Source organism: Lepidochelys kempii, chromosome 16 (genome assembly GCF_965140265.1).
Source record: "Lepidochelys kempii isolate rLepKem1 chromosome 16, rLepKem1.hap2, whole genome shotgun sequence".
In the NCBI taxonomy this organism is placed as follows: domain Eukaryota; kingdom Metazoa; phylum Chordata; order Testudines; family Cheloniidae; genus Lepidochelys; species Lepidochelys kempii.
The window spans coordinates 25,537,303-26,114,018 of record NC_133271.1 but is presented as its reverse complement, the minus strand read 5'-3'; the positions used below and the strand labels follow the sequence as shown (position 1 = coordinate 26,114,018).

The 576,716-nt window shown below is 42.3% G+C and overlaps 9 protein-coding genes and 1 non-coding gene across 54 annotated transcripts in view; 7 read left to right on the top strand and 3 right to left on the bottom strand.

Annotated features, from left to right (window-relative positions):
- DENND1A (DENN domain containing 1A) overlaps window positions 1-109,259 on the top strand; it is a 381,020-nt gene extending 271,761 nt beyond the window's left edge. For 2 of the 5 annotated variants that reach the window (XM_073313954.1, XM_073313956.1), the window contains 10 exons: window positions 42,938-43,039; window positions 43,606-43,693; window positions 44,289-44,329; window positions 46,183-46,254; window positions 47,418-47,474; window positions 53,714-53,845; window positions 80,990-81,078; window positions 99,631-99,759; window positions 103,999-104,254; window positions 105,416-109,259. In XM_073313954.1, the coding sequence (XP_073170055.1) occupies window positions 42,938-43,039; window positions 43,606-43,693; window positions 44,289-44,329; window positions 46,183-46,254; window positions 47,418-47,474; window positions 53,714-53,845; window positions 80,990-81,078; window positions 99,631-99,759; window positions 103,999-104,254; window positions 105,416-106,735 (2,286 nt within the window). In that variant the 3' untranslated portion in view covers window positions 106,736-109,259. Of the gene's footprint in view, window positions 1-42,937; window positions 43,040-43,605; window positions 43,694-44,288; window positions 44,330-46,182; window positions 46,255-47,417; window positions 47,475-53,713; window positions 53,846-75,942; window positions 76,003-80,989; window positions 81,079-99,630; window positions 99,760-103,998; window positions 104,255-105,415 lie in introns of all 5 variants that reach the window. The other 3 variants (XM_073313959.1, XM_073313955.1, XM_073313958.1) reach the window with 3 other exon arrangements.
- Window positions 109,260-114,689: 5,430 nt separating this feature from the next.
- CRB2 (crumbs cell polarity complex component 2) lies at window positions 114,690-258,342 on the bottom strand. Of its 12 annotated transcripts, none has more exons than XM_073314520.1 (14): window positions 171,868-172,071; window positions 152,045-152,746; window positions 149,676-149,871; window positions 148,807-148,946; window positions 148,158-148,340; window positions 147,023-147,136; window positions 132,348-133,301; window positions 130,910-131,472; window positions 128,844-129,009; window positions 127,238-128,105; window positions 124,936-125,052; window positions 123,672-123,798; window positions 117,993-118,218; window positions 114,690-115,852 (listed from the first exon to the last, which is right to left on the bottom strand). In XM_073314520.1, exons 1-13 carry the CDS (start codon window positions 171,947-171,949, stop codon window positions 118,000-118,002), a joined length of 4,431 nt encoding a protein of 1,476 aa, XP_073170621.1. In that variant the 5' UTR covers window positions 171,950-172,071; the 3' UTR covers window positions 114,690-115,852; window positions 117,993-117,999. The 12 variants fall into 12 exon arrangements, 11 of the variants coding, with proteins under 11 accessions (XP_073170621.1, XP_073170620.1, XP_073170622.1 ...); XM_073314517.1 differs by lacking the exon at window positions 114,690-115,852 and adding an exon at window positions 119,377-119,636 and having other exon boundaries at window positions 118,133-118,218; XM_073314518.1 differs by lacking the exon at window positions 114,690-115,852 and adding an exon at window positions 119,377-119,636 and having other exon boundaries at window positions 118,157-118,215.
- A 993-nt stretch (window positions 258,343-259,335) lies between these two features.
- Window positions 259,336-359,720, top strand: STRBP (spermatid perinuclear RNA binding protein). 7 transcript variants are annotated; one of them, XR_012155263.1, is made up of 19 exons: window positions 259,337-259,447; window positions 304,535-304,716; window positions 307,951-308,168; window positions 313,429-313,594; window positions 315,700-315,844; window positions 321,519-321,613; window positions 322,022-322,117; window positions 322,674-322,785; window positions 323,413-323,510; window positions 323,985-324,096; window positions 326,806-326,898; window positions 327,658-327,857; window positions 330,936-331,094; window positions 335,125-335,259; window positions 336,322-336,462; window positions 339,685-339,808; window positions 342,334-342,378; window positions 347,920-348,961; window positions 353,064-359,720. XR_012155263.1 is itself a non-coding variant. In XM_073314528.1 (18 exons), exons 2-18 carry the CDS (start codon window positions 304,714-304,716, stop codon window positions 348,012-348,014), a joined length of 2,037 nt encoding a protein of 678 aa, XP_073170629.1. In that variant the 5' UTR covers window positions 259,337-259,447; window positions 304,535-304,713; the 3' UTR covers window positions 348,015-359,720. The 7 variants fall into 7 exon arrangements, 6 of the variants coding, with proteins under 6 accessions (XP_073170633.1, XP_073170629.1, XP_073170632.1 ...); XM_073314528.1 differs by having other exon boundaries at window positions 347,920-359,720; XM_073314530.1 differs by lacking the exons at window positions 347,920-348,961; window positions 353,064-359,720 and adding an exon at window positions 345,280-345,722 and having other exon boundaries at window positions 259,338-259,447.
- A 17,530-nt stretch (window positions 359,721-377,250) lies between these two features.
- On the bottom strand, window positions 377,251-507,806 carry RABGAP1 (RAB GTPase activating protein 1). 9 transcript variants are annotated; one of them, XM_073314400.1, is made up of 26 exons: window positions 507,559-507,806; window positions 497,058-497,257; window positions 488,443-488,677; window positions 485,922-486,126; window positions 484,817-484,991; window positions 480,342-480,499; window positions 472,347-472,457; window positions 471,190-471,256; window positions 466,490-466,592; window positions 465,057-465,226; window positions 462,190-462,364; window positions 460,281-460,374; window positions 455,870-456,020; window positions 411,312-411,425; window positions 406,997-407,071; window positions 404,288-404,413; window positions 403,817-403,960; window positions 397,763-397,804; window positions 397,326-397,454; window positions 391,843-391,935; window positions 390,556-390,666; window positions 385,824-385,928; window positions 385,211-385,294; window positions 384,223-384,294; window positions 381,027-381,224; window positions 377,251-378,943 (listed from the first exon to the last, which is right to left on the bottom strand). In XM_073314400.1, exons 2-26 carry the CDS (start codon window positions 497,205-497,207, stop codon window positions 378,821-378,823), a joined length of 3,210 nt encoding a protein of 1,069 aa, XP_073170501.1. In that variant the 5' UTR covers window positions 497,208-497,257; window positions 507,559-507,806; the 3' UTR covers window positions 377,251-378,820. The 9 variants fall into 9 exon arrangements, with proteins under 9 accessions (XP_073170501.1, XP_073170500.1, XP_073170502.1 ...); XM_073314399.1 differs by having other exon boundaries at window positions 507,582-507,806; XM_073314401.1 differs by lacking the exon at window positions 507,559-507,806 and adding an exon at window positions 507,112-507,478.
- Window positions 434,259-436,372, bottom strand: GPR21 (G protein-coupled receptor 21). Its single transcript, XM_073314412.1, has 2 exons — window positions 436,224-436,372; window positions 434,259-435,740 (listed from the first exon to the last, which is right to left on the bottom strand). Exon 2 carries the CDS (start codon window positions 435,379-435,381, stop codon window positions 434,332-434,334), a length of 1,050 nt encoding a protein of 349 aa, XP_073170513.1. The 5' UTR covers window positions 435,382-435,740; window positions 436,224-436,372; the 3' UTR covers window positions 434,259-434,331.
- On the top strand, window positions 507,481-513,506 carry ZBTB26 (zinc finger and BTB domain containing 26). 3 transcript variants are annotated; one of them, XM_073314410.1, is made up of 3 exons: window positions 507,481-507,906; window positions 508,713-508,798; window positions 510,381-513,506. In XM_073314410.1, the coding sequence occupies exon 3, from the start codon at window positions 510,391-510,393 to the stop codon at window positions 511,708-511,710; it is 1,320 nt and encodes a 439-aa protein (XP_073170511.1). In that variant the 5' UTR covers window positions 507,481-507,906; window positions 508,713-508,798; window positions 510,381-510,390; the 3' UTR covers window positions 511,711-513,506. The 3 variants fall into 3 exon arrangements, with proteins under 3 accessions (XP_073170511.1, XP_073170510.1, XP_073170512.1); XM_073314409.1 differs by having other exon boundaries at window positions 507,481-507,978; XM_073314411.1 differs by lacking the exon at window positions 507,481-507,906 and adding an exon at window positions 508,167-508,462.
- Window positions 513,507-518,251: 4,745 nt separating this feature from the next.
- Window positions 518,252-521,310, top strand: ZBTB6 (zinc finger and BTB domain containing 6). 2 transcript variants are annotated; one of them, XM_073314079.1, is made up of 2 exons: window positions 518,252-518,269; window positions 518,852-521,310. In XM_073314079.1, the coding sequence occupies exon 2, from the start codon at window positions 518,861-518,863 to the stop codon at window positions 520,142-520,144; it is 1,284 nt and encodes a 427-aa protein (XP_073170180.1). In that variant the 5' UTR covers window positions 518,252-518,269; window positions 518,852-518,860; the 3' UTR covers window positions 520,145-521,310. The 2 variants fall into 2 exon arrangements, with proteins under 2 accessions (XP_073170180.1, XP_073170179.1); XM_073314078.1 differs by lacking the exon at window positions 518,252-518,269 and adding an exon at window positions 518,372-518,723.
- Window positions 521,311-524,576: 3,266 nt separating this feature from the next.
- Window positions 524,577-564,667, top strand: RC3H2 (ring finger and CCCH-type domains 2). Of its 11 annotated transcripts, XM_073314082.1 has the most exons (24): window positions 524,577-524,755; window positions 527,046-527,240; window positions 531,010-531,034; window positions 531,171-531,280; window positions 532,002-532,298; window positions 533,993-534,110; window positions 534,920-535,153; window positions 536,133-536,308; window positions 539,146-539,346; window positions 539,785-539,917; window positions 540,166-540,284; window positions 545,321-545,433; window positions 546,036-546,344; window positions 547,485-547,699; window positions 549,133-549,560; window positions 550,878-551,048; window positions 552,325-552,480; window positions 554,042-554,255; window positions 554,402-554,486; window positions 556,119-556,200; window positions 556,636-556,770; window positions 557,421-557,528; window positions 558,524-558,672; window positions 559,297-564,667. In XM_073314082.1, the coding sequence occupies exons 5-24, from the start codon at window positions 532,068-532,070 to the stop codon at window positions 559,490-559,492; spliced, it is 3,573 nt and encodes a 1,190-aa protein (XP_073170183.1). In that variant the 5' UTR covers window positions 524,577-524,755; window positions 527,046-527,240; window positions 531,010-531,034; window positions 531,171-531,280; window positions 532,002-532,067; the 3' UTR covers window positions 559,493-564,667. The 11 variants fall into 11 exon arrangements, with proteins under 11 accessions (XP_073170183.1, XP_073170185.1, XP_073170193.1 ...); XM_073314084.1 differs by lacking the exon at window positions 527,046-527,240; XM_073314092.1 differs by having other exon boundaries at window positions 531,010-531,280; window positions 558,524-558,653; window positions 560,341-564,667.
- On the top strand, window positions 539,573-539,680 carry LOC140899459 (small nucleolar RNA SNORD90). Its single transcript, XR_012155344.1, has one exon. It is a non-coding gene; the product is annotated as a small nucleolar RNA SNORD90 (small nucleolar RNA).
- Window positions 564,668-565,659: 992 nt separating the features above from the next.
- On the top strand, window positions 565,660-575,131 carry PDCL (phosducin like). 3 transcript variants are annotated; one of them, XM_073314099.1, is made up of 5 exons: window positions 565,660-565,754; window positions 566,796-566,859; window positions 571,942-572,113; window positions 572,674-572,855; window positions 574,354-575,131. In XM_073314099.1, the coding sequence occupies exons 1-5, from the start codon at window positions 565,693-565,695 to the stop codon at window positions 574,903-574,905; spliced, it is 1,032 nt and encodes a 343-aa protein (XP_073170200.1). In that variant the 5' UTR covers window positions 565,660-565,692; the 3' UTR covers window positions 574,906-575,131. The 3 variants fall into 3 exon arrangements, with proteins under 3 accessions (XP_073170200.1, XP_073170199.1, XP_073170201.1); XM_073314098.1 differs by having other exon boundaries at window positions 565,729-565,817; XM_073314100.1 differs by lacking the exon at window positions 565,660-565,754 and adding an exon at window positions 566,618-566,713.
- Window positions 575,132-576,716: the final 1,585 nt, after the last annotated feature.

Here is a 576,716-nt window from a genome sequence, read left to right as displayed (position 1 = left end):
ACAGAGAGTTTGTCCATTTATGGAAAGAGTAGTGAAAAGAGGTTATCGCTGTTTGTACTACATGTGTGCAAAACCCTTCATTAAAGAGAGCAATGCTACTGTGGGGAAAAATGTGAATAAAGAGATCATCTAAACAAAAGCACTTTATTTTGCTAACAATCTGCATGCTCTTGTTTGGAGTTACTGTTTGGACATTTAATAGGAACTTTCTCCCACTCAGTACTTTTTTCCTGCTCAGTTTCTATAGTGTACTCCCAGTCCTCTGATTGTTTAAACAATCTGTTGCTATTTAATGATTGCAGTGCTCCAAATTCAGTATCATGACTTCACTGCCAACTAGGAGAAGGCAAAGATGGATTATGGAGAGGGGAAACCCTATGTGATATACAAGGTAGTTAAGAATTGGATTCCTGAGTACTCTAGAAACTTCTGCAATTTCCACTAGTGTGAAGATCATTTAATGACATGTAGTTTTTTAAGGCTCTATTTGCACACACTCATTTTTAAGCTGCCTGTGGTTCTTTTTAAGTTTATAACATGTAATGAAAATATTCAAGGAAAAAATTAACTGAGACTTGAAATCACTGCAAGGAAGAGCTTCTCTGAATGTTGGGGAAACTATTTTTTCTGATTAGAATCATAGAATCATAGAATATCAGGGTTGGAAGGGACCCCAGAAGGTCATCTAGTCCAACCCCCTGCTCGAAGCAGGACCAATTCCCAGTTAAATCATCCCAGCCAGGGCTTTGTCAAGCCTGACCTTAAAAACCTCTAAGGAAGGAGATTCTACCACCTCCCTAGGTAACGCATTCCAGTGTTTCACCACCCTCTTAGTGAAAAAGTTTTTCCTAATATCCAACCTAAACCTCCCCCACTGCAACTTGAGACCATTACTCGTTCTGTCATCTGCTACCATTGAGAACAGTCTAGAGCCATCCTCTTTGGAACCCCCTTCCAGGTAGTTGAAAGCAGCTATCAAATCCCCCCTCATTCTTCTCTTCTGCAGGCTAAACAATCCCAGCTCCCTCAGCCTCTCCTCATAAGTCATGTGTTGCAGACCCCTAATCATTTTTGTTGCCCTTCGCTGGACTCTCTCCAATTTATCCACATCCTTCTTGTAGTGTGGGGCCCAAAACTGGACACAGTACTCCGGATGAGGCCTCACCAATGTCGAATAGAGGGGAACGATCACGTCCCTCGATCTGCTCGCTATGCCCCTACTTATACATCCCAAAATGCCATTGGCCTTCTTGGCAACAAGGGCACACTGTTGACTCATATCCAGCTTCTTGTCCACTGTCACCCCTAGGTCCTTTTCCGCAGAACTGCTGCCTAGCCATTCGATCCCTAGTCTGTAGCTGTGCATTGGGTTCTTCCGTCCTAAGTGCAGGACTCTGCACTTATCCTTATTGAACCTCATCAGATTTCTTTTGGCCCAATCCTCCACTTTGTCTAGGTCCTTCTGTATCCTATCCCTCCCCTCCAGCGTATCTACCACTCCTCCCAGTTTAGTATCATCCGCAAATTTGCTGAGAGTGCAATCCACACCATCCTCCAGATCATTTATGAAGATATTGAACAAAACCGGCCCCAGGACCGACCCTTGGGGCACTCCACTTGATACCGGCTGCCAACTAGACATGGAGCCATTGATCACTACCCGTTGAGCCTGACAATCTAGCCAGCTTTCTACCCACCTTATAGTGCATTCATCCAGCCCATACTTCCTTAACTTGCTGACAAGAATACTGTGGGAGACCATGTCAAAAGCTTTGCTAAAGTCAAGAAACAATACATCCACTGCTTTCCCTTCATCCACAGAACCAGTAATCTCATCATAGAAGGCGATTAGATTAGTCAGGCATGACCTTCCCTTGGTGAATCCATGCTGGCTGTTCCTGATCACTTTCCTCTCATGCAACTGCTTCAGGATTGATTCTTTGAGGACCTGCTCCATGATTTTTCCAGGGACTGAGGTGAGGCTGACTGGCCTGTAGTTCCCAGGATCCTCCTTCTTCCCTTTTTTAAAGATTGGCACTACATTAGCCTTTTTCCAGTCATCCGGGACTTCCCCGGTTCGCCACGAGTTTTCAAAGATAATGGCCAATGGCTCTGCAATCAGAGCCGCCAATTCCTTCAGCACTCTCGGATGCAACTCGTCCGGCCCCATGGACTTGTGCACGTCCAGCTTTTCTAAATAGTCCCTAACCACCTCTATCTCCACAGAGGGCTGGCCATCTCTTCCCCATTTTGTGATGCCCAGCGCAGCAGTCTGGGAGCTGACCTTGTTAGTGAAAACAGAGGCAAAAAAAGCATTGAGTACATTAGCTTTTTCCATTAGTTCTTCTTATTTTCATTTCAGTAACTGATATTGTGTATTCTTCTTTTGAGACATGTACCCAAGCAGTCACACTATCCTGCCTTTGCTTTTGCTATTTTTAAATTTATAAACATAGCTGTTTTTTCTCACAAGCGCTTGCTCTACTACAGTTCTAAACTATGTTTAATAAGAGTGAAATCGATGTCCATATGAATTAATGATATCCAGGAAAGTTATCTTTTAGAATTTCTTCTTTTATGTAACAGTTAATTATCTTTTGAATGCAATAACTTTGCTGTTTCTCAAATGTTAGGTGAAAGAATATTGTTTTTTGCAACCCTATAAGTAGTAATGGAAAAGAACAATGTCACTGGATTGAAAACTGGCTAAAACACTGTAAATGGGACAATAATGAATAGCAGTACGCTGAGATGACCAATATGACTTTGGTCTGCATACACAAAGGCATCATATCACAGATTGTAATCCCTCTCTGTATAAAGTCATGTAACTGGGCCTAGTTCATTTCTGGGCACCTCATTACCAGACAAATACTAAATTGGAGGAAGTTCAAAAAAGAGCAAGAAGAACTAAATTAATTTAAAAGAAAAGATTAACAGAGCAAAATATTACTTTTGGTTAAACAATGACTAATGCGGGGACATAACACTCTGCAAATATTCTAATCATGCACTTCCCACGGAGGAAAATATTTAGTTTGGTAGGAGGGATGGGATGGAAATTGAAAGGAAAAATGTGTGGAAATTTGCTGTGAGATGTGCTAGGAGGTAGAATCCCATCCAAGGGGAAGGATGGAAGTTGCATGATTAACAAGTAGACTGGACAAAGCACTAGTTAATCCATCTTGTCCAGAACAGTCCTGCACTGGGAGATGGACTGGAAGGTCTAATAGGGCTTTTCCATCTCTAACATTGTCTAATAAAATTAGAGAAGCATAGCATGTAAGTGAGGGTCACATTCTGCACCGAAGGAAAGGAGTTGTGTACTCCGCATCTCGGAGGAGCACTACTAGACTAGAACAAGATACTGTGATTTGAATGTTATTTCTGGGATGATGGTATTCACAGGACTAGCCTGAGACTACTGATGTGAGGAGCACTTTACCTGTTACCTACTGACACTTCAGTGTTCTGTGTTGTTTTGGTTTGACGTAACCCATGAGAATGCTAAAGTGAAGTGTCCTATATTCTACTGTATCAGTCATTTTGCAGCTTCAGTCATAGTGGAGTGCTCAGCCATCAGAAACTGGGTGGAGTCAGTCTGTCTGTCTTCTATGTAAGTGTAGAAGAAATAAAAGTTACTTTATTCAAAAGTCTCTAAATCTACCCATTACCAGAGAAAAGCTGTACAATGGCGAGTAGCACTGTAATATTTCAGCTTTACTGTGGAAGGATTTATATATTCAACTAAGACAGTATTCTGCTGTGACTTCCTCACCTGCGTATCTCTTTATGTGCCTTTATTTATACTTGTGTTTTTGTCGTTCCTCTGTTTCTTGTTTTGAGATTTTACTTTGTTTGTGCATTTTGACGTACTTGTAGCCTGCCTTTTCTCCCTGTTATTTTACTTGTAATTGAGGGTGTATAACCTCAGTAAGCAGTGAAGCAGTGTCCAAAGGCTGCCAGGCAGGAAAAGTTGGAGGCATTTGCAGAACTAATAATGCACAGGGGACTTGGAATAGAACAATAAAGCAGCATGTAAACAAACACAAGCATAAAATAACATGACCAGCTGAATTCTGTTTTTGTGTAAGGCATGTCAGTGATTGTATATTTATAAAAGCATCTGTGAATAAGTTAGTTATGTTTTGTATTTCACAAAGAGAGCAAGAGGAATTCTCTGAACTTTTTTGGGAAAAAACATGCACACTCAGAAACTGAGTTGCTATATGGGGGAACTAGTGGGTATCAAGTGTGACTAATTTAAAACAAATGCTAGGAGCGGTCCTTCTACTTAGGCTAGTAAACTGGACCTCAATGTAAGGTAAATTGGTTGAAACAATAATTAAAACTAGAATTATAATACAGCAAGGTGGGAAAAAGTATGAGGAGGGCAAACGCGTACAGCTTCTGCGAAAGTAAAGTGTCCCCTTGCTATCTATTCGAAAAAGAGCCCAAAAAGCAAACACAGTGTTAGGGTTTGTACAGAATGGGATCAAAAGTAATGATGGAAAGCATGATATTACATAAACGGTGCAGCTGCGTCTGGAGTACTGCATTTAGTTCTGGCCATCTTATTTGAAAAAAGCTGTAGCAGAAATAAAGGAGGTTCAGAGAGAGGCAGGAAAAATGGTTAGAGGCACAGAAATTCCATATGAGAAGAGACTGAAGAGGGTCTTGTTAGTTCAGAGACATACGTCACAGAGGTGCATAAAAGAATGAATGGTGTAAAGATGGTAGATTGGGCATGTCTATTTCTCTGTGCTTCCAATATAAAAACAAGGGGGCATACAATCGAACTGAAGAGCACCAAATTTAAAATTGACTAAAGGAATTATTTTTAACATGCATCATATAAATAACTTGTCAAATTCAGTGAATAAGTGAATCCAAGAGGCTAGTAGGATTAAAGAGAGGATGAGACATTTACATGGATAATGAGATCACCCACTGTTTCCATGATAGGGCCTGGACTGGAGAGCTGCTGCAATGGAGTCACAGCTCACCTCAGAATCATATTGTGATGTTTTGATGTTGGACCATGACTCAGCATCATCACTTGTTGATACAGCAACAGTGATGTTCACACAATCATCCCCTCCACATAACCCTAAGGAAGAGAGGCCTGTCTGCTGGGGGTTTTCATATTGTGCTCATTCCTATGGTTTTAAAGTCTCCTGGAGATGGAGGGAATTTGGAGAAACCCCCAAACCATCTTTCTTCCAGTCTGGCTTGGCTTTTACATGGGGGGAGTGGATTCCCAGCACTGTTTTTTCTGCCTTTTCTTTTAAATTTCAATATAGACGTACTGATGAAATGTAAATTGTGGGTCATCATTGGAAAGTTGAATAGACAAAATTTGGCTTAATGTTATAGAGTTTCTAGGCTTACAACTTTCTGTTTTTCAGGGCATGGTAATGTAAAGTCGGCAGAGAGCTGTTAGCTGTATTTTTTAAAAAGAATTACTTTAGTCTAGTAAAACATCAGCTGAAAAGGTTCCCTCTTTTCTTATCTTCTTCTAATTTAATTCATTGTTTTCTGTTCCTTTCATTCCATGACGAGTAGCTTTTGGCAATGACAGAAATTCTATTGTGACTGAAATATGCATTTTGTAAGTCATAACTGCACTTGGTATTTAAATAAACTGTGTATGTACAGTGTGTGAGATTTATGCAGAACGCAGCTGGAGGTATTCTGCTCAGAATTCCTATGGCTTAAAATGTCTCTTTCAAGTTTGAAAATGTATTATGAAGTAGACACCATTATGATAATTGGAAGTTCGGCTTCTCTGTCTTGCTTATATTATTATTTTTTGAATACAATTAACACATCACACACACTTCACCTGGTCTCTCCTCGTTTACCTCTGATACTTCCTTGATATTTATTTAGATGCATGTGGTGTCTCCACTTTGAACTCAATTGTTGGTATATTGAATAGATTTTTGAATAAACATTTTTCTCCATTAAAGGTATACAATTAGCTTACATTATTAGAAAAAATGTACATATTGATGTCGATTTAAGTCTTTTACTTATTTGTTAGAAGATCACGGCATAAATTGTATAACGATTGTGGAGAAAACTGTGATTACTTCCAAATCAAAATACCTGCTGTGAAGTTTCAGAAGTAGCTCATTTTATTACAGTTCTCAGGAGGGAACAGTTCACTGAAGATCTGCAATAAACTGTATGAAAAAACCGTATGGATGTCAACTCTAAATTTTAAAGGCATGAATAATACATTTAATTTGAAATGGTTGTATTTTCTGTAAGGTAGCATGAACATGAAGCACAAAACTCTGACTTGTTTGAATTAAACTTTATTGTCAGGTACAGCCACAGTGATATTGTCATTTCTGAAAATGAAAAAGCAGAGTTTATTTGTTTTTAAAACTAAAAAGCTTCATTTTACTGAACTGGACATAGAGGCTAAGTATGACCATTATTAAGCTTTTTCTTTGGTTTCATTACCTTCTGTTTGCAGAGGTATACAATGGGAGGATGGCAATTAGTAACAGGTCAGTAATATCCTCCACAAAGTAACCTGGAACATAGGAGCTAATTTAGATGTAATAGTTTTGAAAGACAGATTCTGTCATTCCATGGTCGATCAAGTAAAGTGCTACCAGACAAGGTAGCATTAAAGAATCATGGTCCAGCTGCAGTTCCTGGACTAGAAACTTCACTATGGAAATTGGTGCTGGATTTTTGTTGTACAAGATTTTATATTTGAGCATTAACAATACTAAGGCTCTGTGATTCTAAAGATAGAAGAGAAGAATACTTTTACCTCATTGGTTCATTAATTTTGTTCCTTTAATTTTAGCTGCAATTTAGACAGGGTTGGATTATGTGGTTATATTAACTCCTTTTTCTAGTTTTCCTTTCAGTAAATGTTTTCCTTTCAGATGCATAATGCAATGTTTCAGTAAAAGTTTTCCTTTCAGATGCATAATTTCTGTATGTTCATTTCTCAAAGGAGAAAAAGTCTATTATGACTACTGAATAAGAATTAATTTTCTTCTAAAAAAAATACCTCCAGGCTCCTCAAAACACAAGTTTCTTATGTTAAGGTGCAAAATTGTTAAGGAAACAAAATGTGGATTAAAATACTGTCTTGAGTGAGCTTTATAGAAAGGTTTGTTTTGTTTTGTTCTGTTCTGTTCAAGAAGCTTGTCACTGAGTTGTGATACACTTCAGTCTCCCTTATGTCATACAGTGCTGGTTATTTTGGGCATGGAAATCATCATAGGCTGAGGAGTTTCTGATCCAGAGTTCACCACAAAAGAAATGTGCTTGTGACACTGGGAAGCAGAAAGTTGGGAAGGATTCAGATGCTATAGTGACCATCATCTCCATTGTCCCGCTGTTTATCTTCACTAGGTTGCCTGGTTGGGGGTGAGCAGGGACCATGTAGTATGGTTTATGCTGAAAATGATATCTACATGACAGTAATGCAAAAGAAAAAAACGCTTTTTCACTTCAGGCTATATGTCTGCTCACTTTGCAGTATCTTTCAGACTTGTATTTCTAATTTCCAGAACTCTCATTTAAAACACTTCACATGCAAAACTCTTTGGAAAATGGGTTTTTAAATGAAATAATTGTGTAATAGGATATTTCAAGTTTTGGTTCAGCTATAATGCTTAGGGCTGATAAACAAAGCTTCTGAAGCCAAATGGCCCTTTAGCTAACCCCAATTAAAATACAGATTTTATTGCACTCTGTCCTGACAGAGGGGAACATATTGTTGCCTTTAAGGGAGTTTGGTTTAGTTAATGAAAGAATTTATATAACTTTTTTTCCCCAAGTACAGTTCCTAATTAAATAAGATTCAATTTATGGTTTCTAGTGGGACATTTTAACTCTTTGAAGGCTGCTTTGTGTCTAAATAGTCAGACTTGCTTTAATAACAGTGTCCACTAATTTTGGTACTTCTGTTTTGTTTTAAGAGATTCATATATTGAGAGAATGAATGTAGTACACCTTGTATATAAAATCATAATGTCAGTGGCAGATCCATGCAGCTCAGTCAAGGAGTATAAAAACTGAATATCTGTTAAAACCCAGAGAGTAACATGAATGGACATTAATGCTAAATGGGATGCCTGAAGAATTTGTAAATTAAAAAATATACAGTATACAGCAGCATGGTGAGTTTAGTTATGAGAGCAGGTGACTAGGTATTAGCTTCTTGGATTGTGTTCCTGGCTAGTTGATTGAACATGGGGCTAGGTAGTGTAATGGATCTCCTGAATCCCTTTTCCTGGGCTTTACAGACACTGTGAGCAGGTCACTTGTCCAGTCTCTGATTGTTTCCCTATTTGGCAAATGAGTCCTATAAAGGCTCAAAGTTGCATTGAGGCTGTATCCTTCATAAAAAGTTTTGACACCCCTGAAAGACAAGTGGTACCTGAGTGTAAAGTATTACGTATTTTACTTCCATATAAACAGTATGGCCATAAGCTGATGTTTATCTGTGCTTGTAGGTTACTTTGATTTGTGTCTCAGTTTGCCTGGGCCTGTTGGTATTGGTATAGAAAAGGTAGTTAGCACAAATGTTTCTGGGGTTGGAGGAAAGGATTCTCAAAGTTAGAGTCTGATTTCAAGTAAATGCTGAATTCCCTCTATACCTTAAGTAGGATGATGACATAAAAAATTTTTCCTTTTTTTCTGTCCTTCCACACACTTACCTCCTCTCTTGAATTCAACTTGCTGTCCTTAATCCAGGCTACACTGGAGAGTTATGGAGACTCTGGGGTTGGCATATTCTAATTTCTCTAGCTGCATACCCACAGGAACGTGAAAAAACTGTAGAAGCACCATCCACATTATTCATGGGCTGCAGAGGAAGGTTACTAGTTTTACTACCAGGTGGTCCAGCCTCCTAATACTTATACTATCCTGGCGGAGTGTGATGGTTTTTTGTACATCAGGTTTCAATAATTGTGGATTGTCACAGCCCTGATAAATTTCCCCCTGCTGGATAGTAACCACCACTTTGGTCCCATGTGTGAGATCTCTTGGTCTGGGTGGGCTCCAGCACTATCTTTCCTTGACCTCTCTGGCATGCTTCCTGGCACAGTCTTCTGTTCCCCCTTCATGGTACTGAGACCTTATGGCCCAGGTGCTCTAGGCCCCCAGGACCAGTGCTGCCCTCCACCAAGACTCGCTAGTAGTTTAAGGACTCCCTTTCCCAGGTTACAGCTTTGTGGGCACTCGGGTTCACCATCTGTCTCTCCATGGACATGTGATGACTGAAGCACAAAACACAAAGGCTTTGTCGTGGTTTCTAAAACAATTCTTTTTTACTTTAGTCAGCGCAAGAAATACACAGATCTAGACAAAATAATAAAAGGCCTGTATGCACCTTCCTGCTTCCATTTCCTCGCCACTTTTTAATGTTCTTTGGGATTTGACCAGAGTCCTCTGGGATGTCCAGGATCTCCCTGCTGCACCTGGCTTCTCCTGCAAATGATAGTCTTTGTCTCTCTCTCCTCCTGCAGCCAGCTTCCTTCTGCTCTCTTTCCCCTCTAGCCATGACCTTGGCTGGCCCTAAAATCACAAAAGGGGCCCTCTGCTACAAAAGTATGTCCCTTTATGCTTCTCTCCTGCCCAAGCTTCCTCTCTCTCTCTCTCTCTCTCTGACCAACCCAGTCTCACATCCACACCTCAACTTTTTGTTCCCTCTCCTGGGGAGATTCCACTGGATCAAGCTCTCTCCTCTTGCAGACAGATCCGTGGTCAGGCTAGATTCCTTAGGCATCAGCTATCCCATTGTCCTAAGGTGCTCCTGTTGAAATGGAAACCAGTTAACTTAACAACTCTTCATTGTCCCTGGTCTGATGGAGACATAATCCCAGCCCTGATAACCTGTGGATGACTCCACATCTCCTGAGGAATTCAATGATACAGCAAATCCATAAATCAAACGGACTTCATGTTCTGTTAAACAGATTCCCCAAATCATCAAATCAGTGATTTCAGAGGTTGGCATGCCTAGATTATGAAGTCCATGAGGCATCCAATTGGAAGTTGGGGCATCTCAGTTCCACACCAAATACTTGTTTCCCAGAGTTACTGGGGCATTAATTTTTATGTTCACAGGATATTTAACAGTGTTTGCAGGGAACGAAGTTACGTGTATCCATAGCTGGATGATGTGCATTTCTAGGATGAGACCATAAAAAACAGAACTGCACTTATTCCCAGTTGGCCCTTTGGAGTCTTTAAAATCATACATAGGTTTCCCAAAGGCTGGCCTCGTCTATTAGCAACTGAAGTACAAAAGGGGCCTGGTAGATAGTAAGTGGGCAAAGTCTCTCTCTTTCTTGATAAAAATCCAAGACAACACGTTCCTTTGTGAAAATATGAATTGTTAAATCAGAGTCTGGCTTGATAGCCTTAGTAGTATTTGATTACCTCTGGCTTGTTGCAGAGGATGGTCAAAAAGTCCTATGGTCATCTCAATCCATAAGAGACGGTTTTATTAAATAACTATTCAAACAGAGTGCCTAATTTTATTCATCTGGATGCTTTACATTAATGGTCTTTATGGTTGTCTTGTCCAAGTATTTCTGTTTACTGTTTTACTCTTCCATTTTATGAAACCATTGCTGCAGTTTTTTGTGCTTATTGTGTTCATCCAGAGAGCAGCTTAACATTGAAAAAGAGTTACTACAATCCCTTAAGTAATCTGAGAACCATACAAACTCCTTGCTTCTTTGATTTACTGTTGAACTTTGTTCAAATGATCACCTGGAATAGATGAGGTAACTTGCCCCTGAGGCACGTGTGAGTTGCTAGATGGCTTAACTTTGAGAGAAAAATTGTAGCTAATCAACCTTATGTTTGCTCCTCCTCTTTTATGAGTTGCTTCCCAAGTCCAGGTATGTGGATCCTTCAAAGAACTTGACATATAAGCTTTTTCTTCATTACTGTCTATCTAGATAGCTATTGACTGATAAAAAACCTTAAAAAATAACATAGAAATAAATATGGCACCTTTTATTCTGTCATCTTTATAATCTGTAAAGAACTGTATGTATGTACATTAATTATTCTTACTGTTCAGTGGAAATCAAAGATACATTAGATCACTACTTGCTGTGAAGCTATCATTTCAGTGGTAGAAATCTATATCACCAGAACATATTTTCTTAAACAGAGAAGCTTAATGATGAAAACGGAAGCAATTTGTACAGATTACAGAAGTGATTAGTTTGTCTTCCTTCAGGATCCATCTGTGCTTGTATAGGTAAAGTCCAGCTTGTGTAGATCTACTAATGATCTACTGCACATACTCCAAGGAGAATGTTATAGAAAGTAAATAGCAGTTTGTGTTCTAAAGATGCCTCTCTTGGGTATACAACAGATATTTTATAATATAATCAATGCCCCATTGTTACTGTAAAGTATTAGAATTTTGTCATTTAACTTATACTTTTTTATGGAAAGAAAGCTAACATTAAACATCAGCTCTGCTTCTTGAAATAAACTCATCTGAAGTAAATTTTACTTTCAGCTGGATAATTAGGGTACCGCTATTTTGGTGATATCACTCATTCTATCCCAGAACAATAACTGTAATTAAAAATATATGCCCAGCGTTATTTAGAAATCAGTAAATTTAAAAACTGCTTGATATGGTAACTGAAAATATATTCTGATACCACAGTTCTTTGGATAAAAGTAAATGGCATTTTCTATTAATGTAAATGGTTTACCATCACATAAGCATTTAAACTTTCAATAAAAATGTATCTGTGATATAAATTGTTATATATTCTGCCTTAAATTACTGACTGCAAGTTAGAGATGACCCACATTGGCAAGAAGAATTTTTTATTCAAAATCAAAAGAAAAGCATAGATTTAGCATCTGATGGAATGACTTAGTGGTTATAAGCATCAGGTTTGGAATATGTTAGACCCCTTATTAAATCCAGCAGACTTGACTCAGCCTTGCTTCCTTACATGTTAGAGAAATTGAATTCCCAGCACTTTACCAAGCGTAGGTCTTTGGGATGCAATATTAAGCACAGAAATCTTATCTGCTGTGAATGGGCATTAAAGGTCCTGTGGTACTTACCATAAGAAGAGAAGTTTGCCCCAGTGTCCTTGGCCAAATTGTAATCTTCAGATACTGTGTTGTGATGCAGCATGTGCTATTTGGCTGTCACCTTTCATCCCGGTCCCTGTTGAGTAGAATTAATATATATAAGTTTTGGGTGATATTTGGCGTTCCTTTGGACTGACTGGTGGCATGCAAGATGTAATAGAAAGTTCTTTGATTTGAGTAACAGGGCTGGGGTCTGAAACTAGTTGAAATTAAGTAAATTGGCTAGATTGTTAGGCTCAACGGGTAGTGATCAATGGATCCATGTCTAGTTGGCAGCCAGTATCTAACGGAGTGCCCCAAGGGTTCGGTCCTGGGGCTGGTTTTGTTCAATATCTTCATTAATGATCTGGAGGATGGTGTGGATTGCACCCTCAGCAAGTTTGCGGATGATACTAAACTGGGAGGAGTGGTAGATACGCTGGAGGGTAGGGATAGGATACAGAGGGACCTAGACAAATTAGAGGGTTGGGCCAAAAAAATTCTGATGAGGTTCAACAAGGACAAGTGCAGAGTCCTACACTTAGGACGGAAGAATCCAATGCACCGCTACAGACTAGGGACCGAATGGCTAGGCAGCAGTTCTGCAGAGAAGGACCTAGGGGTGACAGTGGACAAGAAGCTGGATATGAGTCAACAGTGTGCCCTTGTTGCCAAGAAGGCCAATGGCATTTTGGGATGTATAAGTAGGGGCATTGCCAGCAGATCGAGGGACGTGATCGTTCCCCTCTATTCGACATTGGTGAGGCCTCATCTGGAGTACTGTGTCCAGTTTTGGGCTCCACACTACAAGAAGGATGTGGAGAAATTGGAAAGAGTCCAGCGAAGGGCAACAAAAATGATTAGGGGTTTGGAACACATGTCTTATGAGGAGAGGCTGAGGGAACTGGGATTGTTTAGTCTACGGAAGAGAAGAATGAGGGGGGATTTGATAGCTGCTTTTAACTACCTGAGAGGTGGATCCAAAGAGGATGGATCTAGACTATTCTCAGTGGTAGCAGATGACAGGACAAGGAGTAATGGTCTCAGGTTGCAGTGGGGGAGATTTAGGTTGGATATTAGGAAAAACTTTTTCACTAGGAGGGTGGTGAAACACTGGAATGCGTTACCTAGGGAGGTGGTGGAATCCCCTTCCTTAGAAGTTTTTAAGGTCAGGCTTGACAAAGCCCTGGCTGGGATGATTTAGTTGGGATTGGTCCTGCTCTGGGCAGGGGGTTGGACTAGATGACCTCCAGAGGTCCCTTCCAACTCTGATATTCTATGATTCTAAGTAGAAAATGTTAATTACTATTTGATAAATAATATAATTATAGAAAGTGTATTGTAGAAGTCCTATAATTTCTTACCAAAGTACAATATTAAAAATATTTAGAGATGTTTTCTAGACATTTATATTAGCTGTATGCTTGGATTTCATTTTCTTCAGTGATTTTACATAGTTTGTAGTAACTAATTATGAGAAACTCTTCTAGAAATCCTAAAATATTGTAGGTTGTTGCCAAACAAGTTGTGAACAAAAGTAGTTAAGTATCATATCTAGCCAGAGTTCTGCATGTCATAACTATGCCTTCAAGCTAAATATCCCATCCATAGTATTGTCATAACTTATTGTGCTCAAGCCTAATTAAATTTTATCACAAACCTGAAATAACCATTGACATGAAAATTCTTCAAAGTCTACTATATCCACAGGATATTTCTGCTTCATGTTTTCCTTGCTTCTTGCTTTTAGTCTAGTGCAACTTCTGTTTTGTGGCAAATTCTTTGGTAATTAATGGAAAATATGAATCTTAAAATTAAGTAAGAATTTAGAGGCTTCACAGAACCAGTTATTAATGGTAAATGCCAGTTTTTGAGTGCAAGAGATTAAGGCATGATTTTGTTGCCCTGGGGAGAAGGGAGGGGGAGAGATAGAGACTGAATCCTAAAAATGTCCCTCTAGGAAGATTTAAATGCTAACATATTTTGATGTTGAACATTTTCCTGATTTGCTTAAAAAAAATCGAATTTTTTAATGCATCCATTGGTGTAGGAATGACATTTCACAGGTGTCTAATTTTTATAAGTGAAAATCCTTTTCGCAAAACTGCAGTAATAGCCTAACATTTTCATATTACGTTTTCATCTCCAACAATTGATTTTGATTGCAAATGTTAAGCCCGGCATTTACTTTGACATCCTAGAATCTGAACAGTCATTTTATGTGTTAAAAAAATAAAAATAACACAGGAACTTCAATCCTTTCTATATATGAAGTCCTGTAATATTAATTGGTTGTCAGATCCTGAAGAAATAATGGATTAATGCGCTTGATCGTAATGCTCTGTTCAGAAGCTGAAGTTTGATGCTGATGTCCCCAGCCTCTCTATTTAATGCAATTACAGTTATGCATTCAGGACATTTGAGTGGATTGCATTTCATTAATTTGATTTGAGCAGATAATACTAAGCTGCTGTTGGGCCCTCACTGACAGCTAATTACTAGAATGAAGCACATACATGGCTATAGAACAATGGGGAGGTTGTCAGTAACGTTAAAACAATAGAGGAATAATGCTAAACACTGGGATCACTACTAGCCACAGTTTTTAGTGGGTATATAGAACACATTAGAGTTCATGCAGTGGTGGTGATTATGCCTGGGGCATATGAAAAGTAAAATTGTTGCTTCTGATTAGAAGAGCAAATAGTTTTAGCTTACCCCTTTCTCTACCTGAATTCAGACTCTGAGTACTTTGTTTTATCCCTATTGATCAATCTACCTATTCCTCACTGCAGACTCCCATTTTGCATCTCTCCTGCACACAACAGGTGTTCTCTCACTTTTCGGATGGTAGTTTACATAGAGTAGGAATCATGAATTATCAAACGTAAAGTTTTATTATAATAATTGTGTATAGAAAATATATGATGAATGCATCACAGTAAGCTTCCTGCTGTTTTTCTTGATTCATTTTATGTTGTGTCTTTGTCCCACCTTTGGGTTTTAATAGCTAGAAGGGTGACCCTTGGGAGTGGTATAACAGATCATAAAAGAAGAAAGAGACTCTAACACTGAGCAGGCAATACTCTCCAAGCCCATCACCACTGCAGACTGTTTCTGGGACCATGAAGTCGCTAGATTTTAGGCCTTTTTCCAGTAGTCCTGACTAATCAAGGCTGATATGCTATTTAAGAAGCTGCTCTTCACCTTACCTGCTTGTGGAAATTTAACAGAATAATACTAATATGAAATGTTCCTAACTTTTGTGCATGTAACTCTGTATATGACTTTGGAGCATAGAAAGCTAAAATCACAGTAGAGTCTCCCAGGGGACAACTTCTCCTGAGTTTTTTGCGAAATCTTTTAAATTCATATCGAAGTCCTAAGCGGTGAAATATATCTGTAATGCCATTGTAGCTCACTGTTGCATTTTGGTCCCATCTAGTTTTTAGCATTTGTACTTGAAATCAGGGCTTTGGAGCTGTGCTCCGGCTCCACTCCAGCTCCAGGCAAAAACCTGCAGCTCCACTGCTCCGCCCCAAAGCCCTGCTTAAAATGATAATTTCCAGATTTTATTTTTGTCTAATTCCTATAACAGATGATGAACCTATTCAATTTACACAATGTAGCTAATTGTATCTGTAAAATATTTAACAGCTTATTTAAGCATTAGCTGTTTGCTTTTGAGGCTCTGAAAATCTGGTGTCACTTGATAGGTTGATACACTTAAAAAGTGGCTTCAGGTAACTGAATTTCTTCTTCGAGTGCTTGTTCATGTTGATTCCAATCTGATGTGTGTGCATACACATGCACAGTAGTGGAAGATTTTTCCCTAGCAGCAACCATAGGGTTGACCTGGGCACCCCTTGGAGTCGCACCTTCATGGCACCCAATATAGAGCCCTGCCAACCCGCCATCCCCTCAGTTCCTTCTTACCGCCAGTGACAGCAGCTGGAACTTCCCTTGCTCTTGCTCTAGCAAGTGACCTAGCAGTTCAATTCCTGTTGTACTCGCCTTGTTTATTCAGATAGTGTAGTTTAGTATAGTTAGTTAGTTTGTTGCTTCCGGGGCATACCGCGATCCCTGGGCTTCAAGACCTGTAAGGACTGCGCGAAGCACATGCCAAAAAGTGACCCCCACACCACCTGTTTACGGTGTCTGGGTGAGGGTCACCAAAAAGACCACTGTAAAATCTGTTGGGAATTCCAACCAAGGACCCTGAAAGAGAGAGAGCAGCAGCTTAAAATCCTCCTCATGGAGGCAGCTCTTCTACCTCAGTCGGACCCTGATGCTGGGGATCCCACCACTAGCATGTCTTCTTCGGTGTGGAGCATGCCGGCGCCCTCTTCAAGAGAGAAGGTGCCGAAGAAGGACGTGACCAAGGACTCTAGGCACCGTCTTGGAGCGTCTTGGGGACACTTCAGCCTTCGGCACTGGTCCCAATTGCCTGTGCAGAAGAAGAGGAGGATCAAAAGGGGCCAATACCCTTTGCCTAGATCCAGAGACCAGCCATCAGTGGCACTACAGATGGGCCATGGCTCTGAGACTCAGGGAGCGGCCACGTCAACTCCTGCCCAAGCGAGGCAGTCGAGTCCAGGCCCGTTGCGGTCGCTGAACCCTTCGGAGAACCTGCCTGACTCCTGAAGCATTTGAGGCAGCATAGGACCTGCTCAGACTCATGGCGCTGTTCTTGCCCCCAAGGATGGAGAAGGCGTCAGCACCGCAGGCTCCATCCCGTGCTATGCAGTCAAAGGGAAAGCTGGCTATGATGTTGCACCACTCCCCGTTGCCTCAGCAACCACAGACACCAGTGTCCCCATCCAGGGAGCGTAATTGGTCCCCAGGCTCCTGACGCTCCACCTTGAGAGGTGCAGCGCCGCCCTGGTCCTCGTATTCTGAGACCTCCAAGTTGGAGTCGGACTCTTTCCGCTCCGACTACAGCAGTAGCAGAAGATCAAGGCACCACAGGAGGTCCTGGCCAATGCAGGTCCTGGCCTCAATGGTAGAACCCAGCTCAGTGGCCATTGACTTTCCGCCAAGCTCAGAGTCGGGGCCAAGGATGTTGCGAGGGGACTGCTTCAGTCGCACCTGCAACCTTTGTCCCACCACGTCCAGCAGCTGAGCAGTTACCTCCGGCGTCGATGCTGGCAACCGCTGCACCATTGCCGACATCAGCACCAACTGCGGCGCCGCCTTTGATAACCTCCTCGGCACCAGAGGTGTCAGCTGCTCAGGTTACGACGCCAGCCACGCCTTTGGCACCGACTGCGGCGCCGGCTCTGGTGCCGATGCCATCACTGAGACTGCCTGCGCCAATGTCGACTGTCACACCGTCAGACAGCACCGCTAGCACCGGTCTGGGGGCTGACGTCAGCCCCGGTACATGTGCCTTTCACGGCGCCAAGACTAGACCATCCCACCACTGACCTCAGCAGCTCACGAGATCACTCCAGTGGGGATGGAAGGGAGCAACCACCTCCCTTGGTGGCTGCCTCCTCATCTTCCCCAGGTGAGGCGCTTGCAGGCACTGCCACTGCCCCAGCTGTGGAAGACTCTAGGGTGTTGCAGCAGTTGCTGCGCCGAGTCGCACAGGGTCTGGGCATTAAGGTGGAGGAAGCTGTAGATGATGCAGACCCTACGGTGGACATCCTGGCCCCTTCGGGTCCTTCCCATATTGCCTTACTGCTAATTAAAACTATCACGGACATGACCAAGACCCTGTGGCAGACCCCGGCATCTCTGCCACCTACCACCAAGAGCAATGGACGGCAGTACTTTCTGCCCTCCAAGGGCTGCGAACATCTATATGCTCACCCACAACCTGACTCTGTGGTGGTGGACGCTGCTAACCAGTGAGAGAGGCAGGATTTCCAGGGCCCCTCCCGCAAGAATAGGGACGCAAAACAAACTGGACCTATTTGGAGGAAGGTATATGCCACGGGGGACTGCAGCTCCTCATTTCCAACCAACAGGCCTTTGTCAGCAGGTACGCCTATGATACCTGCTCGGCGATGGCTAAGTTTACAGAGTTACTTCCCTCCAACTCCTGGGCTGAATTCTCAGCTGTGGTCGAGGAGGGGAGATTGATTTCCAGGGCATCCCTGCAAGCAGCACTTGATTTGGCAGACAATGCCATGAGAGTCGTACCCATGGGTGTAGCTATGAGAGGGGACTCGCAGCTCCAGGTCTCAAGTCTCCCCTTTGAGGTCCAACAGACCATACAGGACCTGCCTTTCGAGGGTGAGACTGTTTTCAGAAAAGACAGACAAAAGGCTAAACAACCTGAAGGACTCCAGAGCCACCCTCAGGACCCTAGGCCTCTACACGCCCTCCACTCAGCGGAGACGCTTCCAGCCGCAGCCCACTCAGAGGTTCGGTCAGCAGAACTGCCAAGATGGCTCCAGAAGGCAGAACAGAAGCGGCAGGAGACCTTCTGGCCAGAGCTCAGGACAACCGAAGCCATCTTCGGGACCTAAACCTGCCTTTTGAAGGCACAGTCAAGGATGGTGTACCACACCAAAGACTGGATCCACCCCACCTTACCTTCTTGTCCCGATTATCCCCTTTCTACTGTGCATGGTCCCTTACTATCTCAGACCGACAGGTGCTCCACACAGTAGAGAGGGGGGATACTCCATCCAATTCTGTGCCCTCCCGCCCTTCCAACCCCCCCTTCCCCATCCCTCTTCAGGGACCCTTCTCACGAGCAACTCCTTCTCCAGGAGGTGCAGTCGCTCCTATCTTTAGGGGCAGTGGAGGAGGTTCCTCAGGAGCAGTGGGGCAAGGGCTTTTGTTCCTGGTATTTCCTAATAACGAAAGCCAAAGGTGGCCTCAGGCCCATCCTGGACCTGCGGGAACTCAACAAGTTTATAGAGAAACTCAAGTTCTGCATGGTCTCTCTGGCCTCCATCATTCCCTCATTGGATCGAGCAGACTGGTATGCCGCCCTCAACTTGAAGGACGCGTACTTTCATATCACGATCATTCAGCCCCACAGGAAGTACCTCAAGTTCATGGTGAATAATACCCACTACCAATTCACAGTCCTCCCATTCAGCCTGTCAGCAGCACCTCGGGTTATCATCAAGTGCATGGCAGTCGTTGCTGCATTCCTGCACAGGCACCAGGTTCAGGTGTTTCCTTACCTCGACGACTGGCTGATCAAGGGCCAATCCAAGACCCAAGTGGAGGCTCAGGTCAAGTTTATCAGAGCCACCTTCATCAACCTGGGTCTCCTTTTAAACTAAGCAAAGTCCACTCTATCCCCCGTGCAGAGGATAGAGTTTATAGGGGCAGTATTGGACTCATTCGAGGCCTCACAGTTTCCCACCACCACAGCAAGAAACTGCCTGAAGCTTCTGGGTCACATGGTGGCTTGTACCTATGTGGTGCAGCATGCCAGGCTCAGACTTCGATCTCTCCAGTCGTGGCTGGTGTCCGTGTACTGCCTGAACAGAGACAGCCTGGACAGGATAGTGACCGGTCCTCAACTCCCTCCTGTGTTGGCTCGACCCTCAGAAGGTATGCTCAGGGGTCCCTTTTGCCAGTCCGCAGCTGTCCCTGTCTCTAGTGCCAGATGCATCAGACGTGGGCTGGGGAGCACATCTAGGAGGCCGCAGGACTCAAGGTCTCTGGTTTCAGGCAGATCTGGCTCTCCACATCAACGTCAGAGAGCTGAGAGGGGTACACCTGGCGTGCCAGGCCTACCAGGCTTACTTAATGAGACAATGTGTGTCAGTCGTAATGGACAACACCACCACAATGTTCTATATCAACAAACAGGGGTGCATGCTCCTCTCCCCTGTGCCAGGAAGCCCTCGTGTTTTGAGACTTCGGTGTAGAATATTCAATGCACCTGCAAGTGTCGTGCCTCCCCAGGGTACAGAATGAGCTGGCAGTCCACCTCAGCAGGTCGTTTCACGGCCACGAGTGATCCCTTCGCCCAGACATCACGATTTCAATCTTCCAGGGATGAGGCTTTCCCCAGATAGACCTATTCGCCACATGACAACAGGAAGAGCCAGCAGTTCTGCTCCTTCCAGAACCACAGCCCAGACTCCAGAGCAGACCCGTTCCTCCTCCACTGGGGAGTTTGTCTCCTATACGCCTTTCCGCCCATACTGCTCATTCACAAGGTACTCCTCGAGATCCGGAGGGAACGAGCTCAGGTTATATTGATTGCTCCAGCATGGCCCTGACAGCACTGGTACACATCTCTCCTAGACATGTCCTTGGAAGTCCCAGGCACCCTACCGCTCTTTCCAAACCTTGTGACGCAAGATCATGGTCGTCTTCAATATCCAAGCCTTGATTTGCTTCACCTCATGGTGTGGAAGCTCCGTGGTTGAACCCGATGGAGCTTTCCTGTTCAGACCAGGTTAGGCAAGTCGTCCTTGGCAGTAGAAAACCCTCTGCGAGAGCCACCTACCTTGCCAAGTGGAAGAGATTTTTCAATCTGGTCGATGCAGTGCCATTCGTCCCTGACGCTGGCCCCAGTGCCGCTCATTCTGGGCTACCTCCTCCATATGAAGTAGCAGGGGCTTTCATTGTCATTGATAAGGGCGCATTTAACTGCCATCTCAGCCTTCCACCAAGGTGAGGAGGGCTGCTCTTTGTTTGCTAACCCTATGATCAGCCAGTCCTTAAAAGGGCCCGACAGGCTATATCCTCATGTCCAACAGCCTGTCCCTGTGTGGGACGTCAACCTGGTCCTTTCTAGGCTAATGGGACCCCCCTTTGAACTGTTAGCGACATGCTTCCTGCTCTACCTCTCTTACAAGGTGGCGTTCCTGGTGGTGTTAACCTCAGCTAGGAGGGTGTCTGAACTCAGGTCCCTAACATCAGACCCTCCCTATACTGTGTTCTATAAGGACAAGGTGCAGCTCAGACCTCATCCTGCTTTCCTCCTGAAGCTTGTGTCGCAGTTTCACATCAACCATTTTTTCTGGTATTCTACCCTAAGCCACATTCCAGCAGCAGGAAGCAGAGACTACACTCTCTGGATGTCTGCAAGGTGCTAGCCTTTTACATTGAGAGAACGAAGCCGTCCAGAAAATCGGTCCAGTATTTCTTAGTAGTGGCAGACAGAATGAAAGGTCTGCCTGTGTTGTCACAATGCATTTTGTCATGAATTACATCCTGCATCTGGGAATGGTACAACCTGGCGGGAGTTCCCGCACCCCTGATCACTGCGCACTCCACCAGGGCACAGGCTTCATTAACAGCCTTCCTGGTGCAGGTCCCCACTCAGGAAATCTGTAGAGCAGTGATGTGATCCTCTGTCCACACTTTCGTCATGCACTATGCAATTACTCAGCAGGCCAGAGACGATGCGGCCTTTGGACGACCAGTGCTCCAATCAGTGGACGACTCCGATCCCACCACCTAAACTTGGGCTTGTGAGTCACCTGATTGGAATCGACATGAACAAGCACTTGAAGAAGAAAAAATGGTTACTCACCTTCTCGTAACAGTTGTTCTTTGAGATATGTTGTTCATGTCAATTCCAATACCTACCCTCCTACCCCTCTGTTGGAGTAGCTGGCAAGAAGGAACTGAGTGGGGTGGCGGGGCTCTATATTGGGCGCCATGAAGGCGTGACTCCAGGGGCACCCAGAACGACCCGACAGAAGCTGCTAGGGAAAAATCTTCAGACTACTGTGCATGTGCACACGCACACAGCTGATTGGAATGGACATGAACAAGACATCTCAAAGAACAACAGTTAACGGAAGGTGAGTAACCGTTTTTTCCAGTGCAAGTTTCCAGAATTGATCTGTTAAATCAGCCCCTTCTAAGGCTTTGCACCCAAATTTGCTGTTGATTTCAGCAGAAACTTTGAATGCTCAACAATTTCCGGTGTCTTTCACTATAGTGGGGAATGGGACTGGGTCCTCTGATTATCTTGCTACATGTATTGTGTGTGCATCCAAAAGAACTTCATGCCTGGCTACAAAATACGTAATCATTCAAGGCCAGTTTTTCACTTCTTAGACATTTGTTATGGGATGGGATGCTGATTTCTAGGGGAGAAGAGGACAGGAGAAAGACAAAGCTTCCTGCCTGGTGAGGTTTGTATTTGTATACACATGCTGTTTCCTTGCACATAAAGAGAATAAGTGCCAGCTCTGACAAGCTGTGTGCTCTGGGCAATTCAGACCAGAATGCAAATAAAGAAAAGGAAAAGGGGGTTCATATTAAACATGTTTCAGCCTTTTATGGCCACAGAGTTAGTTTCTAGCCTCTCTCTTTTTGGACAGCTTTTTTCCTTTTAATTCTTCACAGTTCTAATCATGGAGCCTGGCACTGAAGGGAAGTTGTAGAGGTGGTACAATCTTATTTCTAATGTTGAGCAAAACAGAAGTTTAAAATAAAATAAACCAATAGCACCAGCTAAAGTACACGACCTCACTTCATCCTTTTTATGGTGTTGGTTGTTGACTGGACTGGTCTTTTGCTTTTCAATCACAATAAGTATTATTTACAGATCAGCCACATTATTATTGTATCTTAGTTTCTGGGTCAGCATGAAAACTCACAACTTTTTGTAACAATGAAATCACATGCCTTGGAATGATGCACTTAAAACAGATTTTGCTTTAATATCCACAGTCATGAGTAGTGCAAGGACCCGCAGTGACATTAGCTCAAGAATGTTTAATGAATGTAAGGGGTACGAGAGAATGTGCATATATAATGTTAGGGAACACAGTATGGGCCAAAACTTAATGGGCATTTGTATGGTGCTTAGCAGTCTAGAATCTCAGTTTGAGGTGCAGTGTGAGTTATTTTAAGATCTTTCTTAAGGAACAAAAATCTTTCTGCTGGCAGGTTCTTCATGGTTATCAGTATTTCTGAAATTTTCCCTCTGTGTATTACCCTCTGTCTGAGGGATGTCTGGCAATCTGTGTGCCCGTGGCCCATGTAAAGAGGATGGCAGATATGGGGGCTATTGGTAGCACTTGGGAGGCTAGACCAAATGCCCACTCTGTGGACTCTGAAAAGAAAAGTGGACTAAAACTGTGAATGACTGACCATACTCTGTCCTTAGCGTCAGGAAATGGGTAAAAGCGGATATTAGTTAGGTTTAGTATAAGTAGCTGTATACTGAGTTTTGAGGGATCTGATGGTGTTAGTTGGGACTCGGTGATTGGGAGACCTGGAATGCCCCCTATTCCAGAATACCGAGCGAGTTGTTGGTTTGCTCTTAGAGCATGCACCTTCCATTTTCTCAAGACCACGTGGTTCCTGGGTTAGTGGTTCTGTTGTGTGGTGTGTGGTTGCTGGTGAGTATTTGCTTCAGGTTGGGGGGCTGTCTGTAAGCAAGGACTGGCCTGTCTCCCAAGATCTGTGAGAGTGTTGGGTTGTCCTTCAGGATAGGTTGTAGATCCTTGATGATGCGTTGGAGAGTTTTAGTTGGGGGCTGAAGGTGATGGCTAGTGGCGTTCTGTTATTTTCTTTGTTGGGTCTGTCCTGTAGTAGGTGACTTCTGTGTACTCTTCTGACCCTGTCAATCCGTTTCTTCACTTCCGCAGGTGGGTATTGTAGTTGTAAGAATGCTTGATAGAGATCTTATAGGTGTTTGTCTCTGTCTGAGGGGTTCGAGCAAATGCGGTTGTATCGTAGAGCTTAGCTATAGACAATGGATTGTGGTGTGGATGAAAGCTGGAGGCATGTAGGTAGGAATAGCAGTCAATAGGTTTCTGATATAGGGTGGTGTTTGTGACCATCGCTTATTAGCACCATAGTGTCCAGGAAGTGGATCTCTTGTGTGGACTGGTCCAGGCTGAGGTTGATGGTGGGATGGAAATTGTTGAAATCATGGTGGAATTCCTCAAGGGCTTGTTTTCCATGGGTCCAGATGATGAACCCCCCCACCCTGAAGCAAATACTCACCAGCAACTACACACCACACAACAGAACCACTAACCCAGGAACCTATCCTTGCAACAAAGCCCATTGCCAACTGTGTCCACATATCTATTCAGGGGACACAATCATAGTGCCTAATCACATCAGCCACACTATCAGAGGCTCGTTCACCTGCACATCTACCAATGTGGTATGTGCCAGCAATGCCCCTCTGCCATGTACATTGGTCAAACTGGACAGTCTCTACATAAAAGAATAAATGGACACAAATCAGATGTCAAGAATTATAACATTCAAAAACCAGTTGGAGAACACTTCAATCTCTTTGGTCACTCGATTACAGACCTAAAAGTTGCAATTCTTCAACAAAAAAACTTCAAAAACAGACTCCAATGAGAGACTGCTGAATTAGGATTAATTTGCAAACTGGATACATTTAATTTAGGCTTGAATAGAGACTGGGAGTGGATGGGTCATTACGCAAAGTAAAACTATTTCCCCAAGTTTATTCCTCCCCCCCACTGTTCCTCAGACATTCTTGTCAACTGCTGGAAATGGCCCACCTTGATTAGCACTACAAAAGGTCTAGTCCCCCCCCGCCCCCACTCTCCTGCTGGTAATAGCTCACCTTACCTGATCACTTTGTTACAGTGTGTATGGTAACACCCATTATTTCATGTTCTCTATGTATATAAATCTCCCCACTGTACTTTCCACGGAATGCATCCGATGAAGTGAGCTGTAGCTCACGAAAGCTCATGCTCAGATAAATTGGTTAGTCTCTAAGGTGCCACAAGTACTCCTTTTCTTTTTGCGAATACAGACTAACACGGCTGCTACTCTGAAACAGGTCAGAAAGTAACTGATGATTGAACTGCCCAGTCTATTATGTGTGACCTATTCACTTCTGAAAGAGAGTATAGGAATTTCCCTCACCACTGATTTTTTTTCTGGCCAAGTTGCATATGAATTTTATGCATTAGCTGGTGTTTACTGAGAGCTTTTAGTATGTTTTCCTCCTTTTGTGTAGCAAAAGAAGAGATGAAGACAGGCCTCACACAATAGTTCATAATGCATACAAACAATGAGGCTGAATTAAGGTTGTACAGGCAATTTCCTAACTTTTGAATGCTTCACTTTGTATCCTTAACGTTGTTTGATGTCATTGTTTTTGTGTGTGTAATTTTGTATATACGGTGTAGGAGCTGATATACCAGTAGGATAAGTAACAAAACATCTGATTACAGCACCAGCATGGAAATGGTTTAAAAAAAAAATTATTAAACCATCTACAAGCTATTCCATGTGCTAGTAAAATAATGGCAATACTAGAATATTCCACATTTGTCAAACAAGAACCTAAGAATCTGTCTTTTAAAGGCTCTGTTTTGATAGCAGAAAGGATAAAAAAAAATAGTCCAGAAGCCTGCCAACAAAGAGACTGCTCTGTCTGATTGACTGAACAGTTCTTGGTCAGATTCTCAGATCATTTGCTATCCTTGCAACTTGTTTTACAAAATGAGCTCCAGAATGAGGTTTGTCATCATGTATTCTCTGTCCATGGACATGATGTCCTTTTTCTTATTCCGAATTAGATGAATACAATGAAATCTGTATTTTACATATTTATTAACCTGATTCTCCTCTCTGTGGTATTGTAAACATCTTCACTGCTTTTTTTTTTTTTTTTTTTTTTTTATATAACTGAGAGAAGACAAAAAGGTTGAGGTATCATTATGATCACTGAACATTTACACTTTTTTTTTTAAGCATGTTTCTGAAGAAACTATTGTTTAGTTAGTTTATTTGCTAAGTGGAAAACTACCCCTGAGTGGATTGAATTCTCTCTTTTGTATTATGCCCTTCACTTTCCCAAACATAACTCTAATGATACAGTATTTAAATGTCAAGTTTCAGAGGAACAGCCGTGTTAGTCTGTATTCGCAAAAAGAAAAGGAGTACTTGTGGCACCTTAGAGACTAACCAATTTATTTGAGCATGAGCTTTCGTGAGCTACAGCTCACTTCATCAGATGTTTACCGTGGAAACTGCAGCAGACTTTATATACACACAGAAATCATGAAACAATACAGCCCCGCAACCTGAAGCAAATACTCACCAACAACCACATACCACACAACAGAACCACTAACCCAGGAACTTATCCTTGCAACAAAGCCCGTTGCCAATTGTGCCCACATATCTATTCAGGGGACACCATCACAGGGCCTAATAACATCAGCCACACTATCAGAGGCTCGTTCACCTGCACATCCACCAATGTGATCTATGCCATCATGTGCCAGCAATGCCCCTCTGCCATGTACATTGGTCAAACTGGACAGTCTCTACGTAAAAGAATAAATGGACACAAATCAGATGTCAAGAATTATAACATTCATAAACCAGTCGGAGAACACTTCAATCTCTCTGGTCACGCAATCACAGACATGAAGGTCGCTATCTTAAAACAAAAAAACTTCAAATCCAGACTCCAGCGAGAAACTGCTGAATTGGAATTCATTTGCAAATTGGATACTATTAATTTAGGCTTAAATAGAGACTGGGAGTGGCTAAGTCATTATGCAAGGTAGCCTGTTTCCTCTTGTTTTTTCCTACCCCCCCCCCCAGATGTTCTGGTTTAACTTGGATTTAAACCTGGAGAATGGTCAGTTTAGATGAGCTATTACCAGCAGGAGAGTGAGTTTGTGTGTGTATGGGGGTGGGGGGGATGTGAGAAAACCTTGATCTATGCAGGAAATAGCCCGACTTGATTATGTAAAGAGTTGTCACTTTGGATGGGCTAGCACCAGCAGGAGAGTGAATTTGTGTGGGGGGGTGGAGGGTGAGAAAACCTGGATTTGTGCTGGAAATGGCCCACCTGTTGATCACTTTAGATAAGCTATTACCAGCAGGACAGTGGGGTGGGAGGAGGTATTGTTTCATGATTTCTGTGTGTATATAAAGTCTGCTGCAGTTTCCACGGTAAACATCTGATGAAGTGAGCTGTAGCTCACGAAAGCTCATGCTCAAATAAATTGGTTAGTCTCTAAGGTGCCACAAGTACTCCTTTTCTTTTTATTTAAATGTCAAGTAATTAGTTGTCCCTTATGTTAACTTTAGGCTTTAGGTGCCCAGTTCAAAGGGATTTGGGTGTTTAACTCCTTTAGGTTCATTTGAAAATCCTTTGGTTAAGTTTAAACCAGCCATTTCAAGTGTTTTGTTTTTCCTAAAGAAACATGTTGATATTTTTGGCATTGTGATAACTGTCCAAATAAAGCTGCCAGTTCTCCATTGTACATAATCAAAAGTACAGGCTTCATTATGTACTCATAGGTGTCTGACTTTTTTGAATGACACCATTCACGTAAAAATGAGCAGACAAATTGTGGAATTTTCTACTGGAAAGCTTATAATCTATGCAGTCTGACTTGAGAAATTATATTCCAGGTTTTATTTTTGTGTGATTTCTAAAGGTACACAGCATGTCCAAGGCTGTTGCCACTTACATCTGAACTTGTATATTCATCTAAGATCACTCCTGTAAGCACTATGTGTATTTGTGACTTTTGTGAACAGTGTCTTCAGCTGCAAAGTGCCAGAAAAATCTTAACTCTTTTATAAAGAATAAACAGCTTTGTTCAATATATGAGAGAAAAGGGCCTCTGCTTTCAGTACAACTTTTCCAGTGACCATGGGTGCTTTCAGTTACAATTCCCTTTTTTTTTCACTTTTTTGTATTTAAATAGGAGAACTATATTTTGGGCTCTTGTTGTACATTATTTTTGCATTCTCCTCCAGCACCTAGTGATCCATCTTAAAAAACTAGTTTTTCCTCTACGTAGCTTGTAGATGGCAACACTTCCTTTGGTGTCTAAATGGTTCAACTTCTAGGTCTACTAAAGGATCCAGGTCTCCTTAGGTATTCTTTGTTCAGAATTAGATGTGTGATATATTGATAATGCTGAGTCCTGTTTCTGGCATACAGAGGGTTAAGGGAATTTTCAGCCTCACCAAAAAGTATGTGGTTAAGGTACTCAGGTGTTGGAAATGTTCTCAGCAACATCAGTCACCTAGGATCATGATCATCTGCTGTTCTGGGGTAGAGATTACTGTGCTTAATGATTAGCTACTATAAGCAGCAGCTGATGCCAGACTCTACCCCCTTTACACCTAATTAGCCTCATTAATGAGCTCTTCTGCTCTCTGCAGAGAGGGCTTCCTCTTTGGAATAGGAGGCAAAAATACTTTGCCCAGGTAGATGTGCTGAGTTAATTATTGCCCACACCTGCAAAGCCATGTGACTCTAACAGTGATGTTGCTTAGCTGAAATTGTGCTTGTTTACAGTGACCACGCTAGAGGATATTAACTCTTTAAATGCCTGAGAGCTCTTTTTAAAGTCTTTTTGAACATATTGCATAAAGCATAAAACTAGACACCCAAGGATCTTATGCTTAAAAACCCACATATGTATGTCTGACCTATATGTAGTGTGTAATCATAAAAAAAAAAAATTCTTAATTGAGCCCCTGATGCTACAGTGTATTCGATGTCTTGTTACATGAGCTCTGAATTCCTGGATACGTGTCTATAAATGAGCAACTTTTAGATTTGGAGCAGCATGCTTTTGAAGCACTAAAATCTGCTCTGTACAAACCATAGAAATCAGGGAAACAAAATGTCTTCAGTCAATTATTGAATCTGCCAATGAATAGAGTCAGCTAATTAAGAAATGTTTTCATGTAATTTTGAACACCAACAAATGTAATAAGTATCCATTTAAATTCTAGATACACAGACTACTCGAAGCTGGATATTTGACTGTGTTGCCCTAACAGCTCTATCCTCTTTAGAGTGAAACAAGCTATTCATTCATTAAATGGAATTTTAACAAAAATTAAATCACTGGAGGAAATTTCCTTTGCTGTCAGATAAAACATGCAGCAGCAAACTTGTGCAGATTCACGCTGCAGACTCAGCAAAGGCTGCAGTTTCTATACAAATGCTGCAAAGCCCCATAGGATTCCAATGCTTTTAAAGTAAATTATAGCAATTCCTGCCTAGAAAAGATATTTAAAAAATTAAAAATCTGCAGTCTGATGAAATAGACAGTTAGGACTCAAACTCTAGATTAAATCAATGGGATTTTGTTTCCCTTGACTTCAGTGGGTTTTGGATTAGATCTCTGTTCCTTTAAACTTAAAAAAACAAAAGTGTGGTCAATCTTTCTTCAGCGAGTATAGATGTGTAACCCTTTCTTTGGATGGCTGTCCCAAGACACTTTTTCATGTGCCCATATAGGATGATGTTTTATATGTAATTCAATAGGATACTCTAGCTGCATTGCTGAGTCCATCAGTCTAATCATTCAAAACACTTCTCACCATTCACGCTTTGTCCATTATTAAACATTTCTCATGGTACTCAGCTCTCCTGATTCTTCTTCTAGAAGTGTCCATCTTGCTGGAAAGCAACGATTGTAACACCAGCTGTGCAGGAAAGCACTTGCATGTTCTTATGTGGTCCAGTGGACTGGGAGGAAGGAAACCTGGTCTTTACTCCCAGCTCTGACACAGTTCATCTGTGTCTCCTCCAACCTCTCTGTAACTGCTTGTGCATTATTTCACCTGAGTTTATTTGGTGTGCAATTTATTGTTCCAGCGCTGAGAGTAAATTTAGTAAATCACAAAACATTGGGAAAAGACACAGTCCCTGCTGTCAGGACTACAATCTAAACAGAAGATAGAATCCAAAAAAGCTAAACTAAAAGTATGTTAAGCATGCAGAGCACTCAGAAGTTAGGAAATGAAAGAATTAAGTGTTGCCTATGCAACCTTAATTCAGCCCCTTTGTGTGTATACATTAGACAGTCTTTAATTACATGACCACATATGTCTGCTTCCACGGGATGCCTGCTTCATTCATTGAATGGCTAGTTATTCAATATTTCTTTTTATCCTCATTTAGTGTGTGACCCCAGGCCTTATTTAATGCACACCATCCAAACCCTGCACTGAATATAGAAATACTAATTTTTTCATGGATGTTTCTGTAGTGCTCTCACCATATCATCTACATGCTTCATAAACATTAATGGCTTCATCTTCTTACCACACCTGTGAGATTAGGTGGTATTTATAATCTTCATTTTATAGATATGGAACTGAGGCAGATGCAGAGAGATTAAATTTAAAAGTGTCCACTAATTTTGGGTACCCAATTTGAGATGCTTAGGAACTGATTTCCTTAGCGTTTTATAGCACTTTACATGTTCAAAGTACAGCTCCAGTCAATTTCAGTTCCAGCTGTGAGCATTCAGCTCTTCTGCAGATCTGGCCTCAGGGGTCTCAAGCTGGGCACCAGAAAATGAAGAACACAGAATTAGTGACCTGTTGTGAAAATTTTATGTTAAGAGTCTTGCCAAGCATCCCACAGGAACTCTGTGGCAAAGGCAGGTATTGAATCCACTGCTGCCAAGTGTCATTCAACTAGGTCCTTAACTATGAGACCGTCCTTTCTTTTCCTGCAATTCCCTACCTCAGTCACTCAGTTCTCTCAATTCCTGTGCCAGGCAGCCAGGAGAAGCAAGTGCAGGGCAAGTCCTGCTTAGCCCCAGCAGCCCTGGTTTAGACCATACTCCGTGCAGACAAAAATCTTCAGAGAATTTAACTGTTGAACTCCTAGCAAGTCTCTAATGAGCATGTGCAAACTGAAATACTATTATTTTTATTTTTATCTGAAGTATTATAGTTTGGACAAACTTGAGCACATTTTTGTGGCAAAAGGCTCCATCCCTGACATACGGGTGATCCCCTGCCAAATATCAAGCCTGCTTTGAGCTGCTCAGTGAAATGGTTGTAATATCTTTTTTAATATGAGCAAAACTTATTTTTCTCTAATCTTGTTCTTAGGAAAGGCTGAACCAGTTTAGCTGAAATATTTTTTTAAAAAAATCTGTCTAATGCAGATATTGGACATGGAAAATTTCAGCTCAAACAGTTTGGCAAAGTTATAAGCAACTGAAAATGGGGTCTTACAATGGCTACAGATGTTAACAGTTTCACCTATATATATAAAAATTTTCTCTCATGATTCAAAATAACTGTCTGTTTATAGCACCTATAGTACACGATCTTGTCATATCTGCTACTTCCTTCATTGGCTCTGTTTGTCTTTGGATTGGTGTGGGTATTTCTTCACATAACACAGTATGAAGCTGATGGCACAAAATAAGTTTTGTTGTCTGTTAGCTTTTTTTAGAGACACTCAGTTCACTTAACCACGTACAATCATCACTTACATTATCTGTTGCTGGATATATCCCATCTGTTAACACTCTTCTTTTCCTATAGTTGAGGATATTGCAGGAGGAGATACTCTATCATGTGTTGCAAAGCAGACTAGAATGAAAAATGGGATGAAAACCTCAAGAGAATTAGATTTGAAAAAATCTTCGATTAAAAATGCAAAATACAAGTTATTTCTCACATTTTTAGCTATTAACTGTTAGTATTTGTAGCCAGTGTAATATACAAAATGTACTTTTGCACATGGCCTTGCAGAGAATATAGTGACGGATGTCAAACTCATTTTAACAAGGTCTTTCTGCTCTTTAAAAAGGTGTGTATTTAAAGAAATCTTGCCCTAGTGCAGAGGGGATTTGGTTTTGATATGTTAGTGATAATTGAACTGGCATCAGGTCTCACCAACTGTACATAATCCTTCACTGTATGTGAGTCACAGAAATTCGCAGGCATTTGTTCATGAATATACTTTGAATTGAGTACAAGAATAAAGCATCAAAATGAGTGAAGTAGCAGGTATCTGAGACATACTTCATGAATTGTTAGTGCTTTTACTGATGTATGTGGAAGTGTTTAAGTTTAGGCAGTTTTCTGATTGCACTCATGGCAGCTATAGCCCTGATTCGTACATGAAAAGAACTTGTGGTTCCAGGGCAGATAAGAACAACTTTACAAGATGAAAATGATCATTGAGGGCGTGCAGGTCTGGAGGGGAGCAGAGTTGGCATTTTTTGGCCCTGCAAATAGCTGCCCATCTGCTCTCTGTCAGAATATGTTAGGAGTGCATCTGGATTCATGCCCCAGAGTTTCAGCTCTAAGCTGGTCATGTGGTTGTCTCCACGACAACTCAAGGAGCTGTGTAAACTGCTGCGCTCTGAGCCAGATGCTTCTCTGCACATGTGGTCTAATTAGATGGCATTTTTCCTCTTGCAAAAAAGCGCAGAAATGTTGCACAGTTTTCATGTTGGAAATGTGTGAGGATGGTATAATGGGAGTGGGAAGGAGTCACATGGCCAGATTTTAAATAATTACACTTCTGCAAAGCTCCACTTCAGTGTTACAGAGAGCTCTGAAATAATGCAGAACAAATCCCCTTCATTTACTTCATCATGGGTTAAGCACAAAAGGACATCCTAAGAGTGACGTGGGGAAAGGGAAATATACTTTTGCCTTCATACTGAATATAGTTTTCTCTGTATAGGACCATTTCAGGAAAGAATTTAGTGACAGTAAGAGGCATCTTCTTTTTCAGTGAATGTTAATACTGTTAGCATGGAGTTAGGAAGCCTCTCAAACTCTCTGGAGGCTGGAGATAAGGAAGTAGTGGAGAGATTGTAGGAGATGAGATACTCTGCTGAGGAGGAAGAGTCACTTTACAGGGAAGCCTGAGAAAAAGAAGAAAAGCAGGCCGGATATAAAAGGTCTATAGCTTTTGGATATGACAAAAGCAAATGAAGCCTATTTGTAAGGCAAGACCGAGAGATTCTACTTGGTTCAAATAAAGCAGGAGCTCTGTCAAAAGTGAATGGAAAGTAGAGATGTCAGGATGAGCTCCTTTTTTTTCCTGGCTATGGGAATAGGTTCCCTATAGTTTATAGCCATTCTGACAATGAATTCCGTTCTGACTAGGAGTGACACTTACGTTCTTGCTTCAGGTATCTGACTCTCTGTAGGGAAATAATGAGTGTACGAACATTAGAAAAGGAATAAGACATTTCTCCTTACTTTTTAAATGTAATGAATGCTATTTGGTATCCTTTTTCTACTTCTAAGGAAAAGTGTCTAGGGGTCATTCTGGACTTGATCTCACGATTCTCCTGTGTATTAACCAGAGATATGTATTATACATTTCTTCTATTCTGATAAGGATAATAAATGGGCAGTTGCCTTAGATCCAACATAGGTGAAATGTTTGAGCAGCTCTACACATCCCCACGAAGGAATGCTGTAATGTAACTATTAACAGCCTAGTGACCCAAGCTGTTGGGTCACAGAATCCCACGTGTATAAATAACTATAGTAAATATATTTTATTTCATTGACTGATTGGATTTCCCCAGAGATTGTTACGTAACTAGAATAGAAGAAATGTGATTAACCTTCCCAGAGGACCTAATACATTCAGCCTCTAAACAGGCTTCTCCTCTAAACCATCCTTTTTCCTCGGAATAACAGTCCTGCTGCATTGTCAATTAGCCTTTAGAATTTTCAAATTCCTCCTTTGTGTGTCCTGCTGAGGCTTCCCCACCCAATTAACAGGACAAGTAACATGAGGACAAATCAGGCTGCACTACAGGCTTTATAATAGACATTTATATTACCGTGGATATAGTGAGAGGGTTCATCGCTATTACATCCGTTTATTTTCACATATTAATAAATCCATCAGTGACTAGGTGTCCCTAGCTAGTGAAATTTAAAACTTGTTCTTCATTCCATTAGATTTATGTTATTTGTGGGGAGGATTATATTATTGGGTTAGGACAGAAGAGGATTGTTATGTGTTACTTTTACAGCTAAAGTTTCTCTCCTCTATTCCCAAGTTCTGCTTCAAGCTAGCCATAGTTTTTGTTGTCCTCTTTCCCCCCCACCCTACCCTCCACTGGTGGGATGTTATGATGCTTCCAACCTTCAAAACAGACATTGTACTCCAGCACAAAGCTAGGTGTGATTCTTGTGTTGCGATCATCTTACGTAGAAGTTACATACTTAATTGAGGAATCTTATTCTGACTGAAATACATACAATATGCTGAAGAGCAGTTTATTTGTGCAATTAGAAATGTCCACATTGGGAATTTTTCTTGATGCCTTATTTCTTTTGGATATTTTATCTCCAAAACTCAAGTACTCTTACATCTCTGACTGTCCTCTCTCTCACCCCCACAACACATGCATTTTTTTTATCCTCTGCTTTTTCATCTGTATCAACTCACTACTCATCTCTGAACCCTCAGGCATTTTGATATTGGAGGGTGACACTGTCAATATTGTTCTGAGGTCCCCAGCAGGACACAATGTCTGATGATGGGTTCTTGGTTGAATTAACAGGATGAAAGGTTGTAACCCCCATCCTTCATTTGCTTCTCTTGTTCTCACATTGGGTAAGATGTGAGGATGATTCTGAACTTTTAACGTTTTTGTGGTAGATTTTTTCTATCAATAGGTTACATCTGAGTCCCAGAAAACCTGGATTTGGGCTGGAAATGGCCCAACTTAATTATCATTCACATTGTAAGGAGAGTGATCACTTTAGATAAGCTATTGCCAGCAGGAGAGTGGGGTGGGGGGAGGTATTTTTTATGCTTTGTGTGTATAAAAGATCTTCTACACTTTCCACAGTATGCATCCGATGAAGTGAGCTGTAGCTCATGAAAGCTTACGCTCAAATAAATTGGTTAGTCTCTAAGGTGTCACAAGTCCTCCTTTTCTTTTTGCGAATACAGACTAACACGGCTGTTACTCTGAAACCAGTCCCTTCTTGAGTCACTCCATGGGATGGGAAGGAGTTTTACTTTCTTCAGTACAGTTCTTCCTCATGATTATACAGAGTATAATCTGACTGAATGAGTTTAGGCTTGATATAGTTATCTAAGAAATTAAAGGAAAGCAAAATATCTCCAGTCTTGATCTCTGGGAACATAGGCTGTCTCTAAATCCTGTCCACCTACTTTTCATTTGTGAAGTGGATCACCTTATATCTTCTATTAACAGAACATTCTGTTTAATATATTGAAATTTTCTTTGTTCGAATATCAACGTTTTCTTTGTGTGTGTGTGTAGCTTATCTGTATTTTCAATCCCACGCTCTTCGTAATATTTTGTCATGGTAGAAAATAGCTCATATGAGTAACAACACTGTAATTTTCTCCTTCATTGTAGTGTCACTAGTACTCCCACAATGGCTATAATAGAAAAGGACTTTTGCATTATAGAGGCTTTGAATCGGTAGCTGCTTTGCATGCAGCACTCATTGACTTCAATGAGAGTATTGCATATGGAGTGATTACAGAATCGGCCCCAAAATTACCTTGCCAGCTGAAATTTCTAATGATGAGACTGCACGCATGCCGCAGGGATTTTGTATAATAGTATCAACGTAGACCAGTAAAGGAGACAGTGTGGCAGTAACGTATATGCTGGGCATAGAGCACATTCCTAGCACAGGTAGTTAAATTGAGGCTTGCTTTCTGATCACGCTAAAGACTCTCTGCTCGTAGCTCCATACTATTACATCTTTTATGAGTCTTTAAACACACTAATGCATTAACATACCTCTAAGTAGGAAGAGGAAGAAATAGTCTTGTTGTTAAGGCACCATACAAGGACTCTGGGAATTGGGGCTCTATTCCATACTCTGCCAGAGACTTCTGTGAATTTGTGCAAGTTACTTGTTATCTTCGTCCCTTTGTTCTTAATCTGTAAAATATTGTAGCTCTGGAGGGGAGATTTTTGCCTGTTGGGTCTAATTAGGTATCTGGACTGGTTAATGTTGATCAGGTTTTGAGTTTCTTTTTTGGCTCGCAAGGTTCTTTGTTTTGCGTAATAGAAGTCTTTCAAAACAAACTATTGTGCAATCATTTCTTCCTCGTAATAGCATTTATATGCAAAATGTCTAATCAAATCTAATTAGATACAGTTAGATAAGTAGAAGCAATATCATTCTTGCTATGCCTTGTTGTGCCCTTAAGTATTGCAGACACCCAATTGTGTAGAATTAAAAATTCTGTTGTGATTTTAATATGCCTAAATAAGGTGTATGACTTTTTAAGATATTTAGGTTATTTTTAGAATTGATCACAATTCACAATCCACTGAATTGTTGATGGAGTAAAAGAAATATAATTGGTAACACTATTTTAATAACCATGATAGAAAAGATTGTCTTGCAAATCATATCGCTGATCGATGTATTTTTTCACTTGATATGAATTCTTAAATCCCTAATTTTGCTTTGCTCTTGTTGACTTAAGCTGTCAGTGACTATAGTGGTAAAAATGCTTCAGATAGCTGTAGTAGGTGTATATATTGAACATATTCTTTGTGAATAGATGATAAATCTTGAATCTTTTAGGGGTTTTTATCTTTCTGGTTTTGCTGCTGTAGGTATGGTTTTACTTGCATCAAAATGGACAGATCTGCTCCTTATCCAATTAAGACTTGTAAAGTGAATTCTCTCTGGCATTTTTGGAAGTGCCTATGAGTAAAATTTTCAAAAGCACCTGAGTCCCACTAAGTCTCATTGGTTTCAAACATCTACATAAAATCACTTGGAGAAGGCTTTCAATGAGACTTAGAGTGCTAATTGGCAGTCATTTTTTTAAAATGGGATTTTTGTTCACAAATCACTCAACAATCAGTCAACAATCCCCTCACCCCATCTTCATTCAGTGAAAAAAACCCTCATTTTGTGGGGTGAACCCACTAGGGTAGCCAGAATTCACTTCTGTGACTGTTTAGTCCAATCCAGATTAGGACTTGGGGAAACACATTGTGTGAGTCCATGTGGGCATTACAGAGCCGGATAGAGCCTGTCTGTATCTAGTAACATCAACAAAACATCCCTAGGTCCTGTGTCTTTTCTACTGAGGCTACAAACTTGCTTCTTCCCTGGACCCTCAGTAATTTCATATTACCAGGCAGGGACATATTGACTATGGTGATGGCTGGTGATCTCATGTCCTGTGATCGTTACTCGCACAATTCCTGTCCTTTTGTGAGATTATTACTGAAGTGGAATATTATTTTTGTGTGTTTTGAGCTGGCCAAACTCTGTGTCACTTGCAAAGACAATCTAATCTGCCAATAGCCAGTAGTAGTGAGTGTTTAGGCGAGTTGTCCAAGTTTTTTTGACATTGTAAACTCATAAAAAGAATGGTGCCCAAACACTTTGCCAGTTCTTAGATACCCAAGAAAACCCTAAAATTGACCAATAATAGAGATTGTGTATACATAAGAATGCAAGGTAGGGTACAGCCTGCATAGTAAATATGAAGTATATTTGCAAAAGCCTATTCCTTGCATTCAAATAATGTAAGTAGCTTCTGTTAGCAATCCAAATTTGTCACAATTGGTGGCATCCTAATAGACCTAATGCACTGGTCTTGCTCTTTTGAGTATTGGTTCTTAATTTATTGTTCATTATGACAAATGTAGTTAAATATGTGAGCGAGAGATTTCTTTGTTCCTGAGCAGTATCTTGAATTGCAAATAAAATATGGTATCATTTGCTTATTAGGATGTATTTGATCCATGCCCTCCTGATTCCATTACAACCAAGAAAGATAGAGATGAGCTTTCTTGTGCTGAATGTATGCACTGGTTATGGCAAGGTTATTTGTCATTGCAAAGAGAAACTGAAACGAGCCAATTGCCCTTTATATATCTATAACCAACTTAAAATTGTCTGTATGGAATCCTGCTGACTGAGTGATCATCTGTCTCCAGCTATGATAAGATAATCTTTACTTAACATTTCACTCACAGTTCTTGTAAGGTCTGCAGAGGAGTTGCCTTTCTTGGGGTTGCTGTTGCATATTAGTAGGATGATACTCGTGTCTTGGTTTCATTCTAATGCTGGCTGGAATTTGGGATGCTAGTTCCCAGAATATCACTGTAGGTTTCGCTTTGTCATTGACAACATAGACAGTATTCTAAAGGCCACCGTTATGTGTAACATCAAGGTAATAAAACAAAACTATCTTAATCTCTTACATGTGCAGTATAGTTTCATTGTTCTTGCTGTATATTTGGGTTTTTGTTATCTTCACAACGTATTCAAATTGTGCAGTGACTAACCAACAACCTACAAGCTGTCACCTCGTTCCACCCACTTTTTCATTTAATGACTGAGGTACAGAACAGCTCTAATGGCTTGTGTGTTTATTAGAGAGGCTACATTGTTTAAAGACACGTACACACCAGAATGAAATTCAGAAGCACGCACCACATAGTGTCCGTGATAATGCAGGAGATGCTAGTCATATTTTCCATGGCATAGTTTTTTGGATTCTCTGAACAGGTCTCCAGTATTTTTACTCTAGGTACCAGATTGTAAGGCTGCATTTCTCCTTGCAAGACCCTCAGTGTTGAAATAATAATTCAAACTGGAGTTTAATGAGACGTGCTTTCTCCAGCAGTTACAGCAACAGCTATGTTTTCCTGCACCACTGACGTGCATCTAAGTGTCACCTCTTCTCTGCATGAGAAAGGACTTCTAGGCCTGTGAACTGCTGTGATTTCACCAAGTGGATAGGTCTTTCTGTCTTTTTGTCTGTATACATAGCCCTTCACAGGTGGCTTTGTTTCCTCATGTCTCCTAACCCTTCTTTAACTGCTTTGTCTGTGCCATGCACCATCCTGCCCTCTCTTCAGCCTCCATAGTCCTTTGCCTCCCTTCTTTTTAGATGATTTTTGTAGTGTTTAATGTGGTAGCTGTTGCCAGCACTATCCAACTGGTCTCCCTACTGCTCTGCTGAGTCAACCATTTCAGATACAATGCTTGTATTGCTGGCAAAGGTCTCCAGTGCTGCTGCTCCTATAGCCACTTGCAGAACATTTTCCTCTTCGGGAAGCAGTGATCTCCTTACAAGACGAGGGTGTCATAGCTATGCGATGCATGCTTTTCTCTTTCTCCTTGCCCTGTGGCTTCCAAAATAAACAGCAGCATTTGGAAGAAACTGACAGTGTTTGCAGCACTCCAGAACAGTGTGAGGTAAATCCCTTTTGAGTGGTACTTGTACTATCCTGGGCTCTTCATTTAGAGCTGCCTATCTTAAGCAGGAATTAAACATTATTTTAAAATGTAATTGACTTGCCAATTTAAAAATAACGAGGTTGACAACAAATTGCATGGCCAGAGTGAGCAGTACGCTGGATTGTTCAGCTTATAAATGGTCATGAGGTAGCTACGCTGTCTTAATGATCTTCATGATTCTGTGAGGAGATTTCCAATGGCACAAAGGACACTGATATTCAGTGAGAGATGGGCACATAGCTCCCAGTTTTACCTTTGAAAATGCCCCCCCTTGTATATGTGGTTATGAGCAAATCTCTTTAGAATTTGTGCATAATTTCTGTCACTAAAAGAAAGTTCTCCTGTGTCAAAACTTTACACATGTTTGCAATAGGATTACAATAGGCATACATTTCTTGCATCCACAATGCCAGATCCTGGCCTCTTTAGAGGGTTTGAAGTGGAAAAAGAGAATAACAGACATTTACATTTTAGATTGATAAAAACCTAAATTCTTACTGCTGGAAACTGCAAGTTAAATAGATGAAAGAGTTGTTAACTGATGTTGTTATAATGATGGTCTTATGCTTGAGCAAATCCATTACTTTCACAAAACACCTGCATCTCCGAGAATTTTCCCTTTGCACGATGTCACCTGTCAGTGACAGCAGAGCTGATTATCTGTATAATTTACAATTGACTACATCTGTTAAGAAGACAGTCCTGTAATCCATCTTTTCTTTTTGTAATGAAGCTGAGGATGGGGTTAAGTAGTATGAGTTTTCACTCTCCTTCAGGTCATGGAGGATAACTGGTACTAATGGATTCTAAGCCAGAAAACTCACGTCTTCACATGAATAATTAAAGTCGGTTTGTTGGGTTGGTTTTTTTTTTTATTGTCCAGCAAAAGTGGAGCCTGAATTGGCTCTACAGAAGCCAAAAGGTCTATCAACCAGACCACCTAACTAAATCATTACTAGTTCGGGGAAGAAAGTGTGCTAACATTGTACCAGGCTTCTCTCTGCTTCCATGTTTATGTGTAGGGATAGGAGATCATTTCAATTGAATGGGGCGGAGTTGGTGTCATAGCGCCAAATGTTGTATAAAATGGAGCAAAATGAACTTCTATTTGATAGCGCTTTGCTCCTTCCAAAGAGTTCTTACCCTGTGTGATCTTTGTGGGAGCTTCAGAAGTTTTATAGGCTATGAAAGAGTAAGTTGGTTGTTCTCCTTTCAGATGTTTTGAAATGAAGGTTTAAATGAAAGCCAAATCTTCTTCAGGTTTTTCTCTGATCACAGAGTAAATGTATATAGACACACATGCTACTCTCTTTAGAGAACTCCATGTCCTGTTCACACTGGGACCCTGGCCATGTCAGTTACAAACATAGTGAGACAGAGCCTTTGTCAAGCATTTGAAATTGGGTTCTCAGGGCAAATCCCTGTTTATACTGGTCAAGGAGACTGTTAGAATCCTATTTGTGACACCATTTGTTACTGACATTGTAGCTACCCAGTCTCTGATCCCAGTAATAAATAGAGCCTTACACAAATAGCTTCACTAATATGAAGGGGGGCATGGCATTCCTGTGTGTCCAGAAGAGAATAGTTCCTTGTAGTTCATTTGGCGCGGTATAGCATTTGTAGTGTCTAAGTTTTCTAGATCACCTCTCTCTAGTTGTAGTGATCTGTGGCATTGTGACTCTCTTCTTTACAAAGTGGGGTAGTGACTATTTTACTTATATGCAAAGTTGTTACAAGGGGACATCATATTGGGCAAAAATACCAATTCCTTGTCAAATGTGATTAATAGGTTTTCCCATTTTCCAAACTCCTGTGTGCCTCAGCTCTCCTTTTGACAAGTGAACTCGCCCACCAGTCCCGTTCAGTCCCTTCAGTCCCCTCACACCTATTGCAGAGCTTGTGCCTGAGCTCTGAAAACAAACATAAACGTTGGCCATATTTAAGGTTGCAATGAGCTTTTTCACCAGACAGGCCAAAGGGATCAAAGCAATCTAGATACTCCCAGTGAAATGGCATGTGCCTTTTTACCTACCCAATTTTAGCAGTAATCATGAGTCCTGTTTCAAGCATTGGTTAGAAATAGAGTACTTGTGGCACCTTAGAGACTAACAAATTTATTTGAGCATAAGCTTTTGAGAGCTACAGCTCACTTCATCGGATGCATGCAGTGGAAAATACAGTGGGGAGATTTTATATACACAGAGAAAGTGAAACAATGGGTGTTACTATAAAAGGAAGATAATGTCTGTCTGTATCTGTATGAGTTTTTTCATGAAGTTGATGGATTTCCACTCCATACTGCTAAATTCAGTGCCTTGCATAATGACAGGTTTCAGAGTATCAGCCGTGTTAGTCTGTATCCGCAAAAAAGAAAAAGAGCCACAAGTACTCCTTTTCTTTTTGCGGACACAGACTAACATGGCTGCTCCTCTGAAACCTGTGGTTAGAAATAGTTACAGAGGGACATTGTTACCAGTAGACTCTTCCTGTCCAGATCTAATTGCTTAGCATAAGCACAGGGTGACAGTCAATCACTCAAGTACATAGAGCCCTGTATTATCTAGGTACAAAGACCCTTGAAATGCTGCCTTTTGCACATGAAAAGCCAGTGTAGATCATGGAGGTAAGACCATTCCTGTCCTGAGGAGCAAGTATACAGACATGTTCTGCAAACACTTATGTTTCTTTCTAGATCCTTTTTTAAAGAAACCCATTAAGGAGTATGTTACATCAGCCTAGCCTGGGAGACAGCAAAGGCGTGGAGTACGTACATCTTTGTAGTTCACACTTTCTCTCCCTACATACTGCAGTGATTGGGGTCCCCTAAATACCTATGAAAGTGATTCAGCTGAAGATTATACTGCTGAGATAAGATGAGACATTAATCATTGTCCAGAACTTTTGTCCAGTGTCACTTAAGAAACTCATTCCCATCTCCTCCAGTAATGCTGCACTGGCTGCTACTTTGCTTACTGTGGTAAGATTGAGACATGGCACATCCACCAATAGTTCAGATTCTTAAACTGAAGGATTTGGGGGGAACTGAAACCAAAACGAGCTCTTAAAGAGGGAGTTCTGTCTTTCAGGCACTCTGCTGCCTAGTGTGTAGACTCTAAACTCTTTCCAGATGAAAAGCCCTGATTATATTTTTATATGAGCATGAAAAGAATTCAGCATTAATTTTACATCAACATAATTTTATCATTCTTTGTTACTGCCATTTTTGAAACTTAATACATGAATTTACTCGCTATGCTGAGAATTTATAGATTTAAATGTGGAGGAAATTTGTGCCCTTATGGCAGATGCACAGCAGACTTCAGCATTAACATAACTCATTAAAATAAGATAAAAGTAGAGCTTCAAAACAATCTCTGTCTTTTGCCAACAAGCCTGTGAAAAAGGGAAATTTCATTCAATTCAGGATATGAAAGTCTTCTCTTTCTGAACTGTGGAGAGAACACAAAGCAGAAATTACAGACTTGTTTGTGCAGGTTAACTCTCTGGGTCGATTCAAAGCGTGTTTTGAGGTATTTGAGGATTTGAATACACAAAACTAGAGAACTTTTTCTATGTCAGTTTCTTGAGGTATTAAATCAGAAAGTACCTTTTGGGGGAATGAAACCTCCCCCCCCCATTCAGTCATAGCAAAATGTGCAGAGAGCAAATGGGTTTTATCTTGACTGCACACAGTTTTTGTACATTATCTCTAAGTAACATGATTAAAGGCAGCTCTGTCCTTTCTCACTCTCTCTCATGTGTGAACTGAGAAGAACAGTAGTTTATCCAACTTCATATCAGACTTGTCTTTAATTTTTTTTTGAAGGAAAATAGAATAAAATGCAAACTCAGTTATTCAAGCAAAGCTGTTTCAGTGTTTCCAATGCTCTGAACTTTACAGGAGGAGCCAATCACTTTTTGTGAAGAAACGTTTGTCTCTCATCGTTCTACTGCCATGAGGCAGTTTCTTCAGAATGCTATTCAGCTCCAGCTCTTTAAGCAGGTATTGTTTTAATTGCTTCAGCATTGTTGTAGCTTATTTCACAAAAGAACTGTTTTTCTTATCAACATTATTCCTATGTTCTTTGATCTACACTAACCATGTACTCAGAAAAATTAGTTCCTTAATTTAGTAATTAAGATATATGTCACTCCTTCAACAGTAACTTAATTTTTATTTTCTGGCATGGATTAAACCCAATTTATAAGAATTTCTGTATTTTAATAACTATAATTTATGTTCCCCTCCAATTGAAGTCCATAGCAAAATTCTCATTGGCTTCAGTTTGAGCTGATGTGTCTGTAAGCTTCAGTGTATAAACTAGGGTATTACTGTGCCATTTCAAGAAGGCCAAAAACCACATCATTGACTGCTCTGAAATAAAGAATTGTCATACTGGTTGGCAAAGTGATATTCCTTTCTCCAGTCTACCTATTTAAAGGCTGTCCCCCACAAAGACTTTGGAACTTTGTCCTTCTGGAGAAAGTACAGAATAATCTTTTGAAGTGCAGTAGAATTGAATGCTTTATCTGTTCACACATTTTTATTATACTTCCCCTGTTTTAAAGTTTATTGATGGGCGCCTTGATCGTCTCAACTCTGGAGAGGGCTTCAGTGATGTTTTTGAAGAAGAGATAAATATGGGAGAATATGCTGGTAAGAAATATCTGTTCATTCCACTGATTTTGGATAGTATCCAATACCTTATACTTTGTGATTTAATAGGTCAGAGAAATCACTTGCCTGAGTAATTGTACCAGCTTCAGTCTATGGGTTGAAGTGTGTTGATTGATGCTGTCCTTTTTTCTCTGGAGATCTCAATCCCAACTTGGATAAATAAATATATCCTTCATTGTCTATTTGGCGTTACAAACCCCTGCCTTGTTCTGAGCAGTACTGTCTGGTTAGCTATCTAACACAAAACTAGAACAGGTCTTGCATGTCAGAACTGAGAAACTTTGGAATTAACCATTGACACCTTCTCTTTCTTTTTATGACCATTAAAAAAAACATTAACTTTCTCAAATCTATATGAGAAAATCCAGGAAAAATAATAATTCCATTTACCCACCTTTCTTTCGCCCACTGGCTACCTTGTTAATTTTTGGTTATTCTGTTCCCAGAAGGGGAAAAGGGTAGACATCTTCTTCTAAATATCTATACTTTACTACCACTAGACACAGTTGAACGCCAGCTTTTCTCATTTGTATCCCATTTCTTATCAATAAAGAATTTTCCTCTATATCACCAGGGAGTGACAGACTGTACCACCAGTGGCTCTCTACAGTAAGGGTAAGAATACAGTATTCTAATCATTGTCGTTCTTATTGGACAATTCAGTTATTGCACCATTATTCAATTTCACTGGCATGAGCAAGATCAGCTTCTATCCCACAATATTTAGTTTAGACCAGATAAAACTAACCTAGCTAAAAGATAATGTGCTGTTAATATGGAGCGAAGAACAGAAGGGAAAACATAGTAAGGAAGAAAAATTGGGAAACTGAGTTTATATTTCTCATATTTTTCAATCCTGGTTTTAGCATCTTGGAGGCCATATGAAAGGCATGTAGATATATGCTGTTACCTATTCTGAACAGAGTTCATTCTTTTTCTTTTTAATATTATTGTGGAAACCTAAGCTACAGTGAAAAGCTGTTCACAAAGCTGAACAATGTGAAGTACTGAATAGGGGATAGCATTGTTTGTTGTAGCCTAGTATAGGCTGCAAATGAGTTTATCTGCGTCTGCTTAGACTAATGCTCTATTTAATTGATATAAATTAAATATACTGTATAAATATTTATAAATAACTTGTCACTTTATGTGAATAATAAATGATGATTTTAGATTAATAATTGGGATCTAACTTTAAAGAGTCCCTCCCACCATAAGTGATACATTAAAATTATCCATAGTTAAGGCTGTGTATGACTGTAAAATAATTATTTAGGGAGAGCTCACCTTTTTAAATATATGATCCCATTTTTCTCTAGCCCTGATTATGAGTAGAATTCTCTAATGCACAAACAGCTAGGCTGAAAATGATCTTGATCTTTGTGCATTAAATACATTTAAAATACCAATAATGCTTAAAAAAATTTTTCACACTTGTTTACAAATATGTAGGATGCAAAATGGTGAAAGGAGACGAGAGTATTGGTGTGAATGAATATAAAATCCAAGTGGTTATGTTCAGTAGTTTACAATTTTTTTTTTTGTTAAAGTAAGATAAATGCTGTGTAATAACATCATAAATATAAGAATACATTGAAGCAAAATTTGGCTTACTTCTGAAAAAATAATTCTATGTTAGGATAAACTATCATGGAATTATATGGGATTTTATTCCATGGATTTTACCCATCTGCTCTGCACACAAGATTTAGTTATCAAATAACGTACTATGCAGCAAGAGTCAATGGTGTTCAGAAGATAAACAAAACACTAACTAGCCTAATAGATTATTCTGTCTGACATATCACAGCCTTATATGTCTTTTAGTGTGTCCTCTACACACAGTTCAGCTTTTCTGGAATTATGCTTAGATTGTAGTTGGATTTCATGTTGTCTCAATTCTTCCCTTATCCCAGTTTTTAGATATTAAGAAAGGCAGCATATCTGAGATATACAGAATCTGTAAGAAAGAAAACAAGGGCATGAAAAGGAAAGTGCACTGCAGAGAGTAGGGTTTTTTCAGTGAACGTACAGTCTTTCCTGTTGAGCTGGTAGGGTATTTTAGTATTAAACATGTTTATTACTTGAATGCAATAAGCAGGATACCCTTGGGGGTGATAAGAATTGTTATGGACACTGTTTAGTGAGAGCACCTCTGAAGAAGCCTCGATACGGTAAAGGGAGTGATTTTTATTATGAGAAACTGAAACCTTTATATTGCAAAGTTCTGTCCTAAAACATGATTTTAAATGGATCAGATTTGCCCTGGAAAAAGTAGTATCTAATCCTCGGTGAGAGAGTGGAACTATGTAACCATAAATAAAAATAAATTTCCATTTAGGCATATTGCTCTGATATCTAACACAATTGATACTTTCTGTTATTTCCTGTTTTAAAATAATAGCTCTGGACTGGCATTTGCTTTAACAGCCTCAATGAAAATGATTCCATTGTTACTGTAATTACAGAAAGGAAGTGGAGCCATTATAAATACAGTAAAGACCAAGGCTAACCCAGCCATGAAGACTGTCTATAAGTTTGTAAGTACTGAGTATTGTCTTATGACCCAGACAACTGAATCTAACTATGATGCTGTGTTAAATGAATCTGTAGATTAAAGTTTTTTCTCTATACTAACGAAATTATTTGAACAAGATAAATGCGTATTAACAATAAAGTGCTAGAGACTAGGCCATTAAGCATGTATCCGGAAATGTTTTTAATTTCTGTTCTTCTATTAAAATATTTTCTGTTTAACTGAAATACCAGTTTGAAACATTTTATACTAATTACACTGTAAAAGAAAATGAGTTTGACAGGTGATTTATCTTCAAAGTGCAGAAGTTGCTTTCCTATTTAGTAAATAGCACTATTTCCTGGAACGGTCCCTATATCCTGTACTAAACCCCTCTCCTATCTCATCATTACACTGTTGGAAATCCATTGTTACCCCTGGGCCTCTGTGAGTAGCTACATGGAAATGAGGGAATCCTCTCATTTGGCCAATTGTTCCAGTTTTTGTAAATGTCTGTTATTTTTCCCCAGAGATTTTTCATACCTGCTTATTTTGAGCCAAGCTTCTTGGGTTGTTTTCTAAATGAAAATCGTTCAGTGCTTGGTTAACATACAGCTAATAACTGTTATTGTAACATGGTTTATAACTGATCATTTCACTGCAGAGGGCTAAAATATATGGAAGCATGTCAGGATCTCTTCAATACTGAATTCTATGAAATATGACAAAAAGCAGTGAGATGTCTATTCAAACTATCCCTTATTTCCTGCCTCCAGCCTGACAAAGGTCCTGAGATTTAGGACCTGCCCTAGTAAAATGTAACTGGTATTCAGAACACTGCAGTGAGGAATCTTACAGCTGTGCTATTGCTGGTAATTGTCACCATGCAGCAGAGATAAATAATTAGAGAGAGGAAAAATCATGGAGGAGGAACTGGGGGGTGGTGGGAGGAACAAAAATCCCTGCTATCAAAACAGAGAAAACAAAATCTTTGCAGTATCATTAAAGGTTTTTTAACCTTTCAGGTTTGTATTTGTTTTTATAGCCAGTATGTTTTCAACTTGATGATCCAATTTTTCCTTCCCATTTTCAATAATCAGAGAAGGTGAGTCTTGGTGGACTTAAATCGAGCACAGTCGCTGCTGGAAATAGAAAGAGATTTTTAACTTACATTAATTTTTCATGCAGGCAAAAGATCATGCAAAAATGGGAATAAAAGAGGTGAAAAACCGCTTGAAGCAAAAGGTACTTGAAGTTCTTATTCAAAATGTATAAGCGCTTATGTATGAAATACTTAGCCACAAAAAGCATTATGTGATCAATAGAAAGCTGTTTGATACAGTGTTGTTAGCACACTTCAAAATGCATTACCAGCTGTCCTGGATTTTTCACACTGTTATAAATATTCACAGACAAAAAACTATCTTCAAATACATTAAGGCTCTGACTTAAACCCACGAAAGCCAGAAAATTGAGTGTTCCATTTATCGTGGTCCCTCGCCTGCCCGTTGTGCCAAGACATTGTGAGAGGGGGCTTTGCATAAACTGGCTGATAACGCCTACAGTAATGACAGTAAACTTTGCTCCAAATGGCAAATTGCCGTTATATTCCTCTGGTAACTTCTCAGGGGAAATAACCCAAGGTTTCTCATTGGACACATGGTTATCACATGTCATCAGTGTGAAGTTTAGGCACAGTGTTGTAGAACGAGGGTTGAAGTAATTTTTAAATCTGAATTTCTTGCAGTTTTAAGTTTGTCAGCACTTTGGCCTTATGATGATGACATTTTATTGTCTCTGAATTTCATTCTTTTTTGTGTTTAAACAGTAAAATTCAGGGAATGCTAAATTGTGTCTGATCAGTGTGGTATCCAATATTAATTGCTACTTTTGATGCTGTTGGGGTAGTCATATGGATACATATTATATGGATGATTCTGCCTTTAGGTTTCTTCTAGTTATTCTATTTAGTCTATAGTTCAGAGCCATTACAGTCTATTGGGAATACAAGGTAGCCAATTTAGTAACTGCAAAGATCTCACTCAGAATGTTTTTCTGATTTACTGCACCTTACACAACTGCTGAATTTTAAAATCAATATTTCAGTAATTTAATTTGTTATTCTCAAAATACCCAAAGCAATCTTAAGGCTGTGTCTAATGGATATATCTATTTTAAATATTAATGGAAAAGTTCCTTCTCTGCCTAAACTTGTCAACTTATAAGAACTGATGGGTTTTTACCACCAAGTAGTAAGAATCAACTCATGAAATAAGGCCTGTGTAATGCAAGGACCAGTGGACCATTAGCTACAGTGTTGGGCACATTGGTGGAGATTTGGTTCAGTTGATTTAAAATAACCTCATATTTACTTGTTACCTCATTTCAGGTAACTGATCGTATAATTTGATCACAGAAAGAAAACAGAAGGCAATTTTTCTGCATGCAGCGTTTTCCTATGCAATAGTTAACTCCATGTGTTTTAGTTTCTGAACATAATCTAATAACTAGTGAAATTTGTTTCCCCATCCCCAACACATGCATCTGTAAAGAAAACAGCACTAAGTAAAATTACTGAATTTTACTGTACCATTTTTATTGCTAGTATTATATTGTGCTCTGTGACATTTATATACAAAAGGATGAGACACTTTCCAATTAATGAGATATCTGTTATTCATTCATTTATTTAGCTTTATTCTTGCTCCCTCCCTAGTACTCCAGATACGTTCATTCATTTTAAAAAAACACAAACACCATTTAAAATTGAGTAGATCTAAAATCTTCCCCCAAAACGCTCGCACTCAACTTTCCTCCATTCAACCTGTTAGATCCCATTTGGAATAAAAATGCGTTTTTCTTGCTATTTAGCATTTCTGCAAATAAGATTGCATTGTTAATCTTATACTTTAAAAGAATCATTATAAAATATTCATGTAAATACTCAAGACTAAGAATCTCTACCTCTCTCCCTTTCAGGTCACTCTGATCTTTTTTGCTTTTACCCACCCCTTATTGTTTTCAAGCACAACAATAGGCGATAATGTTAGAATGAGGTGTTAGTGTGTTTTAGGTAACACAAATGGTGAAACCTACTTCACTAACCATCATACTTTTTTTTAATGGAAAGGTGTCTGCACTGCTCAATTGTTAGCATATCCATTAGTGCACCCTTATCAATTTTCACTTGCTTTTACCAATTTCTGGAGAGTTTCATCTTTTTCATGTGCTTGCTAATGACAGAGTTATTTTGTAACTGAAATTCTGGCATCATTAAATACATACGTAATTTTGCTGATCTTGAGTGTTACTCTACCATTTTCTGCAGTAATTTAAAACTATTCTTAATTTAACCTCACTGCCTACTGCAACTTAAAATATAATATTCTAGTATTAGTGTGAAAAGCGTGCAGGCTACTGGTAAGGAAAAGTCAAATCTAAACATCCCTTTTTCAGTTTTCACTGCCAAATAGGAGCGGTTTCTATACAATGATAGAATTTAAAAATGCAGTAGAGCTGGAGGTCTGCTTCCTACAACTCTGCATAGCAATGATGACCTCTTAAATATAATCAAGAGCCCATTTTGCCCTTGGTCTGCTCCAGTTTTGGGTTTGAATTGCAAATGGAAAATGTGGGATTGACCTATTGAGAGGTCATTGTGGTGTGTGTAAGGTCCTTCTTTAATATGATCGTGGAGATTGAATGGGGCTCTATTCCCATCCCTTGTTCATTTGTGGTACAGTATTTCAAAGCAACAGAAATAGTTTTCAGAGGATCCTTATGACTGATAGCAAATAATTGTTAACAGATACTGTATGGTAGCTTTATTTTATACCTGCTACAGTTTTGTTTTTTGTTGTTTTTTTTTAAAGTAAAGGCAAATTTTTTCATTTCCTAAATGCAGCAAGGTGGTCAAGTCACTCTGTTACTTGGCCTCCTTTGAAGCCTAACTGTATAGAATTAGGAAGAAGGAGGAATGTGAGTGGTACCATCCTCAACTTTCAGTAAGAAGAATGACAGGTTTCAGAGTAGCAGCCATGTTAGTCTGTATTCGCAAAAAGAAAAGGAGTACTTGTGGCACCTTAGAGACTAACAAATTTATTTGAGCATAAGCTTTTGTGAGCTACAGCTCACTTCATCATGCATCCGATGAAGTGAGCTGTAGCTCACGAAAGCTTATGCTCAGATAAATTCGTTAGTCTCTAAGGTGCCACTAGTAAGAAGAATGTAACTTACTTAAAGCATCTCACTGTAGGTAAGACTAGACAATCTATAGCTTTAAATAAATGATCAGGCATTTCACAATAATAATTAATTCAACATTATTTTATTTACTAGATCTGTGTATGCCCTCTAGTTAAAGGTCTGTTATCCAGGCTATTGCAAATGCCACTTTTAGGGTTATATAAAATAACTTAAAGAATCCCTCTGGACTATGCTTTTACTGTTTGCTGTATGATTTATAATACATAGATTTTCTAGTCTATTAAATAAATAAGTAGTTAGAAAAATATGAAGGCATTCTGCTGATTAAATAGCAATTATTCAGTAGAGTGGCTACATTTTACACATCTGTAAATGTTCCATAGCCATACATATAATCTTTAAAAAAATTACTGTATTGATCTACACTCTGTCACCTGACAATGGGGTAGCAAATTCATACCTCAGTTTAGCAAAGACTTTTCCTCCAGGCACAGGTGTTAGGGTGTATCTGTATATGAAACATTACATACAGATACATATTGAATGAATGTTGTCAGTCTTTTCTGCAGAAATCAATAGAATATTTTTTATTTTGTATTTTTTCTAATTTCTTTCTGAGAGGGCATGTGTGGTAGGGTTCAATATTTTTACTTTGGATGGTTTCTTGTTTTAAACACTCTACGTAGCGTAAGTTTAAGTCCTGCCTGGAGTTTTGGCATGTTTCATGGACAGCAATAGGATTGCAAAGTGAAGTATGGGAAGAAGAGGCTGAGGAGGTTTTAACTTTCCTTAAGAAACTTGTTTGTTAGCAATTATCTCCTTTGACGGTGTTCCAGATTTGAAGTCTTACATGATTTGAAAATTCTTGTGTCAATGCTGGTACTGAAGACAAGAGATTGCTTTAAAGGCAGCTCAGCTTGCCCTGGGTACCGTATCTAAGACTACAAGAACAAGGAGTCCGGTGTTATGCCCAAATAAATTTGTTAGTCTTTAAGGTGCACCGGACATCTTGTTGTTTTTGTGGTTACAGACTAACACGGCTACCCCCTGATACTTAGTACCCGAGACTGATTTGATTGCTTCTGACTTGTGAGAGTGTTTAACATCCCAACCTGTAGTATACCTTTCTGTGCTTTCTCTTCATCTAAGGGAGGGTTGTATCTCCTACTACCAAATCAGTTGCACCCATGTTTAAAGGCTGTTTGTGAATTGAGGCTGCTGCACATAGACTGACATGACAGGAGTTTAACCTAGTTCATTGGATGGTTTCTGAGTACACTAATGCCAGACACCTTAATATTCAGTCATTTGTACCGTGAGCTCAGAGTCTAGTTCCGTTCATGAAGAATCGGGTTTCTGTGACTGTTTGGCACAGATGTGCTTTCAGTCATGAAGGCAGAAACAATTTTCAGCCAAGTACGTTCTATTCCTGATGACTGAGGCAGTGTTGTTGACTTGTCTGCCTGTTTGGGTACCTTTACAGATACTGAGGTCTTAAGTCACTTGTTCACTGATAATTGGTCTGTGAATCAAAACATGATGAATTCCTCTCTAATGAAATCTGTAACAGATCCCTTGCGCATGTCCTCAAACAGAAATATGTTAAAATTAAAGGCAAAATGGTGGCTAGTGTATTCTCTAGCACTGGAGAGAATGCTTAATGAACACTTGCTTCTCCCCTACATGCAGTGCCATCAGCTGAGAAGTGTAGCAGACCCATAAGGGGGAAAAAACTTCAGAGATTTGTAATAGTCTCACAGCTTTTATTGTGATTCACTCATCAGTCAGGAGTCTTCCTTGAAGCTGCTTTTCCTTTGCTTTGTTTTCGGTTTGCATTTTACCTTCATGTGCATCTTATGTTTCAAAATAATATATACTATCATTGTGTTATGGGTCCCCCTTGCTGGCTCTGGTGAGTTGAAGTTCTGTATCCTTTGTAGAAAGCTATCTTTCTCACAATAGTGTTTGTTGCAGGCCCTTGTTACTAATATGCTGGACTTTGTTACATTTTACCCAGAGAAGGTGGAATTGTACACCTATAAAAAGTTTCCTTCTATGGTTTCACTTTAACAAGTTATTAATTTCCCCACCACTCTTATGTCCATCTTGGTGAACCATTGCTCCACCAGCTGGATCTAAAAAGGCCTGTCAGTTTCTATGTGGAGCAGACAAAGCCCCTTAGAAAGTCCATCCAGTTTTTTGTTTTACTTGACCCAAACACATTAGGTCAGTCTGTGTCCAAAAGAACCATTTCTAATTGGCTTTCAGCTTACATGTCTCATTATTATACTTTAGCGATACTGAAACTTGAGGGGGCATGTCAAAGGTCACTCCATCAAAGCAATGTATGTGTCAGCAGCCAACCTCAGGTCAGTCTTGCAAAGCTACAGTGTGTGCAGGTTTCCCTCTATATTTACCAAGCTTTATTTCCTTGACATTGTTGCAAAGAGATTTAAGGTTTGGGCTCACTATGTTGCAGGCTATTTCTCAACTGATTGTACCAACTCTTTCCATCTTCTTGATTCTCTGTAAGATGTCCACATGCCTTTGTCTTTTCCAAGTCCATTCTTTATGTTTATATTCCTATGTTATATACACCACACACACATTCACCAAACCTTGTAACCTAGGTTGCTTGTTCATTTTGCTTAAGATCAGGACTTAGGTCAAAAAGAAACTGATCTTAGGCTGCAAGTTGTGACATGTATACTCTTCAAGGCATCATTGACACTGGCCACACGTGGGCCTGCTTAACTAGCTAAGCTGTGAATTTGCTCCCTTAATACCACTACACCTGAGCTTGTATTTCCATAGATAAGTGTTCTGTTATACAGAATTCTATGTAAGTACATAAAATTATATTAAAGGTACAACTTAAATGTACAAAATGCAAGGAAGCTCAGTTTCTAAGGTTGCATTCAGACCTTTCCTCATGGTGTTGTCTTTATTCTCACAATGCAACAGTTAGAGCTATGTTAGCCCTACCTTCCAAATTGCTGGCTTTTGTCTGTATAAGTCAGACACATTTTATTTAATATAGTTGGTATTTAATGTTTGTGTTTGCAGCTTTAGTATTTTATGGGATTTCTGCACATAGACTGTGATTAACAAAATACAATGAAATGTTCTATGCTAATTGTTTTATTTTCTCTGCTTTTGATTTTTGATCCTAACATCAAAATGCTTAGTCAGCTTTATCCTCTAGTACCTCCTTTTTGCCTCTTACCCTTAATCAGGAATGTTCCTGGCCATGTAATTCTCCTTTTCCTACCATACAGGACATTGCTGAGAATGGATGCTCTGCAACACCAGAAGAGTCCCTACCAAGGACAGCTCCTTCTCCGTTGAGTGAAAAGAAGGACCCTAAACTTAGAGAAGATAGACGACCAATCACAGTACACTTTGGGCAGGTAGGTGATGTTAGATTTGTTTAAATTGTATTTGTTATAGATAGGCAAAAATATTTAATTGAAAGATTGTTCGTTTAAAGATCACTTTAGCCTTTTCATTAATTTTTACAGATCAGGTACATCATTCTGGGTTTATTTTCCATTTCACCTCCACGTTTGGGCGGCTCTTATCATGTTTAGTGGTTTCAGTAGTTTCTTTTGTGTATAAGATATTTTTTTGAGGCAAATTATATTTTAGATCTATTTGCAAGAGTATGTACCATTTATTTACAGCAATGTAATAATAAACTATTCTGTCTGTTCCATTAGTGTGCATCATGCTACATCCCTTTAGTACAACAGGGTACATTATCTAAGGTGTCTTCAGTTATCTAAGCAGATCACTAGTGTTCGCACAGAACATCTAATTATTATTATCACTTCAGCAGACTTCAAAATTTAAAAGCAATGAATTCCAGTGGAAAAAATCAATTAATAATTCTTTAATAGTGCTCTGTATTTCAATATCGACAGTTGAGCTCCAAATATGAGCTATCCTCATTATGTTTCTGACGATGTGTCTACAAAAATAGCTGGTTTTATACAAACTAATCATGTAGAAAATGTTATATCAAATCATTAAAATCGGAATGGAAAAACACACAGTGTTCACAATCCGCTTTCCAGCATAGCTTACATTAACAGATTTTATTTGTAAAAGATATTTTTGCCACTGTATTCAATGTCCTCTGTTATTCCTGATCTTTTTACCTTTTTTTCTCTCTGAGGCTCATTAGAGCACAGAAATGACTATCTGGTTTCTTAAAGGACAAATTTGGAATTAATATGGTTAAAAAACAGTGCATTATCAGAAAATGGAAGTTCTAAAATGACAGCCAAGCCATATTTTAGGTAAATGATAGTAATAGTAGTAAAGCATATGCCTAGCAAGTTAATATAACTAGATTTCTTACCATTTAGATATTAAATTGTGTCTACATATGTATAAGAAGCAGTAATTCATTACAGCATCTTATTTTCAGTTTTCCTTTTGATCTTCCTTTTCTTTATCATTTTAGAGTTTGATGGCATGCTTTTAGAACTTTGGCTGTTGTGCTAAATGCAGGTTGTTGGAAGTTTTCTCAGACAGATTGCGCCCCAATTAAATTTTTGAAGTGGTGGTTTATTTTTCATTTATTTTCTGCTCTTATATAGTTGAGGGGGTTTGGGGCTACTGGAGAAATGCAGCCACCTTAATCCACCAGGAAAACATTGCTTTTCTTTAAAAACCTTCTGAAATCCAGGCAAACCCTACATTTTTGTTTGGGAATCCTGAACCCTCCCCGCCCCTGCCAACCCTTTTACATTTGCATGAGCGGTGGATCATCCCAACACTTTGGTAGATTACTAACGTAGATAATCAAGTGGAAAGTGCTTACCCAAAATCATGTGGCAGGCAGGGGTATGATCACTTTCAGATTTTTTAAAGATCACTTTCTCTCTGTCAAAAGAAACACACATCAGCTTTAGTGAACCACTGGCAAAGGTGAAAGGCTCACTTGCTAAATGCTTATTACTGTCGTTACATTACAAATGTCAGTTTCCAAAAAATTGTGTAACTTGATAGTTCTAGAGCTATCTTGCTTACAGTCTTTGTCCTTCCACAGATCCTCCTTGTGATCATAGTGCCACACAATATAGACAATTAAACAATACTTCCAGTGCACACAATACTTCAAGTGGGTTGAAAGGAGTACAGTTTTAGGAAATAAAAATTAAGGCTTTGAAAAAAATCAACTTCTACTATTTAAATGGTACATGAGCTCTAACTAGCGATTAAAGGGGGAAGATTTTAGTGTCGCTTTTAACTCCTTGTAAAATAAGTGAGGGGGGAAAAATTGATTAAAAAGGCATGAAAACTGCTGAAATAAGCGTTGTTTGTGCATTCACAGGCCTTATACACTGGGGAGGATGAAAGAGGGTTTTTTCTTATTGTCACTTGCTTTCCATGTCTGCTAGTATTATGCTAGTGTATGTGGTAAAGGCAGAATTTTTTAAAATGCATGCATGCGGATTAGGGTCAAGCCCTGTGTATCAGTGATGCAGTTGGCTCACCCATACCACTGCAGCGCCAGAGCCTACCAACAGCAGCGATATGCCTTAATTGAGACATGCTGTCAAAGTGACAAACACATTTGCATACAGTCTATTTATTTTCGTTGGAAAGGTCTGCAGTCTGCTGTTGGTTGAACATTCTTAATCAGCTTGCTGTAAGTGAGCCGGCAGCTAGCTGTCCTATGTTGGTGCTTCTCTTCATTACATGACAGATTAGTTAAAGGGGGATGGGCTAGGAAGCCAGCAGCAACCTTTAATTTTAACTCATTATATCTCATCCTATTTTAAGTTAGTTTCTAGCATTTCTCTGATAGTTTTGTGTCCATACTAGCAGTTTTTAAATTGCAAAAACTATAAGTAAAACATCTTAAGCAGGCTAAATATTAAATGCTCAACTGTTCAGTACTGTTGAGAATTTATCCAGTATTATTATCTAGCATCTTAACTATTAGATTTTGCAGCATAGAGATTTTTAAGATATCTCATCTTGCTTTGCAATTACTTATCAGGCATCCCCTTCCGGGGGTGTTTAATTTGGGTAGATAATTCGGTAAAATTGTTGACTTCTGTTCCTATAACTGCCCAGAGATTGAGAGAAGCTGTCCTTGGTGCCCATATGAATGACAAAATTATGTAATGGGTCATTACAGGATGGGACAATCACAGCCCCTTTCCTCACCTTTTATCTTCCATAGCTTTTCTTCTCTGCTTAGGACTGTGGCTGTGAGCCTAGCCCTAGAGTCACTCAGGTAGAAGACACTACCATCATGCACTAGGAACCCAGACAAGCTGTCCAACAAATAATAGTGGCAATGGCTGCAAAATCACCGAGTGTTTAGCCAGTGGAGAGAAGGGGGAATAATTTTTAAAAACCATTTGAGGGATCCAGGACGCTGGATTGTCACCTCATTTCTTTAGATTACTAAGGCTGCCTGTCTGATGCACTACTGCAAAATACTTCCGCTACCAACTGCTTGCTGACCTTAATGTTCACAGGGATCACTTTCTTTCCCTTGCTTTAAAGCTTTAGACTAGACTGCATCACACATTTATGTCCACCATTGCCACCCTGCCACATTGCTCGCCATGGCTATAAATGATGTGGGCCTCAAAATGCCTATACTGCACCTAACATAGACTTTGGAACAGGGCTGATGAGAGCAGCTGTAGCAAATGGCATACAGGGCAGGTTTGCTGACCTAGAAGTCATAGCTTTTCTTTCCATTCTCTCTCCAGGTAGATGGTACAGGTTTGTCCTTTGCCCTTGTGAAGAATAAATACAATACTAAAAGGCAAAGAGTCATATAAACTCTTGGCTTGTTCCTTGTGATTTACATTGTCAGTTTAAATTTGAAGTCTGTAATAGGTGTTGTTCCATTTGTCACCGTAGCCTGTTCTCCACATGTCTCTTATATACACATGGCTGTATTGGATGTTTGGCAAGACATAGAACTGGAAGCAGTTGGACCCATTATGATACAGGTTGTGATTATTGGTTAGAATGTCTGGGAAGAACTTTAACAAAATCTCAGTTTTCTTCTCCCACATTTGAAGCACTCATGCCTGCAAAAATACTGTTTCTCTCTGGGTAGATCATAGATCTAATCTTTTTATGCTCAAAACAGAGAATAAGGGTGAATATCTGACTCTGAACATTCCTATAGCATTTTTCAGATTCTGAATTTTTGTTAGTGATGCTTGAGTTGTGTGATTTTGCTGGAAGTTTCAGCTTCCATCACTAGTCTGTTGTTGATGCGGGAGCTGTGGTGATGAGAGCACCATATAGAGCCTAATGTTAAACAGCCCCAGGGCTCTGCCACTTCACAATTTTCATAATTGATTGATCAGCAGATAAATTACAGTCTGGATTTCAACTCTGGTAGATTTCAGAAGTGATGTTATGTGAGGAGCTTTTAATTCCTCCCCACCCTACACGCACACCAATTTATAAAATGTTATGCTACCGGGAAAAATTGAGTTACAGCAATAACTCCAGTCACACTAGGAAAAGAGCTTGCTCTTATTCTTGGTACAGGACTGAACTTGGGGAGGGGGGAGATCTGCTGTGCTAAAATCTTGAACTTTATTCTTTTTCTGTTTGCACAGAAGTAGCCATTTCTACATCCCATGCAAATTTTTGGATAGGTGCCATATTTATAGATCAATATTACTGCCAAAAAACTGGGGAGAGGGAATTATCTTTTCATGCTGTGGATGAAGAAGCAGAAAACCTGGTAAATGCAGTCTGACTTCCATGATCTTACATGTGTATGGATCTTGATATGAACTAAGGAATAGATTTCATTCACACTCGATGGCCCCTATATTCAGACTTTGCTTTCCTTTCATTTATGCAATATGAACATAAGTGCAAGAAAAACAAAGTTTGACTATACAGGGACCACATTCACAGCAGTTAGTAGCATGCTGTGAAAGGAAAATCTCTCCTCCCACTTTACAAACTAACTTTATAGAACAACCTGATCCAATAGCAATCCTCCTTCAAAATGTGGATTGGGAAAGTGAGCCCCAGAATTATAGGGACAACCGCTTCCTCACCCTCTCCAACCACCTCTCCTCAAGTTCCTGAAATGAGATCCATGAATAGTGATAATTCTTCTTCCTTAAACCATATCCATAATGCAGTTATGAACCACTTGGCCTCAGGAATGGGGCCTGGGGAAGAGATTAGATCAAAGAAATTGTTATGTGGGTTACTGTGTTTCTCTCATAACAAAGTTGTTCAAATAGTTCATCTTCCTCTTTCCTTCTCAGTTTGTTTTAAGTTTCTCTGTTGATGGGACATTGATTTGCAAGGATAATGTGATAGTATCAATCTGCCTGTTTTTGCACATACATCATCCCTGGCACACAGTTACCTGAGTGTTTCCTGAGTTCCTCACAACACCGCTGTGGGAGGTTAAAAAATTATTATCCTCGTTTTATAAGTGGGGAACAGTGGCAGAGAAGGGTGAAGTGACTTGCTCCTAGGCCACATGGAAATCTGAGTCCCACAGTGGTGCTTTCACCTCAAGACCATCCTCCTTCATTGATATGTCATTTGGATTCTTAGAACATGTTAACCTTTAATAGCCCAATCTCAAAAGTTGAGTTTATCACATCATGGCCACAAAACATTTAGAAAAACAAACTTAAGTTCACTAAGTGACAAAGATGCCACAGCATGAGATCCAGTAAATTTAAAAATGGATCTCATGAAAACTGACAGCTGGGAGAAAAGTGAGATTCAGGACATGCTCACAAGCATCGAGATGAAAAAATCTGGTGATTCTGATTATGGATTTAGTGTTTCCTGAATGTGTTCGGCTGCCACCTGTTTAGTGACTATTAGTCTATTTTCAGAAAAAAGGGAACAAGGAAAACTAACGGCCAATGACCGAGGAACTCAACTTATATCCAGCATCATAAATATTTCTCACATACTTATTCAGTCAACACTGGATTTGTTTTTATTCAGTCAGCTTGGTTGAAGAAAGGGCTGGAATGGTCATGCCCTGGCTCACCCACAAAACTTCCTTAGCCTCCCAAAGTCCCCCTCTGCCACTCCTCTTCCTACCCCTGCAGGTCCTGGGGGGCTTAGTATACGCTGCTGTCATACCACCAGGAGGTGGCTGCTCCTTTGTTGAGTGCAGCTTCTTCAAACCCTGTTTATTATGTGCACGTCTAATAGGTACCTCACCATAGTATTTAGGTACCATTCATGTAATTAAGAAATGTGCCATAACATCCAATGGGGATGATGTTTTCCATCCTCCTGCTGCCAATTGGATTGATGTCACTTGTTTGTTTCCTAGCCATGCTGTAGTTGTTTTTGGGAAGCTTCCACAACAGTTGAGTCTTGCCTTGTGCCCTGAAGGTTTCAAGACTCATGCTTATCCTAATCTCTCCAGTGGTAGTTCACTCTGCTGTCTAGATCCTTACACTGAAATCCTTCAGATCCTATCTTCTGCAGATTTGACCCAAACAGTCACAACGTCCCTGCTCACTGTGAATGTTTGGGTAGGACACCCACACCCCATCTGAAGTAACTAAGGCTTTGAGCATATAAAAGATTAGAACTAGGACCTTGCAGCATCTCAGGAAATGGAAGTGGAGCTAGTGCAGAGTAGCAGTGCAATGTGTTCTCACTGAACTGTTATCACATAATAAAAGAGCCGCTACATACTTGACCAGCTGAAAACCTCAGCATGACCTTCACGATCAGTCTCAGGCAGAGTGTGAATCTCATGGGCGGATGGGTTATTCCAATTTAATAAGATTCATTTAAAATGGTTTGGAAGAAACACCTAACATCTCTCTGAGTTATGATGAGCTTTTATTGAGCAACAAACTTTCATAATTATTTCAAATGTATTTAACTTTGCACTATGTAGAGTTATCACCAAGGCAGAAGAGGCTATGGAGCCATCTTAGAGGTACTTTTCTCTGCGGCTAAGTACTGCTGAGCCACCATGCTATGGGTGTGCCTGCTATTGCTGTGATAGATGTTCTGAGGGATAATTCCTTCTGGTGTCTCCAGCAGCACAGCCAGGAGGATGGATGCTGTATGCTTTAAATATTTTTAATTTGTTCTGAATACTTAGAAGTCTTTGGTTGCTTAATGAGTGTGTATATAAATTGCAATGCTGGATGTGTGATGAGGGCAGGAGGTTGTTAGGTAAATCTTACTGGGTGGGCTTGAAACTATTGGCACATGAAGTTGAGCACATGCCTCCTTCTCTCTCATCAGCCTAGGTAAGTCAAGGTATGCCATGATCTCTCCTAGTCCAACAGATCCATTTGTTTAATAGGTAATTGTCATGATTCAGTATCTCCTCTGCAACTGTGTTGGTTTATATAGACCCATCAACTGCATGGCACTGGAAAGTAGGTGAAGTGTGCCAAATCTAATAGCCCAAGTTGACGGGCCAACACAGTCAAATAAAAGACCCACCAGCAGCAGATTTTAGTCCTTTCCTGAAGGATGGAGTTATTGTCCAAATTTAACTGTCACACTCAGACCTGATAAGCCAGGCTTCTTCTTGATCACGCTTCTGCCCCAGCCCACACAGCACGTCTCCAGCCAGATCTTCCACCTAACTGCTTTGGAGTTCCCCCCGGTCCTTTCCCAGGGTCTCCTGCAGGAGTCTCCCTACTGTTCCACCTGTCACTGAGCTGATTGTCTGCTTCTTATATGAGGGCAGCTGACCTGCAGGACGAGCACTTGACCCCTGGTTTCAAACCCAGCATCTGGGAGGTAGCTTAACTAGGCACAAGCGGGACTGATTCCAGCTCCTTTAAAGGGCCAGCCCACCCTGTGACAAAGTTCCTAACCTGCAGAGCTTACACCATTAACAATACCGCAGGGTACAGTACAGTGCAAAACAAACCCAGGCTGATGTGGCTGATCAGACTAAACCATTGGCTGTTGGGGAAATGTTCAGCCCCTTCTCCCTTCGTGCATCATTCCACAAGAAGTGAATTATACTGGCAGTTCTAATTACTTCTCTAATTGTTTGTAGTCAGTGTGAATGTGTTCATGGTTGTATGGAATATTGTTGTTATCTGGGAATAGAATTATTCTTATTTCATTTATGTTTTCAAAAAGTGGAATTCAATAAAATGGAAAGGGAGAAAAATGCAAAGAACTTTTGTCAAGTGCCCATTTATTTAAGAGATTTGATTATATTCCACTTCTGATGCAAATTAGGAAGAATTAACATTCTGGGAAACCAATTTTAACTGAATTTCAGGAATAGTGGATTAAATTGAAAGGGTATTCACATTACTAAAGCAAACTATCTGTGAATCTAAATGGGCTTCCCACTTAACCAGAATGCTCTTCCAAGTTGGATTCTTATTGGCAATTAAACTTTTGCGGGGTGCAGGTTTGGACATTTCCAACTCATTTGCTGTTCTGATCATTTGGTGTAAGGGAGCTATGCAAGCATGTTCATTCCTCCTTTATGGCCTGCCTCTAGAGGTGCAGAACGAGCGATGCTACTGTGGCAGGGTGGCAGGTTGTTTCTTTGAGAAGATTAAACAGCATAAGGAGATCAGGGAGAAGAAAAAAAGAACAAGCCAGCAACATTCCAGAAATGCAGAACTGGATCAGGAAGGCCGGGGCAAGCAGAAGGAGGGATTATCTCCAGTATAAAAGAGATCAAGTGAGGAGGGAACGAAGGCTGCTTTGCCGGACCATGTAACTCCCCTCACACCCAGGTGCATTGGAACAATAGCAGATTTCCCCTTTGTCTCAGCAGGAATTATATTGTAGTGAAGTAGAAATCAAAGGGGGAAACAAGTTCACTTTCTAATATTCATGCAATTGTATGCTGTGGTTTCAGAGCCAGACTCCTCCTCTCCCCCCAACTCCGCTCCCAACTCGCTAACGGGTTAGGCATCTTCATTAAGGAAACAAGCCTCTGTCCCTCTCCTCCTCACTAATGGACAAGGTGGCCTCCCTCTTCCTTTACGTGAGCAGAGGTTGGGTCCTCTTCTCCCTCTGCCTAGTGCTCATGGGTTTAATACAAATATAGTCCTGGCCCTTTAAAATTCTTCCTGTTCTGTAGGAAAGGACAATCTCCCTCTCTACCCCATCCTTTTCAACAGGAATTCAGTGTTCTTCAGTGGAAGTCCCCCCGCAGGAGAGGAGAATTTTAAAGGGGCAGGACTGTACTTGGCCCAGAAACAGTTGTCCATCTGGTGTGTATTGCAGAATAACTGTCCTTTGCTGTTTTACAGTGACACTGTTCTTAGACAGAGACTGAAAATAATGTCAATGCACCAGGGAAATAACGCATTTGGGTGAAACCCAGCTTTACGGCGTGAGAGATTTGCAGCAGTGACAATCCATAGGATAGGAATTATCTAACTAAAGGCTCATGCTCTTCTCATGCATGTAAATATTTGACAAGTGAGACCTGGCTCTCTCTTTAGGAAGATGTACACCTACACCAGCTGCAGTGCATACCTCAGTTGCCAATGTTTTCTAATGAGTCCAAGACAGCTATGTCCTTGGCTAGTAGAACAGTTCCATGTGTGTAGCTCACATTATTACATAGGCGCTCAGGCTTAGACTAATGTGACACAGACAATAGGACCCCAATCCTGCATTCAGATCAGCAGAGGCAAAGGTGTCTGTTCACACAGATGCGTATTCTGAATCAGGTCCTATATGTTTTGCCAGCTTTGGCATTCCAAATGCTTTAAATGAGGCTGGTCTACAGTGCTGTGCAGAATAAAAGTAATTCCCTGGGTACATGTAAGTCAAATGTGATAACCCTTGGATCGGGATGTATGGAGGAACACTGTAGTTTAGCAGCCCTCCTAGGGTTTTGTGACAAACTATAGCAACTGTAACATTTTTGTACAGTCTCCTTGTTAGACCTGTTACTCTGAGGGACATCACTGCTGGCATATGGAAACATAACTGTGCTTTATAAATAATACGTACATATATAAAATAAATACATCAGTGCATGCAAGGCAAACCAAATCACCTAGATTGACAACCTGAGAAAAGCTCAGAGGGTCTTGTGGATGACTCGCTTAGGCTGTCAATGGACATTAGCATCCAGAAGTTTCTTACATATAACTGATCAAGTGGATATGTGCAGTTAGGCCAGAACTGTCTAAATTGACCTCTGGGCCCCTGGATTGAACAGAAAGATTAAAAGGGAAGTACGTGAAATATAACACGCAGTTCTTCTAACTGCTAAGCTCACTGTGATTGCTTGTGTGGCCAGCTGTATTTGGATTTGCCTTTTCAGAGCCAGGGCTGGTTAGTACAGAGTAGAACAGTTACAAAGCGCCATGCTGTACATTTAGAAGGAATGTAATTTTTTTTGTGGTGGTGGAGGGGATATTGCCCTAATAGTACAGACTTCCTCAGCAAATGCTGGAGCCAAACCAGGCAGATAGGCAGTGCTGTTTTTAGAATTCCTTAAATGAGAGGCTTGCTTATTTCAAGCATCCCGCCTGCTAGATAGAAACGGCTTTTAAAAAAATAATGAAGTATGTATCCATCTACTGACATTCATTTAAATCAGCTGGGCAGCACGGATTTCCTAGATTTGAATTCTGATATTAGGCCCGATAGCCCTGTGAAAAGCTGACCAAGTGACCAGCTTTAAAAAAAAAAACACACCCACAAAAACAGTCTGGCTTTTTTCTTTATTTTTAATAGTACATAGATGGATTTTCCAGTATTTTAAATGAAAAATATATGTAGTTAGCTCTGCATTGACAGTGTCCTTGAGGATTTGACAGTGAGATTTTCCAGCAGTTGCTCTTCGTTAGAATCCTGGTGGTGTTTAATAAGGCAGTCGAACTGCTGGCACCTTCGGTTCCTGTTTGTTCTCCGAGGGCTCAGGGGCTGCTGCAGTAAGCACATCGACCAGGGCTGATCATTACAAGGGCGTACGCCACCATGAATAAAAATGTCACACGTTTTCCCATCTTACAGCGGTACAAAATGTCAGTCCTGTCAAACAGACATCGCAGGTAGCTGTGAGCAGTCAGTACAAATTGGGGAGCCGAACATTCCCCCAGCTTTCTGATATTCTTCATTTGAAGCAGAAGAAAAACAGTTGTTAACCTATTAGCTGTGATTTTAAACTCTGCTGAGACAGTGGATGGATAGACTTTCACACATGGGAATAAATATATTCCCGGGTCCAGGAATTTTTAAAACATTCTCTCCATGCATTTGGATTGGAGAGCAGAAAGAGAGAGGAAAAACACTCTCTGTAGAAACTTGTCTTATTTTGGAAGAGGAGCATTGGAATTTATGAAAAATTTTCATCGATTTCATACTTCAAACGCCCACCCACCCTTCAAACAGCTCCTTGCTGTTTTAGCTAGTGACCCAGAATAGTAGTAGTTTGGTAAATTAAGACGGTTCTCTCTCCCAGCCCATCTTCTCCTGTTACTTGCTCCTGTATTGACTTTATAATACATTCCCTGCCTGTTAATGCAAGTGAAAGTGATGTTCGGTTTGAAGATAGAAGAAGGATGTTAAGTTTGTGACAGATCAGTGGCAATAGACTTGCCCTGATTCTAGGGATATTCCCCTGTGCCCACACAGTTATCAATGCAGGTTTGGAACCTGTGATACCATAAATGTAGGATTCAGATTTCACTGCAGGATCCAGAAGAAGATGGACTGGGTGTGAGTGCCGTGGGGCATAGAGCCCTTATTAAAACACCAACAACTGCAGCAAACTGCTGTCAAAATAGATTTCGTTGAGTGAAGTGTTTGCTTTGTGAGAAAGTCCCTCTGTAAGTGGTGGATTCTCCTTTGTTTTGATCTATTTCTCTATGACTGATGCACACATATAAGCTTGTGCATTGTTGCAAATGTAATATCTGAAAGGTATTAATGGCTAAAGCATGTTGCATAAGGAAGGCTCAGAGAAAGGGACTTGTGCCGAAGCTCTTCAGAAACAAAACAGCCAGAAACTGGATGGCAATACCAAGGATGAACTTTCTGGCTTGAAGGTTTAGCTGCCTGGAATGTGATGCTTCTAGCCTTTGTGTGTGAACAAAAATAAACTTGACTGGGGGTATAACTTGAGCATGTTGTAGGGTGTTCTGGGGTAATGAAGGCCCTAGGTTCTCAGTATGTTTATGTTCTGTAGGTGCCTGTCATCCATGCACTATGTATAGCATTACAGAACTGCATTCTCCTGCAGTGTCTTAGAATATCTGTCATTTGACTATGGAATCTGAAGAGGAGTTTAATTTTTGTTAGTGTTGTTACTGCAGCTAGACACACTACATTTAAAAAAAATGAAACTACAGTAACCAAGTGGCCAGAGTCCCAATTCACTTTTGCATCCTCTTCTGTGGTTTCTTTTGCTGCCTTTTTTTTACACAGCACGGGAACTTTCCCATCACTGGAGCTAGTTGCATGGGAAGTAATCAGACATCTTGACGAGCCTTCAAACCACAAATGCCACTACAAATTAACCACTACCACTACAAAATACTCCTCCTGTCAACATTGTATAAGAATACGTGCTACTTTGGGGGCATGCACTGAAAATGTCTGCTCAGCACAGCTCACCTATGAAAAAATATGCATGTGTAATTCTGTGAAACATAATAAAATGCTCTCTTCTCTAGATAATTAAAACAGTATTTCATACATTTCCTGTTGAACTCTGTAATGAAAGTGGTTTGTCGTCTATTTAAAATAGAATTGCACTTTTAAACACAAAATTGGTTTTAAATCATAATGCTCCATGGAAATAGTCTAAGCCAGCAGTTCTGACCTAGGTGGTCTGTGGACCCCCCCTTTCAAGGAGTCCGTGGGGCCCTGTGGCTGAAACCCTGATCCCTGGCACCCTCTGCGGGGCTGAATCCCGGAGCCCCAAGCACTGGTACTCCCTGTGGGGCAGAAGCCCTGAGCCTATGGGCAGGGTTGGGGACATGGAGGGCATTCCCTGCCCCACCCCCGCAAACTGCACGACAAGAGCACAGCAGTCCTGACCTCCCCTGACCCTCATCTCCTCTCCCTGCCCCCTGGCCAGCTCGGAGGTGGGAATCCGGAGCCAGGCAGTGCGGGGCAGCTACTGCTCTGGCTGGTGCCATGGAGCAGGCATCTGCAGCGTTCCCTCCTCTCCTGCTGGTGCGTCAAGTTGAAGCTGCTCCTCAGCTCCCAGGCCCCTTTGCTCCTACAGAGGCAGTCAGTAAGAGCCCCCCGGGTGGGGAGACCCAGCTCTGTGGCTGGCAGACCCCTCTGGGAACCGGGACCACACGGGAGTCCTCCTAGCACACCGCCCCTAGTACCCTCTCCCTACACCCTGAGCTACCCCCTGCCCGCACACAGCCCCTAGTACCTCTCTCCCTGCACATAGCCCCAGCTACCCCCATCCCTGCACCCTGAGCTACTCCCTGCCCGCACACAGCCCCTAGTACCTCTCTCCCTGCACATAGCCCCAGCTACCCCCATCCCTGCACCCTGAGCTACCCCCTGCCTACACAAAGCCCCTGGTCACCCCCCTCCCTGCACCCCAAAATACCCCTGTGCCTGCAGACAGCCCCAGCTCCCTCCTCCCTGCACCCTAAGCTGTTTTAAAACTTTTTGAGCTAAGCCCTCCACCTCTGAGTTATAATTTTTGGTTACGTGTTCTCCTCTCTTCTCTCCCCCCCCCCCCCCCCAGCAGGCTGGTTGGCCTGCTTAGGAGAGTCAGGAGGTGGCACTTCCTTCCTGGACCCTGCCATGCGGAGATGGCTCGTGTGTGTCCATCCCTCCCCCCCCCAATAGAAGTCAAACTACGCCTATGCCCAAGACCCCTGCCCCGAGGCCTCCCCACCCCTGCTGGGCCCTGGAGTTTTTATAGCATGTCGAAGGGGGCCTCAGAGAGAAAAAGGTTGAGGATCCCTGGTCTAAGCAATGATCTCTGGATTTTCTATCCCGGATTCAGGTTCCATCTCTCAGTCTAAAAGGCGGTATGCTTAATACTAAATAATAAATAAAACATGAAAATGTAATGTTATATAAAAGAAACATCCAGCTATTCTGGGATGATTTGCAGAGCATGGATTTATGGGTGTAGCTTGTGTGCTTTACCACTGATTCCCCTGAGAAAAGGCTTGTGGCCCTGTCATCCTAGAGAAGCCACAAAGAAAGGATCCTTTGGCTTCCACTGTGGTGGATCGTACTGGTTGAGAGAAAGCTGATAATAAAAACAAAGCTTCAAAAAACCCAGTTCTGTTGGGGGTGGGGGGTGGGAATCGCTCCTACGTATCTCAGTAAGTGGGCTCCCGACAGTCTCATGATGGCTGGGGCCATTCTGGACATTATTGGGGTCCCTGGTTTGATAATGTGGAATGTTCCAAAGAGCTTTATTGATCACTGTCACTTTGGAGGTACATCTGGAGGTACCCATGTTGGTGTCATGCCAAGCACGCTTACAAGCCCACGAAGTGGTGGTGCTTTCTCTGTGTTGCCTAAGGAGCGAGAGGGTCGTATAAATGGTTCACTTCCCTCTCCAGTTGTTAACCAAGGGAATTTTCTCAGTCCCTCTCATTAAGCTAATGAGAGAGTTTAATTGTGACTCTTTCTCTTCCTCATCATAGGTTCATGGCACATCTTTAGGACAAGCCAGGTGGAGGGGGAGGTGTCACCTTTCTCTGTATCTCTTTAGTTGTTTGTGCTACCCTTCCAGTCCTCTAATGTGACTGAAGGAAGGAGACCTCTGTTTAAAGCACAGAGATTTCTGTTCCTGACGTACGAATAAAAAATATATGTAGTCATGTCATCCCAATTTGTGAGCTCTGCATATGAAAGGGTGTATAAAATAGTGTATGCGCTACTGATTATAAAGCAGTTGCCTCATAGATTCCACCTGCTTTCCTTACTGCATCGTTTTTGGTTCAGTACATTTTTCAGCATGATTATTGTCTCAATTTTTATTGCGTATCCAGTTCACGTTCCAAAATCAACATATTAGATCCCTTCCAAAGAGAGAAAGTGTTGATACACTCAGAACAGTCTATCTCTTGCCCCAGTGTCTGTCTTTAAAACATAGTAACATTTTCCAAAACCATCCTGTGTTTTTGAGATGGCCATGATTTTCATGTATAAGAAACTCTGCTGTGGAATCCATTAAACATACCTCCCCTCTTGCCTCTAGAATTAGAACTTCTGCGATTGTGAGCAAACACTTCTTTACTGCATGTGCCAATGAGCAGACTTTTTCTTGTTTACAGTTTCGCCCTGCCTTTGTCCATAGCTTTTTCTCGCTGCACTTGTTGCTGCAAATGAAATAACACCTCTAATCTACTGATAAAGGCTCTGTTTTCAATACCATTTTTGAAGAATAACTGCTTTATTGCAACAGAGCTACCCAGTTATAGTTTGAGATAATAATCTGCTCGCCAGCTGTTAATTCACACATTGAAAATTATTTTTTGTTTAAAAAGTTTTCCCTAGTGTGAAAAAATAAAGTTATATTCCATGGATGTAGTATAAATTATTTTATTATCTATTTGGTTATATCATTTTCAAATATGTGCCCTTTGCATTGTAAAAATTTCTAAGAATTCTTGCCAGGCAGCTTATGGTTTAAAATGACTTGTCTAATAATTAGTAAATCAACGCCCACTAAGCATCTAAGAATTAGTTTTCTGTAAAGTTGCTTAGTATCTTGTCACTTCAGAAATGTTTGGAACAACACAATTAAGAAAATATCCAGAATAAGAAAGTATGTTGGTAAATAGAGATGAGTAAGAATATCCTAATTTAGACTTTTCCCTTCAGAGAAAAGGCTCTACAGTACATGCATTCAAGAACATGCTACAGCTCACGAAAGCTTATGCTCAAATAAATTGGTTAGTCTCTAAGGTGCCACAAGTCCTCCTTTTCTTTTTGCGAATACAGACTAACACAGCTGCTACTCTGAAACATGCCTAGTACGGTAATTTAGCTGCTTTTAGTAATGCAGCCATGCGCTGTGTTGTACCCATTCATCCATGCAGCACAGGTAATTAAGTTGATATTCCAACACCAGTTCCCCTGCTGACCTTTTAGAAACAATGTGTTTTGCTGCATCAATAAATTAACTTCAATCAGATGCTATTCTAGTAAATATGATCTTCATATACTATGAATATACTTACTTATCCCATCCTGGTGACAGATATTAACATCAACATTAAAAATGAGGCTCTGGCAAAGGGCAAATAACTGTTATCTTCTGGTAGACCTGTATGTCAATTACTTTCTGTTGCCCTTACCCTGTTCTTTTTGTGTTGTGCTTTACAATGTTGATTTAGCCATAGTAGTTACTTGTCAGTGTGAGTTTCTCGGAAGCCATGCTGCCATAGATATGTGGTCTTGCTTTTTCATCTCAACAATGACCAGAGGAAAGGTTCAGAGATTAAAAGCCTTCTTACACAAAGCTTATTTGAGCTCAGATATTTGTGTGTGTGTGTGTGTGTGTGAGAGAGTGAGAGAGAGAGAGAGAGACCTAGCATTCCACAATGATCTGGTTTTTCAGCAGCACTTAAATGAAGGAGATGAATTCCGGATCAGGCTGTTGGGGCCAGGCTTTGAATTGCCATTGCTTGGGTTACAGTTCTGTAAGTTATGACATATTTGTTATAAACTGATTCCTCCTGAGGAACCTCAAGGAAACCAAAATCTTCTAAAGCTGAAGTGACATTTTCTTAAAGTGGCTTAACTTTTTAATTTTAAGAACTATTAGGTGTGTAGAATAGGCTGCCATGGGAAGTGATGAAAGCCACTAGAGCCATTTTAAACTTGACTGGATAAATCACTAGAAGTAGTATTCTAAGGAGCAGTTCTGCACTTGCAAAAGTATGGACTGTTGATGATCTAATGGGCCTGTCTGTCTCTAATAATTATATGTACAAAGAAGTAAGCTTCATCAGTAAGCTCTGGAAAAGCACTCCTCATAAGAGCTGAATGGTTCTGATTGTAAGCCTATATTTAAAATGAAACTTCATAAATAAGACCTGTTTAGAAAACAAATAGGCACTTTCCAACGTGGGGCTTTGAGTGGAACAATCATTCGTTGGTGGATCAAAAGTAAATGGTGCCTGAATTCAATCCAATCAAGGCACCCCCTTCTCCTACAAAAGTGCTCACAGAACTCCCAGCTCTCTGCTATCACCTCTACCCCAGTTCTTGTGGTACGCTCTACCACTGCTTGTGGATGTCTTTACCACCCTGCCCCTCAATCAAGACTTTAGAGTTCAGAGACCCCCTTTCCAGCCCAAGGTATGGATTCACATATCCTGTCTTAATCCATTCTTGCAGGTATTGTGCGAACTTTGTTACTACCTACACTGCAGTGGGTGCTGGCCTCTTTTGTGGCTGCATTATTCCTGGAATAACTGCCCCTGGAAATAGAACTTCCACATCTGTGTTGTTTTGCCTGTTCAGGAAACTCTGTGTTTTGGGGTATGCATTGGTATATCCTAAGGGGTATTTGTGTCCCACCTTCTTTAGAAGGATACTTTACTGTTCTGTGTTCCCTTCCTCCCCCCTCCCATCCCCCAAATTTGTTCCAGCATAACATGTACTTTATATACTGACTTGCATATAAACGGGCCTCTAATTTCAGTGAGAAGTCAGTGCCCCATGTATAAGCCAAATGTGAGCTTTCAGAGTTTGCGTCTTAAATGTCATGCATGCTTGTGAAGCTACTTTTCTCATTTGGTGTAGACTTGGTGTTTTGTTCTTTCCCTTCCCCTGCCACACCTCTCTTCCTCCCCCTGTGGCCTTTGAATTTCAGCCTGAATCTCTTGGCTTATACAGCAATATATATGGTAATTTTCATGTTCACTTGCATGGATTTTGTGCTTATCTCATGGATCAAAAATGATACTTGCACACAATGTGCATTGGCTTGTCTCAAATCAAGCCTTGTTCTAGCCTTAGGCAATTTGGAGCATTCTAATGGAATGCTTTCTGTAGTCTAGGGAAAGAACAAAGCTTCCTCCCCTCCCCCAAGGCCCTGCATCACAGCACCCATCCTTGACCAAAGAGTAGCTGGTTGAGATTTTCTCTGGAGTCCATCTGTGCTGCTCATAGAAACATAAGAATTATCATACTGCATCAGACCAGGGTCCATCTCAGCCAGTATCCTGCCATCAATACAGGCTAGTACCTGCTGATTCAGACAAAGTGCAAGAAAGCTTGCAGTAGGCAGAGGGGAATAACCTGTCCCCAGGTTAAGTTTCCTCTTAAGCCCCAGTAGTTAGAGGTTGGCTCATCTGCAAGCAACTGTACGTATAGCCAGGCCAGACACCCCATGTCCTGTTAGTACCACTAAGTGCTATGCTGTCTGTAGTCCAGCTTCACTCTACCTGCCAATGAGCCCCAACCCTGATTGGAGCTACCAACTCCAGAGGTGGGAGGGACAGAAAAATCCCTGTAACCTGTTCAGGGTTTCCTTTCATTGCTGAAACTAGTAACAGTGGTGTCACCTGGAATGAGGATGATATGTGTCCACTGGGGAGCTGGGCTGTGGCCACCAAATGCAAATGAACAGCCATCTAATGGCAACACAGTGATGAATCCATCCTGGGTTGGCTTCCAGCAGTGACTTAAGGTCCTGATCTAGCAAAACATTTGCACATGTGCATAACATTAATAGGAAAAGGGAAAGGGAGCTAAAGAATGTAATGAGTGAAACAAAAAGATGCAGAAAAGCATCAGGGTGAATGAATGCTGGTGTTGAGGGGAAAGTACATTAAAGGACGAAAGAAATGCTGGAAAGAGAATGCAGACGATAGTGGACATAACGTTAGATTTGAGCTTTCAGCATAATATGGTGTTAAAAAAGCCAATGTAAATTGCCCAGACAGAGAGCAAGGGCGAGAAAGAGGCAGACTGTGGGGAACCTCTGTATGTAAGTGTTGCAGCTCTTGTGATTTTATCATGAATCTTGCAATATTTGTGTTTTTCTTAAAACCCCAGCTCCTGTAGTCAAATTATTTAGGTCAGAATCTCATTTTTGTTTTTTAAAAAGTAAGATTCTACCCCTCAGAGACTCTGAGAAGAGCTTGAAAACATTACCCAAGTTCACCCTAGTGACTCAGGCCAGATGACAAATAAAGAACCCCCAACATTTACTTTTTTTTTAATCTCATAATTTGTAAGCTATTTGCATGATTTTTTGAGATCTAACTAGTGACTGTTGAACAGGCTTGGCAATGCTGAAATAATACTAAGTGATGTATGACAGACAGAAGAATTAAATTATTTTTGCAAATAGGCAAGAAGAAAAAAATGAAATCATTTACTATCCACCAACTTCTCCAGTTCCTGCTGAAAGGGAATATCCCTGATGCTGTCATTCCTCTGTGTACTTCCTTTCAGAGCCTTCTCTGGGCTTCTCTGATTTGTATGTGGAGATTATACAGTGTGCGTTAATAACTCCATGAAGGAAAAAAGGCATGCAAGTAATGGTGCATCCTCCAGCGCGATTGGAGGGATAGCCTTTATAAAAGGAATTAAACCTGCTTTATTGCTATTGCCTTTCTCTGTTAGCAAGTGACGGGTATATATATACGGGTAATATAATGAATCCTGTCCCCTTCTCTCCGACAAAATCACCAAGTGAGTAATAAAGGTGGGCAAGTAATGTTCAGTTGTATGTGCCTTTGCAATGGCTGTGATCAGTGTATTGATCATCTCGGTAGGAGGTAATCCTGAGATGCTGTGTGGTCGGTCCCTCTCGGAAGGGGTTGCCTGTTTTCAGAAGATTTAACAATATAACTGTTGGTTCTGGCTCCTCAGCTGATGCTATTGATGCCATAGTCTTGCCGTGTTTTCTCCAAAACTTGCCTGGATTTTGCTGTTGCAAGGCCATTCAGATCCTAAACCAAAGACAGTTTCCACAATAGACTATAGTAAAGAAAAGCGGCTGGTGAAATGAACTAATTCTGAAGAAGTGGTAGCATCAACTTCTATTGAAAATGTTGCCTAATATCATTTTACTGACTGACTTTTTCTTTCGTTAGATAAGAAATATTAAGCCATTTTTTTTTAATTAAAACCGCCCTGGTAAATAGAATTACTGACCTTCCTAACACCCTTCAGTCTGTGGCATCAGGAAAACACTAAGATTTCCTAAATCACTATTCCATCGTGCCAGTTCTGTCAGGTACTATTATTTAAGTTTTCTACACAAATAAAAAACAAAACATATATGCAGGAGGCAAACAGAAATGTAAGCATAGAAGACAATGCAAGTAATATAAAAAGAATACTGTAGCGATCATATAGGGCTGCTCCTCTTCGGTGAGCCAGAGGTTCACTAACTAAGGTAATAAATGCTGTGCATACGAATAGGAAAATAAATTGCGGAAGGTATGAGACTGCTACAACCTAATAAAAAATAAATATCCCAAGCTCTGTGAAGGAAGTTAAATATATTAAAGGCAGAAATTCCAAGCCAGAGCAGATGGGGAGGGAAGATGGACTGGAGCCCAGGCTAGTCCCAGGGAGGAGTGGAGTAGAAGAGAGGAATGATAAATTTTGGTTAGGGAAAGAAAGCTACATGAACCTGGAGCCATCACCTCACTGTGAGAATCCCTTTGTTCCTATGATGACTTTTATTGGAAGCATTTGCATGGATGGACTCTGACATCAACTCCCCTGCCCAGACTTCTCTCTTATCATTGTAGGGAATTGACCCATGACAGTGCATGCTGCCTGGCACCCCAGAACCACTAACAGAGCCCGAGCCCGTGGCTTCTGTTGATTGGGAAGGGGTGGGGCAGCAAACAATGAAGTAAAAATCAGCAAATGGAAAATGTGTTTTTTAAATACATTGGATAGGAGCAAGAGAACAGAAGAGTGTGAATGACAGAAAAGGGCTGGATTGCAGAGCTGTGTCAGAGCAGTGTGTGTGGGTGGGAGTATGGGGGGAGGAGATGTCCATCTGCAGTCCAGAGCAAAGGGCACTCCAGCAGAAAGTTGAGAACTGCTGCTGAGATAGAGTGATGGAAACTTCATCTTCATTGAAATATACTAACCTGGCTGAGTAGACTGTATTTTTGAATCTGACTCCCCCTGCCTGTATGTATCCTTTCTCCATACAGTTGACAGAAGTCTTGTCTGCAGAATGTGTGGTACTTTTCAGGTAGTGATACAATTGTTGCTATTCTCCCCAGCAGACATGTATAGAAATTCTTGTATTCACTTCATTGCAGGCTTCTGTTCATTTCTCTCCAAGCACATATGCATTTAAGCAATCACTAGAAGGACATTCCACTCTAGTTTTTATCAAGTCCTCAGCACTAAAATGCACTTGGAATTTTTGGGGTCTTTTAATTCAGTTTCAACTTACCTGGTTCACTTGAGTCTTAGTTCTGCAGAACAGTAGGGTGCATACAAAATCTTGCTTGTATGAAGGTGGTTATTATGCTGTGTAATCAGAAGCAACGGAATAGGAGTATTTCCAGCAGAGTTACAGCAGCAAGGACTTGGCCAACACAAAATTTAAAATTATGGGGACCAAAATAGGCACCTTTAATTAATACATTGACCTTTCACTTCTGGAGACGTATGTCTTCATTCAAAAGTGCTGATGACTCTGGACGGATTCCATCCTAGTCCTTATTTGTCCACCTCACACAGGCTTGCCCTTCAGTAGTTTTTGCTCCAAGTTAGGCCCAGGACCTGGTGCAGTAGGTTGGGGTTGCAGGTGCAATGACCGAAGTAAATATAGAACGCTTGCACAGCTCCTGTCCACTCTATTCCTGGCTTTAGGTATTGCACCTAGCCCCCGATCATGTCTTCAATTTCAGGCACATGAAGAGTCCAGTTGATTTGAACAGGTGGTCTACTGAGCCTAAGTGCATTACTGGTTCGGGGCCTCAGTCGCATTGGGTACATCTACACAGCAATTCAACACCCCCAGCTGGCCTGGGTCAACTGACTCAGGCTCATGGGATTTGGGTTGCGGGGCTATATAGGCACTTGGGCTGGAGCCTGAACTCTGGGACCCTGTGAAGGCCTGGGCCCGCTATGGCTATGCCACCAGTCTCTTATTCTAGGGACATACCCTGAATCACGTGAGCGCTAAAATCACTCGTGGAATCTTAGGGAAGAAAAGCTAATTATAGTATCATTCTCCAACTTTCTATCCTGAAACGTCATCTAGAGCGCTTGAAATGATGAGTTATTGTGCACCTTGGTTATCCTCAAGTCATAATACATTTTGGACAGTCTAATCTAGAGAGCTTTGTGTGCTGAGCTTCATCTGGTATAATTTACACCTCGGAGGCAGACATGCACCCTAACAATACAGAGCTCTTCTACTATTTCTTTCTGCGTACTGGTCAGGACAGTATTCCTGTGTTTGAAAGGTATTTGCACCAGTTGGGGTTAGTATGGAGTGGGGTTAAAGCACATGCTGTTGTCCATTTGGACTGCTATTGATACAAAATCAAAGGTATTTTCATGTGCGGTGATTATATTTTAATGTACTGATTACTAAGTTTCCACTTTGATACAGCAGCAAAGAGTACGTCCACCTCGGCCGCCTCCTCCAAAGATACAGCGTTCATCTAGGCCCGTGAGTAGCTGGTAGTTTTGCCTCACTGCTGCAGCTTAACACTGCCTGAATCGCGCTCTCAGTAGCATTGCTAAATCTTGGTAGTTTGGACTGTTGAATCGTGCAAAAAGCAACATTGGAATTATGCTCCTAAACTGCCTCCTTCTTTGCTGTGGCACAACCTTGGGACCTGCATTTTATTCTGCTTTTCTTCGGCAAGTTCTGCAGCTGTAGGTCAATTCAGCAGGTAGCTGATGCTGCCCTTGTGTGACATTTGTTTTTACTCTTGTAGTGATTATTTAAACCAAAAATCCTTCTAGGCTGACATACGTTTTTAGCCAGTGAGCTTTTGAAGACTTGCACTAAACTCATAAATATGAAAGGAAGCAAAAATCTGACACTAAGTTATTTATTTTCCCCAGGTCTTGCTGTAAATGCATTGGGATTGATTGTTAAATTTTTCCTCCCAGAGTCGTTGAGTTGGATAGGTCTAAAGAATAGGAAATCTGTTTCTGGGCAGTACCACATTGTGCCCTGTACAGAAATGTGCATAATGCTCATTTAAAATGCTAGCTGGAGATCCATTTGATTGTATATAGTATAAAAAATTTCAGGCACCAACATCTTGGTAAGACCAAATGCCTCTTTTACAGAAAAGCTACACAGAAATCAGTGCAGCACCTGTGTTAGGCAAGGAAATGTTGTCTAAGCAGTTTTCTATTTTAAACACTGATTTGTAGCCATACTGTTGCATATTAACTATTCCAGATGCCTTTAAAAATGGAGACTGTGCTAGATCTGAGGCAGTAACTGTTATTTACCAAAGGAAATAAGTTGGTGTCAGTTCAAACTGACAGTTGTTTTTGCAACAAACTCAGAGGGTATTTAATTCTATTTAAGATTTCTGCCCAGTGAGCATAATTTCATCAGAAGGCAAATGCTTTCTCTACTTGCTTCCATATATATATATATATATATATATATATATATATATAAAACAACTCAGCAAGTTTTCAAATCTAGTCTTGCTAAAACTTGCTAAAGATGTTTAGTCACTGTGATGTGCAGGCAAGCAGGTTAACCAGTGCACTTGGGTGTGGGTTCACTTTTAACCTTCAGTGCATGTTCCTAAGTTTATATTTAGATGGCATGGTTTTTTCCTTTGTAACTGTGGGTGTGGTGCTTAAGAGTCATTGTTATGGATTTCTGCATTGTACACGTCCCTTCTACATGTATAAAAGGCAGTGCTAACTATGCTTATGCATCTGCTTGAATGTAATTGATATTGGAGACCCTCCAGGATATGGTACACAGAGAAAAAATTTTCCCCTTATTCTTTCTAAAACCAGAGGCTCCGTGTAGCACTTCACATTCCTCTTGTTCTGCTCTAGGCTGGTGGTGTGCCATCAGGCCACGCAGGGACTTCTGTGGACAAAATGTTTCTGAACAGTATTGCTTCAGTTTGAATAGTGTATTGCATCAAAGCAGATCTTGCCAAGTCTGTTTAATCTCTCAGATGTAGTACATTAGTAGTCTTCAGTATGATGTGTTTGTGTCAACTGTCTTTGCTCCCAAAGTGATTAATAAAAGGTTAGAAAGTAGTAATAAAAGCTCCTGTTGCATTCAGCAGCCTGTGCTAACAAATGCAACTGGAATGCTGCCTTCATCAGAAGGAAAATCAAGACAAATGTGTATGATTAAAATAGTTCTTAAAGTATACATTTCTAGACCTTTTGTTCCAGTAACTATGCATAGCTACAGCAAGTATGACTTATACATTGTATTTGCATGTACTCAGAAGAATACAGAGCTTCCATAATGTGGCTTTAAGTGATAAGTGCCTGGGGGGGAATATCATAATTGATATCTTTATCTTTAAAGTTTACTAAATCCATAGATTATGTGTTTATAAATACTGTTGTTTTGTTTTTAATAGATAAAACACACGTTTTTAGCGTAAAGAATAACATTTTGCACAGAGTGCTTTTCCCTCTCTGTATCTTAGAGCATGCTGCAAAGGTGGGTATCAGGAAGTGACTTGTCCAAGGTGGGGACTCCAGATACCCTGACTTCTGTGCCCAGGCCCAACCACCACACAACACTGCCTCCCCTTGCTTGCTGCCAGGAAATACTGAATGCTTTATCCCAATGGTTTTATTCCAACTTGTGGTCCGCAGACCCCTGGGAGTCTACAGACTTATGTCTAAGGGGTCCACAAAAGGTGGTTGTTACCATAGAACAGTTGGTTTCAACCTGTGGTTCAAGGACCCATGGGGGTTCACAGACTAACTAAGATTTCCAAAGGGATCTGCACCTCTATTCTAAATTTTTTTAGGGGTCTGAAAATGAAAAAAGGTTGAAAACCACTGCTTTATATGTAGATGCTAGTTGATGGCATTTTCAGGGTAAGAATGTTTGTAGCATGCATCACTGATGCAGTTTGAAATAAAAACACAGTAAGGAAACAAAAAGAAATAAGCTTTTTATATTTCACTTTTGGGAAATGAATGTGACACCCTTACAAAGGAACCATTGTTTATAGTGAGCAGGACCTGTGGGCTGGAATGAAACTTCTTTCAATTAAAGAAAAGCACTTAAAGTGTTGAGTAATAATGTGTAAGGTGAAGTAGGGACTATTATATGCAAGTTTAACTCTTCTACATTAGGTATTTACCCTTTCTTTCTCATATACACCCTCATACCATCAGATTTTCTAGGTTTTTGTGCATTCAGTACACATTTAACCCAGCCTGCTTGGATATATACGGCTTCAAATCCAGCAAGGAATTGGCTTGTTTCCTGACTTTCCCCTGCAGTCCCCCTAGAACAGTGCTCTAAATCCTTCTTAGCATTTTTCCCCAGATGCTGCTGGGCTGGTAACACTAGAGGAGCCATCCAAAGTTGTCCCCCCCACCCCCCCTTGAGTACCACCCAAAAGGTGAAAGTGTTCACAGCACAATGACAAGCCAGCTTTATGCATCATCTTCCAGCTCAGGCTTAATTAAACAGCTTTCTTTCTTCCTTTCTCTCGTTCCCTCTCTCTTTCTCTCTCCCTGTATCCCTCTTGCTTGCCTCTCTCTCTCTGTTTTATCATCCCTAATGAAGCAGTCTTCTCCATCGATCCTGCTGATTGCCAGCCCATTCTTTTTGTTTGTTGGCACTGAGCCATTCAGCTGCACTCTGACAGCTCAGCTTGTCTAATTAGCTCTGTTGTTCTTTTCTCCATGTTTCACCACCTTGCAAGTTCAGTGGAAGTTGCCACAAACTTAATCCTTCCATTCCTGCCATAAATTCACATTCTTAAGTTGTCTTTATTGTAGAAAGGAACAGTCTTGTGTGAGGACTGATCTTCAAGACCTTAACATCTGACCTTCCTATAAGCCCTTCCTCCACCCGGCATGAATAGCGGCAATCCGTCTCTGAACTTCTCCATGATTTCTGCTGCATGCTATTTCCTTTGAAACAAAAATTGAAAAGATAATAATTCTGCTATTATCTTATGCATGCTCATGTGTGGCAAACCCAACACACAGGATTCAGTGCTTTTTCCTGGTGTGGAAATTAAAACTTTATGTTCCTATAACCATACTAAGGGTGGGGGTAAGGGGGAGGAGAGACCATCATCTCTCACTGCAAACAAATTAATCCGTCATCCAAAGAGCATTTAGGTTGTAGACCTTTAATAGCCTTCTATATACTGCAGCTATTAAGAAAACGCAAATTTAGGGATGGCAGAAGTTTAGTTGTGTTCCTTACTTTATTTGGGGGCTTTGGAGATTCTTGCTGAAAATGATGTTAGGTTAAGTCAACAACTTAGAGGTTTGTTATGAAAACAATTCTTACATATGAAAAACTCCCATTGGAGAAGGTGTCTATACCATGTGGCCCTGACCCTGCAAACACTTATGTGTGCACTTAGCTTTACACATGCAAGTAGTCACATTGACTTCAATAATACTGCTTATGCGAGAAAAATTAGGCGTGTGTGTAAATGTTTGCATGATCGGGGCCTGTGTTTGTTCCATTCCCTAATCTGAAGCTTGTGTATTTCCTGTTCTGTGTGGGCAAAAAAAGCAATGTTTCTCAGCATCAGAAGATGATGAAGTGGTAACTTCAGATAAGACTAATAGAAACTGTATATCAAATATGTCATCTAACTGCAGAAAAACTTTAGATGTTATTGAAGGGCTACTGAATAAAATTCACATGTAACTCTTCAGTGTTCATGGAAACACACCTAATAATACGTTCTATTAAACTGATGAAAGGGACCAAACTCTTTATGGCATCATGGAAATTGGTAATGCTTTTCATGCTTTCACTTTTATTTTCACTTCTTCATTTCTTCAGTGCTATCTTCCCTACACAGAAGCGATTACTATAGAAAGTCAATCAGTTTATTACAAACAGGCAAAGAAACCGAGTGTGGTTTTGGAGTTGAACTCTGGTCTCTAGTACAATGTGCAACAAAATACAAGGCTTTCCCATTTTCATTTTAGCAATTAAGTCTTTACATGGAGCACACAATCTGGGGGCTCAGTCAGAAGATCTAGTATTTGTTCATCTACTGCGTGCAGAAGTGAAATAAACTTTTAGTACATGACTAATACACTTCAGTCAGTGTATTGACCTGACTCTTCCAATTACTCATATCTTCAATATGATTCCAAACTGACAAAAGCATTAACATGACATTGCTGCTTTAAAAAAGTAAAATAAGTTGAACCATTTTAACCTTTAGCCCAGATGTCTAAACTTAGATATAAATTCGCACATTACTTTAGAGTCCTTTAATGATATGGGTCACTATAGTTCAGTTTAATACAGATTTAGTTATAATTTTAGTGTGGCACAGAAATATATAAATTTGCAAGAGGGATTCTGAATGGAAGCAATGTCTAAGCTGACAATGGATCAATTTTTGCAGATTTTATGTGGATTGTGTCTTTTGTTTTGATGCTTGTTAGAGTATTTGATTAAATGTCTCCATTGTATGTATATATAATAGGTTCGTCCTCCAAGACCTCATGTTGTTAAGAGACCCAAGAGCAACATTGCCGTGGAAGGGCGAAGGACTTCAGTTGCTAGTCCAGAACAGTAAGTATTTTGTTGCTGCATTTCTCGACATCTGCCTGAGCATGTAAAGGGCCTGGGGTTTGTTTATAATTAACACTGGTCAAAGAAAGGAAACATAGTTTCACAAAAAAATTTATTTCAAGGTAATTTTAAATATGAAACAGAACAGTTTTTCATTGTTTAAAAATTTTGGGCAAAATTTTAGATGAGAGAAAGGAGTTTAAAAAAAACAATTTTTTGACATTTCCACGTGTTTTTAAAACCAGAATTTTTAAAAAAATCTTTTTATGATCATTTTTAGTTTGGAAAAAGACATTTTTTCATTTAAAAAATTTTTCAGTGGAAAATTTTGACCAGCTCTATCTATAACCCACCATCATCGACTAGCTTTGCCTAGGAACCAGGGAATGTTTTATGATCACACATTTAATGGTGGTTCTATGTGATTGTTGAAGTCCTTCTGCCAGTTGAAGCTCGACAGAGAGCCTTATATAGTGAAGGCTTTATAATGCACAATGTCTCTTGTTTAGTAGGTAAAATTTCATAGTCTCTATAAAGTTGATTGAAAATTTCTCTAAATCACTTTTTAAAATAAGTTTCATTCCTGTGACTGAAGAATATCACATATAAACAACACACAGGCATTGCTTTCCAGCATCTTTTGTTGTTCAAAACAATAATGCATCATCTGTTATCCTGAACAGAGAAGGTTTTGCAGATTCCTCAATGAAAGCTACCAAACAAAAGGACTTCATAGAAGACAGGGATTTGTTGAGTCGTTGATTCACTCTGAATACAATCTTTCCAACCTGTAGCTAAACAATAGGCCACCAAGTATAAACCTAAAGAGAGAATGGATATCCCTCCTTTCTAATGCAGCCTAAAGAACACTTTCAGTACCTGACAGATATATTTCATTAGCATACATATCCAACTTTATTTATTTATTATTCAGCAAATTATTAAGAATTTAACTGTTTACATCATCTACAATTACAAAAGAAGTGATTATATGGCACCTCTGTTTGCTTACCAAAATCTACTAATAGTTTGCTGCACTTCTGAGTGTCTGAATAAGCAGGTTGCCTTATTTCAGCTCAGAATTTGGGAAGCCAAGGACTGGGCATAATGCCAGGGGCCACTGATCTTAGACAGAAAAGGACGTCTTGGAAAATATTGCTAGTGTCATGACAGAGTATATGGCACTCACCTGGGGAACACTCAGGCAGCAAGATAAGAACAGTAGGCACTAGACTGAGAATGTAAATTGTCTGAACCAAACTTACAAAAACAATGAATTTATATTTTTTGCCCTTAGAACGATTTTAATTGTGCTCTTGAAAAGTGGACTTACTTTCAGTTTCTAAAATATCTTCTATCTTAGCATTCCTCTCCGATCATAGTATTAATAATCACTTATGTCATATCCAGTCTATATTATTTGTTTGTTCTCTAATCTGAGGTAATTGGGTATCCTGGCAGTGAAATACCTTCAGTATTTCAGGTTGAGGATAACTATTAAATCTGAAACTATTCAAAAACTTGGAACAAGAAAACACTTAGCTTCTGTAAACGTATTTATTTTCAATTCTGAAGAGAGAGTGAGTGTCATCTCAAATTAGATATTTGTTTCACTTTTCCCAAACACAGCAGAATGGGGAGGTATTTAGCAGTTTGCGTTCAGATGGAAATAACTGGTCACTTCTAAACTGAGCCATATTCATCCTATACATTTTATAGTGGAATATGATTGCCCTCTTGTGGAATAGATTGCAAGCCAGTCCTGCACAAGGGTTTGAATGGTATATGGTGCTTCATGGGAAGGCTCTCCTTGCAAAAAGTTTATAGTGTTCATTTTTATTTAAGGAAATATATTTTGTGAATCATTTCATTAACATGCTGATCCTTGAATTGTTGTATGACTAACAGACTACAGGGATAGGATAAAGGAATTAGTGTAACCACCATGCATATTTTGTAGGAAGGATTACACATTTTTGGATTAAGCTGCCTGACATCATTCAGTGTGACTTGCTTCTAAACTTTATTTACATTTCATGTTGCAAAAGAATCAAAACAATATGAAATCAAGAAATTTAGTTGAAAAAGCTCACCAGTATTTTACACTTATACACAGCAATTAAATACATATTACCATTTTTATTCTAAATTTTAATTTTTTGCAGTTAGTTTGCTAGAGATTCCTAAAAATTCAACCACTGAAACTGAACAAATCACTAAATTGCTGTATTGTGGAAATGGCTGTGAATGCAAACAATATTGATGACTCTTTGCAGCCTTAAACTGACCTGTTCTTTAGGCATGTGGACTAACAAAGAATTACATTTTGGCATTTCACTGTAAGAGGGTTTTTTTTACATTTTAAATGACCAGCAGGAGCTTAGGGCTGGGAAGGGAGTAGCTTCTAGTGCCAGTGACATTTGATGTGTGGTGCCAGTATTTTTCTGAATCTCTTTCTGATCTGTCCCATCTTCAGTGTTTCTCCGAATCCAAATGTCATGTCACAATAGCAGTTAGATGTATTTTCATTCTCTCCTGTCATCAACTTTAGCTGGCAGGACAAACTTCTGCAAACATAGGGAGCCTCTGGCCAGCCAGTTAATACTACAATATTATAATAGACCAGACACCTTGTAAACGTTATTCTAACAAAAAAATGTTGGCATTGGAGAGATGAATGGGAAAAGAAAGAGGAGGCAGATGCAGCTCTCAAGGTGCTATGACAGAAGATGGAAATCTTCACTGGAGAACATGGTATGTGCGGCTCCTGAGTATCACCCCGGGCAAGATAACAAATCAGTGAGGATTAGCTGCGTGGTGGTGTCAGAAATATAGAGTATCTTTTGTTTAATAAGAAAGCTAATGTAAATGGCTTGAGACTTTGAAGTGTGGTTGGGCAGGTGCCTTTGAACAGGAGGAGACTCGTTAATCCTGACCTCCCTCCTCACTATTTACCCCAGAACAGCATTTTAAATAATTGAAAAACATTTAAAAGAATAGCTGACCCTAATTAAAGAGAGGACCTTAAGACCGTTTTCTACAAGCCATTATCTTTTGTATTTCCTAGGAGGGGAGAGTGCTCCTGTCTCTCTCTTAAAGGAAACCACAAAGATAGGATTTGTTTTTAAAAGCTACACTGATTTTCTCTCTTGTTTTTGGCCCATTTCTCTGTATTGTATTCTGCTATATCATTCTAATACACAAAGAAGAGTTCCTTGCTGGGCAGATTTCTCTTGAGGCCAGATGTAGGCAGAGTTGAATAGAATACTCTTTTACTCTTCACCTGTAATTTACCTCTGCCTTTCCAACTGATACAGATTTGACTTCTGTTTATCTCTTCAATGACCAGTCAGCTTATCCCTCTTTTGTAAGGGTGAACTCTTGTTTTACCTGGTGGTGAAACCTAAAAGTTTGCAAACACCAACAGGAAATTATTTCCCCGCCTCTACAGAGGCAGATTCCATTTGGTGCTCTGGTCAGTGCCTCCATCAGCTTCATGAATGGGCTGAGGAGGAAATGAATAGCCTGTTAATGAAACTTACAGATGATACCAAATTGGCAGAAGTTGCAAACACCATTCAGGTCAGAGGAACAAAAACAGTGGGACCCAGACAGGTTAGAAATGTGAATGGAATGTAAGAAAATGAGATTCAGCTTTAAAACATGTGAGGCTTTTGTCCAGATATCATGAAAAACGCAGAGTCAGTGGGTGTGAGTAACCTGTAAGGCAATAATGCCAACGGAGACTCAGAGGACAGCTAATTAGATGTGAGTTTGCATAGCAATATGGCAGCAAAACAAGGCCAGTTCAGCTTTGAACTGTATGTGCAATAGCATCATACACTGGGGCAGCGGGCAGGAGCTCAGTGTGTGATGGTGATGTAGCAGCAGCATGCCTGAGTTGGAACTGGGCCCTTTCTCTTACTGTACAAATACCAATTGCCACCTTGCTTGTGGAAGTGCCTGTACAGCTCGTGGGGCCACTTGTGTTCCACCTGTAAGCACCAGGGATGGTTTATCTTTACTGCTGCCTGAGGACAGGAGAGTGAAGAACCCTCTTCCAGGAGAACAAATGAATAGTCCTATTTTGTCAGACAGTTGCTCCTTAAGCAGTGATTGTTGAGTTTCAGCAAGAGAAGCCCCACCCTCACTCTCCCCAGAGTTGAGACACTGGGGACAAGTCGTCCCAGCAGCATCAGGGGCAGCACGTTGACAGCCTCTGGAACCCTGAGGAAGCCGTTAGTTCCAGATTCCGTGAGCTGTTTTGTGTGATCAGGAGACTGGCTGTTAGGTGGAGGAGGCAGGAGAGAGGGGTCAAAGAGCAGAGGGCTAAGCAATGGGAAAGGCCCAACTGCCCCATTATAGCTCAGGAACGTCACATGTGCTGTGTAATTGGATAGGCCTTCTCCCGCCAGGACTCGCTCCTGTCCTTAGCAGGAAGGACAGAAGAAACCCTGGGGTCCTAATACCCTTGCAGCTTGATGTCTGCCAGGCATCCAGGGGGAGGGGCTTACGTAGGGGAACAGCCTGTCATCGGAGGGCCTTGTAGGGATAAGTCAGGTGTGTTTCTAAAAGAACGAGGAATGCTAAGTCAGAGGGATGACTGAGAGTCGGTGGGTGGGTGGGAGCAGGCAAATAAATACGTTGCTATCTGAAAACAATAGAAAGTGGACGCGTTCTCCCAGGGGGAGAAATATCGTGGGAGGCCAGGCGCTGGAGTTTGTTATGGGCGATGGGGAACTTTTTTTTAAAATAATGGTTGGAGAAAAATCTTTAAATGTTTCAGCCAGAGCTATCACAGTGTAACGCTGTGAAACCACCTGGTGCTGTTCCCCATCCCCTGCCACCCTGTTCTTTGCTACACTCACTTGTTGTGTTTCATCTTTAAATGAAGGTCTCAGCTTTTCAGGTGGGATCATGCAGTCCGGTAGGTGCACAGAGAGCTTCACACAGTGGGGTCCTAGCCCAGATGGGGATCTTTAGGTGCTACAGTGTCACCAACAATAACTAAGAATCATTCCAAGCCTCCTCAGAGTGAAAGTGTTTCTAAAATTTAAAATAACTTCTTTCTTAATGCCGAGCAATAAGCCATTCACGATAGCAAAGTGACCCTTCCACAGCAGCATCTTCCACACAGGGTGCTGCATGCATCCCCCCCTCGGTCTATAGTCTGCATCATGCTGCAACCTATAAAGTGAGAGTAGGAAGGTGTGAGAGACACATGAGGAGCAACACAGATAGAAAGAGAGAATATCTTGGTTTATGGGAAGAAGGATATTTGTGCAAAAGGATTTACATTTCCTCCTGATCACACTCATAGCAGTTGAATGTTGCCACTCCTTTTGCCAGGAGCACAATGCAGCCAGCGATCACATGTGCTCTTGGCCCAGCTTGTGGTGAGAGTGTTTCTGATTTTATGTTTTCCCTCCTTCTGTTTCATAGCCTTTCACCAGTTCTGCTTCCTGGAGAGCTTCCCCATCTGACGAACCCTTCCTCCCTCCCTGGCAGGCCTGCTGCATGTAATGCTGACTTTGCATGCAAGCAGAATTGTGATCAGCAGGTTTCTAACATGTGTGGAAATGGAGATTTTGCAGTAGGACCTGCAGTAATAATACTCTGTGTTTCCATGGGGCTTTTCCGTGGGAAGGGCAGAGTGTGTTTTGGACATAATAATGAAACAAAACAAACCTGAATCAGAAAAACCCACACTTTCAAAGCCCCCGATGTGTGTGTTTCCTTTCCCACCCCCATGATGTGTGCTCATAATTCCTATTGGCATTATTGGGAGTGACGTGGGTCTCTGACAAATAGACCCATTTTCTTCGTTTCACAATGTAATGCACATAGTACACTTCAAAACCCTCCCTTTCTCTAATGCAGACCTGATCCTGAAAGCCATGGGTCCCTTGCCTGGGGAAGCTCTGGGGGATCAGGTATTTGGTCCATTTGCTTCCTTCCTGCAGGGCAGAGCCTGGTTTATTCTGTTTCTCATCTGTTTGGGTACATGCATTGTACTGAACAATCTCATCAGACTGACACTAAAACAAGCATCCTCCAAACATGCCCAGAGATCTGTACACATACAGCTGCTGTTAACATGGTTGGTTTGTTAACAGCCAGAAATCCTGTAACACTTACATCGGGATATAAAACTCCCCCTAAAGAGTGACTCTTATCAATCAATCAATCTGCCTGGCCATTTATTTGACCTAATTCTAGTCCCTTGTTCACTGGAAAATGTACACAAGTGGGAATGGAAATCTTTCTCCCCGTAACTCCCTAAGCACCAGTAGCCTTCTCTGATGAACTAGAACAGAGCTACACTTCTCAACCTGTGCCTGCCTCTCATCCCACTTTCTCCATATATGAAATGCAGCTATACAGCGCTAGTTACATTTCTCTTACTCTATTGGGGGAGCGATACCACTTTGCCAAGGGACCTGCAGTCAGGATTAGGAAATGGACCAGGAGACCAGCTGGCTTCCTGCATTTTTTTTCTTCTACCAATTAAAATTTTATTGTAATTGTTTTACTTTTGTAATGGCTGCCAATGCCACTTGGCAGCGGATATATTTCTATCACTACCCACGGGGGAAAGTTGGTACTGTGCATTCCCTTCTGCATTGCTACTAAAAAGAAAGAAAAAGGAAAGCCCAAATCAGCATAAGAATAAATGTCTGTATAAAAGTGGGATGGCACACCTGCTGCGCGCTGCATCCCGGAAGCAGCACAACAAACCTGCAGAATCAAACACACCCACCCACTGCGAAATACACACACAGAATGATGGCCTAGAGCTGCTGCTAATTGTAGATCAAAACAGATTTCTGTGAAACCTAGTCCATATGGTTGTGGTTTTTTTCCTTAAACAGGACTTGACCAGAATAGCATTGAATTGCACTAGTGCTACGGCGAATGGTTTACTGAACAGTGAATCTCCTCAGATGCTCATATGTGGAAGGTCTTTCTAAGGAGGAGCTTGCGCTCAGTGGGAGGTTTTGTACGTTCAGCACCACTAGCCTAGTGGTTCTGAATTACTCCCATTGGGCTAAGGGGCATTTTCCAACATCTCTAAAATACCAGTCCAGTCCATGGGTCTTGCATCCTCCTCCTAGCTGGAGGAGACCAAAAAACACAAAAATGTGGCCTCAGCTCTGATAAAGGAGTATAGCAAATATGAATCTCACTCGGCACGATCTCCTCTGAAGTCGTAGCACGGCATCCAGTCTCTGAAAAGTCGGTTGCCACCCAGGCACCCTTTTCCAGCCATTACATTATCAAGGCCACGTATTTAACATGGAGACATGTACTACCGCTAGTGATGTGTGTTTGCGCTTTGCCTGCAAGAGCAAAGCTTGTTATTTCCCTAGGGCATGTTTTTGTTTTCCAGCGGATCATTAGCTAAAATAAAAAGCATTGAAGGGTTCTAACTGGAAGGTAGTGGTGGCTCCTCCCAAAGGCTCTTGGGTTGTTTCCAACATGGCAGGCCATTGTTATCCCACATATATTATTATTAGAGTTTGTGGGGAAATTATTTTTTCACCCATGAAAAAGTTAGTGAAAATGATTTTTTTTCAATAAATTGATTTTTTTATTGAGATTTTCCAGATTTTTATTAAAAATCCCCAAACTGAAAAATTTCTGGTTTTCAGCCACTGAAAACCTAAAGCTTTTTTATTTTCAACAAAAAATTCTCCAAAATTTTCATCAAAAAAGAATCTTTGGACAGAAACGATCTTTTTTTTCTTTGAAAAAAAATCTGGTTAGTTCAAAAAGCCAATTATCAAAAATTGTGTTGATGGTAAATATTTAACCAGCTGTTATGGACTCTTTAGCACTGTCATGCTTGACTTGGTGGTAATCCAAAAGGAAAGCTCTGTCGCTGGAATAAAAAGCAGAAGCTGGCCCATCTGAGTTTCCCTTGACCCCAGTAAAGAAACATAAAACACTTGATCCTTATACAGCATTTTTCATCTTCAGAGTGCTTTGCAAACATTCCTCACAATCCCCCACCAGATAGGAGCAGTGCAGTACAAGTAGGGAGATTCATGCAGAGAGGTTGCTGAGCTAATTTTCAGAAGGGCTGAGCACCTCGAACTTGCACTGATTGCTCAGCGCTCGGACAATGAGGCCATAAGTGACTTGTCCAAGGGCTATGCAGTGAATCAGCAGGGAGGCAGAGCCAGGATCAGATACTACTAGCTCATGGTATACAAGAACCCAGGAAGTTTTGGGTTACCATCCTGTGCGGAGACAAGTAATCCATGATGCACTCTAAATGCTAACCTAGATTTTCATAGAAATAATTGAGGGATGCAGCTGTTAAAATTCATGTTTGTTTTAAAACCTGATTCTATCCTGGTTATCTCTATCTCTGACCCTACAGCATGGAGAACTGATGCTAATAGTTATGGCTTTGTATAGGCCATTTTTATTGTGTGTTAGACCTGTTTTGCATCCAACTAACCTACCCAGATTGCCTGTTAAGCACACAATGGGCTTCCAGGGAGAGCTCTAGGTTCTGGTTTCTTCATGTTAAATATTGACTAGCTGGATTCCAGGGCACTCAGAGTGGGTAGAAATTAAAATGGAAAAGCAGAGGGTTAAGCTCACAATTAACAGCAAGTCGAAAGGCTCTTGAGCAGACTAAACCAACATCACCGCACCAGCAGCCATTCATTATGACTTTCCAGAAATTATGCAGTACTCACTATAGATACTCTAATGACTTTCCCATGTACGGTATGAATGAAAATTGGCTGCTGTGTGATAGTGGGCTCATTACATTGAAATTAGCTTGAAATTAGCAGGATGGCTCAGCTAAATGGAGGTAGCTTATCAAGCACATTTCACTTGCTGTGGCCAGCTTCTTAGAGCCTCTGCCACCTAAAAATTACTGTGTACGGTACAGAGGTATCGCACAGCATCATTGTAAGCAAGAACATCTATTGGGGAGGTTGTTAAGCCAGCCTGTTTCCTAACTGAGCAAATGCAGCTGGCTCAAAAATGAATAAATAAAATCACTGCAGAATATTGCAGAAAGATCTGCTACATATTGTCCTCTTGATCTTCATGGGGAAAGGCTGTCATGGAGGAAGCTAGACACAAAGAAGGTGATGCCTTGAAAACCGAAGCCAATCATGGGACTAAGCAAATCAGGAGCAAGGGTGACTGGAGCACAGTCATCCTTTTGCATGACTTGCTATAGTTGTTAGGGTTTTAGATTTGGGGGATGTGTGTTCCCTGTCTGTACTGATGCAGAGACTCGCTTTTGTGGAGATGGTGCCGTTCTGCCAAGGTTAATCATGGGTTAACTATGCTGTCATTATGCCAGGTCATTCTAATGCTGCCCTTAATGCTAGTGTGCTTGAGAAATACTTTCAAATGTTCCGTCAAGCGTGCTGTCTAAGGAAAAACCATTCCTGACTCTTACGTGACACATTGTAACATTCGTTGCTCCCCTGTAGCACAGATGTTTATAAGTAGGAAAAGGAGTGCAGGACAAAGCTGTTTGCTTCACACAAGTGAGTATTGATTCATCAATGAAACTGTGTGAATTCTAGGTTGGTTGCCCAACACGATGAATCTGCAAAGGTATTTGAAAAAAAGTGGGAAGGAGCTCATGATCAAAAGAGCAAGGTTTTTTGTTTTTTTTTGGTTTGGTTGGTTTTTTTAAAGCAAATTGGAGGAAGAGAAAATGGCACATTGAGCCCTGATGCACATTTAGACTAAGATTTCCAAAGACACCTGAGAGATTTTTTTCAGAGGAACAGCCGTGTTAGTCTGTATTCGCAAAAAGAAAAGGAGGACTTGTGGCACCTTAGAGACTAACCAATTTATTTGAGCATGAGCTTTCGTGAGCTACAGCTCACTTCATCAGATGTTTACCGTGGAAACTGCAGCAGACTTTATATACACACAGAAATCATGAAACAATACCTCCTCCCACCCCACTGTCCTGCTGGTAATAGCTTATCTAAAGTGATCAACAGGTGGGCCATTTCCAGCACAAATCCAGGTTTTCTCACCCTCCACCCCCCCACACAAATTCACTCTCCTGCTGGTGCTAGCCCATCCAAAGTGACAACTCTTTACATAATCAAGTCGGGCTATTTCCTGCATAGATCAAGGTTTTCTCACATCCCCCCCACCCCCATACACACACAAACTCACTCTCCTGCTGGTAATAGCTCATCTAAACTGACCATTCTCCAGGTTTAAATCCAAGTTAAACCAGAACATCTGGGGGGGGGGGGGGTAGGAAAAAACAAGAGGAAACAGGCTACCTTGCACAATGACTTAGCCACTCCCAGTCTCTATTTAAGCCTAAATTAATAGTATCCAATTTGCAAATGAATTCCAACTCAGCAGTCTCTCGCTGGAGTCTGGACCCGAAGTTCCTTTGTTTTAAGATAGCGACCTTCATGTCTGCGATTGCGCGACCAGAGAGACTGAAGTGCTCTCCGACCGGTCCACGAATGTTATAATTCTTGACATCTGATCTGCGTCCATCCATTCTTTCACGTAGAGACTGTCCAGCCTGACCAATGTACATGGCAGAGGGGCATTGCTGGCACATGATGGCATAGATCACATTGGTGGATGTGCAGGTGAACGAGCCTCCGATAGCGCGGCCGATGTCACCAGGCCCTGTGATGGTGTCCCCCGAACAGATACGTGGGCACAATTGGCAACGGGCTTTGTTGCAAGGATAAGTTCCTGGGCCAGTGGCTCCGTTGTGTGGTATGTGGTTGTTGGTGAGTATTCGCTTCAGGTTGCGGGGCTGTCCGTAGGCAAGGACTGGCCCGCCCCCCAAGACCTGTGAGAGCGTTGGGTCATCCTTTAGGATAGGTTGTAGATCCTTAATAATGCGTTGGAGGGGCTTTAGTTGGGGGCTGAAGGTGACGGCCAGTGGCGTTCTGTTATTTTCTCTGTTAGGCCTGTCCTGTAGTAGGTAACCTCTGGGAACTCTTCTGGCTCTACCAATCTGCCTCTTTACTTCTGCAGGTGGGTATTGTAGTTGTAAGAAAGCTTGACAGAGATCTTGTAGGTGTTTGTCTCTGTCTGAGGGGTTGGAGCAAATGCGGTTGTATCGCAGAGCTTGGCTGTAGACGATGGATCGTGTGGTGTGGTCAGGGTGAAAGCTGGAGGCATGCAGGTAGGAATAGCGGTCAGTAGGTTTACGGTATAGGGTGGTGTTTATGTGGCCATTGTTTATTAGCACTGTAGTGTCCAGGAAGTGGATCTCTTGTGTGGACTGGACCAGGCTGAGGTTGGTGGTGGGATGGAAATTGTTGAAATCATGGTGGAATTCCTCAAGGGCTTCTTTTCCATGGGTCCAGATGATGAAGATGTCATCAATATAGCGCAAGTAGAGTAGGGGCTTTAGGGGACGAGAGCTGAGGAAGCGTTGTTCTAAATCAGCCATAAAAATGTTGGCATACTGTGGGGCACAGTATGCCAACATTTTTATGGCTGATTTAGAACAACGCTTCCTCAGCTCTCGTCCCCTAAAGCCCCTACTCTACTTGCGCTATATTGATGACATCTTCATCATCTGGACCCATGGAAAAGAAGCCCTTGAGGAATTCCACCATGATTTCAACAATTTCCATCCCACCACCAACCTCAGCCTGGTCCAGTCCACACAAGAGATCCACTTCCTGGACACTACAGTGCTAATAAACAATGGCCACATAAACACCACCCTATACCGTAAACCTACTGACCGCTATTCCTACCTGCATGCCTCCAGCTTTCACCCTGACCACACCACACGATCCATCGTCTACAGCCAAGCTCTGCGATACAACCGCATTTGCTCCAACCCCTCAGACAGAGACAAACACCTACAAGATCTCTGTCAAGCTTTCTTACAACTACAATACCCACCTGCAGAAGTAAAGAGGCAGATTGGTAGAGCCAGAAGAGTTCCCAGAGGTTACCTACTACAGGACAGGCCTAACAGAGAAAATAACAGAACGCCACTGGCCGTCACCTTCAGCCCCCAACTAAAGCCCCTCCAACGCATTATTAAGGATCTACAACCTATCCTAAAGGATGACCCAACGCTCTCACAGGTCTTGGGGGGCGGGCCAGTCCTTGCCTACGGACAGCCCCGCAACCTGAAGCGAATACTCACCAACAACCACATACCACACAACGGAGCCACTGGCCCAGGAACTTATCCTTGCAACAAAGCCCGTTGCCAATTGTGCCCACGTATCTGTTCGGGGGACACCATCACAGGGCCTGGTGACATCGGCCGCGCTATCGGAGGCTCGTTCACCTGCACATCCACCAATGTGATCTATGCCATCATGTGCCAGCAATGCCCCTCTGCCATGTACATTGGTCAGGCTGGACAGTCTCTACGTGAAAGAATGGATGGACGCAGATCAGATGTCAAGAATTATAACATTCGTGGACCGGTCGGAGAGCACTTCAGTCTCTCTGGTCGCGCAATCGCAGACATGAAGGTCGCTATCTTAAAACAAAGGAACTTCGGGTCCAGACTCCAGCGAGAGACTGCTGAGTTGGAATTCATTTGCAAATTGGATACTATTAATTTAGGCTTAAATAGAGACTGGGAGTGGCTAAGTCATTGTGCAAGGTAGCCTGTTTCCTCTTGTTTTTTCCTACCCCCCCCCCCCAGATGTTCTGGTTTAACTTGGATTTAAACCTGGAGAATGGTCAGTTTAGATGAGCTATTACCAGCAGGAGAGTGAGTTTGTGTGTGTATGGGGGTGGGGGGGATGTGAGAAAACCTTGATCTATGCAGGAAATAGCCCGACTTGATTATGTAAAGAGTTGTCACTTTGGATGGGCTAGCACCAGCAGGAGAGTGAATTTGTGTGGGGGGGTGGAGGGTGAGAAAACCTGGATTTGTGCTGGAAATGGCCCACCTGTTGATCACTTTAGATAAGCTATTACCAGCAGGACAGTGGGGTGGGAGGAGGTATTGTTTCATGATTTCTGTGTGTATATAAAGTCTGCTGCAGTTTCCACGGTAAACATCTGATGAAGTGAGCTGTAGCTCACGAAAGCTCATGCTCAAATAAATTGGTTAGTCTCTAAGGTGCCACAAGTCCTCCTTTTCTTTTTGAGAGATTTTTGACACTCAGCTCATCAGAATTAATGGGAATCGGGCACTCGGATCCAAAATCTTAGTCCTTTTTTGTTCACATCCTCTAGAGCGTCAAATTCCATGCACAGCAAGCCTCAGTATTTTGTGGAATATGTGTAATCTTAAGAATAAAACTTGATGGTATTCTATATTTTATATTTTCCTGTCCAAATTCTGAGTTGACTCCTATAAAGCAAAGATGGTTTGGAGACCATGGTACTTATATTATGACGTGAAGTCATCTGTGAGAAGAGATGGCTTTCTCTGGGACTCCAACATGGCTGTGTCAAGTTCCAGCCAAAACTCAGCATCTTTAAACTTAAAACTAAAACATCCTTAAAACTTGCCTACTGGCATTTTTCCTCTGTCTTATAGAGAATTATGGAAGTCACTGGTATGTTCATTGTATGTTTTTGTTCCATGATGCCAGTCTTGTTTAGAAGGCCAGAGAGGAATGGTGGCACTGAGAAGGTAGGCCATATGGGTTTGATAGCAGTATGGGAGGATGTAGATGCAACCAAGGGCCCTTCTCATCCAAAACTCCAACATGAAAGCATAGTCTTCCAAAGATCCCCTTACATCCTGTTGGTTAGTGAGGCAACATGGTCTAGGATTCAGATTGGGTCCAATTCCTGGATCTGCCACCAGCTTCCTCTGTGACACTGGGCAAGTAACTGAAATTCTGGGATTCAGTTCCTCCATCTAACATACAACCTGCCTTTGTAAAGAGATCTGATCTCTGCAGTGGAAGTGCGCTCTGTGCAGGCTAGTATTGTTTGAGATAAGCAAATAATGTTAAACTAATAATTTATTAGACTCTTTCCTGTTAATTGTTAGAGCAGATGCTGACTTTCTTCAGCTTATCCCGATTAGAAATTACTTGGTGACTTCTAATATTTCCTGTTCTGTAGATTGAGTGTGAGCAGTTCACTAAAAATTTACAGAATTCAATTTGTCAGCTCTCATTGGATGTCCAGGTCACATGGTATTGTTTCCATTACCTGATTGGATGAGTGTAACTCTTAGAATCAGATTTCTAGGGTGAATTCTAATGTTTGTCAATTAAAAATGTGCCTATTCACTTAACATTCAATGCTCCTGGGAACATTCCCACCAATAAACTCATGCCAAGATGGCAGAAGCTAATACAAAAGAAAAAAACAAGCAAATCCTGGAATTTTGTTGGTAGTACGTACCCGGGCCTAATGATTTTTCATACTCTACAGGAAAGTATTACAGGTGCGGGATTTGTGCTTTGTTCTTAATGAGAGACAAAATAGGGATTTCCCTAGTCTCTGGTCTCCACTTCATATTGGTAACAAGCACTCCACAAATCCAAACCCCTTATTCTCTTCATATTTACTACACCTAAAAGGGACCAAAACCCTTAGTTCCCTCGAGCAGTTGCACAGCTGTTCCAGGAATCAAGAAATATGTGAAATTTGGGATGCCCGGTGCATGGGAAAAACAATACAAGTGGGTCCACCCTGCTGCACCTGTACAACATGATCTGCATAATCAGAGGGGAAAGAAACAAAGCACCTACTTTAATATATATAAATTAAAGTTCCCTGTAAATTAAATAACCTTTTAAATTATTATAGAATTCCCTTCATTAATTCCCAAACCCCAGTGCTCAGTGATTTTCTATATTTTTATCTTAAGTACATTTAGGTGTCAATTAAATTTGAAATATCTACATTTGTCAGCATTTCATTTTTGGCCGGTGTGATGTGCTGCTGATTTGTCCATGCATCCTGACACATGAAAAAAGCTCCCAAGATGCAGATCTTCCTCATTAAAAAATAAATCCATACTATCATAATGGTACGCAGAGCCATGGAGCGCATCCCTGGCTTTATTGCACTGTGTTTCTGACATGATATTTTAAAAGGAACAGCCACAGCTGTCAGTACTGTCATATGCGAGTGCTAACTGAAGACATGTTAAACTAAACATTAGAAAGAGATCAGCAAGTCATCTGCATGGTAACTCAGCTAAGAGATTAGGTAGGCAGGAGCTGGTGCAGTCATGTGGAGATGATGAGGGTTGTCGCTGTGACGGACAGGATCCTTTTTTCCCTCTAAGACTACAGCATTGCCTGCCTTGTAGCTGGGCTTGCTGTGACCTGCCTTTTCAGAGACAGCTCTTTGTGTATGAAATCCTAGCAAGTAGTGGGTGGTAGACTGCAGGATCGTCGCTGAATTGGTTTAATGAGGGAATAGGCACTCTTTTTTTGATTCTACTGCCTCAAGCTAATAAAAAATTTAAACGTGGACATTTTAGATTGTTTGTCCCTTGTCTTTGACAAAAATCTTTTATGAAACTACAGCAGCAGCTGAATTTAAATAAGTTTTTATTATGAAATCCCACTTTGTCATGTAAGGTGCCTTAAAGCAAAAAAAAAAAAAAAAAAAAGTGCCTATTAACTGGCATTATAGCTTCCATCTTATTTATATTGATCTCCACTGAAATGCAATTTATTAGCTGATCCACCAGTCTGTCTTTTGAACTACCTCTTTCAAATTAGATATTCCTTCATGGTGAATTAATTCCACATTTTAAAAAAAAAATACTTGAATTTAAACAGACCCTAGCCAAACAAAGGAGGTCGTTAGTAACACTTTGGAAAGGAACTGAACTGACTTATCTGAAATTCACAACCTCCAGACTCTAACTGCACATAACCAAAAGGTTGAATTCCTCAGCAAAAATCTGTGGAAATTCCAAGTTTCTTCTGATTTCTGTGAAACTCTAGTAGGTTTGCTGGGCTACTGTCAAGTGGTAATTCCCATGTATGAGAGAGAAAAGGAGTGTTTATACATAAGTCAAGAAAGGATGAAGCATTTTTTAAAATGTTTTTGACTATAAAAGTCTTTGTTAGCCCCTTTTCTAACCTTCATTGAAATGTTCTTGCATATGTAAAACTAGTGCCGGGAGGAGTTTTTCAAACGTTTTGTAGCAAATGTAGCTTGCTTCAGCGCCAGCACTTTGCTTTCCCTGGAATGTCCATTACAGCATGAGGAGAGAGGAACAGCTCATGTGACCACTCCAATTGGAGTAACACAGACTACAGTATAATCTGATCAGCTGTGCACACCCCAGCCCCAGTTACTCTGGCCTAATTGTGAGTAAATGTTTATCACAAAAATCACAGTGGGCATCTCACACCCTCTTGAGTTGTTGTTGCCCACAGCTCCCAACTCTCTTCCTCTTTTCGACATGCTCTTTCAGCCCATCTTTCACAATAGTGGTCAGAACAACAGAACTAAGAAAACACTGAAGACTGATCTCGAACACAAGAGCCACCAGGCTTTAATATGCCTGTGCCATAAGGCCAACAAGTCTTCCCCCCCCCCCCGTCCTTATTTGGGTCCTCTTCCGATTTCAACATATTAGCCCACAACATAAACTGCTCTAATTTAATGTGCAAATGTGGTTCCATCATCTACAAGATAAGAACCTGCTCCTCACTGTACATACTGTGCCCAACTCTGCATCCACTGAAGTAGTAGGAGTTTTGCTGTTGATTTCAGTGGTAGCAGGATCAGGTCCTTGTCTTTTGATTTTCTCTATGGCTTTGTGCTTCTGATAGTGTATCGCTGTTCATGGAGATAGCTGGGATCTTACTCAGCTGTGTACAGCAGATGAAATGAATGTAGTTGGGCAGAGACCTCATGGGGATGGCTGAAAATGACGCATGCTTTCATAACCCTCTATGATTTATTTTCCCTTCCCTCCCCTTCCCCGCCTTTCATTGTTTAAGTCGTCTGGGAATGAAAAGCGGGCCCAAAAACACTGCTGTACGATAAGGCTCATGAGATTAAAATGCAGAGCTCTACGGTTAATAGTTTAAAATTGAATCTTTTTTTTTAAGTTTCTATTTGGGACTTATTAGTTCTTTAAAATGCTCTAAAAATATTTCCAAGAGTTCTTACATGCTAATGTTTAATAAGTGGCTTAGCCTTCCAGAGAGGAATGACAGATTTATGCTGTACTACATACATGCACTCTCTCCTGGTTGCTGCTAATTTTTCATTGCTCTTTTCTCCTTTGTATCCAGTATATTTCCAACATGGGCGCACTCTGCCATCTCCTCCACTTTTCAACTCAGGATCACTCGGAATGTTTAAAGCAGTAGTATCCACTTCATTTGCCCTGGAGCACATTCAGTAAATCATTTCTGCTTAACAGTGAAAAGAATAATCTAGCTTCTTTAAGATTAAACAAAACCAAATAAAAAAAGCAACTGGCAGCAACAATTATTAATGGAAAAGTATCCACAAAATCAGCGTCCCTGAAATACCTGTTCTATGTCCCATTCTCAGTTATATGCTTTCTCTTTCCCCCCATGTCTTCTCCTTACTATACAGATAGCCAGCTGTACATATGCACACCGAATTATGGTGTTTTCTTCATTATGGAACTTTGTCATTGACTTTAGTGGGCAAAAGATCAGACCTGGAGTTCTGATCTGTGTATTGTTTATTATATAGTTTGTGTGTTTATATGCCTATCGTCAATCTACTTATCTACAAACACACAGAGACATAGATATAATGTATGTTTACATGTAGGCACAGCTCATAGGATCAGCTGGACAAGACACATATTTTTATAACAAATAAATGTTTAAACAACGTCTCACAGATAAAAAGACTCACTGTAAAATCTTACTTGCAAAAACTTTAAACCACCATCTCCAGCAGAAAGACTGTGTATGTATTACAGTATATAACTAATGGGGGAGAGGGTAATATTTCATGTAGACACGTACTATACAGTATGTGTATAGTACATACACCCCTTTTCTAAAGCAGCACCTGGTAGCAACAATACCTCAAATCGGAGCAATTTTAAGACCAATATTAAGACATTAGCAGGCAGCATTTCTGGAGAGAGCAAGGTGTAGGTAAGTAGTGCAGCACTTCCTGGTACAATTAGTTGTGTGGCTTTGGGACAAGGAGGTTTGTCAAACATTTTGTGGATATTTGTCCCTCTTTACCCACTTGAGCAGTTCTCTTCTGCTTATCCTGCTTGATATCTCAACCTGTGTGTCATTAGATTGTACAATGAAGCTGAGAACAACTCAAAGGAATAATTTGGAAGGAGGTCAGATTGTTGGATGGAAATTGTGGTGGGAAGGCTGGTTTCCATCCTGGCTCCACTTACAGTGGTGATGGGTCTGCAGGTCCCAGCACCTTTTCCCAAGAGGCAGCAGTACTGGATGGTCTAGAAAAACAGTATGTTCAGCCTGCAAAGTTAAGCTGCACACTTACCCCATTGAGTCATATTGCATTCAGGCACTGGAGCAGTCAGTTGAGTTCAAAAATTACTTAGAACCTGAATTGCTTGGTTTTCTCTCCTCTCTGCAACTTTGAATGTGACAACTTGATAACTTCCTTTTCTCTTCCTGTTTCCTTCAGCCTTGTAAAGCCCATGCGACACTATACAGTCTTCCTCTCTGAGGACTCTTCTGGTGATGAATTTCAGCAGGAAGAGGATCCTGTCTCTGCCTTCTCTGAAAACTTTTTCTTCTCTGCTCCTTTTGAATGGTCTAGTCTTTATTCTTTCATTGTATTAATTCAGGCTTTGAACGGCGATATCTGCACCAGTCAAGGCTGCCTGCTTCTATGCTTGGATTTTTAAGAGTTTTTAAATCTTTTTATAGCACTTGATGACTGTATTAATATTTCTCCTGCTTGACTGTTCTGATTCTCTGAGGCATGCAAGAGCATGTGTTCTGCATGAAGCACTGTGCTATTTGTTGCCCACAATGTGGGTGCACAACTTATCGTGTTATTGGTGACTTGGGCTGTGTGGGAGGTGACCCTCCATTTAGCTTTTCTTTCCAGTGTATTGCTTTCCCCTCCTGTTTTCCTGCTCAGACCCTTTGCTCTTCTGCCATTCTTCTGCATCCAGGGCTACTTGTATGTTGTGAGTTGTCTTGTGAGCTTCTTATGCTTCAGTGCAGTCGTCAACCTTCTCTAGTTCCACCCTCTTATTTCCAGCCTCTCTGTTTCATCCCATACCAGGTCCTCAGTGGCTCCTGGAGGAGTAACCCTCAGGTTCCTCCCAAAGCCAGAGGATTTCCAAGGCGTCTCAGTGTGCAGTGTGACCCAAAATTACACAGGAAATAAAACAAGTAGTTAGTTGATCTTGCTTATTGTCTGTGCCCTTAATTGAACTCCCATTTTATTAACTTAATGTAAAGTACTTCATGGCAAGAACTTTTGACTTTACTCTTTATAAATTCCATTTTCAAATACAGTCCCAGAAATCATTCTTCATGATGGTAACAGTTACAATGCTTTGAGTTTCATAAATCAGTGTGCAGTTTTATTTAATCTTAGAGTGAGTGAGTGTATGTGTGTGAGAGAGAGATACCATATGTGTACTTATTTATCGGTAAATAGTAACTGCTAAGTTCATTCCTAAACCTCTCTAACACTTTTGAGCCCAATTTTCAAACAAAGACTCCTGCAGAGGATGTCTAAATCCTGAACTTAGAGGCCCATATCAACATTTTGGATTATAAATGCTTGTTTGAGGCACCTGTATATTGATTAGGTCATCAGCCATAGGATTTTGAAATCCTTCAAAAGCACCCACGTTTGAAAATTGGCATGTCTGTCAGTTTCCATGAAGTTGGTCCATAGAACAGAATGAAACAGACCTATATAAAGTATTCCCACATCTTCAGAATTGGAATAATCAGGCAGAAAAAAGCTCACATGGGGTGAAGTGCAGACTGACTTGTAATACACACCTCTAGTTGTCATTGGCACTCTGAACATACCTCTCAGGAGGGCAGCGAGCGGTAAGGCCGTGATCCAAGAGATTGATCCTAATGGGCCAGTCAGACCAAACCTGAGGTCCCCCCTCCCACCCACCCCCCCAAAAAAAGTTAATTCCTACAAAATACTGTTCATTCTTGCGACTCCATGCAATTCCTGGTTGTGCCCAAAGCCTGAGGATGAGGTGTTGAAATTTTGGGAGGAAGCCTGTTCTTGGACTATTTATGTCTGCTCCAAGAGCAGGAAGTGCCTGAAATATAGACAGCGCCTGGTCTCAAGTAGTTTCCACCACTGAGAATGACATGCAGTCAGATCTGAGTGCTTCTCCAAACCAAGCCTGCCTGTGACTAACTGCAGCTGTGTACGACTAGCCTGTGGGAAGGGGCTAACATGGTGGTGTCCAGGAGTCAGTGTGCTCTCAAAGGTCATCTGATTTGTGACCTGTAGCCCTAGCTGTTGCTACATGTGTGGAAATATTCAAAACTCGGAATAACAAGAATATGATTGAGAATTTTACCCTGCTCCCAGATGGCCAACTAGCACCGCAATGAGTTGGGAGGAACGTAATGGCAGCCAGAGCAGCTGACTCTTTGAGGATTGGAGGTTGGGTTCAGAGACCTCTAGTAGTGGGTAAGATTACCCCATAATGACAGAGAAGGCACGGGACATTTAAGACCCACCATGGGTTGGCCATCGGAGGACAGAAAGGAAGATCCTGCACTTGTGTGCTTACGTAGGGGGAAGACCCCAGAAATATTTAATTCACCCTGTTGTATTTTTCCAATAAGAGCTGATGTAAAGGAGTTGTGAGCAAGTTGTGTGTGAGATTAAAGATGGAAATTCTGATCACATCTGAAAGATCATGCGTTCACATGCCTTCACTAAGGTCCTGATCCAAAGCCTACAGAAGTCAGTGGATCTCTCTCTTTTGACTTCAGTGGATTTTGGATCCGGACCTGAGTCATCGTAACTGACACTATGCTGCATTTCCACCCTCATAAATCCCACCTGGTTGCCCCAACTCCTCTTCATGCAAACCTGAACTTGCATTTCACAAGATGTGGAATTAATTCATTCTATATCGCCCCTCATGAAATAGTTTTATGCTGTAGGAGAAGTCACTAGCTAGAGATATGCACTACTGGGTGCCTCTGTCTTGTGCATCATTTCATGGCTGTACCGATTGTTGAATGCCAGTGTTTGTGTAATGATGAATGAAGCAAGGTACACTTTGCTCATAAATTTGCATTATATATTTTTATATTTTTTATATTTTATATATATATGGAAAGAAAGAGAAGGATTCTTCCACATTACATTCCCCACACTCTCAAATATTTTCTCTTAATCCAAAGCCTTGTTTAAATGCCACTGAGAGACTGGCTGCTAATCAAATGCCATTCACCACAGAAATCATGTCAGGTCTCATTATTAATTGGATGCACATTATGCTGCTGTTCTCCCATACGCAGAACTGATATGCAAATCTAATGGTGTTCAAGGAATGTTTTTCTGAAGTACATGTGAGCAGTGTATTCTAGTAACCCAGGGGTTGGCTGTAAATGTAAAATAGATTTCCCCATCATGGACTGCAGTGTCTCTTGATAAGATGACACCAGTATAATCATTGAAACTATGCACAGTACTCCCAATTACTGCAAGAAAACCCCATGACTTACATTCAGTGCTGAGTTAGCTGGAATTTAGAGAATGTAACTGTGTGCAAAACACAGGCGTATTTGCAACTTCACTTTCTTGTTGGGAATATCCAACTTCCTGCATAAAACAACTGGGTCTCGTTACAATATTCTACTTGTGGGCGGGCTCAGAGGCAGCCAGAGTGGAGAGCTAGTGTCAGATTATTCATGCTCAAATACAGCTCTGCTCAGTGAGTTTTCAACTGCATCATCGCTGCTTTCTGTTCAACCCTTCCTTTTCAGTACCCATCTTCCTCCATTTAAAATCCTCCAGTCTTAAGTCTTTTTTTTCTTTCCACCTCTGCTCACTGTATAGCCACACTCCCTCTGTTAAAGGGATACTGTCAAATGTAATTTGCCCCCCAAAAATATAGTTTTCATAAACTTATAAGTAAAGAAATTGGACTGTGATATTTCTAAACTCCAGTGGAAAAAGATTTTTAAAAACCAACCAAATGTTCCCCTGCAAACATTGCAGCATTGTGCTAGAGTTTTGAGAACCATTACGTGATGCTGACTTGTCTATTTCATTTGTCCTGGCTGAGTGAAATGTAAAAAGTAAACAGCACAAATTGTGAAAAGTGTACTTTTACTTTAAAAATTCATTAGCTATTTGTAAGATAGGGAAATTAAAATAATTTTTAATGGGGCAGTAAGTGTCCTTTTAAAACTGAACTTCTCTATATCCCCTTCATTCCTGTGTTCTACTTCATGGTTTATAAAGATGCTAAATTATCATGACCACCTTTTCTTGACGTGTTGGAAGGATTGTCAAGAAAAGAGAAGGCAATGGAGTAACCATTCTTTTCTTGCTGCTGCTCACAGAAATGTGTTTATTGAATGTTTTATTGAAAGATCAGTTAACACAATTCAGATTTAAACTGTTTTCATCATCACAACGGAAATGCAAAAAGTCAACCAGCATCATCTGTAGTGAAAGTAAATGCATGCGGATGTTTTAAAGTATTGATAATCTAAGTAGTAATGATACCTAGAAGAAAATCTTACTTTTGAAAACATTCCACCTTAAACCCTCATGTCTCCTAAATTAGGCCCATGTGTATGTTAGTTTCAAAGTGCAACAAAAGGGAAATAAGTCTAAAATGTTCAGAATTCAACCCAATGCAATGGGCTCAAGCCAGCCCCTACAGGAGGTACCGTAAGGGTCACATGACAGGTGTATCCATGCTGAGATCACTCTTGGGGATTCACTTCCTAGTTTGAAATGTTGCACGCTTCAAAAAGGATTTGAAATAAAATAATTCTAGATGTGAGGTGATAAAGCATTTTTGTCTCTTAGGCCTCAGCCATACCGGGCCCTGAAAGAGTGTGATAGTGCCGATGGGGAAGAGGTTCTCAGTCCAGAAAAAGCAGAGGAGGCTCTGCCCCCAAACCCTCCTACGCCAGACAAGGTCACAGAAGTTAACCTCCTGGAGGACATTTTCACTAATTTAGAGGTGGAAAAACAGCCTCAACCTCTCAGCCAAGCCAAAAGCTTGGAAGACCTAAGGACCCCCAAAGAGGAGGGTGTGCTGCAATGTACTTTTGATTATCAGGTATGGGCATGATTTTATACAAGGTAAATGATAAAGAATGGAAGGGCTTCTGCAGAATTAAAGTACCCTCCATCAGCCAGCCTTCTGTAAGAAAGAATTCTGTATTTCAGTGTAAATGCATCCATTTCCCCCATCCTCTCCCAGTGTGTTCAGAAGATTTATTTCTGAATGAGAGATTATGTCTGTGGTCTTTTGTTGCAACATAAAAGCAAGGAGGAACCGAGACCTTCATTTTCAAAGCAGAAATCCCGATCCATTTACAAGGGTTTTTTTCCCAGAATCTGCCTTGTCCCCCAGCTGTAGTACATTGATATCCTTGAGGTTGGTGCTCAGCAATGCAAATACTAAGCAGTTTAGGAAGCGAAAGGATGGTACAGTAGTTAGGGCACTAGCATAAGACTTGGAAAACCCTAGTTCAAATCTCTGCTCCACCACAGCCTGGTCACTTTGCCTTTCTGTGCCCCAGGTCCCCATCTGTACATTGGGGATAATAGTCCCACAAGAATTTGTGACCATAAATACAGTAAAGCTTTTGAGGCAATCTGATATTACAGCAATGGGGGCCAGATGAGTACCTGGGATGGACAGGAGATTTCGCGGTCCCTTCATTTCTGAGTTGACTGCATTTTGGCCCACATGAGTCAAAAGGGGGAATCAATTTGTAAAGTCTCATCATTGTTTATGCAGCATGTTTCCTGAATAGCCTTCTTAGCAAGTGCAAAACTAAAACAAAGACCCTTTGACATCTTGTGCAACACCAAGCAAAGGCATGTAGCATCACTCCTATAATGATACTTAATGGCTTATATCCAGGTATTGCAGAGCATTTGCTGTATGTTAATTAAAGCTTTTGAGCCTGGTCTCCTCCACTTCCCCCGTAAGTAGATTTCACTGTGTGCCGATTACATTTGGGAAATGGAAGGTGCAGGGATATGCCCAATGTCACACAACCTATCCGTGGCAGAGCTGGAACTAAAACCCAGAGGCCTGACTTCCCGTCTCCTGTCCTCACACCTAAACCACAATCTTTTCTCTGTCCCTCACCTGCAAATGCTTGCAGCATGTGTGCATCTTTCTCTCCAGCCCCCGTGTTGCCCCCTATTGCTGTGCTGTTCACGTCTGTGCTGAGCAGATGTTAATCTGTCTTGTACTTTCTGGCAGAGGATGGATCTTGGTGAATCTGAGACAAGCAGGATTGTGCCATCAATGAAACTCTCTCATCCCTACAACAAGCTGTGGAGTATGGGTCATGATGACATGGCTATTCCTACCAAATATTCCCAAAGCTCACCAGAGAGGCCCCTGACTTCTTTTGGTACCATCCCATCAATCCCACGGAGACCCCGGAGCAGAGACAGCATCTTGGTGCCTGCAGAAAAGGAGGAAGGGAACACGACTGTTCAAGGGAACATCACCATCCCTAGACCACAGGGCAGAAAAACTCCTGAGCAAGGGATAGTCCCACCACCACCTGCACCCAGACCAACCAAACCCCAGATTCCAGCTGGGACAGCAGATGCAGTGAACACTTACACTATGGGACATAGCGACTTGGTTTCAGAGCTCATGCAGGGGCCCCTTGGAGCTGGGACTGTGTCCCTTGGCCCAGAATTCAGACAGTCAGTAACTTATTCCCCTCACCCCTCTCAGCTTCTATCCAGTTCTAGCAGAACGACTGCGATGCTTCAGCCAGTCAAGGTTAATACGGAAAATGCCGGTAGTGAAAGTGACTATCTTCTTAGTCTGCTGGATCCATTAAAAACAACCAGCTGGCAAAACATGGGACCCCAGCAAGACTCTCGCAGTATGCAGAGCTCAGCCTCTCCAAGCTCTGCTGCTGGCTTTGCTTCAGTGGTGGGCGACTTTGCATCTCCTCCGCCGGCACCATTCACCCAGCCGCTGGGATACCCTCCTTCAGCACCGCCATTTCTGCAGCCATCCCTCAATCCATTTACACAGACAGTGCCAGCAGCCCTGACGATATCGCTGGTCAGACCCCCAGGGGGACCCTTTACCCCTCCTTTAGGTCACACTTATAGCTCCAGCTTCATGATACCTAATTCTGGCTTTTACCAACCACAGCGACCTAAACCAAACATTTCAGCGTTGTCCATGCCCCATCTGTTTGGCCAGGCTGCGACAACACCACAGGCTAGTTCCTTACTGCAGCAAAGCCGGAACCCTTCCCCAGCCAGCTCTCTGCAGCCAGCACGTTTAAGTGGTCCTTCTAAAATCAGAACATTACCAGCGAGCCATTCTGGCTCCAAGATAGATGTCAAGCCAGGGTTGGCGCTAAGTTGTAACGACCCCCCTCTGATTCCCCCGAGGCCCACGAAGGGCTTAGAGTCAGTGTTACTTCCCTCAAAGCCTGAGGAGACAAAAGATCCATTTGAAGATTTGTTAAAAAAGACAAAACAGGAGGTTTCAGCCACCCCAGGTAAAGTAGAACAGCTCAGAAAGCAATGGGAAACCTTTGAATAATGCCCCACCCTATCTTCTTTCTTTTGGGAGGTGGATTTTTTATTTTAATATTATTATTATTTGAGCCAGCACCAAAACATGTTTCTTTATATGGAAAGTTACAGACACAGGAAACACACCTGCTTTTCTAGAATTCACATACCAGTGCTACTGGCTGGAGTCCATTTTGCTGATGAACCCCCACATTGTCCCATTACTCGCTATGGTTTCTCACTGGTATCCTAGCTGACTTCTTGCCTGCAGTCAGTGAAAACTCCAGTGACTCTTGCACCGGCCAGAGCATTCAGGTTATTAGGTTATTCTTTTCTTTTTCACAAACAGCTTTTTCAAGAAACTACTGAACCAGAAACTGCTCATTCCCTCCCTTGTATTCTCACAGTCCCAGGCACAGCCTGGAACATGACGCAGCATGTAGTTTTTGCTTCCTACCTGTGTGAACAGTGTTCAGATCAATTTCTTCAATTACACATATTGCTTATAATGTTTTGCTTACATATGTAGTGTGCAGCAAACTAACCAAGACTTGTGGTTTGTATTGAGTTAATCCACTGGGCTTAAATTGAGTTTGTTTAATAGCCTGTCTAGCAATATATACACTTGACTAATTACACAATTTTATCAGCTTTTGTTGTAGGGTTTGGGGTTTTTTTTTTTTACACTCACCCCACTACCACCACCCACAGAGCAGGGACTTCTTCAGTACAAAATTCATTACAATTCCCAGTTACAGCAAAACTCCAGCACAGAGCAAAGCCTCCTGCAGCTCAGGGCTCGATCCTCTGTCTCCAGTGGGAAACTGGAAGCACCAGCAATTCCGTTTTTAGACAAAGACATCGGAAGATGTCTTTTGATGGAGTTCTTAAACTATCTCCCAGTTAATCCGTAATTGTATGTTAATATTATGTATAAATGTTCTAGATGGCAGTATTTGAACTGGACGTAATAGTATCTTATTTTATTACAAAAAAGAGAACAAAAATCAGGGCATAAATATTCCCAGCTCTTGAGTTCTCCAAGTCATACAGTAGTACATTGACTAGGAGGCCTGGTTTCAGATTGGTAAAGCCACCGTACGTGTCTGTACGCAGAAATCACAAACTATAAATATTGCTGAGTAAGTGATATAACATTAGAAAATAGGTGACAGCTGCCTATCATTGCTGTATTTTTGGAAGCACTAAGTGCCACCTTGACGCAGCTGAGCTCTTATCACCGTGTTCAGGGCTCAGCCTCCCTCATTCATCCTGTCTGAAAAGTCATGAACTTTGTTCCTACTTTTGCTGAGAACACAAATGGGGGGTGGGATCATGTGATGTACTATAAAGCAATGAACATGTTAAAGGATTTATTGATTTGCATTTTGCAAGACATTTCTCTCTGGCCACCATGACCTCAAACATTTCAATGCTTAAGGTTGGCATTTCTTATAAAAACTGCTACCTTTACAGTGATCATTTTTGTTTGTGTTACTTAAGTGTTGTTGGGTTTTGGTTTTTTACTTGGACACAGGTTGCTTTAAAAAAACCTACTCAAAAGTGAGTTTGTCACCATTAAGTCTTTGCTTAAGTAAAAGAAGCAGTTGTGGACATATGGGAAATTCCTGAGAGGCTCTATCCAGATTCTCTCAGTATACGTGTTTTGTTCCTATAGCCTCCTTGGAGGCTCTCTTATTCTAGTGTGTTAAAATGGCTGTCTGCATTGCAATACAAGAGAAATCTACTCTAATAACCGAATGCCAACAGTCTGGGGGAGACCCTAATGTTGCATTTGTTATCGTTCTGTAAAATACTGTTGCTTTTACAAGCCATTCAATCAGTTTTGTATTATTTCTTTTTTCTTTCTTTCTTTCTTTTTTCCTGGAAGACGGGTGGTTTTGATATTGCCTAGTTCTGAATAGTAAAATATTTAAAGTCTGCAAGATTAGCTGCATTTTGTTCTAGACTATACAGAATGTGAATGACTGGGTTACCATTTTGGTCTGGAATCTCTGAACCCCTTTAGCTGCTGTATGCTGAGTCATAAAACTTTCTCAGTTCTCATAGGTGTACACTATAAAGTGGTGCATATGAATTGCATTTACATATACTTCTAGTTTCTCCTTTTTAATGCTATGCACTGACTGTGTACTGAGTATTCCTTTTAAACTAAGTGGGAAAATGCTACGGTATTTCTGTATCATTGCAAGGTATTTTCCAGCCTTATTTAATGTTTTATTCTGTTCACCAATTTCTATAACGTATTCCAGAATGCAGTCTTCTACACTGTTCTTTTGAAATGCACAAACACTCCTTGATTTTAAGAGGCCAATCCTGAGACACTGAAACGTATTAAAACACTTTATCATGTTATTCACTCTTCACTTTATTTTACAGAAGGAAAAAACAGGTGGGCCCACCTGAGAAAAATCCTTAATAGTAGTGAACACTTTGCTAATGTTTGTCCTTTTCCTCACTTCTTGGGTTGAATTTGCAAATAAGGGAATCCTTTTTGCAGGTTTAGCATAATAAAAGAATCAAACCATCAAGGGTGGTATTAATTGTTTGTCTCATTTAAACTGTTGAATATCTGACATGGTTTTCATTTAATAGTGGCAGATTTAAGCAAACTGTGTGGTTGGAAGAGATGTCTCAGCTACTTAATGTAGGACTCAGATGTAATGTTGCTTTTTTGGTTTTAAAGTACCTACTTTGAGGTCTGTATTAGGGAATCCGGTATGCTGGGCATTGCATTCACCTAACAGCTAACGTATTTTTAGCAATTTCCCAATGGCATTATACTCATCTTAAGATTTTTTCCACCTTAGTTGGCGATGTGCACGTTTGATCTTTTTTTGTATTGCATTCCTTATTTACATTTGCTCTTATCCATTAGAATGTTCTTTTCCCTCTCATTTTAAATGTCGCTAAGTGAATGGGCCAGAGTTCAGCAATGCTCCTACAGGTAATCAAAACTGCTGTTCTGACTTGTCCCACTGATCAAGTTAGAAGCATTTTAGGGTCTAGGACTGGATAATTTAGGTTAAAAAAAATTATTTAATTTCTGTGTGTGTCTGTCCTTGAGAAGCCTATATAAAGTGTGCGTTTATTACTTTGAATTAATCTTCACAGAAATGTCAGACATTTTATGGGACATAACCATTAGAGTTGGTTGGTAGTTCTTCAGCTAATATTTTTCATAAGTAAAATGTCCATTTATCAAAACCAAAACTTTTCATGGAAACCTCATTTTTGACTGAACTTTGTCGGGAAGATTTCTCAGGTCTGAGAGTGAGTGTGAGACACCCACTGGGCACTCACCTGGGATGTGGGAGACCCAAGTCCAATTCCCTGCTCTCTCTGATTCAGCACCAACTGGGCCTTTGGCTATTCTGTTCTGGCATGGTGGGCTGCGTGTGTCTCTTTTTTTTTCTTTCATGAAAAAAATGTAGAAGTTCTCATTCCGTATCAGAATGGAAACAAATGTTGAAACGTTGAACAGTTTTGCAAAACAGAATTCTTGTTTTCTAGATGGTGGGAATTGCCCTTTACACTCTCCAAACTATTGTATTCAGCATGCACCAGCTCTTCTGCTGTCTTGTATATATTGTTTTAAATGTATTTCCACCCAGCCATGCCCTTTTGAAAGCTTAGCTGTTCAGTTATCCTTAGCAGCGGCTCCTTTTGGGTCACATGACCTCTTATTACTTTTCAGCATCAGGGAGGTAGCCGTGTTAGTCTGTATCCACAAAAACAATGAGGAGCTCGGTGGCACCTTAAAGACTAACCGATTTATTTGGGCCTAAGCTTTCCTGGGTAAAAAACCCACTTCTTCAGATGCATGGAGTGAAAATTACAGAATTTTCACTCCATGCATCTGAAGAAGTGGGTTTTTTTTACCCAGGAAAGCTTAGGCCCAAATAAATCTGTTACACTGAAAAATAATATCAGAACTTGTAGTAGTAGGCAGATGAGAATTTTGGCCTCCTTGTGCTAATGTTATACAGATGTTACCGATGTTAATTACCTCCCAGAACTGTAGTTGCCCTGCACACACCCAGCATTTTCCTGGCATGAAATGGGATTTCCAAGCTTGGTCTAGAATTTAAGGGTAAAAATTCAAACCAGAGAAGAAGTATCTGCCCAATTTGTTTTCCAAATAGAAGGGGGTAAAAATCCATTAGCACAAGTGAGTGCAGCTTTTCTTTCAAGGGAAATGCACACCCCTTTAAACAGATGAAACTATCAGTCAGGTCTGGTGACAGCTTGACTGAAGTGAAGTGTATGCAGTACTGTTGTTCCTTCAGCTAAGCAAGTGCTATTGGGATATATGCAGTGTAGTCCCACTTCAGGAAAACATCACTCTTCATGAAAGCACTCAAGCACGTGGTGCCTAAATGCATTCCTGAATTGGGGCCTAGGCACATTCAACTCCATAAAAAAGCTGAGACACAAAGTAGGTGAGGTAGTATCTTTTACTGGACCAGCTTCTGTCAGTGAGAGCAGCTTTCAAGCTCCACAGAGATCTTCGGGTCTTATCTTCAGTTTCTCTCACCAACAAAAGATGGTCCAACAGAAGGTATTACCCCTCCCACCTTGTCTCGCTCATATCCTGGGACCAACATGGCTATGACAGCTCTGAATAAAAATTTTAAACAGACTAAAGTTCTGATGCCCTGTAGACTCCTCACATCAGCACCTATAACCAAAGTGGTTTCTCCTGTGCCAGGGGAATAGATTGACTAGAGTGGAGAATAAAAATAAATCTACTTGGAGTCATTTATAGTCTCCACAGTCTGTTCTGGGGTCCCTATGACTTCTACACCATAAGCTTTGATTGCGATCACCCCCACTTTGTCAGCTGAAGCTTCTTACATTGCTTACACTATATTATCCAGGGCAAGTTTCGCGTGTGATCTGTGTCCTTTGTGCCTGTTCTTCCTGTGCAATGAACAATTTATTTTACAACCGTACCTTTTCAGGTTATGCCCAGTGTGTTTTCCCTTCATCCTAGAAGTCACTATACGCCATGAAAGCAGAAATGCAGTTCAATCTGTGGGTAAGGGTACTGCCATCAACTAGGACTGAATCTGTTACAGTAGGTGTGATCAGAAAGTGTTCACCTTTTGAAGAACAGGTAAAGTTTGTTTACTGAGCTGTATACAGTTATTAATTCCAACTAATAGAGGAAATATTTAAGTGCAGTGATCAGAGGGTGTGATTTTTACTTGTTAATCATTAGCATAACTCCTGAAATAGAAGAAAAGCAAAATGAATGGAATAGCTAGCTATTTTGTAGACCACTGATCAAACTTTAAGTCTCAGGCACTTTGTCCAAAGGCATTTTGAATCAATGAGGCATGGCAACCTGATCCTGTTCTGTGGTGAATGCCTTCAACTCCAGTGGAAGTCCTTTAAAGTTGAGGATGTTCAGCCCTTAGCAGATTGGGCCCTCATTCAGCGTTTGACTAATGAGCTGTTTATTCCTTCATATCAGACTTTACTACATTAAAAGATTGTGAAGCGCGTTGAGATCTGTTGATGAAAACCATTATATAAGAACTAAGTATTATTTCGTTCTGAGAATAAGAGCAGGATGTGCAATATAGGCCACGTCTCAGCGTGGGCTGTCAGTGTGGTTACTATTGGGGAGAAGGGTGGAGTTAATCCCCAATAGATGTTGTGGCATGTGAGACGTTAAGTAGTAGGATGACACTTCTATCATAGTTGTGATTTTAAGATAATGGGGAAAACAATCATGTTGTTAATGCCTCTCCACTCACATCATTCTGCAATAAGACAAAAGCTTTATGAGCTGTGAATGTAGGTATAAGAGTCTGTTCAGTCTGGAATAGAAAATGTGGCCCCACAATCTCTCACAGGGGTAGAAGCTGCAACACCACCTCTGAATGTGGAAACTGTTGTATGAATCTGTGTGTCTGTTGGACAGTGAACATATCTGGATATTTTTCAAGAGAACGTTAGTGTCTTGCAAATCCCTGTGTAAATAGCTAGATATGAAAATATGCTCAGTATACACAGCACTCCTGCCAAAGCTCGACTCTCTTGGGTGTATGATGTGCTTTGATGTAGCTGGTATCTTACAGGGCACAGGAGTACCAGGGATGTGGATGTTTTACTGCCATTAAGCAGAGGTCAAGTGAATGTTGTTTCTGTATTTTGGTATGATGGATGTAATGTTATAAAAAAGCTCCAGTCAGATTGCATGTTTGAACAATTAATTGATTACATTGAGTTCAGCCCTTGTAAACCAGCTTTGGAGATTTTTCTCTTACCGTGTAAGTTTTCTTTTCCACCTTAGAGTATCTTCTATTCCATACAGCAGCACAGAATTAGAGAATAGGCCTAGGTTTCTTGGAATATGCCATCTGTTCCATTGAGTGTGGCATGTGAATTTACTCCAATAATTTAAAGAAGTTTTCCAGCATTTTGCACCTATATGATTGGCAGCTAAATAAGTGCATTCCCCAAGTGTGATTTCTTTGGATCATATAAGTTAGATCTTTCCAATCTTCTGAAAGTCAAATCCATACCCGGCCTTGTCTCACTTCTGTTTTAGAAAGGTATCAGGCACTCTGACTAAAAGACTGTGTTCCATGAAATTCTTAATTTTAATGCACCAAATACTTTGATATCTAGGTGACTGTGTTCCTTCACTCCAGCCTGTTGGGCATATCCACCAAGCATGTCACTGTGGCCTAATCTGCCCAAACCCCTCCACTACTAACTGATGTGTTTTCCTTATTTATTTGGTGGAAGATCTCAGATTCATCTGTGCTGGCACTGCTCTATAGGTTAGCAGTTTTTCTTTTGTTACGTATTTACATTGTTTAGCACTCCCTGTACTAAGCACAGTCATTCTTAAATCCACATCCAACTATTGTACTTATGAATTCTAATCTCTGCTACTGCTGCTTCTGTACTCTGCGGCTTTACACTCTCCCAGGAAAGTGAGGTTTAGCAGGGTTGGAGCTGAGCTCCTTCCGTACTGCAGGTTCAATATTCTCATCTGGGGAAAAGCTTCACAGCTCATCCTGCAGCTATGGCAGGAGTATCACCCCACACTCACAGTGGCCAATGGAGATCACAAGCTTGGACGGGATTATGCTGTCTGGGGCACAGCTAAACTTCTGCTCAGGTGGCACTGCTGACAGCCATATAGGTGGAAACATGAGCTTCTGCTTAGGTGGCACAATTGACAGTGTCACTCCCAGTCACAAGCCTGGTCTCTAGTTTAATTGATGTCCCCAGACAACATGAGTCCAGCTGTCAGAAGGCAACCTTCCATGGAGACTAACCTCCCTCAGAGAAAGGGATAGCAGTACAAGGGGATACAGCCACTGTGTTGAGTTAACTGTGTGCCAGAAAGTATTTATAATGTTTTTATATAGATTTCACAGAGGCACAGTAAAGGTGGAGATCAGCTCTCTCTGAAAATCAGGCCATTGGTCTTTGAAGTGAAGGCTCCTGGGTCTAACCACTCAGCCTCCCTAAAACCACACATTCTAGTGGTGGCAGGGCAGAACCATCCTTTCATGCATACTCCCCTATAGCTGCCATCCTCTGTACTCCGCCCCCAAAGCCACCCACCTCTGCCACATAGTGTCCCTCATTTCTACTCCATGAGAGACTGTCACTAAAATCTGTCCTGATTAAGACCTCAAAGGCTGGTAGGAGATTTCACCTTTTCTCCTGATTTCATGGCTGGCTGTGTCCTCTTCTAGAGGGATTAAAATTAATTAATGGTGAGCAAGTCCCTCAGCCAGCAGTGATTCGGTTTGCCCTCATTTCATCCACTGAAAGCTTGTATTACGATACATCTAAGCTTGTAAGTAAGTTACCATATAGTCTATGAGCCAAGTTTGTGCTGATGGTCTATTATTTGCATGATTGTAATGCCTACAAGCCCCAGTTGTGTTCATTATCAGCTAAAGATACTATCAGAGACAAGGCTCAGATGCATTTTTTAACCAGCTTTTATTGTAAATAAATTTATCTGAGAGACAGTCTAATCTTTACACATCTATGCAATTTACATTTACAAAAAAAATCAACTGTCTTTGAGGAACATCATCTGTAGCAAATTGGTTTGTGAAAAAATATATTCAAAAATTAAATATCAAAAGAAAATTAAATTCACAGTGGAAAAAATGCTCCATAAATTAAATAGCAGAAATGTTAAAAATACTTTGTCATGGTCTTGTATCCTTTCACTAGTTGTGGTTTTGGAATACTTGAAGTCAGGCTAGTACACCTGCTTTGATAACCTTGTAAAGAAATTGGGATTACCTAAGAGGAGAAGAGGGATGTAGATGCACCTCTTGCTTTCAGTTTACCTTCAGGCTGGTTTTTAGGTCTCCTGTCTTACCCTACTATTTGTTTCATAGATTCTTATCACCTTTAGGGATAGTTCAGTAGCTTTGTAATAGTCATTTTGTGTAACACGAATCCATTTCTTATCTCAGAATAGCAGTGGTTTTAGGGCTTGTTGCTGCATTTGTTTTTTGAATTTATACAACGTATGTTTTTAAACTACAAAGTGCAACTGAAGAAGAAAGGTACAAGTTTCCAACTGCACCTGCATGCAGATGTGCAGCAACCTCTTCCTATTCTAGTCTGGGTTTCTGGGGATTCAAGAATCGTAAATATACCTGCTGTGGATTTATGATGTGCCTTCATGGGATAACTCAAACTCATTTCACCTGGGACCTAAATGAAGGTTTTATCTAAAGCCTCCTGAGGTAAGGCTAGGGCACAGTCCCACCTCACTCCCTGGAATGCTTTGGCCATAGTTCATCAAGGTTATACTTCCAGGGAGAGAGGCCCACTATCATTGTCTTCTGGTGAGAAGGGTCTCCTGGACATGGCAAGCTAATCCAGCCTTGAGGCAGGAACAGTGGGAGGTGGATTCATCCCCTTTCCCAAAGAGTCCCAGCAACCAGCTCAGCTGTGTAGTGCCTGTCTTGTAGGACCTGTTTCCCCCACAATTGCTCAAATGCTGCTGGCCACAAACGCTGTTTCAGAATCTGCAGTTCATCCAGTCTCCCTGCAGCAGCTGGGTTGATAGCACAGACAGTGTCCTATTGCTAGAGGATCTGGAAGCAGCAGTGTTGAGTTAAACCTCAGTAGAAAACAATTGGAGAACTAACAGGTAGAACAGATCACTGGGTTTAAAGGTAAATTACATCAGCATTAATACTAAATAATAAATCTGTGGCAGTCTACATGTACTGAAATGTAGATCAGTGGTTCTCAAACTTTTGTACTAGTGACCCCTTTCAAATAGCAAGCCTCTGAGTGCAATCCCCCCCCCTTATAAATTAAAAACACTTTTTATATATTTAACACTATTATAAATGCTGGATGTGCAAAGCGGGGTTTGGGGTGGAGGCTGACAGCTCACGAGCCCCTTAGGGGTACCAACTCCCAGTTTGAGAACCCCTGATTTAGATCATCTCTTCCGCAAAGATATTAACAACTCCCTACCCTTGAATGGTCACCCCTTGCTTCTCCTCTGTCAATCTTAGAGGAATGGCAACTTTGTATCATAATCCTATGTGCAAAAATTCAGATAAATGTCACATTACAAGTGAAAGTTGTTTTCAAAATAAATGGTCTTCATTCAAACATGTATTTGCACAAAAGGGACTTGCCCTGAAGAGGACTGGCTGAATCTCTAGTTTTAGACCTGTTCCCTGTATTAGAATTTCAGAACTATTTACAGCAACTGTAAATAGAATAATACTTTCAAATACCAGAATGGTATAGAGGATTTCCTTCCAAAGGCAATCTGCTGTGATGTGTGTGTGTGTGTGTGGATTCACACCTCTGCTTATTAAGGAGTACTCTGTAGATACGAGCAGACACTGTTTTGTAAAATATTTCTCACTGGTCTTTGTAATAATTATGATGATAAGCTAATGATTTTAGACCTCAGTTGGCATGTGCTGTAGCAGGTGTTTGCATAGTGTCTGACACACTGTGGTGGTCAGGGAATACTGCATGCGGCAGCTATAAAAAGGTGGAATGGAGACACACAGGAAATAGTATGTCCTTCTCAGGGAAATTAGGATGAGAAAAATCAGTGTAATATTTTACAAAACAGTAGAACACTTAATTATATATTTAATGCGTAGTTCAACACATTTCTTACAAGGGGTGAAATTCACCCCTGTGTAAAGGGCCAGCCGCAAACCCCATTGTGCTATGTTAAGTGCTGGCCCTCTGCACACCAGTGAATTTCACCCGAGTACACAACTCCCTGAAATCTTAGTGGGGCTGCTCTCTGCACTTCTACAAACTAAATCCAATCCATATTTCTTACTCAGGACTTCAGGAGTTTTACTCCAGCTGATTGTGTGTAGGTGGCAGATGCTACACCTATGAAACAATTTTAAAAACCCAGTATCCGGGCCACTAAGACCCTCCTCACTGTAAATTCTGATCAAATAAGTGATCCGTTTTTCTCTAACTAAACATTCTGTTTGAAAAAGTTAATACTGTAACTGGTGATTCATTCTCAACAAGGCACTTAAAATATTCCAGCAGTTTAGTCGTAAAACAATCAGGTGTCTAACAAACACACACATTTTAATTTTCCTTCAATGTAAGTGGCGATTCTAATCTAGTCCCTGGAAGGATGGAGCTATGGAAAGTGTCTTCCACAAGTGGTCAATCGCCCTGTCCTTGCAGGGTAGGGAGAGGGGATTCCTTCCCCCTGAACTGGTGGATTTCTTGGAGTTGCACTCTGCATTAAGTGAAGAAATTAAATGCTTACTCTGTTAACTAGGCCTCCCTGAACTGTCTTCTTTCTGCTGTTTGCCAACTACTAATGGGCAACATAATGTTTGTGCTGATTTCATGGCAGTGAGAAGTACTGCTGACTTGAACCAAAGGGAGAGGAAGGATGAGGGATATTGTACAGGTGGGCTCTGCCCCCTCTCTTTTCCTAATCAGCGTAGGCTGTGTAACGTTTTTGTATACAAACAGCTCAAGCAGTAACTGCCCTTAAAAGCTTTCCTTTGTTCCCCCACCCTTTCTGGCTGAGCTGTTTTCACCAGGGTTATGCTGCAATAACAAAGCCCAAAACAAGGTTCATTAGTGCCAGTCAACAGTGAATGGGCAGCTGCCCCCATCCTGTAGAGAAACCAAGTGGTGAATGGCATTGCCCCACAAAGAGCATCTCCGACTTTAACATATACAGACAGAACTGTGGCATTCTAGCAACCGTAATGGCTGAAAACTGCAGCCCCTGATCATACCTAGTGCTCATATCAGCCTCTCTGTTGGCGGCAGCTTGATCACGTTCCACAGCTCGACTCGTGCCCCGTCTTTCTCCTGGCGGCTGGGACTGTATGTTCCCTGAGTCGCTCTCCTTTTCTTCATGGCAATCGCAGAGGCTGCAACAAGTGCAAGGAGCAGGATAGCCCCTGCAGCCCCGACTGCTCCCACAAACGAGGAGTTGCTAAGATGCGCCCATGCTGGCTGCTGTGGTGGAACACGGCGTTACTGACTTTACTCACAGAGTGCTTGAGTAGAAAAAGTTGTATATTTCATGAACAATCAAAGCCACCACCAGCCCAGTCTAGCCCCTCCCTCCACCACCACTTCCTTTTATTGCAGTTTTACTAATTTTTACTGCGTTTTAGCATGAGAATTTCCAGGCCATTTCATCAATTCTTAGTGGAGATGAAAACTGTTTGGTGCAGTGGTTGCGGCTCAAAGCCTCTAGTTCATAGAGGTGAAAACCATGTACTTAGGGGGAAGCAATGCAGTTGGTATTTGCCTATTTGTCTGTTAGGTGATACTGTCCCCATCCCTCGGTCTCAGAGAACAAAGAACAAACATTTGGCAATAGGCACTGAACTAGCACAAGCATTGTAGGTATCTCAGTCCACCCCCTCTGAAACAAGGTTATTATTACACACTTCCGGGGCGGTACCCATGGGAATGTCTAACGTTCTATCCCAAACAGAGGTTACTTTATAAAATGTGTTGATTGTACAATGACTTCAGTAGTTCCTGACAGTTCCTTCAAATGTTGTGTCTATCAGGAGGCAAGAGTTCACAGCTGCTGTTGCTGTTAAAGACTACATTGTGAAAACAGTTTTGGAAACACTCGTACCCCTCAGCCCAATAGGGCTGCAAGTCCGTTTGAATTTTTGGAGAGTTAAACTAACACACAAAACGATCATATCCTCTATACATTTTGACTCAGTATTTAACATTAAAGTAGATAGTTTGCTTTGCAACTCAAGGAAAAGCTTCCCCACCTGCAGCAGTTTTCGTGTCTAATTAATTTTTCCTTTTGCAGCAGTCTTTAACAGTGTGACTGCTGTACAAGTGGTGGAATGGGGCATGGGACATCTCTTAGCAGGTGCAAACACCTACATCATCTCAGAGAGCTCCTGTCTCAATAGGAGTCTAGTGGAGGCATGAAAGGAAGCAGGTCAAGGGTTTTATTTTGAGCCAGAGACCAGCAGTGTGTAGTTGACTTGATTAACATGTAATGTGCTGGAACTGCCCCTGTTTAAACAATCTGCTGTGTATGTGTAAGTCCAGGTCACCACCAATGCCTTGAAGGAACTGAGCTAGAGGAGGGTCTGTTGCCACAAGTGCTGGAAAAATCTCAAGGTCAAAACAGACCTTGCAGGTGCATCTCCTTGCCAAGGTGCTGCCTATATTAAACGCTCTTCCGGTGGCACCTTTAGGACACTGTCCATCTCCAAGCGAGCTCCTGCCACCTCTTGCTGGCTTGGGCTGTAGGTTCCCTCCGATTGGCGCCTCTTCCGTGCAGTGAGAATCATGAATATGAGACCAATAATAAGTAGCAGCAAACAGCCACAGGCTACAGGGGCAGCTACTTCAATTAATGGGAATGGGAAGAAAGCACCTGGAGTCCCTTTCTGCAAAAGAAATTAATGGAGAAACAATGAGACCCCAGCAGTTACAAGGACTCGCATGTAGCTTACTTGTGCTCCAGGAGTCAAGGGAGGGATCAAGGAGCCCAGACTGGGCTAAAGCATAAACTGAGACTAGCCAACAAAGGACGAAAACTGCAACCCAAATGAAAGTAAGAAGCACAGAGCTTGGGAGGGCCGCTGCGGAGAGAAAAGTCTGGGTTAGCTTCAAGCTTAAATCTCTCCATCAAGCCAGATTTAAATTGAAATAAAAATTCACATAGCGTAATGTTTGTCTAAACAAAAAACAGCCAGCATTGACCTCTGTATTTTTTACCTTAACCACTCACATTAGGGCCAACCCTCAAGCCTGTGTGCATTAAAGAACTTTGGTCCTGCATTTCCGGTCTTCAGGAAGGGTGACACTTAATCTATGTAATACAGAGAATGTTATCAAGCATGCATCACCAATGGGATCGTTAACAGCATTATGATAATTCAGGCAGGGTCACAAGGACAGAATTATCCCAAGGAAGCGAAGAGCAGGAACTCATTAATGCTGGGAAGCTAACTGCCCTGTACCCCAGCAACAAAACTGTTAAAAAAAAAAAAAAAACACACCAGCAGATGCAGTCTGCTCAGCCCTTCAGAAGTCAGTGTTAGGAAGGGTGGAATGGTCCAAATAAGGGCACATGCTCTGTATTCTTCACTAACATGGTCTTTTATCTTATTTGTGGATTTTCACAGCAGGACCCATCCATTGAGATGCAGAGGCCTATGCAATCAGAGGCTGCACTAGGAATCTTGTACTGTAAGAAAACTCATTAACATACTTGTCAGACTAAAATATAACAAGTTGGTGGGTGTTACTAGCAAGGTATCAAAAATTGGAAAAAGTTTTCAAAAACTGACAAGAAAATCTAGGGTAATGCAATCCCCCAGTAAATCTAGAACTCTCCCTACCATAGCGAGGGATGGTTTGTTTAATGTCGTCTCTGCTAAGGGGTTGAAGAAATTATTTGGCTATCAAACCTTCATCTGCAGCAAGATTAAATGCACAGGCCCTTGTTTCAGAGCATACTTGCAGAACTGTGTTTGGGACATCAGATTAACATAAACTTTACTAAAAACAGATGTTTGCAGGCTTAGCAGTTAATACATCTGACAGCCAGAGAAAAGGCTGTGTGGTACCAAAGCAGCACAGAACGAGCATAGCTATCTGACTAACTAGAGGACCTGAGGAGGCTTATAAGGAACAAGACATTTTAAAATAGTTCAGTAGTGAGTTCTGGGCTCTAAATCCCTACAACTGGATACCCTGAAGCTTGTGTGTTACTAACGTGCAATTGTCCAGCCAATTACATAGGAATTTTATTTATTAAAAACAGTACAGGCTCCAGCTTTAAGAAATACCAGCTCAGAACAAACCTAGTCAGGCACTAAAACTGGGGCAGCTGGATTCATGTTTTAACCCTGGCGGGGGGGACTAGCAAAAGGTATGAATTCAGCAGCACCCACTTCATGCTCTGGTCTCATCAGCTTTCACAAGCTAAGCAGGGTTGGGCTAGGTCAGTAAGTGGATGAAAGATTTAAAAGGCAAGATGAGGTTCCTGGAAGAAGTTAATGCATTAATATGTTCATTCCTTTGGCTCCTTTAGGATTAGAGGTGCCCTGAGAGAGACTAATGTGCAAACACGGTGTAGGATCTTGAAAGTTGCCTCATTAAAGAAAGTTTGTATTTAAAGGGAGAATTAGCCTAAAAATGTTACCTAGTAATTGTTACAAGTAGCATCTGTAATTCCATAATGCATTGGCAGTACTTGGATACAGTCCGTGTCTGTGTTTTGTGTGGCTCTGTCACACAGCAACATGGGACAATAAAACATTTGTAAAACCACAATTTGCGGCAGGAGGGTTTGGGGGCACGTATGGGACCTGGATGTACTTTTGAATCTGTTTTTAATTTACTAAATTTCCAGTTGATGTTTTCCCTTTAAATAAACAACTTCCTACAGCATTCTCCTATGTAATTTGAAGTTATGCCTAACTTAGTACAGCATGCAGATTAGTCACACATTGGCCCTACATACATGCGCCTCCAGCTGAAGAATGCAGACCTGGTGCTGGAGCCTACTCATTTAAAGGTCTCCTGGCCGGTCTGTAGTAATGTTACTGATGGTTTCTGTTGTGTGCGCTTTAGCTTGAGAACAGACCTCATACCATTTGGAGGAAATGCACAGCATACTTCCGTCCCCTTATCCAGACCCCACCACTACCACCCCCAAAAAAATACTAGGAGTTCATAGACACTGAACACAGGGTAGAAGAGGAAAATCATTACAGGGAAATGAGAGCAAAAAGTAATACAGGAAATCCACAAGAAGTGTCCTGTGACAGAAGTGGAGGTCTTGGGGTATCTGCTGCGGGTTTATGAATGCAAATTGGAAAGGTAAAAGTGGCTTCATCATGGCATTATATTTTCCCTAAATAACGAACAGCAACAGCAGTGAACTCTGCCCTGGCGCACATGCAGTATTCACTAGACAGCTTTCCATGCATTGTGGGTTAGTACATTCCCAAGTTACCAGACAAACTACCTACCCATGCAAATGGCTTCAGAACACAAAAAAGCATGAGTCTGCCTTCCTAGCAGCTTGTTAAAGGAAGATTCTAGCCCTGCTCTCCCATCCGTTGCTTGCTTAGGTAGAAACCCCAAGGCTTAATGAGGATAGTGTGATGGACAATCTCTAATGGTTTAGGAAGAGGATTGGCTCCAGTAGGTAGCATGGTATTTTTTTTAATCACATGTACCTTTGATTTTATCTAATGCCTTCTTCCAGACTCCAGGCACATACAGCTCAACCTAGCAACTGAGCTTAGGAGGGGAAGTGGCTGCTTTTTATCCCATTCACATATGTTAAAATGCCAACTGAAATTCCAGTCTCCAGAAAACAGTTTAGTGCGAGGGAGCACGAGATGGTGGTAGGAATACCATGTAGGAAGTTGCCCTGTATTCTATTTTAGCACAGAATTTTCCAGGAGGGTGGCAACTTAAGTACCCTTACTACTGAAATGGATAACATTTCATTATTGTCAATCATTGCACCACTGATAATCGTACCAGAGACATTCAGCTGATAACAATGCCTTGTCCTTTGGACTGGATGCACCTGTCACACCCTATAATCCAACTGATTAAGATGCTTTTTCCATGGGGCATGGGGATAACTTTTGAATAAGCAGCCAGCTACTACTGAATGGCTTTGCTAAAATCCCTTTTCAATCGCTAGGGTCCAGCTAGAATATACCAAATCAAAGAATGGAGTTCGTTTTTCCTTTGAATCCAACATGTTTGGCTTTCCTGGAATTTAGTTGGTTTCAATGGAGATGGCAGTAATTTTCCATTTCAAGTCTTTTCCTACTTATCACCTACTCTGGAGCAAACTGAATTGGATTTTGGAATAGGACAAAGAATCCAATATGTTAAAGAATCCAATATGTTAAAGTGGCAACAGACTTGAGGATTTACACAAATCAGCTTGGCTACTGTCTAGCTCCATTTTACTTTAGATGTAATTTGGTTTCCTTGTTCCCTCCCCACATTGGGCCCAATGGCAGTGTTTCTGGTTGTCGCCCAGAGATTGGTGCAACCTGAGGAGAAGCTAACAGACAACAGCCACAGTGTCCAGATAAGCCAGTACACACTCAGAAAAGTATCTGCTACATTTATTTAAAATACTGGAAATCTAGAACCCTCCTCCCCCCCAAGTGTAATATTCATGCTACAGTGTTGCCAAACAGTGCACTTTCCTCTCCAGCCTGCTCTCTGTGTTGGTTGAAATTCCCTTAGCCAGATTCATGTAGGAATATGAAATGTGTCAAGGAATGAAGGATATTCCACTGATACCCCAAAATCAGCAGGCTCAGCCTGCCTCGTATTGGCCAAACTGCCTCTCCTGCTCACTCCTCACAACCTAAGCAGCTAGCATAGAAGGAGAGAGCAGACCTGACGCTAACAAGAGGGGGAAAGGACCTGCTTACATCAACATCACAGCGCTCTCCGGTGTAGCTGGCACTGCATACACACTCGTACTTGTTCACAGAGTCCTGGCATGTCCCTCCATTCTGGCATGGGTTTGGATCACACTCATTGATGTTAATTTGACATCTGGAGGGGGAAAGGTATTAGAATTAACTAAAATAATGTGCTCCAGGACACACTTTGATCCTACAGAATTGTCCTTTGGTGTCAAAGCCTCTATTGCAGTGGTTCTCAATCTTTCCAGACTACTGGTACCCCTTTCAGGAGTCTGATTCGTCTTGTGTACCCCAAGTTTCACCTCACTTAAAAACTACTAGCTCACAAACTCAGAAATAAAAATACGAAAAAGTGTCACAGACACTCTGTTACTGACAAATGGCTTATTTTCTCATTTTTACCTTATAATTATAAAAATAAATCACTTTCCCCTGGTTGAGAAACACTGATATAGTACATAGAGCAGTATAAACAAGTCATTGTCTGTATGAAATTTTAGTTTGTACTGACTTCACTAGTGCCTTTCATGTAGCCTGTTGTAAAACTAGGCAAATATCTAGATGAGTTGATGTATCCCGTGGAAGACCTCTGCGTATCCCCTGGGGTATACGTACCCCTAGTTGAGAACCACTGGCCTTTAGGACCTTGCAGTAATTACTTCCAAAAGGCACAATAGTTTGAAAAATTCACCCATTCACACTCATTTCCTTCCACTATCTCCGGCTGAGAAAAAGCCAGCGGAGCAATTTGGGTTAGGTACTGAACTCCAGCGAGGCGAGTGGCCATCAAGGTCAGCGTTTGAAAGAGCAGAGGATGGACAAATGTAAACAAATGTTTGCAGTTTCTGTTGCGAAATGGTGATCTTTGGGTTTGAGGCAATTCCCTGTAGTTGGGTGGCCCATGCTGGGTTTCCCTCTCTAACACAGCAGTCAGTATCACTATTCACCTGAATTTACATCACCATTGTTATCACTACATGTGCTGGCTCTAACTATGGCATGCAAAACACAGACATTTCAAAAATGAAGGAAGAGCACACATTCTGGGAGGATGCTCAATACCATTGCCATGCCTCAGGACTGCCTCTTCCACAGCATGGCTGGGTGAAAATTTAGGCGTAATCATTTCAATAGTGTGGGGGGACAAATAACTGCGATGAAAAGTATTTGCCAGCCTGCTCCAACAGTCTCCACTGTGGGAAATGTGATACTTTGGCACTAGTATCATCTGCAATTGCAGGCAGCATCAGGGAACGGCACTTCTTACTTCCTTCCGGTGAAGCCCGGCTTGCAGGTGCAGTTGGCTCCCCATGTCCCACTGGTACATTTGCCTCCATTCAGACAGGTGAAGTTTTTGCCGCACTGTTGAGGTGGGAACGGCCATCTGGCAAAACCACAACCACACACATTAAAACTGTCCTATTCATAGGAGCAGGAATGTCAGCTATTACTGAGGGAAAGGAGGAATAGCACACTGGAGTAGTAGGCAAGAGATATTCCTGACCAGCAGTTTGGAACAACCACAGATAAGACAAGCCTCTGAGAGCCCATCCATGGTTTTACACTCAGCCCAGAGAATGCCGGAATAGGATTTTTGCAGTGCTATGCAAATTCTCCTAGGTTATGTCAGCATTAGGATTTTCCCCCTAAAACTTCCCAATCTTGCTAACGCTGATGCAGCTGTACTCGTCATGGCAATGTTAGGAGCGCAAGTGGATACAGGGCACCACTACCACATTGACCAACCCCTCCTCTTCACAGAAGGACTGGAAGACAGAGTGGTTAAAATGCTGGCAAACTGTCTTCACTTGCATGCCCACTGTACTACTCCCAGTGATGCTGCAATAGTAATGGAGTGACATTTTTAGGAGTCCTAGTGTAGATGTGATCAATAAAGTTCAATTGTGTATTTGTTTATCAAGTCTCAGTGCTCTAGTATCCTGTCTACATAACACATTGTTTCCTAGTTCTTTTGTTCATTAGAAACATTCTTTCACTTCTAAAAAATGCTGGAGTCTATCTAAACTAACAACAACATTTGCTATCTGCTCCAAAAGTGCAGCTCTCAACCCTGCTGCCACTCATGCTACAGGCTCAGATGGCAGGCTCACATTATGAATCAAAGGCCCTGGGAGTTCCTCAAATGCCTGAGATGCTTGAGTCATCAATTAAAAAGCAAAATACAGAAAAACAATGCTCCACCACACTCTCCTCAGGGACAATTCCATTACAGTCACCAAAAGCCATGCATAAGTAAGTCCCATGTTCTTTCTAATGGATTGATCTGAAGTTCATTGTCATTACTGGAGAGGCTTATGTGTTTCAAGGAATGGGATCCTGTTCAATACAGGGGGATAGATACACACACACACACACACCCTATCTACTGGGTGCTATATTGAGTCACAAATTGAATAAGAGTCAGCAATGTGAGGAGCTTGCAAAAAAGGCTAACATCGTTTGGGCTGTATTAACAGGAGTGTTGTAAGAGGAGACAATTGTCCAGCTCTATTCGGCTACGGTGAGATCTGGAGTACTGCATCCAGTTCTGAGCACCACACTTTAGGAAAGATGCAGACACATTGAAGAGTCCAGAGGAAAGGTTAAAAAAAACTGGACACATTTAGTCTTGAGAAAAGAATACCGAGGGTGGACTCAATAACAGTCATCAAATGTGTTAAGAGCTGTTATAACCAGGACAGTGACCAACTGTTGTCCACGACCACTGAAAGCAGGACAAGTGGTGATGGGCTTAATCTGCAGCAAAGGAGATTTAGGTTAGATATGAGGGAAAACTTTCTATCTATAAGGGTAGTTAAGCTCTGGTATAGGCCTCTAAGAGAGGTTGTGGAATTCCCTTCATGGGAGATTGTTAAGAACAGGTTGAACAAATACCCAGCAGGGATCATCGAGATTTACTTGGTCCTGCCTCGCACAGGTGGCTGAACTTGGTGACCTCTCAAGGTCCATTCCACTCCTACATTTCTATGATTCTAGAACCTGTCCATGGTGCATCATTGAATACTTCCTGTCCTGAGCCTCGGAATTGTGGAACTGGAGGGCTGAGAAGGTGAGTTATTTTTTGAGGAAGGAAGGAAACCTCTCTCTAGCAGGCTGTTCTTGTTTGTTTACTTTAAAGGCAACTGTCTGAATCTGCTCAGAAGTTTGGAATGCTTGAATAAGTCCTGCAGGAGATGGATTTGTGGATAGAATGTAGGTGAGGTGGCAAGACATGCACAATAAATGCACTTTACCATGTGGTTCTGCAATTTATCGTGTAGATGTCACTATTGAAGAATGGCCCTTCTTGTTCCAAGGTGCTGAGCAGCCTTCAACAGAATTGGAGGTTGCCCAGCACCTTCCAAATGGCAATAAGCACCTTACGGGATCAGGGCCACAGTACACAAAATATGCCAAGCCTTCTAGACACCTGCTGGTCACAGACTGACAGTACGTCTCACTCATCATTGACCTTTCAGCACCAGAATATTTTTTCAACATCTTGATAAGGTAAAATCCAAGACACCTGGATGCTACTTTATCCCCAGTAAACCAAGAAGGGTACCTACTCGCAGCGAGGTCCTGAGTACTGAGCTGGGCACTCGCAGGAGTAGCTGTAAACCCCATCGACACAGGTCCCTCCATTTAAGCACTGGTGTCGTATGCAATCGTCCACATTGATGTTACACTTCTTCCCAATGTATCCCCGGAAACAGTCACACTGAAAATCTGCCACTGAGTCCACGCAGTCCCCATGGATGCACGGGCTGGACTTGCAGTCATCTATGTTAGACTCGCACAGAGGCCCCTCCCATCCGGCAATGCAGGCACACCGGAAGGAGTTAAACAAATCCTCACAAGTGCCCGCATTGAGGCAAGGGCTTGAAGCACACACATCAGCCCCAATGCAGCCCAGCTGGACGTGCCCCCTGTTAGACTGCCGAAACTGCTCTGTCTGAGGGTAGGAGAGCGCGCCAGTGAATGGCAGATATACTCCCCCTATGTTCACATGGCCAAGGCAGCCTGTGAAGTTCTCAGCTAGTACAACCAGCACATTGTTCTTTAAGAAGTCCAGGTTCCCAGCATTCCCCTGGAGAGTCATGTTCACAGAAGCATCCAAATGAACTAGCCACCGTGAAGACAGTGCAGACGGCTCTTCCATAGACAGAGTGACCCTGTGCCAGGAGCCATCCGCAACGGGTGTCTGACTCAGGAAACTGACCCCCTCAATGCTGTTCCCACTTCTAATATCCACAAGCAGAGTGGAGTTCTGAATGGCAATTTGCAGGGAGTCCACCTCTTCAGTAGCCCAAAGCAAAATGGCATCTTCGTCCCTGGTTTTGAAGTCTAGGTGGAGGCTGTTGAGAGCTCTGGTGACTGAAGCATTGGTGGTGAATTCAATGGCAGCATTGCCATGAAATGTTGCATTAGCCAGACCTGAAATTAGAAGACCTGAAATTAGAAGATAGACAGCCATAGGGATTTGAGGGACATTAAGTGTCACATTTGATAAGAGCCACGTGGCAAACTCCTGGAAGACTCTGTTCCATTAGTATCCTGGGAAGCTCTGTGAAGAGGTGGGGTTTGCATCTCATCCTATATTTTAAAGCCTTAGCAGCTGGTGACATTAAAGCTCTTAGCTATGATTGGCTTCCTGTCTAGGAAATCTCTCATGAGGCCAAGATGATCTAACTGGCCTTCTCCGTCTTGCTGCTGTGGTTATCTCCTAGCTGACTCAGAAGCTGCTGTCATACACAAGGGTAAGAGTCCTGCTCTACGAAATAACCTGAGGTTCTGGAATTGGCAGAACATTAAGTGAAAAGGGCTGATCCTTACACTGATTGCACCTTAGCATCGTTGTAATCAGTGCCAGAAATGGACAATTGTCTCTCTTCCCTAAGAGGGTGAAAGTTAAAGTAGCAAAAAGAAAATGCTTAAGCGCTCTTTCTTCACTATTACATTCTAGGTGACAAATCCGTCTGGAGCACAGACCTGAGACAGCACACAGCATGCTGCATTCTTAGTTTGCTGAGCTGAGCTCCTCTCTCTGCATTCCTTTAGTTTTCCAAGTGCCTATGGCAGTTATGGCAACTGTGATAACTGGAAATACTGACTAATTGAAGACAGCCAGCTATAAAGCCTTTTCCTGCACATAATGAGGAGGGCAGCACTTACATACATATCCTGCTGGAACATCCACGCAGGAAGTGGCTGTGGGACAAGGGTCACTTGCACACCAGACTCTCTCCTCACAGGTTTTCCCAGTGAAATTTGCTGGACAGCTGCAACTGAAGTCATTCCAGGTGATAGTGCATGTGCCACCATTGCGACATGGTCCAGACTGAAAAACAGGAGAGCACATATTTAGGAAGAGGATGGTTCATCTTTGGATAAAAGAAATGGAGTTCGGTGGAGGGAAATGTGACGTTCAAGACTTGCATTAATGGTGTTTGAATTGGGGAGGGGAGATATTGCAGTAATGCTGATAAGAACAATGAGCTGGAGACAACAGAAATATCCTCTGAAACCAACACCTAGCTGGGATCTTTCCTCTCCCCCCAGACCCTGCTGCAGCTGTGATAACTCAAAAATGAGTTTCCTCAGTTTATAAGAGAGCTGCTGGCCCCCGTGGGGACCTCCTAACTTTAGAATTCACTCCTTCCCTTGATGCAAAACAGTCTGTATTTGCTGACCTTCAGGTGATGCTGCAAATTTCATCTACTTGAGCAGGTGTTTGGAGTATGTTGTGCTTTGGGGGGACATTGGGTCTCTGTGGGATCTGATACAAGGAGATTATGTTTAGTTATTGGCGGGCAGGGGAAAATCAGCTCTAATCTACTGTTCTTGTTTTGTTATGGGCTACGCTGTTGATTACCTACCAGAGCCTACCACCTTTGAATTAACATCTTTTTTTAATTTGGTCTTTGTGTGTTCAAATCAAAGCAAACAGCTGTGTAGCTCTCTATAGCCTAACTCCTACAAAAACTCACAGTTCTTGGTTTTAATAAGTCACCCTGTGAAATAAATGCACTAAGGCGCAGAGATGAGAAAAGCGTCATGGAGTAGGACCTGGATGAACTCATGGTTACAGATCACAAACAAACAGAGGCAAGACATGTTCCATACTACACCTCTCATAGGAAATTAGGGCCTTCTCTTCTGACACAGCCTCTCCTTTGCTGCCCAGTCCTTTGATAGCATGAAGATTGCAAGGAAACACTGGCTATTGGTGGATCAAGAAACCTCATGGTGCTAGGTAATTGCTGATTAATTACATGCAGTTGAGAATAGTCATCACGAGCTAAAGGCCAATTCTAAGTCATTTAAAGCAAATAGAGAAGGTGCCAATCCCTGCAGGTTCCATTAAAACTCCTTTAATTGAAGCATTGATGTTCACTGGCACCTGAACACAGCACATCATCATAATAACCCTTAGCACCTATATAGCGCATTCCCTTTCCAAAGTGCTGTGTGAAGAGTGGCTAATTATAACCAACTAAAATCACTTCGCTGGAGTTCACAGGTGCAGGTGAAAACAAAACTGTGAGGCGCAGAAGGAAGTGTGAGAAACATAGGAGGCAAGTTGCAAAAGTCCCTGAAAACAACACAAGCAGCTGTTTCCAGGGTGACACTCCCACCAGCAGAAGCAGAGCAGCAAGAGGTGGCAACAGCTTCCTGCAACAGGTGCAGTGAATGCAGGCAGAGTTGGGAGAGGCAGCAGCGGGAGCACAGCCTAGCACCCTTCACATACAGCAGGAAGGAGAGAGAGTCCCCCATCAGACACATCCTGACCCCCCCAATGGTACTGAGAGACTCAATTATTGTTAAAGAGATGGAGCACTGTGGGCCAGAGGTGAGAGCGTATTTGGAGGGTGGAGGGTTGAGAAGGTTAAAGGATAGGGTGTGTGTTGGTAGAGTTGTGTTGTTTGGGGTGCATAGATCGGGCATGGGGATAAAGAAGAGGTGGACTGCTCAGTGTGTTTGCAGGATGGAGGTGGTTTTGGACTGTTGTATGCATTGGGTGTGGATGTCAGCTCTGGAGGGAGTGGTGGGTAGAAGTATGTGAAGGAGATGGATTGGATGTGGAATGTTTGCGGGCTTTGCGCTTCTCCTTCAACAGTTAAACACTCGCGTTTTTCCTGAAATCACACCAGTGAAACAGCCAAACTGCTGTATAGCCACAGAGGCTTGCTTGTAATAAACAACCATGCACATATGCAGAAAGCAGTGAGAGTCCCTACCTTGCAGGTGTCATCAGAGATGCAGCCCGGTGCGAGGTTAGTGGTTTGTACCACGTACACCTTTTGTGGCAGACTGTAGTTCTCAGCCTGAGCAGGAAAGAACTCCATTCGGTGGTTGTTGAGCTGGACATCTTGAAGACACCCTTTAAAATATCCTCCCCATGTGCTCAAATGGTCTTGGTGAGGAAGTCCACCAACAGACATCTGAAAACCAGCTACAAGAGGCATCACTGCCAGCTGCCCTAGCTCCACATCTCTGTCTGAATGGCTGACATGAACTCTTCCTCCTTGGAAGGTGAGAGTTACCATATATCTTCTCCCATCAGCCAGGTTTTCTGAGAAAGTCACAGCATTTGCATATGGTGTTGCTATCCGGAGCTGGCCATTCTTCAGGTACACAGTGAGGCAGGGGTCAGTCCCATTGCTGATTTGCAGCACTAGGCCACTTGGCTTCAGAGTACGGATAAAAAAGGAAACATTGAAGTTTGCACCAAGATTATCAGCAATTGTGAAGGAAGCAAAGCTGGAGGAATTCTCCAAGCCAAACGTTCCTGCTGGGTACTCTGGAAGGGAAAGGAAAGACACATCAGTTCTGTAAGGCAGGGCAATGCAGGTGGCTTGGGGATGTTTTGAGCTCCAACCCTTGCATGACTTCTCTTTCAAACTTGCTTTCCACTGTGTATCACAGGACTGGACCCCGTTCCTAGAGACTCTGGGAAAGGCAAGTGCCAAAAGCTTATGGTATGAAATATTCACAGAAAGCAGGTGAGTGTCTCTCCTGCCTCGGGACAGTAACTCATACATACATGGCACACCAAGGAAGAGAGCATGTATCATGGCCCCTGACACACAGCACATTAATTTGGGAAATTTTAATCTACAAAGCTGCTTTTAAAGTTCCCAGCCCCCACAACTTTACAGGAGTTTTTGTACTTGCTACATTTAGAGAATGGGAGTGAAACCAGAAACTGACAACAGTATTAATCCAAGCCCTGCAAGACTGTGAAAATGCATCAGGAATAATCTCAGCTCAGATTTCCAACAAAACAGTTACCTTTAGCACTGAGCATTTTATCTACAAATACATGTTCCTTTTCACCCGGAACTTGAGATGGGCAAGTAACAGTTTTTCCTAGTGAAAAGGCTTCACTGCCCTTCTGCAATGTGCTATGATCTGGTGCAAAGAGGTGGTCAGGGCATCTGGCTCTGGCTGCAATGATATTTACACCACGTAACTGACAATCATTCTAGCAGGGGCCAGCTCTGTTTAGTCACAACATAAAGAGGATTTGATAGAAAGTCTATTTACAGAGGGTTCAATTTCAGTTCCGACCCTGGTCGAGCAGAAATTGCTGTTGCTTCCAAGGCCAGTGTCACTTGAGGTCTCTAGATCGCTCATCACCAGAGGAGTTGGCAGCTGCCATCATTTGACACTTACCATGTGAACAAGTCTGGCCTTCATAAGGCCTAGAGCAGTCACACCTAAAGGTTGCCCAGAGGTCTACACACAGGCCTCTCTGAGAACAGGGCTGGGAGTGGCACCATTCTGTCCTGTTGCAGCCCAGCTCCACTGAGGAGGATTCATGGTGGGGGATATCCCAGGGAAGAATAGCCTGATAATCAATCTGCAGGTCCTCCAGGCAGCCGATGAAACTCTCCCGGCTCCACGTATTGTTAGCTGTCGAGTCTCCATCAACTCCCCCGATGTAAGTTTTTAGGAAGGCAGGTGAAAGAGAAGCGGTACCATCTGTAGTAGGAAAGTCCTGCAGGCAGACTCCTGCGTCGCAAGCTTTATGCCAGAGCTTTAATTGTAGAGAGTCTTGCAGAAGAACCTCAGCTTTGTGCCACTGGCCGTCATCAACCCTCAGCCCCTTCAAGAGCAAAGAGGATTCAGTATCGTCTCTCCTCAACCCCACATGCAGCATGCCATCAGAGAGCTCCAGGAACAGATACTCTGCTTCATTGCCTCGGTAGAAGAGGATGGCATCAGGCAAGGTGGTTCGGAACCGGAGAGACACTGTGGCCAGGTAGTCCCCTGCCACATCTGTCCTGCTCCGATTATTATTCATGGGCATATCAATGAAGATATACCCTCGGGAACTAAAGGAAAATGTGGTTGGTGTTGAGCATTTGGCATCGTAGAAACCAGGCTGGCACTGGCAAAGGTGTCCATGGGTATCAGCTTGGTATGTTGGGATGCACAAGGCCTCGTTTTGGCAAGCATGCGTCTGGCACCCAGTAAGCTCAACAGAGCAGTTCTTCCCTCCCCATATGATGCCATCCTGACTAGCGGCACAGTAGCAGAAGAAGTCAGCAATGGCATCCTTACAGGTAGCTCCATTCTCGCATGGGCCATCCTTGCACTCATCGATATTGACAGTACATTCCACACCTGAGAAACAGAGTAAGAAACAGGATCTTATTGTAGGTGATTAATAAGATTAATAAGACTGGGACTTTTCAGCTTGGAAAAGAGATGACTAAGTGGGGGGGGACATGATAGAGGTCTGTAACATCATGATTGGTGTGGAGACAATAAATAAGGAAGTGTTATTTAGTCCTCATAACACAGGAACTAGGGGTCACCAAATGAAATTAATAGGCACAAGGTTTAAAACAAACAAAAGGAAGTATTTCTTCATACAATGCAAAATCAACCTGTGGAACTCTTTGCCAGAGGATGTTGTGAAGGCCAAGACTATAATGGGGTTCAAAAAAGATCTAGAGAAGTTCATGGAGGATAGGTCTATCAATGGCTATTAGCCAGGATGGGCAGGGATGGTAACCCTAACCTCTGTTTGCCAGAAGCTGGGAATGGGTGACAGGGGATGGATCACTTGACAGTTACCTGTTCTGGTCATTCCCCATGAAGCACCTCGCATTGGCCACTGTCGGAAGACAGATGGACCTTTGGTCTGACCCAGTATGACTGTTCTTATGTGATTAGGGTTTGCTGTCCCAAAGCAGCAAATTGGTCACAACATCAGCCCTCACTGAAGTCAGCACCTTGGGTCATTGCCATACAGTGAAACCACTCTCAGGCCACCAAGGAGCAGCTGGATTTTGGGGCTACAGTGATCACCAAGTATGTGATTTTACACAAATGGAAGAGTAGGTTTATGCACAGAATAGAACAGTGATATATGGACCCGTCTGAATTAGCAACCAAAGAAAGACAAGCCTATTGCCGTAGAGATCAGTTAATGAAATCGAAGTATTTGGATCCCATTTCTAAATAAATTTTGAATAAAAACCACAGAGACTGCTCAGAGAATGCCAGATTTCTATTCCACTTAATCCCTCCTCCTCTACCCTCCTCCCACCCCTCCCTCTTCATGTACGTTTGCTATTTTATTACTGTAACCCTCACCCTATGTGATATCTATGTAGTACTGTCTGGTTTTGCAGCGTTGATAGGTTGTAAAATTGCACAACTGCAATTTTCTATTGGACACCCCATGAAACATGCAGTATTTGGCACATACACAAGCTGTAAATCATTTACCTTTTTGTACTTTTCATTGTCTCTTTATGAAAATTAATAAAAAGATTAATCACAACAAGAATTCAGTGCATTTAAACCAGACACTTAGTGCACAAAGCACCACAATACACAACTATGCAGGGAAGTAAATGGAAACAAAATGGAAGAGTTAATCCAATAATTCCTAAAACAACCCTGGTCATAAACACTCATGAAGTTCAATTCACCACCAAAGAAGAAATAAATATATGCCCCAAAGGCACGTGTTGGGCCAAATTCAACACTGTACAGTCTCACTGAAGTCAGTAGGGTAAAAAGCCATTGCACTTTATCCTACAGATACTAACCACATCCCAGTAGAACATGGAGCGGTTAGCAAAGATTACAACCAGATCTGCCATCATAGTGTCTTCAGACTGATGAAGAAAAAACATTCTTTGATTAGATGCCCGTCCACTGTTCATCAAGCCCATAACATTGGTTTCTGCTAATCTTCAGAGACAGCCACATGGATAAGACAAGTATGGATTATCCAGATCTAAATGCATTACACAGAGTCCAGTAAGCAAGGATGGCAACAAGGAAAAGAAGGAATCCAAGCACAAAGGAAGTGAATGGAAATAAATGACATTTAAAAAGAAAAGCCATTAAAGTACATGATGAAGGCACAAGGCAACAAAATTAAATAGTAGCCTGAGGGTGAGAGCTGAGGGGAGATGGAGGTGCTGCATTAGGAGCAGAAGAGCTGGACCAGTAACATAGATCTCAGCAAAGAAATGGGGTTTCTTGAATCCCTGTGCCAGTTCAGTGACATAGTCCCCAGCAGTGTCTTGCAGTAAACCTCAAAACATTTAGTGTCCCCCAAACTAGCTGTGTTAGTTTACTCCTTTCAGGTCCTCCCAGGATAGGTCTCCTATGGCCCTTCAGACAAAGCATTCAGCTGTTGCCGAAGAGATGCCAATCCATCAGTCATACTTCAGATTTAACATCACCCATGTCTTTCCAAACTGCACGTCAATGCGGATCCAAGGGTGTAAACCTTACAGATCTGGAAAGTAGGATGGCAGGGATTGGAGGCTCGGGTAAGCTCGGGTCTGTTCAGCTAAACTGGTTCTGTGCTGTGGGCACCATCAAGCCAGCACTGATCCACCATTACCAGGTAGTGGTCTCTGAGATAATTCATAGGGGGACTGCTCTGCATTGTAACTGTGGGCAAGTGCTGCATTTTAACAAGGACCACTGCCCTGCAGCAAAACTTGGTGGGAAGATTCAGAACTGCTTCTGAGATGGCCACTGGTGTCAGAAGCATTTCTACACAGACAGGTCAGCACCCTTCCTCCACTTGACTTTGGGGGAGGGTGTTGATCTAGGCACGTAGCGACAGCCGTGCCATGCAGGGTCCAGGTACTTCCGCTGAGGAGGAAGAGGGAGAGAGTGTGTGGCGGGTGGAAAATCAATATCCATCTGCAGGGATTTTAACAGAGGAGTTGCAGCAGGAACTGGGTGGAATGAGCCAGCACAAAGCAGGGTGTGATGGACAGCGCCTGCCTTGAAGAAGCCCCGGACAGGAAAAGACGGGGAGTCTTTGGTCAGGATTATGGTGAAGTGGCAGAGGCACATTAATTAGCAGAGGCACAATTAAGGCCAGAGGCCTGGCTGTTGAACAAATTGAGAAATTATTATTAGGCCCAGCATGGGGTTCAGGCTGCTGCCCACCAGGACTGGATATCAGGTTGCAAGGGGTGCTCAAGCCAGTCAAGGCCTGCTTGCAGAAGGCTGCATGGTGACTACCAGGGCTGTGGTCAGCAGAGACCAGCATTGTAGGTAGCAGACAAAGATGCAGTGGGGTCTGGTCTCTGAGAAGCAGAGAGTGGAGAAGCTGGCTGGCTGCTCTCTCTGAGTGGGAGACAGCTCCATTTCCCCATGCAGAACTCACCCCCAGTTGGCTCTCTCTTCTCAGCGTTGGGAACCTCCACATTAAGACAGCAGCAGGAAAGCCTGTTTGTGCTATTTGCTAGACTCCCAGATGACACCTGTGGCGTGAGCTCTCCACACCAGGTGGCAAATTAATCCCCGCAGTGAGTGCGCAGCCCCAAGTTTGTGGCTAATTAAATGCTGAGCGCTCCCCCGGGACACATGTTTTGATTCCTGGTCTGTTTTGTTTGGAGTGGGTGAAGGAGAAGTAGTTGCCACTTCAGATTTTGATACATCTTGGCTGGCTGTGGCTGGTGCCTGGCAGACCTAGCAGCACATGTGCAGAGAGAGAAAGATGTGCTGGCTGTGGAGTCATAGGGCAGCTCTTAGTAGAGCAACAAAGAACAGATCACCATCATTGTCATCACCCCTGCTTGCAAACAGCCACAGGCAGGAGAGAGGCAAGGCCTACGAAACAATGTCTAATCCATCCCCCTCCTTTAGGGGCCAATGGAGCATGTGGCTACTGCTTTGGCCAGTCTAGTTTTAAAACATCCCGTGACAGGGGAGACTGTTCCAGAACTTCCATCTCAATGGAACAAATATTTCATGGAAACCAATGTACCGCCCCACTTACCAGTTCATCCCTTTGCGCTTACTGTACCTCCACATACACTCCCAGTAACGCCCCTCCCTCCCTGGCCTTTACACCCTGAGACTGACAGCTACTCTGCCCTCGCCCCAACTACTGTCGCTTAGGGTCTGCCTATGTCACCCCCTCTAGTCTGCTGATAAATTTGTCACCTTTCCTGAACATCCTCCAGATTATCAGACTCTGGTGATACTAGATTTAAAAAACCACAGTCAGCTGCAGGGAAAAGAATTCCCTTGCTGTCTTCTTTCTAGATGCTAACTGCAGCTCACCAGAGGGGTTCAAGTTTTGTGTTTTGGCTGTGAATGATTCAGTGTTAATGCAGCCAGGAACGCAAATAGCAAAGAGAAGGAAATCACCCCACTCCGGAAATAACAAGACTTTTGCTTTGGGCCATTACAGCAGAGAGAAAGATGCAGACCATTTCCTGGACTATACCTGGTATCCCAGATTTCTCCAGACAGGATGGTTGTGTCTTTGTAATCATACTGGAAGGGACTTTTTTTAAAATTCTGTTTTAAACTTTCAGTTGTATTCTTAAAGGAGGAGCACAGGGTAACCTGTGAGCACAAATGTTCCATTTCAGGTGTTAAGAGAACAGAACTTAATTCCATGTTGCAAAAAGAGGTACTTTTTGCACTTGCAGATTTTGCTGTGTTCCCTCTGAGCACCTGATGCTAGAGCCCAGAGAAATATCCCTAAATAATAAAGGAAAAGACGGCATATTATAAAATATACTCTGATCTTGTAGCTCTCTTTAATTAGATAAGAAAATCGCTAAGTGTCTTAATATAAATAAAAGGACCAACTAACAAATATAAGAGGAAGCAGCCATTTAGAAATCAGAGACTTTCAAAGTTGTCAGGACAATTACCACTACTTTAAAATATTTTGGTTAATTCAAGAGTGTTCAAGGTAATGACTACATAAACCAGAGACACTAAACAAAACACACACGCACACTCTTATTACAGCTTTGAAAGTCTCCAATTTCCAGTGCTTTCAAATGGCAAAGCTGAGTCTTTCTAGCCCAACCATGCATGAGCCACTTCGGTATTTCTAAAGCACTATTGTCATGGTATCTGATCAGTGGTTTTATCTGACAGGTGCCAGGGTTACTAAATGGGCAGTGCCCACCAGGAGAGCTGAACAGAGCTACTGACTCAGTGAGAGCTAATTCTAAATGTGGCTTTGAAAATTTGTTATACATGCTAAATGTTATCTCATACCTAGAGAGACAAAGTGGGTGAAATAATATCTTCTCCCTCTCACAACAGAAATCAGTCCAATAAAAGATACCACCTCACCCACCTTGTTTCTCTAATATCCTGGGACTAAACTGCATATATCATACCTGTCATACATATGTATGCAAGACAGATGAACACACACACAGTAAGAGAGATTCAAATTTAGCAAATCTCAGGTCTAGATATCTGAAGTCTGAGGTCTATTAACTGGCCGTTTCTCTTAATGAAGGGTATGACTATTGCCAGCCATTCTGGAAGCACCATGTACCAGTGCAGTGATATTTACTAGCCAGCACCGCCTTGCCCTCTCCCCAGCAGGCAGCTGCATTCCTAGCAGCCGTTCCCCAGTGCATCCTAATTAGAGCTCCTGTTATTCCAATACAACATAAAACAGAGACTTGCTGCAACAACCGGGCCCTGCAATGACAATTATGTTTGCATCATTACCGCCATTTCCATAGCAACACTCTGTTTGGACCTCTCTCCCACCCGGCACTTCTAGCCAGGGAGACTGGGTGTGGGCAGTAGTGCAGGGGGCAGTGAAGAACTCAGCGTTTTTATTTTGAACCAAAAACGTCCCACTGTTTTCAGTAAAAGAAATTTTAATACCTTAAAAAAATTCAGTTGAAGAGCAAGAGGGGCAGAGATTTCACAGAGTAAGTGTGAAAGACATCATGTGATTCTAAAGTGCACCTGAGCGTGAAGTGCGCTCTACAACATCCCAACTTCAGTCACTCCCAGCAAAAAGGAGGAATCAGGGTTACAGCAAAGTCACGCGTGCGGCTCCCATCATATTGCTCAGCACAATCGCTGCCAGCATCACGACAACTCTTGGGCCATAAAGCTTCCTAAACAAAATGTTGGGTCCTCACAAAATAAAACCAGGTGCCTGTTTACACAGAATTTTCCCTCTTTGGTTAATTCTTGCCCTTCTCCCCCCAAGTCTACAGCTATCACTAACGACACAACCTGAGCTGTAACCACCCACCCACCCCAAGTTGCACTGACTGTAGTATCTGTCATTACCTGCTAGGAGATAAATTCCACCCACGATCACACCAACCAGCACGGGATTCATGGCAGATTCCTTGCAGACATTTGTGACGGTGACGGAAGAAAGGTGGGGGTGAGATAGGGAGGGGAGAATGAAAGTCTGGACTGGAAGGACACAGTATATGTGAGCTCTCTCCCAGTGCTGGTCAGCCAAAAGGGGATTGGAAATAAAACCAGCTAATATAAAGAGACCTGCGCTGTGGTGAGATCTAATCCAGCCCTGTTCTAAACCTCCCCAGCTGGCTTCTGTCAGTGCTGACAAGAAGAATGCGTCTACAGTGTATTCTCACTCAGTGCGTTACAGTAATGCTCTGCAGGATCCACAGCATTACCTCTGACAATGGGAGGACTGGGACAAGCCCCTGCCGTTGCTCACACCCCGTGCTATCCCACAGATTTCCCTGCATAGGGAGGGCACAATTAGGGCCCAAATGAGAATTTTTCCATTTCTGGATTATGAAGAAAAGCTGTGTATCGACCCCTGACTAATAGCCACCGCAGGTAACAACAAATGGAAAGCTTCCCAGACACAGAGGGTGAAATCCTGGCCCCACTGAAATCAATGGTAGTTTTGCAAAACTCCCATTGACTTCACTGGGCCCACGATTTCATCCAGAAAGTTTCATTCCTCCACTCGCCCGGTTATCTCATTGCGTGTGTTCATTCTGCAATATTTGCAAACAAAGGCTGCTGCAGCCCTTGCCCTCATGAGTGATTTCATTGAAGCCAACAAGGGAGAAAGGGAAAAGAATGACAAGTAAGAGCAATAGAAGAAAACTGATTAAGTGGATAAAAGTGAAGGAAGATGTTGACCTTTCTGAATGCCAATGAGCAGCCTCTCACAACCTCTCCCTGACCACTCAACTTACTTCAAGTGTCTTCATCCCAACCAATGCCTCTGCGCCAATACCCCCTTACCAGCCAACAAACAGCTTTTGCCAGTCACCGGCTCAACAAATGTTCCTGATCACCAGTGACACAGAGGAGGCCATGTCCTGCAGTCTGATATCCATACTGACTTTAGGCATTGGGCTCAGGGGGCCAAAGATCCATCTTTCCCCATAAACAGCTGCAGAGACTGAGCTGCCAGAATCTCCTCGTTATATCAGGATCTGGCAGGGTCCAAAAGTTTGGGCAGATCATGGCGGTGGTTTCTTCCTGCCTTGCAACAGGGAGAGTTCTTATTTCTGTGGAGTAAGATTATTTAGAACTGGGAGCTTTTCCCAAAGTATCTGAATCTTCCCGCTATGTGTAAGCAGCACTGTCAGGTTAAAAATCCTAAAAAAGACAATGCCTACATCCCACGTCCTGCTATTACCAATGCCACCTTTGGACATTCGAACAAAATTCCAACAAGTCATGCATGCTGCTGGGGCTTACTTTCTGCACTTCACCCAGCCTCATCAATCCAAACAGATTAGTCAGTTTCACATTGATCTGATGTGGGAGACATGTGAGAAGTAGTCATTTGGATTAGATACGTGCATGAATTAAACTTCTTAGAGGTATCTGGATTGCTTGCATGTCAAGCCCCCTTAAAAAGCACAGATTTTGAATGGTTAACTAGCAAGATTAAGCCCTGATCCTGCAGTTGTTACCAGAGGGTGCTATATCTGTATATATGCAAATTGTTAAGTGAAAAGATGCAAGTGGATGGCACACAAGAATATGTAGCATTGTTTGCGGGTTTTGTAGGACCAATGAAGTTTGTTGTTGTACACTGCAAATGGCATTGAAGAGCTCTTTACATCAACTTTTCACATGATGTCAGAAATGAGAGATTTTATTTCTTTAATACTGTGTTGTAGCTGACAAGAGTCAGAGTCACTTTTGCAATGGCTGCAAGCAACATTCCACTCCCTCTTCTTCTTAGCACATGTGCAACATGCCTCCAGTGGCACCTGATTAGGATTCATCACCGAATTTTGTCCACTGGTTGAATCATTCGTGTCCCCAGCTTGGGATGGGTACTGACGGGGAGTGCAATGTGAACGCTGATCCATGCCCTTCTGCAATACAACTAAATGGGGGATATCTGTGAAAACCGGAGTTTCTTTGAAACTTTCAGTTAGACTCTTACATGAGCATACAGGCATAGGGGTCTGTCCTGCTCCAGTGAACTGCAGGATCAGGGGCCTATAAAGGTTCTGGACCAAAATCTTGACCTCAGGGGACTCTGCAACAGTTAAGTCAGCTCAGCTTTTGGTTCACTATTTATCATCGCATCTCTCCAAATGCATTACATGGAATATTGTTAAGTAGTAAGAGTAATAGCTTCACTTCCTAGGATTAATGTAATAGCATGCTACAGATTAGTGCTACCAACTTGTATTTACTTTGGGAAGAGGACCAGCCCAAATTCCACATGTTGCTTCTTGGATGGAGGTTAGTGACTTCCTTGACATGTTTGTGAATTAATCCCAGAAATTTAGAAATTACCATCAAGGCTCTGGATGAGTGAGACATTTCCTGAGAGCATTGGCAATGGGAAGAAACCTCTCAGACAGCAATCCCACTACCTTTGTCTCCGGAATAAATCTTGTTATGAGAGACTCCTCACTGGGAAGGAAGGAGCTCTGTTGCGTTTGCAGTGTGCAGGCAGCTTACACTGTTAACTGGCAAGCAAAACTGTGATTACATATGAAGATGATGAATGTTACAGAACATGCATTTTACATAGGAATTGCCACAACGATCTAGTCTGAAGTCTATTCTCTGACAGGTTTCAGAGTAACAGCCGTGTTAATCTGTATTTGCAAAAAGAAAAGGAGTACTTGTGGCACCTTAGAGACTATGCTCAAATAAATTGGTTAGTCTCTAAAGTGCCACAAGTCCTCCTTTTCTTTATTCTCTGACAGCCGCCTATCCTCAGAAGACATTGTTGGAGGCTAACAGCAGCTGGCCCAACAGCTCTCTGCAACAATTTCTGTGCACAGACTTCTTCTGTCCCTTTGAGTTGTTGTTCTCCTTACATCTTTGCCTGGCCTTATTCTGGATGTGACATTAAGCCAGGCTTCATCCATTTTCATTAACAGGGAAGCCTAATTTAATTCATCGCAGTTGCTCCACCTTTACTAATCCTCTAAACCCTTTAACCAGGGTTAGCTGGAAGTAACGGGCATATCTCATGCTGCCCTCTGGTCAGACAATCTGCTATAACAGGCATGTCCAAATAGACCTAGTGCAGCACCAGAATCTCAGTGGATGCTTTTGATCACAGGCACTGTATGCAGTTAAATCACATCTGACACCTGGACTCACACAGGCACTAGTGTGGGGTGTAAATTCCTACAGTGCCTGGTCAGCTGACAGCATGTTTAGAAGGTCTGAGTAACAATGGAGCCATAATGCAATAGGGAGACTCAGAGTGAAGTGAACAGTACAAAGCTCACTCTAGCCTTATCCAGGACCAACTAATGCTCCCTCTGCATGAATCTGAAAAACGGTTTAAGCATCTGTTTGAACATTTTACAGCCAGCCTCTTTGCTGCTGCCATGGTGTGTGCATAGAAGTAATATACCTTCCAGGTAAAATGAAGGCAGCCCCAGGAAATATTTGCTAGCTCCAGTCTGCTGTATTTGCTGAAAGGGCTTCTTCTTTCCAAGGGCTAAAGGCTTTCTATAGTTTCTTAACCTTTTAGCTGCCTTCCCTGACTACAGTAGAGGTCACATTTCTTGAACAGAACAGACACTGGAAAATGTCTGTACAAACAAATTAAACAATCTGTTCAGTCAGGAAAAAACACCAATCCTGTTTCTTCAATTCACTGCACTGGGTGGTGTGTGTACCAAGTAACATAAAACCTCAAATGTGTCTGGGCTTGGGCTGCACTCTTGCACGAAGAGCTGTTGGGAGAAGCAAAGGTTGTTAATACAACAGAAAAAGGTTTTCTGCTTCCTCCAAAAGGGCTGAGGAGGACACTGAAGGTAATGACTACATTGCAATTAAAAACTTGCAGCTGGCCCATGCCAGCTGACCTCAAGCTCGCAGACCTTGGGCTAAGGTGCTGTTTAATATTTAATTGGGGTGTAGAGGTTGGGGCTCAAGGCTGAAGCCTCGGCTCTTGGACCCTCCCACCTCACAGGGTCCTAGAGCCCAGGCTCCAGCCCAAGCCCGAACATCTACACCACAATTAAACAGTCCTTTAGCCTGAGCCCCGTGAGCCCGAGTCAGCTGGTATGGGCCTTCTGTGGGTGTCTAATTGCAGCACAGACATACCCTAAGGCTGAACAGAGTAAGCTGACCTCTCACTCAGGCTGACTGAATGCTAGAGCATGATGCTAGGGGGCAATCTGCTGCTGGATAGCATTCTCAGGAAGAGATGGAAACTGTGCGTTAGGCCACTCAGTCATTAAAACAGCTCCTACAATTTTTTTCAAAGGTTAACTGGCCAAATTCTAATTCAGCAATTACATTCTGCCAACCTAAATGCCAGTTCCCATTTCAACTTAATACACTATTCTTCCTCACTTCCTGCCCTAAATGGTTGACCAGTTAAACACATGCCACATTTCACCCAAAAGACAATTCAGATCAATAGATAATTCAGTTTGTCCTCATCATGTAATCATCTGAATCCAGCTCCTTCAGTTCAGCCATCTCTTCGAGCCTGGCTGTCCCTCCAGTGGGAACATGACTTTAGTTTTATCACAGTTGCCATCTTTTCTGGGACCAACAAAGACTCCTCCACCCCCTTCTTTGTTTAATTTTGTTCCTGCACATCCCTCTGACTCAGCCCATGCAGGGAATTCTGAGCACCGTGGGAAGGGAAAGGAGGGCATACAAACCTCAGAGGTCACATGGCCCATATAGCAGACGGTCTCTCTCCCAGACCGTCTCCCAGACCTTTGAATCTCAGTGTCCTATCTTGACATGTGGTTCTGACAGGACTGGGTCACTGGGCTTCCATTTACTGTCTGTTATTGTGACAATAATTACATTTTAGGCAAGAGCCATCCCAGCTCTGTGCTGTGCTCCAGCCTGAGACGGCACTTAGGCAGTTAACACATGTAGGAAGGTGATTTCTGCTGATTCTCACAGTTATCCCACAACACTCCCCACATTCCTGAGACTGAAAAAAGGGCTCCAGGAGAGAAAATGAAAAAAGCAGCCTACATCAGAGTAGCAAGTTCACTTTAATCATGGAAGGCAGCTTAAACCCAAGCTCATGGCAGATCTAAGCTGCCACAGAAATGTGTTTTGAACAGAAACATTACTGGAAACTTCATGAAGTTACTCTGTGATCCTAATATGAAGTAATAAGCTGTTTACCCAGCATGACTATACTGGGATTAATTGACAAAGCAGGGAAGATTAATTGCTATTATTTCCCTGTCAGCTTCACTCCTCCACATGTACTCACTCAGCTCACTGAGCTCAGAGAGAGGCAAAATGTGACTTCCCCACCTGCTGCTCCTAGCCTTTCACTGTTATGTCTTGGAACTTACCCCAAAGGAGACATAGTAATTTAACAACACAGCAACCTGCCTCTAATCTCCTTCGAGTACTAATGAACCCCAAACAGATGCAATAGAATGAACTCTCTAGCACTGTCTCTCCCCATCCTGTGCCTGTGTCAGCTTTTCTGCCCAGGAGCAGGCCCAGGGGCTCGGAAGGATTAGGTAAACCTACAGTTTGGGGAAGCTAAATGAAATGCTGAGCTCCCTGGACTCCTAAGAGTGGTGCCAGGGCATTGAGGGAAGGAAACGGCCCTGGAGGCACAAACAGACAGGCATTATGACTTACAGTGGAGAGACATTTAATGAACTACACAACATTCCATTGGGAAGAGGTCTGCATCTGCAGGTGCAGCACTGTAGGAACTGGCCCTGCACAGCAGCTGAGAGATTGGAATGAAGCCTATTTCTACAGCCTTGTGTACATGGACTTTTCTTTCAGAACAACCTAAAGTGTGAGTTTAAACTGCTCTAGTTATACTGGTGTAGCCCATGTGGACACACTTAGTCTGATAGAGGAGCATATGTCACTTCAGAGGGGCTTAAGCTAAACTGAAGACACAAGTGTTGGAATAAGATTGTCCACACAGGGGTTATACTGATATAACTAAACTAGTATAACTATACTGGTACTAGAAAAGGCCCAGTACGGATTCAGGAATACTGCTACCTACCACCTGCTGAGAAGAGTTAAAAACTCTCTTGTAGCTTCAAGTTTTTCCTTTCTCCCACAAGATGGCAGCCTTTCAGCATTTCAGGCAGGATACATTTTACTCTTGGAGGGCTGGAAGAATGCAAGCCAGTTAGAGAATGTCTTTCATATAAACCATATCCCTTATCAGTATCAGGTTGTTAGTTAGCAGAGAGAGATCAAAGAAAATAGGAAAGGAGACAAGAGGTTTTTCTCTGAGGTTTGAGATGAGATGGATTGGCAACAAGGTACAGAGAGAGAGGGATCCCACCCCAACAGCTGTGGCTGCAAAGAAGGTTGTCACAATCATAGCAGAATGATTGTGTGGTGGGGACGGAGACAAACTCCACGCTGGATGAGAAGAGACACACAAAACTGATTGCTCAGGGAGTACTGCTCTCACCTGCCTTTGCCCCTATCCTGTTTGTGTCAAAATAAAGGGCCCATCCACACATGGATTTTACTGTGTGTTAGCAAGCATGTGGTAAAAATGCATCTTTTTTCCTAGTGAAGACAAGGCCAAAGTGGTACCAGCTCACGTTGTCAGTGGGGGGCAGACTATGTGGGCCTAGCAAGCCTTTCCGCTCCTCTCGCTTCTGTGGTGTCTGGGATATGTGGCACATAGCTTGGTGTTTAATCTTCACATGTTCAAAGACGCTGCTACATTTGTACTGCACACTGTTTTAGTGGCCCGCCCCCCAGCCAAAGGGTACAAACAAACAGCAACATGCTTAGCCTTACAATGCCCCTGGCAAACTAGTCTCACTATTTCAGAGGTGGGGAAACTGAGGCACGGAACGGGTTAGAGTGACCTACCAAGGGACACACAGGGCATCTCTAGCAGAACCCAGGTCCGCCACTCCCAAGCACATCCGTACACCCTAGTAAACAGAAAGGGCTGCGCTGCATTTGCTCACAACACCAAAACCTTTTGACCTCCCTAAATAACAGAGTGTAGCCTCCAACCCCAAATCCCTGGCTCATCATCCAGAGGGGAGAAGAAGAAATAACATCATTGTTTTATGTGCTGGTGACAGGCTCCTCATTCCCCGCCCCAAACTGCTACAGCCCTTAGGAAATGTCAACCATTCCAATTACAGCCTCCCTGAGAGACAAATTGCTGCACTGGAACTCCAGCCACAGCACCCAAAATGCCTCTTCCCTCTTGCTTCATACATCTTCATCCCAAAGACTATTTCTCTTTCTATACAGAGCACATACCCCCATACCTGTCAAGAGGGTGCCAATGGCAATGTGCAATATCCCTCTGCCAACACCTAAGGATCCTAAGATTCTGGTGCCGGACTCCCTCACGCAGTTCCATTGATCTGCTCACATCCTCAATTCACAGCACTGCCAATGTACCCCAGTCCTAGGAATACAGTACATTCACACAGGTCTGACAGTGCACTTCAGTCCTGATCTGGAGACAACCACAGCTACACCAGTCTTGGCCCTCCACAGCTCTCTGTCCAATTCATCTCAGTCTCACTCAGCAGCTTTCTCTAGTCAGTCCTAGGATCCAATTATGCAACCATATGGCAAATCAGTGACTCAGCAAGCATCAACTAACCAGTCTAATCTGATTCCACACACTCCATCACCAACATTACCTGAGTATCCTGGTAGACAATGGCAAAGGAAGCCGTTAACCAGATCGGTGCAGCACCCTCCATTCTGACATGGCTGAGACTCACATTCATCAATGTTAACAGAGCAGTTCTCTCCTTTGAAAGTGAAAACACAATCCCGTTATGATCATTTCAGTAAGCCCAGGCAGTGGATGTGTGTGCATCCCCTGTAGGGGGAATCTTAACACCTTCTTTCACAATTCTTTGCTCTTCTTCAGCAGTTTTCATCCAAAGATGCAAAGTGCCCATTACAAGTGTTACTTGTCCCTCAGTACCTACCTGGCAGGCAGGAATCATTAATCCCCATTTATAAAATGTAGAAGACTAAGGCACCGAAAGGATAAGCGATTTACCCCAGGCCACAACACGAGTCAGTGGCAGACGTGAGATCAGAAGCCAGGAATCCTGACTCTGAGACCCCTGTTCTAATAACTAGAGAAAACTCCCTCCTGTATTTCCAATTTTCCCCCAAAAGGGCACTTCCCCTTTCCCCCCTGAATCCACCCACACACCCCAACCCCACACTCCTATAAGCTCTTTAAAAAACACAGAGAGGGCAGTCTCTGTTGAGCATCCCTAGAGCCCTTCACATGCAGGGAGAATTGCCTGCCCATCCCAACTACATGAAAGGTTGCTACAAGAGCAGTCACTATAAGGGGAGGCTTAAGACATTACCTGGGACTCCAGGGGACTAATAGCTTCCTCCAGAGGGGGAATGCCCCACTAATACATTGCAAGGACAATTTTTGCTTTATGCCCATGGGAGGGGCCACCAGGGCTATTTTGCCGTCTGCCCAGCTGCAGGGTACTGAACAGAACATTAGGGAACGGGGTGGGTGGGCTATTGCACCAACGAGGAAATCAGGGCCTTGAGGGATATGGCCTTCCAGGTAGAGAGAGTGATATTGGTTACACTCCTACTGCCATCTGCAATATGCACATACAGCAAAGGAGAGCCACACACTCCTCATCACGAGGCAGCTGCGCAGCCAGAACCATCTTGCTCTGCACCAGGTGGGTGGCTCTTGCTGCGCAGATGGCTCCTCTCCACTCCCTGTGACCCAAGCTGTACAGCTCCTACCAGGGGGCACAGGACACAGCCCAGTGGGTAGCTCACCTGAAAAACCTGGCTGGCACCAGCAGAGGAAACCAGCAGCTTGACTATAGCTGAACTCGCTGGGGAAGTCGTATCGTGTCCCATAGTAGGTTTGGTTGGATCGCTCAAAGCACACGCCTCCATTGTAACAAGGGTCTGTAGCGCACTCATCCACATCCTCCTCACAGCGCTGCCCTGTGTAACCTGCCAGGCAAACACCAGAGTTAGCACAACACAGCACGTCCTTGGAAGGGAGACAGAAAACTAGCCACCAAGATACCACAGCTGCCAATAAGGGAGCAAGATTATGTGAGCCTGAGACACTGCAACTCATCTAGCACAAAGCAGCAGGGCCTGGCATACAGTACTCATGTCAGAGGTGAGAGCCAGTCAACTGATCTCGCCCAGGAAAGCACAGGGTAGAAAAGGCCTGGTCTTAGGAAAAGGGACATTTCAGGCGATGCAGCAGGACACATTTCCCTGCTGTGAGACCTTCATGCCAGTGGAAGACTCTCCTGAGAGAAGCAGCGGGAGCCCCCATCACTTGATGTACTGAAAACTAGACTGTACCATACAGAGTAGAGCCAGTTTTGCTCAGGGCAACCTAGCAGGTCCTCTCCACCACTGACTACTCAGACTGCAGGAGAACGAAGCAGTTTCCCCTACTCACCAGGCCAGCAGGCACAGCTGTAATTCTTGACACCCTCCAGACAGGTAGCACTGTTCAAACAGGGCTGGGAGGCGCACTCCAGGATATCCAGCTCACAGTGCTCCCCTTCAAAGCCTGTGTCACTGCAATCACACTGGTAGCTAGGGGGACACAAAACAGAACACCACAAGAGCTCTTCATTCCAATACCCACTCCCCTCCAAGGTAAGAGCAATAGCTAGGGGGACACAAAACAGAACACCACAAGAGCTCCTCATTCCAATACCCAGTCCCCTCCAAGGTAAGAGCAATCAAGCATATGGGGCCAACTTGCTAGCCCTCATGTCCACCTTGCAGAATTCCTCACCCATGGGCTTAGAGAAGAGACAGTCCCATCTCCATAAACAGAGCATCCTTTCAGGAAATCAGTGGCAAGGCAGGTCAGCCTCAAGTCAGCTGCTGAGCCTACATACTGCACATGAAACGCAAGGATCAGACAGACAGGGATGCTCTCAGTCAAGGAGGGTGGCTGCTTCTGCTGCTTGTGGTCATTCATTTAAGCTGCAAATAATTCTCATTGGGACATCGCGGAGCAATAAGAGACAGTAACGGGAATTCTTTCAAACATCTCTGGGAACTCTGCTAGTGGAAGGGGTCCTTTGGCATTAACACCCCCACTGAACGGCTCTTCAAATAACTTTCAGTTTAATGAAACAATAATAGCAAGCAGAGTGGGGGAGGGAGGAGGAAAACTTAAAGAGCACTAAGCCCAATTCATCCTAGAGGTGAATTCTGAAGTCAATGGACTTACACCAGGCAGGTGTCTCATGGGCTCATGTCAGATATTTAATCACTGAAATGCAAATGGCCACAGCAGCTTGCATTCCTCACCTGTCAACAAGGTCATGACATATCCCTCCGTTGATACATGGTTGGCTTGCACATTCATTGATGTCCACCTCACACTGGATTCCCTCATAACCTGGTGCACAAGTGCAGGAGTAGAACCCAATATGGTCAGTGCACGTGCCCCCGTTCTGGCAAGGGTCTGAGTCACATTCATCTATTTCAGCATCACAGTTTACACCTTTGTTACAAAAGAGAGAAACATCCATGTTATGGACTTGGCTGGAGTTCTGAGCTGGGATCACAAAAGTAATGATATCAAATCCACTCTGCTAGAATACAGACATGACAATTCATAAGTTCCTGGACAGCAGACAAGCATGCAAATACTAAGAAATGATTAGTTTATTAGTATTTGCAGCCAAGTCTATCTTGGGAAGACTTATCTATTTTGCTTTTAAATCAACAAAACTGAGAATAGTTTGCAACAGTTGTGAATCTCTAGCATAAACTTATATTTGATTTCACTGAATTTGTTAATTCCACCAGCATTTAGCAAATGAAATACACTTCCCGGATGAGACATAAAACCAAGGTCCTGCTCAGTTACATTCATTACAAAAATCCCATAATGCTTTATTTTGCGGGAGGGGGGAAGTGGCAGGATGCGAATTGCAGTATTGTGGCCAAGTTCAACCGTGGATATTTACATTCTGTGATACAGTGTTCCCCTTACAGTTTGGATTCTATATGATATTCTTCACTCCAGTGTAACTGCTGTGTTCCACCAGAGAGGTGGTTGCATTTCAGTGGTTGGTGAAGTGATCACTGTATATCCTTTACCCTCCTCCCAAAAGTATTATGAGGTTTGTAACTTGCTTTGAGGTCCTCAGAAGGGAGGTGCTGGAGAAGTACAAAGTATTAGTTATAGTGATACTAGCAATAATAATTGTATTATTCATTAAGTATTAATAGCACTAATCACAGTAGAAACATATCTATTATCTTCGTCTAACGTCATTTCGTCAAAGGAAATCTGTGAGAGATCCCACAGCAACCATCCTGCCACTTTCCCACCTCAATGAACTGCCCATGGCCTGACATCACCCCTCAGAGTAAGCCCCTAAAAATGGCACCTGCCAATCCATCTAATCCTCCTTTCTGACAGAGGCTCACTATGCAGCAGACGTGGCCACCCTAATCCTAAAGGAATGTGGGCCCCATAATCTGCCAGATCACAACCTGTCAATCCTCAGGTCAAAACTTCCTTCACCCGAATTCCAGCTGCAAGTGCCAGGAAATGCTCAGCCTGTGAGGACCAGTGGCTCTAGGAGGCTGCAAGACCAGGGCCAATAGGCTGTGATGCAGGGAAGTGAAAGGGAAACTGATGGGCAAACACGGAGTTGTGATTTACACTCTAAATCTGAGGGTCATTTTAAGGCCTAAACACAGCCTGTTCCTGAGTGGGTATTTTCCCCCAGCTCTGCATTTCACCAGAGTGTGACTCAGTCAGTGACTGGATGCCTGACAGGCAACAACTCCCCACTCCATTTGTAATCTGTGGCCCAGTGACCCCACATTCCTTTACAGCCACGTAACTCCTGAAATGCCTGTAGCCTGTGACAATGGGTAAGGCTGGGAAAGGCCATGTGCCGGCTGGTACCAGGGGGAGGTGGCTGCAGCCTGGACTGCATTCCATTCTGATAGCTGGGCTGGGGGAGAGGAGACCCTTGCGCCACTGCCTCGGCAGATAACTCACAGGTGCAGATTACACAGTGAGTCATCACCAGCACAGTTGAACCAAGAAGAAATACTCAGTAGAGTCACGTGCAAAATATGCTCAGGGTTTAACAGAGCTGGAAAAACAAACCCACAACAGAGCCTCCTGCCCTGGAAAATGCCTCAAAGACAGGACAAAATGCCCTGAGCCAGCCTGATAGAGACTAGTTACACCCCTGAATTCCAATAAGCTTATTCTTCCTGAAGACAAAATATGTCTCTCTCTGTGCTTCCGCTTAACCATGCCTTCACCAAAGCCAATCACATCAACATCACCGCTGGGAATCCAAGTCTCAACCCCCTCCCCATCCCATAACCCCAGGAATCCAAACCATTCAACATCCACATCATCCCTGTGAATCCAAGCCTCAACCATCCTCCCAGGAACCCAAGCCCTCTCTTTCAGGACACCCAGGCCTAAGCTAGTACACACGTGCTCCCCAGCACACCAGAAGCTCAGGCCATCAGATAGAGGCTCGGCCTCACAGCTGTAACAAAGAGGCAGAGATGAGAAGCGTTTTGGGGCAGGGACTGTGTCTTTTGCTGGTTTTGCCACAAGCAGGTGCATTGATAGAGCTTCATGAACAGCAACAAGTAACCCAACTGAAAGAGTAATATGTGAGCATGAAAGGTACCTGTATAGCCGGGGACACACTTGCACAAATAGTGATCCATCTCATTCAGGCAGGTGCCATTGTTTTTACAGGGCCGGGATGCACACTCGTTGATGTCTATTTCACAGCGGTATCCTTGGAACCCAGGCACACAGAAACAGTTATACTCATTCACCCTGTCTAGGCAGATGGCTCCATTCTGACATGGGCTGGAGGCGCACTCGTCAATGTTATCTTCACAGTGGGCCCCAGTGTGACCAGGTTGGCAGCTGCAGGTATATATCTCGGCACCCTCGATGCAGGTCCCATTATTTTGGCAGGGTTGGCTAGAGCACACAGATATTTCAGTGTGGCAGCCTTCTCCATTTGGTCCCATTTGGCATTGGCAGATGTATCCATTTGCACTATCTACACATTCAAAATGAGGCCCTTTACAAGGATTGCTCTCACACTCATTAATGTTAACACTACACTCAGTACCTGTGAAGCCAGGCCTACAGATGCATTCATAATCCAGGAGTCCCGCAGTTTCACTGCATATCCAATTCGGGGGACATTTGTGCACAGCACACACAGAGTAGAGGAATTCACAGTTTGTGCCCATGTATGCCACTGGTTGCTGGGGGCAGAGGCACTTGTAGCCCCCCTCCAAATCCTCACAGCTTCCCCCGTTCTCACAAGGGAATGATGAACAGCTGCTGGCAGTTTCAGAGCCTGATGTTCCTGTTGAGAAAGGAGACTTCCTGTTAGTCTGGGCTAGCAGCACAGAGGAACCCAGTGGGGTCCTCCCTTAATTACTGTACACAGTAGATATCTCAGTATTAATAGGGCTGCACTGGCCATTGCTCACAAATATCCAGCCTCCTCCCATGGGCACTGGATTAATTATTTGTAGTTGGGGAGATATAAATGCATTCCAAAGGGGAGCAGGTATTCTGCATTTACAGCTGAGAGGCCCAGTTACATCTCCAGTTGTTTTGGGGCAATCTCATTACATCAGCAAACAAATTGGCTTTTCTCTCATCTGTGCCTGGCCAGGAGGCTGTAACCTTTCCGCTCAGCCACAGACCTTGCTCCTGCTATCCATGCCTGCGTCACCTCCAGATTGGAGACTATTGCAATAAGATCAATTTAAATCCATTCCCAGGATGAAGCTGGTGCAGATGCAGTGGCCACTTAGTTAGTATCTTATTGGCAGCACATGATACCGGTGCTCTAAGATCTGCACTCTCCGCTGAGTGGTTTTGGGGGCTAGTTTTGACCTTTAAAGCCCAAAAAGGGCCTGAGACCTTCGTACTTGAAAGATGCCTCTCTCCCTGGGTACTCTCTCTCTCTCCCTCCTCTTGCCAATCTTTCCTCTTCTTGCATTCCCCACGCCTCCTACACCTCTGCCTCTAGTTATTTGGCTAAATCATCCATTTAACGTGCGCACTCTTAAATCAACCTGATGGATCTCTGCTCACACTTGTTTACATCCTTTACATATGTTTTCTCTACCCTTTCCATAGATAAACTTGGTGCAATTTCCCTTAATATGAAGGGAATCTACAACCCAAAATAAGTGGTAGAGGTGAGCTACATACCAAGTTAACTAACCACAGGCCAGCTGACTCTATCAAGCCTGCACTGATTTACAGCTCAGTGCCAAGGAGCTAGCATTGCTCCCAATTCCAGCCATCCCACACTCCCAAGGAATGTATTTTTCTTAGCCAGAACCCCAGCGAGCCTGTTCCAAACTAGCCTATTTCACACACAGTCTTTGACCACAAGAAGAGCAACCCAATAATCACTGGCCAAACACAGTATGCCTCAAAGGGAAAGGAGTGATTTCGCACTGCAGTGAAGCGAGTGATAAGTGGGCATGCTCAGAATTAAATCTTGGGTTCAGCTCCCAACATTCAAACCAGATTCTCCCAAGTTTGGGAGGTTTGGATCTGGGGGAGGGTTGTGTTCATTCCCATTCCTAAGACCTTGTTACCCCATTAGCAGCAGGCTGTTGTGGCTAAGAGAAAGAGGCCCTTTCCAGACTAAAACAGTATTATCCCCAAGAAATGTGATGAGATATGCCCACAGAGCTGCAAATCTAGGTGATCCTGGTGAGGTTACACAGGGCATTGGGCAAAGGAGTGGGGCTAAGGGGAACAGAAAGAATGTTTGATGTCTTCACTAATGAAAAGCCAGACTTGTCTTTGTTGTTTCCCTCCATGCAAAATGCTGTACATTTGCCAAGCCAAACAGTGGGGATACTTGTCATTGGTGAGTGAAAACGCAGGGGAGTCCCCATTTGTCTTCCTTCAGAGCTCCCTTTCCAGGCCATTTTTCCATTGAGCAATCAAACTGCAGATTGAGGGTGGAGATGACCTATGGGAGCTAGGGTTGTCCTGCCTGAGTAGCTGTACAGGAGGTTGCCAGAAGATGGGAAGAAAGGGAAGCTAGGTGTCTGTCTGTCTAACCATCTCTCCTCCCTGATATGAGGGGTAGGCAGTTTGATGTTGAGGGTAGGAAGGGGACTCCAAGAGCTTTTTGCAACTCACTTTTCACCCTGGGAACTGCACACAAAGCCCATAGCTGTCAAGTCAAGGGAAGCGTATTGGGTGCAGACAGAGCCCCTTTAAGGCTGGGAATGTACAGTAATTTCCCAGATGAATCGCTGTATTTATGGGTGACACACACACACACACCCCCCCGGCATACATAGGCCTCAAAGCTGAAAGCTTACATAGGCCTCAAAGCTGAAAGCCTACATATCATATTCAGGCAAGTGACAATACAAAAATACAGAAAGGAGGACGAGAAAATAGGCCACTGATGTGGGAAGTTTCTCTGCATTTAAAGTAAGCACATTAGTGTATTAGCAAGGGCTCAGGTGAGATATAACAGGGCAGTGCCACTCTAGCTAGACCTCAGACAGATGCATTATCATTTGAAAGCAAGAGCTAGTGGTCGGAGCAGAGGCCTGGCAGCCTGGAATTCTCAAATAGTAATGTAATGGTAATGTAATCTCTGACAGAGATTCCCTGTGGCTGTTCCTGGCCATGTCACCACGTCTCTGCCTCAGATTCCACGACCCCACTGTCATTGGGAAGACTCTAGTTACTTATTCACCTCCTGGGGTGGGATGCTAATGCTTGTAAAGTGCTATGTAAATGCAGAGTATTAGTAATGAGAGAGGCTTGCAATGTTGTTAATACTCCCTCAGCCCTCTCCTTCCTGCATTTTCCCATATAGGCAGAGCAATGAAATGCAGGACAGACCTTTACTGAAAGCGTCTAACATGCTTGTGTAGGCTTACCGATAGCTGATGGTATCAGCACCCCTGGGATTAGACCTACCCCACATTTTATTACTGTTTCCATTCAAGTCCTTTATGAGAAAAGGAGACAGTCACTCCCTTAAGCTGAATTTTCCATAAGAGCCCCTTTTTATCAGACTGGAATGATCTATCCCTGTATCCATGATGTTCTGATAAGACAGAGCAGCTTAAAAACGTACAACAATATTTCACTCCCAAGAAATCCCAATACTCCTTCCTGCCAGCCAAAGCTCAGACAGTGTCGGTCACTGTCTTCTTGCTTTAATTACATGCAGGAGTAAAGCCTAAGAGTCTTAAATGTCAGGTCAAATCAATCAGAACTGTTATAAACGGTGCGGCAGGTGAACTGGCAGGGAAATTATCTTGGACCAGCCAATTCTGATGTGATATCAGCGCTTGGGGGTTACTTTCATCTGGGGAGACAGGCCTGTGTCCTTGCAAAAGCAGCATACTCTGTCCCATACAATTCAAATGGGCTTTGTGACCAGTTACGGATATTTTGCAGTTGTCTGTAAGATAAACCAGTCTACTCTATTTAGAGAAAATAGTGGCTTCCGTTCAGTGAACTTCAGACTGGGATTTACTTGCAGAAGTTTAGCAAACATATTAAGCTGGGAGGGATGTACTGGATTCACTGACAAAAGTAGCCCCATCCACAATGTAAAATAAAAGGACAAGACAGCATGCACACACACTTGGTGCTGCTTTTTGAAGAACATATCTTCATTCAGCTCCAGATCCCAGCTTGCAGAAGATTCCACAACAGAGAGGTTGGAAATGCCAGGACACTGCAGGCTGGTTTCACACATGTGGGGTCATTATGTGGCATTTGCAGATTATTTTGCAACAGAAAAGTGGATATGTTGGAAATGACCTTCTGTGTGAAAAGTGGCCACAGAGGCAGAATCAAAATTCATGCAACAGTAAACCAAATCTGAGAATAACTACCATTCCTGTTGAGACAGTTCCAACTTCATCTAGCATTATAGGTCCTGGGATCACTAGCATTCGGAGCGAGCCTTGTTTTCATAAGCCAGTGTGTGTCTGGTCCTTTGTCCAGTCCACTCTCTTACTATACATTATCCTGGGCTACCTACTGAAAGGAACAGACCTCCAAGAAATTCCAGCAACTGCAGCTGGAGAGGAGCCAGAACTCAGATGACCAGCAGATTTGTACAGACCAGATATAATGATCAGCTCGCTATCCTCAGTCCTTCAGCCACACTACCACCAGCCCAAGAAGACCCATTTTAACACGTCATGCTCCTTGCTAAAAATCTGCCAGGCGCAAACACCATGGTGTCACTTCCCTGCTGACCTTACACATTCTCCCATTCATGCCTTCATTAACTTAGGGCATTTTTGGTCACGTTTGCCTTGCTCCAATGCATTTTATACATGCCCACTAGTTATTTGTGTCAGTGGCTTTCTATCAACTCACCACCCGCATCAGTTCGTCACTCCCTTTGTACGCAGAGGTGCCCCAAAGCGATTTATCACAGACTTCAGTTTATAAAAGCCTGCTTCAGCCCTGACCTCCTTGTAATTCCTCCCTCCCAAAGACTGCCTTGGTCCCAAGTCTCCCTTTAGGAGCTGTGTGTGTCAGGGGGTACTCAGGAATTTACAAGGTTCCTTCTCATTCTAGCAACATCTACCCCCTGCCCCTTTCTGCCTCTCTCGTGATGTTGCAGAGTGCTGCTGTGCATTGCACTGTCCAGCACTCCCATTATTCTGCCATCAGCCTTTTTATTTACAGATTCCCAGTCAGGCAGAAAACAGAGATGACGAAATCTGCCTGGAATCTGCTATAGCAATTAGAGCAGGGAGCTGGGGAAGCTGTTCTGCAGCAAGGATTCATTTGGTGGTAGACATGAGCCTTTGTGTATCTAATGAGCACCCAGTCTCAACCCGCACCTTCCAGTGGCTGGGAGCACAGTCTCTGCCAGAGAAGGGATTAGGCCCACTGCATGTTAAACTAGCAGCTCTGACCGCAGACCCTGATGCTGGTCCAGGCAAGAGTCTCATCTGCATGCAGAAAAAGCTACTTCCAACAGTGAATGTTCAAGAGCAGAGCTGTTCCTGCTGGGTGTCAGAATGGATGGAACCTAACAGTGCAAGGGCCAGTAAACAACACCATTGGTCTCTCTCTGACTGCATTGCATGCACACACAGGGCAGCGTGGGACAGGTCACATTCCAACACAGCCAGCAAGGACTGGCAGCAGAAAAGTGTCCGTCTCAGCGAGCTCCAACCACGGTGAGGGGTGGGGGCTGCTTCTCTGCCTGCACAAACATAGACAGATCAAGTACTACCCACAGTAGAGCTCGAGTTAGGGGTAACGTGCCCTCTTTTTTCCAAACCTTTTTGTAACAGACAAAAGGCTGTTCTCAATCCTAGAGCCTTCCCCGCCGCTCTGTTTTGGTTCACCATGTGACTATGCTGCTCATGAATGTGTGTGGCTCGTGAAGATTCACTTGATCATAGAGAAAAGATTCAATGACAAGTACAGGGTCCCATCGCTACACACAAGAGCTGTGAGCATGGAGCAGAACCCACCTGCAGACAGCTAAGGAAACAGACACAGTATGGAGCTGAAAGGCCTTCCTGACCCATCACAGAAAGACAGGAAGGTTCTAAGCGGCCGTAACATGTTCCATTCTCTTCCTAGCTCATGCTGGTTAGTGTCATGGCCTAGGACCCAGCTTGTATGGATGGCCCTCACCACTAGTTGTTGTGATGAGTTGTTTAACCAGTTATGTAATGTAGGGTGGATAGCCAATGTTGTTCCCGTACTAGTATTAACTACTACATGGCCCATTGCTAGTTTAACTATGCTTACAAGTGACCGCCCCCTCCTAGCCTAAGAGTTTGCGGAAGACTGCCTTGATGGGAGCAGGTCAGTTTAGGAGCAGATTGTTCCAATTCCTTAGATTTAATGTAGAAATAAATTGTATATTTTGTCACCTCTGCCAGATGAATCAGAACTAATCGAGTTTGTGTCATAGGCCCTATACCACTAACAGCAATTCTCCGTTCCTGCTTTATAGATCTCGTCTCCTAACAGAGCCGGTACAAGTACTCATGGTTCCAGACAGCAGATAGAACTGGCCACCTCGAGAGCTGATACAGGTGTCAGCTAGGTCAAATGCTGCAGAGATCACTACAGGATCCCTGGTACACAGTGAAATCTACAATGGGGAAGATGAACGTATGGAAGAACTTCCCCTCCGTTGGCAGAGCTCACAATGGCATGGGCAGTTCAGTGGCAGTACAACATTTGTGTTCGGGCAGCACAGAACTACCATCTCTAGCCCCTGCCAGAGCTCTCCCAGTAGAAAGTGTTCCAGTACAACACTGGTACCCGCTTCTTCTTCTAACGAAAACATCACAGTGCAGTCCTGCTCCTGTAAAGGGCAGCCTTTGGATTCCAGTACACCTGCAGATTCAGTTCTTCTTGCTGAAACAGCCATTACTTCCACCCACGGGAGATTATAAGAGAAAGGTGAAAAAATAAATTCAGGAGGCTAATCGCTAAAGCATGGGATTTTCACACTTACAACAACATTAATAAATATGCAAGAGTCCTAACCAACTGTGAAGAATAATTCAAGGCTCAAGCTTAAACAATGTGTCAAGACACACACAAAAAGCTCCTAATTCATTCATTCAAGATTTATTTTACAGATACAACAATGAGCCACAATCTGCTCTTGGTTACACTGCTGCAAGTCTGAAATAACTCCAATGATTTTAACTGTTAGTCCAGATGTGCACCAGTGTAAGAGCAGAATTTGGCTCAATAGATACAGGAGGTGAACTCATCAGGAGTATATCATTGACTTTAATGAGGCCAGGATTTCATCCGTAGATTGAACGCACTTTGGAAGAGGGTCTTTTTGCTATGGGTTTGTACAATGGCTAGCACTATGGGACCCTGAGCCACAGTTGGACCCCAGGTGCTACAACACTTCAAATAAGTAAATATAATTAACCACCAGCTGCCCTGAATGATATGGAAGTAATGGATTTAGGGAGTGTGGAACAGTAATTTCCCACATCAAAGACAAACCTGGGTTGGTTGTCTCTATAACCTTTCTCTTCAGCACGAGGATGCTGGTCAAGGAGACAACTAATTAGCTGGTAAATAGAGAAAACTAACAGAGCAAGAATTCTCAAGAACAAGGAGAAATGGATTTTCTGTTCCATCTCTCTCAAACCACTCGAGCCCCAGAAGTAGCTCAGTCCTCTATGGGACTCTATAGACCACTGCTTGATGAGAATTTTATTAGTGTGTTTGTCTTATGTATTGAAGTTAAACACACATAAAATCACACTGATTTGGAGATTAAGTGACTTGGAAGTGCAGTGCCCACAGCTCTAATTTAACATTTCCTATGAACACTACATTTTCCTCTTATGCTAACACTGCTGTCCCTTTCAACCTGATCAAGGACAATACTGGCTTTTCGACTACAAACTTCACTAGAAAAGAGAGGCTGACACAATATAGATATTAATTATTATTAATTATTATTATTATTATTAAAGAAGCCAGCTCAGAAGATAGAATTTCAGCAACATGTGACCAACTGAACACAGCAGGTTTATTAACTCAAGTGAGATCACCTGACAATTGCATAGATGACCTGCAGCATTTTCAATACTCTAAGCTGATGTCAAGTAATCAGAATACTAGTTAGCCTCCTGGAGAAAGGTCATTTCTCAGTCAGTCAGAGACTCCTCACACATAGTGTGAGCTTCAAGAATGTGCTCCTTTTTAACTCTGGTTTTGGTCTTTTCATTGATCAGTGCCAGGGACACACATGTTATTTCTTTTCTATTTTGTTAATGAACAATTATGAATATGCATGAGGTGTTCATTACCATAGTGAATAAATTAGCCTTCACGGCTGCATAATACAACAACCACTAAAACATGCTCAAAACCAAACTGCTCCCCAGAGTCATAGACTGGGAAGATCTAGAGAGAGAAGCCACCAAGCCACAGACGTTTTATGACTTTCTATGAAAGACACTGTTGCTAGATTAAAAATGACATTTTGGACTTTCCTTTAATGTGTCACAGGAAGAACACTCTCCCTGATAATCAGAAAGTGAAACCTGCTGTAAAAAACCTGCTAGGGCACCACCACCCACCCACCCTACTCTGAAGTGAAACTGGATGGGGCTACATTTCCCTTTAGAAATAGATTCCACTCATAAAGGAGTGAATTATGATGAACGTCAAAGGCTAAAACAGAGTAGGAGTCAGATATAAAGCACTTGTTGAACTCCTTCAGTGCAGATCTTGTGATGTTCTGTCCCTTTAAATGTTTGAACACACCCCCCTTCCTCCTCAGTGCAAAGCCTCACTTCATGTTGTTTTCAGTTTTGTGACCAGAATAATAAAGTCTCCAGCAGCCAGCCATATTTCTGCCAGCTGCCTGTGTGTCTATCTCCTTCTCTACTGGGTCCAAATATAATAGATCTGGTTTTGCATTAAGTGTAGCTTTCAAAGGAATTTTTTTAAAGATGGGTTTGCGACCTTTTATATTTCTTTGGGACAAAAAGACTCCTGCTAGGGCATTTTGGTATCGTTCTTCTATTCTACTTGTTTTTTCACTTGAGAAATATTAGGAATATCTAGTCTGAGTTTGCTGGACGACTACCTGGGGGTCTTAGAGATGTATGATGTGAGCTCTCATACCTGGATTGTGGGGATGGGGGAATATTTAACAAATGTTTTTCTTCCTCCAAAATGTTTTTTTGTCATTGGAATTAAATACGTATTAAACCTCTCCCCACCAAACAAAAAACAATTCCCCTACGCCCCATAAAACACAGATTTTAAAATCCGACTAAAAGTCTCTTACCCTCTCAGTTTCTCAGGTATCAGTCCCTGGTCTCTTGGGTTGCCATGCTTACACTAGTTCAACAATTCCTATGGATTGTCTTCCAAGCTAGATAGGACCTGAATTTCCAATGTAAAAACAAAACCCAGAAAAGAAGAGACATTTCTGGCCTCCATTACCCACCATAAAAGAAGAAAAAAAGAGAAGACACCAGTATTCTCACACACACAGTTATGCAAGTCACCCATTTGTTCTTGACAGAAGCTTGCACAATTACTCTCTTTCTATAGAAGGAAGGGGCTATGGGACCTGTAGTTCAGATAAAGCAAGATGAGGGGGATCTGACGAAATTGGAGAAAGGCTGGGAAAGGAGTGATAGAAAAGAATGCAGCGAAGTCTCTCTTTTGTAAAAAGAAAAGGAGTACTTGTGGAACCTTAGAGACTAACAAATTTATTTGAGCATAAGCTTTTGTGAGCTACAGCCCACTTCATCGGATGCATTCAGTGAAGTGAGCTGTAGCTCACGAAAGCTTATGCTCAAATAAATTTGTTAGTCTCTAAGGTGCCACAAGTACTCCTTTTCTTTTTGCAGATACAGACTAACACGGCTGCTACTCTGAAACCTCTCTTTTTTAAAATAGCATTTAAATGTTATTGTCTGTCCCATTGTTTGCAAAACCCTATTAGCAGTTTGAAAATAACTTGGTCCCTTGCAAGTTTCTCTATTCAACAAACATTCCCCACAACCAGCCCATTTTGAGCAGAGCTGAAATAAATACAATTTAACTTTTGGTGCCAATATCTCTCTCTGCTCTGATTTCCTGTTAGCACAGCCTGGAGAAGTGTGTTCTATTAGAGACTGCCACCAGCAAATACTTACGCACACTGGAAGGCCAGGGGTCACTTCACAGAGCCTCACTCTCTGTCCCAGAGAGGTCTCTTTCCACAGCATTCATTCATGAAGCATTCTAGCATCAGACAGCCCTGCTCCCTCTCCAGGCTCAGGAGGACACCTCCTTCTTCACTTTGCATTAAAATAAGTTACAAAAAATCTGAAGGTTTCAGAGTAACAGCCGTGTTAGTCTGTATTCGCAAAAAGAAAAGGAGTACTTGTGGCACCTTAGAGACTAACCAATTTATTTGAGCATGAGCTTTCGTGAGCTTTAGTCTCTAAGGTGCCACAAGTACTCCTTTTCTTTTTGCGAAAAAATCTGAAGTTTCTCAGACAGAATCACCCACTCAGGCTTAGTTTCCAGCAGCTCCAATTCACAGTAAGGACTAAGGAGCCTGATGAAATGTTCAGGTTCCCAGCCAGTTACCCAGATGCCAGCAAATGGACATTTATTGTTTTAGAATAGATTCTTTATTCAAAAAGGGCCCATGGTCAAGAAGGACAGCAATTTAAAGCACACAAATATAAGACTTTTGTTATCCAATAGAAAGAGTCCCCACTTGTTACAGCTCCTCCCCTGAGAGCACTGTCCTGGCTCTGAAGTGTCCCTCTTTGACTTAGCTACAGGGCTCATAAATCATGCTTCAGAGGCCGTGATATGCATTGCTTAAAAGCAGCCTCCATTCCCAGGTAATCCTGGAGATGCCCTAGACCTAGAACCATACCAGCTTCTAGTTGGAACTGTATATACAGGCATTTCTAAAGAGCTCACCACAGGAGTTTACCAACACCTTTCTTATCATAGTTATTACACACTTAATACCTTCCATGCTATGCCCTTTAGAAACATTAACTAGCTTCACAACTCCCCTGTGAGACAAGCATTATCCTTACTGTACAGTGGGGCACACAGAGGTTAAGTGACTTGTCCAAGGTCACATGAGCAACTCACAGCACAGCCAGGAAAAGAACAAGAAGTTCTGATCCCCCATCTCCTACTCTAATCACTGAACTAACATTCTCTCCTGTTAGAGATGAAGGACCCAGTGCTTAGGGCAATAGCCTAGGGCTTTGGAGACCTGGATTCAACTTCCTGCCATGCCACAGATTCCCTCTGTGACCTTGGGCAAGTTACTTAGCCTCTCTGTGCCTCTACAGTTTATCTGTACAATGAAATAACATCCCTACTGGGCCTGAGAGAGGTGCTGCCAGGATAAATACAGTAAAGATTATGAGACACTTTGATACCATGGTGATGGAGCCATATATGTACCCTTTAGTATTACAAGAAGATTTTCTAGTCCTACAAAGTTCTAAATGGAAGGGATGAATCACTGTCCACGGCAAGTTTGTCTCCCTGGGAACAGAACTCCTGAATAGGGAGCATCATGCTTGTGTAGGCAGGAGCTTTGCTGATCTGGCCCCTTGTGTAGGTGGTGGTGTAGGAGAGGAAGCAGGTGACATGCTGGGGGTAGGGCTGGAGGCTCCTTTCTCAAGTTTGAGTCAAAAGACCCTCTTCTCACAAATAATGGAGCTGTTCATTGTCAAGCCCGTAACCCTCCGCTCATTATGTCGAAACAAAGGCAGCCCATTCCAGCACTGGGAAGCTCAGACTCGTGGGGAGAGATTGCTCTTCAAAAATGTATTTCCAGGAACAAAGACCATCAAACAGAAATGGGGGGCGGGGGTTTCCTGCTGATGCTTTGCTGCTAAGTCACCAAACTGATGAACAGCGAAGGCTGACCCCACCAACCCTAATGTGTCCTCCAGCCAGTGGGGTGGGGCCAGTGAACATCATAGGACACCAGAATTTATTTTATTTACAACATGGAATAAGAGAATTATCCTCTTAATGATGTACTGAGAGGAGCAAATCACTTTAGCTTGCCTGCATCAAGCAATTGTAACAAGCAAGAGGGTAACTCACGGGAGGTGCTGAGAAGAAACTTGGCCACATCACCAATATGGGACAGGGTTACAAAAAAGTCAAACCTCCATCACATGGCCAGGTTAGTATCCACTGGCTCCAGCTACAACAACCACCACAGTGATCAGCTCCCAGGGGACAGAGGAAATTAAGACCTGGGATTGTACCCATGGGTACTTTGCATGTGGATTTAAGTTTTCTTTGCAAGCCAAAACACAGTCCTGCTTCCATTCAAGGAATGCCAAGCACTTTTTAGACACCCATTAATAACCCTCTGTGACATGGGTATTCTCCCCATCTTACAAATAGGGAAACCAAAGCAGAGAGTGCCAAAGTGATTGACCTTCCTATGGTCGGTCACATGGGGCTTGCCCAAAAGCCAAGGCAAAATCTTAACCCAACTCCAAAGGTCTGTGAAGGTACCATTTTCACACCTTCACAATGGCATGTGCCATGCAACAAATCCATAAATAAATGAACAAAGCCCCCTGCGCCCCTCTACAGTGGGGAAAAAACAAACAAGGCTATTAAAATAAAGTTACCAACTTGGAGCCAAGTTCTCTCTTCAGCCATACTGCACACAGCTCTTGTCATACACAGGGATGCAAGGGCAACATCTGTCTCCTTTTAGGAATTGGGAGGTGATGCTAAATTAAAGTATCCCCCTCTTCTGGACTCCTCTGAAAGAGCTCACACCCTGGGAAAGCATGGCTCTGACCAGGGCTTTAGTGCAGCATTTCTCAAGATGCAGTCTGGAATCTGTTGTGCCCATTAAGTGCTGATTCTAAGTCACCCAGTATTTTAAATGCCCTTCAGCTTTTTACAATAATGGGGTTTGAGCCTGCAAAGTACTAAGCACCTCTGGAAAGTGTTGGATGTCCTCAGGTAGGCGTCACGATGCACCGGAGGTGCTCAGTACTACACCCACATGCAGGAGAGCTCTCTCTTTCTTTGGCACCTCCCAATTTTAGCATTTGAGACTGTTGCTGCCTTTGGCTCCTTAAATGTCATCCTAACATTAACCATGCACAAGGTACCTGCAGCTTCAAACTCCTCCAGACAGCTCCACTGATAAGTTACCATCCAACCTGGTTTTAAACACTCATTTAACATTCCAACAGGGGATCAGCAGACACTGGGGTTATCAGCCCAGACATCACCTTGTTTCCTTCATTTTGGAGGCAACCTTCAACACAGGATAAAGGGGAGCCTTTTAGAGAGTTTAATGTTCCATTAAAATTGAGCAAAATAGTCTCCACAAACAGCAGGAAGTGACAGCAGAGTCCCAGTACTTATGGAGTGAGTGAGGCTTTAAGCTAGTTATCCATCTCTGAACATTTGCTTATGCATGTGCCCTGTAATTGGGGATCATTTTTATTCTGCTGCTTTGTTGGGTGGAATCTCCCAGCAAATAGACACAAATTACCACAAATATATAAGGAAAGGGACCAGTAGTCAGAATGCCTGGGGACTATTCTCAGGACTGACGATAACTGTGTGAGCTTGGGCAAATCAGTTTCCCTTTAGGCATCAGTTTACCCATTTACAAAATAGAAAAAACAACTATGCACTTCACAAGGGTGTCAGGAGGTTTAATTAACCTGCGTAAAGAAGTAGGGAATACTTTAGATTAAAGGTATTATAGAAGTAGAGAGCTTGATATTTTATACACATACACAATGCAGAATCTCGCTCGTGCTAGAAGTGTTACAACTATCTAGCAAAACTCAGTTCTCTCAAGCATCCAAACTTTCATTCCCCTGCTTATATCTGATTTGAATTTATAGATTTTACAACATGATGCCCCAGGACAAACTGCCAAGTGCATTAGTGCACAATCTTTCATGCAGCTCCAGGCTCAAGAAACTTACCATTTCAACACATTCCAGTTGTGGCATCTGTTGCATCAAAGAGCCTCAGGGAGCAGGAGAAAACATAACAGGACAGAATAGGAGCCCCTGTGGTACATAGGGCTAGGCACTATGCCTGGTGTGACTGTGAAGAACTAGTACTGACAATGGGAATGGGGTTCCCTCCTTACCCCCAGGCATCAGAAATGTCACCTCAAACTCTTCCTGAGATACAAGGACCACAAAGGATGGCAACATTCAGAGTCTAAGCAGCACTGGTCTGTTTTTCCTCTGTTTCTGCTTTTCCCTCCCAGAAAGTCACTGGACCGAGAAAGCACAATGCCCACCACTGGGGGGGGGAGTGTGGAAGAGAGGAGAGAAGACTGCCAGAAGGACGAAGAGACATAATGCACCAGGCTCAGAGACTCTTAGGCTGTAATGCGGCTTTTAACTGCTGGCAAGGGCTGCACACAAGATAGATAGCATCTCCATGTGACATGAGACTGAAGAGAGCTGAGTAATGGAATGTGTGCTCTCCCTCCCATTGCAAAGGTTTCCTGGAGGGAGGGGGACAGGGAGTTTATATGCTGTAGCTCCCAGCTTCAACACCTTTGTTACATTGAGTGCACAGCTCTAAGAGGGATTTAGCCATATTCCACTCAATTTTTTTAATATGATCTTTTTAGAAGAGATTACTAGATGCTTAAAAATGTCTATTCTTTGTTACAAAAACTATTTAAGATGTAAGACACTGGTGCATCATGGAATAAATACCTTATGGGCATGGAATGGCCACCATATCTGTGGATTTCCCTGGCTTTCATATTGTTTCAGTTTTGCTTTCCACCATCACCATCTTTCAGGACACAAGCTACAGACCCAAAAGTTTTATATTCCCCCAGTTATATTTCACCTGCCCTGTTCATTTCAGAAACTGGACAAAAAATCCTGATACAACCAGGAGCTGAGAGTAACAGGCCTTCCAGTGGCAAAGCAACAGCAAATGAACTAGATGAAACCTGTAAGTGACTGACAGGAATGATGAAAATCCTAACTCAGTGCAACTTCTACCAGTTACGATAGGCACCTACTAATCAACCCAACACTTTTTCTGCTATAGTAAGAAGCCCAGGCCGAAGGTAAAAGAGGAAACTCCCCAGGTACCAGAGCCACACTTAGAGCAAAAACAACAGCGACAGAACCCGTGAATAAAGGAATGAAAAGAGTTATGTTTCCATAGCAACAGAAAGGCATGTGCTTATATTAGTAAATCCCTGCTGACCTCCACTGATCTTTCCCTATCCTGGTCAGTGCAAGGGATTAGCAGAAAGGCACACTCTCTGGCCTGTTCCCAGGATCCACTCACTAGGAAGGAAGCACGGCAGCCCTGCAAGGAGTTTTAACATAGAAGATCTCCTTTCAACCTCTCAAGTCAGCAATGGGAACAACAAAATCAGGTTCTTCCTTCAGGAACCATGTGGGACTCTTGCAGCAGCTACTCTAGGCTGTTATGAGAGCTCCTTGGGAGTACCTTCAAGGTGCATTCTGGACTCTTCCAAAGCTCCTTGGCACTCTTGACACAGAGGAGGTGACAACAAACCTATGCCATCTCTAATTTGTATTATACATTCTGTGGGCTTTACAAAAATAGAGCAAAACTCCTGCCATTAATCAGTTAAGCACCAAAGACCATAGCCTTGCAATTCTTTCTGAATGCTGACATGTTGGGTAGTCTGCACTGTTGCTGATTTGGCCTTAACAATTCCGTATCCAGTGTTCTTCTTATGGTAGCCCATCACATGGACTTCAATAGGTAACTTCCATTCAATTTGTGCACACTGGATGCAGTCACAGAGTCTTTCCAAAAAACCTGTACTTTGATTAAAAACCACCAACCAACATATGAGCTGAAGGGGGAGGGGTGGCCTGCCTTCTACAAGGAGAAGGAGGGCTTGATCATGCCAGCTGAACAGAACAGAGTGATCAGTTCTTTTGTTGGTTCCCCCTGTGATCAGGAGAGGTGCTGCTGAACTAGTGTCTCCTTCCACAAATAAACTTTTTGCTTGACCTTGCTGGTCTCATTCATATGTCATCTCACTGCCAGAAACTGGGGAATTCATCTGCTTTCATGGCATCACTGCCCACTCTGTGTCCCAGGAGCTGGACAGCCTGTTTAGCTGAGGCTTACTGGGCACTTGCTACACATGACAAATCACAGGACAGAGATTTGAAGGGAATCTGCAAAGATTATGATGATTGGTTAAAATTCTTCCTCCCCATTTTCCCCATAGCAACTATTCAGGCTTTTGTACTGTTGTTCCAATAGAACGTAAAGGAGAGAATCTGCTGTGAAATGGAGGGAACGCGCAGGTTGAAATACAACCCACTGGCTGAATCTGAGTGTCAGTCATACCACCTCAGTTAGGGTCTTGTCATATCTCACAAACTCTGCTAAGCTGGGTATGGTACTAGGACAAGAGACCTCTACAGGAAGCCCAGCGTGATCCAAAAGCAGTGCTTGCAATTCAGTACGCAATTTCTCGGAGACAGTACTGAATCAATGGCCCAAGCAGAGTGCTAGAGAGCCCTGTGCTGCTACAGGCATCTTTCAAAGGAGACATTAAACAGAGGGCCTGACTACGTGTGGTCTTAAAAGATTCAGTAACTTTTTGGCAGAGCAGGGGTGCAATCCCAGTGCATTAGCCAAATTCCAGTTTGAGTACTAATTAAAATACTGTGGGCATGATTCTGCTCTTCAGTACCCCTGTACATCAAGATTAACTCCACTGAAGTCAACAGAGCTAAACCTATGTAAATGAGATCAGAACGGAGTCCTGCTTGACTAAATTATCATTAGCTACAGCTGGATATAGTAGCATCTTCACTCCCTGACTTCAACTGTAGTGCACTGTTGCTGTGCCCTGTTAAACAGCTGCCAGGTTCCAGAGGTGGCTGCATTTTAATGGCTGGGGGGGCAGGGGAGGGTAGCCAATATATCAGTTTATTATATTTGTAGAGTGCTACTTTAGGGCCAAAGCACAGGACTTTTCACTGGGAAGCCTGGGCTGAATTCCCAGCTCAGCCACAGAGTCACTTAATGTCTGTACCTCAGTTTCCTCTTGTAAAGTGGAAATAATATTTACCTACTTCAAAGGAGAAAAGTGATAGTTCCTGGCTCTCTGCCTTCCGACTTGTAGCAAATCACTGGACAGCAATGCCAAGCACTGGGTAAGAATCCACAGGGCAGACCAGTGCCAAAATTATGGCTCAAAATATTAATAGTGTTAATCAGAGCTACTCTACCACAGGGAGTTAAACCCATTGTAAACATAGAAACAGATAGCCAGCCAGGTCTCTGTCATCTGTCTATTGTTTAATGTGCATCTGAAGATGCAACTATTTCTATTATTAAGTTTCCAGGATTTGTGGGAGGGTGCTAGAGCTATAAATCCATGTTTTATGGTAGTTTTGAATATACTGCCCCAGTAATTCTTTGATCTTTCAGTTCCTATTGCACCCCAGTATTTCCCCTTAATAAACACACCTCTGGGCTGACCTTCCTGGTTTACACATTCTCTGATCTCTCAGCCATTTCCACAGATCAAACGCTGAAATAGGGGTTTTCCTGTGTACTCAGTTAACCAAAGTGGCTCACAAGATTTAATTTCTAATTCCAATCTAAATACTTTGGCAGTCAACATAGACAACAGTGAGACTGTTAAAAAGGGAGCATTGCTTTGAACAGTGTTTAAGATGTAAATTGTGTGTATGTCAGAGCTAATCTCAAGAGCCTACCCTAGAGCAGATAACAAACCCAGAGAAGAGACATTTGCCTGCAAACGTCCTTCCACAATAGGTGTCCAAAGCATTTGCCAGACCAAAGGTATGTGAAGTAAGGTGCCTGTTTAATTGAGTGGGGCAGCAAGACATGGAAGTTGGGTTTTAAATCCACTTTCCGGCATGTACTCTTCAAGACATCAAATGAACTAGACCAATATTAGCTGAGAACTACTCTGTCTCTGCCCATACTCCAGGAAGCAGCAGAACTGCGTTCATGTAGACAGCCAGCATCATTACCCTCAGAGTTTATTCCAGACATGAGAACTTGGAGCTAATGCGGGTCTGATTGCTTCACAGCATGGTCTAGTGGTTACAACTAGGAACTGGAAGTCTGGACCCCAGGACTATTCTCAACCACTCTTACTCTGTGACTTTGAGCAAGTCACCCAGTCGCTCTGTGCCTCAGTTTCCGATATCTGTAAAATGGGGATAATTATAATTACCTGTCTCACAAGGGCAAGGAGGGACTTTTTAATAAAGTGCTTGGAAATCCTGAGGTGAAAGGTATTACAGAAATGCAAACCATTTACTATTAAATCTTCTGGCAGATTTCCCTCTGTAAATGGGAATAGTTTGGGTGTCTGTGGAAACTCCGGCTTGTGCTATGCTTTACAAGTGGATTTCTAAATAGGGCACTCACTCCAACTCTAACAAAAGAGAGAGTGATATCTTCTGTAGGTTGTTGCTCCAAAGAGAGGGAGGATATCAATGCAAAGACAAAACAGCATATATCCCCAAGGAGCATTCCATCCCTGACACAGCCACGTACTAGCAATTCTGTACATGCAATGGGCCTTCCTTCTGCACAACACAAAGCCATCGTAATTGCTTCACACTTTAAACTAGTAGCTATGGTTACTGGACACAAAAGACAGCCCCAAAGCTTCCCTGTGGCCAGAGGAATTCCAGGCACTTGGAGCCAACACATCAGACAAAGAAGTTAGTACAAAGAAGTTAGTACGGAAGAGAGAAAATTCAGGGGAAAAACGAAACAAAACAGTTCAACTCAAGCGTTAAGGTGTCTAACAGTATCAGAACAAGGCAGATGCAGGAAGGCTACTGGGGTAGAACTTTTAGGGGCATGGAAAGAAGTACTGAGGTTTCAACAACTTGAAATAGGTCCTAGTGCTGTGGATAAAACTAGAAGGCTCAGTTAGATAGAGTATGGCAGGAAAAGAGCACTCTGAATCAATAACTTTGTGTTTCCTAGTTCCCTATGTTTTACCCTCACATCTATGCATCCCTGTCACTGACTGCTGTTGCCCTAACGGAGAGAGGACCTTATCCACGCATTGGCCTGGCAGTATTGGGGAGGACTAGGGAGGTCAGTTCAATCCCCATCTTCCTTCCCAGTAAAAGGCTTGGCATGTTCCTGACATGACCTTATAATCCCTAGATGACTAAACCAGATGTCTAGGCCCAGCAGATCCCCAGACACCCATTTCAGAAGAAACACAGGGAAGCCTATTTTCCAGAGCATGCAAGAAATTAGACCCAGGAGTGAGTGTATTTTAAGCCCAGGTGCAGAGCTGCTTATGCACCTCTAGAGGCTCACCCCAGCTCTAAAAGCATATTCCCCAGCTCTGAAAGAAAGTCCAAAAAGTCCCACCAATATGATACAATCTTTGGGCATCTCATCACTCTCTGCATCTTACAGAATAGATCAAATTTATTAAAGTTTTCTAAAATAGAACCTTTTGCCTCCTTCCCTTCTCCTCCTCCATTTTGTACCAGAACTACCTGCCAACAAAAAACCCATTACTCATCTTCCGGGATGCCCCACCACCACCATCACCAAATGGACTTAAAATTGAAAGTATAAGCTATTCCTGTGCATTTGTTCTGCATGAGCATAAACATGAAGTTCAGGAGACTTTACTAAAGTTTTCAGCTCACTGTCTGATAGGGAGAACAATTACTGCAATAGCGGAATACTTAATTACACATTACACACACAGAAAGTCTCGTTCTTGTTTATAAACACACACCCCTAAGCTGTGAAACGCCTTTGTATCTCCAAGATGAGAAGTTTCCAAGTTCCACAGCTACTGAATGTGGAAGCAACAATTCTGTCATATCAATTAACACAAGGCCAAGTAATTTCTGACTGTTAGCCAAAGTTAGTGCATATTAACTGGTTAAGAGCCAGACACAGAAAATGAAAACTTACCCCAAAGCAAAAGGGAGAGTGGCAGCAGGAGAGCGGCATGGTATGCACTGGATAGAATTCTCTGTAATTCCATGGCAAGCATAAGAGTGGCGGTCCTAAAAGCCTCAAGAGAGGAACAGAGGCTGGGAGTTGGTAAAGGCAGGTTCTCCCAACATCCCAGACCAGAAATGTTTTCCTATCAGTGGCACTCACTCCATGCTTTGTCGATTTAGGGACTAGCACTAACCCAGTGGACAGAGTCGCTGTCCACTTTGAAACGCTTTACTCATGCTGTTGGAGTGAATGGAAAACACTGCCTGGATCACATGGACCGGACTGGACAACTAAAGACTATAGTTGCCAGCATTTACCTGGCAAAGCCCAGAGCAGGAGGGTGGGCAAGTAATAGCTGAATGTTAAAAGAGGAGAAGCACAGGACGAAGAAGGGAGTGGGGGCTGGTATTTTATTAGCTTTCTCCCCATCCCTCCCCTGCTCTAAACAAGAGAGAACATAAGAACATAGGTCTTGTCTGTTTTCTGTCTGCCTGGGAAGCAAGTCAGCCCCAGGTCGCCTGCATAGCAGTGAAGGGCACTCGCAGACCCACTGTCCTGGGGAGCAGAGCTGGGAATCAAATATAGGAAATCAGTTTCTTGATCAATTATGGTCTATGAACAAAACCCAGATGTAAATGAATCACACTTTTCCCATAGAGGCTGCTTTGTTCAGTGGGACAGTTTGATTAGCACAAGGATCTAACACTAAATCCAGAAGGCAGAATTCTATTCCAATATTTGCTGCTGCTCAGATGCTATGTCTTCTTTGCAAGGTTCAACGAAAACAGGGGGCACACTGTGGGTGTTGTGGTGTGAGAATGGGACTGGAGGCCAGGCACTCCCAAACTCTCCTCCCAACTTTAATACCAACTTCTCCTGGGGCCTTGGGCAAGTCACTTAACCTCTGAACCTTAGTTTTCTCATCTGTAAAATAAGACCAATTATTATCCTACCTACCCTAGATGGGCATTGCAAGAATGTATTAATAATCAGGCCAAAGACAGTCATATCATACCCAAAGAGGTTTAGGGATGCAAAATCCAAACCCTATTCAATGCTTTCCCAGGATAACACAGAAATTAACGAAGCATTTCAGTTCCACAATGATGGTGTTTGTATTCAATCTCCTCAGTGAATGGAAAGGCAGCTGTCTGTATGGGGCCTGTGAGTTGCTAACCCAACAATCAGCAACAGCATAAACTGTGATGCTAAATAAACAGAGTGAAGCAAGGAAGGAGCTGCAGTCCGTCCCCATCAGAATTGCTGCATCAAAGCAATGCTCCAGCTGACCCAGCATAATACACCCTGCAGAGATGATATCCTGGTCCCAGTGAAGTCAGTGGGAGTTGGGGGAAGAAGGGAAAAAGCCACTAACCATGGTATCTGGGCACTAGCAGAATAACTGTGCAGCAAAATCCAGTCAGAAGCAGCATTCTCTGCCCCTCCCTTTAATTACACCATTTGAGCATGTAAATAAAGGAAGCGGTTTGGGTTTGTACAACCCCACCAATCCTGTTGATCCGACAGTACAAATATTTAGGCTCATTCTGGTTTTCAGTGGCATCCCAAATTCCTAGCCAGGGTCCTTGTGTAGAAAAAGTCCTGAAACCTCTGGTTGTAAAATCCTTATCCATTAAGTGGGTGTTGGAATTAGAGCAATTTCACAGGAGCACCCAGATACCTTCCTTAGCATAGGGATGCTGGGAGATTTAATTGATGCATGTCTATAAAGTGACCTGAGATCCCTGGATAAAAGATGCTATAGTAAGACAACACAAAGTGGCTACATTCCAGTGGTGGATGAAGTAAACCTGGGGTATGGAGTACTTGGGTTTTAAGACCATTCAATAAGATAATATTTCTGTCCCTTTCCAGCAGCTGATCCCCATGCTGGAGCAGGTATCCCTTCTGATCTTTAGGGAGTACCTATCCCATTAGTTTCACTTGGCCCCAGCTGTTCACCCTCCGTGTGAAACAGCAAAACTTTAAAAATGCCATTTGATGAACTTTAGTAAGTGGGAGATATTGCAGAGCATGTTAAAAACCAATCCATTGGTTGAAGGTTAATGACATTTCTCTCTAGCAGTTGGTCAGATATAGAGAATGACCAATTGCCTAAAGAAAATCTACAAGAGACTGAATTGTTTTCTCAGTGCCACCCAGGCAACTTTTACTGAAGTCAATGAGAGTTGCACCTATGTAATCCAAGAACAGAATCAACTACAATAGCTTCTGCTATAGGTTCATCAGTGTTTCAGAGGTGGGAAAATCTGCTCATGTTCTATGCTTCATCACAGAGATTAGGAGCCGTCAGAAAGATCGTGCTTACCTGTGACCATTTAGTATCTTCAAATCCAAACCATAATTGGATTTAATTAAGGCTAATGGGAGTTACGTAGATAACCCCTGCCCACCAAAGAACTGAATAGACAGGACAGATGAGATTTCATAGAACTGTCTGCTTTAAATGAGAAGCACTGGTATCTTAGCCCCAGACCAGGAAGCAGGGGGCAAGCGCAGGTATGCTCAGGTGTCAGCTTTAAATGCTGCACTGACTTCCTTTTCTTCAAACAAAAACCGAAATAGCTGGCCTGTTTCTCAGCAGCCCTGATCACCTGCATCTCCATCGGTGCTGGGGCTGCTCGGAACTTCTGAGAAATGAGGCCATAAACCTTTTGCAACTTCTCCTCTGTGCTTTCTTCAGACAGGGCATTCCAAGGCAGAATCCTTCTCTTTAGTCCTTTCCTTTCCCTGGCCTGTTTTAACGCATCCTGGGCCAGGTCCTCTCTTCAACTAAGTACATTGGTGTAAACAGCAGAATTTATCCACCTATCACACATGATATCAGGTGCACCATCATGACTGTACACTGAGGGCTTTTGCCCCTATATTCACTGCTCACTGACATCCTCCTGCAGAGGACTATTCACATGTTAGCCATTTTTAAGAAAAGAAATGTAAAATCCTGCATGAGCACAAGTACACATGCTCCATATTCCAAGGTCCTCCGTGGTAAAGTTAAACCACAGAGATATGTGAATCACCCAGGAACAAGGGAATAGGACATGCTTACACAGTAAGCAGAGGAATTCTCCCTCTGCAGCAATGCAGCAGCATGGCTTAATTGGCTGAATACGATAAATGCAGTGTCAGAGGGAAAGTATCCACAGAGGTCATTCCAGAAGCCACAACGCAATGAAATCCAGTTCAGATTTTCAGATGCCTGGGGCCTGGCTGATGCAGACTAAGAAATGTGTACACGGGGAGGGGACTGAGTAGAAAGGATGATGGAAGGTGGGGGGGGGAGAGAAAACCTTATCAAAGAAACATAATGGAACTGGACAAGAACCAAGAGTCCCACCCAGTCTAAGCAATTAGATTGTCCTTGGATTTAGGTGGGCCAACAATAATCAAGTTCCCAAAATCCTTAGGGGCTCATTCTCCCAGGTCTCACACACTTGTCGGACAAGAAAATATTGTCCTCCATAATTAGCCTCGGGACCAAGTTTCCCTGACTGGCAACTCCCCAAGGCCCTCAAACATTGTGCCACTCACTTGGGGATCTGTCTGAGCAGACACACACCCATAGGTATCGCATTATCAGGTAAAAATAAATGCTTTGTCCTTCTCTAGCATTTCCTACCCAAAAAGTTTAGCCTCAACTCTCTGGGAGGCAAGTATCAGGGGGTAGCCGTGTTAGTCTGTATCCACAAAAACAACAAGGAGTCCGGTGGCACCTTAAAGACTAACATTTATTTGAGCATAAGCTTTTGTGGGTAAAAACCCCCACTTCTTCAGATGCATGGAGTGAAAATTACAGACGCAGACATAAATATACTGACATCTGAGGAGAAGGGAGTTACTTCACAAGTAGAGAACCAGTGTCGACAGGGCCAATTCTATCAGGTTGGATGTAGTCCACTCCCAACAATAGATGAGGAGGTGTCAATTCCAGGAGAGGCAAAGCTGCTTCTATGATGAGCCAGCCACTCCCAGTCCCTATTTAAGCCCAAATTAATGGTGTTAAATTTGCAAATGAATTTTAGTTCTGCTGTTTCTCTTTGAAGTCTGTTTCTGAAGTTTTTTTGTTCAAGTATAGCTACTTTCAAATCTGTTATAGAATGTCCAGGAAGATTGAAGTGTTCTCCCACTGGCTTTTGTATGTTGCCATTCCTGATTTCTGATTTGTGTCCATTTATTCTTTTACGTAGGGACTGTCCAGTTTGGCCAATGTACATGGCAGAGGGGCATTGCTGGCACATGATGGCATATATCACATTAGTAGACGTGCAGGTGAATGAGCCTCTGATGGTGTGGCTGATGTGGTTGGCTCCTCCGATGGTGTCGCTAGAGTACATATGGGGAGAGAATAAGCAACGAGGTTTGCTACAAGGATTGGTTCCTGGGTTAGTGTTTCTGTGGTGTGGTGTGTAGTTGCTAGTGAGTATTTGCTTCAGGTTGTGGGGCTGTCTGTAAGCGAGGACTGGCCTGTCTCCCAAGGTCTGGGAGAGTGAGAGATTGTTTTTCAGGATAGGTTGTAGATCGTTGATAATGTGCTGGAGAGGTTTTAGCTGGGGGCTGTACGTGATGGCCAGTGGTGTTCTATTATTTTCCTTGTGGGGCCTGTCCTGTAGTAGGTGATTTCTGGGTACCCGTCTCACTCTGTCAATCTGTTTCCTCATTTCCCCAGGTGGGTATTGTAGTTTTAAGAATTCTTGATAGAGATCTTGTAGGTGTTTGTCTCTGTCTGAGGGATTGGAGCAAATTTGGTTGTATCTTAGGGCTTGGCTTAGTGGATTGTGTGATGTGTCCTGGATGGAAGCTGAAGGCATGTAGGTAAGTATAGCGGTCAGTTGGTTTCCAGTACAGGGTGGTGTTTATGTGACCATCACTTATTTACACTGTAGTGTCCACCAAGTGGATCTCTTGTGTGGACTGGTCCAGGTGGAGGTTGGATGGTGGGGTGGAAATTGTTCAAATTCAGGTGGAATTCTTCAAGGGATCTCCCTCCTGTGGGTCCATATGATGAAGATGTCATCAATGTAGCACAAGTAGAGAAGGGGCGCTAGGGGACAAGAGCTGAGGAAGCGTTGTTCTAAGTCAGCCATAAGAATGTTGGCATACGGTGGGGCCATGCGGGTACCCATAGCAGTGCCGCTGACTTGAAGGTTTAAGTTGTCCCCAAATCTGAAATGGTTGTGGGTGAGGACAAAGTCATAAAGCTCAGCCACCAGGTGTGCCATGGCCTCATCAGGGATACTGTTCTTGACAGCTTGTAGTACATCCCCATGTGGAATATTGGTATAAAGAACTTCTACATCCATGGTGGCCAGGATGGTTTTTCCAGGAAGATGACCAATGCGTTGTAGTTTCCTCAGAAAGTCGGTGGGAGGCAGGCGACTACATTATCCCCATTTTACAGATGAAGTTGAGGTACAGAGAGGTTTAGTGACCTGCCCAAGGCTGCATAGCGAGTAACTGGCAAAGACAGGAACAGAGCCCAGGCTTTGAGATAGCCAGCCCCAGATCTTCAGCTGGTGTCAATCTGTGTCGTTCCACTGAAGACAATGGGGCGGTGTCAATTTATCCTAGCTAAGGATCTGCCACCAGTCAAGTTTTAACCCCAGGAGCTGTCAGCTAAGGATGTGCACCATGGCTTCCTCTGTCCAGGCTAAGGGACGTCAAAGTAGTCCTACAAAGCCAGCTCAGGACAGTCAAATGCAAACAGCTTTATGGATTTCAGTAAGGCATTTGACAGAGTTCTGCATGGGAAACTATTAGTTAAACCAAAGAATATGGGGATTAATTTTGAGAATTGAGAGGTGGATAAGGAACTGGTTAAAAGGGAGACTACAAAGGATCATACAGAAAGTGAACTGTCAGGCTGGAGGCAAGTTACTAGTGGACTTCCTCAGGGATCGGTCTTGGGACTGATCTTATTTAAGATTTTCATTCATGACCTTGGCACACACAAAAAGGGAGTGTGCTAATAGAATTTGAGGATGACACAAAGTTGGGAGATATTACCAAAATGGAGGTGGACCAGAATATCACACAAGAAGATCTTAAAAACTGGAGTAGTAAAAATGGGATGAAATTTCATAGTGCAAATTGCAAGGTCATGTACTTAGGGACTAAACAAGAATTTTTGCTATAAGCTTGGCATGTATCAGTTGGAAGCGACAAAAGAGGAGAAAGACCTGGATATATCAGCTGATCACAGGAGGAGTACGAGCTGCCAAAGGCTAATGAAATCCTAGGATGCATCAGGTGAGGTATTTCCAGTAGTGATAGGGAAGTGTTATTCCCATTATACAAGGCACTGGTGAGACCTCATCTGGAATACTGTGTGCAATTCTGGTCTCCCCTGTTTATGAAAGATGAATTCAAACTGGAACACATGCAGAGAAGGGCTCAGTGGATGATCCAAGGAATGAAAAAACCTACTGTACGAGAGGAGACTCAACTTGGCTTGTTTAGCCTAACCAAATGAAGGCTGAGGGGAGATACAATTGCTCTATATAAATACATCAGACAGATAAATACCAGGGAGGGAGAAGAGTTACTTAAGTTAAGCACCAATGTGGACACAAGAAGAAATGGACATAAACTGACCATCAACAAGTTAAGGCTTGAAATTAGATAAAGGGTTTTAACCATCAGAGGAGTGAAGTTCTGGAACAGCCTCCCAAGGGGAGCAGTGGAGGCAAAAAACCTAACTGGCTTCAAGATAAGTTTATGGAGGGGATGGTATGATGGGACTGCCTACAATGGCATGTGTCCCATCTGCAACTGCTAGTAGCAAATATCTGCAACGGCCAGAGATGGAACACTACATGGGGAAGGCTCTCAGTTACTACAAAGAATTCTTTCCCATGCGTCTGGCTGGTGGGTCTCGCTAACACTCTCAGGGTCCAATTGATCACTATATTTGGGGTCAGGAAGGAATTTTCTCTCAGGTCAGATTGGTAGAAACCCTGGCGTTTTTTCGCCTTCTCTGCATCATGGGGTATGGGTCACTTGCTGGTTTACACTAGAGTAAATGGCAGATTCTCTATAACTTTAAGTCTTTAAATTATGATTTGAGGACTTCAGTAACTCAGACAGAGGTTATGGGTCTATTACAGGAGAGGGTGGGTGAGGTTCTTTGGCTTGCAATGTGCAGGAGGTCAGACTAGATGATCCCAATGGTCCCTTCTGCCCTCAAAGTCTATGAGCAGCTGAGTCCAGAGGGGAGAGCAGAGCAGAGAGAGATTCTTCCAGGAGAAGCCCAGCATGGCAGTAATATTGTGCTCCCAACACAATCCTCTTCCGAATGGAAATCCACCACTGGCAGACCAACGAGAAATTCCTTTCGCGGAATGCTGTAGTCAGCTAAGAGGTGGAGGAGAGCTCAGATCAGCATCTGATTAGAAGTATTTTATATAATGTCTTTCATACAGACTGGCATAACACTTCACAAAGGTAAGAGCCAAACAGCAGAGGGAAAGGTACAGAGAAGACTGGCATAACAGAAGGGAGATTGTATGAAGGAACAGAGGAGACAGACAGAATCCTCTTGCAATATAGAAAGAGATACTATAAAAATCATCTGTATTTGCCTCTCCGGATGCTGGGCAGGTACATGGCTTGGCCCAACCATAACAGAACATGTCACCACCACAATCCTGCACAACCTCTCCATGCTCATGGAAAGTCTGCTCAATCACTTACATGGTCACCATGCAGAAGATATACCCATTAATTAGGGACAGTTTTCATTCACTCCTGACCTGGGTTGGATTTGAACTTCCTACATATCACTGAGGAATTCCCTATCCCATGCCTAGTAACTTGCAGCTGCCCAGTGCTTCTCTCTCAAATCAAATCCTAAACCACAAATCAGAAATTAATGTAGATAAAAATGCAATTCAGACAGAACAGCCACAAAAGTTGCTAACAGAACAATCCTCACTCTGGAAAACATGTGATGGCCTCTCCCCAGCTGGTCATGGACTCTGGGGCCTGCACAGAGATCTCCCATCCCAGGGAGAGTCATTGGGTATGTCTACACTACGGAATAAGGTTGAATTTATAGAAGTCGGTTTTTTAGAAATCGGTTTTATATATTCGAGTGTGTGTGTCCCCACAGAAAATGCTCTAAGTGCATTAAGTGCATTAACTCGGCGGAGCGCTTCCACAGTACCGAGGCTAGAGTCGACTTCCGGAGCGTTGCACTGTGGGTAGCTATCCCACAGTTCCCGCAGTCTCCGCTGCCCATTGGAATTCTGGGTTGAGATCCCAATGCCTGATGGGGCTAAAACATTGTCGCGGGTGGTTCTGGGTACATATCATCAGGCCCCCGTTCCCTCCCTCCCTCCGTGAAAGCAAGGGCAGACAATCATTTCGCGCCTTTTTTCCTGAGTTACCTGTGCAGACGCCATACCACTGCAAGCATGGAGCCCGCTCAGGTAACCGTCACCCTATGTCTCCTGGGTGCTGGCAGACGCGGTACGGCATTGCTACACAGTAGCAGCAACCCCTTGCCTTGTGGCAGCAGATGGTACAGTACGACTGGTAGCCATCATCGTTATGTCCGAGGTGCTCCTGGCCACGTCGGCTGGGAGCGCCTGGGCAGACATGGGTGCAGGGACTAAATTTGGAGTGACTTGACCAGGTCATTCTCTTTAGTCCTGCAGTCAGTCCTATTGAACCGTCTTATGGTGAGCGGGCAGGCGATACGGACTGCTAGCAGTCGTACTGTACCATCTTCTGCCGACCAGCCATGAGATGTGGATGGCATGCAGTCCTTCTGCACCGTCTGCTGCCAGCCAAAGATGTAAAAGATAGATGGAGTGGATCAAAACAAGAAATAGACCAGATTTGTTTTGTACTCATTTGCTTCCCCCCCTCCCCTGTCTAGGGGACTCATTCTTCTAGATCACACTGCAGTCACTCACAGAGAAGGTGCAGCGAGGTAAATCTAGCCATGTATCAATCAGAGGCCAGGCTAACCTCCTTGTTCCAATAAGAACGATAACTTAGGTGCACCATTTCTTATTGGAACCCTCTGTGCAGTCCTGCCTGAAATACGCCTTGATGTACAGGCACCCCCTTTGTTGATTTTAGCTCCCTGAAGCCAACCCTGTAAGCCGTGTCGTCAGTCGCCCCTCCCTCTGTCAGAGCAATGGCAGACAATCGTTCCGCGCCTTTTTTCTGTGCGGACGCCATACCAAGGCAAGCATGGAGGCCGCTCAGCTCACTTTGGCAATTAGGAGCACATTAAACACTACACGCATTATCCAGCAGTATATGCAGCACCAGAACCTGGCACTCTGGCAGATTGGATCCAGAAGCCTCAGAAAGGAGACTGAGAGGGAGGCTGGGGAATTCACCACTAACCCAGAAGGGGAAGATAACAAGAGAAAAGAAACATTTTGTGATAATGCAGAGATGCTAAAAGAGATCCAGGAAGGATCAAGAGAACAGGAAGGGAAACACAGAAAACAGTAGAAAAGATTGTTGTATTGAGGTTCCATTTATCAAGAGTTACTAAATGGCTAATCAATGTATACAGATTGTTACAGTCCAACAAGCTAATGGATCCCTTATACCCATCTGTAAGACATTACTCAATCTCCAACATACTTATAACATCTATTAATCATTTATGAACCTTTATAAATAGCGCCTTAATATAAAGCTGACCATAAGAGGACAAATGGCAGGAGAGATTTCATACTGACCAGGGCAACAGAAATTTCTCCATTTTGGTCCGAAATCTCACAAGAACTGCTCATGAGATTCATGCACCATTGAGTTTAAAAAACCTCAACCCAAGTCTGACCTCAAGCCTTCATACAGAACCTCATCCAAATCCACATGAGAACCTGGAGACCTCAGGCCAGCTCGAAACCTGATAGGTTTCAGAGTAGCAGCCGTGTTAATCTGTATCTGCAAAAAGAAAAGGAGTACTCGTGGCAACTTAGAGACTAACACATTTATTTTAGCATAAGCTTTCATGAGCAGTGAGCTGTAGCTCACGAAAGCTTATACTCAGATAAATTTGTTAGTCTCTAAGGTGCCACAAGTACTCCTTTTTTTTTTCTTGAAACCTGTGGAAACCTGTATGTAGAAGCTTCCTATTTAGATGGATGGACCATGCTCTGAGTTTTCCCAAAACAAATTGGGGAAGCCTCTGGATCCCAATATGGGGTTTAAAATTTCAGTACATTCAAAAAACCTGATGTTTATCTAAGAAGCCATTCATATGCTCTCTCTACAAGCCTCTCCTGTCTTATCTAATCAATGTACCATTACAGCAGTTCCCTGCTGCATCACCCTCTCTTCCCACACAACACCTTAGGTGCTGAATGGAAAGGAGGCAGGCTGTTAGAGTGGGAAAGGGCTCTATGAGACACCAAAACAGAATTGAGAGAAGAAAAAGCCACTTAGAGATTAATGAGCCTGCTGCAGCATTAGCTAAAGGCCATGTGGCTTTTAGCTCATGTACTAGAGGCTCAAGCATGTAGCTCCAGAGTTCCCAGGTTCGACGACCGGGGTCTGTTCGTGTTATAAGTGGGGGCTCATCCAGGATGTCAACTGCAAAGTCTCTGAAGCGCAGATGCGCTTCCTCAGCTAGGGGAAGTATGTAACCCACACACCTCCTGGGTGTGGTGTTCTGTCTCCTCTAATGGCACTGAGACCATTTAGAGATTAATGCATCTACTAAAGGCCATGTGACTTTTAGCTCATGCAGTAGAGGCTCATGCATTTAGCTCCAGAAATCCCAGGTTCGATCCCATCTGCTGACGACTGGGGTCTGTCGGAGTTACAATTGCACATGGGATCCCAAGGCAGCATTTAGAAAGAGTGATTACCATGATCTCCAGGGGACATCCCAGTGGCCAACGTGGAGGTAGCTGGAAGAACTCCTGGACCATAAAAGTCACAGACAGAAGAGATTCTAGAGTCCATCTCTCTCCAAGTGCAGAAGATACAACCCCTCATCCTAGATAGAAGACACACCAGCTATTAAACTAATACTGTGTGTCCTGAAAGATGTCACTAGAATCAGGGAAGCTAGTTAAAAAAAACCCACCCAATAACCGTGCTCTTAATGAGGGGCATTTCAAGGAGTCAGGAACTTGGTCAGGTCTCATTCAAAAGATGAGCCTAGGTTTGAGGGGACTGCCAGTTGTGGGGCTGTAAAACCTTTGGGGTCTCCCAAAAACATGGTGCAGCCAAGAGTTTGTCCCACTATCAAAGAGGAAATGCTGGAAGATTCCATGCTGTCTAGGAAAAGCACTTATATGGCCCACACTACCATAGTATCTGAGCACCTTGCAATCATGTAGCGAATTTATCCTCACAATCCCCCCCCCCCCCCCGCCACACACACACACACCTTTTACAGATCAGGAACTGAGGCATAGAAAGACTGAGTGACTTGCCCACAGTCACACAGGGAGTCTAGAGCAGAGCAGGTAATTGAGACCGCTACCCCAATTCTGCACTTGGCAGCCTGCAAGGGACACATACTACAGAGACCCTGAGAAGACCAAACCAACACACGTTGGAGGCTCTCATGCCCCAAGCAGCAGTTGCTCTGGCTGGCAGATACTCCCTGCTCCAAGAACCCAAAGGCTCATGCAAAAGGGACCATTTCCGATGTGACAGGAATGTACTAGTGTCTTCTTTCAGCCTTTGGATACTAACATACTGTACACTCACAACCAAACCAAACCAGCCTATATCAGTAACACTAGAGCTAGAAGGGAATGTCAGGACTTCACCACTAAAACCAAGGGTCCGGACTCCATGGAGCCCTAGTATGTCAGGCCAACGCAGGCATGTTATGATCCACACAGAATGTTCTGCACACAATGAGGCAGGTGAAGAGTGGAGCAGGAGTCAGATGAGACTGGGAAGAATGTCAAGCAGCCCTGTGAATTGCCTTTTTCACTACTGCTGTGTTTCAATTCTGAAATCTTTAAAGGCGGGAGAACAAAGGTCAGGACAGTAAAGGAGGATTTGATCAAGGTAATAGCAACCCTGCAATGAATGCGATACTGAGTCTTCATCCTTCAGGAGAGGTAGGGGATCACATGTAAGACAAGGGGTATTATTACACTGTGTACAGCTAAAGTGCAAATCAGAAAGAAGAACACAGTCACAGTGAGATATGCATTAGCCACCATAATACCCAAGGAACACATGGTTCATCTCACTGCCTGGGCCTGGGGTGCTCCAAGAATGATATATCGTGTTTTCATCCTTATCTGGACCACCCTGCCCCCAGCTCCATCTCTAGCGTCCTGGCTCTGTTTGTTCAAGCTTGACCTCAGTATTAGTTTCTTCCCAGTTACCATAACCATCTGGAATTCATTTCACTCCCTTTGGACTCTTGTTTCACTGTCAGGTTACTTCACCAAGTGCTGCATCACAGAATCTCCTTGCTCAGGGGCTTTTAACCTAGTCTGTGTAGATTATTCTTCAATAATAAATTATCCTTCCAAAATCTAGGCAAACAATTAACATGTGATCATTTTACATTTATACAGCAAGGAGCCATCACTTCCACTTATCACAGAAATGCAGCCACCTCTGGGATAGAAAGGGACTACTTTTAACTGCACAGCAATACTGCACAACATCTTAGGAAAAAAACCCAAAAATATCACTGTCTAAAACTCCAGGGAAAATGTATAATCACCACCACCACCATTCCTCCATACAGTGCCTGCCCCCTAGGATTTATGTGAGTGGGTCACAGCTTTCCCACTGCCCACTCAGCCAGGCTTTATGCTACCCGAAGCAGCCAGTCAGGTGCAGCCTGTGGGAATGACACTCTCGACACGGGAATAACTCTGCTCACATGCATCAAAGAGCTTGGATGAGTGTGGGGCACCAGTCTACCTCCTCATGCACACAAATTGGGGCAGTGGGTCCAAGATCTGTGCGCATTCAAACACCGACATGCTCACAACACATGTACATGCATCACTGCAGTCTGTTCTTCTAGTCTAGTATTTAAATGCCCCAGAAAGTGACAGAAAAATCTTCCAGACACACCAACAGAGGGATTCACCCATGACACCTTCAGCGCCATCTCACATACTTCTTGAGCTGGGTGGCTGGGGACACTGGTACTGTCATTGACCTGCTGCTCACAGCCAGTGCCTGTGAATCCTTGGTGGTGACTGCACCTGAATGAGCAGGTGCCTCCATTCCTGCAAGGCTCAGATAGGCAGGTGCTCTTGAAGACATCACACAACCAGCTTTCCCAGCCAAAAGGGGCACAGACACAAAGCCCCCAAATGCATTGCAGCAGCTGGCACCATTTCCACAGGGGCTGAGCAAACACTCGTCAATGTCCAGTTCATGGTGTCACCCTCCAAAGCCTGCAAACAGAGCGCGAGAGAGCTCTATTAGGGAGCAGGCGGAATGCAGCCTGTCTCACTAACACAACATGCATAAGACATGTAGAGTTCCACCTGCGGGGAGCCGACAGACCCTGCTGTGACACACAGCATCTTATTGCAATGGGAAAGCTGGGAGCATTTGCCAGCCAGACCGCTACACATGGAACTGTGCCACAAGCTGCACTGGGTAGAGATCTGAGGACAGGCACTGGGGGAGTTGCAGATTGACCGGGTTTAGAGCAGCCATTCTTATCATTAACTGTAAGAGCCCATGGTGCAAAGTGCTGCTCCACATCCCCTTTGAGCTTAGTAAAATAATCAGTCACAGCCCTCTGGGCTGTTCGATAATTCCAGGAAGGGAATAGAACGGAAGCCTTCTTGTAGAAGGCTCCATCAAGCAGGGCAATAATGTTTCCTAGCAGCTGCTGCCAGAGGGTTGGTTGTTCCTCCCATCCCGAGACCCAAAACCCCCCTGGCAAACATGGAGAATGCTCCTGCTGCTAAGCTCTCATGCTGCATGTTTTATGCCTAGTGGACAGTATCATTATCCCACATTTACAGATAGGGAAACTGAGGCACAAAGAGAGGCAAGGATTTGTCCAAGAAACCAGCAGCAAAGCTGAGACTAAAAACAAGGTCTCCTAACTCCTAGACCAGTCGACCGTATCTGCCCTAAATTGGGGCGAACAAGCCACCTCTCGGTACTGTGCAGGGCAAGACAATAGTATAAAGGGGCTAGGAACTAGCTGTGCCCATCCACCTAGCAAAGCTCTCTCTGCACCTGGGGTTGCAATATAAGAAAGGTCAGATTATGGGACATGCACTGCATGGAGACCAGCTCTTACCTGCTCAGCACCTACACACATCCCCATTAATTCCATCCACACACTGGCCATTGTGGCAAGGGTCTGGCTGGCAATCGTCCATGTTAAACTGACAGCAGGACATGAAAGCCTGGAAAGGAAGAATCAATCATTAGCAGGAGCTATTACTGCTCAGACCTCTTGAAATTAGGGTCACTCAGTTCTCAAGAAACCTCAAGAGAGACATACTCCACTTTGCCCTGCCCTTGGGTGCTCAGGTCACCAAGATAGCAGAAGTCTTTGGGGTTATTCTCACTTCCAGGATCACTGAACTGTTTAGATCCTCCTTCTGGAGTCTGGCCAGAGCATGAGTGAGATTCCCGCTGGCTAGCTCCTGTGGCAGTGCGGAGGCATGGCTATAGAAAAGGACCCTGTCTTGCGAAAGGCCACATAAGCCAGTGGCAGAGCCCAGCCTAGAACTATGGCATTCCTAGAATCCAGTCCTGTCCACAGACCACTACACCATGCTGCTTCTCATTACAGTCTGCTCATCACCTGCAAGATAAGCAAGAGAACAACCCTCCAACATTAAAATGACAATTTCCAGGCAGCAACTAGGTAATTTGAGTCCGACATGCGCGTTCCACGTCTGAGCTCAGCACTGCCCAAATCAGCATGCAGGGAAATAATAGGGACCTTTATGAAGAGGGCTTTTTACAGTGCAAGATATGAAGCAGGATGATGAGAGACCCCTTAAATTTTCTGTACTATTCATTCAAATCGCAGGACTAGAACTTATGCCAAAAGGGGAGGGCTTTATTCTAATAGATACTCAACATTCAGCTATAGCAGGGGTAGGCAAACTTTTTGGCCCGAGGGCCACATCAGGGAATTGAAATTGTATGGTGGGCCGTGAATGTGCACAAAATTGGGGTTGAGGTATGGGAGGGGGTGCGGGCTCTGGTTGGGGGTGCAGGCTCTGGGGAGGGGCTGGGATGAGGAGTTTGGGGTGTAGCAGGGTGTTCTGGACTGAGACCGAGGGGTTCAGAGGGCAGGAGGGGGATCAGGGCTGGGGAATAGGTGCAGGTTCTGGCTAGGGGTGCAGGCTCTGGGGTGGGGCTGGGGATAAGAGGTTTGGGGTGCAGGGGGATGCTCCAGGCTGAGATCGAAGGGTTTGGAGAGCAGGATCAGGGATGGGGTAGGGGGTCGGGGCATGAGGAGATGCTCAGGGGTGCAGGCTCCGAGAGGCGCTTACCTCAAGTGGCTCTCGGAAGCAGTGGCATATCCCTTTCCAGCTCCTACATGGAGGCGGCTCTGCACACTGCTCCATCCACAGACACCACCCTGCAGCTCCCATTGGAGCACCGGAGGCAGCCATTGGAGCACATAGGAGCCAGAGCAGGGTCATGCCACAGCTTCCGGGAGCCACGTGGCATGGACCTGACCCTGCACCCTGGCCAGAGCAGGGCCAAGCCACATGGTGCGGCCCCTAACCCCGCTCCCCAGCAGGAACTTGCAGGGTGGCTTAAAACGGCTCATGGGCTACTAGTAACGAATGGCTACTCAGGTGGTGTCGGAGAGAAGGCTTTGGTTTCTTTGACCATGGGATGGTGTTCCATGAAGGAGGAGTGCTGGGCAGAGACGGGCTCCATCTTACGAAGAGAGGGAAGAGCATCTTTGCCAGCAGGCTGGCTAACCTAGTGAGGAGGGCTTTAAACTAGGTTCACCGGGGGAAGGAGACCAAAGCCCTGAGGTAAGTGGGAAAGCGGGATACCGGGAGGAAGCACAGGCAGGAATGTCTGTGAGGGGAGGGCTCCTGCCTCATACTGGGAATGAGGGGCGATCAACAGGTTATCTCAAGTGCTTATATACAAATGCACAAAGCCTTGGAAACAAGCAGGGAGAACTGGAGGTCCTGGTGATGTCAAGGAATTATGACGTGTTTGGAATAACAGAGACTTGGTGGGATAACTCACATGACTGGAGTACTGTCATGGCTGGTTATAAACTGTTCAGGAAGGACAGGCAGGGCAGAAAAGGTGGGGGAGTAGCACTGTATGTAAGGGAGCAGTATGACTGCTCAGAGCTCCGGTACGAAACTGCAGAAAAACCTGAGTGTCTCTGGATTAAGGTTAGAAGTGTGTGCAACAAGAGTGATGTAGTGGTGGGAGTCTGCTATAGACCACCGAACCAGGGGGATGAGGTAGATGAGGCTTTCTTCCGGCAGCTCACGGAAGCTACTAGATCGCATGCCCTGATTCTCATGGGTGACTTTAATCATCCTGATATCTGCTGGGAGAGCAATACCGCGGTGCATAGACAATCCAGGAAGTTTTTGGAAAGCGTAGGGGACAATTTCCTGGCGCAAGTGCTAGAGGAGCCAACTGGGGGGCGCTTTTCTTGACCTGCTGCTCACAAACCGGGTAGAATTAGTGGGGGAAGTAAAAGTGGATGGGAATCTGGGAGGCAGTGACCATGAGTTGGTTGAGTTCAGGATCCTGACGCAGGGAAGAAAGGTAAGCAGCAGGATACGGACCCTGGACTTCAGGAAAGCAGACTTCGACTCCCTCAGGGAACGGATGGCCAGGATCCCCTGGGGGACTAACTTGAAGGGGAAAGGAGTCCAGGAGAGCTGGCTGTATTTCAAGGAATCCCTGTTGAGGTTACAAGGACAAACCATCCCGATGAGTCGAAAGAATAGTAAATATGGCAGGCGACCAGCTTGGCTTAATGGTGAAATCCTAGCGGATCTTAAACATAAAAAAGAAGCTTACAAGAAGTGGAAGGTTGGACATATGACCAGGGAAGAGTATAAAAATATTGCTCGGGCATGTAGGAATGTTATCAGGAGGGCCAAATCGCACCTGGAGCTGCAGCTAGCCAGAGATGTCAAGAGTAACAAGAAGGGTTTCTTCAGGTATGTTGGCAACAAGAAGAAAGCCAAGGAATGTGTGGGCCCCTTACTGAATGAGGGAGGCAACCTAGTGACAGAGGATGTGGAAAAAGCTAATGTACTCAATGCTTTTTTTGCCTCTGTTTTCACTAACAAGGTCAGCTCCCAGACTGCTGCACTGGGCATCACAAAATGCGGAAGAGATGGCCAGCCCTCTGTGGAGATAGAGGTGGTTAGGGACTATTTAGAAAAGCTGGACGTGCACAAGTCCATGGGGCCGGACGAGTTGCATCCGAGAGTGCTGAAGGAATTGGCGGCTGTGATTGCAGAGCCATTGACCATTATCTTTGAAAACTCGTGGCGAACCGGGGAAGTCCCGGATGACTGGAAAAAGGCTAATGTACTGCCAATCTTTAAAAAAGGGAAGGAGGAGGATCCTGGGAACTACAGGCCAGTCAGCCTCACTTCAGTCCCTGGAAAAATCATGGAGCAGGTCCTCAAAGAACCAATCCTGAAGCACTTGCATGAGAGGAAAGTGATCAGGAACAGCCAGCATGGATTCACCAAGGGAAGGTCATGCCTGACTAATCTAATCGCCTTTTATGATGAGATTACTGGTTCTGTGGATGAAGGGAAAGCAGTGGATGTATTGTTTCTTGACTTTAGCAAAGCTTTTGACACGGTCTCCCACAGTATTCTTATCAGCAAGTTAAGGAAGTATGGGCTGGATGAATGCACTACAAGGTGGGTAGAAAGCTGGCTAGATTGTCGGGCTCAACGGGTAGTGATCAATGGCTCCATATCTAGTTGGCAGCCGGTATCAAGTGGAGTGCCCCAAGGGTCAGTCCTGGGACCGGTTTTGTTCAATATCTTCATAAATGATCTGGAGGATGGTGTGGATTGCATTCTCAGCAAATTTGCGGATGATACTAAACTGGGAGGAGTGGTAGATACGCTGGAGGGGAGGAATAGGATACAGAAGGACCTAGACAAATTGGAGGATTGGCCCAAAAGAAATCTGATGAGGTTCAATAAGGATAAGTGCAGGGTCCTGCACTTAGGACGGAAGAACCCAATGCACAGCTACAGACTAGGGACCGAATGGCTAGGCAGCAGTTCTGCGGAAAAGGACCTAGGGGTGACAGTGGACGAGAAGCTGGATATGAGTCAGCAGTGTGCCCTTGTTGCCAAGAAGGCCAATGGCATTTTGGGATGTATAAGTAGGGGCATAGCGAGCAGATCGAGGGACGTGATCGTTCCCCTCTATTCGACATTGGTGAGGCCTCATCTGGAGTACTGTGTCCAGTTTTGGGCCCCACACTTCAAGAAGGATGTGGATAAATTGGAGAGAGTCCAGCGAACGGCAACAAAAATGATTAGGGGACTGGAACACATGAGTTATGAGGAGAGGCTGAGGGAGCTGGGATTGTTTAGCTTGCAGAAGAGAAGAATGAGGGGGGATTTGATAGCTGCTTTCAACTACCTGAAAGGGGGTTCCAAAGAGGATGGCTCTAGACTGTTCTCAATGGTAGCAGATGACAGAACGAGGAGTAATGGTCTCAAGTTGCAGTGGGGGAGGTTTAGATTGGATATTAGGAAAAACTTTTTCACTAAGAGGGTGGTGAAACACTGGAATGCATTACCTAGGGAGGTGGTAGAATCTCCTTCCTTAGAGGTTTTTAAGGTCAGGCTTGACAAAGCCCTGGCTGGGATGATATAACTGGGAATTGGTCCTGCTTTGAGCAGGGGGTTGGACTAGATGACCTTCTGGGGTCCCTTCCAACCCTGATATTCTATGGTTCTATGATCTGGCCTGCAGTTTGCCCACCCCGAACAATAGCCAGCTGCTGAGTGACTTCCTTATTCCTTAGGCTCCCTCTAGTGCTCACCCCATCCTCTGGCCAGGTTGAGTTAATGGGAAAGGGCTCACTTCTGTTCATTATGGAGAGGAATTCTCTGCTCAGCTCTCTCTACAAAGTTCTTCTGTTGGACTGAAAAAGGAGCACCCATTTCTGGACACACTGAAAAGAATCGGGGCTTGGTCTACACTGGGTACTTATATCATGCTACAGCATGGGTTAACTACCATGATGGTAGATGTGACTCAGCTCTCATGGTAGTCGAGGACTGTCATGTTTGAAAAAGTGCCATCAGGTCAGCATTAACCCAGGAGTAAACCATGACCAGTGGGCACTGGTTTTAAAACACAACAGTCCTGATCTACATGGAGTGTTTAACACTGTATCAGTTAATACACAAGATGGGCTAATATGCAGCTTCAGAGTTCTACAAGGTGAACTCATCTTTTACATGCAAGTGCAGTCCACAGAGACCCCAAGTATGGTATACTATCTCAGTGCGAGCAGAGTATGACCCAAGTCCCAGGGCACCTTCCCCCTTAAATAAGCACAAGTGCTGCTGCAATCCACTCCGTTTTATGAAAATTGGGCATAGCCCCTGTGCAGACTGACACCAACTATGAGCTACCAGTAAATGCACTGCCGGGGAAAGAGAAGTAGGTACATAGTCCACAGTCAAAAGCATCTGCAAATAGAGCCAAGCCACATGCGCCTGTTCTGCTTTCACACCGCCTGCACTGTTATTCTGAGACACAGAGCAATGGAGGAGGGGACTGACACGCCTTGCAAAAGGTGAACCTGCTATCAGTGGCCACTGGGGAAAAGGATGACAGCGCATCCAATAGGCCTGCTGGGACTGAGGGCTTGTTTAGGGTCACATTGGGCCTAAGCTAATGAAGCTTGCACAGGTCAGGCCATCTGCTTCCTTCATTATAATAATCAAAAAGCCTTAATCCAGCACCTGCCTTGGAGGATATCTGAAGTTAATTTTTCAGCATTCTGGATAGAAATGGTACTGGGCTTTGCCAGCACAAACAGCAGCCCATCTCTGTCTGGGTCCCCAGGGTACACAAACCCCAGATGGGGAATTAAACAGCTTAGTCCAATTAAAGGACTTTAATATAAGTCAGTTAAGGCACTGATTTGTTAGGCTTGGCTACATTTCCATAGGAGGAAAACAACTGGGAGGATCTATTATCTAAAGCATAAGCTCCAAGTCCTTAGTCATCCTTGCTAAAATCCTCCCTGAACTGGTCATAGTTTGTGCCACCTCCACATTGCTGCTGCAGCCCAGCTCCAGCATAATCTGCTCTTTACCATAGTATTAAAATTAGAGCCAAGGACACAGCTGCTTTCCTCTGTGTAACACTAATTACGGAAGACTTAAATCCAGTATAACAGCAAAGCCTCTATTCCCAGCAGGCAGGAAACTCCCAGAGCCAGAGATGCGGGCCAGGAAAATGGGCAGTTAGGATTAAATGGAGGGGTGAGGGTGGTACTAAGTATCCTCTCTGTGTTTTCATTCTCCACGTAGCACATTCCCCCAAAGAACTCAAAGAGCTGCACTCACTCACAGACTTTCACCAAGCAAACAAATACCCAAACCTTCCCAACCCCAGACCATTGTAATACTCAGCACTTGCCATTCAAAGAGCAGTACAAGTCTACACCAAACCCCATTACCTCCTGACAGGTAGCGCAGCATTACCGTATTACAGATGGGTAAACTGAGGCACACAGTGATGATGTGACCCTCCTAATGTCACAGAAGGATATGGTCTCAGAGCTGTGATTAGAATTTGGGAGTTCCTAGCCACACCTGCATTAAAGGAGAGAGCCTCACTCTCCTGAGAAAGGACTCATGATTGAATATAAATTCTATTCACCGCAAACAAACAATACGGCCACAAGAGAGCAGTCACCTTGGAGACAACTTTGATTTGTTTCTGATTTTTGTCCCCTGAGAATCTCAAACCCCTTTGACCCCAAGTTCACCTAGCACCCAGATCCTTCCCCCTCTGGATTTGTCAGGCACCAGCAAGGGACATTCAGCACATCCCCTCAGTTGCAAAAGGACTTGGAATTAGGGCAGATGAGCCAGTTCTGACAAAGAATGAACCACCTTGAGCTTCCACTCAAAGCCAGCATGAGAAATTTAACTCCCTAAGCCCTTCTGCTTCCAACCACAGCAGGGAAATGCCAAAATACTACAAAGGCAGCTGGAGTTTTAGAATTTCCAGCCTGACCTGTAGCAGCAGCGCCAGAAATCTCACCGGAAAGTCCCTTCTGGAGAGAGCTCCAGCTCAGTTTTGAAGATGCTCAAATACGGTTTAATATGTGGAAAGTTTGGGGCTTTCCAGGATCATATCTTAGGAGAGTTGCACAGGATGAGTGAACAGTGGACAAGTATTATATCCCCAGGACATCCCTGAAGAATGCAGAACCATCATTTTTCTAACTGGCCACCAGATGTCCCCTTTACACTACCCAAATCCAACCAACCAGACATAGTTCTGGCAGAGAGTTGCAAAGAAAGTCAGGCTTTTGCAACACCCCCCGATTTAATTTAACAGACTCAGTCCATTGCAACCAGCCAGCACCAGGCACTATCTAAGGTCCCCTTCCTGCAATCCTCACTCTCCATAAGCCAAGCAACAATTTTGCCTGTTTGAGGACTGAAGGTTCAGAGCAACTGCTAAAATCTGGCAAACCATACCAAGCTCTGATTTTGGACACTCTGACGAAGCCTCAGTGCACTCTCCAGGTATATTCAGCATTCTAATTCCCCATCACTGCTGATTAGCACTATTAGTGTATAAACCCATGCAGTCTCCTCCCTGGACCTGACACATCCTGTGATTGCAGAATACCTGGTGCGTGACACCAGTCACTCCCACATGATGACACAGAGGTCTGAATCAATGGGTCAGAGGGAGCAGGCAGATTGGAGTCTCATAACTTAGCAAGCCAATGGAGAGATGGGCTGGAGAGGCAGAGCTCAGATCCAACTTTCCCAGAGCACAAAAGGTGTTTGATTTCATACAGGGCTCTAGCGTTTAGGGATAATCAGGGCAAGACAGTTCCACATTGTGCTTTTTTTAGCATTAGCCTGAGGAGTAAGAGTTGCCTGGAATACATCTGTGGCTGAAGGTCAAAGCTTGATGCAGTGTACATAGTCTCACATAGCCAGTGGGTTTGCAGTCTACCTCTCCCCAGAGTTGCACCAATGCCTGGAAAAGGACAGCTATCAAGTGCCATCTTGTGGTGAGAAACTATAGTTGTCTTGGATTGCAGCAGCTACAGGACTCAAGAGAGCATAACCACAAGGGATGGTTCATTCTTGTCAATTGGTTAATACAATAGGCTGCTTCTGTGAAAGTCTGCATTAACGGAGATGCTGGGGACACTGCTGATGCTGTGACAGTAGACCACAAGCATCAAGAAATCAAACCTCAAAGCAAAACTTCCCCGATCAAATCCTCTTTCTTATGGCAAATCCCAAAAAGAGACATGGCCTCCGTGAAGGTCGAGCATGACCCATATCGATCTCTGACTAGATCCTTAAGGTAGTCTGGTGGTATATTCAGTATATATCCATCAGTGGCAATCATGTCGCATAAGTTTTTGGAGCCACATGTTCTTCCTCAGCACCAGGGTTTCACTTCATCCTCATGATGTAAATGCAACAAACCCAGAGGGCTTCCTCTGATCAAACAGCACCAGAAAAATCAGGGAACAATCCCACACTGGCCCATGGGGGTCAGGGAGTAGTGGGGGATGGACTAGAGAGAACACAAATGAACCAGAGACAGTTACCCACTAGTTAGAGATAACCTGGCCTTCCTGGCACCAGTGATCTCCACCAACTATGTGTACAATGTGCAGAATCCAATAAAATACTTCATTCACCAGAACAGAGAGTATATGACCTTTAACAAGGGATCCATCTATTTTTAGCTCTCATGAGTGTACAGCACCTGCCCTAGTTGAGCACATGCTGCTGCAATCCTGTGGGGCAGCTTGCAACCTCTGCACAGCACAGAGGAGATGGAGCCACTCTCCTGCTGACAGGTTTCAGAGTAGCAGCCGTGTTAGTCTGTATTCGCAAAAAGAACAGGAGGACTTGTGGCACCTTAGAGACTAACAAATTTATTTGAGCATAAGCTTTCGTGAGCTACAGCTCACTTCATCGGATGCTGCTGAGTTATCCCTGAGGGGAGTTACAGAAACCAGCCCCTAACTACACAGGTGCCTCTTGGCCTACATGCAACCCCACTGAAGTACTCCAGGCTGTTTCTAAACCCCTCTGATCCTCTTCCACTGCATACAGCCACTTCACCAGAGGCAAATCCTTCTAAGAGGCCCCTATGGGGAGACAGGATAGTGTAAACGTTGATTGGCTAATGGGGAGCAGCTAGAAGGGGGTGGGGAGAAGAAGAGTCTCCTCAATAAAGAGTTAACAGGAAGCAAGAGACATCTGTCATGTTGCCTTGGTCTAAGAGGATATGTTGGAGTTGGGTTTATTATGGGAATTTGAGTGACTGTTTATTTGGCAAGATTGCTCTGAAACGCTCATAAAATTTTCCTTCTTTTTCCATGGGACTACCATCACTGAAAAGATGCCACTCAGAGCCACTAGAGGGCACTGCTGGGTAATTTTCTGATCCACCAGCCAAGAAGTGTGGCCCTTCAAACTGGCATGAATCACATAGGTGCCTGGTGCACACAGCAGGCTTCATGGGAGAAGCTAAACAATCAGCATGGAGGAAACACTAAGCCACGACCGATAGGAGCCCTGCAGTTAGAGCTGAATTACAGGTGCTGTACTCTGAAGCGTGGCTGGCAAATGCCCTGCAAATGTAATGCTCTGCAGATGCTCAACCCTCAGGGGGCAACTGAGGGTTCTACCCCAGCCAGAACTGAAGAACAAATGCATTGAACTGGGGCCTGTGAGCAAGAGCTGTCAAAGTGTATCCTGCAGACAACATACAGCCCTCAAAGTTCTACCACATGTGGCCCGTGGCTGTCTGCATCTTTGCCAAAGATATGAGGCTTATGGGGTCTACATGTCCCAGCATATATTGCTCCATTTTCTTCTGCAGTCTCCACAGGCCTCTCTTGTACTAAAAGTGAGGGGAAGGGCTGCTGTCTGCAGTAAGTGGGGCCTCTGGCTCATGGTATATTGATGACATTAAGCAAATTTGGACATATTCCCCCAGCAAGTTCAGCAAGGTGGGTCATGGTAGGGGCACATAGGGACCGGGATCTTTTCCTGTTTCTGGAGTCTCTCTTATTTTCTAAATGCTCCAGGACACATTTCCAGTACTCTGGTTCCAGAGGGTCACTTCACCCAGCTGAGTTCCATCCCTCCTGTGCACAAGGACACTGTCAGCTGTTGCTCATGCAGCTGGCTCACATGAATCAGAGAGTCTCCCAGGACAGCAGGACCTGTCAATATAAGCAAGCCCTCACCCACTTCTAGAAAGAGAGGAAAGCATGCAATGCACTAGTGACCACATGCAGACACAGCATAGAAAGCGGTGTATTGGAACCAGGCTGTTAGAAATGCACTGATGCAGTCAATGGTTTGAGAACAAGGTACACACAGAACACTCCTACTCCATGGTGAGGCAGGCCATTAAGCTGCACACTGGATGGAGATTGTTACTTGAGGTAACTCATTTTCCACACTGAACTTCTCACATCCCCACTGCTTTGGGTAAATGACAATCTTATGGACCCTTCAAGGCCATGTCTGGAAAAGCCAGTTCCAGATCTCCCCATTTCCCTACCTGCCCAACACAAGCAACATCCAGATGGCTGCGGCTTCTCTTTTTTTCTCCTCCTACCAAAGAATGATCACAAATGTTGAGATGGAGAGCAGCTCCTAAGCCCTCACAGCTAACTCACTAACTGGTTAAATTTCCAAAGGGCTTGCAACAAAAACCACCAGCACCTGTGTTCATGAAAACTGGAGCGTTGGGCCCAGATGACACCTTGAACAGTAGTTTAACTCTGGGAAGTGACCAGGAGCACAGAGCCCACTGCCTAACGGATGGAAAAGGATAAGACCAAAGCTCTTGCAATGCTTCTTAATTTAAAACACTTCAATGGCAATACTCTTCATCTGCTTATTCCTAGAGCCCTGCAAATCCGTGGCTACAGATGCAGATATCCACGGGCCATTTTTGCCAATCGTGGATTGGATGTGGATACAAATTTTGTATCTGCACATGTCTCTACTTATTCTTCCTCTGATCTCCTCCTCTCAAGTAAAGCACAAGAAGCAAGGCAAGCAAACCACACTCAAATGCTATGACAGTGCTTCTAATTTCAGAATCCACTAACCCCAACATCGGTTACCGCACTGTCCTCAGCAGTTCACAGTTGCACTGGTGCAACCAATGTAGAGAAGTTCTGCACTCACCTTTCTCTGCTGAAACATGCTGCTCCATTACAAGAGGAGGTAGGATGGAGAGCTCAGTGCTGTGAAAGGGACCTTTTTGTCTCCAGCTCCCACAGGAGAATCCAGCCCAGGCTGGTAGTGGCCAGAAGTTAATAACGTGATGGCTATTTGATGGCCCCTATATGCAGTGAACTGGTAGGTGCTCTAAGGTAGTTAATTTCTTATCAGAAAGTCTCAGAGATTTGGGTCTATAATTTTGGACACTATTTTAATACATGTAACTAAATCCTGGATGCCCCCTCAAAAATCAGACACCTAGGGCCATCAGGACTTTTCAGAGGCTGCTGGGCACCATACAGCTTGTTTTCAGGACTACACTAATACAAGTCCTTGCAGTCTAGGAATGATGTGCCAAGAACTGTTAGGAATGGAATCAGGGGAGGCAGAGGTTATATGACAAAGACTGTGGGATATTTGCATAACATTTTTCCACAGGGAGATTATCCCTAACTATACCATGCCCAATGCTGAAAGTTTAGGGTTTGTAGCCTCATACCCTCCCAATTCCATCACACTCTGTACTTGGGTTTGGCCTTTTTATTTCATATCCTAGATTCCCCACTCCTGGGAGAAAGATGGTACAGCTCCCCTCTGATTAGCTAACTTTACTCCTCCAACTAGGATGATTCCAAGTTGCTCTGGAAGCAATGTGATAATTCAGCATCTTTTCTGCTTATTGATGAAATAGTATCTCATGCTGCCCTGGCGCCAGTGTTATATCGCAATGTTTGCTGCTTCCCTTGTTTGTTTGTTTCCCCATTTCAGCTTGGCCTGTTCAGCCATGATCTCTCTCATTGCACCAGTAGCCTGCATTCAAGCTCAAGCCCTTCAACAGCCCCTTCCATTCTTTTTCTTAATTTTTTGCAGATTGCCAGTTCCACCCCCTATATAATTTAAGGCATTACCCTTCATCTCTCTTGGCCCAGAGGTTACCGGAGCCATTTTAAATCAGATACTCATCTGGACTCATCCCAAAACCTCCCGAGGATATCTGTGATGAGGGGGAAGGTGGTGCTGCTGCTCCAGTGCAAGTGAATGCCTCTCTCATAACTACAGCCACTCACCGACTTCTAATAGCTGCAACTCACGTGGAGAGCCATCATCATCTAGGTCCTCCAGAGTAAGTTTTTCTTGCCCTTGAGGTCTTCCTCCTGGCCCAGTGGGAGCTGCTTGTTCTGATCATGGGGAGGGAAGGAACTGCACAAAGAAAGAAGGTATTGCAGTGTCACATGCCTTCCATCTTTATGGAGTGCAATGGGTAACACAAAACTGACTTGGGCTTGCTTAGATGACTCTCCAGGCTTGCCTCTCACTGCAGACCCCATACTTAGCCTGATTCCCCCTAGCTCTGCACAAAGATTCACGGACAGGAAGTAGGAAGGATGAAAACAGCCTGAAAGCCAGGGCAGGGGACATGTGTCTGCAGGCAGCATGACCCTGCAAGATGATGCACTGTATGTCTCTGGGCAACATGAATAAAGGCCATGGAAGTGCCAAGGGCTGGGGAATGAGAGATTTTACCCAAGATGACAGATATTCCCCTATTTTAGTAGGGCTCATTTTCATTAATTTAAACATTACTGAATGCATCATTCCAGAATCAAACGCTGCTGGCTCAAAGCCTAATGACATCCAGCTATTTCCATAAACGCGTTTATCCATCATGATGCAAAGAAGGGACAATGGCACAGGAATGGCTCCACACACAAATGCATCTTGAGGTTTCATTTTCAGAGGCTTGCCAGCTAATTTCTTCCAGTGCTGAGATCTATTCACCAGCTGGAGAAGCTGCCCATGTATCTCTTGTAACATGGACCATCAAAATGGGTCATGGATTTCAGATCTACATCTAAATGTCCAAGCTAGCAATCCCATTGATGGAGTCATAGTGGGAAAGGCAAGCAAACATTTCCTAATAAGGCTACTTTGGAGCAGGGACTATTGCGTTAAATGTAACTGTGCTCCGCAGAGCTCCAACTCTCATCTCCAATTCAACTTCTACCTCTCCTCCAGATGCCATATGATACTGATCTTGCCTTGCTTACATGTGCAGGAGTTGCTATCTCCAGCCTCACTTGGGAGACAGAAGCTGGGAGCTTGGTGGGGCAGGGGGGTCACTGTGGCATAGACTGCCAGACAGGCAGAAGCATTTAATGTCATCGTGACGTTTATCGCTGGGGACTCCATCCAAATACTGTCCATTTGTCATACCACATAGGACACCTAAGAGGAGGCAAATATCCGAACGTCAGCACTGCCTAGACACAAGAGATTTCAAGCTTGCTGCCGAGGTCTTCGCACAGAGTTTCATATAAGTGTAAATGCAACAGAATTTACCTTCAATTAGAACCTACTTAACAAATCCATTGGTGATCCAGGCACCATAATGGAATCCAGTTCCCTCTCCTAGAGCTTTGCTGGCACTGCAGGGCTCATTGGAGTAATTAGAAAGAACATACTTTTGTCACTGAAGCCAACAAATGGGACAAATTACACTCACTGAGTATATAATACTGGATATAGTAATACCCTGGCTTTTCAGCATGGAGCTGCCTAGTGCTTGCACATCTTTGAATAAAGAGCATTATGAAAGTGTTAAGCATTAGCTGATCAAAACAAGCCTGCTGGAAAAAAAATCACCCCTAAAGAGACCAGTTAAACCGGTTTAAAAAAAATCAAAAGTTTTTGCATCAACTGAAAGTTCAAGTATTATTTCTATGTTCATAGGCACTGCACCAACGCAATTTCATTTGCCAGCTCTCTGTTTTCAGTTCATTATTTGTATGGCAATGGTCTCTCAAGGCTCTTATCTAGGAACGGGCCCTGCTCCATCAGGCAGTATATAGCTATACAGTCCCTGCTCCAAACAGGTCTCAGTCTAGGTTATGACAATGGTAGGAACAAACAGAGGTCCGGGGAGAGAAGAGCAGGAGATAGTGGCAGGAAAGTGATAACATTATTGAATATTAAGCAGAGGTCTCAGTTCACCTACTGTCTTGCAATAATAAACTGTGTGGTGACAGCAAGGCACCCAATTCAGGAGTCTATGTTTGGGAGCATTTCCCAACTCCATGCTAGCTGAAGATGGATCAGAGATTAGCTGCTGGACTTGAGACCTCAAAAACCTCCATGACAGTAATACCAGTTAGCTCGGACTTCATTCTGCAGGTTTGTCAAGAATCTTATCCAATGCATCATCCCTTGAAGCATGTGACTACACACTGAAAAGAACCAGGAATGGCCACTGAGGGGACCCCTATGAAATGAACAGTCAGAGTTTTTGCCCACTTTATTCTGTTTTTGGCTCCCCCAATGCTAGCTGATCAGCTAGATCATGGTGACTGGGGCAGGGAAGGGGTAGACTGAGACTCCCTTGGGGCTGCAGCGTCGATCTCTGCCCGAATGGCAGCTCTAGGCCCTTCTTCTCTTACCGTAAATGTTCTGAAGGCAAAAATAAAGCTGCTGTTGAGCTGCTCTTCCCAGTAGTCCAGCTGTTGGGAGCTGGTATTGAGCCACAATACAAGCCCCTGTGAACCATTAGCTCTGGTAACTGGCCTGCTCAATGATGCACAGTTGACTGGTGGGAGTTCATCAATACATCTGAACCAAAGTCAACTTGATGGCTCTAGAATATCAAGCTGCTGCATCAGGCTGAATGAAGTCCCATTTTATGCCTGACTTAGAACCAACAGGCCCTGCTATGATATTTTACCCACAGCTCATCCCACTGCATGAGTTCAGCAAGGTTCTCTTCACGAGAGGTTAACCTGTGCCAGGCAAAGAGACAGAAGTGCACAGTTAAAGTCTGCTACAGATCCCATTCATTGCTATACATGTGCATCAGAGGGCTGAATGCAATGCTAAGGGCTTAACAGCACAATTGCTCTTTTTAAACAGGTCCTCAGTTGCTCATGCCCTAGCTGGAATCCAATCCAATCCTGCTTTTTTATGGTTTCAGAGGCATTCAGTAATGTTTAAATTCATGAAAATGAGCCCCACTGAAATAAGGAACACCAGCTCTTTGAGGAAGTTTGGAAAAGGAAATGAACACTAAGCAAATCTGCATGCTGCCCACCCTGACAGAGAAGTATTGGAGGCTGCGCATGGGCCCGGGTGCCAGGAACTGCAGATTTGTAATCCAGCTGCTGCTAACAGCTCACCCTGTTGCCTTGCCCAGTCAGACTCTCTCTGTGTTGACATCCCAATCTGCAAAGTAAAGATAAACTTGGAAGGGTCCCCAAACCCATTTGAGAGGGTTGGAGCTAGCTTTGGACTTCCTCTCTCTAAGGGCTGAAGATCCCAAATAAAGAGCTAAGACGTTTAAAATTGGATCCATATTAGAATCATAGAATCATAGAATATCAGGGTTGGAAGGGACCTCAGGAGATCATCTAGTCCAACCCCCTGCTCAAAGCAGGACCAATCCCCAATTTTTGCCCCATATCCCTAAATGGCCCCCTCAAGGATTGAACTCACAAGCCTGGGTTTAGCAGGCCAAAGCTCAAACCACTGACCTAGACCCCCCTCACAGGGTTAATTCCCAAGCATCAGTGCAGCACCTGGAAGCTGCAGAGTGCTACTTATTAACAACTACATAGGCCTTGTCTCCAAGAGGACAAAAGTGAATTTTTAACCCCGCCAGGTTTTATTTCAACCAGCCAACCTGGGTTAAATCTACAACTGCCTTTTCTTCACTAGGATCCTAATGTGGGTTCACTCAACAGAAGTTAAAAATAAACTTCATTCCCCTAGTGAGGACACAGCCACATGGGTCTCAGGGTCTTTCCACAGCACCATTTTCCCAGGCGTCTGATAAAAGTCTATAGTACTCCGAACCTTACGGCCTTGGTACCTTCATATGACTTTACCCAAATCTATGCACTTTTAGCAACTCTGCCAAATCAGGCCAAAATAGCCCTGTAGGATTTTGCAAACTTTATACAATTTGGGACAATATAAACAATAATCCAATAAAAGTGAAGCATCTAAAGTAACTATGTCAAATCCAGCCCATTTATGCTCCTGGGATAGAGTTTTCATTGTACAGTAGCTCTGTCAATGAGCTCTGCAAATCACAGACCAGCTTTCATCCAGACCACACCACACGATTCATTGTCTACAGCCAAGCTCTACGATACAACCGCATTTGCTCCAACCCCTCATACAGAGACAAACACCTACAAGATCTCTATCAAGCATTCTTACAACTACAATACCCACCTACTGAAGTAAAGAAACAGATTGACAGAGCCAGAAGAGTACCCAGAAGTTACCTACTACAGGTCAGGCCCAACAAAGAAAATAACAGAACACCACTAGCCATCACCTTCAGCCCCCAACTAAAACCCCTCCAACGCATCATCAAGGATCTACAACCTCTATCCTGAAGGACGACACATCACACTCACAGATCTTGGGAGACAGGCCAGTCCTTGCTTACAGACAGCCCCGCAACCTGAAGCAAATACTCACCAGCAACCACACAACAGAACCACTAACCCAGGAACCTATCCTTGCAACAAAGCCCATTGCCAACTGTGTCCACATATCTATTCAGGGGACACCATCATAGGGCCTAATCACATCAGCCACACTATCAGAGGCTCGTTCACCTGCACATCTACCAATGTGATATATGCCATCATGGGCCAGCAATGCCCCTCTGCCATGTACACTGGTCAAACTGGACAGTCTCTACGTAAAAGAATAAATGGACACAAATCAGACGTCAAGAATTATAACATTCAAAAACCAGTCGGAGAACACTTCCATCTCTTTGGTCACTCGATTACAGACCTAAAAGTGGCAATTCTTCAACAAAAAAACTTCAAAAACACACTCCAACGAGAGACTGATGAATTGGAATTAATTTGCAGACTGTATACAATTAACTTAGGCTTGAATGAAGACTGGGAGTGGATGGGTCATTACACAAAGTAAAACTATTTCCCCATGTTTATTCCCCCCGCTGTTCCTCAGACATTCTTGTCAACTGCTGGAAATGGCCCACCTCGATTATCGCTACAAAAGATTTTTTCCCCCCTCGCTCTCCTGCTGGTAATAGCTCACCTTACCTGATCACTCTTGTTACAGCGTGTATGGTTTCACTCCATTCCCTTGATCATTGTTTCATGTTCTCTGTGTATATAAATCTCCACACTGTATTTTCCACTGAATGCATCCGATGAAGTGAGCTGCAGCTCACGAAAGCTTATGCTCAAATAAATTGGTTAGTCTCTAAGGTGCCATAAGTCCTCCTTTTCTTTTTACGGATACAGACTAACACAGCTGCTACTCTTGAGACCTGGAGTGATTCCCAATGCTGATGGTCAACTGAATTCAATATGAAGGCAGAGTTGCCTTTGTGGCTCCCTCTTGAGACATTAATAGGATCGGGGAGTAAAATGCCAACAAGATATTAGCATAGTTTATCTTCCCAAACATCAGTTATTATCTGGACAGAAGGCAGCTAGTTCAAAAAACCAATGACAAGTTGAGCCCTGCACCAAATGGATAGATTCCTAACAAAATAGCTGTTCTCATGCCTTTACTCAAAGCAAAGTCCTACTGAACATCAGAAAGAGCAGCTGGCTCCACTCAAAATACTTTAAATCAGGCTAACTGCGGGGTGAGTTGGGGAAATGGGTCTGTCTACATCTATCAGTGCAGACTCTACAAGGATATTCCCAGCATCTTCTCTTCCTGGGCCTGGGAATTAAGCAGAAACCTCCTTGAATTCTTGGCTCCTTAAATTGATTACATATGTAAGGTGCATATGACTTTAGATACTTCTTCGTGTGTCTGCAGTTAACACTAGGCAGCCTACCAGGAAACATGCCTCTGAATGATTGACCCTACACTGCCCATTGGGCAGAGGCTTTCTGGAGAGCAGGCGAGTATTTGAGTGAGAAGTGGAAGAAAACAAATAAACCCAAATATTTGGAGAAAGCAAGGAAAAAGAAAAATGTCACTCTTCATAGCCTGTAACAACTCTCTCTCTCTCTGGGTAACAGGTTGGTTCCACAAGACATAGCTGGGTGGTGACTCCCCATTTTAAGCAGGTTTAGCAGTTCTATATGGCTGTCTTCACACTTCACATCTCCTTCTCTAGACCCACCAGCCACTTCCCCTCTGCCTAATTCTGATAAAAATCTATCAAGTGGGTACCTTGCATCCTGCCACCAAAGAGAAAAACACAAACAAAACATATCTTAAGGATTAGAAGGTGTGTTTCTAACAGAGATGCTGTGTACTGAAGTGATGTTTGGATAGAGCCTCTCTGAGTCATCACAATAGTAAGGCAATTCAAGAGAAAGAAATTAATACAACTTTTGCAAGACCCAGCACTGACCTGCAAGCATTAGGAATTGATCCTGTTTTAGCATGGCGTCTTTTATGACCCCTCCCATACACAGTCTTGTTGCTTGCATATCACCAGTTAGATCCTTGTGGTGAGCATTACAGACTCTCTGCTTACAGTACACATGCAGCTGTAGTTTATCTCTTGACAAACTTTCTCACACTCCTGCTTCCACCTGCTGGCTCTCTCTACCTCCAACTGGATCTCGCTTAAGCATTTAGACAAGAGCCAGCTTCTTAAAGATGTACACACACACAAACAGTCCTGCTGTACTCCTATATATTTGCATAGTACAAAAATCCAAATATAGGAGAACCTTTGACAATACACAAACCTAATAATGCTCTCAAAAAAACAGTGCCATACATTAGTTACCTGAGCATTACACTAAACATGGCTAATTACCACCTTGTGCTGTACCCCTTGTATGTCTTTTAGGCTTCAATCTTGCAAACATTTCCATTCCTCCATGCTGACCTTTGTGCAGGCCCAAGGATCTGTCTGCTGGATTCCAGCTGCAGGACTGTGGCATTAGATTGTAAGCACTATAGGGGCAGGGGCTGTTTCTTCTTTCCCATTTGGAAAAAGCCTAGCCTTGTTAGTGCCAGATAATTAATAAGCATAAATAATTGAATAGAGCCACATAAGGAAGTCTAATATCACTAAGACTTAGTTACTTGTACCAACACTTTAACCAGGACATTGTGCTGCATAATCATAGTTAACATTGAAACTACATTTTATCAGAATAAGTTAACAAAATGCATTTTGTGAAGTAGTATGGTAATTTTTTAAAATTATATTTGTTTTCTTGTTCACTAATTTGTAAACTTTGGTAACTGGCAATGGGTCAGGCAGTCACGACATTCTGCGTTTCCATTGCACAGTCTGTAGCTCTCCAAGAACTTTGTAAAAGTGAGAAAGCAGCATTATCCCCATTTGGCAGATGGAGAAACTGAGGCACAGGGAGATGATGTGATTGCTCAAGGTTGCACAGCAAGTCAGTGGCAGAGCAGGGAAGTACCCATCTCTGCTGTCTCCCAATCTATCTGCAACTGACTGTGTTACAGACCGCAGCAAGTCTTCCGCCCTATGCAACTATTACATCTGCATTGCTGCTAGGTCAGGGTCTTATTTCATAGGGACATAGGACTAGAAGAGATCTCCTAGCTCATTAGGTCTTATCTCCTGTTATCATAGGCAACCTCATCATATAATCCCATTCATAAATTTACCAAGCTCCATTTTAAAACTCATTAGCTTGCTTGCCCCCACAACTCCCAATGGGAAGCTGTTCCAGAACCTCACTTCTCTGATGGTTAGAAACCTTCTCATTTCCAACCTAAATTTATTCAGGGTACCCATTTGCCAATATTGTCCTTTAGCTTCAACAGCTCTTCTCCCTCCCTTGTGTTTACCCCTCACCCCCCCTGTATTTATAGAGAGCAATCGTATCTCCTCTCAGCCTCTATTTTGCTAGGTTAAACAAATCTCCCCTGGTAAAATAAAAGGAGTACTTGTGGCACCTTAGAGACTAACCAATTTATTTGAGCATGAGCTTTCGTGAGCTACAGCTCACTTCATCGGATGCATACCGTGGAAACTGAAACCTGGTAAAATAGGCTCTCCATTCCCTTGATCATTCTAGCAGCCCTTCTTTGCACCTTTCCAATTTGAATTGATCTTTCTTGAACATAGGTGACCAGAATTGTACACAGTATTCCAGATAAGATCTTACCAGTGTCTTGTACAGTGGCATTAATACTTCCCTATCCTTACTGGGAACATCATGCCTGACACATCCTAGGATTGCATCTGCCTTTTTCAGAACTGTATACCATTGATGGCACATAGTCATCCTGCAATTGACTAACACACCCAGTATTTCTCCTTTATTTCTCCTTCTCATTTCCAAATGATGAGCCCCAGATAGTAGCAGAAATTTTTATCAGTCCCTAAATTTCATCCAATTTCTACTACTCCAGTGCTCAAAGTCATCCAATTATTCCTGTCTAATATTCCGGTCCCCTCTGTATTAACAATGCCTCTAACTTTGTGTCATCAGCAAATTTCATTAGCAGACCCCTATTTTTTGTGCCAAGGTCATTAATAAAATTAAATAAGATTGGTCCCAAAAATGATCCTTGAGGAACTCTGCTAGTAACCTCCCTCCAGCCTAACTGTTCTCATTTTAGCACAGTCTGTTTCAATCTGTCATGCAGAATAAGGAGTTCAGGCAACACAATGCTTAATCATTGTAACTATAGCCACTTGCAAACCCTTCTTTCTCTTACTTTAACAGAGAATGATTCTTATTAGATGGATGTGTTATAAAGTGCATTGTCCCTAGTTATGGAGGAATCAGTACTAGAAACACATGGGAACACAAGATCTACCATAATTCTCATTTAAACAGTGTCACAGTCCCAATCCCTGCTCCAGCAAGACAATAAGAAATGGTCACGTGCAGAATACACTGTGAAAGGTGCTTTTCATAGGAGACAGAGGTATGCAGAAAGGGTATGTGCACATGCATCTGTGCACTGCTAATGGGAACGTAGATCAGATTTGTTTCAAGTGTTTAAGGGTTAATTGAGCAGTTTGGATTAAAAAACATAAGCTTCCTCCTGAACTGCTAACTGCTGTAAATTCTATTCCCAATGCACATTCACAGGTGCATGCGGCCACAGAACATTACAAAGATGAGGGGCGAGAGAACTGTCCAAAAGAAAAATTCTAGATCTCAGAGGCTCATCTCCTTCCAGGGTTCAAGTAGGAAGAGAAGGAATTAAAATCAATTAGTAAAAATAATTGCAAAACTAAATTTAAAAGATAGGGGGATTAACGTGGTCTGAATGTTAAATGGGTATATATATGGCAGCATGAGAAGCTGGGTATTCATCAGGCACTGGAGTTAAAAGTTACTGATGGATATTGATTTGTTTACTCAGGAGTAAACTTCATTTGGAGAAAACAATTAACTTTAATGCCAAAAACACTAGCTCTGCATACATCTCATAATGAATCATATGTATATTTTCCCCCTGCATGTCTATTATTATGGCCTGTGCCAGAATGGAACAATTTTCTCACAGTCCTTTCCACTCAGGCCTAGTAGAGTAAATTGCTCACAAGGGATTAATGGGAACCTGCCTAAATCCCGTATAACTAATGGAGCCTCTAAGGAAGGCTGAGGAATAAGAAATGTATCGCTTTCCTACATGAGGAATCCACAGACAACTCTCTCCTTCCCATGAGCAGAGTCAGGCTAGTTCCCAAAATGCAACTCACCAAGCATAGAAGCCCCAGGATGTTCTATCCTCTGCAAGGAGTATTAAAGCCAATTGTCCCCTATGTAACTAGCTAACAGTGTGAGACAATTAATCACTGACACAAACGTAGGATATTCCATTTAGCAGAGAGCAGAGCAGTGATCTCTCTCTAAAGCATTACAATACAAAGAATGCATCAGTCATTAGCACACCCTTGTGGAGTCCCAGTGTCAGGCCAGAACAGGGTTCCAACTATTCAGGGTCCAGAACAAAATTTTCTTTGGGGCACACTGATATTTGGACAAGAATGCACATCAGACAGCTGCCACTGCAGCAAAACCCAATGCTGCCAGGTCCAATTCATTCATCCTTGCTTAGCTAAAATGCAGCTTCATGGGCTGAAAAAAAGCTCCTGTACCTCTCTCCTCCTCAGACACACAGAGAAAGAAAGCTGGAGGTAGCACACCATGAAGGAGTTGTTTCCGTGGAGCCATTAGTCCTATTCAGTGATTACACTGTCAGCTCAAGGAGAGAAGTTATTGTACAAACGAACGAGAGAGATGTGGAATCCATAGTGTCAGCCAGGTGTCAGGTGCCAGATCCACAGAACCCAGCAAGGACAAAACAGTTATGTATTAATAGTGGCGGGATGTTGGGAATTTTGAACAGATGTTAATAGGCTGATCTCATACCACTTGCACAGCCACAGAACGCTAATGCTTCCAAGTATCAAAGTCATATCGATCCCCAAGAAGTGCACAGTGAGAACAACTGATTGCTCTAGAGACCAGGGAAACCTTCTCGGAAAAGAGAAAATCTATTTGACCGAGAGTATATCTAGTTGCTGGGATTCATATATGTCTAAAATGCTGTAAACCATTGAAACAGGAGTCCAGAAAATAAAGGAAACATGGGAAAGATAAATGCACCTTTATTTTAAAGGGACATTCTCAGGTACAATACCTGAACTTGAAGTCTTCAGCAGTGGAGAGAATGGTTTTACAAAACTCATTAAGAGAGAGTTTGTCTGGATTTAAAACTTTCCCTTGGGGTGTTTGTGCCTGGTCATTGCAAGAAAACTAAGGAGTCATACTGCAGTAGACCCCAGAGTTATGAACTCCTGGGGAATGAAGGTTGTTCATAACCCTGCAATGTTCATAACTCTGAATAAAATGGCAGGTTTCAGAGTAACAGCCGTGTTAGTCTGTATCCGCAAAAAGAAAAGGAGTACTTGTGGCACCTTAGAGACTAACCAATTTATTTGAGCATAAGCTTTCGTGAGCTACAGCTATGGTTCTTTCAAACATTTACAACTGAACATTGATGAATACAGCTTTGAAACTTTACCATGCAGAAGAAAAATTTTGCTTTTAACTATCTTAATTTAAATGAAACAAGCACAGAAATAGTTTCCTTACCTTGTCTCATCTTTATTTAAACTTTCCCTTTATTTTTTTAGTCATTTACCTTTAACACAGTACTGTACTGCATTTGCTTTTTTGTTTTGGTTTGGTTTTTTTGTGTCTCTCCTGCTGCCTGATTGCATACTTTCGGTTCCAAATGAGGTGTGTGGTTGACTGGTCAATTCGTAACTCTGAAGTTCTACTGTGGACCAAAACAGGAAAATTGACTAATATGTGTTCACTATCCTAGCAGAGTGAAACGCAAAGAGTATAGAGTTAGCACCAACGGTGCAAAGGGACTGCAAACTCTTTTCAAACTAAATTCAAATGGGGAATCTTTCTACTTTAATCCCCTCAGCTGATATTAATAATGCAGGTCAGGGCTTTTAAACAAAAGAAAAAAGAAAACTCATTGCTAACCTTCAAAAAGAAAAGGAGTACTTGTGGCACCTTAGAGACTAACCAATTTATTAGAGCATAAGCTTTCGTGAGCTACAGCTCACTTCATCAGATGCATATCGTGGAAACTGCAGCAGACTTTATATATACACAGAGAATATGAAACAATACCTCCTCCCACCCCACTGTCCTGCTGGTAATAGCTTATCTAAAGTGATCATCAGGTGGGCCATTTCCAGCACAAATCCAGGTTTTCTCACCCTCCACCCCCCCACACAAATTCACTCTCCTGCTGGTGATAGCCAGCTTATGCTTATGCTCTAATAAATTGGTTAGTCTCTAAGGATGGGCTATCACCAGCAGGAGAGTGAATTTGTGTGGGGGGGTGGAGGGTGAGAAAACCTGGATTTGTGCTGGAAATGGCCCACCTGATCATCACTTTAGATAAGCTATTACCAGCAGGACAGTGGGGTGGGAGGAGGTATTGTTTCATATTCTCTGTGTATATATAAAGTCTGCTGCAGTTTCCACGATATGCATCTGATGAAGTGAGCTGTAGCTCACGAAAGCTTATGCTCTAATAAATTGGTTAGTCTCTAAGGTGCCACAAGTACTCCTTTTCTTTTTGCGAATACAGACTAACACGGCTGTTACTCTGCTAACCTACAGTTTCCCTTTAAAGCATGAGACATTTGAAGGTTTCTGTTGAACAAGGGCTGCAAACCCCATGCAGCTGGGAAACACATTTGTTTCCTTTGCTTTGGTATCTGGTTTGCTCAGAACTATACACTATGTTAAAGGTAAAATGCTAACCACCACTCTGTACGAGGGGGCCAAAACATGCAATGCTAAACACCCACTGCTCAATTGTTTTCAACAGACATGGAGGGCATTCAGCACCTCACAGGAGAGGCTTAGCACCTTGCAGGATCAGACTCAAGGAAAACAAGGCTCCAAGTTACCAGGTTGCTCAGGGGTGTTATTACTTCTTTACAAGCTATAACTTAGCTCCTCCAGGCTTTCCTAAAAGACTAGCAGAAAGATCTCTCTAAAGTTCATTCTCATGGATGCAAAGATCAAGACGATTTCAGAATCCTGAAAAGTCTGGTAAATTTCATATTTTGTCCTTGACTGATTCAGTAGGATTTCAAGCAAATCAGTGGCAGAGCGGAGAACAAAACCCAGGTGTCCTGAGTCCCAAGTCTAATCACAAGACCACACTCCTGCAACAAGCTGTGAATGAAACTCAGGGTGTTTTTATTCCCCTGCTCCAACCAACATTCCCCCTTTATCAGTATTTATTACCATGGTTGTTACTGGTATTATTGAGCCAGCTCTGGACTTTACAGTTTCCATATCACTCTCCTAATTATGCTACTTTAGAGGGTCACACAGATAGAAGAGTTGTTACATCTTGTCATGGATCAGGAGTCTCTCTGGGCACACCTGCTGCACGTGTCGTGGCTAACCTGTGGGATTGGAAGCTGTGCCATAGGCAGCAGGGTCATAGCTACAATACCTTGCATCAAAAAATAAAAATAAATCTTGAATCTGTCCCAAATGCCCCCAACCTGCAACCCACTACAGCACTAACACAGGGTACAGAACCCTCAGTGAATAATGCTGATGTCCAGAAAATAATGCTGAATGCATCCTAGGCAAGACATTGTACAAGCTGAAATAGAAACCCACAAAGAATAAGAAATGAGAGCTATGAAAACAAGAGAAGCTCCCATTCCCTGCAAGCCAAGACATTTGGGGGTCTGTTCTCTGCTTCTGCACATGGATGAAGGGTGGAACAGATCTTGAAGTAATGCACCTTCAGTAAACATTCCCTGGATTTAACATCCACAAGATTTGCTCTTTTGCTGTGTCCTCACACAGGGACTCATTCTGCTCCTTCTGAAGTCAATGAGGAAACTTTGAGCACGCAGCAGCCTCATCGCTCACTGAACTCAGTGAAAGCTGTTCAGCACCTCATAAGACCAGACCCCTAAATATCTGTCTGCACTTCCTCCCTTAGAGGTTTCCTCTTTACACTCCCTCAAGTGCACTTCTGATGGCCACTCCAAAAAGAGCTGTGATCAAGAGATTCAGGAGATATAGCTGTAATGAATTTCCCAGCCCAGTTCAGTTTTCTGTCACTTTCACAAATATTCAGGATATCAACAAGAAATATCCCTCCACCTGAAGAAAAATAAAACCAGTGGAAAATATTAAATTGTTTTCCTTTTACAACTTGTTGCCATGCCCAAGATATGCTAGCGTCTCTTGTAAATAGCCTGTCTTCACCTGTAGCTTTCTACAGAAATAAATGCTTAGCATCTGCTTTGAGTCAGACACAAGAAGCCGCTGACGTGACAGCTCTCCAGATAACATGCCTATAGTAGAACCACACTCAGGGTCTGGCTATCCTGGCGGCCTTGCTATTTCCCCAGATTGCAACCTCCTAACAATAGCATCGTTATTTGAGGCTTACAAGAGCATGCGTATCTGTTTGCAGGAATCTGGGATGGAGCTCTCTGCACGGAAGTTAACAGAGATTCTTCAAGCAAGTTACAGTGACCCTTTTGTCCATGTAAACAAATCAATATACATCAAAATGGGCAAACAGCATTTTAAAAGTGAAGAGACAGATCCTCAGCTGGTATAAATCAGCACATCTCCACTGAAGTCAATAGAGCTATGTTTCTTTACATCCACTGAGGATCTGGCCCTAAGACTTCTTGTAGGGAAAGAAAATGGCAGCTGTGGTAATTTTGGAAGCAGCATCTCAAGTCAGAATCTTTCATGCCCTTTGAGTTTCCAGTTCAAACAAGTCAAAAAATTCAAAATAAAACTCAAACAATAGCACCAAGTTTCTCAAGGTTTTCACCTAATGCTATGAATCAGCCCCAAATTCATCCATAGCCTGTTGTCAAGCTTGCAAAGCTGGAACTGGTTTGGGGCTCATAATGAAAACCAGAAATATTTTGCTTCATTTACTGACATTTTGCATGGTCAGCTCCAGTTGCATTCAAATGACGCCATAGAAGGAAAGCAGGATCCACTCGTGGCAGTAACAGAGTCATTCCATGAGCAGGATACTTCAGTCAAAGTGGTGGGAACAGAATGGAATACTGTATTAGAGGAAGAAACAGCAACATGTCTGACTATGGGTTCTGTGAAAGACTACTGGAGACAGTAGGGCACCTGAAGGAAATTGGGAGCCATTCATGATGAGGGAACGGGCTGCAGAAACATCTTCCGAAAAAGTTGCAAAGATTGCATTTAACGTACATCCTGCTAAAGGTCAATTAAGAACAGGGAGGCATGCTGCAGAGGAAATACAGAGAGACATCATTCCTAGAGCAAAGGGCTTAAAAATATAAACAAACAGGTAAAAAGCAGGACTGGGAGCTCCACAGGCAGCAGCATTAAATTTAAAGATTTTGAATTTGTTCAGAGAAGAGAAAGGAGGAGGGGAGTTAGGGGATCAAGAACACCATAGCAGAGCATTCTCACAGATCCTTTGCTGACATCTGTGCAGAAAAGGAAGGAGGTGGTAGGGATTCAGGCCACACTCTATAGATGGCGACAGAAATGGGACCACGTTATAAAATCTTTATTTATACTGGAGAGAACTTACAGTAGTCCCGTGATGGAAAACTTGCCCACCTTGGTAAGCATTTGTGTGGGCAGCCTCACTGGCATCAAATGAGAGCAAGCGCACACCAGGGTGACTAAAGGTTCCACAACCCAGCTCATGGTGTTAAAAATACCTGGCACTCTTGCAACAGACAGAACATTAGGCCCACTTAACCGTTTCACTGCTAATACACAGGCAAAATTCACCATCAGTGTTGCACCCCTCAGATCTGTCCCTCTCAAGTTGAGACCAGGGGCAGGTTAGCATAGATCTGTGGATAAGAAGAGGACTTTGCCTCCAGACTCTTTAGTCTCACCATCTCCAGCATCTGGCACTTTTCACACACAAGGAATTTGCACAAAACAAGTAAAAATAAACATTTAAGAGCAAGGAGAGGGGAAAGATTCTTAATCTGCATATTTGCATGAGACTACCCAGCAGCCTTTTACAGCCCAGCTGTTCCCTAATTGTGCTGGGGCCTGAAGCCTGGGGAAGCATTTGGTGGTTTGGACATTTCTTGCCAGCTCACAGAGATCTTTATCATTTGGTTTCCCAGATAGAATAATGGGAAGTTTTCCTCCTTCCTGGCTTTTATTGGGTTATCCAATATCTTGTCATGCCATAAACACAAGCAGCAATTCATGAAGAAATGTGACTGCACAGCATATCGGAAAAGAAATCCATTTACTCATTCAAACCAGAGCTGTCAATGAATTCATCCTGGTACCTGAGAATTAGGCAGTGGTTCCATTGGTGCCTGAATAGCACCACTCCACTAATTGCTGCTTGTGGAGGAAGGGAAGGAGCAGAAATTCTCTGTGACTTTTGTCTCAGTCAGCTGGCTCTGTATTGGCAGCTCTCAGTCATCAGAACCATTATGATAGATAGTGCAGCTGCACTTTCAGCAGGGACCATGTGCAGATGTATTTTGTGGTTTTAGGATGGGTGTTTTTCCTTTTTTTTTTTTTAAAAAGGGTAATAAAATCCAAAATACCATTCTACATTCAAGCACGTTCTGTACCTTCAAAGAATAGGAAAAACTAGTCACTGTGCTTTTTATTTATTATTCAATTCCTAATGATTGCCCAAGTCACTCTCAAACTGTGGTCTGCAGAACACTAAGGCCCTCATAGTCAGTTATGGCCAGGCTCCTCTCTGCCACTTTGGCAGCATAAAGAAGCTTTAAAGTAGGCAGAAATAGCTCTCTGAGAATCCCTTCTATGCAGGCAGGGCCGGCTCCAGGCACTAGCGTTCCAAGCAGGTGCTTGGGGTGGCAGTTAGAAAGGGGCGGCAGTTCCTCCGACCATGGCAGCAATTCAGCGGCAGCTTCTCTGTTCCGCCCACCGCAGCGGCAAATCAGAGGCAGCTTCTCCCCTTTGCCGGCTGTGGCGGCAGTTTTTTTCACTGCTTGGAACAGCAAAAACTGTAGAGCTGGCCCCGTATGCAGGGCCCTGACTCCTCCTCCATCCCCCACGTGCACCAGCCCTGCTGCCAGCCCCCACTACAAGGGGCGTGGCTAGAATACTCTGCATTATATCTGTTCTTCCCAGGGCTCATAGGGGACCATGAGAAGCAGAGCATGAGTCAGAGCAGTCAAGAGGCCTCTCTAATTTCCACTATGGACTGGGCAGGTCCCTGCAGGGTCCCGCACATAGGGAGTGTATGTAGCATTCCTGGGTGGTCTCGGAGCTTGATTATGTCTTAGTGGTGAAGCACCTTTTGGTCTCCAGCACTAAACAGGTACAAGTGAAGAAAGAATATATAGGGTTGGAGATGGAGGAGGCGCTAACCAGGCAAAAGTAGGTTTGTGACTTAATACAACATTGGTTGGTCAAGCACCAACATCTATCAGTATTTTGGGATAGAACACAGTATGAGCGCCATTTCCATAAAGCTGAACTCATTAAAGGTGACCAAAACAATTACTTTGTGAACATTTATTTTGAAAGCTGAGAATAAATGAAAAATTTCAAATCAAAACCATTATTTCAAAAATTTTAAATGGCAAAACAAATGCAGGGCCAACTCTGCTGCTAAGCCCACAGAGCGTGAGGAGAAATAGAGCCACAGCTGGAACATGTAAGATTTGGCAGAAAATTATAAATGGTTACTTTGCTATAAGCAGATGGTGGAAAAATGCTGCATGCAAAGAACGGTGACAAATGGCATTTTCCCCTTCTAGTTAAACAAAGAAGCGCAGAGTATAGTTATATACACACACCAGGAGGCCAGGCCAGGGCATCAGCTCACATAACTAGTATGCTCAACACCTAAAGGTCAGCTACATCCCATGTACAGTCAGAGGTTCCTGGGATCTGCACAGGTGCTCACATCCAAATTGGGACCAAAGCCCTCAGCAGCAAGAAAGTTTGTGCGTGGGGAAGTGAGTTGCTGCATATCCTAGTTAACAAGAGTGGTTGGAAAACTATCCATGAGGGTATTCTGCAGCTTGGCTAGGTGGAGATATACTGGTCTGGGGGGCAGGATGAATCAAAGTGAGAGAAAATAATAAGAGGTAATCTCCCTGGATACCAATGGAAGCCAAGACTGTTACACCTCTGTGAAGCAACCAACTGTGCAAGCAGCAAAGATCACTAATTTGTAAGAGTATGCCACAGTCAGGAGAACATTTAGGGCATCATCTAAAGCCCACTGAAGTCAATGGAAAGACTCCCAAATTGGCTACCAGGGGCTTTGGACCATAGAGAAGGTAAACAAATGCTCAGGAGTTTGATCCCTTCACATTCCATCAAATGGAGAGGCACATGCCATAGTGAGGGGATTCATGCTATAAGCCAAGGGTATGGGGTTATTAATAAGCCATTTTCAGTCAATTAAACAACAATGGATGATGCACTTTTTTTGTTTTTACCAATTCTCTGACCAGTAGATGGAAAGATGCAGTTTCATTTTCTTTTCTTGCAGCAACGACAAGAGCACAGTACAGTGAGGAGCCTGAGATGTGAGAAGCAAAGTGTGAAGGAGAAAAAATAAAGTGACAATCCCACTGCTGGCAAACTTCATGCAGTGAAATTGTTCACTGTAATGATCTGTCAGGAGAAGAATGATTTCAGCTAGTGCTGGCCACTAGAAGGAGAGGGACACTGAACAGGTAGATTGCTTGGCGTCGTGAGGTATAGGGTCCCACATTGGATGGACAAATGATCCACAACAAGGCAGGATACTGAATTAGATGGGCCATTGATTTGATCCTGTGCAGCAGGAGGCTGGATATTGGACCAAATGACCCAGTGTCCTACTCAGGCATGGCATAACTTAGACAGTTATGCATGGCGTTTTACCGATAAGTGGTTTCCAAACTGTGGTTAGCGGAGCACTTGAGAGCTAACTGGTCACATGGTGCTGGGTCTTCTCCTTGTTTCCAGCTGCTAAAAATCACATTAAAAGAAGCTTAACACACACACACACACACACACACTCCCTTTCCCCCTACCTCCCAAGCTAGAAGGTTTAAACAGAAGGTATCCCATAAATGGAAGGCATTAAGTACTGTCACACCAGATAGGAGGCTTCTGAAGCTTAGTAATCACCATCTGTACAATAAGAGTGAGAGTGCAAACTTACTCCCATCACAAAATTCTTTTGCAGTGTTTAGCAGAGCAACCCAACCTTGAAAGTGCCAGAAATGCTGTGACAGGATGTTAGGGAAGGTGGATTTTGAGAAAAAAAAAAGAGTTGCTGGATGAGGGAATGAGAGCGCTTCCAGCTGTACCAGTTTTACACAAACAACCTTATTTATATATAAAAGGGTGTCTCTGTACTCTGCATTCCAGTCCTGGTGCCAGGATGTCCTTTGCTAGATATACTGTACACAGCAGCTCAGCCAATCTGAACCAACTGTTGTGTTACTGGGAGGCCTTAAATCTTCAATTCCATGTTTAATGTGCATTTCAGGTATTGGTTTTATTCCATGCTCACCATCATTTGCATTTTTTCCACAGTTACTAAACACCAGACACTCAGAGTGAGAAGATCAGCATTTTCCATACCATCCAGCACTGCGTTTAACTGTTTCCTAAAGTTTTGATGGACAGATTTCTTTTAGCACTTCCCTCCCTTTTTCAAATTCTCCAGAGACAGGCCTCCCCAACACCCTATACTCCCTTAGTCCACCAGTCAAAAAAAGTAAAAGACTTGGGAATCCCAAACTACTGGTAGATTATCTATCTGTGAAATCCCAGGCTCCTTTGGGCTTTTGATCATGTCTCTTCACCCAGCACCTGATTTGGGAGAGTTTCTGATCCCCACCATTCCACCAGCACTAGCCTTAGCCTCTCCATTCACTTTATCTGTATCCAATCACCTTGCACCACAGAAATAAAAGGACTGGGTCCCAGAGATGATCTCTGAACAATATGACGAGTTTTTGCCCTCACCTTTAAGACCCTACCTAATTTCATTCCTGTCTATATCTCTGATTTCGCATTTATCATGCATCCCCTCTGCTCCAAGAGGAATACTCTCCTTGATGGCCCATTTATTGTCTCTTCCACTCCCATCCATATGCCTTTTTCCCCCCCAATCTGTCCTCTATGCATGAAAGGCCCTACCCTTCCTGCTTCATCGGTGCACTAATCTGTTCCCACACAAATCCCTCCTAAAGACTCTTATCTCAGCTATTATGCCAAAATGTCCCATGGCTACAAAAATCAGAGTCAGGTTTCCTGTGTGCATAGATGCATCAGCTTTCTCTGTATGTACATGCCACTACCAAATCACCTGCACAATATGCTGACTGCTCACTGTTTCAAGGGAGTCAGGAAGGGGATCCATCCAACAGTTCCCAGACCTTACTGGTTCAAATGCCACTTTATTAAAAATTTGTTCTGAAGTGAATGGATGCAACATCAAGCTCACATACCACAATTTGGGAATCCCGGAAGACAAGACACAAAAGCCACTGCCTGATTAGGCAATAACGGGGCTCTTTTCTTCCTTGGATATTCAGCACTTCTCCTGCTAACTTTGCAATCTTGCCTCATTCATAGGATCTGTTTGGAAAGCAAATTCTGTACTCAGGAAGAAACTGAAGCCTAATAAACATGGTAAGAAACCGGAGAACTGCAAAGGGCTTCTGAAAGGAAAAAAGGAGGGATCACATGTCTGTTGGAAACTGCCGTCGCTTCTGTGAAGTGAAACTCATCTCACCCTTAAAAGGTTAATAAACTTCCACTACATTTTATAACCCATTGATCACAGACAGCATGTCCAGATAGCGATTTCTATTTTGGTCCTGTCCTAATTCTATTAAACACTTTACCAAGGAAGAGATAGCAAGGGTTAGAGACAGAAAAATGCATGAAGCAATTTCAAATTTAAGCACAGAGAGACATTCTAAAGCACTCAGATGGCTTCCCTAGAGAATATCACCTGGGCTTTTTGATGTTCTTAACAGTATCTCCCCAAATCAAACAACTTATTTTCCTCTTAATCTGTCCTCCATTTCAACTCTGCTCCCCAGCAGTTCCCAGTGTGGCACTTTGGAAATACTGGCTAGAATCATTACCTAAATCCATTATCAAAATTAATGTATGATGATTGAAATCCTGATTTCACTGCAATGGAGCTTACACAGCAATACCTGGGAATATTCATATGGAAAACACATTGTAATGGGGCACCCTCTTCTCCCATTAGCTCACCTATATTAATTGTTTTAGATGCAGAAGAAAAATTGACAAGAGTGAGAAAGGAACCTGCTCATTTTAGTTTTAAACAAATGCCCTAACTGGAGAAGCGGACTTTTAGAAAACAAACTCCAAAGTGTCTAACCGAAGTGACAGAAGGAGAATGTCTGTTACTCTAGCTCCCGGCACTGTAACGGATTAATTAAGCGGTTTGACAATTCTTCCTCATGACGGGGATATTTGTACAGTGCAGGAGACACTTTAACAGTCTTCTTAATGAAGAGGCGGTTTCCCATTTCTCCCTCATTGTTCATCTCTGTTCATTAATTCTACAGCAAATGCTTCCTAACCCTTCTGTATCCACAAACAGTTCAAGATTAAATACTTCTCAGTTTTTAAAAGTGTCTTTCCTGGAGTTTTACCCTGGATCTAATTTAAGATGCAAAACTTAAGGCTTCTGGTCCTCACAACATGAAGTCCTAGGACACTTGAGAGATGCCTTCTCTGAAAGAAGTGCTTCTGACTGCGACCACTTCAAGCAACAGATATAAGGTGAAGTAGTCAAATATTGCTATTAGCTGCCCCATTGTTAATAGATCCAGAGCAGAGCAGATGAATAATGGAGGCCATGAAGCTGGACTCTGAGATGTCTCCTTACCAGATTTTCCACTTTCATCTTATGTGTAAGCTAATTTTTTTTCCAGAGTTGTACAGAACGCTGGTGTTATGCACACTCATTTGTTACTGAAGGGTTGTTCATGAGAAGTGAGATAAGCTGGATGCTTTGCTACTGTACAATTGCTTGTGATTTTTGGGACATAATGCATTTTTCTTAAAACATGCCTAAGGCTTTTTCTTCTTTAAAACAGCCACATTTAAAATATTGTGGACATTGCAAACAGATAAAAGGGGAAATTGGGTAGAGTGCTTTGACATTTCACAATGAAAAGTGCAGATTGCTTTGACAATGTCCTTTGACTTAGAGTTGCTTTATGCTTGAAAGGTAACCGGCCAGAATGCAAGAATCTGAGTTATCTGGGTGGCTGCTGAAATGAAGCAGGAAGCTTGCTGGGAACAGAGAGAGTACAGATTCTACACAAGGAGAAAGTCTGTTTATATTAAAAAAAAAAAAAAAAAGGACATGGAATAAATATATTTCTGAGTCCAGTGCATGCATTTACCTTCCATTTAGGATAAATAGAAGCACATTTCATATATACCAGGCAGAGGCAAAACCGGCCAAAGGAAACCAGAAGAACTTGGAATTCAAACTTCTGCAACGCAGGACAGAATTTGCATGTCCTTCTGGGCAAAGCTATATCCCCCCACAATATACAGACAGTTCTAACTGCTCTATGCCCCAGGAGGGTGGAGACAACAGGCCACTCATATTGAGGAAACTGGTCAAAGACGGCACAGATCCAACAGAATAATGATCAGCATTAAGGCTATGTTTTAGTCACCAGTATTTTTAGTAAAAGTCATGGACCGGTCACGGGCAGTAAACAAAAATTCATGGCCCGTGACCTCTCCATGACTTTTACTATATACCCTTAACTAAAACTTGGGCGGGGGGCCGCGGGTGCTCTGGGCAGGGGCGGTCCAGGGGCACCGCAGGTGCTGTGGGAGGTGGCCCAGGACCCCGTTGGTGCTGCAGGGAAGGGGGGAGGGATTGTGCCACAGCACACAGCCCAGGACCCCCGCTGGTGCTGGGGGGAAGGGTTGGCTGGGGCTCCCTACATGGCTCCACATGTCCCTGCAGCTCCCAGGCAGCGGAGGGGCCAGGGGGCTATACACGCAGTTCCTGCCACAAGCACCAGCTGTGCAGCTCCGATTGTCCAGGAACTGCAGCCAATGAGAGCTGTAGGGATGGGGCCTGCGGGTGCGGGCAGCGTGCAGAACCTCCTGGCCCCTCCACCTAGGAGGAGCTGCAAGGCCATGCCAGTGGGAGCCGGTGAGCCCCCCTTCCCTGAGGTAAGTGCCCCTCTGAACCCTCCAACCCCCTGCCCCAGCCCTGAACCCCCTCCCACACACACAAATTGCTGCTGCTGGCCTAGGAGCTGCCAGACTCGGGCAGCCCCTAAGCCAGCACCGGCTGCTGCAAAAGAAACGGAGGTCATGGAATCCATGACTTCTTTGACAGACTCGCAGCCTTAATCATCATGGCAGCTGCCTTGCAAAAAGGAGGGATAGGTAGTGTGAACACAAAATCCCATAGAAACTCCCAAGCCAGGAGGAAAAAGGAAATTCAAAATGGCTCTGACCACAACCTTAACAAACCCCACTGAAGAGAGCAAGCTCTGGCCCTCTCACACACAAGGGCACGATTCAAGGACATTCCCACAGATGGAAAATCAACAGGAACAAAGAAAACACAAATGACCCAGAACCCAGTTCTCTGTAGTAACTCAGAGCTCTTCCCATGTAGTATCCCATCACTAGCTGTTAGAGATATTTGCTAATAGCCAGGTGTGGATGGACTATATGCCACGGTGGACAATCTCATCAGACCACACCCTCCATAAACGTATCAAGCTCAGTCTTATAACAAGTTAGTGTCTGTGCCTCTACTACTCCCCTTGGAAGGCTGTTCCAGAACTTCACTCCTTTGATTTTAATTTCAAGCCTAAACTTATTGATGGCCTGTTTATGTGTATTTGTTCTTGTGCCAATCTTGGCCCTTAACTTAAATAACCCCATTCCCTCCTTGGTATTTATCCCCCTGATGTATTTAGAGAGAGCAATCATATCCTCTCCCCCGCCACTCAGTCTTCATGTGTTAGGCTAAACAAGCCAATCTCCTTAATTCTTCTCTCATAAAGTAGGTTCAGAGTAGACAGTCACTGCAGTGATGGGAGAGGTTCTCTCATTGCTGAAGTTAATCCAAATCTCTGAGAGCCATTAGCTAGGCTGATGGAAGAATGCTTCAGTCGAGGTGGCCCTACACCAGGGGTTAGGTTGACCTAACTACATCTCTCAAGTGTGTGGATTTTTTACATCCCTGTGTCACGTAGCTGGGTCAACCTAACTTTTTAGTGTAGATGTGGCCTTAGTCTCCTCACACACTTATCCAGGTATCAGAGATGGAAGATTCTGTGCCCCAGTGAACCAAACTCACAGCATCATGCTCAGTGCTCCCCATCATACAGTGGCAGGGCTCCTAGATGTAGCCCCTCGTTTTCCCTTCAACCATCTGGATTTGGGGAATAAAAACTCCAGGGAGGAGCCAGGCACTCAGTCAACAGGAGCAGACACAGCAGAAGCTGCAGCAGGAATCTTTGTACACTCATGACAACATTCACAGATTTTGTTTCTCAGTTTTTCATTGGACGGCTCTCACACAGCCATTAGCATGTGAAGGCACACCCAAAGTTAAATGCAGGCTCTCACAGCTACTCATGAACTATACACAGGGAGACACCAGCAAATCCCCCAAGCCTTGCACCCCAGAAATGTGCTATCTTACACTGATCAAGACAGTCTTGAGCAGTGTAAGCTCATTAGTTAGTTCGCCACTCCTTCAAAGGGTAGTAGACATGTCCCAGGCTTTGTAATCTGAACAGATTCCCCAAGCACTTTAGGCAAACTCACTGATAAAGACAAAACATTAACATAAACTTATTCACTACAGAAAGATAGACTGTAAGTGATTATAAATGTTTTGAGATACAGTGTGTCACAATAGTCTCTCCCCTCTGCTGACTGGCTATTTGCTCCAGCCTCCTCCTGCCCCAACTTCATAGTCACTTCACCTCAGCCTCACTCCATCTGCCCTCCCTGCTACCTTTCCTTTCCCTTCCTCTTCTCCCGTCTCCTCTATCCCTTTGCCTCTTTACTTCAGTGTCCCCCTCTCTCTTTCTGTTTTACTAATCCCTTGCAACAACCCGCTTCTCTTTCCCCAGAAAAAACCCCCACAACCATGGCACTAACACAACATTTGCCAACGTTCATATTGTTCACTGCTTATGTTCTAGCCTTTCCTCCCACCTCTTAGTCTGTCTGGTCTATTTAGATTGTAAGCTTTTTGGGGCAGGGTCCATCCCTTATTCTTGGTTTGTTAAAGCACTAATGCAACAGAGCCCTGCCCTCATTCGGGACCCCCACAGGCACTGATTTAATATACACACATATTGTGTGCGCGTGCGGGCGTGAGAGAGAGAGAGAAAATATTATATATATATTACAGACATATTACTACAACAACAACAAAGCTGGATGGTGAAACCCTTCTAGAAGATACCCCATCCAATATCCTCCCTAGTCTACAAATCCCAATATAATTGAAGTCCAGACCCAAAAAGAACAGTAACGTATTTGGTAGAACTTCCACAACAAAGAGGAACATTACAGCTCTGTTTCTGTTTTGGAGCTGAGTGGGTCACAGCGAGTCTCTGATGTGAGGAGGAAGGCTAATGAAAAATTTAAAAACGTATGTCTCTGTGCAGTTTCCGCAGCATCACACAGCAAGACTAATAGACAGTCAGGCACTGCGGCCCAGCACTATGGGCACACATCTCACAGAAGCTGGACTGGCTTGGCTTTTTGTTTTAAACAGAGCTTGTAAAAATTGTTGCCAAATAACAAGCTACTGAAAAGCAACCTGAATAACAATATCTCTGAACGCGTGAGGCGCTGAATACTTACATCTGCCATTCAGTGCAGTGGGACATGCAGGCCCCCAATACTTCTCAGGATCAAGGATCAAGCCCATTAATAAAAATATGGGAGGGAGCAAAGTCAGTGTTATGCCTATTTCACAGGTGGGGGAAATGAGGCAAACGTCAAGGGTCTTGCCAAAGGCCACAGAAGGAGTCAGTGAAAGAGCTAGGATTATTTACTTACTTAGTAATAACTGGTGTTTACTGGATCAATACCAAGTAATGGCATCTTAAATTAGATAATTAATCTCCCGCTACCACTTAAGTGTTAAATATGCTGCATTAGAATTGAGTGAATAGTGGAGAAGATCCAAGATTATTTGAATAAAAAGCCAATTTCAGCTTAACCATATTCACCTTTTTGTCTTCATAAAAACTCATAAAAAGTCAGTTTTATGCTTGGATAGGTGGATTTCGAGGTGTACATTTGACTGTAAAAATCACAATCGCAAGGCTGTTGAATGATGCTTGTTCAGCAATCAATCAGAAAACAAAAACAATAACCACATGTATGTAACCAGTCTACCCCCTTTTAAAAACTGCCTGCATGAATGACTTGTAGACCATGAACCATTTAATAACAAAATTCAAAACGAATTATGAAAAGCTGCATAAATCATGAGAATATCGTGGTGTCAGGGACAAAACTAATGAACACAGGTAAGCTACAGCAGAACTGCCTGATTGACCAGCCTACTTAATTGGCTGAGGGGAACCAGCAGGTGTGCCCTTAACCCCAGCAGCAGGTCACTAGGTGCTCAATGCTTATGCCTGCAGCTGTGATCACTTCTGTCCCTGCCTTGTTCCTAAACCTGTTCCTGCCCTGCTCCGACCCTACTTGGTTCCTGATCATGGCTCTTACTCCTGATTCCTGACCCCCTAACTCTGACCAGAAGGCATGACCACCCACACCCCAGTCCATGACACACTCTAGCCAATACAATTGTGTGTGTGTGTGTGTGTAAAACTAGAAATGTTGTTCTAGTAAAAATCGATCCTGATTATTGATTATGAACCATGTATATTTCAGTTCTGGTTCCCAGCTGCCTCCTGAGAGATCAAACCTAGTGTTTCCACCTCTTTAACACATGGTAGGAAATGCAAAGGCCTAGGCCAAGAGGAATGCTCTCCTCCTGTCTGCCAAATGATTTAAATATATGAAAGTAAGTGTGGCTTTATAGTCCTTTAATTATGTTTTGCTGCTGCATTATATATGGGACGCAGGGTGTATGGGAACTCGGGAGGGAGGGAAGAGCACTATGCATTAATGTTTCTTGACTCAGTGTAAGATATGGACATGCTCCTACAACAAGTTCACTCCAGTTCAGCAGAAAAGCCATTGCCTCCCAAGATCCCAAACAGAGCATAGGTTCTTGTTCTCATCATTTTCACATACTTATTCCAACAGCCCTGTGGGGTTGGCTGAGTCCCAGGCCACAAAGCTGGGAATTGAATCCGTATCTCCCCAACTAGGGATCTAATCACTGGACCAGCCTGCCTCGCAACTCATAGTATTGGGCACTTAAATACAGGATGCAGGTCATACCCTTTTACATCAATGAGAATATGTCATTGTATGGCAAGCTCCAGGGACTGGCTCAGTTACATTAAATCTAAATAGGACTTTTGTTATTACTTTTGCAATTATAATTCAATACTTACACCCCCACCACTTTTGTGAAAGACGGAAATAAATAATCTTTATTTATCAAAAAGAACCCTCCCTCTCATATTTCTCTACCCCAATGGTAGGAGTGCAAATGTAGAGGAGGCATAAGTTTTTTGGGTTTTTTTAAACCACCATGTCACCTCATCTTGCTCTGACTGTCTGCCACAAGGAAATAAATACCAGCATTCCTGTGCATCATGCCCTTATTACAGACATGTTGGTAAAAATACCTGCAAGTGGTCTATATACCAGCTTCCACCCTTCCTATCAATAGCAGAGCCATAGGCAAGGGCAGTGTAAAAGAGGCTCTTGGGGTTTTCCCTTTCTCCCAACTCCTTCACCTCAGCCCATCTTCCTCCCTCACCCCTTTCTCTCCCTAGTTTCTTATGCTTGTTTACCCAAGAGTTTTGGGCAGAAGAGGGGAGGTTAATTTTCCTAGAATAGATCTTTTGCTTTGGCCAATCCCTCATGCGTCTGAGCACTCAAACGTTATCAGGACCCCTTTGCCCCCACCGGCGGACACTGCCAAGTCCACTCATCAGGCAGAGTTTTAGGAGAATGATTTTAAAAACAAAGCTAGAAGCAGAAAATTTTCTCCTGAAACTGTGTATGTGCTTTGGCTAAATTGTTTTGTGCTGAAGAAACTTTTGAAAACCCACTTCCCAAAGAGCATTCTACTGCATTTGTCCCTGCCTGGGAGAAGCGATCTTATTTCCCTGAACCATGGCAGTGTGTCTCCTGGTTAATGCTGTGTCTCGCCTGCCAGACTTCCTCAGGCTGTGACCATGCTGATAGGTAATGATATCAAACTGCCACTTGGTGGCAGAGGTTAGATATCGTAATTACATTTCATGGTTCTTCTCTTCTCAAGGTGACTCTCAAGAACATCTCCTTCCTCCTTGTTAATTACCATACATATTTATAGTCAAATTAAAGATTCAAACTTAAACATTTATTCAATTACTCACTTCCACATCTAGCGAAATAAATAGTATGAAATCAATTCATTTCGCTGAGGTTCATGACAATTTAACACATTCGGTTTTTCTCTGGAATAAGCTGTCTCATACAGGGGTTAAATCATCAAACACCCCTGGGTGCCTTTTCAATGGTAACAGCACAGTAAGAACCTTTGAACTACTAAAAACAAATTGCTTCAGCTCACAGTCCACGAGGAATAGTCTCACTGCAATCACAGATTACATATTGTTTTTAGGACCCCAGTCTATAGACAGCGGGCCAAATCATGAGATCTCTACAGGGTCAGTCAAAGTACCATCCACTTCAATGTGTGCAAGTATAAACCGAATAAGGATAATAGGATTTGGCCCACTGAATGTAAATAAACAATGTTCTACTCACTGAAGCTCTGGCATGTCTATTTCACCAAGGTCTAATGCATTTCAGATCACCCCAATCTTCCCTGAGAAGCATCAGACTGCATTCCTCAGAGGTACTGCAATAGCTGTACCCCTATAGTCTAATCCTGCTGTCTTGTTGCAGACAGAATCCTAACTAACTTCAAACACCTTTGCCCAAGAAAGGAGTGAACAAAGACTGCAGGGTCTGGCCAAGGGTAAAACCTCCCTAATTACGAAATCATTCCCCAGGATACAAACAAGGATTTCTTATTTAATTCAATGGTAGCCACTCACACATACCCAAGGATAAAATTTGTCCCCTTCTGTCTCTGTCTCCTGTGAGTTTAGCACCTTTTCTTGTTTCAATCCTTTTTCAAAACCTTTAAAGGAGATGTAAAGAATCTAAAGAGGCCATTGCTTGAGAGAAAATTTAGCTTTAAATAAATGTACAGGAACTGAAAAAATTTCCATATCTTCAGGATTTCTACCAACTGATCTGGGTAAATTTAATGAACTCAGTTTATGCAAAATCCTGGGCACCGGGATCCCTTTCCTGTTCCCTTGAGGAGTTGATATAGCAGCTTTCTGTTCACTCCATTAAGCTCTTTGAATCCATGAGGCCAACCTGAGCAAACTGCATCAAGAACTTGGGGAAGAGCACTGATGCATTGCTTATAGATGGAGAGAATGCTTCAAATTAGTCAGAAATTAATGAAGTAGTATTTGGAGAAAGGCTATTTATAGTGCAGACATCTTTCTTCAGTTGAAGTTTCAGACAAGAAATTTTGGCCATGCTGCAGAAGCTGAAATTCAGGGCACAGTACATAAACAATAGGTATCTAACTTCAGAATCAAGCATTTTAACCATCTGAATAATGAAAATTTCCAACAATTACAGTTAGTGTTTTATTGAGTCAGGAAAAATCTTAATCTAGTAAAACCAACATAGGGAAAGATCTTAGCACAGATCTTCCCATAAACTTCAATTAACTGAACTTCATCTTTCCAATCCTCCAGGTTACCCATGTTGGCTCACTACATGCCCGTTTTGTTTCATCACACAACAGTGCTCTCTTTACAGAAGTCCATTTATCCTAATATTTTGAGCCTCTTCCTGACATAGTCCGTTAACCAGGAATCGAGAGAAAGAGAGTATATATATGGAATAAGTATTATTCCTAGTGAGGATTTGTAAAGTTCCATAAAGTGGTATAAAATTAATTGGAACTAGTGGAAGTTACACACACATCCCTCCCCACACACTCCCGGGATATACATGTATAAATGTGTAGACACGTGTGTGCTTGAGACTTCCACTAATTCCGGAACACTTTATGGAACTTTACAAATCCTCAATTGTAATTATTCCAGAGACTGAAATTACCATCTACCAAAATTCCATTAATTTACAACTCTGACACTTGAACGTTGCTTTTTCTGCCATCATGTTAATATTTTTCAAGCTCAAGTCACAGCTGTTAGAGTGGAGAAGCAAAGTTGCCATGAAGCAAGAGTATTTATAGCCTTTGATGAAATCTCCATTCACTTCTGCAAATGACCTAGGCACGTAGATTCCATGGCAAGTTTGCCTGCACTTTGCCCAGCCCCTTCCACATTGCAAGAGAGCCCTTTTGCTCCTGTATTTTACTGAAACCTTAATGGGTCTAGAATTGCATCCTATGAATGTTGGTTCTGAAATGCCCTGTCAGTTTGGAGGAAACTGCAGCCCTCTCTTTTGCTTGGCTAGTGGGCCTAAGGTCTGGTCAAGAAGTGATTTCACTCTTAAAAATCCTACATCTTTAATTTATAATCTTTATATTTACAGAGGCTCCTGCAAATACATGTAGGATGACAGTAAAACCATTCTGAAATGCAATCTAAAATCCCTGCCTTGAAGCAATATTAGGTGAGAAGAATGAATTCAAGGAGGGAATTTGGCAGGAAAGAAATGATCTATTACATATTTCAAAGGCTCCCATCACTGTGGTGTTTAAGCACCTTTGATACATGGGGACAAGAATGGCCGTTCTAAATACTTATCCCCCAACAAAATTTTCAGGGGGAGTAGTTTTTAGGTACGGAGAAAGACAGGTATCCATACTCTAGGCAATGGTTCTCAACCAGGGGTACGTGTACCCCAGGTGTACTCAGATATCTTCCAGGGGTTACATCAACTCATCTAGATATTTACCCGGTTTTACAACAGGCTACATAAAAAGCATTAGTGAAGTCAGTACAAACTAAAATTTCACACAATGACTTGTTTATACTCCTCTATATACTATATATTGAAATGTAAGTATAATGATTCATTTTATAATTATATGGCAAAAATCAGAAAGTAAACAATTTGTCTTTAACAGTGTGCTGTGACACTTTTGTATTTGTTTCAGAGTAGCAGCTGTGTTAGTCTGTATCCACAAAAAGAACAGGAGGACTTGTGGCACCTTAGAGACTAACAAATTTATCTGAGCATAAGCTTTCGTGGGCTACAGCCCACTTCATCGGATGCATAGAATGGAACACATAGTAAGAAGATATATATATATATATATATATATATATATATATATACATACACACATACAGAGAACATGAAAAGGTGGAGTAAGAGGCTAAGTAATTAAGATGAGCTATTATCAGCAGGAGAAAAAGCTTTTGTAGTGATAATCAAGATGGCCCTTTTGGACAGCTGACAAGAAGGTGTAAGGATACTTAACATGGGGAAATAGATTCAACATGTGTAATGACCCAGCCACTCCCAGTCTCTATTCAAACCCAGGTTAATGGTATCTAGTTTGCAGATTAATTCAAGCTCAGCAGTTTCTCGTTGGAGTCTGTTTTTGAAGCTTTTCTGCTACAAATAACTCAGTAACAGATTTAAAGGTGGCAATTTTGCAGGCCTGATTTTATAAGCAAGTAGTTTTTAAGTGAGGTGAAACTTAGGATATGCAAGACAGACTCCTAAAAGGGGTACAATACTCTGGAAAGGTGGAGAACCACTGCTATAGGGCCCATTGTGCCAGCAAAGGCACAATCACCTTCAGCCTCAAACATGAAGATGGTGTCACTAAAGGATAAAGTGGTGTCTGAAGTTCATGGAGGAGGAATCAGCCATTGCTGGTGACATTTTGCTGCTCCTAGAATCCTCAGCTGTACACATGGGAAAACAGACACTTAAAAAAACCCAACAATTTAGCTTCTTTGGCCCTTTCTTCATTAACGTTGCCTTTCCTAGAAGCCCATAGGCTCTCTCTATATAAAGTCCTCTGGAGTGTCTATCTGAAGGGTCTGTGGAATCAAGAACTCAAGGAATGAACTAAAATCCTCTCCCTGCTGGCCATGATGGGAAACCCAGGCAATGCAATTTGTGATTGTGCAACTGAACTTCCACTATCTCAGGTGTAAAGGAGCAAGCACTGACATCTCTGATCAGGGGAAACTGAAGCACAGCAATGTGAGTTAACTTCCCCCTCTTGAAGAAAAGGAGTACTTGTGGCATCGGAATGCATCCGATGAAGTGAGCTGTAGCTCACGAAAGTTTATGCTCAAATAAATTGGTTAGTCTCTAAGGTGCCACAAGTACTCCTTTTCTTTTTGCGGATACAGACTAACGCGGCTGCTACTCTTAAATCTTTCCCCTCTTGGTACCTCTGCTGAGCCTGACAGGATGAATTCATGTGAATCTCCAGGGTAATGATGCTGGGAGACAGTCCAGCAAATTTGCTGCCTAGAGGTTTAATTGCAGATTGAGCATTTATTGGGGTATGTTGCTTTAGTGGTTTAACTTCATTTATTAAATCTCGTTTAAGGCTTCAAGGCTGTAATGCCAAGAAATAAAAGTGGTGATTAGTAATGTAACTCATTTCCCAGGAGCTAATTACTGGCCAAACATAGTGAATTCCCATGCTGTGATGTTTATCCATCATTTTAATCTCTCCTCTCTAGTAAAGCACAGAATGCATGACACGGGAACTTGGAGAAGAAGGGGGGAAAAATCACCTGGGGGCTGTATATATGTACCACAGGTGAGCATGTGACTGCAGGCAACATTTTTTTGTATCCAATCATCATCATCACAGGAATTTAATATGTTCTAGAATTTGTAGGAGGAAAGATTTTACCAAAATAGCCCAATGTGCTGTAAGTCACACCTAAAGAATGTGTGTAATGACTTACAAAGCAATCCCAAGGAGCCGTCAGAACTCATCTCATGCTTAGTTGCTGGGTAAATCTGCATCAGTGAAGAAAACTGTAGAGTCTGGAACACACTGCAAACTCTACCTAGCTGTGGGGACCAGACTTTTACCAGTTTTGTACTTTATTTATTTACTATAGGTTACTGTGGCTTTGTTCTTCACTGACTTGCAACCCCTGATCTTGGCGACTTCCTGTTCTGTCACTTCTGAAACCCTCAGGGTACTGTGTACATTTATACAAAACAGCAATCGTGTGAGAAAATACAGCTATAAATAAATGGTTGTGAGCTGAAAGTTTCCACTTCTTCAGGTTCTCTGCAGGCTCAGATGTCTAACCTTAACAAGCTCTATGTACGCAAACGGAGTCCTGGGCCCTGAGAACAAAGCACTACATCTTTTTCCTTGGTGAACTCATTTTCAGGCATATTGAACATAAAGGTTTCAGAGTAGCAGCCATGTTAGTCTGTATTCGCAAAAAGAAAAGGAGTACTTGTGGCACCTTAGAGACTAAACAATTAATTTGAGCATAAGCTTTCATGAGCTTAAGCTTATGCTCAAATAAATTGTTTAGTCTCTCTAAGGTGCCACAAGTGCTCCTTTTCTTTTTGTGAACATAAAGGGTTCATCCCACCAATTTTCAGTAAGAACAGCAAGAAGAGCAGCTCCACTTTGTTCAGAAGTTGTACAAGCTACAGCACAAGTGAGGAAAAAAATGGAAACAACATTCAGGCATAAGTGATTGAAACAGTGCAAACGCTTTCTATAAACATAACGAGGAACAAAACAGAAGGGCAAGAGCAGACTTAGCATGACAGCACCACCAGGTACTGATGCAAGTCGGAAGCACCTGAGCACAAGTGAGTGGAGGGAGGTTTCACCAGTGTAATGGACAGTAAGCGGATTGAAACCAGACATCTATTATCACATATCATATGCAAAAAAAAACTTCCGCACAGTTAAATTATTAACATCAGGCCATACCCTGCTTTCTGTACCCAAGCTAAACTCCTGGAGAAGTGCATGAAGAGAAGGCACTCAATGAAACACTCACACAAGTGATGTTAAATAGACTACTTTTTATCATTCTGAAGAATGATAAATGTTATGGTGCAATTTACATTTTATGATATGTTTTAGTTAATTATTTTATTCTTCAGTATTCAGCATATCATCTGATAAGCCCTTCCATGTACTGAATTTTCATGGACTTCAATGGACTATGAGGCTTCTAAATGTTTTGAGCAAGTGTTATCTATGGGCTAGTCCAATTGATTAGAATCAGGACTGCTGGGTTCCGTTCCTAGCTCTGCCAAACTCCCATTGAGCCGCCCTACATAAATCAATAAGCCTCCCTATACCTCAGTTTACTCAGCTGTAAAATAGGGACAGGACCTCCCTCACAGAGGTATTGTCAGGATTAATTAATATTTGTGAATTTAGTTAAGATCCTCATGGGTATTCTGTAAGTATAAAGATACACAGAAACAGATTCAATATAGGATCCCACATATCTCACTCACAGATATCCTTTCTGCTTTATAGCTTTATGCCCATGAGCTCTTAGAGTCCAAATGACCACTTGATTTCCTTTGGCTATTCTACTAGTCTATATGGAGATTAAATTACAGTCTAATATACATTGCATTAAACTGGTTTCAGCACTCTGCAGAGGCGGTGATGTGAGAGAAATGAACAGATTACTTTTCATCATGGAACTCTGCCGTTCCCTCCTTCCTCTTCTCTCCCCGCTGCCCCCAACTACTTAACAGTACAAATCCTCTTATGGTATTACTTCTCCAAGAATTTTCTTCCTCCCAAATTGTCAGAGCAAGCAGCTAAGCAATGTGGATATGTGATGGTTCCAGTGTTAGATGCTGGCAGAAGCCTAAGAACATCTGAAGAGGAACATGAAACCCAGATTGGCCCAGCCCCCCGCATATTAAACTTTTGGTTCCCTCCAAATACTTGTCCGACTCCTTCCAAAAATCTTTTTGTAAAGTCACAAAGGGCTTGGGATTGTGTTGCTGCCAGGAAAATGCTTCAGCAGTTGTGTTTTCAGATGTAATTTAAACATAGAGGTCCAAATGTTGCTCTCAGCTACAACTCTAAGGCCACTCCATTGACCTCAGAGGAGCAGGGCAACAGTGCAACTTAAATCAAAATTTAGCCCAGATTCAAACAGTGAGTATATTTGCATCTTATTTCTAAAATTATAACTGTATACTGATGTTTCAGGTGACAAGAGATAATAAGGGGTACATCTGACTTTAACAGAACCTCAGGGACCTTGGTCTAAAAGTGGATCCCTTTGCATTGATGAGGCACTGAATCAAACGACAAGTACAGACCACTGGAAGTCAGGGCAACTGGAATTCATTCCCAGCTGTGCCACTGTGCCAGTTTGGGTCACAGATTACTTTTACACTTTATAAATGGGTAACTATCTCACAGTGGACTTGGTAAGATTAAAGTAATTGACATTAAGTACTGTTAGTTCCTTGTCTGAAAGGCAATTAGAAGAATTAATATGAACACCTTCCTTCCTTTGTAGAGCTGGACAAATATAGCAAAAAGGTTCCCACAAATATTCAACCTAATTCTTAAACAAATTTGCTCGGTGTTCATGCCCTCTCTGTAGTAATATTCCATAAATATTCTAATAATCAAGTTTCCTGGTAGGTATGTTCACAGAAGCAGTATATTTTAAGCAAATACTTACATGAAGCAAAATTTCACATTCACAAACCGTTGTAACAGAAATTTGATTCTGAAAGTTATGCTCACACACCCAGGGGATAAAAACATACCAAGTGACTTGTATGTCAATTCAAAACAGCTCAAATCTTGAATACTGAAATTTCACAATGAACTGCTCTCAAAGAAGTTAAAGGCCAAGAATTATTCACAGAAATTACAGAGTGAGTAATTTCAAAAACAGAAAAATTAAAAAAAAATAAAATCCAAAAACAAATACACTCTGGTCTGCACCCAGACCACTTGTCAATGATGAAGCAAAATTTGTCTGATAAATTGAAATGCATGAGTTACTTACTTGTAGTTTACACTTAAAATTTCTAATTCCAGTGTGTTCCTGCACCAAATCCACAGCAAAGGGGAACACATGCGAAACAGAAAGCTGGCTCAGAAATGAACACAGGAAATCTTGCCATTGCTTTTCCTCTTACAAAAACAAAAAAGAACACAGCATATGCAAATGTCTTTGGCCTCAGACTAGGCCCCCCGTCAGGACCGACCCACACCAAAACCAAGTGTGAGAGAATAGAGCTGTTGGATTTTTCCTTTGAGATTTTTAAATCTATCCAATAAAAAGGGAGATGCAAAGGAGACCTCCCCATCTTGTCTGGCCAAAGGGATAACATGGGTTTTATTAACATGGTTCTGAGATCCCCTGGGCCTTTGTATTTATAGTCAAGAGCATTTTTGCCTCCCCACAGCCTTGTAAACCTTTATAAATTGCTTTAGTGAAAGATTCATGTTCATTGAAATGTCTACATTATTCTTAAGAAGTCTGTCAATACTTACCTACTAAAAACCTCCTTTCAGACACAGGAGGCACTTGTTTAAAGAGCAACTTTTCCTAACAACAGAACCACCCCACAAGCTGAGGCACCATGAGCATATCATCAAAAAAGTCCCAACAGCAGTCCAAGTATGGATTGCATCTCCTCTTCCAGCCCTCCTTGGATCAGAAATCAGCTGCACTGAGTCTCAGCTGAGCCTTGTGTCATGCCTGGAATTAGTGATCAGAACAGACCTGCCTTCTGATACCTCAACATGAGTGTGTAATCGTAATCTTTGGCTTCTCAGGGCAGAGCTACACTTAAAATGCAGTAGCGCTTCAGTGAATCATAGAATATCAGGGTTGGAAGGGACCTAGTCCAACCCCCGGCTCAAAGCAGGACCAATCCCCAATTAAATCATCCCAGCCAGGGCTTTGTCAAGCCTGACCTTAAAAACTTCTAAGGAAGGAGATTCTACCACCTCCCTAGGTAACGCATTCCAGTGTTTCACCACCCTCCTAGTGAAAAAGTTTTTCCTAATATCCAACCTAAACCTCCCCCACTGCAACTTGAGACCATTACTCCTTGTCCTGTCCTCTTCTACCACCGAGAATAGTCTAGAACCATCCTCTCTGGAACCGCCTCTCAGGTAGTTGAAAGCAGCTATCAAATCCCCCCTCATTCTTCTCTTCTGCAGACTAAACAATCCCAGTTCCCTCAGCCTCTCCTCATAAGTCATGTGTTCCAGACCCCTAATCAGACCAGATGAGGCCTCACCAATGTCGAATAGAGGGGGACGATCACGTCCCTCGATCTGCTCGCTATGCCCCTACTTATACATCCCAAAATGCCATTGGCCTTCTTGGCAACAAGGGCACACTGCTGACTCATATCCAGCTTCTCGTCCACTGTCACCCCTAGGTCCTTTTCCGCAGAACTGCTGCCTAGCCATTCGGTCCCTAGTCTGTAGCTGTGCATTGGGTTCTTCCGTCCTAAGTGCAGGACCCTGCACTTATCCTTATTGAACCTCATCAGATTTCTTTTGGCCCAATCCTCCAATTTGTCTAGATCCCTCTGTATCCTATCCCTGCCCTCCAGCGTATCTACCACTCCTCCCAGTTTAGCATCATCTGCAAATTTTCTGAGAGTGCAATCCACACCATCCTCCAGATCATTTATGAAGATATTGAACAAAACCGACCCCAGGACCGACCCCTGGGGCACTCCACTTGACACCGGCTGCCAACTAGACATGGAGCCATTGATCACTACCCGTTGAGCCCGACAATCTAGCCAACTTTCTACCCACCTTATAGTGCATTCATCCAGCCCATACTACTTTAACTTGCTGACAAGAATACTGTGGGAGACCGTGTCAAAAGTTTTGCTAAAATCAAGAAACAATACATCCACTGCTTTCCCTTCATCCACAGAACCAGTAATCTCATCATAGAAGGCGATTAGATTAGTCAGGCATGACCTTCCCTTGGTGAATCCATGCTGACTGTTTCTGATCACTTTCCTCTCATGTAAGTGCTTCAGGATTGATTCTTTGAGGACCTGCTCCATGATTTTTCTGGGGACTGAGGTGAGGCTGACTGGCCTGTAGTTCCCAGGATCCTCCTTCTTCCCTTTTTTAAAGATTGGCACTACATTAGCCTTTTTCCAGTCATCTGGGACTTCCCCCGTTCGCCACGAGTTTTCAAAGATAATGGCCAATGGCTCTGCAATCACAGCCGCCAATTCCTTTAGCACCCTCAGATGCAACTCGTCCGGCCCCATGGACTTGTGCATGTCCAGCTTTTCTAAATAGTCTCTAACCACCTCTTTCTCCACAGAGGGCTGGCCATCTGTTCCCCATGTTGTGATGCCCAGCACAGCAGTCTGGGAGCTGACCTTGTTAGTGAAAACAGAGGCAAAAAAAGCATTGAGTACATTAGCTTTTTCCACATCCTCTGTCACTAGGTTGCCTCCCTCATTCATTAAGGGGCCCACACTTTCCTTGGCTTTCTTCTTGTTGCCAACATACCTGAAGAAACCCTTCTTGCTACTCTTGACATCTCTTGCTAGCTGCAGCTCCAGGTGCGATTTGGCCCTCCTGATTTCATTCCTACATGCCCGAACAATATTTTTATACTCTTCCCTGGTCATACGTCCAACCTTCCACTTCTTGTAAGCTTCTTTTTTATGTTTAAGATCTGCTAGGATTTCACCGTTAAGCCAAGCTGGTCGCCTGCCATATTTACTATTCTTTCTACACATCGGGATGGTTTGTCCCTGTAACCTCAACAGGGATTCCTTGAAATACAGCCAGCTCTCCTGGACTCTTTTCCCCTTCATGTTAGTCCCCCAGGGGATCCTACCCATCCGTTCCCTGAGGGAGTCGAAGTCTGCTTTTTTCGTATCCTGCTGCTTACCTTTCTTCCCTGTGTCAGGATCCTGAACTCAACCAACTCATAGTCACTGCCTCCCAGATTCCCATCCACTTTTGCTTCCCCTTCTAATTCTTCCCAGTTTGTGAGCAGCAGGTCAAGAAAAGCTCCCCCCCATTGGCTCCTCTAGCACTTGCACCAGGAAATTGTCCCCTACGCTTTCCAAAACCTTCCTGGATTGTCAATGCACTGCTGTATTGCTCTCCCAGCAGATATCAGGAAAATTAAAGTCACCCATGAGAACCAGGGCGTGTGATCTAGTAGCTTCTGCGAGCTCCCGGAAGAAAGCCTCATCCACCTCATCCCCCTGGTCCGGTGGTCTATAGCAGACTCCCACCACTACATCACTCTTGTTGCTCACACTTCTAAACTTAATCCAGAGACACTCAGGTTTTTCTGCAGTTTCGTACCGGAGCTCTGAGCAGTCATACTGCTCCCTTACATACAGTGCTACTCCCCCACCTTTTCTGCCCTGCCTGTCCTTCCTGAACAGTTTAGAACCATCCATGACAGTACTCCAGTCATGTGAGTTATCCCACCAAGTCTCTGTTATTCCAAACACGTCATAATTCCTTGACATCACCAGGACCTCCAGTTCTCCCTGCTTGTTTCCAAGGCTTTGTGCAGTCGTATATAAGCACTTGAGATAACCTGCTGATCGCCCCTCATTCTCAGTAGGAGGCAGGAGCCCACCCCTCGCAGACATTCCTGCCTGTGCTTCCTCCCGGTATCCCGCTTTCCCACTTACCTCAGGGCTTTGGTCTCCTTCCCCCGGTGAACCTAGTTTAAAGCCCTCCTCACTAGGTTAGCCAGCCTGCTTCCAAAGATGCTCTTCCCTCTCTTCGTAAGGTGGAGCCCGTCTCTGCCCAGCACTCCTCCTTCATGGAACACCATCCCATGGTCAAAGAATCAAAAGCCTTCTCTCCGACACCACCTGCGTAGCCATTCGTTGACTTCCACGATTCGACAGTCCCTACCCAGGCCTTTTCCTTCCACGGGGAGGATGGACGAGACCACCACTTGCACCTCAAACTCCTTTATCCTTCTTCCCAGAGCCACGTAGTCTGCAGTGATCCGCTCAAGGTCATTCTTGGCAGTATCATTGGTGCCCACGTGGAGAAGCAGGAAGGGGTAGCGATCCAAGGGCTTGATGAGTCTCGGCAGTCTCTCCGTCACATCGCGAATCTTAGCCCCCGGCAAGCAGCAGACTTCTCGGTTTTCCTGGTCAGGGCGGCAGATAGATGACTCAGTCCCCCGGAGGAGGGAGTCCCCGACCACCACCACCCGCCTCCTTCTCTTGGGAGTGGTGGTCGTGGAACCCCCCATCTCAGGACAGTGCATCTCATGCCTTCCAACCAGTGGAGTCTCCTTCTGCTTTCTCCCCCCAGACATATCATCTGGTCCACTCTCCGCAATGGTACCTGTGGAGAGAACATGAAAGCGGTTAGTTACCTGTGTCCGCGTTGCTGGAACCCAGACATTCCCCCTTCTTCTTCTGGAGGTCACATGTTGCCAAGCTTCTTCACTGGCCTCTTGGCTCCGCTGTGCAACCTGCTCTAAATCTTTAGAGCTTTGTGCCCGTAGAAGCATATCCTGACTTTTGTCCAGAAAATCCTCCGTTTCTCGTATGCAACGCAGGGTCGTTATCTGAAGATGCAACTACGCCAACAAGAGAACTTCCCTCATTAGCATAGTTAAACCACCTCCACAAGAGGCAGTAGGTATGTCAACAGGAGAAGCCCTTTCGTTGACATATTGCTGACTACACCAGGAGTTAGGTCAGTATAACTGCATCATTCAGGGGTGTGGATTCTTCACAAACCTGAGCGATGTAGTTACACAGATGCAGAGTTTATAATGTAGACCTGGCCCCAGTTTCCAGTTACTTCTATTAATACAAATCTCTTTGAGAAGTGTTGTCAAATCCTTGGCCCACTAAATATATTTGGTCCCCATGCGGTATTCAGATTCTGCAGAATCTAGCTTTCATTTAAAAATAAATTTGCTATCCCTCATGGTTTCAAAAATAAATTTTTCAAATCTGACCTGAATGTAAACTGATGCAGTGTTGTCTCTCTGAGTCTGCAAACAGCCTGAAACACAGGTTGAGATGTGAATTCTCCCGAGACATGTAATGGCTAGAGGCCTGATATCTGAGGGGGGTGCACAGAAATAGACCAAGATGGGTCAGCAGAGGAGTTAGCTTCCAATATGGAACATAGGACTGGAAGGATCCCTGGGTTATCAAGTCCAGTCTCCTGTTATTGCAGGCAATTATCAACTAATCCCATTTGTAAACTTATCAAGCTCCTTCTTAAAACTAGTCAGGGTGGATAAAAGTTGATGATTTTCTTTAAAATGCAGACATTTTTTTTAAACTTAAATACATTTTTATTTGCAAAAATAAATGTATTTAAAATTACATCTGAAATTATGACAACCTATAAGACCACCTAAATTGACTATAATCTAGTAAAATCACTTATGTTTAAAAAAATACTCAAGCAGTATATGTTTGGTGCCAAAGTTTTGAAGAAAGTCATACCACTGAATTAGTGGAAGTCACTGGCTAAGCACCTAGAACAGAGTTTGTTGAAGTGATAAACTAGCTTTTGTCAGCATTAGCCTCTTCTGCAGATGCAGAGAGAATATTTTCTTCATCTGGTTCATTTGACTAGTTCAGTTTAGTGACTAGTTCATTCAAAGTTGAGAAAAACTGGGAGTTAAAACACAGAAAAGCTTGTTTTCCTTTTCTAATCAATGAATAAAAATTAACGGTGAAAGGATGAGCTCTACTAGTTGTAAAATCTGAAGGACATGGTGACCAGAAACAATCAGTTCAATTCACAAAGTACAGATAAACTTCCTTTGTTTAACAGACAAATTATTTTTTGTATTTAAAACTACTTTGCTAAACTTTATTGTCCAGCACATTTAAGGTAGTTATATTTAACTAACAACAAATTTTAAAATGCCGTTTTTATGCATTTTTAATTTAACTCCTATTTCCAACCAAATGCAGTTTGACACAAATCATGAATAAGAAGTTAATTATTTAATAAATGAGCAATGAGTCATTCACCATTTTCTAACATAAAAAAGTAATGTATGTTAAAATTCCTTAGCTTAGACATACAGACAGAACAAAGGCTAGAAGCAGGAGAAGCTATAAACAGCTTAAATAAACATGTATTGCTCCTGGTTAGCAAAAAGTAACACTAAATTTAATGCACAGGCTATATTTAGTTGCAAATCATCCTGTTTTAGTGGTTACCAACCAATGAGAATCAACCTTTCTTTAAAAAAAAACAACTAAAAAGTACAAATGCAAAACAAGATTGAAATTTATTGTGAAAATCAAGTTTTCGTGCTTGCCAGTTTAAATCATGTTGAAAATAGTTACTTTGCTTATCTCTACTAATCCTATTGAAAGGCTGTTTGAGAACCTCACTCCTCTGAGGGTTAGAAATCTTCTTCTAGTTTCCAGCCTAAATTTATTCATGATCAATTTATACCCACCTGTTCTTCTGCCAACACTGTCCTTTAGCTTAAATAGCTCTTCTCCCTCCCTGTTTACCCTCCCTCCACGAGGTATTTATAGAGAGAAGATTCCCCTTCAGACTTCATTTTGCTAAGCTAAACAAGCCAAGCTCTTTTAGTCTCCTCTTGCACAACACGCTCTCCATTTCCCATATCATTCTAATAACCCTTCTCTGAACCTGTTCCAGTTTTTATTCATCTTTCTTGAACATGCGTGATCAGAACTGAACACAGTATTCCCGAAGAGGTCTTACCAGTGCCTTTTACAATGGCATTAATACTTCTCTATCTATACCGGAAATACCCTACCTGATACATCCTAAGATCACATTTGCCATTTTCACAACTGCATTACATTGGTGGCTCACAGCCATTCCGTAATTGACTAATACACCCAAGACTTTCATACAATTACATATTTCAAAGTGTTATCACTTCAGGGCTAATGATGGGCATAGTTTTTCTCCTGATGAGAATTACAGAAGAAAATTTTATTAGAAACACAAGGATAAATACATTAACGTAGCTTTACAGGACAAAAACCATCTCAAAGCATGTCAGTCAGAAGGCACCTTCAAATTACACTAATGAAAACAGACCCAAAGACGAGCTCTGTGTACCATGAAAGCTTGTTACTTTCACCAACAGAAGTTGGTCCAATAAAATATATTACCTCACCCACCTTGATAAAACACAATGAAACATAACATTTTGGAATTATCATCTTTTCTCTCCATTCCTTGATTAAAATATTTTACCAGTACCATGTAGTTTATTAACATACACAGAAATATTTAATCTCTCTAAAATATCACCAAAACATTTCCCTACTGAAAATAGTTTAGAAGTTGATCTTCTCCAGGCAACAAAGTGCTGCAATTCCACTAGCATTCAAGCTACTTTCAAAAGGTAGAGAATATAGCTCTGCCTGTCTGAGACTCATCCTGAGCAGTTGAGCCTTTTTATGCCTAAAATAATTGCAAGAGCTGGAGGACTGTTGTGGTATCTCACTCTTAGTTAATTCTAAATATCACTGTGGAGAATGAGAGAGATATCTGTATTATTTCATATGAATTATCAGAGAAATGTAGTACTAGAAGGGACCTTGATAGGCCATCTACTCCAGTCTCCTGCACTGAGACAGAATTAAGTATTATCTATACCATCCCTGACAGGTATTTGTCTAACCTGTTCTTAAAAAGCTCCAGTGTTGGAGATTCCACAACCTTTCTAGCTAATTTTTTTTTCATGTATGTACCTCAGTTTACCTGCCTGATAGCTGTCTGACTACACAGAGTTAAATCAAAGGAGGCCGTTAGGAAAAAAAAAACTAACAAGAAACTAAACATTGGCAGAGATAGGATGTCTCCATGGGAAGTACCAAGGGGCCTTATGGGAACAATAGGGGAGCTATTACTTGGGAGATGCCCACCTATCTGGCTACATCCACACAAACACATTTATTTTTTTCCAGGCTGCAGCCCAAATTCAAAAGAACTAACTTACTTATTTATGCTTCTTTTTTTTCATACAGAACACAGGGCCTTTCACCACTGCCTTCCATTTTTGGCAGTCTCTTAGCTACAATCTTACCTCTCAGTTCCATTTCTGTTGTGTGTTTCCAAATTACCCTTGGTGTACCCCATTGCCTCTTATCCTGGGGATCTCAGTCCAACACTTGTCTTGTTACGATGTTTGGTTCTGTATTCCATGGGTGTCCTAGCCATCTCCATTTTTGTTCCATAATTTCCTGTCCTACCAGTTTCTGTTTGGCCTCCTCCAAAGCTCTTCATTTGTGATTTTTTCTGGCCATTTGACATTGAGGATTTGCCTATGGCAACTATCTACAAAAAACTTGGAGTTCAGATAGTACAATCTGGACAAGTCTCCATGCTTCAGGACCATGTAGTAAGACAGTCTTTACAATGGTGTTAAATATTCAAAGTTTAGTTCTGAAGGCAAGGCTTCTGTTTCTCCACACTGGCTTTAGGGTTGCAAAGGCCTGTCTAGTTTTTGCTATTCTGGCTTTAATGTCTTTGTTTGTTTCACCTGTTTGGCTTATGATGTTGCTAAGATATGTGAAGTGTTGACCTCTTCTGCATACGACTTCTGCATAAGAGTCCATTATATATTCCTTTGTTGTTCTCTGGTCTCTCTCATTACCCAATCCATTATCAGTAGGAAGGTCATGGGTGATACAAGTCATCCTTGTCTGACACCAGCAGTTACCTCAAATGACTTAGTTGGTTTGCCATTATGTGTTGCTTGGCATGTCATATTTCCAGAGAAGCACTAAACAATATTCACGAATTTCTAGGGGATTCCATAGTGGCATATCAACTTCCATAAGACTGTTCTGTCCACTGTGTCAGAGGCTTTTTGGAAATCTGTGAAATTCATGTAAAGTGGGCACTGCCATTCAATCTATGATGATCCATAGGGTTACTATTTTATCTGTGCATTATTTCTCTTGTCTGAACCCTGGCTGTCCTTGCAATAGCCTTGAATCTACTGCTTTCTTTAGTCTGTCTAGGATCATACTCTAAGTATTTTATTTGGGATAGAAAGCAATTGAATGCCCCTTCTCTATTTGCACTGACTGAGATCTCGTATCTTTGACAGCTACAATATATGACCACTTGTTTGGTATTTCCCCCCCCACACACAGTTTTTGTGAGAGGCCTTTCAAAATGTCTACTTGTGTTCAAGTCTGCCTTAAGAATATCCTTTGGAATGTTGTCCGGACTTGGTGTCTTTCCACTTTTTAACTTATTTTTACTGGCCTCTCTACTTCTACTCTAGTGATAGGTCTTAGTTTGAGGTCCAGATCTTCTCCTTCCTCTGTGTTGGGGCAATGGTTTTCCATTCAGTAGTTAACTAAAGTACTCCCTCCATATATTTAATTGTTCTGATGACTTCATTGTTACATTACCCTCATTATCTTGTACTGGTCAGCCCTCTGTTTGTTCTTCTTCCTGTATAATGATGTTATACAGTGTCTTCGTGTCATTTTGTGCTGTGATGATCTGTGCATCTATTGCCATTTTGTCTATAAAATCTCACTTGTTTTTCCTGGCCCTCTTTTAAAAACCCCCAGACTCGAGAGTAAGGTGAGCAGGTGGGCAGCAGCTGCTTGGGGGAGATGCTGCGGGAGAGACAGAGAATTCTGGAAGAGTGTCTGAGCTGAGTGGAATTTACCAAAACTTGCAAAGAAAGGATAACGTTCAGGCACGAAGGCATTGTTTGTTTTAACTTGCTCCTCTGAATGCTATGTGCCTTTAGATGAATAAATGATACTTGTTTTGATGAAGGTGTTTTGAGTATATTTAATCAGTTGTTGGTCATAGGCTCCCAGAGAGAAACGTCTGGCAGGTGCTGAATATAGTTGGGCCTGTCATTTTTTTCATGGGTGGTAAACATGAAGGGTGTCTAGGATCATATGGTTCAACCCAGAGAGGGATGAAGATAGCAAAACCTGTCACCAGAGGGGCATACTTGAGAGGGACTAAAAGAGGTCAAAAGTGTAGCACCCCCCATAACCATGACACGCACACACAGGAAGCAATAAAGGAGGTCACCAACTGCACACATTGAATCTTAGCTATGACATTCATAGTACAAATGATGTCCAAAATTCAGTCTCTTCCTGAGAGAGGTCTTTTTCTGCTTGAACACTGTCCAGTTCTCCACAGCAATCCATGTCCACTGATACTGGGTTTGTACCGTTTACCAACGGATCACAGAGGAAACTAGTAGCCTCCACTACAGAAGATTCCGTTTGGGGCTTGGATTTTATTGTCAGCAATACCCACCTGGATCCTAGAACTCATCTAACCAAATCTGGTTCAGTACATAACACCGGAGGCAACTGCTGCCAGAGATTTCAAGTCTGCCAGTTTGCCAACAAAGAAAAATGCAGATCTAGCTTAGGTTACAGTCTCAGTATGTAGGTGTTTTGAAGAGCTGAGGATAAGAGACTTCCCTGAAAAGCAAAAGGCTTGAATTCCAGACCTTTGGAAAGCATTCAAGTTCTTTAACCCTCAAAATGAGACCTAATTTCAGGACACTTGGAATTTCCTGTGCTAGGAAAATTAGGAATTGGAGCAATGGGGAAAGTGATGCATTGTACGAGTGTGCTCAGGACTAGGTACCTGTGAGGAGGTAGAGAATAGCAGAAGGCACCAACAGCATGTGATCAAGTGCGACAAGACCACAGGATTTGCCTTTCTTAACTGGTGGGGACTTACAGGAGAAAAAACACAGTGCTTTGGAGGTGAAGATTTAGCAGCTCAGAGAGGGATCAGGATGGTGGGCTGGTGAGCTACAAAAGGGTTCAGCATCGCAGTAAAGGGCCAGCATCCGTGACAAAAGTCAGGGTGGGTCACGTGTCACAGTTTATTGGGGGGTATTCATAAGTAAGTTAACATTTGTAAGCACGTGGGGGGCACATAGAGAGGATATCAGGAGGATTAAACAGAGGGAAAAGGCAGAGGATGTCAAACTGGGCATTACGGTGGGATTGCATCACACGGTGAATATATTCATCTATGCCTCAGTGCCAAGAAGGCATGCACCAGATCTCAGGGCTCTAAGAGTTAAATGCAATGCATTCTCCTTGGAAAAAGTGGAGGCAGCTCCCATATGAAATCTGAAGGTACAGCTTTTTCTTCTTAAAAAAAAATTTAAGCCAGCATCCTGCTCCACTCCACTTTAGAGGGAAGGCACCTTTTAGTTGTTCTTGCATTTAGTGGAATAGTTTTGATGCTACAGCAACATCCTCTAACTCATTGCTCTTATCCTGAAAGAACAATGCTGAAGACAACCCTTAGAAAGACATTCAGCCCTCCACATTTGAAAATCCTTAGAAAGAACAGTTTCCACTAAACAGCTGAAGATCAGATCTCCTTCGCCTCCCAACCATACAGCAGTAGGCTGCCCCTCCTTCTCCATATCCCTTGAAGGTTTCCATCCTCTGTTTCTGGCAGGGGGAGTCCTATTTGAATCTGTAAAGCCCAGCAGAACAGAGAAGACCTTGTTTTTTTAAGGTTTCAGCTGAAAACTCCCCAAACATTAAAGGGGATATTTTCAAAGGCACAAAGGGGAGTTGGGCACCTAACTGCCCTTGTGCCTATGAAAATCTCCCCTTAAATGGCATGATACTTAACTTGTCTAACTCAGAAGGGATGAGGTGATTTGAACCTAGGCTTACAAACATATTTCAAACCTGGAGGTTAGGACTGCTAAGCCATCCCTTCATCCTCCAGGCTGGAAATAATTTACACCCAGTTTTCTTTAAAAAGTAAATATTCCTAAAATGGCTCAAACTACAACTACAGAACTCTGACACTGGGATAACATGGTCTGGAGCTGGAAAACAGGACAGTCTCATTGTAATAATACCCTCTGGGTGCTGCCGCCAGCATTCAGTGTTAAAAGGTAGCATTATTATAACAGAAGCCATTTTATCAAAGGCAGTGAGCACTTTTTGCGTAGTGTTTAACAAGTGACATATTTGCAATATTTCTTGTAACACAGATTGTGGCGTTTGGTAAATGACAGTTTAGTTTTTATGAATTTCCATCATCTTTCAGATAATCAAGTGCCTGATTAATCAGAATGTCAGCTCTCAGAAGTCAAAATGTCTGTTTTGCAGCCCTCTTACAAAGACACACCATGAGTGCCTTTCAGTGCCAGCATGGGAACAAGTAATCTGTAAAGAAAGAAATCTTGAAAAGGTCAAATTACACTTGCTTAAAAAAAAATCTTTCACCTTTAAAAGATTTGAACTATAATTAAAGTGCTGAGGCCCTGTTAGAATGGAAGACAAGAGAAGCAGCATCACATGGAGAGAGAATGCAGCATTTCTGTACAATAGGTTATTACACAGAAACCCAGCGGAGAAGACTGACAGATGAGCAAGCTTTTGCATTCTCACTAACATCAGTGCTGTTTCCAAATCTTGGATTATTGCATCAGTAAAAAGTAAGCCCTTATAGTTAACATACTGATTGATTTTTTTTCCTAAAGGAGAAAATTCTTTCTAGCATGACATCATTTTTAAATAACCCTGCTGTTTCCCTTTAAATTTTCAGTAGGACACTTTGCTTTGGGAGCTGCCAGTTCTGTGACCTTGCTGGAAGTTACCAAGCCACACATCAATTAGTGATTGCAGAATAAAGAAGTAGTGTTGACTGCATTCTGCGCATCCCAAGGGAAGAGCAGCTGTGCTTCAGGATACAAGCAACATAAGCCTGGAAGATTGTTATCCTGTGGGAGTGCTGATTTGCAGGTTGGCTACTGACTGCAAGATGCAGAAATGCAGCAGAGCTGAAATAAAACAAGAGAAAAATCTTTTGCTTTCCCCCTTCCCCAACTGAAATTTTACAGTTGTTTACAAACCATTTAATTTTGCACAACATAAAACCCCAACTCCCCATGAGTATTTCCTGCTATGAACACACCCCGCCATACCAATTGTGACACCCCTAATCAGCTTTCCCCACAAAAAAAATTCTCAATAGGAAATTATCCTTTGAAAATATTGCTTGCTCTATACCAATCACATATCATTGTTTATTATACTGATGGGGGGAATTATTCAAGTTAAGGTTAAATGTGAGATCAGAGATGAAAAGGAACCTCTGTGGAATTTTAGAAGAAATTTCCTGGATTTTTCTTAGAAAAAGAAGGATGAAACACCTCATCAGTCCCACACGGGTGCTATCAAAACACTAAGCATTTCCAACACACTCTAAGCAAACATTCTTGCCTGAAAGGGAAAATGAATTAAAAGGGAAGGCTGATCTTAAACAAACCAACCAACCAAATCAAAAACAAACAAACAAACAAACAAAACCAGGTTTGATGATGGTTTGCTCCAACAGCACTGAAATCTCGAAGCTACAGAAACAGACTATTGCTCCTTCCCAGTGATAATTTGGACTGTTTTAGCAGCCATTAGCCAAAGAGATTTTACTAACGTTAATTAAGCAAGTCTCACAAACTCTCCGTGAGATTTGTAGTATTATCCCCCATTTATAGACAGGGTGAAGTGAGAAACAGAAGAGTCTGGTGACTTAACCAAGGTCAGTCACCAAAAATAAATAATAGAGTTGAGACTGGAATCCTGTAATCTAGGCATCCAGTTGTCTGTTCCAATCACCACATATACTAATACGTGGCTTCCCTGAAACTTCCTCAGAAGATGTGATCTATTTTTCCCCATATTACACATAACTCCTACTGATGCATCGAAAACAGACCCTTCACATACACAGCTATTTTCATCTTCGCCTCTGTGTGGAAGACTTAAGATTCTACTGTAGACTTCATTTAAGGAAGCAGAACTAACAAAATTCAGAGCACTCCATCTATCGACCTTATTAGGGCCCACTTTTACCTGGAGTTCTCTGTTTAGTACCTTTCACACACACAAAAATAGAGTTACATAGTAGAAGTAAAGGGTGGGGGGGAATAAAACTTCCAAACAGTCAAGCAGGGGAGGGAAGGCAGCCCCCCAGCTTTCTGGAAGCCTAGTGACACATCTGACTCACTCTTCTATATATGCTTTTGGAGAGACAAGTCCTCATTGTATTGAATTATTAGGGCTAACTGCTTCTCTCATAAACTCTGTGATATGGATGATTTTGACCTGCAAGTGGTGGCTGGAATAATAAAGAACCTAGTAGAGGCCTGAAGTCCATCTGTCTCCCTGTTCAGCTTGGTCAAAGCTGAACCTGAGGCCTGCACTCCAAATCTCCAAGGTAAGAGCACCAGAAGCCTCCACTAAGTGTTGTTCAGCTAGCACATAGGCTCATATACCCTCATCCTTTTGCCCCTTGCGTTGTTCTCTGGAAAAGGCCCATCAACAACTCACCTCTTGTCCGCAGAAAAGATTTAGATAATAGGCCGTGGCTCCTCTGCAGGTCTGTGGAAATACTTTAATACTCCACCTGAGTAAGGCTGCTCTAAGAAGCATTTCACTGACACTTGTCCAGGCCCACACAGGAATTCTTTACATAGATTCCCCCATGTCAAAACTCAAATGGTCTTCTCTTGGGACGCATCCACACTGCACCTGGAGGTGTAATTTCAAGCTTAAATAGCTGTACAAATACTAGTTTTGATCGAGCTAGTTTACTAAAAATAGCAACGTAGCTGCCGAAGCACAGGCTAGCCACTCACATACAATCCTGTCTGAGACCCTAGGTAAGTACTTGTGTGGGGATGCCACCACCTCTGCTGCCGTGGCTACTTTTTAGCACACTAGCTTGATCAAAGCTAGTGTGTCTGTGTGTAATTTTCAGCTCCGATGGACAATCAGCTGCACTGTAGATGTACCCTTAGAGAAGTGATATGCATAGATGTTGAGTGATGCCCTAGAAAAATTATAAAGAGCATTTGTATTAGCACCTCTGTCCAGTATACAGCTCAAGGGTCAGCAAAACAGCTCCAGACATTATGACTTACTTTCACATCAAAATTTGATAGCCAGAATGTGTACAGTTATCCCGGAAGAGTGGGAAGCACCTTTGCCCCACTTCTAAGACATTCACTACTTAAGCCCCAAATTCTACAAACACTTTTGAACATATTTAACTTTAGTCACATCTTGTTCAAGGTAATCAGCACTCAAATCTGGGGAGCAAGAGACTAGCACTAGGACTCAAACCTCAGTCCTTTGTACAGGACACTAACCCTCTAGGCCACCAAGATGAATGCCTGTAGAACATCTTAGGGCAGGGGAATTAGCTAGGGAAGTTCCAGGTCTAAGATGCAGCAGCTGGATGAGATATAGTTGTATTTTCACTGCTGTGTGGATACCAGCTCTTTAGTATTTAAATCAGTACATAAATATTTCACAGGAAACTTGGGTTAAAATAAGCCCTCTGCCTGGTTATTGTAATGCTACAGCATTCTGTCTGCTCACTTTAATTTGCAGGCAGCTATAATGCTATTTGTGTGACAGAGAATTCCACAAGGCCTCCCAGCAGAACCCTGAGAAATCAATAGGTCTTAAATAAGTAATTAGAGGAGCTGAAAACATTTAAGTCACCAAATAGTAAGTAGGATAAATAAAAAATCATACCTCTCTCATCATCCGTATTTAATATGCTTTTTACATTTATTTGTTAAGTTAAAGCTGCACATCAAGAGATACCAGAGGGCACAGGAGGCAGAACTGCTGAGAGGCAGCTATGATAATCATACAAGCAAGAGAGGATAACAATGCAGTTGAATAGGAATTATTTAACTGGTTAATAAAAACCTCCTGCACAACTAATGAGGAAAGGAGATTCTAGCAGCCTCAAAAGCATGTAGGAAAAAGCAATCAGAGCAAGGCATTTCTATGTACACACACATTATATTATACACATGGCAAAATATGCATAAAATATGCATACACAGCAAAATTGCATGAGAATTTCTATTTCTGTTTAGAACTTTGAGGTTTAATATGTATGTTTGCCTTCAAAATCTGAATAGACCATAAAAACAGTTAAAAATGTAGGGACCAATCCTGCAAGGTTCAAAGGTGGTTTTTTTTTTTTTTTCAAATGAGTCCCCTGACATCTCTCTACTTCCACTGATGAAAACAGATCTGGGAGTAAGGACTTCTCTACAATGATTATAATGCCAACAAACCCACTCAACCCTTAGCTAGGATTACAGGTTTCAGGGTCACTGATTAACACTTACCTCTTGCTTCTATCAAAAAACGAGCAACCCCATACAAAATGAAATGGACATAGGATGGAGGAAAGGACCATGAGGCTTAAAAAATAATGAAAAAAAATCAGTGAAAAGAAAAACTTTTTATACCAGAAACAGATTGAAAACAGAGAAATTAACATTTAGAGATTAAAAAGCCCACTAATTGTTGATGTTAAATTCAACACCCGCAGGGAAGGAAGCTGGGTTTATTTTAGAAAGCAGCATAAACATTAAAGATGAGCCAAATCATTTAGAAAAATATGGGTGCAGTACAGAGGCTCATGTTATAGGGGATATTTTGCTTTCAGCCTTGACCTGGAAAACCCCTTCTATTCCAGGGCCTCTTTTCAAAAGAGGCCCAGACCTATCAAGTTATGCCATAGGTTAGCAATAAAGAGACCACCCAAGTTGTTTTCCCTTTGGAATGATGACAGCGTTTCAACCCCAACCTTCAAAGCAGAGGAGAAAGACTAGTGGACCACTTCACTGTGGGACCCTCATGACTCCCCTCCCCCCCCACCCCCCCAATCCTCCACTCTTTCCTTCTCTGCCCTACTTGCATCCCGCCTCAGAAAAATAACCCCTTGACTATACAATCAGTCCTTTAATAAGGACATAAATATTCCCAAAAGTATTTGCCTACTTGCCATATGCACAAGCCTCCTCATATTTACATATGTTGTGTCCTGTCCACATGATACAAAGGATGGCCAGGTTTCGGGGTTAATTCATTATCTCTCTTCTCTTGTTAGTTCAGTAAACACTGACCATGTTGATTTACACCACTGTCGAGATAAAGTGGTTGACTGCTGACCACAAATGTAAATTATTCAGGGTTCCCATGATTAAAACAATCAAACCATTTACTTAAAATTGTGCATTACAATTTAATACACTTACAGAGGCTCAAGACATTGCTCATAAACAATCCAAATGCTTCTCCATACAGTCCAGCCCTTTTCTGGACATTTACAGTAGAGCAATACAGTACATATTCTTCCCTGCCCTGTTTAAAAAAGTATTCAAATGGGTAAAAGGGAGTTGTGGACAAAGGGTCAGTCATGAGAAGCTTAATACCATTACTCAATGATGGGAATCCTGACTGCCTAAAGCAAGTACCTACAAAACACTGTGGAGGAACCTGCAGCCTCAGGCTCACCAGATCCACACGCCAATGCAGAATCTTCTTGCTATTGCTTTCCCTGCACAGACAGGCTGAGTAGTAGAGATGCCCTACAACTCCCAACATTAACTTCCCAAGTCCTGCTAGGGTGCCATAGGTGAAGAGAAAACTCCAGAAGCTTCCCTCAACAAGAAGAGAGGAACAATAAAGGCCTGCTGGTACATCAGGGCCCTGTTTTTCCAAATTAAAACTTAGGGAAGTTAAGGATTTGGAGATCCCAGGTGGTCCATCAGCACCCTGTCCTTACTATTAATTTCAACTGGATTATCACTGAAGGTTAATAGTTTGACAGTGTCTTTGGTTTTCAACTCTTTCAGCTGTGGAAACCCTTCCTTGTTTCATGTTACTATGCAGATTTGTAAGAGCACCTTGACAGATGTGGATGGGGACTTACAAAGGTGGTATGCAGAGAGATGGCTTGGCATGTCCACTAAAAGGACATGGGTAATGTTTGCTACTATCTTGTAAGTGAACTCTGGGCTTTTCATTAATAGTATCTGTTTACTTGGGCTAGGAGAGACTGAAGAGTACTATCCAGAATCAGTATCATCAGCCTCTGAGGGAATGACGGTGAATAATACACGGTACCTCCATTAGCAGAGTCCTCTGCAATTATTTTTTACAGCAGTGTATGTACTCCAGAGTCATGACTCTGCCCTTCTATGAACAAGCATGGCACACAACAGGATATCCATATTTTTAAAAATCTAGTTCCACAAATAGGAGAGGAGAAGAAGAATCCTTAAGATACACAGGCCTGAAAAAAAATCGGGCATCTGATTCAAATATTCAGCACAACATTTCTCCCCTACTTGCTGAGCACACCACATTTATTTTTGATAGTGACAAAAAGGTGGCAGAGTGGTATGAAACTAGGTTATAACAAAGACAAGCCTGACAGCACTGATGTAGCTAGGGTGTCTTAGACTTTCCATGCTAAATCCAGGTTACTTTTTGGGGATGGAAAGGAGAAGGGCTTATAACTTCAACAGGTTGTCTTTGCACTTATTCTCTAGAGCACCCAGGGTTGTACACTTTTAGGTGTTATATAAATAATAAACTATAAACAAACTAACCTGCCAATCACCCACTCAAGCAAAAATCCTGAGTGAACCAGTGTGTTAAGTACCAAGCCCTGAAGTTCAGACTGGTTAAGGAACTGGGAAACTGAATTCCAGTTTTATAGCTTCTCCGTGTTGAAAACACCCTGCTATGAGCACTCAAAACTAGGGACTTGTGCAAGAGCACTTCAGCTGATCACATCATGCCAGAAAAAAAATTTAGATTGATGGAGTTGTCTCTCTCAGGGGTGTGAAAAATCCATACCCTTAGCAATGTAGATATGCCAACCTAACCCCCAATGTGGATTTTTACTACCTCCACCTAAATTTAAGGGGTAGACCAGGCCTTCATTTGTCCATCTTTAAAAAAGTGATAATAAGACAGCAATAGTCTAAATGGTCAAAAGCAGTGCACTTCAGACTTTGAGAAGTATCCATTCACAGGACATTTCATCCAGCATGACAGTCTTTGTGGAAAACATAAGTGTATGGGAATAGATTCCCCAGAATTAGTGGCACTTGTGAGTTTGTCAACTAATTGAGATTTGTTAATAGAAAGGTTCTCTCATTTCTCAGGAACAACCACTGGAAAATGTGCCCCAACGAAACAGTATGACTGTAAAAGGAGTTATAGACAGTGACTTCTATGATGCACAAGCACTGCTCTAGTAGGGCAATGTTGTAAACATAAGTAGTGGATATTTTAAACTCATCCATCTCTTCTGCATTTCCTATGGTTTGTGACTCCTCTTTCTATGCCCTCTAGAGAGAACAGAGCTACTGAGATGAAGAGAAAGTTCAATCCAGCTTTATTTGCTAAATCCTCACTGCTTCCTCTTCCCCACTCACCCCAATGATAAAATGTTTCCTTTATATTTTTACTTTTTCCCCCTTTTCTTCTTCTTCTTTTTGTTTTTAAGCATAGTTTTGCAATTGTATTTTCAGTCCCTTTGGTTTCTACTACTCTGTGGGGTGACCGTTCATCTGGATTTTTTTTTTTTTAATATTCTCTGTTCCTGAATGCACCTTTCATCCACCCTTCACTTATTCTCCTGCTCTTTGTGACTGCTTATATTATAATCCTTTATTTCAAATCTTGTAGTTAGTGACTTTTCACCTTCTGCTCTCTATGGGGCTTTTCTATATAAAGCCAGGTGACATCTGACTCACATACTTCCTACATTCTTTTTCAGTCCACATTTGTTTTCTTCCTCCCCTTTGGTTTCTTAGTGACTTCTTTCTCCAAACTTATTTTGTTCTCCTTTTCTATAACGTAAAAGAGTTAGAAGTTGGAAAAGTTGCCTCAGAAAACATTTTCTAGTGTGTTGTTATTGCAACCAACTTTTTGCTGATTGTGTCATTAAAGACAGGTAGATTTGTCATGCCTTACTGAGATTTCCTTCCAAGATCTTTGCATTTGCATATGAGCACTTGGCTTACCATCTAATTCCAGGTTCCAGTTCAGGAAGGTATTAAGCATCTGCCTAACTTTAAGCATATGAATAGTCCCATTTAAATTTATGGAATATCAGTGGGACTATTCATATGCTTAAAGTTAGGCAGATGCTCGAGTATTTTCCTAAAGCGGGGGCCTGAATTTAGCAAGATGGCATGTAACAAAGCCCTTTTTCCCTTCCTCTGTTATTCTGTTATTTCCTGGTCCTTGTGAGATCTACTGGACTACTCACGTGCTTAAAGTTAGGCACAGGCTTTATAATCTTCCTGAAAAGGCCCGATTTCAGCATTTTAACTCTATATGTGGACCAAACTCTGCCCTCAGATACAATACATATCCTGTTAGTTTTAGTGGGAACTGCGTACAAGAGTCTGAAGGCAGAACTTGGAATCTGTAAAGAACTGGGTCACTGGACAACAGATCAGTCTCATAAATAGAGTTTCCTTTTTTTATAAAGAAGAATATATTAAAAATGGCTCTTCTCCTAAACTCTGTTTGAATCTTCTCATTGTAGATAAACACCAACAAGCCCTTAAAATGTGATGGATTACACATCATACTTGCTCACTTAGTGTTTCCCCCACCCCCTTTATTATAGCTAATAGCCATTTAGTCTTCACTACAGTATTTGTAGCTGTTGTTATATCTTCCACTTTATGCTCACCCTTGGGGCTACCTCACTGCAGATTTCACTGTCTGGTTCATTGCCTCCAAACATAAAATCAGTGACAAGGAGTAACTATAAAGCCCCTTTTCTATCCTCTGCCTTTTCGTTATTTCCTGCCCTCATGAAAATGGTTTAATAAATTGGTCATATACACCAGCTGCCGCCCTGTCTCTATCTTTTACTTATTATTGGATGTTGAATTTCTGCATCAGATATACAGTGTATGGAATAATTTCTTCTGCATTAGGCTAATCAAACCAACTCACAAGGCTGAACTCTGCTGATTTCCTTACTCATGCAAGTAGTCCCATTGAATTCAACAAGTTCAAAATCAGGTCCACTGCTTTCAATGGGACAACTCACATGAGTAAGATTTGGGCATAGTTTGATGCATTTTGTTATGCTAGTGAGCTTAGGAAATAAAAGTTCGAGACTTCCAAGTAAATTAGAATGTCTACTAGACATCATGTCTAGTTCTCCGTTTTCTTAAGTGATAAAGAACAGAAACACAAAGTTATTCAGATTTTTGCATTGTTAAGGGTTTGTGGTTTTTGCACTAATATGCATTTTGTTAAACTTTTATCAGTCCTCTTCTATTTGAAGCAGCATTATCTGAGCACAAAGCTGGGAGCCAGGAACTCCTGAGTTCTAATCTCAAGACTCACTCTGGAACCCTACTTTGTGTCTATTTCTACAGCTATAAAATGGGGATAATATTTATCTGCCTTACAGAAGTATCACAAGCATTAGTTAATGTTTGTACAGCAGTTGGATTCTGTATAGCACTATACAGGAACTATTATTATTTGATCAATTCCTAATAAAAATCATCCATCTGTATTTCTGAGGTTTACATTTAAAAAAATGTCACACATTTACACTTTTAACTCTTCTGTCTCTTACTCTCCTTTTTGGTATTAAGTCTCTCCTATTCCCCTCTGCACACACCCAGGTAGCAGTTGGTTCCAATCAACTTATTTAAATTTCCATTTAATGTTAACGTACGTGTGTGTGTGTATTTATTAATTATCACTTCTTAAACACTACATTTAAAAATGTTCCAAGGATAACAAACACGTTCCAAGGATATGGTCACTAGGTGTGTTCATTAATGTTGTTTTTGTTTACGATATCTGCCTCATTTCCTAGGACTTCTACAATATTCTTTGAGCTTGGTTACTCCTAAAAACCATGTAGTGAAATCTGTGTTGCTGTAACTTCAGACAGACACATACGCTTGTTCAGAATACATCTGTGGTAAGCATCCAAAATCTCCTGAGACTATTTCTTTGATCCTCTCTCCCTGCATTAGCATCTTAGATTTGTGTGTTATTCTTAGTTATAATTGGTTAGATTCCAATGTACTTGTTGCGGTACAAAACCTAAGTAATAATCTAAAAAACAGATAGTCCCTTCCTTGAGGATCTGACAATCCAAGAGATAGAAAAAGACATAACAAGGCACAACAGCATACTCAGAAAAAGTTAATTGGATTCCCCCCCTCCCTTCAGTTAGAATGTTTACATTTCCACAAACATATCTATTTTGGAAGTCCCATTATCCTTTTCAATTCAAATCCAAGTTCAAAATTAAATTCATATACTCTTATTTCTTCAAAGGTAATACCTACCCTTCAGATTTGGTTGTGTTCGTGCCACAGGCACATTTCAATCTTTATTTAGTGAAGTTTCAGTTACTCCAAGGATATCACAGTTCTTATTCTGTCTATATTACCCATATCCCATCCTTGTATACAGTGAGGTCTGGTGTTATGAGCACAGAGTTAAGAGCCTATCCTTAGCTATGCTACTTATTTTGGATATGGCCTTGGGCAAGTCATATCATCTTTCTGTCTCAGTTTCACCATCTGTCCAATGGGGATAATAATACTTACCTCACCAGTGTGTTGGGAGGATTAATTGTCTGTACAGTGCTTTGAACATAGAAAGCATTATAGAAGTATTATTATTGGGCACCCAAAATTCCCACTGAAATCCCTGATTTTTGAGTGCACAAGGAATGCAGGTTCAGGCCCTATATGATACTTTTGGGATAAATTCTGCGAGGAGATGCATGCATATGGCTTCCACTATAGCCACCCATCTACAAGAAAATCTCTATTATGCCAATACACTACCCCAATAAAAGAGTTAAGCTTATACCTTTCAACCTGTATCAAGATGATAACCTTTCATTAATGCCAATACTCCTTGTAGTGTAACTCAGATCCTCACCACTGGAATGTCTTTGCACCTGTAAACGCAACTTTCTTCCTTTCCCCCACAGATCCCTAAAGAAAGATGTTAAATAGCTTCTTTCAAAACTCAGATGCTCTTTCCCTTGTTAAATTTATAACCTTGTACTGCAGTACCAAAGCCCTTGCAATCTCCTGTATTCTAAAATAATCCATCAATCCCCTCTCCTCAATGCTTTTGCCCTTGGCAAAGCACTAGCCCAAGGGAGAGCAACTCAACAGAAAAATGTGAGATTTCATAAAACATATAATTCAGACCCTACCTGAAAATCTCTTTTTCCGACCTCTGCAAAAGCTCCACTTTCTAAAACACATTGACTGTCTCCTGCAGATTTTTCTTTCTTTGCTACATGTTTTGCTCCTCTGTGCAGTCACTCCACCCTCTTTTTGCTGTCCCTTCCATTCCATTATCTCCTCCAATATCCTTTCCCTGGTCTCAGTTTCTGCTGCATCTTCATCTGCAATCATCAATTTCAAATAAAACTACCACTTCTTCACATCAAGTCTTTGGACCAGTCCTTGATTTTCTAGCAACCATTTTCTTGTCCCTTCTCGAAACAGAATTAGAAAAGGCAGAGGCTGAATTTTTTAAAGCAATACAGGGGTTTTAGCCAGACATTTTTCATTGCTTTGAAAATCTTCACCCCAGACTTTAAAGCAATGGTAGAGATTTCTTGTGATTACTTCTCTTCTAAGCCACAAACATTCTAATGTTGTCCCCTGTTTACATGGCAGAAACATGAGGTGACTTATAAAGGTATAACTGTAAAGCTCGGGTGATGGCTTAGATCCCACTCCATGGTTAACTTTACACACTGTAACTATTTCCACTGACCTCAATGGGACTATTTATAGTGCATGAAATTAAGCATACCTGTAATATTTTCAGGGTTAGGGCCCAAGGGCTCCACGCTTGGTGTAAAATATCTAGAAACCAAGAAAGCTCAGGTACAGCTCAGCCATTTATTCTTCAAGGAAACAAACTGAGTTCCTTGCCACTTGCTACAAGTTGGGACATTAGGAACTGCTCTACCTGGGCACTGAAGATCTCGTGATCCCATTGTCCTTCTCAGTCAAATATTTCCTCAGCCCATGTGGTGCGGTATGCTGTGCAGATTGGCTATTCATGCCTTCCATCCCAGAAGTGGACCCCTTTAATTTTTACCATAGGTATAAAATTTGTTTTTAAAAGGGAACTTAGGATCCTTCAGGGAAAAAAGTGATATTGTATAGTTTACTACCATGGGCTAACGTCTTGAAAATTGGGTGTGTAGACACATAAGCACCTGAAAGTTGGTGCTGCCAATTTCCACTGACTGATGTTCCTACATCTTCAGAAAAATCTTACTTAGGTACCTAATTACGGCTTTATGATCTTAACTTTAGGCACTCATTTGAAAATATTGGCTAGGGTTGCCTCATGTTTTAGGGGTAAACCTGTGGTAATTCCACTGAAGCAAAACCTAAGGTTTCCATCAAACAGGCACCCAAAATACCCCACACTCACAGTTTTTGCAGAGCTTTAAGGACACATCAGTGTATTTGATTGAGATGCTCTACATCTGAAGTGATCATGGTAACTCTCAAGTGTTCATTCTGTACCTGAAGTTCTAGAATGGACAGATGACCTGGGTTAGGAAGAACTATTGCAGGAAAGCTAGAGGTTGACTTGAATAAACCTATTGGTTAGGTTCCGGTGCTTACCAGGCGTCTATTGATTTGGGTTTGTTTTTTTTTTTCTTAAAGTTGCAGCTCCAGCAGTAAGTGATTATGGGTGAATCTCAGCTTTAATTAGGGAAGCCAAAAAGTCATTAACCCTTGTGTTTGTGGGGAAAAGCTGGAAAACATGACCCTTACCTGCTCAGGAAATGGAAAGCAAATGAGAATAACCCAACAGCTAGAGGTTCTTCTTGTTGAATGTTGTACATTTTTAAGGCCAGGCTCATGGTTTTTGCTCACTTGGTGAGGATAATGCCTCGGGGGGGGGGGGGGAAATGGGAACAGCTCCCTAGGTCCGAGGTGGGGACGAAGAACCCCTGCTCCCACCTGCCCCTCACCTCAGCCCCTCACTCCCGCCCCACCCCCAAGGGAAGGGCAGAGGGGACTCCACCAACTCTACTACGAAAGTTGCGCAAGCATCACAGCATTACCTACGCTAGTGGCGGCTACCGCGCTTGCCTAAGAAAAGCACCCTCAGGTGCAGCCCCAGTGCCGGGAGCGTTACGGAAAGTCCGTAAGAGACACTGACCTCTTTGAAGAGTTACGGGATTTACGTACGGAACTGTCTCAGGTGCGGCCTCGGCCTTCCCTAACCACCAGACTTACGGAATCTCCGTAAACGCGAAGGGACGGGAGGCCGGCGAGGTTACGCCGCTCACGCAAGGAGCGATGGTCTCAGGTAAGGGGCCGGCTTCTCGAAGCGAGAGGACTTTACGTCAATTTTGCAGGGGGGCATTTGCCTACCGGCGAGCCGGCCGCTTGCGTCGTGAGGGCCGGCATCCCTACGTGGTTAGCGTAAGGCGCTCGCTCAGGTGCAGGGAGGGGGCGGGCTCGCGTTGCCCGGCAGCTCCAGCCTATGGGGGCGCGGGGCGTTGTCACGTGCCGGAGCCCCGCTCGCTGCTGCGGAGCCGGAGGCGCTGGGCGAGGGGACGGAGCCGGGACGGGGACCGGGGCTGCACTGGCGGCGGCGGAGAGTGGGGTAAGGGGCCGTCGGGGCCGGGGGCCTCCCTCGGAGACACCCCCGGGGGGCGGGGACCGGACGCCGCCCCTCCCACTGCGCCGGGCGCTGCGGGCAAGGGCAGGACACGGCACTGGGGGGGGGAGGTGCACAGATGGGGGATGGGACGGGGCACGGGGAGCAGGGGGGCGCGTGGGGGGCGGGGTGCACGGGGAGCAGGGGGGCGCGTGGGGGGCGGGGTGCACGGGGAGCAGGGGGCGCGTGGGGGGCGGGGTGCACGGGGAGCAGGGGGCGCGTGGGGGGCGGGGTGCACGGGGAGCAGGGGGCGCGTGGGGGGCGGGGTGCACGGGGAGCAGGGGGGCGCGTGGGGGGCAATGGGGAGCAGGGGGGCGCGTGGGGGGCAATGGGGAGCAGGGGGCGCGTGGGGAGCAGGGGGAGGCGCGTGGGGGGCAATGGGAAGCGGGGGCGCGTGGGGAGCAGGGGGAGGCGCGTGGGGGGCAATGGGGAGCGGGGTGCACGGGGAGCGGGGGGGCGCGGGGGGGGCAATGGGGAGCGGGGGGGCGCGTGGGGGGCAATGGGGGGTGGGGGAGGCGCGTGGGGGGCAATGGGGGGCGGGGTGCACGGGGAGCGGGGGGGCGCATGGGGGGCAATGGGGAGCAGGGGGAGGCGCGTGGGGGGCAATGGGGGGCGGGGTGGACGGGGAGAAGGGGGGCATGTGTGGGGCAATGGAGAGCAGGGGGAGGTGCGTGGGGGGCAATGGGGGGCGGGGAGCAGGGGGGTTGTGTGTGCGGCAATGGGGAGCAGGGGGAGGCGCGTGGGGTGGGGTGTATGGGGAGCAGGGGGCACGTGGGGGGCAATGGGGAGCAGGGGGAGGTGCATGGGGGGCGAGGAGCAGGGGGGCGCGTGTGCGGCAATGGGGGAGTAGGGGAGGCATGTGTGGGGCAATGGGGGGCGGGGTGCATGGGGAGCAGGGGGAGGCCCGTGGGGGGCGGGGTGCATGTGGGGGCCTGCAGGCAGGGTGCACCGGTAGGTGGGATGGGGCTCAGCGGGAGGGGGTGGGGGAAGATAGGGGCATGATACATGGGGGCCGCCTGGGGGGGCTGCAGGCGGGCTGGGTGCATGGACAGCTGTGGGGTTCCACAGCCAGGGCTGCTGGATGCTGTGTGCAGTGGGTGTGGAGAAGCTGGAGACAGGGATGGAGGTTGGGGAGCTGGGAGTGTGAGAATCGGGGGCGGTGCACGGATTGGGGGACTGCTCTTTGAGGCACAGTGTGCATGCATACACGGGTCCTTTTGGGGACTATGAACAAGGGGATGTTCTTGTGTGGGGACAGCCACTGGGGGCGCCAGGGAGGCTGCTGATGCAGACAGTGAATGGGGGGTTGGCGCTGCTGGGGCAGCTCATGATTGGCGAAGCTGTAGCTCACGAAAGCTCATGCTCAAATAAATTGGTTAGTCTCTAAGGTGCCCCAAGTACTCCTTTTCTTCTTTCTAATCTGTTTTTTCAGTTTTTTTGTGGTGTCATTTGGGAATTTGGGGAGGGGGGAGGGATTGTGCATCTGACTTTGCAGGGCTGGTTGTGAGAACCCTGTCCCTTAGGGGTCCTAGTGCAGGTAGCGTCTTAGGCACAGGAAGCTGTTTTTGCGCTAAATCCTCCTGCCCTGTTTTGTGCATGGGATGGGTGCGTACTTGGGAGCAGGTGTGCACCTGGCCTGGGCAGGAATGTTAGCTAGTGGTTCAGCCATTATGAAAGCATTGTCCTTAGTTTGTGCCCAGTGTCACTTGGATTGGTCTGTTGGGCATGGAGGTGAATTTGTTTAGCTGCAATATTACCTCTGTAGAGAATAATAAAAGGACCTTTCAGCCCAGAGAGAGGAGGGAACTCCTTTATGTGGAAGTGTGGTGCTTTAAAACAGGGAGAAATTGTCATGAAATTACTTGTTCTGTTTATTCCCTCTGGGGTATTTGGCATTGGCTATTGTCAGAAGACAGGAAACTGGGCTAGATGGACCTTTGGTTTGACCCAGTGGCCGTTTTCTTATATCCTTACATATGTTCTTGGTTGACAGAATTAAGGGCTTGTGGTCAGAATTTTGCTACTGCTTAGTTGGTGTGGTGCATTGTATTGTCTACTAGCCTACCTTCATTTAAAAAATGAAATGGTCATGCTTCCCGGTGACTTGTGAATATTCTGTGCTGTGTCTAGGTATCTTTGATTCCTGTGACAGTTTTGCATCTCTTCTAATTGAGAGAGCTGTGTCTTTCTTTCTATTTTTTTCTTTCTGGATTTGGTCTGTACTGGGTATTAATCATTAACCCACTGATTTCGGTGGCGATGGGGGAACCGCAGTGAAAGATAGCTGGGGAATCAGTGGAGGGATGATGACTAGAGCAAAACTTAGTTTTCAATAAAAACAGAAATTATGTTATCCACTTGCATATCTGATTATTTATATACATAGCACTGAAAGTGTGCTATGGACATTAAGAAAAAACGGCGTTACTCCAAAGAGCTTGTAATCTAAATAGACCATGTAAAGCTGCAGGATATCATGTAAGAAAAATCTACATGAAGTTTCATACATGTCTGGTTAGTTCCATATTTATTTAAATTGTCTGTAATTTAGTACTGGGATAGAGACCGGGGTTTCTTGGTCTCTTGGAAGAAGTATATATTTGAAGCAACACTTTTAGCTTAAATTTGACTCATCATTTACATTTTTTTAAAACAAGCTATTTTAAATCCCCAAGCCAATAAAAATGTTTGCACAATTAAAAAATAATTCCAGTGAAAACAGCTATGATCCAGCATTGATCAGAATGTATATTTGTCTGGAGCCCCAATCTTGCACAATTAAAGAGTGAAAGTGAGACTGATTTAGTTGATTTTTTTTAATTCATTGTCCAAACTGAGAGAAATGCAAATAATAAGCAGAACATAAATAGTGACCCACGTAGCATTTGTAAAAGTACTGAATAATGTAAGGTCCTTGTAACATTGGTAAAGAAATGATTGTTAGTGAAGTGATTTTTTTGAGGTAACAGTGGTGACACTTTAAGAGGGACCCAAAGGAAGTGATGGTGGAGGCATGAGGCCCAGTGTCTATTGAGAAGAGAGTGGAAGAAGGATGTGAAGAGCTGGCTAGTTGTGTGTCTTGGGAAGAAGAGCCTTAAAAACTTGGCATTGCTTTTTTGTGGGGTGGAGGGGGAAGTGTTAGTGTCTCTACATAGATCTTTTACGGGCCTTACAATAACACCTTGTGTGGGTGATGCTACAAGCCGATCTCTGAAAAGCAAAGGGCCTTTTCAAGCATTGAAAAGGCTCCAAGTCTTGCGTGTGCAGTCAAAGACTTACTGTAAGTGATGGGACCTTGTGGCTGGTTGCCAGTACGGAGAAATAGGAAATACATGACAGCCCGTCTGGGCCGTTTCTAGCTTCCACTGGCTTCTTGGTGGTTTTTAGGAAGTTGGACTCACCTCTGAAAGTTCTTGGCAACGTCATCACTATTTCTGTCTGGAACTTTCCAGTCTGTTGCTTTTACTCCATTCTGGTGTGATGGGCATGGGAGAGAGATGGTATCATTTGTGATTGGCACTGGTAAGATTTTGGTGTGTTCAGTTGTCCGTTCCTAACAATCTTGCCGCTCTTAGCATAGTGTGTGGTGCTGTCTTAGCATCCTTGGTATAATTGTTTTTGTTTCCATTACTAATCCCCCCCCCTTTTTTTTTGTAAAGGAATTGCTTTTGTATATACTGCTGTACATGCATCTACTTGGAGGTACTGAAATTATTATTATTATTAAAATTACTGGCAATGTGATTGTCACTGTACAAGAAAACCACAGGGAGCATATTGTCTAAATGCACAATAGAAATCCCGTACATAATTACTGGGAGACCTAAAGGAAAACTCTATCTTGGAATGCCGTTTTTAAATAAAGGGCAGGGAACAGCAGTTTCACTGGTGTGGCTCAGGTGGGTGTGAGCGTCAATTAAGAGGTTGAGCTTTGAGGACCCATTTGAAAGAGGGAGTCCTGGTCACACACAGGGGTTTGAAAGTAAATTCTAGGCAAAGCAGACCTTGAGCTAATTAAGGCTGCTAAACTGTTAAGGTTCAAAACCCCTCATTCCTAAAATTCTGCGGAGGTGTCCTGCAGGACTGAGATTTTGAACGCTTGCTCTCGGCTGAAAGGGGAATCCTTTTTGGAAGTTTGAAGGAAGCTTGATCAGCCACGTTGTGCTGTGCAAGTCTGAAAACCTCACTGCAGAATAATAATAAAATAAAACCACAAATTTTTCCATGTTGCTTTGGTAGCAGCTGAACTTTGAGACTTGGCATGTAAATAGAGCTCTTTAAAGAGCACGTTCATGACTGGAGGAGGGGCAATGCTCTGGTTGGTTAACAAGTTATAAGCAAGTGAAAAGTCACTTGTGAGCATGCTCAACAAGGCATCTGTTAAGACGTTTAGCAGGGTTTAGCAAAGCCATTTCTTCACTAGTAGATATTCTCCCTGTCTGTTGTGGTCTGACCATGGGCCCAGCTTCGGCCCATGGTCAGACCACAACAGACAGGGTGAATATGGTGGTGGTGGTGGGTGGTGGTGTGTTTTATGCTGCTTCTGGGACAGTTTGTGTAGATGCAGCACAATCCTCTCTCTGCCTCCCCTTTCTCACCTGCCTCCCCCAAATCAACAAACCACCCAGTGCCTTAACCTGAAAATGAGAGAAAGTAGGGTCACTCATGAATGAAGTGGGTTAAATGAATGGCTCTAAACTGTCTTGAAATTTTTACTTCTCTTACAAAGAGCACTTAATATTAACTGCAAGACTAGAGAGAGATATTATTTCAGTTTGACCTGTGCATTTGTTGGCACTTTGTATAGGCAATTTCTTGTTTGTCTGAGTCTCTTACTGAGCACTGGGGACAGAAAAACACTGATAAAAGTAGGAAAATATGGTATAAACCTACAAAAGGCATCAGGGGAAGGAGGAGAGGGACTTGGGCAGGTGTAATAACTGAAACTACTTTTAACTTACTTTTTAAACTGGCAAATTGATGTCCCTTTAACCAAAACAATACAAATCCACCACAAACAACACCCTCCTCCCATCACCACCAATCTCAAAAGCTGGCACAGGAATTACTACATATGTGCAACCTGGTCAAGTTAACATAGCTGTATATTCCTTGACCTTTGCATTTCCTGACTTTATTTTGTAGCTGACCTATCTTAATGTTGCATTCTTTGTCCTCTGACTCCCAATCATTAGACCCCTGCACAGATACAACATTTGTATCCACAGCCGATCTGCAATCCGCAAAAATGACCCGTGGATATTGGCAACTGCGGGTGTAGATATTTTTGGCTATCTGCAGGTTTCAGGGCTCTACCAATCATCCTGGAACAAAAGGGGGCTAGACCCTGTTCCATCCAACTCTACTGCCTTGTGTTTACTTTTTTGCTTTGTAGTGCATCTATGCTGAGTTTTCTTTTGATCTCCCATCAGTGGTGGGAGTGGAAATGGAAATGTAGGTCTGATGCTGTTGATTTACCCTGCCTAGACCATCAGTGCTACTACCACCAGCCTTAGTACTTAGTTAAGAGATCTAAGGAAAAGTTGTGTGTATGTGCGCGCACATGGTACAGGCTATTCCGTTTGTCCCTTGTGAGCGTCTTCTCTGACTCTCTCAGCCTCTGGTTCTTCTAGCCAGAGAGCAAGGAATTCTGAGACTGATCCCATAGCTGTCCCATATGCCAGTGCTGGGCTGCCAGACTACTGGGCCACTTGGTCATCTGCTGATTGATTGCTCAAGGTAATAAAGATCATAGATTATTACAATCTGTGTGTTAATCTTCCAGTTTGACTTTCTGTAGCTGTGTAAAGTCCGTTTTTATGGTATAGTTTCTGTAATTGATTGAGGAAATAGGTAGTAAATGTGTGTTCAAAACACTGATATTGAAGAGAGTTAATTCTAAGAATCTAGTTGCTTGTTCATTTAGGGAAATCCCTTGAATAGTTGACAGTTAGCTATTCTCTCTGTAGGGGATGATTTAAAACATTTTTTATGTTGTGGTTTGGTGTATTAGTCGTAAAGAGCCTCAAGATGCTGCTTGTGATTGACATAACAAAATGTTAATTATATGCTGTTTTACTAGACTCTAATTTGTCTGGTTTGAGGTTTGTATGCCCGTAGTTCTAAGCTTTTCTAACAGTGACTTTCTCCTTCATGCATCATCTACATAGGGGAAAAAACTACTTTAAATTATATGCTTAAAAAATCAAACAAAACTGGGGCATCCCTGGGTATTACTGTAAATTTAATATTGTGGTTGCAAGTTTTTGTTTTGCATTTATTTGAAATAGGTTTTTACTGAAATATTAAGTGGGTCTGAAAAAAATCTTAGAAAATAATTGGCATTTAGATTGTTAAACTTCCTGAAGCGGTTAACAGTGAAAGGAATGAAATAATTATTTTAACTTAACCTAATTTGACATAACAGAAAGTGAACTCATATACTGAGAAACTGACAGCATAATGCAAAGGCAAGAGGGATGGACAAGTTGATCGGAGATGGTCTTTAATTCTCTAATTCCTGTGATTGGGGGGGGCGGCCTAGGACATTCACTGGGAACAATTTCCGTTCTTTATTTCATCTGGTAAACTTGGGTGTCCACCAGTGATCTGACTGTTGAGCCTTGCTGTAACTTTAGCCTTACTTGAGGCATAGATACAGCATCACTTGCAGAGGCATTGCTCATGTAGTTAATTTCCAAGCTGTACAGTTGATTACACCAATAATAAAATCAGAGCCACTAGAATTCTGTAACACCTCATGGGCCATTTCCACTTGAAAAGTGAGAGAATTCTGAAGTAGGTTGTAATAAATCCCTAGGTGTTTCTAGGTCGACAGGGTGGTGTGGAAGTTCTGCACCTGCGGAATTTTTATTGCTGGCTACAGGACCTCGCGTGGTGTGGTTTTCTTAATCTTAAAGCAGTCAAATCATTGTTGCCTGTGTAATTCATTTAACACTTTCAGTAAACTTGACATCCAAGCGAAAGATCTTACATGGTTTCTTATGTAGAAAGACACAAAGAGTACAAAACCCAGTAAGATAGCGTGGGCCAAGATGTTGCATTCAGCTGCACATTGTTGAAGTACGTGAATATACTAACATTGCGGATGACTTTGCACACAAAGGAAGCAGCATTTAAACTTGATGCAAATGATCTTTTCTTTGCCCATTTACCAAAACAGTGGACAGATGTACTAACGGTATCACTTGGACTAGCGGGTGGTGTCTGGATGGATGAAAAAAAGGTATCCAAGACAACACGAATGAGTGGGCAGAGGGAAGGGCATGTTTGTTTCTATTAAAAAAGAAAATAAAGCATGTGAAAATGTAACTGTAGAAGTCTTTGAAGTCCTGTTATTTGGCAGTTTCCTGTATTAGGAGTGAACCTCGTTTTTTATTACACTGTAGTATGTGAAGCTAGGATATAGAGCCAACTCTGTAACCCTTACCCAAGTTACCCTCACTTATGCAGACACAGAGCAGAATTGGGCTTTGGATGTTTGTGCGTCAACTTAAAAACTAATAAGAATACCTGGCTCTTGTATAGCTCTTTTCATCAGGTGATCTCAAAGTGCCAAATAGTCCATGTTGTCATTTAGTTGACCGTTGGACTCAAATTTAAATAACCCTGATTAACAGGTAGCTAATTACCGGGGCCTCAATGTGGCACTGGCAGCGGTGGGGAATGGAATGTAGTGCTTCTCCAACTTCATTCCAGCAAGCTGGTGAAGGGGAGTGGGGAGAAGTATGAAAGAGATCCTGCACAGCTAGTTTTCTTGGCTCTGTTGTGAAGAAGCTACATAATGTTCTCATAGTTGTGTACTAGATGCTGATTCTGGTGTGGAGATGGCCATCCTACTTTATTTACTGAGTGTAAAGAAGGTTGGGAAGGCCAGTTGTCCAGAGGAACATATATCATTACTTGTTACCAGTTGCAGATGCCGACACCTGTTGCTGAACTGATGTTTCCTTTGTGTTGGGGAATCTTGCTTTTCCTTTGGCTGTGCAACATAGCTAATTGTGTAGCAAATTCTGTGGTGGTTGTGCAGCCTGGAGCCATGCTGGCTTTTGAACACCATCAATAAGTGCATTTCCAGGGTTTTGGATTGTATGAACGGAAGGTAGGAAGTTGCCTAGGTGGCAACTATAGAGTTTTATGTATTTAGGTGTTAGATCAAAGCATCAGATATGTTTGTGTCCAGAGTTTTGTGACTTTACGGTAAATTAGAAATACAATTATAGGAATGCAAATGATGTAGCAGCTGCCCCTCCCCCAAACTAGGAGGTATAGGAAGAAAAGCCACCACAGCCATAAATCCTAGTGTCAGTTAACCCTTACTTTGCCAGAAACTGGGTGTACTGTGACCCAAATGTCAATATTGGACCATGGGGTCGTTTTAAACACCAGAGTTCAGGTCCATCATAAAGTGAGTCGTGCCAGCAGCTCCTCTTCCTTAAATTGAAGAAGCTACAGCTCAAATGCCTCTGTGGTTTGCTGATGCAGCAAGATGACAAGGAAAAGAGTGGATCTCAAACAGGAAGGTACATCCCTGGCTATTTTGGCATTATAATCTTAAAATTTTGCTGAAGCCATTTTTGTGAAGAGACAGATTTAGTGAATCTGAGTTTACGTTTTGTGTCTGCTTTCCTCTTCCTTTCCCTAATAGCGGTTCTTAATCAACAGAATGAAAAACAAAAACACACACATGCACATGAAAATCCAACTTTGATGCAGGATGCTTTTCTTCAGCAGCATACATCTTTCAGTTGGCTTGTACTTTTTAATGCAGCTATAAGAACCTGAATAAGCAGCTCCTATGTGATCTCCTGATTGGAAGTGTGGAAAATTGAATTTCACAAATAGGGTGGGAGTTTTTTGGCTTCTCAGTTGGTCTGTCCAGGTGTCTGATCAGATAGTGACTTAGCTTGTTTCTCAGAGTTAGCCAAATGGTTCAGCTAATGGCTTTAAAGTGGCTCAGGTGTGTCTCTGTGTATAGGTGTGGTGCAACTTGATAGTCATCATTACTTACTAGTCTAGGTAGCAGTACTTTGTGACATCCAAGCTAGGTCATGGACATTTATCTTAAAGTCAGAAATAAAGACAAACACTCTGTAGGTGACCCCATCTCCCGGTTAAGGTGACAAAGGAGACCCTGATCTGGTTTAAAAGGAAAGAAGCCTTTTACACAACTGTCTTACTCCTATGGAAATGCTCTTGTGGTTAAGCTATAGGACGAGGGATAGGGAGACCTGGGTTCCAGGCTCTACCTCTGACTTGCTACATGACTTAATGTCTCCAAGCTTCATTTTGCTCTGTAAAATGAAAGGCGATGGAATATTTTCCTACATCACACGGGTATTAGGCTAAAATTAGCAAGAATTGTGTGTGGATAAGTAAGGTGATGAGCACCCTAGAAAAGACAGTAAACCAAATAAATACAATGGTTTATACTCCTGAGGGCTTTAATACTTGGTCTAATTTGGGTTGTTGGGCTTGGTGTGTAGGTGCTGTGTGGTGTTTAAAGGCCGGTGATACAGGTCAGACTGGATGACCTGGTGGTCCCTTCTGGCCTCAAACTCTGACTCCAAATCAGTGGTTCTCAACCTATTTACCATTGTGGGCTGCATCCAGTATTACCTGTGTGGCCCTGAGGATGTTACGTGGGCCACAGCTCTGTGTTGATTGGGTTGCAGATTGAGAACCACTGCTCTAAATACAAGAAAAAGGCAAAGCAGCTAGCATCTTTACTTTTGGGGGTCAGGATCAGGTTGGTTGTTGCCAATAACATGGTCTTATAAAGTAGCTCGGTTTGCTTTGAATCCACATCTACATGCACCACCTCATCTTCAGCAGATAGGTGGGATGCTGAGAAGGAAACATGGTTGCCTAAATCAGTATAAGGAAAGAATCGTAACTCCCACCCGAAGGCAAGTTAGAATCCTCCTGTAGCTGGGATATTTTAAATTGAGTTGATTTTTTTAGATAAAATTGAATTGTGGAAAAACTTGGTGCTGCTCTTCGTTGCTCTATGAATACATCTGATACCACTTCATATTGGCAGCAGCGAAAATATGTTGCAACATCTGAATGTGGCATTAGACTCTTTATTCCTGCTAGAGCTTTTGTCACCTCCTTGAACACTTTGAAAAACTCCCTGCACAGGAATAACTTTGCTTGCAGTGATTGTTTCACTGTAGCACTTTTTTCCTTACATACCCATTTTATCTGAAATTACTGATAATAATTGTACTTGGTACTTCTATTTGTAGATCTCAAAGCAATTTGTAAAGAGCAAGTATCATTGTATCTGTTTTAAGATGGGCAGCTGAGGCAGATCATGAGTTGATGATGACGACAGCCAGAAAAATAAAGTGATATGCTGTTTATGGCTCCCCTTCCTCTCCATTTGTTCTTTATTATCAATCATACTTGCATGGATATAGAATTGTCACTTTTTATGTTGGTTTGGTTCCTGCAGCCTGTTCCTTCACCTCTTTGGGAGCTCAGTCATTTCCCTCTATTAACCAATCTTTACATTCCAGGGGATTACGCTGTGCGGTGGAGAATAAGCATCATAAGCAAATGAAGTCTTAACCGAACTCTGCCTTTACAGATATGGTCTTTAGTACCAAGCAAATAAAAGGAAGCAATATACAGATCTGGTTTTAAACAAAACAGTTTACAAAGTGCAGCTCTGATCACTTGATCTCTGATAGCTTTGCTGTCAGATTGTGATTTACATTGTAGTTTATATGTGCTTGATAGTATGCCACTGGAACTCTAGGATTGCTCTGCAATTTAGAACTTTCCCAAAGGTCACTGTCCATGGGGATATATTTTGCTAGCACTTTTTTTTCCTTTTTAAGAACATTGAAGAACTTGAAACTGGGACTTCACTTTTTCCCTGTCTCAAAAAACAAGCAAACTGATTTTATTTAACTTTTTACTGCAGGCCTGGAATCTGTACTTCATGCCAAGTTTCAGCATGAAACAAATGAAGACAGCAGAGTAACAAAACCCTCTCACAAATGGGGCTTATTACAAACCACCAATAGGACCATACTATTTACTGTGCACTACTAGAGTAGATTCCTAAAAGGGGAAATGCTCTGTGTTGCAATTTGAACTGTCTGGTTGTACATGTGCAGTAACTTAGAATACTTAATATGGAATCGGTGTTAATGTTATACTGGCTCCACATTATGAATTCATCTCCTGCTTCAGTGCAGTTGTGCTGTAATGTGCTTGCATCTCAGTCCCCGTTGAGATGCTTCAGAGAATCAGCTTTTTAGGAGTCTGACGCTAGCATCATCTGCAGTGTCGTAACAGCATTCAACCTCCAGTGAGAGGCTGCAGCGGGGACCATATGATAGCACAGTACAGAATTCTGCTTCCTCCTCAACAGCATTTTAGATCTGTCATCCTCTGCGAACATCCATAGAACTTTTGCACCAGTCTGGAGGCAAAACATAAAGATCTTGGTGGTCTTGAATCCTCTGCTATAAAAGTTAGAAAGAGACTTCAAGCTTGCCTATTCAGTGGTTTCAGTGGCTTTGACATGTATTTCAGTCAGTGGTTCGGTGAAGGTACCTGTGGGAGGAACACACATGGCACATGCAATGAGACCTCATGCAGTTAGCAGGAGCATCTACCTGGCTGACTTTTTGCAGATTGTGAGGCCTTCATGCAACAACACAAAAGAGCTGACAACTCCTAGTGAGTTGGCAATTATTCATTTATATGTTGCTTGCTGAACAGTCAAGTTGTACGACAGCTTTTTCTGCGGAGAGCTACTTTGTCGAACGTGCCTTGAAATGACAACTGCAGATGCTTTGCACAGACTAACAGATAAGCCCTGCCCCAAAGAGCTTACAATTTAAATAGACAAAACAGACACAGGGTAGGGGAAGGTGGATAACACTAGTAGTGTGAAAAGTGTGATGAAAGCAAACATCAGGTTAGTTCCAGGACATTATTTTTTCTTGGGGCTAGTTAGGAAGGGGGATCAGCTAAGGGGAAGGGGCTGATGGGGCAGGGTAGGAGACGAGAGACAGATGGGGAGTGAGTCTGAGGGAGAGGAGGGATGGGAGAGTTTGAGCAAACAGCCAATCAGCATAGGGCAGAGAGAGTTCACTCAAAACTGTAGAAAGTTTTCTGAATGTCCAGAGGTCCCTCTCTTGACTCTGCTGCTCCTGACAGCTGGGGTCTCTGGCTGGTTCCTCCTGGCTGTATTTGCCAAGGAAAAAATGGAACTGGAACTCCATGGTGCTGTTATTGGTCCCTTTTCACAGAACAGTCGCTCTAACCATTGTGGTAACATTGGTCCATTTGATGGTAGCGATCAACTAGCTCCTTACTTTTATTTTTAAATATAATGATTGATCCTAAATATATTACACCCACATTAGAGCATGGTTCTCAGGCTGGAAGATTGAGTTCCTCTGTATCTGAATTGAACACCAGTGATTTCAAATACAGTAGTTAGCATGATTGCTAGTTTAGCAGGTGCACTTTAGCTCAAAGGGTTTTTCATCTTCACCCCCGCCCTCCACACAGTCTATTGCGAAGTACAGTAGCGAGTATTGTGCATAGCATACATAACTGATTGAATTTTAGACTGAGTGGATAGGCGCTCTGGGATTTGGGGTGTTCTCTCTTTTCCTTTTCTGTTTCCATTTTGCTCCTGTTGTGTTAAGAATGTTTGGAATAACTCCTAGGTTAAGGCGAGATGCCTTTGTGTTAGGAGATTGGAATAGTAATTGGAGAACATGCCAAAAAAATAAAAACCATGAGTTTCCTTGTCAGTTTTGAATCTCGAGACAGATCAGAAATCTGGGGGCTTTTATGGTACAAAAAGCCTACATTGACTTCACTTAAACGTTTACATAGAAGAGAATAGCAGGAGCAATTAAGGTCACTTTGCTCAGTATCTTTCCCACAATTATGACCTTTCTAAATTCACCATGGGATTGTAGGAGCCCACTTTTCCTCACTGCTGCACGGGGAATGGGAGATAGAGCAGGAAAAACTCCAGCAGCGTTGGTGGTATGGCTCTCTGGGGTGCACTGCATTGCTTTGCATCTGCAGCAGCATGAAACTGTCAAGGATTTTCCTTGTCAGTGTGTCACTGCAGCAGGTGAGCACGGCAGCACCGGAACACGGCTTGCAAGTACCTGCTGTAGCACAAAGGCAGAAAGATGGGGTAGCTAGGCTGACAGGCACAAGGGTGAAAGGGGTAGCAGTGGGGAAGTGGAAAGTGCTAACGGCTCTTTGAGCACTGAGTACGTGTGCTTTGGTCTGTACAAGAGACAAAATGAGATGTTCCTGCCCTCCAGAGCACATAGTCTAAGAGCCAGGCCTGGAGAAGAAGGGATGTGCTAGGAAGCCCAGTGGAAGGCATAACATTATGTTAAATATGTATTTATCTGTCTTCTTTTCTTGGGGGCATCACAGGAGGGGAGATGGTGGCTTAGAGAGCTGGGGTAAGGGGGGCCTTCTGTGCATAGGGAGCAGCCTGGAAAAACTAGGCAATTTGGCTTATTGGGACGGCGGGAGGAAATTAGTCATTCTTTGTATTACAGTGGCTCCTGCAGGTCTCACCTAGAACAAAGTTGCATTGTGCCGGTCATTGCACAGATGCATGATGACAAAGGCATCCCTGCCTCTAAGGGTTTATAGCCTAAATAGGCAGTGTGCAGCAGGGGGACGTAACAAGTTTGTGTGTGTGTGCGTAATGTTCCTTAAATCTTCTTCCCTTATTTGTGTTGCAGTAGTGCCTCCGAGCCCTAGTCATAGACCAGAACCCCATTGCGCTAGCTGCTGTACAAAAACAGAACAAAAGGACAATCCCTTCCTTAAAGAATTTATCTCACCACCTGAATGTGTATGTGTCTCCCTCTTCCTCTGCTTCCCCTCCTTGCTTTTAAAAACCAAAGAAATGAAAGGTTTCAGAGTAACAGCCGTGTTAGTCTGTATTCGCAAAAAGAAAAGGAGTACTTGTGGCACCTTAGAGACTAACCAATTTATTAGAGCATAAGCTTTTGTGAACTACAGCTCACTTCATCAGATGCATATCGTGGAAACTGCGATATGCATCTGATGAAGTGAGCTGTAGCTCACGAAAGCTTATGCTCTAATAAATTGGTTAGTCGCTAAGGTGCCACAAGTACTCCTTTTCTTTTTGCAAAGAAATGAAGGAACTGGTCACAGAGGCTTCTCTGAACCAGCAAGGCGAAGGAGCTGGAGTTCTGTGCCCATCCTAGACGGGCTGTAAGACACTTGGATTTATGGCGTCTGTTGGCCTTGCAGCCGCCTGTCTGAAGTGGTTGGGTCACCGTCCGGTGTGGGGTAGACAGGTGTCCACTTCGGACACTGCCGCTGCCACTACCTGGCTCCCATGTTGACAGTCTCAGAATTAAATTGACCATAGGGGCTGAATGCCACAAAACCAGGGTAGTGCAAGCAGCTGGTTGGTAACTGGGGGGAGAGAGAGGGTGTAATTGGGGCAGAGGGAGTGGGACAATGGGAAGAGATGGTAGAATCTATAGCTGCCCTCCAAATAGTCTATTCACCACACCTTAGTAAAAGGTGCAGATTGGGGTCCCCATCTGCCTTTAGATGGTCACCTACCAGCTGTAGTCAGGAGCGTTTCCATTGAGAAGCATGATCTTCCCTGTCATTCATGGCCTATCCCCAGCGAGCTAGGCCACGTGAGGCTATGTAAACACTGAGTATTACAGAATGTGGGTGTCTCCTTACGTAGCAGTGCTTTATTCCAGGGACCGTATCTCGCCAGCCCTCCGGTGCCTATGCAGCTGCAGTTCAGCATGCTGGCTTTGATCTTTAAAGCCCTGTGGAGTTCGAGTCTTGGGTACTTGAGAGCAGTGGTTCTCAACCTTGTTGGGCTCAGGACGCATTTGTAAATGTTTATGGCCTGTCATGACGCAGTAAATAGTTTAGGGGTAGAGGCCTTGGGGTGGTTTCAGTTGGATCCTGCCCTCTCCTTCCCGCCCGGGGTGCTGCCTGGCATTCACCCCATGGTGGCAGCTTCTGCACCTCCTGTGCTGTGGGGGCTGGCTGGGCTTTGCTCTCCACTCCAGGGTTCAGTGCCACTCAGATCTGGCCCCACCTCCCTGACAGGACCAGATTTGTGTGGGTGGAGTTGTGACTTGGCTCCTTGGGTTACAGTGCCACTCACTGAAAATTTGGTCTATCTGGACTCCTGTCGTAATGACGGTCGAGCTAAACCTGAGTGGTGCTGGGAACCCAGCCCTGTGGGAGCAGGGAGGCGAGCCCAGCCAGCCCTGTGGGATAGGAGCTGATGTGCGACCCTCTGACAATTTGGCAACCCAATTTTGGGTCCTGACCCACGGGTTGAGAAACCCTGCCTTAGTGAGATCTGGGTTCCCCTTGTCCTGTCCCAGAGTCACAGTTGGGACAGGTGCCACAGGTTCCCAATAATGAGCTTCTCTCTTACTGGGACAGTGGAACCCAAGCCTGCTGGTCATCTGGGGATGCTGCCAGGGTTGTCTGGTTGCATTGGGTTGTGCCAGAGAGCCTGGGCGCTAGTTTGAGTCCCTTGATATAAACTGGTGGAGCTAGTGAGCTGTCCCGTTCTGTAATGCTTTATTTGTGCACATAATGTCGACTGTTGTGAATGCACCTGTGCTCGTTTTGGTTTCTTAAAATAAGGAACAAACAGAAATGAAACTGGTGGGACCACACCCCGAAGCAGTGTACTATGCCTCTCTCAGCATGTGAACCCTTGCTGTCTCTATCTTTACTTCCCTTCAGTTACAGTGCGTTGATCGCTACTCTAAAGCTTTGAGCCTGGGCTCACCTTCTCAACATTGTGACGAAGGCTTATGGAAGGAACCCAGAATGTGGTGGTGGGACAGCTGTGGCTATTTGGTAATGGCTGCGTTTGAATGGAAAACATCTTTCCCATTAGAAAAAGAAGTAAGCAAATACAAACCCTTCTGTGACTAGGGCTATACTTTTGTCATGGGAGTTAGAGATTAAATTGTCTTTGAGCTCCGTAAGTTCTGACACTGGGCTTCTTGGGTGTTGCTAGGTACATGTGATGGTAGCAGCTGAACTAATTTTGCTGAGAACATTGGGAGCTGTCAGGAAAAAGTCACACCCTCTAGAGGGATGCTCATAAAGTTAATGCTCGTGATTTCACGCTTTCAGCGGGGAATGAGGATCATGGGGACTGTGACACTTGGGGTGGGAGTGGAGTTCTGGAGCTGGCGAACCGGTTTAGCAGGCATCTGTGCTGCACTGCTCTGTTTGCGCTTACTGAAGAGGACGCAGCAATGGCTCTTTTCTGCACATCTTCCTGTGCTCCTGCAGGATCACACCAGAAGACATGGAAATTGGTTTTGAATGGCTTGATGGTATTAAATATTAAATGGCTTTAAGCAGTTTTATTGCAAAAAGAGAGGCTAGTTGGATTAAAATAATGTCTGCTCTGACTTCTGGCATCTTGTTTTGTACAATAAATTTAGTAAATATTGTCTTGTCTCTCGAATCAGACTGTGGACTCTTGTCATTTATCATGACAAGCTCCTAGCCCTAACCACAATGATGGTGCTTGTTCTGTAAAGGGCTGCCTGTCACAGTTACGAGCAACTGCACCTGCAGTCCTCCATGGTCCCTCAAGGGCACCCGCTTTTGGCTCCTACTGCTCCTCAGCCATCACCTCGCTTAGGCAGAGACTTGCATCTCTCTCACTTCTGACTGGGGGGTATCCAGGCTATACATTTCTTTGCCTGCACCACTGAGGCGTATGCAGTGTATGGTTGGAAAAAAAAGTTGTTTCTTCTGGCAGTCAGCTACAATTTTCCATTGAACAGTTGGTGGTTTTGTAGCTCTGTAACTGCAGTTTTCTGAGTTTGAACAACAATTAAATATATTTTAAAATGACCTTATTGCTTTGCTGCTCTAGAGGCAGACAGGTAACTACTGTTACTCTTCTAGGTTTGTATCTTACATGCTTAATTTTCAGTGCTTTAAGTTGAGCCGGTCTAAGAAAAATAACCACCAATTAGATAAATCCTTATTAGATAGAACCAAGCATAGTTTTAAGGTACATGGTGAGCGCCTCCCTGTATGATCCACAGCAAATAACCCTGCCATTTCGTTTCTAAACAGGGGCTGCCCTAGAAATGTTCATTAATAATTGTCAAACTGTGCTTTCTGTGATAAGAACAAATGTCTACTAGAGACTGGTCTGAGAGTCAAATTCGTTCACTCGGGATTTCACCTAAGTTGGGTCTCCTGTGGGAAGAGTCTAAATGCATCCAACTAGTTCTGTGCTATTTCAGGGTGAACGTTGCTGTCTTTTAATTCAGCTCATCATAGAATCATTGAATCTCAGGGTTGGAAGGGACCTCAGAAGATCATCTAGTCCAACCCCCTGCTCAAAGCAGGACCAGTCCCCAATTTTTTTTTGCCCCAGATCTCTGAATGCTCAAGGCTAATGCTCAAACCATGGAGATATCCCTCCCCCCTGTATCATGTCTGAATACAACTCACTTTGAGAAATACTTGATCTATCTTTCCTCTAAAGCATTTTGGTTAAACTTTGAATTGACTCTTAGATGACCATAGTATCCTTTTTTTCTGGAACCTCCCTACTTTGGGTGACTTCCAAATGGCTCTTTTGTCATATGCAGAATTTTGAACTGTGGCTCAGAAGGGAAGGGACGCAGCTGTTTGGATACCATGGTAGTGGGCATTAAATACAAGCTGGAATAGAATAGAAAATGCAGTTTCTGACTACTCAACCTTTTTTCCCTTGCAAGCACGTTGGTGAAGGGATATTTTGTCCCCATTGTTAGTAGCATGAACTCACTTTAGCTTTTACCAGCAAGGTCAGGTCTCCCGTTGATCAAACCTGTGTGAGTGCGAGCCGCCTCCTTTTCTTCTTTGTTATTGGTCAGATTTAACACCTGTTAAAACCTAGACAGTTTAACAAGTGCAGCTCATGTAATTGCTCTTTCAGTTTTTAGCAGTTTTCCTCTCTAAGAAGTTTGTCAGATACCGCAGAGGCTCTGTTGTATTCTGGAAAATGTATCTTTGCAAATCAGATTTTAATGGGCTGAGATTAAACTAAACATTTGATTGCATTCTTTGGGGTAGGCCCTGTCTCTCTAAACCCATGGTGTAGAACTCCAATGCGCTTTTGCTGTAGCTGCTTCTACTCTGGCTTTGTGCTGCTTAGAGCACATGGAAATGCAGGACCCATAATAGTCCTTGCAGTGCTGTAAAGTCATAACTTTCCAGGAGTCCTTGCACATGGCCTTGGCATAGTCTGTCATCCTGTAATGCTGGTGGGTTTAATGAATTGTATTTACTCCATCTAGAAATAGAGAAGGTTACCAGGGGAACTCTGCTGGCTTTGCTGCATCTGGTTGCACAGCGACTGTTGGCATTTGGTTGAGTCTTGAGGGTTCTCCAGCCATTGGTGACTTCGCACCCTGTAACTCCCAAGGCTTCTATATTGCCAGCAGCATCCTCACACCCTACAAACTGTCAGTATGGCTTCTTACTTGTCTGTAAGGGATTGTTGGATACCCGAGGTGCTCCCTTTCCCCGGACAGGGTCAGCTGCCTCTGAAAACCCTGGGTATGCAGCGGCTGTGTAATCAGGGCTTTTGTTTTATTTGCGAGATTCTATGCTTCTGTCTGTGGCTTGTGGTTTGGAACTTCCCAACAGCATTCACTGTCTGCCATAGCAGAGGATAAAACTTTGTAGATCCTGCTTAAATGGTCATTCCTAGTTTCTTTGAGGTGGCTGAGGGGACTTCAGGCATTATTGTGTGACATTTTATAGCCTGTCTTATGCAGGAGGTCAGACTTGATGGTCATAACATCCCTTCAGACCTTAAAAATGTATTAATTTAGGGTAATATGATGTCTTTAAAACAAAATAGACATCATCTGGGTGCCATCCCTCACTATAGCAATTCTAAGATAGAAGTTTTGGGTTTATACTTTTATATTAGTGTCACACTCGTATTGGCCTTTGCTTTAGATGGAAGTCTTTATAGCTTTATGGAAAAGGTATTATAAATAAGTCTTACACGTGGAAAAAATGAGGATTGAAACCATTATATCATTTAGAAGCTTTTCAAATAACGAAGATCTTACCTGTCTGATTAGGTGTCTGAATGTCGTTCAGAAACAAAGCTAGTACTGCTTTGCTGAGCTGTTCTGGAAAAAGATGCAATGGCTGAAAGCTTCCATCTGTTGAAAAGCAGTCTCCTTACGACGCCTCGACTTTGTATGCACTTCGCCAAAACAAAACTGGCAAATTACAGCACAAGCAATAACAGCTGTTCCCCTACGACACGGGGAAAGGAGTCCAGGGGCTCTGAATGGTGGTGGTCAAAGGGACAAAGTATTAAAAGTGAACTGCAATGTTTCTAAAATATACAAACCTGTCAAAGCCTTAAATTGCTCGCAGCAAAAGGACCTGATTGCGAGAACAGAGTACTGCTGTAGTGCTTACCACTGATGACAATGATCCCCTAGCTGTCATAAAAGGGTTTGCTGGGTCAGGCTTTAAATGTGCGGCCTTAATTACACGTTTGAAAAAAAAAAAACCTGAAAGGTTACAAACTGTAAATGTCAGAATTGGGGCAGGATGCCTCCCTCTACATCGAGTGTTCGAGGAGTCAGCAGCTATGTTAGGAGAAACCCAGAATCTTGAACTTGAATCCTGGGAATAAGAGAGGACATGATCCTTAAGTCATTAGGAATTCTGTTTGTTTGTGATGCTTGTTTCCCACGTTGCTTGTTATGGACATAGACTCGCAAAGATATTTTGCTGTTTTATTTGAAAAGCACTTCCTCAAAACAGGAAGAGCATCTGAAACCCTGGACTCCTGACTGAGATGCGCAGTACAGGTGCATGAGTATTTTGCCCTGGGGAGAGTGGAGATCACGTGGCATCATCCTGCTCTCTCTGTATCCCGGTTTTGCAAAGGCTTTACTCCTGTTTTTCTGCCGCATTCTAGCTGTTCTGGGTCCTGTATTTCCTGAGCTCAAACCTGGAGCACGGTACAGCCTGTTAACAGTGAGGTGTGTAATACGTCGTGTCTTGGGACAGGGCTTTCAAACACGGGAGCTTAACGGAAAGCTCCTGAATCCATGTTTCAACCTGTACCTGATACTCAAAATTGTCATGACCATTCCCTTTTGAGGTCTGAAAATAGGATTCACAACCAGAACTCGGCTAAACGGAGTCCAGTTCTTGGGCTGCTACTTTGACTCCTGTAAGCCTACAGCTAACGCTGAGCATTGGTTCATTATGAGAGTTTGTGTGGCTGTCTTGATTATATGTTAGAGGTGATGGGTCAGCCCTGTGGCTAGTGCTTTTACGAGAGTGAGAGTCAATGGGGAAAAAAAAGTTGTCTTTTATATGCTTTTTTTTTTTAAGTAGAGTCTGTTCCAGAGTGAACTAGAAAAGCCTAGTTAATGTGCTGAAAAGTTGGGCGGGATCATGCTCCAGAGTTTAGAGTGTGGGATTAGTACTAAGGAGTAATTGGCTTTGTTCCCAGTTTTACCTCTGACTCTCAGTGCAACCTTGGGCAAGTTACTTAACTCTGTTTTTTCCTGTATGTAAAGGAGGGATTAGACTAATCTCAGGGGGTTGAGGCTTAATGTTTGTAAAGTGCTCTGAGATCGTCTGATGCATGTTGACGGGAATTATCAGGGCAGGGGAAGTTACCAGGTCACCTGACTCTCTAAAATGGGTTGCCTCCCCTCTTAGTAAAAGATTTAATTCTGAAGCAGTGCTACTTCAAAACATACTGCCTTCTCCACAAAAGAGTGTATTTGTGGTGGTGTGACACCATGGTTGCATGCATTATTTTGGATACTATGCAGAATCTGCAGAACCTGTACATATGTAAAGCAACATTCAATCAACCACATGTATGCTTGGAATAAAATATCAGAGCTGAGCTGTACATTTCTTGCCCACTAGTGAAGGCTAGTAAATGCTTCAAGTTACACTCAAAATGTAAGTGATTTCACAGGCAGTGGATGTTGGGTTCCTCCTGCCCCTCCCTCCACCATTCAACCTGGAAAAGACATTCTCCCGCTGTATGGCTATAGAGCACTGGGTAATGCTATCTGCTTACCAGCAGATGGAGAAGTAGTTTCCCAGCTGCTCTCATCACTGTGTAACCTCCGTTGTTCTGTGGGATGTTTCATTCAATTTATTGTTCATTGGTGTTAAAAATATTATTCTACTCTAGACTGTTAGGCTACAGAGGCAGCTCTGGGAAGGCTGGGAGGAATGCTAATTCCTTCCACAGATGGAATCTTTTTGTGTCACCTGCCTACTCTGCTAGGCAAGTTTTTCTTGAATCTCTGACCCCGTCCTTGTGGTTTTACATTCGTCTCCTTCCCTAGAGTTAGAAACTCCCCCACAACTACTCTCAGAAATTAACCAGGCTTTTGTGGATTAATATAGCTCTGCAGTGAGTGCTGGCAGGAGAGATGTGCAGCTCTTTTTATGGAGACAATGAAGGATGCACCTTTTCCCTCCCCATAAAGCTCCCCAGATTTCTATTCCCCCACTTACCTTATGTTCTGGTGGAGAGATTCCAAGAAGAGGAAACCCAGTGAGTGTTTAAACTTAGTTCTCAACACACAGTTACCTGGAATTGTTGCATTTGCCTTAAGCCATATGTTAATGGCATGGTCTTAGTCATTTGGTAGGCTAAAAGGACATGATATGGCTAGAATTACAGCAGACGTTATAGCGGGGTCACAACCCTGCATCTTCTAATTTGCAGCCTTTAGAAAATGTAAACAGTAACATCTGAGTGCCTGTAAAAAGCATTATTTTGAATTCACTGGTAGTCTTGGGTGTGTTGGAATGTGAAAGCTTCTGGTATCCTGCAAATCCTCTGCTTTCAGGGACTTATCTGAGAACGTCTCTGTCTGGATCCAGGTCAGTATATCCCAAATGGATTTTTTTGCTTTAGAGAAAATAATGCCCCAGATTCAAGATCATACTCTGATGATAATTGTTAAATATTTTTATTTACTGTTTAAAGGGGCAATGCCAGATTAAAAAAGCCTAATTCTTTACCTTGGTTAAAAGAAATTAATTACATGGATCAATGGAACAGCATATTAAAAATCAAATCCACTCACCTGTTCATGGTGTTCCTTTCCTTTTTTGCAGTTCACTCAATGAAGCGAAATTAGTCAGTGATTTTTAAACACTAATACCAGTGCTGCCCTGTTTGGGTTGCAGATGCTTCAGGGGAAAGCTTCAAACTAAAAACTGTTCATTGACTTACGTTTTTAAGGAAATAATTAAAAAATTGTAAAACGTTTACAATCGCTCTTTCTTTTCCTTTAGTGTATACTCTCAATGCAAATCTATGGAGATATAACTTTAAAGAAAAATAGTGTTTAGTTGGGTATTGAATGTCCTGCTGCCTATTTTTAGATATGCAGTTTGAAGTGCAGGGCTTGACAGATGCCACTGTGGGAAGGCCCAATCCTGACTTGCCGTAGTGCTGTACAGATGAGAAGGAAGGTCTCTAGAAAAGCTAGAGTACAGTGAAAGCTGACGTCCTTTCAGAGCACAAGGCAATCTGCAGTGTCCGTCTCAGGGGGAGACAAGAAACAATAGCAAATGTTGTTCCTGGAATGTGTTCGTGTTTTCTAAATCTCTGCAGATGCATTGCTGCTCACTAACACACGAGTTTCTATTTTAGTTGTTGTTCTTATTTTAGTGTTGATGGAAGGGGCTAGACTGACAGCATTGGCAAATGACATCTTACCACACAATGAGGGACAGCTTAGCCCGTAAAGAATGTGTGTCCTCTGTGTAGGTGTACTCTGGGTAGACCACTTCTAGGGGTGGGGGAGTTGTTCAATGTCCATGTCCTGTTCAGTTTTTGCCCCCTCTACTTAGCTTGCCAGTTTTGGGGATGGTTTTGTGACCTGGGCATTGGCTCATATAGGCTGCTGAACAGATGGCACCAACTTTAAGTCCCCAACTGGGGTTGACTGAAGTTTCTGATGGAGAGGTAAAATATTCCATATCCTGTTTCCAACCCCCTAACGCAAAAGCATGCCATCAACCACAAAAAAAGCTTTTTATTTTTTTAAAAAAGAGAAAAGTTAGTGGTTTCAGGTGTTGCACCTGCCCTCTGAGTCATCCTGGTACTGTTTTGAGGCTTTACAATCACATCTTCCAATTTGTTTTAAAAAAAGTTTAGCTGTCCTGTGTTGCTGTAGGCGAACCCTGTGTTACCAGGGCAAATGGTCCAGCCGATTAGACACTAAGTATTGTCAAGTGTCCAGAGTACACTGATTTTGAGATTTTTTTTAACCCAATTTTGAATAATAATCTCAGATTTTATGTGTAACAATAGTTGGTTAAAAAAAAAAATTGAGATTTTCCTTGTGAATTGATGGTGTCCTTTTAATTTGTTGCTGAGAATTCTTTTTAACAATACTGTTAGTGCACTTTGCATGTGTAAACAACACTTGTTCCTCGGATCTGGTGCAATGTATAACAGCTTTGTAGCATACACCTGTGTTCCCAGAGTTGGGCATAATCTTGCTAACCTCCGTAAAAGCATGAATGAAAAGACAGGAAAAAAAAGCAAAATTGTGTTGCATCTATGGGCAAGGACAACAAAGTAGAGATGAGCGCCTCACCTGTGAGAGGGGATTAAGTGTGTGCAATTTAGAGAGGTTCAAGCTGAGAAGGAGCTATTGCCAGCAACTGGAGATGTTACAAAGGCTAACTGGCAGTTTGACAGTGGTGAAAAGTCCAAAAACAAGAGCCCGTATTTAGAAATTCATGAGGAAAATATTTAGATTGCACATATTTTTTCTTGAGGGCAAGGCCAATTCAACAATAGAAAGATCTATCAAAGAAGATATGGAGTCCGTGATTAGCAAAAATAAACTGGTAATACAAGCCATTGTGAATTGTAATACAAGTCTGTGAATTGAAAAAAAATAAAAATAAAAATATACAGCAAGATTTTTTTTTTCTCAGCTGCTTTCATACTCTGTAAAAATAGCTTTGTTGGGTTCATTTTCTTCTCCCAAGAAGTTCCTCATAGAATTGGCTCAATTTCCAACTATAACAACATTCTCTCTGCCTTGCAACCTCAGCCTCTGGTCTAAAAGCCAAGAATCACCATCAGTAATAGATCCTGCAAAAGGAACTTGGTTAACAGTTTGGCTCCTTTTCCCATAGCTCTGCTGGGATAGAGAGGTAATGGCTCAGTTTTGATCACTGCAGGTGTGCGTCAGCACATCCGGGTTAGATCTGTTGAGGTAAGAAGATGTTGGTTTTCCTTTGTCAATTTAATATGTTTTTAACATATTGTCCAGGGCATTCAGAGAACTGGGAGGGCATTCCCTCTTTTACTGGAGCTTATAAACATCTGACCATAACCACACTTTAACGTGATTTCTTAATCACAAGTGCTGAAGACACCCCTGACAAATGTTTAGTGGCTAATGTAGTTTGACTGATCTTTCTTCAGCTGTGTTCTGCAGTGCTGGCCCGCTGTAGCTTTTCACTTTCACAGAGGACATCATTGCTGCTCTTCATATGAAAATATGCAAGTAAATTAAATCAAAACCTTTTTGTTGGATTAGCTCACGTGTGTGTAACACAATAGTCTACTGAGAACAGAACTTAATCCGGGAGGGAGGGGGGCCACTTCCACTGAAGCATCTGGGCAGAGGCAGTATGCTGGACTAGATCAACTCCTGGGCTGGCCTAGCCTCGGAATTCTGCTGTTCCTATAATACAATCTTGAATGTCCCAGCTATTGTCACAGACTAACTGGCGAGGAGCCCTGTGGTATTGGAAGATGCTGTATTTTTAGAAACAGTTTGGTACGTTAATTAACACCCCGCTTTTTTTCCCCCTTCTTTTTTCTGGAATGGTTTATTAGAACCAACTTTGTGTCAGCCTATTAGAAGAGGTGTGTTAATTACACTACAGGTGTACTTCTAATTGGAAAACTTATTCTCCCCGTGACTTAATGCTGTGTCTTTTGAGGGCCATCAGCAAGTTGAGAAGGTGCTCCACAGTGTAGGGAGTTAGAACCACTCAAAGCTGCTGGTAGTTCATCGACAGCCTTGCTGTTTACTGTCGATATCTGAGCAATGATCTTGGGTAACAACATGCATTTGCCAACAGGCAACATTCTGCTCCTTTGTTCTCGTGAGACGGTCAGGTACCAGCTGCAGCACTGTGGAAATACAGGAGGTTTTCCTCTTCTGCCGCAGGCCTGAGATAGTAGCTTAAGCAGTGTGTAGTGTTCCGTTTCAGATACTTCAGCTACAGTGTTATCTGACAAGGTGCTGAGCTCTAAATGTGCTGGGAAGGAGTCTGGTAGTGGCAAGAAATGAAGTAAAGAAGAGGGTTGGATTTGGGAGGGCTTGGGAAAGGAATGGAAACACAGTTTATGTAAAGAGATGGAAAATAAAGGCTAGAGAATGCAGTAACACATGGGAGAAGAATGGAAGATCATTTTGAAAGAGGAGAATGCAGTGCCCCACTATTCCATAGTTGCAGTTACTTATGCATTGACACTCATTTAGCGGACTGACCCTTCTAATGGATAGTTTAAAGTTGGGAGGATCCTAGCATGTTGCTTCCTTGGGCAGCTGCCTCTTGTAAGTGTTTTGACAAATGAAATGGGCTGCGCGTATCAGCGTGTCTTCATTGATTGGTGCTTTAGCCAGCGTGGCTTTCTCCCTAAGTTTTAGAGGACGGTTCTAATTGCAGTGGAATATCAATCTCAGCCATATTAGAAGTAGACTTATCCCTGCTGGATGGCCATAAAGAGCTCTCTTTGGAAATATTGCAGTGATGTGAGTGATGTTATTTCGAACAGCGGCCTGTCAGATTCAGGCTATGCAAATTCCTATTTCCAGGATTGGCACATGTCCTTGTCTATAGATGTATTTGTAGGAAGAGTCCCTCAATACTCTTTAAAAAAAGAAAAGGAATACTTATGGCACCTTAGAGACTAACAATACTCAGTACTCTTTGTGAGTTAAAAAGGGGTCCAGAAAGTGTGGCTTCATAGCTTTTTTTTTTTTGGGGGGGGGGGGGGGGGGAGGAATAGGGGTTTCTTGGAAGAACACTGGCCAGGCCTTTCAAAAGTGAGCACGATTTTGGATGCCTGACTTGCCACCTAAAAAGAGATTCTGACTTTGAGGATGTGTGAAAATTGCTGCTTTGAGGTCTTGGGCACCCAAAATTGCTAGTCTCTTCTGAAAATCCTGCCTGCCTTTTTGCAGCAATTCTTGGTCTATTTAGTTCTGGAATAGCATGGACTCAGTTAATCTGTTCTTCAGAGTCTGGTGTCAGGCACTGCTAAGTGGTGAAGATCACAAAGCAAATTCCCATCAGTGCCATTTGTCTTTAGCAATAATTTAGTAATCGTGCAGAGGGGTAATATAATATCTTTATGCTCCAGTGCAGTGGAGAGAGACTGACTTTGACACTAAATTACTCCAGGCTCTCCCTAAATGTCAGAGTTGTACAGATGCATCCAGACAACTTGAACAATGCAGCAGAAGGAAGGGAAAAACAATAATAAGGGTCTGATTCTGAAAGCTGGTGCATAATCAGCATGTTTCAACTTGCATTCAAGCTGCCTGGGAATATATTTCATCCGAGCAAATGGAATTTCAACACTCTCCTCTGACGGTTACACACTAGATAGAACTTCTTCCATGGCGCTTTACTATCCAATACAAGACTGAGACGCATGCCTCTGTAGCACTGATTCCAGAACCTGCTGATGCAAAGATTCAGATTTTCCACTGAGCTGAAGTTTAATTTCTTGACCGAGTATCCGAGAGAGAGTCTTCAGTAGTGATTCTCAACCAGGGGTACATGTACCCCTGGGGGTACTCAGAGGTTTTCCAGGGAGTACATCAACTCATCTAGATATTTGCCTAGTTTTACAACAGACTACATAAAAAACATTAGTGAAGTCGGTACAAACTAAAATTTCATATAGACAATGACTTGTTTACACTGCTCTATATCCCATACACTGAAATGTAAGTAAAATATTTATATGCCAATAGATTTATTTTATAATTATATGGTAAAATGAGAAAGTCAGCAATTTGTCAGTAATAGTGTGCTGTGAGTCTTTTGCATTTCTATGTCTGATTTTGTAAGCAAGTAATTTTTAAGTGAAGTGAAACTTGGGGCACACAAGTCAAATCAAACACCTGAAAGGGTATAGTTGTCTGGAAAGGTTGAGAGCCACTAATCTTCAATGCAGGAAAAGGTTAAAGTACATATTGAAGCTGTTAGGGGATAGCAAAAATGGATTGTATTTAATGGTTATAATTACAGGTGGTTTATCTAGTTTGCCCATCTGATCAGATCTCTCTGTCGAGATTCCTCCCCTGTGGGATCCGAGTCTGGATGGCACGCTCTCAGAATCCACTCCTTGCCTTCTTGATGGGTTGTGCAATGAGCCACAAAACCAAACATTCTCCCTGGATTGTCTGCCACAGCTAATGTAAGTGTGGCTGCAAAGGGTTTAGACTGAGATTTCCCAAACTGCTTTAGGGATTTGGGCACAAATGAATGGGAACTGGGCATCCAGGTTCCCTAAGTAGCTTTGAAAATCACAGCCTTAGTTACTAATTTTCTCAGTGTTTAAAAAAGCACCTGAAATACTTCACAGCAAAGGGCTTACCCAGGCTCTGCTGTAACCCAGCCAACAACAGACAGGGTGAGGAGGTGGTGCCCCACACACACATGGGATCTCAGGTTGCTTATAGTCCTGCTGGCTGGTTATGCCATTGATTTATTCTTGTGGGTCCTTTATTTTTAAGCAGCTTGCTGTGGTGGTGGCAGCCTCATTAGAGAGGCCAAAGAGACCAGTGCTGAACGCGGTGGCTGCACTAGCCGCAGGGGTGGATCAAGGCAGAGGTCCTTGCTGAGGGCCCAACTCCTGGAGTCATGAGGTGATGTGCACCCGAGTGTTCATCATTAAACTGCATTTCTCTCCCTCTTGGGTGCAGAAGTGTGATGTGAGCCTAACCAATGCTGTGCCATCTGCCTGAGCTTGCAGGCAGCCTCCTGCAGAGTGAGTAGCAGCCGTTAGAGTTGGGGAGATCCGTAAACCCATCACCGGATTGAATGGCTCACCTTCTGTTGACGGTGGTGAAGACCCCCTCACAGAATCCTCCCTGTTCCTGCATAGACCCAGCCTGCCTGGAGCGTGGATGGCAGTCTCTCTTCCCCTTACGAAGTGCGACTGGGGGCAAAGGGCAGTAATAGTTCACTTCTGCTGCTCTTGTCCGTGCTGCAATTCTACACATGCTTATTTATACAAATCAGAATTAAATATATTAAAAAGCACCTATCCCAGGTTATCTCTAGCTATGTTAACAATCGCAGTCTGTGCTAAGAACACAGTCTGTGTTTCATAGGGAATCCCTTGCGACAAGGCTGTAAAGGAGATTTTAGTCAAAAGGTTTTTCTCTCACTTAACTGAATTAATGATATGTAGGGGATTAATAGCACTGCTTGGTTGTAAACTGGAGCAGGCTAAATAACATCACATCATGAAGCACTTTACATTGTCAAACGCACTTTGAACGCATTCAGCTGACCCCCATTAGCATTATGGTTTCTTTCTTCCAAATGGGGAAATAGCCATAGAGGCTTTGTCTAAACTAGAGAAGTTCACCGTGCTACCCACCTAGCTTGCTAGCAAGACACACAGGAGCTTACAGGTGTGCTCAGAGGCTTTCAGGCAGTAGCAACTTCAGAATAAATTAATATATGTTTGGGGGGGCACTTAATCCCCCTTCCCCCTAGGTCCCCATCCTGGATTTTCTATCCCTAATGCCTGTTATTCCTCAAATTCAGCTAATCCATCCCAGTCCCCTGCTTTCCACCCCAGGAGCCGGTTCAGCATAATGCCCTACAGTACATTCTATCATACGGAGTCTGGTCTCATTTTAAATATCCCAAGCGTTGGGGCCTCTGCCTCTGGGACGTTGTTCCACAGCCGAAGTCTTCCCTGAGGTGTGCCAGATTATTTGTGTCCTTAATTCTTTGGGCCACCCTCGATTCCTCTCCTTCCTTCATCTTCACTTCAAGTCCCTGGGCTGTTGTTCTCCTGTTCCTTTGATCCGCTTAACCGTTATTGCCAAACTCTTACCCTGAGCTTTTACAATTTTCCCTCAAAGCATCCATCTAGGTCATTTGAAAATTTGCATTTCTCCTCTTCACTGAACTCCCTTCAGCTTGTTGGTCTTTTTCTAATATTTAGGCAGACAGACATATAATTCTGCTATAATAATAATAATACCTAGCTCGTATATGGTGCTTAGGAGGGTACTAGTCTCTCCTTGCGATGGGATGGGATGTTTTGGACTGTACACAGACTCAAAACCGGAAGTGGCTTTTTTTTTTTAACCATGTCTCACTGCAAACTCACAATATTTGCACTCACATAGCAACTTTCATTTGAGTATCTTGAAGCTTTGTATGTACAGGTGGGCAAATATTATTGCCATTTTATAAATAGGGAAATGGAGACATTAATTAACTTGTCCAAGATTACACATACAGCTGGAAATAGAACCTAGTCCTTCTGAGTCCCAGGCCTTTGCTGCAACCGCCACATGCAGCTGCCATCTCCAGTTGGTCCACTGTCCTCTACGAGATCTTTTCTGGGCATTATTGCTTTCTGGGTTTCTTCCTCATTTAGGTACCGTCTCAGATTATTTCCCCAGATGTATCAGAGCATTTTCCTGTGATGAACAAATGTTTTCTTATTTCTAACCTCTCTGAACTCCCTTCGTACTTTTCTTTCATCTGGAGTTGGCAACTTTCTAATTTCTGAAAATTCCTTCCCCTCCCCTGCCCTCCCCCCTGCCCCGTCACTCACTGCTCTTCCACCTCCCCTTTCCTCATCGCATGATCCTCTCCACCTACCCCCGCAGCTAGGTCGGGAGCTGCAGCCTAACGCAGAGCCTGCTGCCTGCCTGCCCATGAGGTGCGGGTAGGAGGGGGACCTGACTGAGCAGGGGCTGACACAGGTTGGTGATCCTTTCTCCCCCTCCCCAATCGGCCTTTTGGTGTCTAGTCAGTACATGTAACCAGACATTGCCAGGTCCCCTTTGTGACCAGACTTCCTGGTTGAAAACTAGACAACCAGCAACCCTACCCTCCTTTTGTTCTCTCTCAGTTTAGTAATGTCGTGAATGTGCTTGGTATCCCCCACACTCTTTTCCACATCACCCACAGCAATGAAAATAATTAGGGAACATGTTTGTGTGTAAAACGTTCCTATCCTGGTATATAGAGTCTGCATTTATCTCTTCTGTGCCTTTTGTAAGTTGCATTTGAATCCAGTATCTATGCTTTAGTTAATGGTGAGAGTGTCTAACCCTGGTCTCCTTCATGGCCACGCAGATGACAGTCATGTGAACAGTTGCATGATTCATCCCTCCATTTTAACAGGCCCCTTTGTTAACCTGAAGCATAAAGCCTTGTTTGCCCAAAGCCAAAAACATGAGGAATTTATGGTACACATGTTACTTTTGCCAGTCTTAGAACCAACACTACCTACAGGACTGAGGGCTTACAATAAGAGGATCTGCAAGATTGTTCGTGCTCCATGTTCGCAACCGGAAGGCTGCACAAGGCTTGAACAAGCTTTTAATATCCTAGTGTTCTTAGCAAGATGTTCTTTGATAAAATCACTAATTAAACAGGACGGAAGCAGCTGCCTCTACTTGCATGCAGTAGCCCTAGTGGAATAGAACACAAGTGGGTCCAGTGGCAGATGTGTACTAACTATGAATGAAGTCTATAGTAGGACTCTATACAGTTTTCGCAGAATCTAGTGGCCTGCTTCAGGTTCTTTGACAAATGGCCACAGAGTTCTTAGCTTCCCTTTTAATCTTATCCCTTTGTTTAAAAAATGCACAAAACCATTGAGGCAGAGAGACCGACATGCCAGAAAATGCATTTAAGTGAAGGTTCATTAAAGTTTAAACCACATGAAAGGCAAAGATGTGCAAAGTAACCAGTGTGGATTTGCAATATTAAAAATGCCAACTTCAAATATTGTCTGCAGGGCCAGCAGGAAGGTAATTTAGAGGGGAAACAGCTGCTTAGATTTCTGTTTCCAAGATGAAGTGATGGCTTGAAAAAATAATAAACCATGGTCTTGTAATGCAAAGTTTTTCACATATGCAAATGTACATTGGTAACTGAAAGGAAGGTTTAACTTTTCTTTATTTGGGAGCAGCACAGAAGAACTGAGATCCCAAATCTGTGGCTTAATCAGAGTCTTTACATTTTATTATTCATAGCAGAGGGCGTGCTAGCACGAGCCATGAAGAGCACAGCAATATGCCCCGTGTGTGCTGTTTGCTGCTTTCCTGCTGCATCTCATTGATGTCTGGTGCCCTTAGTATTACTGGCTGGAGCAGTCGGTGCTGGGTTGGGTCGTAATCAGTTCAGCTTGTGAGCACTTCAGTTAAATATCCTTCCCTTCCTCTGCTTTTCAGGGGGCCATAACTTGAAGCTATTGGATTTTGTGTACAGACCCAGTTTATTTTTATGGTGCAGTTGGGCAGTCTTTCCCATCCTCTGGAGGATTGGTGGTTTTTTTTTCTTTTAGGGCAATTTTATGTCTTGCTCTACAACTGAAAGGTTTAATCTACATTTATTTTAAATGCAGTAGATCAGTTGAAATGATTAAAGTGAGACCTAGAGGATGGGACAACTGGTAAAGTTAATTAAACAGTTTTATTTTGATGCTGAACCACTTGACCGGTGTGTTTTAGGAATTAATGTAATAGGAAGAGTGCATGACATGTTTAACTAAATAAATTTCAGGAATTTGGTGAATAAAACACAACTGCATTATGCCTCAGGGTCGTAATAGACGTAAGTTCAGCGGAGTGCCCAAAGCAAAGGGGGCCTGATCCCAAGCCCATTGGAATCAGTGGGAATCTATTGACTTCAGTCGCATTTGGGGCAGGCCTGGTCTCTTAAATAAAGAAAACCATCTCTGATTTGTCTGGCGTTTTCTCTTCTACTTCCTGCTCACTCCCTACCCCTCTTCTCGGATATTTGGCCTCAGTTTGGTTAACACCTACCCATCCTTAGAGCTGCTGCATCCAAGTGAGTGCAGCCCACCTTTCTGTGTTATGTCTGGATGTGAGGCTGGTGCAGAAGCTATTCAGCGGGTTTGCAGCCTTGTTAATGAAAGGACAGTTGCATTCCATTTTGTGCTAAACATATGACTAGCTGTAAATAGCTTGGATCAGCTGGGTTTTTATTACATCGGAATTGCCGTACTCGGGTCGCACCACTGGTCTTTCTAGTCTCTGTCAGGGCCAATACTCGATGCTTTGGAGGAAGGGGCAAGAGAATCCTGCAGTGGATCTTGATGAAATAACCTGACCATTGGGGAACTTCCCCCAACCACTGACAGTTACAAGTTGGCTTATGCCCCTAAAGCATGAGGAATTGTATCCCTTATACAAATAAATCCTGTCTAATAGAAGTGTGGATGGTCTCAATAGTCATATAAAAGTGTAATCCTACTAAGTACTTGGCCTCAGTGATTGCGTGTGGCAATGAATTCCACATATTAATTGTTATCTGAAGAGCCTGCAAACTAAGAGCTGAATTTTGGTAGCCACTTTGTCTGTGGGCTAATTTTTTTAGGTATTCAGGGTGGTGGGGATGGTGTTAAAATAGATTTGATGTTAGAAGCACCTGGCATGCCCTCCCTTTGTAAGGGTTTAATCTTCTCACACACATACTCTCTCCCATTAGACATTGAGCAGTTTTTGATTGTTGAGCAAATTTAGAAGCTATATATAATTTATTTTATTCTTTCTGAGATCATAGAATCATAGAATATCAGGGTTGGAAGGGACCTCAGGAGGTCATCTAGTCCAACCCCCTGCTCAAAGCAGGACCAAGCAGGGAGTTGGACTAGATGCCCATATTCTGATTTAGCTTGGAGCATATTGGTACCTTTGGATTTAGTTGCAAATACAGATTTATTCCTAATGTACAATAATAAAGAAAAAATTGTCTTTGAAATTTTGCATGTGACTGGAAAAGCCACATGCCTAGTAATCCAAGAAGAGTTTTGGAATTAAATTGAAAAAATTGGATTTTTGCCAACTTCTTTCTGCTGTATTTTCATGTTGCTGCCTTATAAAATTTTGGCTGATGGGTTGATGAGAAGTGTGAAAACTATAAATAAAAGCAGGGTTAGCTCCTGTAGCACCATCAGTTATTACAGTTCTATTTCCAAAGCGGTTGAGGTATAATACAATGTTTTCAGTGAACAATCTCCTGCAGTCTAACAAGCCTGTGGATCTCAGAACAGTTCATTTTGGATGTTAGTGGTTTCATAATTAATACTTCACTTCCTGGGGCCACAGACAGATGTGTGTTCTGAAATGACTCCAGGTTTTCTTAGTACACGTTGTATAGAAGAGCAGGAACTCACATTTCAGGATGTTGGAAGCTAGAAATTGCTTTTAAATTCTTGGTGAATATATTCATAGTTTGATCATGAGTTTTCTACTTAAACCTTAAGTGAATAATATCATAGGCTCATAGACATTAAGGTCAGAAGGGACCATTATGATCATCTAGTCTGACCTCCTGCACAATGCAGGCCACAGAATCTCACCCACCCACTCCTGCAATAAACCTCTCACCTATGTCTGAGCTATTGAAGTCCTCAAATCATGGTTTAATTATTTATGTAGTGCCTAATGTGTGCCTTAGAGACCATAATAAGACAAGCCCCTGCCCAAAAGTGTTTTACGTCACTTACATGTTCTGCTTTCTGTTGTGTTGAGCCCTACAGAGAGTTCTCTTTCATGGGCCCGTAAAGACTTGAAGCAGGCTGCATTGCTCACTGAGCTCTTTTTATTTATCCACTTGTCACTTAGGAGCCAGTTTTGAATTCGATCACCCTGCCTGGTCTGTCTTCAGTCTCAAGCCCAGGCATTCACCCTTAGACCTGAACGGATTTTCATGGCGGTTTCACGGCGAGTCTCGGTGTTAGTTGTCATTGATGTGTTGGGTTGCATGTAGTGTGGGTGCTGAGATACTATGGTGATGGGTCTAAGAATCTAGCTAATACTGGTATTTGGAATGCCTTTAAAACTGAGCTGGGACAGTTCTATTTATTGTTCTGAAGACCACAGGCACTAGTCTGTTAAACTTTCTGGTTTTGGGGGCAGGAGGAAGCTAAGATTTTGATAAAGCTAGTAATGTAATCAATCACATACTCTGAGTAGTTTATTGTAACCTGAGTCCTCTTGAATTGCAGTGTTTGTGGCAGGTGTAAGGTTTTCCATAATAGGTATCATAGTGTTCTGGTAATTACATTTCTGCTGGTATTTATAATAAACTTACGTTTCTTCAGCTTTGATCTCTCAGATGATGCAAATTGCAACTGGTTGAAGTTCAGGCTGTAAGGGCTGATGGTTGTGTGGCCAAATCACAGTATTGGGGATTTGAGATAGGCAAAGATTTTTCAAAACCACCCAGTGATTTTTTGGGTATTCCAGTTTTTCAGGGCACAGCTTGAGTCTCCCTAAAGAGCCCTGATTTTCAAAAAGTGCTAAATACCCAACCACTGAAAATCAGGCTCCTTAAAGATGAGCCAAGAGGGAGCCCAAAAAGGGGTACCCAGGTTCATTAGTCACTTCTTGAAAATCATGACCCTGACTTCTGTGCCTCAAATATCCCAGTTTACAAAATGAGGCACAGAAATCATGGTTTTGATTTTCAAAAGTGATTAGTGAGTCTGGATACCTCCTTAAAGGAGCCTAATGCTGGAGGCATTGAGGAAGCCTAAATAGTTATTTGTAAAGTACTTTGAGATCCACAGGAGCTAGAGCTGGCTGAAAACTCCTGAATCTTGAGTTTTCTGTGAAAAATAATTAGATTTTCAACTAAAAGCTCTGCCCTGAACATTTTCCAGTTTTTCAACCAGCTTTAGTAAGAACATAGGGCAGAGTGGATCAGACCTAGAGTCCATCTAGTCCAGTAGCCTGACAGTGGTGAGGACTAGATACTTCAGATGAAAGTGCAAGAAACCCCTTAGTGGGCATAGTCTACCATTCGGGAAATCTCCTAACCCATAATAGAGATCGGGTTAAATCCCAAAGGAGGAGGATTTATCTCTCTTCCAAAAAAAGGTTTAGTATCTACTGTTCTAACTCTAGATATTCAGGTTATCCCTGCAAATAGCCAGTCTGCCATGGTTGGAAGGGGAAGTATGAGGTGAAAACATGTTTCTGTGTGTATGTATATTGTTGCCACAGAGCAGCAGTGACAGCTCCTGTATTTCCACATTGTCTTCATTTTCATCTTCGCTTTCTCCTGCCCCATCCGTATCAGAATGTCGTTACGCTTTGTTGCCCTGCAGGAAAGGTGGTGAGCCTCAACCGCTTTATGCATCAGGAATGGGCAATAAAAGGCAGTGATGCCGGTGTCCGGGCTGTAGAGGGAGAATGGAATCATTGCCTTGGCAGCATCCGCTGCTTCTCTAGGAGTCTTTCGTGCTGGCTGGAACACCCAGGTGGCTTGGTAACAGTCAACCTTTGGTCCCTTACATAACAGTGAGGAGTATTTACTGCAGTGTACACTGTGAAATTTACCTCTGTTTAATTGTAACTTTGGAAGAGAAAAGCGTTATTTGCTAGTATACAGGCGAACTGTTGGTCTTGCCTGGAGGCTGGGTACCTTAATCCTGATTTAGCTCTTGCTTCTCCTTTTATGGGAAAGTCACATAGGGGAAGGATGATCCAGTGGCTTCAGGTGTTAGCCTGGGACTCAATTTTCTATTCCCTGCTCTACCACAGCCTCCCTGTATGACCTTGGGCAAGTCACTTAGTCTCTCCGTCTCAGTTTCCTACCAGCACAGTGGGGATAATAGCACAGCCCTAATTCACTTGGGTGTTATTGAGGATAAATACATTAGACTGAGGCGCTTGGATACTGTGGTAACGGGCCAGGTAAGTGCCTAACATAGTCTGTAGAAAGATTACTTTCTCATACATTTGTTTTTAAAGGTCTCCTACAGATTTGATAGGCACTTTTCTTCCATTAAATTCTTTAGGATGCTTAGAAACCTACAGGAAGGATATTGCCCTTGTTAAATTCTGATGGACTTTAGAGTAATTTCTGTAGAAATCCTATTACATTTCTATAGAAATCTATTTATTTCAGCCCTGTTAAAATCTATAATGCTTTTCCCATTGGTATAATGTACACTTGTTTGTATGGTGGATTTGGCTTATCTGTATGTCCCTGATTATTGAGAGAACCTGTCTTGTCAAATTGGGGCCGGCTCATCCCTCAGTTGGGTTATAGATGCAAAGTAGCTAACCAGTGGCTGAGATGCAAACCTTAACTTTGAATTTCCTCACATTTATGTTAAAATCTGAACTGTAAAATTGTTTTAAAATAAAAAGTGATACATGAAATTTTGTGAGCGTTGAGGCAGTGTTCCTCGTCATGAGAAGGGAAAGGAGAGATCCAGAGAGTCAATTAAATGCACTGCTTTTGTGTTTGAACATATAACCATTGGTGTAAATGCAGCTGATTCACTGTGCATCCTTCAGTACTGGGTATGACCTGCACTTTCATATGTTAAAAAGTTATTTGGAACTTGTGTACTGAGCATGTTCTGTGAAGCGTCTAAAGTCTCCAACTTTAGATTTTCTTCGTGCAGATACAAGGCACAATTCTGCACTGGGGATTTGGAGATTAGAAAGAAGCAATTTTTTGTTCATCAGAATCTGCTCACACAAATGGGGCTGGGGGCTAGGGGGCGAGAGAGAAATGGAATTTAACTACTTTCCCCCCAAAAAATCTCCTTTGGGCGGGAGGCGAGCAGGAGAAATGTGAGACTCAAAGAGTTTTTTTGTGTGGTTTTTTTTTTTATTAAATTTAAGAACTTGGAATGGAAGTACCTGCCTAGCCGTAACTCTAGCACTGTTCTGCACGCGTTCCCTTGGACGGAAAATTCCAGGCTTCTCCGGGTTAACACAGGTTTTTCTGAGACAATTGCATCCCTGGAAAATAAACTTGCATGACTTTACTAACTTAGTTGACTCCAGGCATATTATTGGTAGCAGCAAGAGCTTTACCAGTCAGTGGTATATCCCAGTGCTACGATTGCGTTCCCTTTCAGGATGCTCATGTGTCCGAGGGTATGTCTACATTGTAACTAAAAACCCACAGCTGGCCCGTGCCAGCAGACTCAGGCTCACGGGGGTCTGGCTAAGGAGCTGGGTCCGTCCAAAAGTCCGTCTAGCCCAGTATCCTGTCTTCTGACAGTGGCCAATGCCAGGTGCTTCAGAGGGAATGAACAGAGCAGGTAATCATCAAGTGATCCATCCGCTGTCACCCATTCCCAGATCTGGGACCCTCCCACCTCGCAAGGTGCTATAGCCCAGACTCCAGCCCAAGCCTGAATGTCCACACTGCAATAAAACAGCCCTTTAGCACAATCCTGAGTCAGTGGGCATGAGCCAGCCACAGGGTTTTAATGCAGTGTAGACATACCCAGGGTAGGAGGTATTTCTGCTTTTGCATGCTGTTGTAGAAAGGAGAAACCAGAGTTTCTGTGCCATTCTTTTAGGAATTAGGACTTAAAATCTTAAACATCCACAGAAGACAAGGGTCAGAATGAGTTAGAAGATTTTCCCATGGTGAAACCTCCTGAATTGTTGTTGTTCCCCTCAGCATGTTGATGCTTTTAAAACCAGGAGAAACTATTTTGCTGTTTCTCAGTCAGTTATTTTGACACTAATCAGTGCTGCGGATCTTGTTTTGATTGGTGTCTTGATGCATCATAAAAAGAGTTGCTGAAAGAGTTCAATTATAATATCAGCAGTTCTGCCAAATGTATTGAGCTGTTCTGAAAAGCAACTTGTCTTTCCTGACCCAGATACACAGTTTCCCACTGTGGTAGATGCTGCCAGAAAGACTCTTGGCAGAAAGCCAGAAATAAAATTATACTGCAGAATTATACTCCTTTCCTTGTCCAAGCAGCGTTGTGTGTCGTGATGAAAAATTACCTGCCTTTTGCATGCAGAGCAGAAATTAAAACTAACTCACAATTAAAGCTCCAGGACTCTTACTTTGATATTAATCCTCCCCCTTAATTTCACTGAACGTAACTTTTTTTTTTCCTTGTATGCTGCATAAACTGCAGCATTTTTGCTGCTGGGTCTGATCCTACCTGCAAACCCCAACCTACTTTGGGAACCTCCCTTCCTGCTCTCCTCAGCATTAGTTATCTCTCAACACTGTTGAGGTCAACTCGGATAGTCTCAGGATTATTTGTGTTGCCCTTCAACCTGCTGTTTACGCTAAAGTGCCTCAGCTGCTGATGCTGGAGCGAAGGAAAGATTAGAAGGGCAGAGGGTGCTTTAGTGCCCCAGAAAAGCATTGCTGGCTTGTTGAGTCTTGCTGTAGCATTGAAGTAGTCGTCATGGACCCTGGACTCTTCCGACAGCCTGGCCAGATGCCCAAGCAGCAGAGAAGTGGGCATTTAGATAACTAAAGAGTTCAATGTACTGTGACCCTGTTTCCATTCCCCAGTTATTCCAGCAGCATTTCTCTGTGCAAAGCGCAGCTTTGGGCTGCTGGGTTGGTGACAGGTATCCAAGATGCCCTTTTCTAAGGGTAAAATGGAGTCTCAGCTGCCTTGTTAGTTTCAGGCCATGTGGAGTTCACAGACCTGTTGCTCCTGCCTGCCACCTTGCTAATCAGAAGTAACTAAAGACAGCTAAAGGGCTGCACGTTAGTATGTCCAAAACTATTTAAATGAGCATCTTTAAGTCCAGGAGGCACAACTGACAGCTGCAGGAATAAACCCCATTATTAAGGCCACATATCAAACTCTTCATCTCATGCCCATGCCAAAAGTTCCTTGTGAAGGCTGGGGTGTTTAATGGAAACGTTTCTGGGTCCTCTGTGGCCATCCTACTGGGCGTGGAGGCCCAGGCATGCTGCAGCCACTCCTAAATTGGTTACATTAGGATTAAGATGAGTCTCAAGAGCCCATTTCCTGTTGTGTTTTACTTCTGTTGAGAAACTGTGTGTTTTTAAACATCGGTGTTCTGGTTGTTCCCAGACCTGCTGTGGAGACAGTTTAGAGAGACCGTGAGTTACCTCGTTTAGTGCTGGTGTGTAATAACACTTCACATTGCTCTAGTGCCTTCTGTCTGAGGATTTAAAAACTCACATCAATCCTCCTCTCCTGGCCCTGGTGAGGTGCGAAAGTATTATGCCCATTTTACAGGTGGGGAGTGAGGCACAGAGACGGTAAGTGACTTTCCTGAGGTCACTCATGGCTTTGTTTACCCTAGAGGCTTTTCCTGGAAAATTCATTGCAAGCTGCGGTGGCACTAGCTGTGGTGTAGCCCAGGAACAAGCAGCTTTTACCATCATGTCCTCTAGGGCCTAGGCCACCCCGTAGGCACGCCAACCATCCGGATGGAGCTGTCTCAGGTAGGGGCTGGTTCTAGCATAGATGCTCTGTGGTGAGTTAATGGCAGAACAAAGCTGCTGGATTAGAAGGATTGCAGTCCGTTTTTATCCCTTCTGATGGGCCTGGTAACAAGCACAGTGCTCAATCCAGATGGCTGGGGCTGCTCTAATCTTGGCTTCTGTTTATTTTCCACTCTGTACCTTGTTCTTAAAGTAGCATCTGAATTTTTAGAAAGCGGGCTCCGTTCTGTTTAGTGGTTTTATTAAACATTCTCTCCTGGGGCCTGAACTGCATCAAGTTTTCCTTTGTGCAGACACTTCTGAGGAGTATTGTTGGGCAATTAATAATTTGAAAGAACACTGTAGGACAGCTCCAGCTAGAATTGTGTGTGGTGATTTTTCTTCTTCTTCCTCCTGAATGCAAAAAGAAAAGGAGTACTTGTGGCACCTTAGAGACTAACCAGTTTATTTGAGCATGAGCTTTCGTGAGCTACAGCTCACTTCATCAGATGTTTACCGTGGAAACTGCAGCAGACTTTATATACACACAGAAATCATGAAACAATACCTCCTCCCACCCCACTGTCCTGCTGGTAATAGCTTATCTAAAGTGATCAACAGGTGGGCCATTTCCAGCACAAATCCAGGTTTTCTCACCCTCCACCCTCCACCCCCCCACAAATTCACTCTCCTGCTGGTGCTAGCCCATCCAAAGTGACAACTCTTTACATAATCAAGTCGGGCTATTTCCTGCATAGATCAAGGTTTTCTCACATCCCCCCCACCCCCATACACACACAAACTCACTCTCCTGCTGGTAATAGCTCATCTAAACTGACCATTCTCCAGGTTTAAATCCAAGTTAAACCAGAACATCTGGGGGGGGGGGGTAGGAAAAAACAAGAGGAAACAGGCTACCTTGCATAATGACTTAGCCACTCCCAGTCTCTATTTAAGCCTAAATTAATAGTATCCAATTTGCAAATGAATTCCAATTCAGCAGGTTTCAGAGGAACAGCCGTGTTAGTCTGTATTCGCAAAAAGAAAAGGAGTACTTGTGGCACCTTAGAGACTAAATAAATTGGTTAGTCTCTAAGGTGCCACAAGTACTCCTTTTCTTTTTCCAATTCAGCAGTTTCTCGCTGGAGTCTGGATTTGAAGTTTTTTTGTTTTAAGATAGCGACCTTCATGTCTGTGATTGCGTGACCAGAGAGATTGAAGTGTTCTCCGACTGGTTTATGAATGTTATAATTCTTGACATCTGATTTGTGTCCATTTATTCTTTTACGTAGAGACTGTCCAGTTTGACCAATGTACATGGCAGAGGGGCATTGCTGGCACATGATGGCATAGATCACATTGGTGGATGTGCAGGTGAACGAGCCTCTGATAGTGTGGCTGATGTTATTAGGCCCTGTGATGGTGTCCCCTGAATAGATATGTGGGCACAATTGGCAACGGGCTTTGTTGCAAGGATAAGTTCCTGGGTTAGTGGTTCTGTTGTGTGGTATGTGGTTGTTGGTGAGTATTTGCTTCAGGTTGCGGGGCTGTCTGTAGGCAAGGACTGGCCTGTCTCCCAAGACTTGAGAGTGTTGGGTCATCCTTTAGGATAGGTTGTAGATCCTTAATAATGCGTTGGAGGGGTTTTAGTTGGGGGCTGAAGGTGACGGCTAGTGGCGTTCTGTTATTTTCTTTGTTAGGCCTGTCCTGTAGTAGGTAACTTCTGGGAACTCTTCTGGCTCTATCAATCTGTTTCTTTACTTCTGCAGGTGGGACAGTGGGGTGGGAGGAGGTATTGTTTCATGATTTCTGTGTGTATATAAAGTCTGCTGCAGTTTCCACGGTAAACATCTGATGAAGTGAGCTGTAGCTCACGAAAGCTCATGCTCAAATAAACTGGTTAGTCTCTAAGGTGCCACAAGTACTCCTTTTCTTTTTGCGAATACAGACTAACACGGCTGTTCCTCTGATTCCTCCTGAATAATATTGATGAAGATGCTGTCATCTGTAACTCCCTCCCTAATCGGAGCACAGTGCAGCCATTTCCCCAGACCTCAATCGCTCACTTTTGGGGAAAAGGGCAGGTAGAACTGGATTAATGGTGACTCTTGCCCAACTTGTTTTGCTTGTTAATACAACTAGGAGCCTCTCTGAAAAGTTGCATTGTTCTACCCCTCTCAAGGATAACATTGAAAGGTGTTGATGCTGCGTAACATGTCCACTGTGCAGCAGAGAGAAAATAGCCCCAGTCACGCTGTAAACGTTTGCTTTGAAGCTATTTCAGGTTTTCAGAGTATACAGAAAAGAGCTCAGTGCATGCGGAATTGCACCCTGATGTACATTTGTTCTCGGAGCTCAAGAGGTGGATTGCAGGCTTGGTCTCTAGACAGTACTGTCTGCCCAGCAATTTAGTGAAGCATCAGAATTTGCTCAGTCAGCCATTTCCATCCATCTGTTTTCATTGTGTTGTCACCTATAACCTGCAGCTTATAGCAGTCCTGGAAGGGAGTCCAGGCTGGAGCGTAGCTTGGTGTCTAAAGTCTGTGGTGATGGACACATTCGCTAAATCCAGAAATAGGCCTTCCTGCGTTTTTAAGCCCGTCGGCTGCTCTGGTGAGGAATGTTTGATGCACTGTTGCCATGCTGAGAAGTGGCGGAAAACCGAAGACTGGGCCCTGACTGACACCCCTGTGCAGCTGAAAATGTTGGGTGGAGGGTGTGGCACTCACATGTTTCCTGGTAACCAAGGGACAATTTGGCGTTTTCAGAAAGTAACAAGAATCCCGGCTGCAATGGGCTCTGTTTCCATACCTGGGACAGTGTCCTGGGGCCTCAGTAGCTGTTCACCGCGGGGAGGGGGGTGTACGAATGCCTGGAAGTCCAAGGGCATTTGTGAGGCCTGGGAGCTTGCTGCCTTGGGTCCCAATCTGCAATCACTTAAATGAAGTGAGCTGTAGCTCACGAAAGCTTATGCTCAAATAAATTGGTTAGTCTCTAAGGTGCCACAAGTACTCCTTTTCTTTTTGCAAATACAGACTAACATGGCTGTTACTCTGAAACCTGTTAAATGTGTATAACTCTACTCATGTGAGGTGATCATTGACATCAGTGGGGCTACACAAGCGAGTAGTTATCTGCGTATGGGAGCATTTGCAAGGATTGGGTCTGTGCAAAGTAAGTCTGAGACTTCAAAAGCTGCCCCAGGGTTTGGACCCCAGTTCCAGTTGGTATTTTAATGGCAACTTTGGCATCTCAGCCTGCAGTGGGAGGGCAGGATTGGAACTTTCTGAGGCTGAAGAGCTGAGCAGGTCTTGAATGTGTGCTATGGGGGCGCTGCATTGGTGGAGAGGGAGTCTTAGCCTGGTTATTTGGTGCTCCCTGTTGGCCCTGCCATGGAACTAGGACACTCTAATTTGGTTCTAAAGGCAAATATACCTATGTTTATTGTCCAAGCTCTGTCCCTATTGGGCTTTCAGGGCCCTTTCTTGGCAGAGGCTCATCTCAATCCATCTCTCTCCCTATGAACTTGTCCCGTCCAACCCTTCTTGCCCCCAAAAAGCATTTACTGTAACCACATCTGACCCCTTCATTATTTATATTCTCCTTCAACCCATCCCCATATTTAACCATAAGGGGGGCCCCTGTCCCAGACCCTTTCACTGGCAGGTTGGTTGGTTGGTATACTGTACTGTATCCCAAGTACATTAGTCTGGAGTTCGCAGAGACCTCTTTATAGACAACAAATTGCTCCCAAAGCAATTTAGTCCTGTAAATCTGCTTCAGTTCTCAGATAGGGGCACAGTGAAGTGGAATGTATTGCTCCCTTTCTAGATGTGTGCAAATCTGTACGGGACGCAACATTTTGATAATTTTGTCACACCTCTGTAGTTAAAGTTTGCTTTCAAGTCACTTCTCTAGTCCCTATGCCGTTGGAAAAAGCAGGTTTTGACCTTTAACAATGTCAGGATTGTGCCATAGACAATATGCAACATATTGTTTGATGTGCAGGATTGAAAGATACAAGAAAAAGAGAGCACATGTCAGCCAGCAGGATTTTACCAACTGGCTTTCAACCCACTGCAAATGTGTCTGAAAAGTTCACATGGTGGTATATGGAATGAGAGGGAAACGGGAGTTCTTTGCAAGGACGGGGGTTCCATAGTGCTCACTGAGCTCATTTCCTCTCCTTTGTCACATGGTACTCGCCCCATCACTATGTCCTCCTGTTCTCGCCAGGCACCTATTTGCAGTTGCATCGTGGTGCCCCCCAGTAATGGTGCCTGTTGCTCTGGGATAGGGGAAGGAGCTTTGTGCTTTTATTTCAATGTTTTTCTTTTTAGCTTTGCCAGTATGCACAGAACAGAAAATGAGGGTGTACAGGCCCTAGCCTTCAAGTGTGTGAGTGGGACACCAGTACGCTAGGTGCTGGGGTAGTATAGTGGGTTTTCAGGAAATGTAAATAGCCTAGAACAGAGCCCAGCTTGGATTGTTGTGTGTTTCCCTTCTCTGAGCCGGCTGCTGTTTCTTGTCAGCTCCTAACCCTGCACTTTTGGAGACTGATTTCTCCATTTATACCACCACCCAACCCCACCCCCGCCAAAGAGAGAAACTCCCTGTCTTTTGGTCTTCCCTGACATGAAATACCACATTCCACTACAAATAGCAGACACAAGCGAAGGCTTTTTTCAGGTGCAGAGAGGGATAACTGTTCTGTTGTAACATGGTTCAGAGGAGAAATGCCTGGTATTCCCCAGTTCTGCCAGGGCTTGCTGTCCATGGGTTCGCTTGCCTGTCTGGTGCTGTGGAAAGCAGCACAGAGATGCACAGTGTCAGCTGGGGGCTCAGAGGTCATGGGTGAAGTTTTCAGAGTGGCGCCAGGTGACCCAGCCGTGCATTCTCCTGTGAATTTCACCTTCCATTCGATTTGGACTAAATCCCCTGCCCTGCTTTGAAAACCTCAACCTGTAGCTGTTTGTGGCAGGGACTCTTTCTTACTATATTTGTACAGCACCTGGCACACTTGGGGCCATCATCCTGATCGGGGTCTTGGGGCACCAATGAAGTACAAATAATAAATGAAAAGAAATTCAGTGCCCAAGAATATGATATATGGATAAAAGTGGCACACCAGTTTTGTGGCTGGCTTCATATCAACTGTACTAAATACCCTGGAATTCTGAACTCCCGGGTATCAGAGCTTTTGAATGCCAGTTGCTTCTCGGCTGATGATCCCGGATGAGGATGGCACAGGAAAGCGGTAACATGTATGTGGGCATGTTTAAAAAAAAAAATTACTTTCTATAGAGACATCTGCTTTTTGTTCGGCATTGATGATTTCCTCCCCCCCTTCTTTTGAAGCCTGCTGCTTTAATCAGTGGCTTGGTTTAATGTGCTGCTTTGAAAAGCAATCAGAATTAGCATGTGGTTTCTTCTCTCTTCAAGTTGTTTCTCTCTCTCTCTTTCTCTTTGCAGGTGTTGTATTGCAGAAAGCGACTCCTGGAGCATCTCGCCTGTATGAACTCTTGAGCTGGCAGGGGATTGAGAGGCTTATGAGGAGGTTCTGTCAGGCAAAAACAGTGCCTAGCAAAGATACCGAGGAGGAGGGAAAAGGAGAAGGGGGAGGGGGAGCGGAGCTGAGACTCTAGCAAACCATGGTAGGTAACTGTCTTCATTAATATGGCTGCTTTAAAATTATTATCCACCCCTAGCCCGTTGTGGAATCTGTTAAAACAAGAGTGGAAGGATTTTCTGACTCGACTGCATTAAAGATGTCTCCACATGGTTTAAGCAAAGCAAATGAGCTTTGATTTATTGAGGGGCTTTTTCTAACCGGAGAATGAAGCCTTGTGAGCCTGCAGGACATGCATTATTAAACACAAATGAAGGGGATGCTCATAAATAACCTTTTCTAATAAAACTGGCATTAGCAAGCTCTTGCAGTGAGTGTGTGTGACCTTGAACTGTGGATTGCATAACAAACACTGACACTCCCCACCCACCCCTTCCCCACAAGATCAGATGTTGGTGCTCTCTATATTTTAATGTTAAAAATTAAAAGCCAGAGCTCTGTGCTCACCTATTAATAGCATAGATATGATGCATATGTAACCAGTACCCATCCGGGCATATTTGATGACTAACTGAGGAGTCACTTCCAATCTGCCTGCTTGTATCTGTTACAAATCGCAAGAGTCAGAGATGCATTGAATTTGCAAAGCTGTGCAAATGTGAAGGGCTTGGAATGGTTAGTTTTTCTAAAATGCATTCAAGGAAGGGGGAAAAACCCGCCCAATTAACTAATTCTTGAGAGCCAGCTGTTAGGAGTAATTTGAGCCTATTGATTTTTTTTTTGTAAGTCCTCTATATGTTGTTGCTGCGAGACAGGGAGGAGTGACTAGGCACAGCATTATATTTACAGTAAAGTACTGTATTCAGATTTGAGTAGACGATTGCTAATGAAATCCATTAAACGATAACCCAGCCAAACACAAATTAAGATTTCACTCTCTGTGGTGAGAAGAATGCTATGGGGGGAAGGGGACATCAGGGAACACAGGGCACAGATTGGACTTTAAATGGGAAGCTTGCTGGATCCAATGAATTCTTGACCCAGATTCTCTTGCTTAGTACTTATTTTGCCATTGCCTGTTAGTGAGGTAACCATGTGTTTCTAATACACAAGTTACAGGCTTATCAGTTTGCCGCTGCTGGAGTATTTTCTATAATCTGTGTTCACAAGAAGGGAGATTTGGGGAGAAGGGGACATTCTTTGGGTGGACGTGAATTAACAAATCTATCTCACTGATTGACTGCTGAGCTGCAGCACCCTTTACCTGTATCTTTGTGTTTTGTATCTGAGGTGAACGACAGCAGGGACCTTCGGGAATGGAATTCTAGTGTGAGAGTACTGGGCAGGGCGTAGGGGGAGCACTCCTTACCTGTGAACCAATGCACTTCTCCCTGAACATGTACATTGCCTGTGGGATAGGAGAACTAAATGCAGATTCAGCAATGAGACTGCTTGGATCCATTACAGGCCGTGCTGTCTCTGAGCTCAGGCATGGTTACAAGCTGTGAAGGAGGGGGAAAGATTCCCCATCACTGCAGGATAAATGCAGTTTATGGAAGTAAATGATTAGCAAGAGTGCACCAGTCTGCCCAGCGGCAGGGGAAAACCCTGTGATCCACATACTGGGAATATTTTTGATTCTCTCCCGTTTGTAGGGAATGGAGTAAAGAGTTCCCTGACACTGCATCAGATTGGTCTTTGAGCACCAGGGTTACATGTGGCTGAAGGGGAAACATCTGGTAGACGAGTGGCTGCCCATGCTGGCTCACTAACTTGTCTCGCCTGGATGGCATGGCAACCAGACATCTCCAATCAGGTCACAAGTCTCTGTGCTACCTATCCCCATCATGGAACTCCATGAGCCCTCCTTACAAGCCCTTCTTTATTTGGGATCCTTTAACCCCTTGTTTTTTCTATTTGATGATTTTAATCTTTCCCCACAAGCTTAACCCTTCCCTTCCAGCCTCCTTTCTAGCCATTTTTCATGCTCTTTGCGAATTCCTTCCTGTTGGTCAGGATTTTCCTTGTGATCTGTAGTTGCTGCAGACCCAGATGCAATATCTCCGGCTTGGCAGCACTAAACGCATAAAGTGAGAGGCTGGTGGGCTGCCTCTGTACCAGCCGAGCACAAGGGGAAAGCTGCAGCTCTTGGCATGTCTTGCCAGGCAGAGTTGTTCTCCCAGATTGTCAAAGCCCTGTATAAAGTGCAGCTTCTCTCAGCCTCCTCCCCAGGACACCTCTTTCCAGATTACCTGCCCCAAAACAAGATGACTTCCTTGATGTGCATGGAGCCCTTGAATTTCCTCTTTGGAACCAGATCAGCTGACCCCTTGGAGCCACTCAGCTGCTGAGGGTCTGAACAAAGGGACAGAGTATTCCAGAATGCACTGTGAATTTATTGAAGAGCCAGGAGCCCCTTTCCTTCATAGTTACTATTTACTGTTTGTATTTCAGTGGGGACTAGAGACCCCAACCAAGCTCAGGGCCTGTCTGTCCAAGGTGCTGCATGGACATAGACATGGGCACAGTCCCTGCCTAGAAAAGCTTAGACAAAAAGAGGGAGGAGGAACCAGGCATAGGCGGAAAGTGACTTTCCCAAGGTTACACAGCAGGTCAGTGGCAGAGACAGGAACAGAACCCAGGTTTCCTGCTGCCTCATTCATCCCCCTGCCCACTAGGCCTCCCTGGCTCTTTATGCTTCATCAGAACCATGGCTTTTTTCCCCAAAGTGAAACTTTCTTGGCAAAGTTATGCAAGGCAAGCACCCAAAAATACCTTTATTAACCATTGCAGGTAGGATTAGCTAGGGCAGTGCTTGACTGGTATTCTCATGCAGATAAGAGACTGCATTGTCCCTGTCCTTAGGAGCTTACAGCTGCTATTGGGTGAACCTGATAAACAATATGGGGAATAGCAGAAGAGAGTGAAAAGGCTAGTTGTGGAGTAAAGGAGACGAGAAATTTCTCCTCCTTGCATTTTTCTAGCTCTGGACCCGAGTTTTTCTGCCCCTAGTTTGGGAGTTGGTACAGAGAACATTACAACCTACATTCCTGATGGCCAAGTCACAGGCACAACGTGCTGTTGCACTTTGCTACCAGTTTATTCCGGGTTGGCTTTTTTCAGTGCTTCACATTTAATTGGCTGGGTCTCTCTACTTCAGGCAGAGAAGAGATATACGTTCTGCCGTGATTCTAGACCTTTGTTATCCTAAAATACTCCCCCGTCTATATTGGGGAGGATTCCCTTTCAAATAACGCCCTTCTCTTGATAAGCCAGTAACTGTTCTTTTTTTCCCTACTCTTTCCCACCTCTGTGACAGAGATCTATCCGATCTTTTGCTAATGATGACCGCCATGTTATGGTGAAACATTCAACCATTTATCCATCTCCAGAGGAACTTGAAGCTGTCCAGAACATGGTATCGACAGTTGAATGTGCCCTTAAACATGTCTCCGATTGGATGGATGAATTGAACAAGTCTGTGAAAATCGAGGGAGATGGGGAAGCAAAAGAGGAAGCTGCAGAAAGTAATGCCAAGTGAGTTAGTTAAGCCTCATAATGAGCCTCTGTACTACTATGAATGGATTTCTCTCCTGCTAAATAAGGGCCACAGTGTTCTTTGGCTTTGCTGGTTATGAATGTTCATAGCAGGAAGTAGATGTGTCTGGACTCCTTCTGAGATACGAGCACGCTGCGTGAGTGCAGGGAATGAGTAATGAATAGGAACCTGGTCAGGGGCTGTTCTCGCTTTTAAGACAAAATGTTTGAAACTTGCAGTTAACAAATTTAAGAAACAAACGCATCTCCCTATAACTCACAAATCTAAATCCAAAACCATAACCAAGTGGCGTCGGAGCTGTTTCAGTTTAATAGGCAACAATGGATTTATAAATGTGTATTGTTTATTCAACAGGCTAACTGCTCCAAAGGAGCCATTACGGTACATTGTGTCATTCTGTACTGCATCAAACATCTGTCACTGCACATCTCTCTATTCCCTGACATGGTGCCAGATTTTCCTCTTCTAGTTTAACTCCAGCAATTTAGGAAACAACTGGAACAACTGGCCCCTTTTCAGGTTTTTATGGTTAAAGATCTCTAACTCAGGCATTCTTGGCTCTCTAGAGCCATACAGATAACTGAGCTTCACACCCTGAGCCAGGTATGTATTATGGCCAGTTTAGAGATGAGGGAACTGAGGCACAGAGAGGTTGATTTATCCAAAGCCACATAGCAAATCAGTGGCAGAACCCACAGGACCTGACTTCCAGTCCTGCGCTCTCATCAAACCATACTTCCTCCAGTATAACGACCTTCTTGAGACAAAATCTGATTAGATCATTAACATAAGATGGTCTGAGAGCCAGTTCCTGGATTTTTTCTCTAACTTTCCTTGCTACAAGTGGTGGATTATTAATGTGGGTTGCTACTGGGTGAGTTTTGCGCTGTGAGTTCTGATCTGGTTTTAAGATTGGTGTGGAAAGGTATATTGGGTAGTGCCCACAGGGTCAAGTGCTAGTACACCACACTAGATAATATATTTTGATGGCCAAATTCTGCTACCTGCCCTTGTGGTGAATATCACTTTACTCTGTCAGTAAGCTCATTGAAATCCAGGAGGACTAATTCTGGAGTAAGGTACTATGAGGTGAAGGTGGCAGACATTTGGCTCTGAGTCAGCAAGACCGTATCCTTAAGTGCTGCTGTATTTGTTTATCTGGGCTGAAGATTTCATTTACCGGTTCAATGTGAAGGAAGCAGTGATTATCAGTCTGTCATAAAAATTGCCATAATAAACCCTGATGTGCATTGGCAAATCCTAAATCTGACCATTCCCTATCATGCTGGTAACAGTAACTTAGTCTTTAGTATTTCCAGGTCTCAATTTAAGTGTCAGTGTAAGAGTGAGAGAACTGGGAAACAAAGCTCAGTTTTCCCTACTAGCTGGACATGCTCCAGTTTAGAAACAAGAAATGGTCCATATTAGTTGAGGAAAGCTCTGTATGCGAGAGCTCCCACAATCTGCTTAAAAATCCCAACAAATATGGTGAAATGGTAGAAAGTCCCTCCTGCACCAACATTACTAGTCAAAAGTTTCTCCTTTGTCTGGATTTGCTTGATTCTGTCCTATGCACATTTAAAGGGCTTCGGGTCTCTGGGAAGAAATCTGCTTACTCAGAGTGAAGTTTTAAAGAGAAGCCCTGCTAACAGGGGCACCATATGAATAGACTACAGTGAGCTAACTGAGATGCATTCACCAGTGTCCAGGTCAGCGCATAATGTTCTGGGCAAAGCAAACTCTCCACAAGTGGGCCTGCAATTTAGTTGCCTGTTTTCTGAGCACCCTTTTTTGACTAATACATATTTCTCAGATCCATTTCTGATCTTCTCAACATTCTTGTACTTGTCACTTTTTGGTGCAAAATGTATGCAGAGAATAGAAATGGCAAAATATTTAAATTTCATGACTTTTTTTACATAAATTAACTGATAAATTGGTTTAAGGGCGTAGGATTGTGTGGACTCCAGGGAATAATAGCAGCAGATTGATAGGCTACTTCCCTGGAGATGGGCAGTTAAGCTGTGTCATCTTGTGTGGAAGATAAATAATGTCAGGTTTCTGCTGAGCGGTGGACTTTCTTGACTTCTCTGACTCTTTAGGTGGGATGCAGTGCACATTGTGTCAGTAATTTCCAAGTGTTACTGGCAGCATTTTACTTTTCTTTCTGCCATGGATAAAATAAGTGCAGAATTTTTTTTTTTAAATGGCTTTGATGAAAGTCTTGGCTTGTATTAAGTGCTGTTGGCATAATCAAACAGCCTGACTTCAATTTCATGATTTTGTGTGCAGGATGTTTTATGATCTTGCTGAGTTCTAAATTTAGAGTGCGTTTTTGTAAGTGCCCAGGTCCTCTCTCTAATAAATCTCCTGTCTACAGATGTTCTGACAAAAAGTCAGCTGGCTGGAGAATAGCAGGTGTCAAGTGTCAAAGCAGAGACATGGAGGGGTTTGGGCTATTTCTCTTCCTTCCCCCTCTCTCCAGCTGGTTTTTATAAATCAAAAAGTCGAGATCACTTTCTGTAGAACTTTGTATCAAAGCCAGCCGTTTGGACAGATCAGTGAGTGTTGCCTGCTGGCCAGAAAGTAATGGAGAATTTACATCCATCCCTGCTCCTGCAGAGGAGGGAACGTGGTGATTGGAAGGATTCTTACAAGCAGCAAAGCAGGACAAAACTGTGATGGAAACTAGGGCAAAGAATAATCCAGGCTGCTAGCTGCGTGAATCTCCCCTTCTAGCTATGACTGGTGTCATTTCTCCTTCATACCGCCTGCCCCCAGTGAAACTGACATGGTGACTAGCTGGCTGCCAACACTAGCACTGTGTGGGGGGAAATGTGGGAATGTCAGGACCATTGGGCTTGCCTGAATGCCTTTCCTTTACAGAAAGAAATCACAGCTGTAGCAGGTCTCTTTTCCACTAGTCTGGGCACAAGAATCCAGGGGTAGCTCTGAAACCCACCCTTTAGTCGGGGTTTAACAAACTGTGACATAATGCTGCCTCTGGGACGTCTTGGCAAAATTTAGCAGATTGCAGCGGGAAAAGTTTACATGAAAACAAGGAACCTGATTATTATTCATTGTAAACATTTACAGTGAAGTTTGCATCTTCACCATGCTGGGCAAAACATTACCAAACAGTTCCTCCCACTCCAGAGACAAAGGCAGGTGTTTGCCCTGTCATCTCGTATTAAATGAACGCTGTCCGGTCAGTTTAGGCTTTGTGAAAACAAACAAAGTCTAGCAGTCATAAAAATGTTTCTGTGAACTTTGAAACTCATCAGTGGAAATACTTTTTTTTAGTATGTGGTGGATTATTTTAGAAATTCCCATTCAGGTTGACAAGAATAAAAGAAACCATTAAAGCTAACCCCATCACGCTCTGCAAAATAGTATGTTGGCCATTCACAAACCATTTTAAAAAGAATTACCGTATGTACTCGTTCATTAGCTCGTTCGTTTATAAGCCGATCCCCCTAGATGGATAGGTAAAAATAGTAAAAACTGTATGACCCTTGCATAAGCCGATCCTATATTTTAGGGGTTTGCAAATTTTGGCTCCCGGCCCATCAGGGTAAGCTGCTGGCAGGTCAGGACATTTTGTTTACCTGGAATGTTCACAGGCATGGAGCCCCTCAGCTCCCATTGGCTGCGGTTTGCCGTTCCCAGCCAATGGAAGCTGCGGGAAGTGGCGCCACTTCCTGCAGCTTCCATTGGCTGGGAATGGCAAACCGCGGCCAATGGGAGCTGAGGGGCTCCCTGCCTGCAGACACTCCAGGTAAACAAAACAACAATGTATTAGATATTCAATTCAATGATTTCATAGAGTTTAAAATCATCAAATTTTGGTGTAGACCCATTCATAAGCCGACTCCCGTTCTTTGATGCGTCACTTTTTTATCAAAAATATTCAGTTTATGAACGAGTATATACGGTATGCTTCTCTGCCAGATTCACTGCTGAATGTGAATGGTGGCATGGGCTAATGACTGGGACACTGCAGTGGGAGTCAGGAGACCTGAGCTCTGTCCCCAGCTCTGCCACTGACCATCTGGTGTGACCTTGAGAGTGTCACTTTCCTCTCAGCCTCCTCCCTTCCCTCTCTGTGTGTCTCTGCTCTGTTTAGGTAATAGGAGACAGTCTTTGTCCACCCCTTTTAAGTATATCCAGTTGTGCCCATGTAGGTGAAGGTAAACATGTGAGAGAGGCTCAGGGTGCATTATCTGATCGTGGATCTCAGAGCATGTCTGATCAGATCCTGTCAGTTCTAACTGCACAGCTGCCTCTGTAACTGGGGCTGTTTTCACCACTCCAATGCTTACAACCCTTTCCATGGGGTATGCAGCACAGTGATATGCCACTAGCTAGTGCTGCAGCATCCAAGAGGCATCTCTGAGGAGTGCCTGCCTGTGAATGTCAGTAGATGTGTGAGTGTTCCTCTTCTGTTTCCCGTGGATTCCTGCTGGTTTGTGCACTCTTGGGCTGCTCAATTGCTTGTTACGTTTTTGTCTGTTGTCAGCACTCAAAGCTGAAGTGTCGTTTATCTTGCTTTGAAACCTATGACACTTACTGTGGCTCTTGAGTCTCCAGAGAAAACCAGGAGAACATTTAAGTCTGATTCCCCAACCTCTGATTCTTCTAGCTTTCGGTGGTGAAAATTTTGAAGGGCTCCTACAGGGAAGATTGCTTGAAATGGGGAGCCTTCCTAAAGTATCTAGTGTTTGCAGGATTCACAAAAATGGTTTGCACAATATTTTGAAGTTACAAGCTTCAAAAAATACACATAAAAGGAGGTATAGGCCCCCGCTGTCGGGCGTGCTGGGGCCCTCAGGAGCATAAGTCTCATTGAAAGACAATGGGGCTTAGGCTTGTAAGAGTCCAAGTCACTTTTGAAAATGGGTCTTAGGCTTCTGAAAACTTGACACCAGGCTCGTGTGCACTCTCCTTCTCCTGCAGTTAGGCAGTGAACTGCTTGGAGCTTCATAACTTAATCCAAACCTTTGATTCACAATTTGGTGACTACAGAAGCGTTTCATTCATGTTCACATTAGTTTCCATCATTTTCCTGTTGGCTACTTGCAGAAAAGCTGTCAGTGCTTTTCATGATCCTGTCACTGATGCATTGCAGAAATGCTGGAATTGTTTCCATCAGTCTCTGTTCCCTGGCTACAGTAGGGGGTGGTGGTGGGTTAGGCATGAAAATATCACTGTAATTTTTCAGACATGTGTCATTTCCAGGAAGCAAGGTGGTCGGACCTTATGTGGTGTGATGAGAATTGGTTTGGTTGCAAAGGGCTTGCTGATAAAGGATGACATGGATTTGGAGCTGGTTCTCATGTGCAAAGAAAAACCCACAAAGACCTTGTTATATACAGTCAAAGACAATCTCCCAATCCAAGTTCAGGTAAGTTAATTTTGGGTAAGTCCTCCAGCTCTGATTGATAGTATTGCAAGACATATTCAGCTAAAAGCTGCACTGGGTAAAAGCTGAAATTAATTTGATACCAAGAAAAATACAAGCGGTAAAGGTGCAGAGAGCAAAGACTGTACTTAGAATCTAGGACAGCGGCTAGAGCCTGCGATACCTTAACCAGATGGATAGAAAGGCTATCCTCAAAGCGTTCTTCCCTAGTCCTTGTTCTTGACATCAGTCCTGCTACGCCCTCCCGCTAACCTTCCTATTGGAGAATTCACCCATCTGTACTCTTCCCTGCTCTCACTCGTAACACAGAAACTAAATGGGATCTTAGATCTCCCTTCTCCTGAGCATGTCAGTCTGGCTCACTCTGCCCTGTGTGTTTCCAGTGTGTTGAACTTCCCCGTTACAGAAGCTTTGTCCCTCAGCTCTGTTTCAGTCTAAACTCCCCTGTGATTCTTAAGTGACAATAGGTAAGGTTCAGAGTTTGTCATGGTTATTTTTAGTAAAAGTCATCAACGGGTCGTGGGCAATAAACAGAAATTCACGGGAGCCTGTAATCTGTCTGTGACTTGACTAAAAATAACTGGGTGGTGCAGGGGCTGGTGGAGAAGGAATGACAGCTGGAGCCCCACCACCGCCAGGGGCAGGCACATGGTCCTGACTCTGACCCCAGCCACAGCTACCGAGGCAGTTGGGGGGTGGGGGAACGCACAGCTCCCGTTCCAGCTGCAGGTACAGGGGTGGCAGAGGGAGGAACGCAGTGTCCCGGCCACAGTCATGGGGGTGGGGAACGCACAACCCTGGCTTCAGTTCCAGCTGCAGGGAAGGGGTGCACAGCTCTGGCTCTAGCCCCAGCTTCAGCTGCTGACAGCTGAAACCGAAGAAGTCATGGAGGTCCGGTAAAGTCACGGAATCCTGAATCATACCCTTAACAAGAGGCCATTCTGAGCGGTCAGTGGTCCCGGATCACAATGAATCCTTGATGTGTAGTTAGTATTAATTTGTACCTTTTTGTTTTGGTGTGTAAAAAAGCATCCTGTGAACAGATGCAGCCAGTACCACCTCTTTTTAAGGGAACCCAGGGCTATAGCTTCCTTTGACATATCCCTGGGCCTGAATAATTAGTCCGGCCTGAAGCCCATGGCAGGGCGCTATTGCCTAGAGACTGTGCCCCAACAAATACCTGTCGCAAGTAGCTCTTTCTAAAGTAGGTGATGAAACTCATTCTCCCTCCTTTCTGGTTTGCTTTCTTGTCTCATGTTTGTTTCCACATACAGCGTACACGTTTCTACCATTCTTGGGAGCTATGCTTTCCATTGTTCATTTGTTTGCACACAAGTGTTCAGGTTATATGGAGGCCTACTCTGCAGACACAGCCATCTCTGGAGCTGGGGCCTGGTGGGGACATGTGGGGTAGTGGAGAGGTTATGTTGCCTGCCTGTAACAGTGTTTTTTCTGGAGGAAGTAAGTGCCCTAGATTTATCTCCCCATTTGTAAAGACGTGGTGATTAGAAAGGGTAACTCTTACATGCTCTCAGTGGTTCCAGTTCTCTAAACTGGTCCATGTGGATGGACCCCATCTCCTACAGAGTCCCGTTGAAGCCAGTGCGCCTCCATGTAGGTGCCGAGGTCTTGTCCAGGCAGATTGGCTGGTAGGATTGGAGCCATTTATTCGTTTGCATCTGCTGCTAATTGTCAGGATGGTGGTAGACTGCCAGGGGGTTTGCATTTAGAGGCAGCACTGCTGAGAGTTAGATACTGTAAGAGCTACAATTGCTGGCAAGTAATTCACCCTTTGGCAGCTTCAAAAGACGACTGATCATTGTCTGCACAGTGAGTGGGACACTGTAGTGCATTTATGCGGCCACCATTTAGCATTTTTCTGGTGAACAGCTGTTTGCGTTTTTAAAAATTATTTACGACTTCATCAACTCTTAGCTGAGGGTGGAGGGACAGTGCCTGGCAGAGCCTGTGTATTACAGCATTGCAAGTTCAGGGGTCATCTGCAAGGGGCAAATCTTTCTTTAGGAGGTGCTTCCTTTACCATGGTTGAGTGGGGATTTTTGAAAGTGTTTCTTGATGCCTTTCAGAAACTTACAGAAGAGAAGTACCAGGTGGAGCAGTGTGTGAACGAGGCAGCTATTATTATTCGTCACACAAAGGAGCCCACCCTAACACTGAAGGTGATACTTACATCCCCTCTCATTCGTGAGGAAACGGAGAAGAAGGACGGAGGTATATAGAGAGAGTCGTTTTTCTGCTTCCCTCAGAGTTTTCTCCTAAATGCTTTCTGACCGTGTAGCATAGGGTTCGTTAGGGAGTGAGGTCTCATTTTTATTGTATACTGTGTGTCATCATTAGCGTGGCTCACCTTGATAGGTTACAATGATTATTCTTTAAACAGTCAGCAACCATTTAATTTTCACATAAATGTATGTAAAATTCCATTTGCTGTGCACAGACAGCATTATTATAGCCTTGACTCAGACACCAATTAGATCTTATCTGAAAGAAAGCAGAACTAGTTATTAGTTAATAATTAAGCAGTGCCTGCACAGTCCTGTTTTTAAATTAAATCAGTCAAATTGGACTGGTTCATAAAATTATTCCTATTGTATAAAAACTGCTCTCTTAAAATGCAGTTCCTACAAAGCTGTGTCTCTTCCTGGCACACAGATTTTGCTAATTATTGTTGTGTATGTGTATTTCTGTCTTTAAGGTAAGAACTTCTTAACTAGGATACAGTTGAAGTTAAATCTAAAATACTGCACTTCACTTCTGAAGTTAATGTTGTACCTACTGTCCTGAATGTAAAAATATATTTGGAAAATTATGCATCCTAATTCCTCCCCATCCATTCTTCCCTCTCTGCTGGGGACTTGCAACTTGGCCACAAGAAACTCTTAAGAAGCGTTGACTCTTAACATCTACGAGACTGGAAAGAAACCAAGAGTAACACAGAGCGAATGTAGCCGTGTTTTATTTTATTGTAATCTTCTTGTCAATAATTTCTGCTTCCGCTTCCCAAACCTGTGCTTAGAACTTTCCACTGGATGATGTCAGACCTTTGACCAACTGGCCACTCTCTGTCATGACACCTGAGGCAGCTGGGCCCATGTGGGCTAGGGAACTCCCTATTGCTCTTTTCCCATTTCTAGACTTGCCACAAGTCCCTTTGCTTATTTCCCTTCCCACATGAAATACCAATACACTGAGAAATGTTGGTCAGTTTCTCTTCATTTTGTGGGGAGAGGGCAGGAAGGATTGATTTTCAAGTGAAATACAGAACTTAGACAGCAGTTGGAAGTGCAAGAATCTTGCAGTAGAAATGAATAGCAAAGATTCATTAATAAAAATGTCCCAGAATTCCCAAATCACTAATGGGGCTCTTGTGCAGAAACACAATTGTTTTTCTTTAAAACAAAAGCCAGATATTTGCAGACTGCTGCACTTTTTCTTCAACTTCCCGGCAAGTGCTGAGTTGAGGTTTGTTTCCATTGCAACAGATACACGCTTGTGAGACCGAGCACAAAAATTTATGGCAAGGTATTTTTAACATCACTATGTGCATGCACTTTTGCACAAATGTTTCTTCCTGTGTGATCCCTTACAGGAAAGGATGGTGCCTTCATCTGCTGGAATAGAAACCTGGACTTCATTAATTTGGGACTTGTCTGCTCAGATGAATGAGGACATGAATTTTCATGCTTTCTTGTTTTACTATATTTGTCGTTTTGTTACTGATTTAGGATCTTAAAATATTTTTCAAAATTTTGTTCAAAAACCTTGCAGTTCAACTTTTAAGTATAAGGATAGTCTCTGCAAATTTGTGATAGAGCTGTTGTTAGATCCACCCTTACCATAAAACTGATGATGATAGAGTGGTTAACACACCTGGTTCTGAAGTCCCAGATTCTTTTGTAGTTGGCTTCAGTTTCTGTGACGTTCACTCTCTAGTTTATCTGAACAAAGAAAACTTGTAATATTCCCCTTCATAAGTTAATCATTTTTTCTTATTGTATTAAGTAACCAGCTAGAGGGGGAAAAGTGAAAATTTTTCAGCTATCTACAACCACTTCTAGTCACTTTGAGCCATTTTGGATTTACTAAGTGAATAAAGTTTCAAATCTAATATCAAGGAGAAATATTTAGAAAAGCTATTCAGGAAAAAAAATTTAATATAAAGGGAAAATATTGCAACCCTTCTTTTGATGCTCCTGGACAAAGCCAGCTAAATACAGGTGTATTTCATATGCCATTTTAAAAACTATTCCTCGCTTTTCTTATTTACTTTTTTCTGATAGAAAAGCTTTTCAAGTTCTTCATAATTTGCTTTTCATCTTGCTAGTAAGATGAGCCATTCTATTCCGGCTGCTGCTTTTCTCTTTGTTCCTTAGTTGGCAGCAGACTACTAGTATGCTAAGAGGCTGGGCGAAACTGACCAAGATTTCCAGCAGTATGGTTTGATTATAGTCACTAATCTATCCTCTAACCAAATAAGCAAGATTAGGTGCAATGGAATTCTTTATCAGTGCTTCCATTTGTTCTGTAGGAATGTCGTGTGTACCTTCATGCCCTGATGTCAGAATGCAGAGAACAAACATTCCTGGGTTTCTCTTTAGTCTCCCCCCCTCTTTTTTTTGGAGAAGTGTTAATGCTTAAAATCTGGTGGGTGTTATATTTGTTTTTGCTGCTCGGTAGTAAAAGCAAATACTAGACCAGTGCGTGTGCATTTCAGTATTCCTTCCAAGCGATCCCCTTGGAGCCATTGTACAAGCTCTGTTTTCTCCTTGTTAATGGAGAGGTCAAACGTTTGAATCTGGTGCATTCTGCGTCAGAATGAAATTTATGGCCTCGGCAAGTTTTTAATATCACTCGTGTCCACCAAAGAACAGGATCTCTGTGAATTAGGCTTTCTCAGTGCCACTCTGCAAATAGTTGCAGTTACTGAACATGTACGTTCAAAATAAGAAGTAACTTCAGCCACCCAAATAAGATGGTGCTGAAAACAACTGAGTTCAGTAACTGAGCAACTGCTTCATAATCAGTCTGACACCCAGGACCTCAGTGGGCAGAGAGTCCACAAGTGCCCTTGAAGGACCTGCAGCGCAAGCCACAGATTTGCCTCCTCTCCAGAAAGTAGCCATGGTAGCTATACACTAACAATGTTGGCAGGGGAGATTATCGAAGGACTCGTTCTGTATGTGTTGCAGGCTCTGAATTAATGGCTGTTTTGTTTGTTTTTTTTAACAAACTCCTCAGTGCTGAGTGTCATTTTTTAGAACTAAAAAAGGAAAAGAAGAAAGCTCCTCATACATGTTGAAAACTTTGATTGAGTCTCACTTTCCTGACTAGCAGAGCATGAAGAAACATGCCATTCTAATGAGGATGTCAAAAGGGAGTCTGCTGCAAGTTGCTCACCCCTCTTCACTGCCTGTTCTCTCCATCTTTCTGTTTAACAGAATCTTGCACCAAATGTTGACTGCCTGCAACTTCTGCAAAAGCTGCCCTGGAAACTCAAGGGTTAATGTAATGAATGCACTATTTTCAAAGGCATCCGTGACTCTGGCCTCTTTAAATAATCTCTAATGAGCGTCAGCATGCCACTGCAAAAGTAGGCTGTTGGTTGTATTTATGCTGAGTTACACTGAAGCCTGTTTAGTCACCTGTACAGTAATAGACAATACACCATGTTCTGGTTTATAAGTTAGTGGTAAAATTTAGTTTGCTTCATCAACAGTTGTAACATACTCTAGCAAAATGTTGTACAATCTTAGTTAGAAATAGGACTTAATGGACTTGCAAATTCACCGTAATTACTAAAATTGAACACATTTTGCAGTCAGTCAACCTTTGCCATTTCTAATTTTTAAAGAAGATTCTAATCACTCATTGACAGTAGCTGTTTTAAGCTTTAAGCAGATGTTTATATTGTCCACAGTAAGGGGTTTTGTTACAGAAACATTTAAAGATTTGTAACAAATGTTGCACTTTCATATCCATAAAATACAATTTTCTTCTTGTAAACGAAGATGCAGAGGAAATTTGAAAGTAAAAGTCTTAAATTCCAAAGTCATGATGCAAAGTGACCTTTTGTGCTTGTAAACAAATACCTGCTAATCCCGTAGAAGACTTTGCAGCTCTGATTGGGAGGACAGGAGTGGAGATGAATTTTAGCAATGCGATTATGTTGATGAGGGTAACAAGAAACAATGCAAATATCTGCTGCGAAGTTCATCAGGGTCAGAAAATAAGCATATCGCACTTCAGTCCTTCGCTGGGAGCAGAGCCAACAGATACAAACTAAACCCACAAGCTATCAAACAAGATGTCTCTGTTTCTGTTGAGCTTTACACTCTTGTTTTTCATTACCTTTTATCCATCATGATGTAATGGCTACAGCTTTGCTAGAGCAGTCTCCCTAGCCAACTGCATAGGAAATGAGGCCGTTTTAATATTAAAATAGTAATACCATGCAGCGTAACCTGTAAAAACAAATGGCAGCTGGAATATTAGCTGTAGGGGTGTGGGTGGGTATGCAGTGTATACAGTGGTATAAATTTTTCCCCTGCTTCTCCTAAGTAAAATTTAATGTTTTGCGAGATACTGACCTGGCATGCATCTACAAGCTGGTTTGGGTTCTGTATTTCAGTCAGCCCCAAACGGCTATCTCTGTACAAATGCACATGAATTAGCTGTTATGAATTATGAAAAACAGTATTTTTCTACATTACTGCCAATTTCAAGAGAAGCAATAGAATAGATTCCTAAGAACAGCATGTATTTATTCAAGGGTCATTTTGAACTGTGGGTTGGTTTAGTTCCCAGTATGTGCTCATATGTCAGCTAAATGCTATTGACTAAGGAAGTTAGCCCTTGATCCTGCAGAGATACTTAGATGTGTGTAATTCTACTCATGAGGTAGTATAATCACATGAATGAAGTTAGGCATGGGGTTTATGAGTTTACAGAATCAGGGTTTTAATAATTTGTTCCTTTAAAAAACGAGAAAAATAATTTCTTATAGAACTAGATGTGATTGCTAGAAGCACTTGGTAGCATGTTGGATTTAAAAAGGTGGGGGGAGTGTAAAACTTAACAGAAGATTTCAGTCTTTTGTGTGTCAACTCCTACTTTAGTTAGACAACTTCTGTTGCTGTTGGGAAGAGAAGATTTTTATGAAAGAAAAAATCTTGAAATTGTTAACAGGATCTAGAAGTTTTACAACTTCTTTGCTGCTTTCATTTGTTACCTGGTTACACACAACACTACAGTTGGAGTGCAAGAACTTGTGTATCAAAATGTAAAGTGCACATTAACACAAGTTCTTTTTTTCTCCAATTCATTTATATTGGGTTAATATTGAAGAGAAATACACTTCTCCACTGTTAATTGCTGTGGCTTTGATAAAGATAAACTGGAAGTATCTTCAAATTTTCAGAAGGCACCTCAAAATCATTCCTTAATGCTTCCTGCCTCTGAGGCAAACTTTCTCCTTCAAGAAAATCTTCCCCTTGTTGAGAAGGTTGCTGTCAGTTAGTAATTCTGTGCTGATTTTATGCACCTGGAATAAAACCACAAACGGGAGGGAGGAACGAAAGAAGGAAAAGTGCTACATAGCTATTTTCTGCCCTGAAATGTGTTCTACATTTTTAATAAGATCCCAGATTGTCTGTAGAGTGGCCATCGATTCTGTATAAGAAGTGAATGCCTTTTGCTTCTGTTGCACATGTGCACAGTTACTACCTTTTTAATGGCTTGTTTGAATTAAATAACACCGTGCACTTAAAAAAAATTAATTTTTTTCTGGGAGTCTTATTAGCTCATTGAGATGCTGCCGCTCGTTATGTACTGTGACAGAAACCCCTTGGTCAAATTGTATCTGTCTCTTTTTATCCCATTTTACCAGTAGACAATGTTGCGATGAAAGATCCTCCGGACTTATTGGACAGGCAGAAATGCCTGGAGGCCTTGGCCTCTCTGCGGCACGCCAAATGGTTTCAGGTTGGCTATTTGTTCTTATCTTGTTGTTGTTGTAGCCTTATGAGGGTTAATTTGAGACACTTCTAAGTTTAATGCCTTTTTTAATTTCTGTCTAGCCCCTCTAGAATTTAGAATTCTGAGCGCTGTTCTGTAAAAGCGGCGACACTAGGTAGCTAGCCAACTGGTCTAGAGTTGTCATGAGGCTACAAAAGCAATTTTAACATTATGCTTCTTTTTTACTGTTAAGCCTGCCTTCCTATAAAACGCAGTATTTTGCTTTTATGTAACTTCATTTGTTTTGCATGAAACCGATTAAGTGCTAATTAGTAATCATGTTAAAGAACCTATGCCAGGACTCTGTACATTTTAAAAAGCAAAATTGAAGGCTGGATTTCAGCAGGTGTATTGGAACCATTTTGTTTGTTTTAGGCCAGGGCAAATGGACTAAAATCATGTGTAATTGTTCTACGTATTCTCCGTGATTTGTGCAACAGAGTCCCCACGTGGGCACCGCTAAAGGGATGGGTAAGTGTGGAACAAGAGTCAGATAGCAACTAGGTTTGAAAAGTCAGACCTTCAGTAAATGGCCAGGGCGTCTTATGAGGGCTATAGAGTGGGCATGTGGATCTCAGTTCCCTGCTTCCCTTTCCCTCGTCACACCCATTAAAACAATCTTTGGTTTAAAAAATTGCCTGTGGAGCTGAGGAGGGAGAGGGCAGCGTGTGTCCATTTCAGTAACTCTGTATGGTGCCTGGAAACCATGGTGATGGACGGGGTCAGCAGGGCCTCGTGTGTGCTGCGGAATCCACCCCTTGCCATAGAAATCTGACACTTTTAAAAGCCTCTCGCTGCCATGGCTGGCGCAGGTGTAACCTTGGAAACATGAGCTCAGTGTAAGCTGACGCAGTGGAGTTGGTGGGACCCTCCTGCTGGGAAAAGCTGCACACTGCAGAAATCCCCAGGTGAACAAACGCCCTGGGGTCACTAGGAGCAGCGCCTCATCCCCATTTGAAATGACATCTTGTGTTTATCTGCCGCCACGCTCCAGCACCTGTACTAATTCTAATTTAATGTCTTTTAGCCACTAGAGCTTATATGTGAAAAATCTATAGGTACTTGTAATAGACCCTTGGGCGCTGGGGAGGCCTTAAGACGAGTGATGGAGTGTTTGGCGTCTGGAATTCTGCTTCCTGGTAAGGGCCCACAATAAATTCAGACACACCAAAGATGGATCGTGCCTCTGTTTTGAAATGTACATGTTTTCAATTCTTGCATGTTCTAAAATGCCTATTCTCAGGAGCAGCAAGCAGGAGGCTTAGCATGTGGATTGTTTGCAAGACATTGAGAAGCTCCATGATTAACGTAAAAATATATTGTCCCTCTTAATAGTTGTGGCGTTCCTACGCTGTGGCACTAATGATGTTACAATGCCTGCTGGGGGTGGAGTGTTGACATTAGAGTGACTATTGGGGAGTTAGAGAGAAGACGATGGGCCAGACGCTCAGCTAGTGTATAGGAGTGTTTTGAAATCAGTAGTTCTCCCAGGTTTTAAAACGCCACTGCCAAATTCTTAGCCGTTGGTGCCTCTGTCTTGTGTGTGCAGTGTTGACAACAACAATTTAAACGGCCCTTCTCATTTAGGGGGTAAAACCTTAGGATTTGCTTGTTTCTAAGGCTGTTTCAGTCCCCGTTGAGGTAGAGGGGGGCTCTGCACACTCATCGGAGAGTAGAATTTAGCTCTTGTGACTTCCATTTGACTCCAGCAGTCATTTGGTTGGTGTTTCTGACATGTTCTGAACTGTCTGTTTTCCCCCTTGTAGGTGGCCCTGGCCTGCATGATCCCTGTGAGCGGGAGCCAACAGATGCTTTGTCCTATATGACCGTGCAGCAAAAAGAAGCCATTACACACAGTGCTCAGGTAGAAAACCTCTGCTTCCAGGAATCTAAGTGTCATTTCTGCTGAAGAACGTCTGATTTACAGCATTCAGTTTACCCCTTTGCTCAGGATGGCTTCTTTCTTGCAGTAGAATCATGGCAGCTGTTCTCATGCCCTGCACGGGAGGGATTAAATAAAGGTTTTGAGAATATAGGAGTTCTGTTATGAATGAAATCTTCTCCTTGAGAAGGCCAGCTGAAAGCCTGTGCTTCGTGTAGGTCCCACTTTAAGTACCTGTGGTGCATAGGTCCTGTGCTGGTGCTCTGAACGGGGGTGAATTTCATACAGTGTATCCTAGAAGTGGCTGTTTCTATTATCTCTAATTAACCCTTTCCATAGAGATTTGAGTCCTTCCTCATAGGAGAGATGTTGATCCTGTGTCTAGAGTTTTAATCAGAAGTTCAGACACCTGGGCAGAGCATTGCAGTGATGTGTCTCGTTTCTGCTTTTCCCTAGCACGCGCTCAGGCTATCAGCCTTTGGTCAGATCTATAAGGTGCTTGAAATGGACCCTCTCCCATCAAATAAATCCTTTCAGAAATATTCCTGGTCAGTTACTGACAAAGAAGGTGAGTCCAGACTGTCTCTTGGGGAAATGTTGTTAAAAACACAAACCGGATGTAACCTGGGTGCTAAACTGAGTCTTTGGAACATAGCTTGGTGAAATTCTGGGTTATGTGCTGTGTGTGTCAAAGAACTTTTCTTTTTAAAAAAAAAAATGGTTATAATATTAGAGGAAAATCTATCCGCGGTCTCTAGTCACTAAATAATAGAACTTACAAAAGAACATGGAAAATATAACCGCTGCAGTGTAGCATGTGGTTTTCTTCTGATGTATGTCCTCCTTGCGGCCTGGGGAGTGAAAATAATGCATGTCTCTTATGCTAGGGGAGCAAGAACCTTTAGACAAGCCAAAATGAGCAATATTAGGTCAGTGTCCTTGCTCAGATTCACTGCAAAGAATTCCTTAGAGAAAATGGTAAAGTAAAATAAAATTGTCCTAAAAAACTATCTCTAAGCACAGTATTGTTACAGTTTTTATCTTGAACTATATTATTTTTTAAAAAAAAAGTAGATTTCCATAGTCTGAACCAGTGGTGGTCCAAATATCCAAACAATACATCAGGCAATCCTCGTAGCTCCATCTGTCTCACCCACTCTTAGACCCTGAAATGAATGTTAAGGATATTTTCTAACCAGAATTAAAATGGTGCAGTGATGTTCAATTCGGTTTTCTGGGAGGCCAAATCAGGCATTGCTCAAACCTCGGAGGGCTCTTCCAGTGTTTGCTCTCTAGTGAAAGCATGCCAATTCTTTGCCTGGCTGGAAGGGGTTAGCAGCCTGTGGTGCATGCGCTGAAGATGGCATGTTGGCTGATTTTTTTGAATGGCACACAGGGTGCTAGTCCAATTAGGGGCAGTTCATTTTCCCTTTACAATCATGCCATTTTACAAGTAAAATCTGTTCATCCAAATTTCAGCTCACCAAAAATCCTGAGTCTCTGAATGAGTAGTGTTTCCCCCAGGGTAGGGAGAAGGGAGTAGCTGCCGAAGACAGGAGCCTCCTTAATGCTACTTGAGTGCAGGGAGCTGGGAAAAAGGGGGGGCTGCGGGGGAGCTGGGAGAAACCTGGGGAGCAAGGAGTGACCCCGCCCCCGAGCCTGTCCCATCCCTGCCTCTTGCTCCCAGATCCCTGCTGTAGGGATGGCCTACTACCTGGCTCCAGTTCTCCCTACCTGATCCTAGCTGCAGTGTCCCCATGCTGACCTGCCTCTCCCCTGGGCTGGCACCTGCTGGTGTGGAGGATGCTGTGTAGCCGGAGAGGGAAAGGGATCTCCTGGCAGGGGAGCCCAGGGGCTGGAGCCCAGGAGCCAGGTAGTGGGACTGCCCTTAGAGTGGAGCCCCTAGCAGGGAGCAGGATGGAACAGCTGACGACGAGCAGGATAACCAGAACGACTTGTGGGCCAGATGTGGCCAATATGCTGCTAACTGAAGAACACTGCTGTAGAGGTTTAGATATCAGAGACTTTAGAACAGGCAGTTCGGATCAAGGTGAGTGGAACAAGCCAAAGGACTTGCTCCCTGTCATAAAGTTGCTAAAGTCCACATGAAAGATTAATTCTAAAGCATTTTTAAAAATTATTCCTCTTTTCCACTCTCTTTGGCATTTCAGTTTCACTGGTTATGTTAGCATAGTTCCTTTAGTTGGATCTGATTAATGCATTCTGTTAGACCATTTGCTCAATCCAGGCCATTTTATAATTGAGAGCTCATGTCTTTGGAGTTGGAGCATTGTCACAGAAATAATAGTTTCGTGTCACTTGATAATGGTGAGGCCAGTTCTAGCCATTTATTTTTAAAATGAGAACATTGATCCAGTGACACTATTACAGGGACTTTATTTCTATTATGGCAAATGATGGAGGTAGAGATGCTTTTTTTCCCCATCTGATGGATGCTGAGCTCAGGAGAAGTATTGACATACTGTATTCTGATAGATCTGTTGTGTATTTCAGCTGGAGGTAGCTTATCTTTAAAAACACAATGAGATTGAATGAGGAAGACAGGTTTGTTTTGTTTGTTTGTTTTTTGGTCCCGCTACTGTTGATATCTAAAATGTTAGCAGCCCTACAGTCTGGTGGGCAGGCACATTTGAGATATAAAATAATGTAAATGAAATACAATACTAAAGAGACAGTGATTTCTCTGGCACTGAGCGTTAAGATTTATTTACTGAACCAAAGCTGCCTCCAATTACAGAAACTTTTGAAGTTTGCTGAAATACAAAGTCAGTGTTGGATTTTGCTTTTCCTGGATCTCTGACTTCAGCTCCCCTAAAGAATGTTGACTTTTAAAATAAAACTTCAACTGTTGGACTTAAGAAATCTCTTGCAGAGATTTCCAGATATTTGCGATGATGATTAGAATAAATGTAACACTATCTATAGGCCTTACTATTGATATTTGAGCTGGTAAGGAAGTGGAGGTTTGAATGTGATTTGATTGGCTAATGTTGCCAAGTTCAGTACTGTGGACCTCTGCAGGCAACAGTGGAAACTTAAAGACTCCCCACATGACCTTCTGCCGCCAGTTATAAGCTAACGCTTTCTTCTATGTAGAAATATAAATTCTTTAACAATCACCTGTCAGGGTCTGTATTTATTATAAGGTTAACGTCAAAGCAGAAAGTAATGGGACTAATCAGACAGGTGCTATGGGATTGTTGCCTTGTTTTCCGCTATCTATTAAATCCATATTACAAGAAGAACTGTCTTTTAGGTGCTGGCTCCTCTGCTCTGAAAAGGCCATTTGAAGATGGATTAGGGGATGATAAAGATCCAAATAAAAAGATGAAGCGCAACTTGAGGAAAAGTAAGTGCAGCTTTTATCTGTTCTGACTTCAAGGAGCCATTGTTGGTTATAGTAGGAGCTGAGACAAAAACTTCTTGGTGTTTGTGTGGAACGGCATGTGAAATTGTGGAATGAAGTGTGTGTTCTCAATCCCACTGTGCTCAGAACTTCAAACTCCTCTGCTTCAAATTGGGTTTCAATTTCTTTGCACACATTTGACTGACTGACTGACTCACGTCACTGATGAGGTTACTCCAGCAGGTGATATTAAAACTTAGGTTGTCCAAAGAATTCGGGTATTTTATTTGTAATGTCTGGCAGCTGTCTCTCAAACAGCCTCAGACCAAGACCTCAAATATGTAGAACTGATTGTTCACATCCCACATTTGGGACAGGAGATAGGTGCTGATTCCATTGACAGATCACCTGTATTGTATATACGAACCAGGAGTTTTTTCTGGATTATTGTGAACAAATCACTCCTGGTGCCTAGTTTCATGTGGAATCCGGCTGCAGGTAGCACTCACAGTATCGTATGACCTATGAAATTCCATATCAAGTTGTGGCAGCCAGGAAGAACATGCAGGGGAATGGTCTAAAGGGATTGAGTAGTAATGGTCATGATCCACTGGGGGAGTGAATGGCTGGAGGCTTCATTCATTCATGTTTATATAGCGCACTTAACTGCTCAGGTGGATGGTGCTTTAGAAATGCAAAATGTTTCCCTTCTCCATTTCTTTTGTTAATCTTTTTTTTCCTTCCCACCCTCTCCCATAATAGTCCTAGACAGTAAAGCAATCGATCTCATGAACGCTCTGATGAGACTGAACCAAATCAGGCCAGGGCTTCAGTATAAGCTTCTGTCGCAGTCGGGTCCAGTCCATGCCCCAGTCTTCACAATGTCTGTAGATGTTGATGGTACGACCTATGAAGCATCAGGACCTTCTAAGAAAACAGCTAAGCTCCATGTGGCAGTGAAGGTAAGGCAGAGACTTGAATATGAATTAAGTTGATAATTCCAGCCCCAGATCCTGGAAAACACAGAACGAATATGATCAGAACTATCAATGGGGAAACCCTCTAAGGAGAGGCAGTGTGGATCAAACCTGCTATCTTGAGACTTTTCAAAGTGCTCTGGCACGTCCAGATCCCATGGTGAACAGGTAAGAGGGGAAAAGTGAACTGAGCTGTCCAAGCCTCTAGAGGTCGGTGAGTGAGTATGAGTGGGTTCTGTGTTTTGGTTTTTTTGGTTGCCCTTGCTAGTTACTAGTATGATGGCTCATCCTTCCATTGTTCCCATTCCCCTCACCTCTGCCTGTCCCTATCCTTGGGTTGTGAGCTCCTTGGAGCAGGGACCTTCTCATCTTGAGTGTTCGGAAATCACCTAGCACATCTTAGGTGCTACAGTAAATAGAGGGTGGTGAATCACAATAGTCTATCAGTATGAGGCAGCCTGAGCCATACCCCATTGTTCCCCTTTCCAGAGGCTCCGTGGGAGAAAGCTGGAGTTGGTAAAACAGTGAGACTTGAGTTGGTGTCTAGTAAATAAAAAAGGCCACCATAGTCATCCCCATATAAATTCGTAGATAGATTAGGGTCTGCTGTACCAGACATTCCCTGTGTGCATTGCTGAGGAGGGAGGAAAAGTTGTCTGCAAACTGCAAAAACAAAATGAGAATCTGAGTGCGCAGAGCTGCAATTACAAGAACAAACCCATCTGTCATTATCTGTGCTTCCTTTCATGTATTTTGAGTGAACTTCCTTTTCAGAAGGTTCATCTGGCAACTTTCAGTTTTCCTTTGATTTAGGAGTTTGAAAATCCCATTGTCCCTTTGCTTTCATGCTCAAAGCGCCCAAAAGTATTTGACAGAATGTATCATTCTGCAGGAGATGTGGCTTTGTATGTGTCCTCCCATCCCATCGTCCTTACACCTACATTTTGCCCCAATAATTATTCTCTTTTCTTAATACCATTAAGAATTCTGCCTTGAAAATCAGGATCTTATCTCTGCCCTCCTCCCGCAGGGCCCCTCTGTGGTTCCTGGCTGGAGCATCCCATAGCCCTATTTTCCCCAAATTTACCCACCCACCCTGTGAGTTATGCTTTGGAACCACCCTCTTTCAAGCTGAGGACCAGCTGGCAGGCCGGCCCTGCAGAGCCCAGCATTGCTGCTCCCTGGCAGCCCACGCCCTGCTTGCTCACACACCAAGAGATTGTAGGGCTAAATTAGGATGTTTCCATTTTTAGGGTTCACTGTTTATATACTTAAAGCTCTAAATCTGTAGCTGTCTTTGACAGGCAAGTGATGGTGTTGCACCCCCGAACGGGGCGGGGAGGAATGGAGCTGTCTGTGACTGCGGTACTTGCCCCGACCAACCTTTGGGGCAGGGAAAAGGGGGCTGGAGCTGCCTGGGCCCTTTGATTGGAGGGGAATATTTATTTATGCTGTTTCCAGTTCCATGTTCAGTGTTTGGCATCCGTAGGCATGTCTGCAAGCTTTGCTTTTGAGACCAAACTTTCAGAGGGGGCCTCAGCTTGGCCTCAGAGTCCGTTCACACCTACATTTTTGTGCCCACTGAACACATCTGCATAGGCAGACCAGGGAGTCAGTCACAGAACTGCCTGACCTGCCGCATCAGTGTGCGTGATGGGGGAGAGTGCCCCCTCTCTTCTGGAGACCCCTTGGGGAAAGTGTTTGGCTGTGACAAAATCAGGTTCTGTGCTTCTCTCCTACAAAGTGGCTGATTTGAAAGCAGCCTGGGGACAGCCCAGGAGGTTTGAAGTACTTCATGTTCCTGTCCAGATAAAATAGCCAATTACTCCCTTACATCTCCATTAGCCTGGGTCTCCTTTACTGATTCACTGCCAGGCACACCTCAGATCAGGCCACCCCTACAGCACTGAGAGGGAGGTGCATCTTTGGTTATGTTTGTCAGCTGATGTTCTTGGACCAGCTGCAGATGGGAAGCCTTTTCAGTCCTAGATTCCAGCCGTGCTGTGTTCGAGCCAAGATTTTTATCTTTAGGCTGCACGTTACCATTTGCTTAGGGTTACCATATTTCAGGTTCCCAAAAACCTGAACACTGCAGGGGGAGGGAAATACAGTTGGGGGTGCTGGAGGGCGTACTTGTGGCAGGGGGTACTCACTGGAGGTGGGGGGCAGCGTCGTTCCCTGTCACAAAAGCAGGGCCCAGCCGTAAGTCAGTGCCCAGGGCACCAGCCCAGGATGCTGCGACAGTCATCGGTCAGCGCCTCCCTGCAGGATCACTTCCCCAAGGCTGAGAGCTGGGGCCTGGGTGAGCAGGATCCGGCAGCTCTGACTTGCAGGGGAATGGTCCCATCGGGAGTCTTTCTGAGCTGCAGCTTGTCTGCTCTGCAAAAACCCAGGATGTTGCCTGTTGTTTGAAAACCCTACCTGGACAGAGAAGAAAGCAGGCTCAAAAAAAAGAGGTTCTGTCTGGGAAAACCCAGGCATACGGTAACTCCTGCATTTGTTGCCACTTTGGAAACTGAAAACAGTTAACATCTGGGCTTGATGCTACATGTGTAGCATCCTATATTGCAGATGGCTTGGTGCCTCAGTTCCTATGAGACGCTTTGTCCTTGCTCTGCAAACTTGTATATGCTGAGCTCAAAGGAACTTAAGATGCAAAACAGAATGTCTTGGTCACGCTGTCAAGTAGTATTACATAGTGGATGTGGTCTAACTGGAGTTGTAAATAGTAAACTACTTTGCATATAGATCCTGTATTTTATAGGTTGAATTTTAATCCCATATTATACATGGGAACCTCCGTTTGGAAAATGGTATTTATGAACTGCTGGTGCATTTGACACTGGAAACTCTCCATTATATTTTGCAGCTTAGGAAGGGTGGGGCCCATTTTCCCATTAGTACTTGATTTTTGCTGTTTTTAACTGGGTGAAAAATGAACTTCAAAGTGAGTTACCTCGTGAAGTGTATGTGACCTTTTTACTGCTGTATAATCAATCAGCCTTGCATTCACTTCCAAACCCCAAACTGGTTTTACATCTTGTTTAATGTCGTTTGGTATAGGTATTACAAGCAATGGGCTACCCAACTGGCTTTGATGCAGATATTGAGTGCATGAGCTCTGATGAAAAATCAGATACCGAAGGCAAAAATGAGACTGTCTCTTCAAACTCGAGCAATAATACTGGAAATTCTACAATTGACACCTCCTCTACCTTGGAGGTGGGTATTCACTGGAAAACACAGTGACAGAGCGCTTTCCATGAGGACAATGGTCTTGTGTAGTTAAGGCACTGGATTGGGAATCAAGAGAGCAGGTTTCAATTCCCATCTCTGCCACAGACTGCCAGTGAGACCATGGGCAAATCCCTTCCATCTCTCTGTGCCTCTGTTCCTGAGCCATAACGTGAGGATCTTTCTCTCTCTCTCTCTCTCTCGTCATATTTAGACTGTGAGCTCTTTAGGGTAAGACAGTCTTACTATGCACCTAGGACGCTGAGGCCTCAATCTTGGCACACTTGTAAGACAAATAAGTAACAAGTGTAATGTTTTTCTATTTTATAACATAATTCATTGTTTGGAGCTGTTTTTATATTAAAAGTACCTATAGATTGGTAGAAGTGCAGAAAAGTAACAAACTGAATAGGGATGCATTTAAATAATGTGAAAGGCATTATCATGTCTTTAAATGTGTATTTATGAATTGACTAGAAAAATGCTACAGTCTAAAGTTACGCTAGCTTAATTTTGGGACTTGTAGCTTAATTAAGGAACTCTAAAGAGCAAATTGTGCTTCTATTTTCCCACTGAATTTGTGGGAAATGTAGTATTCCCTGAAGGACCAAATGCCTTAACTTGACCACTCTATGCTGAATGTTTCCAAGAGTCCAGTTGAAAGGGGTCTGCAGTATGTTATTAATTAAATATTTTCTTAAACCATTTCCAATATTTACATAGTTGTCATGAGCTGACAAACCAAGCAATTCAGAGTTCTCTCTTAGGGTGTGTCTGTACTGCGATTAAAAACCTACGGGCGCAGAGTCTCGGGTCAGTTGACTCAGGCTTGTGGGGCTTGGGCCTCAGTGTAGATGAGCCCACGCTGGAGCCCACGCTCTGAGACCCAATGAGCCCGGGCCCAAGTGTCTACACTGCAATTTTATAGCCCCGTAAACTAAGTCCACTGTCCCTGGCCAGCCGCAGCCATGCTGTGGGCCTTTTATTGCAGTGTAGACATACTCTTAGACTCTATTCTCCCCATCTCCATTTGTACCACCATTCTTCATAATCATCCCGAGGAATTCTAGAAGCGTGTTTGTGTTAAGCGTGGAAGCGAGAGCTTTAATTTGAATTTTCATTGCTGTAGCTGATACCTTTGTGATGCACTCAGGAGGTTGTGCAGATAAATAGATATAGAATTTTGCCTTATTTTTAGATATAATGCTCCTTTCAAATGTAAGTGCTTTTTTGCTATACATATAAATTTAAGTAATCTGCCTGCTCTATAGATGCTTTTCAGTACATTGAAATGTGGATTTCTTCATAACTTAACCAATTTAGATAATGTGACTTCAAACTTAGAGCCAGACTATGTATAATCACTAAGGCTGAGATTTTGTCAGTTATTTTTAGTGAAAGTCACAGACAGGTCATGGGCAATAAACAATAAATCGCAAAAGCCCGAGGTGCCCCTCCCAGGTGATGAAGTCTTGGAGGACATGTAAAATCCCGGACTTCTGTGACCAACTCATAGCCTTAATAATCATTGTGAGCCAAGGTGCCTAGCGTAGCCCTCACTGGAAATGCCAAGGTCAGGGCAGGTTGCAAAAAGGAGAGCAGATACTCCCAAGACTGTAGGTAACACTGAAGTTCTACTCCCCAACCAGTCACAAACTGCTTCTGATCCCCACCCTGGTTACCAAGAAGAAGAAGGAGGGGGGGGGGGGAAAACCACACAGCCCCTTTATTGCATTCCAGTTTCAGACTCCCAATCAGCACCTAGGTGCAGTAAGGTGAAAAGTTATTTTAAAAATTCTGCTCACTATACAAAATGTTCTTCTGACCCCAAAGGGCCAGCCACATTGACAGGTCATAGAGTAGCAGCCGTGTTAGTCTGTATCCGCAAAAAGAAAAGGAGGACTTGTGGCACCTTAGAGACTAACAAATTTATTGGAGCATTAAATATAAATAAATTTGTTAGTCTCTAAGGTGCCACAAGTCCTCCTTTTCTTATTCCCAGGTCAGTATTAGGTTGGATCTTTCCCAAAATCCCATGCTGTCAGCCAATCCTTTGGCATCTAAAACTACAGGTTTACTATGAAGAAAAAAGGACAAGAAGAGTTGTTAAATGATAAAACAATTACATACATACATGGACTCTGAAGTCTTTGTATCAGGTTCTTAGCAGTGTTGGTGAGTTTGCTGGCTTGAAAGTCCCTCTGGAATACATCCACAGCTTGGATGGGTCATTCAGTCCTTTGTTCAGAGCTTCAGTTTGTAGAAAAGTTACTCCAGAAGTAAGAAGCAGGAATGAAGAAAAAATGGAGAAGATGCAGCTGCCTTTTATAGTCTTTTGCCATGCGGCTTGTCTTTCCTTTGTTTCAAACACAAGCTGCCCAGCACATCCCCTGGAGTGCCTTAGAGTTCTGTCCATAGGCATGCCCCTGCATGCCTTGCTGAGTCATAAGATGTAGCCCTGACCCTTTCAATGAGTTCAGTGTATAGTTGATGTCCCTGGATGAGCCATCAAGCAGGCTGGGCAGTGTTGATGCCAATCTGTCTGGGGATGTCACCCTGATGCACAGCACAAGTTCGGAAATACGGATATACCCTAAATATCTATAACTTACAACACAAAGATAATACAAACATATAAACAAGATTACCGTATCTAGTGAATTATAACTTTTCCGATGATACCTTACATGGTATATCTAGTAAGGTTCATTGCACTTTTATAATATTGGTATCAACAATATTATAAAATGTCTCCCATATTCCATACAGCATCACAATCATATAAGCCTTTTTAACCCTGTTTTAAAAAGAACTAGAATCATTTAGATGGTTTTTAACTAAAGGCAAATCGTAACTGTTTTTCATGTAAAAAGTTAGAAATGTTTGCAAGGGCTAAGGTTTTCAAAAGTGACTCAGGATTTTGGGTGCCTAAATTGAGATACCTTAAAGGGACCTTATTTTCAGAGGGCAGGTGCCTCGAGTTGGGTACTTGACACTTCTGAAAATCTTGGCCTGGCTCTCCTAATTTTCTTTGTTCTTCTCACTTTTCAGTATCTGCTTTGGTGCCTCCAGCACAGCAGACTATAATGCAGTCTAATATGCTGGTGTACTGGCTCTTTGTGTCTGTATTTCTAACCCAAGATAACAGCTATATCTACTAAAAGAAAAGGAGGACTTGAGGCACCTTAGAGACTAACCGATTTATTTGAGCATAAGCTTTCGTGAGCTACATCTACATCCGATGAAGTGAGCTGTAGCTCACGAAAGCTCATGCTCAAATAAATCAGTTAATCTCTAAGGTGCCACAAGTCCTCCTTTTCTTTTTGCGAATACAGACTAACACGGCTGTTACTCTGAAACCAGCTATATCTACTGTGATGTGTGACCTACACTCTGTGGTTTCCCCAGTCAGAGATTGGAAGTGCCAAAGGGATGGTTAGATGAGGCAGTAGAGATGTGTGGAGCTGGGAAAGCCAGTCCCCTTCTGTTTAGTAGCAGAGAGTTGCTTTCAAGAAACTTGACACCTTGACGGTCTGTCCTTCAGCCTGGGTGCCCTTTGAGTCTAGGCTCCCGGGGCAGCCAGCAGCATGACGCTCCGTGCTGCGATGTGAAGGTAATCGCAATTGGTCATGGAGACACCGACTGCCTGGCTAGCTGCCTGCTGCGCTTGAAAATGAGCGGGTGGCAGTATTTTATTTTATTTTATTTTTTAAATGGTTCATCCCTCCGCTTTCCTTGGGGGCGGGGCTTCATATCTGCTGTTCTGGTGCAGCAGGTTGTGCTGAAGCTCTGACAACGCTGTGTCTCTGTTGCCGGTCCGTCCCTAGAGAGCCTGCTAAGGCGGATGTATCAGGAAGAACTGGCTGTTGCAGAAACACAAAAGGAAGATGATTAATACTGGCGTTTTCCAGGTGGGCAGCCAGACTGTCCAGGTGGGCAGCTGTTATAGGCAGACATGCTGTAGATGTGTGTCTGCCATTCAGAGTTGTTACGGTTATAATATATCTTGTCTCTGTAGGTAAGAACTCAGGGCCCTATCCTCACAGCAAGTGGCAAAAACCCAGTGATGGAGCTAAATGAAAAAAGAAGAGGTCTTAAGTATGAGCTCATCTCTGAGACAGGTGGGAGCCATGATAAGCGCTTTGTAATGGAGGTGAGTGAAGCAGTGCTCGGAAATCTGCAGGTGGTTTTGCTGACCGTGCTTCAGTCCTCTTGGTAGCTTTCATTTGCCACTTAATGTTATTCCAGAGCCTTACTGTTCGTTCTCTTCCACAAGAGGGATGGTAACCTTTTCAGGTTCCTGTATCTCCCAGTGCCAGGATGACTGTGGAGATGGCAGGGGAATGTTCTCTTTGCCCTAGGTAATTCAGCAAGGAGGATTTGGTTATGAAAGCCCCTAAACACATCACATCCCTGCCCTGCCATGGGGAGAGGGCAGCTGAGTAACGAAAACCACTACCCACTGTGTGTCATGGATGGGTCCTGGCAGCCCTGTATGGGTGCCCTGATTTGATCCTCTTGTTGCCAGCCTAGCAGGAGTTAGGAATGATGTAACAGAGAGAGCCCATTCAGTCTCTGGCTCATTTTACTCTGCAGCAGCAGGTTCTTGGGCTGACATAGAATCAGCATTGATGGTCTCTAAAGAGAGTACAAGGTAGCTCTCTTTAGCCAAAGGGTAGCCATAATGCAGGTTCTTGAAGATGATGGAGGTGCAAAGCTGATTGATTAGGGTTGTAGGTGCCCCAAAAATGTTGTGGGGTTTGGGGATCATTTAAAAGTATAATTTTGGGTGAGATATAAAGCTAAGGTCCTGCTCACCAAAGACTTCATGGCAACCTTCCCAAATACCAGCGAGTTAATCCCTGCCAAATTCCATCCCAAGTAAATGTATTTTACCTCTTTAAATTCCCCGTTCAGTTTCAAGTTGATATGGGATTCCTAACTTCTGTCCTGTTAATCAGCTGTATTTCAGAAGTGGTTAGTGGCTCAAGTGGTCACTACCTATCACATGGAGCTACTGGGTTTAATTAGCTCTCGATTGTGGAGTGCTTTGAACTCACTGGAGGAAAAACAAGTTAGTTTCACCCATAACTGGACTTGTTGTTGAAGTTTTTTTTATAAATGACTCATGATTCTAGCTGGGATCTGGTTGTCAATATGAGTTGTCGTTCCCACCAGGAAAAGTACTGGCTCTAAATTAACCTCTTGGCTTTAGGTAGAAGTAGATGGGCAGAAGTTCAGAGGCGCAGGTCCAAATAAGAAGGTGGCAAAAGCGAGCGCTGCTTTAGCAGCACTTGAGAAACTCTTTTCTGGGCCTAATGCAGCCAACAATAAGAAAAAGAAGATTCTCCCTCAGGTAAGAATCCCCAGTTGCCTTGTATAGTTAGCACCATTACCTATGTCAGCACCGCCCTGGGGTAGCATTAGATAATGGTGGCTGCAGAGGGGCACATGACTTCAGTCTGTTGTTTTTCAGCAGGTCCATTGGAAGCATTGTCTTTTGGTTTTATTACTCTGTTGTTGTTAATTTGTTAATTGGACTGAGAGGCCTGAGCTGATGTGAGGGCCTCGGTGTGTTAGGGCTGTACAAAGACACAGAACAGTCTATGCCCCAAAGTGCTTACCGTCTTACATAAAGAAGACAGAGAGAGGGGAAGTGACTTTGCCCGAGGTCACACAGTTGGTCAGGGCTGGAGTCGGTTATAGAACTCCAGGTTATAGGTCTCCTGAGTTCAAGTCCAGTGCAATAGCCCAGGCTGCACTACGTCTCTGATCGTAACAGAGGCAGACTTAAAGAATATCTTGTTTATAGCCTGGTGATAGACACAACCGCCAGCTTCTAGACTAAGTTGAATTTTGAGCCTAAACTGTTTGAGGGGTATCCCTTTTCAAATGCAGCATTTCACTGGATGAGGAGGATTTGTTTTATAAAAACTTCACTTCAATCTTCTTTTTATATTAGATGCTGATAATTCAAATAATTAAAAAGGTTACTGAGAGCCACAGTGATCTGTCCATTCTATGTTATCAGTGTACTTCTTCCAGAGAGCCCCACACAGAAAAAGTCCTAACAGTTACAGCTTTGATCTGCATTGTGCAGATTAACTAGAATTAGGATTTCTTTTCCAGTCTTTGCAAAAATGAATTTTGTTCCATCCTGCTGCAGCATAAAATATAGTCAGAGAAATTATCAGCCACGTGTATTCGTTAAGTTCTGTACCTAACAATTATGTTTATAGAATTCTCCTGGGCGCACTGAGACCTCTAGTTCCTGCATCATGGAAGTTCTTCAGCTTCCATTATTATTTTAAAATCCAGTTCCTGAAGAATGTTATTCCACACACAGATGGCAGTTAAGAATATGACTCTGATTTTTAGTCATATTCTGCTCTTATTTCTTTGCAATAAGCCATGTTAATACTGCTCTTCTAAAGCTCTCTGATCCGCTACATGAGGTTGCCGGTTAGCCTGCAGCTGCTGAGTATGCTTGGGGAACGATGCGGTTTGATGCACACATGTAGACTCTCTCCCTTTATTTAAAAAGAAGGAAAAATCAGAGTGTCTAAAGGAGATTTGGCCAGCGCAGTCTAGGGTTAGAACAACAGAGCTGTCTACACAAGTGTAGCTATTGTGCACTTCGAGAAGAAAAAATTAAGAAATGGCGTTTACTGAGTAGGATAAGCAGCCGGAGCCAGAAGGTAATTAAGGAATAAGATAATTATAACAAAATGAAAAGAGAGAAGGCAAGGGATTTATTCAGACATGTAAGAGGGGAATAGATCTTACAGTGGGCCAGAAAATAAAAATTAAGTAGGAAGGATGTATTCTTAACACTAGACACTCAGCATTTAAAAAGGATAGGATCCTAATAGCCAGGTATGAAAATGGCCCATTACATTAAGTACATAAAAGGTTGTTACAAGATGGGTGGAGAAAAATTGTTCTCCTTAACCTGTGAGGATACAAGAAGCAACGGGCTTCAATTGCAGCAAGGGCGGTTTAGGTTGGACATTAGGAAAAACTTCCTGTCAGGGTAGTAAAGCAATTAATCCCAGTGTTGAGGGAGATTGTGGAATCTCCATCACTGGAGATTTGTAAGAACAGGTTAGACAAACACCTGTCAGGGATGAGTGCAGGGTATTGGAGCAGATGACCTCTCGAGGTCACTTCCAGTCCTATGATTCTATGCAAATCTATCTCCATGTGAGGACATGGGAAAAGATCTATCAGATTGAATGGATACTGCTCATACTAGCCCAAAGGAAGTGTAACTCTGTGTTTCAAGTTTAATTCCTATCGAACGAGTCTAACTGTAAGCAGCCAAGATTCCTAAAAGTCAAAATCAGTGGCCAAATTTTGAAATGTGCCAGTCATCTGACAGTTGCCAACCCAACCTACAGGAGCTGAGTGGCCAACACTTCTGAAAATCTGGCAACCCAGTTTAATGATGCCTAAGGGCTCGTCTACACAAACAATTAGTGGCAAGCTGAGGTGTGAATCTACCCTGAACTAGCTGGCTACAGACTAACTCTCATACATTGTTAGCCTAGTCCTTTTTGAAATGGGACCAGATCAGCATGTATTAGCTGTTAATGTGCATCAGCAGGGGGTCCACACGGACACTTAGTGCATGGCAAGCTGTTGCAGGGTAGATTTACAGCCCTGCTTGCCGTGAACTAAACGTTGTGTAGAAGCCCTAAGCGTGACTTTAGGAGCATAAGGATAGGTTGGTATTTTTGAAAAATCTTACCCAGGCTTTTTTGCTTCATTTGGGGTAGAATCCTGGTCCTCTTGAAGTTAATAAGGCTGAGATTTCACCTTTGATGTGTTACAGGGAAATATTACAATAAAAATGCCAATGCTTCTGTCCTCTCTCTCTCTCTCTCTCCCCTCTCTCCTCCTTCCCTCCCGCTCCCCCCCGCCTGGCTCGCCCCAACTTGACTGCTCCAGCTCTTAGCTCAGCACTTTGTGGGGGAGGCAAGCCAGAGCAAGCCAGAGAGGAGAGGTGGGAAGAAATAGGGTCAATATCCTCCCCCTCTCCTCTGGGCCACGTCACTCTCTCAAAAAGCGTCCAGGATTTCTGACGATGTAACAAATCCAGCTTTGCAGCAGGGACCCCACGTCCCTGCAGCTCCCTATAGGCAAGTGAGGTGGAGATCAGTAGCAGAGTGTAGGGGCACATTGGTGCCCTATCAGAGTCACATCGCACATGTGAGAAAAAGATAGCCCATCCCTGCCCCAAAGAGCTTTCCGGCTAAGTAAGAGAGCTGATTACTGTGGCGTTGGAATGAAACAAAGATGCCCGTTGGCACAGCTGCCAATGTTCCGTTCATTCTGTCCAGGGAAGGGGATTCTGTAAATGGAGAACTAGTGAGCTCACGTATAGGTCTGTTCTACAGTCCCCAACTCTGCACAGCTACGCTTCAGAATGGAATGAGTGAGTGTGTATTGCCTTTAAGAAGCCTGGCAGGTTGAATATAGCATTAGAGGTAATTCATACAGATCATATAGCTGGATTTAACATGGATTGCCTTGTGTATCATGTTCTGAATCATGCCATTTTTATTATTCCGCACAGGCTAAAGGAGTTGTAAATACAGCTGTGTCTGCAGCAGTCCAGGTTGCTCGAGGCAGAGGTCGAGGCGCTTTAACACGAGGGGCATTTGTTGGGGCAGCCGCTGCTACTGGATACATAACACCAGGTACGTCATAGCACTAACAGCTAAGGGTCTGTCGAGCCCAACTGTCCGTGGATGAACTCTGGCTGCTGATGTTCACCTCTCTATGGGTCAGACTCATCCATGCTGGTGACCTGTTTAGTTTTGTAGCATTTGAGAAGAGCCATAGGGGGAAATGCATAGGGGTTTAAATAAAGGGAAAAGTCAGAGAGTCTGTAAAGCTGGAAATGTATCTCGCTTGCGGTTTATTGTGCATGGAAGATGAGCACATCGCTATCCAGCTCTTTCCCTGGGGCTTTGTAATTCTGATATCTGCCTTTCTCATAACTCTCACCATGGCATGATTCCCACAACTCTGTGCCTGGTTGTAAAGTCTCCTGGAAGATGCCTGTTAGTATTACGATTGGCCTTACCAAGGGTTTCTCATTCTAGATAATGCTACAGGATTATCCTTAATAAGAGCAGAGGGGTATTGTTTGTGCATGCAAAATGAAAGTACTGTCCTGTGCGCGTTGCTTCCCATGAGGAGTGCTTTGCCGCCTGATGAATCTCCTCTAGGAGCAGTCTGAGTCACAGTAAGAGAGACCCTTCAGCCCTCTTGGGGAACGGTTATTGGAATGGAACTTGCTGCCGTACTGGAATGCGTTCCAGAGTCGCAAACTGTGGGGATTATGCTGGCAGATTTGGAAGTCATTGTGCTCTCGGGAGCACCCTGCACAATCTGGGGCTGTGAGCAGAGATGTCTATTAACAGCTGTCATGTTGGGAGAAATGAAAGAAGGAAATTCACATTCATATTCTGACTGATGATGCTGTGTAATGTTGGCTGCGTTGCTTTGAGCAGCAAAACTGCAGGTCCAAATTAAAAGGCTTTTTGGTTCCCATTTATACTTGGGCCCCTTCACGCAGAATTCACATAGCTGGTCAGGCTGTTTTAGGGTTGATTCCCATTGGCAGGTTAGCAGCCCCAATAAACAAAACTGTAGCTACAGAGACAATGAAGTGCATAGCAACTTCTGGGTTTCCTCTATATTTCGCTTCACCTAAAACACTGTATCTCACCTGATGGGTGTCAACACCCGGGGAGCAGGTGGTCGTGAGGCACTGAAAATCATACTACAATCTAAAACAAAGAAAATCTTGCTCCCACATTCCCTGCATACTGTTATCCTTCAAGGTCAGGTATTCTCTGTGAACCTCTTCTGCTACACAAACCAATTACGTAGGGTTATCATTGTCTATTCATTTTATGGCGTGGAATCACGAAAATTTGAGTTTGAATAAGGGGTTGCCAATCTGAAGAGGTTGAACCACACTGGTGTAGAAGATAATGTGCAGGAGTTGGGGGTGGGAGGGGGAATCGCCTCCATTTCTGTGTATTTATGCCTCCAAAGTTCCATGGCCAACGTTCAGTTAGCTTCCAAATAGTAAACCCCTGATCGTTAGTGCTCAAGGTTCTTTAGGATATAGTATAGATTCTAATTTGCACCCTTCATCAGTTCCCAGACGTTAATAGTGCAGCCTGTAGTTGGATATATTTACCTCCCGGCACCATCAGCAATGTGGTGCCTTCATTGTTCCTGTATATTGATGTAACCATAAATATTAAAAACCAGTAATTCATTTTTAATGGCCTTGAACATTGTTTCTGAAACTGCTTTTCTGCCTGAGGAGTCGTTTGAGACATTGTAACCTGTTAGAGGCACAGTCCTTGCCAGCATGGAATTCTTCCAGAAATCGGTTTAATTTCCCAGCCATCATACTTGTTAAGCATTTATTTCTCTTGGCCTACGTACCTTTTTCCTCTTCAGCCTTCCCCACCCCAACCTAACCTCCCTCAAAAAAAGCTTTACCAGACATGAATGGTACTAAGTCTTAATGAAATAACAAGCAGTAATAACCAAGAACAATGCTGTCACCATTCCTTTTTATTCAGCAACTGAATGTATCCTCTAACTTTGCATGCCTCCTATCCCCATGATGGTTTGGTTTATTTTTTTAAGCTGCCATCAGTGCCTACTTACTATCCAGCCATTCAGATGTCTTTTGTGGAATAAGTTTGGACTCTGCGGAAACCAAATGCCAGTGTTCTTAATCACCAAAAATATCTGCTGCTGATTTGGACCTTTACCACAGGCCTCCAGGTTTCCCTTTTCCTAACTGGGGGATTGAGGACAATGACTATTTTATGCATTAAGTCATATCAGTATTTTATTAAGAGAGTCTGTAAACTGGGCCTTGCCAACTCTTGCAGTGCGACCGTATTGACTGGAAAGTTTCAACCAAGAGAAAATATTAAGGAAAATAGAAAGAAAGGTGGAGCTTCACTCTTCTATGCTGAAGCTTCCAAAAAACGCGGAAGATGGCTTGTTTGTTTTTTTGCAGCCAGAATCTGGAATGATTACATCCAAATTTGGCTTAAGTATTTTAACGTAACTGGGAATGGATTTTCTGTTTTGTGTATGGCTCGTGTATTAAGTTTGCGACCTTTGATGATTCTTCATATGTTGGGGGGAATAAAGCCAAATGCTTGTTCTGTTTGTATTGTAGGCTATGGGGCACCTTATGGGTACAGCCCAGCTGCGCCAGCCTATGGTATGTATGAACTATTAATTAACTGCACTAGAAACAGTATTGAAACTATCATGGCAGTCCAAAAATAGAGATTGCCCTAGAGTTTGCAAGTGTGATCCAAGAAAATCAGAGCTCACTTTAAATATGACAATGAGGACATTTTAAATTGATGCCATAACCTTGTGGTTCTTGTTTTGGTTGGAGTAGCTTTTTGCCTATGCTTTGCCTGATTGTGGAAGGACTGCTTGTTCTAACTGCCTGTTCCCTTTCATAGTGAAATTGAATATTTTAAAGTAGTTCTCCTACTTTTTACAGCCAACTTGTGCTCCATTCAAAGAATACCTAAGGGCCAAATCTAACATCCTTGAATATTACTCTAATGCCCCTTGGCTAAACACTGGTAAAATGATAGTCCGTAAGTTAGACTTGTGGGCATTTCCTCTTATTGCAGTCAGTTGTTTGAAATGCCCACTGCCACAGACATCTCATAACCAGTCCAGACACATTTTATGTAGTTGCAGGCTAAATACTGCTGTTTGGGTCAAGCCAACTGAGTTTCTGTAGGTTATTTAGAGAGCTGTAGCTCACGAAAGCTTATGCTCTAATAAATTGGTTAGTCTCTAAGATGCCACAAGTCCTCCTTTTCTTTTTTCCAGCCTGCTAAGGCACCATAACTTGCACTGCCCCTTTCTGCTAAGAAACCCAGTGAAATCTAAGACGGCAGTGCAATATATTTCATATGAACTAAAATAAACGTAGGGCCTCTCTCATAGCTCTAGAGTACTTTCTCCTGCCCACCCCCCAGCTTTTTTAAATACTAGATGAATAAAGCCTATTTATCTCCAACTGGCCTTTTGGTTACTTTGAATGAGGTTTATGTGGCAATGGGGGCAAAACAGTTTGGAGTCAGTGATATGTTCCGACACGCGAGAGTAAAGCAAGGCGCTGTCTCTCAGAACCAGTTCTGATCTTCTGTATGTACAGAACCCGTCTTCTATACCTTGGTAAAATTCTGTAGCTCTCAAATGGCAAAACCACCTGAGTAAGCTCCAGCAGCCTTTTTTTATTTTTCAAAGGGGAAACCTAATCGTCACTGAACCAACCATTCCTGTGCTGCGTTATTTTCCTAATGCTTGCTTCCATATCGAATCTGAATGAAATTGGTGGCTAACAGTAACTCCACCTGATAACATGACAGGTGTAGAAACCTTATCTGACCAGGGAAATATTGTGGAACTGGGTCACTTGATTTCTACACCTTGGGAAGGAACTGTTACCATTCCATGATGCACGCTATAAATACAGCTATAGCCTCCTCTGCTGTGCCCTGATGATGACAATGCTCCGGCTCTAGTATGGGTGGTGTCTAGGAGTATCTGCCACGCAGGACTAGCTGCTGCTATTCTGTGCTTCCTTCTGTGGAGCAGGGCAAGGGACTTGGCCAGTGAGGTGCCTTTACTCAGATAAGGAATTTCCTCTGATTTAAAGCAGCTTTTATTACCTTCGTAGAAAGATACGAATTGGCCATCTGTTTTCACAGTGCAGCAGGTGATACTAGCATTTCCCATAAAGCATATTCTGTATTCTTGATTATCTTTCTTGCACTGTTACTAATAACAAAGGGAACCTCTACCCGCTCACCCAGCAGGAAATTAACATATTTAGTTTAGGACCTGTTTCATCAGTGGCTTTTTTTTAACAATCCCTTTTGCACCTTTCAACTTTGTATGAAACATTAAGAAGTGGGTATTGAATATGACCCTGGGATGGTCTAAGATGGCTGATACTTGACTATCGGCATCTCTCATTGGCGGATAGGTTATGTATAAGATTATGGGGTGAAGTCCTGGCCCCAGTGAAGTAAGTGGTAAAACTCTCATTGACTTCAGCGGGGCTGGGAGTTTTACCTACAATCCTTTTTTCCTCTTGGTTTGTTTTTTCCTTCCCCTCCATCTTCAAATGACATCTGTGTTGGAGCCTGAATTGTAATCGCTTAGATATTTACGTGTGGCATATCGCTGACTTCAAAGTCTTGTGAAATCTGCTGCCCCCATTTTTCGCATAAAGAGTTTTTCTGTTTTAATGTCTTATTGTGATGCAAAGTACTGAAATAATGCTTTTCTGGCTGTAAGGTAAATATGTCTCTTTGCCTTTGTAAGCTGTTGCATGTTGGGAAGTTTCACTCTGATCATCTGGTGCTCTGGAATACCTGCTGTTGCTGCTTTGTGATTTCTAAATGGATATGTAGGTTAAATATTAGAATTTAAATAGGAACCATTTAAAAAAAGTATTTAAGTATGCAGAAGTTTGTGAGGCCACAAGAACGCTATAATAATTCTGAGATTAGGCAGATATTAATCTTTCCAGATTTGCCACTTCAGTACAATATGAATAAATGCAGAAAGTCTAAATGGATATAGAACTTGATTGAGTTATCAGTGCCTGGGTTGGACAGATACAAAGGGAGGTTTGTCAAACCTGTGCTGTGCCACTTATTAAAGAACGTCCGGTTATGCACAGCAGCATTTACTGTCTCAAATCTTTGCAGTTGTAGCTGGCCTGTTGAATTACTTCAGGACACTGAACAAGATAGATTATCCCCACTATCGTCACAAGAATGTAAATTAACTTTCCAAATCCAGTCTGGTTCAGTGTAACATAGTACTGACTACTTCTGGAACATATTGCTCATGCTAAATTAATAAACATCAGAACGATAATAAAATCTAATATGTTCTATTAAAACTCCTGTTTAAAGCATTACAAAATGTTGAAATGTCTTGCTTATGGGGTTCAATGTCCTCAAAACTCATTGACTGACTCATCTGGAAAGGGTTAATGAGAACATTACTGTAAGCTTTTACTTGACTTTATTGGATCATTGAACTTATTTGGAGTCCTCTCCGTTTCTTCTCTCTGTAGGTATACCCAAGAGAATGGTTCTGTTACCAGTTATGAAATTCCCAACATATCCTGTTCCCCACTACTCATTCTTTTAGCAAATGGCAGAAGCTAATTCCTATTGATTGAACAACACAGTACAGTACAGAATGTTAGAAGAAAAAAAGCCTTTTTATCCTGTTTTCTTTGAACACATACTTGAGCAAAGTCATTTGTAAAGAAACATCTTTTCCTACTTTTTGATTTTAACAAAATGCAAATTTAGTTCTCTAAAACTTGAAAAAAAAAATGTTCTGTGAAATGTTACCTCATTTTCAAATAACTTATACCAGCCTTCTGTTATAGGGAAGAACTAGAAGCTTAAACCTTACGTTTTAAATGAAGTATCCGATTATGTAAAATTAAATTTGTGAAGGATGTATAGAATATAAAACACTGATCACAAATAAACTGTTTTGTCGTAACACAGAGTACTGCCTGTTTCCTAATGCAGTCATACAGAAACTCAGTTAATGACCTGTATTTGTTGTAGGACTACTTAAGTCAGAGTGTAGTTATTTTAAAAAAAACAAACCAGTAACACAATAGAAACTTCTCAATTAAAATTTAACTTTGAAAATATTAAGGTGAATAAAGCTAGTAAAATATGGGTTTAAGTATTGTCTTAGCTTATTATTTTTGATATATCTTAGCATCAGTACCTTGAAAGGATTCCCTTAGCATCTTTAAAACCAAGGAAATTAGCATATCATAAGGCTCAGTAACGTAGACCCTGTCTTCGTTTTCCAAGAAGCCTCTTCATTTGTATGCAAAATGCTGAAAAAGAAAACAAAGGGAATTATTAACACTAGTTGGTCTCTTTGTATTCAGTTATATTTTGTGAAACCTGTGTTAAACAAGGGAAATTTCCATGCAAAGACTTTTGTTTTGTAATTGGAGGAATACATAGTTAGGTCTGTATTGCCCAGAGAAAGGACAATCGTAACGTTATGCTTAAATTCTGTAGTGTTCCAAAGATGTTTCTACAATGCCCCCCACAACCCCCCAAAAATAATAAATTGCACTTGTTCTTGTGGCCTTCTTCACTCTGTAAGATTGTCTGCCCACCCTTGATTTTCCATGTAGCATTTTTACAGTTATTTCAGTGGTCAGTCTCTAATTAAAAAAAGGGTTCTCCTTTTCCCCTTACAATTATAAGAATCTAAAGCAGCAACAAGGTCCCCATGAAAACTTGCTATTTAATGGTCCCAGTTCTTGTTGAGTGCTGCTGTGAAAAGTGACACATTTCAGCCATAGGCCAGTATTCATTTTTTTGATACGAGTTGGTGCCCAAGTAAGGCGACATCTATAATGTCAGGACTGCATGCGCCCTCTGAGAGCATAGAGCAGAGGACGTGCTCCGTACTGTCGCCAGGATATTTCCAGGCTTGTGTATAAAGCTGTTGTGCTTTGGACTCTAAGACGAAGGAATAAAGTGCTTTTTATTAAGGTATCACCCCCACAAAATAAGCGGCATTGTTCGTTGCACTTCCCCATTCAGAGGTCACCAGTTCCTTTTCAGTAGGTTTGTTATGTTTTGTGCTGTATTGAAGATGCCTTTTATACACTCTGCTCTCTTTCAGACTCTATTCTTGGGGGAGGGTGGGTTTTTTTGGTAAGAACGGGGCTTAACGCAACGTATGTTTCTCATAGCAGGGAGAGTAACTATAGAACAGCATGATAGGGGGTGAAGTGTATAACAAGCTGCTTTCCTTGGAATTAACTACAGCAGCTGTTCTTAAACCAAGCATTTGTGCTTAGGAATGAGCTTAAATCTTTTCATAAACGTTTCTCTTCCTGCTGTAGCTCTTGCTTTCATTTGGTGGTGGTGGTACTTTAATAAAGTATGTAGCCTTTATTGACAGTAGCAGTGAGTCTGACATTAGCATCCCTTGAATTAGCACTGAGAGATAAACGGCAGGGATGGGGGTACCTTCAAATTGAGTAGTGTTGATAAATCATTGACTTGTTTTGCTGGCCTATGGATGAAAGGGAGCCATCACGGAGCAGAAAAAGCATGGCTGATGAGAGCCCATTTTTGGGTAATACAATATTCATTAAATGATCCCTGTCTTTTTTGGGGTGTTCTTGATTGGCAACTGCTAATGATAAAGTTTTTTGTTTTGTTTTGTTTTTTTAATCCATGAATTTCTGAGACTTTAAATTTTAAACTACAATTTGTTCTGAAAATATTTATTTATTGAAAATTTACTTGCCCAGTAACTTATTCCTCCCCAGCTCATTAAACAGAGGGAGCTATGCTCTTTTCAAAAACATGATGGCCGTCATTTATATGATGATTTATATGAAGTCATTTTTTCATTTTTTGTCATTTGTTGGGAGTTACTAACCACATTGTAAACTTGCCCCGTTGCTGCATATTTTACATTTCTCTGCTTTACTGAAAATATGAATGAGCGGTCGGTTCTTTGTTTAAAAAGTGATCACCTTGGAAGTTTAGATGTTTTGATAGTTTTAAAAGTGCCCACTTGTGTCCCTCTTACAATGAAAATTCCACTTACAGCTGAAGGAGCAGAGAAATTTAAATGGAGCTTTAGCTTCAGCCAATCCCTTTGAAATTAACATGAAGTTTTTGCTTCTCTGCTCTTTTCTCCACTGTAGGTGGTTTTTTCATTGACAGTCCCTATTGCCAGCCTCTCAGCATCGCACCTTTTATTGTTCACTTGAGCCCTCAAGATTTCTTCTCTGACTTCTAGAACCATCAGGTTGTCTGGCTCGAAATGGCTATTGTAGATGTCTTAAAAGCAAGAACAAACGTGACTCGTTTTGAGGGGGTCTCAGCTTCAAATATGGAACTCTGAGCTTTTCCTTTTTGAAAAGATATTTTCCCTGAACTCAGATCCTTTTAAATAAAAGCAATACTTATTGCAAGCCACAGTCCTTCTTTGGGATACATAGCAATAAATGTGCATATATGTCTCTTGGTTATTTCTTCATGCCAGAAAGAAGAGACCAATGTATAAAACTTGAACTTCATTAAAAATTGGTGGGGCTCCCAGTTCAATCAGTTAACTCCGCCTTAGCTTTCACCACTTAAATCAGAATTTTAACTGAACAATTTGCTCAGCTCTTTAGTATCAAAGTTCACCTAGAAACTGCCACCACGGCTTACAATGGCCATTCTTGAACCCAGAGCTGCTACATGCCAGAAGACATGAAAGGCAGCAAACGTTCCACCTTTTCTCCCAAGTATAACTGAACTAATGTGTCTCAACCATGCCTCACAATAATATGGTGAAACGGTGGAAGGATTAGGTCACTTCACTTCTGAAATGGATATTTTTTTCCCTAAAATCCTTATAAAATAACTGACATTCTAGAATCTGGCAAATTTAAGAAAAAATTCGCTGTTCTAAGTTCACTTTTTTGTTTTGTTTGTTTTTCGTTAAACTGTTTGGATTAATGTTTGAGGTATTGAATCAATTATCTGGATTATTAACTGAAGTCACAGATGCCTCTGTATGAAAGTCTTTTATTTAAATGGTGTTGGAACCTCTATATATTGCAGGATAAGACTTTTAAGCAGTTTTCAGCAGGTTAATATCACTTTATTCTCATTCTCTCCGGACCTTCGTAGCCATATGCACTTGTATAAAATAAGCTGAAATGTAATGACTGTAAGCAGAGATCATGGTATAAAAAGGTAAGAATTTTTATTCTCAGCTTGAAGAATATGTTAATTACTGTTTTTCAACTCCCATATACATGTGATGAATCATATATATGACATGAGCTTTTATTATGCCTTTATTTAATTTCAAAATCTTAATTGTTTAAGGAAAAAAATCAACTGGTCTTATTTCCAATCTTGTGTTTTTTAAAGGCCACTGAAATTATTTTAGTTTAAGATAAAAAACTATTGATGTTAAAAGATATTAGTTTATAAGAAAAAAGGAATCCATTAGTCTTACCAGTAAATCATTCTGCTCCAAACATCTCTTCTTGTGTAGTCTGAAAAGTTAATCATATTGATACTCTTGAGTATCAAGCACTGCATTCTTTCCTTTCTAGTGGAAAAATTTAGCTGTGTACCAAAGCCAAAATATCTGCTAACCAACATGGTTTGTACAGAAAGCCATAACATGGCTTTCTATAGGTGTACAGAATAGAAATGTACTGTTGACTACATGATATTGTCTAATTAATAAGAAAGTAATCTTTTCCCAAAACTATTAATGCTAATCTACAAAGGAAGGAGGAAAAGCTTTGGTAATATTTAGAATATTGAAGTTAAAATGTACGAGACCAAATTACATTAGGCCAAATTAATTCATAAAGGGAGGTTGGGGGGGTGATGGTGATTAACTCAGCATGGAATAAATTGCTTGGTCATGGTTTTGTAAAACTAGGAATTAAGACAGAACCATTAATAAGTAATTCTGTATTTTAAGTTTACCTTACAAAAATTTACTTGGATTAAAATGATTCTGGATTGAGGCCTAAGTGTATGTGATGTGTATAAATTTTTTTTAAATAGTCATTTTAAAATTTGGTTTACATACTCTTGCATATTATAACAATGTACTGTCATTGTAATATAAAGTTGCTGAGAACTCTTTTCATATAAAAATGGTACTTAGAATGTGGCTTTTAAATGCAGAATAATATTGGCCCCATAGTCACTCTTAAATACACAAACGTGAAAGGTACAAAAGACTTGATTTACCACTATTCTACTGCTGTAAAACTGGTAAGCACATTGAATAATGTAGTGGTAAACCAGGCTCATAGTACAGTATTTTTTGTAGTAAGCAGGTAAGTCACCACACTATGTAAATTAAATGCATTTATTTAACAACTGAAAAAATCATAATTTCAGAAAATGTAATCTTAGGTATAGATTACCCTTAGTAACTCAGTCCAGCAAAGATCTGGATAGAATTAATAGTCTGTTACTGGACAAATTGCTAACTATAAACTCAACCAATGTCAATGGGAGAGCCTGGTTTGACAAGTGGCATCTAATTTTGCACCTGGAAAAAACTTCAGACTCAATTTTGCAAGCAAGTTGTACATTATAGCACTTGAACATCTAACTACATTGTGGGTGCAATCAGTGAGCTGTTGAAATGCTGTAAAATGCTCACACAGTTATTACATAGTGCAGATTTGGATCTACAGTTATCTTTAGGCACAAATTTGGGACTCCTTCCCCTGAGACCCTCTTAAAGTCAAGGTCTGAATCTTTCACTAGCAGAGGATTGCTTAGTCTTGTATTGAGAATGGGCAGCAATAGCAGGCTGCTCTGTTAAGCTTTGGAGGAGGAATGTTTTATACATTTCACATCAGAGGTAAGGTATATTATAATTAACTCCTCTTCAGGTTTCCTCTGAATAGCTCAGGTGGTGATTTAATAAAATGCCTGGCTGCTTCTCACTCATTGAGAGAGTTTGATTTTAAGTGGCCTTTATTTGGCAGTTTATTCCATTTATTGAGTGCTCTTCAACAAAACAGTTAAGCCTGAATTTCCTTATTTGTCCATGGTTACCCCCATTTAATTGCTTCAGTCCCTTATTCGGTTCCACTGATGCCCTTCTGAAATGTTCACCACTTAGGAGCCTACTTCTCACTGAAAGTCAGCGGAACTTAAAGTAAAACTTTCAAAAGTGCCTAAGTGACCAAAGATCCTAAGTCCCACTGATTTTCATTGAGACGTAGGCTCCTACGTTACTTCTGAAAATGGGACTTAGGAGCCGAAGTCACATAGGCACTTCTGAAAATTTTCTTTTAGACTCTCATTCACAGTTCTTAAACTAGTTGGAATGTCAGGTCACTCTTGACCACTAGCATGGGTTGCATCTACCTGATGTGCACTTGGGCAGGCAGTAGTCTGCAAGGGGAAGTAGAAAGTGCTCTCTTCTGTCGCCATATCTGCACGGTGTTTAAATCACAGGTAAGTCAGCAGAGGAGAGGGGTATACATTGCCTTTAGCCTGCAATTCTAATGTTACTGAGTTTCATAGCTTGGAATGCATTTAAACAGGCCTAGATGCAAAGTTGACTCCATAAGCTTTACTTTATAGCTGCTATGTGTATTCTGTTGGATCTTTAAGAACAAGGGAGAAACACTGTTATTTTGTAGCTTGGACTTCTGGCTCAGAGTTCTGAGGAAGTCCCTTTCAATTAGCGACAGACAAGGAGATACACAGTTTGGTGTGTTCCCTTCCTTCATTAACCCCTGGAGTTAGTTGATTTGATTCTAATGTGTGCTTTAGAAATTACTCCTAGCACCAAGAGATTAAGATACCAAATCCCCCAGATAATTGACTGGCCCATTAGCATGTTCTCTAGATTGGAGATGGGTGGGACTGACACTGACTCTGGCAGGATTACTGGGCAATTTGGACATTGGGTAGATTCTTGACTGAATTAGAGAATAAGTGACAACTCCTACAGAAAGAGAGAGGTTAAGATATGGGTAGAAATAATTCCCCCTGGGATATTCCTTTGGTATAATAGCATTAGCCTGCCTTTCGCTGCACCTCCATACAGGATGGTGATCAGCTAAGACACTACTGACTCAGTCTACAGTTTACTGTCTTCTCCATATGTCCCCAAAATGACATTTAACCCCAGGAAAGGGAGAACAGGACATGGTACTGGCTTGGTGGTCAGCTGGTGACCTGAAAGTGTGTCTGAAAGCCATACAGAAGCTTTGCGGTATGTCACACCTATGCTCCAGAGAACAAACAGGCTTCCACTTCATTTCCAGGTGTAATTCCTAGCATTTGTCTATTTAGTCTGGATCTACAAAGCTCTGTATGGTTTAGATCCTGGATACCTTAAAGTCTCTACCTTTTCATCATATTCCCTGCTCGTGGGTGAGGTCAGTAGCAGTGCTTGGGTTCATGTCTGTGGTGTAGGGTATTTGAAGGACTCTGTGACTTGCTTCCCCAACCACCAGAGATTTGTTCAGTCAGGCTCTTTCTGAGAGGATGTTTTAAGGGCCTTGGCTTAGTTTGAAGGGCAGCTGTTGTCTGTCAGTCATCTTATATTAACCCTATTGTACGTGCTGGGGATATATATTTTTTTTAAAAGCTGCCTGTGCCTTTTGAGGTGTAGGTCCCACCCCATCACTGGGCTAAACTGCTTGTGTCCAACAGCAGTATAAACAGTTGTAAAGGGCCATTCTCTTAGCTAACAGAAGAGTTGTGCATCCTGCCATTACATCATCTCTGTGCCAGTTATAGCTATCTGTGTTCTTCTTTAACATGCATTCAGTATTTGGAACAGGGCAACCTTGTTCCTGGGCATTGTGCTGCTCAGCTGGAGATTGCCTCCTGTGTACATGCAGCGACTGTGTAGCATGCAGCTTCTTGCTGCAAGTGGTTCCTGTCGGACGGAGGACACAATCCAGCCTGCACAAAAAAAAGGCAATTTAGCACCTGTGGAGGTGGTTCCTAATTTGTCTAATTTGCTGTCATGCAGCCAGCAGGAGTTAATTACATGATTCCAGCAATCAGGATGGCTCCCATTTAATGTTCTGTCAGTCCTGCTGCCAAGAGTTGCACTGGAGCTAAATACCTTTTGCTTTTATGAGATTCTCTGTCAGGGAGCTTGGGAGGAGCAAAATCTATTTCAACATCCCAGTAAATAACCGAATGGGGGTTTTTAAGCTGTGGAATCTTTACAGCAGGAGCTTTGTAGGCACTTTCTGGCATCACATTCTAATGGCCTTGAATTAACCTTTTGAAAAGCTTTAAGAAAATGGTGAATTTTGATGGAGAATTTTAATTTATCATTCAGGCAGTGGTGACTATTGCTCCCATCGCACGCAGATACCCAGCTCAGCTGTCTTCACGCTGTGGAGAGAAAAGGGATCCTTGCACTTGCCTTCTAGCAGAAGGGTGATCTGTAAAGTGTCTTACTCATAAAAAGGTTATATTCTCTAACCGCAGGAGGATCTTAGTTAGGTAAAGGCCTATAACACACAAAAAACCACTCTGAGTCTGTGGTTTTCCCCAGCAACCACTGAGTGAAAAATTCATTGACCACAATTCCCCTCTTGGGCAGGACAGAAGAACAGGACACTAGCATGAAGAGATTTCCAAATGGGCTAGGAAGAAACCTTTCCCTGTGGGCTGGCTGTTCTGAAGTATGTGGCGCTGGCCACAACCTGAGACTAGATGGAGTACTGATCTGATCCAGTCTGGCAATTCCTACGGACAAAGGGGACAACATACAGGACCAAGTTCTGCAGCTGTCATTGTATCTTCTCATTCACAACTCCTCTGATGTGGAGGGAGCGTGAACATATGCTCCACCTACTTGTATTGCTTATGGAGCATTCAAGTCTGGAGGAACTTCTCCAGAATGTCTGCTACTTCACTTCAGGCAGTGACACTTTCCATTAGTTTCCCAGACCTGAAGACGAGGTATGTGTAAGCGCGAAAGCTTGTCTCTCTCACCAACAGAAGTTGGTCCAATAAAAGATATTACCTCCCTCACTTTGTCTCTTTAACTTCAGGCACTGAGGGGATATGTCACAGGATTCAAACTCAGTCCTCAAGCGGTATCTGGAGTCCTTGTTGACCACTCTCTAGCAAAAGTGATCTTTCCTCTCTGGGCCACTGGCTTAATAGTTACCCTTTGCCTCCATGTACCCATAACGGAAGGGTGAGATTGTTTCTGTGGCAGCTTGGAATTCTGCTAGATAGCAGCCTGCACTAAATTCAGATTAATCAGGCTTCTTCTGTTGAGGAAAGAAACCCTAATATTTCAGACTGGTTCCAATGAGGTCTCAGAGGCAGCTCATGCAGAGAAATCCAGTGTGTGTGGCTGAGCTAAACAGCTAAAGGGCAGTGTCGCCTAAAAGCAAAAAATACTGACTTTCTTGGATACATGATGATTTGCAAACACAAGGTAAGTGTTGGTGTTTCCAGGCAGGGGAGGACCTGTGTCTCTGACATCAGGAGATTTGAAAACTACCTACCTTCCGGACTCAAATGAAGAATGTTATGTGCAGTCCTTTTGCCTTAAAAATCCAGTAGGCAGCAGTGTAGTATTCAGAGGGCACCTATCCTTCTTTAATCTCATCACTGAATAAATCTCTTGAAAAAACATGTTTACTATCTCTAATGGGTGCAGACGGCTTGTCTTAACTGCCCAGTGATTTCATTTTTCTGCTCTTTTAGCAAATCTAGTTTGTTGTGAAACTGATCTCTGTAATAAAGTGGAAATTTTATTATAGCCATTTCAGAGCAATTCTCAGGAGAAACTCTTGCTGTCAGCCACACGGAAATCCACACCCAAGGATTGTAGCATCTGTTTTCATCCTTAATTTCTTGACAGATCACATTTTGGATGATAACCATCGAGTCTGGTAAGTTAATTGACCCTGCGTGTTGGCATAGGACAGAAATCTGAACTGGAATGTTCTCTGCCATTGTTCTACTACTTATCCACACCTGTTAATGCTTCGTACCTTGGTATATCTCAACTCAGTGCATAGTTTCATTAATGGCCGTGGAAACCCCTCTCTTTTCCCCCCAAGCACTGGAACAGGAGCACCTCAGCATACAGGTAGGTGGTTCACTTTGTAACTGATTCTTAGTGGAAAGCAAAAGCAGGTGTGAAGGTCAGGAATGTCCATCCCTATGATCTGGGGCTTTTTGCTAAGAGAGTTGGTGCTGTCTATTGCTATGTGACACTGTGCAGTGTTTTTGCAAAATATAGCTGCATCAGCTCTAAGAGCCCAGTTCATCTCAGCAGAAGTTTAAATTCAGTGACTGCATGAAATATTCAGATAAAATCTTTAGTTTGGGAGTCTAACTGGAATTGAATGAGTACACAAAATAAATAGGAATCTCCACGCCCAAAATCTATTTTGGATTGTTTTATCCTGTTGTATTTGGTGTCCTGCTCTTTACATTTTAGTACCATATATTGTGAGGCATAGGCAGGGTAATTTAATGGTTATTTAAGTATATTTTTAAAAAAAATTAAATGAATAGTCTAAAAGGAGTCTGCAGAAAAATTGGCAAAGTCTGAAGGCCTTTTCTCAGCCACCTTATTATTAATGGCTGAATTATCAACAAGATTTGTAAGAAACAAGGCATCTGAAATATGTAATAACTGCAGAGCCACATATCCCATTATCTACCCAACCTAAATGCCCGTGGCAATTTGACTGTTAAAGGTGCAATCCTCTGTATGTTGTGGTGAAGGTTAAGAACACTCAGATGTTTCATGATTGGTGGGCTAGAAGTGGGTGTGTGTGAAAACAGCTGGGCTGATGTGTCTGCAGGAAGATGCAAACCCAACCACTTCTAAAGGGAACTAAGCAGCTGCAAACTGGCTGGAATGAGTCAGACCTTTTTTAAAAAAAAAAACAACAAAAACCTGTGTGGACATGGGAGAAAAGGGCCCTAGTCTCTGCCCCTCTAGCATGGTTCTGTTGCTTTTGAGTTCTTACCACTTCTGATGGATGCAGCTTCTAGCTGCACGCTCATCCACTTACCGAAAGCACCAGGTTCCCTGCTCAGCATTAGAATGAACTGAGGGCAGGAAGAGGCCCGGTGGCAGAAATGGACACTGAACCTCCCTTCTCCACCCTTGATGGGTAAGGCATGTTAGCAGGAAGTTGGAGGGAGGCCTGCACTGCCAATGCTATAAATGTAAAAAAAAGGGATTCAGCCTCTATGGCTGCAAATCTGGTATCTGTCACCAGAACTATTTCTCTTCCCTCTCCCCTCGCACCCAGTATAATGTGTCAAGGCTCGTCTACACTACCTGCCAGATCAGTGGGCAGCTATCGATCCACTACGGGTCAATTTATCGCGTCTAGTATAGACGTGATAAATCAACTGCTGAGTGCTCTCCTGTCGATTCTGGTACTCCACCAGAACAAGAAGCACAAGCCGAGTCGATGGGAGAGGGTCAGCTGTCGACTTACCATAGCTGAAGTTACATAACTTAGATCAACCCCGTGCAGTAGTGTAGACAAGCCCTCAGTATTTGTCAGTGCCTCAACTCAAGACTTTAAAATATCCAGGGTAGTGAGGCTAAAGACTTCTGGGTACATCATTGCAGCAGATTAGATTATAGAGCTGGAGGCATGCTTTATGGTTGAACTCACAGGGACAGAATGGAAAGATTTCAGAAGTCAGTGCGTGAGATCCAATGAGAAGATGAAATTCCCCACTGCGTTCTATGCACTGTTACCATGAAGACGAATTTTGAATTAACAGCAGAACCCTGTTAATTTAGATAGTGCTCAAGAGTGGGGCTCTGTGCTTAGACTCTGAACTCTTGCCATAGAACCTGGCTGTAAAGCAGAGGGGTTACTGTTGTAACGAACTGGAGTTGCATGGTGAGAGGCACGCTCTTTCAATATAACTAGTAGTGACAAAGCCCCAATAGCTTCGTCAGATCAGTATTGAATGGAATGTCAAAATATTCCTGTCTAATTCTCTCCTAACTCAACAAGGAAGTTAGAGATAAAACAATACCGTAATTAACGGAGTAAAGCACAAAGTGATTTTCAGCTTCACTCCTCAGAATTGCCATGAATTAGTTGGTTAAACTATGCAGGGAAATTTCATATGAACACTGTGCCATGTTCTCAAAAGCACAAGCTTGTGTAAGCATAAGCCATACAGAATTACTCGGGGCCCCACAGTGTCAGCTTTGCAGTGGACAGCAACTGCATCTTAAGATGATAGGCACAATTCAGAGCGCTGGTGAGACCTGCAACACTGTATTACCGCACGAAGGGCTGCAGAGTGGACAAAGGTAGCCAGCCTGGCACTGTTAATCTAATGCTGTTTGCATGTGGAAAAACCTGCATTCTCAATCATTAATCTTGCAGCTTGATAGGGTATTCTAGAAACTGACCTCAAAAAAGTAGAATTTAACCAATGTATGTTGCTTATTCAACATTTCTTGCAAAGAGCCTCCTATTTTCCAACCAGAAGGAAGACTTTATTGCATGTGACACAAAGCAAAATAATGCAGGGCGGTATTCAGAGTTGTGCTGTTGTTAAAAAGTGGGATTTAGCAGTGAATATGAATACTGTTTGTTACAACTCTTTCTGGTGATTATTTCTGTGCATCTGAGCACCGTGATAAAGGCTGGTGCAGATTTCTAATGACATCTATTGTCTAGGGAAAAACATTTTAAATTGGTAAAAGGCAGGAGCTCCAGCACATACAGAGCACGCTGTGGGCAATGCATGTTTAAGGTGGTATATCTGCCCTCAGAGCCAAAGCAATTCTGAACAGCTACAGAAAAAAACTCAAGTTTTGTCTAGTTATCTGCCCTGTTAGGGACAGAGAGATCCTTAAACACCTGGCTAGAAAACTAAACAGTGGAAAACATGACAGTCCTTAAGGACAAATAGTTTAAAGTTTAAACTATTGCCCTGCTGGAAAGCAAAGGGGAAGCTGCCTCAGTGTTTTCTGCTTCTGAAAGTACAGTGTCAGATTTGTGATCCCATCCCTAATCAATATTTGACCAAACTGAAGATATCTTGGATCAACAAATTCTCCTATTGCATGAAGATGATGGATTCCACCTAATTTAGGCAGAGACCAAACTCTGGTCCCTTATTCTTTCTCTTGCTAAAGAGTCATCTGATTTCCACCTAGACCAGAATTTTGGGATACCCAGGAACATTCACATTCTAAACAGGAATTCTGACACTGGCAGTGGGTGGGATTTTCAAAAGCACCCAAGTAACTGACAGATGTTTGTACCATGGCTCCCTCTCATGCCTTTTAACTTAGCAGAGCATTTCTGGGAGAAGGAGACCAAGATTTTCAAAAGTGGCCAGTGTTTCAGGTGCCCAACTTGAGACCTGCTCTCCAAGCTGTCTCAAGGTGAGCAATCTTGGCTACACTGTCCAAAGCATGGCATGAACTGTCAGCTAGAATTCAAGCTGCAGGATCTTTGGTGAAGATTTAGGAGGCAGAAACTCAGCTGGAGGAGTTACACTGAGCAAATTCAGGATTTGGAAGTCAGAAAAATTCTGGAAGCCCAGTTGTGATTTTAGTCAAATGTATTACAACTCTACTTACAGGATGTAAGAGAAAGATGGAGGGGAAGCTTTAAACCAGCATTTCATGCTCAGGCAAGCCCCACTTTCTCTCTCTCTCTCCCCCCCTCCATTTTAGTTTGGAAACCTCTTTGGTTTAGCTGCATGTCAGAGGAATCTGACAACTCTGTATTGATTGTTTTTGCATTTAAATTCATTTGCTAAACTCACTGCTCCTGTCTCCTAAGGAGTGAGTTGCACTGGAGAATCCATGGCTTAGAGAGGCACAGAAGCCAGTTCACAATAACAAAACCTAAGTCACTGACTCAGGCTGGCCATGCCCAGGTTCAGAACTGAACTGAACTAAATGAAAATGTGCTTTGTGGGGGAGAGCTCTCTGCAGGTGGTGCCACTGTGCCCCCACCCCATTGCTGCAGTCTCCAGCAAATGGGGGTCTGTACAGGACTATTTTGCCTCGAGATAGGAGCTAGTCTCCAGTGTTCATAGGGAGGTTCCGGTTCTCTTCCTTTAGCCTTTGTGTAAACAATATGCACACATACTGGAGATAGAGAATGTAATCCTATAAATCACTTGTGTATTTCTCTTTCTAGACTTCAATGACTTTGTTTTTCTTTGCGGGTCAGGATAGTAAACAAAAGATCTATTCTCTAACTCCCCTTTTCATCCATAGAGAATCTGACCTTTGGCTGACAGATGTACTTATTCCTGCACTGAGGCTAGAACATTTATTTTTACCCTAAGATTGGATCTAGCATTGATTATAAAGATCTAAACTTGTACTATTCAATCCATGAACACTCTCAGTAACATACTGGACAAATCCATCTATTTTTTCCAGTAACTTGCTCTATTAAAAGAATTGCTGAGAGAGAAACTTCTGAATAAAGTATATGAGATCCCTGTGGCTTAATTATAGAATGCATTACAAAATATACAATTTCTCCTAGTTCATGTAAAGGACACTCTGATGTTGAAACTTTTCCTGAATATTACATTGTAAATAGTGTAATTGGAAGTAGGAAGTAACTTGGCAATAACCTTAGTTGTGTATATTGTAAAAAGTGTAATGTGAATACTCCAAATGGTGTTTTAACTGGGGGGCAAAGTAACTGCAGACTGAATTTTAAAATAGGGTATGTTTACCCACAGCATCTATAAAGCAACCAGCAAAGTAAATAGAATGCTCTTATATGTTAAGTTGCCTCATTACCTGTAATGCTGTATCTACACTACTTGATTTCAGCTGGCTTCTCTGCGTGTGGTTTGTGTGTTAACGGATATTTGCACTGTGATCTTGTCTCACCTGCCCCTGAATGTAACCTGGCACTGCTGCATTCTTAGTATGTACAGCTCACATGTTTCATTTGCTCCCAACAAAGTACAATAAAAAGCTTCTCTCTGCAAACAGGATCCGTGTTGCTGTGACTAATTCGTGTGTCCAACTCTGTTAGTAAACCTTGCTGAACTGTAGTGTAGGTCTAATTTCCAATGGGAAACTATTTTTGCTTTTTAGAGCATGAAGCTTGGGAGACTAAAACAAGGAAGAGGCCAGTCTCCTTTGAATAGTGAGGCCATTGTCTGGGCAAACAGGGGTGTAACACAGCTTTTCAGAGGCTGCTGGCAGCCTCCTTGCCTTGGGGGTGGGAGCACATGCATGGTGCAGAATAAGCGTAGACTGTGATGCCTTTGCACTACGTTGTGTGCATGTGACTGAATCCAACACAAACTAGCCACAGGGGCTCTCTGAAGATTATCACAAATTATGTGTAAAAAAAAAAAAAAAAAAAAAAAAACCCTGTTCCTGGCAGGGAAGGGGACACCTTTTATGGCTTATGAATTAGGGATGGCCAGACTAAGCTCAAACAGTAAAGCCAAATGCAGAGGGGGCTGCTTGTAGCTGTGATGGGATCCTAAACCCCAAGCTGGAATTTCCTGCTACACTGTTGCATATATAGATTTTTTTATTAAAAATTGGGAAATTTCTTTGAAGGTCTAAGGTGAGGTACTCTGCTCAGAAACACACTCCTCACAGGAGCACCTCCATTTCCTGGTGCCTGCTGTAATTAGTTTCACATTAAATGCCCAACCTTCTCCTCTTAATTGATTTTTTTCTATGTTTAATATCGGACCACAGATAAACAGGTTTTTATTGGAAAGGTTAAGCCAAAATGGCTGCTCTGTTTTGAATGGAGGGTGATAAGTACTGCTTTTACTGTAGAAAGACTTCTGCACATGTACTCAGAGGTGAACATTACTAATCACCTTGAAAGTTTGGGGGTGTGCGAGTGCAGAAAAGAATCTTTTTTAGATGTGAGGGTAATAACACAAATGCTACAGGTTGAATGTTCAAATAGGTATGTACAGAAGTTGTTTCTCACAATAACTCTCTCCCCCCCCCCCCCCCCATTTTACAGAGCCTTGTGAATTCCTAGTCAAACTGTTAAGATATGGGCCAGTACCTGTCCTCTGAGGTCATGCAGTTGACTTCAGTGTCCAGAGAAATCTAAGACAAAACTATGCCTTGTGATTAAGGTTCTTTGCGAACGTTTGTTTTTTTTCAATGTGTTTAAGGTTACAACTTTAAAACTTATGCTCGTGCAATATATTAATAGCATAATCCGCAAGGTAGTTCCTTTCAGAGGCTCTGGTTGGCTCAAGGTATGTTAGGGAGATGGCTATGCTGGAAAGTCACTGCCCTCCTGCTAAGTTAACAGGAAAACCCGTATCTTTTCTTTGGATCCTGCTATTCAGCCTTTTCATTTCAGGAGGTTTGAGTGGGGAGCTTGCCAATCAAAGTCAGAGGCTACCAACCTGAAAGAGGATTAAAATGCAGCATGATCTGACTGCATTTGAGTTGGAGTTAAATAAAATTACCTCCCTGATAACAGTACCACAGGAACCCAGGGCTCAGCCTGTGAGACAAACTGACAGGCTTCATGTGACACTGTTGCCAAAAATAAAAACCCACCTGCGCTATACTGGAGTGAATGATCCAGAAAGAGGGGGCTGTTCAGTCAGGGGCCAGGGCCACGCTTTGTTGAAAAGCGCAGAGCAAATAAAACTAACGAAAAACTGGCTCTGATCACTCAAAAATACATTGGCTCATCAGTGAGAACAGAGCCGTAGCTGGACAAAAATATACGTAAGTTTAGGTTTTATCAGTGTAAGTGTCCAGGAGGAGCACATACCTACCAGTAACTAGTTATTGCAGGAGCATGTCTCACGTTTATCACTGTCCCTCTCACAAGGGCTTGGTGGGATGCAACTGTGTCCTTATAGAAATAAGACTGCAGGGAAAGTTCAGATTAAATATTAAGAAAGCCTGTATAACTAATACCTGCCTGGGCAGGGATAGAATTCCCATTTCATAGGAATGCCATAGGGGTAAAGAAGTCTATGCCAGAGCAAGGGTTGTGCATGTTTCCCCCAACATACTTGCCCTACAATCTAAATAAGTGAGCAACCCTTCCCAAAGGTGTAGGCTGTGCCTTCTTGCAGCAAAGAAAGCCTCATTCCTTGGCAATGATCCTACCATTCCAAATGCTGTTCCTTGTGTAGAGAGACAATAAGAAGCTGGCTTAATAGAAGAGCAGGCTCCCAGTAACCAAGAAGCTAGCTGTCCGCCAGTTAGGGAACTACCATTGTAAGGTCCAGAAGTTCTCAAGGCTCTGCAGCAGCCTGCCTGCATTGCATCTGACCACTTCATGGAAATAAAAGTTTTATTCTCAAACATTGCAAGACTGGAATTCACAGGAGCAAGGTGGTGAAGATGGTCAGTGGTGGCTGAACTGAAGCATTCTGAAAGGGTTATTAACTCTACTGTACCTACAAATTAGCCTCTTCGTGCTTCACCTGGATGCTGACATCTGTGAGCAGGGGCTTTAGTCATGGGCCCCATGTTAACTGTCCTTTGTGTGTCAGCATTGATAGCATCTGGGGGTCAATGAAGTTATTTGTTTACAGGGAAGCCAATAAAGTGATGCAGAGAGAGAATCTCATATGGCGGAAGTGGGCAAAGGTACAGGATGTTGCAGGCTGCCGAAAGGAATTAATTGCAGTATGTGTGTGGTTTTACATGTGGGACTGGTAGCGGCAGAGAAAAGCTCTCCTACTTCAAAGGGGATGTATGATTGATAGATATTTGTGTTAAATCAATGCGCAAAGATCACTGCCAGACAACTGGTTGGTGACCAGTGTGTGGAAGAAGCCGGGCTCGCTGCAGATCCTAGTGAACATCACATATCCCCTATGTGCTCCTGCACCAGCCCAGCTGACAATCATTCATCCATATTTATTCCCCTATTTTAAAAGGAGCTTTACAGGGTTCAGAAGGGTTAATAAGATAGAACATAGACTGGCAAAAGGGTAGGGTGGGGAAAATTTGCAGCTGCTTCATTTTTAAAGTGTTGCTGAGTTAGAATAAGGTACCATGGATGTTTTATCTGCCCTGGGGGAAGCTGTTTCAGTCAGAGCCTGCTCTGTCATCCTACCTGGTCAGTCACATGGCACCTGACTACCCATACCCCAGCTTGCTTAGAGCAGGGTGTGACAGGTTGGATCACAGAAACCCCCTTGGAGGCTGCTAACTGATGTGCCAAGACTATTTCTGCTCCTGCCCTGTCAGCTCAGGACTTCAGTGCCCTACCTGGTTTGAGCCAGACCCGCTAGCCTGCTGCAAACCCAGACCCAGGTCTGAATCACATCCCCTAACAGCTGTAGGCTTAACTGAAAGCAGCTTACAGAAGTGTTCCTGTCCTTGACACTCAGATGCCCAACTCCCAATGGGGTCCAAACCCTAAATAAATCCATTTCACCCTGTATAAAGCTTATACAGGGTAAACTCAAATGGTTTGTCCTCTAACACTGATAGAGAGATAGGCACAGCTGTTTGCCTCCCCCTCCAAGTATTAATACATACTCTGGGTTAATTAATACAGAAAGTAGGATTTAAGTGGTTTTAAAGACAGAACAAAGTGAATTATCAAGCAAAATAAAATAAAACACACAAGTCTATGTCTAGTACAGTAACAAAACTGAACACAGATAAAAACCGCACCAGTTCCAGCAAGCTCTCTCTTACAGACTCATCTCCTTCTGGTCTGGGTCCAGCAATCGCTCACACCCCCTGTAGTTACTGTCCTTTGTTCCAGTTTCTTTCAGGTATCTTTGGGGGTGGAGAGGCTCTCTCTTTAGCCAGCTGAAGACAAAATGTAGGGGTCTCCCAGGGGTTTAAATAGACTTTGTCTTGTGGATGCATAGGAGAGAGGAGGGGGTCTCCAAAGTCCAGCTACAAAACGGAGTTTTGGAGTCACCTGGGCAAATCACATGTCCAAACATGACTGAGTTCCTTACCAGCCAAGCCACATTCCTGGGAAAGCCCAGATGTGGATTGGCATCTCCAAGTTCATTGTTGGCTTAAGGGCTTCTTGATTGGGCACTTACTGAGAATAGTCTTTTCTCAGGAAACTGACCAACTGCTTCACTAAAACCTACTCCAACTCAAACAAGTATATAGCTAATATTCATAACTGCGAATACAAAAATGATACATACATACAAATAGGATTAATAGATTCAGTAGATATCTACAGAGATATGTTACATGGCATATGTAGCATAAAACATATTCCAGTGATGTCATGTATACATTCATAAGCATATCTCCATCAAGCCTTATGGGGGGGCACCGTCACACAGGGTTTCTCAACCTGGGGGTCTTGACCCTCCGAGGGGTCACAGGACAAGTTTAGGGAGGTCATGGGTTCAGGCTGTCAGCCCTGGGTGGCTTCAGCCCTCTACCTTTTCAAGTCTTGGGGGGAGGTGTTAAGACAAACAGGTTGAGACACACTGGCTTAGAGCTCAGGAAGCAGCCATTTATAGACCCTTTGGAACATAAGAAGCCATAGAAAAGAAATTAAAATGTTCTCCCTTAGTCCCTTCTCTGGCTCCTGTTCTCTCCCTCTCCAGGCACTTGCATTGTCTCTCCCTGCAGTACCTGAGCGCCCTGACATACACTTCCATGCCCGGTCAAACCTTGAAATCAAAAGATGTGTGATGAGCTGTACAATGAACAGACACTCCTATCATTCACCCCTCCCACGCCCCCAACTGGACATGCGACTGTCACGTCACTTATTGAAGCGGCTATTGAAACAACCAAAACCAGGCTGAGGCATCAGGGCTGCATGCTATCTTCTCTGGAAAGCAGGGAGCCCAGCTTTCTCCCACTGCAAGTGCCAACACCTTGGAGAAGTGTGCACTTAATTACAGAGAAATCAGAAGGAACTGATGTGTTAGCTGTGTGCACCTCAGTCAATAAACCTGAAATCCATTTCCACAAGTAAGGGAGCAACGCATCTACAAGCCAGGCTGAGACTCCAGAGACAGCTGATCTGCAGCCTCCGCGTACTTTATTAATGAGGGATCTGTACAACAGCAAATAAGGTGACTTCTGCTCCCGACCTTCCCTAAAGCTTTGCAGCCCGATTCACCAAGCGCGGAGCTCCTCTTTCTCGCCAATATACAGCACTTGTCAAATGAGCTAATGGGTGGTTTATTGTCCCCACAGACACTAAGGACAGACAAAGGCCCCTGTTCACTCAGCGTCCATGCAGCACGCACGAGCCCATTCCTTCCTCTTGTCTAGTTTAAGAGATTTGCTAAGCCAAAGGGGAAAGCGGGGCTGAGGATCACGCCCAGAAGAGACAAGGAAGCACAAAAAGGCGCCATAAATGCATAGGGACCTGTACCGCTATTTTCTTTTTAATTGTCCCACCCTAGAGCAAACTCGCCTGTCAGGTGTAATTCACCTAAGTAGCCAACAGGAAACTTTTCAACCCCATTACAGCACACTCGGCCTTTTCTGGATAATACTGTTCATACAGGCACTGCCAAGGCTCACCATTCAAGGCAACTCCAAGCGGGGGCTTACCCATGCTGTGAGAGGATTAGCAGAGATCCCTTCAGGCAGTGCTTCACCCCTCAATCTCACCTCTCTCAGTTGCTGGGTCTGAAATGCTGACTAGTCCTTCGCTGCAGGCCTGAGAAAGAATCATAGAATATCAGGGTTGGAAGGGACCCCTGAAGGTCATCTAGTCCAACCCACTGCTCGAAGCAGGACCAATTCCCAGTTAAATCATCCCAGCCAGGGCTTTGTCAAGCCTGACCTTAAAAACTTCTAAGGAAGGAGATTCTACCACCTCCCTAGGTAACGCATTCCAGTGTTTCACCACCCTCATAGTGAAAAAGTTTTTCCTAATATCCAATCTAAACCTCCCCCACTGCAACTTGAGACCATTACTCCTCGTTCTGTCATCTGCTACCATTGAGAACAGTCTAGAGCCATCCTCTTTGGAACCCCCTTTCAGGTAGTTGAAAGCAGCTATTAAATCCCCCCTCATTCTTCTCTTCTGCAGACTAAACAATCCCAGCTCCCTCAGCCTCTCCTCATAAGTCATGTGTTCCAGACCCCTAATCATTTTTGTTGCCCTTCGCTGGACTCTCTCCAATTTATCCACATCCTTCTTGTAGTGTGGGGCCCAAAACTGGACACAGTACTCCAGATGAGGCCTCACCAATGTCGAATAGAGGGGAACGATCACGTCCCTCGATCTGCTCGCTATGCCCCTACTTATACATCCCAAAATGCCATTGGCCTTCTTGGCAACAAGGGCACACTGCTGACTCATATCCAGCTTCTCATCCACTGTCACGCCTAGGTCCTTTTCCGCAGAACTGCTGCCTAGCCATTCGGCCCCTAGTCTGTAGCGGTGCATTGGATTCTTCCGTCCTAAGTGCAGGACCCTGCACTTATCCTTATTGAACCTCATCAGATTTCTTTTGGCCCAATCCTCCAATTTGTCTAGGTCCTTCTGTATCCTATCCCTCCCCTCCAGCGTATCTACCACTCCTCCTAGTTTAGTATCAGAGAGAGAGTACACCCCCCGCCCCCACTTACTGAGCTGTAGATCATCCCCTTCCCTTTGTCACCAAGATCCTCCCTGTGTGCAACAGCAAGAAATTCAAGCTCCTGCCACTTTCAGGGTATTGGATGAGTTTTCACTCCACCTTACACTTCCCTTTATATATAACACTGTTTAAAGGCAGTGTGGGTTTCCCTTTCAATAACATCGAAGACTCCTCCACACCCCAGGTGAAGACAAGAGGAACCAGGCGGGCTGGGCAGAGAACAGGAAGTTTCACAAGCTGTTGGAGGGGATTCCCTTTCGAGATCTTGGGGAAAGGTCACCTACCTCCTTCCTAACCCAGAGTCTGTGCCGCTTGCTCAGCTCCCTGTGTGCATACAGGGGGGAGCGATTCCGCACTCAGAGAAAGGGGAGAATCCATCTATGTTTAGGTTTAATTGATTGGACAGACTTTTGCTCGGAGAGGAGGGTAGGTGTTGCAGAAGGAGGGCAGAGATGGGAGTGAGTAGAGGGGCAATCCCGAAGTGAACTGGACCGAGGTAACCAGCAATGCCGATCCAACACACACTCCTACACCAGTGACACTGCAGGCTGGGGGCAGTTACTGAATTTTCATAGAGGATGTAAGGGGAGCTCATGGGAGGGGACCTGGAGCCATATGGGTAGGATTACCCTGGGTCAGTTATGTTATTGTGAAGAGCCTGGTTCGCACTCTGTATGGAGCCTCCACATCACGGAGAAAGAGACACAACTTCCTGCATCTGTCTAAACCAAGGGGTGACAGGACCCTGCTCACCGAGATGGGGCTTGGGGTGGCTCAGCATGGGCCGTGAATAATTATAAATTTACCAGGTGAGGAAAGAGACCGGATCCCTGTGACTGGGGGTGGTGTGAAAGGGTTCTTTCTCCTAAAGCCTTTATAACTATAACTGCTCCCAAATCCTCCTGCCTGGCTTAGATGAAAGGCCTCAAAACCCAGAAAATAAAGCCAGCTGCAGGAAGCTCTGATCCCAGCTGTACTTTGAGGATTCTATTTCCAGACAGCATCTCAGCAGAAAGCTGCTCCTGCAGAGACCCCCAGGAGCTCAGCCTGCCAGCCCCAGCTACAATGCCTGATCTTATTCAAGAGCATTTCATTTCAACTTGACAAAAGCCTTGGCTTCTGAATTCAGAGGGATGCACTGCACCCCTGTTAAAAGAGAGAGATTGTTCCTACAGATCATAGTGTTTCGAGATGGAAAGCACACAGATCAGTCAGCCCTTCCCTGCTGCCCATGATTAAAATTGGATCTGTACCTTGCAGCTCTCTCTAGCTGACCTGTAGGGAGGAGGGCAGATCATAGCTCCTTTGCTATTATACCATCACTTGCTCAAAAATGTGCATTCTATATACAGGTGAAAAAAAAAGCTACTCAGCAAAAAATACAATTCACAGACATCTGTCTTGCAAAGGAAGCACAGCAGAATTAATCCAGGAATCCTGGATCGCATGAATTGATTCTTTCTTAGTATATTATATGGGGGTGATGAGGACAATGAACTGGCTGCTTTATTAACCTGAACAAAGAGAAAAAAAATCCACACCACATTTAAAACACAAACTAGGCTAGAAATCTGCACACCCAGGATAGGAAAGTCCAGAAACTGTTCAGAAGAAAAAGAAGCCTAGTGAGAAATACCCTAATTCAGATCGGGGGGGGGAGCTAATACTGGAAATTATAATGGTTGGAAGCTTTTGCAGTCTCAGAACTTTACAGCTATTACTGGCCACCTCTTTCCATGCTGTCTAATCACTGATATAAGCAACATCTGCAGCCTGCAGTCTTCAGACACATTAAGAACATGGGGCCAGGCTGCAGAGCAGCTGGCGGTTTCTCAGAGACATTTCAGTACCATAACCAACAAAGGTGCCTAGGGGCTGCAGTTTGTGCTGCACACGTCTGTGCTAGAAGCAGAAAGCTCATCCATAATTCAGAGAAGCTCAGCACAGGCTTCCACAGTGCCCCGCACACACACCAGGGCTTTCACCACATCACACAGAGTGCCTCTAGGATGCCCGGATGTGCACGGACACCATCAAAAGCATCATTCAGAGTCCTTTCAGCTGGGCATGCTGTGCTCCCAACAGGACTCGGGGGGGGGGGGGGGGGTAGAATTATGGGTGGCTCTTGATCACCCCACGATTTGCCTTTTAAAGCTCAAAACAGTAATTTATAAGTAGCCACCCTTCTTCTTCCTCCCTGATCCTCCTCCCCCACCCTTTGGACAGGAGAGGAGAGGAGAGTTGTTAAATACCAGTATTTCCCCTTCCTCCTTTAAAGGCTATTAGGCTCCACAGTGCAGAAGTGCTCCTCACCCTGTTTCCATGCCCGCAGTCTAGGTTCCCAGACCTACACCATCAGTATTCCTGACAGAAGGGCTTGCAGAGGACCTTTTTGCCAAGTCCTGAACTCTGCCACAGGCACAGCACTCTCTGTCCCCACCTCACCCCGGCGTACCTCTCTCCCTCCCTTTTATGGACACGAATTGGGAGGAATCTGCATTGCTGCCTTCCTCGCTGTGCCTCACGCTTGCCAGGGAGTAGGTTTCTCTCTTCCCTCTGAGACACCCTTTCCAGCTACACCAAGGTCACAAGTCATTCTACTTTCGCCTTCCGAAGTCACCTGTGCAAGAGACTTGGAGCTTGTCCTTCACCTTGGATCACACACACAGAGGCTCCTGCCCATCAGCAGTAGGGGGTTTAACACTCATGCCATGTGCTCACAGCAAGGGCTTCTGCTTCATAACTAGCAGGCTGCAATTCTCACCACCTTTCCACTTGTTACTATGCTGTCATCTCTTATCTTTACTGGGACCCAGAGATTCTCTGTCCCTGGGCAAGCTCAGCACAGGCCCTTTCATGCCAGCATTGCTCCAGATCCTCTCATCACAGAGTGCTCTATAAATACCCGAGGCAGATAGTTTAATGGGGCTGTGATCACACTAGTTCAGGGGTCGGCAACCTTTCAGAAGTGGCGTGCCTAGTCTTCATTTATTCACTCTAATTTAAGGTTTAAGGTATCTAATTTAAGATAAATTGCAAGAGCTGGGACAGAGGCTCAGGACTGGGATAACAGGAGCTACTCATGGTCAGGAGTAAGGTGCACCAGCCAGTGTGTAGGGCAAAGTACCCACAGCCCCTGCTCAGGACATATCATGGTGCCTGTTGTTGGAAAAAAGTTTTGCACATGCAAGAAATGGCCCTTGCCTCTTTTGGATTAACATACTGGGAAGCCTGGCTTTCAGACTCCAGGCTGGATCCCCTCCTCTCCTCTGGGTATCAGTGAATTTCTGAAGGGGCAGCTGACAGCATCCCTCACTTGACCCATTAGCTGCATAAGTTTGGCTCTCTCCAGATGTGACATTCTATGACTCTGCCAGTCCTTCTCCATCACCTTTTTAAAGCTGATTCTGTGGACTGTCATCTTCTTTAACTGTCTGTCCTAAACTGATTTTCATGCAGAGTGAATACATTGGCAGCTGCCTTCTAAGCCTTCCCCTCACCCGGAAAGCCTCCCTCTGCTCCCAGCAGCTGAAGCCTGGTGCAAACACCTGGGAATAACTCTGTGCTTTAAACAGTGATTCACTCTTAGGCTTGACAAACTCTGGCTGTATTCATCATTTAATGAGAAGCCCAGCTACTTCTCCCTGATGAACCAATGAAAAATGCATAATTCTAGCAGTCCTGGAGCTCAGACTGGCAGCATTTCTATGCTGGGGGGTTTAGGATCTTGCTCATTAGAAATCCCACCCCCTGACACTTAGACTGTTGACTCAGAAGGGGTTGGCAATGGTACAAACAGAACATTGCGACAGCACCTTCCGTAAAAGGATCTCAGCTTCCTTTGCAAAGACCTCTCAGCTCCTGGGAGATGGAATTATCACCCCCATTTTGCAGACTGACGTTTGGGGAGAGGGAGACTGCGGCACAGATTTAAGTTACTTGCAGGGAGTATGTGGTAGGGGCTCTTCCATCTTGTCTTTTTTGCTCTATTCAATAGACAACACCCCCCCACACTCCGATTTGGGTTTAGAAACATGAGTATTTATAATATTTTCCTTGCCACAGCAATTTCCACCCCATTCTGATAAAACAATTTTCCAACATTCAGGAAAGCCTGGCCCCCCCTCCTCACCCCTTGCGAAACAGGCATGTGTCACAGCAATCATTTTGCAGGTGCGTAAAATGAAGCACAGCAAGGCTATGTGACTAGAGAGAGGCGGTACTGTCAAGTGGCCTAAGTACTGGACTGGGAGCCCTAAGTTGTAGCTCAGGCCACTAGAGCTGGTCAAAAAATGCAACAGTTTTCCACCAGTGTTTGTGTGGATAGGACACAAATCAGGGGCAACAGTTGAGTTAACTTTGCAGTAAACACAAGCCTTTAGTGCAGTCTAGTGGGCCACCATAGATGGGTCCAAACTATGTGTTTAAAAAATGGTTTAACAACACTGTTTAGGAAACCATGTTTAAACCAAAGCAGTTTCAGGTAACCTAGCATAAAAACAAAAAACAAAACAAAAAAAACCACATGCAGATAGCTCATACTCATTAGCACAGTTTAGAGCTGGCTCTGACTAGCTCATCGGTCTCCTTTGCATCTTCTGGCCCACTATTTTAGTAGGTGAAGGTGCAGCATAAAGGGACAGATTTTCATGAAATCTCAGCTTCTACATGTCATGATATTTTCAAAAGATTTTAGCATGTTGGGGACTGAGCTGTTTTGAAAATCTGCCCACAATGTCACCATGGGAGCTGCTGGATATACTTTGGATATCTAGCCCTTGTTTATGTGCCTAAGTAGGAGTTGAAAATCTGGCCCACCTTGTGGGTGATGAACACTTCAAAATCTGACTCTACTTGTCCCCCACTGATGCTTGCAGGCAAACACAAGAGAGAAACCCACAGAATTAGGAGCTGAAAGAGAGCCTTGATGCTTGTGTGTTCAGCTGAACCTTCTGCAGTCTTCAGAAGCAGGGACCACAAATTACCTTCTCTCTCTCACACTGGGAATGGGAATCAACAAAGCTTTCATGCCACAAGATGAAATATACAATATGCATGTGTGCGCACGTGTGTATATACGTATGTGTGATTATTTACACTGTACACATACATACGCACACAGGTTTGAGCCCAGAAATGGAATCCTCCTGCACATATATGCAAGCACTATACAAATGAGTCTCTTTGCTATCACTCTGACAAGAGCGGAAGTTTTCTCTTGTTCCAAGCCCTATTCACCATTAGCATCAGGGCAATGGCAACGTTCAGCAGATCCTATGAGAGGCAGAAGAAAGCCAGCGACTGCCTTAATCTTTTCAGCAGTTAGTGCTATGATTGGTTTCTTGTTGCACTGGGCCTCTGACGGGGAGAATGGGACCAGGCAGCCACTCATCAAATTACAGATCAAAAAGGTCAAATGAGTTGTGTGTTGTTATTTTTCACATCCTGTATTACAGCTTTTAATTTCAGGAGGCCTCACTGCCCCACAACAAAGGAGGAGCAGAGTAACAAGCCAGTCCTGTGACAAGACAGGAAGATGGTACAATCTGGGCCCCTCAGAGGGAATGGTGGGGGTATTAAGTAGAAATTCTCTAGAAATTTCGTTGTCATTCAGGGCAAAATTCAGAGGGCCTGTTCGAGGCCAAGGCATGATTTAAGCCCCACTGAACTCAGGGGTGAATTTTGCCTTATCCCCTGCCAAAGTAAAGCATTTAAAGCACTGCCAGGTGCCAGCTATTTAAAAGCACAATTCCCCCCTCCATTACTAACACCCACCAGACATTATTAACAAAACCATTTTGTTTTAAATCCCAGAATTTCCTTTTCCCTGCTGGTACTGTCCGAGCGCTATTGCTCACCTTGGAGACGGAGAGCAGAGCAGTTCACCAGTCTGGGTCCCCAGGCAGCTCTGTAGGACAAGAACAAGAACATCAGGTCCCAGGGCACTCACCAGGGCCCTGTTCTCTTTAACACATGCCCCTGGATGTTGAGCAGGGCTGGTGAACAGACCCTAATGCTGATGCCACCTTGGCTGGCCCCAAGGACACCCAGCAAGGAAACTATTTCCAGGGTCCCCCTGACGCATCCCCACTGCCCTCCCATTTCCGGCTCCACTCCAGCCCCCCCGAAAGCGCCCCATCCCAGTCTTCCCTCCCTGCTCTGTCCCTGTCCCCCCAGCCCCTCCGCTCTGTCCCTACCCCTTCCAAAGGTTCATCATCTCCATTCCCCAACCCCCCCAGACCATCCTCCCACCCCGCTCAGTCCCTGTCCCCTTCTGTGCACCTGCCCCTCCCCCCAAGATCCCCCAGCCCCATCCTGCCCCCACACTCCAGCCCCATCCCCCCAGTGCCCCTGCCCCCAATCCCCCCCAGTGCCCCTCGCTCCACCTCCAGGTGCCTCAGCCTCCCAAGGCCCCCCCGCCCCCTCCCTCACCTGGTCGGGGGCAGCACCTGCTGCAGCCCTGTTTCCCTCAGCCAGGCCGAGCCGCCCAGGCGGGGCCCAGCCAGCTGAGCAGAGCTGCCCCAGCTGCCCGGCTGGCCCCAGCCGGGGGACAGAGCAGTGCCTAGCGGCAGGAGGCCGCAGTACCACGGGCTCAGCTCCCCCTTCCCTGTGCCTGGCCTGGGCCCATCTCCCGCTGCAGCCGAGCCCCCCCAGTGCTGCTGCCCTGGGCACGGAGCCTGCGCTCCCCGAGAGCTCAGCTTCTGAGGAGACAAAGGATCGAGCCCTGTCAGACCCCAGGGCCCTGGCCCCCCAGCCAAGCCCCCACCACAGCGCGGCTCTCGCCCCGCCGCGCCTGGGCATCAGCAGGGGCAGGGCTCAGGCACCTCGGGCAGCAGCCCACGTTAGCAGCCTGGGACCGGCTGAACTGAGGCCAGAGCTCAGCCCGGTGCCCCAAAAGTTGCTTCTTTGGCTTGAACCTTAGACCGAGTCTGGTCCTGTGCACCGGGTCTTCAGGCCATGGCCCGGACCGGGGTTCACCCAGCCCGTGGCCACACACGGATCGACGACTTGTGCACAGCGGCTCAGTCGAGTTAGCCCCCAGCACCGGCACGCTAGGTGTGGATGTAGAATGTCCTCTTCTGGAGGTGCTCACGCGACCGGAGCATTCAGTTGGTTCAATGGACTAAAATGGAACCAGGGTTTGCGCTGTCCAGAACCATGTCCAGAGCCAGCTCAATTTGCAAATCAGGCTGAGCCAGTTTAGGATACGCAACATTAATTATACAAGGGATGAAAAAAAGAATTAGCTGGACTTAGAGGTTTCTCATACACTACTCATGTGTCTTACAATCCAAATCACAATAGCAGAGAAAATATGAGCTAAAAATACAGTTTACACTTGGAGGATTATTTAGTGGCTCTGTTCTCCTTGCAGTCAGCCGGATGAACACTTGCTGGTGTCTGAAATTGCCAAGTCTGGAGTTCACTTCCACTATGGGAAAAAAGTGTTCTTCAAGAGCAAGTGATGGTGCATTAAAATACCTGTGACTGTCAAAGTCAGCACTGGGTAACCAATGGAGATTCAAACTCTCTCTCTCTCTCATCCACAGAATAGGTACAGTTGGGCACAAACAGTGCATGCTTCCTCACCAGTGACCTAGCCACACCACCCTCTTCAAAGGGTACAGGAAATTGAGCCCTGGCCTCTCACAGGCTAAAGATATGAAAACCTCTACAATGGGCATGGAATATAGGGTACAATGATTTAGGGCTTCAAGCTGGACTTTAATTCTGATTCCAGAACCAAAAATAGTCAATCTAATAATTAACTCAATTCTTGTAATCAAAGATCTCAGTCACAGGCATCCAAGGCTCTAGTTCCCAAACTGGTCCAAAATGATGCTCCGAAGACTTGCTGATGGGTTTTCAGGAAGGTGGCTGGTCACATAGACTCTAAATTAACGTTTGTAATGTAAGTTTTCCATGTAAGCAATAGCTGTAGTTGTCACAGGGGCTGTCACGCGATTGCCAAGAGGGGAGGCAGCACATGAGGTTCTCTCTCAAACCATGGAGATGACTGCTCCCAGGTGTAAAGTGAGCCTAGCTGATCAATATTGTTTAAAAATTCACTAACATCTAGGTACAACTAGAGCTGGAGCTTTACAGTCTGCTTAGCTTTACTGCACCGACAAGCTTTTCTGATAGCAAGTGGGAATCTAATTTAAGAATATGAGCAATGAAGGCAATTTACATGGCCGCAGAATAAAAGCAACACCCCCTGAATCACCTCCACACCACAGCCTTAAATTGGATGTAGTAGAAGATTACGAACAGTTTAGCTGTGAAATCCACCACCACTGATGTCCTTCGAAAGCTGATGTAATGGTATCATGGAAACGGCAACTGTGACAGGTACCTGCCAGCCCCTAGAAGCTGAAGCAAAATAGGAACTTGCAGTTAAGGGAGTGAAGCCAGCCTAATTAATGCAAATTGGAACTTTTACTAGGATTATAATTTTATTATGAGATCATTGAGACTTTGCACTTTCAGTGAGAGGACCAAAGTACTTCACAAACATTAGGCCTTGATACACACATGAATTTTATTCTTTTTTTTACAGACAAAAGCTGAGCCAATGAAATTGTTACTTCCCTAAGGACACACTTCAGAATCCAAGTGTTCTGACCCTAGCTATTAGACCACTCTTCCTCTGGTTTTCTGCCAGGATGAAGGAGGTGCAAGGTGTAGGGGAAAACCCAGAGGAGAGGTGGCAGAGCTGTTTTTTCCCCACCTGATCTCTCCCCCTCCTTTTCCCTAGAGTTATGTTCTAAATTCCATCTATTAATTTTTCAAAGGGGAAAATCAGACAATTCTTACCTAGCCAGGCACTGATCACAATAGCATCTGAGCGTATTCCCCCTACTAACCTAGGATAATGCTTTCAACAGGAGCATGACCCTATCACTAGAAAAGATTGAGTTATTTCAGATTTGACTAATGTCAAAAAACCACCAGCTCAGGCAGGAGTGAATCCTCATTCCTTTTACTCAGCACAAATCTGTTACAAACTCTGTATGCACTTTAAAGGTGCTTGTCTGTAAAATCCCAGATTTCTCAGGGCACTAGACAAAGCAAGCACTGAGCACCAAGTGGCACAGGGTACAATTTAGAATGAAAAGCAAGAGTGAGTGTGTGTCACATTTTGAACGAGTTTTTATCTCTTTTTGAGAAGACAAGCTGAACAGATGGACTGAAATCTTCCTCCAAATGGCAAGAACTTTACAAATCAGCAAACCAGATGGAAGGTCCGTCAAAAATCTTTGAGACATCGATTAAAAAAAATTTTTTTAAAAAGCAGTGTTTCTCAGAAGGAGGCCTGGACGATATTCTTGAAGAGATGGGCAAACTTATGGGTGAACCTCTGGAATGTTCATTTAAGATTAAGGCATCTGAAGATGCTGAATACCTAAGCAGTTAAAGTCAAAGTCATATGATTTGGAGTTACCATGCTGCAAAGAACAGAAACGTTAAATTGCAGACCACAGAACCTGCCCATCACAGACAGTGGCAAGCACTAAGAGGCTCATATATGGAGTACATGAGATTCTTACATAAGAAGCAGAAGAGTTGAACTTATTTTACATTTAATGCACAAAACTAGCTGAGAGACTGAGGTGAATAGGGCAGAGGGGATTCCCCATTCAGCAGGTAATAAACAGCTCATTAAAGCCACAAAAATTACTATTCTCACTGCTTTTACTACTGCAGGTCTGTAAAGTTATTTTCATTGCAGAAGCTCTGGCAAATGAAGATTAAAATGTTTCTTCTTTGGTTCACTTGTTCCCATCACCTTGTAGGCGTGTGCATCCAGCTTCCCTAAGTCCTAAAAACAATCTGCTTTCTTGTCATATTTTATATTTAACCTAGTGCCAGAAAATTTGGATCTCAGCGTGGGACCCAAGTCTTTGAAACGCTGTGGATATTTTGCATGAGAGTGGATTCAGGACTGCACTGGGAATTGGGTAATATTCCCACATTAAATTTTAAAATATATCAGTGTGATTGGAAAATGTGCCTTTCCCATAAAATGTGTCGTGGGAAATGTGTGAGGAACTTAGTGTACCCATTGTGCAGGTTTTCCTGTGTCCATGCAAAAACAAGTAGTATCTGTTTCATGCAATCCCTGATGCAATAATTACCTGGAGCAATACAGCACAGTTTTTTCCTGACTAGTCAGTTATTTTTTAACCTTTTCTTGAAGGGATGGGAGAAGTTACATTATTTTCCTCTCACTTGGAAGGTGGGAGTATGAGAGGAAATTTTTACTGGTTACCTTCAAACCTTATCCAAATTACACTGATAATTATTGATAAATTGCAGATCCGAATTCATTCAGGAAGGCATTTCTGTGAAACAGAAAACAGCAAAGTCTGCACATGGTTAAGAACCTCACTATGTTACTCCCGGAAAGCATGGCTACTGTCAGAAAAGTTGCTATGGAATACCTTTCTAGATTAGGCGTGCTTTCAGAGTTTGCCTTTACTCACTTCAGTGACACAAATACGTTTACTTCTGCTATTTCTGCAGAACTAACAGCTGTGCGACCCTGAGATGTACTGTGATCTAATTCATATAGTCATCCAGTTGCAGTTAAATTTTGTCCTCCGTTATGAGTGGGCATCCCCTAGTGAAGATAGCATGAGTAGAATTTGGCCCAAGACTTCTTGTTATTGGTGATGATGTACAAACCAGAGAACATAAGTCTGTTTCTCAGATACAAGTGGAATTTGGAGGGGTGACAGAAAAAACATTTTACTTGTAAACTGAGCACATTTGATATGAAAAATATTCAGACCCCAGGAGACCATTTTTATAGTCACTTTTCAGAGCAGAGCCATACTTTTACAATATAGATGGGCCTTCTGCCACACCAGGAAGATCCAGTATCTTTTACATGTCCTTTGTGTATTAATGATTTTGACCTTGGGGAGTTTGCAGATGCTAAAACTGTGTTTTAAGAAGAAAACTGATTTTTTTATTGCAAAATATTTAATTCACTGTTAAAATGAAATGAAACAACAAAATAGTAATACAATTTTACTAGGTTATATTTCAATTCATGAAGTATACACACTAGCAACTATCCTACCACCATATCCACACATCTAATATTGATGATGCTACAGTATTTTTTGGTATTAAACAATAAAAGATAATGTATGAGGTTAACAAAAGAGGCTTAAGCATAGCATGTTATACCCCATAATCGCAGATTACATCAGCTAGCATTAGTACAGTAAACAAGAAAAAGGTAGAAATACAAAATAAACCAAATATCTTTATATACAAACCAGTGCCTCTTATTGTAACCAGCTTATACTCACACTGCACACAAAATTTATCCACTGATGCAATAGATACTTCAGCATAACACAAACCATTATAAATTAAAAAAATTACAAGGTGCAAAACCTCCATTCTACAGCTTTCAGGTGAGAACTTCAGGACAATCCAGAGGAGGCGAAATCCAAGCATGTTTAGCACCTATTAGTGCAACTGCACTGAGCATGGAAAAATGACCTACAGAACCTCTGAATGTATTACCAGGAAAGACAGTTAGGACACACAGCAATAGATGCTCGCTGCTACACTCGTGCAGTGATTTTTGCCTCTTAAATATCTCAGTTTATTGTTTCTTTGTCTCATTCATACCTATGTGCAAAACTAAATCCTGGAAGCTCTCTCAGAACTTCACAGAAGACTACAGCCGGGTAAAAAACAAAGAATTAAATGTCAAATATTCACATAATTAGTACACATTAGCAGTCCTGGTGTGAGGATTGAAACGCTGTCAATGCGTGTGGCTCAAAATATATGACACAGAAGTAAAACAGAATTTGCCAAGAATTCTGATTATTCTTATCCACCTCTCCGACAAGCCTCCCTACCTCAGCTTGTGAATTCCTTTGGCAGCCCATGCTAAAAAACCCAAAGTTGCATAGAATTGATTAGTAACACAGAAAGAAATGGCGAACACAGAGCAATGGATAGGGTATGTATTAAAACAAAATGGGGTTGCTCCAACCAGAACTCTGAAACCATCCCCCTTCATAAAGCAAAGCCTACCACCTCCTCTCCAAATCCTACCTTTGGGGACTACTTTCTGGCACTGATGTAGTTCTTGCTAAGAGTCATTTTCTTTGTTAGTGACACTTTCTTTTCAAATAAAATATTAAAAAATATTCTAACTGTAAAAAAATCTATCATATGTAAACTTAACAATTAGGATTTGGTAAGTTCTCGTACCTAGTCTGTGAAAAGCCTCCAGCCAGACCGCAGAATGGAGTGTTTCTCTGAAGAGCGTCAATCTAGCTACATCACCTGTTAAATATCAGTAGTATGAAGATCCCGTGTCTAGCAATAAAGCCTCTTTGTGTGTTTCCATCCACTTTATCACTGATCTATTGAAATCCTGACATGCTGTGTTTCTAATTTTATGTACATTCTGGTCCTCTCACATGTCACAGATTTAAACATCTGGCCACGGAAGGCAACAAAAGGTATTGTGTTTAAGAAAACTGTTTGACGGAGTTTTGCTTTTCAACAAGTCTCTTTCCCTTGGACACCAGTCACTGTTTTTATAGAACTTATTGTTCTGTTGAACCAAGTCTTCTTTGCTGCTTGTACCTCGTTCAGCGCCAGGCCCAAATGGTGCTCCAGATCCTGCAAAGAGAAGTGTCAACACCTGTGATCTGCTGCCTACTACAAAATGGCTATAAGGCTCAGAGGGAACCAGGAATTCTCTAGTCTGTTGGCAACTTTTGCTTCTGAAGAGCTTTTCTATGTATAAAACCATCAGTACAGCATGCAGATCTTCTATCTGAATGCACTTTTTAGTGATTCTTGTGTCATTGCCATGCAGACTCCTCCAGGTTTCTTATTAGTGCATTCACACACTCTAATTCACCGCAGACAATGAATGAGTGAGGAATTCTCCCTCCAGGAACTGGATTTTTCCTTACTAACTTTTGGCAAAAAGTGCTCTGAAATCACTAGATTAAAAATAACCTAAAACCCAATAATTGCCCCAAACATAACCCCTAGCCCTTTGGTTTTAATCAATTCTGTGTGCACTCTGCAAAAGAAAAGTTAGTATAAACTCGTATGTCTAGATTTGCTGAGCTAAGAATGAGGGACATGTATTGGAAGAGATTACACGTATTGGTAGGGCCCTACCAAATTCACAGCCATGAAAAATGTGTCACGGACTGTGAAATCTGATTTCCCCCTGTGAAATCTGGTCTTTTGTGTGCTTTTACCCTATCCTATACAGATTTCATGGGGCAGACCAGCACTTCTCAAATTGGGGGTCCTGACCCGAAAGGGAGTTGCAGGGGGGTCACCACTTTAATTTAGGGTGGGGAGGGTCACGGTATTGCCACCCTTACTTTTGCATTGACCTCAGAGCTGGGTGGCTGGAGAGTGTGGCTGTTGGCCTGGCGTCCAGCTCTGAAGGCAGCCCCCCGCCAGCAGCAGCGCAGAAGGAAGGGTGGCAAGACCACACCAAGCCATCCTTACCTCTGCCGTGCTGCTGGCGGTGGCTCTGCCTTCAGAGCTGGGCTCCCGGCCAGCAGCCGCTGCTCTCCAGCCGCCCAGCTCCGAAGGCAGCGCTGTTGCACAGAAGTAAGGGTAGCAGTACTGCAACCCCCAGACCACACACAATAACCTTCTGACCCCCACCCCCAATTCCTTTTTTGGGTCAGGACCCCCACAATTACAACGCTGTGGAGTTTCAGATTTAAATAGCTGAAATCATGAAATTTACAATTTTAAAAATCCTATGACCATGAAATTGAACAAAATGGACCGTGAATTTGGTAGGGCTCTACATATTGGAAATGCATAAACGCAAAGGAGGGAGAGGAATTTTGGTTGGTTCATGGGCAGAAAAATGAGCAAAATAAAATTTAGGCTAAACATCAGGAAGACTTTCCTCACCGTTAAACCATGGAACAGATTCTCAAGGGAAGCAGTGGAAGCCTTCTTGCTTGGTACATTTGAAAACAGACTGGACAAAGAACTGGAGAATACACGGAGGGAAACAATCATCCCCACTGAGCCAGTGCAGGGTCTACAGGAATCTTGTATTTCTGACTGCTAAAAATCCATGATAATCAAGAATGAAGAGCAAGGTAGCTAAAAGTCTAAGCCACATTCTTTGGTAAATGCAGCTTCTATAAAACCACTTCTATTTAGGGTTATATTAATGGTTTTTTTTCCCTCCGTGCTTTAATTTTGATCCCTTCAGATTTAAATTAAATGGCCATTGAACAGCATCCCTGTGACAACTAAAGCATTCATCGCAATGGTATCTGAAAGCCTTCAGTAGTGTGTTAAGCAACATGACCAACATCTGTCATATGGTATTCGTTCTATCAGCAACTACAGTATTGTGCAATAAAGGAAGAATATATGATTCATCACTTGGTCAGAGTTAAAAAGGGAAGCAAGGGGTTTACTTTTCCCACCCAGGCAGTCACATCAGATTAGCCTGAAAGGGCTAAGAAGCAACTGAGCAGATGTCTGGATTTTGTGACAACAGGCAAAAAGGGGCTCATATGATTTTAATTATTTTATCTGCATCAGCTGCGTTTTCCAAACTAAATGTTTTGTTAAATCTCCCACACAGGAAATAGCAGGTTACAGTTTCAGCCAACAGTATCTGCTCTAGTCTCCCCATTTGAAATACATTTTTCTACAAATATAGGGCAGCTCTGCTGAGTAACAAATAACCCCCAAGTATTACCTGTATTTTACACTCTGCTTCGACTAGCTGCAGTTTGGTTTGGGCCAGCTCAAGCTCCATTTCTCTCAGCTGGTTTTTCAGACTCTCCTTTTCCTCATCCGTGTCCTCATCAGAAGCCTCCTTGGCAGAGCTGGCGACCTTCACACGTCCTTCTTTATTGAAGAACTCTCGGCAGTGTTCACAGTCATCCACTTTTTGCTAAAATCAAAAACACCTGACTTTGCATTTCTGTTAAGGATGCTGGTAAACATACCAGAGACATTTCCTGCCCTTGCACTGGAGTAGTAGGACAGGGGTGAGGGAGGTGGGTGGAGAGTCAGTGACCCACACACATTTAGGCAACTCCCTTTATTCACCTGTGTGGGTAGACAAAATAGCAGGCAAAGCAGGCAAATAAGAGCTTGTCACCCATACACCCCCATTCCTGCTGTGGTTTGTAAACTACAGATTTACTCATACCATTGCCATGGATGACGAATGGGCACGATCACACCACAGCTGTATAGATCTTTCTGAGAAAGATGTCAGTGCTAACAGAAAGCACCCAACTCAGGCCAGGTTCACCGAGTGGAGTTTTCTGTGAAGTGTTTTGTAACACACACATTACTTTTAAACAGGTTTCAGAGTAACAGCCGTGTTAGTCTGTATTCACAAAAAGAAAAGGAGGACTTGTGGCACCTTAGAGACTAACCAATTTGTTAGTCCATCACTTTTAAAGCAGCAGGCGCACTCTATACTCAACATCCATCCCCACTGGAAAGGTCTCCATGGTATAACTCCTCCCACCAACATAAAGATCAGGTTCAGGATAAGAAGTAAGATGCAACTGAGCAGGCACTAAGAACCAGGGAATCAGAGTTCTGCTCCCAGCTCTGCCACTGATGTACTGTGTGATCCTAAACAAATCACTTAGTCATTCTATGCCTCAACTCAGAGGCCCATTCTACAAATGGGGGGATTGACACTTATCTTACCCCTGAAGGAATTCTGCACCAAAAAAAAGTAAAAATCTGTACACAACATTTTAAAATTCTGAAAAATTCTGCAAATTTTGTCAATAAATAAATGTCAAAGTTCCAGCATGGTAGTGGGGTGTATAGGCCACTGGCTGCACGGAGATGGGAGATCACCCAGCAGCTCCCCACACCTCCACCTGGAAACATGGACTCAGCGGAGTCTGACCCTGACACAGCACAAGGGCAAGTCCTGCCCCAGAAAACAGGTGCACCAGGTGTGGGCAGGATCCAGTGTGGAGGGGCTTAATGTGTGTGTGGGGGGGGAGGGAGGGGGAGAGGAGAGATCCAGGTGTGGGGTGAAAGGGTTGTGTGGGGGGCAACTTAGTGTGGGGGGTCCAGGTGTGATCTGGATGCACAGGGGCTCCTTGGGGGGTTTCTGGATGCAGGGGTAAAAGGACTCTGCAGGGGGTCCAGGTGAAGTTGGTTGGGGCTCGGCAGGGAGGTCTGGATGTGGGGGGAATGTGGCTTGGCAGGAGCGGTCTGGGTGTGGGGTGTTCACCAGAGTGTCTGGGTGCTGGAGGAGTGGGGCTCAGTGGCGTGGGGGTCCAGGTGCAGCTTGTTGGGGCTCAGTGGGGTGGGGGTCCAAATGCAGGGGGCTTATTGGGGTGGTCCAGATGCATGGGGGGTGGGGCTCATTAGGTGGGGGTTCGAATGCAGGGGGCTCACTGGGGGGTGGTCTCGGTGCAGTGGTGAAGGGTCTGGATGCAGAGGGCTCATCAGGGAGGGCCATGCTCGGTGGGGTGGATGTTTGGGTGGGGAGGGGGGTAGTTCTGGGTGTGGGGTGGTGAGGCATGGCAGTAGGGTCTGGATGCATGGGGGTTGGGCAGATAGGTAAGCAATGACCCCTTTCCCCGTGGTTGAGTGCGATGGGGGCAGGAAGTGTGTGTGTGGGGGGGGGAAGTAGGGGTGGAGTTTCCTGCAGCTGGGGGAGGTTTCTGGGGGTGGGTCTGGCCCGGGCTACTCCATGCAGGGGAAGTGCACTACTCCTCCCCAACACCCAGCCCAGCTGGGACTAGCAGCTGAGCCCAGCACAGGGTAGGAGCCCCCAGCAAGGGCATCCCCAGCCCCAGATGTGGGGGCTCAGCACAGTCCAGGCTCAGTGGGTTCCTGGATGCAAGGGGGTGAGGCTCGGTGGGGGTCCAGATGCATGGGGGTGGGTTTGACTGGGCCCCAGCTGGGGCATTCCTAGCACCACCCCCTCCCGCAGTAATTTACCTCTTTGCCAGCTGCTCCAGGCGCCTGAAACAATGCACCTGTGCTGCTGGGGAGGGGCACGTGACTGCTCTTGCAGCTTCCCTTTGCTTCCCTGTCAGAAAGTCATTTTTCTGCAGGGAAGCAAAGAAATCTATGGGGAGCAGAAATTCTGTGCCTGTGCAGTGGCACAGAATTCCCCCAGGAGTATTATCTACATAACAGGAATTTATGAAGCTTAAAATGTCCAAAGTGCATTGAGATCCTCAGCTGAAAGCATTATGGAAATCCAAAGTATTGTTCACATTACAGTAGCAGGTAATATGCCGTGTCCAGGGCTAAATAGATATTTCAAGAGATTTCACAAAGAGTCGTGAATCTGACAGAAAAATGATTGCACCTTCTGATCTGTGCTGAAATGCAATCAGCTTTATCAAGGGGAAAAATTCTCTGTGGAAACTCCCTATGGATTAGATTTGACAGACACAAGGCAAACAAAACACTAAAACTAACAGGGAAGGCAGGCCAAACACACACTGAATAGTCAGATGACCACAGGACCATTGGCTGCACCGGGTGACGGTACTAAGCACAGAGTCCAAGCGACAGTTTGTTGTTGGTAAAACTCTTCTTGGCATAATTATTTCTACATTCCCTCAATGTTATATTATGGTCAAAGCAGGCTGGTGGTGCCTTCTCCTGCTACAGCAAGAAATCCCTCATGACAGCTAACATCAGGTATTGAACAGTAACAGTATGTTATAGGATGGTATGGTAGGGGGAGCTGGAAACTAATTGCCCCAAAGAATGCTGTAGGTGCCATTTATTTAATCTGTACTTGTGCCAACAGTGAAATGTGGAAGGTACTCAGTGCAACACATCACTCTAGCTAATTCTTTAAAGAATTTTTAAAAAGATCATAAATGCACTGATTCATTAGGTTGATAATGTTTAAACAGTGAAGATCCTGGTAACATGCATCTCCTTACCCGTATTTTCTCAATTTCAGCTTTATTTGCTGTTTGTTGCTTCTCCAGTCGCTCGCTCAGCTGGGAGCAAATCTAACAAAGCAAAATTCTGTTACCATGCAGCAGGTTCCTTAATAAATATTAAAACCAAACTCCTGTGCTACAGCAGCATTGAAGTGGAGATTTTAAGGGCCCCAGAAGAGTCAGGAAATTCAGAGTCAAGGTTTCTAAAACAACCTGGACCCCGCTGCGGGCACACAGGCATTACAGCAGGGTTTTTCACTGCAATCACACAACATACATGCAGTAATGCGTGGAGTTACATATGTGCCTCTAAAGCTGTAGCCAAAGGTGCAGTTTAAGCAAGTAAGTTCATAGTTCAGCCTCTCTGGGGGGAGTCAAGACAAACTGAGAGGAAGCACAGTTCCTTCCATTGCCTTGAGAATCAAGTAAACAACCATGACAGTGGGTGTGGCTAGCCACACCTACCCCTTGAGGTTTGTTTGATGCAGCCTAAGGATATCTTGAGGCTAAATTCCTAGTAAATTGAGCTATGGATTGGATACCATGCACTGCAGGATTGTGAATCCAAACCTAACATTCTGAAACAGTATCATAAGGCTGAATCAAGCTAAAGGGCTTCTTTATCATCACCATCTGGTGGGAGAAGGGAAGATGGGGGAGAAAAATTTTGGAGTGAAGTGAACAGCCAAGCCTTCAGATTGCAAGACCATAGCCCGTTCAAATAACTTTATACCCTTCATAATGGATACAATGGGTAATTGGCACCTTATAAAGATTTAAGTCAGATCAATAGAACATCGTGATCTCAGCCAAAAAAGCATAAAAACCACCATAGCTAATCCACTTAAATACCTCAGAAGTCCCAGAAAATGCATGGCAAATATTGTACTTTATATGGGGATGTCTGGAAAATAAATCCTAAATCCCAGAGAATTCCCTGGCATGTGAGAGCAGTCTGTCCAATCTCTATCCAAGATGCACTTACCTGCTTATAGTCACCAATAATAGAGCTGTTCTTTTTAATCTCTGACTCTGCCTTGTCTAATTCCCTACGACACATTTCCTTCAGCTGCAGTAAAATAAAGAGAAAGGTTACCTATTTACAATACCTTAAAAAATAATCTGACAGCATCTGCAGAAGACAACCCACCTTCACTCCTCTAACCCATAACCCTTCAGAGATGACCAGCCTTTCTACCTCTGAGGAGCAATGGGCTAGTCCAGCCCCACTGCAATCTAGGGTGTAGCTATGAAGCTAGTTTGAGACACTGATGGGCAGGCCTATCAGGAAAATTGGGTTGGTTTGTGGCAGGATATGTACGAGGAATTCACTGGGGTAAATGGTGACAGTTTGAACCCTATGTTGCTTCTATCTGTAGTAACACTGTCTACATGCGTCCATGCTTCCAAGTTAGTTAAATATTAAATTACAGTAAGCAACAGCTTTCAAAGGGATCCTGAACTCTGTTTCTCCATGCTTTTTACACTGCACGAGAGGCACAAGGATAACTTGGAACGATAAGCCCTTCCTATACAGGTCTCGTTTTCTTAATTTCCATGCTCTACAGAAACGTGAAAGCAACAGAAACGCCCATAACCTGAGCAGACTCCTCTTCTAGTCGCCTTTTTTCTTCTTCTGCATCAATTAACTTCTGTTTGGTCATTAGCAATTCCTTATTCAGCGCATCCGCCTTTTCCTCTGCCTGAAACACACACCGTAGAGCAGAACATCAAGCACAGGATTTCCCATCACTAAAGAACTGCATGCGCCATTGTGCCTATGCTTCTTGGCATCCAGTGGCACACCAGACCCACGGGACTCTCCCAAGGCAGCAGCCTCATTCTACACTGTTCGTTTTGATTACAAGTACCATCAAAGGAGATAAAGGGACCATTTTTGATATCAGATCATCACAAGAACAAATTTATTATCTGTCATTTTTGGTGCTTCCTACAGCTTCGATATGAAAAAAGAGTTCCCCTGGAAACTGCATGCCTGCTGCACAATTATCCTTATTCCCATCAAGCAGACCTCAGTAGCACTCCCCACCCTGACCACTCTCACAGGAGACCCTGATCCCCACTTCTCAACCATCATTTAACAGAAGAAACACCGCAAAACCAAGACCTTATTACAACTTATTACAAAACTAAAACTTATTACAAAGACTCTGACTGTTCCTAGTATATTTTGAGAGTCTGTGTAAACTATGCAGGTGAAAATTAAAACAAAATTACCTTTGCTAAAATACATGAACAAAATACATTGGGAGACTTTTTATTTGCATCTATTCACTTGATAACCAACAAAACTCAGTAAACCACAACTGGTCTCCTAATGTGAGTGAACGGACAAGTCCTGTAGTCTTATTCTTATGAAGGTGGAAATAGCACCTGACAGATGCTTAATTGCATCAATATAAAGGCAAAAATTAATCATTTTTGGGGGGGGTGGGAGAGTGAGAAGGAGAAAGTCCTTAATGATTTAGCTTTCTGGGCCATATAACATGTCTTCTTTCATGTCCTATGTACTGCCAGGCACACTGCACATGCTTCAGAAATAGCTAATAGTGGTTAGTGTAGAAGACTGGGAGTCAGTGTGGTGTCTCTGTTCTGCATAGATAACCCTCCCTCCAAAAGCTCTTCTTTAATTTCACTGACCAGCCTCAGCAAAGTCAGCATCTGAATGATTGCTCCCAGGAAGAAATCCAATTAGAGAAATAATTACTCCCTTTTCACTTGGGCCTGGGACCAGAATAGTAAACTAAAGGACAATGGAAGACATAGAACAGATAACTATTTGAAAGAAGATCTATAATAAAATACTTTAACAATCCAAATCTCATGTTCACTTTGCAAATGTCCAAGCTGTGGTGGGAATACATTCATTAAGAAAGCCCCAGGAGAGCTTCACCATATCAAAATAGACATGACACCTGCCCACGAAGGCAGTTACTCCCCTCATTTCTTAAGCCACCCAGAAGAGTTTGTATTAAAAACAGCATTTAACACAAGCAAATGAGAACAGTCCAATGAAAATCCTCTCTACTAAGTACTCAATACTCAGGCAGAAAATCATAGAATATGAAAGTTGGAAGGGACCTCAGGAGGTCATCTAGTCCAACCCCCTGCTCAAAGCAGGACCAATCCCCAATTTTTGTCCCAGATCCCTAAATGGCCCCCTCAAGGATTGAACTCACAACCCTGGGTTTTTAGCAGGCCAATACTCAAACCACTGAGCTATCCCTTCCCCCAATGTGAACATTGAACAGAAGATTGAAATGATCTTCGAGTACAGTACTCCTTGCTCCCATGAAGAAGGTACTGAGTTCCCTTCTATCTGAGCCCAAGGGACCAGTGCGGTACTATGACAAACAACTCCACCATAGCTGTACATTAACTCATCTTTCTGATCAGGTAAGACAGAACACATTTCTTCACTTTCCTTCCGAGATCTACTATGATGATGAGTCTGACCTTGATAAATACATTTCGGGGATGTAAAAATACGAAGGATAAATTAAACTGGAAAAGACCAGAACTGACAACAGCCTTGAAAAGCTCCTTAGGTTGATTTAAAAAAATCACGTAAGATAAATCACTCAATACCATTATTGCAAAGGTATGCGTCTTTTCCAGCGTTGCTGTTTAAATACAATAACTCAGGCCTCAGATAGATTTACTGATATATATATATATATATATATATATATATATATGATCAATAACTCAAAAGGTTTAAAGACTTCAGAAAGCAACTGTCTCAATCTCTTTCAAAGAAAGGGAATCACAAAATGAATTTTAGTCCACTAAAGTTTTGATGATCCTTAAAAATAGGGGCACAATCCTAAGAGACTGACTTGTCGATATCCGTTGGCTCCTAATTGTTTTGAAGTTGAAGAAAACTGGACATCTGACTCCAACAAAAGAAGACTGAAGCTTAATTTCTGGGCTAGTATACAGGAAATGAAGGAAGCTGCTTAATTTCCACTCTTTGCTTTGATCTATCTAGGCTAAGAGATTGCAAATGTGCCTTTAAGGTATCAGAAAAGGTGTATTACACAATGTCTTTTAGTACTTTTCTTCCAGGTCAGCTGACTAGTTGAAATGGAACACGATCTCAGGGCCCAATTAGAAGAATTAATCCTGAGTTTAAAAAAATCCAGGGTCCTAGAGTTTAGGATCAAATCACGTAAGTCCCCTCAAGGGCAATTCTGTCAACTTCATTTAGCCATTTTTGGAGGATTGACAGATTATAACAAAATCCCATGGGCTACCTCAGAGGTTTGGCTTAATTCTGCTTTGTATAATCAAGTCAACATTACAGCACAGCTAAGTCTCATATGGGTTCAAGTGGTCACAAGGGAGTTACTAGTGAATATCAAATGCAACAAAAGATGATCCCTTCAGTGCATTTTATGTTGGGGCCCATCCTTTGAACACAACTGCTCAGCTGTCCTCATATTCCTCTGTTATGTCTTTGCTGAAATGGAAAAGGGGGTGTAACAAGGTTAACATGCTGGTATTTTGTGATGTTCCTGCCCAGAACAAAAAGGTAATGGAATTTATATATATATATATATTCATATTTATAGCAGGTTTTCATAACACTAGAAAATATTCATCCACTGGTATAAATTCTCACTGTGAAACAGTAAGAACTTCTAATATTTTTCCTGAAGAAACTTTTCCAGTAAAGAGTGGGAATCCTTACTTCACTTAGGTTGCTAAGTTGAAACACTTTAAAGTCGGTCAAATCCTGGCTTATACAATTTCCAAAAGCCAGCTTCCGCTGGGATTCACAAATGCATGTATCTTCATACAGAATGAGAATGGTATGACACAAGCACTTTCTCTCTTTCCCACATATTTCCAGGGGGATTGGTAATATCTACGTCACTTTAGAGGCAGCAGCAGAAATGCCAGGTCATTTTGCCCTACCATGTGTGCTGTCTAAGGCAGTGTTTCAGTCCTTGCTGTGTTTCTGGAAAAGTATATCCTTGCAAAACATCCCCAATGTGATTATCTAAATATGACATGAAGGGAAGAGACAGCAAAGAAAAATTCAAGTAACACAACTGGAATCGAAGCACCTGTGCAAAATGAACATGGAACAAGAAGACAACTGAGTTTTATAAGAATCTTTGAAGACGTTAATTTTTAGCATCAAGGGTGTTCTCTCACACACACGTAAATACTTGATCAGTACAAGAATGTACCCTCCAGTGGATTTGCCTTTAGAAAACTATTGATATGGGAAATGACCAAGGTGACTGCAAATACATTGGGGGGCGAGGGGAAGAGAAGAGTCATAATAAATTCAATCCATATTGGCAGACTTCAGCAAGCCAAAACACACAGGATGAAATTTTGAAAAGCACCTAAGAGACTTAAGGGTCTAAGTCCCATTGAAAGTCAAAGGGACTTAGGGGTTCTTAAGTGCTTTGCTGACAGTGAACGACTGCCAGAAAAGTCAGAATACAGAAGCCACCATAATTTCACGAAGGCTGAGAAAATGGGCTTTCTAGACTCCAGCTACTACTGTCTCTTATCCAACATAGTGGCAAAAACAATAAAGAGCGAGAAGCACCTGCATCCTGCAAGACCAAGATGGTTTTTACAGTCTATACATATAGCAATTGCTCAGCCATGTCTGTGGCAAACACAGACGCCATCTTGCACCAGTTACCCTACACAACATGAGGGGAAGAACAACACTGCCGATTTACACGCAAGGGGATATCTAGGAAGTCAGAATGCAACTTTCCAAGTAGGAATTTGGCTCCATGAAGGAGCCAATACCTCTTCTCTCCGTCAAATGACCGTAGGCTCTTTTCATGACCATGGGTGTCAGAGCCTCAGTTTTAGGTATCCTTCAGATGGGACCTTCAGCAGCATAGTGCAGCCTAGTGCCATGCTGGGATAATCATCTAGTACTGACTTGGAAAGAAGAATTACGCTTACATCAACACCACCACTTGTTGAATGTCCTTTAAAGGTCTCCAAATCAATAAATGGCCAAACCTGCCCCTGCTTAACTCGTGAGACCTGACAGGATCCTGGCCACGGTAGTAGGCTTTCCGTTATAAATGTATAAGCAATCCATAGGCCTGAAGGCAAAAGATAAATGGAAAAACATCCCAAGGTAAAGAAATAATGAGAAATTTATCAGTCTCATACGTAGAAAATGCAGGTTTACAAAGTAATTGTAAGAGCATGATCCATCTACGGACACCCGCAATGAGACATTAAGAATTAAATGAGAGAAGTAAATAGAAATGAAGTTTTGCATTACTGCACCCAAGAGCAGAGGGAAATGTTTTGCCTTACATTATCTAAATCCTTTCGCAGTGCAATCTTGCTGGTGACCAATTCGTGTGCAAGATCATCATTTTCTTGTTCAAGCCTCATATTTGCTTCTTGCAGTCGCCGGTTCTCTCGCTATTGGAAACAAAAAACCTGAGTTTAAAAAAAGCTCTCTCAAGGAGTTTGTGTACCAGAAACCATTTTGAGTGCCTCTCAGCTCACAAAAAGAAAAGGAGGACTTGTGGCACCTTAGAGACTAACAAATTTATTTGACCATAAGCTTCATGGCTGAAGTGAGCTGTAGCTCACGAAAGCTTATGCTCAAATAAATTTGTTAGTCTCCAAGGTGCCACAAGTCCTCCTTTTCTTTTTGCGGATACAGACTAACACGGCTGCTACTCTAAAACCTGTCATCTCAGCTCACACATTCACACTGTAAGACTAGCCTGGAAATTCATTTCTGGCTGCATGTATTTTAGTGACAACAAATAGCTAACCATATTATGAATATAAAATAGTTAAGCAAAAAATGACCTTTGAGAAGCAGCTATTTATTAGCAACTCTGCTTAGCCATTGCTGGGAAGCTAACTGAGATGTAGAAAAGCTTCAGGCAGCAGAGAGGTGGGGGTGAGAGTCCACTGCCAATATTCCCACACACATTCCCCTCCAAGGCTCGGGATAAACGTTGTGTGCTGTGAAAGGAGGGGTGAGGGGGGTGCTGCAGAGAACAGGGTGGGGGGGGGAGTATGTGGAGACTGCTCAGCTGTTTTCTCGCTTAAACAACACTGCTCTGTCACAACCATAATCGAGGAGGGAGGCTACAGCTCCTGGCAAACACATGGATAGAAACTTCACTTGAAATGTTTATACCCTGAAAAATAGACTCAGTATTTCACAGCATGCAACATGTGTCACAGGGGGAGGAGAGTGAAGACTTTATGGCAGTGAGCTGGCTTATACCCACCAGAATTGATTGATTGATTGATTGTTTAAATATCTGGCACTTGGTGCAATCAGCATATTACACAAATGGACTCTTCTGAGGCAGTTTTATGAACCCAAGTGCAAAAATATATATCTGCACTAACCTGCCCTTCAATTTAATGGAAACATTTTATGAAGGGGCTTGCCCCGGAACGTCCCTGCTGATCAACACAAATAGGCATTTCTTTCATGTTCATTTGGCAGAATTAACCTGTCCTATCAAAATCTCTGCATGCTGGCAAATAAAGAGAAAACTGAAAGAAACAGAATTTGGAGCAGGACTTTCCTGAGAGACCTCAAACTGACCTAGGTGTGCAGTGTGTTACCTCAAATCTTTCTATAGGATCCTCCTGTTGTGCTTGTTGCTCTCTCATGGTATGATATTCCTTTTCATATTTCTTCAACTTCTTCTGACCAATCTAAATTAAACAAAACATGTTAGTTCCTGGCCAGTTCCATTCTTCTCTCATGGAAAAGAATACACATTTATTTCACAAAGTGTCAGTGGTGCAAACCTCAGGCAACACCTGTCTGCTACAAAATATGATTAAAATGTTTCCCATCTATTCTGAGAGTGAAGTAATTAGAACTGGCCAAAGAATTTTGACTTATTCAATGTAATCAAATAAATATTCTCTCTCTTCCTGCCTTCTTTAGAGCACAGGTGTTTATTTGATGAGGTTGAGGTTTTAAGGCTGCCTCTTCAGCGGTAATTTTTAACATCATGCATACACATTTTCTTTGCTTTTTATGAAACTGCTAAAACAGGAATGGCCTGAGCAAGGTTCATCACACCGCTCTGCTAGCTCATACCTGACTTAAAAAATCTCCAATCCCAGGGCTGCCTGTGCATCTCAGTCAAGCCACAACAGACTACATCAGCACCAAAGGGAGAGAAGGACAGAGAAAAATGATGGTCTGGTAACAAGCAGGTAAGGCACCATTCTGGAACTCAGGAGATCTGAGTTCTCCCCCCAGCTCTGTCAGACATTCCCTCCCTTTGTGACCTTGAGCAAACGAGAATCACTGCCCCGGTATTCCCATCTGTAAAATGGAGGTCAGAATCCTCCTCTTCCTCACAGAGGTGTTGATAAATTCATTAATGCATACGTGCTGCTCAGACACTACAATTACATAAGACACAGAAAAATCTTTAAACAAAATCCACCCCACCAGAGCCTCTCCTTGTGTTGAGGCCCGGAGACATGCCAAGTACTGTAGTAGCTTAGCAATACAGCCTATGCTGAGACCACCAGGCTCACTTCACTTGTGGCCTAGCACTGATTTACAATGGGTCTCCAATGATCAAAGGCTGCTGGACCTTACTATTATCTCAGTAAGCTAGCTAAATGATAAACGGGGATGGCTAACTTTTTTTAAAAGTACTTGTTTGACAAGATTTTAATGTTTAATAAACAAATATTTTGCAAAAGAATAAGACAAACATATGAAAATCGGTTTATGGTTATTTCCTACTTTATCATTAACAGTCTTGCCCAAGATGAACGAACTGCAGAAAACTGAGAGCTAGGCTCCCTCTAGTGAGATTCCTATAGAAATGTTTTAACTAGATTTCGACTGAAATTTTTCAACTTCCTTAGCTGGCATCTCTGAATAGTACAATTACAGTTATTAGAGTTAATCAGGAAAAATAAAGAGTAAACAGCTTAATAAACACTTACAAGGGATCTTTAGGAACTAATTTCATTCTCAGGAAAGGGTTAAAATCTTAACAAGTAGTTTGTTTCACTGTATTAGGACTTATTGAAACATGTCCTGGCTTTTATATGCTGAATCTCACATTAGTGAGAATGTTAAACACTGAGGAGGGAGGCAGCCAGCAACACGAAAAGGAAGGAAATAAGCACACCCCCCAATGTATTCAACTCACCACACTTCTGAGTGTATCAGAACCAATCTTCGCTCTAGATATGAGTTACTGGGTGATCACAAGGATCTTTTTGTGATGATCACCAATATATCTCATAACAGCCCCAGTGGGAACAGCGCGAGGGGAATGGCAACAGAAATCTTGGAATTTGCATTGTGAGACACAGAGGAGGCAGGAATCCCAAATTCTAGTTTTTCTGGGGCAGGGAAGGTCGCAGTGGCTCTTTTTACATTTCACTGTAACAATGAAGCGTGACCTTAAGAATCTAGCATTATTTCACGCTCATCATTCGCTGACCTCCTTTTCAGCAGAATGCTGTTGTAATCACAATGCCTCAGCCAGGCTACATCCTATAAATGATTCAGCTTGACATCAGGGCCTTTTCTGTTCAAAAGCATTTTCAGGTAAAAAGCAAGAGATTTTTTTTGACTTATATTTTATAATGGGCTTATATTTTGGGCTTATATTTTAAGTCAAACCAATTACATGCAGCATTCCAATTAAAAAAAGGAAAGAAAAGTGTGTGTGTGGGTGAGAGCTGCAAGCATTGGGCTTTTGCTCAGAGCCCAGTGTTGCAACCTGCATTCTCTCCAGCAGCCTTCCATATTCTGTTAACTCTTTCAATGCAGATGGCATCTGGGAAGACTATACAATACATTATCTGTGCTGTGCCATTAGTTCATGGTGCACTGGAAACAACAGGAGCCTAGGCAGCAGTGGGAAGGGGAAAATGAACGAAGTTCTTGCTGTGAAAAGTGAAAGGTAAAATGTGCGAATGCACTCTTGGCAATGCAAGTGGTGCACACGATATTAGCCAGACGCATATTTAATATCAATGCTGTCTGTAATCAGCAAGACTGGGTCATCTTCATCCTGCTTATTCCCTTTTCTTACACAGGTTTTGGATCAGAACTGAGTACAAACCCGTTAACTGCCATTTTGAGGTCTATGTAGAGAGCCTGCAGTGGAGTGGGCAAATGTGGAGCAAAGAGCTTTGGAAAACCCAGATGCCCAGGAATGTTTACATACTATGCTTAGACTCTAGCAGCATACTGAGCTCCTTTAGCCATGTTGTAAGTATAAAGAAGTTTTGTGCCAACACCAATGGTTTTGCCCAAGAACTTGGCATATATAGTTAAATTATATATATAAAATATATATCTAAAACTGTCATAAGAAGTTAGAAAGTTTCCTTTAAAAACATAAGACAGCTCTATTTCAGAAACAAATGATCACAGCTATAAAGGGGACACTACAGAAGGGGTGTTTTGGGAATCTAGTTTAAACGTTTCTTTTAAAGTGGTGGTTTAAAGGTTTAGTTGCAATATTTACAGTTTGATTCGATTAAAGAGAAGATGTTGACTTTCACTGTGAATTAATGCAGGGTTCATTACCATTAACTGCCAGGATATCCTTATTCCCAGCGTCAAAGGCTACATCCATTTTACATAATTACATTAAGTAATAGGGTCTGGTAGACAATTTCTATCTGAGACATTTTTGTTCACCTCAAGCAATAGAACTGTATGAAATATCTCCCAGAGAAGTACTTTGTCATACAGCTATTATTAAATAGGAATTATTAATTAATACAAAGGATACATTAATAGTAAGGCAATTACATTTGCGGACCAGAGCCTCCTTTGTAATGACAGAGTTGGAATCAATTTGCAGCACGTATTTGATCCCCTGGCAAACCTTGATGATGCTACAGTTAACTAAATCGGAGTGTGATGGACCTCAACTTGGTTCTGTGGCAGACACCAATTCTAAGTTCTGGGTTTCAGAATTTGGTATCTTTGCTATTTCTAATTAGAGAGTCGTTTTGATCAGAAGGACCTTCTCTAATGAGTCACATAGTTCCCTTTTTGCATTGTGGCAGTACAAATTTCATTACTCACAAAGCATCCCTGATAACTGGTGTCTACGCAGGTTTGAATTAAATTTTGGCTGAATGCTTTTTAAAACTAATTTTCTTCCAACTCTTTTCTGGAATTTTAAAGCCAAAAAAAAAAAAAAAAAAAGTGAAATTCTCAAGGTTTTAGCTGTGCCTTTTACACTAAGGTAAACTGGTTTTGTCTTAAATTACTGAGTAAAAAAAAAGGCAGAGGTTGTTTATTAAATTGTGCCACTTAGTTGAAACTTAGCAATGTTAAATTATTTTAAATGCAAAAGTTTGATGAGGAGTTAGCCTCCAGTACAGTCAGAAAGTACAAGCCTAGGTCAGCATTGTGGGTTTTTAATAATGATGCAAGCTCCTTGTCACTTGAAGAGAAAGCAGGGCTTCAGTTCTCTGTCAACGTAAGTAATCAGTTTTAAAAAAGCTACTAAATAGTGTTTATGTTAATCCTCCTGGCTCTTAAACACACAAAACTTTTCACTTGGGCTGGCTGTCGTACAGGCCCTGAGGGCTTCATAATCTTCTATCAGGGAGCTCAATATTGGGTGGCTATTACATACCATTCAGACTTCAAGGTCTAGGCTCATGTGGCTAGAATTGATGGTGTTGCATAGAACCTCCTTGGTTATGATTGATACAGTATTTGGGTGTTCCATCTCAATGAGACAAGGTGGGTGAGAGAATCTCTCTCACCAACAGAAGTTGGTCCAATAAAAGATTATTACCTTGCTCACCTTGTCTCTCTAATATCCTGGGACCAACATGGCTTCAACTGCATTCCATCTTCATGTTATTGTAATCCCTACAACTCTTTGCATAGTTCAGCTCAGCCTACTTAATGTTAAATAACTTCCCATTCGTGCTTTCACAACTGACCATAAGTGCAAGCATCAAGTCTGGCCACCCTCAGTATTTCCCAAACTTTTGATAACATTGACTGTATGTCAAGTACAATCTTATTAGCTTATGCAGCAACTCTGGGGAGAAGTCAAACAATAACTACACTCGTGATAAGAGAAACCTTAGGTTAGATGGTTACTCCACAGAGAACAGCACTCTTTTTAAACTATAAGGCACTTATGAAAGATTCAGAAGTATCTGCACACAAAACACGTGTGGTACATGCCAGAGCACTGGTTTTAAACAGCATGTCTTATACACTCAGTTAGTCTACAAATGAAGAGCCAAAAGGAAGAGTGATACTGTGAACCTCCCACTTGGGCTGCTCAGAGAAAAACAAAGCTTTCTACATTATTTAAGAGTTTCAAACTAGCTGCAATGCAGGTGCAGCAGTTTCTGCAGACAGCGCCACACACAGTTTTGCCAGCACTTAGGTTAATTTCACTATAGAGGAGACCTTTTTAAACTCAATGCTTATAGTGTAAAACTTCCCTCCCATTAACCTGCTACAGCCCACTGTAGAATCTCAGGTTTAAAATAGTTTCAAGCACTCAACTTGCGGAGGATTTTTAACAGAAGCTAAAAGAAGTTAACATTAGGAACATAAAAGCTTCAGGATCACTTGGCCAATCTTGATTAATTTGGGAAATTTTAAATGCAGGGTCATCTTCCATTTACCTCCGAAGTAGATATACAGACAGAATTTATAGTACCTATCAATGCATTTTTAATGAGCTCCTTGCTGTAGTATACAATTAAATATAGCTCTGTTCCATCCCAAAGGACCATATTTTCTGCTTCTGCACTGTTTGCTTTGTTTCAAGTGCGTTATTCCCAGTTGTCTCCAGGAGAGATGCTGCTGGCCATTTAGCAGAAATCACTGGAGAAAGACTTGAGCAAATAAATTTTCTGCATATGCAATATGTGTAGTTTTACGCAGATTTTAAACTTTATTGGCGTGGTTTTAGTCACTTAACTCTATTTGTTTCATTGCAAAGCATCTAGAATATTTGCATTTAGGGGTAGATAAATCAAAGTTATATGTGAACCCTCCTCCCACCCCCATATATACGGGATAGACAAATGCTGAGAACAACTTGCTGGCCTCACATGTTTACCTTCATATTGCAAGCTAACTCCATCAGCTTTTTTGCATTTTCCTCTGACCGATATCTCTTGGGCAGCTGTACACGGAAGAACTTTAAAGCCCCCTCAAAGTCTGTCAATAACAGGTCATCCTTGGTAGTCTAGAAACATACAGAAAGGAAACAATATTTGCAAAACGTATTTTGAAAAATAGCTTCAATAACATGCTAATAAAATGAAACAGCTATTTTGTTAAGATCAAGAGAAAGTATCTTTTAATCTTCTTAAAATAGCAATAGGTGTTTCCACTTGCACAATAGGACATTTTCCACATGGCACAGCCGCAAAGGCAGTGCATGCCAAACAGCAACAAGAACAATACAGGAAGATTTCTGATTATAGTATTTTTGTAACACAGCCAGTTCATGGTGATGTATTAAATGAAAAAATGTTAAAGTTGGATACTCACTTTTAATAATCCCAGTGCAACATTAAAAATAACACTTATTCCCTAAAGAGAGAAAGGAAAGAAAAACACGAATAAGTCAACATTTTCAATATTTACAAGCCAGGCTATTACTTTATTCCAACACCTTAAATTTACATATTTTTACTTGCTTGTATTAAAATGGGAATGTAGCATAAAAATGTAAGCAGTAGCTTCATCAGATCAAAGCCCTTGAGACTAAACTCACAAGCAATAAGGCAAAAATCCCCTGTGCATGGCACTTTGCAGATAGCAAAAGGATCTGCCTCAAACACACACTCCAGCCTCTCCTCGCTCAGCTTCCCTTTGCCTGATGGAGAAAAGAATTTTTCCAAACTTCCTTTGTCTTTATGTTTAGTCTAATAATAAAAGATCCTTTTAGGAAAACTACATAGTCCAGTAGATTGTGGGGAGCTCAGGGCAGGGCTCCAAATGCAATTCATGCATTTAGCAACATAAAATAGTAACCAACAAAGCTACAGGTCCCAGCAAAAGCTGCTGTAAATTAATAGCCAGTAAGAAGGTATCTTCGTATAATGTGGAGTTGTGTCACCTTAGTACATTGAGTTCTGCAGGTGGCAGAGCCACTGGCTAAAGGGGCCCTAAACCACACAAGAAACATGTCTTTCACTTGTCTAAAACTCAGTCAGGAAAACATTCCTCCTGTTACACCCACCCTTTCACCTCAAAGGATGAGGGGAGAAGGGAGGACAGGCAGACACTACTATGTGGTACCTGGCGTATAGCTGGAGTTCTGTGATCTCTGAGGGATGGAAGGACTCCCTATGACCCAGGAACCTCTTTGTGCCAACTGGCAGAGGGCACAGAGTTTTACAGGGATCCCTTGAGTCAAGTATATGCACAAGTTAACCAAAGGGCGGCATGTAAGGTCTCTACCAAGAGCCAGTAGCCCACTGGTCATGCTAAGCACTGCAAAATGTAAGTATATAAGAACGGCTATACTGGGTCAGACCAATGGTCCATCTAGCCCAGAATCCTGTTTTCCAACAGTCACCAATGCCAGATGCTTCAGAGAGAATGGACAGAACAGGGCAGTCAGCAAGTGATCCATCCCCTATTGTCCACTCCCAGCTTCTGGCAGCTAGGAACATCCAGAGCATGGAGTTGCATCCCTGACATCTTGGCTAATAGTTATTGATGGACCTATCCTCCAGGAACTTACCTAATTCTTTTTTGAACCCCGTTATAGTTTTGCCCTTTACAACATCCCCTAGCAACAAGTTTTGTAGGTTGACTGTGCGTTGTGTGAAGAAGTTTGTTTTAAATCTGCTGCCTATTCATTTCATTAACTCACCCTTGGTTTTTATAGTCCTCTATCAGACACTAATACTGTGTAATCAGTACACAGTATTAGTCATCTCTTTTCCAGCGGAAAAGTCCCAGTCTTTTTAATCTCTCAGTATATGGAAGCCATTCCACACCCTTAATCATTTTTGTTGCCCTTCTCTGTACCGTTTCCAATTCTGATATATCTGTTTTTGAGATGGGTTGACCAGAACTGCATGCAGTATTCAAGGAGTGGGTGTACCATGGATTTATCGCGTTTATTTTCTGTCTTATCTCTTTCTTAATGGTTCCTAAAATTGTTTGCTTTTTTGATTGCTACTTTACATTGAGAGGATGTTTTCAGAGAACTATCCACAATGACTCCAAGATCTCTTTCTTGAGTGGTAACAGCTATTTTAGACCTCATCACTTTGCACGTATAGTTGGGATTATGTTTTACTTTGTTAAATAAACTCTTGCTTGTTTTCATTATTAACACGTCTAAGTGCCGTGTGTTAAACCAAGCAGTGATCTGACGTGAAGCTGGTAAACTAGAGCCCACTGCTTCTTTGGGAACAGCGAATCTGTGAATGCTGTGTGCCCAGTGGAGCAGGGGCTAGACACTCCAGGGAGTTGCTCGGAGGGCTCATGGGTTGGAGTTCACCTATTGCTACCTTGCAGAGGGACAGCGGAGCCTGCGTATGCTGAGAGGGGAGTGCTTGTGTTGTCTGTGGCCAGTGGAATCAGGGAGCTGACCCCTAGCAGGCACAGACAAGGCTTCCTCACAAGGGCAGGTGATAGTGAGGAGCCTCACAACCCCAGGTACCATGGGGAAGCATAAGACTCCCCCCCTCTGTATTTTGTAGTGTCCTCAGTCTAGGGACACATCTTTAGTGCAGTTTGTTTCCATCAGGATGGTTTGGGAGCCAGTTCTCTTTAAAGAGTAAGCATCTCTCCACCTCAGTCTGGTACACATTTATATTCTCCCATTTGCTTACGTTTTAGAAAAGTAGTTTTTCTGCTGTACAGCTTCCTCTGGCAAAATACTTGTTACGCTGTATTTGATTGTACTGTGTCCCCCTGTTCCAGCACACACACACACACTCTACAATGGCTGTTCTGCTGTTGTCAGCTCTGCTCTAAAGTCTCTGAGGGGGAGTTTAGACAGAAACATCCAACATTTTACAATAATTTTATGTTAATGAGAGTCGCTATATTGACAGTCCAACGAGCTTTCCCTACACACCACTCAGGCAACATGACTGTAGCCTCACTTGGAGGGATCACCTCTATGGCCTATGCAATCTCGGGCCTCTTGGGTGATAGTACCATCACTGAGTGCTATCAGTGCCATCTGCTGTCGTGAGACCTCCGACACACTTGATACTGGACTTACAGATGGCAATCATTTTTGGTCACTACGGTCAGGGCCTAGTTGTTTCAGAAGCTCTGGAATTTGCAGCAGAATCCACTTCTAGCCAAAGAATCGTGCTCTAGATTCTAAGCTTTTATGTAAGAAGAATTAAATCTCTAGCTCATTCAATGGCAAAGACAACCTTCAAACTTTCAAATACCAAATGTAAGTTGACACAATGTTGCCTTCCTGAGTCTGCAGATAACACTCCATGTCTATTGTTTGAGGCTAACTCCAATACATAAAGACGACGGCTTAAAGAGCAACATAGTCAAGTAGTTCACTGGTGATCATTTTAGCATAAACAGCCAGAAAGAGTGCTTATAGCCCACAACCCCAAGCCACCTTCCCAGCCCTCCTTGGGTGCCAGAAGCCATAGCTGCTCTCTACTCAGGTGCCAAAACTCCAGCTTTCCCCAGGCAACGTCTACAAGGCACACTGTCAGGACAAAAACCTGCGGCCTCCTGGAAAATTAAAATGTGGGGCTAATGTATTGAATTCAATAGTTTATTTAAAATTTAGAGGAGGGTGGTGGTGTGACACCAGAGTGCCCAAGAAACCAGGAGACCTTGCTGTGGAATTCAAGTTCAGCTTGAAACCCTGCCTCGAGTACAGGACTGTCTTGATTTTATTTTTAAGAATGTATTGGGCTGCCTGCCACAGCACATGGGTGCTCTCCGATCAGTACTGCGTGCTGTAGCAAATTTTACAGTCTGCTACAACCCGAGTATCAAATGATCAAGATAAAAAGTGTTCAGTATGTATCATCAGCTCTTCTGATCGGCTGTCAGTCCCACCAGATTTTATTATAGTTGGTTGATTGGATACTTTCCCTTCTTGTGCCCTCTCTCAAACAGAAATCTATCACCACTCTATGCAGTACACACAGCAATACACCGACATGCTTTTTAGCTCCAGAAGCAATGCTCAGGTTGGAGGAGACATTTTTTTTTGGTCTTCAATGGGAGGTGTTCCTGGGGGGTTCCTATGCTAGCTGGGACTTGCCCTTATTGTTCAAAGAAAAAACCCTTGACACATCTCTACACTAGAAACCTCAGAATGGCAAAACTCAGCATTATTCTGATGCATTTTAATTTTTATTTCCCACCTGGTCAATTCAAGGCTGTTTAACATCTCAATAGAGTAACCTCCCAAAAGCATCAGATTCAAATATAGCAACATAATAGTTCCTTTGGCCAATGTAATATGTTTATTTTCTACCTAAACAGGAATTACCCACTCTGCTGATCTGTTTGTAAAACATCTTATTTATATGTGTAGAACCCTCCCCACCCCCGCTAACATCCTTTAATAAACCCCAAAGACAAGCTGCCATTCTTCCCACTAAAAAAAAACCAAACAAAAAACAAAAAAAAACCTATGAACTTTTAAGGTCAGACACTACAGATGAGGTGGTGTTATGGATAGTTAATATTTCCTCAATGTCAATACCCCCTTTGCCATAATGAATAGTATACAAAGAAATACAAAGTTGAATCCTTCCCCTTTTGTTAAGAAGGCTCATTTAGCCACTTTATCCTAAGGGGCAAGGGACTTTTTTCTTAGACCCTTTTCTGATATTGGAAAAATTTTATAATTCCTCTGGTGAGAAAGGAGGGCAAAGATGTGATGACTGAGAAAATCAGCCCCCATACACTCCCCCCCACCCCAAATGGCTACAGCATAAAAAAAGATTACAGATACTGAAGACTGGAAAAGGAAAATATCAGTTATGCACGGGGCTATGCAATATTCTGGCCAACAGTTTAAGCATGTATGCAAGATATCAATTTGTCCTTCCACCTCATTATTCAATGCCACATCTTTTATGGATCCTCTCTTATTCTAGGTTATATAAAAGGGGGAACCTACTCGCAAGCTCAATACTAGAGGATCTGGCAGCTCCACCTCCTATATGCTAGACTTTTATTGACATTACCGGTTAAGGGCTTAGTTTTCTCTCCATCTCTTATGTCTTTGAGTTTTGACTTTAACAGCAAAAAATTAAGACTGAACTTGCTTCTATCACTTCTATTAGCAGTAGAGCTAGCACTGTGGTACAGTGGTGCTCTGGATTTAACATCTGATTAACTCTCTCACTTCCAAAAACCTGGGAAATTTTTGCTATGGAGAAAAAATGACTAGCTCTTGAAGGCAGCCCTATGCCAATTATTTGGCTACTCATTAATTGAACTGAAAAAGGTTTATTAAAATAGCTGATTAATTATTTAAGTGTCCCTTATATTCAACAGTAGAATCTACTTCCGCTTTACAGGATATCTTCGCTCCCTATGCAGAGATCACTTTTCTGCTGTCTGTTGCTTTTTTTATACTAGTAACTAGGCAAAGCATGCAGCAGGTTCCAAAGAAGCATAGCTACATAGGCAAAACACTGACCAGGAGATTTATGAATGCAGCAATCTTTAAACGAAAGAAATAGAGCAGAATTTTACTATTTCACACTAATGACTAGGCGATCCATTGAGAAATCATGCATTTTAGTAGTTATCAAATAAGCAAACAAATGATTAAAAAACCCCAAGGGCACTGCATTGCAAAATGTGCTCTGTTCATTCATGTTTACAAAGGTAGTTTAGATTTAATTTAAATTACTTCCTAACTTACTGCTAAGTATACTGTTATAAAAAACAACTAAGTCTTCTTAATACAAGATTTCACTACAAAGAATTTTGCTATTAAATATATGCGGAGAAATTGAATGAGACCTCAGTTTCTTTGGAGGGAGAGTTATCGGGCCTATGAGATTACCAAAGTGAAAATTAGCGTAGTCGGGCTGTAAATGCAGAGTACTTCAGTACTCTAGGGATGCTCTAATATTGTCTATCATTACATGGTTCTTAGACATAAAAGTGGCAACAAAAACAAAAAAGTTACTTGGTTAAATCTAAAAAACTAGATACATAAAATTATTTCCTCCATAATATTGTATTCTTTTTATATAGGATTTACAACTGTTAAGAGATTACATGCACAAAATTAACCTCTTTAGCCTGTAACTAATAAACAGAATGACGAAAGACAAATTATGATGCTCTAAGAAATAGGAGACTTCAATCTAAAACCAAAAAATGCCATCAACTTTAGTTCTTGGATGTAACATCTGAAAAATGCTGAAAAAACACTTCCATTGCTGCATAACCGCTTTTATGTAAGAGTTTACATTTTTATATGGGAAATTGTACGTCAAGCCTCAGTTGTCCAGCACTCAAAAAACAGACATGAACAAAGAATGCAACCAAGCTAGACTTGATAGGAAGAGTCCATCAGGAGTTGCTGCAGATACAAAGTTATATAATTATATGTGTAATACATACCTCACATAACAGTAAGTCAATAATATGGAAGACCATGTAGAGGGGGAATTTCGCAGTGAACAGGGTTAGAAACCACTGGGAGGCATACATGTGGGCTTCAAGGCTGATGTCCAGAAAGTGATTGTAGAGGTCAGGAATGCACTCCTTAAAAAAAGGATGTTCATTAGTTTTGGCTTAAAAGCAGCTGTTTATATCCTGCTTATAATTCTCAAATCTACATGAGAACAGTACAGTAGAAGAAATATTTAATGTTATCCTATGGCATTTTACAAGTAGCAACTGGAATAATTATACTAAAGGAAGTTCTTTCTCTAGAACAATGTTGGTGCATAGCTGTCCTCTATCTCAATCAAGGGTACAATAAGATTGTGCAAAAACTATTCACTTGTGATCAAATGCTGCTCTCAAGCAACTAAATCTTGGGTTTTGCAATCCCTGACCTGTTCACCTCAAAGCAACCTGGATGCTTACCTGCATGAGGCGCTCCAACTGATAAAACTTGCAGTGCAAATCTTCAAAGTTTTGTTTGAAAAGTTCCCTGAGTCCATAGTCAAACATGATTTTGACCAGAACACTAAACGCCTGCTCTTCAGGCATCTGTCAAAGAGAACAAATCTTGTTGACATTTTTATATTATTCTATTTCCTTCTTTCATCTTGCTCTTAGCATCAAGATACCAACCGTTTTTCATAACAGATAAGGATAATTGCACACATCATAACAACTGGATGATGTGTGACAAATTCCCTCTTAGTTCCCCAATTTAGAAACACACCATTCAACCTTAAAGATCCCTAAGGGTTCTATTTCATGCAGTTGCTGCCCCAGATCTGGGCAATAACTTCAGAATCAAATTATACTCCTACAGACTGTGAGCCCAACCTGTCCAGGTCCTCAGTGTAGTCAGCTAACACAGTTCAGATATGACCAATGCTTTTACAGTATTACTACAAGATGCTAACTGCACAGTAGCGTTTTTTATTCTACATTTGATGGTCTTTTATTCAAACTGATTAAAAAGGGAGTCAGTTATTACTACCCAAAGTTCAGATTTGGCAGCTCTCTACACTGTTTTGGGACACTTCGCTCTCCCCTTTCTGCCAGCAGTTGGAGACAGAAACATCATTACTTGTCAGTATTTATACATCTTTCCTTGGCACCATAAAGCAGTTCTGTTCTTTCCACAGCAGTAAAGACTGACTCTTCAGTTCAATTACTTGTTCCTGCAAAGGTCAAAATATCTAACTCAAGTGCTCTATTATTCATCCACAGATGCAGTCAGTGAACTCTGAAAACTTTGCAGAGATGTTCCCATACTGGCAGTGAGGGACTTGCAGAAACTACATTTCACTTTATTGCTCAAGGACTGCAGGGTATATGCAGCAGTACCTTCTCCAATAAGACAAGGTAACATGAATTCCATCACAGCCCCTAACAGTCACACTCCAAAGACTGCCTTTCAGGAGGTTCAAAAAATGAGAAAGAAACAAAAACTGAGATTTTTAAGTTGCAGCCTTCAGTTTAACAGAGCTCATTCTCAGAAGCAACAACTGATATTAAAGAATGAGCTCTAAGAAAATGTATGAATGATCTTTTCTTGTCTCTATGAGTCTCCTTAATCCAATGGGTGCCAAAAAGGTAGGCAGATAGCATTTTGGCATCTTAAAGAAAGCATATCTATTGGTGAGCAGAGTTTGGTCCCCTTACTAGCAGAAAGAATAAACCTTTATTACCGATTGGGTTCAGAACAGTACTGAAGAATTAATTTCGCCATCAGTTAAGAGTTTTATTATACAGGTTACAGAGAATCAAAGCATTACAGTTAGATACTATCAGTCCATTTGACTTCTGTTTATAAAGACTGTAGTTTATAATATATTTCTGTCTCCTCACAGAATTATGGAAAAATATTGCTCTGAAAACCATACATACAGTCAGTTGGAAAGTGACGCACAAAAATCTTTATATTTAGTTCTGCATGGTAGCAGCAATCACTCAAAACTGGCTGGAGGAGTAGGGGAAGATCATCACAAAATCCTACGGGGCTTAGGAACTGCAGTTTCAAATCATAGAATATCAGGGTTGGAAGGGACCTCAGGAGGTCATCTAGTCCAACTCCCTGCTCAAAGCAGGACCAATCCCCAATTTTTGCCCTAGATCCCTAAATGGCCCCCTCAAGGATTGAACTCACAACCCTGGGTTTAGCAGGCCAATGCTCAAACCACTGAGCTATTCCTCCCCCGAAATATGTCGAAATAAGTCTGAAATATGGACTTATGACAAAAAGCAGATGACATTCTTCCAAAAAAAAAATAGATTTAAAAATAGCATGTAGCTGCAGACATTTTTATATTTTTTCACATAAGATAAGATGTTTCACACAAACATAAGTAAGTCTCAAAACTTTCTACTCAGATGTACTTAAAGTGTAAAACAGATAGCAGCAGCCGTCGTAAGTTCAGACCACTCATTGCCTAGATAGAGAAGGGATCATTACACTAAGCACAAATTTACCCAATGCTAATAATTGAAAAATAATACATTTGAGACTCAATCTATTTTAATCTTTGGTCATTGACTAACATCTAAACCACAAAAAACAAGGCCTAGAATATATTTCCCCAAATAAACACATTGCAATGTTCAAACCACTAAGACAAACTCCCACACTACTAACATGCTGCAGAATGTGTTCTGTTTAACCCAAAGGCCATGGCAGCCCTGGTTTGTCCTTATGATCAATACCAATAAAAGCTCTAGAAACTTAAACTGAATCAGAAATGCCCTCCCCCTGCCCTGGGTACCTTTACAAGGAGTTCCATAGGTAGCCTAAACCCTAAAGTAATTTCTATCCAGACAGCCTACTTTGCATAAACAAAGCAAGAGAGTCTGATTTGAACTTAAGACAGCTTGGGGTAGAAAGGAAGCTAGAACCAGAAGGAAAATGAAGTGAACGCTGACCACAAACTCATTATTGATGCTGCAGTGAACTGTAAACGGAACATGCTCCTCTTTCCCCCAAAGACATAATTATGGAAAAACAAGCATTTGAGTAAATAAGCATGGGACTTATACTGTACTAATAGGAGTGAATCTGAAATGAGTTATTCTGAATAAACTTGAGCATTTTTTTGTCTGAGGCTTACAATAAATTGGAATGTGGGGAGAGAGGGGACTTACATGCAGAAGCAGCACAGCGGCAAGAAATGACTGGCCTTGACAATAGCCAATCTCTTCATCATAGACGGAATAGGCCTGAAAAGAGAATCAATATTTTAAGATGTACTCTCTCCCTAGAGCAGAACTGCATGAGAAAAAAAATAAGAACTGAAGTGTATACCTTCAGTCATGACTGAACTGTGATTCCAGGATATGCTTTAGCTGCTATGTTACTGCACAACGATTAACGCAAAGAAAAAACTGTTTGCAGAGCAATTGTTGGTGGCCAGCAGATATCTGGTTGGTCACATGGTGCTGACTGTTTCCAGCTCCTAACTCACACTGAAGGCTGCTTAAAGTACATGAAATCACTTTCCTAAGATTACTTTTACAGAGCAACACTTGCTGTAGTTGCAATCAGGATGTCAGGAGATTATGAATCACATGAATACAAGTGAGGAAGGAGTAAGACAACCTCTCTATTAAAACGCAACCTGTACTATGAAAAAGTTTGAAAACCTTTGGATTAGCTTAAAATTTCTTCAGTAGCCTCAGGGAGTGTACACACAAAAAATGACCCATGAATTTTCAATATGGGCCCTATGCGAGAAAAAAAATGGCAAGCAAGTAGTATTTCATATTGTATAGGAATGCCATGGACACATTCTGTGTGCAGTGTAGTTGTAGCCATATCAGTCCTAGGATATTAGAGATATGGTGGGTGAGGTAATATCTTTTATTGGACCAACTTCTATTGGAGAGAGACACAAGCTTTCGAGCCACACACAGCTTATTTTCAAGTCATTTTAAAATGGAAACATTTTAGTCTGTATCAAATCTCAAATGCGTGGAATACCCTCAACCATTAGTGTGCTGGAGACAATGCAAACTCATCATTAGATAGCAATTCTAAAATATTTTAGATCAACACAGTACACAGTGCCATCCCACCTTTGGATCCAGTATCATGGTCATCTCAAATGGGGATGTGTGAAATAGTGGCTTTTATGGACAAATCAAGGCCCTGTTGGGGGATTCTCTTCTTTAAATTATTATTGCCACAGGTCTCTAACAAAAGTAAGGCAAGGAAGAAAGATATCTAACTGTGCAGGTGAACTTTATAGAATAGATTTACCCTCCATTTCCTAAGTGCAGCGTGTTGGCACATGATGTTCCTCAAGGTTACAGAGTTCAAAGTCTATGGAGAGTTCTTCCCTTGGATATATATACATGGCTCCAACTGACTGCAGTGGGAATGGGGGCATGCATATGTAGACAGGATTTGGCCTTGCAATTACAGCATGCACCAATTTTGTTGGCTCACAATCCCACTCACAGAGAAGTCTCATATACTTTAAGGTCAGAAGGGACTATCATGATCATCTAGTCCCCACTTATCTCTTCTTATGCCCCATGCCAGCCTTTAGATAGTCCTGATTCTAGTCAAATTTGGACCCAAATACTTTTTCAAAGCCTTTAGCCAGGGATTGACTTTCATCTGCCAATCAAGCATCATTAAATATTTTCCCCACTTAACCTTTAGTTCATTATTTGATAATTATTTTTATACCATAGACCCATCTGTTCGGGAGGGGTCCCTTTACAATGAAATGCATTACAATCCGGTTTTGCCTTTGTTGCAGCATAAGATGCTTAAGTTCTAAAATGACAGCATTACAGTGGCAGCATTACATCTTGCACATGATACCAGGTCAACATGCAGTCACATATACAAAAGGAGCTACCAACAGACAAAGGCACATCTGAAACCCCAATTGAAAAAGGAGAGCTGCTGAACCTAACGTGGATAAAATTAATGTAATAAAACATTGTTGCTGAGAAGAAGGATATTGAAAGGTACAAGACTAAAGAGAGTGTTTGGGTGAGGATGATATTGAGCACCTTAGTCTGCTTCCAAAATAAAGATCACATGGAAAACTATCACCACCAAGGAACTGGAGAACAATTTCACATAGACTCTGAAGTCATGGAAAGGGTGCAAAGACAGTCAGTCCAGTTCCTATGCTAGCTTAAGAGTGATCTTGCTGGTATGTTACTGTCGCAAAATATACTGGATAAACCATCAAGATCAGACAGATGTAACCGAAGGATTATGTTTCCAAAGCATTTTTTACAGCAACATTTGATATTTTTGGGTGCTATTTCAAATTACTGGGTTTATGCAGTGGTACAGAAAAAAAAATCTTTTAACTGGTTACCAAGTGTTTGATTTTAGGATTAATTATACACAAGAAATGCACAAGCATTTCCTTCTGCCCAGGACAGTCCCCTGTGCAAAGCACATCATTTTTAAATGATATCCTAAATGAAAAACTATGTGCCAAGAATTTAAGCTTCAAAATGCAGAAATGTCTCCTGAGGGATAGAACACATGAAGAATTTCTAAATGCAGAATCAGAGTGCTGAAAGCTTGAGATTCTCTGGTCAAACAAGGTAATTGGATCAAACAGAAAACAGTCATTTGTACCTAATAATTATCTTCTGCATTTTAATGAGCACTTAAATGGATGCCTGCTGGTTTATAATGCTAATGAGAGATGCATAATTATCTTCAACTTTACAGATACTTAGATCTTTTGCAAGATCTTTACTCTCTGTTAGACTAATTTCAGAGTAGCAGCCATGTTAGTCTGTATCCGCAAAAAGAAAGGGAGTACTTGTGGCATCTTAGAGACTAACAAATTTATGTGAGCATAAGCTTTCGTGAGCTTTCATCAGATGCATGCTGATGAAGTGAGCTGTAGCTCACGAAAGCTTATGCTCACATAAATTTGCTAGTCTCTAAGGTGCCACAAGTACTCCCTTTCTTTTTGTTAGACTAATGTAGCTCTTATGAAAGTTCCACAAGTATTTGTTGTATTCTGAGAGCATATTTTAAAAAAACACTTTAATTTAGCATTGTTTAGGGTTGTATCTCAATCTATAGATGTGATGGACAGAAATGAGGTCATCCCCATTTGCACAGTGTTCTAATATCAACTAACTATCTAACTAAGAAATTAACTATCAAAACTGTGCAGAAATATTTGCATCATTTAACAGATCAAGGATTTCTAAAGGTTTTGTGAGGAATAAAAATGAGATGTCCCTCTTTATTCTTCACACTTTGCTGCACCTTCCTCTGTTTAGTGCGTTGCCCAGTGATCCTATAAAAACTGATGCATCTGATGAAGTGAGCTGTAGCTCACGAAAGCTTATGCTCAAATAAATTGGTTAGTCTCTAAGGTGCCACAAGTACTCCTTTTCTTTTTATAAAAACTGAGTGTCTAATAGCACTGGCCGCAGACAGGCATACGCAGGTCACGCTTCCCACCACGCAGCTCTATCACCACACAATAACCCTGATCAGCAGCCTCCCTGCTATTCCAGAGGTAGGCCCCTCTAGACTATTCTGCTGATGCACCTTAACCGTCACCTGCAGCTCCAATCCCTTCCTTTATATTCCTTTCTTCAGCAGAGACTACAAGTTCTAACAACTCAACTGCAGTTTGGTTTAGTTTTCTGTATCCCACTGGAACCAAAACTCCAGACGTTTTAGCACAGAATAGACAGACAAGATGAAAAAGGTTCCAACCCAGTGAGCTCATTTATGAGATTCTTGGTTGTTGTTTCTCTCTGAAGCGTGGGCACCTGGCCACATAAACTGTCAGGTCTCTCAGCAGGAGCAGAGCGAGGGACTGCACAGAAATAAAGGGGCAATCGATCTCTTGGCTTTGTTTGCTCATGTTGTGCTGTCTCCGCTTCAGTTTCAAAACTCACCATGAAAAATTTGTGGAAAGTTGAACCAATGAAGAAACAGCCATTTATTTCTATTTGCATAATTCCCTATAAACATTCAGTTTTCACAGTTTACAATGACATGATTCACAGGGGTGGATCTAAATCAGACATGGAGACCTCTCCCTTTGAAGAGGACACTACAACGTGATCTGCAGTAGGTTCACTCCTGCATAATTTATTTTCCTGTGTGTGTGCGAGAGAGAGAGAGAGACATATGCTTTCCCCCACATGACCTATCCAACATGCCCTGGGTTTTAGTCCTGGCCTCACTGCTGAGATGGCCATCAAGGATGCTAATGCCCAGTGTGACGGTGGTTGTAGTGTTGTGGACCCCAGTCCACTAGGAACTGGATTAAACTGAAGTTATTTTGTATGAGCTGAAACAACCTTTGCACTGTGGCAACTTTTCAATTCAACTGAGTTTACAGAAAAAATAAGCAAACGGGAAACATGACCAATTTAAATCCAACATAATTATTACAAACATAAAAAGTGTGTGTTGACCAAGACCACTACACACAAGGTTATAAAATACCTTGCATATTTTGTACAAGGAGTCCTGACCATCTCCCCCAGTATCCTTAAAGTAATCATGAGCTGGGAACGTGCGATTGATGTCCCGAGTGATTGCACTGTCCTGGGGAGACTCCTGTTAAAACAAGAACATGAGAGAAAAATCTGTATGTTAAAAGTGATGCAGTTTAAAAATCAGCATAAATTACGATGTGCTGGAATGAATGGCTGGTAGACTATCAGGATATGCCGTGCACCTCACTCAATACAGACTAGGGTAGACAGCCTGCAGCCCTACCACCTCGGGTCACAATCTGGTAACCTAAGCAGGTCCGGGCATGGTCAGCACTTAGCTAGGAGACTGCCAAGGAAAATACAATCAAGTGTTACAGGATGTGGTTGGTGGTGATTCAGTAGACCAAAAAAAAAAAAAAAAAAAAAAAAAATCGTACTGAACCCAACTGCCACTACACAAATTCTACTTCCTCTTAGGTAAATTGAGGGTACCAGTCAAATAATCTTTGGTCATTGTAGTCTGCCACGCTAAAATTCACCCCCCAGTTTAGACAGAAGTCATTTTTCACCTCCCACCAAAAGCCAAGACACAATAAGGGTGAGAACAGACAGGAAATGGGATCCAAGCCAGAGCAGGACATGATTTCACAAAAGAGAAAAGCCATACTCTACTGGCTGCATACACAGAGGCATCACATCCTGGCTCAAGGAGGTGGCTCTGGTGCAACCACCTTTAGAACACTGCGTGCAGAAGGAGATAGAGCGAGGCTACAAACAGCAGGAGTAGCTGGAAGTGAAGAAATCCAGTCCAAGAAAGGAACTGATCCTACTTGAGAAGGCCCTGAACAAAACCACCCTGGAAAAGGGGGTGTCTAAGATCGAGAAGGTGGAGGTGGTAGAGGCTTTTTCCAATATCTGTGTTTGCACCAAGAACAGCACTACAGGATCGTGGGGTAGGGAAAGAAGGGCCAGGTATTACAATGGGCTCAGGAGGGGCTGTTGAACTGGCTGATACCAGTATGTCAGAGGGTGACACTTGCCTTGTAAGAGAAACCAGGGCCAGTGCACCTGCACCCCATCTACTGACCCAGATTAGGCTTCAAAAGAGGGCATTGGAGGGGAGGGGAGGCAGGAGGCCCAGTGAGTCAGAGGTCAGAAGCTGCAGGAAGCAGTCAGAGCCTAAAATGTAAAGGGTGAGCTGAGGAGATGTTTTAAGTTTGGACCCCCCCAACCCCAAAAATCTGCCTAAGAAAGACTGTGGGTGCGCCAGCAAATCACCAGGCAGTGAGGGAGAAGCCCTGTCTTGTTACAAAGTATTTCTCTTTCTAGAAAACCTGTGGAAATGCTATGCTAGCACCCCTCATTTTCCATCTAACATGTATAGATCTACTTCTAACACACCTCCCTCAGGAGCTCTAGACTCAGAATGCTGTCCCCTCTAGCCTCTCATCTGAGGGTGCTGGAGTAGCTGGCAAACAAAACTAAGCTTCACAACTACTTCATCAGGCAGCAGATGCTGTACCCTTTGTCTAGCAATTAAAGCACAAGGGCAGAAGGCAGGATTCCTGCATTCTGCTGCCTCTCATATTGACCCTATTGTCTTATTGTTTCCTTGTGCTCCTCCGGTCGGTCGGACGGCCTGTATCCACCTGCTGTCTCTTGTTTTACACTTAGATAATACGCTCTTTGGGAGCGAGGACTCTCTCTTTGTTCTGTGTTTGTACAGCGCCTCGCACAATGGGGTCCTGGTCTGTGACTAGGGCTCCTAGGCCCTACATAAATACAAACAACAGTAGTTGTGGGCATTTCATCCAGAAAGATGACAAATTGGATGGAATTCAGGAAGAGCAACAAACATGATAAAAGGACTCATAGAATTGATCTGAGGAAGTACACAGTGAATATGTATAGCTTGTCGAGCAAGTAAGTATGTGACCACTGTGGGTGCAATGAATCAGTATTTGAAGAGGGTCACCAGCTAGAAAGGACAGGAATTTGACAAAGTATAAGACTAGGAGTAATGGGATAAAACTAAAGCAAAAACTTGAGATGAACATCAGGACATTTTTTTCTAGCAGTGCGATCTATTAAACAGTAAATATCCCTGTAAAAGGCTGGCAGTGACTGTCAGAAAAACACCCCACTCTATTACCAAAGTGTTGATCTTGCCAGTCAAGGGTTAGGAGGATTTTGCTCATTCCCTGAGGCTGGTGACTTGTTACCTCACCTGAATTTAAGGGAGGTGATGGGGATGTCTGGGGAGAGAGGATCTAGGACAGGGGTTCTCAAACTGGAGGTTGGGACCCCTCAGGGGGTTGCAAGGTTATTACATGGGGGGTCGCCAGCTGTCAACCTCCACCCCAAGCCCCGCTTGCCTCCAGCATTTATAATGTTGTTAAATATATAAAAAGTGTGTTTAATGTATTGGGGGTGGGGGTCGCACTCAGAGGCTTGCTGTGTGAAAGGGGTCGCTAGTAAAAAAGTTTGAGACCCACTGATCTAGGCTTGAGGGAGGAATCATAGGAGCAGCCAAGCCTGGGAGGTGGTGTGATCTGACCTGTGCAAATGTATTATTTATTAATAAAGCCCAGCTCCAGAAAGGGGTGAATTTGTATTCTACATACTGGTTCAGCATTCCTCATAGAGCAGGTTGGGATTGGCACCTGCACATACTCCCAAACTATAGTTGTCAGTATTCCCAAGGGCAAAGACAGCTGAACTTCTTGAGTTGTTTTGCGGGCTCTCTCTGCCACCTCATTCTGCAAACCATTCCTACTGTATAAGCTCAAGACAGAGCAAACAGCACTGAAAAGCTGAATATGGTTTGCAAACAGGGAAGCCATACAAAAGTATGCTTTGGTTTTCATGGATTGGTAAATAGGGTACTTTATTTAAGGTGTCATTAGAAATGGCTCAACTTACATATTCTTTGCTTTGCACAGAAAGTGGCAGTAAAACTTTGTTTCTTTTAAAAAAAAAAAAAATGCACGGAGGAGAAGAATAAATGAGGGCAGGTGGAGAATGAGGTTGGAAGCACAGTGGGTTGAAGAGAATTCTTGGCTCCCTAAATCCTCAGATCAGAAAAATGGGAAGCTTTTCTTACAATAGCCACCACTAGGACTTGGAAGGCAATTAGCTAGTGCTTTGTGGATGGAGTAAACAGTAGTAAAAACAACGAGGAGTCCTTGTGGCATAATTTATTTAGGCATAAGCTTTCGTGGGATATAACCCACTTCAACAGATGTGAAGTGGGTTATATCCCATGAAACTTTATGCCCAAATAAATTTGTTAGTCTCTACAGTTAGACAATGAGAATCTCACTTGAGCTCGCTTCCAAATGCTTTACATTGCATAAGCTAACAGCAGTTTTATTCCCTCTTTTGAATCTGTACTTGTGACTCTCTCACTGATTTTGAGGTTTCCTAAAGGGAATTCCAAAATCTTTGTTTGATCTGAACTTTGGTTTAAAAGTAGGAAGGTTGCTAATTCTGCCCAGTTTGTCTCTGAGTAGATATGATGTATTTTGTGAATTTCTCTTGCTGATATTATTAGTTCAATCAGATAAAGGATCAAAATCTTTTAAATATGTACTAATTTTTTAAAATATAACAGCTTACATCAGTAGTCACATTTGTTCACCTGCAGTCTTGTGTACGACTTTATTGCTCTGTAATCCCATTGAAACAAGAAGGATGCCATGAAGTCCACTGAGCTCAGTGCAGTACGTAGTGGTAAAGATCAGCAGTGCAGTTGTTAAAGGAAGCTAGATATAGACAAAAGGACCAACCGGTTCGTTCAATCTCACGTGATAACTAGCACATCATAAGCCTGAAGACACCCTCTCCAAAATAGAAATAAGTGTGCTAAAAATGTCACAGTAAGAGTCTGAATTGCAATCAGAGGCAAGGAGGTTAGGCTAATGGTGCCATATGTAAGTCTCCTCCAGAGGAGACCACATTCTCCATATCCAGGTTTTTATATGGGCACTCATCACATGAGTATCTTAGCACCTGTTGGGGGTAGTCATGTCCTAGCATTTATTTAGCTGAATACCATGACTAGTATCATCACCAAATGCATGAGAATAAACACATGTTCTTATTCTTGGTTGATTTCCATTTGACTATATAAATTGTCTCATTTCAGTACTGGAACAAGGGGCTTCCTAGGCAGCTAATGAGATCAGATTTCCTCACTGGTAAATGATCATCTGAAAAGAAGACTCTGAATTCATTAGGCAGCTTGTCCTACTGAAAGCATCAAGTGCTCCCTTCATCAGGTGCTACTGTGTCAATGACTGAGGTGCAATTAAAAGATTATGTCCCCTTAACATCTAAGTTATGGAATTTTGCTCCACGTAAAGGCTGCAGCATAAGAGCAAGATATAGTGTGGAACCACAAGGGAAGAAAGCTTGTTTCCAAACAGGATATTTTTAAAATAATCACTTTTGCTAGAGACAAAAAATAAACAAACAAACGAACAAAAAAAACCCAACAGGAGGCTCTTCTAAACACGTGAAACCTCAAGTGCTCTACAAAAGTGATGCTTATACATTAGGCTGTGCTATCAGCCCTGCCTATATTACATTAAAGCATACTTTCACTTGATCTTTTGTTCTGGAAAATCCCCTTGATAAAAAATGGGGACAAAAGTTCTTATTCCGTATTTGAACGTCGCTTGTGATTTTAATCCAAGTTTAACACTCTTCTCTGTGGCTTGTCACAACCATATCATTATAAAGGCAATAAAACTTTATTAGTATCAAGTTATTGGATTGTCTTGCAAATGATCTGTGTACCATACATCGCTGCAATTCTGTAACAATTTAATGTGTCTAAAGAGTCTATCACATATTTAGGAAAACAGAATCAATCATAATGCAACACTAAAGAATTTTACATACGAATAAGCTTTTTAAGTTAACGAAGGCAACTAAGGACAAGTGCAGAGTCCTGCACTTAGGACAGAAGAATCCCATGCACCGCTACAGACTAGGGACCGAATGGCTAGGCAGCAGTTCTGCAGAAAAGGACCTGGGGATTACAGTGGATGAGAAGCTGCATATGAGTCAACAGTGTGCCCTTGTTGCCAAGAAGGCTAAAGGCATTTTGGGCTATATAAGTAGGGGCATTGCCAGCAGATCGAGGGACATGATCATTCCTCTCTATTTGACATTGGTGAGGCCTCATCTGGAGTACTGTGTCCAGTTTTGGGCCCCACACTACAAGAAAGATGTGGAAAAATTGGAAAGCATCCAGCGGAGGGCAACAAAAGTTATGAAGAGAGGCTGAGGGAACTGGGATTGTTTAGTCTGCGCAAGAGAAGAATGAGGGGGGATTTGATAGCTGCTTTCAACTCCCAGAAAGGGGGTTCCAAAGAGGATGGATCTAGACTGTTCTTAGTGGTAGCAGATGACAGAACGAGGAGTAATGGTCTCAAGTTGCAATGGGGGAGGTTTAGGTTGGATATTAGGAAAAACTTTTTCACTAGGAGGGTGGTGAAACACTGGAATGGGTTACCTAGGGAGGTGGTGGAATCTCCTTCCTTTGAGGTTTTTAAGGTCAGGCTTGACAAAGCCCTGGCTGGGATGATTTAGTTGGGGATTGGTCCTGCTTTGAGCAGGGGGTTGGACTAGATGATCTCCTGAGGTCCCTTCCAACCCTGATATTCTATGATAAAGAGGGTATTTATTGCCTTTAATTAGTAGATGAAGTAACCAGAGAAATGTATTGCTTAATGGCCCAATCATGCAAACATTTAAGCATGAGTAATTTTATTGATGCAAGTAATCCCATTGACTTGACTATGTGCTTATTTGTTTGGATCACTGAGATATAATAGAGTAGCCAGCTTTTTAAGTGGAGGGGAATTACATTTAAAAAAAATGATCTGTTCTGGTATCAAAGAGGTCACCGAAGTCCTAAGTACGAAATACTAAGTACCTTGTCCTGTTGCAGAGACAGAGCAGTGAGGTAGTGAAAGTAAGGCTGAATTCAAAAGGAACAAATCTCACATTTAAGCCACATATTTAATAGTAATTGCAAAGGCATCTATTTAGAAATCATCATAAATACATCTTTCAGGCTATCATTTCCACTTGTCAAAAAAGTGGGATTGGACATAGAGTTGGTCTCTCCCTGGATTTGCGTGACTCTTCATCCCTCAGCTCCTTATGTTTTGGTGCAATTCAAGTATCACTGAAGTTGGTTCCTGCTACTAGAACAGTTTGGGGAGAGAAAAATATACGGAAGTGATAAAGCTTTAAAAATGTTTTTCAAAACACAGCTTTTAAAACTACCCATTAGTACAAACTGTTGCAACTCAAGCATTGTGTAACCTTTCCTTTACTACTATTTTTATACCTTGCTGTGAGAATTGGCTCACTGGGCAATTTCTCATGCTTTCAGGGGACTGGGAACTGAAGGAAGCCCTTCTGAGTACACACCCTTCACAAACCGGGATTGAAAAAATAGAAAGCTAAGAATGACAGGAAGAAAAAGAAAGTAATAGAGTGGAAAACTGCCATGAGAACTGGAGCAAGTATTGTAAAGATAAGAATTCCCATAACAACTCATTGCACTGACTAACAAGGAGGAAAGTTTGGAAGCTGGAACAAATCAGTCTCTTTTTTAAACAGGGGGAAAAATTTCTAAAAAACTGAAAGAATAGCGAAATACCACCAGTACGGATGGTTGGTCAGTTTTTTTAAAAAGCAAAATAACAAACAATGGAAACCAGTTTTCAAGCTAGTAAATACAAAATTATCTATTGCAGATAAATATAACACGCAGGCTTCAGCATTAACTGGACTGTACATACTGTCTTAACCCTTGTGCCATGTTCCCCCTCCCCCCCCCCCCCCCAAATATGGCATATCTGCCAAAAATGTTCATCGGATTGGGCCATCTTTGTGCAGTTACAGTCCTGACCAGTGTTCCAGAGAATGAGGCAGGTGCAACCTGAAACACTTTTGCTACAATGCAGGATTTAGGGCTGCCACGTAGACAATGTAGGACACTGACAAGTGGGCTCTCTCCCCATGTTGTTGATCTTCTTGCAGAGCTCAGTAGGCCCAATTTATCCCTGCCAACCCTGACACAGGACTTAAGGAACATAAAAAGAGAGAGAGAGAGAGAGAGAATTAATGCAAGGAGAAGGAAGGTGATGCCAAAGGATGAAATGGGCACCCCTCACAAGGGTAGAGAAAGTGAGGGAGAAGGTGGCTAGTAGGGCTTGAAAGAAGCCTGCCACCAAGCCCTGAACCCAGGGAGCCACTGGGCACCACTCCAAGAAGGCAATTACAGGTACAAAGGTGGGAGGGAAAGCTGGGAAAGGCCCTTTAAGGGAAAGGTGGATCTTTGGGTCCCATGGAAGCTCTATTTCCAGACCAGTACCAAAATTCTGAAGGCTTCTCTGAACTCCGAACATTTTGAGGTTCTCTCAGGACTGCTCCAAAGGCATTTGAAAGACATGACAAATTTTATGTTTTGTTTGGTTTGGTTTTTTTTTTTTTTTTTGGGGGGGGGGGGAGGTTTGAGACAGGGCAGCCATTAAAAATAAACTTCATCAGAATGTGCACACAGCCTCTGGTAGCCTCCTGCTCCTCCAACTCATTTGGAAAAATATCCATCCCTGGATAACTTTATGATGCAGATTTGAAAGGGGGAAAACAAAAAAAAAAAACCAACCAAACAAACAAAAAAACACCAAGATCAAAAACTTTTGATATCACAGGAAGGTTGAAGTAGAAACAAAGATACAAAACAAACAATAAATAGCATCCAGAAGTATATGGACTTTAAAAATGACAGTGCATTCCTTTTAACAGACTGGTGAGACCCAAACAATGCAAACATTTTTCAGTTGCTAGTAAAGACATTTATACACAAGTTTTCAGACTACAAGAATGCAAACTACAGAACCTTTTTTTTTTTTTTTGGCTGTTGACTTTATTTCAGATCCTGAAAGCTCATTCACTTGTTAAATTATCTTACATACTCATTACACCAGGGATTCAATTTACAAAATAATCTAAAAGCTTTACCAAAGCAAAACACTTGAAGGGCTAAAGCACAAGCAGCTCACAAATGCATAGGGTAATTAACATAATGAGACGTAATCTACATTAATTATTGCACATTTTAAAATGTACTTTTTATATCTGTAATTCCAGATACTATGTTTAAGATTATTTTTCTTAGAGTTTAATAAAAAGCTGTCTCTATGGCTAGTATTAAAGCCTAGGGGAGTCTGCAGCCTGCTTGCACATCATCATTGGCTGCTCTTTCTACTACTTGATGAAAATGTTTGTTTAAATTATTTTTGTCCTGGAAACTGCTTTTTGGAAAAGGTCTGATCCTGAGAGCGCTTCTGATCCTGAGAGCGCTTCTGACTGGGCAAGACAAATAGTCAAGGATGTAGTACAAACAGTCAGTACACAAACAATAGAGGTGGTCAGAGCTTAGGACAAAGGTTGCAAGAGGTGTCAGCAACACAGAGAACTGTTTTATTTGCAGAAAAGTATCAGAGATGTCAGCAAGTGAGCAACTTGACAGCACACAGATCCCTGCTGAAATAAGTGTGGCAACAAATATACTGAATACTGCCACGATCTACAATACTATCCCCAGAAAGGCATGAAGAGCAAAGAGAACACACAGGATAAACTGGAAGTGTCAGGAAGAAGCGCCCATCATATTGTAACCATTTGCAAAGGTCAGGTGTTTTTGTTTAAATCAGACAAAACATGAAGTTCTTATATGCCTGCCCAGAACAGTACACTTATTCCTATCAAGAGACTGCTACATCAGCTCTGTGAGAACTTTATGTTCCTCAAGGATCAACAAGCATCTGTTCTTTCTTACATTTGTATCGCTTTGGTCCAAAGATTGTGAACAATAGCTGTCCCATCATTTCATGATCTCTTGGAATAATTCAGGTTTAATTTATAAAGTGATAAAGGGAAGACAGACAAATGATTTTCAGTACAATAAAACTCAGACCACTTTCCAATCTGGTTTTGTAAAATCCGGAATTTTCTGCTAACATAGATCTCCAAAATATCCAACTTCGCACCTCATGGAAAGTTTTCATAGCCTATTTTTCTCAAGAAAAACATTTAAACTAAAGGTAAAATAAAATTTGTTTCAAAGCAGTAAGTGTAACAATTCAATATGTAGACCAGATCCAAAATAATTTACTTAAACTTAGGGTGAATATTAAAAAGATAATTGTAGTATATTGTTGAATATTTTGCATGTTGCACATTCTGGGTATCCCATTTTCTGTTCACCTTATTTGTATTTTACATTTAATTAAACTCAATCCCTCAGTGAAAAAGAATGCAGCGTTAGAAATAGCGTCATTTCACATATCATGGGATTTGTCCCAGAAAAGTGTTGAGGAGGGAGAGAATATTGAGAATATTTTAAAATTACATTTTTATATTGTGCAAACAGTTTGATGTTTATCAAAACATCTTTAATACAAAAAGGTTTTCTACAATATTAGCCTCAGCTATAATTTAAATGCAGTGGACAAGTGCAAAAACATCACAGAATTTTGTGGTAACCTAATGTTCGTGATCGGTTATCTTGTTTTTCATTCGTTCTCTTAAGTTCCATTCATATTTGCATACAAAAAGGCCTAGTTGCCATTTACATTAGAAATTCCTTTTTATTTCTGTGTTAAAACTATTAAGTCCATCAGAGCCTGAGTTTACCTCTGGAAGTGATTGTCCAAAGTCAGGCTAAGAACTTCTGACTATTTACTAGTTGCTACGAATTACAGTAAGTTATATTTCTTAAACAATAATTCTGTATGACCATACACATGAATTCCCTTGGTTCTCACGGTCATCATAACAAATCCATACCTTACACTGATATTACTTCCCACAGAGGTGCAACTGCTTTTACAAAGATTTTGTAACACAATTCATGAAAAAGATTACTATGAAAGTATGAGAGTGTAAAGCAAAGATCCAAAGCAATCAATGGGATTTTTATATGCTATTCAGACTTTGCACAGAACATGTGGCATGTAGTTGGAATGCACATGTAACATGCAAGAAAGAAGCCACTTTCATGCCAAGTTTCAGCCTTTTAAAATGAGTGAAATAGGGTTACTAGCAGAAAAACTGGCAGACTAGTGACTTCAATACTATTATGTGCCACTGGTAAGGTAAGTTATTTTGGACAGACCTACACATTTTAGACACACGCCAGCATAGTAAACATTTCTGTGTTAATATAAAATAGTTATTCATTGTTAGCAGGATGCCCTGTTAAACTACTGCCAGATTTATCCTGTAGTGTCCAAATTCAGTGGCACTCCCAAGTTTCTTTTCTATACATTAAATTCTAGCTTTTCATTGTCTTTGATGTTAAGCACATTTCCTAGATTTGTCTTGGACCAAACCTATGTTTTTAGTAAGAAAAACTACACCTGTTGCTAAGATCTCAGTGACCAGTATAAATCTCAGCTTTCACAGCTAATATTTGCTAATGAGAAATATTACGTTCAGACACAGTATACAAGGGTTATTTGGTACTAGCATTTGCTAAACACATCTGCAGAACAAATATTCTTTTTCACACATTTCATTGACTACTTACTGTAAGTTGATTGAGACCAATTAAGAATGGGTGGACAGCTGCAATATGATACAATAATTCAGTGATATTGCATATTTTCCACCCAAATATGGCAATATAGTAGTACAATTCTAAAAATAAAAGTGAATCCCTTGTGGTAGCCAGCCCTTTTGCAGTGTTCATTTCCTTTTAGGGCTCAAGTTTCCCACAGGAAAATTATAAAGATGAGTTTGGCAAAAATGTCATACATCACGAGTATAAACACAAATTGCTTGGTCAAGGTTTTCTTGCCTTGGTCAAGTACACACAAACTAGTCTCCCAGTAAGGCATTAAAGACAGGAGGGAAAACATCCACCGTGCAAGAGAAGAGAAACACACTTACCAGCCCAGAGTCACACACAAAGTCACCCAAGACAAAAATGAAACAATGAACTTTAATTTATTTTTTAAATGTATTTTATGAGCTACTCAGACCTTTGAAATAAAGTGTGCAAGTGCATTTAAGAATAAAAACTACACTCTTAACAAGGCTCTGTTGGAATACTACATTAAAGAGATTAAGAAATTCTGAAGCAAAAAACCTTCCAGTATCACCATCCATACAACTTCTGGCTAAAACATCTCTGATTGACAAACAGGCTATTGAGTTCTGAATATCCTTTTGGAAGAGAAGGAATACCAAGTCACAATATCTCCTTTAAAACTACCTTGTATAAGTGATTATATTTTGCACCAAACCTAGCATCCCTTCAAAGAACAGTGTTATACAAGTTAGGTTTCAGGCAAACAGTATGGTTATTTTATATTGTTAATACATGATCTGTATATTAAGAGAACAGACAATCCTAGGTTGCCATGTCAGTAGTTTGAAATGTTTCAATAGCCCTTTAAATTGTAATATGTATCAAGATTACATTAATCCAAAGTAAACAGCAAACAAAAAATGTAACCCAGTGGAACAATGATTGAAATTTCTGCAGTTTTCTCAGGAAGGAAAATGTTGGTAATGGATGCTCCAAGTGTTCTGAGAATTCTCGAAGAACCGTATCAACATACTTAAAATTACATGTCCTACTGCAGCTCCACGCTTTATATTGGTGCTTTGGTTTCCTTTTGTGTTTTGTTTCTTTCTTTAAAAAAACCCCCCCAGCATACATGCACTGATAAAAAAAAGTTAACAGGCTAAGAGATGCTTTACACTGCTGCAGCACAGAGCATCTCAGTGTGAAAGATACATTTGTTTCTGAGTTCTCTCAGTAGCAGATAAAATTCACTTTTGGAAATACATAAGGACTTAGGATCAAGTATTTTACATGCTTCAATTTATTCTATTCCCATTTAACATCTGAAAATATTTGTACTATTTTAAAATCAGTAATATTTGTAGCTTGGCCTAAAATCTTAAGGTTTCCTATTATTAGCCTTAGTTGAAAAGTCAGCTACAGGAATCCCGATTGAAATAATAGGTTAAAGTACTCTTAGGTTGGTTTTCTTTTTGTTGTTTTTTTTTTTCTTAGTAGTTTCAACTTGGCACAAAATATACACATATATATATTTAGAGCCACAACAAATCTTCAGCTGTCTCCTTAGATACCAAATGTCCCGTTTCGGCACACAAAATGGGACAAATCCAGGGACAGATTAAGAATGAAAGAGCCAGGGCTGAAACTAAGACCATATCTACACTAATGAGCTTACAGTGGAACAGCTGTACTGGTGCAGCTGTGCTACTGTGAGATCACTCATGTAGCCGCTCTGTGACGATGGGAGAGAGCTCTCCCGTCGACATAACAAAACCACCTCCACAAGCAGCATTGGTAGCTCTCCCACGGACATAGCACTGTGCACAATACCACTTATGTTGGTGAAACTTACGTCACTCAGGATGGTGGTTTTTTCCCTACACTCCTCAGTGGAATAAATTTTACCAACATTAAGTGGTAGTGTTGACATGACCTAAAACCTTTACACTGCTTCACAATCAAAACACTGCACCTTAGAAAAGTCTCAAACGCAGGGATTGGACTGATCCCAAAATCCACTTGTGTGTTTTTCACCTCAATGTCTAAACTGCATTGGTTTTGGTTTTTTTCCACATCAAGGCTCTTTTTCTCCCTTTTACGTTAACTATTTTCCAGCACCTAAAAAGGTATGCAAAATGCTTTACAAACACATTTAATCTATTCTTTGCCTTGCTCTTCACACTTTAAAAAAGAGTGCCAATTGTGACAGCTTTTGTGAGGTGAACACCTGTTCACTGGGAACAGGACTCAGACCCAAACGAAATTCCACATGAAGCCACTAAGCCGATACCAGATGGCAATTCTCCACAGAATATACTAAAGTTTGCCTTGCCCACTACTACCCTGAAGGGAGGAGATAGATAAACCAAGAGGCCTTTAAAATAATGCTTTATCTACTGTATTTTCCTCAGCAAAGCAACCTGAATGGGCATACATGAGAAGTCATTCATGCTTGTAGTTTAACAGCATGTGAAAAATCCATTTTTAAGTTACTTTTAAAATTTCTAAACCCATGCAGAAAGAAAACATCACCGGTATTAAGAGCCAGACGGAAGCCCAAGGTTAGAAACTGCAAACTAGTTTCCATCCTGCTGCATTCACTGTCAGAATAAAGAGGATGAATACTCAATTTTTACCCAACAGAGTTAAGATGGAAGCTGAATTTCAAAGGTAATACATGGAGAGCAACTTATCAGCCCAGCAACTTGCAGAATGCTGTGTTGTACAGCATTCTTTTTAAATATGGAATTCTGGAATGACATATATTTTGCAAATCTTTCCAGATAGACCAGAACTGAGGCTGAAGACAACATTGCTTTCTGTTATCTGAAAGGACCAACTGTGCCATTTCTTTCAGTGAGCCTGACTAAGATTCTTAAGTGATACAGCATTTTTATCTTCAAGAAATACCATATCCCACCAAATGGGCAAGATCAGGAAAATAAATGTTTCTTAGACTGCTAGCTTGCTCAGAACATGAATCTATGTATTTTTTCTTTCCCTGTGCACTAGACAATTTCTTTCTTGACAATTGCTACGGAAAACATTTTAACAGGTCTTTTAACAAAATACTTGTAATAGTATGTGATGAAAATATCTATTAATTTTTCACATTGTAGTACTTTCACAACCTTATGAAATTAGCAATTTTAAAGTCAGCTAAAGATCAAAGCCTTACATCATATTCAAACAAAAGATTTCACAAAGAAAATCACTAGCACTATATACTAAAGCCACTCTAGCAGAATGTTTATTTATACTTCCCCTGATGAATCTCTTTATACTCTTGCCAACTAAAGATTTGGTCTTCCATTCATCTAATTATTTATTTTCATGGATCCATTAAAAAGCTGAAACCCCAAAAGAAAACTTTTGTTTTTCATTTTGGTAAAAGTAGTGACTAATTTTGATTAAGCATATGTTTTCTCTTTGTATCATGTGAAACTTGCAATATTTAAGAACTAGTATATGTATGGATATATCTGTACATATTCATCTCATCTTTATATGGGCTTTGCATTATATGCACTTATCTAACCCATTCCATCTAAGGATATCAAATATTCATTTAATTGTCTCCATTTCCCTCTGAACTGGAATTATCATCCTCATCTCACAAATGGGTAAAAAAAACAGAAGTGAAAGAATCCAGGACTCCAGATTCCCTTCCCCAACTTTAACCACTGAGCCACACTCCCACATCATACCAAATAGGCACCTTAATGAAAAGGAAAGACTGAGATGCAGTACAGTACGTAAACACAGTTAATGATCAGTATATTCAAATATTTTGTTGAATCAAAATCTAGGATTTTAAGTTTAATATGACAACAGTATGCATCTCTTTGGAATTTCAAAAAGTTATTTAAAAGAGCAAAAACTATCAAACTTTTCTTTTTAAAGTGTTGACCAGCACGAATACTAGAAACTGATGATTGAATAAAGCTAATAGGTCAGATCAGTGCAAGACAGTTTCTTATCAATGTCCCTTTGCAAGTCACAGATCCCTGTTGCAGCTTCCTAGACCTGCTCAGATTTTGTCACCTGTTTAGTATTCCTGACATTGCTCTTCAAATTCTCAGACCAAGACAATGAAAACTTTAACAAACTGTCTGGTCTAAATTGATTCTCTAAATATTTAGTCACTTAAATTAGCAAAACAGATTAATAAAGTGCCCCAGGCTGAGGCACCAAGTTAAATCTGGTTGCAAGCACACAACTGATTATAATTTAAATGTTTTAATTCAATTTCAAAACTCAAGAGGTTTAATATTTGATTAAATATTGATTTTATGGCCAAACTAACAGACACCTTGAATACGCATCTACAGAAACGTTTCTATTTGCCACTATCATTAAACAAACAATAATGCAGATAGAAAAGGAGTACCTGTGGCACCTTAGAGACTAACCAATTAAGGTGCCACAAGTCATCCTTTTCTTTTTGCGAATACAGACTAACACGGCTGTTACTTTGAAACCTGTAATAATGCAGATGTGGACCACAACTTAATTTACATTTAAGTAATACTTTACTCTCAACAAATACAGACTCTTAAGTCCCCTGGGGGAGCGGGGGGGAAGGGGAGAAAGGAGGGAGAAGCAAGTATTTCCTTATAGCAAAAGAATTCAAAACCGAACTGGGAATTTGTCAAGTCAAAAGGAACAAGCTACGTTCAATAAGAGAGGTGGCCTCAAATCATACAGATGAGGAAATAAGAGTAGAGGTGGGAAAAAAATCACCAATGAGTCAAGTACTGGTATAAAATGCTACCTCTCATGTGGTTAACTGACAAAGGTTTGCTCATCTAGGGAAACATAACAGATTAGCTGAGAACAGAAGTGCTAGGTCTATCTAGGGTCTTATATAAACCCCCCTTTACCCTAATAATCATAGTAACTGAACACTTCACAATCATTAATTAATTACCCCCCTTTTATTGGGGGCAAAGAAAGGTCACACGGTGCCAGGAAATTAACGTAGATTTCCTGAGCCCCTTTCCAGTGTCTTAACTACAAGTCTATCTTTCCAAGTCACACAAAAGTTGTCACCAGAGGGGTTTCACAGTTCAAAATTTTGCAGAGTAAGCATGTAGACACTAAAACACACAAAGGCAAAGCGCAAACTAACAGAGAAGGATGTTCAGAACTGCATGAGAAGCAATGACATTTAGGGAATGGAGTACAGATAGGGAGGCTCTGGGGTGGAATAGGGAACTAACTTGCTATTTAGGATTTGACTGTGCCTGGATTTTGTTCAGAAGTGAGCTGACTGGGGTCTGCACACTACATGCGTGGAGGACACCCAGAGCTTCTGGATGGACATCTTTGTAATGTCATAAATCCAAAATGAAAAGAGTAGATGTCAGTTTACAAGAATGAGTATATGGTATACAAGACAAATTCTACAGCAGAAAGAACTTTACTGTCATTCGCCCCACTCCAAATGAACTATTTCATGGCACTGATGTAACTGCACATTTTATATCATTTCTGGCATATCATCTTTCACGTAATTACTTAATTATAAACATATTTTATTTTACTAGCTGGTCATGTCCTTTAGTTTCTTTTGTTAAATCTTTCTGCATACATGTGTATAAAAAATAGGTTTTAAATTTAGACAGCTTTCATCTCAGAAAAATATTATGCGGACATAATTTCACCACCATCCTGCATTTGCCCATCTGCTGACATGGAGGTCTCTCCAAAACGGTCACTGTGAAGTACTAGCACAGACCAGGTACACAGAGCACAAACACAGAGGCACCATAATTTATGCATCTGTGATGTTACTGAGGCTCATGCTTAAAAAGGGGATTACGTGAGAATTATTATTTGTACCTACGCAGACTAAGCTAAGGGAAACTGGATCTCATGCAATAGAAGGATAGTCTATAAGAGTCAGGAAACACTCCCTCTCTACACTTAAAAGTTTGTGGCTGATACCAAACTGGGAGGCATTGCAAGTGCTTTGGAGGATAGGATTAAAATCCAAAATGATCTGGACAAACTGGAGAAATGGTCTGAAGAAAAGAAGATGAAATTTAATAAGGACAAATGCAAAGTACTCCACTTAGGAAGGAACAATCAGTTGCACACATACAAAATGGGAAATGACTGCCTAGGCAGGAGTACTGTGGAAAGGGATCTGGGGGTCACACTGGATAACAAGCCAAATATGAGTTAACAGCGTAACACTGTTACCAAAAAAGTAAACATAATTCTGGGATGTATTAGTAGGAGTGTTGTAAGCAGGACACAAGAAGTAATTCTTCCACTCTACTCCGCACTGATTAGGCCTCAATAGCAGTAGTGTGTCCAGTTCTGGGCACCACATTTCAGGAAAGATGTGGACAACTTGGAGAAAGTCTAGAGAAGAGCAACAAAAATGATAAAAGGTCTAGAAAAACATGACCTATGAGGGAAGATTGAAAAAAAATTGGGTTTGTTTAGTCTGGAGAAGAAACGGCCGAGGGACATGGTAACAGTTTTCAAGTATATAAAAAGTTGTTACAAGAAGGAGGGAGAAAAGTTATTCTGCTTAACCTCTTAGGATAGGACAAGAAACAATGGGCTTAAATTGCAGCAAGGGCGGTTTAGGTTGGACATTAGGAAAACCTTCCTAATTGTCAGGATGGTTCAGCACTGGAATAAATTGCTCAGAGAGGTTGTGGAATCTCCATCGATAGAGATTTTTAAGACCAGGTTAGACAAACACCTGTCAGGAATGGTCTAGATAATACTTAGTCCTGCCATGAGTGCAGGGGACTGGACTAGATGACCTCTCAAGATCCCTTCCAGTTGTATGATTTTATGTACAGTACTGCACAACTGGTTAGGCGCACTATGGGGGATTTTCACTTTCCTCTGAAGGACAAAGTATTGTTCTTGTTGGAGGCAGCCTATGAAACTTGATGGTACAGCAATCTGATTACCTATAACTAAGGCTGAGGAGCTATAACCTCTGCTCAGTCAAACCTAATTTAAATCACCTAACAATTAATACAAAGAACTGGAGAATCTCTAAAGTGAATACCAGACTGTAGCATGATTGGCTTCTCTGAGGTCATTTATGAGCAATACTAGCGCCTGGAACCTAAATCCAGCCATGTGATGGTTGTTCCCTAGAGACCTGCTGGATTTCTGGAGACACACTGTTCATTAATGTGTATGGAAAAGTAGTGCAGTGTACAGCTTGGGAGCCACAGGCATATCAAGCAAGTGGGAACAGGCACTAATTCTATGCTGAAAACACAAAGGCAGAGTTTCTGTTCTTCTCCTAGCATGCAGATGGCTCTGACTCTAAACAGCAGTTTACTGGGGAAAGGGTTTGCAGAAGATCTTAGTTTCACAAAGTTGCCTAAAAAGGGAAGATTCCTACTCATCTCCCGGTTTCTAAAATTAGAAACAGTGATGGCCTTTACAATCTCTTGTACTTCAATAGAAGTGGGGTTCATCATTTTTCATATGGCACAGGTTTTGATTTTGAAGCCGTTTTGATTTTTTTTTTTTTAATTTAAATCAGGTTGAGGTTTTGTAAAACTAATTTGAAAATGTGTTGTTGCCTCTTTAGATCAAAATTTATATTTAACTAAATTATAAGTGCTGTTTTTATTTAAAAAGCCACTACTGTAGTGTAGTTTACTGAATTTTGCAAAACTGTTTAGTGTGAAAAATAAAATATTGAAAATTAAGGCCCTGAACCTGCAAACGCCTCACCTGGTATGTAACTTTACTTGCATAAACAGCCTGACTGATTTCAATGGATCTATGCACACGCAAAAGTGTTTTCAGCATCCGGGTCTAAAAGTTTTTATTAAACTTCTTGATGACAAAGTCTTTGTAATTCCAAAACAAAATGGCCTTGGGGGTTAACAATAATTAATTCAGACTTTCAATACATTAAACAGAACTATTAACTTTTAGAGACACGGGCCAAAATGTTCAAAAATGAAAGCTTAAAGCTAATCGCATAAACCCAAACAGTCTCCTGAGGGCTGGATTCTCAAAAGCACTTCAGTCACTTCGGAGCACCAGTCCCACTGACTTTAACCTGCAAACTCTGATGGTGGCATACTGCTTGGTTGAAGCACTTCAGCTTTTCTTGACTTGTGGAAGTTCAGTGTATCAGATAGTGTGACTGTCTACACATACAGAAAGGGATATTTGCTTATCAATGTTGGGTATTGAGTTGGTGGTGTTCTCACAGGAAGGATGTTAATTGGGGCCCTATGTTTGTCATTTTCCAAGTAGATGAGCATCTTACCTGTGAAACTTCCTGCTATTTTTTTTTTAAATGATAATGCCATGGTTAGGGTCTGGGAGTTGGGAGACCCAGGTTCGATTCTTTGCTCCTCCAGCTTGACATTAGGTAGGTCATTTATTTTCTCTGGGTCTGAAGTCTCCATCTGTAAAATGGATTATTTCCCTATCTCACAAAGGTGGTGTAAGGATATTAAAGATTGTGAGGTGCTCAGATACTACAGTAATGGAAGCCAAGTACCAAAGGAAGGTATAAGTCTGAAATTCTACTGAACAATTAGGACCCTAAAGTTCAAAACATGCACTAGTAAATTAAGACTATAAAATGGGGAGTGAAGAAATACCCACATGTAAATGCAGAATTTGATAGCACAAAGCTATCATCCTCTTTTTACCTCCCCTAGAAAGGAACTCTCCATATTAACAAAATTGTCACTGGATTTGAATGAGAAGATTAACAATTTGCACGTTTTCTCCTTTTGAAACTATTTTAAAATAGCAATACACTACAACCTCAACCTCCAATAATTTAAGTCTTTTCTTTTTCAGTATGAGAATATTGGATGAGCTACATAAATTATGTCACTTTCTGAAAAGCTATGCATGTGAAAATGCTTCCCTGTGGGACTCAAAAATGCCAAGTGAATTCCATCCAGTAATTAAACAAGTTATAAACCCTCACCCAGCTGGATCTGAAAATGAGTCAGATAACCTAATAAAAAATAGAATGTAAAGCCCCAGATACAAATTTGAAATTAAAGTGAATTCATTTAACCACTTAAATTCATGGAAGTTTCATAGCAGACTTAATATTTTTATGAAAATACAAATAATGTTTACATCTATGCTCTCTTTGTCACATTTGTTTGTGCAATTGTCCTGGTCAGTATTTACTATTCTGTAAAGTATTATGAAAACTCAAACAAGTACAGCGAAGCACAAGGACTAACTTTCAAATGTAGCTATGAAAATGATCTGACTATGAAGTCTGCTGTGTAACAGTTCATAGCATCAATAGTGCTGACAGTCCCTGAAAACAAGCACTATGCCTCATGTCAACTACATACCAAATGAAGTTAAGTGAACTCCTGACAAAACAAGGTAATAGAGTGTAAAATTATTTCTTCCTCACTTGGTCTCAAGCACACAGGGACCGATTCATCTCTGATGTAACTTCACTAAAGTCAATAGTTATGTGTGATATGAATGTGGTGCAGCAGCTTTTAAACTAAATACAAATCTACCATTCTGTCAAATGAAAGGAGTATATGAAAGATATTTAAAAACAAAAATTTTAGATGCAGTTGAGACAAAACCAGCCTAATGCTAACTGTGCAGCCGGAGACTGCTTCACCTTTCAGAAGCATCTGTGAAAAATGTTGCATATGAAACTAAGATGTATCTAAAATTTGTTCTGATTTTTAATTCCCTAGAAGTCCAGGTTCTGCTTCCTGTGTCTCATGAAAAGCAACTTCACTGACGAAGATTTTGAGATAAAATGAAACTGATGGTGTATTTGAATATGGCAATTGAGAGGGAGCAAAAGCCTAGTTTTTAATAAACACTTTGTAAGTGAATCTCACAGCTGTAAGACACAGCTGCGCTACCTTCCTTCTAGCCATCAGAATAATGTTGACTTGTTCAGCTGTTCCCAAGTCAAGTTTTAAAAATATCCGCAGCTGTAAACTGTTTTATTTTGAATACAGCTCTGGGGCCAGTTGGGTAAAGCTGGCATCTGCTCCAACATAAGCTAAATACTAATGTCAGCATTTAGGCTCCCCACTTTTGCTAAATTCACGTATTCCCAAATATATTGTACACTAAGTCACATTCAACTGCTTCTTCCTGGTACACAAACTGAAAGATGCAGCAATATTTGTCCTCAGACCTCCACTTACGCCTAAAACCTTACTGTGATGGATTTTAGGACCCAGTGGATAAACCTGACATAAATCATCTTGATATTAAATGCTATTTTAATGCTTAGATTATATCTGCTCAAACACTTTGAACTTTAACTACAGCTTAGAACCATAGGAAAACAGGGGTGTTTTGCATGAAGCAGTATTTCAATAATACTGAGCATAAATGCTAAATATGAGTGACTTCAAGCTTTAAATCTCTCCTTAAAAACCACCTATGCTATAATGCTTACAAAACACTTGAGACCGATGAGCCAGCTGGTGCAACCCTTGCTTATTACATCTTTCATAACTGTCTCACTGTTACCCTCAGCTCCCCACTGCTGTCAGTCATATCCACCTGTTGTCTTTAGCCTTAAATTTAGATATCATGTTCTTTAGAGGTAGGGACTGTCTCAGTTTTATATTTGCACAGTGCCAAGCAAAAGGGACCCTGGGTCTCTAGGTGTGCCACAATGCAAATAATTATTAATAAAGTGGCCACGAAGGCAACAGGGTATCAACAGCCTTTGTTCTTACATTTTGGAGGATCTACAGAAGGAAGTTATCTTTATAAATTTTCGTCATGGATGACATACTATGGTAGAAAACCAAGATCTGATTTAAACATATTTTATAACACAAACTGTGATTTCTCCCTTGAGCTGGAGAGACTTCTCCAGGTCTTAGGATTCCTTCAGTCCCCCTGTGCACTGAGAGCACACCCTGACTGCAACTCCTACACATGTGGAGAGCTCAAAGAATTCCCCAGAACCCACTCCTATTGCACACAGAGATTGGGTGCATGCTGAAAACAGTGAGCTGTAGACAGGTTGTGGTACGTATTATATTAGGAGGGAAAAAACATCCCTGTATTGAGGACACTGAGATGGAAAAATATAATCCATTACTGTTAAGAATTTATACTTTGCAGATACTTTAGCGACTAAAATAGCACACCATGCATCAATAAAGAGTTAATGGCATTTTTAAAGAGAATGAATTAAGTTGAGGGCCACAGTGCATTCCTGATGACATTACAGCACACAAAAAGCCTCCATTCTAAATCAGCCCTAAGAAGTTGTAGTCACTGAAACTTTGTTTTTCAGATAGTGCACTTGGTTTGATCAGTTTAGGACGGATGCTGGCCAAAAGGAATTAGCTCCTGCTATATTCAAACCTTCTTTAGGCTTCATGGGATTAAAGAGAAATGCCTGATTTAGCTGTGTGTTCAGTTATCTATAACTCAAATGCTGTAGTTAAATTTATAACATAGTTTCCTTAGCTGGTTAGACAACAAATTCTCTCTCTTTTCCCCCTTAAATTCCAGTATGTAAAATATCAGAACAATTCAGATAAAAACAGGTCAGATTTTTTTAGTTGTTCTTGAGTAATTTCTAAACAGAAGTGGCTTTTCTCTAGTGTTTTGAGAATAATTTTCACAATTAGGCATCATCCTCAAACCACTGCCACGATTTGGAGGTCATAAACCAGCAACTATTTTTTCTGAGCTTATAAAAAATGTTTTATTAAACCACTAAATTTGGTCTGATCCAAGTTGTTCTGGTTACTACACAAACAAAAAGAAAAATGCCAATACTGTACTCCAATCACATACAAGTATTCTACTAGTAAAATGGGGCACAGAGACCAGATCAGTTTTCAAAAGTGTCTCACTGTTTTGATCACATTGCTGAATTCATGCCTCATTACAAGTTTAAGTTAATGTTAAAGTATTCACATTATTCACTATATTCTAGAGCTCTGTCTACTAGAGCTGAAAGACAAACCATTTGGCCCCTTATATTGCAGTGTAAGAACACACAGAGTTAATATGCTTTGGCATACACAAAAAAATCCCTGTAATATACCATTACACTATAACACTTCCACTTGAGAGAAATCATTTCCATGTGACGCATAAATCTTGAAACAGCCTCGTAAAGCTGCAAGAACAAAACAAAAAAACATTTTTGCTGAAGCTCACACCCGCACTACATTCAGTCATGCCGGAAAAAGTGTCAGGATACAGCTTTATTCTTAAAATGAGCATGGAGGTCACACGTCACGGACCCTAACGCCATGATGAAATTTGAAGTGAAAACAATACATGCTCCTGATTTTTTGTCAGCAGCATTTCTCAGAAACCCTTTTTCTAACCTGGACATCTTAAAACAGTATTTAACTTATTTGGCAATTTACATAACTGCCTGCATTTCTCAGTCACAGCGATCTGCTCCTTAGACATGGAATCCATTGGAAGGTCTTTTGCTCCTAGAGGTTGAGGAGTCCTTAGCTACCCTCTGTCTTGCACAGGAGGTGCAAACAACCCCTGAGAGGCGTTTGAGCCCCTTCTGAAAAACACTGTTGGAGAGACTGTAAATGACACAGTTGCAGAAACTGTTGCTAATGGCAAGCCAAGTGGTCAAAAAGGATGCAGTGTGGTTTCTATAGACAGCAGAGCTCTCCAGCAAAAAATAGATGATGTAGGGCAACCAGAGGATGTAGAAGACACTGGTGATGCGGAAGAGAACCATGGCATAGCGCTTATCAGGGCAGTGCTGTGCCTCCCCAGCCTCCCCATCCTGGGAGCTGAAGCGCACTCGCCTTTCATTGATTTCCTTGGTGTGCTGCTGGCAGATGCGGAAGATATTGAAGTATGTGAAGCAGACAATGAAAGCAGCAGGAGCATAGAGCATCATCACGATGAAGACAGTGAAATAGCGATCAGTGTACCAGGAGTTGGCGCACCACTGAAACACATCCCCATGATATCCAGGCTTTCCCCAGTGAAAGAAGGCAGGTAAGAAGACTACACAGGAGTACAACCAAATAATCAGGATGCAAATGCGGAGTCTCCAAGGGGTCACCAGAGTATTGTAGGTCAGTGGTTTGGTGATGGCAAGGTATCTATCAATGCTAATGCAAGCCAGTGAGGCCATGGAGACGCTCTTGAGCACGGATACCACATAACCAAAGACCTGGCAGACCAAGGACTCTCTCAAAACAATGGGATAGTGGAGTAAGGACAAAGAAGGCACCAGACAGCTCACACCCACCAGGAGGTCAGCATATGCCATCGTCTGGATGAAGTAGCTGGTGGTGTGATGGTTCAGTAAAGGTGCACAGTGAAAGACAAATATCACTATAATATTGCCTGAAATGATCAGCACGGTGAGAAACACTATTATAATCACTTCCAGGAGGCAAAAATTGACGGTCTCCAAGTAGCTAATGGCCAGGAGGCAGAATGGCTGCCCGCTCTGGTTGCCAACCAAGGTGGAGTTCATCTTGAGCACTGCAGTGATCCCTTCACTTCATGCTCCCGCCTGCTGCCTGCAGCTACTCCAGGCAGCTGCTGTCATTGTGCCCGGCTGTGTGTGTAGCAATGTGTAGCTGGGTCCCCAGGGCTGCTCCAGATGCTGCTGCTGAGCATTGTCTGCAGCACAATTCCCCTTTAAATCCAGCTCAATCGACAGCCTCCTTTCTACTGCTGCTGCTGCCCTGGGTCCCAGCAGCAGCCATGCCAGCAAGTTCACACACAGGCACCAGAGCTGGTTAACACTAACACCCTGGCTGGCTAAACATCTGGGTAGAGGATGCAGCGCGGGGGAACAGGGAGAAGCTTCGGCAGGAGTCAGAACTCGAGCTGACGGAAGAAAAGGGGAAAGTGTTTTGCAGCATCTCTCCGGCCACTGAGCTTCCTGCCAGGCAGCCCATGCCACCAACTCCATCACTCTTTCATTCCCCACCCGAGTGCAGCCTGCCTCTCTCACAGTGCAGCCCCTCCTCCACACCAGCCTTATTCCCCCTTCCGCACCCCACCACCCGTGGTCTGTGGACATCCCTTCTCACAGAGCTGGGCTCTCAGCAGCAGGAGGAGAGGTTTAGATGCATTTCATGGGCTTCCCAAGAAATTCCGCCCGCAGGTCCCCGGGGTCAGGGGATATTGGGGGGAGAGGGGGTGTTTCCAGCCCTCCTCCTGGCTCCATTTTGCAGGATGCTTTGTTCATTATTTCACTTTAACTGCACTGATCCAGCGGTCCGGGTGCTTGGCTCGCCACCAGCTCCCCTGACACAACAGCGGAGCGACTGACCCAGCCCCGGCTAACCCCCCCCCCCCCCCACTCACCTGCCCCTGTGCCTGGCGCAATGGGGACAAAAGCCCGAGCGCATCCTCAGCCCCGGGAGCCCGCAAAGCCGGCGTGTGCTTCAGCCCCGACTGCTGCAGAACTGCGAGGGGGAGGGGAAAGCCGGAGGGGGAGGAAGGAGAGGAGGGGAGCGGGAGATGAGGAGGGGAGCGGGAGATGGGGAGGGGAGGAAGGGGGGCGGAGAAGGCAAGGCAAGGCAAGGCAGAGCGCAGGGGCAGCTGCAGCACCGCGGCCGGGGCTCCGGGGACGAGGTGGACCCAGCTCGGAGCCTGCAATGGGGGCGCGCCCCCTCCCTGCCGGCCTACTCCCACTCCAGCCGCCGCCCGGAGGACCTGCCCTCTCCAGATGTTCAGTAGCAGCAGCTCATTATTTGGGGGCGGGGCCCCCGAGTCAGACAACACTTGCACGAGCTGCAGGGAAACACGTGGCCAGCAATCTGGCTGTGCGATGAACAGCTCTGAGCTTCCCCCCAGCATCTCAGCCGCCTTCCCCTGGGGCAAAATGCAAGACGCCAGGTCCCAGCAATCGGTAACCGAACCCTGCGAAGGCAAGGAATGTAAAGGGCAGCAGGACAACAGGTTCTGAGGAGGATGCTGGAAGTTGATGGCTGTTCACCGTGCCTGTGCCAGGTTTCTCACTTCCTCCCCTTGGGAGCCCTATTCTAACACAAGCATCGTGAGGCCACATTACCACACACAGACCTGCTCAAAGCAGTAACCTTCTCTTCCAAAAAGGTTAGACGATCAGTACAGACATGAGAAAAGTAAGAGGCTTCCCTACAGCTGAATGCTGGTGTGTACTTAGTTCAGTTTAGTTTAAAGATACAAAACACTTGGTTGGAGAGATTCCAGTACAAGGCCCTTCTGACAACTCAATTGGTATTAAAGTCAGATGGAAAGCAGATCAGGGTCTGAAAACACTGAACTCCCCCTATACTCTTACAGTTTGTTCACACACGAAACTTAATCTGGAATAATGTAGGGTGCATATTTAAAACAGATTAACTATTCCTGATTAACTCTCTGTATTGACACCTTTACATTGGAATAGGAGTGGCTTATTCTGAATTAGTTCTCCATGTGGGGTCAGTGCAATAAACACTGGTTTTTAGCAACTCTACCCCCTGTAGCCTCAGAAATGCAGATTTGTATTAAAAACATTGATTTGAAACCTATTTCACCGTTTGCACATGACAAGAAGTGCTTCTCATATGAACTCCCTGAACACCTTGTAAAACAGATTTCAGAGTAGCAGCCATGTTAGTCTGTATCCGCAAAAAGAAAAGGAGGACTTGTGGCACCTTAGCGACTAACCAATCTATTTGAGCATAAGCTTTCATGAGCTGTAGCTCACTTCATCGATGAAGCTTATGCTCAAATACATTGGTTAGTCTTTAAGGTGCCACAAGTCCTCCTTTTTTTTTTGTAAAACAGATTGACTCCCTTATACTGTTACACGCAGCTTTCTGTCCATATCCAGTATGTGATCTCACTCAGCAAGCATAAATACACACACATTCACACGCTAAAGGCTTGACTACATGGGAAAGTTACAGCAGTATAAATTAGGGTGTGAATTTAAAGCGCTACCGTTATACTAGTATAACTGTCCATATTCTGGTGTAAGAGAGAGCCTTTTTCCAGGTTAGCTTATGTCCCTTTGGAAGTGGTTTAAGCTAAACTGAAGAAAAACAAAAACATTCTTATCTGTGAATAAAAGTGTCCACAGGAGGGAGTTACACCAGTATAACTAGAGTGGTTTAATTATACTGGGACAGCCAGAAATATTTCCCATGTAGACAAGCCCTAAAATGTCATACCAGAACTCCAGCACACCTCTGGGTATGGCATTTAGGAATGAAAATAAAGTGTTCTGCCCCAGGGCCGGCTCTAGGTTTTTTTGCCGCCCCAAGCAGAATGCCACCAAAGCAAAGAGGCTGGAGTGCTGCTCCTTGAAAAGTGCTGCTCCACGCACGTGCTTCGTTTGCTGGTGCCCAGAGCCGGACCTGCTTTTCCCCTTTTCCTCGCTCAGCCACACTGAACACTTACATATTCTAAATCCAACAGCCCAATTCATAACTCGAGATGTCAGACTCCTGTTCCAGAACAACAACAACTTGTGACATGAGATTTGCCAGCTACCAAAGAACAGTCTTTAAATTGATATAGTTAAGCCAATGTAAAAGGCTTTTTGGCTATTTTTATTTTATATAAGAATGGCTCATTTCAATTTAGTTATACCTGCTCATAATTGACTAAAGCTAACCCGAAATAAGGTATTCTTTACAAAAATAAGAGTGTCCGAACAGCCGTTTGAACTGGTTTAACTATATGGATTTAAATTCACCCTTAACTTAAATCAATGCGGCTTTCTTGGACAGACAAGTCCTAAAACAACAGAAACTAAAATGTTATGCCAAACTCAGGTGTATTTAATGAAATATGAATCACAGATGGAAAGCATACAGCCCAAAGCAGTCATAGTGCAATGCTTACAATTTATACTGACCTTGAAAAAAAGCTGTTTAACTTGTTACATTTATATGGGTTGAATTTGGTTAAAATTCCAACACAGATGTTTGCCATAATTTAAAACCTTCTGGCTCATGCTGCCATATAATCCCTGAAAAACACAAACTTGATTTTTTTTCTACTTTCTTCTAGGAAGATTGATTTAATATTATTATTGGTTTGTACAATAACTGATGGAATTTCTACTCAAGTGGAGAAGAATACTAAAACTGTGGCTAAGAAATGTTATAAACCTTCACATTAAAATTAGGCACTCACACAAATGTAACACAAGTTACACAGAAAATAGGCTAATGTCAAATTACAATGGGGAACTGATCCCAGCAAATTGTTAAACTCTTTTGATTGCTGAGGGAAAACAATTTTAGTGGTATCACAATAGCACCCGATTAATAAAACACACGATGCCTGACAATTGACAATATTAACAAATTTCAAAGATAAAACCAATAAAATAAATACAAAACCTTTCAAGGATATTTTCAGCTCAGTTCAACACTCCTTCCCCCCCACTGTTTATGCATAATTGGTGTATATACTTCCCAAGATCCAACTTTCAGAAACGTTGCTACACAATGATCAGAGAAACACTTGTGTGGTTCACTCTTATATGCCAGTGTTCACCTTGATTGAGAAAGGTACAATCATCAAAATATTTTCCTTAAAAAAAAAAAATTATAATGCTTTTCATTAACATGCATTTTAATTTACCATCAAACACCAATGAATGCTCTTACTAAGTCAGTTTTAGAAAAGAAAACCCAGCCCAAAATCATAAAGGTTGTCAACCCTCTTCAAATAAGTTTGAGCTGGGATTTATTGTATAGGCAACCCACCCGGTTGAAAACAAGGCCTATGGCAATGACACTCAAAGAACTTGACAGGATTTTAGCAGACTGCCACTTGGCAGATTTGATGTTTTCATCACACTAAAACCAACTGTTTCTTATCACTCAGGAACCTTGCTTCCAAAAAGTGAGCTAGAATTTTTGTGTATTGAATATAATGCATTTCATACAGAGTGGAAGAATCCCCACTCACTTTGTAAATCAGTTTGAAAAATGCTATGAATCATCTCAGATGCATATATAAGTGGCCACCTTTTGTCCAGATATTTGGATCTGTAATTCTACCTTCAGATAAATGCCCAAACATGAAGTGTGGAGATGAGAATATTTAGGAAAAGAACCCCAAAACAGTATTTTTGGTATAAATTTACTTCTTTTTCTGAAGCAGAGAAGAATTCAGATACCAAAAGAGTCCAGTGGATTTGGGGGGAGGGATAGCTCAGTGGTTTGAGCATTGGCCTGCTAAACCCAGGGTTGTGAGTACAATCCTTGAGGGGGCCATTTGGGATCTGGGGCAAAAATTGGGGATTGGTCCTGCTTTGAGTAGGGGGTTGGACAAGATGACCTCCTGAGGTCCCTTCCAACTCTGATATTCTATGATTCAGTGGTGTTTGTAGATCCTGAGGGAATATTTACTACTGTGCCTATTCAGTCCTAAGAAAAACAGCATGCGTCAAACTTTTAATATTTCAGATATTTAAAAACAAGTTCGGTTCTCTCAGGATTTCTAATACTAGGCCTCAATAACAACTGGTTAATAAAATTTCAGGACAGAGCAAATAACTACAGCCAAAATCAGAAACCTCAGAACATACAGATTTTTAATAGAAATACAAAAAACTTAACTCCAGCACAGAGAGAGAGATTCCACTATAATAATGGAAGAGAATTCAATTGCACCCCCCTTAATTTTCTAATTTGTATTCTATTTTTTCTGAGTTAATGAATTGTGAACAGAATTACTGCTCATGAATTTGAGATTACACAAGCTCTGTCAATGCACTTCAGTCCCATTCTACAGCATCCTCCACTCCCCCAGATCTCCCAATGCATCCTAGTCCAAAACAGCAGCAACCCATGCTATCAGCGTCCTAAGACCCTCTTCATCAGAAACCATCAAGCATCATCACGGTTTTGTGATGTGCACAAACTGGGATCAAACTGATATTCCAGCAGGATTTAAACTAGTTTTCCCACAGGTTAAAGGTCAGTGCACTAATCGACTATAGCACAAACCTTCCATCAAGAATCAGAACCATTAAAAACTTTAATTAGAACCATATACTGAATTACACCTGCTCTCAAACAGCTGAATTAGATGAAATACTCTGAAATGTAAACTTCTGTTTTAAAATGTTGTCTTTCCTTTTCAGATCTAGGGTATAAATTATTTCAAGAAATGATTAATAAAAAACTCTAAATTTCTGTCCATCCAATAAGAGTAGTATATTCCTGTAGACAGTACCAATAAATGATTCACTTGCTAATTTTTTGAATTTTATAAACAGTATTTGTATAAATGTATATATCAGTATAATTGCAAGTGCCTATCTCATGCTGCTTGGAAGGGTTTTTAAGAAGCTATCCCTATAGCTAAGGCATATCTATTAGGAGTAATATTCTCCATAAATCTTATTGCCCACTACAACCACAGTGAAACTGTATAACACAGAAATAGAAAATCACGGAGCACACGGACACAAGTATGTAGATCACAGCCTCACAGGCCTCAATACCACTTCCACACTTATTACAATCAGATTTGCATATACGTATCTAAATTAAGATTTACGTGCTTAATTTTCAGGAATGCTGAGGATCCACAATTCATAACTAACTACATGAAAAACCAGAATGAAGACCTATATACAGATGGAGGACAGTGAAACACCACGAGTGCAGAGGAACAGGGGTTCGAACTCCAGCCATGCAGCAGTAAGAGTGAACTGGGGGAGCATCAACCCAAAGACTATAATAACTTTGGCAGGGAGCACGAAGAGATACATGCTGAATGTGTGAACCAATGGACACGGCTACAAAAATCTTCTGGATCCAACACGTGGCACGCATGCACACCCCCACAACAGGAATACATATGGGGACCACCACTCGAAGAAGATCCCACAATTCCAGATGAAGTAATTGAGTTGTGGTGTTCAGCACTCTTGAAAATTAGACATATACACCTAGTTTAGATGCGTGTATGCAAATCTAATTGTCATGTATATAGAGGGGGAAATCAAATGAGGCCCATGCCAGGTTTTGCTACTGTATGATTCTGTCTTCCCACCTTAGAAGTAGTGTTATATTATGAGACTAACACATTTATTCAGTCAAATACTCTTACAAAAAACTTTTTCATCTAGCTTTTTAGTGAAATTATTATAACATTTGCACATGCTACTCTGCAATGGAATCCTTCCTCCACTGTCAGATGTCACTCAGGGCACAAAAAAGCCTTCACCATCCCTGTCTACTGATGAGAGGTTGTTGGCCTCACTCAGCCACCACCCTGGAGGGGTGGACTCCTTTTCATGTGGTTCCTACCCTATGACCTGTTCAGCCTGGGTGGCCCTACCAGGAATTAAAGCTTCCACTAACTCCAAGGATCATTGGAACACACAAGCCTTCTCACCATGTCAAGATGTAGTCGCCAGGGAACGCGCACACTATTAAGTTCTACATTTGACAAGCCCTTTATCGACAAAGTTATTGCTCTCATGGGGAGAAAAACACGTTTTACAATAGTGGTGGGCAACCTGCGGCCCATCAGAGTAATATGGCGGGCTATGAGAGAGTGTGTTTACATTGACCGTCCACAGGCATGGCCACCCGCAGCTCCCAGTGGCTGGGAACAGCGAACTGCAGCCACTGGGAGCTGCGGGCAGCCGCTGCTTCCCGCAGCTCCCACTGGCTGGGAACTGCAAACCATGGCCACTGGGAGCTGCAGGCAGCCAGGCCTTCGGACAGTCAATGTAAACAAACTGTCTCACAGCCTGCCAGTGGATTACCCTGACGAGCCATGTGCGGGCCGCAGGTTGCCCACCACTGCTTTACAGGGACAAGAGAAAGTAACTAGAGAGAATCCTGCATTTAAAGATTTCTAAAAATAGTTGATACTGATATATTTGTTTAAATTGGGAATTGCCTTAAGGAGTAACGAACATAGGATTACTCTTGTAGAGCGTGCAAGGGGCACCTGTGCAGCTACTGGATTTTTCTGATGTGCCCCCAAGATATCCCTGTTGTGCCAAATATATTTTTCTGATAATGCAATTATCTGATACACACTAATGCTACAAGCCACCTCCCCACACATAGTCCCACATAAACCAACCTCTCCCCTTCCTAATCCTCTACTTTCCCTTCAACATTATGAATGCCTGATTCTTAACCTTTTGTTTTATGAACCACTAGAACAAGCCACAGCCTGAGACCTACTGACTGATGTTATATAGTAGTCCTTTAGAACAGCTTGATTGGGAAGTGCTAATTGTGAGTTTTCAAGAAGTTTTATTAAAACAGTTCATCCCCTTCACTGGCAAGGATTTTTGTAGGTTACTTTTTAGAAGTGCTACAGCAACAGAAATAAATGTACATAAATACAAAATTGTTCCACAGCCTGATATTACGGTTAGCTGTGATCTCCTAAAACAGACGGCTTCAAAAAAGATGCAGGTCTGCATTAGGCAATTCTTAGCCATTAAAACAATGTAAAATCATCTCTCTTCTCGCTGAATGGGAAATGAGGTGGGGTCCCATACTGCACAGTTTTGCAGCACAAAAGCTGAGTTGATCAGAGATGTTCTTATTCCACAACACCGGTGTTCAGGAATATCTGAGAACCTATGATCATGCAAAATGCATTCTTATGGAGGTTCAACAAGAAACATGTAACTCCCATTATTGTATCATTAATCTAAAAACAGAAGCACTTTACCTGTAAAGTAGTGCAGCCCCCACTGAGATCAATTGGAATTCTGGGTACTCAGCGCCTCTGAAATTCACAACTCTGTTTGAGGGGCATTTCTATGAAGTCTAAAAAAAATAGGGTTCTCTGAAAAGTGTTTTTACCTGTCCACTGAAAGCATGGATCATTTTTACCCCAGGAGAAAAAGCTAATCTTATATTATCTTAAAACAAATCAATGTCTTGATTTAACTAGTTCCTAAAGTCCGGATTAATTGTTATCCAACTGTTCAGTATTTATTGAATAGAATCAGTGTTCACAGCAGAGTATAAAAATAAAGGAACAATTCTAAAAGTAAAATAGTACAAAATAGGCAATTTTCTACTTGCTAATTTCCTGTGTGACATCTGATCATGACCTTACTCCTTGTAGATTGGACTATACAGCCACAAGAGATGTCGAGACATCATCGGACATAATGGACAGCCCTTAGTTTCCTATGCACCTAGCACTTGTTCTATTGGGACCAATGCATATGGCTTATAAAAAAGGCAAAAAAATTGTATCAGCTCATCCATTGCTTAGAAATAACTGAAAGAGTACTTGCTCCCTGCCACTCGCTACCAGTTGCTATGGAAACTACTGCTTTTTTCCATTCAACTCATCAGAACCTAACTTTATTGCTGAAGGCATTTCACAGTTATTAAAATAACTTATGGAATGCTTAATGGGAAATCAACGCTATCTAGGACACAACAAATGTCATGTACCAATAGTTTCAGCTAGCCACTATATTTTATAAATTACTATTGGTCACCTATACACAACTCCCAGGAAGTAAACAAACTTTCCAGTTTTGATTGTTTAGCACCCTAAGAGGTCACAGTCATCTCCTTCCCCAATTGAACTTATGAAATAATTTATCACAGGAACCTGGGCTAACGGAATGGTCTCTTTAGATTGTTTTAAGTCCAGCATGATAGACAAAGTTTTGTTGGCATAACAATATCAGCCAGGTGTGTAAAACTCCACAACCACTACCCAACAGAGCTATGCCATCAAAATCCCCAGTTATGCTGACAAAAGAGTGCTTCTATTGACGTAGCTAATGTCATTTGAGGCAGTGGTGTTACTATGCCGATAGAAAAACTTCAGTTGTCATAAATCAAGTCTACACTGTGGGCTTTTCTGGGATAGCTGTGCAAGCAAAGCATTTGTAGTGTAGGCAAAGCCTAAGAGTGGGGGAGACAGTACAACCAAGCCCTAGACTTCTGTTCCTAACAGTTGAGCAGGCAGTGATAAGGCTGCGTTTGGAAAATTGTTTGCAAAATGCTTCGCAAACAAAAGTTCACTCAAGTCAAGTCAACAGGAGTCTTTCTGATTATATCCATGGGCTTTGGATCATGCACAAAAAATGTAAACTACAGTAATCACCATTAAAGAATAATTTACTGCGTTGTCAACTCCAGCAATATTATCTCGAATCTCGCAAGAATGGTGGGTTTCTTAAAGGCCCAGTTGCTGAAATTGTGGGAATAACTGAAAATCGCAGTATTCATTAAAAAAAACTGGTCTCTAATCGTTTCACAGAAAAGGTTGAAAACAAGAATAAAAAGAATCTCCTGATTTTTTAAATTTTCTGATTTTTAAGCCAATCTCATAATTCTTTAACCTTTTGGGGCTTCCAATACTCTATTCACTTACAGCTTCCACACCACAGAATTTCTCTGTCCAAGGGTGACCCCCCCAAAAGTGTTGAATATTGTTTCTTCAGGTACCCAATAGTGTCTTCTCCCTTAGATTTCAGAATGCAGCTGAGAGCAGACTAATTTCATGTACGTGCATCTGTCTTCCCCTCCAGGGGCTGGAGTCCTGTAGAGAAGTTACCAGCCATTGCTACCACTGCCAAAGTGATAGAGATTTCTCTTCATCCCAAAGACCAGGGCTACCACATTTGAAGCAAGGAGTCCCTCTTTTGAGCTTCCAGCAGAAACAGATGCTTCTCATAATTGCCTGGATCTTTTGATCTAGAGTTCCATTTCTGTCCCCAGCAGTGATATGACCTTAATTCTTCTGGCTGGCTTTCTTCCATATACCTCCATGAGCGTAACAATCTGGGATTGCAAATAGCTTTGGAGATTCATGCAGATGGTGCGCAAATTCCCGATCAAAAGTAATTTGGAGAAGTGGGTAAAATCTAGACATTACTCACATAATGAAAGAACAGTATACAATGCTGGCCAATATTTACCAAAGGCAATAAATCAAAGGGTGTACACCTCAAGGCATGGTTTTCAAGTACCTCCAGTGTCACAATGTAAATTCAAGGGAAAGGAAAAAACAAGGTCTCCATTCGGAAAACAGTGGAAGACATTTTGATTTCACTGTTCAGCCGCCACATGGAATCAGGCACGTAGCAGCAACAAGCCAGGGACTGTTCTTACAGAGATTGTTAACAAGCAGAAGAAAGCAAAACACAGCTTCTGAAACCATAAAGGGTCTGAAGCGCACCGGGAAGTAAACTTGAATATCAAAGACTATTGATGCAGCTCATGTCCACCACTCTGCTCACAAGAAACAATCCACTGAAAGAGGCCAGAGACTTCCAACGCAGCTGTCAACACAGATCCGTACTAATGCAGGGCCTCGCTGCCATTTGGGGTCACGAAAAGACTGACGGAAATCAAATGCTGCTACTGAAACAAAGAGGTCAACATCAAGACAGAAGAGGGGGCACAGACTTACTGTGAATACTTAAACAGGCCTATTGCATTAACAGCTTTGCACTGGAGAGCTGGGGATTGCATTAACTCCTTTTGCAGCCCTGCTATAATAAGATTACTCACTCCTGGATACACCACCTTCAGAAAACTGCAGTGCCACTGATTTGGCGTTTCCATTAACAGCACTGCTAGCAATAGTCTTGCAAAAGCAGTACTTCTAAGAATGGCTTGTAAAACATGGCACAGCATTATCTGGAAGGTAAAACCATGGCAGTCAGAGTGCCAGGCCTCTCAGATGATGAGCAGATACTTGTGTATTGGGAAGTATGACTACTTGGGGAATCTAGTCGTGCAATTTTTGAATTCTCTGTGAGATTATGAACTCGCTGTATGTATCTTTATCAAGCTGAAAACGCTATTTTGAAAGAGAAGGCACAGGTCTGCACAGTGGTCTCCTTACCTCCAAGTTGGACTAAAATTCCAAAGGGTAAGATGCAGGGCTGACAATAGAAAGTTATTAAATTGGGATGATCCTCTATTAAAACACAGACATTCTAGGCAATAGGCTAGCTCCCACCCAGAAGAACTGGTTTGTCAGGGGATAAGTAATAGAACCTGATAGAGGTCTGTGATCACCTGAGGGGCCAGATCCTGAAGTCACCTGAGAGGGACTGGAAGGTTATAAAAGGGCAAGAGTTGACCTATTTAGGGTCTTTGGCCTTTTTCACCAGCTCGAGCACAGAGGAGCTGATACAGGAGTCTGAAGAGGCCAAGGGAACCCTGCCTACCTGAACAGAGAGGGCCTCCCAGGGACTCCAGGGAAGAATGAACAAGAGGGCGGGGCCAAAATAGCCAAAATATTTCTTATTTTCTAAATTATCTATATTCTCTCACACTATTAAGTAAAGAGCAGTTGGGGTTTTAGAATCCTGTGCAAAGTGAGACAGTGACGCGTTAGACCTATCAAGTTGCCTTGAAGAGTAAAGCGGAGAAAGACCCAGACAGCTAGAGTTGTGGGAGACAGTATGTTTAAGCAACAGGGGAGGGAGCAGCACTCATCCCAGGAGCTGGGCAGTTGGACTGTGAGACCTACGCTCTCCAGATGGGACGTTAGGTAGAGAATCTGCACCGTAACAGTGTGCCTAGGCACCCCCAGTTTTGGGCAGTGCCTGCTCTCCTTTCAGCCTCTGAAGCCTTAACACACATGGGATCACAGCAGTCTGGTGAGCACTAAGGAGGTGGAGTTCAACTAAGATTGCTGAGATCTGAATTCCTTCTGTCCTTCCATTCTGCCTAAGACATCTGACCAGTTCTCTTCAGAACAGTTAAAACAGCTTATGTCAGAACTCCATGTATAGTTGTCAGAGTTAATCAGGAATAACGAAAACTGAACACTGAGACCAACAGTCCACCTCTACTATAAATCTACTCACTCATGCCCTTTCACTTAGCATATGATAGAATTGCAGATGTCTTGCTGGGTCAGTGGAGCAATTACTCATGTGGAAGGAGAAGCAGAAGTGCCAGCTGCTATTTGTGTGTGCTGCACTGAACACTCTCCAAATGTTATTTTTTTAAAAGCGTCAGCATGAAAGAAGTTGATCTAGTCACTTAACCAAAGCAGTTGATTGAAATCTCACTGAGAAACCTACCTTTTTTCTCTGTCCTGAAGCAAAAGACAAGGCCAAAAGTCTACAGTGAACAATGCAGTCTGATGCAGCAACTAGAAATTATAGTTCGCTGCTCACAGCTCTCTGGCAGAGAGGAGCATACCTGAAAGGCTGCAGTATTCTTGATCACAAGGAAAACATTTAAGTCATTCTTTGGTCTTAAAATAATTTTTGGTAGAAGGCTGAACACCAGTAACTAACACATCCTCTCTGTTTATAATTTTTTGCCCACACTAAGTGGAACTGACACTTCTGCAGATGCACATCCACCACATGAGATGAAGCTATCTTAAGTGTCACATGTTGCTTTACCGAGAAGGCAGGGCTTGATGTCAGCCAGCACAGCACTTGGTTTTCTATACTGCTCAGTCAGGAAGCAATATTGCCAAGCATTTGACAGGTACATCAGTACTATGAGTTGATTTGAGCAGCTACACTGCACCATTTTCAAGGATATTGGTAAGTGCTGCAAAGGCCGAAGTGGTGAACTTGCCGCCTTAGGGTGCTGAAGTCCTCAAATAAGAAGCATGCTGATTAGAGCAAACTGCATGTAAACCTCAGATTTCTTCAACCTGTTATCATTGTTTCCTTTTGCAAAACAAGTCTGATGATTATATGCCAGCAGCCAGCTGAGCTCCCTGTAGGGTGGACTGTGCCCAAAAGATTAAGGGTATGTCTACACTACGAAATTAGGTCGAATTTATAGAAGTTGGTTTTGTAGAAAGCATTTTTATACAGTTGACTGTGTGTGTCCCCACACAAATGCTCTAAGTGCATGTAGCAGGCAGAGTGTGTCCACAGTACCGAGGCAACCGTCGACTTCCGGAGCGTTGCACTGTGGGTAGCTATCCCACAGTTCCCGCAGTCTCCGCCGCTCATTTGAATTCTGGGTAGAAATCCCAGTGCCTGATGGGGCTAAAACATTATCGCGGGTGGTTCTGGGTTCATATCGTCAGGCCGCCCTTCCCTCCCTCCTTCTGTGAAAGCAAGGGCAGACAATCGTTTTGCACCTTTTTTCCTGAGTTACCTGTGCAGACGCCATACCACGGCAAGCATGGAGCCCACTCAGCTAACCATCACCATATGTCTCCTGGGTGCTGGCAGACGCACTACTGCATTGCTACACAGCAGCAATTTATTGCCTTTTGGCAGCAGACAGTGCAGTATGACTGGTAGCCGTCGTCGACATAGTCCTGGGTACTCTTTTAACCGACCTCAATGAGGTCAGGGGCGCCTGGGCAAACATGGGAATGACTCAACCAGGTCATTTCCCTTTTAAGTTTCATCTCATGGCGATTGAGTCCTACCGGCAGTGCACTGTCTTTTAATCAGCAGTCAGCAGAAGATGATGGCTAGTCATCATACTGCACCATCTTCTGCCGAGCACCCATGAGATGACGATGGCTAGCGGTCGTACTGCACAGTCTGCTGCCAGCAAGATGTATAAAGATAGATCAAGTGGCTCAAAACAAGAAATAGACCAGATTTGTTTTCTATTCATTTTCTCCTCCCTCCCTCCATGAAATCAACGGCCTGCTAAACCCAGTTTTGAGTTCTATTCTTGAGGTTTTGAGTTCTATCCTTGAGGGGGACATTCTGTTTCTTGCAAAGCCACCTCCTTTGTTGATTTTAATTCCCTGTAAGCCAACCCTGTAAGCCATGTCGTCAGTCACTCCTCCCTCCGTCAGGGCAACGGCAGACAATCGTTCCGTGCCTTTTTTCTGTGCAGACGCCATACCACGGCAAGCATGGAGCCTGCTCAGATCACTTTGGCAATTAGGAGCACATTAAACACCACACGCATTATCCAGTAGTATATGCAGCACCAGAACCTGGCAAAGCGAAACCAGGCAAGTAGGCGACATCAGCATGGTGACGAGAGTGATGAGGACATGGACACAGACTTCTCTCAAAGCACGGGCCCTGGCAATGTGGGCATCATGGTGCTAATAGGGCAGGTTCATGCGGTGGAACGCCAATTCTGGGCTCGGGAAACAAGCACAGACTGGTGGGACCGCATAGTGTTGCAGGTCTGGGACGATTCCCAGTGGTTGCGAAACTTTCGCATGCGTAAGGGCACTTCCATGGAACTTTGTGACTTGCTTTCCCCTGCCCTGAGGCGCAAGAATACCAAGATGAGAGCAGCCCTCACAGTTGAGAAGCGGGTGGCAATAGCCCTGTGGAAGCTTGCAACGCCAGACAGCTACCGGTCAGTCGGGAATCAATTTGGAGTGGGCAAATCTACTGCAGGGGCTGCTGTGATGCAAGTAGCCAACGCAATCAAAGATCTGCTGATATCAAGGGCAGTGACCCTGGGAAATGTGCAGGTCATAGTGGATGGCTTTGTTGCAATGGGATTCCCTAACTGTGGTGGGGCCACAGACGGAACCCATATCCCTATCTTGGCACCGGAGCACCAAGCCGGCGAGTACATAAACCGCAAGGGGTACTTTTCAATAGTGCTGCAAGCACTGGTGGATCACAAGGGACGTTTCACCAACATCAACGTGGGATGGCCGGGAAAGGTACTTGATGCTTGCATCTTCAGGAACTCTGGTCTGTTTCAAAAGCTGCAGGAAGGGACTTTATTCCCAGACCAGAAAATAACCATTGGGGATGTTGAAATGCCTATAGTTATCCTTGGAGACCCAGCCTACCCCTTAATGCATTGGCTCATGAAGCCGTACACAGGCAGCCTGGACAGTAGTCAGGAGCTGTTCAACTACAGGCTGAGCAAGTGCAGAATGGTGGTAGAATGTGCATTTGGACGTTTAAAAGCGCGCTGGCGCAGTTTACTGACTTGCTTAGACCTCAGCAAAACCAATATTCCCACTGTTATTACTGCTTGCTGTGCGCTCCACAATATCTGAGAGAGTAAGGGGGAGACGTTTATGGCGGGGCGGGAGGTTGAGGCAAATCGCCTAGCTGCTGGTTACGCGCAGCCAGACACCAGGGCAGTTAGAAGAGCACAGGAGGGTGCGGCGCGCATCAGAGAAGCTTTAAAAACCAGTTTCATGACTGGCCAGGCTACAGTGTGAAAGTTCTGTTTGTTTCTCCTTGATGAAACCCCCCGCCCCTTGGTTCTCTCTACTTCCCTGTAAGCTAACCACCCTTCCCTCCTCCCTTTGATCACCGCTTGCAGAGGCAATAAAATCACTGTTGCTTCACATTCATGCATTCTTTATTAATTCATCACACAAATAGGGGGATAACTACCAAGGTAGCCCAGGAGGGGTGGTGGAGGAGGGAAGGACAAGACCACACAGCACTTTAAAAGTTTAAAACTTTAAAACTTATTGAATGCCAGCCTTCTGTTACTTGGGCAATCCTCTGGGGTGGAGTGGCTGGGTGGCCGGAGGCCCCCCTACCGCGTTCTTGGGCTTCTGGGTGAGGAGACTATGGAACTTGGGGAGGAAGGCAGTTGGTTACACAGGGGCTGTAGTGGAGGTCTGTACTCCTGCTTCCTTTCCTGCAGCTCAACCATATGCTGGAGCATATTAGTTTGATCCTCCAGCTGCCTCAGCATTGAATCCTGCCTCCTCTCATCACGCTGCCGCCACCTTTCAGCTTTAGCCCTCTCTTCAGCCCGCCACCTCTCTTCCCGGTCATTTTGTGCTTTCCTGCACTCAGACATTGTCTGCCTCCACGCATTCGTCTGTGCTCTGTCAGTGTGGGAGGACAGCATGAGCTCAGAGAACAATTTATCGCGAGTGCGTTTTTTTCACCTTCTAATCTTAGCTAGCCTCTGGGAAGGAGAAGATCCTGTGATCCTTGAAACACATGCAGCTGGTGGAGAAAAAAAAAGGGACAGTGGTATTTAAAAAGAGACATTTTATAGAACAATGGGTACACTCTTTCACGGTAAACCTTGCTCTTAACATTACATACATAGCACAAGTGCTTTCATTCCAAGGTCACATTTTGCCTTCCCCCTCCCCGTAGCTAACAGCGGGGAACATTTCTGTTCAGCCACGAGCAAACAGCCCAGCAGGAACGGGCACCTCGGAATGGGCACCTCTGAATGTCCCCTTAAGAAAAACACCCTATTTCAACCAGGTGACCATGAATGATATCACTCTCCTGAGGATAACACAGAGAGATAAAGAACGGATGTTGTTTGAACGCCAGCAAACATACACTGCAATGCTTTGTTCTACAATGATTCCCGAGTACGTGCTACTGGCCGGGAGTGGTAAAGTATCCTACCATGGTGGATGGAATAAGGCTGCCCTCCCCAGAAACCTTTTGCAAAGGCTTTGGGAGTACATCCAGGAGAGCTGCAAATGCCAGGGCAAATTAATCATTAAACATGCTTGCTTTTAAACCATGTATAGTATTTTAAAAAAGGTACACTCACCAGAGGTCCCTTCTCCGCCTGGCGGGTCCGGGAGGCAGCCTTGGGTGGGTTCGGGGGGTACTGGCTCCAGGTCCAGGGTGAGAAACAGTTCCTGGCTGTCGGGAAAACTGGTTTCTCCACTTGCTTGCTGTGAGCTATCTTCCTCGTCCCCATAACCTGCTTCCGTGTTGCCCCCATCTCCACTGAAGGAGTCAAACAACACGGCTGTGGTAGTGGTGGCTGAACCCCCTAAAATGGCATGCAGCTCATCAGAGAAGCGGCATGTTTGGGGCTCTGACCCAGAGTGGCCGTTCGCCTCTCTGGTTTTCTGGTAGGCTTTCCTGAGCTCCTTAAGTTTCACATGGCACTGCTTCGGGTCCCTGTTATGACCTGTGTCCTTCATGCCCTGGGAGATTTTGACAAATGTTTTGGCATTTCGAAAACTGGAATGTAGTTCTGATAGCCCGGATTCCTCTCCCCATACAGCAATCAGATCCCGTACCCCGTTCAGTCTATGCTGGAGCTCTTTTGCGATTCTGGGACTCCATCATGGTCACCTCTGCTGATGAGCTCTGCATGGTCACCTGCAGCTTGCCACGCTGGCCAAACAGGAAACTGAAATTCAAAAGTTCGCAGGCCTTTTCCTGTCTACCTGGCCAGTGCATCTGAGTTGAGAGTGCTGTCCAGAGCAGTCACAATGGAGCACTCTGGGATAGCTCACGGAGCGCAATACAGTCTAATTGTGTCCACAGTACCCCAAATTCGACCCAGCAAGGGCGATTTCAGCGCTAATCCCCTTGTCGGGGGTGGAGTAAGGAAATCTATTTTAAGAGCCCTTTAAGTCGAAAAAAGGGCTTCGTTGTGTGGACGGGTGCAGGGTTAAATCGATTTAATGCTGCTAAATTCGACCTCAACTCCTAGTGCAGACCAGGGCTGTGCAAGTTACAACAAGTGTCCACAGAATCACCCTTAAGAGAAGCCCTCCCCAACCACAGAAGAACAACAATGCTGTGTCTGCACTCTACCAGAAGGGGCCATCAAACTTGGTCAGAGATGCTTCAGAGATTTTGCCAGGTTTGGCTACCTGAAAGGATGGTCACAGCAGAGCCTTTGCTTCTGTCCCGCAAAACCCACTCCATTCCCACCGATTCCTGCATTGTTTCTTGCATTTTTATCCCACTCCTACCCGCAAAAACCTTAGATCTCGCAAGACTCCCCCATGCTACTAAAAAACCCACCCAGTCAGTTAACATATTATATATATAAAAAATGGAATTCAGACACAATTTTTATCACTAAAAGACCACAACAAATCTTAAACCATGTAAAAATACTTTCTGTTATAACAGACAAATTTTTTTCCATCCCTCACTTAAATTTAAGTATTAAAACCTTTATTTTATTTTTTAAGAAAAACTTGCTTTACATTGCTAAAATTCTATTTATGACAAACTGATGAGCGATTTAGTGTGTTCCCACAAATTACCGCAGTCTGGGTTTGGGTTTTTTTTTGCCCCTGAAACAAAATACATTTTACCTACTGTTATGGCAGAGGATCCTGCAGGACCCGCAGGATCCCACTCTCACTGCAGGAGTGTAGGCCACAGCCCTCTCTACAATAAGTGTCCTTTGCTCCTCACCTCACTCCCTTTAAATTCATCCAAATTTCTTCCAAAAACCACACAAACAAACAAAATCCATACTTCTCTCCTTCACTGACCATGTCACTTCACTCTTTTAATCCTCTTCCCTTCCACTTCAAGGTCCTTGTCCTTCTTTAAAGCTGCACACAATTCTTCCCCTGCTGACATCTTTTCTCTCATCTCCTCCTCCCAAAGGACTCTTGAATTCATCTCATCTCTGGACCTCTTTCTATGCAGCTCCTTATCCCTTTTTCTATGTCTTCCACCATTCCTCACTCTATGCAGACTATAGAAAATTCAGTATACAAACTGAATAGATTTTTTTCCCTCCAGACCATCACCCTTTTTCTACTAATACTATAAAAACACTCCTGTCCCATTTTCATTTAACTGACATTTAGGTCACCACAACCAGCACCACAGCAATTCTCAAATACGGCATTTATATTAAAAAGTTTACTTCACTTTCGTTTGCCTAAGTTAATTACTCTATGAGATAATATGCCAAAGAGGCTCATTCAAAGCTAATTGTCTTCAAGAGGTTAATTTTGTAGTATTTTCTGAGTGGCCAGTCCCTATATCACAATGCTGAATCAGCCAACTCTCCCTGCCTGGGACTCCAGGGAAACTTCCAATGCATCACAGCCAGGTTATTTCCTCTGCTTCTGCCAAGAGGTGAAAGAGTGGAAGGATTTCACAGATTTAAGAAGGAAAATGAAACACCCTAGTGCATTTACTCACTCACAGACAGGAGGAGTGTGTGTCACGCACTATACTGTACTACACACAGGTCCTTCCTTCATTCCAGTACCCAAATACTGGAATGGAGACAGCTCCTCGCCTAGCAGTTGAGGCAATATAACAGAAGCACTCAGGAGATTTTGCTTGACAGATACTACCACCTTCTTCTTAATTTGTGTGATCATGCACCCTAAATCAAAGCTTTATTTCCCACTGGGTCCTATTTCAGATGCCCTTCTCCCCTCAGAAGAATGTTTGTAATTATTCCTGGCAAATCGGAGTCAGGTTGTGTGTAATCAGACCATGGATAGCCAAAGGTTGACTCAGACTCATTTTGCTAATTATCTTTTGGACAATGAATTTACACTCACTCAGAGGACTTTTGCAGTGAACTCTCACCATCAGTCATTCCTTACACTCTTGAAGTACTTTATCATTTGATTAACACAGTAAAATAGGATTGCTTGTGCATAGAACGATCATATCCAAACTCAGAATACTGATTGTGGAGAAAAAAATATTTCATTCTTATTTCTTGAGCAACTGTTATATTTTGAATGTTGAGAAGCATGGTTGCATGATGTCTGAGCGTATAATGTCTTTTCTTTTTCTTTATTATTGTTGTCAACACTGATGTCAGAAACTTTCATACACTACTGTTGTTCTTAAGAACTAAGATTTGCAAAATTAAACAGCTGGACCCAAAAAAAACCCCCCAAATATGCACTTTAAAAACAAACAACTGTTAACAGATCAATGCAAACACCAGATCACATTAACTTGGTTATGCTACTAAGAAACAAGTTAAATTTCAACATTTAGGTCTGGATTCTCATTTTAGCTGCAAACAGATTTTAGGGACAATATAACGGAAGTTACTTTTCCAACAGGAAATCTGAGTAAGCCAAAGAATTTAACCAAATAAATCTCTAACAATGGCATAAAAACCAAATAGCTGAATATTCCTAAGAAGCAAACTAAAACAGGTCACAGTTTTACAAAATATTAGTGGAAATATTAAAAGAAAATATGCTTTAAGTGGAGGTAACTCCACAATAAATACTCCAGAAGCTAGGGTGTTTTTTTTATGTTTTTATTCCATTATATTGACTTTTTCAGCTTCTGTATTCAGTTATACCCAATAACCTTTAAGCAATACGGTGTTCTTGTAACTATCCACCTTTCTACCAATAAAACATTAAAAAAATAAAATGCATCACTTTACCTTTGTGATGAGAATTCGGTACTTTTCCACTAGGTGGTCATTGTTATGACATCCTGCTAGCAGCTGCCACACCTCTCCTCTCAGTGCCTCGGGAACACCACTTCTCACCAAAGCTGATAAAGGCTTTGGCCTCACACTCAAATTGAGATGCCTGGGTGAAGGGAGGGCAAGAGAGAAGTTATGCTCCATCACTGTGGCCCAAGTACAAACAGATGATAACACATGTGTAACAACCAAAATGCAATGTGGAATGTGAGAGACAGTGGAGAAAACTTCAAGACAGTCTGTGTGTTGCTGGAGTATCTTTCTAGTCCATAGGAGGCTGTAACATACTGACAATGTGGGAACATTCAGGAGTCATGAAAGAAACAAAATTAATGGGACACATTTTCCAATCTATTTCCATAAACCCTATTAAATCTAGTTTGAAGACAAACATGTCCTGGACCTGATGTAAGAGACTCAACAGCACAATATACCAAAGCAGAAAAGACTTAAAACACAAGTACAAAAATACACCACATTCTGTATGATCTAAACCTTCACCCACAGTTATAAAATTAAAAGACTGATAGGCCTTTGTTATCTCAAACTGTGCGAAAATGGCAGACTTGGACATGAGGGGGAAAAGCTTATGGTAGAAATGCATATTGCTCTCTAGTCTTTTTACAGTAATCAGCTGGCCTTCTAGGATCAGAATGGCCACACATCAACTTTCAAGAATCCAAAGAGCAATTCCAACTATAAGCATGTGTTCGAATAATTTCCAGTGTTATCACTACTTGCCTTGTGTAGGTAGTTTACATAGAATTTTCACAGATTCTAAACTGCTCTAGATGCTGGTATAGTTTTTCTGAGCAATAAGCCCCACATTTAATAATTCCCCCTCTTGACAAATAACCACATAGAGTCAAACTATCCATGCATATAATATTTAATATAATATAAAATCATAGAATATCAGGGTTGGAAGGGACCCCAGAAGGTCATCTAGTCCAACCCCCTGCTCAAAGCAGGACCAATTCCCAGTTAAATCATCCCAGCCAGGGCTTTGTCAAGCCTGACCTTAAAAACCTCTAAGGAAGGAGATTCTACCACCTCCCTAGGTAACGCATTCCAGTGTTTCACCACCCTCTTAGTGAAAAAGCTTTTCCTAATATCCAATCTAAACCTCCCCCACTGCAACTTGAGACCATTACTCCTCGTTCGGTCATCTGCTACCATTGAGAACAGTCTAGAGCCATCCTCTTTGGAACCCCCTTTCAGGTAGTTGAAAGCAACTATCAAATCCCCCCTCATTCTTCTCTTCTGCAGGCTAAACAATCCCAGCTCCCTCAGCCTCTCCTCATAACTCATGTGTTCCAGTCCCCTAATCATTTTTGTTGCCCTTCGCTGGACTCTCTCCGATTTATCCACATCCTTCTTGAAGTGTGGGGCCCAAAACTGAACACAGTACTCCAGATGAGGCCTCACCAATGTCGAATAGAGGGGAACGATCACGTCCCTCGATCTGCTCGCTATGCCCCTACTTATACATCCCAAAATGCCATTGGCCTTCTTGGCAACAAGGGCACACTGCTGACTCATATCCAGCTTCTCGTCCACTATCACCCCTAGGTCCTTTTCCACAGAACTGCTGCCTAGCCATTCGGTCCCTAGTCTGTAGCTGTGCATTGGGTTCTTCCATCCTAAGTGCAGGACCCTGCACTTATCCTTATTGAACCTCATCAGATTTCTTTTGGCCCAATCCTCCAATTTGTCTAGGTCTTTCTGTATCCTATCCCTCCCCTCCAGCGTATCTACAACTCCTCCCAGTTTAGTATCATCCGCAAATTTGCTGAGAGTGCAATCCACACCATCCTCCAGATCATTTATGAAGATATTGAACAAAACCGGCCCCAGGACCGACCCTTGGGGTACTCCACTTGATACCGGCTGCCAACTAGATATGGAGCCATTGATCACTACCCGTTGAGCCCGACAATCTAGCCAGCTTTCTACCCACCTTGTAGTGCATTCATCCAGCCCATACTTCCTTAACTTGCTGACAAGAGCAAGAGACCGTGGGAGACCGTGTCAAAAGCTTTGCTAAAGTCAAGAAACAATACATCCACTGCTTTCCCTTCATCCACAGAACCAGTAATTTCATCATAAAAGGCGATATGCATATAATATGCATGAATAGTTTGACTCTATGTGGTTATTTGTCAAGAGGGGGAATTATTAAATGTGGGGGTTACTGCTCAGAAGAACTATCCCAGCAGTCTAAAATATATATATAGCTGGCTTCCTTTCCTGCTCTTCTCCAATCTACAGTAGGATGATTCCATTACAATCATCTGGGACTGCAAAAGTTAGTGTGTCAGACATTTAAAACAGCAATTATTCCACAGGACCCTTATACTATAATCTGCTCTCTCACCTTCTACGTAAATTCAGTTCTCCTGAATTTAGCATCTTGCTAGAAAGCTTTTTAAATACCAGTATTTCCCCCATTACACCAGAGATATAACAGAGCTTGATACCAGGGAGCTCTAATCATTTATAATCTATAAAGGAACTAAAATCTGTTCTCAGAACCAAGCTTGGCAGTTAGAACATCTACAACAAATACGAACCCTCTGAAAAGACTATGAACTGCCTTACCTTAATTTATGACCAGAATTAGTATATATAGTAGGCTTAATAAAACAGTGTCACACAATATAACCTGTGTACTTCATGGGTAACAGGCTACCAGATATTCCCAACTACTGGATTTTGGAGTGGGAAGAGCATGTGACTCATTTGTAACCATACATGGTAAAAAAACCATACACAGTAAAAAAAAAGTTAAAATACCACTAACAAATAGCTAATTGCTATAAAAAAAATCTGAATATGAGACCATAAAACCATAGCATTTAACCACCTGAACTCTCCCTTTTAGGATTTTCAATCCTCTATTATGCTAAAAGCTCAACGATCATTACCTGCAATATTTTTTTAAGTTAAGAGGGAAACTTTAACACCATACTAAAGTTGTTATTGCCAGCATTAGCACAGAAGCACTCCACATCCTTAGAGCTGCCAAAACATTTTCAGTGCAAGTGTCAGGTGTCAGCCTTGGAAGAGTTACAGAACTGAAGTATATGAGAAACATTCTTGCTGAGAGAGGATTTGTAGAGCTAATCTGATCAAACTGCTTGTAAGGGGGGTGGGGGAAGAGAGGACATCATTTTGTTGCAGTCTTTACATTCTTTTTTATATTAATGTGACAATTTCATATGACCAGCACTCCTATCAAATTAGCATAATGTATTTGTATTAAAAAATTGGAAGTAAAAACCTTATCAAATTTGAAACAATGGTATTAAAGATCAATAGATCCCTATACTAGGCTATGATTAGCTTAATATCAAGAAAATCTTTGCTAAAATTCATTAGTAAATTTCCTACCGCTTAAATGTGGATTTAATCTGATCTCTACTGTACTGTAGCTTTGTTTTCTCCTTCTTGGATGTAGTATTTCATTTGCCCTCAGCTTTCTGGATGTTTCTTGCTCTGCTTTTCAATGGTGTTAGGAAGCACAGGCAGAGAACCAATGCTAAATGGAGACCAAGGGCAAGTTTGAAGTGCTCCATTGGTATTGTGTTTGTGTGATCTCTTTGTGCAATGTTGGCAGTGTTTTCCAAAGATCCCAGTACCAACCTCTTTGAGGGAGGCTCATCTTAGCATGCAAAGCTGGCTAGTTGTTCCCCCTGGAAGGGAGGGTCGGGGTTGCATCAGAATCTCTACTATTTAGAAATTCTGTGCTAGATAAATCAGTACTTCCCAGAAAAGCAGAATGACTCATGTACTCCCCTGATGGACCCAGAGCCTATCTGCCTTTAATGAGGTGGACACATCCTCATAATCCAAGTTAGATCCTGCTGCATTCTTAAGAGCCAAAGGCTAAGGATACTCAGAGGGGTAAGTGGCTCAGCTCTGATCGACCTTGGAGCTGGAAGGAGGTAATCTACCTGGGAAATGATCTCTAGGGAGCCAAAGTGAAGTAAAAGCTGCAGCTTTCTTATTCTTCTTTTGATAGTTATATTTTTTTTATTAGCAAATGGAGAGCAAAGTAATACTAGGGTTTCCATAACACCTGCAGCTGCACTAACCCCAAGAAACTAACATGTTCACTGAATGATTTTAAAGAACACTCAGACATATAAAAAAGTAGAAGTACAAAAGATATCAGACAAAACCTGAAATCAGGTAAGAAAATAACGGGCATTCTCAGTAACAGAGGATTTAATCCACCCTAATATTTTCTCAATTTCCAGAAACAATGGACACTCTGCGAGAACGAACACACTTAGCTGGAAACCTATCATGTCTGAGAAGACTCAGAAGCACCATTTTCAGAATGCATATTCTTGCTTCTTACCATTTGGACAGAAGATCTCCCCATGTTTCAAGAATTTTTTCAGCACACTCTTTGGAAACATCTCCAGAACCACTCAAAAGAGGCTCGTCATTATCTATAATGAATGAGAAGAGAGGAGAAAATGTAAGAACAGGGGGAATTATCCTACCAGGAGATTAGCATTCAACTCTCTACAAGGTGAATCAGTTCTTGGTGTATCTGTGCAAATTTTAACAAGGATGAATACAACATTTGTAGACTCAATCCTTATCTAATCATTACCAGGCACCTCACAATTCAGTCCAGAACAAGTCATAATGCAAAGTAGGCATTAACCTAATTGCTGCCAATGCAATCATATTTCAGATGTTATCTTGAAAGAAATTTATGGTATTGCTATCAGTGAAATGCTGCACCTCTAGTGCTGCTAAAACAAGTGTTTTAAAGCGGCAAGTACCTGACAAACAACTGAACTATTGCCAAAGATAGATAATGTAACATCCTCAACTCTTGATCTTTCAAATGAAAGATTAAGAGATCTGTTTCCTTTATGAAATATAATGAGAGGCCATTATAATGTCATTGCATTCATTGCAACCTGAACTGCTTTGCACTTTTCCTTTGAATGCTATTACTTTGATAGCTCCCAAAGCTTGAATTATGTAGCTTTTCGAATGCTATACATTCCATCGCTAAAATGAAAGAGTAGGTAAGCACAAGCACAATAAGAAGTCTTTGGGTAAAACCAATCTCATAGCTGATATATTCAATCACGGATATTTTGAAATGCTCATGACAAGTAATGTAGATAAAAGCTCCGCTGCCATTCAGTATTTCTCTGATACCATAACAGTGGTCTGACAGTGTTGTTCCATTAAATTATTTATACAAAAATACATTCCTTTTGAATGGACCTCAGTTATCTTGGTTCACGTGTGAAAAATCTAGAACAGCATAAGCAGATATCTGAAGTGGTAGATGCTATAATTCAAGCATACTGATTACTTTTCTAACAGTTACTCAGAAAAAGTTCAAAAGTTTGTTCAAAAAATGAAATGGCAACACAGCCTGCTGAAAACACACCAGGTCTCAGAAGGAACAGCATCACCAAAACAGTGAAATAGCTCCTTGTGTGGCATTATGCACTACAGAAGCCTATGCTCACTCTTCATTGCAAACATGCCACTTATAGACATCTCAAACTAAAGTCAACTCCCCATTTCTCACTGCTGCAGCTGTTTACATTTGTTCAAGGAGGGACAAACTCCATCTCAAGTGCTACTGCAGGTCAGATGTTTCTAAGAAGCCGATCAGCGTTTTTAACTTTTTCACAGTGTTTCTAACTCTTCATTGTGTAAAGAGTTGTCACTTTGGATGGGCTATCACCAGCAGGAGAGTGAATTTGTGTGGGGGGGGTGGAGGGTGAGAAAACCTGGATTTGTGCTGGAAATCACTTTAGATAAGCTATTACCAGCAGGACAGTGGGGTGGGAATAGGTATTGTTTCATATTCTCTGTGTATATATAAAGCCTGCTGCAGTTTCCACGATATGCATCTGAGGAAGTGAGCTGTAGGTCACGAAAGCTTATGCTCTAATAAATTGGTTAGTCTCTAAGGTGCCACAAGTCCTCCTTTTCTTTTTGCGAATACAGACTAACACGGCTGCTACTCTGTAACTCTTCACAGTCTGTCTCCATACAGATTCAAATGAAGCAAGGAGAAGCATTTAGCTGGTTCACAGAAGCGTCCAAGAAAAATGGAGTGGCAGCTGTTTAAAGTTAAGAGTGTCTGATAACTAACGTTCAGAGTGTGAAACAAGATCCCATTCAAAAGGCAATTTGTTCTAAATAACTTTGTTAGTTACCTAGTCTAGCTTCCATTTCCTTCAAAGCATGCAAATAAAACAAACTGTACAGGACCAGCTTCTTACCTTCCTCTTCATCATCCTCTGGAGGGGAAGGAATCATTGAGCTCTGGGATCCAGACTGCGGAAGTCGAATAGAGGGGCTTGCTGTAGTTTTTCTTCTCTCCCTTTCTGATTCACTTTCTAGACACACAACTTCATATAATGTATCTGTGTTGTTCTTCCTTTCCTTTTGTTTTATCTGGATTAGAAAATATAATTGTGAGTGAGGCATTACATAGGAATATGTGCTTCACAAAGTTCTCTCTACATCCTCTCCTTGCGGTAGGGGAGATGGAAAAGAGGAACTATTTTTACCACCATCCACATAGGAAATAGTGAAGAACTGAAATTCCTATTACAGTCCTTTCAGTGCAACTTCCAGGGCAGTGAATACTTGTGGTGTTTGGTGTCTGCCCCTATTTCATGGGAATGCATAGCAAATATAATCCAAAAGACATCACTCAGAGTTGTATAGCTCCTGCAAGTCAGATGTACTCCCCCCCCTTGGGGCAAATGAGTATATTTCAGGTCCAGGACTCATAAGCAGGCTCATTTTTTTCCCACAGGAGTGGACTGAACACACAGGTAGCATGTATTTCCACAGTATATGAAAGGTTTGCTCTGGAGAAGTTCTAGGAGAGGAAGTTTGGTGAATTCTTGACTACCTGACGACCTTTTCATTAAGGGGGAAAATACTATGAATGACAAAAACCTAGAACTATAGCTAACTTCTCACCAGACTAATAGTGCAGTGTATGACAATTTTTTCTGTAATCTTTTAGTGATAAAATTGTTTATTCTTGTTTAGTGTCCCAGCATGGCTACTGACTGTCTATTTGCTGCTTCAAAAGTAAGATGTACATGTATTCTTGTTGAGAACACAGGTAGACAACTTTATGGGTTCCAAGGTCCATTGTGTGGCCTTATTTCCTCTATTAATTTTCAATGCTTCTGTTCTGTTACAGGAAAGTTAAAGCAAAGACTTTCTAAGTAAACACTTCACAAAATTCTAACTTAATTGAAGACTATTAAAGAAGCTTTACTTCCACCCAGTCAAAATCAGAGAGAGAGCGTGCGCTACTTTTACAGAATTCCACTGTAAAAAATTCCCAAAGCTCCATTGCATCATTTTAGTATTTTAAATTAATGGGAATTCTTCCAGACTAAAGATCACTAAGTCAATGAATGTTATCTGGGAAAATAAAATCCCTCTGCTTCCACCATTTCCGAAACAAGAAATATCGGCAAACTAAGATAAGCTAATTCTACATAGTTGTATCTTTTAAAGACTAATCACCTCTCTGTAGAAACAAGTTTCCCTTCCATGCTTATCAGGCATGACTCTCTATAGCGGTTACTTCAATTATGAATTGTGCTAACTCCTCCATTAGTAAACACTGGAAGTTGGATAACCTGTCAGTGCCTGTGAACAAGGCAGAATTAAGTGAGATAAAGGTCACAATGCATGCAGAGTTTGGTAAGACAAAAGATACAAAATTTGCTAAGTAAGATAAGCTTCCTTACATTACCAGGCAGAAAAGCAGCCTGTATTCTAAGATTAGTGAAATATTTATAGCTAACTGCATTAATTGTTCAACATCTCCACAATCCACCTCAAAAAGATCAATCCAAATAGGGAGAGGATAAGACTAATCTCCTACATGAAGGGATTTTTTTTTTCCAGCCTGTATTTTGAAGGAAGATTTCCACTACATCTCTTCATATCAGGCGCTTCTGGAATGAGCTGTTCAGCAATGTAACAGGTTACACATGAAATTAACTTTAAGTATAAAAGATAAACGCAGCAAAGAAGCCTCAGAGAAACCATGCCACTATTTACTATTACTTAAAAAAACCACACCAACAAGTGCAAAAAAGAGAACATTAGGGAGAAAGTTGTTCATTTCAGTTGAGCCTCTTAAAGAGGTGAATCAACATAATTCATGAACAATAAGAGATCAGCGAGCCCCTGCCCTCACTATTCTTGACTCTACTCAGTGCTATTGGACTGTGTGAATTCACCACCGGGATGGTTTGTTTTCTTCTAAAGAGTGGTTTTGTTTCAGGGTGACCATTTCATAAGCAATTTAGGGAATAGCTTTTCCCTTCCACCACATACTAACTCTTAGGTGGTTTTCACCATCCATTTTCAAGCCTTTGATTGTTTCTGGCGTGAGTTATTGCCATATATTATTCAAGCATATGTCTTAGACAGACTTTACCTTTTTCTTTCCAGCAGATGGAGTCAAAAAGCTAAGATGTTAGCCTTTTTGACACTGCTTCCCAATTCCGTTTTTCAACAGGAAAAGCTGGGGTCTTTGGTTTGTTGAAACCTCTGTTCTAACCATGTAACACAGGGGGAAAGGGAGCAGTGCAGTGACACTTCTACAATTCTTAGACATAACAGCATTATTGAAGAAAAATAGCCTTTCTAGGTTAATTGTCAGATTTTTCTGGGACCTGCACATTTAAATCCTGTTTGAAGTTCTGTTTATCTTTGCAAAAAGTAACCTACCTTTTCTATGTTTATACTATGGCATGTCAAGTAAAAGAAAAGCAGGACTTGTATATTAAGTAAATTTTGTAAGATCCCAAATGCCAGGTTTGAAAGTACAGAAGTTAATTACACACAACAACCTGAAGCCCAATCCTGCAGCCCTTATACACAATTCATTCCACTGGCTTCAACAGGACAACACAGTATCAGGGCTTCAGGTCTGGGCCTTTAAACTGCACTGACAGTTCATCCTTGTCCCCTGTATGTTTACATTTAACCTGTAATGCATCCTAACCTACCTCTGAAGTCTAAAAAGAATTTAATTATAGGGTGGTTACAGTCAGTTAAGCTTGCCAAGCCCCAAATTTAACTGTAGATAAAAAGACAGTGTTACCTGTTTTAGTTTTAGGAAGAAGTTTTCAGTGGAACTACGTTTGCTGAAGGGCCAGAACAATCTCTCATTAGGTGAGCAAACTCGGACTTTGGTCTCCAGAAGGAATCGGACAGGTTCCTGAACCTCTGTTATCACCAAATCAACAGCTGTAGTCATGAATAGCACTTTATCTACAGAGAAAAAAAATCAAATCAATATTACAATCACCTGCTGACAAATCTCAGTGGAAATGCTTTCTAACCTGTTTACCTTGTAGTAATGTTATTGTAAAAGCTAATTCTGCAGAAAAGTCTCGTTTAGCTAACCTAACACCCCAAACTGGAGGCTACCAGCACAAAGCTTTCAGTGACTGGCACAGGACAATAAGATGAGCCACTTGCTAGAGAGAGAAGATGCCCTATCAGTCTTTTCATAGCAAAGGATGCCCCTATTACAGAGCATAAAAATCCTGTCAGGTTTTTTGAATCCCCATTGAAAACTAGCAAATATGTTCCTTAAAACAATTACTAATATTTAATTAAGGATTTGATTTGCATGGTGACCTCTACTTTGCAAGTATGGTCCCCACCATTTTTTTTTAAATGCGTCATTTGGATGATGGATAAATCCTACCACATTAAAGAGATTCTGAAACATGTTTTCAAGACCACAACAGCTGTGAGAAATTCTCTCCTTGATAGAGTAGAGCCACCAATGATAGCAAGCAGGACTCTTCACAAAATGGGAAAGAGACTAGGCCAGACAATTTTAGGACCACTGACATTTCTGACCTTCAGGCAATTCACATTCAATTCCCCAATTTGTGCACACAACGTGAAAATCACCTAAAATAATTGGAAATTTTATCCTTCAAGTTCCATCATTAGGCTTAAGAATCAAGAGAGTCACCCCCAAAACTGAAGTGGAGCCCCACAAATCTGCCAGTTTAGTGGATTTTTCTCTGCCACATGTAAAATTTTCTTATAGTGGTTTTCCCCTAATAACCTTTGTGCAACACTTGTTGGATTTACAGCAGGAATTAAGCACATACAAAAGGGAAATTCTGTAGTAAATGATCTGGTACAATTCATAATGAGAGTCTGCAGAAGCTAAAGGGGAGCAGATGGAATGAAGTACTAGACCTCCTCATCCTCTCCTACATCCTGTACCGCCGTTCCTTTCCCTATTAGGATGTCTGATTACCCTTATGGTATGCTAATACTAGAGAATGGACTTGTCTTCTGTTCTATTTAGGTTTACACATCCCATGTGTAACAAATTCAGAGACCACAACACTGTTTTTACTACATTATGTTACTAAGAGAAAAAGTAAAGGATGCCACTCTGATCTCTCTCAGCAAGAGCCCTTTAAATTAATAAAAAGAAATCCAATGCCTGTGAAGTCAGTCACAAATTCCTGCTGATAATAGAGTTAAGTGTGATAAAGTTAATACCTTTAGGAGTTTCTTCATTTACAATTTGGAAATGTGGAGATTTTGGATTCCAACTCCCAGTGATGACATACGATTTCCCATCAGAGCTTTTGCCCATGGACTCCTAGAAACAAATGCAAGACCAAACATTACTATTAACATTAAAATAATTTTAAAAAATTAAGTGAATTGTATGCTCATGAAAGGTGTTAAGAGTCCCAGCCCTAGAGAGACATCTGATGTTTGTCCACAAAACAACTACTCCATGGGCATCAGCAGTGCCAACTCCCCAAGTCCACGTTACTCAGTTCTATCCAGGTTTCAGAGTAGCAGCCATGTTAGTCTGTATCCACAAAAAGAAAAGGAGTACTTGTGGCACCTTAGAGACTAACCAATTTATTTGAGCATAAGCTTTCATGAGCTACAGCTCACTTCATCGGATGCATGCCGTGGAAAATACAGTGGGGAGATTTATATACACAGAGAACATGAAACATGATGTTACCATACACACTGTAACAAGAGTGATCAGGTAAGGTGAGCTATTATCAGCAGGAGAGCGAGGGGGGAGAAAACCTTTTGTAGTGATAATCAAGGTGGGCCATTTCCAGCAGTTGACAAGAAAGTCTGAGGAACAGCGGGGGGAATAAACATGGGGAAATAGTTTTACTTTGTGTAATGACCCATCCACTCCCAGTCTTTATTCAAGCTTAAGTTAATTGTATCCAGTTTGCAAATTAATTCCAATTCAGCAGTCTCTCATTGGAGTCTGTTATTGAAGTTTTTTTGTTGAAGAATTGCCCCTTTTAGGTCTGTAATCGAGTGACCGAAGAGATGGAAGTGTTCTCTGACTGGTTTTTGAATGTTATAATTCTTGACGTCTGATTTGTGTCCATTTATTCTTTTACGTAGAGACTGTCCAGTTTGGCCAAAGTACATGGCAGAGGGGCATTGCTGGCACATGATGGCATATATCACATTGGTAGATGTGCCGGTCAACGAGCCTCTGATAGTGTGGCTGATGTGATTCGGCCCTATGATGGTGTCCCCTGAATAGATATGGGGACACAGTTGGCAACGGGCTTTGTTGCAAGAATAGGTTCCTGAGTTAGGGGTTCTGTTGTGTGGTGTGTGGTTGCTGGTGAGTATTTGCTTCAGGTTGGGGGGCTGTCTGTAAGCAAGGACTGGCCTGTCTCCCAAGATCTGTGAGAGTGATGGGTCGTCCTTCAGGTTAGGTTGTAGATCCTTGATGATGCGTTGGAGAGGTTTTAGTTGGGGGCTGAAGGTGATGGCTAGTCGCGTTCTGTTATTTTCTTTGTTGGGCTTGTCCTGTAGGAGGTGACTTCTGGGTACTCTTCTGGCTCTGTCAATGTGTTTCTTCACTTCAGCACAGTCTCTGGGGATGAGAGGAGAGCTCAACCCCGATGGCCCATGAGACCTTTGACCTCCCAGATGAGACTGCTAAGAAGAGGCCAGTCACTACTAACAGCAATGAGTTTTTATGAAGTGAACACTGTCCAATAGGAACTGTGGAAAGAACAATAGTTCATTTCACAGAGGCCAAAGAGCCAACTGCACCCTGGTGACTTTCAGGCCACTACTAATCTGGGTCAGACTGAAGCCCATTGTCTACAGGGGAAGGGCTCCATATTGTAAAACCATACAAGCTTCCCTCAGATTTCTTCTTTAACATGGCCCTAGAAGATTCAAGGTAATTCAGTTATTCTGGCCTCATTTCATACTATACAGTCTCTAAATGACAGCTGTTTGAATGGTACATTCACTCCATTAAAGTATGTGAATATATAAGGCTCCTAAATTGTTTGCTTTAGGGATGCATTTAATTGTCTCTACTATATTGAAACAAATTAAATCAGAATACTTCCTTACAAACTGCTAATCCTAAAAAGTTTTCCAGCTGTTTCACATTAATGTATCTTGATACATTGCAATGTTGTAATAAACAACATCTGACATTATAAGATTGTTCTATCCTCAATGTCCTTGATATCTAAAGAACATTAGGGTGGGGACTCTTTTATACTGATCTTTTTCTAAAATATATACATAGTACTCACAAAACACAACATTAAAAGTTAAGAAATGCCAGAAGTAAGGTTTCACAGGCAACCTTTATTAATCCTGCTCATCTGTACGCTTGATAATACAATCTTTACATACATGATCCCATACTATTCTTTCCACAGGACCCTTGTCCCATTCAGTGCACAGAATGGACAGTATTCACTTACCAGTTAATTCAATATTTTGTTTTATCCTCATTGTTCAGCACGTGGCCTCTACTCTGAAACCAAAGTTATTCATTTACTAATGGGATTTTCCTACGGTGCTTACTAAGACAGAATCTGGGTGCTTCACAAACATTAACAAATGTATCTTCAGAACACCTTTCCTGAGGTTAGGAGGTTGTATTATCCGCATTTACAGATGTGGAACTAAGGCAGAGATGAAGGTCAGAAGTCTTCACTAATTCTGCATGCCCAATTTGAGGCACCTCAGTCCTGATTTTTCAGAGTACATTTTATAGCCCTTTATATGTTCAAAGAACAGCTCCCTTTGACTTGTGTATTTCAGAGCCCACATCTCATGTTAGGCATCCAGAAAATGAAAACACTACTACTGGCCAGCTGTATAAAGCTAGCAAAAAGATTGGAAGCTGTACATTACAGATGATTGAGGAAGACATTATCTTTCCATAAAATATGTAGTATAAAAAATGTGAAGAGCATGGGAGCTGACAGAGCAGGACATGTTTATAACAAAAAGAAGAACTTCTCCACACAACGCACAGTCAACCTGTGGAACTCACTGCCAGAAAATGTTGTGAAGGCCAAAACTATAACTGATTTCAAAAAGAGAATTAGGTAAGTTTATGGAGGATAGGTCCATCAGCAACTATTAGTAAGGCTGCGAGTCTGTCAGAGGTCACGGATTCTCTGATTTTATGGGACCTCCATGACTTCTGCAGCAGCAAGTGCAGCTGGCCTAGGGGTTGCTCAAGCAGCTGGGGTAGCTCCTGGGCCAGCCACACCAGGTGTTGCTGGAGCAGTCTTGGGCCGCAGCAGCCCTTCCTACCCCACAGCAAGAGTGGGGATCCTGGGCCTGCCTCCGGTCACTGCCCCCTGCCCCAGAGCCCCCATGGGGCACCCCTCCCCTGGCCACCGCTCCCTACCCCAGAGCCCCCGTGGGGCCCTCCAAGTCACCCCCTACCCCAGAGCCCCCGTGGGGCCCTCCAGGCTGCCCCCCGCCCCACATGATTTACTCAAGGGTACATAGTACAAGTCATGGACAGGTCACGGGCCTGAAAACATTTGTACATTTTTTTAATACGAAAAGGAAATATTTTCCCCACTCTCTTTTTGGAAACAGCTGAACTATTTTTGTCATAGCTTTCCAAAAAACTTCAGACTTAGGAAGACACCAAACACAGAAAATTTCAGCCAGAATGGTTAAAGTTTGGCAAAGTTATAAAAACTGAAATCACGGTCTGATCATGGGAAACGTGAGCCAACTTTAACTCTAAGTGGCACTGCCAGCTCCATTATAATAATGCAAGAATGTCTTTATTTTACATAGATAATTGACTATAAATGGAAATACTATTTGTACAGTCCAATGCAGTGAAACACGGTGGAACTTTCATTCTGTTTCCCTTTAAAAAGTTTCCCCAAGTCCAAGTTCTCTCTGCGGTCTCTAATTGAGACTATCTTGGAGAGAATATTAACCACAATCCAAGGAGTTTCAGATGCATGGCAGAATTTAATGATAGGCCTTTGCAGAGCTCAGAGGAAGCAAAAAAACTCTGTTAAAAAGACACGCTAGCATGTCTGCAAATGGATACACAGGAGATAGTTAATGAACGTGTACTGACACTGTTCAAATTTGAGTAATAACTGGTGTGCTTTTAAGAGGGTGTATGACTGCATTCTGAAGCAATTCAGGAATTGATTTACATGTGTATAAAGCACACTGGCAAGAGAGAGGTTTAGAAATACTCTGTTCCAAATCTCTATTTTATTTTAAAATTTAATTTGTACTTTAGAGTCCAGTTACTTTGTGCTACCCTTTCAATATGAATTAAAATAGAGAAGTTACTCTTTTACAGATGTTCACAGAACACTAGTAAAATGCCATTCAGGTAAAAAAAAACAAAAAACACAAATGATGTCTGTGATACCTACCACCTTAGCAATTACTACATCATTACTTTGCAGATATCAGATCAAAAATGCAATAAGCCACCTGTGAAACACCCATATGCCAATTAATACTGAAACTGTGTCTTTGTACTGAAATGATTATCCAGGTTCCCTATAAAACTTCTCACTTTGTTCTAGCTGTAGCGGATAATGAAACATTTAAGGCAAATTGGGCTGCTCATCTGAAACACCAACATGGATAAAAACCCTTTAAAAATCTAAGTCATAAAACACTTTCCTTCTGCTGTAAAACTCCATCTTTCAGATTAATTAATCATTAATCAGATTAATTAATCATTACACTCCAGCTGAATCCATCTTAAAACCTGGTGCCAAACAGGTGAGAGGAGCAGGGTCTATTCTGGTGTGCAGAGCACATGCTGAAGAACTGGACGTGGGTGACCACACAGCCAGACCTTTCCAGCCTGTTCCCCAAGATCAGACACCAGTGCTGCTAAGAAATAATCTTGTTCTTTATTTGTTAATAAAAATCCATTTTACCAAATCTAAAAGATGCATGTCACCGCTCCGAACATCCTTCCCAGGGCTCAGGAGGAGACCAAAACATCTGCAAAAACACAAATAATTAATCCATAAAAAATTTGTATTACACTTCAGGGACAAGCTGCTAACACCTCCTGAAAAACACCCCATTTATGTACATCTCTGCCTGTGTATCACACTGGGCCTTTGGACACTACAAAAGAGCCTGATTGGATACCAATGTAGAGCATATAGAGCACAGTTTTGTGAACTGGTTTAATTACATGGTTCTCTTCTGTCTACAGTGGTCCAGGAAGTTATTTAAGAATTTTCCCTGAAGGAACAGCACAAATGTAGCTGTGACTCATAAGGTTAGCTGATTGACCAAGGTCTTGTTGAGTAGCTTCCTCTATCCCATTTTCTATTACTAGGGATATTTGCATAAGGAACTTCCATGACAGACAACAACCACAAAATCCAAAATTAAGTGCATGTGTATTTTATGCCTTTATTTCACAGTAACAATATTTAGGGCTGAAGTACCACACTTGGCTTTATCGTCTCCCTGTTTGCACCAAAACCTCAATTTGTTGTATTTAATTTCAGACTGCAGATTCCACAGGGCAGAAACCCTGCCCTCCTCTGTAGTATGAACAGTGCTGAGTTGATGGTCAGTGCTTAGATAAAGAATCTCCTTCTGGTCAATGGAAGGTGTAAGATTTCCTCTCACCCCTGCACTTTACATTCTAGACCATGGCAGATTCAGAATATATGTAGTGCAGTAAATAAGGTGCTCAGACACTGCAGGGATGTGAGAAAGGTAAATACTCAAGTTATGCAACCACTGATGCTAGTATAAACCCATATTTACATATTTTTCAATTACTCTAAAATAGACCATGATGTACACTCAAGAGTCCAAGATCTTTCCATCCATGACCTGAATAGGCCAGTTATTTATGATGGATGATAAGAGAGACTATAGAATGGTCTACATAACAGACAACAGGCTCCAAAATTATGTTTTTTCAAAACAAATTTTTTTCTGGTTGCATACCCAAATTACAAGCCCATAAAAACAGGCGTTGACAGAGAGATTACTGATCTGTTGCCTTGGAACTAGAAACAACAAAACTAAATAGGACATGGTTAAAGAATTAAGAACACCGGGTTACCTCTCAATGGCAAGTTCTTTATTAGTTGTCTGCTGGACATAAATCACAATCTTCTTATCAATTCCTTGGCGGAGCTTAAAGCATTGTCTGTCCTTGTCTTTGGGAACTGCACTGTTATTTACCAAGAAGGGGGAAAAACTCAGATCGTTATTTAACTGTATTCCTCCTTTCAATAAATCAAAACAGCATCAGACATTTGGTGAAATCAGCTTCTTATACAAATGCACGCCGACCTTCCTTCCTTGCCCACTACAGTCAGTAACAGAACAGAGATGGCAATATAATCAGGAGATGGTACTCCCTCGGGCTTTGAAATTAACCAACATAACTCCTTGTATTATGTAGCTTGTTCTTGGATGCTTTCAGCGGCATTTAGACAAGAGGTTTTAAAATACTGAAGTTTAAAGCAATTTTATTACATATTAGAAACTGTGAATCACTCGTGTGCACAATGTGGCAGTAGGGCCTTTGGAAGCATGTAACAAGCACCTGAGCAAAGAAAATGCCCACTTAAAGCCCTTATCGTTCTACCTTAGATTTGCATTTTTCTAGCCAGTTTTCTTCAGCTAGATACTGAGAAGGGCTTCTCCTAAATGCTTACCAAAGCACTGGACAGCCTGCTGATGTGGGAGCAGGCAGCACTGCACTAAATGGCCAACATGGATGTCTAAGTGATAGAACTGGGACTGCTTGCTCAACAGTGAGATGCAGCTGAAACAGTTGTTGGAGGGAACTGATGAACTGTTGGTTCCCACTTTACACAAGTCCATGTTCCTCTGAGCATAGGATTAAATAAAATAAAAGGAGGCAAGGGATTAAGTCTTTACATTAAAGACTGAGAAGAGAGACAGGCTATGTAAACACAAACTGAGTACAGCTCCGTGTTTATCTATGACTGAGCGGTTTTATAAAGAACAGTGTGGAGTGGCTAACACCAAGTGCTTAAAACTTAACAGTGACTTGCACAGCCACGTGTGCATGCACATAACATACAAAGGAGTCAAATCGCCATGTACTCAGAAGCTTTCAGATCTTCCAAGCTAACTAAGGTTGAGGTTGGACAATTTCTGAGTGGGAGACCACCAAGAAATAGCTATAAGGTGGCAATTAAACAGACACTACCCCCTGAGCTCAACTGCTCTAGCATGATATTTGGTGATATTTCACTTAAGACTTAAAACTGACATTCTAATCACACATGGTCATTACAGATCTCACAGACTCTCTTTAAGCAAAAGAATGGTATTATTAATCAAGTTTCAGAGTAGCAGCCGTGTTAGTCTGTATTCGCAAAAACAAAAGGAGTACTTGTTGCACCTTAGAGACTAACCAATTTATTTGAGCATAAGCTTTCGTGAGCTACAGCTCACTTCATCGGATGCATACCGTGGAAACTGCAGTAGACATTATATACACATAGAGACCATGAAACAATACCCCCTCCCACCCCACTCTCCTGCTGGTAATAGCTTATCTAAAGTGATCACTCTCCTTACAATGTGTATGAAAATCAAGGTGGGCCATTTCCAGCACAAATCCAGGTTTTCTCACCCCCCCCCGCCCCGACTCACTCTCCTGCTGGTAATAGCCCATCCAAAGTGACCACTCTCCTTACAATGACAGGTTTCAGAGGAACAGCCGTGTTAGTCTGTATTCGCAAAAAGAAAAGGAGTACTTGTGGCACCTTAGAGACTAACCAATTTATTTGAGCATGAGCTTTCGTGAGCTACAGCTCACTTCATCAGATGTTTACCTAAGGTGCCACAAGTACTCCTTTTCTCCTTACAATGTGTATGAAAATCAAGGTGGGCCATTTCCAGCACAAATCCAGGTTCTCACCCCCCACCCCCCAAAAACACACACACACAAACTCACTCTCCTGCTGGTAATAGTTCATCCAAAGTGACCACTCTCCCTACAATGTGCATGATAATCAAGGTGGGCCATTTCCAGCACAAATCCAGGTTCTCACACACACACACACACACACCCCCGCCCCCACACACACATAGACTCACTCTCCTGCTGGTAATAGCTCATCCAAACTGACCACTCTCCTTACAATGTGTATGATAATCAAGGTGGGCCATTTCCAGCATAAATCCAAGTTTAACCAGAACGTCTGGGGGGGGAGGAAAAAACAAGGGGAAATAGGCTACCTTGCATAATGACTTAGCCACTCCCAGTCTCTATTTAAGCCTAAATTAATAGTATCCAATTTGCAAATGAATTCCCAGTTTCAGCAGTTTCTCGCTGGAGTCTGGATTTGAAGTTTTTTTGTTTTAAGATAGCGACCTTCATGTCTGTAATTGCGTGACCAGAGAGATTGAAGTGTTCTCCGACTGGTTTATGAATGTTGTTATTCTTGACATCTGATTTGTGTCCATTTATTCTTTTACGTAGAGACTGTCCAGTTTGACCAATGTAAATGGCAGAGGGGCATTGCTGGCACATGATGGCATAGATCACATTGGTGGATGTGCAGGTGAACGAGCCTCTGATAGTGTGGCTGATGTTATTAGGCCCTGTGATGGTGTCCCCTGAATAGATATGTGGGCACAGTTGGCAACGGGCTTTGTTGCAAGGATAGGTTCCTGGGTTAGTGGTTCTGTTGTGTGGTATGTGGTTGTTGGTGAGTATTTGCTTCAGGTTGGGGGGCTGTCTGTAGGCAAGGGCTGGCCTGTCTCCCAAGATTTGTGAGAGTGTTGAGTCATCCTTCAGGATAGGTTGTAGATCCTTAATAATGCGTTGGAGGGGTTTTAGTTGGGGGCTGAAGGTGACGGCTAGTGTCGTTCTGTTATTTTCTTTGTTAGGCCTGTCCTGTAGTAGGTGACTTCTGGGAACTCTTCTGGCTCTATCAATCTGTTTCTTCACTTCCGCAGGTGGGTATTGTAGTTGTAAAAATGCTTGATAGAGATCTTGTAGGTGTCTCCTACATTGTCCCCAAATGTAAAATAGTTATGGGTAGGGACAAAGTCACCAAGTTAGCCATGACATTATCGGGGATAGTGTTCTTGACAGCTTGTAGTCCATCTTTGTGTGGAATGTTGGTGTAGAGGGCTTCTACATCCATAGTGGCCAGGATGGTGTTATCAGGAAGATCACCGATGGATTGTAGTTTCCAATGCCATCCACAGCCTCAGAAACAACTCTGACATCATAATCAAAAAGGCTGACAAAGGAGGTGCTGTTGTCATCATGAATAGGTCGGAATATGAACAAGAGGCTGCTCGGCAGCTCTCCAACACCACTTTCTACAAGCCATTACCCTATGATCCCACTGAGAGTTACCAAAAGCAACTACAGCATTTGCTCAAGAAACTTCCGAAAAAGCACAAGATCAATTCCGCACAGACACACCCCTGGAATCCCGATCTGGGATATTCTATCTACTACCCAAGATCCATAAACCTGGAAATCCTGGGCACCCCATCATCTCAGGCATTGGCACCCTGACAGCAGGATTGTCTGGCTATGTAGACTCCCTCCTCAGGCCCTACGCTACCAGCGCTCCGAGCTACCTTCGAGACACCACTGACTTCCTGAGGAAACTACAATCCATTGGTGATCTTCCTTATAACACCATCCTGGCCACTATGGATGTAGAAGCCCTCTACACCAACATTCCACACAAAGATGGACTACAAGCCGTCAAGAACGCTATCCCCGATAATGTCACGGCTAACCTGGTGGCTGAACTTTGTGACTTTGTCCTTATCCATAACTGTTTTACGTTCGGGGACAAGGTATACCTTCAGATCAGCGGCACTGCTATGGGTACCCGCATGGCCCCACAGTATGCCAACATTTTTATGGCTGACTTAGAACAACGCTTCCTCAGCTCTCGTCCCCTAACGCCCCTACTCTACTTGCGCTATATTGATGGCATCTTCATCATCTGGACCCATGAAAAAGAAGCCCTTGAGGAATTCCACCGTGATTTCAACAATTTCCATCCCACCATCAACCTCAGCCTGGTCCAGTCCACACAAGAGATCCACTTCCTGGACACTACAGTGCTAATAAACAATGGTCACATAAACACCACCCTATACCGGAAACCTACTGACCGCTATTCCTACCTACATGCCTCCAGCTTTCACCCTGACCACGCCACACGATCCATCGTCTACAGCCAAGCTCTGCGATACAACCGCATTTGCTCCAACCCCTCAGACAGAGACAAACACCTACAAGATCTCTATCAAGCATTCTTACAACTACAATACCCACCTGCGGAAGTGAAGAAACAGATTGATAGAGCCAGAAGAGTTCCCAGAAGTCACCTACTACAGGACAGGCCTAACAAAGAAAATAACAGAACGACACTAGCCGTCACCTTCAGCCCCCAACTAAAACCCCTCCAACGCATTATTAAGGATCTACAACCTATCCTGAAGGATGACTCAACACTCTCACAAATCTTGGGAGACAGGCCAGCCCTTGCCTACAGACAGCCCCCCAACCTGAAGCAAATACTCACCAACAACCACATACCACACAACAGAACCACTAACCCAGGAACCTATCCTTGCAACAAAGCCCGTTGCCAACTGTGCCCACATATCTATTCAGGGGACACCATCACAGGGCCTAATAACATCAGCCACACTATCAGAGGCTCGTTCACCTGCACATCCACCAATGTGATATATGCCATCATGTGCCAGCAATGCCCCTCTGCCATGTACATTGGTCAAACTGGACAGTCTCTACGTAAAAGAATAAATGGACACAAATCAGATGTCAAGAATAACAACATTCATAAACCAGTCGGAGAACACTTCAATCTCTCTGGTCACGCAATTACAGACATGAAGGTCGCTATCTTAAAACAAAAAAACTTCAAATCCAGACTCCAGCGAGAAACTGCTGAAACTGGGAATTCATTTGCAAATTGGATACTATTAATTTAGGCTTAAATAGAGACTGGGAGTGGCTAAGTCATTATGCAAGGTAGCCTATTTCCCCTTGTTTTTTCCTCCCTCCCCCAGACGTTCTGGTTAAACTTGGATTTATGCTGGAAATGGCCCACCTTGATTATCATACACATTGTAAGGAGAGTGGTCAGTTTGGATTAGCTATTACCAGCAGGAGAGTGGGGTGGGAGGAGGTATTGTTTCATGGTCTCTGTGTATATAATGTCTTCTGCAGTTTCCACAGTATGCATCTGATGAAGTGAGCTGTAGCTCACGAAAGCTTATGCTCAAATAAAATTGGTTAGTCTCTAAGGTGCCACAAGTACTCCTTTTCTTATTATTAATCAAAGTGCCCTCACTAGGCTAATTACATTCTGCTCCCTCCATATCACTCCCAAACATCTGAGTTGGGTAAGATTTTCTCTTTTACTTCCTTTTCCTAAAATAAGGTTGCTATGTGGTGCTAAAATAGCTGCTGTATTTCACTCCAAGGGAAGCTGCATTTCTGTAGCTGAAAAGATCCTTGCATAGGGCCTGACCCTGAGAGGGGTTCAGGCCCTGAATCTGTATATCAGTTTGTTATATTTGAGCAGTGCTTTGGACGTTTCCAGAAGATGCCATAATAAAAGGAGGAGGAAAGGGTATTTGTTTTTAAACAACACTTCCACTGGACATAAATCCAAGAAGAGAAACATCTCTGTGCCTACGGCATGCAGCCAAACTGCTCTACAACTCCAAGAGCATATGGCAGTCCTGCTACTCTGAGATAAAGGCAACTCAACAATTATAAAATACTACAAATGGTTACATAAAACACTTGAGGGCACTGTGTATGGACTAACCAGAAACTGAAAAGGGCCTTTGAGGAATCAAGATTATCCAGTTTCATACACAGTGGCACTCTAGAACTGCTACATTGTCTGTGGACATAGGAACACACACAAAATCCAGTAGCACTTGGATTAGAAGACAGAACAAAATTAGCTGTCTTTGAGAACCAGAACACAGAGAACAAGCATTTAAGAATAGATGCAAGCTCCATTTACAAGGTTACAATTAAATATTTGTAGCTGGTAGCGAAATTTAGCAGCATAAATCACAAGCAGAGATTTGAATTTCAGTTAAACGGATCACATGACAGGGATGAGTTGTTAACATTTGAGCCCTTTGATAATGAATTTGAATTCAGCCTCCTTCCCTCCTGCTCCCCCGTAACAAATGCTGGGACCAATCCTGAGGAAGTCTCTGAGAAGCGAACAAGAGTGCAGGAACTTTACCCCTCTCTTGTGTAGGCTTTTGGGCTCATGCTGGAGCCCAAGCTTTGAGACCATGCGAGTGGGGAGGGTCCCAGAGCCCGGGCTCCAGCCCAGCATCTACAGAGCAATTTTTAGCCTCACAGCCCTAGCCCCATGAGCCCAAGTCAGCTGACCTGGGCCAACTGTGGCCGTGACACAGATTTTTTGTTCAGTGTAGATGTACCCTTATGAAGGCAGCAATTACAGCTATTGGTATACAAGGCATGGGGAGGGATGGAGTGCGATCTCGAAATTCCTGCTTAGACTACACAACTTCGTAGTCACTGCATCTTTACCAAAAAGCTCCAGTCTTGCAGCGAAAGCATCTCTCACATTGTACTTGGCACAATGCTTCCCAGGAGAGAGATTTCTGCTGGAAAGATTCTGAAGTGTAAGCACAGTTTAATTTCATTTACCATGCTCAGAGCAAGAGCAAAATTAATGACAAGCGTTAGAAGCAGGAAACGAGCTTCCAAATACACTTCTAAAGGTTCAGATCTACAGGAACATACTAGCTCCTTTTAACATACAAAATTATCCCTGGCTTTTGAAAAGTTACTCAATTTAAGAATATTTTCACATTAAAATCCGAAGTCCTATTGAATAAGAATCTGTATAGAAACATATTCACTGTTGGGTGGTTGATTTGACACCCTGTGGTGCTGCAGTGCTAGCTCTTCAGAGATGAAGTAGTGAAAGGGGCATATGTCACCAGATGGGAAAGGGGGCAAGGAACACATTTTTGTGCCATGTTGGTATAGTAGTTTGGGCAGGGCCTTGTGGTCTTGGTCATCAGGCTGCTGGCTGATGAAGCAGTAATAACACTGTACTATGTGGTGAATAGTTAGGTTATCTTTCTGACAGGAAACTTTGTCAGGATAATCTCAGCATCACATGGAGAGTAATTTTCATCTTTTCAGTTCAGTTGCATGCTTTTGAAAATTCTGTTCTGTTTTCTGGGTTAGTAGATAAATGTGTTGGTGCACTAATAAAAATACTGAAAACCTGCAACCAAGCAGATGGTATATCCGAGTATCAGAGAATAAGCCTTCTAAATACTGCCATCCTCACCTCTGGTCTCTGATGAATTCTAAGCATGAAAGCCCTTGTTTGCCACAAGCCCTCTCTGATTAATCTTGCGAAATTTTAAGTCCAGCTACTTTTCTGATTTACCCAGACCCAAGGTTTTATGTCAGGTGGCCAGAGTGGGTTTAAAACTTTAGTAAAGCACACTGGCAGCAGCTGATGTGTCATGTCCTCTCCATCTTTTTTGAGGGGAGCTTTATGCTAAGTGTACTGCCAGATTTTCAAAAGGTGTTTAATATCTGCTGCTCCCACCGACTCTAGCAGGATCTTTGGTGCTTAGCACCTCTGAAAATCTGACCAGTAATATTTGACACTAGAATTTAAGTGTGACATGTTTAGTCTCAACCATGATGCTGCTAAATGCAATTAGCTGCTTTGTACACAGCGTTTTAAAGACAAGAGAGGTATATAAAAATACAGAAAACACCCGGCAGATGGCCTCAGACTCAATGCAATGAAAATTACAACAACAAAAAGAAGAGTCTAACAGGAGGGTCCAAAGCAAAGGAAGAAAATCCAGAAATAAATCACTGCTTTATTTAGCAAAAATGCTCACACCCGAGCCTGGTTTACTCTACAGCATGAACTATTCAAAAGGAGAATTTAGGGGTAAGCCTTCACCACTTTTGTTCCCCTCCAGCCACCCTCCAACACTAGACCCAGCTGATGGATAAGTAGAAATCAGGAAGCAATACCTGAAATAACCTTTCCCATCATCTTCCTTGATTTCCAGGGATACAGAGAATGTGAAAATATCGCTGTCTGGAGTCTGTGGGGCTTCAGTGGCTGAGAGCGGAGTCTGTTTGGCAGAACGACGGAAGGCAGTGGCAAAACTGTACAGTATTCGACTCACCTGCATTCATACAGAACCAGAGAGATTAGAAAAGATTCAAGGAGGATTGCTACCTGTGTTTTCATTAACCAGTTGGAAGAAAAAATATTGTGCAAGAAATTGCAGATATATTCTGGTTCTACTTAAGATACTAAGATAAAATAAAAGAAAAGGAGTACTTGTGGCACCTTAAGGTGCCACAAGTACTCCTTTTCTTTTTGTGAATACAGACTAACACGGCTGTTACTCTGAAACCTAAGATAAAATAGTAAACGTGCATGCTGTCACCTTATATAGTTGCAATTTCTATGCATTTACCAACTTCTGAGTTATGAAGAGACCATTTCTTCATAATATTCCACAGTGCCTTGAGTGATTGTTTCACAATTTATGGAAATAATCATACTCTGATTTTCTAATGCATAAGTAGTAATTTATCTATTTAAAGGCTCTGAAAGGTTTCTAAAAATAGCATTGTGGGGCTAGCTAGATGTTTATCACCTCAATGATTCTGTATCAAATTTGCTCATTTTGTATGGCAAGATTATTTTTTCCTAAGGATCCACATACATACAGAAGTTGCACAGATGTAACTAAGGGCTTGGCTATACATACATTTTATAGCACTCTAACTTGCTGGCTCAGGGGGGTGAAAAATCACCCCCCTGAGCACAGCAAGTCTGAGCGCTTTAAAGCGCTAGCATGGGAGCATTCCCACAGCAGCGCTTTGAAGTTTCCAGTGTAGACATATCTTAAGGGTGTGATGATGTTGCACTAATTTAGTCAAACTGGTGGTCCTTTGTAAGCATATACTCTTGCATCAGTTTAACAAAAGGTATGATCTTGCACTGTCTTAGTTATGCTGGTATAACACTGCATGCATACCTTCTTGCACCAGTTTAAACCTGGTTTACATCAATTTAGCCTGCCCCTGTTACACTAACCTGATGTAAGCCAGGTTCAAATGGATGCAAAAATACACACACAATGTAGCACCAGTTTAATTAAGAAAGTGCAATATCACACCTTTAGTTAAACTGATGCAACTGGGTGTGTAAACAAGGTCTAACTGCCAGCTCCACAAATTCTCTGTGTGTTCTTTCTGGCCTGCACTTCAACAGAGATTCTGCAATTGAAATTTGATTAGTGTGTTTGCTACTGTTCAAGTCCAGAGTAGGCCGTGTCTCACTCTCCCACAGCCATGTTGGGTCTTCAGGGTTAAAAGGAAAAGGCAAGTTTCAGAAGATCCACCAGGAGCTTGACAAATCTGCAAAACCGTATATATGAGGTTCCTTTTTTCAGCTATAACCACAGTGCTCTGTATGCTGCAGCAAGTTTCACCTAAAGTCTGCATCTCCCTGGTGGAAGTTCTAGGGTAGCTTCAGATACAGTATTAATTTTAATATTATTAAATTTTATTTTTAATTCAATGAAACCTATGCATTAGCCCTTGTTATTTCTTTTTATATTAAATGCAGGTTGTTTTGCATTATCTCCACATTTTCAGATTTTTATATGGTGTAAATTTTTATAAAAACTATTTCCCCATGCTAATATTTTCCCCTACTGTTACTCACACCTTCTTGTCAACTGTTTGAAATGAGCCATCCTGATTATCTCTACAAGTTTTTTTTCTCCTGCTGATAATAGCCCACCTTAATTGATTAGTCTTGTTACAGTTGGTATGGCAACACCCATTTTTTCATGTTCTCTGTGTATATATATTGTCTTGCTGTATTTTCCACTGCATGCATCCGCTAAAGTGAGTTTTAGCCCACAAAAGCTTATGCCCAAATAAATTTGCTAGTCTCTAAGGTGCCCCAAGTACTCCTTGTTTTTTGTATAATGATACCTACAGCCTAGCAGCTGTCAAGGGGCAGATAAAGGTTAGCAGCTGGGAAGGTGAGACACACATGTGGGTTTGTGGAACATACACAAGATATTTCTGCTAAAATGATCAGCAGTGAAGCAGCTAATTCTGACATTGAAACTATTCTCTTTTGCTTTCAGAGGTAACACCCTACTGGGCAATTCACACTCTTCAGAGATATGGTTTCAGGCTGTCTGCTGTCAGGTGTCACTGCCTCAGACTGCACTTAATTCAGATGTTGAGGTTTTCTTTGTAATCATAAATGCTGAAAAAACTTTAAATGAAAGTTTAGATTTTGGAGCACAATTATTCAGCCAGGGTGAATTACATGGCTGTAGAATTATGGAAAACACGGAATCATAGAAATGTAGGTCCTTGGAAGGGACCTTGAGAAGTCATCAAGTCCAGCCCTCTGCACTGAGGCAGGACCATGTAAACCTAGATGACCTCTGACGGGTGTTTGTCCAACCTGTTTTTAAAAATTTCTGGTGACTGGGATTTCCCCTTTAGAAGCCTGTTCCAGAGCTTAGCTACCCTTATTGTTAGAAAACTTTCCTAACATCTAACCTAAATCTCCCTGTGACCCGAACAGCACACCAATGCTATTTGCCATACGTTTGTTATGATATTTACTTAAAGATGGAATATAAATATATCATTGGAATACTAATAATTCACTGATCATTAATATTCTGGCATGATATATGTACAGTAAATCCAGAAAGGACTTCAGAGGTGTGCTGGAAACATGTGACTAAAATGTGTTTAAACCAGGCATGTCAAGGAGAGTTGATAAACAAGTTTTCTCCAGACATAGGAAAGAGGCCAATACCTCAAACCAGGTGTGGCCAAATTCAATAGGCTATTCATTTTTACAGGTATCAGAGGTTGCAGGAAAAGATCATTTGCATTGTAAAAATCACTAGCGGGGAGAAACCAGCATGGAGACAGAGTCTACACCAGACAGCATGGCATCTATACCTCGCAGGGAAAAAACTAACTTTATCATGGGATACTCTTCACTCAGAAGAACAAATAAATTTGTTAGTCTCTAAGGTGCCACAAGTACTCCTTTTCTTTTTGCGAATACAGTCTAAGACAGCTGCTACTCTGAAACTCAGAAGAATGTCTTTCAAAGGTTTACTGGATCGTAAAGAGCAGGGAGAGAATCCCTACGTTATCCTTCATCTGAGAAAACAGATACCCAGCACTCTGAGCTCTGTGAAGGGTCCTGGCCAGAGAGTCTGATCAGCCGTGCTGGAAAAAACATCTTGGTCAGAAACACTTCTTCAAAAAGAGAGACTCGTTTGTTAAATCAGGTTTTAGTCTTAAAAGCATATTTTTATTTTTGTTTGCTAATAACCTTTTCTATCTTTATTCCTTATACATAGTACCACTTATACCTCTGTCTTTTTGTTTAATCAACTTGTTTTACTATAAACCAATTCAGTCCTTTAATTAAAATAGAGTGTTTGCTAACCCCAGCTGAGGTAATAAGCTGCTGGGTACTGTCTCTTTAAGGGAGGCACAAGCAAACTGAGCATTCAGTCACAGAGCTGTGCATAGCAAATAGATTTGGGAGCTGGAGGTCACTGACTGCTACCTGCTAGGCAAGATTTGGGCTGGCAGAGCCCTGAAGAGTTTGCTTATAAAGCAAACAAGCTGACGTGTCAGTGAGCTGTCTCACAGCGTAGCAGCAGCTCTCTCTTGAGGCTGAGAGGACGTAACAGAGTTATTTACGGTTCTGGGAACCCCACAGATTAAGGTGGTCCTTTGCTGCAGAGTAAGCCCATTACTTCTTGTCCTACTTTCAGTGAACATGGAGAAGTAATGATCACCGTCTTCTTCATATGTGAAGACTTATGAGGTGCCCCTCAGTCTTCTTTTCTCAAGACTAAATATGCCCAGTTTTTTTCATCTTTCCACAGAGGTCAGGATTCCTAAACTTTCAATCACTTTTATCGCTCTCCTCTGGACTCTCCAATTTATTCACATCTTTTCTGAAGTGTGGTGCCCAGAACTGCACTCTGTATTCCAGCTGAGGCCTCACTAGTGCTGACTAGAGCAGAACAATTACCTCCAATATCTTACATACAACACGTCTGTTAACACACTCCATAATGACATTAACCTTTTTTGCAACTCCATGACATTGTTAACAAGGAGTCTGGTGGCACCTTAGGATTGACATTGTTGACTCATTCAGTTTGTAATTCACTATAACCCCTACGTGACCCCTATAACATCAGACACTTTAATAAGACTTAAAAGCAACAAACACAAATTTAAATTGAAGAATAAGTTTCATTTGTTGCTGTTAGGACAAAATTCTTAAATCAGATGTTCAATCTCACTGATGTTAGCGAGAGTTATGAGTACTGAGAGCGTAGCTGGTCCAAAAGAGATTTAAGAAGTGTTACTGGGATATGCTCTTAATGCCGGTAAGGTCAAGAAAGGATTCAACTTACAGCTTCTTGGATTTCACATCGGAAGACATGAATCCTGAACAGTTCTGCATTGTAGTGGCTTTCAGTGAAAGCAAAGCAGTCACTCTCGGGGGTCCCATCATGCCCTCGCACACAGAAGAGAATTTTATAGATCGGATAATTTGCTATTTCTGTGTGTGTTTGAGGATCTAAGAGCCTGTTTAAAAAAAAAAAAAGTAAAGTAAAGTTTTGGGCTTTACAAGGATTACTTTGGCCAACCATTTATTTGTGAGATTGACAGATTCCACTGATATTTAGAAAAAGCACGCTACACAGACCCTATCCCCGATTGTCATTTATCTCAAGACATTAATTATATGTGAAATTCTGACCCATCCCCAACCCCTGTGTAAATGCCCCTCTCCCGCAACAGAGTACAGTCAGTCAACATTAAAATGGAATCCTATTAAATGGGTCAGGTATTTCCATCTTGCCTGAACCACTTCATTCTGAGGTGACAGGACAGGAAAGAAAAGCAGTGCTGGATTTGAATGTAAGTTATTTGTTTGACTATTTTCTCAAAAGTGCAGGTACCTGAAGTGCAAGACACTTATGTCTATAATTTCCCTATAAAGCTCAGACCTTCCCATTCAGAAAGCTGACCTAACCTACAGCAGTTCACGCATATTTCAGGTCACACAATTCTCCCATTCTCACAATAGCCCTTGCCTGCCCTTCTGTGGCATTCTTTGGGGAGGAGGACTACAGCCTGTTCCCTGCCTGAGACTTTGCACATCAACAGTTTTACAGTCCTGGCTCTGCCTCCCCTGGGATTAGAACTCAGTTTCTATTTCCAAGGAACCAGTAAGTAACTGCCCCAGCCACCATTTCCAAGACAATTCAGATATTAAAGAAGATTCTGTGCTGCCCCTTGTGCATGAGAAGTTCGTTGCAAACTGATCTGTAAGGCCACTTGACCATCTCTTCTTTAAAATCCCTCCAGACCCCCTTCTGCCACATTTAAAAGAAATCCCACATTGCTCATATCTCCTCCTAATTGCGATTGGTAGCTTGCTCTCCTTTGACAGATGGAACTGATCAGACTGACTGCAACAGACTCCAGAGTGTTCCTGAACGAGCTTCATACCTCACGGTTCCTTCAGACACATTAGGCACTGACAGGGTCACATCTAAAGAAATCTCGCACTGGCTTCGTAAGATAGACATCATTCTCAGGGCCTCCACTTCGCTCCTGGGGGCGTTCACTGAGGCACAGCCCAAGTAGGTAAGCTTGCTGAACACCACACTGTCCTCATCTGCCACTGGTGTAAAAGGGCTCGAATCCTCACAATCTGCAACAAGGCACAAAGTGACAAATGAAGAGGCAAGCCAGATGGTATGCGTTAGTAAGCTTCAAGGCAGGCCTCCCAACAACCAGGGATCTGAAACCATACAACGACATTCACAGAATCAAAGAAACACAGGGAAGAAACCTCGAGAAGTCATCAAGTGCAACCCCCTGAGCTCTAGCAGAGCCACTATGCCTAACAGGCTGGACAAACACCTGTCTTTAAAACTTCCAATGATGGGGATTCTACAACCTTTTTTGAAAGCCTACTCCAGAGCTTAATTAGCAAGTTTTTCCTAATACCCAACCTAAATCTCCCTTGGTTCAGATTAATCCCATTACTTCTTGTCTTACCTTCAGCAGCCATGGATAACAATTGATCACCATCCTCTTTAGAACAGCCCTTAACATATTTGACTACGGTTGTCAGGTCCGTCCGTCCCCCACTCTTCTCAAGACTAAACATGCCCATTTCTTTTAAACCTTTCCTCATAAGTCAGGCTGTCTACACCTTTCATCATGTTTGTTGCTCTCCTCTGGACTTCTCCCCAATTTGTCCACATCCTCCCTTTAGTGTGGTACCAAGAATCGGACATAACCCTTCAGCTGAGGCCTCACCAGCGCTGAGCAGAGCAAGACAATTACCTCCCGTGTCTTACATAGGACACTCTTGTTAATACACTCTAGAATGATATTAGCCTTTTTTGCAGCTGCAGCACATTGTTGACTTACATTCAATTTGCAATTCACTATAACCCCCCGACACTTTTCAGCAGTGCTGTCACCTCGCTGTTATCCCTCATTTTGTAGTTGGGCATTTGATTTTTCCTTTCTAAGTACTTGGCACTTCTCTTTATTGAATTTCATCTTGTTGAATTCAGACCAATTTTTTAATTTGTCACGGTCATTTCAAATTCTAATCCTGTCCTCCGAAATGCTTGCAACCCTTCCCAGGTTGGTGTCACTTGCAAATTTTATAAGCATACTCTCCACTTCACTATCCAAGATATTAACAAAAATATTAATAGTACCAGACCCAGGACCGACACTCGTGGGACCCCACTAGATCCGCCCTCCCAGTCTGACAGCGAGCCATCGATAACTATTTTTTAAGTATGGTCTTTCAACCAGTTGTGCACCAACTTATAGTAATTTCATATAGAGATTACAAAAAGCCAGGACAGACTAAAAGGGATATGGAAAGCCTGTGATTAGAAATAGAAAGAGAGCCACAGGGCTATCCAAGCTCTTAAGATTGACTCTCTCCATGGGGGTACACTCTAGCATACTGTCCGAATGTACTCATTTTCACCAAGGCAGTAAAAGTCACAGGCATTCTAATCGGACCAATTTAACAGACAGCACATGTTTAAAGCACTCATCGTGGTCACACTGTGAACTAACCACCATTTTCCTTCAGGACAGGGGTTTCAAAACTTTATCCATAGTTTGAACAATATCTTAAATGATTTCATGGGCCACCTCCCCTCCCAATGGGAAATCACATGACATCCCTCTGGCAACTACAATGTTACTCAGACAGAAAAGTGACATCAGAAGTGTACTTTTAAATTCTTTTAATGCTATTTAGCAGCTAAAAACAAGAATTAGGAAGCTTGAGTTGGGAGAGGATTTTATTGGGGATCACTTAAAAGAGAGAGAGCGCATGCTAGCTCTTTGAGTGATATCAGAACTATTTATTGAATTTACAAATTTTGTGCAAGCACATTTTATAAGCCTAAACCTTATGAATGAATGCCCATGGGATGGAGCATCTTCACTCTTTATTCTCTATAGACAAATAAGTTGAGCATCAAACACTTTTCAACCCATGCATGTGGGTTTTTCAGGTGAGACCGCAAAAACAAGTCTGTGCTAAAAAATTTTAAAAGCACCCAAGTCACCTAAGCATTTTTGAAAACTTCACCTCATCTGCTCTGCAATACCTTTGAAGACCCCGTGCCAATTTTGTAAGAATAGGAGCTTTAATCCAGCATCTTTAGACAAAGTTCCCTTTCCTCTCACAGTGCCCCAACTGTCTCCTGACCTCTACCCCAGAAGCAGCTGCATTTCAGTGGAAACATACATAAGATGGTGAAGTACTTTGGGATCCCTCTGGGTAAAAGAGACCCAAACAATGTAATACATTCACCCTGTTCATCTGCATTACAGCACATTGTTTCGAGTTTGACTATACTATTGATACCATCCTACTATATGAGCAGACGACATGACAAGCGCTTCATACATTGTGCATCACACGTAGAGAAACACAGAACTTCTGATGGCTGCTAGTAGGTACTCCCCAGTGTTTCCTAACCTCCCTGTGTCGGTTTCACTGGCAGGATCATCTCAGGTTTCTGGAGTCCTGTCATCGACACCGGGTTAACAGTAGAGGATGCTGAAGCCTCAAGAAGGATGGGATCTTCCCCTTCTCCATCAGTCCGGCTTTCTTCCCCATGTTCCCGGTCACTGGACAGGTCTTCCATGGGTGGATCCATCAGCACATCTTCAAGTTCCCTCTGCAGCTGCTGCTCACTCCCATTCCCTACAATCTAAGGGTCATAAACACAATCAGGACAGGGGTTAAGGAAAAAGGATTGTTCAGTTGAAGAAAAACTCACATATAAAGAATTAAAGAACAACTAGCATAAATCCAGACTTGCCACCAGCTACAACTGCACAATCTAAACGCACAAAACTTAAATGAAATCCAGACATGCAGCAACTGATTTCACTAGATTTAGCATATGAGCGCTTTTCTTCAGAAACAAAACTAGCCTTGTTTAATACTTCAATATACCTTACAAAGAGCTCTGAGAGCAGGAATTACTTAGACATGGGAAAAGAGAGTGAGGTGAGTGTCCTCCAAAACTAGTCAGACATCAATAAAGTATACGCAAATAAAAGTATTAACAGAAGTTAGTACTATTATGGCTTCTATGGAGGCCTTCAGTGGCAACAGCAAGTGCCTAATATTCGATACACTATGCTGTTTGTAAGGAGGCAAAGACCTCTGTCTACTGATAAAATAATAAGATTACACAGGAAGAGGGCTCAGGAGAGGGGAGTCAGAAATAGATTTCTACCCTCGGCATCAAAAACAGAAGCCATTTAGGTGAAGTATTAAATGCACACAGTTGTGTTGCTTGCTGACACTGACCCTGCAACCACTTAAATGGTGCAACATCAGAGCTTTAGGTGGTAAGAGGATGGAGCCATCATTTAGTACTCTGCAGTGGCTAAAGTAAACTGAAAATCTAGCCAAGGAAGAGGAACACTGCTGGCTAGGACATCTATAGGGATACAGAGGAGCTCTATGGAATGAGGGAATAGAATAGAGGCGCATTACAAGGTGTAAGTGTTGGTTTCTACAGCTGTGCTTCCAAAGTGTCTAAAACGTCACATTTCAGGAACCCATTACGTAATTTACCAACCAGTATCTCTACCTGTCACAATGGTATTTAGATATAAAAGTGAACCAAATACCATAGAACAGACAAGGAGATGCAAAAAGCATCTTGAAAGCATTTTGCTGAGTGGCAGCCAATGATATTTACTAATGTTCTAACACTTAACTTGTTGGTAGCCATACCTATTCCTGTTGGCACTGTACCCCATTTCCCTATGATCGGACATCCATTTCCATACCACACCCATCTTTTTTAAGATACTGATGTAAGACACTGCCCATAAGTTAGAGTTACATCAGTTCAGTTATATCAGATCCCTAGCACCTTTTATTAGTCCTTTCTGTTAGAATTTTTTCTAACTCTTACCCAGAAAAAAGAATCTGGAATTAATTCCTGTTCTCCTCCTCTCCTTTTTGCTTGGAAACTAGACAGTAAAGCATGAAGACAGACTCAGTTCACACAGAAGTCTGCCCAGAACACCTCTTACATAAGGAAGCATATAATTCTATCTGCACCATAACAAATGTATCTTAGTGGAATATCAACTCATCCTGAAAGCTTTTGAAACAATGGCCTATGTCCTCAGAGTCAAATAGTAATTAAGTCAACCCACAATCCAGGTAAGACTGTCAAAATAACACACCAAATCGGATACTGTGGGAGCTTCGCATATTACAATTAGAGCCTTGAAATGAAATCTACTATGAGAGTAAGAAAAAATCTGGATTAACAATACCTTGTTACATGGATGTTCATATGAGCCTACACAGTACATGCCCTCTAATGAAAATTAGAGTAAAATTCCCAGCAGGAGATAGTCACCTCGTTACTGGTTCTCTTATATCACTCAAAGTTATTCCTGTTGAGCTGTAATTCTGACACACAGCAGCTGCCACCTGCAGGCCTTTAAGGATCAATCCCCATCCCCAACCTATCTCCAAATTTCAAACACTTAAATTCATAGATATTAAGGTCAGAAGGGACCATTATGATCATCTAGTCTGACCTCCTGCACAATGCAGGTCACAGAATCTCACCCACCCACTCCTGCGAAAAACCTCTCACCTATGTCTGAGCTACTGAAGTCCTCAAATTGTGGTTTAAAGACGTCAAGGTGCAGAGAATCCTCCAGCAAGTGACCCGTGCCCCATGCTACAGAGGAAGGCGAAAAACCCCCAGGGCCTCTTCCAATCTGCCCTGGAGGAAAATTCCTATCTGACCCCAAATATGGTGACCAGCTGAACCCTGAGCATGTGGGCAAGATTCACCAGCCAGATACCCAGGAAAGAATTCTCTGTAGTAACTCAGATCCCACCCCATCTAACATCCCATCACAAGCCATTGGACCTATTTACCATGAATAGTTAAAGATCAATTAATTGCCAAAATCATTTTATCCCATCATACCATCTCCTCCATAAACTTAACGAGTTTAATCTTGAAGCCAGATAGGTCTTTTGCCCCCACTGCTTTCCTTGGAAGGCTGTTCCAGAACTTCACTCCTCTGATGGTTAGAAACCTTCATCTAATTTCAAGTCTAAACTTCCCGACGGCCAGTTTATAACCATTTGTTCTTGTGTCCACATTGGTACTGAGCTTAAATAATTCCTCTCCCTCTCTGGTATTTATCCCTCTGACATATTTATAGAGAGCAATCATATCTCCCCACAACCTTCTTTTGGTTAGGCTAAACAAGCCAAGCTCCTTGAGTTTCCTTTCATAAGACAGGTTTTCCATTCCTCGGATCATCCTAGTAGCCCTTCTCTGTACCTGTCCCAGTTTGAATTCATCCTTCTTAAACATCGGAGACCAGGGAGAAAGTGGAGAAATCTCAAAACATGTCTAACACCTTCCCCAGACTTTCCAAACCTTCCCTCTGTCATCCCCACAAAACACAGAAATAAATATTACATCTATGTCTGAAAACCCCAAATTGTATAGCGACCAGATGCTTAGGGTTTAAACAGTTCCTTGATTTCCTAGCCATTTATCACACGTGAAAAACAAAAATGAAAATCAACTGCTCTTTCCCCCTCTATACTATTTAAAGTGAATTTAGTTCTGATCAAAGGCATCACTTTGACAACGCTGTACTAAGTTCTCTATCTTGTGAAGCACATGCAGTGGCAGGCCAAGCTTTCCACACAACTGCCACCACTATGCCTTATGCCTGAACTGACTAGCCCTCACGGCTCATTCAATCCTTGACCTCAATGCTGAGCCTGCCAAAGGTGCCTAATTAGTGCCGACTGCGGTGGCCTTGTTTGTGACCTGAATACCTGTTCACTAGTCACTGAACTGAGACGTACACAGCATTTTACATACGCCACTGAATACCCTTCCAATGATAAATTTCAATTGTTAGTGACCTGGGCCAGAGCCAAACCGGTGATCTAAGAGGGGGAAAGCTCTAGCTTTTCATAGCACAGTGGTTTTCATCCTTTTCTCATTTGCAGACCCCTAACATTGTGAATGAAGGTGCGCACCCCCTTGGAAATTCAACCTGTGGTCTGCGGACCCCTAATATAGAAGTCAGACTGAAAACTGACTGAACAGAACTCAGCTACACATGTTATAAGTGCTCAGCACAGCATTTGACACAGAGTGAGAAAAGGTGCTGAACTGTGGTCTTCTATGGTAACAACACTTCCGGGTTTTGACCTGTAAAGTCACATACTTTTGACTGATCAGAAAAACAGAATGCCTCTTCTGGAATCTGAAACTTTAATATTTTCACCTTTCGCAGACCCCTTAGATCAGTGGTTCTCAACCTATTTACCACTGTGGGCAGCATATGCAGCTCTCTATTTGTAGAAGTGGCCCACATAACACAATATATATACTACCTGTGTGGCCCAGAGGATATCACATGGGATGAAGCTGTGTGCTGATTGGGCCACAAGTGGCCTGCGGGCTGTAACCACTGCCTTAGACATAGCCTGTGGACCCCCAGGGGTCCACGGACCACAGGCTGAAAACCACTGCCCTAGCAGATAGTACATGAGGAGTGAAACAAATCAGCAATAAAAGCAACATAGAGCACATGAAACTGAAAACGGGAAGAATCTAACGCGTATTATTGTAGAGTCCAGGCCAGCAAAAAAATCCCCAAGCGCGTCCAGAGCCAGGCTGCCGATGCTGTGGAATCACTCACAGAGAGGAGCTTTTCAGTACAGTTTCAAGGTTTCTTGCATTTAATCCTGGCTCATTTGCCTGCAGCAAACGAAAGAAACCACCTCACCAAGACGTATGGCCTTAGAAGCCTTAGTAACTTGTGGCTGTCTATGAACAGTCACAGAAGATAAGGCAAACAAAAGCCAAGTAAATACCTGTGCACCTCATTCCAGACTACGATTAAAAAAATGGAACAAGAAACATCAGTACACTTGAAACCTGGACACAGGGCAGGACTCTTACAGCTGCATTCAAAAGCCCCAATGTGGTAAACACAACAAACATATTGTTCAGGGGCCAAGATAAAAAAAACCAAACACCGACTTATATGCAAATTGGGTGCCAAGGACAGGAAGACAGTGATTCAATGGTGCTACTAGTGAGCCATGTTCTAGGAACAGTGGGGGTCATTTAAGGTGTAACAGTTCTGTAGGTTTGTTGGGAACACACAAATGATCACTAAGAGGCAACCTCTGAACCCTGACAAAAGTGGGGGTGCAGAAGGGAAAGGCAAAGAGATTAATGATCTGGTAAATGTTTGTCTGTCTGTTCAGGACAGATGCTTTCTCTCATTTTAACAAAAACTGGAGCCCAGCATGATCCCCAAATCATTAACTATAAGATGTTGCAGCACCACAAAACCCATTTATGTGCGCTACCATTACCTGTACCCAAAACAAACCAAGGGTAATTTTTATATTTTATCTACCCCCTGCTACCCTCAGGTGTGTGCACATGCACACAAACCACCAGCCTTCTCTGCCCTGAGAGCTTATGTACTGTGCTATTACAAAACACCCATTCTACAGAGTGCTCCAGGAATGGGATTTTTGTAAATTCAATTCATGCCAACTGCCAGCTCACACAAGCAAAGTGACAAGGGGGAAGTGTTGACAGCAGAAACCGCTGATAGGTGGCATTTTTGGCATACGCTCAGTGAAAGCACCCCTTTAAATTGTGTGAACCATGTACGTCAGCATATATAAAAAGCAAGAAAAAGTTAATAGTTATGAACAGCTACAAAAAGATACAGGCCATGACTACATTTTCAGGAGCAAATGTATCTTGCTGGATTTTATACAACTTTTTACAAAGAAACAAAAATAGCTATTAGCTCAGACAGAGGTCTATATCAAAGGAACACAAGATGAAGAGCTCCTCAGGCTCAATATGCATCTTATGCTGTTCACCAAACAGAGCGTGCAAAGAACCTTAAAACTCAGCAGGATGCCTGGTGAAGAAGCAAGAGAAATAAGATCCGCGAACTGCAGTTCTAGAATTACAGAGATAAAACAACAATCTCAAAATCAATGCCATTCAGATTTTTTTTGATCAATACAAATTTTTGCCTCCTTTGGTGGCAACATGATGGCAGCTGGACTTAGAGCAGATACAAACAAATGAGATTAGTCATACATCCTGAAACAGTTTGTCATCCCTGAGAAAAGTCTTCTCCCCATTTCTGCCTCTGACACATAAAATCTGGGCAATCCCTACTTGGGATCTTTTTTTTTTTTTTTTTTAAAAGGTCAATTTCCATGTGCTGCTTCCATGCATCTAGATAAGATATACATAAAGTGCCCAACACAGTGTTAACTGCCTCCTCCTGAACCTAGCTTTCAAGTTCCACAGATAGACAGTCAACTAATACAGTGGAATTGACACCTGGAAAGCAAAGTCCATTTTACGGAAGCAGTGGACAGGACTGTTCCCCATCAAGACACTGGAGTTATCCTTCTAGTCTTCATTTCTCTCTAGTCCCCTGACAACAAGCAACTGATTTCCATTCATAAAGGCAGCCATTTCCAGTGATAGAGGTTTGTTGTCTCCTTATGCAGAAAGGAGGGGGTTAACGAAAGAAATTCCTGCAGGAATGGCTTTGAACTGGGCACCTACTTGCATTAACTAATGTATAATGCTTCCATTAATCATTCAGATTGCAGTTATAAAGAAACAGCATGCTCTCTCAAAAGAGAGTACAAAAGGAAAGGTTCAAGGTGATTCACTTTGTTCAATGATTGTACCCAGCCTTTGCCCGGAATTCATGCTGAAGTTTACTCATAAAACCCAACAAAACTATTGTAGTGTTTAGTTCCAGATCAGGAAATAGCATAATTTTGTTTGACAATTACTCTTAACCTAGAATTAAAAAAAAAAAAAAAAAAAAGACAGCTACACAGTAGTACCAAAGTTCCAGTTTTCCGAGTTAGAAATATGGAACACACAAAAGATTCTGAAGGATTTCATTATTTGGACTCCACTTTGGAAGTAAATGTATCTGAAAAGCAAATCTGGGTCAGAACATGGTTGGTTGAAGAGGATTACTGTTATTACTCCGCAAAAAGAAAAAGGAGTACTTGTGGCACCTTAGAGATTAACCAATTTATTTGAGCATGAGCTTTCATGAGCTACAGCTCACTTCGTCGGATGCATGCAGTGGAAAATACGGTGGGGAGATTCCATATACACAGAGAACATAAATCTCCCCACCGTATTTTCCACTGCATGCACACGATGAAGTGAGCTGTAGCTCACGAAAGCTTATGTTCAAATAAATTTGTTAGTCTCTAAGGTACCACAAGTACTCCTCGTTCTTTCTGCGGATACAGATTAACACGGCTGCTACTCTGAAACCTGTTATTACTCCATTATATATTTGTAAACTTTGTGAGGTGCTGTATTTGCCTTGTAGGTCACTTCATTTCTTTTTATATTACAAGCCCAAATGTTACTGCACTAAACATAAATGTGTGTCCTGAAAATCAAAAGCATCGAACACCCATAGCTGGGTAATCATTACAACTGCACTAGGAATCCAAACATCTCAACCTTGAAGTAATACTTGCTTCAGAATGAGCCATTTCACATCTCTAAACATTATTTGGCATTAACAGAGTGGAATGGATTCTGGTAATCGTCTCTCTTCTGTAGATTCAGATAATCCTCAATAGTTTAAGAAACTGATCATCTTCTCTCACATAACTATTCTTAAGACAAGGAATTCTTCTATGCAGTGTGCTGAAATTCTAAGACTCAGTAGATACCCAGGCATGGATTCTAAAGCAGACAAGTGAGGCTACTATTCCTCTTTGGAGCTAAATTTCTGGATAGAACCTTGTGAATCATTTAAGGAAGTCTCGCTTGTTGATATAATTTTGAAGACTATTCCTTTGCAAGGGGAATTATCGCTGAATCTTTTGCAACTGCAATACAACTACATAAATCAATTTTTTCACCAGATGAAAAAGTTCTTAAGGAAAAAGAACTGTTCTTCCGCTAAAGGCTGTCTGTTGTGTCATCTATAATAATGTATCCATTAAATGGCTAGTACATAGAGATCAGAAAGGAATTCAAGAAAGCCAAGTAGAGCAGCTGGAGATACAAGAAAGCTGTGGAAAGGCATCAGGAAATTTGCAGTGAAGTCTTTGTTCAGCCTGCCACCTCCTAGCAACAAAGAAGAAAACAGTCCCACAGAGGGAATACAAGATCTCTCTCTCCCTTTGAAATTTGGATTGGACATTCTTTGCATGACAGATCTAACTGACCTGAGATCTCAAGGTCTCTTACATAGATGAGAGTTTTTCTTTCAACTCCCATATAGAACATTCTAACTTAGATCAGCCCTGGAAAAGATCCACTTTATACTATAATACATAAAAATACAGCTACAGGTGTAAGAGAGTTTAGAGTGCCCATCATGTTTCTATCACCACATTTTAAAGCCACTGAAAGGTTTCCTTTATGTTAGACAGCCTAAGTGCATAACTCAGGGAAACAACCTGCAAAAATCCCTGAGGGTCTTTCCAGGATAGCAATCCCAGAAGCGAAAAGAAGAGGTCGATACCCATAGAGTTCACATAACTTGCTCCTGGGCCTGTGTTCTGAGGTCCATGCTACACGTCATGGGTGTAAGGTTTCAGGCTACTTCCAAATTTCTTAAAGAGAACCTTTCACGTTGACAAACTTTAGTACATAGCAGAACCAACAGGCAAACTGATGACATATGTGCATTAACAAGGGCTTTCTCCCCTGAAAGCTGCAGTGAAGTTGTAATTCTAACTGTCTGAAAATCACAATTTATGATTGTTTCATCCTAAACACTGGGTGACAACTCCAGTAAAGGATTCATCAAAATGAAAAACCAAGTAGTGATGGAGAGAGCACTTATTCAAAACATAAATATCTACAATGAAAGCAGAAGTAATTAAAAGAAATATCAGCAAATGACACTGATTCTTGAATAAGCTCTCTCTTCTTTCAAGTTTTCAACAATAGAAGTCCCTCTTTAAGCTCTTCCATGGTTAGTTTGGGTTAGAAGAATGAACGAACTCAGGTTATGGATTCTTACCTTCAGTCCTGTTTTTTCATCATCACTACCATTATTTGTAGATGGCGTTTCATCCCCTTGCCTGGAAACCAAGACAAAATCTTCACTGTTAAGAGTGGATACCGAGTCTGAAGACACACTGATTTTTCCAACAGAGACCTTGTCATCCATGACTTAAAAAGGAAGTTCGACTCATGAATGAGATTAAATTTTATATACTCCTGAAAAACAAAAATCATAAAAATACTTATACAGAAGTTTGTGCTTGAAGCTCAAATGTTTCTTTTCAGAAACTTGATGACTATTAAAGATCAACACATCTGACTGCATAGCTAAATAACAGTTCTCAGTACATCAATGTGCACACATGGTCCAGGCTTTTCAATTTGCTGTTAAACTCTTTACTCTGAAAGTGCTGCACTGATTTCCACAGATCACAAAACAAATTTATATTTTGAAGTGTTTCATGATCACTTTTCCCAGTGAAGGCCCATCTATACTACAAATAGATTCACATCTGAGGACCTGGTTATAACGTTTTCATTGTGCAGTGTAGATGGGGCCTAAAATCATACTCCCAAGCAGTGCTAAAGTTAATCTTTTTAAGGAACATGGTTAAGATCTTGTCTACACTGCCAAATGAGTGTTGTAACTAAATCCCAGACACAGTACTGTCTGTGGTGTAAAACGTGCTCTTATGCTATGCCTGGTGATGAAAGACATTATTTTCGGGCCAGCATACTTCCAACTATAAACCCAGTCATAACCTGGCCTTCCCTTCACCTATGTTCATACAAATATCATGCTAGGGTTTTGTAAATATCAGGACAAGCCAATGATGAAATTCCACTTACAAATAATCTCAACATTATATGACTTAACTCGATATAGCTGTACTTGAGACACAATGGACCCCTGAGCTGAGCAATATTTTATGCATCTGCACTGACACTTGGGGGCAAAAGATCTATCTGGCTTTAAGATTAAACCAGATAAGTTTATGGAGGAGATGGTATAATGGGATAACATGGTTTTGGTAATTAAATATTCATGGTAAATAGGCCCAATGGCCTGTGATGGGATATTAGATGGGGTGGGATCTGAGTTACCCAGGAAAGAATTTTCTGTAGTATCTGGCTGATGAATCTTGCCCATATGCTCAGGGTTTAGCTGATCGCCATATTTGGGGTCGAGAAGGAATTTTCCTCCAGGGCAGATTGGAAGAGGCCCTGGAGGTTTTTCGCCTTCCTCTGTAGCATGGGGCACGGGTCACTTGCTGGAGGATTCTCTGCTCCTTGAAGTCTTTAAACCACAATTTGAGGACTTCAATAGCTCAGACATAGGTGAGAGGTTTTTCGCAGCGGTAGGTGGGTGAAATTCTGTGGCCTGCGTTGTGCAGGAGGTCAGACTAGATGATCATAGTGGTCCCTTCTGACCTAAATATCTATGAATCTATTATAAGAATCAGCTCTGGACACCCTATCAAGAAACAGGAAGAACAGCATCGGCTGGTTCAGTGCTACAAGTCAGAGCCAACAGATAGGATAAAAAAAGTCACAAGAACTGGCACTGAGATACACTTTAGATAAATTTCAGAGTAACAGCCATGTTAGTCTGTATTTGCAAAAAGAAAAGAGTACTTGTGGCACCATAGAGACTAACCAATTTATCTGAGCATAAGCTTTCGTGAGCTACAGCTCACTTCATCAGATAGATAAAGGGAACAAAAGGTAGAGTTCAACTACACACCTCCAACATCAAAGGTTCTTAGAACCCCCGGCTAAAAATAGAATGCCATGGTACAAAGGGCCAGTTTAATTCCTTAGTGAGTCCCGATTACATGCTCATCACAAGAGTCCCAGTCTTTACTGACTCCAAAGGATGACCAAACCTGAAATTTTTTGTCCATTTGAATTGTGCCCTTTGTCCTGCGGGGAACTGACCTCACTTGGCTGCCAAAATAGCAGCCAAGCAATGAGACAGCTTGGCACAGATACATTTTTCCAAGTGCACAGAGTGGGTACACAAAGAAGAGACCACCACCTGAGAGGACTGCTTTTTGACTTGGTGCCCTACAAAGTCCATAAGCCATGCACAGGAGTTACTTTGGAATTAATGTTGGATGGATTTTCAGCATCATTTTAGGCATGAATTTTTAACAGTGAGGGTAATTAATCATGGGAACAATTTACCAAGGGTCATTGTGGATTCTCCATCACAGGCAATTTTAAATCAAGATTTGGATTTAAGATACGTGTTAGTTCAAAAGGAATTATTTTGGGCAAGTTCTATCGTCTGTCTTATACAGAAGGTCACACTAAATGATTGAAATGATCCCTTCTGGCCTTGAAATCTATGAATCATCATGCCTGATGAATGGGAACTGTATTGCAGGCAACGGTCCTAGCCCCCTCCACCAATGGGCTGGCTGCACACTAGGACTCAGTATATAACCAGATGACTACTCCTTACTCTGAGAACTATTTTCTCCTCCAATGGAAGGAGCATCTGTAATTAGAGTAAGACAACCTCACAATAAACTTTTACTGCCCAAACTTGTGCAAATATATTGCCTTCTATTTTCCCACAAATGGACTGTACGATTGCTCTTAACCTCTTATGAAACTTTTCTCTGAGTGCCAAGTATTATTACAGCAGCATTTTCTTCCAAACCATACATGCCGACAGAAACTGAGTCGTGAAGGTCACTGAAGGAAGGAGCATTGTGTGATTCTCCTTTAAAAGACATGGAATTCTTGAAAAATGCAACAACATCCTACTCTTGTTATATTCAGGCAATTTCACACTAATGAATAAAAAGGCTGAAAATAACAGCCTAAAAGCCAGTTGCTGTTTTTTAAGTACATGGCAAAGGCCTTGCATGTATATCCCCACAAAGGCTTCTAGGTTTGATTTTTCTTAAACCAAGTTAGAATTTCTTGAACTGTACCCAACCTACTGCTGCCAAGTAATTAATAAAACTGCCACTCATGCCTCTCTGCCCTGTCACTGAACTGAGGGAACAGTGTAAATTTAAGGAAGATTGTAACAGTAAGACATGGAGGATCAATTGGAATATCACATCCATCATCATGTCTAGGAAGGCTTGAGGATGTAGTATATCAGAGTGACCCTTGTTCTTAGAAGCCACAGTTTACACAAAGTACACTGCTTCTGGACAAAAACATAGAAGTTTATTCATTAACTTCCTCTCTTCTGAACCACATTGGCCATATCCCCCCTAATCTTATCTGTTCGTGTGCAATGTTTTCCTGATGCTCTACACAATAGTAGGTTTGGAGAAAGTACTTAAAAATACTCTCAAGCCCAGATGATCCCCAAAATTTGCCCAGCTAAGGGGCTCCACTGACCCCCTGTCAGAGGCCCAAGGAGTGTACTTTAGTTACATAAAGCAGCCAGCAGCCACCTGTCTTTAAGATGGGTTGCGGCCCACAGAGATAATCGGTCCCAGTTTACTATCTTCCACCTTGAACTAAGCAGTCTCTCTACAGATTGAGACTTGCAGACTTTGCGAACAGCACCTTAATAATGAAGCTGAGGGCAGTGCAGATGACCATGCTCTAACAGCAGTAGATATAGCAGGGAGAGCTGAGCAGCACAGAGACGCTGATCCGAGGAAAGAGCTTTATGAGTGACAAGCAAACAGAGAGAAGGCATGAAAGGAGTAAAAGTCTCATTTCAACTCTATTATCTAAGGATGCTTACCGGCAAATACCATAGGATTACTGCCAAGTGCTTTCTGATAAGCCATCTCAATACTATCCTCACCTATGCCCAGGAAGGATGACATCAAATTTAGCATCGTCTGATGGAACGATTCCTTTATTACCTTTAAAGCTTTTCCACCTTTATCTGAGCAATACATTTTGCCTTATTTCTGAGTTTTCTCTGCTGTGTTTGTATCACTGGCCACAAGGTTAAAAACCCTGTCTTTGCTTTTTGTTTCAGACATCAAAATTCCAGGATCAGCTTCAACCTGAGTCTGTCAGTCTAAAAAGTTGAAAGTCCAACATTCTTTCATTTTATACCCAACAAGGAATATTGGATAGGAAACCAGTAATAATCAGTCAATGGTTATTAGTAATAATTTCTGAATTCCAAGTACAAATCTATTATGAGAGGCTCATTTCTACACCACCTACAAAATTTGCAGCTCATCTGAAAATAACTAAATTATTAACAAAATGTAAAATAAAAATAAGCCCCCCCAAACCTTCTCTTAAAATATTTTTGCCAATACCTTGCAAATGAAGTGTGAATGAATATCTATACTCCTGAAAGACAACAGGAATAGAACAGCTAGATCATTAGCAGCCAATAAGATAAAGTAAGGTAAGGAGCAGTTTAGCAATATTTTGGTATAGCATGTCTAGCTTGAAGTGCTAAATTTAATCTATTTTCAAAGCCTGACAATCTGGCACCTTTCACCAGCACTGAATTCACTTTTAAAAAAGAAAGTATGCTGTGATTTCACATACTCTCTACTCTTCAAACAGGCATCACACACAATAATCAGGGAGTGTGTGTTATTGGCTAAATTTATCCGCTACAGTGCAACAATAAGAGATCCAAATGAGCCTGATTTTCCCAACCATATACTGAGTGATACCTTGCTCTGCAAGTAGTCTCTCTGAAATCAATGGGACCAAGTATGAGAAAGTTACTACTCTGCACAAGAAAGGGTAGCAGGATCTGGCCCAAAGCAAGAGGCTTTAATGTGTAATATTAATGTAAATTATTGGCCTCTCACAAATCACTTGACGAGCAAAAATCTGTATTCTGCATACAGAAAATATCAGATTTTCAATTCAGAGAAATTCCTTGAAGGAATTTTATCAATTGTTTAAAAGTGTTAGTATTTTTATCTGACCACTGATGCTGAGAAAGAAAAGGAGCATAGCTGCCATAATTGAATGAGAAAGAGCAATAATGAATTCCCTGGGGTTTTTTGTTGGAATATTGCCATGGTTTAACTCACATGAATTTCCACATTCCTTTACTTTGCCTTGCCTCTTTCAGCACCTTCTATATCTAGAGTTACTTTAGATCAGAAAGCTCCCTGTAGAGCACCCCTGGGCACTTTACCTGAACCAGAGAACTTGACGGCTGCGTAACAAGGAGTCTATGAGCTCACTAAAATAGGAGCCAGTCTAAAAGAACTCACGTCAAAAATTTGCAGAGCAATTAGAGGTGGCAGCACCATGAATCTCACAGAATCAGAGAGCAAGAAAACACAGCAGTAGAGACAACACTAGCTATATGATGCTTCCAGCTTGTGTAAGAAACTCAACACATGCATACCTTGCATCTGGGAGTGAGCCTCTCAAGCCCAGGTCCTCAGACTGGTGGTAGCAGAGCTCACACTAATGCTTTAAAAGTATCTAAAAGTAGCTTTGCAGACATTGTTTTGATGTCATGGCTTAGGCCGGAGCTCAAGCTCTCAAGTCCACATCACACACCTGGCTTCAGAGCCCAAGCCGCAACACCTATGCATCAATTTTTTGAGCACTAGCGCAAGACCTGCTCACATGAGTCTGAAGACCCAGGCTGGAGGCTCACACTCAGATGCAGTGTAACCCTTATGGTTTCCATTCTCACTGCTGAGAGGTTTAGGAGAGAAGGTCCCCACCAAGCACAAATCTCAGATTATGTGCTACATCGCAGCTCAGAGCTCTCCCAGAGACAACTCTAAACATTGACCGTGTCCCTAAGCTTGTAACTATGGGGTTAATTTCAACACCAATAAAAAGTAAATTTTCAAAAACAGAAGGGGTAACTCCTAAGACACCAGAAACTGTCCCACAGAATATGGATCTTCAGGTCACAGGTTCTCCAGTAAGGGAGGGAGAATGTCTAGAAGAATCACATCCCACAAGGCTCTGTTATAATTTATGGATCCTTTTTTGTTTGCTTTTGATTTTTGCTTTTCATTCCACTCTATTCTTTGCTGATTAGGCCTCAGCTGGAGTATTGTGTCCAGCTCTGGGTGCCACATGTCAGGAAAGATGTGGACAAATTGGAGAAAGTCCAGAGAAGAGCAACAAAAAAGATTAAAGGTCTAGAAATCATTACCTATGAGGGAAGATTGAAAAAATTGGGTTTGTTTAGTCTGGAGAAGAGAAGACTGAGAGGCGACATGACAACCGTTTCCAAGTACATAAAAGGTCATTACAAGGAGGAGAGAGAAGAATTGTTGCTTCTTAACCTCTGAACATAGGACAAGAAACAATGGGATTAAATTGCAGCAAGGGAGGTTTAGGTTAGACATTAGGAAAAACTTCCTAACTGTCAGGGTGGTTAAGCACTGGAATAAATTGCCTAGGGAGGTTGTGGAATCTCCATCATTGGAGATTTTTAAGAGCAGGTTAGACAAACACCTGTCAGGGACGGTCTAGAGCAGTGCTTCTCAAGCTATCTGATGTGGGGAACCAGCAATTTTTTTTCCAATGTGCGCGCAAACCGGCAGCCGATGGCTCGCAGGCCGGACCACCACTTTGAGTAGCACTGGTCTAGATAATACTTAGTCCTGCCATGAGTGCAGGGGACTGGACTAGATGACCTCTCAAGGTCCCTTCCAGTCCTATGATTCTATATGGAAATGAAGCATCTAAACCCCTCTTGCTTCAACGGAACAAAGAATAATTGTACTCCTAATTTTTTAGCTCCCTGTAAAGAATTGTTCTCAAAGGAGTATCATGGCCATAAGATGGTGTAGTTTTCCCATTGGACCCCTCCTCTCAGTCAATCTGAATTCAAGGGCCAAATGAAAACAGGAGATTCATTTTAAGATTAAGCTTCCTCAAGTTGCCCTACCACTGCAATTCTCATGAAAGAGAGAAGCATGACAAGTAGAGATCTCAGGAAGGTGGTTAAATCACCCACAAAGCCAGGTATCAGAAAAAACATAAAAGAGTTCAAGTTAACACAACCTTAAACCTGTTAAGGATTATCAGTATAGCTGATTTGATAAGCATTTTATTTTTAATCTCGAAAATGTGCTCGGGACAAAACGCTTATGTCAGGCTCCAGCACAAAGCAATTGCTCCAACTGTGGAGACAGACTGTAGGCCCAGGGAAACAGTGGTTTATAAAAGAAACGCTGACACTGCCTTAACCAGAGCAGCAAAAGAATGTCACTGAAATGAGTTCACTGCGAAGAGTCTAATCTCACAAACCGGAATGACATTCCAATAGCATTGTGCACATCTACAGGTCTCCCTTTACAGGCAGACATAGGACATAGATCCGTAAGTACAGAGAAGCAGTTAGCATGGAAGATAATGTACTCCAGCCAGAGGTTATAGTGACCCTTATAAGGGTGCAGTGTGTATTTATTTACACAGCTTACATCATTCACTGGGGATTCAAACAGAAATGTATAGTTACATTTATTGGACCAGCATGGCTCTTTGAAAATAGAATTTGAAACCTTCAAGCAGAAGCAATGACCTTAACAGTCTCATATGATACATGTTACTAAAAACTGTCTGCAGCTGGACTTGGAAAGCAGAAGGAGATTCTCATGCCTAACTGTCAGCTAATCTGTTCACTGTATAACTATAGCCAAGTTTGGTCAGGGCCTTGGCCTTCTAATGTTAAGCAGGACATAAGGATCATTACACAAAACATGATAACATCCACAGAATTTAAACAGTTCCGCAGAATTCTATTAAATGAGGAATCATGTAGCCCAAAAGTCTTACAGAATTCCTGAGTCCAAACAAGTGTATTATTTTGTCTATAAAATCTCTACAGATAAAACAAATTTGGGAATACAGACCAGCCTATGACAGGTTTCAGAGTAGCAGCCGTGTTAATCTGTATTGTAAAAAAGAAAAGGAGTACTTGTGGCACCTTAGAGACTAACAAATTTATTAGAGCATAAAGCTATGTATTTTTGCAGCATGAGATACCTAGACAGAATCTGATCTCCAGCTTTGTATTTCTTCAGCACGAGGCAAGGTCACTTGCTGGTTTAAACTAGTGTAAATGGTGTATTCTCTGTAACTTGGAATCTTTAAATCATGATTTGAGGACTTCAGGTAACTCAGCCAGTGGCTATTGGCCTATTACAGGAATGGGTGGGTGAGGTTTGTGGCCTGCAACGTGCAGGAGGTCAAACTAGATGATCATGATGGTCCCTTCTGGCCTTAAAGTCTATGAGAAAGTTATAATTGTTGCCCCTTGCACCACCTGCATTTTAATTTTTCAATTTTTTTATACTACCTTAATTTAAAACAAACAAAACTGCAAAGGTGAACACTGTAAAATCTACAGCTACCAAAATCCAATTTCATGTGAAACTTTATCAGATTTTTCAAACATATAAGGTAGTACAGCGCTTGTTTATTGATACTTGTTTTCAATCTCTAAACTAGGATCACCAGTGCTTGGAACTTACCTATTCCAAACCATAAAAGTCTAAAACAGTATGTGCACTCACAAACAAATAGGATAAAGAAAGGAGGAAGATTGAGACTGGAATGTAAATCAAATGAAGGGGAAGTAATAAAGTGCCAGATTCTAGCATCAATGTGATATCTGACAAGCAATGACTGATACACTCCCAGAACACGAAGATCCGAAAATGGAATTTGGTTATTTTGTTGACATAACTCAGTACCCATGAAAAATAAGCTCAGAACAGTCTGGCAACACAGATTTAAGAAAAATGGTCTTATGGTTAAGGAAATAATATAAATTTGAAATCTAGTCACTTTCAACTGAACTTCAATTGCATCGGAGTCTTCTGGCAATTTTTGTAATTTTACAAATGCATTCTCTTTAAAAATATATTTCTTTCCCTTGTTGTTTGGGTGAGTCTATTACACAAGGAGAAATTAATAAAAGTCCCTAAAATATATAGCATGTGAGTAACTTTACACATGTGAGCAGTGCCACTGAACGCAATAGCATTATTTATGTGCAGACAGTTACATGCATACATGTTTGGATGGTTGGAGCATAACCAACTAAATGGAAAAGAGTGAAAGACTATCACTTTGGTATCTAAGCACCATTATCTTAGTGTCTAACTAGGCTCAATTAGTTACTCTCAGATACTTTTTAAATGCTGCCTGAAATATACAGAGAAGGACAGAATACTATTATTAGAAACTACATTTTTTAGCAAGTGCCTCCAATCCCCACACCAGTTAACATGTGTGGGCAACAACTGTCCCATGCATACTGGATTCCTTGGCATAGTGACGTTGTCTATTCATATGTCCATGTCACCCATCACAATATCCAGCACCCAAGCCATGTGTGAAGCATCCCAGGGGTAGCCACCTCATATCTGAAGGGACAGGTGGGTCTCTACCCACTTCTAGATCACACTGCCCCATTGCTTTTCTCCCTCCCTTTGCATGCACAGCTGTCCCTAAGCAGAACATGCAATAGGGTATCATCAATAGCTCGAAAGCTAGTGACAGCTATAATGAACATTGCACATGTGTTTCTATTACAAACACCAACTTTCAGATGCTCAACCCTTCCAGATATTTTGCAGACTGTATTTCTACCCAAGAGTTTTTGTCAAGTTCAAGCAAAAGTGGTCCAGAGTGGTCCACTGTGACAAACAGTGAGAAAAATACTCTCCCATCAATCAAACCAAACATGTGACTAAAACAAAACAGATCCAGCATGAAAACAGCCAGGGGAAGGATGGAAGAGGACATCTGGCCAGAAAATAGATGTGACTGAGAATTGTATGCGCACATTCCAGCGAAAACCGTCTGGCATTTAGCCATGTGATTAGAGACTGAACAAGACTTTCTACACATGCAGTACTCTCAGTATGATGGTAAGACACTTTTACCAATATTGTGCCTGTGGATGAGTTAGGGGTGCAGAGGTCAAGACAGGGCCCCACAGAAATCTAGTCTCATGCACGACAGAGAAAGGTGCTCAGAGATCTCAGGTGCTAAAACAACTTTGCCAGAGAGCAGCATAGGGTGGAGCGCTGCAGGCAGAGAGCGGGGAGCTAGCGCGGGGATGCTGCCGCATGCCCGGGGGACCTCATGAAGGGGCCCGTGCTTCACAGGGCACGCACCTTGCCCGCGATGGCATATGCCGGGGTGCCTGGCCCAAGACTTCCAGGTTCTGGAGTTTCCTCCTCATCTTTTGAAACGCCAGCAACAAAACCAGCCCCGATGCGACGGCGGCGCGCCCTGCGGACCCTGACGGCACGGGGCGGGGCTCGGCCCTCAGGGGCGGGCACCGTGCAGGTGCGGGGAACCGGGTACCAGGGGCTACGCTGCCTGGCACCGCCGGGCTACGTGAGGAGCGGCCTGGGCCCACCGCCGGGAGACCCAGGCCTAGGCAGCGGCTGGCCGCCAGGCGAGGCCCAGGCCCAGAGGGGGTGCAGGCAGGCTCAGGCCCGGGACGGGGGAGAACAAGCCCAGGCCAGGCGGGGGGGAGCGGCCGCTGGGTCTGGAGGGCTCGGGGCGCCTCGGGGACCGGAGACCCCCAGATGCGGAAGAGACGCGCGGGGTCTGACCTGGCGACACGAACCGGACCTACCCGAGCCGCCGCCGCTGCCGCCTCCTCCGGCCGGGCCTCGGCCGCCGCCGCCCCCACCACGTGACCCAGGCCGGAGGGGAGGGGGCCGGGAGAGTCTTCCGGGTCAGAGGAAGATGCGCTTCCGGGGCCCCGGCGGCGGCGGCTGCTCCGGCGGCGGCCGCGGCGGCTCGCGGTGGGTTCGTGAAGAAACCGGGCAGGGGCAGGAGCCCCGGAAGAAGATGTCTGGAGGGGTACTTCCGGTTCCGGTGTCCCCCGGCCAACGCCTCCGCCCGGGGCTGGATCCGGAGAGTGGCTCCTTCCCCACACTGGGCGAGTAAGATGCGAGGTGGGGACAACGTGGGGGCGGCGGCGGCTAGGGAGCGGAGGCGGAGGCGGGGGTAGCGTGAGGAGTAAGGAGGTGAGTGGGGAGAGGAGGAAGCTGCGGGAGGGGAGGGTGAGCCGGGTCGGGTCGGGAGGGGAGGGGATAGCCCGTGGGGTGAACAGGGAAGGGGAGCCTGGGGCGCGTAGCACTCAGCCCCTCTTGTGATGGGTGGATTTTTAGACCATTTTTCCTCAGGGTCATGAACCAACTACTAAGCCGGGGGGGGGGGCTGAGGAAGAGACTTCCTATGTGGGCGAATAATCCCATGACTGTCCCCTATGGGACTTTTTGCTTTTCCCTCTAGCAGCTGATAGCGTGAATGTCAGACCCAGGACATTGGTCTACATGGCCACGGGGCTGATCAGGTTTCATCCTTTTACATAGTGGAATTACATAAAGTAAAAACTAGGAAAGCTCTAATAGCGCATCAGCTGAAATTACTTGTACGAGCAAGGGAGTAAAATGATGCTACCCTTGTTATCGGTTGCAAAGCCCCAAAGAAGGATGGAGCCAAATGCAGGTAGGCAGGTGCTTTGGGGCCTCTGCAGGCCTAGTATTTTATAAATTGGAGAGGAATTCTGACTACCCCCCATTAGTCTTCCAATACTGTTCTTCCTCGGTATTGGGAAAAATGTTTTTCAAAACACATGTATAGTAGTCTGGACATAAACACAGTTAATTACTTTCAAATCATTTTTCTTTCTTTAAAGACATTTTAAAGTTGTAAGGCAAACAAGCCTTTTGCTAATCATGGCCTTCTCTTTCCTTAGATAATTCATCCAGAATCTTTTAAACTGGTATCACATTGAGCAATTTACAGAAACCTTCTCGGTGATGCTTGAACAAGAAAACTAAGGTACCATATCTAGTTAATTTTGAAATGTCTCTGTTGAACTAAACTGGAGAAGTACGACTCCTCTGTTAGACCTAACCTGTTTTGAACAGGAGTCACATCTGCCTGTCAGCTGGAAGGATGACGGCTGTGACACATGATATTGAGTGGAAATAGAATGTAGAACTCAAAAAGGAACCTTTCAAAATCCTGTTGTAGATATAGTATGTTACAAACTGGTAAATATGTCTGATAATACAAGAGGGCTAACCAGAAAACCTCCTTGCTGTTGAGAAATTGGAGGTACGAATGTCAGCTGGGCAGTGGATACTGAAATCTTTGATTATCAGCATCTACATGGTTTTAAGTGCTAAAAAATTCTTTGCATTGAACTGTTGCTTTGCATTCTCATTCATCTGATCCCCTAGCTGTGGCTCCATTTCCCAGAGATAATAGGGGATAATTGGTTCATATCCAAGTGGATAGTGTTTCCATTTATCCTCCTAAACTCCACAGCTTTTTCTGTTTTCAAACCATCTGTAATCTTTCAGTGAAGGTGGTGTGGATTGGGGTAGGTGGGGTTTTGTTGTTGTTTCACCAAGCCTTCTGGGAGCTTAAATCTCCTGTGATTCCTTCATTTCCTGCAATCCCAATTCATAGCCAGGGCTGCGTGAACAACAACTTATAGAAAACCATGGTTGTCTTAGACCATGTCTACATTAGAAGTGTTTTATAGAGGTGTTAAAGGTATCTGACAGTGTGCCTTTCAGAACCTCCTCATTGTAAATGACAGGTTGGTGAAGATAGTCCCTTCCATTGTGACTATATCTGGTCTAAAAAATGAAGTTCAGTACTAGAATTCTGCGCATTTTAGATGTGTAACAGGCTGTATTTTATTTAGAAATACCACCATGTGAGCAGGAGGTGTTGACGGTGGAAGAATTTTAACTATTTTTCTTAGTTTGATTCATAGACCATATTTCTTCTATTAAGTACATTAATTTAAGAAGCTTGTTTTAATATTACACTGTCCTCTCTGACAGGTGCTTCAGTGTAACACTGAGAGATCAACTGCCTATGGAACTTGTTCATACATTAAAGCAAAAAAATTGCTAAAGCTAAAGGGACATTGAAGGGTCAAATTGAGCCAAAAACTTTTGTTTTTGTTAATACAAAAGCAAACTTCTACAAAAGTTTAAACCAGTAGAAATATTTCTATGGTTTTATTTTAAATTCCAAAGAAATAGTGTATCTATATAACTATAATATTTTAAATAAACGTTCTACTGTACTGTTGGGGACATTGCAACATTATACTAGTGCATGAGAATTAGAATATGAAATAGACTAGAAATTGATTAAGTTACTTTCACTGTCCAAGTTGTGTGATATGTGAAAAAGTAAATATCATTAAGATATTCAAAGTAACTTAACTTTTAAAATTCTTTCATTTTAATAGTATTGGGTGTTTTTATTAACATAAGAAAATGTTTTGTAAAATATGTATGTTTAACCTGTACTGTTGGCCCCTTTTTAATTTGCATGATTAAATCCATTAGTTTTCTCATATACTGTTTCTTTATTTTTGTTTGCTTTTGTTCTTTAGATCTGCCAAAATGTCCGAAAGATCAGATATCCTTCACTTCAAGTTTGACAATTATGGAGATTCAATGTTACAAAAAATGAACAAACTGAGGGAAGACAATAAGTTTTGTGATGTTGTAGTTCACATAGACAATGTTGAGGTTCATGGGCATAAAATTGTGTTTGCTGCAGGCTCCCCCTTTTTAAGGGATCAGTTTTTGTTGAATGACTCCAGAGAGGTTAAAATCTCCATTCTGCAGAGTTCAGAAGTGGGGAGGCAGTTGCTTTTGTCCTGCTACAGTGGCATTCTGGAGTTTCCTGAGATGGAGCTGGTAAATTACTTGACTGCTGCAAGCTTTCTTCAGATGAGCCACATTGTGGAACGATGTACACAGGCTCTCTGGAAGTTTATAAAACCTAAGAAGCCATTGGAGAGCAAGGAGGATTGTGAACAGCAAAGCGATTCTTCTGAGTTGAAAGAACACCAAGAAGATGAGGACTCTCTGCAACAGGATTCACTATGTATTCAAACCTCAGAAGACAGCATGGACATGGAAGATAGTGACATTCAGATTGTCAAGGTGGAGTCTATTGGGGAGGTGTCTGAGGTTAGAAATAAAAAAGATCAAACCCAGTTTATTTCTTCTGAACAAACTGCTTTACATTCATCAGAGCCTCAGCACTTTTTAATCAATTCCACTGTGGAAAACAGAACGAGTGAAACAGAACAAAATCATCTCCACAACTATGCCCTTTCTTACACTGGCAGTGACAGTTTCATCATGGCCTCTAAAGACATGTTTGGTCCTAACAATAGAGGTATAGACAAAGGTCTCCAATGGCACCACCAGTGTCCCAAGTGTACCAGAGTATTCCGGCACTTGGAAAACTATGCTAATCATTTAAAAATGCATAAACTGTTCATGTGTCTGCTGTGCGGGAAGACGTTCACTCAGAAAGGCAATCTCCACCGACACATGAGAGTGCATGCAGGGATCAAACCTTTTCAGTGCAAGATCTGTGGGAAAACCTTCTCTCAGAAATGTTCTTTACAGGACCATCTAAACCTGCACAGTGGAGACAAGCCTCATAAATGTAACTATTGTGACATGGTCTTTGCACATAAACCTGTTCTGAGGAAACACCTTAAACAGTTACATGGAAAAAATAGTTTTGACAATGCCAATGAAAGAAATGTTCAAGATATAACGGTGGACTTTGATTCTTTCAGCTGTAGCACTGCTACAGACAGTAAGGTCTGTCAACAAGCTGATGCAAGCCAGATACTGGATGCAGGGAAATTGGCTCAGGCTGTGCTCAATTTAAGGAGTGATAGCACCTGTGTCAATTAAGCATTCCAAGCAGCCCTTTGTAGGCATCATGAAGAAAGAAACAAAAGGTTGGATTTGGGCTTTCACCAAAGCAGATGGTATGCCCTGAAAGGCTGTGTACAGATTGAATTACAAAATCTAGCAGGTTGTCAGCCTTCATTCTAGTCTTATTTTCTGTGACTAGCAATCCTCATACAGGGTTTCTGTCTGTGTCCCTACTGGTGAGCATGGGTTTAAATTTTGGATTTGTTACATTTTGGATCATTTAATCTAATTTGGAGACATGGGACTGTCACCTTTTGAAGAACTCTTGCTGTGGGCAGTCACCAGTTAAACTATGCTGTACAGTTAAAGGCCTGTTTATGTCTGGGCAGATAGAAGAAACAACCAAGAGGATGAGTCTATGAGATAAAACCTGACTTTTTCAAAAAGCACTGGATAACTGAGAGTTATGTAGTTCAACTGCTAATTTGTTTGTCTGTTAAAACTTCAGTTATTTGCCTTTCAATCTTACCCAAATCCCTAAAGTTAAAATTAAATACTTTTTTCCATGTGTCACTTTTTTGTCCCTTCTAAACTATGTAATTGAATTTTCTCTGCTAATCAGCCCTACTCCAACCGATAGCAACTTTCAGGATTATTAACATGGATGTATGTTTATAAAGAGCTAAAGCCCTGAATGATCTAGGTGGGTCAGGTAGTGATTACATGGTACTGTTTCTAAAGAAAATAAATTGAAGATCTTTAGAATATGAGGCTGATTGCCTAAAGTCAGGGTATGAGTTATTCATTGATGTAGGGCTACTGAGGGTGTGCTTTCACAGCATAATTAGTTCAGGTAATAACTGGAATACTACCCCTAGCTCAACTCCCATCCACACACTGAATTCTCTAGCTCAAGTTAAGTGGTGCTTTAAACTCTAGCTAACTAGTTGGGAGGGGGGAGGAGTTTGAAACTTAAGTGATGTTGATGCTAAAGCTAGTAACTCTGGGGATGCAACAACTTGAGTTACAACAAGCATGTAGAGGACAACAAGAGAATAAATAATACCAGTGTGGATTTCTCAAAAATCATGCCAAACCAAACTAATTTCCTTCATTGACAGGGTTACTGTCCTAGTGGTTAGGGGAAGCAGTAGATGTATCTTCCCCCATAGCAGTATCTTGATTTTCAGTAAGGCTTTTGACTTAGTCTCACGTGATTTTTTTCATAAGAAAACTAAGGAAATGTGGACCAGATGAAGTTACTATAAGGTGGATGCATAACTGGTGGAAAGACTGTATTCAAAGAGTAGTTATCAGTGGTAGCTGTCCAACTGGGAGGCAGTATCTAGTGGGGTCCTGCAGGAGTCTTTCTTTCGTCCAGTACTACTCAAAATTTTCATTAAAGACTTGGATAATATAGTGTAGAATGTGCTTCTTAAATGTGAGGATTACCACAAAACTGGCAGGGATTGTTAACACTTTGGAGGATCAGATCAGAATTCAAAATAATCTTGCCAAATTGGAGAATTGGTCTGAAATCAACAAGATGAAATCCAGTAAAGTCAAGTGAAAATTTACGAATAAAAAATCAAAAGCACAAATATAAAACTGGGAATAACTGGCTAGGAAATGCTGTTGAAAATGATCCAGTAGTTATAGTGGATCACAAATTTAATGAATCAACAATGTGATGCAGTTACAAAAAAGGTAAATATCTTTCTGGAGTGTATTAACAGGAGTCTCGTATGTAACACACGGGAGGTAATTGTCTCACTTCACTCAGCAGTGATGAGGCCTCTGTTGGAGTACTATGTCCAGTTCTGAACATCTCACTTTAGAAAAGAGGAGGACAAGAGAGCAACAAAAATTACAGAAGGTTTAGAAAACCTGACCTATGAGGAAAGGTTAAAAAAGGGGGGGGGGCACGTTTAGTCTTGAGAAAAGAAGACTGATGGGGGGATGTGATCATAGTTTTTAAATGTGTTGAGAGATGTTATTGAGAATAATGTCCACTTGAAGGTAGAATAAAAAGTAATCTGCATGCAGCAAGGGAGATCTAGGTTAGATATTAGGGAAATTTTCTAAATATAAGCTGCAATGAAATAGACTTCCAAGGAAGGTTGTGGAATTCCCATCACTGGAAGTTTTAAGAACAGGTTAGACAAACACCTGTCACAAATGTTCTAGGAGGTTTACTTGGTCCTGTCTGAGCACAGAGGGATGGACTAAGTGATCTTTCGGGGTCCCTTTCTGCCCTACAATTCTATATTGTAACTCAACAGCAACTCATCAAATCAGGCTGTGAAACTCCCATTTTGCTTTGAAGTGTGGTTGCTCTCACTCAGGCTAGGCTAGCTTGAATGCAGTAACTGAAGTACGCTAACTTGTAGTGAAGACAAGCCACTGAAGAATCCCCTATCACTGTATGTACTAAGACATGGTAAAGACTTCAAAATAAAAGTATTGTTCTGTCTCCTATAAACATTGCTTCACATAAACCACAGTAATTGCGACCTTCATATTTGGTTTTAAAGCAAAGCTGGAGTGGGGAATATTGCTTTATGGCATTGTGAAAACAATCTGTTTCAGCAGCTGAAATGTATAATTCCATGTTTTGTTTTGTTTTTTTAAACTCTTCCTAGAGCTCTACTAGGAGCCATGTATGTCAGTTAACCGGGGGTGAGAACTGCCATACTGATGCAAACTCTATATAAAGTTAGATCATAGTCTCTGTTCCTAAAAGTATGCACTTCATCTTGAAAAGTAGACTTGAATTTAGCTACCATCCTACATAGCTCATGAATCTTAGAGCTTTACAAGGTAAGAGTTTAGAGTAAGATACAGTGTCACTGGCTGTAGATTAATACATCAGTTATTGATTGTGCTCAGCAATAGCTCTTTTACACATCTTTGAACATCAGACCTAGAGGGAACGGAATGTTAACTGGGGGTTGAGATTATGCTGTACTTGTTTTGAAAAGCGTCATGGAAGTTTTCATCTAGATGGTTGCCATCCTAGTTAGAGTGAAAGGACCATGCTTTAATATCTCATCTGAAGAATACCATTTACAGAAGAGCAGCACTCTTACTGAACTGAAATGCAGTATGGTCTAATAATCTACTGCTTGACCCTTGGTAAAGAACTGCTTTTTAAATTTGGATCAAGTATTACTTCTAATGCAGCTGTTTAAGTCTAGTACTGTAACAATGCTAAACTAAAAGTATGACCAAAGCATTTTATTGCAGAAAATAATGTATATTTCATTATCAAAAGATAGCTTGGGTCTTGAGAAAAGGGGCATACAAAAGTCAGAAGTTCCCAAAACAAGCATTGCAGTGAATGAAGTGTTAATGTTGCAAAATGTTATGAAAGGACACAATCACCTTTTCAGGTAAAAAGGTTTAAATGGCTATATTTGACTGTCGTGTACAGTTTTGGAATAAGTAATGGCAATGGGGAGGAGGAAACAAATAGCAGATTAATTTAGTTCTGAAATGTAACTATTTAGGAAAGTATTTCGTTCAGAATCTTGGTTCAAAGACCGCTTGCATGGAAAAATAAACTAAACCTGCTTACAGAATCATCTTGAGCTGTTACCCCATGATGGTTATGTCTGAAATATTGCATGTGGATCTGATTTCAGGCAGAATCTTCTATATTCAAACATTTTGATACTATAATATTTGTTATATGAAAATGGGTTATCATAGATCTAATGTGGACTAGAGACGCAGAAAATCTTATCAATGCTTTTTTCCCTGAATTAAAAAGGAGCCTGGGACTATTGTTATCAAATCTATTTATACAGACTATCCAAAGGCAGCTTTGTTATAGAATTAAATGAATTTAATATGTGGTCAATCATGTATGTATAACTTTCTTCTAAATCACTTTTTATTGCAAAGTTCTAACCGGACTAGATCCACTTGAAGTTGACAGTGCTGTAGCTTAGTCAGATACATTTTATGACAACTGTCATAAACTTAATGTTAATGTGTCAAACACCATTTACTGATAAATGGATAATCTCACAACTGAGTGTAATGTACAACTTCCTGCCTGTCCCAAAAATAATTAGGGGAAAAGTCTGCCATAGACACTTTGGCCACATTTGTAAGGATTATTTTTGCTTTTAGAACCTATTTACTTGATGAGCATGGATAAGAGAACTACTGTAGGTTTGTCTTATCTTTTTATAGAAGAATTTTACAAGTTAGTGACTCTGACATACGTGAAGTATCAGAGTTTTTGTGGGTTTTCCCCCCTCCTCTTCTGTGGCAAAACTTATAAACCTATACAGTTTGTCACACCGGTAGTCTTATTTGATTCGAACATAGGGCACGTTGAATGCAAGAGTACAGAAAATGAGAGGAATGGTGGTAAATACAGGAGTCATTTTGAGAAGGGAGGGAGAGCAGGGAGTGAGAGTTTAATTAAAAGTGTGATACAAAGCAAAATTGCATTAAAAAAATTACTGGTACCTGCTGCCCTGTGTTTGTCTCTTTCTTTCCTTTTTTTTTAATTATAAAAACAATAATGGTGCAGTTGAAATGAGCAAATGTACAGAACTGTATTTCGCTATACTGACCTGATACCAGAGACAGACAAATTCTACATGGAGAAGGGATATTTTGAACATATATTTACTTTACCCCAGCTTAAGCTCCACAGAATAATTAAGTACCTCTTCATGATTAGGAGGAAGTTGAATAAAAATGTTTATTACAAAGGTGATGCGTCAGTGGCTTTTTAAACTCTTTTTAGACACCTTTCTGCCTCTTCTTTCTTTGAGGTTTGAGTACTGTTTAAGGGATGAGCCAACTTTTGTATCACTGCTACTAACTTTTTTTAGGGTGCATTCTGTACAGATCACAAAGATTTCTAACGACTGTTAGTCACTGTGTGATCTAAACGGAAAACCAAAGTCATCTTAAATATCCCATTTAGGGTGTAGGGTTTCTGAATTTTTGGCCCCAAACAGCACTAATTTTGTGAGTGGTAGTATGGGTGCTGAGAAGTAACTATTTTTTCCCCTACAACTACTCAACCTAATTCTGCCTTCTATTAAAATGCCTGAATTAGCAGACCCTTAATTGTTTCTAAATCTGGAATTCCTTACTGAAGATATCCCAAAGGGACTTAAATAAATGTCACTAAGAGCCTGCCATATCCAATATGACAGGTTTCAGAGTAGCAGCTGTGTTCGTCTGTATCCGCAAAAAGAAAATGAGTACTTGGGGAACCTTAGAGACTAACAAATTTATTTTGAGCATAAGCTTTCATGAGCTACAGCTCACTTCATTGTATGCATTCAGTGGAAAATACCACTGAATGCATCCGATGAAGAGAGCTGTAGCTCACGAAAGCTTATGCTCAAATAAATGACAGGTTTCAGAGTAACAGCTGTGTTAGTCTGTATTCGCAAAAAGATGAATCCGATGCATCCGATGAAGTGAGCTGTAGCTCACGAAAGCTCATGCTCAAATAAATTGGTTAGTCTCTAAGGTGCCAAAAGTACTCCTTTTCTTTTTGCTCAACTAAATGTTAGTTTCGAAGGTGCCACAAGTATTCCTCTATCCACTATGAGTTACTCTTTATTACTACAACTGTCTCTACTACTCCGTCCTAAAGGAATCTAAATGGCTGGTTTTGTAGTTAAAGGATAAAAGGCATGGACTTTCTTACGCTTATCTTCTGGTTCTGGCATGCTCTGTGGCTTTGGCTAATGAATTGACTGTCTTTCTGCCTCATTTTCAGCTGTTGCCTTGCTCCCTGGAGCTTGTATTCCATTTCTGTGAGGCTAAACCTGTTGTTAGCACAATACTGTGAGAGACTCAGCTGGGAGGAGCTGTAGCAATTCCAATGCTTCGTCTAAACGTCCTCCTAAGCCCCGAGCCTGTATGTGTTTTTCAGCCATAACGAAAACGGCCCATTCATACGCTAATTGTCTCTGAAAGGGTCCGAGGCTAGGCTGGCTGCAGTAATGCAGAATTTAGTATACCACCTTAGCCTGCAGCTCCAGCGGGGGCAGGGCTGCCGGGCTGGGGGGGCAGCCGTCACCCACTGATGATTTCCTGACCAGCTTCGAAGCTTGGTTTTTGCCTGGTGGAGCCAAGGCACCTGAGCTTCCCTGCGCCGGGCAAGCGATGGGCTCGTGGTACGTGTGAGAGGATCCCTGCCGGGCTTCGTAACCCCCCGCCAGCGACGCTAGTCCCTGGCAAGGGAGCGGGACTCGCCCCCCGCCCGTACGCCCACTTCTCCCGCTGGGGGGGAAGGGCTCGTCCCCGTCTGGGGGATCGCGGGGCCCGAAGACTCCGCCCCGGGCCTCGCGTCCCCCCACCAGCCTGTGGGGCCACGAAGGGGGCGGGCGCGGCGGAGTCCGAAAGGAAACACATCCGCCTCCCGCCAGAACCACTTCCGGGATCCCGGAAGCAGCGGCCCGGCTGCTGCCTCGTCCTATTGGGCAGGGGAGGCCGGTAGCTGGGGTCAGGGACTGACAGAGCCTCTTCCGGGGGAGGGGGCGGGACTTGGGAATGTGCTTCCGGCTCCTCTGTTGGGGGTGGCTGGCGCTTGCTCTCCGGCCCGCCGCTGCCGGTTCGGGGCTGAGGAACGGGGAGGGGGAGGAGGTGCTCGCGGCCCGGGGGAGATTCCGCTTCCGCTTCCTGGTTGTCCTGCCGCCTTCATTGGGGGCCGGGGCAGCCCGGGAGGGGGAGCGGGAGGGCTCGGGCTCCTGCGAGTTTGGGCCGAGAGGGAGCTCAGCACGGTCTGGCGGGTGGGTTCCTTGGGGTGGGGGCGCTGCGACGTAGGGCTCGTAACTGATTTAAATAGTTTTCCGACCCTGCTGTGGCCAAGCCCGTCTAATGCTACTTGTGTCCACGGGCTCTTGTAGACACCGTGCTGAGAGTAAGGGTTTATGAGGGACACAGTGTTTTATGGGGGAGCCCTGGCTAGGCTGGAACACAAAACCAGGCCTGTTGCAAGTACCTAGTCAGCTTTCCAGCCATGCTCTGCCTAAACACTTCTCAGCACTGGTATATGTAGTGGCTCGGTGGGTAGCTTGAAACTGCTGATGAAATTGTATTCAGTAAATATGCGATCAGAAAACTGAGACTGCGAAAGCTGCATCCAGAATGATATGCTTGAATTGTAACGTTTCTGTTGTGTGTTTTCCAATAGGTTGTCAACATGGCTGCTGACTCAGATGTGCTGCATTTCCAGTTTGAACAGCAAGGGGATGCTGTGTTGCAAAAGATGAACCTCTTGAGACAGCAGAATTTATTTTGTGATGTATCAATATATATCAATGATACTGAGTTTCATGGACACAAGGTGATTTTTGCTGCCTGCTCCACATTTATGAGGGATCAGTTTTTGCTCAATCAGTCAAAACAGATGCGAATCACCATATTGCAGAGTGCTGAGGTTGGCAGAAAGTTACTATTGTCTTGTTATACTGGTGCTCTCGAAGTTAAAAAGAAGGAACTTTTGAAATATCTCATTGCTGCAAGTTATCTTCAGATGGTCCACATTGTAGAGAAATGTACCGAAGCATTGTCTAAATATCTGGAAATTGATGCTTCTATGGAGAACAGTAATCAGAACACAGAGAAATGTCATTCCTCAGACACTGAGCTGAAAAATAAAGATGACAGTTTAGATAAAGACTGTGAAATAATTGAAATTTCTGAAGATAGCCCTGTTAATGTAGAATATAATGTAAAACAGGAGACAGGGGATGACTTACAACCTGCAATGCAAAGCTTAATATCAGAAAGAAAGGACACGAAAACTCCAGAGATTTCCACAGTTGAAATAGGATATAAAGACGATGAAATTTGTATCTTCAGAATGGATTCCATGAGCACAACTAATGTGGAAAATGATCATTTTCCACAGCCTTGCACTTCCTCTAAAACAAGCTTGTATTTTCCAGAAACACAACATTCACTGATAAATTCTACTGTTGAGAGTAGAATTACAGAAGTACCTGGGAGTCAGTTTCAGGGCTTTGTCAGTGACAATACAGAAGGAACCTCGAGTGTAATGAGTGGGTTTCAGAGTCTGGAGGATTCTGGTTATTCATGGCGGCACCAGTGTCCTAAATGTCCCCGAGGTTTTGTCCACCTTGAAAACTATCTGAGACACCTAAAAATGCACAAACTCTTCTTATGCTTACAGTGTGGGAAAACATTTACACAAAAGAAGAATCTCAACAGGCATATCCGAGGGCACATGGGCATCCGCCCATTTCAATGCATGGTTTGTCTGAAGACGTTTACTGCTAAAAGCACGCTTCAGGACCACTTGAATATTCACAGTGGGGACAGACCTTACAAATGCCATTGTTGTGACATGGACTTTAAACACAAATCTGCCCTAAAAAAGCACTTGACTTCAGTTCACGGAAGGAATGGTGGTGACAAACCAAACCTTGACACAATTACACAAATCAAAATAGACTATGATTAGTGGATCTCTGGATAGATGTAAAGACATGCTGTATTTAAAACCCTGTTGTGGTGAAATGCCAGATGTTCACCAAATCTTTATGTAACAGAGACAAGTGCAAATATCTAATTTTTGCTTACTGTGTTGAAACCTAGTATTGGTGCAATTGTTTGGATAGTTTGCTAGTTGAAGGTAAATGGCAAAATACGGGAACAAAATTTGTGCTCCTTTACAGGTACTCATAGTATGGATAAAAGACAGCTCCAAACAACTTTTTCTTGCTTGTCTTTCACTCCTCCTCCTCCCATTAGAAGACACTGCTAATATTTGCAGGACCCTTTGTCTCAATGAGCTGAAACCTGAACTGTTGCTTTCCCAGCCTTTAGTAGAGTGGGGAAGGGGATGTCAATACCTATTCAGGGAGTCAATCATTCCCACTCAACTGAGCATTCAAAGAGCAACAGTTCATATTTCAGTTTATGGTGAGGTCACCTTCCTGGTTCACCAAATTGTTGGTTCTTTTAGCAGAAAGAAGTCATGGGTTATTCTATTCTATACAGATTTTTCTACCACACTCATCAAATCTGATTCTCAAGTGTGTAGGTTTAAAAAATAAAAACAGGAAATCTCTCTAATGAAACTTTAAAATTGTCTTTATAAATAGAGGAGCAGTAAAAGGCACAAACAAACACACTATTCAGTTCAGTTTTAACTGAATAGGGTCTCATTTTATTCATGTTTTAAAGTTTTCTAACCTGTTTCTGACAGCTTTGTTCTCACTGATACAAATTGTCTGGTTGTACACTTGTTTTAGTAATCAAACCCTAAATTAATTCTTTGCTTTCTGATTGTATTTTATGTGTGTCTTAGTTTTGTAAATCTCAGATGTGTACTGCCGCTGTGAAAATCTGAGCTATGAGCTGTCACATATTAGGAATCTATATCTATTTGAAAGACGTCCTTTCTGTATAAGGAGCAGTTTGGATACTGAGGACTCTTCAGTCTGTAATTGTATGATATTGTAAAACACTATTGTATGTGTCTGGGTAGATGTCTTACACTTCATGGTTTTACCTGCAGGCATCAAACTGCCCTATAACTCAAACACTTTTATCTTGTGCCTGTCCTTGAGTGGCATATATGTTTCTTCCATTTAATGTGGTATAAATAAAGATCATATATAGTTATTGGAGTGGAATAATGCCATTTATTCTAGATCCTCTTGCATTAGAAAAAACAGCAGCACTCTTTCTTGTGTATTTGTAGTGCGTAAGGATATATTTCCACACTGATCTTATGTCAGTTGCAAAGAGATATCTTTAGTTAACTTCCTGTATATCTTGTAGTACAAAAGCCACTCATTTGGCTTTCACTCACCAGCCAAATTAGGTGGGGTTTGTGTGAGCAATATATACTGTGTAACTTCCTATTATTCGTCTGTAATAGCAATGTTCAACTGTACTGGTATGATGACTTCTCTCTACTGGAAACCCAATTTTGGCAGGTTTAATACTTTAGCCATTTTACCTTTGTTTCAGGATGAGTTTGTAATAGGTCCTTCACTTGGACAGTTAGAATCATGCTTTGAATAACTGATTTACCAGTCACTTATTATAGTGCCTGGAGGTCTCAGCTGAGTTCAGGATCCCATTATGTTAGGCACTGCACATGAACATCAGAGATAATTCCTGTCTCAAATGGTTTACAATCTAAATAGATAAGCTAGAGGGTGATAGGAAGTACAGCTATCTCTATTTTACAGATTTTTACAGTACCCTCAGGCTACTGAGGCACAGAGAGACTAATGAAGAACATGCTTCAGTTCATTTTACATAGTGTGAAGTAGTCCTATTGAAGTGAATTGGTGGACTACTCCATGTGTAAAGTTAAGCATGGATATAAGTCTCTGTAGGAATGGGGCCCAAGTGATATGCCCAAGGAAGGCATAACTGGCTAACTGAAACAATATCCTGAGTCCCAGTCTAGTGCTTTAAGCATAAGATATCTTTCATCTCTCTGTTCTGGCATTCTTAATTATAATAATTATATTTGTCAAACTAAGGTTTTGGGTTTTGTTTCCTTATTTGCTGGACACTGATGCATAATGTATTTTGCGAGTTTTAAGTTTGAAACATGGCTGTTTTACAATTGTGGTGATTGCTTTTTATGGCATTTTGTTAGTTTTGGTTTGTATTCCTTGGCTACATCTGTTTGCAGTCTTATTGAACTTGCATTTAGTGTTGGGTGTGCCCTCACACAGTAACAAATGTAAAGGATTCATTTTTGGTTGTGTAAATGTCTTTACTTAATGGTAACATTAACGGCTCACCTGACTTCCAAAAACATATTCTTACTCTGTGCTCTTGGTTATTGTATTAACAAATGTTAACTGGGCTGTATGTACAGGTTTATATCTAACTGTTCATTTCTGCCTGCAGATTTGCACACTTTTTTTTGAAAATCAGGTTCTTAGGAGATGTCAGAAAACATTGGAGAACTGTATTAAACTAACATTAAGGAAAACTTGATGCTCCTTTTAAATTGGACCCTTTATAATATTGTAGTATAGAAGTTAAATGTATTGTGCTGTTTTAGGGCCGATAGAGCCTTGGTGTCTTAGGCATTTTAGTTGAACAAACCCATTCTGGCAAGTGCATGAGTCTCACCAATATGAATTTAAACAATCATTGCCTGATATAGGTGTGTTACTCATGTTTCCATAACTGATAAAGAGGAAATAGAGCCTATGATCTTGAGATGCACCTTCTATGTGAGGATTGGTAACTTTTGTTCAGCAGTTGTAGTGCATGTACATCTGAGAGGAAGCTGTGTGTACCTCTGCGGGGGCTAGAATTTCTTACGTGATGAATTTTGTTCTAAGAGAACGGGACTCTGGCATATATATGCATATAACTCCCCTTGTACCACCTTCTTAAATGTAACCATTTGCTCTATAACATAAATAAAATGGAATGGAAATAAGAGGCATTGTTTGTATATACACACAACTTTGAGGAAAATCACTGAGAGTCTGAAACAGCCTTAAAGTATTGGATATTGTGTTAAGAAACTGTTTATTTCTGACTTGATATTCTAAGCACACTCTCAAGTGCTACTCATGTTGGGAACTATAGTACCTTTATAAATGGATGTAACAATTACCTTTTGTGGTAGTCTGCAAGATAAATGATTTCTCTGAGCATAGGATGCAGGATTTATACTGAAAAAAGAAAAAGAGTACTTATGGCACCTTAGAGACTAACCAGTTTATTTGAGCATAAGCTTTCGTGAGCTACAGCTCTCTTCATCGGATGCATAAAAGACTGAGTCAGTCTGAATAAAGAGTTGTCAACGTTTATTATAGCTCTTTAAAGCTGGAAACTGCCTACTTAATTATCAGGGGCCTCCAGAAACATAGATGAAAGAATGTAGCAAAAAAGGGAAGTTGTTGCAGATCCTTTCTGAGATGTCCCTGGTTGAAGTTTCAACTTAGTATAACTGCCCCTTAGAGTTCTTTGTTGTTATATAGTGCAAAAGGCCTGCCTTCTTTTTTGTGGCAAGAGAGAAAGCAGGCTTGGAGTTTTTATTTCCAGTAACACAGCTTTCCTTTTTATTTCCAGTAACACAGCTTTCCTTTTTATTTCCAGTAACACAGCTTTCCTTTTTGGTTTTTGTACCAGGTAATTACTGAGGAGGAAAAGAAGGCAATAGCTAAGTAAACAAACATGCTCAACTTGCAGCATCTGTACCACAAGTCTTCATGATTCCTCTAACTGCAGCCTTCAGTTCTGCTCCTGAGTTGTATTAATACAAGAAAGGCTTTAAGCAGCTCCAGGCCTACAGCCTGTAGACAAAGGACAGGCTGAGGGATAGCTCAGTGGTTTGAGCATTGGCCTGCTAAACCCAGGGTTGTGAGTTCAATCCTTGAGGGGGCCATTTAGGGATCTGGGACAAAAATTGGGGATTGGTCCTGCTTTGAGCAGGGGCTTGGACTGGATGACCTCCTGAGGTCCCTTCCAACTCTGATATTGTATGATTCTATGGCCCTTCTTCTCTGAAGGCCAAGTAAGGGGGTAAAGTAGAAAATAAGACACCCCCCCTTTCCTCTGGGGCAGCTGCGCTCCTGGGCAGGCTTGCTCGCTGCCCGTAGAGTCTAGGGCTCTACACGCCAAGGCAGAAAACTCATCGCCCTAGCCTGGGGCAGGAGGAGGAGGGGCTGCTCCCTCAAGGCTGGGAGCCTGCCCCAGGGGCGGGGGGAAGGCTCTCCAGGGTACTCCATGCCTCCAGCCTGAACGGGTAGGAGAGCTGGGGCTTGCCTGCTCCATCAGTCCTGTCCCGCCCACGAGGCACGAGGTCCGCCCCTCTCTCGCCTCTCACCCAACCGGAGCGGGACTCGCTGTCATGTGATAGGCGGGAGCGGGCGGTGCCAGCCGAGGCTCCCCTCTCACGTGATCCTGGCAGCTCTCGCGATAGTAGCGGGGCGGAGGGGCTGGGCTCCCGTCTGTCACCGCGATGAGGAGGCGCCGCCGAGGCCCCCGCTGCTGCCACCGCCGGGCCGCTCCGGGCTGCCCGCCCCATGGAGTGTGAGAGGCCGGTGCCGCCTCCTGCTCCCGGCCCGGCCGCGCTTCGCAGGTAGGGCCGCTGGGTGGGCGGCGCCTGGCCGGGGAGAGCCCGGCGGCCCGGCCTGGCTCGGCCGGAGGGAAGGCGGGGGCCGTGCTCTGGGCGGCTGGCCCGGAGGAGTATCCCCCGGGCGGGAGAGCCGGGGCGCTCCTGCGGCAGCCCCGCCCCCTCCCCGGGTGCCCTGCGGCAGCGCCGCGGCGGAGGGTCTCTCAGGCCGGGCCCCTCGCTCGGGGCGGGGCTGCCTGCGTGCGGAGCAGGCTCGGAGGAGCGGGCCCGTCCGCTCCTTCCCCGCCCCCTCGCTGTCAGGGGCGCGCTCAGACTCCCCCCCCGGCCCAGCGGCGGGTGCGGTTGGCAGCCCCGTGGCCGGGTGGTGGTGGATCCCTGTGTGGTGCGGCTGGCGGCCGGGGGGCTTTCCCCCAGCTTGGGTCTGGCTCGGCTCCTGGCCAGGCTGCTGGAGAGTCCCAGCTGCCATTTGATGGCTCCTGTGCGGTGAGCTGGGGGAGCTCAGCCCCGTTCCCGGGGGGCGGGTGTCTGCGTTGCCAAACCACCGCCGCGGCTGTCGCTGCGGGGCTGCACGCAGAGGCCACACACGGATTAGAGTGGGACAGGGACGGGGCTACGCTCCCACCTGAGGCTGTGTCTAGACCCGCGTTCTCTTCTGTTCGTCTGCTGCCGCACCTCCACCAGTGAGAGCACTAACACGTAGGGGCCACTGGGATTTTTAGTCACCCCGCCAACCAACCTTGCTCCCAGCCTGGGAGGTCTAGACATCATGAACTAGTCCTTTCTGGTGTGGAGGGGAGTCCGTCTGACTGCATGAGCATTCCCACTCTTACCTCTTCTTGTGGAGCTGCACCTGTGGGGAAACTTGAAGAAAAATAGTAGTGCAGACAAGGCCCTAGAAGTGGTTCCATCTGGTCATCCTTGATGCGGGGTGCTTAGTAGGCACGCTCACCTTGCCTCTTCTCTTCCTGTAGAAAAATTGAGGACTTATAACTACAAGAATCAGGAGGAAGTTTAGAGAAGAACAGCAATATGACTGATTGGTAGGAGTGTTGATTTAGTAGGAAGGATTAAAGGGGGAGAAGCTTATACCTAGAAATAAGCTAAAATTAAGACAATGTCTAGACTGAGTATCAGGAAAGATTCTGATAGCAAAATCTTCTAGATGTCTTTTTTGTGCCATATGTGTTCTGTAGATGGAGAAGTTGGGACTAACCATAATTTGGCTGTTTTTGTAGCCCAATTTATCCTCTTTATATTGGTTAGAAAAACAAATCTACATCCTTGTAATTAATTATCATTAAGAGGAAAAACAGATGATACAGAATGTTAAATGAGACCATACTAGTGAAATTGTAAGTAATTATTTGACCCAAATAGATCTCTTTTTGACCCTCTGTCTTTTTTTGTTTAAAAGATGTCACTGGAAATTCCAGAGTTTAAAACATATACTGCTGTCATGCTGTAATGTTCCATTAAACATCAAATTCTTATTCTTAGTAACTAACTATGCTTTCGCTAGATCTGTATGCCTTTCTTATCTAATATGAACAATAGTCTTCAATATTCTTGTATGGAATAGTTCAGTTCCATACAAAAAATAAAATTCTGTCAACTTAATGGCAATACTAGAGATTGCTTAAAGTGCAGTTCTGTTTGGTCTTGAGTATTGATCTTTGCTGACTTGGCTGACTTATGGCAGAGGATGTAAATATTTATATCTAACATGCTTTCTGGAAAATCAACTATTAGATGTAAAATGTAGCTTGCTGCATAAAATCTTTATAATTATTAATGACCTGAACATTAATAGTACCTCTGTCTTTGCTTTTCTTATTGGATGGAGGATCCCACTGAACATAACTTGTATCCTTGTACAAGTTTTACAATTCTAAAAAGTGTCTTCATGCTACTCCCAGAAGCCCTCTGCTTTCATGAAACTCAGTCTTTAGGGAATTACTCAGTCTTTAGGGAATTACTAACTCTTGCTCAAAAAGTTATTTGTGAAATTTGTTAGTGTATGGACTGTTCACTTGTAAAAGTGGTGGTTTAAAAGGCACAACGGGGTGCATGGGAGAAGATTCAGGATAAACACAGAAAGAATTGCCCCACATGATCCTTGGTCCTCTGTTAAACCTTTTATATTACAGAAAAATAGCACCCTTTAAGTGCAGATCTACTCTGAAAAGTAACTATAAAAATAGCACCTTCTTATTCAGCAAACATACTTTTTTGGTATTCAAAATAATCTTCACTGATTTTAGTGACAAACATTTTTGCCATTTTGTCCTCCTGTTAGTCTTGAAAAATCAACACAGCTATGGGAGATGGATTTTCATCACACTTGTGGGAAGGCCAGATTCGGCTTTCAGTTGCACCCCTGAAACCCTGCAGAAAACGAATATATAACTTGGAGAACATCTTAACATGCAGAATCCTTATTACTGGTGGTGATCCTTGAACAGGAAATAGAGCATCTTGACTGACCTCCTGGGTGACTAGAGCTCTGGCATTTACAAAAAGAAAAAAACAAACCCATTTATATGTGAAAAGTAATGTTTATCTAGAAGTCAGAGTAATTTTTATATTATATTAGTGCATTGCATAGTGTAGCCATGTTTCAACAAATAGCCTTAGGAAAAAAGGGTAAAGTCAAAGTAGACAATTTTATAAGAAGTTATGATAGTGATGATCACCGTAGAAACATGCATAAATAAATCTAGGAAAAGTATTAGAGCAGAATACAAGACTAAGCCAGGTTTTTGAAAATTATTATCTCAAGTCCATAATACGAGGAGCCGTGAAAACAGTAGCTTGTTTTGGTCTGTTTCAAGTTGCAGTACATTGGTGTGATGTTTCTTAAATAAAACAAACATTTCTTCCTACAGTATGATTCTTTTGCTGTCCCCAGAGATAAATGCAGGTTTCCAATAAAAAGTCAGATCAGAACAGTATCTTGGAATATTGTCCTGTAGTGGTCATTGAACAACTCCCTTTACATTTAGGCTGTTTCTCAGAAGATTTAAATATGATGGACATTATGCGATATGCAGAAACAAGCAAGTCTGTTCTATCTAAAGAGAATTTATTTTCACTTCGAGCCATCAGAGCTAAAAGATGCAAAGCTATTATTGGGACTGCTCACTTCCACTTCCTGGGCTTTTAATATGAACCCAGTTTCTTAGATCCGCATGTGATGGTTGTTAGAGTAATACATGAAAGACTAAAGTCCTTTTAGGAAGTAATTTAATTCTAATAACATGGACTAACATGGACAATAAGTACTAACATGGACAATAAGTTACTGAGCTAGATGAGATGCTTTCAACTTTAAGTAACTTCAGAAGGAAGGCTTGACAAACCTACTCATTATAGTACAAACAAGTGATTAATCTGCTTGTACAAATGGAAAATTGCAATGGATGCTTTGAAATTTGCCCATTTTAAGATCCCATGTTGTCTGCATCTAGCTACTATGTAAAGAACGCAGCCTCAGAAGCATGGTTAAAATCATAGTAAGATTGTTTAATGTTAGAACTAAATCCATGTTGTAATTTTTAATGCCTAATGCACTCAATCTTTAATAGTTCAAAGTGCTTAATAGTAGAATTAAAAATTGGGCCAGATCGAGACTTCAGTGGGTTTTGAATCAAGTCCATAAGGAAGGTTACAGGATCCAGTAAGCATACCAGAATTGGTTTAAAATATGAGCCCCATATACCATATCACTCCATTGTGAATCAGCTTCACAAATTATAAAGTTTAAAAAAATATATATGTTTGAAGGAAAGTCAAGTACACTTATTGTGGCTGATAGGAAAATTTAAACATTCCCTTGCAGGGTTGTGAACTCAAATTCAGCAGCATTTTGCTCCTGCAACAGAAGCAGAAAGTGAAACTTGATTATCTGAACTAGTCTGTCCCAAATGCACTAGTTACATAATAAATAGCAAATAGTATATTTAGACTTCTAAAATCTTCAGGCTTAGTAATCTAAGATGCTGCTCTTAATAAGACAACAGCTGAAAAATCACATTTGTCTGAATATTTTTGCCTACTACTGTTAAAAATAAAAAGTACTCTCTGTTTACTTTCTGTATTTGACAGCACTTTGTGCTTAGTCATTTTTTATATTGTGTTTATGGGTTTTTCACACAGAAAGATCGGGGCAACTCCAGGGTAATGGTAGCACCTGAAAATACTTTCAGTTCGTCTCTTTAAAAAAGACTAGATTTTTAAGTTGACAATTCTTGTCAGAATGATTTTTGGTAGGGCACTTTTTTTTAAATTTTGTTCAATTTTTAGAGTATCAGAGCAATTTGTTTTTCAATAGGACATCCCTAAATATGTTCCTTGTCAGAAAAAATAGGAGTCTGTACAAAAATTTCTTTATACTTTTCTAAGAAACTGACTTGATAATTTGGAGACTTTTTGAACATACTGGAGAGCAAAAATATCAGAATAGTTGGCATGACTCTTAGCTTGTACACACTAGCACTTACTTCGATATAACTTAAGTTGCTCAGGGGTGTGGAAAAGCCACTCCCTGAGCAATGTAAGTTACACCGAGAATGTGGACAGCGCTATGTTGGTTGGAGAAGCTCTCCTGCCGACATAGTGACTGCCGCTCTGGGAGGTAGAGTAATTATGCCGATGGGAAAGCTCTCTTTCATCAGCCTAGAGCATCTGCACTACCGCGGTGCAGCTACATTGGTACAGCTGTGCTGCTGTAGTGATTCTAGTGTAGACTAGCCTTTATTTAAAAGCCTGGAAAATGAGCTGGTACTGTTACCTGCAAGTTTCTGAATTAATTGTGGAAGCTAAGCATATATATGCTCTCTGAATAAAGATTACTGCCCTTTGAATCTATTAATGAGGGACGTGGGAATGGAGACCGTTCAGTCAGTGACTCGTGTCATGCTGTTACCTAGATTGTATGTATACCAGACTTCTTAAAATTTCCCACTTGCTACTCATGACAGAAATGGTGGAAATTTAGAATATGTTACCTGTGTTGTCTAACCTAATGCTATTGGTCACCAGCAACCAGTCTTCACTGGCATTAGCAGTAGTATAGCAGAACCTGTGGTAGCAAGGGTGGGAAGTCTTAGGATCTATCTACTTTAGATGTTTTCCTTTTCTCTACAATTGCATTTTTGTTTGCCTACCATTGGATACTCAAGGGTTGAGGTGGACTAAATGGCATTATACATTTAAATTCATAGGGAAATCAGGATGCTTTTAGCATTTTGTTCACTCTTGCTTATTGTACTTTTGAATATCCATGTCTGAAGATGCATGTAACAAAAATAATCCTTACAGGTATGCAATGTTTTGCCTAAAAAAAGTTGTGTGTGTCCCTCCCTAGTACAGTGTGTGCTTTATGGTAGGGTTAAAAATATACTTCACGGTGTGACTATGCTCACTTAGTATTGAACATATTGGATCCACATTTAGGGTCAGTGGGATAAGTCCAAAGTTTAATTTCTGCATTGTCTTACTTTTTTCTAATTTTTGTATAAAATGTAATTCCCAAATGATGTTGAAAATCTCATTGAGATAAGAACATCTTGTACAAGTATCCTGTTGCTTAAAGAGCATTGGATGCTCAGTGCTAAATAGCATTTCTAAACAGATGGTCATAATTAAAATAAAATACATCCACTTTTCAAGTCTTATGCTGTGTTCTAATAAGTATTTTAGTGGTCCAACATATACTAACATCACTAACTAAACAGTAGAACAGCCAACAATTGATTCAAAATGAAAATGGAAAGTTGTTGAATTCAGATGGGACAGGGGGAAACTGTTGGCTTCCTCAAAACAATAACATTACCTTATTTCCACTTTTGGAAAAGAAAATATAGTATTGAGCCTTTAATTCTTTATAAATATAGCAGTGTAGGGAGTAATGTGAGTTCATCTGCATTTTTAAAAAGAAAAGTGCTAATTGGACAGATTAATAGCACTTATGCAAGCCATCTGGTTTCTAGGATTTTGGTAGCATCAGAGCCAACAGGTAAATTGTTGTAGAGTAGTTATGGGTGTGGCTGTTTAGTTTTAACCTTTACAAGCACCTACCAGTTTGATAGTGTCAGTGTTGAAGGCTTGAATTTAAATAGTTTAGTTGGTTCTTAGCTGGAGTAGCCTTTAAATATTTGGGCTTGTTTTCTTTTTATTGATTTTGAATTATGTAAGATGGGATGTCTTTCAGAATATATGAGTAAATTTTCCCTTTTCCCTTCAAACATATTTCTACATAGGATTTACGTGGAACCTCTGCACAAAGTGAGATATTTCAAAGGAAAGACCTGCTAATAATAAACTGAAGTTGTTGCTTGTTGGATCTAGATGGCGTTTTGGTGACATTTTCCATATTGTAATTTGGTCTCCATATTTTTACCTTTCCTTGTTGTGGAACCAGCTACAGTGCTATGCTCTGCAAACAATTGTGTGAACAAAGTATCAGCTGTGTAATTGCCCCCAAATACCTGGATTTCCAGTACAGCAGAGATCTTTCTGCCACAGACTTACGTACGTGGAGTTTCACTGTTATGAATATGAGGTAGCGAATGTGTGAAATGCAAATAGAGAAATGTACGCCCCTGGGAGCAAGTCCTCTGATGGGCTGTTACAAGGGAGGTGATGTGAACACAGATTTACTCTCCCATTCCAGCAATAAATGTTTTACCACTTTTAAAAACAAAAAATGTAAGTGTATAATGGATTCTGTTTCTATAAAGCAATGTTTATACTGACACCTGTTTAAATTTGAACAAGATGGGTAGGATGAAACATCTGTGATCATGTTGCACTCCACTTTGTGATAGTAAAACAAATATATTATTTCTTTGACTTCCCACCACCCTTCAATTATTAGGGAGTGTTCTTAGTTTTTGAAAATTGTGAGCTTGATTTGTATCTGAGGTTCTGCCTTTAACCTTTTATGTGCCAACCAATGATTTTCCGTAAAGTGTTTTAATTCCATGAGTATACAAGAAACCCTGATGACATTTACTGAAGATAGGCTCACAAACTGGATTAGTGTAGACTAGCTGGAAGAATGTGATGGGATTATTGAACTGTTATTATTGATTGCTATAACAGAGGCAGGGTTGGATTCATTATATGGGGATTTCAACATAAGTTTTTGGGTTTTATTTAATAAAATGTTAAAATCTTGCTTTTTAAATTAAAAGCAACTAATTGCAAAATGTTGTGTAGAAACTACATCCTTTGTTCATTTACTTTCCAGCTGCCAAAATACGGGACAGTGAAATAATGGTCTTCTAGTCTGCTAAACAAGCATCCAACTTCCACAATGCCTGTGCAGGCAGCTCAGTGGACAGAGTTTCTGTCCTGTCCAATCTGCTACAATGAGTTTGATGAGAATGTGCACAAACCCATCAGCTTAGGTTGCTCTCACACTGTCTGTAAGACCTGCCTGAACAAGCTTCATCGCAAAGCATGTCCTTTCGACCAGACTGCCATCAATACAGACATCGATGTGCTTCCTGTAAACTTTGCACTTCTCCAGTTAGTTGGAGCCCAGGTATGACTTAAGGAGCTCTTTACTTTTTTCCAACATTACCATTTACATTTTACCATTGCAGCAGGAATACATCCTCACTGTTTCAGTCTGGGATAAGAAAAGGTCTGATCTTTATAGCATCTGAAGGCCTGTGTACGCTACAAAGACAATTACATCAGGAGACCAGGTTACCAGACACCTGTCTCTTGTCACAACTAAAACAATATTTCGTTGTGTTATGTAGACAGGACTCTGTGTTCTAACAGTGACGCTGTAATGTGCCACAGTTCTGGACAGAATATATCTGTAAAATGATTTTAAGAGTGTCTTCCAGTATAACTGGGTGTACAGCTGTGTGAGTTTGTAGATAAATACCTCCTGGACCTAGAGGACAATCAGCAGTGTCATTAGAAAAGTTAATCTACAGATTACACTCATTCATCCTTCTCATTGGGAACTAGTTGAGTCAAAACCTCATGTTACTTCTTACATTGAAAAGAATCTGACCTCTGAACCCAGGTTCAGACATCTGTTCTTTTGAAGCACCCATGATGAGGGCTTTTAGGTTTGAGAGAGTCTCATCAACTAATTGAATTAGAAATTTTTCCCTCCAGTGCCTCATAGTGGTGGCACAGGAATGTTAATAAAGTCAGCATTGCACTTCAGGAAACTTGTAAGTAAATAATCTATCTCTCTTGTGCCCTTTCACATGTGTGTTCAAAGAGTTTATCTTTTCAAGTTAATAATTCTTTAAAAGAATTGGGATGCCACCTGCAGAGGGTGCATTTTATTGTGAGCTGCTTAGTGCATTGATTATTTTAATTTGTCATCCAGACAGATGTGACGACAATGGGTATATTAAAAAAGTCATTGTGTATGTTATGGAACATAGTGTCATACACTAGTATGTTTTCCCTTCTCAACTTCATATATTTATTTAATTCTCTATTGCTAATAAAGTGTTTGTAATAGTCACCTTGTCTGCCTATTACAAACTTCACTTCCTCTGACTGCTCCACTTCTCAGAGTACACCTTAGCTTGTTCAGTACATTGTAACTAAAATCACCTTTGTTTTCTGCCACTCTGACCAGATCGTGCCCACAGTGAGTCATGCACCAAGTTCAGATTCACCATTCTTCCCTTTTAGGACTGCAGAGCATGCTGTGCTTGGCTACATTTCTATCTCTAATTTCTCCTTGTTCACCTTTTTGTGTTCTGCTCTTGGCCAGTTAATTGCATCTGGTCACTTCCTTGGTCTCCTACAAGCAACTCTGCACTTCTTCTCATGCTGCCCCTATGCATTGATCATCCTCCCAGGCCCTGTGTACCATGCACCTTACCTTTCAAATAACCCTTCAGAGGTCAGTTCTTTCAGCTGGTCTTCCATCACAGACCTCCCCTCCTGCCCTGTTTTCCTCTTTAATCTCCAAATGTTAATGTATCTATCCAAAAGCACCACAAGAAATGTTCTGTAACACTATCTTAATCTTTCGTCACCATAACAGTCATCCTCTATAATCCCTTGCTGTATTATGAGTATTACATTCCAAACATCATGGCGTTGAACCTGTCTTTCATTTCTCTGTGAAGAGTAGTGTAGATCTATGGTGTTATATAATTAGCTTATACTGTGATAAGGTGAGTAAGGCAGGTCATGGGAAAGATTATTGACACTGGCTACAACTCCCTTTTCTTTCCTTTGCAATTTTTGTAGGTACCAGATCATCAGACAGTAAAGTTAAGTAACTTAGGAGAGAACAAACATTATGAGGTAGCAAAGAAATGTGTGGAAGATTTGGCACTCTACTTAAAGCCACTAAGTGGAGGAAAGGGTAAGTCGTCTTAAAACTCTGCAATTCTTGGTATATCAGACAAGCTTACTCTTAACAGAAGTATGTTCTCAGTGCTAACTGGTTTCAGTCTGTGAAGTGATCGTTCTATCTTTCTGGTAACTTTTCCTTTATGTCTTTACTGGTTCGTGCACATCTATGGTGCTTTGTAAATAAGTCTAGCAGCTATATTGTTTTTGCTTTTGAGGGTAACTAGTACATGCTTTTCATTTAATAATGTTCTCACCTAAGCATAGGAAAGGAACCCAAACTCTTCAAGCTAAACAGGTGGTTTGTTTTGACATAGTTAAATGTAAGATTTTAATTTAAATTCCTTTATTAGTCAGCTATCCATGTATGATTGTAGTGACAAGGGATGGACTGAAACAGACAAGTGCCAGAAAGCCTTTGTGGTGATCTGCAGGGAACTAAGGAATGTTCTGTAGTCCATGTTGAAAGCTGTCCGAAGTGTATTATGCTCCAAAAGTGAGTGGGGATCCTACATAAAACCTAAAAATGGCATGGCTTTATCAGACATGGCACAGAAAAGGGGCATAGAGTGAAAATAGACCAATTTAGTACAGATCTTGATAAGCAGTGGGGGGATGAGTGGGAGATACTTCAACAGCAAGGATCAGTAGTGTTGGATCAATGCTGTGATGGTGAGTGGCCTCTTAGGCGAAAAGAGTTCGTGGTGGGGTATGGCATTGGTCTGTTGCTTAAGCCTATACTAGAAATGGTTGTTTGCCTTTCACTTGATCAATCTGTCTTATTATTAAGACTTAGTTGACCATTTACCTCTTTCTTTAAAGGAGTTGCTAGTTTGAATCAGAGTGCCCTGAGCCGTCCAATGCAAAGGAAACTGGTGACGCTAGTGAACTGTCAGCTGGTGGAGGAGGAGGGTCGTGTTAGAGCCATGCGGGCAGCACGCTCACTTGGTGAAAGAACTGTGACAGAACTGATTTTACAGCACCAGAACCCTCAGCAACTGTCTGCCAATCTCTGGGCTGCTGTCAGGGCACGAGGATGCCAGTTTCTAGGGCCAGGTAGGACTATTGCAGAATGGATCTGGCTGTTTCTTTTCTTACCAGGAAGAACATTACTTGGGAGTCTTGTCATTGCAGTTTGGAGGTAGATGTACTCTTGTTTTTCAGGTTTATGGGAAAGAGCTAAGGGAGGGGGGAGAAGGTTAGGTATTCTAACCAGTATACCTCTTGGTTTTGTTATGGTCTATCCCTAGATACTGCAGGGAAACATTCCACAAATCTCAGCCCATTAAAAATAGATGTATTTTCCTTACTGTCTGTAGCCCAGTATTATTATGTAACATGCTGATAGTACTGAGCACTATGATTAGTGCATAGGCACAAGGTTTCTCATTCAGATTTAATGTTTGTGCCTATACCTTAAGCCATAGAGTCCAAAACCACCAGCTCAGGTTGCATGGTAATACTGAGCTAAAAGCAGTTAAGTTAAAATTTATGGCTTTGGAGTCTTTTCTATAAACCAGCTATTACCAGTAAATTGATGCCAAATTGGGTGTAGGGTTCATCAGAAGATTCTGTTTAAGTTGGCAACGCAGTGAACTTGTAATTCTGATGGATAGTTCTAATATTCCTGTGCCATTCCTACCGCTAGATTTCATCAGCTTCCTAGTATAAAATTGGCAAGCTACATGAAATGGCAAAGGCTGAATGTTGAGACTGCGCAATGTAAAACCAAAAGTTAAAAAGTGCCAATGTTATTGAAAACAGGGAGCCCTGAATCGTCCAGTCTTCTTTCAACTGGAACCACTGACTGCATTTCAAGCATTTCTGTGTACTGCTTTGTATCTGGACTAGCAGATTTCTTAAAATGGGGCACATTTTCACTGACTGTGTTTTGCTATGGTTGGTTGTTGGACTAAAAATAGTTAAGATATTGTGGACAAGAACTCTCAAACCAAATGTTCCTGTGTACACTGTTAATATATGGTAGTCTTACTTTTCTTATGACCTTTTTTTTTTTTTAAACGTCTGTTTAAAGCTATGCAAGAAGAGGCTCTGAAACTTGTGTTACTGGCACTTGAAGATGGCTCTGCACTCTCAAGAAAAGTTTTGGTACTTTTTGTTGTGCAAAGACTAGAACCAAGATTTCCTCAGGCATCAAAAACAAGCATTGGTCATGTTGTGCAACTACTGTATCGAGCATCATGCTTTAAGGTAAAAGATTGGATAATTTAAAATGAAAACTTGCTTTTAATTTTTGCAACTTAATACCAGTTTTATTTGTTTTAAACTTTTTGATACAAAAGCAATGTTTAGCATATAGTTCTGAGGAACCAATATGGCATGAATATCTTTCACCTGCAACATGCTACTCAAATTCAGATCTTACCCATTCTAAAGATACAATGAAGCATCAAGAAGTGATCTAAAACCAATTAATCATTTAATCCCACTAACTGTAGCCTCTGCGTACACAGAGATGGTGAGACGGAAATATATGGAGAGAGTCCTAATGCATTCAGTACTGATGCATGCATTATAAAATGGACATGAAATGTTTAAACCTCTCATTTATTATACCATACCTCTTTTCCACTGAATGCTCCCAACTCTTGATCTCTGAAGAGTAAGAGATGAGGAGTAGGAGGTGAACGCTGCTTTCCTGTATGGTAGTGTAGAGCACGATCAGTAAGAAATTAATCGGCCCAGAAAGGCAATAAAATAATATGTCAGCTGACAAAGACAGTCTGATCTAGACATCTTCAATAGAATATCAATATTTGATACAAAAGCTCTTATGTTCAGTGACGTGGGAAGATGGTTAAATTTTTATTTCAACATATGATTTCTGCTAGAAGGCCTAGAGTACACTTGATATACACATAATGTAAGCAGGTTTCAGAGTAACAGCCGTGTTAGTCTGTATTCGCAAAAAGAGTCTCTAAGGTGCTACAAGTACTCCTTTTCTTTTTATAATGTAAGCAGTAATTTGATTTGTGACCCATTAGCAACAACGCATTTTTCCCCAAAATAAGATTTGTGGGATGTTTTTCGAGACAGTCATAAAAATACAGTAACTTAACTTTGTAGTAATGTTCCTGAAAAATGCGACTTTAAGTGAATCCAATTTCCCCATAAGAATTAATGTAAATAGCGGGGGTTAGGTGCCAGGGAAAATTTTTTTTGCCAGACAAAAGACTACACACACACTCTATAAGTTTTAAACAATTTAATAGTGTACACAGCAATGATGATTGTGAAGCTTGGTTGAGGTGATGAAGTCAGAGGGTGGGATATTTCCCAGGGAATGCCTTTGTGTTAAATGATGAACTAGCAATTGGCTGAGCCCTCAAGGGGTTAACTCATTGTTAATGTAGCCTCACACTCTACAAGGCAGCAGGAATGGAGGGAGGGGAGACAGCACAGCAGACAGACACGTGTGTATGTGTTAAGTACACTGACCCACTCTTAAGTACACTGCCTGCTCCCTCCTCCTGAGCCCTGTCGTGTGTCTGCTCTATGGAGATGGGATAAGCAGGGTGCAGGAGCAAGGGGGAAGGGGACACCCTGACATTAGCTCCCCTCTTCTCCCCTCCTCCCTCCCCCCAGCAAGCAGGAGGCTCGGGGAGCAGCTCCAAGGCAGAGGGCAGGGGCAGCATATGGCAGTGGGGAGAGGGACAGCTGAACTGCAGGCAATTGATAGCCTGCTGGGCGGCTGCTGCACAGGGAACTTAGGGGAGCGGGGAGCTGATGGGGGGCTGCTGGTCCACCCTGGTTCCAAGCCCCCACCAGCTTGCTGCAATGGGCTGCTCTTCTACAAGCAGTGGACAAAGCAGGCGGCTGCCAGACGATGTTATAAGGGAGCATTGCACAACTTTAAATGAGCATGTTCCCTAATTGATCAGCAATGTAACAATGAAACAACGTTAACTGGGGCAACTTTAAGTGAGGATTTACTGTATGTGTATCACATCTTTACTTTGCATTTTTATAAAAAGAAAATTAGCACTGTACATGAGTTAAAGGACTAGGAGCCAGGACTTGTGGGTTCTATTCTTGTCTGTGTCACTGCTGCAGTTAGTGACCTTGAGCCAAGATATTTTGCTTCACTGTGTCTCAGATTGCCCATCAATAAAATGGGATAATACTGACTATACCAAAGGTGTATTTATGAGGTTTAATATGTATATAAAGTAAACTGTGATCTTCCGATGAAAGGTGTGTGTAGCCAGGTACTTTTGTTAAAACTGGTACTAATTGTCTTTCTGTAATGTATACTCTAAATTATAGAGTGCTGGGCAACTTTTTGATCATCCTTCCCCCACCCCCATTTACCAGTTAAATTCTGAACGTTTGCTATCTCTCTTTGAGTTGTCTTTTAACATTGGGTATATTGAAATGATAGTGGAACTGAAGGTCTAATCCTATAGCTGTATATCCTGCCAACCACATATTATCTTCAGACTTAAGCAAATCCAATTTCTGACTTAGTTGAAGTGATTTGACTTGATGTCATGTCCTCATAGTGACTATCTATACAACACTGGATTATCTGGCTAGCCCACAGTAATGCTATTCTCTGCAGCGGGATGAATTTTTGGAAGAACTAAGTGTTGATTCTATATACCAGGGGTTCTCAACCTTTTTCTTTCTGAGGCCCCCCCAACATGCTATACAATCTCCATGGCCCACCTGGGCCACAGTAACTGGTTTTCTGCATATAAAAGCCAGGGCCGGCCTTATGGGGTAGCAAGCAGGGCAGTTGCCTGGGGCCGCATGCCACAGCGGCCTCCGCGAAGCTACATTGCTCAGGCTTCAGCTTCAGCCCCATGCGGTGGGGCTTCGGCTTTCTGCCCTGGGCCCCAGTGAGTCTAATGCTGACCCTGCTTGGAGGACCCCCTGAAACTGTTCCCAGCCCGTCAGGGGGCCCCGGACCCCTGGTTGAGAACCACTGCTATATACCATGGCACACTTGTTTATACATCTGATGGACTCTGCTGTAATTAAAGAAAAATGAAGTTTTTAAGCATTGTTGAATTCTTGTTTTTTAGGTCACCAAAAGGGATGAAGATTCTTCTCTGATGCAGCTTAAAGAGGAATTTCGGAGTTATGAGGCTTTGCGAAGGGAACATGATGCCCAAATTGTCCACATTGCCATGGAAGCGGGACTTCGAATATCACCAGAACAATGGTCTTCCCTCCTTTATGGCGACTTGGCACATAAGTCACACATGCAATCCATTATTGACAAGGTTTGTCAATGGGGTAGATTTAGTATCCTTTTCTTGTTAGATTTAACAGTTAAAGGGTATAATACTGAAGCAGTTTTTAAACTATTATAACCTCTAATTTTAACTACGTTTTAACATGACTAGAGAGTAGGATGGCTGTTTTTTTGTACGTAATCTTTATGTACAAAGCCCTTTCAGAATTTTTAGTGTTTACAAAGGTCACAGAGAAGCAGTGCAAAAAATCACTTTTTCTAGTTTTGTGTCTTATGATGAAGCTTCATAGGGCAGATTCTGAGCTGAGAATTGTAATCTCTCACCACTGATAATCACTATATGCAATCTGAAGACACTGCCTGTCTCATTTTGGAGCCCATCTGTCTTGAAAGAAAATGAGAATACTTTTTTGTTAAAATGTCCAGTTTGTAGAATGAAGAGCATTAATGTCACTTTTATTTTCAGCTCCAGTCTCCAGAATCATTTGCAAAAAGTGTACAGGAGTTGACAATTGTCTTGCAACGTACAGGTGATCCAGCAAACTTAAACAGACTTAGGCCTCATTTAGAGCTTCTGGCAAATATAGATCCTAATCCAGGTATGTGAATGGTGTTAATAAATGTAAATTTTTTCCCTTTCCTTTTTAATGGAAAATATAACTCTACTGGTAACAAATTCTGTTTCTGCTATAAACAGTTCCCATCAATTGATGTTTTTAACCTGCTGTTGAAGATTTTCCTCTTAATCCTTGTACTGGATGTTTCTGGTGTGATGTAAAAGTTGTCTCATTTAAGATGATGATATTGGAATTATTGTTAAAACGTGTTTTCAATTTGTCAATTGTAGATGCAGCTTCTCCAACATGGGAGCAGCTGGAAAATGCAATGGTGGCAGTGAAGACTGTGGTACATGGGCTAGTGGACTTTATTCAGAACTATAGTCGAAAAGGTCATGAAACACCACAGGTGACTATGTTTAATTACCACCTGTATTTCTGAGTGTTCTGTGACGCTTTAACAAAAGGGCTTCACTTATTTTGCAAAATTAATGTTGATGTAAAACATTTGTAGCCTACTCAGGCTTTCCACTGCCATGAAATAAAGTAGGATTAATATCCCAGGCCCATGTTCCCTGAGCAGGGAGTATCTAATGCCATTCACCAAGATCCCTTCTAGCCAATTAAAAATAGACATTGGATTGGATTCTCTATGGTATTAATCGATCTTCCTTTTGTAGGAAAAATGGTATCTATTTATTAATACAATACTTTGAGGATGGACTTGGGTAGAACCCCTAGGGTTCTAAAAAGAATGCATTAGGACCTCTCCTGATTGACTGACTGGCAAATTAAAACAAGCCATACTTATGTAATGTCAGCTTAGAGTAGACTCCCTGTGCATGATGTCTGTAGTTAGTAAAGCATGACCACAAGGAACACTTGATTTAAATCTTAGTGAATTTTATCTGTTACGTGTAATATAAAGCTATGCTGGGACTACTTTCACCTTTCAGACCCCAGTGGTGCCACATTAGTTAGCTCAATACTTGCTCACTGAGGTTTCTTGTCTTGCTTAATCAAGACAATTGTTGTTCTGGTATCTTTTTAAACAAATGAAGAAAAACATACAAGAAATATCAAAATTATAAGAACTCCTCAGTCAGGGTGTCCACCGTACATAGGTGATATAATTTACTTGTAATGGGCTCATTATGCAATCGTTTTATAAATATATCTTTTTAGCCCAATTGGTTATGTTCCATCCATTTTTATACATGTATATGAAATACCAAAACTTTGAAGTTAATTGTTTACATAACAGAGAAGAGCAAGAATAATTTTTTAAAATGTTAGTTTAAGGGATAATACGTTACAAAAGAACCCTAGACCATCAGCATATAGGACCATCAGCATGCAAATCCTCCTGTATCCCTTCTATGATCTGAATGTCCATACTCTGTTCCTTCTACAACCACCCAAACCAAGCACATAGCATCTTAAGTAATTGCCATCCATTCAAGACTCTCCCCTCCATATAAAACTATACTGTGAGCCAGGATCAAGGATATCTGTATAACCCAATCATAAGAACCTACTTCACATAAATCACACAAAAGGACCTTTGTATATAAGTTACACAAATAGCTGCCAAATCTTAACAAGATAGACCATAAGTGCTGATCGTGGCCTTTTTGCATTTCATCATTTTCTAACTTAAACTTTACCATTCTTCCAGATTTACCTTCTTTCCCACCCTGACATCTGGCAATTATTCTGTCTGTGCTACGTTAAAAAAATGTGAATTGATTGTTTCTCAAGCTTACTTAATGCTAGATTCCCTGGACAGATGGGAAAAAAAAGAGGGAAAATAGTGCAGCTCATTTGACTAAAGAGCACAATAAACTTTTTTCAGAACATTTTGCTTTCTGACACTAAGATAAATGTATCCATCAATTTCCTTTCTCGTGACACTTTTAGCACTGGAGACAAGGACACTCCTTCCTCTGTCATACATCCAGTGTGACCTGTGAAAAAGCTGATATTAGGGGTCTTTTGTTTCCTTCTTTCTAATCATTGGTTCGCAATCAATGCTGGAAACATGTACTGGTCCACCAGTGTGTTCTTCAGTATATTAAGATCTACAGATCTGACCATGAGTCTTTTGCCTGCTTTCAGGCTACAGCTCGGAGCTGTGAATTGCTGGTTCAGGGATTTGCCCCTCCTAGTGAAGAGCTGGCCAGTTTATTCGATGGAAGGATTCATCTCACTGCTGTTGAGTTTAAGGACTGTTGGATCTAAAACTTTTCAAAACTAAAATGAAACCTAGTATCTGTTGCAATTGGGCTTAAATTTGGCTGGATCTGTCAAAGTTTGGGGTTGGCTTTTAGAACTGAGCACTTAATTATTTGTTTGTCTTCGTTCCTGAGGCTTTGAGCATCACACTTTGTGGCATACCTTTTGCAGCTTTCCTTTGATCCCAGCATAACAGACATACAGACAGAGAAGCCTAAGGTGAAATTCTGCTTGTCCTGCATCTCTTCCCCCATCAGAGTGTATAGATAGTGAACTCTGCTAACTTTGTGGCCAAGGTAGGCCCCCAACACAGGAAAGGATCTCCTAGGTTGTCTTCCTCTGGACCAGGAGAGAATCAGGGCTGCAGAATCAAGAAGGTGGCGAGTGATGCACTTCTTCGCACAAGGCGGGAAATAAGAGAAGCAGGGTGGTTTCTCTGAGCCAAAAATCACTACTGCCAAACTTCTTGAGAGTGCCTTGTAAGCTACTGCTCCATCTTCTCCATCTCTCGCTGCAAAGAGGGGGAAGGAGGACTGAGAAAAATGGCATGGTGGAAAGAGGTTTCTCCAATGAGCCTGCCTTGGGATCCAGTGCTGATGACAGTGGTTCCAACAGTGGGTGCCCTCCATTTCAGTGGCCAGCGCAGGGCCCCAGAAAGCAAACAAAAGATCTAGTTGGCAAGATTACATTGAGCACTTAACTTTTTATGCCTTACTTACAGGCATTAGCCAGCCCCCCTTTTTTTATGGGGACCTCTCACCTGGGCTTCTCTCATCCAATGAGTTCCTGGCATTCGGGGTATACAGAGGTCCCCCATGGGCAACTATATGGCTGGCTGGTATGCACCTCCTCTCCTCCAAGACTTGTTTCTAACGGCACTGACGAGGGGATCAAAGGAACACGGAGCAAACCAAAGGGAAAATCCTTGAAGGAGATCTACACCTCTGGCTCCCCAGGACATTACTTAGCCCTGCTTCAGATATCCTTATCTCATATGGACAAAAGCTGTAAAACAAAAACCAAAGAGGGGTCTGATCTTCACTGCCTCCCCAAGAGGCTGTCCACCCAGAATGAACCCTGTTGTTTTTAAGTTCAGAGTCAGAATCTTTCAGTGTCTTTCAGACTCTAGTTAAAGTTTCTGTAGGGTGCAGGCTCCCTGTCCAAAGCACTCATCTAGAAATAAAATGGCAAAAGTTATTATGAAGAGGGCTGAGTCTTTTTCATGGGAAGAAGTTCAGCTTTCCAGGTCAGAACTGATGAGACAAATAGGGAAATATGAGAGAGACTCTTCTTTTGGGAATACTTGAAGACCAACTAAGGCGAATAACTGCTGCGTGGGACCTTACTACAGAGGAGCCTTCTATTTTAAAAGAAGTGGGAAAAAAGACAGGCAGCAAAGTGAAAAGAATGAGAGGGCCCAAAAAAACCCAGACTCTGTGGCATGGTGGATAGTGCTGCGGACTTCTAATAATAAGTGTTGTGGGTTTGTATCCAACTAGTTACCAACAGACAGGTAAGTGGATTCCTGTCTAAGAAGGGCATTATAAAGCAGCTTCAGCAACACTTTGGGCCTCCGCAACATCCACCCCCTCCACTTGAGTAATTGTACCATGGGTAGACATGTCCAGCTTCCTCTCAGGGAAAGTCAAAAAGCCATGGGGGCTACCAGCAAACATTCAGAAGATATCCCTGGCTTCATTGTTTATCTTGGATGCCTCTTTCAGTGGTTTTCATTTCTCAGGTAGGGTCAGCAACACAGGCATGTTCTTGAAAAGCAGACACCCAAGCAAAGCAACTCCTGTCAACATCACTATGTGCTGGAGAAAAACTTAGAGAGCGCTGATGGACAGAGGTAGTGGCTGAGACCAAGGGTGGGGAACAGAAGGAAACTCTTCCATCTGCAAGGCAGTATGGATGGAATAAAAGCCCAACTGTACGGTCAGTCCTCCCAAGGCCATTCTGTGAGCAGGTACAACTAAAAAAATCAGTAAAGGAAGGTGTAAAAATAAATTTAAAAAACGCCTACTCTTTCCTGTTGCATGGCCCCGGCACGTCCATTCAGAAACAATCTGATTGGTAGCAGACTCTTCTCCTTTACACACAAATGTCTACCTGTCACACTGGGCAAATAGGTGTTGGACTCACACACTCAGTAGAACTAAACAGAATATCAGGCACAGATTTGTTTTATCCTCAGTATTAACTGTTGATATATGCATTATATATGATGTAAGGATAGGATTTTCAAAGCCAGCTAAGAGAGATGGATCCCAAAATCTCCACCTAAAAATATGTATATGAGGGATAGGATTTAGTTCTTATCCCTATCTCCTTCAGTTTTGGGGTGATAAAGGCAGTTCTTTACTCATGGGAGGCATTCCTTTTCATCTGAGAATTGGTTGGAAGGATGTTAATTGAGTAGTTCTCTTGCTGCCCTCTGGATTGGAGAGTAACAGAAACCTACTATGTGATCAGCCTGCAGGAATTTTACCCTGGTATTATGGGGTAGACAATACAAATTTGTCATAGTTTTGCTTTAAAACTACTGAACACAAATATGTTCTTTTAGAGCTTTCCTCTGTTCCAGTAGTTCCCAAACTGGGGGCTGCGACCCTTTGGGGTGAGGGGGAGGCAGAGGTGTTGCGAGAGCCCTGGTTATATTGCATTAAAATTAAACTGAAAATTTAATTTTAAAACATTTTTAATTTATAAGGGGGGAGGGTTACACTCAGTCTTGCTGTGTAAAAGGGGTCCCCAGTACAAAAAATTTGAGAACCTCTGCTATATTCCTGTTGATTATGACCCCTAAAATAGGAAGGGGTATTTTCCTGAACTGAAACTTTCATGGGGAAGGGGAGCACGCACTCAAAATTCAGATGTATGATTCCTAGGAGGTTGGGGTTGAGGTGTTGCTCAGGATTATGAGGGCTTAATGATCCTGAAAGACATGGCATCTTGTAATTAGTACCTGACAAATTCATGATTGTAAGCAAAATTTTCTGAATGCAGTACACAGCAGAGTTAGCCACGATGAGCTCAATGTGACAAAAGGGTATTCGTAATGTCAGTGAAAAACTTCCTTATCTAAAGGGGTGATTGAGAATGAAAAATATCAACATTTGCATGTCTGTATTTATATATTTTTTTAAAACTACTTATATTTAAACCTGTATTGGATCTTAAGTGGGATTTTTTTTTTGTATTTTTAAGCCGCAACCAAATAGCAAATATAAAACGAGTATGTGCCGAGATCTGCGCCAGCAAGGAGGATGTCCACGAGGAACTAACTGTACATTTGCTCACTCTCAGGAAGAGCTTGAAAAGTAAGTCTGGGGATGGTGTCATTCTTTCCATCAAATCAAGGCAGCTTTCATTAAATCTTGAAAGTAGCTTCCTTTGTGTGTGAATTCATTTCTAGGGATCCTTGAATTGCAAGAGAACTGTTTGTGCAAATTAGACCTGTTAAAAATAGCATCTATAAATAAATTGCCAGAATTCCCCTTTACTTAACTCTCAGAATATAGCAGAATCAAAATTTTCCTGCACAAAATTATTGACTCTGGGCCTGGCACCTTAAGAGATCTGCAGTGGTGTAAACTGAGGAATAGTACCCATTAATCAGCAGTTTTTTATTCGTGACTCAATTTACCAAATATCTCATGTATAACTTCATAAAGCTATTTCCACCCACACCCATCTCCAAATTAACAACTCAGATGCCTCTCAGAGGCTGAGTTGGTTTTTTACTGTAGAGTGAAATGTCTGATGATCTACTTTGTTTTTCCAAACTAATGCTCATGGTTTAAGTTAAATTGTGAAGTGCTGTTAATGATATCCTGCTTATCCCTTCTGTCATGTCAGTTTTACAAATGCATTAGACTGCACAATGTAAACTCCTTTATCAGATTTGTCTTTGTAAATATAGGTATCGTTTGAGGAACAAAAAGATCAGCGCGACTGTGAGAACATTCCCTCTCCTAAATAAAGTCGGTGTCAACAGCACTGTCTCAACCACAGCAGGAAATGTAATCTCTGTCATAGGAAGCACTGAAACAACAGGAAAGATGGTGCCGAGTTCCAATGGGATTGCAAATCTGGAAAGTGGTGTTCCCCAATTGATTCCTCGCTGCGCTGAAACCTCCTTAAGAGTTCTGGAGAATGTCAAGAAGGGGGGAAAGTCTGGAGCCAGTGGTCAAAATGCCTCTGGGTCTCCTACAGAATCGCTATCTGAAAAGTATGTATTTCTATGAGCTAAAAGAATTGGGATCAAATATTCTAATGTCCACATTTTGCATTTTTCCTATCCTTGCAAGCAGAAGAGAGGTGATAAAGGTCTGAATTATGTTCATGAGTAGTTTCTGGTTTAGTCTTTGCTACTGAGTGAGTTATAGATACTGAACTCTGGTTCTGTTTTATGCTCTCCACATCTTGAATGGCATATGTTTTTCTTTTCCTCGTGACTGAAGTAGCCAGTTGCCCTTTAAAGGGTAATATATAAGCCATGCATTTCAGAAAATCTGCTGTAGCTCATGTGCAAGCCTAATAGAAGACTTTCCAAAGGGCACAACAGTGCATTCTACCTATTGAAGTTCAGAGTTGAGCTTGAAGGGGAATAGCCTCTTCTGTGTGAGGTGTTAGCAGATGATATATCCAAGTAATGTGTCAGGTAGGAGGAAAAGTGGAGATGCACTGGAAATGCTCCTTGGCTGTGTAGCAATGCAAGGTCTGATTTTAGCATTGGAGATGTAATTTTGTTACTCAGAAGGTCAACCCAAGTTGTGTCAGTGCTTTAATTTTTAAATCTCATATAGACTGGCTAAATTGGTACAGCTCTCCACATCTGCTCTCTTCCCCGGTTTCCTGCACAGTATCTAATCTGTCATTGGGGTTATTCAGTTTAAAAACAATTTGCATCCATACTTTATTGTAGAGTTGTACAGTATAGTCATTGCATTTCCAGTTATCAAAAATATTATTTTGTAGTCCTGGAGGTTTTCCAGGTATCACACCTTTTTAAAACTGTTTGGGTTTTGTCCAAACAGCACTGGACCTCAGACCAGCTTTTTAATGCCTATCTGTTGTTTCCAAAACATGCTTTCAGTACTGGTATCTGAGCTCTAGGTACAAACTAAAAGGTTTAGATCAGCTTATGAGTGCATGATGTTCTCTTGAAGATAGTCTGCTTTTTAATAATAGCATCAATGTTGTATTTTAAAAAATAATTGAAGTCTTCAGAAATACCAGTGGAGATAATGAGGAATTTGGGCTATGTCATACTGGAGTGTTTTGTGTTTGAGTTAGAAATGACGAAAGATGAATACAGATAATAAGTAGTAAATGCAAATCCATTTGATTTCTTTGCAATTCTTTTCAGTAAAATTTGCTCTCCACCCAAGACTCCTGTAAGCCAGGCAGCAGCTACCTCAGCTGGTGGTCCTAATATTGGAACAGAGATGAATTCTCTGCCTCCAAAATCCAGCCCATTTGTAACCAGAGTACCTGTCTACCCTCCACATTCTGATAACGTTCAGTATTTTCAAGATCCTAGGACACAGTTGTCCTATGAAGTTCCACAGTACCCACAGACAGGTGAGTGACATGGTTGCTGAGCCATAGGCAATCCTTTACTTTTGCCTGTATAAACTTGAATGGGTTTCAGTGTTTGTGCTTTCTAAATTTCTTCAAATCCCAATGGCACCAAGTTCATGTGGGGCTTATTTGCTGGGCCTCCTGGTTTCAGCAGAGCCCAATACCCAAGCTTTCGAACTCTGAATATTATGATTGAGTAAAGAGAGGGCCGCAGAATGCAGGAGCATTGCTACACTCTTTGCATTATTTCCATATTTAACTAGAGAGGTCTCCAAAATTCCTTAAAGGAAGTTCAGCAACATTTAAACCATGCCTACTCATTGGAGAGGGGACAGATGTGTTGAAGACTTGTGTTGTGGAGAAAAGTTGTTTGCTTTCCTTGTGTGAAACTCGTGAGACTCCATCTTGTTTGCATCCTTCATGGAGCTGGCTTAGCAGTCTCCTTTTATAGTGTCTTACTGGAAACACCACCCTTCCTCACCCCTCCATGTGTCCAGTTCTTTACTGCTCACCCACAACGAGAGCCAGTCTCTGCGCTCCAGTGTGTATGGGTCTGACTTCAGTCTGTGTGCATCCATGGGCGGAATTTAGTTCAGGTTGTGCATTTCCCACTAGCATTTACAGACCTGAATAATTCAAGCTTTTCCCAAATCTTTTCTTGCCATCGGTGTACACAGACAGTCCCAGTGTGCCTCTCATAGACTGCACAAATGTCTGTATGCCCTTGAGGAATGGTTTGTTTGAGTATTCATCTAGGCAGAGACCTGAGAGGGAGACACTCTATGTACCAAGTGCCTCTGCATACTGTGCTTGGTATTTTGGGAAGCTAACAAGCACCATGTTAGATAGAAGAAAGAGGTTCCTATTAAGTGCAGCCAAGAAAACTGCTGTATCATTTGTTCTAACTTCAGGCAGGTCCCAGCTGTCAGAGTAGGGTATAGGAGGGGGAAATGATCTATTCTGCAGTGTAAAAAATAAACCACTTGCCAGCTGATGGCTTAAAGACCCTCAGAATTCTTTAGACCCAAAATGCTGAGATATAAACAGAGATGACAGACCTTTTTCTTTAAAAGTATCTATCTAACCTCATATATAAAAAATACACACACACAGGTTTGGAGAGGAAGTGCTAAATTGCCACCTGTTCTTGTAAAAGTGCTACCATATGGTGGAATATACTGCTCCTCTGCCCCCCCTCCCAACAACGTCTGGTCCTGTGAACACACTGTACAGTGTTAGTACTGCCCCTGCAGACCCAGTTTTCAAACATGCAGTGCTCATCCACAGAGAAGTGAGGGAGTTAACAGGGGACCTGTAGAAACAAGACACTTGACTCTGAAGTCAGTATCAAGTGCTACTTAAAATTTTAGAACTGTTTTAAAATTCTGATCCTATTGAGACCAAATTAAATATGCTTTTTTCCAATTTTCAAGGATACTACCCACCACCTCCAACAGTACCAGCTGGTGTGGCTCCCTGTGTTCCTCGCTTTGTGAGGTCCGGTAACGTTCCAGAATCCTCCCTCCCACCTGCTTCCGTGCCATATGCCGATCATTACAGTACATTTCCCCCTCGAGAGCGACTGAATTCTCCTTACCAACCTCCTCCTCCGCAACCGTATGGACCAGTTCCTCCCGTCCCTTCCGGAATGTATGCTCCGGTGTATGACAGCAGGCGCATCTGGCGTCCACAGATGTACCCAAGGGATGACATTATTAGGAGCAATTCTTTACCTCCAATGGATGTGATGCACTCATCTGTCTGTCAGACATCATTGCGCGAAAGATATAATTCGTTGGATGGGTATTACTCCATGGCTTGCCAACCTCCAAATGAGCAGAGGACTGTGCCTTTACCAAGGGTAGGTGAGAGTGGAAAAGAAAAGGATATGATTTACTTTAAAAGTCATGACCGAAATCATACCACCTAATTAGCCCAGAGCTCTTTTCTTGCCTTGGGTTACACTTGTCAAGCAGCAACCCCAAAACAAGTTATTTTTCAAACCATAATAGGCAGATCTTTGTCCTTTTGGGTAGGGCTATCTTAGACCCCTTTGCTCCTCTGCTTACAAACACACATCAGCTGAATTAATTACACACATCCTAGATGTTGCCTACTCCCATTTCTTTGATTCACATTATGACATGACTCTATGCATTGAGGAAGACGCTTGGGATCCAAGATGCATCTCCCTCTGCCTAGGTCCTATAGTGACATCTAAAAATGGGACTCCAGTCCAAAGGATCCTGACCCAGGGATGTCAAATGTATGGTCTGCGGGCCAGATCTGGCCTGCTAAATGTATTTATATAGCCCAGAGGATATAGTCAGATTGTTCAGAATCTCAGCTGTCTCTTTTTTTTTTTTTTTTAAGTACATTTCTAGCCCTTGTGGTTGCAGAGAAAACCTTTAAAATGTAAACTTAATGTAATCAATACAGTAATGTTTGCTTGCATGTGCAGATGGCTTCTGACAGTAACTCGGGGGTTTGAACTCTCCTGCCCCCTATTAATCTCGTTGGAGTGTCAGCTCCAGTGATGACACTTCAGTTGGAACTGTAACTGTTTTATTGCGGAGCATTGTAGCATATGGACTGGGAAATAACAGGGAGTTAAACCCAAGGGGAGGTAGGAATTAGGAGTTGCTGCAGAGAAGGAAATCCAAAGGAAAGAACAAAGGAGATGCAGACACAGGAGGATGGAAAAGGAAGAAAAAACAAAGGGAAGAATTAGTGGTGGCGATACAAGGGAGCAGATTTTCACACTGAATGATGCTGAGTATGACGATAATGTACTGAATGAAAAATACCTAAAAGTTGAGTTATGGTGTAATGGCCAGATTATCCCCTGGATCGCACTCTGAATCTCCCAGTGACATCAGTGGGAGATCACAGTGGGGATGAGGGGCAGATGGCTCCTAAATTTATAGCAGGGCCTATGAACCATAATTAAACATGGACTAAATTTGACACCATGCTGTACACGTTCCTTACCTTGTCTCCATTGTTTTCTCTCCTGTATACAAATATATGCCTTTCAACTGGTATTTGGTAAGGTAGCTGTGACTGTTCCTTGTTTATTCTTCTATGTGTTGGCAGCTATGAGAAACCTGTAAATTACCTGCATGATCCTGCTGTGAATATTCATACGTTGATGCCCTCCTCCCGTTGTTTACTCTAGGAGCCTTGTGGTCACTTGAAGACCAGTTACGATGATCAGTTAAGACGGAAGCCAGAGCAATGGGCACAATACCACTCTCAAAAAACACCTCTTGTGTCCTCAACCCTTCCTATGGCAACACAGTCTCCAACACCACCTTCTCCTCTCTTCAGTGTTGACTTCAGCACAGAGGTGAGAAACCAAAGAATTTCATGGTATTTTTGCTTCCTTTTTCTGCACTTAACAGGAGAGCTTTTCTATCTCACTCTTCTGTGATTCTATTAGATCAAGTTCATTCCCCTGCAAGTACAAGATATAATCTCCCTAAGAAAGAAAATGTTGGATATTAAGCTGATGTTACACTTGATCACTGACAGAAGGCCAAAATTAAGTGAAGAATTGGTTTAACTTAAAGGCAGCTTAACTTTGTAGCACAGTGTTAATTTATTGTTAAGACTCTTATACCATAGAAACTGGTGTAGAGTTTCACACAGATCTTCTATGCAGTTAGACTAATAAATCATATCAACAGCATATCACAGATATCAGTTGTAATTAACTGTGATTGGAGCCTCTTATGAACCTTCAGACTTCTGTGTAAAGCACAGTGGATACATTTTTTTCCATTAGGAAGAATCCTTCCATTTTATTTTCTTGTTCTTAATGGCGCTATCACATGATGAGAAAGTTCATATGTGCCTGTAATCCCAAAGAATGCGCATACTGAAATAAAAAGTGACAAGGCCCTTGTAAAACATTTAGCTGTGTGGTATGACAGTAGCAAAATGCAAGTGAGGCTTAGGAAGCAAGGCATAAGAACTGGCAGTGTGTCTTGGAGGAGAAAAACCCAATCTTGCATTCTCTTTTTCTATACACATAAGAATGAAAATATTCAAAATAGATCTTGGCTAAAAAGCCCCTTTGTTGGTGTTTATTCTAAGTTATCACAAATAGTTATTTTAAGGGTTACGTATTGTTACAGATCTGCCATCAAGTCCTGGTTATGGCCTTACTCAGGCTGGAGATTTCTGAGTTTTGTTCTACCAAGGTTTGCTTGATATAACTTTAGTACAGGAAAAATGCATTTCTTTCTCTTAAGTTTTCACTACCCTAGTGATTTGCCCCAAATACGGTCATTAAAGTGCACTGGTGCCAACCCAAAGTGTCAGGAGGCAAAGCAACTATTTGTACAGGTGAAGCTTACTCCTGCTTGGAAGCAGTAAGCTTCTCAGGTTCAAAATGTGGCTTACAGTGGTTTTGTGCTAAGGGTTGATGCAGATTTACCAGTGGTTGGCCGTTGATGGCAGAAATTGAGGCAAATCCCCAGCATGGACACGGCCTTAGACTACCTGCTTCATGTCTTGAAGCAGATTGATTTAATAGTTCACAGTAAGCAGTTTTTCTGTATAAACACTTAAATACTAAATTCCCTTTGTTTTTTGTACCTTTTTTTCTTCCTTTTCAATAGTTCTCGGAAAGTGTTAGTGACTTGAGTGGTGCTAAATTTGAGGAAGACCATCTTTCACACTACTCACCCTGGTCCTGTGGTACTATTGGTTCCTGCATAAATGCCATCGACTCAGAGCCCAAGGATGTAATTGCCAATTCAAATGCTGTGTTAATGGTATGGCTGTTCTGTGCTCTGCCTGCTCACTCATGGGGTGGAAAGTGCTGCAAGTGTTTCCATTTGATTGCCAAACTTAATTTGATTGCCAGGCCTCTTGTAAATAAACTAAAATACCAAGTCTTGAGGTTAAACTGGTTCAGCTCATTCTAAACTGTTTGGAACAAACTTTTGCCAAGTGATGTAAACAAACTATCCTCTTATCAATGAAAAAAATGCAGTGGTGTTTATAACATTCTTAGATTTAAGACAAACTACTTTAATACCAAATCAGTGTAAATAAAATTTACTGTTGGCCATAAATAATAATAATTCTTCAGTAAATAATTTATATTTCGGGACTCCTATTCCTCAGACCTTTTTGTTACACTGAAGAGATGAATGGATGGACTACTACGAGGCTGTATAATAAGGACTTCCACTTCTGGTCAGGTTGCTTGCAAAACTGTGCACCTTCAGCAGTTTCTTCCTCCACTCATGCATAGCGTTTCCCATTTAAGAGATGTCTACAATAGTGTAATAGTGACAGGACAATCCTGTGTGGTGGATTTGACAGCCTAGCATGGGCCAATGTGTCAGAGTTAGGCAGACATCTCCATTGGATTAATAGGATTCCAGCTAACTTTAAGTGAGGTTCTCAGAACTGCTTGGCCTTGAGCAAATTATTTTTTTCTCTTTGGGGATCTGAGCAGATTTTCCTATTCCATCTTTCTCATTGTTTCAGATAATTTTTATTTTGAAGTGAGTGCCTTCAGCAGTGTTAGTTCTCCAGAGAAGATATGAAAAAGCTAAAACTTGCACTACACACCATAGAACAGAGTATTCTGCATAAACTTTAATCATTTATTTCGTTTGTGTAATTTCCCTTGAACATAGCTCTCGCTCTGCTAAAAGGCTTTTGGAATGTACGTATCCTCCTACAGTAAAAAAACAAAAAAAAAACCCCAACCATGAAACCTTGAAATATATGGAAATATAATTGAACGAAAATACAGCATAACCTTGTTTTATTGGATTGAAATTGGGTACACAAAATTAATTGAGGTTTGAATAAACTGGAGACTAAAACCTATTTAATGCACATCCAGGGAGATGACCTCATTTTGGATAAGTAAGGTCTCATATGCATATTGGGGATTACTGTCCTACTCTGGTATGATCAAGTAGCTGCCACTCGTGCATCCTGCACCATAAGGGTAATCATGTCTCAATTCTCTGCTACCTGTACCCCACCTTCCTCCAGTATTAGCAAGGATGTTGAGGGTGATACTGTGGAAATGGTGTTTTACAGCAGCTGGGCTTTTTTTCTGAGAGGAAACGGTAAAGCTTTAAAAAAACAGAAGTGTGTTCTGTTCCACTGTTAATCACTGTCTGGTGCCAGCTGGCCACTAAATCACAATAGGTAAGAGTCATTATGTCCCTTCCCAGCTTGCTAGCTTGTCAGGTTGGTGCTAATCACCTTGTGTAATAGTGGTTATTTAATGACTCCTGGCCTTTTGAATGACCCAACCAAATGTGTTGAAATGCAAATCAGCTTCTTGTACCTCTCCTAAACGTATAGGATTTGGACAGTGGAGATGTTAAGAGGAGAGTTCATCTGTTTGAAACTCAAAGAAGGGTAAAGGAAGAAGATCCTATAATTCCCTTTAGTGATGGACCGATCATCTCCAAGTGGGGTGCGATCTCCAGATCATCCCGCACAGGTTATCACACAACAGATCCTATTCAGGCCACTGCTTCCCAAGGAAGTGCTACTAAGCCCATCAGTGTATCAGGTACAGTAAATGCTTCTTATTGCCAGCACCGCATAACACCACACAGGCATTTAGATTACTGCAGTGGACAGTTAATAACTCTGTGTATATCCATATTCTCTTATTGAAACTGGGAAGACATTGAATTGTACCTTAATTTGTTATAGATTATGTCCCTTACGTCAATGCTGTTGATTCAAGATGGAGTTCCTGTGGCTCAGATTCTACTTCATCAGCACGCTATATAGAACGGTATGAACTTTCCCTAGTGGCATTTGTTCAGACTGTTGTTCTATAATTTACAGCTACTCTAAAAATCCCAGGCAGAAGGAAAAAAAAAATCTAGAATATGAATTGCCTAGTAATTTTAAACATGGCAAGTGCTTTAGCTTTATGCAACATCAAGCATTGGAATTACCAATTCCAATAATTAAACTAGGGTAAATCTGATGTAGCTATTGTTAGCATCAGTGTGCTGAAGTGGACCGGTCACAGAACTGGGAACCAGCGACTGTTGAGCTGTAATCCCAATCCAGATATTGATTGCCATATGCGGCCTTCAACAAGTCACTTAACTTCTCTGCCTCAGTTTCCCTCAGGGTGGATTTGATTTAAATCCTCTTTTAAATCATTTAAATCACTAGTCAGGAAGACTTGATTTAATCATGGATTTCTACATAAAAGTGCATTCTTGTTGGTTGGTATAACCTTATACATATTCTTCACAACTCGGAAATAGATGTAGGTTTCATTTTTAGAAGATACACTCTATACATTTTTAAAGTGATTTATTTTGAAAACTTTTCAGGTTAGTTTTACAGCTATATCAGAAAATGAATGATTGTTTGCTTATTTCATTTACCAAAGGTAATTGAAGCAGATATTTATGAAGTCATTGGGAGTGAACTATCTCCAATTCAACAAGTTAATCATTAATATTTGGAGGATTTTCTTGCCATGCTGTATTAGGAGGAGAACATCACCAGACAGACATTTAAATTGTTTTATTTAACTAAAACAACAACATTACATATTCTGGGTTTTTTTCTTCAACAGGAAACATATAATATTTTAACAAAACAAGCATATGAATTTTTGAATTTAGTTAAACATTCAAGTTTTTTGAAATCAGGTTTGTTTTTCTTAAAAATTTTTTTAACTAAAATAGTTAAATGAAATATTTTTTTAAAAAACACAAAAATTAAATCGACTCTGTCAGCCAGGTCAACAGGAGAAATTTAAAATATTGGCTTTTGCAGCTAACTCAGTCGTCTTCACCTTCATTTTCCTATTTGTTCATAATCTGGAAAAGAAAAACAACCTTCTCTGCTTTTTCAGGTCCCAAATGATTTCTCAATTTGGAATGAATTAGTCCAAAGGAAGAAAATAGTCTTGTCTCCTTAATCCATGAACTATTGGAACTCATTTACAAAACTTTTCTTGAACATTACATGAATATATTGTTTTATACTATAGAATTAGAATTTATAATCCCTATTCCATGATGAGATACCTTTGAGCTACAATGTATCTTAATTAAAACTATCTTTATATAGGTTTTTTCCTCAAAAAGCATTTAATAAAAAAAAATCCGATTTAAATAAAAAAAAAATCTGTTTTTTTTTTAAAAATCATTTATTTTACCCACCCTGGTTTCCCTATATGTAAAATGAAGGTACTTGCCTACCTCACAGGGGTGTTGTGAGGACTGACTAGGTAATGTTTGTAAAGTGCTAAGTATTATTTCATACACACCACTTTTATCCAGATGCCTAAGCTGTTTAGAGCTAAATTGCAAAGAATTGCAAATTGAGGGGTCATTGAGAAAACGATTCATTCTTTTATCACTGTCTATGACAATAACAGCTGCTTTTTTCTTTAAAGGGAAAGATTCATAGTTACTGATTTATCTGCTCACAGAAAGCATTCTAGTACTGGAGATCTACTGAGCATTGAACTACAACAAGTAAGATGATGTACCATTATTACAACTTTATATAATATAGTGTTTTTCATACAAACTATCTCAAAATGCTTTGCAGAATTTAATTGTACAATTACCAAAGTGACTGATAGGATTGAGAAAGCTAGAGCGTGTTCCTATTAACACTTAACACCAGGTTTGGTGCTTATTAACCTGAGCAGTCCCATTTATTTGAATAGGATTGCTCGTGGCAGAAAGTGCCTTGTCTGTTAAGTATTGGTATTTGCAGGATCCAGCCCTGGGATTGGGGAAGAAATTTTTTCCCTGATATGTATTCTCAGAATACACTGCATACAAATATATAATTGCCCGTTTAGAGAGAGCTGTTCTTTGTGTGGGGAGGTTTGTTTTGCAGTCTAACAATACAAAGTTTAAATGTAATTGAGTAACTATTATGTTTTTCCCCCCCCCACACAGGCCAAAAGTAATTCATTGTTACTTCAGAGAGAGGCTAATGCACTAGCCATGCAACAGAAGTGGAATTCCCTAGATGAAGGCAGTCGCCTTACCTTAAATCTTTTAAGCAAGGAAATTGATTTGAGGAATGGTGAGGTAAAGAAAAGGATGATTGGGATGTATCAGATCACTGAGGTTTTTGGGTATATATTTGGAAGTGTGACATTTAAAAATACTTATAACCTGCTCTTTTGGGTTAGTTACTGCTGCTGCACACGGTTCAGTGTCTGAGAGCAAGCAGATGCATTTGCTGTACTGCTTCTCAGTCCGGAGGTGGCTTGATCATGGAGGGACTCCACAGAAATGAGTTCTGTTTTATTACACCCTTATGGATTGCTGGGCACGGGTAGATACACTTAACTGGAAGTATACTTAAACATGGAAGATGGAAAGAGTCCATATTCATCAGTTCTCCCCCCAGCTATTTACATTATGTCAAGAAAACGACCTCTGTACTCTGCTCCAGTTGTAGGTGATACAAAGCTAAAACCTCTGCTAGTGTGCTCTGAAAAAAGATTGCTTTCCAACACCAACTTACTTTACACTACTCTGCAAGTAAGCAGGAAGTATCTAATCTTTTCTGTATCTAAAACACCATTGATATTCAATTAGCTGCCCATTTCTTATTCCCCCCCCCCCCCCCCACAGCCCCTCTTATCCCAGGAATGTGGATTATATTGTTTTCCATTTTCACTTGAATCCTTGAGGATTGTATACAGAAAGTGAAAAGTCTCTTGTATTTGCAGACTGACTATATTGAAGACTGTGCAGACACAAAGCCAGATCGGGACATTGAATTAGAGCTTTCAGCCCTTGATACTGATGAACCTGATGGGCAGGGTGAACAAATAGAGGTATGTACAAGAACTGCATGTTTGAAGAGGTCATGGAATTCTTTGATTAGTTGTTCAGCTGTTTCTAGAAACTTTCTTGTAAAATCAATCATTTGTTCATGTTTATAGTGGAAAATCTTTTAAAATAAAAAGGTAGGTTTTATATTGATCTTTGAATCTTCTTTGGCACCATTTTAGTATAGAACTTGGGCTGCTTTTGTGCTAGTCCCAGTCATCTCAGGTTGTCAGTGTTGCTCTAATTGCAAAAGTTTTTTAAACTTTTTTTTCTCTTAAATACAAGATAGCATTAGTAATTTTCTCCAATTTACAAAATGGAAACCAAAAGTATTTTAATAAATGTAAAGTCTATTACAGTATGGTTACTTAAACAAAACTTTTAAATCCCTTCATTTCTAATACTAAATTCATTAAAAAATTGTCCTTGCTCTTTATATTCCTGTTGTTGCCAGTGCCTTTGTCTTTTATATTTTGCTTCTATTAATAGTCTGCATTCAGTTCCTTAAACATTATTTCTTTCACCTTCATTGTGCAGTCATAGTGTTTTGATCTTGTTTCATACCACACAAAAGGATCATCACAGCCCTTCTCTAAAGCAGTCATGCATTCAAAAAGAATAGATATCTGTCATTAAGGCATTGCATAATGCATACTGGTTCTCCTGGTTTCCATATCTCTTTTGTTGTGCCACTTGTTAACTATAAAGTGAGTTAAAAACTGGTTGAAAGACTGTATTCAAAGAGTAGTTATCAATGGTTTGCTGTCAAACAGGAGGTGGATGTATCTAATATAGTCTCGCAGAGTCCATCCTGGGTCTGGTACTGTTCAGCATTTTCATTGATGATTTAGATAAGGGAATGGAGAAACATCCAAAAGGAGAAGAGATTCTAGGAGTAGCCTTTGACCCCAGAACCGTTACATAAAATAAATGGAAATCGGAAGACTTACCAAAGCAAGTAGCCACAATATTGATGGACGATCCTATCTTCTTCCCATAGGAGATTCTGGACATACAGCTAGGTATCAGTTCTCGGGATGACCAGCTGCTCAATGGAACATCTATAGAGAATGGACATCCACTCAAGAAACACCAAAAGGAACCTTTGGAGCAGAAGAGACAAAGTTTAGGTGAAGACCTTGTGATTCTGTGAGTGTTAGACAAAACAGCAGCATCAGAGTGGTTAAAACATGACTATTTAAAGAGGAACTGCTTAGCTTCTCATACTTGGATGAGATATCTGCAGTGTGTGTGCATGGTGAGGTGGGAAGAGTTCCCTGTTGAGAACTAGGAAGGACTGGCTTGTGATTATAAAACCCACCAAATGTACCATTGGTGCACCAGTTTTTATACATTTGTGTTACCTATTTTTCAGTATATATTAGGTAACAATTGATATAAACCTATGTTTTATGTATTCCCACACTGCACAGCAAATACAAAAGTATTTTTATAATTACCAGAATTCAGGGAAACTAGTCTCAGCAAGGTTGGCATTAAACTTAATTTCCACTAACCTCTTCTATGCCAAAAAAGTGCAAAATACTCTATGCTGGAATCACCCATGCTACTGTATTTTAACCATTTAATGGTGCCTTTGAAAACGAGGCACTCTGCATTTACTCTGTGAGCATACCCTTCTATAGTAAAATATTCTGCCTTTCCACTAACTACCATTTAATTTCACTATTTGCATCATTTAATGCACAGTTATTCTTGATATTTTGCATTAAGCTGAAGTTTAATATTTGTATGATTTATTTTTCCCCTCAGGGAGGAGCAGAAAGCAGTCCTGCCCGTAACTTGCTTCAGCCAGCCTATCACAGGATCCTTTAGCAATGCAAGCTGCCTGCCCATCAGCACATCAGTCAATGTTGGCAGCCTCATTTTGAAAAGTGCTCACATTATGTCTGAGGATAAAAACGACTTTTTAAAGCCCATTGCGAATGGCAAAATGGTTAACAGCTGAAAAGCATTCATCTTTCCAGCTTGTGACCACGCCGTGAAAGCATTTACACTAGCTTTTTATATATATAATATATATTATATAATGTATATTTTTTTTAAAAAAAAATAATATTGGGGTCATCCATTTCCTGTGGACTCTTTGATACTTCAAGCCCCTCTTGCATTAGCATTCTGAAAAGATAAATTTACTAGGGTAAGGCGTTCACTTTCCACAAATTAATGGAATTTGGACATTGTTTTACTTAAGCTTAAAGCAGCTTTTTATGAGTTTGTAGCAATCCGGTGCAGTAACTGAGCCGTTCTTATTTAAAATGGCTTCTATAGAAGATTAACAACTCAGTTATTTAAACTAGCAGGATCCTACAATGATACATCTAGTGAAAGTAAAAACTAATTTATTTGTCTCTATTTTGTTTAATGAGAAAGGAACTTGCATCTTGTTGCAGCTGCTTTTTCTTTAGTTGTGGAACTTTGCATGGAATATTGTTTCCTGATTGAAGAGTGAGAGGTAGGGATTCGTACTTTAGACTTTATTACAGGGTTAACACACTTTAGCTTCGTACTACTGCATTATATGCAGGACTGTGGTGCAGTGCTTCGCTATAGTTTTTTTTATTTGTTATTGTTTGTTTTTTCTCATTTCTGCTTTAGTACTGTTGATAGTTATATACAGGCTACTTGTCCAAGTAAAGTTACAAAAAGTAACCCAAGTGCCTAAATCCTTCAGCTAATGTTCTTGGTATTGATTTCTCCAAGTTATATGCACATCCATTTTTAACCATTTTGATAAATTATGCACTAATGTAACAGTGTGTTTTTTTTTTCGTTTGTTTGTTTTTTTTAATGCAGTCCTCCACCTGCATTTATAGAATCCAGATGACTTGGCAAAAGAATCAGGTGCTCTTGGCTTTCCCGTGAAAACCCTGTATGTAGTGTTTGCACTGACTAACAATATGGTATTGCTGATTGTTGTTGTTGTTTGTTTTTAATTTAAACTAATTAGTGGGTTTTTTGGATACTCATTACATTGTCTTGGTTAAATATTGTTAATCATAACTTTGTATTCAGGTTTAATTTTGCTTGTTCACTAACTATTGATTGAACCTACAGTAATATAGCATTATCAGACCTACAGAGTTGTGCTGAAAATTGTATGAATATGTGCCCTGCTAAGATGTGACAGAAAACTCATATTAGATATGTCAACTGAAGATAGAGTACACACACACAAGCACTCTGGGCATAGTTTTCTTTAAAGTTTAAAAATTCAGTCACCATTTTGGAAAAGAAAGCAAGACCTTCCCTCCTGGTGATTACTATCTTATTGTTTGTCCTTTTCAGTTTCTTTGGTACATGTTTTACTTTTTTTAATGTTTTTATTAACTTCTGTGAAGTTGTTTACTCTGAAAATTGTACTGGAATATTTTAAGCCAAGCTAACCTTTCACCAGGTGTACTGTATGTTGTAAGGGCTTTTCCTGCTAGCAAAATGCTTAAAAAGGATCATGTTACTGGTCGTCTGAGTTATTTTACAAAATCACAGCGATATGTCAGATAAGATTTTGATAACTGTTTTGTGCACGTTTCTGAGGGGTGGGGGTTGGCATTTCCCTGAGGGTTACTGATTAGACTGAGAAAATATTGGTGTTTTGATATCTCTTAATGAACATGTCCATGAAATAATTATGTTGTAAATATATCTGAAAATCCAAGGGTTAGTTTTGATATTCTGGTGTCAGTATGGAAGATCTTACATACTTATTTAATACTAAAATGTAAAGAAATATTTGTAGAATAACAGTGAAGTAGCCTTTTCTTGGTTTCTTCGGCTATTTACTGTACCTTCCCTGATAGGCAGTGCCACCTCATCTCTGGAATAAGACTGGTATTTTGTTTCACTTTGCAGCCTGAAATGATTAGGAACAAGAATTAGACCACCTTGTCACCTTAACTCATTTCCTGTTGATGTTACAAATTAACATAGAACGCTAGACATGAACATGATTGTTGTATATTTTATATCAAGACCATTCTGTAAATATGAATTTATATTACTTTTGAAATGCTTCCGAAGTACTTTTATTTGCTGTATGTAATTCCAAAAGGATATGCAAATCAGTATGTCTATTTCATGGATATTTAAACAGTGAGATCTTCCACGTTGAAGGTAATGTAATTTTTTTAAAAAGATTTTTAAATTTTAAATTGCTATTTTGTTACAAAAATAGAGAAAATATAAAGGTTTGAAAAGTCCTTATTCGCCCTCAGGGAAAGAGCCCTCTGTGCTCCAGAACTCCACAGAACATCTTCAGCATGATCTGAGGGTGAATATATACTACATAAATTGATCTTGTGTATTTACCTTAACTTTTTAATTTTAAAATTGCAATTTTAAAACTTGGTTGTGCTCTGCTGGAGGGGAATTGGGATAAGCTGCTTACATACGTTTGTCTGTTTTGTCCAGTGAAAATACATCAGCCTAACATATTCCTGCCAACTTTACTGGCATGTCTAAGAACAAATGTATTTATATGTGCTTGTCTGCAGCAGAAGATCCCATGATATAGTAGCTTTCTAGAAAGACCACATGCTTCCTCTGTAAAGGAGTCAGTTCTGGGTTCAGGCTAATTTGTGTTCAACCTTTAATATCTAGAATGACACACACAAGAATTGAGGGATTTTTAATAGTGTGCCAACATTGTCTTACAGTTTTTAACACTGATTATATTCTTGCCATTAAACTATGTCCTCTGGTGCCCCAATAAGTGGAAGCTACAGATGGGAATATAGTTCTGGTTGTTCATTTTTGGCAAAGTTTCGTTAGTTGACCTGATACAAACCAATATGTGTTTGTGTATCTAGTTGCAAATCAGGTGCCTTTTTGGGCAATGGAAGGGCTAACTTTCTGACATTAAAAGTAGTGTGACTAATCTTCATGTGTAGTAGTAGTAGAGAATCCCATTTAGGTTTTTGGCCAAATATATTACGCTGTCAGAAAAAGGCCCATAGCAGATTAGAGAGTAGTGTGTGGTTCCTTTGCTCTGTGCAGACGAGCATATTTTTTTTCAGGAGAGGTACAGCCGGGGTTTCCATGTCAGTGATACAGAAATTGTATCAATATCGGAGTTAAAATGTGTTGCCTCACAACCTGGATTAATTCCTTGTTCTGTCTCATTTCCTGTGTGGGTTTTAGGACTAGCATTAATCTCTAATTCGATATGTCATGCTGTCTACTTTTTTATGACAAAGTAGTATCATTTACATTCTTAAGATCTAGATTATAGTAGAGTGACTGCCCTGCTACTGATATTTTGTTCCTGTAACAAGAAATGAATGAGTTAGTGTTCATACAGATTGTGCATTGTAGAATGTATACTAGACCTTTCAAAGAATAGGTTAGACTTCTTTTGCAAAGCAAATTGGCGTTGGTTCTTGATAGACTAGTACAGAGTGATACTAAAGTGTGATACTTAAGGACACCAGTTGTAGACATATAATTTGAAAAGTTTACTGCTTTGATAACACACTTGAAATTTTAGTTTAAATTCATGCTGATGAGCTGAATGCTGTTCTTGTGTGTTAGTGCTCTGGGCTGAGTGAGGTACAAAATTATACACAAAGAAAGGCCTGTGGAAAGAATATTTAAAAAAATCTTTTGTCAAAACCCAAAACAATTTGATAGTGTGTGGTTTTATTTTATTTTATTTTTGTTAAAGCACAATTTGTCAGATATCTGCTGTTGTACATAAACTCTATTTGAGAGGTATCTGCTAGCAGCTCCTTTATCATATTTGTCAAGAATTTTTTTTCACCATTATTAACCTGTGTCTGAAGGAAAATGTGAAATTTTAGATCTTAACGAAATAAGAAGTTAATGAATCATCCACAGTACTTGGAGCACATTACTTGTTATACTTGTTATAGTTTAATCCTTTTCTGTTAGGAAATCCCTCTAATGCAAGGGCCTCTCCTGCAAGCAGAAAACAATAAATGTGCTCTTTAAATGACCAGTTCTTTCCAGTACAAATGCACAGCTAACTCCTTGGTACTAGTGGTCACAATGCACCTCTTTGCTGGCAAGGGAGTGTTCTGACAACTCTAAGTGTCAAGGGTAAAATAAAGACAGCAAAATTATGAAAATTCCCCGCACTTGAGCAAAAACCTTTTATTCAAGGAAGACTGTCGCCAAAGCTCTTTCTTGGCCTTTCGTGTTTAACAAAGTTTGAAATAAAACAGAGCCTGGCTGCATTTATAACTATCAAAATCCAACATCATTTGCACATATCCCATCAATTTTATCCAGTGTAGGCCTCAGTTAATCCAAGGCATGAAAATGCATGCATTTTCTTCGCTGGGCAAACAAGTACATTATACTGTAGTTGTGATACAACACATGTGGCTTTTATTTGTACTGCACATACCCACTGTACAGCCACTTAGAGTATTGTGGTTAGCTTGCAGCATCTGCTGTCTGCATTTATACAGTTAACTGCATATTCTTTTCCCTGGAAGTTAAAGAAATTTTTTTTCTTGTTGCATTGATTACGTTTTATAAAATTGCTTAGCTGGAAAGTTGGGGAAAGAGGCCTGTTTGTCAATTGTACAACCGATTGTGAAGCTCTAGTGTGAATATTTTTACGTCTGTATTAGACATTTTCTTTGCAAATCTATTGTTCGATTGAAATGTAAATGAAATAAAAGATGGTGTACACCCATCATGTATAAAGCAGGCACCATCGCTACGATGGATTTAATGCTCATTTTTATGGTGCATTCTCAGCTTCTATTTAAAACTATAATTTAAAATCTGTAAAATGAAATGGGGATATATAGGGGAATAAATTCTATTCCATTTATTTCAATTTTGAATTTCCAAATTGTAATGTTTCCCTTTGTGTTATAGGAATAGGATTAAATGGGAAAGCTGGACCATATGGTCTGTATTTGGGGTGGGTTGGGGGAAAGATGGGGTGGGGTGGGCTTTGTGATAATACTGAATAGCGGAGTGAATTCTGTGTGTTTTTTGCTGTAGCACTGAAGTAAAGAGATATTAGCTTTGGCTGGTCACAGAATAGAGCATCATGGTTTTCAGTGTTTTGAGAGAAAATTGATGGAAAAAGTTTGCAGTACTTGACATGTATTTGCATGCAAAAAATAAAATGATTTGTCCACCTTAAGTGTGTGTTTGTAACTTGTGAGACCAAACCCTATCTCGTGTCCCCTTTTCGCCGCCCCACCTCACTCCATTCCTCCAGCACAGTGGTTCCCAAACTTTAACCACCTGTGAACCCCTTTCACTAAAATATCCAGTCTCGCGAGCCCCCTCATCAAAATGAATATTTCCAGGGATTTTCTCCTTTACCTGAGTATAAATTATAAAAGCAGTGATTTTGGAAGTACAAAATTTGTTTTTATGACATGCTGATTACCCACTATTACTAATTCTTTATAATTTCAGTATTTTTATCACATTATGAAAACGGCAGCACTTCCCACCTCTCACTCTTGTCGCTTGTGTCACTTTGAATAAGCCTGTTCGTAGGACAAGGCTCCTGTGTTTCATCAGGGCCTATCAGCTGTGAAACAGCAGGAAAGGGAGCCCAGAAGCCAACTCCAAGAGCCCCCCCCTCCCCCCACAAGCATTGGGGTCTTGAGCAGTCCAGGCCCCCAACGCCCAGTACAGCAGCCTGCTGTTAAAAGCAGCAAAGACACCTCCCCCCCCCCCCCTTTTCCGTTTCTTAGAGGGCGGCTTGAGGCTTACATCGCCTCCGGCTGACAGAGATGCTCCGCCGGGTCCCGAGGGCGAGCGCTGGCCCCACGCGGGGCCTTTTCCCGGGGCCCGTTCGCAGCGCCCCCCGTGGGCCCCGCGGCTGCAGCAGCCGGAGGCGCGCTAGCTGCGGGACGAGTTTAAACCCGGCCCCCCGGGCGATCCCAACTCTCTCTAGTCCCGGGGGGAGGGGGGGGTCAGGACGCCTGGGTTCTATTCCCGGCGGAAGGGGGGCCGGTGGGTCAGAGCAGGGCAGCTGCTGGAGCTCCGCGTGGCGCTGAGCGCAGGCTGCCTATCCCGATTAGCGAGGCGAAAACAACCCCCCCCCCTTTTGGGAGGTGGTTGCGCTCCCGTCCGCTCAACGTGCATTGCCGCTGGGTTGTACCATTGCCAGCAAGGGACCGTCTCTCTCTCCCCTTCCCCACCCCTCGCTGAATGGGGCCGCCCTGCTTTCCCGGCCTCCTTTGCGCTGCTCGTCCTCGGGGGGCGCCGGAGCGGTGGGTGCGGGCGGCGGCGCCAGGAGGCCGCGCGCGGGGGGCGAGGCGGGGGCCGGCCGGGAGGTGACAGAGGGGCGGGGCCGGGTTCTGGATAGCGGGGGCAGGGGATCTGCCTGGTGGTCGGGGAGGGGGCGGGGAGGTTCGGAGGGGTGCTCTGGGAGGGAGGGGGTGCTGGTGGGTCGGGGGGAGGGGTGGTCTGCGTGGGAGGGGGAGGGGGTGCTGATGGGTCGGGGGAGGGGTCGGAGGGGTGGTCTGCGAGGGAGGGGGTGCGGGTGGGGAGGGAGAGGGGGGTGGTCTGGGAGGGGGTGCTGATGGTCGGGGGAGGGGTCGGAGGGGTGGTCTGGGAGGGAAGGGGGTGCTGATGGGTCGGGGGAGGGGTGGCCTGGGAGGGAGGGGGGTGCTGGTGGGTGGGGAGGAGGGGTGGTCTGCATGGGAGGGGGTGCGGGTGGGGAGGGAGAGGAGGGTGGTCTGGAAGGGAGGGGGTGCTGGGGGGTCTGGGAGGGAGGGAGGGGAGTGCTGGGGGGTCGGGGGAGGGGTCGGAGGGGTGGTCTGCGAGGGAGGGGGTGCGGGTGGGGAGGGAGAGGGGGGTGGTCTGGGAGGGGGTGCTGATGGGTCGGGGGAGGGGTCGGAGGGGTGGTCTGGGAGGGAAGGGGGTGCTGATGGGTCAGGGGAGGGTCGGAGCGGTGGTCTGCGAGGGAGGGGGGTGCTGGTGGGGAGGGGGGAGGGGTCGGAGGGGTGGTCTGCGAGGGAGGGGGTGCGGGTGGGAAGGGAGAGGGGGGTGGTCTGGGAGGGAGGGGGGTGCTGATGGGTCGGGGGAGGGGTCGGAGCGGTGGTCTGCGAGGGAGGGGGGTGCTGGTGGGTGGGGGGGGGTGGCCCAGGATCCCTTCTGGAGCTGCTGTGCCTACAGCTCCGTAGCCAGGCCTGGCACTTTCCAGAGCTGATGGGGTTGGAGGCTGAAGGTAAAACATGGTGAGAAATATCGGTTACACAGAGAGCTCTTCTCGGTCCCTTTGTGACATGTTCCTACATCTGCATTTATAGTCAGCGAGACCAGCACTGGTGGAGAGGTGGCCCAGAGGTCAGCCCTGCAAACGAGCCAGGAACTGTGAGTCTCCTGATTTGTTTTTAGTTTATGGGCCCAGCCCGTTTTCTTTCTTTTCTTTTCTTTTCTTTTCTTTTATTTAAAATGTTTGTACAAAACAAGGAGGGAAAAAATACTACATGTGCATTTATTCCGTTCAGGTTTTCTTATAGGTACAGGCTGTGTATACTGGTTTCCTGTTCCCTTTGCTCAGGTAACATTAATAAATATGACAGGTTTCAGAGTAACAGCCGTGTTAGTCTGTATTTGCAAAAAGAAAAGGAGTACTTGTGGCACCTTAGAGACTAACCAATTTATTTGAGCATGAGCTTTCGTGAGCTACAGCTCACTTCATCGGATGCATCCGATGAAGTGAGCTGTAGCTCACGAAAGCTCATGCTCAAATAAATTGGTTAGTCTCTAAGGTGCCACAAGTACTCCTTTTCTTTTTATTAATAAATATGGAAATTTATTTGAGCATAAGCTTTCGTGAAGTGATACTGTAGCTCACGAAAGCTTATGCTCAAATAAATTTGTTAGTCTCTAAGGTGCCACAAGTCCTCCTTTTCTTTTTACGGATACAGACTAACACGGCTGCTACTCTGAAACCTATTAATAAATATGGTAATGTAGGAGGACATTGTTTCCTTTCTATGTTTGTCTTCAGAGCCACCTTTGTTCTTCCCTGGTACACATGACCACCCTCATTCTAAGGCCCAGATATAGGCCATATATGGGGCAAACAGCCAGAAACAGTGCAGGCATAAACTTGGTTTGATTAGAGATTCATTTTTAATAACATTAATCTGAGTTTAGTAATTCTGCAATAAATCCATTGCATTTGAACAGCACAGACCAGGAGACTGGCTTCATCTACATTCATATCTGCAAAGTGTCAAAACCATTGTATGGTTTCCTGCTGATGGCAAAAACTTTAGGTGTGCTAAAATATTCTGTCTTGAAATTAATTTTTAAACAAAAAGAAAGTAAAAAGGAACAACAGGCCAGTTTGAGATAGAGATACCAAATATAGAAGTTGAGCACAAATTAGATCTCTGTGAAACATTATAGCTAAGTTTGGCAGAATTTGATTTTTATTTTTATTTTTTATTATTTTGGTAGATGATGTCAATGTTTGTTTTTAAGCATTTTTTTAATTTTTATCAGTTTAAATTTTCACAGTTGTGGAAACTTATGGGTGTTAATCTTTTTTTTTTTCTTTCAATTTTCAGAGTTGCGGGAAGTTATGGGGAGGGTCAGACATTATTATGTAATAATATTAGACACCGATTCAAAAAGTTAAAGCATTATAACCATTAAAACACAAATTGTCAAAATATGCCAAGTAAATCTCCTTTAATAAAAGTTTTCAAGCAGTATTTTTCTGGCTTTGCCTATCCGTACATTTTAATTTTTGGTGGGAATATGTTTTTCAATTGGTGTTTGTACAATGAAATCAACACTTGCCAGCATTTATTGATAAGTAGGTTAACTATTAAATGTTGTCTTATGGTAGCACAGGAGCGATCTTCTAAAGTTTTCCCCTATGTACACAACAAAAGCACCGTACTAGAGAGGGACTTGAGATGCTTTTTGTTATCAACTCAAAGAGAAATGAACTACCTACAGAATCACCAAAATGACTTTTTGCAGAACTAGGGTTGTACCGTGGTGGTCTTGCATCTAAGAACTGACCCAATCCAACCCTATTTAGCTTGCAAGAACTGAAGTGATCAGTTTGAAGACATATAGTTGCAGACTTGCTTTATCATGTGTGTAATTTGTTACACTCCACACACTCTGAGTTAATTTGAAATAAGCAGAATATCTCTGTTTTGTACATAAATCTGCCTGTTAGATGGTGCACTATAACTAGAAAATACCTGTAAATTAATCGTTGTTAATTTGAGTTCCATTTGATACACAGGAAAGAATTGGAATTTTGTGTCAGGATACAGGCCTCAGGCATACATGGTACCCACTTTTTTTTTTTTCCTGGTTTCTTTTGCTCTACCTTTTCTCTGTATTGGAAAATAGTTTGCTTGGTGTGCAAGCAGAAGAGAAGGTAAAAAGAAATCAGAATTCTCCCACAACCAAGCCCTTAAGCAAAACTAATTACCTCTTGCAGAACAGGGAATCGCCTCCAATCCCAGGTCTCCTGAATGTAATGAACACTTTAATTTCTTGAGCAGACATAATGCTAAGGATCTCTAAACACTTTCCAGTAGTACATGGAAATAAAATAGAATACCTAAATTCAGCATGACAGAGCAACTTTTTGGCTCAGTTTAAAGCTGGCAGGGGGTTTTAAGGGCGTTAACTTCTTTCATTCCTTGGTTTTCGTTCTCCATGAGCCCTGTTTCATATATGGATGAACACTTAGAAAAATACAGCTGTCTTTTGACTGTGTGCTGTGTTGTGCTATTAGTCAAATTTGACAATGTACCTTATCCAAAATACTAGCTGGTTACCTCTGTGTTTCTCTAGGGTAGATACAGGCCATATCCTTCTGCATCCGATGAAGTGAGCTGTAGCTCACGAAAGCTCATGCTCAATTGTGAGTTCAATCCTTGAGGGGGCCATTTAGGGATCTGGGGCAAAAATTGGGGATTGGTCCTGCTTTGAGCAGGGGGTTGGACTAGATGATCTCCTGAGGTCCCTTCCAACCCTGATATTCTATGATTCTATGTGGAGAAATAAATTGGTTAGTCTCTAAGGTGCCACAAGTACTCCTTTTCTTTTTGCGAATACAGACTAACACGGCTGCTACTCTGAAACATATCTTCTGTGTAATTTTTCTCTACTCTGAAAAATAATCTCAGTAATCATCACCTTTTAGCCTGAATCATCTGGCTATCTACTCATTAATCTGCATAATCCTACTTTCAACAGTTTGCAGATACTGCTAGTGGTTGATAGAAAACCTAAAAACACTACTTTCTCCTTACATTATAGATTGTGCCCTTGTCATAGAAATAAAGACAATTAGGTCCACCTCATCAACATATGATATAGAGTCAGTCACACACACTCATCCCCCCCCCCCCCCCCAAATAAATTGGAAATAGGTTACTCAGTTTTACAGCAGGCGCTTCCGGGTCGCAGTTCACACCAGTGAAGGGTTTGCTTTTATTCCATCGGCCCTGGAGAATTGTTGTGGAAGCTGTTAGCGGAGCTCTGAACTCGGCCCTGGAGAATTGTTGTGGAAGCTGTTAGCGGAGCTCTGAACTCTCTTTACAGCCCGAGGCAGTAATTCAGTTTATGGTCTCTTATGTTTGACGCTGTTTGCTCTTACGCCCATTTGGTTTTAGAGGGTGTATGTAAATTACTAATGCCCCAGATAGCTTTTTCAGGGAATATCCTCCTCCTGCTGTCATCGGCTAATCTCTAGCCAACAGAACGGTATTTAGATGGAGAAATGGTGTAACTCGGGTCAATTGATGGATGTAAGGGTAATTGTGATTAGTACATATTGGCTTGGCAAATTCAATTTTTAACTTTTTTAGTTTTGACTGATAATATTGATTATTTTTAAGCATTTTTAAAATATATTTATCTATTTAAATGTTCATAGTTGTGGGAAACTACCAGAGGGTCAGACAATAATGGTTTAATGATAGAAGTTAAGGCTTTATAACCATTAAAACACAAATTATCAACCTCATATACAAAATAAATATCCTTAAATCAAACTAATAAGTTTTCAAGCAGTATTTTTCTTATTTTGCCTATCTGTATGTTTCGATTATTATCGATGTAAATATTTTTTGCTGGTTTGTGTCTGTGTGGTGAAATCAATATTTACCAGTAAAAATCTAATTCTTCCAAGCCTTGTTGTAGCACTTCTGCTAGTATCTGAGGTGCCAGCATTATCAATTTGCGTAATATGCTACAACTGAGTTTTATTAAAGTGAAAATGAGCTTTGTGAAATGTTAACTGCTTGCGAGTCCTGCACAGGCAGATTAACAAAAACAACTTATTTGCCAAATATAATGATTTATTTGCACACTGGTACTATATAAATTATAAATATAATTATATTTTGTAAAAATTGCAGACTTGCAACTACACAGACTAATGCCAAAAGCAGAGTTCCCCTCTTGCTACAGAGCTTATCCTTATTGTGAAATGACCTGTGAAACTGACAGTTGTTAGTACACAAAGCACCACTGGTTAAAATATATATCTTTCTTTTTCCACGCTTGCATTACATAAATTTGAGAAAAGAGATTTGCTGGAGGTTTGTTGAGATTCTGTTTGATTCTGGAAAGAGACCAGGTGCCAACTTTGAGCCTACATAGAATTTTTCATGTTTAGTAATAATCTCCTAGAGATAAGCTTCTAAAAGAAACCCTGAAGGATATTTCTTGAGATACAAGTTGATACTGCGCACTGTCTCCTTTTCTTTGTAAGGGAAGGTGGGGGTAAGGAATAAGGGTTAGAATTTAACTTTTAATATTTTTAAAAACTGTATTGTAACATTCCTGTTTTTTCTGTATTTTCACTGCAAGCTTTTAATTGCGTTAGTGGCTTTGATACTTTATCAAAAGTGCATACAACTGTTAGTCTCATTGATCATGTTCCGATCATCATTCGCCATTGCTAAAACATTAGTAATTGTGTGCACAATACTAGAAGTTGAAACTTAATAAATGTAAAAAATCCAGAAGGAAATGTAATTGGCGCAGGTTTTACGGTTGGGTATGTAGTGATCTTGAACCATTGTTAATGAACAGAACTATCATCTCTGAATAAATATTTTGAATGCCTCATACTTTATCTATTGAAGAAAAAACTGTAATAAAGAGCTTTTTGTTGTTTGTTTTTGGTTTACTCATCATTTCAGATGTGTTTATTATCAATTCATTCACAAAGAGGTTGGCTAGTTGCAGCATAGTCTTGTTGGTAGTGGTTTATAAACTGTTCTCATTTGAATAGCCGACCTTCATGCTTTTCTCTGGAGGATTATGGGGCTAATGCTGTACATTTGAGGTGATACTTGATAGTGTTTGTGGGTGCGGTTGTATAAAGCAGAGAGGCATTGATGCTGACCTACCCCTCTCTCTCTTTAGAATTGATGCTGACCTACCCCTCTCTCTCTTTAGAATACCATGACTACTTTAGATGATAAACTGCTTGGTGAGAGGCTCCAGTACTACTACAGCAGCAGTGAAGATGAGGACAGTGAGAAGGAAGATAAGGTCAGAGAGAGCGCCGGTCCCGACACGATTGGTGGGGAGGTGGAGCTGAGGAGCGAGGGCACTGCAGTTAATACAGGTACTGTGACATAAAATATTTTATCCTCCTGTGCATGCCTGTCCAGGACTGGGAGAGAGGAATCCGTACCCACACAACTGGGACATACATAAATAGGACATTCAAGAGTAGCACTTTTCATTAGGGCTCAGCAACAGGATAATAGCAAGGTGAAATTGATGAGGACACATTTCCATACTAACTGCTGGAGGATATCTCTAAACCTGGATGGTGGTAATGTGTCAAAGCTCAGTACAGATATTAATCTTCACAACATCCTTTTGAGATTAATAGGAAAGTAATATAGGTAGGTAAGCTTTATGTCTATTATAGAGATAAGAAAACAGACACAGCGAAGTTGAGTGACTTGTTCAAGGACATAAGAGTCAACTGCAGAAATGGGGAGTTACTTGCTACCATTCCTATGCTTTATTATAGTGTATTGAGCAGTATACAATAAGCCTAAAACATGGTCTGTCCTTTAACTGCTATTTGTAAAGGACTCTGAGATCCTGAATGGAAAGTGCAATAGACAAAGATTGTTTCTGTCTAAGCAAAATACCTGCATGTTTTACCTTCAGGTCCAAAGGGTGTCATAAATGATTGGCGAAGATTCAAGCAACTGGAGACGGAGCAGCGAGAGGAGCAGTGCAGAGAGATGGAACGACTTATAAAAAAGTTATCCATGACTTGCAGATCTCACTTGGATGAAGAGGAGGATAAACAGAAGCAGAAAGAACTTCAGGAAAAAATCAATGGAAAGGTAACCTAGGAGCACAGTAAGAGACTTCTGTGTTAATAAATTTTAGCAGTTTCTGTTTTTCAGCTGCTTTGCAAAAAATCATGAATGGTAATTGCATGGTAGTTATTTATTATTGCTTTTAACAGGTGGAAAAATTGAGACCGAGCACAATGATTACCTACCTCCCAGAAGTAGTGTCAAGATGATTTAATGTTTGTGCAGTACTTTGAAAATGTTATACACTTAAGTGTTAAGTAATAAGTGACTGGCCCAAGACCACTGACAGAATCTGTATCAGACACAGTGTATTTTCCTTGCATGCATTCATCAAATTTATTTCCAAGTTTGTGAAACAGTTTAAAAAAAAAAAAGGGGGGGGGGGGAGGGGGGAACGACAATGCAGCAACTGTGCCTGAAAAATATCTTCATCTTGTAAGTTAATGAGAGTTGTGTAAGACTGTCTGCTTTCCAGGAGGCCTGATTGATTATAATGTACGGTAAATGAATGTTAAGAGATCAGTTTAGTCTTCAAACTGACAGGAAAGCATTAGACATCAAAGGCAGAAAATGGCAGAGGTGGTAAATTATTTAAAAGCTAAGTGGGATGTTTTGGTCAATTGACTTGTATTACCAGTTCCTATGAATCTGATTGAACAGGTTGCTAAAGTGGTGGTGCTATTTGACAATAAACCAGTATTATGTTCATGAGTTATTAGTTACATTTGGTCACTCATGCCCAACAATTTAAGATCATAAAGTGATAATGGGGGGAAATTGCTTGAATTTTAGGTATCTGTTTGTTTTTAATTTACACGAACTTCACATTTCCAAAGAGATTTTCTCTCTGCCTGAAATAATCACTGTTTTTCACTGATTTTTTTGTGTTCCCCTGCTGACTGCAACAGCATTAAACTAACAAACCCTACACCTAGAGCATGATGACTAATTCTTAATGAAGCAAGATGTTGAAAGATAACCACAAAACCCAAGTTAATTCCAATGCCAGAGAAAACATGGGAACATTTATTTTTGCCAAAGAAATAAATCTGGTATGGAAATAAATGTTCAGTTTCTAATATAGATTTACTCTATTTACTTAGGGAAAAAAGATGAAAAAACAAACTGGGAATCTGACAGTATCCACTCAAATTGGAAATAATGTCCAAGCTGCCCATCTAAGAGCAGTATTGGCAGCTTACTTGGAGCATGTGGCCATAGCTAATTTGAATAAAATGGGAGCACATTATAGTCACTCACTTTTAATCCAGCCTATGGAGGCTAGAAGTCCCCATGTAGGAAACTCTGTCTTTATCAGATATGCTTTCCGGATGGACCAAAATGGAGTATCTTATGGTGGGAACTCTGGCCTCCATGGTCTGTACCTTGGTATTAACGATGAAGAACGATGCAGGTCAAACTCTGTCCATCCTTGATTTAAATACTAACTGCATGTAACATGTATGGAGTTCTAGATTTCTCTCTCTGGTGCGTTTATGACGTTTCTTTGTGCACCTTATAGATGACTTTACAAGAATATAACATGATTCATGATGGCGAAGATGATGAAGCCTTTTTACAGCAGTACAGGAAGCAGCGAATGGAGGAGATGAGGCAGCAGCTGCATAGCGGGCAGCAGTTTAAGCAGGTTTTTGAGATCAGCAGTGGGGAAGGGTTTTTGGACACTGTTGATAAAGAACACAAGAACACGCTGATCATGATCCACATCTATGAAGATGACATCCCTGGCTCTGAATCTGTGAGTGGCTGCATGATCTGTCTTGCTGCTGAATACCCTACAGTCAAATTTTGTCGAGTAAAGAGTTCCCTGATTGGTGCCAGCACTCGCTTTACGAATAATGCTCTGCCTGCTTTGCTCATCTATAAGGGAGGGGAACTCATTGGCAACTTCGTCCGAATCACCGACCAGCTTGGAGAAGATTTTTTTGCCGTGGACCTGGAGGCTTTTTTACAGGAGTGTGGTCTGCTCCCAGAGAAGGATCTGCTGCTCCTGACTTCCATATGTAACCCATCTGCATGTTATAGTGAAGACAGTGATTTGGAGATAGACTGAAAAAAGTGAACAAAAGGGTTCAGTAAGCTGGGGTTGCCCTGTGGGGTCTCTTGTTGCTGTAGATTGTTCATTTGTTCTTTTCCGTATTTTTTGTATATTTTTTCTCTCCTTCCCATGCACTTTGGCTTTTAGCCCATTAGTACTTTAAGAGCCTTTATTGTATGTAATGTAAAGAATTCTTAACGTGTGGTTAAATTGCTTCAATAAAATGGAAACTAAAAGTGTCTTGCACCTAGTAAAGTGTTTTTGAAGTGTATAAATGTGAAGCAAATCTTAAATTGATTGCCAGTGGTTATTCAGCAGCTCCTCTTACATAGTCAGTCCTGTTCTACATATAATCTCATCCTTTGAATTATATAGACCAGTGGTTCCCAAACTTGTTCCACCGCTTATGCAGGGAAAGCCCCTGGCGGGCCGGGCCGGTTTGTTTACCTGTCGTGTCTGCAGGATCACTGCTCCAGGCCAATGGGAGCTACTGGAAGCGTCGGCCAGTACATCCCTCAGCCTGTGCCACTTCCAGCAGCTCCCATTGGCCTGGAGCAGCAAACCGCGGCCACTGGGAGCTGCAATCGGCCGAACCTGTGGACGTGGCAGGTAAACAAACCGGCTCGGCCCGCCCGGGGCTTTCACTACACAAGCGGTGGAACAAGTTTGGGAACCACTGATATAGACGGTTAATTGGTGCTGGTAGAAAGTCCTGGCTTGGTGGCCTGGGAACTGACGTCCTCTGTTTAGGGAAGAGATGTGGCACAGGAAGCATCATGTGAACCCTGACATGGGGGAATCTAATCCCTGTTTGTTCATTCAATCAGGCTTTTGCTTGTTTGCTTAGAGTCGGCAGGGCTACCAATGGAGCAGGTGATTTATTTATTTTTATTATTATTATTATTTATTATTATTTTTTTAAGTGGACACCTACACAAAAGGAATAGGATTGAGACCATGAGCTTCTAAGACGGTCCATTACAAGAACAGCTTTAATCATTACTAACCTGAAGCTGGATTCACACCAGTGAATCAAAAGTGAAAGGCCCCATATCCCATTCCCTGTCTCTTACATGTTCCACTCTTCAAAAGTCTTGTAGTTTTGACAGTGTAGAGTATTTCCCCCTCTCACTTGATAACTAGCGCAATTCACCACTCCATCCTAAAAGTTATTCTTTAGTGGGACAGTGGTCTTCATTATTTAACCCTATATTGGATCTAAATGTGAGAATCTTTCTTCGTTCAGAACTCTCTAAATGATGCTCCCTATAGCCTTTTAAAATATTGATCCATGGGTTTGCTAATGGTTACTTGAGCAGAGGGAGGCCAGCGTTAAAAGCAACCCATCACAAGTAGCGAAAAGTGGGAGTGTTGTATGACATCCCAGTGACAAAATACAGGGTGAAGAGAGTTTTGCCATTAACTTTGATGACGCCAGGATTTCACTCACCATCTGTATAATTCCCTCAGAAACGTATGTTAAATCAGTACTAAATTCTGTTCCCATCCCAGTTTATTCATATTACACCTTTCAGCTAGGTGCTTTGGAATATTATGGTTGAGAACTATCCCTGAATTTAAAGGACATACACATAAATAGAGAGACAAAGTGAGGGAGGTAATATCTTTTATTGGACCAGCTTCTGTTGGTTAAAGAGACAACCTTTCCAGCTTACATGGAGTTCTCAGTACCTTTCCCAGACCTGAAGAAGAGTTCTGTGTAAGCTGGAAAGCTTGTCTGTTTCACCAACGGAAGCTGGTCCAACAAAAGATGCCTCACACACCATGTCTCTCTGATATCCTGGGACCAACATGGATACAACAAC

What these genes read in the sequence shown, in the direction of transcription:
- PDCL (XM_073314099.1), top strand. Translation starts at nt 565,693, where the DNA reads ATGGGGCCGCCCTGCTTTCCCGGCCTCCTTTGCGCTGCTCGTCCTCGG. An exon ending in CCTCGGGGGGCGCCGGAGCG is followed by an intron (nt 565,755 to 566,795) that starts GTGGGTGCGGGC and finishes CTGCATTTATAG; the next exon opens with TCAGCGAGACCAGCACTGGT. An exon ending in CTGCAAACGAGCCAGGAACT is followed by an intron (nt 566,860 to 571,941) that starts GTGAGTCTCCTG and finishes CTCTCTCTTTAG; the next exon opens with AATACCATGACTACTTTAGA.
- GPR21 (XM_073314412.1), bottom strand. Translation starts at nt 435,381, where the DNA reads ATGAACTCCACCTTGGTTGGCAACCAGAGCGGGCAGCCATTCTGCCTC.
- RABGAP1 (XM_073314400.1), bottom strand. Translation starts at nt 497,207, where the DNA reads ATGGATGACAAGGTCTCTGTTGGAAAAATCAGTGTGTCTTCAGACTCG. An exon ending in ACATGCATCTTTTAGATTTG is followed by an intron (nt 466,593 to 471,189) that starts GTAAAATGGATT and finishes ATTTGTTTCTAG; the next exon opens with GAGTCCATGGGCAAAAGCTC. An exon ending in CTGAAATTGAGAAAATACGG is followed by an intron (nt 381,225 to 384,222) that starts GTAAGGAGATGC and finishes TTTTGATTTTAG; the next exon opens with CAAAAAGTGGATGACTGTGA.
- RC3H2 (XM_073314087.1), top strand. Translation starts at nt 532,068, where the DNA reads ATGCCTGTGCAGGCAGCTCAGTGGACAGAGTTTCTGTCCTGTCCAATC. An exon ending in ATCGAGCATCATGCTTTAAG is followed by an intron (nt 536,309 to 539,145) that starts GTAAAAGATTGG and finishes CTTGTTTTTTAG; the next exon opens with GTCACCAAAAGGGATGAAGA. An exon ending in GGTGAAGACCTTGTGATTCT is followed by an intron (nt 558,673 to 559,296) that starts GTGAGTGTTAGA and finishes TTTTCCCCTCAG; the next exon opens with GGAGGAGCAGAAAGCAGTCC.
- ZBTB26 (XM_073314410.1), top strand. Translation starts at nt 510,391, where the DNA reads ATGTCCGAAAGATCAGATATCCTTCACTTCAAGTTTGACAATTATGGA.
- STRBP (XM_073314528.1), top strand. An exon ending in AACGGAGAAGAAGGACGGAG is followed by an intron (nt 315,845 to 321,518) that starts GTATATAGAGAG and finishes CCATTTTACCAG; the next exon opens with TAGACAATGTTGCGATGAAA. An exon ending in GGCACGCCAAATGGTTTCAG is followed by an intron (nt 321,614 to 322,021) that starts GTTGGCTATTTG and finishes TGTTTGTTTTAG; the next exon opens with GCCAGGGCAAATGGACTAAA.
- CRB2 (XM_073314517.1), bottom strand. Translation starts at nt 171,949, where the DNA reads ATGCTTGCCATGGAATTACAGAGAATTCTATCCAGTGCATACCATGCC. An exon ending in GTGTGTCCCCGGCTATACAG is followed by an intron (nt 149,872 to 152,044) that starts GTACCTTTCATG and finishes TTTGTAACAAAG; the next exon opens with GTGTAAACTGTGATGCTGAA. An exon ending in GTGCCAGCCAGGTTTTTCAG is followed by an intron (nt 147,137 to 148,157) that starts GTGAGCTACCCA and finishes TCACTTTCAAAG; the next exon opens with GAGAGAACTGCTCTGTTAAC.
- ZBTB6 (XM_073314079.1), top strand. Translation starts at nt 518,861, where the DNA reads ATGGCTGCTGACTCAGATGTGCTGCATTTCCAGTTTGAACAGCAAGGG.